The sequence below is a fragment of the Centropristis striata genome, chromosome 14, assembly GCF_030273125.1.
Source record: "Centropristis striata isolate RG_2023a ecotype Rhode Island chromosome 14, C.striata_1.0, whole genome shotgun sequence".
NCBI classification, from domain to species: domain Eukaryota; kingdom Metazoa; phylum Chordata; class Actinopteri; order Perciformes; family Serranidae; genus Centropristis; species Centropristis striata.
Window position 1 is genome coordinate 10,745,487 of NC_081530.1, and position 487,941 is coordinate 11,233,427.

Genomic DNA, 487,941 nt, shown 5'->3' on the forward strand with positions numbered 1-487,941 from the left:
ATTGAAAAAACATCGTCATCAATTTAACACAAGCACAGCATTTAGAAAACGCGCTGCAAAGACCACAACACAACAGAAGTGTTTCCAGAGGACACTTAAAAGTGATGCACATGTCTGGATATTATCAAGTTATTTCAAGATAGTAATGCTATTTTCATTTCAGAAATGTTTCCAGAGCAAGGTTATAATAGTTTTGGATTTTTGTATTAGTCTTAGTTTTAATTTTGTTGTAAAAAATTTTTTCAGATTCAGTTAGTTTTAATTAGTTTTTAGAGTGAGTTTGCTAGTTATAGTTTAGTTTTTATTTCTTGAAAATGCTTAGTTTTAGTTTAGTTTTTATTAGTTTTAGTTGTTTTGTAACGGGCTATGTGTCGGGTGCGAGATTCCAATTAGGTCACAATAAATGTTGCCTTTATTTCCTTTGGTTTATCCATCTTTGCCCCAGTAAGGTTATTAACTCTTACAGTTCCAGGTTGGTATGTAGACATCCCAGTCTCAGTAAACATATTCACCATGTGTTCCTGCATGTTCACTAACTGAATCCTCTAATAGAAACACTGGATTATGTCTGAAAAAAGTTGACAAAGACGAAAACGAAGGACATTTTCACTATAATTTTAGTTAGTTTTGTAACCACAAAATAGGCTACAGTTTCAGTTAGTTATATTTTTTTTAAAAACTCTTGTTTATATTTTTATTTCAGTTAACAAAAACGTTTTTTCAATTCTAGTTTTCGTTTTGTCGTTAACTATAATAACCTTGTTCCAGAGGAAACTTAAAAGTGATGGACACGCTTGTGATATTATCACGTTATTTCAAGATGAAGACAATTTCACGTTATAACGAATAGCGTGCTTACATTAGCGGCTGATCGATAGAATGCCAACGTTAGCCACTGATCATATCGTTATAACGTTAGCCAGCTATCAATAGCGTGTTAGAGTTAGCGTGCTAGCAAGACCAAGACCAACTCGGTGCCATTGAGGAGACCAACTAAAACCTGTATCATTTATTTGATATGTTTAACTGATAGGGGCTAGCAGGCTAACGCTGTTTATCACATTATAACATGAAAATATCATTACTATCTTGAAATAACGTGATAATATCCAGACATGTGCATCACTTTTAAACCTTTGATGCACAACATGGGTCTAAGTGACCCGACAGAGTTTTTAATGTACTATATCTTTGCAATAAATTATTTTCATTATTCAGTATTCCAGGTTTTCCTCAATTAGTTTGTTTTTGATCATTATACATCCACATTTTTTGTTTTCCTTTATTCATTTTTGAATAAAATCCTTTTTTGTGTCACTACCCTTCTAATGCACAACATGGGTCAAAAATGACCCATATACATTTTATTTTAGCTAAGTAGCTTGCTAAGCTAACTACTTAGGCTTAGCTAACTTCTTGGCTAAGTATTTAGCGAAGTAACTTGCTAAGCTAACTACTTAGCTAACTTCTTGGCTAAGTAGTTAGCTTAGCAAGCTACTTAGCCAAGTAGTAAGCGATGTAATACTAAAAAAAAACTTTTTTCTTCATAAAGTATGAGAGGCAGAATGGAAATAATGATCTGTTGTTATCCAAAACAATATATTTAAAGAATACTTGGAATATCAATCATAAAATAAGTTGATATGAAAAGATAGAACACAGAAAAACGCAGCAAGCACTAAATAACATGAGAAATGAATGAGAGTCATTTTTGACCCATGTTGTGCATTAGAAGAGGTGTCAATATGTTGTGCATCAAAGGGTTTAGTGTCCTCTGGAAACACTTCTGTTGTGTTGTGGTCTTTGTGGCGCGTTTTCTTATTGCTGTGCTTGTGTTGTCAAATTGATGAAGATGTTTTCTCAATTTGCTTGTGTTTTGTGTATTTGCATGTGTTTTCTTAAGTTGCAGTGCTGTGAGCTCTCAGGGCCCGTATCAGTGCCCTAAGACACGTTTCCCCCACTCCGAATCTTGACTCTCCTGGTTCCCTTCTGTGTCCCCATCCATCCACAAACTTGACGTCTCCCCACATCCCTTCGCCTCATCTTCCCACCCCCTACAACAGACTGGGATGTGTTTAGAGCTGCGGCTACCCGGGAGGACTCTTCTGTCAGCGTAGAGGAGTATGCTGAGTATGTATCTGGGTACATCAGCACTTGTGTTGAGAACATCATACCCACCAGACAAGTCAAGAAGTTCCCCAACCAGAAGCCCTGGGTTAACAGTGAGGTACTGTGCTTACTGCGTGCTCGCACCGCTGCATTCAAATCTGGCAACGAGGTTGAGCGCAAAGCTGCACAGTACAGACTGGAGAAGGCCATAAGAGCGGCCAAGAGGCAACATAGAGAGAAGACTGAGGACTTCTACTCCAACGCCGACCCCAGGAGGATGTGGCAATGCCTCGACCACATCACAGACTTCAGAAGCGGCTCCAGAACCATCAGCTCTTCAGACAGCCTGCCAGACGACCTCAATGTCTTCTACACTCGCTTCGAGAGCTCCACCTCCACCTCCACCCCCACCACCTCCACAGAACACACACACACCTCAGCTACTCATCCCCCCTCCACCCCGCCGGTCATCACATCAGTCCAGGTACGCCAAGCACTGAGGAGCATCCAGCCCCGGAAGGCTGCCGGCCCAGACAACATACCTGGACGTGCCCTCAGAGCGTGTGCTGACGAGCTGGCTGACGTTCTCACCTCCATCTTCAACCTCTCCCTCAGTCCCCACCTGTTACAAGACGACCACCGTCGTCCCCCTCCCCAAGAAGAACCCCCCATCGTGCCTGAATGACTACAGGCCGGTAGCTCTCACTTCGATCATTATGAAGTGCTTCGAGAGAGTGGTACGGTCCCACATTCAGAGCTGCATACCGGACACTACAGACCCTCTACAGTACGCCTACAGGCACAACAGGTCTACCTCTGACGCCATCGCCGCTGCCCTGCACGTCTCCCTCTCCCACCTGGAAAATAAAGATTCCTACATTAGGGTACTCTTCATCGACTACAGCTCTGCCTTCAACACGGTCATCCCCCACAAACTCACCCATAAACTGTTAGCCCTCGGACTCCACCCCACTCTCTGTGACTGGCTCTTGGACTTTCTGACTGGCAGGCCACAGTCTGTCAGGATTGGGAAGAGGACTTCAGCCAGCATCACCACTAACATTGGTACTCCTCAGGGCTGCGTCCTCAGCCCTATCCTCTACACCCTTTTCACCCATGACTGTATCGTCTCTCACCCTGATAACATCATGCTCAAGTTTGCCGACGACACCGCCGTGATTGGACGTATCACTGGCGGGGACGAGGTAGCCTATAGGAGGGAGGTGGACAGTTTGGCGACATGGTGTGGAGACAACAACCTCACCCTGAACACGGACAAGACCAAGGAGATGATAGTGGACATGAGGATGGAGAGGAGACCTCATCAGCCACTGTTTATCCAAGGTCTGGAGGTGGAGAGGGTGAGCAGCTTCAAATATCTGGGGGTCCACATCAGTGATGACCTAACCTGGACATTCAACACCACACAGGTGGTGAAGAAGGCTCAGCAGCGGCTGTACTTCCTGAGGAGGCTGAGGAAATTTGGCATGTCACCTAAGATTCTCAGCAACTTCTACAGCTGCATCATTGAGTCTATCCTAACCACCTCCATCACCGTGTGGTACGGCAGCTCCACTGTGAAAGACCGCAAACGCCTGCAGAGAGTGGTAAAGACGGCATCTAAGATCACGAGGACACCTCAACCATCTCTGCAGAGCATTTACCACCGGAGAGTCCACAGACGAGCTGCCTCCATCATCAAAGACCCCACACACCCCCAACACGGACTGTTCACACTTCTGCCCTCAGGACGGAGGTTCAGGAGTGTGAAATGCAAAACCACCCGTTTCAAGAACTCTTTCTTCCCCACTGCCATCAGACTGCTAAACACTACCAAGGACTGAGCGGACCCCTGTGGTGGTCACATACTGTAACCTGCATATTTGAATATTGCACACTATTGCACACCATGTAAATATTTATATTTATATTCTTACATTCTTTAAATTTCTCTATATTTTTTTGTACAGTTATATTTCTATTTTTATTTAAGATTACTTGTTGTAATACTGTTGCATTTATGTACACTATCTGACACCCAGTGCGGGCAACAAAGTAAAGAATTTCATTGTGCAGGGAGACACGTTTCCTTACTGTACACATGACAATAAATCTTTGAATCTTGAATCTTGAATCTATCGATCCTCATCCCTTTATCCTTTCATCCGGTACCTTGATCCTCCCCCACTACATCATCTTGGCTCTCAATATGCATTAAACTTTTCTGAAATTAAATGTATGATGGCCTTTCACTGTGTCATCTGTGGATAAAGGAAATGTCAGGTGGCAAAGACATACCAGACTCCCAGACAAGCCACTTCTATCAGCACAAAAACAATGTTTCCATCCATGTGAAAATTTTGCCTCATTATGGAGGTCTTTAATTGGACCGATTGTTGGGAAAAACTTAATTTGCAAAGACACAGATGTCAAGACTCAACATTTCTTTCACAAACAAGCTGCATTACTGCTGTGGTAAAGGCCAAAACACACGTGGCACCATCATGAGTTGTCAATGAAGACACATCAGACAGCAGAAGTAGACACGTTCAAGTAAGGGGTGGGCAAGGACATTTTACAAATTGGTCCAGGAATCCAATGACAATCAAGCCATGATAATAGTACTTTTGTTCAGGGTTCAGTAACGAGTCAATCCACATCATTAAAACCTGAGGTGAGTGATTACCCACCAGTAACACTTAGACCAGGGGTCTCAAACTCAAATTACCTGGGGGCCGCTGGAGGCAGTATCAAAATGACCCAAAGAAGACACAAAATTACTAAAAAAAGACACAAAATTACCAAAAAAGACAGAATTATCAAAAAAGACACAAAATTATTTTAAAAAAGACACAAAATGATCCAAAAAGGACACAAAATCACCAAAAATTATACAAAATTACTAAAAAAGACACACAATTATTTAAAAAAGACACAATATTCCCAAAGAAAGACACACAATGATCCAAAAAAGACACAAAATGACCAAAAATATACAAAATTACTAAAAAAGACACAATTATTTAAAAAAGACACAAAATTACCAAAGAAATACACACAATTACGAAAAAAAGACACAAAGTTACCAAAAAAGAGTCAACATTATTAAAGAGACACAATTTTTTTTTTTAAATACACAAAATTATTTTAAAAAGACACAAAATTACAGGAAAAAGACACATTATTAAAAAAAGACACAAAATGGTTAAAAGGACACAAAATTATTTTAAAAAGACACAAAATTACCCAAAAAAGTAATTAAAGGGACCTTGCACACACAACACGGTAAAGTGCGATTCATATAAAACTCATATTAAACTTTCATATCAAGGTGAGGGCCACAAAATAATGTCATGAGGGCCGCAATTGGCCCACGGGCCACGAGTTTGAGACCCATGACTTAGACAGATAGAAGAAAACAACAACAACAGCAGCTTTTTTAATTGTGTTACTATTTGTTGTTTAGTCTTTGTCCTGTGTCAATTGCCCTTGTTAGTTTTTTATCATACTTTTTAGTCAGATTTTAGTTGAATAAAACTCTGGGCATTTTATTATCATAGTCAAAGAAAAACACAAATATTTAAGCATAGTTTAAGTCAATGAAAACTCTTGACTTTTAATCATCAGATTATGTTGGGCATTTCAGTCTAGCCTAGCCAAAACCAATAATTGTATCATTTTAGTCAAACTTGTTTTACATAAGATTCTATCTCATCATTATCTAATGATCTGATGATAACGCAGGTTGAATGATTAATTATGCTTTGCAGAAAGAGTCTGATGGTATCAGTTTAAGGAAAACCTCCAGACATGGAACATGTTCTGATTTGCAGATTTATTTTGAACCAACATGAATTAACAACCTGCCTGGGGCCCAATACTGTCTTTGAAACGATAATAAAGCACTGAGTTCTCCTGACTGTGCTCATTAGTGATGCATGTGTCAGGGTTTTTTAAAACCTGCACACACCTGAGCCCATCAGCCCCGGCCCGACCAATATGCGTTAATCGATGCAAACTGCAAATTTTATACATTAAAGTAACACAATGGTGAGGACTGAGGGCTAAACAAGGCCTCTGTGTGTTTTTGTACTCCTGGAACTGCATTTTGTCCCCTTTCCTCTCAAGCTTTTATTTTTTTCCGACTCCATTTTTGTCTCTATTCTCATCAACAATATTACATGTTGAGATTGTCAAAGTGAATTTTCAATGACCTCATTGCCATCTTGTCATAGTCCCCTCTTAATTATGGTAAAAAAAAAAAAGGTTGTTAACCCTTTGATACACAACATATAAACACCTTCTAATGCACAACATGGGTCAAAAATGACCCTCATTCATTTCCCATGTTATTTAATGCTGGCTGTGTGTTTGAATATCTTTTTTTTATTATTACAACAGATTCTTATATCCATTTTTCCTTCCATGCTTTATAAAGAAAAATAGATTTTGTATTATTACATCAAGTTTACACATATGGGTCAAAAATGATCTTGTGCATTAGCAGCGTAATGATACAAAAAAGGGTTTTATTCAAAAAGTAAGAAATGAAAAAAAAAATTAGGATGTATGTTGATCAAAAACAAGTTAATTGAGGAAAACCTGGAATACTGAAGGATGAAATTAATTTATTGCAAAGACATAGAATATAAAAACTTAGTCGGGTCACTTTAGACCAGGGGTCTCGTGACGATATTTTGTGGCCCCCACCTGGATATGAAAGTTTAATGTGAGTTTTATTTTTTCCGTGTTGTGTGTGGAAGGTCCCTTTAATTACTTTCTTTGATAATTTTGTGTCTTTTTTTTAGTAATTTTGTGTATTTGTTGGGTCATTTTGTGTCTTTCTTTAATAATTTTGTGTATTTTTTGGGTCATTTTGTTTCTTTTTTGCAATTTTGTGTCTTTTTTGGAAAATGTTGTGTCTTTTTTGGAAAATTTCCTGTCTTTTTAATAATTTTGTGTCTTTTTTAGTAATTTTGTCTATTTTTTGGTCATTTTGTGTCTTTTTTGGGTCATTTTGTGTATTTTTTTTGGGTCATTTTGTTTCTTTTTGGTCATTTTGTGTCTGTTTTTGGTCATTTTGAGTCTTTTTTTTTGGTCATCTTGATACTACCTCCAGCGGCCCCCAGGTAATTTGAGTTTGAGACCCCTGCTTTAGACCCATGTTGTGCATCAAAGTTAACCAACCTAACACTATTGATAAAAGCAGATGATAAAAAACCTATCCAAAAGTTCATCAACATTAAATACTTCGGTTACACACTCTCCTAAAATATCATATAGAACAAGATCACCAAATCCCCATCAGACGGTTGGAAAATCATAACCTGACGCCGCCAGAAGGTTTGTGACACAGAACCATCTGAGAAGCCGTCATCGAAAACTGTTTGGAAAAGGGCAGACACTTCCTAAAACATTTCCTGGCAGGTGATTGGATGAACCATCTGTCTTTCACCGTGCCACACCAGCCGTGCCAAAGCCAGTCGGGAATAGAGCAAAAGCTTTAAGTGCTCCTCTGTGCTCTTCTTTTAATGGAAAATACTCTCCAGTTTTGTATTTCAGAGTTACATTGTTGTTTTGAACAGTCGCCTCTTCTCTGTGTTGTGACACGCTGCCCTGTTTACACTTGGTTTTAAAATGCATCTTGGGCAATCGGATCACAATCAAATCAAATCAAATTAAATCAAAATCAAATCAAATCGCTTTTACACATCTAATTCTATTGACGCATTAAAACAGGATGTGTTATCATAACCCTTCACCCCTAAAGTTATAGAAATTGGGATGAAAACGGTGTGTGAAATGACATTAGGTGGTTATTGTTGACATTTTATTTTTTAAAATGTATTATTACTATTTTTCTTTTTTTTTTGTGTTGTTGTTTGTTTGTGAGAACTAGAAAGCAATGGATAACAACACAGGTGTTTTGAATGGCAAGTTCAACATCTAGTTTGTGTAAAGACAAATAGAATTGTGGACGACAAGGATCAAGAAGAAATAACCACCATCATCACATCATACACAACTTGTGTCTTGTCCTGCTCTTCTCCAAGTAGCCAAAGATTATGGACAGGCTGTGATGGCTGCACTCATGGAGACTTCACTCAGCAACAACACTGACCTCGAGGTGACAGCCTCGGTGAAAGCCCACAAAGAAAACAATCAGACAAATTTTTTTTCATATGCTTAAAAAAAACAATCGGTACAAGTTTTCTCCAGGATATTGTATTACAGAGTCTGCACATGTCTGTGTATGAGTGTGGGGTAGAGCAGTGCTTTTGATGATTAAGATTAAGATTCCCTTAATGGGGAAATTCAACATCTACATTTAGCCAATCCCTTCACACACCAGTGAACAAAAACCATGCGCCAGATTCTTTAACCTCTAGACCAGGGACTTCTATAGAAATAACACTGCACTGTAAAGAATTTACTGTGATTTTTACAGTAACTTATTGGCAGCAATTAACAAGTAACTTTAAGCGTTATTTACAGTAGAACTAATGTATTTTTATTTACAGTACTGTTTTTTATACTGTAAAATAAAAAAGAAATTTAATACTGTGATTTTAGTTTTATTTACAATTATTATTATTGTTTTCTTAACTGTAAAATAAATACAAAATAAACACTGATTGTTTAGTTGTGTTTACAGAACTGATTTGTTTGCTGTAAGAATAAAAACAGTTAAACATTGTGATTTTTAATGGTACTATATATGGCAATATGGCACAGTAAACAATGCTGTTAATTTGATAATATTTTCATTTTTGGGGGGGGAAATAACTAGTAATTGCAAGTAATTACTCTATATACTAAAGAAAATAATATTAATGCTTTTACTGTTTTACAATTGATTTCCATACTGTGTTTTGTATGAAGAACTTTAAGTTAATTATTCAAACAGCATTTATAAAGGACTGATTCTGATCAAAGTCATGATAAAAATTTTAAAAAAATACAGTAGTCTACTTTAATTCACGGTACTACACTCTCTACTGTTTTTTCTACAGTAATGTTTTAACTACTGTAATTTTGTCACAAGGGCCGATTTTTATTGTAAATTATACAGCACTATACTGAAAAAATCTAACACAGTGATGAACTGTGAATAATATAGTAAATAACTGTAGATTTCACAGCGATTAATTACAGTGTGGGTGTGGTTGTTGGGATTATTATCAGCACATATCAGCATATATTATTAATGAAACACGGTCATAGGAGCACATATAAGGACTTACCAAGTCTGTTTGTTCTTCTCCTGTATCAGCTTGTCACTGGTAGAAAGCAGTGGTGTCATTTTAATTGCATTCCTGACATGCAATTATGTGAAAGTCTCCATTAACTTACATGTTCTTTACTTTTCTTTGAAAACTGTTAAGAAAAAGCGTGAAAAGAAAGCCATGAGAAGAAAGACTGCAGGGGCAATGTACAAATCATGGTTCTGAACATTTCTTTTTTGAAAGTTTGTATTATTGTCAAGTAACAATGCGAATGGCTCTTATTTTCAAAGAGAAAAACTGTTGCTGTCGAAGCAAATGCTCCGTGTCCTTGAATTTTGTGAGTGAAAATATTGTTGCTTCTATTCAAGGCCCTGCTCTCTCAGGCCCAGAGCGACGCTGCATCAAACAATAAAAGCTCTTCATGAAAGCTTTGAACACAGTCTTAAAATGTTTTTTGTTGGCCAAGTTCACACCTATCTCTCTGTAACAACAAAGAATCTCAAACTAATAGGAATGTTACACCTAATGTAAGAAGGAAAGATTTTTTCCCCTCAAAAATGTCTTTAGGGCGTTTGTACAGGCAGCATAATACGACTCATATTTACATTTCAACTGGCCTCAGCCAGTATAGTAGTGATTGATGGCGATGCAGAGTTTGTATGGCGGATATCACACTCGAGGTGGATGGTCCAAACAAACGGTGGACCGGGGTTCGTGTACCGTGTGGTAACAAAAGTTAATTATTTTATCGCAACTTCCGTTGTTTACATGACTCTTGTTTTTTTAACATGACATTTTTTTTACGTAACTTTCATTTTTTTTTACGTAACTTACATTTGTTACGTAGCTTACATTTCTTTTACGTAACTTACGTTTTTTTTACGTAACTTACGTTTTTTTATGTAATTTAACATTTTTTAATGTAACTTACGTTTTTTACGTCACTTACATTTTTTACGTAGCTTACGTTTTTTTACGAGAGAGGAGCCGTCCACTGCTGTTTTTTTGGTCCATAAAGGTTTTGTGTAGCGGATGATCTGGGGATTTCAGGATGGCCTGGAACATGTTGACAGTGCATGTCTCCACCACCTCCTCCAGTGTGTCCAACCTGGCTCCAACCACAGAACCAGCTCTTAACGGTCTATTCTGTCGTTTAGGTTGGAGATCTTGTTTGTTACATTATATGCACTAGGTAGTTTAACTATAAAACATCACATTTTATTATTTGATATTTTGTATTAAAAATCTAAACAATTGTACAGTATAGTTGGGTTAAGTAGCAAAACAATTGTTTTTTTATTTGATTTGATTTTTATAATTATATTTATATGCATGAATAATATCCCCTGAACAAAAAGGCTTACAAGACACCAGAAGTTAGAAAAAAGAGAGAAGAAAGCAGATCATTTATATAAATTAAAGAACAAAAAAATGAGCCACCCTGACGTTTTTGTTCAGGTTTGTTTGTTTTTTACAGTAAAAGTAAGCAAACTTAGAATCATCAACATTAAACAACACTTCCAGTCTTCCATTCACATCTATGTTGGACAAAAGGACTAAAAAAGACACAACATGACCAAAAAAAGACACAAACTGACTAAAGAAAGACAGAAAATGACTTAAAAAGACACAAAATGACTTACAAGGACACAAAATGACCAAAAAAGACACAAAATGACAAAAAAAAGAAACAAAATGACCAAAAAAGACACAAAATGACCAAAAAAAAGACACAAAATGACTTAAAAAGACACAAAATGACTAAAAAAATACTCAAAATGACCAAAATTCTTACGCTAAACACACAAGACACAAATAAAATAGAGTTAGAATAGAAATTAGAAAATAGAACACTAGAATAAAAACCAGAGTTGGATGATAGGATCACATACAATCACAAGATCACATTTATGTTGGTTTCTTTTTGGTTCAAAATAAAAAATCAATTATTATTAGGTCATATAGGTGAGGTTGTGCTGAAAAAAATATACCGACATGGCATTAAAACATTTTTTAAGTGGTGTATACAGGCAAGATGAAAAGGATTAAAAAATGGACAAAACAGCCCAAAACTCCATAGAGTTAAGCACAATACAGAAGAAAATGTGATTAATTCTCAACTTCTCCTATTTTGCATAATTCACACAACCTGCTGTCCTCCTGGATGTTTTTGAATCTGCCAACATAAAGGACCAGAGAAAAGATTCCTGTTCTTAAACTGTGCAACTAAAAACCTTTGACTGCATGATAAATTTGCTGTGAGAGAAGATTCAGTTCCATCCTTGTGCTTGATTTGAATGTATGTTTGTAATTTTGTTTTTTAAAGTGCTCATAATGCATGATTAATGATTACCATGCACATATTGTAAATTAGCTTGCTCAAAAGCAGCATGAATTTCTGCAGCCTGTGGGAAATGTTTTACTCCAAAGGAAACCTTTTGTCGACCCTGCATTCTGATGTATAAAGCACACGATTCCACAATCTTTTCATTATTTTCATTTCCACCTTATTGATCTAAATTAGGAGCAAATGTATGATAATCTAAAAAACAGAGAGCAGCTCTGTTCTGGATAGAGTCTGCTATTTTACATTCTTGGGCATCCCATATCCTCGAGGCATAATTTCATATGGGTGAGGCACATGCATCATAAAGTTGTGAGTACATACATCTCAAATTTGGCCAAGTTTGGGGCTATTTGTCGGTTTTGACTCCTTTTCATTCTGTCTGTATATTAACCACTTAAAAATCTTTACCATGTCGTATTGGTGTCATTATTTCCAGCCCAACCTCACATATATGACCTGATTATTATTGTTTTTATTTTGACTTACTGGATCAACATTTTCAACACAAAAAAATACACAAAAACACACACACACAATTACAAAAACACATAAAAAAACTAATTTTTTTAAACATAAAAACACACTTAAAACACACAAAAAACACACAGAAAACACATAATTTTTTTAAGTATAAAAACCACCCACAAAATTACAAAAAACACAAATAAAACACACAAAAAATGGCAAAAATCACACAAAAAACATTAAAGACAAAATATTGCATAAAAAATGCTGAATGCAAACTGCTAAATTTGAGAAACCTGCAAAAACATACACTTGGTCGAGGTGTTTTTTTTATTTTATTTTTTTACCTTTGCTGAAAAAGACTTAATGCACTAAATTGGACATGGAAACTAACTGTTTGAATGTACAATCTGTCCATTTTTCACATTAGAGTCATTGCATTATGTCAGTGGTAATTTTGTCTTGTTTCTGGTGTGAAAGAAGGTTGTTTTTTCTGCCATGAACTTCATACAAATATGCAGCGTGTGATCTATGGAGCTCAATGCTGAGCCCAGTGCTTTGTGTGCAGCTACATGACTGTGAGAAATCTAAGGTCCCTGTGCTGCTCTCATCAATAACCGTATTCCCTGTCTTCTTGCCTTGCCAACATAGTGATGGCACACGTAACAATGTAGCACAGATGGTCTCTCACAACATTAGATCCTTTTCTTGGATTTGATCTTGAAGGATCTTAATACCCTGCTGTCGCTCTAAAACAAACATGAAACATGTCTGCTTTTTCAACTGATTGTGTGGCAGAGCAGCTTGAAGCACTTATTTTCTGAGAGAATTTTCTTTTGCTGAAAAATCCCGCTTGGTTTCCTCATCAGTTTTCTTTAGTTCATACAAACTTGTCTGTGTATATACCATAGGGAAAGCAGAGCTAAAAGGTGAAAGTTCAGACCTGGTGCACTCTAAGCTGCAGTGTTAACCCTTAATAGGACACTCATTGAAATACTTGCAAATTTCAACCCTAGAGAATATTGGAAGATATTACATACTGCCAGAATGTGTAAAAAAAAAACATATACGAAAATAATATTTTGAGAAAAAAAGTTTACGAGATTGAAGTGGCAAATCTACGAGAAAAAAATGCGTAGATTCATGAGATTTAAAGTGGCGAATCTGTGAGAAAATATTTGTCAGATCATATAGGTGAAGAAAAAATGGATACCAAATATGGGTATAGCAAACGTTTTTTATGTGGTACATGAAGGGCAAAATCAAAAGTATTCAAAAACGGCCAAAATAGGCTCAGACCCCAGAGGGGTCGGCTGCATTTGGTGCTGAATTCTTTTTTTGTGATCCAATTATTTTTATTTTCAAAAGAGAAGGGCATGAAACAAGTCAAATACAATAATTCAACAAGTAGTATTCTCTTCCCTTTAACCACCCACCCCTCCCAGGTTAGCAATATCCCCCCTCCCTCGATATCCCAAAAAGATCTTCTACATTACATACTTGGTGCTGAATTCTTATGCATTAGTATTTCTTAAGCAGGTGTCAAGTAACCTGGACAATGTTTCACACACTGCACGTGACTTGGCTGTAGTGCAAATAAAATTTCAGTCAGAATATTTTTTTTTACTTTAATCCATGTATATCTCTACGGAGGGATATAAGGGGGATATCCTGCTGATGTTAACCTTTAGCAGTTAATTGCTGGTTTATTTCCCTAGTTGTTGTCCAACATAATGGATAAAAGCAACGCTGCCATACATAGCTTATAGCACAATCTGTCTTCTAATTTTATTGCAAAAGTGCAGCCAAGATGTGAAGATTTACATTCGAACTTATGTTTCAAAATAACATTAATGTTCTTTTATTTTCAGTGATTGAACAAACATGACTAGAAGAAAATGAGCTTGGGTACTCCATTTGATAGCAGACAGATATAGCAATGTGAAGTGCCTCTTGTGACTCTCCTCAAATTGTCTGGCACTTACAGAGCTGTGGGAGCGCGCAGGTGAAAATGGGTTTATGCATATGGTTACACTTGCTTTTGAAATCTCATGTTGTTCCAGCTCTGTAAGTCCTTCACGTCGTACATTATAATGTTCCTTTAACGATTTACTTTAATACTTTTTTACTGCAGATGTTTTATCAGTGTGTGGTGGTAGTGTGTTGTTTTATGCTGCAGTCTGCTGAGGAGGCAGCATCACACACAGAGATGAAGGCGATTGGACAGACTGGTCTAAAGCAGCCATTCTCAACCTTGTGGTTCAGACCCCAACTGGGGTCACGAGACGATTTCTGGTGGTCGCCAAATCATTTTGGAAAAAATATAAATGCACAAAATGAATACTGAATGACATAATTTCAGACAGGGAGGTCTTTTAGTTGTTGTCTGCTTCATTATTCGTCCAAAATTTGTCGTAAAAAATATACAAACAAAAAGAAAAAAAATGGCGCGTTGTTACTTTGCCGCAGCTGCAGTTTGCTAGCAGCTAGCTATAACTGATGCTGGAAAAATGGAGCGACGGCTGCAAAGAAAAGCTCCAGACTGGGTCAGCAGCCGCAACAGCAGCAAGGTCTACCAGCAGAAAGCCTAACGGGACCACCAGACCAGAAACGGAGGACAGTGGGGCCGACACCGTCTAGGCTCCCTAATTATCAGCCCAACTTCTTGAAGTATGTCTTTTCATGCATAACAAAAAAAACAGAATATCCACAGTGTGTCATTTGCTCTGAAGTGCTGGCAAACGGAAGCTTGAAACCAGTAAAATTGAAGAGACGGAAGGTTGTGGTTGGAGCCAGGTTGGACACACTGGAGGAGGTGGTGGAGACATGCACTGTAAACATGTTCTAGTCCATCCTGAAATCCCCAGATCATCCGCTACACAAAACCTTTATGGACCAAAAAAACAGCAGTGGACGGCTCCTCTCTCTCCGTTGCAGGACGGAGAGATACAAAAGATCCTTCTCTCCTACAGCCATCAGGCTGTCTCATTCTAACAGAGATTCTACCAGACTAACTGAATTTACCCTCAGGGATGAATAAAGTCATTTTGATTTGATTTGATTTTTGATTTGATTGGTGGCTTTCAGTAATTCAACACGTTTCCATGCACGCAGTAATGTCACCGTGCAAATATCATGGAACAAATCATTACCAAATTATTTCTATTTGCTAAATGCCAGAATAATGATAGGGAAAAATTGTTAGACATTTTTTTATTACTTTCTTCAAAGTCAGAGGTTTACATACATATCATTAGAATTTGGTACCATTGCTTTTAAACTGTATGACTTGGGTCAGATGTTTTGGATATCCTTCCACAAGCTTCTCTTAATAGTTGGCAGGAATTTTGGCCCATTCCTCCTGACGGAACTGGTCCCTTTTCCTCAGAATGTAATAATGATCATTATGGCCAAACAGTTCAATTTTATTTTTTTCAGACCACAGGACATGTCTCCAAAAATGAAGGTCTTTGTCCCTGTGTGCATTTGCAAACTGCAATCTGGCTGTTTTATGTTTCTTTTGGAGTAATGGCTTCTTCCTGGCAGGGTGGCCTTTCAGCCAATGTCTCAGGACTCGTTTCACTGTGGATAATGACACACTCTTACCAGCTTCAGCCAGCATCTTCACAAGGTCTTTTGCTTTTGTTCTTGGGTTGATATGCACATTTTGGACCAAAGCACGTTCATCTCTGGGACACAGAGTCCGTCTCCTTCCTGAGCGGTATGATGGCTGGACATTCCCATGGTGTTTATACTTGGGTATAATTATTTGAACAGATGAATGTGGCACCTTCAGGCATCTGGAAATGCACTCAAGGATAAACCAGACTTGTGCAAGTCCACAATTCTCTTCCTGATATCTTGGTTGATTTCTTTTGACTTTCCGATGATGTTACACAAAGAAGCAGTGTGTTTCAGGTGTGGCTTAAAATAAATCCACAGGTGTGTCTCCAATTAACTCAAATGTTGTCAATCAGAAGCTTCCAAAGACGTCTAGATGGTTTTTAGATTATGTATGTATGTATGTTTACTTTTTCTTCTGTATTTAGCTGTTTTTTCCTTATAATTAGATTGTTATGCTTTTAACCTGTAGCACTTTGAGATTTCCTGTAATGTAAAGTGCATTACAAATACAATGTATTATTATTATTATGACATCATCATCTGGGCTTTCCAAAATTGTTTCAAGGCATAGTAATCTTAGTGTATGTAAGCTTCTGACTTTGAAGAAAGTATGTCAGACAGTGAGGAAAAAAAGCATACGTCTTTTTATATATTGTATGTAAACTTCTGGTTTAAACAGTATGTTCCGGTTTTATATAAGCGGCTGCTTTTAAAATCTCTCGCTCTGCAAGAAAACACTTTCAGAGCAAGAACATGGCTGAACAAAGGTTTATAATTGCAGTTCTGGCTGCAATTACTGTAACTGTAAAATGTCTGGTTTGTCCAAGTGGTGCATATTGTTCTTTTCTCTGGACATGAACCCCTGAATTCTCCTTTCCTGGATGTGCTCCATAGTAACAGCCACCTTCCCTCACTGATTAGAGGTTTTCAAAATGACAGCGGAGGTGATTTAGACTGGAGGTGGCCCTACTGCACAATCTACTTTCTGCCAGAGCAAAAGAACGTACATGAAACCTGCAACTCTCCTACAATGTCCACTCATTACATATTGTGTAGACCGCTTGAAACACAAAACAGGGAACAAATGCAGTAAAAAAAAAAAAAAGTATTGAAAAGGAAATTAGGCCTCAAGCTGGTTACTCCATGGTTCAGGAAGTGACCACTGATTGATTGCCTTGATTGTACTTCATTGCCTTATTTTTAGGTTTTAGAAGACGGAACAGAAAAAAAAACCTTGTATGGATATTAATCATTTTTCTATGAAGCCAGTTGGTGGTTCGACAGACTGCCTACTACTGCCACCTATTTAACACTCTTTGTTCAAAGCCTGCTCCCTGAAATGTTCCTAAAATTAGAGCACTATCTTAAAAAGCAAATAATTGACTCAGTGCATTAAAAGTGAGAGGAAAGCTTCCCAGCCATGACAGGATTATGTGCAGGAGGTCTAGCAAATAACAGTTTCCACTTAAGTAAAACTGTGGGAAGTACAGTAACTTCAACTTCAACCACTCAGGAAAAAGTTCCTACTGTAAGTCAAAGTTTGAGAGGAAGTGAATGACCAAACTTTGCTCTGTACTTAATTAAAATATGTATGACAAATATGTATATCAGGAAAGCAAGATACTAAGGTTTACGAAGCTGAGGAAAATCACATCAAATTATTATCATGTGTAGAGCATCTTTCTTGTGAATAATACTCTTTATAAACATACACTGTAAAAAAGAAACTGTTGTTTTTACGGTAAAAAAACGGCAGCTATGGTTGCCAGAACTTTACCGTAACTTTTTGTAATATTACGGTAAGATTATATTAGCACTGTTGATTTCACATTTAAGATTGCCATTTTATTCCATATTTTACAGTGAAAGATAAAAAAAATTCCATCAACAGAAACGCTGTTCTGTCATATAATTGACAAGAAAATACTTTATAAATGCTGCATGAATTAAAGATTTTACCATTAAGTTTTGCAATATATTTCTGTTGGAGATATGGTGTTTAGTACATTTAACAGTGAGAAAAAGTATTTTTACAAAAATGCAAAAATCACAGTGATGGCTTGTTTGTATATTACAGAATATTTTTGTTTCAAACACGGTGCCAGAGTGTTTTACAGTGGAGTAATGTATTTTTTTCTAAATAGAAAGTGGTATAAAAAATAAATAAATAAATAAAAAACTGTTTTTGCTGATATAGAAATTTACAGTGTTTCATTGTTACTGAAACTGAATTAACCCATTTATCATTTTACAGTCTTTTACTGTCATGGTTCAGCAGTTTTTCATTGTAAAATCAGACATTTTTTACAGTGTACTTAAGGTTTACTTATTGGCCTCACATGTTCCTGTTAATTGGTTAATGTGATAACATATTTGGGAGTTTGGCCATAGCTACCATCACGGACATTTAGTGCTTTTCCACAAGCATTTTTGGCTGGGACAAGTCAAACCATGCCAGGGTTATTTGCATTTCCATTACTAGTTTTAGTGTGCTGCAGTTTTAGAAAACATAATTGAAGGGTTGGATGAATAAATTAAAGCAACATTGAATAAATACTGTATTTTACCCATGTATCGGCGCTTTAAAATCATTTTGATGCTACACTGACTTGCATATTTCCAACTGCGTAACATTAAACGTCTCCGTCCGTCTCTCACACCTAACAGTGTCCATGTTAACCCTTTGATGCACAACATGGGTCTAAAGCAGGGGTCTCAAACTCAAAAATTACCTGGGGGCCGCTGGAGGCAGTATCAAAATGACCAAAACAAGACACAAAATTACAAAAAAAAAAGGACACAAAATGACAGGAAAAAAAACTAGATTACTTTAAAAAGACACAAAATAACAAAAAATACACAAATTTACCAAAAAATACACAGAATTACCAAAAAGACACAAAAGTATTCAAAAAATAAATACACTGACCAAAAAAAGACAAAATTATAAAAAAAAAAAAGACACACCGTTATTAAAAAATACTTATTTAAAAAAATATACAAAATTACTAAAAAAAGGAATTAAAGGGACCTTCCACACACAACACGGTAAAGTGCCATTCATATAAAACTCACATTAAACTTTCATATCAAGGTGGGGGCCACAAAATATCTTCAAACCATCTGTGACATTACCTCTCTCTCCACCTGCAAATCACAGCTCAAAACTCACTTGTTTAGATTAACCTTTTCTGCTCTACAAAAACCAACTGACAAAAATAAGAAATTAAGCAAATACATGCTCGAAACAAGTAAAATTATCTGCAAGTAAGTACATTTTTCTTTGTAAGAATTCTTTAAATAAGTAAAACAAATACCTAGGCACTGGAAAAAACAATGATGTCTTATTTTGAGCAATTGTGGCTTGAATAGCCCGACTGTAGTAACATTTAAAATAAGCCAGCAATACTTGAAACGAGCACGTTTTGGTGGATAGAAAATGCTTTTGAAATAACATTCAACCTTCATGCAACTAAAACTCTCAATTGGAGCCAATATTTTAGTTAAAAACTCACCATATTCAAAAGTTGAATAGCTTGAAAAAGCATGAAAAAGCTCACAACGTCAATCCTAGTCTTTAAACAATAAGATAATTAAATATGCACATTATAATAATACTAATAATTAAATAAAGCTACAGTCATAAGGTCAATTACACTCAAAACAATATAATTAAGATACTATTGCTAGATATAAGAAAATACTTGGTAAGCTTCATGTTTTTTTCAGTGTGTTTGAACTTGCCATCCACTCTTCTGCTCTGTTTATTGTTTTTATGTAGCTGATTGTGTTCTTGTTTTTATCTCATGTTTTTTGCTGTGTTCGTGAAAGGCGCCCATAAATAAAATCTATTCTCATTATTGTATAGAAGCTTAGAGAGGGAGTGGAACGAACACACCACCAGCTTTGTCACTGGTTTTGGTGAAACTGGATCACATTTTATGGACAAAATGTTTGTGGTTTCCCTCTGATAACATAAGGCTCCATTGCCTTGACTCTCTGTGATGTATGTAGTTTCCTGACAGGCAGAAAGCTTTACCTGATGCTAAAGTAAATCTAACCACTAACGGCTGTGTCAGTTAACTCAGTTTGTCGTAGTGCCAGGACCACTCAGAGCACCAGGAGTGATGTTGTCCGGACAGGAGGAGGAGGTGTTCAGGCCCGGGCCGGGGGAGTGCTGGCAGGGGGCGCTGCCTGTATTGTGCCACAACCAGAGCCGGGGCAAGTGGGCACCTGACCATTGTTCAGCAGCCTGCACAGAAATCATGACAGAGGCAAAGAGGACAAAGAGGTTGTTACGGAGGAATGTAAAAGAGAAAAAGGAGAGAGTGACTGAGCAAGAGGCCGCCAGACAGAAGTAAATCTCGGACTGGCTTTTAGAGAGCTGAATAAAAGGCTGAAAGACTGGCTGTTTCCACTACCGCCAAATACCTGGAATGAGGCGGGTCTCACGCGCCACAACACCGCTAATTTGAATATGAGCAGTCTGGAGCCGGCTTTTGTTGAGACTTTTTTCGTCCCTGCCAAAGAGCAGGGCCTTTTTTTTCCTCTGAAAAAAGCCTGGTTACTGATTGGATAGATCGCTAAGCAGGATGTGATGTACTACTCTACACGACAACAACACACGCCATTTGTAAAAGCCGGCGAAGTGTTCCCAACTTAGCTACTTTGTTGCTATATTTAGCGACTTTTCAGACCCCCTTAGTAACTATTTTTCAAGAAAGTGACTGGAGAAAAATCCATTAACTCCTTCTTACTCTTCTTATTTCCTATTTCAGTCAATCTGTTGTTTAATTCAGTTAGCTCTGTAGCAGTACAGTGTGTATGTGCTGCTGCTACAGGAGGTGTTCACTTAGCGATCTCTGTTTGTTTACAACAAGCACCAGACACTCTGTGCACAATAAGCGATGCTGGTTAATTCACAATCACTATGTTTATGATCAGCGAAGACTGTGCATAATTAGCCATGCTGCTTTCAGCTGCTGGCGTTTTGCACAGTTAGCGGCGGCGAAAACCATACGTCACCTCCAGAGTCTCTAAATCCCTTTGTCTTGACTTTTGAGTCCAATGAGTTTTCCCTTGTGGTCACGCTGGCCTTGAACATGCCCGCGTGCGCATGCAGGAGACGGAAACTGGGCTGTTTACACGTCATCAAATTGTATTTTACATTCACAGAACTTAACATTAAATTATTTTTTGATGAACTAAAAAATGTAAACTGACACAAGTCATGGTATATTGAATCAATAGGCATCATTTGTGTGTCATCCAAACAAAATAAAATAACAATTGCAAGTAAAAAGTCTAACAGTATCTCAGAACTTGATTTTTTATTTTACAACAATATATTTAAGTAATGACTAAATGTCCTCTGAATTAGTTTTTAGAGTGTAATAAGTATTTCTATAGCCCTGTTTGGGCTGCTCTGTGGCTCCATTACTACTATGGTTTGGGCATAATGTGTTAATGTATTATAATGTAGCTAATAAACAAGAGGAATAAAGGGAATTTTCATGTTTTATATGAAAATACAAATTTGACCAGGTGGCTTTCTTTACAAAAAATTTGAAAAAATAGTTTGAGTTGCACATTATGGTAACGGGTTGGCTGACAGTGTGCTGAGGGAATTCATAAGCCACAATATGTCCTGGTAATGGCTGCAGCAGTTGGGTAGTTAGACTCTTACCTGACAATTACCTTTGTGGTGTAAGAATTATTGTCTTTTGGAGTTTAAAATATGTGGCTTTTTACTTTTGGCACCACTATCTCGTCCATTGGGTCCATACCACATTCTCTAATTTTACTGAATTGAATGTGCAATGCAACAAAGTTTGAAAGAATGGAAAAAAGTAAGTCAGTGCAACGACCAAACGATTTCCGGCCTTCAGGCTTGAACCTCTACAAGAAATTATACTGGAGAAAATTACATTTCCTAGGATCCTGAAGTGAGGTGTTAATACTTCCTATTGCCTGAAAACACTGTTCTAGCCTCTAAGTTGTAATGAGATCCATTATCTGAAAAATGTGTAATCACTATGAAAGCTGATGAGATATCGTGTTAAAGATATTTCGGGTATTACTATAAAATGAGGCTAATATTGACACTGAAGCCACACTATCAGCACAGCATCCAATTCTCAGGAGCAGCTGCAGGCTGTGACAGAGCACAGATTACACTCCAGCTTCGCTCTGTCTTTGAGACAGAACTGCACTTTCCCTCCTGACGGGTGCTCTCCAGACGACAGCCTAGCCGGCACACACACCTAACTGAAATGGAAGGAATCTCTGTTTGTCTATCCCTCAGTTTTCTTGAGGACCTTTCATCCAATCACTTCACAACTGGCGGATGTATTGCTGCAACACATTCTCGCTCCCAGCTAGTCTGATACTGACCCTTGTAGTTAATGTGCCTGGCTGTCAAAAATGGGCCTACAAGGAACCATTTAACATCAGTTTTGGACATGTCAGGGTTGGTGTGTCAGTTTCCCCTTGCTAAATAAAGCTCCATGTGCACAGGAAATGGTACAGGGTTGGGGGTAAAAACAACTAGTTCCTCACCTGCTACTGGACACTGTTACATTGGTAATGTAGACCAGAGGGGTGTTCCATCAACTTGGATTAAGGAAAAGCCTGGTTTATTTTGATAAGCCTCACTAATTTAAGTGAGAGATGCGTTCCATCAAAGTGGTTTATGTGACTCCCCGCTCAGTAACCATGGTAATTTACACCAGTGATTCCCAACAGGGGGGGCCCGACCCCCCCAGGGGGGCGCCAAAGATCCACGGGGGGTCGCGAAGCCCTCTTGATTTTAAGGGATGTAATAAATCTAATGTGTTAAATATAGATGAGTCAGCTTTTAATTCATTAGTGGGACAAAAACAACTAAATAAGGGCGACATTTAACATTTATTCATTTATTTAAATAGAAAAATCACTTTAGAAAGGTTTGAAAATAAAGGCTATATCGCAAGAATAAGGACATGTGTAACATCCCAACTGCAGTATAAACAGGTAACCTCACCTAGTGGTAACCTCACCTAGTGGTAACCTCACCTAGTGGTAATCTCACCTAGTGGTAACCTCACCTAGCGGTAACCTCACCTAGCGGTAACTTCGCCGAACAACAGAAACACTGAGCTAATGGAATAATGGTGAAGCGTCAGGGAGACGAAAATGCTGAATATCTCAAAAAGAAGAAGAGAGGGTACCATGAAAGTCACATTGAGTTCGGCTTCATAGAAGCAATGGATAATGGGGGGGTCGCCAAAGTTTACAATGGTAATAATGTGGGTCCCTCAAGAAAAAGGTTGGGAACCACTGACTTACACCACTGAACTAGCCTGCTCCGGGGCAGGCTAACTGTCGAGCTAACTTTAGCTGTGTGTCAAATAATTCCCGACGGGCAAAAACAAAATCCCAAGAGTCAGCTCCGCCACGTTTCTGTTCGTGTGCGTCACTTTTGTCATTTCCGTGTGGAAAGTGTAGACCGGTTTTGACCTTTTTTCTCACAATGTGACGAGGCATGAATTTACACACCTATTTCAGTCAATCTGTTGTTTAATTCATGCAACTTTTGTTTTGGAGTGAACCCTTTATTTCATGGGTCTCAAACTCGCAGCCCGCGGGCCAATTGCAGCCCTCGTGACGATATTTTGTGGCCCCCAACTTGATATGAAAGTTTAATGTGAGTTTTATATGAATGGCACTTTACAGTGTTGTGTGTGGAAGGTCCCTTTATTGTGCAAGCTGGAGCTTTGTTTCACTGGTTTCTATGACGACGTTAACAAAAGGAAAGTAACAAAAAGAGTAATTTTGTGTCTTTTTGGTCATTCTGTGTCTTTTTAAAGTAATTTAGGTTTTTTTCTGTCATTTTATGTAGTTTTTTAGTAATTTTGTGTCTTTTTTTGTTGTCATTTTGATACTTCCTCCAGCGCCCCCCATGTAATTTGAGTTTGAGACCCCTGCTTTGTTTGAAAGCTAAACATGTACAATTTAACCCATAAGAACCCAGAGCCAGTTATCCCTAAAGGATGTGTTCTATAAGTGGACCACATGAACACATTTCTGATGTTTTTTAAAAAAAATACTACCTCTAAATGTCAAATATCTTTGATGTGACATATATACGTTACAATGGCCGTACGTTACTAGCCGAACTAACTCCTGTAATGTCATTTTCATACAGAAACAAGCTGAAATGCAGAGGGTGTTCTTACAGACACCATGCGTGCATGCAATATGCATCTCGTGCTCACGAGAAAAGTATCTCGTGCTCACGAGAAAATATCTCGTGCTCACGAGAAAAGTATCTCGTGCTCACGAGATACCAAAGTTTTTTTTTATTTTCACCATGTCCCTTTAGGGGCTCCGTAGGTTTCTATGGAAATGTACAATTTTTTTTTTTACAATTTATACACACAAAAACAGCTGAAAAAAAAAATAATAATAAAACTATGAGACTATTACTATTTGCATGTAAATTAAAAATAGTTCTCATTGTACAAAGAAAATTCACAATGTAAAAATGGTCTAGAAACATAATTGGCACACCGTGTAAGCTCCTATGATGCACTTTTCAACTGGCTTATATCATATATAAATAAAGTTATTTCTGTAAATAAAACGTGTATTTTCAATAAATAAATGGACTCCAGAGGGTTAACATAAAGGTGCATCTCAGTAAATTAGAATATCATAGAAAAATGTATTTATGTCATTGATTAAATTGAAAAAGTGGAAATAACACATTACATGAATCATTACACACAGAATTAAACATTTAATGTCTTAATTAATTTAATTTCTTCTAATTGTGATTATGGCTTACATTAAATGAAGACCTAAAATCCAATGTCTTAAAAAAAAAAATTAAACTACAAAAGACCAATTTTAAAAGTATGTTTAATATGGAAATGTTGGCCTCTGAAAAGCTGTTTGACTTGAACTAGAGGAAATGGACTATTCCATCATATTCTAATGTATTGAGATGCCCCAGTAGGACACAGTGTCCTGGGTCAAAGTCCATGGTCCATTTGTCCCATCCGCCCTAAACAGACTTTTGCACCATTGAGATTACATTTGTTGCTTGAACAGCTAATAATGATGCAGAGCGGTGTGTCTTTTACAGACATGAATGGGTGCATTGTGATGCCAAAAGCCATGACAAAATGTCAGTATCAGTAGGAGTGATGTGGGCTGATTTCTGGGGACCCTGTGCAGTATTGAGTGCAAGTTTTTGACATCCACAGGACATATTTAAAACTTAAATTTAAACTGTGTTGTTTACTGTCACATGTAATTGTACACAGCACAATGTAACATTTGACCTCTGTATTTAACCCTTTGATGCACAACATGAGTCTAAAGTGACCAGCAATAAATTATTTTCATCATGCAGTATTACAGGTTTTCCTCAATTAGTTTGTTATTGATGATCATACATCCAAATTTTATGTTTTCCTTTATTCATTTTTCAATAAAATCCCTTTTTTGTCACTACTTTTCTAATTAAACCCATACCCATTTTTTTTTTAGCTAAGTAGCTTTTTAAGCTAACTACTGCTAACTTCTTGGCTAAGTATTTAGCTAAGTAGCTTGCATAGCTAACTACTTAGCTAACTTCTTGGCTATGTAATTAGCTAAGTAGCTTGCTAAGCTAACTACTTAGCTTACTTTCTGGCTAAGTAGTTCGCTCAGCAAGCTACTTAGCCATGTAGTTAGCTATGTAATAATACAAAAACTTTTTTCTTCATAAAGTATGAGAGGCAAAATGGAAACAGCGATCTGTTGTTATCAAAAACAAGACATTTAAAGAATACTTGGAATATTCAGTCATAAAATAAGTTGATATCAAAAGATAGAGCACAGAAACACACAGCAAGCATTAAATAACATGGGGAATGAATGCGGGACATTTTTGACCCATGTTGTGCATTAGAAGGGGTGTCATTATGATGTGCATCAAAGGGTTAAGCATTAACTACGTGTATTATGTACACACTGTAGTGTATTGTGAGGGGACCTCTATAAACTGTTACATCGACAAATGGCATTCATGGAAGAGCTCGCTCTCTGTTGACTGAGGCTATTAAATCGTAGCAAACTCAAATATCTGAAGCATCAGCGATGTAACTTTTGGAATAAACACTTTTTGTTTCCGGAAATCGTAACCGTAAATTCAATTCAGTATCTCTTCTTTTTAAGCAACTGAATCAAACTGTTTTCTTCAGTCCTGGCAGCAGTGTAATGTCTGTGTTAATAGCATCTCTCACTCACAGCAGCTTATCTCGTTTGAAATGGTCCAGAGCACAGATGACTCATGATTTCTGTTCCGTATTGTTGTTTTTGGAAGCCTTCTTCCCAGATGCATTTACTGCCTGGGATGTCCAACAGACTGCTGTTTTATGACAGACTGCTGCTGCTGTCTGAAGAACTGTGTACATAATCTGAAATATGAATTAGTGTCTATGGGCATTTTAAATCTTTGCTGTATCTATGTAACGTATAAACTCTATAATCTAACTGTCAAAGTACTTTTAAGTTGTGCATTTTTACAGAGTTTGGAAGGATGCTTTAAAAAGAATAAATATCAGGTATCATTTAATGCTATACTGCCCTACAAAGTCTAACTGCAGTAACTACACAAAGGTGAAACTGAGAAAAACGTAAAGTTTTTTAACGTTTTTGAAGTAGCCAGCCAAATTGGTTACATGTAGGTCAGTGATATGACACTTTTTTCTACATGTATCGATGATGTAATATTTAGGCTAAACAATCATGATGATTTATTTAACCTTTGACCCCAAAAACATTGTTACTGCACTCTGGTTTTGCTGTAAAATGTTCTAATAGTATGCAGCAACTATAATGTTGTTGTCTTCTATCAGCTTTTATATTTTGTTTTCAGTGAATAAGCATTTAAAAATTGATTTTTGGTTATGAGTGTATTTTAAATCTATTCAAAGAAATTGCATTACAAATTGCATTACAAAGAAATGTTATATTTTAGTCTCAATATCATTTGATCTCACTTTTTTTACTTCATCACTATCTAGATAATAATTTCCCTTTCAAGCAAACTTATAATTTCTATTATTTTTATGTTTGAATTAGTATATATATATATATCCAAAGCAGACCGTGGTAAGTGCAATAACTGCTTGGTTTTGAGTTGGATTTTGTGGTTTTTATATGATTATTTATCTGAAATAAAGCAAAATTGAAATCTAAAACTTTGTCACAAGATAGAACAGACATCAAGGAATTCATTCTTAGTTATAACTCAATTTTGAGCAAAAATGTAGTTACTGCAGTTAGACTTTATAGGGCATTATGTATTTTGTGTAAAATGACAGATTCAGATTAAACAGATGCACTTTATCTTTGATCCTTTTAAAATGTCTTTGAATTAAAATATTTCAGTAGGCAATTATTATTTTTTTGTTCTACCTTTGATAAACAAATCTGTTCTCACACACTGTCTATTAACCAATTGTTCAGTAGGCTATGTCATAATGAGCACAATCATCACTTTTGACATTTAATTATTGCGTTTTTGTACTCAAAGACCAAAATAAAGGTCAAATTCCAGTGAAAGATGCTAATCTATTTAACACTGATCATCAGGGCTGATTACAAAGAGGCAACATATGATCTATAATAACACTAATGTATACAGTTTGAGCCTGTGATTAAAATATCCTCCATTCAAATCTTGGTGTAACCTTTCCCTATCGACCTGTGGACACTAGCTGCCAGAATCCCAGCCATGCAGTGAATGGCAAATAACATGGATGAATGCATTTTAGCCTGCTAATTTAATGACGGACAAACTCATTAAAATCTCCGGGCTTAAACCAAATCCCGACATCAACCATCGTAACAGAGGAGGCTGCAGAAAGTTATATTTCAGCAGGACTAAGTCTAATTGGAAGAGATGGATGCAAGCGGAGCTTAGAGGAGGCTTCTTAAGGCATAAAAGTAAATACCAAAACAAAATGATTCCCATGACTGCACTAAGTCTTCCCTTATTGCCCGGCCCTTATTTATTATCACAACTGTGTTTCTCTCTAGCCACACATGTCATTTTAGTTTACTTTTATGCTTGTGCAACTTTGCCGCAACATCAGTTTATAACATTCCTTTAGATTAGTCTTAGGGCTCTTTCTTTGCAATGTGTGTTGGAATTAGTCTTATTTACCTACACCTCATGTGGTGATCCTCTGGATTAAATGATACAGGCTGGAAGAAGAGTCATTTGTATTCATGATGCACTATAAGATCGTGAATATGCAGCACAAGCCAGTATGTGTTTGCATTTTAGGATTATTTTTAAGAACTCACTTTTAAAAAGCCCTTTGTATCTGGAATAATTTTGTGTCTTTTTGAAAGTCATTTAGTTTTTTATTGTAATTTTGTGTATTTTTTGTAATTTTGTGTCTTTTTTGTCATTTTGTGTCTTTTTATTAGTAATTTTGTCTTTTTTTGGTGATGGTGTGTCTTTTTTTAACTAATTTAGTTTTTTATTGTCATTTTGTGTATTTTTTGTAATTTTTTTCGTAATTTTGTGTCTTTTTTAAAGTAATTTAGGTTTTTTCTGTCATATTATGTCTTTTTTTAAGTAGGTTTGTGTCTATTTTGTGTCTTTTTTAAGTAATTTAGGGTTTTTTTGGTCATTTTGTGTCTTTTTTAAAATTAATTTAGTTTTTTTTGTCATTTTGTGTCTTTTTAAGTAATTCAGGTTTTTTTTTTAATGTCATTTTATGTGTTTGTTTGTTTTTTTTAGTAATTTTGTGTCTTTTTTTGGTCTTTTTGATACTGTCTCCAGCAGCCCCCAGGTAATTTGAGTTTGAGACCCCTGCTTTATTTGAAAGCTAAATTTAAGAAATGTGTGCAAAAGTACAACTGAGTTTCTCTCTAGCCACACATGTCAGTTTAGTTTACTTTTTGTGCAACTTTGCTGCAACATCAGCTTATAACATTCCTTTAGATTAGTCTTAGGGCTCTTTCTTTGCAATGTGTGTTGGAATTAGTCTTATTTACCAACACCTCATGTGGTGATCCTCTGGATTAAATGATACAGGCTGGAAGAAGAGTCATTTGTATTCATGATGCACAATAAGATCATAAATATGCAGCACAAGCCAGTATGTGTTTGCATTTTAGGATTATTTTAAAGAAATCACTTTTAAAAAGCCCTTTGTATCCGGAATCAGACACAACAGTCAATACCCACTATTTCAGCTAACGGCCCGTCTCTTAGGGAAATACAAAGCTGCGAGCTATTCTTTATTTGCAGTTTGGAACTATCAATTTGGGTTCCCTTTTTCTTGATTAGCTGACTAGAAAGTTCTATAAAAGGGGAATATTTTGAAATTAAACATAAAGCTTTTTAATACCATGAGGGAGGATCTGGACTATTATCTCTGCATGGCCGTTGTCTTTACTAAACAGGATATACAACAAACAACTGAGTCTACCACTGCACTTAACGTTCTTCATTTAATTATAGCCCATTACATAAATGAGGTTATAACAGTAAAAGGGAGAGTTTTTCATGATTTACATTTCTGTCTTTCATTTAAACTGCCTGCTGAACGCCATTTGGATTTTGCAAACTTGTTTTTCCCATTTGATGTTGCAGTGCTCCTACCAACACCTGTTCCAAACAGGAGATATCATTCAGCCTGATGCTGCAGAGAGCCTGCATGATCACGGAAATTAAATTTTTATGTACCTGTGGATTGTTCCATGTCGTGTCTCTGAAAGTCACTTTCTCCTCAGGTCCTGCTGCTTTTGGCAAGAATCGTCACTACACTGATGGTCTGTCGCACACTGATGCCATGGTAGATATCTGTCCCTATGAAATGCATAAAAAGATGACTTTTCTGTTGGTACACATAATGACATTTTCGGTAACACTTTACAATAACCAACTAAATAATGTTGAGATGGTTTATAAACCAATTATTAACCATTTACAAAGTGCTTTACGTATTTAATCGTTAAATGTTTTCAACCAATTTCTTAAAGGTATATGAATCATTTCAAAATTATTAACATACTTAATATGGTGTTAAAAGTATTAAAATGGGTGCAACTAAAACTATTTATAAACAATTAATTATAATTTAATTGTCTGTTAATGGTAAAGTAACTATAAACTTACATTAATAGGCATGTTTATAAATTAATATACATCTATTTGCCATTTATACATGATTAAGTTAGTTAAACATGAATAAATAATGTAGCATTCTAAGTGGTAAAGTGTTACCATATTTTCTTGTGTGTGTGTGTTTCCATTTCCATTTTTTTTCATGAGGTCATCTAGTTTACCAGATTTAAACAATATCACCACTTGTAACAGAGAAGAAAGAGATTTTAGATTATGAGGAGGGGATTTACCGTATTATAGGAGGGGGGTTTATGCTTATACACATATTCAACATGAATTAGTTGCTTATTAGCATGCAAATAAGTAACATATTGGCTCTTAATTAGTCATTATTAAGTAGTTATTAATTCATTATTCTGCATGGCCTTATTATACAATCAGTAAGACATTAACTAAGACTTTACTCGGACTAATACTGAATTTGGAAAAACTGCTTTCAGTGTTTCTGCTGCATCTACCTGGAACATCTTACAACAGTCACTCAAACTCAACACAATTGTAACTATGGGCCAGTTTAAATCAATGATAACCAATAACTGCTCCTTGCATGGTGTGTTCACTTGTGTGTAAAAAAGGATGGGTTAAATGCAGAGGTTGAATTTCCCCATTGTGGGATTAATAAAGTAATCTTCTTCTTCTTCTAACTCTGCCTTTCACTGTGACTGTTTTTAATGTTTTTGCATGTGTTTTGTCTGTACTGTTTCGTGTTTTCTCTGTACTCTCAACATCATTGTAAATGAGGGGTTGCCCTCAATGATTCCTTGAGAAAATAAATAAAGGATAAATGAAATAAAGAGTTTTCCCTCAATAACCTCAGAATTGTTGCTTATTAACATTAAGTAAGGAAGTTGTTGTATATGAGTTAGGAGTTTTACTTTGTATGGGCTTAATAAGTCTGTACATAGCGGTGTACGAAACCATCTGAACTGGTGGCTCCTTTTGGATGATTGGATGAGGATTGGTAGATTGTAATGTCAATCATTTCTCCACTTTGTAGAGTAATGATTGCCATTACAATCTACCAATTGTCATCCAATCATCCAAAAGGAGCCACCAATCACATCAAAGGTCTGGAAAAGGTGGCTATTTGCCGTTTCCATGGTTTCATTCAGCGCTATGTAGAGACTTATAAAGTCCATACAAAGTAAAGCATATTAAGATCATAACTCATATACAACAACTTCCTTACTTACTACTAATAAGCAATAATTCTGAGGTTATTGAGGGTAAACTCTTAGTTAATGTCGTACTGGTTGTTTAATAAGGCCATGCAGAATAAGGCATTAATAATTACTTAATAATGACTAGTCAAGAGCCAATATGTTACTTATTTGCATGCTAATAAGCGACTAATTATTTGTTGAATATGTGTTCCCTTATATAAAGTGTTACCATAATTTTATATCCATATAAACACAGATGCAAAATTATCACGTTTCGATGATGTACAGGAGGTTTTATTCTTGTTTGAGAATAAACTGTTTTTACCTTTGACTCTGACCCAAGTTCATGGCTCCAGAGAAGTATTTCCTCGGTTTTTTTTTTCCTCCAGAAAATAGAAGCAAATATTTTCTGATGAGGCTAAATGTTGGAGAAGCCCCCAGGCCTATGCACGGCAGTTAATCTCTGTGGTACCTACAACACTTGATTTTTAACAATGGCAACATCTCCAAGACCAGTTTAACCCTTTGGAGTTTGGGGCTATTTTGTCTGTTTTGGACTCCTTTTCATTCTGCCTGTATAAACCACTTTCTTTACCATGGTATCATTGTTTTCAGCACAACCTCACCTATATGACCTGACTATTATTTTTTGATTAGTATTTTTTTCATTTTGACTTACTGGATCAACATTTTGAACAGAAAAACACACACACAAAAAAAAATACAAAAACCCACCAAAAACATTACATTTTTTTTTTTTTTTTACAAAAAACACAAACACAAACACAAAAAAATGAACCTGGTCTCACAAGAATCCGTGAAATAGCCACGGATTCGCTTAACTCAAAATCCGTGGAATAGCCACGGAATCACTCAAATTTCCGTGAAACTGACACGGATTTCGCTACAATGCAAGTTAATGACAGTCATATCCCGAGGCTATTCCATGGATATTATTTCCTATTGGTTTGTTCCAAGTCACGTGACTTTCAAGGTCCCAGCGGTCAGAACAAAAAACATGGTGGACAGTTCTTTCATTTTTAGTGAAAAAAATCAATATTTTGACTTAGTTTCTGCATAAGAATGGATTTTGATCACATTTATAGCGAGAAATATATGTTTTATTTTTTCTAAATATTCACTTAGTGAATGTACATAATTACTTTGTATGTTGGAATAGCCACGAGATATGACTGTCATTAACTTGCATTGTAGCAAAATCTGTGTCAGTTTCACGGAAATTTGAGTGATTCCGTGGCTATTCCTGTGAGACCATGTTGCTGTAAAATATGAATTATCAGAAAAATGCCAAAAGACACTGGAGGCTGGCGGCTTTAAGCTTATTCCACATTGGCTCCACTTTCTGTCACCTCATTAATCAACACAGTTCAAATTTAAATAATTGTTTCCTTTGTTGTTAAACCAGCATTTGTGTCCATGCATCAGATGCTACGGTTACTAGCTTTGGAGCTGTTGGCACAGTTGTCTTTTTGCAGGATGTTCTTTATAATTTCTTATTGTGCTTTTATAGGTCATAATATGTAATTTATTCTGTCAAATTGTGTCTTTTATTTAGACCCTGATTCTGTGATAAAGTTGTGATTGGCAGATTGATTGTAATTGTGTAGCATTGTCACTGTTTTTGGCTTGACCTTTAATCTCCACTCTGCTATTATTCTTGTGTCAGGTCTATTATTTTACTTTTCTAGAATTGTGTTCCTTTTGTTCTTGTACCCTGTGGGTGGAAAAAGCTATTTCCATGCTGGTTTCCAAAGGTGTGAAGATCTTCAGTGAAACATACCACTGTGATGTTGGTGCTCTCTGCAACTCTTTCATCTGTATGCTGTTTGAGAGCATCTGGCAAGAATTTCCTTCAGTTATCTCACACTCATCACCTCCTAAGACCTCTGTGAGTGAAATGAGATACATGTAGAAGAGCTGTATGTAATCTTTATGTAAAAAGCAATCGCCTGGTTTCAAATGCAAAGTTTTTCTTGCTTTCCGGACATCGTATGTCCAGATGAATCCCAGGCTTCCAGATGCTGATAAAAACACTTGAGATTGGGCTTTTTTGGTTTCCAGTCAGCTGAAATCACTCAATCTGTTATGAGCCGTCAGCTGGCATTGACTGGGTGCTTTAGTATTCCACAGCGTCCTCCGCTTTGACTCTACTTGTCGTCCAGGCGACGTTACAGCCTCTCAGGGACAACAACAGCACTTTGAAGTCGACGTCTGAGCTGCACTATCACAGCCAACATGAAGCAGAATCAGCCCGACCGCATCATTTAGTGTAATTTATCTCATTGCTCCCCGCAATTTATTTGCTTTCACTATTTGGGAATGAGTTATTTTGCGGCTCTGTGAGTTTGAAAGCCAGTTGTAAAGCTCCTGTGTACACTGACTACACAGCATATTGCTCTTTTCATGAAGTAAACTGATGAGGTGAATCCAGGTAGAAACCGTTATTCCTGATGGATTCCTCTTACTGAAATTAAGGTGATCACAAAGGAGGAGAGATGGAGAGAAGAAGATAAATTGGCTTGAGGTGTGAAGTATTCAAAAGCAACTGCAATATTTGTTCATTCAGTGTGTCTAGAGCATAGACTGTATAAATAATGGACATATTGACCGTGATGTCACCCGTTGGTTTGTGGACTGCCTGTTACACTCATCGCCATGTTGTGTCGCCATGTTGTGTATCATCTTGTTTCCGATATGGGGAAAGCCTCTCAGTCAACCTGACTGAGAGAAGTCGCTGCTAATTCATTTTAGCATTAACTGGAGCATTAACTGGGATGTTAGATTTGGCAAAAACAAAAACAAAATGTTTGTTACTGACCTCAGAAAACTGAACAGCGACTCCGTGGAGTGTCTGTTAGTCCAACCAAACGCTGAACAAGACATTTAATGAACGAAACGTTCAAATAAACTGTCATTAAGAGAAAATACAGTGAAAGGGTCAAAGTCATGAGACCAAACCGCTAAATGTCCTTTATTTATATCTATATAATGTTATATATAATTTTATTGACAAGTTGCCATGGATACGCATTGTTCTGCTTCTCTCCTGATGACAGCTTGGTTTGTTAGTGACCTGTCAATCGAAGGTAGCCACGCCCCAAATCATACGATTCATTATCTTCTATTTTCTTCTAAATGGGGCCATTTTACACTATTAACATCAGATTTTTTACTCACAATTGAGACCATAGTGCTGTCCTAAAAACATTTTCTGAGGTAATAAATCAAGTGAGAAGTTTTCTCATTTTGTATTGAAATGGATGGAACAAAATGCTTCTGCAGCTGCCATCAGCACCCCCTGCTGGAATTTTCAGTAGAATGCAGTTTAAGGCACTTCCTGGTTTGCCTCCCTGCTCAGACCCGGAGGTTGCCGTCTGGTGTAGACCCTATTGATAGTCATCCTGTGGTATTGTTGGGTGCCAGAATTGAAGAAGTAATGGTCCCAAGATAATGAAGATTAGATCAAAACCTAGTACCTGGCTGACTCCATTTGGTCATTGGGGAAATGTGGGAAATGTGTGACAGGTTGGGGAGAGAGGTGCTGCCTCAAGCGAAGGAGTTCAAGTATCTCGGGGTCTTGTTCACGAGTGAGGGTCGAGCAGAGCGTGAGATGGACAGGCGGTTTGGTGCGGGGTCAGCAGTGATGCGGGCGTTGTACCGGACCGTTGTGGTGAAGAAGGAGCTGAACCTGAAGGCAAAGCTCTCAATTTACTGAAGTAAGGGATCTGAATACTTCAATATATACAAACATTCTTTATTTTTTACCATGAAGCTGACATGAAGCTCACAAAGCCTTAATGTATCAAATATATAACTCAACTCAACTCAAACTTTATTTATAAAGAACATTTAAAACAACTGGGGTTGACCAAAGTGCTGTACAGTTGCTAATATATATATATATATATATATATATATATATATATATTTATAAGTTCAAAACACATGTACAGCAGGATATCTTTGTGATTTATAACAGTCTATGCAGATTATGATTCACTTTACGCAACGGAAGACAGTCAGTGTGGATTGCACGATAAAAAACATATACGCCACACTCGTCTTGCTCACAGAGGAACAATATTGCTTTTGCACCACTCAGTGCTTGGGCTCTAATAATTGCCTTGAAATGACTGAAGTAAAAGCACTTGAAATGTAAATGACGCAAACAAAATATGAGGCTACATGGAATGCATAGCAGTACATAACTCTGACAAGGCTGCCAAGCTCCATTTGTATGAAAACAAACAAGATTTTTTAAAACTACGTATTACACAAGTGGTGCAGGGATGTAGAAAAAAAAAAAAACTGAAAAAATGTGAGGGTAAAAAGAACAAAGTAGCAGAAATCTATGCAGAAGAGAACACATTCATTTTGTTGAATCAATTTACATTCATAATTATTCTAAAAGACAGTATTACCATAGCATTTTACTGTACATCGTGTACAGTAAAATTGTGTTTTAGGACTTGTTATGTACTACAAAATAAAACAAATTACATTGTATCTGTGTTATGGTTCAGTCAATGGCAAGGACCCTTCCTCAAGAGACAAGGTCAGAGTCCTTCCTTTCACTGTAATAATGCACAAATAGAACAGCCTTCAGAGTGCAGCTGTGCGTCATTGTGTAATTGGACATCGTAATTGGCGCAGTAATGTGCTGCCCACTGCTCCTTGCATGGTGTGTTCACTTGTGTTTAAAAAAGGATGGGTTAAATGCAGAGGTTGAATTTCCCCATTGTGGGATTAATAAAGTAATCTTCTTCTTCTTAAATTCAGGGCCGCAATTTCTAAACAAATTCATGACATGGATGTCGCTTTAGCATCAGCACTCTGAGACATGTTAGTGAAAATGGAAGAAGATGCTTTAAGGTTGAAGCTCCACGATTTATCGAGAAAAAGCCACAAAGTGGATTAAACCTGAATATTTCACTGATCCTGGCTGAATTTGGCCACTACTTAGTTTCATAAAAGCAGCAGAGCATAACTCACCATGGAGATGCGTTCTGTGATTTTTTATTTTTTAGTACAGTACAATAACAGATATTTATAAATAACAATAACGGATAATAGCGGGCTGTCAGTCCCTGTTAACACAAAGCAATGTATATCTGAATGGCATAGCTACGTATACTTTGTACATAGTACATCATCATCTGACGCATATATATGCATTAACAATAACTTTAGCCGACTGAGACAGCGTTAATTAACTTAACTGGCAATGTATTAAGATTATGATTATTGTCTTTTAGCTAAATATTCTGTCATTTGTTTATGGAATGGTTTGCTTGACTTTGAACACACGTTTTGTAAGTGATGTGATAACAAATATTCAGTGTAAACTGAAAATACTTGTATATTTAAATGCATATTGCGCCACCGGCGTCGCTGTTTCTTTGCTCGCCATTTTTAAATCTCTGTGCACAAGGCATTATGGGTACTCAGGGTGCACGGAGGATACACACATGCATCCTTGGGATTTGGCCAGAAGAAGGACTCTGAAGAAAGGATCCTACCAAGGAAGGATCCTTGACATTGGGATACAAACAGTATCTTGCCCAAGGATACTTTGAAATGTAGGCTTTCCTTCAGATCAATGGACGACCGCTCTACCAACTGAGCCACAGCCACTCTGTGGTCTCACTCTCACGTAACTGCAACACACAGGGAAAGGAGACCCGTGCTGTGTTCCAATACCCATACTTCCCGTACTTACTATACTTAGTTTGAGTATGCAGGGTGTTACGAGTGTGGAACGATGTACATTATACGCACTCAACGGCCGCCATCTTGTCTACATAGTGGAAGAGGCGGAGCCAGGCAGAGCCGCTCAGCTTGAAAAAAATGTTTGTAATGGCGGCCGAAACAACAGCGGAGCGGTAGGTAACGTTGCTGACGACGCGGGCGCATTCTTCACATTTGCTGTGTTAATGGAGCCATATTGCCGGATTGTAGAAGTAAAGATTAAACAACACAAAGGGTAATTTTTTCGCCGTTCAAAGCCGGAAGGTTTCCGCGGGTGACGAGCCGCGGGGGCTATCGCAAGCGTCATTTCCGGTAAGTGCACCACGGAGTATTAGATTTGGAACAACACTCACCTGCTGAAATCTGCGTACTTAATAAGTGCGGATAGTGTACTCCGTTTAAGTGTACTCATGGAAGTATGGGTATTGGAACACAGCACAGCTTTGTGTGTTGCCAGGCTAGCCTTTTAGTAGCTGTGTCTTTAGGAATACAAGCTTAGGTTGGCTTAGCAATTATAACAGTGAGTGTGAATGTGAGAGTGAAGAAAAGAGTCCTCACAGCCTTCGTCATCACAATCCCTTCTCTGCTGGTGTCTCTGCTCCATGAAAGCCGGCCAATGACACCCAGGCTTCCAACATGACACATGTTGGCATAGCTGTGGCTTTAATTAAATGTTAGCAGCACCCAAACATTTACCATCTGTTATTTCACCCGTCCAGGTGGAACTGTTGCTGCAAACTTTGGTCCCACATTAGTTGCTTCAAATTACATATATTATATGTGCAACTGCTTGAAATGACAGCTGCTCTGTGATGTTTGGTCTCAAAAAAAATATTAATTATTATTTTTTGGCACATGCCGTTGCCAAATTTCTTCCTACATTTGGTGTGTGGATGAGTGCAAATGTCCAGCCCTGGATATCTCTCAAGGTTTTTTTTTAATTGATTAGCTGTTTTTTTTTTTTGGTTGAGCGATTGCCCAATAGCATCCTCTGATGTCAATCATTCAATCAGTCACGCCACGGCCCAGCAGGGCTTTAAGGCCAAGCAACCTTTTTTTTGGTTGACTGCCACAGAATTGAAAAGAAGACTTTCAAAATGATGTGTGATAGAAACATACAAGAAGCCTTATTCTCCTTTATGAAAATTCCCTACTTTACAATCAGGGAGGCAAACTCATTATTCTAAGATCAGTGTTTATGATGGAATAGTAGCATGATGCTACCTATACACCAGAAGACTTGTAAAAGACTCCTGGAAGACTACCAGCTCACACCTGCTCACATCTAAAGACAAGTGTTTAGAGTTTTTAGTCTCAGACTGAGATTTTAGACAGACTGTGAGTCTTTCAGGGAGACTATTTACAAGACTACAACTATTCTTTTAGCATTTCTTTTACTACCATGCATTTTTCCCCCATCATGCTCTTAGTAAAAACTTACAAACTGGAGGAGAAGCAGCTTTTGGCTCCAGCTGCTGTAGTGTGTGCAGTGGTTTGTGTTGGAAAAAAAAAACAATGAAAAAAGGAGAAGACGCCACAAAATGCCCCTCACAAAGCTGAAAAAGGGTTTCTGTTTTTCGAAAACGTGAATTCATGATATACATTTATGTCCTATTTAATTATAATGTGTTTAATTGAATAATTATATTTATCAGCTCCATCAACTTCATTTACTTAATCATACATTAATCATCCATTATTTATTATTTATGTATACATTTATACATTTTAACTGGGTCTCCTTACTGTTCTCTTTACTAAGAAACATCTAAATATATGACATCACTATATTTCAGTCAGACAACTCACGTGATACAAAATGTGTTTATTGGACAATAAACATAGCTTAGATTTGGCGTCTAGGCTCCGACTAAATCACTCCTCAGCAGTTACATGAGGTATTGAGGAGTGATGCAATAAATCCCCCAGTCGGAGCCTACAGGTGGATGCTGGGGTGGTGGTGGGACTGAGAAAGCAAGCGGCAGTACAGATGTAGCAGCAGCATAGGCAGGCAGAGGAGAGCGAGGATTACTCTCATCTTAAATAGAGCGCCAGATTGGATAGAGGGTGTGTTTTAGTGGAGGATGTATGAGGAGTGGGGCATGTCATGTGTATGGCAGCACAGCTCGAGTTGCCTGCCTGAACTAGCTCGCAGGCGTCGCTCCATTTCAGTCAGACAACTCACGTGATACAAAATGTGTTTATTGGACAATAAACATAGCTTAGATTTGGCGTCTAGGCTCCGACTAAATCACTCCTCAGCAGTTACATGAGGTATTGAGGAGTGATGCAATAAATCCCCCAAAACCAAAAGATTCAGAGCCTAGCGCTGATGTTCTATGTGAGGACCCGGCACAGCCGCCCTGAGGCCATTCCTCAAGAGCACAGCGGCTGCAAGAGGAATATGCTAACTAGTGCAACTGCTATGTGTGACCTGGCACCGCGCCGTGAGGCCATTCCTCAAGAGCACAGCGGCTGCAAGAGGAATATGCTAACTAGTGCAACTGCTATGTGTGACCTGGCACCGCGCCGTGAGGCCATTCCTCAAGAGCACAGCGGCTGCAAGAGGAATATGCTAACTAGTGCAACTGCTATGTGTGACCTGGCACCGCGCCGTGAGGCCATTCCTCAAGAGCACAGCGGCTGCAAGAGGAATATGCTAACTAGTGCAACTGCTATGTGTGACCTGGCACCGCGCCGTGAGGCCATTCCTCAAGAGCACAGCGGCTGCAAGAGGAATAAGCTATCTATTGGGACTGCTATGTGTGGGCCCGGCACCAGCCACCGTGAGGCCATTCCCATAGAGCACAGCGGCTGCAAGGGGAATATGCTATTAAGTGCAACTGCTATGTGTGGCCTGGCAACCGCCGCCGTGAGGCCATTCCCCAAGAGCTCAGCGGCTACAAGGGGAATATGCTACCTACTGGAATCATTAAGCCATCTGGCAAATATTAACGGTGAAAGCAGAGTCCTGAAATTCAAAACAGCACATGCACAAACTATGAGATCAATGATCCAGCAAACCACCTGATGCAGTAATGAAATTAGGCGGGGATTAGCTGCAAATATCTATTCTTTGAATATGACCAGGTTGCAGGAACTTATGAGCTTTTGAGCACGCAGGCTCTCATTCTTGTTAAACCTGAAATGTCGTTAGTACACTGAGGATCAACATCTGCCCATAATTTTTAATGTTGAGATGGGCAGATGATGCTGCAGATGTAGCTGCCATTCTTAAAGAATGAGGAAAGTATCGTTCTGGAGGTATTCCACAGTTCAGGCATAGATTGTGCAGCTTCGATGAGAACCCGGATCTTGTCGGAGGTTTGGTCCACCAGTGATGAACAGAGGTGCTGAAGGATCCGTCGAGAAGTGAAGACTCAGGTATTCATCATGGAAGAAAAGGACAGAAGGTGAAATTAGTTTCTTGCAAGGATAATGTGAGTTGAAAGAATTTGATCTAGTAGTATAATTGCCACGCCTTAGAACCCATAGAGCCATTAGAAAAAATGTATTCTAGCATTGAATATCATATAGTAAAACGACATTCCTTTGACCTTGACATCAACCTATGCACCATTGAAATAGATAACAGCAGTCTTGGTCATTGCCTGAGGATGGGCCTTTTAAGGCCTTTGAGAAGCAGCTGAAGTGAGGGATTCCCAAGAATGCTCTGGGAGGCTGGGTTTTGGCATCTTATATGGCACTGAAACCCTGCTAGCATGCTATGCTACTTGCACTTGCAGATGGCACGATCCTAATAAAAATACAATGAATGCCAAGCTACGGAGATCTTTATAGGTACAGGACTAAGGAGGAGGCTGGCGCAGAAAGAAGAAATACAAGGCCGAATCATGAGCTCTAATGGAGCTTTTGGTTAAACCAAGTCTCATATGTTTGGTGCAGAACATGCTATCTAGTGCAACTGCTATGTGTGACCTGGCACCGCGCCGTGAGGCCATTCCTCAAGAGCACAGCGGCTGCAAGAGGAATATACTAACTAGTGCAACTGCTATGTGTGACCTGGCACCGCGCCGTGAGGCCATTCCTCGAGAGCACAGCGGCTGCAAGAGGAATAAGCTATCTATTGGGACTGCTATGTGTGGGCCCGGCCCCAGCCACCGTGAGGCCATTCCCATAGAGCACAGCGGCTGCAAGGGGAATATGCTATCTAGTGCAACTGCTATGTGTGGCCTGGCACCAGCCGTCTGAAATCCTTCAGAGGTTGGATTTGCTTAATCGAGAGTCAGCTGATAGAATGGAGGGCATGTCATGATGGAGGGCTTGGCCTTGAGGCATATAGTTTTGAACTTCATAGCATCAACTACATAATTCCCATGACCAGAGATGAAGGTAGCTCACAATATGAAGATATTAAAAGTGCATGACTATGTTAAACATCGCATGAGACTGTTTAATGGGTATTTAAGAGCAAACCTTATTGATTATTTCCACTGTAGGAGCATTGTTGCAGAATGCTATGATTGCTTTCTTGTACCTATACTACCCCACAGTAAATGTGCGATGGAGATATGGTATGCTCATAAAGAGCCTTGGATTTAAGTGGTTACTGAGGGACTGATTTTAGTTGACCAGGCATCTGCAAACCACTCATATTGAAGAATTCCCCCAAAACCAATTGAAGGAGCTGCATCGGCCTGAGAGAATTTGAAGACTCAATAGACATTGTAAAAAGAAAACGAAATGCTGTTCCATTTTCACATAGCAGGAACCAGAACTGCAAATCTGAGCACAAACTTCGCCTGAGATTACAGTGTCGTGAAGAGCTGGGTTTTCAGGAGGTTTTTTTTTTTTTTTTTTAATTATATAAAAAAGGTAGAGAGGGACGCCCCTGCTCTGGTTGGAACTGGTAGTGTGTTCCACCAGCGGGGAACAAGAAATGCAAAGAGTCTGGATTGCCTTGGACCAACAGGGGGCAGAGCCAGGCACCGTTCATTGGAAGAGCGCAACGGTCGTGAGGTAGCATATGTCTGAATCAGGGCGTTCAGGTAGGTAGGAGCAGTACCGGAGACAACTTTGTAGGCCAGCATTAGAGATTTGAATTTGATGCGGGCTGCAACAGGTAGCCAGTGGAGCTTGTTGAGCAGCGGTGTGACATGTGACCTTTTTGGCTGGTTGTAGACCAGGCGCGCCGCCGCGTTCTGGATCATCTGAAGCGGTTTTATTGTGCAGGCTGGCAGGCCTGTCAGGAGGGCGTTACAGTAGTCAAGTTTTGAGATGACGACAGCTTGTGTCAAGGAATGATGCGCATGGCAAAGTTAAGGTGATCAATACAGCACATAAATCAACAGCTGTGCTCTCCTCTCATTAGAGAAGCTGTACAGGTCCCGCTGCCACGGAAACCTGCAGTATTCTGAAGGACTCATCCCACCCAGCACATCACCTGTTCTAACTGCTACCCTCAAGGAGGAGATGCAGATACTAAAACCACAACAAACAGGCTGAAAGCAGCACAATTCTCAGGGCTACTGCGATACTAAATGAACACTGGAGACTCTTTTATACACAAACATAAAAATCATTAAACTCGGCAATATCGCATGAAATGTCACTACTAAATAAAATATATATATTGTTTGCATAACCACACGCATATATATATATATATATATATATATATATATATACACACACACACACACACACATTATTATTGGTCAATTTATTCAGAATTTCCTTCTTTATTCCTGCTTAAATACTTTTCTTTGCAATGAATGGGATTGCGCACAAATTATGTTGCACTTTTAATAATGACAATTTAATTTAGTAATTATATTTATTTATTTTATTGTTATATGACACCTAGCTCATTGAATAAGCTCATTGAATAAGCTTAAAACTACAGACATGCTGCAAGAGGTGGAGGGAAAGGAAAATCTATGACTAGAAATTATTCTAAAAGATGCAGGATGAAAGGGTATTTACAGGAGTTGTGAAGGATCCAGCATGCTTCAGATACAGATACGAAAGCATGGCTACTGCGCCAACCAAATGGCATTAAACCAGAAATTCAATTTGGAACACCATTACATGCTGAAAGATGCCATTGAGAGGGGTGACGTGGCATGACTTAGGTGGCATCTGATATGTGCTTCCTCACCATGCACCGACACCTGTAGGCTTAATAATTTGGACATTATTAACAGAAGCATGGAACAAGCAAAAGGCTCTTGAGGAGCTAAACTACACCAGATTTATGTCCTGGCCTGCCGAGATAAGCGCAGGTTTTTTTTTTTTTTTCCTTCAAGAAAGATATATTTATTAAAATTATATAATTATTCTTATATTATATTCAAATTAATTAAGCATTTATTAAATGATTGATACTCTTTTATACCATGGCAGACATATGCATCCAAAGCTCTTACTATAATTATTGATTTATGCCTGTTAAAACTACCCATCATTTGTTTATAAAAATCATTGTGCATATTTATTCATTTTAACGAAAGAATAAAATACCTTAGTATTTGATTCCTGAGGGACTCGTGAATTGCTGCTGCAGGTGGCAGGAGTCTGGAGCCCATGGGTGGAGCTGAGACTGCATTTCCCAGGGTTGTGTGGGGTGTGACGTCAGCAGGTAGCGCGGGAGCACTGGCCGTGTCAGATTACGTCACGGTTGTTTACATTGGAGGCAGAGGAATCGGCATCTTCTTCCAGGGATTAATTCTGCGTTGGTTACATTGATTGCCGACTTTATTTCACCAAGAAAACAGGATGAATGCTTCTGCAGTACTGGGCACGGACTGCTTGATTCTTTTTGGAGGAACGTTGGCCGCAGGATGACAAAAGCCGGTGGGGAGCGGCGCGCGCCCTTAGCTGCTGCAGGGCTGCCGCGGGCTTCACCTGTTGCTCGTCTAACAATGAAGGTAGATGAAGAGCTCTTCGTGGTTGAGACCGCCAGTGAAAGAACTGAATGTTACATGCATGGAGTGTTTCCAGAATGCGTTGCACGGCCAACCGACGAGCCGCTTGCACTAAATGCGTGAGCTGTGGCGCGGCGAAGGCCCTTCCGCTTCGAGCCCGGAGTGAGACAGAAGCCTGAGCTGGTTCGGGATAAAGCTGTATACTCTCCGGAGGTCTGAGACTTACTATGAATCGGAGACGTCTAAGGGCATGGCATCCAACGAGCCACGAGGTAGGTTGAAATCGCAGGAAAATGAACGCACACAAGGCTTACAGAGCTGAGAAAGCAAGCGGCAGTACAGATGTAGCAGCAGCATAGGCAGGCAGAGGAGAGCGAGGATTACTCTCATCTTAAATAGAGCGCCAGATTGGATAGAGGGTGTGTTTTAGTGGAGGATGTATGAGGAGTGGGGCATGTCATGTGTATGGCAGCACAGCTCGAGTTGCCTGCCTGAACTAGCTCGCAGGCGTCGCTCCATTTGTATTGAGGACTGAGCTTACTAGCATTATTGTGATGTTCCTTTTTTCTGTGGAAGTGGTTTTATTGGCCGCTCTCGAACCGGGGACCTTTCCCTCGCTCATCTATTGTTTGGTGATTGTGTTACGTCACTGAGACTTGAGATAATATCAAACACGTTTGATATGATCCAAACCCAAGACTAGGAAAAGACTGATATGAAACAGAGCAGATTACTACCTTAAACTTAACCATGGTGATGACGGGAGCGCCGTGACTCCAGTAAAACTCTTAGATTTACTAAAGACTTTCACTTTTTAGTCTGGGACTGGGGAAATCGTTTGGTGTAAGCCCAGCATTAGAATGTGCAACAAAATTTGGGCTGTTACGGCAAAAGTTTTCTCCAGTGGACATGCCCCCATAGCTGGCTACTTGGTGTCTGAGTGGAAAGCCCTGATTCAGGGGAGCACTAAGATAGTTGTTGTGTAATCAGTTGTGGGTGCCAATCAGGGTGAAATTGCCATGGCTGGGTTTTTTTTTGTCCCAGTCCAGCCCTGAACCCTGGTAGATGATTTATCTTGTGACCCTCTCAGCAAATTAAGCTCAACTTTGTGAGCTAACAGTTACTTGTGTGACCAGAAACGAAACATGCCATTGCCTCGGCACAAAACTCACCCGTTAAATATTTGCATTCTGAGGCGACCAGTGTGGAGTTTCTCTTTATGCTTTGTTTCTCTATAAAGTATGGGAATGTGTAATCTAGTCCCTTAAAACCCTCTGGAGTCCAGGAAAGCGCCGGAGCACAACTTCTTCATGATGTCACGACGTAAAAACTTCAGCAGCATGGAGCCCTGCTGTCAGCTTTTCTCTAAAGTTCTGGCTTTTCCAGAAGTTTCCATGTCCAATTTAATGCATCAACCCTTTTTTTCAGCAAAGGTAAAGAACACCTCGACCAGATTTACGAGAAAAAAGTGGAAAAAAGCAACTTTTTTCTCGCATATTCACCACTTTAAACCTCATAAATCTGCACATTTTTTTCTTGTAGATTTGCCACTTTAATCTCGTAAACTTTTTTCTTAAAATATTACCCCCCTCCCCCAGGTCCGTATGTTTTTTTTTCATTCTGGCTGTATATAATATCCTCCAATATTCTCTAGGGTTGAAATTTGGAATTTGCAAGTATTTTAATGAGTGCCCTATAAAGGGTTAGCATGACAGATATATATAATATTTTAGATTTCTTGACATGAAATGCTTTTTCTTTCAAATGAAAAGTCAAATTTTTAAAATTTTCCTTTTAGTTTATTTATCTCGTCAATAACTTCTCGTCAGTAGCCTAGTATATGTTTACAGTACCGTTAACATTCAAACATTTTGATGCACTGTAGGCTCAATTTTGATCAATCAAAAATCTGTGTAGTAGTTTTTTGTGGACAGTCTGAAGATGCTCTTGCACATTTGGTGTCAATTGAGCAAAGAATTGTGGGAGGAGATTAGTTTAATATTTTTTTTACAGTTTCAACACAATTTTGATTGTTGTTTTTTTTGGGTGGGGGGGTTACTGCTTAACTACACAATAAAAATACTAGATTCAACAACACAGCAGTTGTTTGATTATTAATCCCAGGACTGCACCTAAAAAACATGGTTCAGGAAAACATATCTGTTTTGTGCTAATTAATTCATCAATTTATTTATTTTTTTGCTTACTTCCGATTATGTAAGTTTTCGTTGTTAACAGTGGTAACACCAGGTGCAGCCAGGTTGCCACAGTCCACAAATCAATGGGTGTTGTCATGGTGACCCACCTCTTTTTTTTACAGCCTTAAATGCCATTAAATGACACTTAAGAAACTCTAATTTGATAGAAGTGAATGGAAAAGCCAACAATGTTTTTTCTTGGAATATAAAGTCACTATAACTTATCAATAAAACATTGTGTTCTCAAAATATAACATAGCTTCATCTGTCAGTCTTCGTTCTGCGGATAATAATGCTCATATACATTCAGAGACGTTTGCTTAATTAACAGGTGTCTCAAGTGCAGCAGTCAGCCGTGGTGATTGGCATTTCTTAGTTATTTATTTTTGCTTGTTTGTTTCTTTACTTTTCTCTCTGAGTACTTTGATTAACTTGTTTCTAGTGTCTTCCATTACTCCTGTAAAGCTGCTCCAAACAATATTTTTAAATTAACAATGTTAGAAATTAAGGCATAGAAAATAAATTAATAATATTGCCTTGAGGCGAAATAATGGTGAAAGAAGAGTATGTTTTGCTGTGTTTTCATCTGAGGGTTAATAAGAGGACTGGAGGGTCAATTCCTGTCTACATGTCCAATTGTCCCTGCATGACTCTAAACCTCATACGTTTCCAACACATGAGTATGTGATTAGTCCTATTGGACAAAACTAAATCTGCTAAATCAGTAGTTCTCAAACTTTTTGAGTCGCGACCCCCAATTTAACATGCATGTTGTCCGCGACCCTCGCTCACTGAACACAATCTCACATGCACAGTTCAGATCACCCAAAAAAGAAACAAAATTACCGAAAAAAGGAAACAAAATTACCAAAAAGACACAAAATTACCAAAAAAGACAAAAAATGACAAAAAAAAGACACAAAATTACCAAAGAAAGGAAACAAAATGACCAAAAAAGACACAAATTGACCACAAAATGATCAAAAAAAGACACAAAATGACCAAAAAAATACATTAAGTGACCAAAAAGACTAAAACACATGAACACTTTAACACAGTGGAAACAGAGCTGACTTCCGAAATGATTTGGTGACCCCCAGAAATCATCTCGAGACCCCAATTGGGGTCTCGACCCCAAGGTTGAGAATAGCTGTGCTAAATCATTGAAAATCATTGACAAAAAAATGTTGTGCTGCTCAGGACGACTTTAAAACTAATGTATTTCAATAGGAAGCAACTTTCGTGCTTGCACCACTTATTTTACAGCTGTAAGGTCGTGGTTCTGATGATCGCATTTATGTGTTTTTAATGTCTTAATAGACGTTTAAAATCGATGTCTTGTCTTTCTGTAATTTATAGGTCACATAATTTTTTCTTTACATTTCAATACAACTGCTACAAGTCAGTATTTCGACACTGACTACATCGGCAATATAAAACGTTATACTAAAAGTTGGTGTGGTCACCATAGCAACGGCCGCTGATACTGATGGTAACTGTAGTGTAAATTCACGCAACAAACCAATGAAATTACGATATTTCTCGTAAAAGAAGCAGAAATATTTCTTAGCGATGGCCACGACACAACTCTGCAGTATCGTTAATGATCAGTATACATTATAATAATGAATTAATACATTCTGACCCGAAAGAAACACAAAAACTTATTTTCTGTCATGTGTGCCACCGTTTTTTTGGAATTGGGGATGGATGATTTCTTGGGAAAATGAATGCACAATGTTTTATAGGCTATCTTATGAAATTTGAGAATTTTATTTAGCCTTGTGAATGATCACTGTTTAAAACCCCCGATATGTTCACTGTTTTAACCAGCCATGAATTATTGTAAATTGGGAATACTTGAGAAGAAAAAAATAACTAAATTTAACTAAATTTACGCTCCACACTGTAAAAAAAACAAAAAAACCTGTTGTTTTTACGGTAAAAAACAGCAGCTGTGGTTGCCAGAACTTTACCATAATAAATACGGTGCAACTTTTTTTAATATTACGGTAAAAAGATAGTGGCACTGTTGATTTCACATTTAAGATTGTCATTTTATTCCATTTTTAACTGTATAAATAAAAGTTTTTTCAATCAAAAGAAACGCTGTTCTGCCATATAATTGACAAGAAAATGAACGCATATTTTAAAGATTTTACCATGAAATATTACAGTATATTTCAGTTAGAGATGTGGTGTTTAGTACATTTAACAGTGAGAAAAAGTATTGATACACAAATGGTGCCAGTGTATTTTACAGTGGAGTAATGTATTTTTCAAAAAAACAAAAAAAATTAAAAAATACTGTTTTGGCAGATATATACATTTACGGTGTTTCATTGTTACTGAAACCAAATTAACCCATTTATCATTTTACAGTTTTTAACTGTAAAATCTACAGACATTTTTTACAGTGTATATTGTTTGTAGTTGTGCTGCTGCTGCTGCTGTGTCTGTGTGTGTGTGTGTGTGTGTGTGTGTGTGTGTGACTGGCATTCATTTATCACACTGAAATATCTTAAAAACACTTTATTGGTGCCAGTCACCCAAGCTTCAAATCTGAGTCACACTTTTACTCATTACTTTAAAACCTGCCACCACAACAGTGTTAATGTGATAAAAACAATCAACAAATCACACACAGCACTTACTATTCTCACTATCAAACCCAATACTACATGTCTTTCAAAAGTGACTTAACCCATAACAACCCAGACCCATTTATCCTTGAAGGAAAATGAAGTGGGATATACCACAGACCAAGTCTGTCTGGATGCTCTTTGTTTCGTTGGCTTTGGGACACCAAGTAGTTTACAGTCACGGTGGTAGATCAACCAGCATTAACAAGGACTAACATGATGGTTTGCCAGAACAGGTAGAGGTACCACCTCTGTGACCTCATGTGGTACACAGAGGCTGTGGCTCAGTAGGTAGACTTGGTTGGCCCGTAACCGAAGGGTTGGTGGTTAGATCCCCGACCATGGCAGCCTACATGTCGAAGTATCCTTGAGCAAGATACTAAACCCCAAATCGCTCCCGATACTTGGCCCTAATATGCCGTCATAGTCAAGTTCTCCTCGTACAAGTCACTGAAGAATAATTACGTTTGTGTTTCTTGCTGATTTTTTTCTAAATTTTTCATTTTTACATTGGAGGTCAAGGTCAATAAATAAATATTATTATATTATTATCATACTGATTGGTCAGATGTCATGGTGTCACTGTCTGTGACGTAGCCTGATCTTTGCTGATTAGCTGGAAGAAATCCATGTGGTTCTACAACCTCAAAGAGAGAGGGATCCAGTTTTGATATCCACTGAAGTTACCAAATATAGTTCTTCACCCAATAAAGGTAACCCTTTATTGGGTGAAGAACTATATTTAGCAGCGCTGGTTCAGTTGGTAGAGTGGTCACACACCCATTGGAATGCCGATGGTTCGATCCCTGACCGACTCAGCCTACATGTCGAAGTATCCTTGAGCAAGAAACTGAACCCCAAATTGCTCCTGATGCTGCTTTCATCAGTGTGTGAATGAATTCCCAATGGTGGCAGGTGGCACCGTTTAGGGTAGCCTCTGCCACCAGTATGAATGTGTGTGTGAAAGGGTGAATGAGCGCAGTCTGTAGTGTAAAGCGCTTTGAGTGGTCGCAAAGCGACTAGAAAAGCGCTATATAAGTGCAGGTCCATTTACCATAGACTTTGTAACACATGCATCCAGGAGGTCTACCCCACCCATGAAAGTGTTGTACTTCTTTAACATGTGTGGCCTGTTAACCTCCACAAATGTCTGATCTGATTTGCTCCAGTGTTGAGCTTCGTCCTGAGGCTCAACTGTACACTAGGAGGAGATCAGGCTAATAGATAGGTTTAGTTTTTGTTTATATTTGGCCAAATGTATTTTACATTGAACAACAGAGCATATATTAATCAAAATAGTTTAACACAACGAGATTCTTCGTATTATTCATCACCCATGCAGTCACTAATAATATATTCTCAGGGCTGGGTGTGTTATCTTCCCAATGACTTTTTGATAATAAAATAATATAATAATGACACGTCCTGCATGGTGGATCACGCCTCCCCATGCAGAGACGCTGAGCAGAGGCAGACGTGCTGGCTGGATCATCTCTTAGAAAAGTATTTGTCCAGCTGACATATTGAACGCCTGGGAATGAAGCAGTATCGATGTCAGCTAGCCGTTCCGTGATGAGCATTGGAGGGACCATCGATGGGATTGATTCATGTGGAAGGAGCCTCAGAGAGGGAAATTACAGGGTCAACAGATCCAAGGGCATTGTGCTGATGCTCTTTTTTTTATGTTGGTGTTTTCGTCAATAAATGGACCACCTTTCTGTTTATGATCATTACTTCAAGTAGTGTTTTAATAATAAATTAGGTCACGAGGTAAAAGCTGTTCAGGAAGATTGCTACAGGACATAAGATCCACCTGTTTCATTAGCTGAAATAACAATGAAGAGATGTATAAGGAGTATTTTCAAAATGGCCGTATTTCCCCATTAACCCTTTGATGCACAACATGGGTCTAAAGTGACACGATATGTATGAGTTTGTACATTCTATATCTTTGCAATAAATTATTTTCATCATTCAGTATTCCAGGTTTTCCTCAATTAGTTTGTTTTTTGTTTTAATTTTATGTTTTCCTTTATTCATTTTTGAATGAAATCCCTGGTAACACTTTACAATAGCCAACTAAGGAATGTTTATAGATGGTTTATAAACCAATTATTATTACTATCAATTATAATTTAATTGTTTGTTAATGATAAAGTAAATGTAAATTTACATTAATATACCATCTATTTAGCCTGGCTAACACCAGACCAAATCTCATTGGAGATTAGGTCTGGACACCTTCAATGCATTTCTCCGTAGAGGAGGTGTGGTTTACGATCCTCCGGAGCCGTTTATTGGACGCTTAGAATGTCTATCAAAGCGTCTGTAGGTAGCTCTTAGCCAATCAGATCAGTTATACCAGATGACGTAGTAGAGCAACAGAGATGGATGTTTGTTGTGTGTGTGTGTCTGTGAGAGAGTGTTGCTGCTACTTTGCTTCTCCAGTTCTCGCTTTCTGCAAGATTATTTATTTTCACGCTTTATTCCCCCTCATGTCATTCAGCCACATACATCCACTGATTTTATGGGCAATAAACAAGCTGCTGCGGGTCTCTGGGGGCTCCGCTGTCCCCCGATTCGGAGCGAGATCACCGGCGGTGACCGGCGGTCTCACCGGCTCGGCGCAACGAGCCGCAGAAACCGCCCGTGCGGCGCTAATAGCCCCGCTACCGGTGATCTCGCTACCAGCCGGGGGACAGCGGAGCTGCCGAGAGACCTTTCGCCTTTCAACTTTCGCTCTAAACTATTTAAAACACCATCTACAGCTAAAGAGAGTTTTGCGTCCGCAGCAGCCATGTTGGATCCGGAAAGCTTCCAAGTGCCGAGTAGTACGCGTCATCGTCTCACTGTCCCTCCCCGCTCTGTGATTGGATCCCTAAAACAGGGCTAAGATAATCGCCTCGTTTCCAGACTGCCTGGAGGTTCGAAATCAAATTCGAGCGCGCAAGGCAGTCTGGGTATACCCAGGCTACCATCTATTAGCCATTTTTTAATGATTTGGTTAGTTAAACATTAATAAAAATTATGTATTTACCGTTTTAAATGGTCTAAATATGGTTTATAAATGATGATTAAACATTAATAAACTATCTGTTCACCATTTATAGTGTTAGCAAAACCCTTTTTGTGTCACTACTCTTCTAATGCACAATATGGGGGAAAAATGACCCATATTTTTTTTTGCTAAGTAGCTTGCTAAGCTAACTACTTAGCTAACTTCTTGGCTAAGTAGTTAGCTTATCAAGCTACTTAGCCAAGTAGTTAGCTATGTAATTGTACAAAACCTTTTTTTCTTCATAAAGTATGAGAGGCAAAATGGAGATAATGATCTGTTGTTATCAAAAACAAGATATTTAAATAATACTTGGAATATTCAATCATAAAATAAGTTGATATAAAATAACATGGGAAATGAAGGCGGAAAATGAATGTGACCCATGTTGTGCATTCGAAGGGGTGTCAATATGTTGTGCATCAAAGGGTTAAAGATAGATGAGATGCCATACATAATAATTTCTTACATTAAAAAAATAACCTGAATATGAATTGTGACAAGTTTAACAACCAAATGATCATATCTATACTGTCTGAGGTTCAGACGTACATAATTGGCTATAAACTTGCATAATAGTCACACACCTTTGTATATATTAACTTGTACACAGTTGAAATGCTTGGAACTTTACCCCTGGAACACAGAAATAATGCATTGTATTTGTGTTTCGTGTATTAGATAAAAGTGACACTCACCTTGTTGTGTACCTTTAGTTTTTTTTAAATACTATCATTCTTCCAAATAAGGTTTTCTTCAAAGTTTAGCAGTTTGTTGGACATCTGAAATACTATTCTATAATATAGTTAATTTCTTTATTTCTTGATATAATTTATATATATATATATATATATATATATATATATATATTTATTTTACATTTACATTTAACATTTAAATACAGTTAAATACAAATATCATCACAACATCAGTGAAAGAGCCTCAAATAGAGACTCATACGGAGCAGTCACACCGACCAAGGGAAATTATTTCTTTATCCTTTAGAATCGATTTAAATTCACCAATTGTGATCAACTCAGACAATTTCATTCTTTTTGCGGATTGTTCAATTTCAATCAATTTCTGAATCTCTAAAATAAAAATTCCTTCTATTAATATCTATTTGTCAATCATCTACCACAGTACAGTAGCAAAAACAAAACTATTATGTCACTGATGAGAATACAAAAAGTAATAATGATTGACTGTTGTTTCAGTGTGGACATATATCCTACTCACTCTAAGTGAGATGCTACAAATTTTTCATAAGTTTTCATAACTGAAAATTATATTCTGGTATTAAGAATTAAAAAAAAAAAAACCTCCTATAGGACCTGAATGTGAGGAGTGAAAAGAATTGAGATATAGAATCCTTCAGTTTCTTGTATAAGATGTTTCTTATGTATTACAGCAGTGTGGTGTGTGTGTGTTGACCTTTTCAGTCCTTTGTTAGTGGGGAAACTTTGCCAAAGAAAATTCTTTTGGAAACTGTAATATAAAATCCATGGTTACAAGCATCTCAACTTTCTGAACTGGGTGAAAAACAAAGCTGAGACTTTTCTGGATGTTAGAAAACTCTCAAAGTCAGTGACTATTTTTCCTCATTTTGAGGCTGTGAGGTTCAGTAATGCATTCAGTCAGATGTGGCTGTAGTGCAGATGTCACAATAAAAGGTTGTAACCTGCTGTTGTTTCCCTGCTAGCTCCTGCAGGCTGTGCTACAATCATTCATTATCCTTAACCACGTATCCCAACTCAAGTCAATATTTCTGGGTTTCAGGTGTAGCCCGAGGGTATCCACGTAACAGATTTGCTGGGCATTAGTTCGAGTAATAACCTCATCAATACTTTTTGTAGGTGTTTTAGGTCCAGGCCATTTTTCTGGCAAATTTGGATGAACAGAGATGTTTTAAAAAAAAGTTAATGATGATAGTTTGTTTTCCGAGAATGCATTCGAGACAATGTGTTCTTCTTCTTTTGCAATCAGCACGGACTGTACCTGCAGTACACTTTTTCTTTTTTTTAACTTATTTTATGGTGTTTATGTCCCAGAAATGTGTTTTTTATGACTTGAAACTTGACTTGACAGGAAATAAATGACTTGAGACTTTACTTGGACTTGATGTGTGACTTTACTTGATTTAAGAAATGATGACTTTGATTACTTGCCTGTTTTAATTTTAAGTGTCTCTGGCTACACTACAAGGCTCCTTGTGATGCTACCTGATAATCTGTAAACTAGATCCAACAGAATTTCTAACCTAAATGACAGAATAGACTGTTTGTCAATACCATCCATAACGACACATATGATCGTTTGTCAAAATGGCGTTTCGTGGCTCACGACACTGTGGAGTGTTCTAAAAATAGCACACACGTCATTATACATACATCAGAATCAGAAGATATATATATCTCGTGTTACGTTTGTAGTAGGCAGCGGCTATTACTTTTGTGGAAAATGTATTACGCTTGTGGTATTATTGCATTAAAAGCTGCACATTTTTATTACATTTGTGGTTTATTATGTTTGTGGGCATAATTACATTTGCTGGCATTACATGCCGTTTTAAGAGCTAATATATCTTCCACATCTTAAGTTAAAAATATCCAACTAACTGTCAAAAACACATCATTACAAGCTTAAAACACAGTTGTTTTATCCTCCATGACAAGATGACATTTGGAGATACGTGGTTTTCACTGGACAGTGCAGATATATTATTACCTCTCCCCATACTCAAAAACACAGCCAGCACCTCTCTTCTTTGACTCAATTTCAGAGGCATTTCTGCGGTGTATCATGCAGGCTGAAGAATAGAGGGCTTATCGTCTTCCACATTTCAAGTTGAGGTTACGGTAAATAGTTGAAGTGTCTCAGTACTTAACATAAATAAAGCCACGCCAAAGAGTGGCTATATTTGCCAGAGTTTTTTTTGTTGTGGCCTGGGGTTCTCTGTGGACAGTCGACCAGCAGCTGAGCCTCTCAGATAAGCTCCCAGCCAGAGAGAAAGAGAGGGAACAAAAAAAGACGAGTGAAATAAAGAGCAGGCCAACAGCACTGTGTGATTGAGAAGGGCTCCATTTCACAGTAAAAAGCAGACGAAAGAGGGAGGAGGTCGCAGTCAACAGAATGGGAATGGGAGAGTGGTGGTGGGGGGGCGGGGATAAAAGGCACAACATAGTATTAGGATACGGCCTGTGGGAGCTTTTAGGAGGGAGGAATGGGAGAAAGTTGCAAGAGCATGTCGGTGACTGCACCCTTCAGTGCCGCACTGCAGGGAAGGCAAGTTTGGTCTGTCTCACACTAATGGTGGTGACAGCAAGCACTGAATGCAGAGATGCACTCTCTCTGTCTGTCTGCCTGTTTATCTGACTGACTATCTGTCTGTCTGTGAACCACTCGGAACCTCTCTCATGTCTCTGTTTGCTGATGCGTTGCTTGTCTTCAAATGATATCATTCAAATGATATCAGTAAAATGCATCATTATAGGCCTGACCAAACTGATTTTGAAGAATTTCTTCAGTAACATTTGAAATTAGTAATATCCCGTCATATTCCTAGTGTTGTAGTCAAGACCGCACCAACTGAGACCAAGACAGTACCGAGACCAGAGAGTAAAGAGACCGAGACAAGAACAAGACTTTTAGAGGTTGAGACTGAGAAAAGACCAAGACTTTTAGAGGTTGAGACCAAGAAAAGACCAAGACTTTTAGAGGTTGAGACCAAGAAAAAGACCAAGACTTCTAGAGGTTGAGACTGAGACAAGACCAAGACTTTTAGAGGTTGAGACTGAGACAAGACCAAGACTTTTAGAGGTTGAGACTGAGAAAAGACCAAGACTTTTAGAGGTTGAGACCAAGAAAAGACCAAGACTTTTAGAGGTTGAGACCAAGAAAAAGACCAAGACTTCTAGAGGTTGAGACTGAGACAAGACCAAGACTTTTAGAGGTTGAGACTGAGACAAGACCAAGACTTTTAGAGGTTGAGACTGGGACAAGACCAAGACTTTTAGAGGTTGAGACCAAGACAAGACCAAGACTTTTAGAGGTTGATACGGAGACAAGACCAAGACTTTTGGAGGTTGAGACGGAGACAAGACCAAGACTCTTAGAGGTTGAGACGGAGACAAAACCAGAACTTGTAGAGGTTGAGAACGAGACAAGACCAAGACTTTTAGAGGTTGAGACTGAGACAAGACCAAGACCATATATATCAAAGGACAATCATAACAAAACATATCAAAATGTGAGTTTTCTTTTTATTTAAGTTTGCATTTAAATAAATGCGACATCAAAAACAATCTTTTCTCTGTTGTTTTCAGAGCAGCACGATGATTTGAAATTATATTAGCTGTTTTTGAGAGGGTCCTTTTTCACTTTTATCATTGAGGCATGGACCTATCAGCAGCGGTCTGAGACAAGACCGGGTAAAAATGCCCTCAATTCTGAGACAAGACCAAGATCCGCAAAAAAATGGTCTTGAGACTGGTCTCGAGACCAAGACCAATCTCGAGCTCAACAACACTAATTCCTATTCTACCTATCTCTCTCTTCTACAACTACCTGATTCTGAGTCCTTTTGGTGACCTCTCCAACATAAAAGTTCTCCAGAGCCCCTGATGGAACATGGAGGGAAATGTTTTGGATGGAAGTCAGCAAAAGAAACCTACTCTAATTTTATTCTTTCACAAACATTTTATCTCTTGTAAAACGGCAACCCCTTTATCCCCAAGTTGATCCGTCTTATACCTATTTGCATGTGCCAAATAATTAAACAAGAGCATGCCATCTACCCCGAGGCAGCATATTAATTGTTTTGCAGACTGTTACAACAGATTTCACCTTCTAAGTGCTTCTATTATGTTTTTTTTAGAGCATTGTTGTTGTTGTAGAATAAAAAGTGATGACACTATAATATGAACATTCTGGTTGCTTGATGTGCATGTGTGATCCTGCAAACCCTACAATTTACATATGTTTTTACAAATACCAACTTTTGGCTACTTTTAGATAGATTTTATTGTTACGCTTCAAAACCCTTTGAGTTCCTCTGTCTATGCTGGAATTGCAGCATTAACAAATGTAATGAAGACATTGTGAATTTGACTATTTCAGCAAGCAATAAGCCAAATTATACCGAGACCCAAAGTGTTTAATTTCATTACATTAATAAATAAATGCAGTCACTGCTGACTACTCATAAATTATTGACAGTAATAAAAACTACACTGTAAAATATAATGTCATGTGAAGGTAGGGTCACTGGAAAAATGTAAATGACATTTATACAGACTGTTGAGAATGGCATTTTTTTAAATAAATAAGAGTCATAAAACACTCTCAGGTCAGGCTTTTCTCCTTCACTGTTGTTGAAGGAGGACGTACGGGTCAAACCCTGTTCCTTCTGTCCCCGTGGAGCAAAAAGACAATGTTGTCAGTTAAAGTTATGATGTAAGTAAACAAGTAATTCCACATGCAGCTTTGTCAGGTTCTACGTCAGGTTCTACATCAGGTGCAATGCCAGGTTTTACATAGGGTTGCACATCAAGTTCCATGTCAGGTTATATGTCAGGTTCTTCATCAGGTTCTTCGGCTTCTACATCAGGGTTAATCAGGTTCTATGCCAGTTTCTACATCAGGTTATATGTCAGGTTCTATGCCAGGTTCTTCGGGTTCTACATCAGGGTTAATCAGGTTCTATGTCAGGTTATACATCAGGTTATATGTCAGGTTCTATGTCAGGTCCTTTGTCAGGTTATATGTCAGGTTCTACGTCAGGTTCATTGGGCTCTACATCAGGTTCTATGTCAGGTTATACGTCAGGTTCTACATCACGTTATATGTTAGGTTGTACGTCATGTTCATTGGGTTCTATATCAGGTTCATCATATTCTATGTCAGGTTCTTCGTAAGAACCTGATGAATCTGATATAGATCCCGATGAACCTGACGTAGAACCTGACATATAACCTATGTCAGGTTCTACGTCAGGTTCTACATCAGGTTATATGTCAGGTTCTATGTCAGGTCCTTTGTCAGGTTATATGTCAGGTTCTACGCCAGGTTCATTGGGTTCTACATCAGGTTCATCAGGTTCTATGTCAGGTTATACGTCAGCTTCTACATTTGGTTCTATGTCAGGTTAATCAGGTTCTCCGTCAGGATATATGTCAGGTTATAGGTTAGGTTCTACATCAGGTTATATGTCAGGTTCTATGTCATGTTCATTGGGTTCTACATCAGGTTCATCAGGTTCTACGTCAGGTTCTATGTTGCCTACCTAACTACATCATTAAGTATATGAAAGTAGTTATTTCTGCCCAAATCACATATTTTTCCTAAACATAACCGAATACTTGTGTTGTCTGAACTTAACCAAGTATTTGTGTTTTACAGCGTTAAGCTCCTGTTGAAAACCGCTACGGCCATTTACTGTGTGACAGTTTCACAACATATTTCATGAGGTACAAACCACACTATGAGGACATGTTGCTTGCTTAAAGAGTGACTCTAAAAACAGCAGCCACAGGAGAAAATTACTTGTGTCAAATAAAGATGAAGGTTTAAATGTGAGAAAATGCAAATGGTAAGTAAATCCTGACTGAAAGTTTGTCATTGTAACAAACACCAACTTTTAAGGCACGAGGGGGACTTACATGTTTAAGTTAAACCAGCTTAAAATGCTTTACAGTGTATATCTGACACATTGCATTCACACACTTCATAATGTCTTATTTATATAATACTGAATATTTAAATGATCTGAAACTGCAGAAACGATTCTGTTAATCAACATGAGCATTAGGCAGAGCTGCACACCATATGTATGCTAATTTGCGTCTTTAAAAAACCACAAAGATGCTCCCAGGGTGTGTTACAGAGTTCAATAGTCATAATATATCACTGAATATACTCTGACATCGTATCATAAGAGAACCTGATCACGGTCATTGCAGCAGTCCCTTTGAGAGTAGTTTATATTCTCATTAACCTTGAATTCTGTCTTATTTGCTGCAGATCAATACATTATTTCTCTTGAAAGACTAAACAACTTGCAGAGAGTTGAAGCAATCAAGAGCGAGAAAGAGCATGGAGAGATAGTGTGCCTGCAGGCATGTCGACTGAATCATAATGGAAACCTTTGCTGGCTCATTACACAATCTTAGCAAAACTAATAAGGGAACAGTATGTGGATAGTTTACAGGGACAAGACCTGTATACATTATATAGAAAGACTGTGTGTAAATGAACAGATGGGATCTAATGCAGGCTCAGATGTATGCTTAGCTGAGGCAAATAACGGAGGCAGGGGGCGGTTATTTTGCTTTTCAAAGAGAGAAAGTGCTTTTTTTTCCACAGTTCTTTCTTGGCTTTGACGGGGAAGTTGGGGAATTGTTGGTGCACAGAAGGATTATGAATCTGCTGCAAAGCAAACACATTTCTCATGAGTTGCTGTGTTGATTTGAATGTAAATTAGGAGTCCTGTGTGCATCCTGAAATATACTGTCACCTGTGATATCAGCTTTGTAGCTTCTGTTCGTCCGACCCCAGTCCCAAAAGCGTTTGCAAATTAAATATTCAGCGTGAACAAATGCGAGAACAAATGGTGCATCACTTCAAACCTTCAGATCCAAGTTTAACAACCAGAGCACTGTAGATTTTAAGCTCCTGTTTGTTTTATTTAGTTGCTTGTCTGAAGGAAAAACTTGTGATTAACGGACTTTGGCACAAGCCTTAACCTGTTTATCTTCAATTAAACATTCAGTTATCTTTCATTAAAATATCCCAAAGTAAAAACAACAAAATTGCATAAAATTGCCAGTACTGGAAGGAGAAACTATAACATCGTGTGCACCAGTAAACAAAGGGCCAAAGCAATTTTATCTCCAAATGTGAATTAGTTTTTCATCTAACAAAAGATGTAATCATCAACTGTTGGTTGCAGATAAATATAGAGACATGGATATTTCTTCACAGCACAGGCAAATATGCTGCGATGTTTCACACAAACAATGGCAACTTCAATTATCTGTTATCAGCTGTTAATTGCACGAATAATTTGTGTTGGAGCCACTTTGCAGTCGTAAGATATTGCAGAGCCAAGGGAATTAGACTGTTTCACACAAGCACGCCAGGAATGTTGAAGCTTGCAAGGACACAAAGTAAAACACTCTGATATCTTATCAAAAGATAATAAAATGTGAGTTGAAAACTCAATAAGTCCAACATAATAAATATGACTTAATGACAGCTTAGTGAAGACATGCTGTTGTTGTTTGTCTTTTAGGTGGAAAAGGAGACACGCACATAATGATCAGTAGATAAAGGATGAAAGTCAATTCATCACTTTGCTTTAAATGTAGGACAAGCAAACAACAAGTCCTCCAAATGAAATGACAAAATACGTTTCTGATCTGACATGCCTATTAACAGGACAGCATCATTTGTCGGTGCCTTTCAAAACCGATTCAGAAGAAATCTTTTTTACGATGTGACAAGATAGTTGGTTAGTTTTAGGCAAGAAAAACAAATCTGTTAGGCTTGGTTTGGGTAAAATAACAAACACTTTGTTCAGGTTGTTCAGGAACTGGGTAATTTCTTTCTTTTTTCCCCTTTTTTCTTAATTTCCTTCCTTGTCATTCATACAGCATCCTATTATGATCCATATTTGCATTTGTTTTTAGCGGCACCCTCAAGCAGCCATAGTGATTATGAAGGACACCAAGATGGAAGTGACGTTATGGAGTATAAAGAAAAACAAGGTCCACTTATGGAGGGAGGGGTGGTGGCTGGGTCAGAAAAAAATACAGGACTTTCACTCAGTAAATTAACCCTTTGATGCACAACATGAGTTTAAAGCAGGGGCCTCAAACTCAAATTACCTGGGGGCCCCTGGAGGCAGTATCAAAATGACCAAAAAAAGACACAAAATTACTAAAAAAAAAGACACAAAATTACTAAAAAAAAAACTAAATTACTTAAAAAAGACACAAAATAACCAAAAAAGACACAAAAATGACCAAAAAAGACACAGAATTACCAAAAAGACACAAAATTATAAAAAAAGACACAAAGTTCCAAAAAAGACAGAAAATTACCAAAAAAAATACATAGAATTACCAAAAAAGACACAAAATTATTTTAAAAAAGACACAAAATTATTAAAAAAACCACAAAATTATTAAAAAAAACACAAAATTATTAAAAAAAGACACAAAATTACCGAAATCTTCCACACACAACACGGTAAAGTGCCATTCATATAAAACTTACATTAAACTCTTATATCAAGGTGGGGGCCACAAAATACCATCACGAGGGCCACAATTGGCCCGCGGGCCACGAGTTTGAGACCCATGGTCTTCAGTGACCCGACTAAGTTTTTATATTCTATATCTTTGCATTAAATTAATTTCATAATTCAGTATTGCAGGTTTTCCTCGATTAACTTGGTTTTGATCATCATACATCCTATTTATTTGTTTTAATTCCTTACTTTTTGAATAAAACTCCTTTTTTATCACTACCTTTCTAAGTCACAAGGTCATTTTTGACACGTGTGTAAACTAGATGTAATAATACAAAAACTACTTTCTTCATAAAGTATGAAAGGAAAAAGTTATTCAAACACACAGCTAGCATGAAATAACATGGGAAATGAATGCGGGTCATTTTCGACCCATGTTGTGTATCTTTTGTAAGGCAAAACCAAGTTCGTTTGCCCTTGGTTCTAACATTGTGATCCCGATATGTCAGGTTCATCAGGTTCTACGTCAGGTTCTATGTTGCTTACGTAACTACATCATTAAGTACATGAAAGTAGTTATTTCTGCCCAAATCACATTTTTTTCCTAAACATAACCAAATACTTTTGTTGTCTGAACATAGAACATATATGAAGCTTTATATGCATTAACAATACTTAATAGTCAACATGATAATTTGTTGTTCTTTTTGGTGAAGAGAAATATATAATTTCTCCAGTGGCATCCTTTAATTTTGGTCTGTTATTGCTATTTTTGCTGTCCTTAAGGAGGGCATCTGATCAAACAGCAGTTGAGCAGATGAAATATTGATTGTAATACTGCTGGGTGTTCTTTGATCACTTCATCAGTATGTATGGGAGTTTTAGTAAAGTAGTTTTCTTCTCTTTTACTTGCTTTTTCCTGATTTAGTCTTTAAATCATATTGCTGAATATTGTACATTTCTATGTTGTCCTTTGTGCAGAAGAATGATGAATATTTATGAAGGTCATATATCTGAGCTGTGGTCATAGAGCGTGTAACCATGAAATACAGATATGCACACTATGTACAGAATCTCTACAACAAGTAAGGAATGAATATTAAGTACGCTCTTGGTATTGAGGTCATTTTAACAGAAGAATGACAAGCAAATCACTGAACAATAACAGCTACTTCAGCCTGAGCGGATGAGTCCTCGTGGTTCTCAACCTTTTTTCAGTGATGTTCCCCCTGTGAAATATTTTTTCAGCCAAGTACCCCCTAACCAGGGCAAAGCATTTTTGGTTGGAAAAAAAAAAACAGACTTAAAAACAGAGCGCTGTGCCATCAGTGTCTGATTTATTAAACTTTGGAACCGATAAACACATACAAAATTCAAACATTTGAAAAAAAAAAAAACCTATTTCAAACATTTTAAATGTTAATAATCCATCACTGTAAAAAATGTCTGTAGATTTTACAGTGAAAAACTGCTAAGCCATGACAGTTAAAAGACCGTAAAATGATAAATGGGTTCATTCAGTTTCAGTAACAATGAAACACCGCAAATGTATATATCAGCCAAAACAATATTTTTTACTTTTTTTTTATTTATTTTTTAAAATACATTACTCCCCTGTAAAATACACTGGCACCATGTGTGTCGCAAAAATATACTGTAATATAATATATTATATATATATATGTAATAAAAATATATATATTATCATCACTGTAATTTTTGTATTTATCTTTATCTTGTAAAAAAAATACTTTTTTGGTTAAATGTACTAAACACCATATCTCTAACAAAAATATACTGTAATATTTAATGGTGAAATCTTTAATTTATGCAGCATTTATAAAGTATTGTCTTGTCAATTGTATGGCAGAACAGTATTTCTTTTGATGGAAAAAGATGGGGGGGGGGACTTTAAATACATTTTATGAACTTATACTTATATTTCTTAAAATATGTATTAAATAATTATTTTTAAAGGATTTTTGCATGGATGCTACTATTTAAATGTATATTTTAAAATCTCACGTACCCCCTGGAGTGCCTTCATGTAGCCCCATTTGAGCACCACTGCTCCACAGCGTATCCGCAGCCATCATCCTTCATAAAGCTTACATTCACTCTTTTGAAGAGTTATTTAAAGCAGGTTAGCCGTGCTGGTAGTGGCATCCAATTTAATTAACAGTCCGGGATATAAAAAGTCCAAAGATCATTTTCCAGAGCTATTAGGTTTCCTGCCTGAAAATGAAGTTCAATTTTTGACCCGCGGAGCCCGGGGGGCAGATTCCCTCTCCCGCTAAATCCCAGCGCGTCAATTAACAGGGGAGGCATCCATCAAACGCAGTCCTCCGGAGCTGCAGCTACAGCACTGCCAAATGTTAATGAACCCCTACGATTATCAACATGAAGACAGATGCAGTATAAGTCTATAAACATGCTATGAAGATGGCGATCACGATCAAACAAGCCCTATATATATTGTATGCAGTGTGTATTGTGCTAGTAATGCCTGGAGTTATGAAATTAATTCATGAAAATGCCCCAGAAAAAAAAAAGCCAAGTGGAAAATTGATATATTTGCTACGGCTGTCAGGAAATGTGGGGTTGTATTGTTATCATCTCTGCTGCTTCATATCCGAGAGAGAGAGAGAGAGAGAGAGAGAGTGTGTGTGTGTGTGTGTGTGTGTGTGTGTGTGTGTGTGTGCATGTGGAAAATTATTTCAGAGCTCCTACCAACATTGTGCAGCGACCATAAAATAGCTCATGGAAAATAGGTTCTTCCTCTGTTTTCTTCAGGTTTTTTTCCTCTGTGTTCTTGGCAGGGTGGGATCTTTACTTAATTTGTAGCATTTAAGAGCTGGATCTGAGGAAAATATTTGGGAGTTCATGGGAGGAGGTATACAAAGATACAACCTCGAAAAAATGCTGCTTGTGTGAAAGCTAAGGAGGAAGTGAGGATACAGAGTATAAAGAACAACAAGGTCCACACAGGGTGGGTGGCCCTTCCTCCACATCCAACCTACCCTCTGTGATTTTCCCTGGATAAATATTTTTATAACCTGCCCAGTGCCTCTGCCTCCGCCCCTAGCAATAGTAGCAATAACCCTTTGCATGGATACGACAATATTGTCCTTAACCGGGATTCCAAATGAGTTGGTTAGAATTTACAGGAATATCTTATGTAATTTCAAACAACAGGACATGAACACAGGTCACCTGGTTTAAAGACCGAGGGTTTGGCCCACCCCTCTCATCCCCCACACATGTGACATTTTGACATGAGTCATGTGACGTACTGCCTCAAGCGAAGGAGTTCAAATATCTCGGGGTCTTGTTCATGAGTGAGGGTAGAACGGAGCATGAGATGGACAGGCGGTTTGGTGCGGCGTCAGCAGTGATGCAGGTGTTGTCATGGTGAAGAAGGAGCTGAGCCTGAAGGCAAAGCTCTCGATTTACCGGTGCATCTATGTTCCAACCCTCACCTATGGTCAGGAGCTTTGGGTAGTGACCGAAAGAACGAGATTGCGGATACAAGCGGCCAAAATTATCTTCCTCCGTAGGGTGGCTGGGCTCAGCCTTAGAGATAGGGTGAGGAGCTCAGACATCTGGAGGGAGCTCAGAGAAGAGCTTCCTTCATGTTAAAGGAGCCAGCTGAGGTGGTTTCGGCATCTGGTAAGGATCCTCCCGGGTGCTTCCCGTTAGAGATGTTCCGGGCACATCCAACTGGTAGGAGGCCCCTGGGAAGACCCAGAAAACGCTGGAGGGATTATATCTCTCTCCTGGCCTGGGAACGCCTCGGGGTCCCCCAGGAGGAGCTGGACGTTGTGGCTGGGGAGAGGGGCGCCTGGAATGCCCTGCTTATCCTGCTGCCCCCGCGACCCGGTCCCGGATAAGCGGACAAGAATGGATGGATGGTTGCTTCGTCAGCACACAAAATGTTGTGCTCCCTGTAGGAAATAATACAAACTGTTAAGGACAGACTGACTTTCTATTTATAGTAATATAAACTGCAACCGTTCCAAAATGGTAACATTTTTAATTCTGACTCACATTTAGGTGTGAGGATTTGTTGCTCTCATTCAATTGGTAATATCGTTTTGAAAATGTTCCTTTGGTTCGTATTCTGCAACAATTTGCATATGTGCTTGTAGGGTTTTGAGGAATTGTTGTATACAAATGTTAGAAGTTTGTATGAAATAGCAAGCAGGGGCACTTGATGCCACTCCATTGAAATCCCATGAAAGCAAGTGGATTTGGTGTAAATGTCAAAGAAATGACTTTGTTTTGACATTTTGAGAGCTCTCCATTTCTTTCACCCATTGTTTTGCTGTGCGAACCTCTTTTTACAATGACATCCAATTTTTGTTTCTTCCTCTCAAGAGACATGTCTTTTATGTAGTTGAACAAACTTGCAGACAAAAGGCAGATCTCAGACAACCATAAATGCACAGAAATGCAGTGAAATTTCCCAAAAATGAAATCCCACTTTATCACAACAATAATTGTGAAACAAAAGAGCTCTGCATTTAAGATGACAGGTTTCTCTGTATCTGCTGTGCCACCCTTAAAATAAGAGCACTCTGCAAACACTGCCCATCTCCTCACTGTCTTCCCAGCTGTCATCCAGGACACCTTCAATAAAGTTAATAAACAGTAATTGTTTATTGTCGCTCTGTTTATCCAGCCATCACATCAGGCTAGCTGTAAGGGCTGCTCTGAATATAAATATACCTCAAGGAGTTGCTTTCTCAGACGGACAGGAAGTCTGAGGATATATTGAGCAATGACAGACTGTCTGATGTGTCATCATTGCTGACGGCTGAGAACAGGACTGCCATTAAAGGCTTTTGGATGGATGTCTGGGTTTCTGATCAGTAACAGCTCTGTTTGATCAGTATGTGACACATTAACTGTGTTATCTTTGACATTTTAGGGATTGGTAAAAGGTCATCTATTTAGCATAGCATATAGAACGGTGTACTTATTTCGTTAAATTGAAAAAAAGAAAGAAAGTGAGTCCCTGTCATTGTGCTCATGGTTTTTGTTTCAGGTGTCAGATGACTGTCTATTCTCAAAATACTATGCATTTCAATGCATTTAAACTGTGTGTAAAGTTGCAAAAACACAGGTATGGCCCTATGAGACAAGATCTCTAACCTGAACAACAGAATGGGGTCATCCCTATGTTCCCCCCTTGGGAAACATTGGACCCTTTTTTAGAAAAAAGGTCCTATGTTCCCCGTTTTTCCCATAAGGGTCCTATGTTCCTCTGTAGCAATCTATCAATCTTTACAGTAGACTCTCAGCATGGCCAGCAGGCCTACCGTCACATGGCCCACCTTAGCTCAAGCAGCACAAAACTTAAATTTGCACAGCAGCTACTTTCTGGTTACTTTGAAGGTATTTTTTTGCCTTTTTTTTTTTTTTTTAATAGGGTTAGGGTTAGGGTTAGACCTATTTGCCATGGAATTTGGCAGTAATGGTGGACAAAGTAACAGACCAGGGAACATAAACACAGGGTCATATGTTCCCCAGTCTCATACAAAGATGGGAACATAGGACCCGGGCAACATAGACAAAAAATTTTTTAGACAAACATTTTTTTTAGGACAACACTATAGTACGTTTGATTGACAGGTCACTAACAAGGCGAGCCGTCATCAGGAGAGAAGCAGAACAATGGGTATCCACGGCAACGTGTTAATAAAGTTATAGGCTATATAACGTTATATAGATAGAAAAGAGGACGTTTAGTGGTTTGGTCTCATAACTTTGACCCTTTCACTGTATTTTCACTTAATGACAGTTTATTTGAACATTTTGTTCAGTAAAAATGTCTTGTTCAGCGTTTGGTTGGACTAACAGACACTCCAAGGAGTCGCTGGTCAGTTTTCTGAGGTAAGTAACGTACATTTTGTTTTTGTTTTTTTGCTAGCCAAAACTAACATCCGAGTAAATGCTCCAATTAATGCTAACATGAATTAGCAGCGGCTTCTCTCAGTCAGGTTGAGGCGTAGAGAGGCTGTAGTCAGTGATCAGATCCCTGATCTGATCTGAAACAAGATGGCGACGCAAGATGGCGAAGAGTGCAATGCTGAACTCGATGCTTCCAACAGGCCACAAACCAATAGGTGACGTCACGGTGACTACGTCCATTATTCATATACAGTCTATGGGGGAGACAGGTCTCAATGAGAAGTGGTATACTGGTGGCTTTACAAATGGCACCGCATGAGATAAATAATTGAAAAGACGCCAATTGCATTTTCAATAAAAAAGAAAGGTCATAGGTAGTACTTGGGTATTTAACATATATAATCCAGTCTGATTTGCTGATATTCTGCTGCCATTTCTGCAGTTAATTTGATCCCACATTGCCCCCTATTACAACTGTTGATGTGAGAATAGTTCCATGCTGTGTTAACTACTTGTTTTCACTGCCAGAAAATAATAGAACAGGTTAGCGTGTTTCAATGCAGTGTTTCATCATCAACCACAGGCACTGTTAGGATACTAGTGTTGACAGATACTGACAGTTACACTCACCTCCAGTTCCTCCTGAAGAATAGACAACCTGTCCCCAACTGCTCTCTCATCCACCATTGTTTAGCCTTCTTTATTTTTTTGTCTGTGAAGATTCTCCTTATTTGTGTGATGCAAGCTGATTTCACAATCTGTTTGTCTGATCCTGGTTTAAGTGGGGTTTTTTTCGAAGTGCCTTCGCCCAATTAAAGGAATAAAACTATACTGGGAGTTCTCTACCACTTTTAACTGTCACACCACTCAGCTTATACTCACACAGAGGCCACAGTGAAGTGAAGGTAATGTTTTACTACAGCTGAGAACAACTACAGTTACAACTACAGATTTCCTCCACGAAAACGCTCGTCTAAATGTGGAATAAAAAGTGAATACGCACCGCCACTTCTGCGTCTTCTGTTCAGACCGTCATCATGTGTATACATGTGTCTAAATGTGTCTGTCCACACCATTAGAACGTGTCTCAGCATGTGTTTTGAGGGACCACTTTTCATAGGATCTCACTTCCTTGCTCTATATGCAAATAAACATAGAGTAAACACAGAGCTAATAGAGTGGCAATTGCAATTTAAGATTACAGGAGTATCTTGAATTGCAAGCGTAGCGTAGCAGGGGGGTGATTGACAGACCAAGAGAAAGAGAGGGAGGCAGACAGAGACAGAATGAGTTGAAAACAACAGTTGCATCCTGAACCTCAACCTCTAAGGTTATTAGAGGAGCTGAATAAAGTTCAAATTGCTGTGAATCTTAAAATTTTGCAGATTCTTAAAAACGGATGTTGACACAAAGCAGCCCCTCCTCCCTCTAGCAGCAGTGCCTGTAGGAGGACAGAGGACACTGACTGTATCTGTGTTCTTCAGTCTTTGTAATCTTCACTCACTATTCACAGTCATGTCATGAACATAATAGATATTTTGTTTTTAGATTTGTTTCCAGTGAGATATTCTGAACCATCCAGAGCTCTCACATCTGGAACAAGCTCCCAGAAAACTGAAGGTCTGCTGCAACTCTTAGTTCATTTCAATCAAGGCTGAAGACTTTTGTGATTGCCACTGCCTTTGATTAAACCAATTAGTCCTTTCTGATATTGCACTGTTACTTTTATTCTTGTTATTAAAGTTGTTTTATTCTATTGCTAATGTTCTTATTTTGATTCTTCTTGCTCTTGATAATGTGTTGCTTTTGCATTTCCTGTTGTTGCTTTTAATGTTTTATTGAAGCATTTTGAAATGTCTTGTTAAATGTGCTGTTTAAATAAACTTGTCTTGCCTTATATAGGCAAAAAAAATCAGAAGTACATTTAAAATGGGGTAAAAAATTAGTGTTTTGTTGCATGCCGATTTAAGTGGTGCTTAAGTTGTTTACGAACTGTATCAATGCAAACATGAATAATGTGCGGATTAGAAGCAGTTTTTTTGTCTTATCTTTCAATTCATAACCTTCAACATCTTTACTCAGTCATACATTCATTCCTCCCTGAAGACCACTCTCAGTCCACATGCATATAATGCACATAATGCACAAAGCCTGTAATTCCTAGTAATGCAATACATAATAGTCTATATGAAACAACCACATGAAAGTGACCTTAGTCCCACAGCCACAGTTTTTTTTGAACCACTCTAAAGTCTGAAATACGGTGGCCCTGAAAGCTCAAGAAGAAAACACAAATCGGTTCAATGAAATTAAGTAAAACATTAGCCCCTTCCATAGTGCGTTTTCGCAAATGTCCCGATATATTGCCGGAAAGATCTGTGCCGCTTTTCACCTTAGGGTGTTCATAGTGATCCCGTGATCCCTGTGATATTCATGCACTTTCATAGTGCAGTCTGGTGTCACGTAACGAGGTGGGAGGATAGTGGGAGGAGACAATAGTCAGAGCAGCAGCAGTGCTGGGCAGTAGTACAGTGCTAATTGGCTACACAGTTAGCTCTGTAGCAGTACAGTGTGTATGTGCTGCAGCAGGATGTGTTCACTTAGCGACCTCTGATTTTTTACAACAAGCACAGGATACTCTGTGCACAGTTAGCAAAGCCAGTTTGTTTGTTTACGATCAGCTACAAACACCACGTGTACAGTTAGCATGCTGGTTTGTTTGATGAGCGGCAGGCGCTATGCCAAGTTAGCCACTGCAATTGGGAGGTGTGTGTTAGACGTAATGCTCGAGGTCAAATATCCCGATTCCCCCTGATGGCCTGTTCATAGTGGTCCCGCTTCCAACAGTCCCACCAATTTTCCGCCTCTGTGACTACCTCTGGAGGCAGAAATTTGATGGGATCACTTGATCCTGGCATCTTCGGGCGCGTTCATAGTGGAGGCGAAACTTTAAAGAGCCGTAAATGTCCCGGCATGAAACAGCACTATGGAAGGGGCTTTTATCAATTTGACAACGCTTTGACTTCAACTTGCTCTGTCTACCCAGACGGCAACATCCGGGTCTGAGCAGGGAGGCAAACCAGAACGTGCCTTAAGCTGCATTCTACCGAAAATACCAGCAGGGGGATCTAAGTGTGGCTGCAAAAACATTTCTTTTCATTCATTTCAATGCAAAATGAGAAAACTTCTCACTTGATTTATTACCTCAGAAATTTTTTTTAGGACAACACTATGGTCTTAATCGCTAGTAAAAAAAATCTTCTTCAAGACGTTGATGTTAATAGTTCAAATAATGGCCCTATTTAGAAGAAAATAGAATATAAAGAATTGTATGATTTGGGGCGTGGCTACTTTTGATTGACAGGTCACTAACAAGGCAAGCTGTCATCAGAAGAGAAGCAGAACAATGCGTATCCACGGCAACATGTCAATAAAGTTATATAAAACATTATATACCCAAAAAAAGGACGTTTACCGATTTGGTCTCATAACTATGACCCTTTCACTGTTTGGTTGGACTAACAGACACTCCAAGGAACAAAAACTAACATCCCAGTTAATGCTCCAGCTAACATGAATTAACAGCAGCTTCTCTCAATCCGGTTGAGGTGTAGAGAGGCTGTAGTCAGTGATCAGATCCCTCTCACTCCTCCACAGTCCAAATATGGTCTGCTCCCCGTATCGGAAACAAGATGGCGACGAGCCAAACCAATGGGTGACGTCATGGTGACGTCTATTATTTATACAGTCTATGTGTCTACCCTGTCAAAGCCCTGCATCATTAAATGTATGAAAAACACCCCATAATGACCTGGGTGATGTTTATATGAACATAAAAATGCATGGTTAATTGACAGCTATATCCCCTGGACCCAACAGCAGCAGAAACAATAAAAGAGCTGAGCAGGGGGCCATCTTTAATGCAATCACAACAAGACACAGTTTCATTCTGTGGACGACCCTGAGGGATATGATATTCTCTCATCAAGCTTTCTCACAAGCATAACCTTAACAGCATCAACCTCAGCTGTTTCTTGCAGAATTATTATTATTACTTCCTGGGATCATATCACCGATCCTCCAAGGAAACATGACACACAAATTTGATTTTAAAACCATAAATCTTTAATCAACGTTTCTGTCGCCTTTCTTTCATAAACAGTATGTGATCATTTTTTGACTATTTCTGTTGATGTGTGGGGAATATATGAGTTTATTTTACTGCTGATGGGCGGGGGAAGTGAAATGATTAATACAGCCAGTTAGTTGGCTTTAGCTGTGGGACAATGTACAAGCACATTTTGTTGTTGTTGTTACCTTCTGCACTCGATTCTCAACCTCTTCAATGGCCATTTGCCAGTTAGCACTCTGGTTCTGGGGATGTTTTTTGAAGCAGTGCTGTTGTTGCTTTGAACATGACATACGGGTTAGCAGACTGCAACCTTGAAAACTGTGCACTTGATACAGATTGTAGTCAAACCAACATTAGCACTTCTTGTAAAACTGTAGCCTTCTTGTATGCCAGTCAGTGGCGGCCGGCCAATAGAGGGCGCTAGGGCACCGCCCCACCACTCACCACACATTACATTGAATGAGACGTTTATAAAAAAGTAAATAAAAATCCATCCATCCATCCATTTTCCTCCGCTTATCCGGGGCTGGGTCGCAGGGGCATTCCAGACGTCCCTCTCCCCAGCCACAACGTCCAGCTCCTATAATCCCTCCACCGTGTTCTGGGTCTTCCCCAGGGCCTCCTACCAGTTGGACGGGCCCGGAACACCTCTAATGGGAGGCGCCCAGGAGGATCCTTACCAGATGCCCAAACCACCTCAGCTGACTCCTTTCCACGCGATATAAAAATGAAATTATAAAATAAAAATATTTTGAAATATATATATATGTAGTGGTTAGCACTCTCGCCTCACAGTAAGAGGGTCGCCGGTTCGCCTCCCGCCTGCGGCTCTTCTATGTGGATTTTGCATCTTCTCCCCGTGTCAGCGTGGGTTCTCACTGGGTCCTCCGGCTTCCTCCCACAGTCCAAAGACATGCAGCTTAGGTTTAATTGGTGACTCTGAATTGTCCGCAGGTGTGAATGAGAGCTTGATTGTTCTAAAAAAATTTCTGAGGTAATAAATCAAGTGAGAAGTTTTATCATTTTGCACTGGAAAGAATGGACAGATTTTTTTTGCAGCCAAACTTAGCGCCCCCTACTGGAATTTTTGGTAGAATGCAGCTTAAGGCACTTCCTAGTTTGCCTCCCTGCTCAGACCCGGAGGTTGCCGCCGGTCTCTATGTGTCAGCCCTGTGATAGCCTGGAGATAGATGGCCACCCTACGTACAGGGCCGACGTCATTAAGAGCGGCAGGTCGAGGAGTAGGAGACGAGCGGACAGAGAAGCAAAATGAGGAAAGCTCTCTATGGAGAAGAATCTTGTCGAAACCATCCCTGACTTCAACCACAGAGTCATTAAGAAATTTGCTTCTCTCAAGGATAGAAGGGCAAAATGTATGTACAAAAAGTAGAATACTACATGACATTATAATGTTGCTTTTGCTGTTTTCATTTATGTATGCACTGGTACATGTTCGCTTACTTTTTGGTATAAGGTACCGTATTTCCTCAAATAGTAGCTGGGGCTTCTATTAATAAAAAATCAGTTTAGCAGTTAGGGGCAGTTTAGCAGTTAGGGGCAGGCTATTATTTGAAGGAGGCTTTTACTAAAAAGCAAAGCACAAAAAGCAAAAGAGCATTGTCGCCAGTTACCCGGATGTCAGCCATATTGGAAGTACTCGGATGTAAACAAACAAGGAACAGCACGCTGAATGTTCATTTTAAGCAGGATTTAAAATGTCTAAACTACCAAAAAGCCCAGAAGAACGTGCGTAAATGGCTCGACTTTACAGAGAATGACTAGGACGGCGGGAGAAACAACCATATTTACCTACAGTACTAACTCGTGTGGCCAAACTTCAAAATACAGGTGTTGTGTGGAAATCTGTTACCGTCAAATGATGTTTCCTGAATGGTGTTCTCCGTAGCATCACCTCCGCGGTTGGAGTTAGGATTTAAGTTTAAGGTTAGGCTTTGTAGAGAGAACTGTTTGGGGTTAAGGTAAACTTGGGCTCATGTTAACAACCTAAAGGAGGACTGTTTGGGGTCAGGGGTCAGGTTGGTGCAGGTTAAGGTAAGGTCTACACATATCGACGGGGGAACAGACTTTGACATAACACCGGTAAGACACCCGGCTTATAAAAGAGGCAGGCTTTTATTTACTAAAAATAATTTTTACACTTGGTTACTAAATGAGGCCTTTCATTAATAGGGGCCCGGCTTTAAATTGAGGAAATACGGTACGTCTATTTTGGAGTTATAGCCCCCCTGGAGAAAAATCCACCAGCCGCCACTGATGCCAGTATGTGTCCAAGGCAGAGTACACATACAGTGCTCTACAAATGTATTAGACCACCTGTCATAAAAATGAGAAAACATAAATATTTTAGAAATCTTTCAAAAGCTTGTTTAAAAGTAAAATGTTATTATTATTCATTTGGCAAATACCAAACTGAATCTTTTTATAGCCAGATGTGAGCTGGGTTCTCTGAGAAGTCAGAAACTCATTTTTCTGTTCAGTAATGCAAGTAAATAACTATCATTTGGCATATTAATCAAGAAATAATGATGTGCTTTGCTATTTTTTTTTTTTTTTTTTAAATATAAAACAGAAATAAAAAAATATAATTTTGGTTTAAGAAATTCTTCATACTGGTGTATTAACCATTACAAAAACAAAAAAATGATTTTGGTAATTACTAATGCTGTTAATTTGTTTAAATGCTGACAGCTGTGGCATAAACATGTGGTCTAACACATGTGTTAAGCACTGTAAATTAATGGGGTATTTCTGCTGTGAGGATATAATGTTGGGATAACTTTCTAAATATTTCAAAATGCTTATCACTGTAGATACAGTGCATTGGTTTTGAATGCTCAACCCCCAACTCCTTTTAACTAACAAAGGTAAAAGAGGAGAAACACAAAGTGTCATATTGCAACATGTGGCTGATTTTTCCAATAGACTGCAAAAGCTCCACACTCTAGGTGTGACTTATATTTTTAGCTAACGTTTGCTGGATGTGAAACCAAGAGCTGTCAACAGTTTCACCCCTTTTCATCAATTTTACAATGTTTTTAAAGTCCCCCTCCAATCAAAAATGAGTTTTTTTCATGTTTATGTCCCAGAAAATGTCATATTCGCATTCCTCTACTTAACCCTTTGATGCACAACATGGTCTAAAGTGACCCGACTCAGTTTTTATATTCTATATCTTTGTAATAAATTAATTTTTTTATTCAGTATTGCAGGTTTTCCTCAATTAACTTGTTTTTGATCATAATACATCCTAATGTTTTGTTTTCATTTCTTACTTTTTGGATAAAACCCCTTTTTTGTATCACTATGCTTCTAATGCACAAGGTCATTTTTGGCCCATGTGTGTAAACTTGATGTAATAGTACAAAAACTATTTATCTTCATAAAGTATGAAAGGAAAAATGGATATAATGATCTGTTGTAAATAAAGAAAAATAGAAGGCGTTTAAATGTTCAAATGTTCAAATGCATCAAAGGGTTAAGAAGGACACATCTTTTCACTTCCTACAATCTGAGATCCTTAGAATGCCAGATACACTAGATTAGATACGTAACTATCTTAAAAATCTAATCAAATGCTGTAAAAGGAATCTGAAATCTCCAATGCAGTGCGCATATGTCAGTTAAGAAAGCGAAAACACGCTGTAACACCAAAGAGGATGTTATTCCTCACACATGCATACACATGCTTCAAACACACACACACGCACACACACACACACACACACACACACACACACACACTTTACTTTATGTGATTTTAATTACACACACACATACACAGACACACAAAGGTAACTTTATAACTTTACAATTTTATATACACGTTTCACACACTCACACATACACGCACACACACACACACACATTTTGAGGTTAAAGGGCATAGTTTGAAATCTCTGAAGAATCTCATCATAGTGTACACACACCGGCAGTAGCCCCCGTGGTCCTTTCAAAATTTCCCCAGAGGAAATTTTCTAGTTAATACTATTGTCATATATTATAAATCATTGTTGCCATAATATCATCAGTATAATTACCATCATCTTGCCAACCTATCAACTGATCTTCTTTTTTGAAGTGTCCTTGTTCTGTTCTGTGTTTTTTTCTATTGTTGTTTTTATTTATTTACCTCAGTATTTTATTCTATTGTATTTTATTGTACTTGGATACCGGACTGCTGTGACAACCGAATTTCCCTTTGGGGATGAATAAAGTAATCTATCTATCTATCTATCTATCTATCTATCTATCTATCTATCCATCCATCCATCCATCCATCCATCCATCCAACCATCCAACCAACCAACCAACCAACATAAAAAAGATCTAGATAAGACTCTTAATCTGGTGGCTCACCAGTGTTTCCTCTAATGGAGAAAACTGAACAGATTCAGACAATGCCACTGCAGGCTGCAGAGCTCTGTGGCAGTCACGCACTGCTCTCTGACCAGTCAACATAGCACACGAGCAGCGCTGGTGGCCAGGGCGGAGCTCAGACTATGAATTAATCTGTAAGGGAGGATGAGTAGATGTGCTTCCAGCCTCTTTTCAGTTTCTTTCAAGTTTCTCTGAACTTTTTCTCTGGTCAAAACATGTTAAATTAAACATTAACCATAGCAGAGTATTTTTTACAAACTGTTAAATATGTTTGGTGGGGGACTTTAAAAGATTCTCATTTGACAAACACAATTAGTCAGTTGTCTAATATAAAATGTATAAAATCGGTTCTCATATAATTGTAATCATATTTTGTAGCACTCAGTGGGTGTACCTTACTTAAAACTCTGTTTATTGCCCCTGTGGATGAGGCAGTAACCACCTAGAAACATACTAATTGGCCCATTTGACCGTCTCCCAGACAACGTGGCCTAAAACACTGGTCACTAATGATACCAACAGCCTTGCCGACTTCTTTATAACATGCTGGCCCAGTTTCCCTTGTCACAGTCGAAGATTTTATTTTAGGTTAGATGGTGTTAGTTGGTCTTATTAGACGGTGTCTCTGTGGTGTTAGTAGGCTTCAGAGGGGAATATCTGGCAGTCTCGGAAAAAAACAACAATTCCTCAGTATCTCTTCACAAACAGCTGAAAGGCACACAGCTAGATTAAAGGAGTCTGAGCTTTCCAACTGATTACAGCATCTCCACCCCAAAATCAGTGTCTTTAACCTACCCTTATCAAACCTGACACCTACTCCTACCATTGCCTGAATGCCATCCTTAACCCTCTGGAGTCTCCAAAAGCTCCAAATCCTGACTTCTTCATGACATCCAGACTACAAAACAAAGCAGCGTGGAGCCCTACTGTAAATTTACCTCTAAAGTTCTGGCTGTAAACTCCATGAGGCCAGTTTCAGTTTGATGATGATATACCAAGTAAAACTGGAGACAAGCTCAAATATATTTAGTATAAAATGATATAACTATATATATATTTGCAACCTTTGTTCACATTTGCAACATTTCAAATTCTTAATTGAGCATGATTGTGTTTTGAAAGTAAAAAAAAGATTCAAAATGACATTTTATGTTGGACTAAAGGACTAAAAAAGACACAAAATAACAAAAAAAGATACAAAATGACTTACAAAGACACAAAATGACCAAAAGAAGACATAAAAACTAAACAAAATGACTAAAAAAGACACAAAATGACTAAAAAAGACACAAAATGACTTAAAAAAAAGGCCAAAAAACAAAACAGAACAAAACACAGAAGAAGACATAAATAACTAAAAAAGACACAAAATGACCCAAATTGTTGCACTAAACACACAAGACACAAAACACACACAAAAAAAGAGTCCCACTAGAATAAAAACCAGAGCTGGATGACAGGATCACACACAATCACAAGATCACATTTATGTTGGTTTTTCTTTGGGGGTTTTTTGGTTCAAAATGTTGATCCAGTAAGTCAGAATAAATTACATTTAAACATTTTTTAAGTGGTGTATACAGGCAGGATGAAAGGGATTCAAAAATGGACAAAATGACCCAAGACTCCAAGAGTTAACACATAATATAAGATGACTAACAGATGCCACAAAAATAGTCTGAATGTGAGTACTACAGCCCTGGATGACAATTTGAGTTTTATTGTGAAATGATTGCAGCGGCAGATGCGATGCTTCTCAAACTTTATGGCTTGTGAACTCTTTAAATGAAGCAATGCTTTCTCGCAGTTCGTCATCGAGGCGTGCATAATGGGGAAGTTCAATCAAAGGAGGATTTCCCTTTATAGATTGTTTCATTCAGTTAATTATCAGAGGAAGGCCTGGAGGCAGAAAACTATTAGGATTTTCACAGTGATGATAATACATTTCTACGGAAGATGCATGTCAGAAATGATCTTGCAGCTCCCCCTTAATCCGGCTTCCAGCCTCCTGGAGGACCTGGTACACTGTAAAAAATGTCTATAGATTTTACGATGAAAAACTGCTAAACCATGACAGTAAAAGACCGTAAAATGAGAAATTAGTTAATTCAGTTTCAGTAACAATGAAACACTGTAAATGTATATATCAGCCAAAACACTATTTTTTAGTTGTTTTTTTCTTTTGAAAAATACACTACTTCACTGTAAAATAAACTGTGATATGTAGCCTATTTCATGTAATATATATATATATATATATATATATATGTATGTATATATATATATATATATATATATATATATACAAGCCATCACTGTAATTTTTGCATTTTTTTTGTAAAAATACTTTTTCTTAGTGTTAAATGTATTAAACACCATATCTCTAATAAAATATACTGTATTATTTGATGGTTAACTCTGTACCATCAAAGCGCTCTGATAGGTCGTTTTGACAAACCAGTGAAACGCTTATATGGTTAATTTTGGGTGGAACTGATAGATATTCTGTTATTTAGGTTGGAGATCTTGTTGAGGAAACCATTCTAAAATTGGTGAAGAAGCATTGAAAAAACCAATGCTGTATCAGTACTCTAAAACAATGTAAACTTAATGTCATTCTGTTTGTTTCGTCCTCCTTGCCCTGTTCTCACCCTCTCTCTATTTGTCAGACCACAAATGAGAATGGAATAAGCTATCTAGCACAGTCCCTCCGCCTCCACCCATGACAAACAGCAGCTCCAATCTGTTTTGTTTTTTATCCACAAAATGAAAAATACCTTTTAATTTGCACAGAAACACACCTACTGGAACCTGGACAATCGATTGCAATACAATCTGCTGTATTTCACATTGTTATTGGTTACACCATATCTTAAGCAGATTTTGCTTCTTTATGCAGTTTCAAAAATATTACATAGTGGGAAAGGAGTCTGTGACACACAGGACGAATGATGAGCTCTATTAATTAAACGTGTCCAATACAAAACGTTACCAAAATGCCACACAGCCAGGCAAAGCCAATTTAAAGGTCAGGAAAATACCAAATGGATGTCGCGCTGCTTCGGCTGGTCAGTGTGCTGCCACAAAAAGAGGGACATTAATGTGCTTTATTGAATATAAAGGAGTTGTTAAAAATTGTAGAAATAGAATTGATGAAATTAAACAAAAGGTTTTCTTTAAATAAGCTATTGCTAAATGAAAGTAAAACCAAATGTATGTTTTTTGGTGGTTTTGGTAGTAAAAGGACTAACACTGAGGTAAAAATGAATTTAAATAATGTTGAAATTGAAAGAGTATATTAAACAAAGTTTTTGGGAGCAATAATAGATGATAAACATTTGTTGGAAGCCTCACCTAAAATACTACTGAATAAGAACTGCCTTCATTTGCTGTACTTTTCACTTGTGTTGCCTTATATGACATACTGTGTTGAAATTTGGGGAAACAAATCTAGATCCAATAATTAAACTGCAGAAAAGAGCTATTAGGATAATAAATGAAGTTGGATACCGTAATTCTACAAATCAGCTTTTTATAAGATCACACACATTAACATTTTTGGACATTGTATATTCAAAAACATTACACATTTTGTTTCGAGAGGAAAACATGTCAATTCCTGTTTATATTTAACAAAATGTTTAAATTAAGGCAGGTGTGTCGGTGTAAAGGTCTCAAACTCAAATTACCTAAAAAAACTTTGGTAAAAAAAAAATCCAAACTTCTCAAATATCATTAACTTTAATGGGTTCTTCTGAACATGAACTGTCCTGAACATGAATGGAATATCAAAGAACATGAACGGTTCTTCTGAAAAAGGCTTCTCTTGCCTATTTCACCTGAAATTGAACCTTTCTCTTCACTGCAGGCTTTGAAGAAGACCTGATTGGGGCTGTGTGACAAGATAAATATTCATCCCACTTGGTGTCGCTCACGCAATGAAGCTTCAGTCAAGCAGTGCTGCTAGCCATTACTGACTTTAAGGTACTTAAAGGTCCCCTGTGGACTTTTTGCCCTACTGCAAGCTGGCAAACTAAACAATGTTCAATTTAAAAATAACCAGCGTTTTCCGCAATTGCACGACATTTTCACTTCTTCCGGTGACATTTGTAGATGGTAAAAAGTAGAGGGATAGCGATCGCATAGAGGACGACTGCTACTGGGCTGTTCATTACCCGTCGTGCTGTTGTTGTTGTTGTTGTTGTTTACATCATCATAGAAACCAGTGAAACAAAGCTCCAGCTTGCACAATAAATGGACCTTCCACACACAACACGGTAAAGTGCCATTCATTTAAAACTTGCGGGCCGCACTAACATTAAACTTTGTGGGGGCCACAAAATAGCGTCACGAGGGCCACAATTGGCTTGGTCAAGAAGACTTTAAAGTCTAAAATTATCAAAGGTTACAATGAAATTTGATTGAATTCAATTTTTCAGTTTAAGCATCATGTGTTTTGTAACGATGTGAGTTATTCAGTTAATGTAAGATGGTACAGTAGAGGCTAAAATAAGCCTTGGGGCTTCAGCCTAGTCCTTTTTCGGTTGCTGTCTGATGGATTCTTTTGTAAAAACATGATTTTTTTTAATATCTTTTTTTAACCGAAATAAAGCATTCATTCATTCATGCATTCATTCATTCATTCAATTAACCCTACAATTGTCCTTAGGTAGGCCTTCTAGATATGTGCTTTATTGGGTTTGTACTTTTAACATGTAGTATCAACATTCAATGGTTATTATGTTATGTTATTATGTCTATTTCATAACTGTCAGTTTGGAGTCAGTCTGCACTGCAGTCATCACTCTTTCCATCCATGCTCTCTTGCACCATCATGACATGGCATGCATATAAATATAGTCCTTCTATCTATTATGTCAACATTACTCAGAAACATTTCTCATTATGATTTGGTTGCTGCAGAATCACCCCGTTGTTCATAGGAGATCATCAGTGTCTGTGCATGAAGGATTTATTGATGCCAACACACTGAAAATATTGCCCCAAGTCAGAGCATCATTTTCAGTCCAGAACTGTTTTTTTAATCGTATCTGCAAGGCATATCACAGAAAATGAAGGCTGCGTGCAAGCAATCTGTGCCACTTAATTTGTTAGCCCAATGGACAAGATTATTTTGTGCATTGTTCATATGCACTGCTGTTACCGCTTTCCAAAAATCAGGGAGTGATTGGAAAACAAAAAACATGCAGTAGATAAATGGGTAAAAAGTTGTGGACTAATAGTTTGCAGAAAATGAGATTTTAAATTGCCTGCATGCGAGCTCCATAGATTCATGTGGGACAAATTCTTCAAGTACCACTAAGTGATTTAAGGTTGATTGGAACTGTCCCTGCTGTGATGAATGACACTGGTAATGAATTGATCTTCGTCCTGGGATCAAAATGCACGCAACGCTGGGTGTAGACAACAGCTGGGCGTCAAATGGTAATGCCATACTGCCTGTGCATCCATCTGATAAAGCGCAAAGTGATTGGTTGCCCTATGCAGTGCTGTCCCATCAATCATGACTGGGTCAAGTGTTTGAGGCTGCAGAGTGTGAACCTGAGAGGGTCTCCAGGGGTGTTAATGTGAAACAGGCGGGGCTCTGATGGAATTTGGGCATACCAAGCACAGCGAGAGCCGTCTTTACCCCTCCGAGCTGCTGTCACTGCATGTGTAGCATGCACTGTCTTTCTGTGACCTCACAGCCTGAGATAACAACTGTGTTTGTCTGTGCTGTGATGTACTCCCCCCCCTCTCCTTTCTAGAAACTGCCGCTGGCCATTTTTTTTTGCAGCTCTGACCAGAATGGGAATAAATAGGAAATCACCTGAGTGGCCAGTCTCATACTGAAAAATAGAAGTTTTTAGTTCACTTCAGCCATGACAAATGTTGAGATTGTCGCTCTGTGACCTGAGTTTGTCACATCAACATGGCCCTCTTTATGTTTGTGTACCCACAGTGACCCATACTGTTGTGGTCAGATGTGATCTCCGGCCAGCAAACTTTTCAGTGTCTTCGTTTTCAACCTATGACCTCATATCAGTCACCCAGTGCACTGCAAAAAAAAAAAGAAATGTTGGGTGAACTCAAAATTTCAAGGCAACAAACTTCGATAAGATTTTAAGTTGGACAATTAAACTAAGTATTTTAAGTTTTGCTTTTGAGTTTGCTCAACTCTGAATTCAGATTTTTGTCATTTTTGTGTGGACTCCAGCTGGAGGCAGCACAGATACAATGAGACTTCAAGTGCAGTGCCGACTCGGAAAGTTGGCTTTTCTCATTTCAACGAAATAAGAGTTAGCAGAACAGAATTGTCCCTTGTTTTGAACCCCAACATAAAGATATAAGTAACAACAACTCACCAACTTGTTTTTGAGCATACACCTGGCTTGCTTTGTTGTGCTAACTTACATTATTGCCCTAAATATCAATAATTTATATTTCCAAGTTTTACCAACTTAAATCACTGTTTCAGGCCAAAAAATACAAGTTTGCTTTTTTGCAGTGTGGAGCTTAATTATGCTCCCAGTAAATAAAAGATTACTGCTTAGGGCCATGGCTACCGTCTGATTGACAGGTCGCTACCCCAGTGCTCTGTGTCTTTTTGGGGAGCGTGTCTATGTTCCCCGGGTTCTATGTTCCCCTCTTTATATGAGACTGGGGAACATAGGACCCTTTTTTACTCACTTTTCCCAAAAAGGGTCCTATGTTTATTCATTACTGCCAAATTCCATGGCCTAAACCTAACTCTAATCCTATTTAAAAAGCTAAAAAATGAAATGCAAAGTAACCAGAAAGTAGCTGCTGTGCAAATTTAAGTTTTGGGCTGATTGAGCTAAGGTGGGCCATGTGACAGTAGGCCTGCTGGCCATGCTGAGAGTCTACCGTAAAGATTGATAGATTTTTCCATTTTTAACGTAATTTTGATCAGAATCAGTCCTATACAAATGCTGTTATAATTAACTTAAAGTAAAGTTTTTCATACAAAACACAGTGTGGAAATCAATTGTAAAACAGTAAATGTATTAATATTATTTTCTTGAATGTATAGAGTAATTACTTGCAATTACTAGTTATTTCTATTAAAAATAATGATGAAATTATAATCAAACTGTAAAATTCGCTAAGGTGGGCCATGCAACGGTAGGCATGCTGGCCATGCTGGGAGTCTATCGTAAAGATTGATAGAACATACATAAGACCCTTTTTCAGAAAAAGGGTCCTATGTTCCCCGGTATTTACTGCTACAGGAGAACATAGGACCCTTTTTCTAAAAAAAAAAAAGGGGAACATAGGGATGACCCCGTGTTTTTGCAGCTCTGACCAGAATGGGAATAAATAGGAAATCACCTGAGTGGCCAGTCTCATACTGAAAAATGGAAGTTTTTAGTTCACTTCAGCCATGACAAATGTTGAGATTGTCGCTCTGTGACCTGAGTTTGTCACATCAACATGACCCTCTTTATGTTTGTGTACCCACAGTGACCCGTTCTGTTGTGGTCAGATGTGATCTCCGGCCAGCAAACTCTTCAGTACCTTAGTTTTCAACCTATCACCTTCTATCAGTCACCCAGTGGAGCGTGAAGAATACAGGTTTGGAAGCCTGAAACAATATATTTAAACTTGTGCTGTCAAACCGAAGCTGACAGTTTTGCAGATATGGATTTATTTTCACCATGTAACTGTCATTCAGATTTTTTTTTACATGTAACTCATCCATATCAGACTATAGAGTACAGCACACTTAAGTAATCCATTTATATATACCTTCGAGGTGTGCTGTTTACAGCAGCATATGTGAAAAGTAGATGCGCTCACACATCTGATTTAAGAAAGTAGTCTGACTCTCATTTCTAGGAAAAATTTTACTAACCTTGGAGCAGATGGTGCAGATGCTGAAATGCAAATAACTGGAGATTATTTTTGTAATGCAGCATTAACCAAGATCAGAATTTACATTTCATTATGTATTCAAAAATGCATAATCGAGGAACCCTGCAGAGGCAATTACTTTCACTGTTGCTGTTTGATGTAAAGTCCCTGTGTACAATTCAAGGTTTTTCAAAGATGGCGCCACCCCGTGGTAGAACAAAAAAACACTTTGGCAGGAGGAAAAGCATGCCCAGAAGGATAAAGAGAGGAGAAGTCATGGGGTTAAAATGGAATCATATCATTGAGGTACAACCAAGTGGGAACATCTGGGCCTGAACAGTGAAACCAATGCAGAAGTGCCTTAAACCTGCATTCTTTCTGACGACCAGCAGGGGGCGACTCCACTGGTTGCAAAAGAAGTCCATTTGTATGTAAATCAATAGGAAAATGAGCCTACTTCTCACTTGATTTATTACCTCAGTAAACATTCTCATAATGAGTTTATGATGTGTGATTGCATGATGTTGATTTGTGCTAATTATGCTCCCAGTAAATAAAAGATAAAGCACCGCATGCTTAGGGGCATGGCTACTGTCTCATTGACAGGTCGCTACCCCAGTGCACTGTGTGTTTTTGGCCTCGCACTTTGACCCTTCAGTTCATCAAAGAATACTGGAACATTTTAGACACTTACAAAGGTCTTGTTCAGTGTTCAGTTGGACTAAAAGACACTAAGGAGTTGGCTGTTCATTTAGAAGAAGACTGTCCCTTGCTAGCACTAGCTTTAGCTGATGACATTGCATAATTCCAGTTCCTGATCTGTTTTATTTAGGACTGAGTTTACGAGTATTATTGTGATGTTACTTTTTCCTGTGGAAGTGGTTTTACTGCCCTTTTTTATTCTTGAAATAAAAAACATCCGAATCTGAATCACATTCAGTAATGCATAGCCTTCAGTATACATCTTGAGGGCATTCTGAAAGACTGGGTATGTGATGCTGCGTTCGATTGCACTCGGAACTCGGAAAAATCCAAGTTGGAAATTCCGACTGCCAAGGTAATTGCGTTCATTGCTCAACCTCGGAAAACTTGGCCGGCCACAGCAAACTGATGTTTGTTTGGATGTCTTTGGAGCTCTTAAAAATTATCTTGGGGAAGTACATCAGAGAAATTGTTGTGTCGTCTGCAAATACTTAACAGACAAAAATATAATTAAATCTTCGCTGGCAATTTCCTGGATATAATAAAAAGAAGTGCAGTATTACACCTTATAGACTAATGTTTAAATATGGGAAAAACTATAATATTTTTTACACTTTTATTGTGCTTTTTCGTCCCTACTACGCAACTGCAACTCTTTAATTAACAGAGTGGGAGTGCAAATACCACTACAAAGTAATCCTACACTTTTAGTGACACAAATGCTAAATTAAACGACACATAACAGACTAAATGTTGAAGATAAAGTGACTGTTTACCTCTCACGGTGTGTGGCGCCATTTTGCTCTGACGTTTACCACATATTTGCGACCTACTCGGGCTGCTTGGATCCTACCCCGATTCCCAAGTCGGAATCCCGAGTTCAAGGGCCGTTCTATTGCACTTTTCCTACTCGGAGGTCGGATCTTTCCGAGTTCCGAGTCCAATCGAACGCAGCTTTATCAGCATGTTAGGATGCAGCATCAGACAAAAGGTCGTGATGGTGCTTATGAGCTGTTGCTCCCAGATGGATGTTGTTGTAAGATGTGTTGTTCTGGTACGGGTGAGTACGAGTATAGACAGTTCAGCCACTGCAAAAAACTAGACTACACCACTGGGCGGTAAAAGTTCCCTTGAACTGTTACTCTGACAGACATGCAACAGAAGAGAAAAAGAGCAAGCACTGTATCACTTCACAGCCCAGCCATCAAACTGTGGGCTGACAGGATTCATCATGTCACATTGTTTTGTTCAAGTAGACAATCAACAGTGACTTTTTCTTACTCTTCAAAATGCCTGACACCAGCTTTGTCTTCTACCTGACATCTCATACATTCATGCATAGCTTCCTTTGAGTCACATGTTATCGAGATCTGGGTAGTATGAACAATAGAAACTACTGTTTAGAGGGGGAATTATGACTGCCTGTTGCTAAACACAACCCACACTGCAAATTATTTGTTTCTTACCAAGATAAAATAACTTAGATTTAGAAGTGTTAGATCATTTGTTTTGTTTTAAGAGTTAATTTCTTATTTTAAGCGTTCAACATGCTTATTTCTAGATTTAACAATCTTAACCCTTTGATGCACAACATGGGTCTAAAGTGACCCGACAGAGTTTTTATGTTCTATATCTTTGAAAAAAAATATTTTTATCATTCAGTATTCCAGGTTTTCCTCAATTAGTTTGTTTTTGATCATCATACATCCTAATTTTTATGTTTTCTTTATTCATTTTTGAAATAAATCCCTTTTGTGTCACTACCCTTCCAATGCACAACAGGGTTAAAAAACGACCCATATCCATTTTTTTAGCTAAGTAGCTAAACTTAGCTACTTAGGAGGGTTCAAAAATTACCCATATCCATTTTTTTGCTAAGTAGCTTGCTAAGCTAACTACTTAGCTAACTTCTTGGCTTAGTAGTTAGCTTAGCAAGCTACTTAGCCAAGTAGTTAGCTATGTAATAATACAAAAATGATGTGAAATGAAATAATGATCTGTTGTTCTCAAAAACAAGATATTTAAAGAATACTTGGAATATTCAATCATAAGATAAGTTAGTATCAAAAGATAAAGCACAGAAACACACAGCAAGCATTAAATATCAGGTGAAATGAATGTGGGTCATTTTTGACCCATGTTGTGCATTAGAAGGGGTGTCAATATGTTGTGCATCAAAGGGTTAATTCAAGAAATCTTGTCAAGTGAAATTATCTGTTCATGCAGCAAGATAATTTCCCTCAGATTTAGTGTTTTTATCTTGTTTTTAGACAATACTTTCTTTGCAGTGCAGGCATAAATATGTGTATTATATATAACAAAATGTTCAGGGTTGTAACTAAACCATTAAAAAGTATTTAAAGGGACAATATAATGACACTTCCACACTCAGGGGTTTTAAAAGTTCTGATTTTAAACTCATTAATTTAGAGGTTAGACTGAGAGGGAGAGAGATCTAGAATATTTTACTTGAGCTGCAAAATTATCTTAAGCTCAAGAGGATGATGATGAATACTAACTGAGTTCAGCCACCTCTTCATTTATCACATCAGGACTGGATGCACGCTCAGAAACATTTTCCTGAGCTCCCCTTCACATCCTTCTCATTACCTGGTTTAGTGCAAGTCATACAGGGAAAACCTCTGCACCTTGCAAATGCTTATTCGAATGCAAAGCTTGAATGCTAAAAATGTACTCCACCACTCAGTGCCTGAAATAATTACCCTGTGCCAGATCTCTTTTCTTATGTGAATGGTCTCATCATTTTGAGTTTTTATAGCTTTTCCCCTTTATTCACATGTTCAGTTAAAAAGGAAATGATGCACATTTTTTGAAAATGCAGATAAGAATAAGGCATTCCATCTAATATGAAATTGGATATTCTTTGTCCTTAAAATAGCACTTCAGCTGCACTTTTTGGACACTTTTCTCAGCATATTACTTGATGGCTGAATAACTACCATCAACTTTTAATTAAAGAGATGAGGGAAACTATGATGTATATTTAAGGCCTAATTAGCACGCCGACTCAGGGGAGCGAAGTGATTAGATGAGTAAAGACTCCCAGTGGATGCTGCAGACGAGCACACATACAAATGCATACACACACTTGCATTCTGAGGGTGTTTGCACTTGGACTCCCAGCCTAGCAGCACTTAAAGTGATGTTTCACTTTGGTGTGACATTTTCATTTTCCAGCATGCCGTGCTAGCTTTCTATTCACCTTTGGCGTTTCAGGCTTTTCCTCGCTTTCTTTATCAATAATTGGAGTCAAGCACAATTATCTGCTGAATGAAAAAGAGAGAAAACATACACACAGTGCTATCAATAACAATAACATCACAGAGCTGTTACAGTGGTAGTTTTCAGAGCTCTATCAGTAACGAGGTCGCACAATGAATAAAAAAGCAAGGGAGGGATGTTTGCCGGTTTCCAAGGCACAGAACATTGCATGAATACGTCAGTGACTTCAAGCACTGGGAAGGCTTTTGTTGAAATAGCCATACTGGAGTTTAGACACTTAAAACAGCTGTAATTGTGGATAAAATGACAATTTCAAGAGCACATGCAGTCAAGACGGGAAATTGTAGACACAAGGAGCACGGCAATGTCTATAATTTGAAGAACAAAGAAAAGTCAGTGTTAGAGAACATTTTCTTCTACTTCTAGAGAGACAGTGACACGAGGCAAATACTTTGAGACTCTTCAGGTAATCATCTTACCCTCCTTGATGTTCTTGTGTCTTACCGTGCCACATACTCCAATATTATCACAGCTGCTGTGTTTATATTTAACCTGTGAAGCACAACCTATGTGAATCTGTGTTTCCCTGAGCAGTGCACTCACTGTCTGAAGCCAAGGATGATCTCTCAGCTTTTCTCTTGCTGGAGGACAGCCTGTGATGTTGGCTGCTTACAGTACCTATTGGAATACAGCCTAACACTTCATACAGGATCATCAACACCTCCTGTTTTAAAAAAGCATCTTCACATAAACTTGTTTTTCCTGACCTTTGCTAGTTTAGTTGCTCGCTTAGCTGCATGAGGAAGAAGTGTACACCAGGGTGTGTGTGTGTGTGTAAACAGTGACATCACTGCTGGGTGTCGTTATGACAGTAACAAAGCACACTTCTGACCAGCAGGCAACAAGTTTTCCAAACCACATGACACACAGACTGTACATTGATGGATACAGTATGACTTTTCTTGAAATCTTGGACATCTCAAAATATGTTTTGTTATTTCTGGAAAAGCCACTCTACTACTAGTTTTTAATGAAGCTAGCTAGCAACTACTGTATCTAGCTGCATGCATTTGAAGAATGCTTTAAGATGACTAGTGGACTAGGCTGTTTCATTCTTACCCAACAATATAATTTTGTCAGAATGTGATTGCACTGTTCATCGATGAATGAAATACTTAGAGTTTAAGAGCCCAAAAGACCCTCTTTACCAGCTATTCTCAACCTTGGGGTCCCTGACCCCAATTGGGGTCCGGAGAAGATTTCTGGAGGTCGGCAAATCATTTTGGAAGTCAGCTCTGACTCCACTGTGTGTTCATGTGTTAATGTGTTTTAGTCGTTTTGGTCATTTAATGTCTTTTTTTGGTCATTTTGTGTCTCTTTTGGTCATTTTGTGTGTTTTTTAAAATCATTTTGTGTCTTTTTTTAGTCATTTTGTGTCTTTTTTTAGTCATTTTGTGTCTTTTTGGTTATTTTGTCTTTTTTTGGTCATTTTTGTGTCTTGTTTTGTAATTTTGTGTCTTTCTTGGTAATTTTGTATCTTTTTTTCTCTGGCTTGAAGCTGACTGTTACACACTCAGGAGGTCAGAATGCCCAAATGCTTTTGATTATGAGACATTCTAACAGATCCTTGATTCTTACGCCGGGATTTCACTGGATGCGTAACGACTCCAAAAGTGGTCCGTCCGCAACGGCTGCGTATCTACGCAGTCCGTCAACACCCACCGGATCCGTCTGTGTCGGAGCTGTTGCGGACAGCAGAGTCACGAGGACGCACGAGATCTCGCAAATTCACGCCTAATCAATTGATATAACTGGAAGATAATCAACATCTCCTCGTTAATGACTGGAGACAAATCCAGGGACTCCGTCTTAACGAGCGCTAACGAGGTCGGCCGGCTTGTTAACAAGAGCCTCTTGTTAACAAGCCTAAAGCCTGATTTCCACCGGGCGCGTTACTGCAGCGTAACGTCAGCGTCGCGTATGACGTTGCAAATAGGTAACACTCTAATCAATGAGAGCATTTCCACCGGGCGCGTAGCGTAACGTTACTGCAGCGTCGCGTCATCGTCTCTACGCGAGCATTAGGTAGGACTTCTATTTCTCCGCGAGACGCTGCCAACTCGCGTGAATCTCAACAGAGCAGATCGCACCAGACAGGAAGTCCGACTCAGATTCAGCGTAAAACACTTCCGCCCCTTTCAAAATAAAACACAATACGCAGTTCATGCAGCCTAAAACTACTTCACATCAACATTATGTTATGACCGGGGCACCAGATCGGCAATCAATCAATCAAAGGGTCTCAGAGGATCGGCGACACGGAAGACAAGAGACTAATTGTTGAAGTGGAACATCATACAATCATTTATGACATAACATATTGTTTTTATAAGGATAGATGGTCAGATCAACATATCTTTCACCTCAGAGAAGCAAAGTAAGTTGGTTTTTGTTGTTGTTGTTTACTTTATACACACAGTTTATCCATAGACTGTATAAATAGAGTTTAAAGTTTATCACGGGAGCTTGCGGTCTCCCGTATGGTCAGGATTATCGCGTGATCTCGTTATCTCGCGTGTATACGGCCGGCTCGCTAAACTGACGTGCTGCTGCAGTAACGCGTCCGGTGTGAATTGACAAGACGCAGCAAAAACGCTGTGGAGACGTGCTGCTGCAGTAACGCGTCCGGTGGAAATCCCCAGTTAGTGATCTCTGTTTGTTTACAACAAGCACCGGAGTGAGCGGTGTCAGTGGGGTGAAAAGACGAGTGAAAACCTCTAACCTGTTGATTTCAGGTCTTCAAGTTATGAAATACGATCCGCCGTGAACCTGAGGTACTTTATTTTGAAAATATACCGGATGTTTTATTTTGTGTCTGTGCACGACTTCCTCTCCCGAACGATCTGTTCTGTGCTGAATTTATGCGTCGTGCTCCGTCGTCCGACAAAAATAGAAGCTCTGCGCAAGTGTTGCGAGGGCTGTCGGATGGCCATGTGTTGTCGGACTCATTATGCAGTCGGTGGAATCTCACACATTGATTATAATGGGTGCGTAACGGCTCTGACGACGGATCTGCAGCCGTTACGCATCCAGTGGAATCCAGGGGTTAGTCCTTCTTTGGAAGTCTTAATGGAGGGAGGACATTACAGCACCTGCTCTCATCTGCTATGACAGGGGGACTTGTTTTCTGAAAAATAAAACTTTCAATTTGTTCTCAGACGACTGCTTTGTTTGCTGGACATGACTCAATGTTAGTCTGACTGAAACATTTCTACCCCACTAGACCTACCGCTGGGTCCATCAATACAAATTCATGCTGCATGGCCAAGCATTGTTGTAAACCACGCACAAGTTAATTTGAAATCCTTTACAAGATCTCAAGGCTTTCAAAGAAACTCAAGTGGACTGAATCTGGGGAAACTTGTTACAAAAAAACCCCTAAAAAATATGCAAAAATATACAATAGAAAGACTGATATTGGATTCATGAGATGATGAAAAAAAGGGATAACCAATATATAGTGAATTTCAGCTGGTGTAGGTACCAGATGGAGTCGGGGTCCTTCGTCTGCTGCTGATTATGTCACACAAAACAGCAAGGCGACTGGGACAAACTAAGTAGCTTTCGACTTATAGATAAATAGACAGACAGACAGACAGACAAAGGTTTGTACATTAACAGGAGTCCACACACCACACCCTTATAGTCAAAATAAAAAGCAGTTTATTGCTGCTTAGCACACAAATACACAAAACTTGTACATTGTACTCCCATAATTCAGAAAGCTACCCAGTAGGCCTATGTGCTAAGTGCTTTAGCTTACTAGCTAATGTTAGTTTACTTTCCCTCTCTGGTAGTCAGTGTGCTAAAATATTCATATATGCTAAAATCTAATAGTTTTAGCTAGAAAGAGGCATTTTAATAGTGTTTCAGCCAATGGTTGTGTAACTAAACACATAACAAAAACTAGAATTGAAAAAACATTTTCGTTCACTGAAAAAAAAATACAAACTAGAGTTTTTTTTAAAATGATAACTAACTGAAACTGTATTTTGTGGTTACAAAACGAACTAAAACTAACTAAAATTGTAGTGAAAATGTATTTCATTTTCGTCTTTGTCAACTTTTTTCATACGTAAACCTTTTTGGTTGATATGAAATTTATTTCATCAATCTGGTTTTATGACTTAATAAACTTATTGGGGCTGAGATGGATCAGACAAAGGAAATAAAGTCACATTTATTCTGACTTTTTAAAATCTGGCACCCAACAAAAACCTAATTACAAAAAAACTAAAACTAACACTAAAACTAATAAAAACTAAACTAAAACTAGGCATTTTCCAAAAAATAAAAACGAATTAAACTAGCAAACTCACTCTAAAAACGAATTAAAACTAACTGAATTTGAAAACAAAAAAACTAAAGAACAATCCAAAACTATTATAACCTTGGTACGCATGGCGCTCTGTCTGTCTGAGTTAGCAGCACAGATCTCTGCTTTGCTACAGAGGACTGTTGGCTTCACACACTAACCTCCCTCAGGTGTTGTGAGGTCAGCAGGAGGACGAGGGACAGTCATCCCTGTGCAGACAAATCACTCCCAGAGGCTCAGAAGTTCCCTGCTACAATAGGTGCGCAATATGACCAGGGATGTGATCTGAGAGATAAAAAAGACATTTTTCATTTAACCTCAACTTTCAACCACAGTACTGCACAAAATCAGTTTTGAACTACTGGTGGTCAGATAATCACAAGTTCTTCTTTACTTCTGGTAAAGATGTACTAAATATAGCAATCCATCAAATATAAATGAAGATTGTTGAGAAATATATTTTAAGAGCCATTTTGCTTTGATTGTTTATTTGTTTGTTTGTTTGCGCCTCCCACACCGGGTGGAGAAGAGCGCTCATTATGGGTTCTGATGTCATGAGTTAATATAAGGCACCGGGAGGCACACAGTTTTTTGACCGCATAAATGTGATGTATAAATTGGAAATATAACTATTTGTTTAAGATAGAGGTATACCTTTCTTTGGAAAAGTTACAATAAACTCAGTTATTTGATATACGGAAACTAGACATTTCATTTGTGCGCGTAAAACACTATAAACGGTATCTCATCATACTAGTGGCATCTTTTTAGAGTAGCAATCGGGTCACTACATACATTAAGGAAACCTTTAAAATTAAATTATCTGACTCCAACACAAAATCCTCACCTTTTTCTCTGCGCCGATCGTTTGATGGGGAAAGGATGAGCAGGAGACGTCCGAGTTCTCAGTTTAACTTCATTTTATTACAATACGTCAAGAAATGTGCAGTTACAGAGTCTCTGGGTTCAATCTACACTTCCCTGATTACACAAAGGCTGGTCAGTTCATGAAGTCTGGACCAGTCTAATTTCCTTGAACCCATTTTATAGCCTGACACAAGTTTTTTAAGAATGTAGATAGATCTTTTCCAGAAGGTGCCTTCTCTTGATATGCTGATTTGTCAGTTTATTCAATACAGTTATCTTTCTGCTCAGCACACCATGTCCGTGACCTGACCTGTTAACAAAACTTTCAAAACATAAACTCCTGCCTTGATATGACTTGCAGAGATATTATTAGAGACACAGATTTTGCAACAACCAAAATCCACATAAAATATATCTTTTTTGATGATAGAATCTTACTCTCACGCTACGATTACATGATGACTGTCTGAACAGAAGACGCAAAAGTGGCGTCACGTCTTCACTTTTTATTCCGCGTTTAGACGAGCATTTTCAGAAGGAAATCTGCGTGCATACGGTAACACTAAAGTGTGTGAATTGGATTGGGTATGCATGCCAGGCAGCATCACTTAAAGCCATAAGAGCATCTTTGGCTTGTGGAAGTTTTCACGCCACGCATTTTCATCAGCTACTCCTTCCACAAAGTTATCCACCATCCACTAGATCTCCCAGGTCTCGTCCAAAGCCGTCTGGCTCGCCTCCGACCAATTGGTGCATCCAAAATGTGATAGAGGTAATTACAGATCCTTCTCTGTTCACTAATACTATCTGTACATATCCTGTACATTTGGTGGAAAGACTCCTGTTAGTTTATTAGAGCTGCCAGAGCAGCTTGAAGGTCCGACGTAGGGCTGGGCGATATATTGACATAAAAGATATATTGATATCTTTTTAAATGTGATATAGAATTGGACTATATCGCATATATCGATATAATTCATTTTATTGTTTTTTTTCTTTCTTTATATATAAATGTTGCCCTTACTAGGGTTTGTCATATTTAGTTATTTTGTAATTTTCATTATTCTTTTCTCATATAAATATATTCATTTCAGAAAAAGATTGGCCTATTTTATTTCATAGGCCATTTTTATCTAAGATATCTTTTTATTTAAATGTGTACTTTATGATTTAAAAAAAAAAAAAAATCTTTGTTCACTTAAATAAACGGTTTCAATAAAACTACTTGTAACATGTCATATTTGACTTTGACTGAACATTTGCTCCCACTTAGTGATAAAAATATCGGGATATATATCAGATATCAATATTCAGCCAAAATATATCGGGAAATGACTTTTGGTCCATATGGCCCAGCCCTAATCCGACACATGGAAATAATCCCACATGTTTGTTTATTTCCCTGTACTTGCACATCTATTTGATGTAAATGCGTAGACAGACACGATACGGCGGAGCAGATTACAGTTTTCCACTCTGCAGGCTGGTTTCACATTTTTGCGTTTTTAAGCCCCAAAAACGACGTCACCGTCTAAACGAAAGGCACTTCCCATGAAATGTTTTGGCATTCTTACCCGCAACCGTCCTCCAGAGAAAGTTTAAGCAGATGGAGTAAATGTATTTAGTTTAACAACAATATTAGCACATGAGCATTGTAGCAAAGCATATTGCATGATTAATCTATCAATGCACAGGGAGAGAGGGCACACACATATAGTGATTTAGGCACGCATAGATAGTGGCCTACGTCAACAGAGACAGAATAACAGATTATTTCTAACAAGATATCAACTGTGGATCAAAGTTGTGCAACAAATGACATTGCCATCCACTAATGTGGTTAAATAGAACACGCACAAAAACACCAAAACAGTTCAATTAAATGAATTATTCTGAAACCTGGCTGTATGTAAATGTTGATTTGGGACAACACAAGAATATAAATCCCATTTTCCCTTTTAACTTACATATTTCATGCAGTTTATTGTATTATTCTGCCATACTGTGTGTATAATTTACCTTTGTGTGTGTATTGATTATTGCCTTATGATGGTCACTACCTGTGGATCAGAGTTCCATCCATCCACCTGTCCTCTTTATCCTTATATGATCCAACACAGCGCACATTATGTACAGCCACTGTTCTCAACTAAGTTTCAGCATGTTTTTCTGTGCCTTTGTTTGCTTTCATTAAACCATTGCAGCTCTGTGAACAATACAATAGCAAAGAGTCTATAATACGGTCTCCCCTGACTGCCGGTCACATGACAACATGGGCTCAAGTTGTCTGTCCCCCATTGTGCCCGTTCTAATGTCGTAGAAAATCTTTAAAGAAAAACACTTGACGACCAGATGAATTCGAATGACAGCCTTGTGCGGGATTTAATTGGCAGATAGTAAAAACAGATGACAACACATCAAGGTTCAGAACAACTCTGAGGGACAACGCCTCTGACCAGCTAATTTCACTTCAGTTCGTGCGTCATTGTTTCTTTGTAACTAAGGTTTTAATGTCCTGTACTTTCCTGTTATGACAATCATTTGATATGCGAGTACACTTGGGAGATTATGTTCTTATTCTAATGTTATCGTATCAACCAGAGCATCCGCTCAGGATGCGCTATGCTGACTTTTGTCCAAGAAGTTTTCCTTTCCCATGATCTGATATTTCACCTGTGTACTTAGGTTACATTTCAATGTGGATCCATCTATGGATTTATCCTACACTAACAGCAATACCTGCTGTCACAAGGAAATAACAGCAAGGTTTCCCCAAAATGTGAAAGGAACTGATTTATATATGAGAGGGACTTATTTATCAAGTAGTTATTAGAAAAAAAAATAATAATAATAAGGGGGTTGTCAGTTTTTCTTTCAATTTTAACAAAAGCTATTTTCCCACCCTCTACATACACTTTCAGTAGCTTGAAATGTGACGTTAGTGCAGCACATGAGACTATGGCGGGGCAGATTAGAGTGCTTTTGATGAAGTCTCCTTGCTTGGCCGGAGGTAGATTTGTGTCAAACTGTCATTATAGCCCATCTGAGCGGTTCATGCCAGGCTCGAATCAAACCCAACACTGATTATGAATGCCGTCAAAAGACGCTTTTTCCCTCAAAAGAGAAAACACCATGGCCTTTGTGAAATTCCTGCCCTGGTTGTAGCTGACTGCAACTGGATGAAAAAAAGGTAAATGTACCCTGGAGATTTTGACTACTACTAGCACTATGTAATGTTTTTTAGAGCGATGGTATCATGCCAAGAATGTAGCAATTAGCCCCGATCAAGGACTAAGAGAACATCGAGCAAGCAAACATTAATGAAATCAAGGTTTTAATGAGGTTAATGAGGTTTCAAATTATTGCCAAAATCAACTTTGAAGTGTTTTATGAGAAGAAAATGCATTCAATAAGTTCATGAATGTCAACGAAAACACAGCGTTTGGTCAACGCCATTGACCAATAGAAAGCTTCCTAGATATTGCTGACCTTTGAGGGGAAAAAGAGCCAAAAAGTTCAAAATGGAGAAAGAAAGAGCAGCATTTTGTAGGTGTCACGACATTAACTGCCATGCATAGGCCTTTGGGCCCCCAACAATTAGCAAATATCAGAAAAGAATTACAAGTAATTTCTAGAGAGGGTAAAAAAACGAAGCCCAAGAAATGAGTTAAAGGCAAAAACATTTTTTTCTCAAACAATAATTAAACTTTTTAGTTTATCTCTGGTACATCAACTAAAATGATCCAACACAGTGCACATTATGTACAGCCACTGTTCTTAACTAAGTTTCAGCATGTTTTTCTGTGCCTTTGTTTGCTTTCATTAAACCATTGCAGCTCTGTGAACAATAGAGTGATTGAAATGTTTATGGATCGCACACTCTGTACCTGAGATGAGCTTCTTGATTAGACTTTCCACTGGATTCTTTAATTTTGCTTCTCTATTGTAATAATGAACAAAGAGACAACAATCCTTTAATCGTTTAACACTTGCATCTTTTACACTTTCTCTCTTTGTGATTTGCTTTTTTTGTGTTTGTGTGTGTAACTGACTTGTGAGTAGATTACACAATTGGTTTAAATACAGTTTAAGAGGCTTTTCAATAATCCAAAAGGAGAACACTGCTTGTAAATGCTTGTGTTTGGCACAAAAACCTCAAGATTAAAGCTCCATGTGATGACTTTTCAGAGTAAAATAGCTGTTGTAGCCAGGCCTGGAATTTCATCATTTTCGGGCCAAGGCCACTTGGCCTTTTGTGTTGTCAATTTTTTGAGGGCACAAAGGCCATAAAATAAAACAATGATTTTAAGTCCATTTCCATAATGACTTTAATTCAAGGACTAGTAATGATGCTTCTGAGGAAGATTGGAGTCTCAGCCGAAACAGTCAAGCAGGTAAAGAAACATCTCCTTGTAAAGTAAAATGCATCAATCTTGTGCACTTTGAGAGGTAAATGAGAGCAAACACCTCACATTACATTATTCACATTCGGGAGATACCGTATTATAGAATCTTTGCTATCCTATACTGTGTCATTTTTAATTGCTGTCAACATGCCTTCCACTGAGAATTTTTTTGCCCATAAAAGCCCAAATTTGGTGGCCTCCCGCAGATTGTAATACCACTATTCCATCATATGCACTGATCTTAATTATTGCATGTTTTAAGAATTATTTTAAAGGAGAATAAAGGTTCTTGTATATTTTATTTAAGGCATCTTATTTTGACAGTCTTGTAAATTCTTTGGTTGATTCTGTTAACACACTGTGCTCTTATTTTGAAAGCTGCATGCGTTTAGCGACAGGAAGTTATTCAAAACAGTAAGTCACAGTTTAGTGCGATTAAAACAACTTTAATTGTTTGCTAATGATAGCTGGCGGCTAACTAACAGCATATGCAACAGTGTGTTTGGACCTCTGACGGCACGGACAGGTTGATAGTATTTAGTTCGCCGTGTGCGCAAATGCAGACGGTGAGAAACGTAGAGATGATGTGGGGAGAGGACTGATACAGACAGGTAGGCACACGGCACGGTGTGTAAGTGTGTGAATGCTCGCATGTCTCGGAGGAGGACGGAGAGGTGGGTCGGGTTTTGACTGACTGATGAGTGACTGACACTCTGCTGCTAACGGCAACACAACGCTAAATAACTTTATATTATGAATAGTGTAGATATATGTGACCGGCCTCAAGGCTAGGGTTACCTGGGCCAGTAGCTAGTTTGCTGCACAGTCCTGAGGGTCCGTGAAGCAGTAAGGACAGAGACACGTTATGTGTTTGCGATCAACTTGGCGCCATGTTGTCATGCTCTAAGATTACCAGAGTAAAACTAAGAGACTTAAGTTCCTTTTGCAACCCGCAAATCCTCCGTAAGGCTGAGTGCATTTTAGCCTCCCCGAGCCGAGCCCTTGCGGGTGAATTCTCTCTGTTACCTTCAGGGCGCCGTTATGCCCTTCCTAGGTGTAAAACAAATCGCTTCTCCAAATCATTCGCCCCCCTTGCACTAAGACTTTTAAATTCTTCATAGGGTTTTTATTTTATTTTTATCTATTTATTTATTTTCCAATGTGTCCATTCTAAGCTCCATGTTGTCTGATTTGTGTTGTGTCGACTATTTATGAATTGACTATTTGTTGCTGGCCATGTGGGTCGTATGAACCACGACAACCTGCTGCTCAAAATGAATTGCCCCTTGTGGGATTAATAAAGTTGTTTGAATTGAATTGAATGTTTTATTCTGCCGGTCACAAAATGTCATTAAGCATTCAACTGGCCTTAAATACACAATTGTAAAATACACTGACCTCCTAAGCGAAAACAACTACTGAAAGAGCCAGCATTGTAGCTGCAAAAATACTTCTATGCGAGGAGAATATTATTACAATGTCAAATGCATGACAATAATAAAACAAAACAGTTAAATAACAATAAAAACACATTAACATATATTTGTTTTTCTTGAGAACTGTTCCGATCTGTTTAAGTAAGGCAAAATTATTTGGTAGCTACATTATCAACAATCACAGGGCTCCAAAAGACCACAAATTCACCACAGTTTTATAGTTAACTCATGGATCCAAAACAGACTACTTTTAACAAATATATGGTATTACATTCAGTAACAATAATACATACTATTTCCACACTATTAAACATAGCCGATTTAAGCTAGGCAGTAGAACACACAAACCAACTAACCTACACTTTCTCTGAATGCCTATTTCAGTCATATCACTGTCAGAATATGTATGTAAGACTTAATCATTATTTTAACTCATTTTATGCTGTTTTAACCACATTTAACATACCTGTGAAGCAGTAAGAACAGAGACACGTGATGTGTTTGCGATCAACCTGGTGCCATGTTTTATGACATGACAACATGGGCTCAAGTTGTCTGTACTCCACTGTGCCTGTTCTAACAGCGATACCTGCTGTCACAAGGAAATAAGGGGGGTGTCAGTTTTTCTTTCACTTTTAACAAAAGCTATTTTCCCACCCTCGACATATACTTTCAGTAGCTTGAAATGTGACGTTAGCGCAGCACATGAGACTATGGCGGGGCAGATTAGAGTGCTTTTGATGAAGTCTCCTTGCTTGGCCGGTGGTAGATTTGTGTCAAACTGTCATTATAGCCCATCTGAGCGGTTCATGCCAGGCTCGAATCAAACCTAACACTGATTATGAATGCCGTCAAAAGGCGCTTTTTCCCTCAAAAGACAAAACACCATGGCTCTCGTGAAATTCCTGCCCTGGTTGTAGCTGACTGCAACTGGATGAAAAAAAGGTAAATGTACCCTGGAGATTTTAACTACTACTAGCACTATGTAATGTTTTTTAAGAGCGATGGTATCATGCCAAGAATGTAGCAATTAGCCCCGACAAAAGGACTAAGAGAACGTCGAGCAAGCAAACATTAATGAAATCAAGGTTTTAATGAGGTTAATGAGGTTTCAAATTATTGCCAAAATCAACTTTGAAGTGTTTTATGAGAAGAAAATGCATTCAATAAGTTGATGAATGTCAACGAAAACACATAAAACATTAACTTTATGGCAAAACAATTGATTATAATGGAATTGCAGCCATCAGAGGGTTTGTTCAAGAGGGCTTAAATAATCTGTGGGAGCTCAAGTTTTAGTGAATTGTGACAGGTAACTGTACGCCATTGACCAATAGAAAGCTTCCTAGATATTGCTGACCTTTGAGGGGAAAGAGAGCCAAAAAGTTCAAAATGGAGAAAGAAAGAGCAGCATTTTGTAGGTGTCACGACATTAACTGCCGTGCATAGGCCTTTTGGCCCCCAACAATTAGCAAATATCAGAAAAGAATTACAAGTAATTTCTAGAGAGGGAAAAAAATGAAGCCCAAGAAATGAGTTAAAGGCAAAAACATTTTTTTCTCAAACAATAATTAAACTTTTTAGTTTATCTCTGGTACATCAGCTAAAATGTACCCATTTGTATCTGTGTTTCAAATGTTATAACCATAATCTCCCCGCCTTTCATATGGTATCCCCTCTCTTTTCTCTTTCTCCCTTGTTTCAAGGGCATCATATTGCTTTATCATATTGCCACCCTGTTCAAGGACAGCTTCCAATGCAAAAACATGTCTTATGGTCAGTTTGACTCCTTTGAATATGTTGCCATTCAGTCAAAATCACCCTATAGAGCAATCTATTTGACCATCTACAGACCCCCCAAATATGATGCAAGGTTTTTTGATGACTTTGCCAAACTACTGTCTGTTGTGTGCATAGATTTTGACTGTGTTGTTTTAGTAGGTGATTTTAACATTCATGTTGATAATCCTGAAGATAGGTGTGCTAAAGAACTTTTAAATATTCTGGATAACTTTGGGCTTTCTCAGCATGTCACAGATCCAACACATAACAGAGGACACATATTAGATCTAATTATTACCAAAGGTCTTAATATCTCTGAGGTTGTGGTGAACGATGTTGCTCTTTCTGATCACTACTGTGTTTTGTTTAAAATGACCACCCTTGCCAATCCAACAAAAGGTGAAGCAGAGGTAATCAGGAAGCGCTATATAAATGAAAACACTTGTGCATTATTCACCCAGGATTTTACACCATCACCAACCCTGCCCTCTGCTCCAGTTGATGACCTTGTTAACAGTTTTAGTTCCAATGTTTTGACTGTTATCGACTCTATCGCCCCAATTAAGACCAAAGTTCTGTCGGGGAGGAAAAAGTCACCCTGGAGAAACGCAAAACTAGTTAAAGTGCAGAAAAAAGTATGTAGACAAGCTGAACGCAGGTGGCGAAAGAACAAACTCCAAGTATATTACGATATTTATAAAGAGGGTCTTCGCAACTATAATCAAGAACTGAAGAATGCAAGGCAGTCATATTTTTCAGAGATTATCAATAGAAACAGTAATAATGCCCGCACACTTTTTTCTGTAGTAGACAGACTGACAAATCCCACAGCATCAGTCCCTCCTGAGCTGCTGTCTAACAAGTCATGCAATGACTTTGCAGCCTTCTTCACAAACAAAATATTACAGATAAGACAAGCAGTGTGCAGCTCCAGCTCAGGAATGATAACACTGGTGCCTTCCCATCCTCTAGTCAAGCTCGGACATTTTAGCCTCCTAGATTACACAACACTCACGGAAACGGTTTCAAAATTAAAGCCCACAACCTGCTGCCTTGATATTCTGCCTTCAAACTTTTTTAAAACTGTTTTCAACTGCATAGCTCCGGATGTACTGCAGATAATAAATTCTTCTCTCCAAGCAGGACAGTTTCCACAGACTTTGAAAACTGCAGTAATAAAACCTCTCCTAAAAAAATCTAATCTGGATTCCACAACAATTAGTAACTATAGGCCAATATCAAATCTGCCATTTCTGGGGAAAATCATTGAAAAGGTTGTTTTTGAGCAAATTCATGCTTTTATGATGCAAAATAATCTTTTTAACACATTTCAGTCTGGATTTCGGCGACACCACAGCACTGAGACTGTACTTATCAAAGTCTTAAATGATATAAATCTGAACACTGATGTAGGCAAATCCTCTGTCCTGGTTTTACTGGATCTCAGTGCTGCATTTGACACAGTTGATCATAACATACTAGTCAGCAGACTGGAACAGTGGGTGGGGCTCACTGGCACTGTGCTACAATGGTTCAAATCTTACTTACAAGATAGGGACTTTTTTGTGTCAATTGGAAACCATGAGTCTGAGCGAACTAAGATCACATGTGGGGTTCCTCAAGGGTCCATTCTCGGACCGCTTCTATTCAACATCTATATGCTACCGCTAGCTCAGATTATGGAACATCACAACATCTCCTACCATACTTATGCCGATGACACACAACTCTACATTTCAGTGTCCTCACACGACTACAGTCCCTTACTCTCATTGAGTAACTGTATTCATCAAATCAATGAGTGGATGTGCCAAAACTTTCTCCAGCTAAATGCAGAGAAGACAGAGGTGATCATTTTCGGCCCTAAAAATGAAAGATCTAAGATCAGCGCTCACCTTGGCTCTATGTCATTGACAGCTACAAATCAAGCCAGAAATCTTGGTATAATTATTGACTCAGACCTGAACTTCAACAGCCATCTAAAGCTTATCACTAAATCTGCCTATTACCACCTGAAAAACATAGCTAGAATTAAGGGTCTTCTGTCCAAACAAGACATGGAAAAACTTATCCATGCATTTATTTTTAGTAGGTTGGATTACTTCAATGGCATCTTCACAGGTCTTAACAAAAAATCAATCAGGCAGCTGCAGCTGATCCAGAACGCTGCCGCCAGAGTCCTCACAAACACCAGGAAACTGGACCATATTACACCGGTCCTTAAATCACTACACTGGCTTCCTGTGAGTCAGAGGATAGATTTTAAAATCTTACTGCTGGTCTACAAAGCTCTGAATGGTCTCGGACCAAATTACATGCTTGATCTGCTCCCTCTCTATGAAGCATCCAGACCCCTTAGGTCATCTGGAGCTGGCTTGTTGCGTGTCCCAAAAACAAGAACTAAGCGGGGTGAGGCAGCTTTCAGTTATTATGCTCCTCACCTGTGGAACAAACTACCTGTAGATCTGAGGTCTGCCCAAACGGTCAGCTCCTTTAAATCAGGACTAAAAACACTATTGTTTACTGAAGCGTACTCTTAACTTTAACACTTATCTGCTCTACTCTACTGCCCTTACTTTTTAACTACACAATGTTTGACTTGTGCTTTTTATTATTTTATCTCTTTTTTTTTATCCTGCTGTATCTTCCCTGTTTTAATTGACTGTTTTTATTGTTTTCAATTGTGTCTTGCTGTTTTTAATGTGTATGTAAAGCACTTTGAATTACCTTGTGTTGAATTGTGCTATACAAATAAACTTGCCTTGCCTTGCCTTGCCTTTAATCTGATACAATAAAATCAAATCAAATCAAATCAAATCAAATCAAATCAAATCAAATCAAAGGAGCCGTCCACTGCTGTTTTTTTGGTCCATAAAGGTTTTGTGTAGTGGATGATCTGGGTATTTCAGGATGGCCTGGAACCTGCGGAAATCTCTGATCATTCCCTTAGTCTTTGAGGTGTTCGGTAGGAGATAGTTCTTGTGACTCCAGTCACTGAAGGATTTTATCAGATCCCTATATTCAGATTCCTGTCTATTCCTGATACACGCCACAATAGCAGTGTCGTCCGAGTACTTCTGGATGTGGCAGGACTCAGAGTTGTATTTGAAGTCCGCTGTGTACAGTGTGAACCGGAATGGAGCCAGAACAGTGCCTTGTGGAGCCCCTGTGCTGCTCATTAATGTCCCAGAAACCTGACGTACTGTGGTCTTCCTGTCAGGTAATCTGTGATCCAGTAGACAAAGGAAAGATCAACTCCCATCTCTGTCAGCTTGTTTTTGAGTATGTTGGGTTGGATGGTGCTGAATGCGCTTGAAAAATCAAAGAATATGATTCTCACATAAGCACCAGTTTCCTCCATACACTTCACTTCATGTGACCTCATGGGCAGAACAAGTTCCAACCGGTCTTTACTCTTTCCCAGAGCTCTTTTTTTTATTTTATTTTTTATCTCTATTAGCACCTTCAGTTTTTTATGCTTTAACACACTTTGTATGTGATAATTATGTAATTTGTATATTAGTGATGATTAACACTAATCATATTTGTGATACAGAATCATAATATTACGACAGTTTACTGCTTTATCACAACAAGCATCACTCAGGCTGTGTTTGAATTTGCATATTGATGTGCTCCATATTACATACTCAATCAGTATGTGCATACTGCCTAAATGAGCAATTAAATATGCCATTACCAACAGACTGTACAGGTTGAAGTAAACTGAAGCAATACACAATGCCCAAGTGACCCAGATACCCAATCTCAGGGACCCAACTCTTTTAATACAATTTCAGCAAGCATGTAAGAAACTCTCCTCTGGAGTTTGGGGCTATTTTGTCGGTTTTGGACTCCTTTTCATTCTGCCTGTATAAACCACTTAAAAGTCTTTACCATGCCGTGTTGATATCATTGTTTTCAGCACAACCTCACCTATATGACCTGATTATTATTTTCATTTTGACTTACTGGATCAACATTTTGAACACAAAAAACACACAAAAACACACCAAAAACATTAAACTTTTTTTTTTGTAAACAAAAAACACATAAAAACTCACAAAGAAATTACAAAGAACACACAAAAATACAGCATTAAAAAGCTGAAGGCACACTGCAAAATTAGAAAAATATCTGAAAAAAAAAGTAAAATCATGTTACCACACTTGGTCAAGGTGTTTTTTGTTTTTTTTTACCTTGGCTGAAAAACAGTTGCATTAAATTGGACATGGAAACTTGTGGAAAAGCCAAAACTTTAGAGAAAAGCTGACAGCAGGGCTTCATGCTGCTTTGTTTTTACGTTGTGACGTCATAAAGACGTCGTGCTTTCGTGGACTCCAGACACTTTACATTATTTCATGCATCATCACATGCTGGCTGACATTGTCAAGCTCTTGCAAACTCTGGTCCTCCATGACCAGACTGCTGAAGCTCAAATTAACAAGTAGCTCCATTGGTGACCACAGTCACATTGTCCACACATATTTATTCAGCAGCAGGTTGTGTTTTTGTGATGTCTCAGATGTCTTAATCCAGAGTTTAGGCCCAACATTTCAAAAAACTGTGCTGCTCCGCAAAGCCTTTTAGCAAACTGTCTTCTTTGCCGTGACTTATGTAAAGTCTGCAAAACTATCAAGGAGTAACGTACAAGTGCTAAGGTCACAGATGGCACTAATCAATTTGTAGATATTTGACCTCAGCACTCGTATGCTACTCCTTGATTGAGTTACATAGTGACGCAAGCCTTAGTTTTGCAGACTTAACACGACACGGACTTTGTATTTTCTTCTGTGATTTGAACCACAACAATAAGTAACATATAGAAAGAAAGTACTGAAACGAGAAGTGCTCAAATAATCAAGATCAGGGGTCTCAAACTCAAATTACCTGGGGGCCGCTGGAGACAGTATCAAAATGACCAAAAGAAAATACACAAAATGACAGAAAAAAAACGAAATTACTTAAAAAAGACACAAAATGACTATAAAAAGACACAAAATGACCACAAAAAAAAAGACAAAAAATGACCAAAAAAAAACACAGAATTACCAAAAAAGACACAAAATTATTTTTCAAGAAAGACACAAAATGACCAAAAACGACACAAAATGACAGAAAAAAACTAAATTACTTAAAGGTGAAACAAAATGACCAAAATAAGACAGAATTACCAGAAAAAGACACAAAATTATTTTAAAAAGACAAAATTACTAAAAAAAAAAAAGACACAAAATTAACAAAAAAAGGACACAGAATTACCAAAAGACACAAAATTATTAAAAAAAGACAAAAATTTATTAAAAGACACAAAATTACCCCAAAAAAAAAGTAATTAAAGGGACCTTCCACACAAAACACGGTAAAGTGCCATTCATATAACTCACATTAAACTTGCATATCAAGTTGGGGGCCACAAAATATCGTCACGAGGGCCGCAATTGGCCCGCGGGCAGTGAGTTTGAGACCCATGATCTAGATAATAAATGTATCAACAACTGGGTCCTCTGCCCACTTGTGTGGCTTTTGGAACTGAAGTGATATCACAGTGCCTACACACAGGGATGTTGCACTAATCACATTACCAGCAGTGACATTATCAGTCAGAGCCAAAAATTCACTCTGCATGAAAACATTAATGTAGGGGCCACTGCCATCAAATAACAAGTCTTTTTTTTGTTTTTATTTTAATTTCAGTTCAGTTTTGTAAAGTAAGACCCAAATGTAGCAGTCAGCAGTGATGGGACTACATAAAGCCAGACTCACCAACCTTACAGTATTACCTGCTGTCACACTTTTGGCATCTGCTCTCTGGGTACTTCAGCTAAAAGCTTTCAGTTTCCTCTTGCTGCCATGTGTGACAAACACCATTTCCATTGCAAGAGAGAAAACATGGAAAAATACACCTTGGTCAACAGTTTCAGTGATGGCATCCAAGTAGATGCTTTATGCCTGCCAGCAATTCCAACACAGCTGCTTTAGGGTAAAAAAAAATTGGTCAATTTGCCTCTATTTGAGCAACAGTTTGCAGTTGTACCACACCTCCTAAAGTGCTGCCTGCAAATGCTTGAAAACGGCCTTTGAGCTTCTATATTTTGTTCATGCTGGGGATGATATGAGATGCTGTCTGGATTGTCCCGCCACAATGATTCTAGACTGACTTGTTTCTCTTCATGGACCCTGCAGATAAGACTTGCTTTTGACAACATATGAAAATCTTCTCTTCTCCGAGTGTGAATATATATTGAGATCCTTAAAGTGAAACTTTTCAACCGACTTTGTGTATTTGCATTGAGGCTAGTATATGCAGATGAACCCTGTTTCATACATCTTGCTTGCACCCGGATTTCCCTGTTTATTTACCAGTGTATGATGCATTTGGTGGTGCTGACACCATATTTTGTGTTTCTGCAATGAAATAAAGCAAATATATCCATATTTATAACTACACTCACTGGTCACGTTATTAGCTAGCAATGGTGGTGTGTTCTTCTGCTGCTGTAGCCCATCTGCTTCAAGGTTGGACATGTTGTGTGTTCAGAGATGGTCCTCTACATACCTTGGTTCTGATTGTAATGAGTGGTTATTAGGGCCACAGGGCAATCGCACCGAGCACTGGTCAACTTAAGTTGTGAAAAACTGCCCAAAATTTTGCATTGAAATGAATGGGACGGCCGAAAAAAAATGAGCGAACAAGACCAATAATTGGAGATTTTCAAACGTCAATTTCTCCGGCATAATTTCACCTAGAGACTCCATTTAAACTTTAAACAGTAGACACAAGTCTTGTGTATTGGTGTATTATTCACATTTCGATTGGTCATATAGTTATTTATCAATCCCTGTTCAATGACCATGATCATTTTTGGAGAAATTCTGAGATTATAATGGGTGTGTATTGCATGGAATGTTCATGTCACAGTGTGTGACATCATTGCGCGTAGAGGGAGAGAAGAAATTGTCAAAAAATAAATTTGAAAACTGCGCTCCAGACCGCAAATTCCACTCTACCGAAATAATTTATTCAAAGAAACGTAGGAAAATTTGTCTTCTCACTCACAATCCTCTGGTAAAGCTGTCAGAGTTATAGTTTGGGCGTAGAGTCCACAGATGCACCACCAATACACACCAACAGCCTCATTGGCTCCCATATTAAAACGCGTAGAAAAGCATATTTAACAGTTTTTCAGATCGCTCTTACAAAGCTATTTCTTCATTTTTCTTCACAAAAAAACATATGTAGCTGTTCAGGAAGAACTTAAGACCCTCAAAGTGAATCAATGATAGGTATTATGGTTTTGCCAAAAATGTTTTCTGTTTGAGGCCAGAAATTCCAGTCTGTCCACCTCTGGCTGCTGTCACTGTTCTGGAACATTCTACAGCGGCAGTTAATTCGGTTGATTGCTCTGCTCTGATTGGTCGACCCCAACGCCTTTGATCCTTTGATGTGATTACAGTTACAGTTACATCATAGTGTACATACACCGGCCGTAGCCCCCGTGGCCCTTTCAGAATTTCCCCAGAAGAAATTTTCTAGTTTGAGTTACTGTTGCCTTACTATCATCTGGAACCAGTCTGAGCATTCTCCTCTGACCTCTGGCATCAACAAGCATTTTTGGCTCACTGGATATTTTCTGTTTGCATTCTCTGTGAACCCTAGAGATGGTTGTGCGTGAAAATCCCAGTAGATCAGTAGTTTGTGAGTCCAAAACCAAAACCAAACCAAAGGCCGACTGCGTCTCCTCGTGTCATCTGTGTCTGGGCAAAAATAGCATTTGACCGAATCACAAAGACTATAGCCAACAGCTATAACATTTGCACAAACAGTATGTGGTTCTATTTTCCAAAGCATCCGATATCCTGATAACATATAACATATTTATATCATGTTTTGTCTCTTCTTTATTGGCACTGACGCGGGGATTTGTGCTATTAGGTGTTTATCTCAAGGCTCCCAATTCCAAGAGTGGGTGGTAACATTTACTTATGGCATTCATTTGCATTTCCTTTTGTCAGATTTTTTCAATTTGGTGAAAAATATGCTACTTTTCTATTCACACCACTGTCTCATGCAGCAGCTTGGGGCTGCAAAATATTCTACTGCAGCCTTAAAACCACTTCAAAATCTCTCCTCGTTTCTGCAACATCAGGCTGTTATTGTCCCGGCAACCCTGGGAATGTAGGCAATCAGATGGCCATCCTGTGTCTGTCATAAGCGAGCTGCATGGTGAACAGCTTTTCAGGTATGGATCATTTGACAGATCCTACCTGGCGTGATGAGGGAATGGAGGAGAATAGCAAAAGGACCAAGCAATAACTCCAAATGGGCATGTGCAGTGGCATCTCATTTTCCTTAGATCTCCACAGACTGTGGCCACAAATGGGACATTATGCAGGCTTAAGTGGGATTGATTTGGCAAGAAAATTAATAGCACATTGCAGCATTTGAGCTGAAGGTATGTTATCGTCTGCAATCACAGCCTATTGAGAAAAGATAACAGACTATTTGACTGATAATTTAGGAGTCTGCCATCAGCCTGTGAACTTTATTCTTAAGAAAAGCAGATTTCAGAGCAGAGCTTTGACTATACGGTAGGGCTGGGCGATATGGACTATCAATATAATATGGAGTATCAATATACGATATATATCCTATTTTTAATCACAAAGTGAGAGCAAATGTTCAGTCAAAGTCAAAAATGACATGTCACAAGTAGTTTTATTGAAATCGTTTAAATGAACATAAATACTGTATAACAACCAGAGTGCCTTTTTTAAAAAAATCAAAGCTCCATAAAGTGCACATTTAGATAAAAAAAATATCTTAAATAAAAATAACCTATGAATAAAAACGGGCCAATCTTTTTCTGAAACAAATATATTTATATGAGAAAAGATTAATGAACATTACAAAAGAACTAAATATGACAAACCCTAGTAAGGGCAGCATTTATATATACATGGTAAATGGTAACCTGCACTTATATAGCGCTTTTCTAGTAGCTTTGCGACCACTCAAAGCGCAGACTACACTCATTCACCCGTTCACACACACATTCATACTGGTGGCAGAGGCTACCCTAAACGGTGCCACCTGCCACCATTGGGAATTCATTCACACACCGATGAACACAGCATCGGGAGCAATTTGGGGTTCAGTATCTTGCTCAAGGATACTTCGACATGTAGGCTGCCATGGTCAGGAATCGAACCACAAACCCTCCGATCGGTAGGCAACCTGTTCTACCAACAGCCGTCCCATAGAAAGAATATAGAAAGATAGAAGAATATAGAAAGAAAGAAAAAAATTACCATATCGATATATGCGATATGGTCTAATTACATGTCACATTTAAAAATATATATCGATATATCTTTTATATGGATATATCGCCCAGCCCTATTATACGGTATATATTAAAAAGTCCAAAACATTTTCAAAGGTGGATCTGAAAACAGATGACTTGTTGATGTTACATCCGAATGACCAAAAAGGTAAGAGTCCAAAATCTTTCAGGCACAGAAAAATGTGGCCAAAGAGTCCCAGGCAAATAGCAGATATGATATTTTATCAGAGAGCTGCAGCGAGGCAGCATTTCATGCACTGGTTAGATGATGTTTGATGCTGCCTGTGAGGGCCGCTGAGATTTCTTTTGGCTCTGTTGGGCTGCGAGTGTGATGTGGCACCGCACTATCTCTATTGACAGCACATTTATCACACTTTGTCTCTGATAGCATTCATTTGCATGGGCCCATCTCCAGTCATGTAGCTGGAGGTTGCTGTGACAGTATGCTCATTTTTGTCCTAAAGCCACGCAAATATGCAAACATTTGTTCAATGCCAAACAGGAAGGCTGTGTTCTTTTATGCACAGCTGAAAAAATGTCATCCCTTTATTGCTCATTCTCACCATTTATTCTGGGTAAATGTTTACCATGCACTGTCACATCAGCTTCATATCATGCCTCACAGTACACGACAGAACAACACTTGACTCCTTGGATTTTGGTAATGGAATCATAATTTGTGTAAAGCATTTTTTTTCATATGAAAGTGAATCATTTTAAAAGAAGTCTTTGATGCAAACAATATTTTCTTTACAAGTAAATGGAACATTAAGATAGTGAATACAGAGAAAATTAATAACATAATCTATGAAAAAATAAATACAATGATACATAATGATAATATACTAAACTATGAATAGATGCAGTAATGGAAGTGTGTTTAAATCATGAGTTGTATTGAAAAATAGAGATTAAATAATTATATACATATAGAAATTAACAAAATAAATAAATAATAATAAATATAAAAAAACACATCTATTAATGATATTATTTTAATAATTTTAAACATCAATATATAGAATTTTGTGAGAATTTCTGAGAATTTTTTTTCATGAAAAACGAATCAGGCAGTTTTCTCATACCCTGTTTTGTTAAGATATTATGTAATGATGTTGTCAACTTTGTAATAGCGCAGAAAAGGTTAAATGACTGAAAGTTAATTGTCAATCAACTGATAGTTATGTATTCAGAAAGCATGCTTTTTAAAATTATTAAAAGATGTCCGTCCCTCTTCTGTGATGGGTACATTTTTTTGTCTTCATTGTGAATAAAATGATCTATTCATTGATAAATGAACTGGAATATTAATGGGACAGTTCTCCCCCAAATCAAAAATACATATTTATCTCTTAACTGTAGTAACTGATACTTTGCTTGAGCAAAAAATACATGTAAATAAGTCAACAGCAATGGCTTTTTCCAGAATTCATGACCTGGTTACTAAAGATAACACACAGACTTTGTTGTGAGCAGTTTCATGTAGGAACTATACTAGAAACTAGAACAAACGGTGGTGAGAAGTTCCTGGACAAAGTCATCAGTCAAACAAACGGCAGACTTTCACCCAGGAGGATGGGATTCATGTCACATGAAAACAAAAGTAAATTACTTTTTATGTTACTTCCATGGCTCACATCACCCTCGTAACTACTTCAAATCCATACGTACAATTACTTACTGCTGAAACCTAAACCTAGCTCAGTGGATTTGTAGCCTTCACAGAAACTGCAGCTTTTTTACAACTGCGAACCGTATGTGTATGTATTACGACGTGTGTGCTGTTGTTAGAACGCTCTGCGGTACCGCGAGCCATGAAACCTTCATTTAGACAAACTCATATGTGTCATTATGGGTGGTATTGATAAACGGTCTATATATATATATATATATATATATATATATATATACATACACATATACATATATATACTACTTTTTCTCACAGTTAAATGTACTAAACACCATATCTCCAACAGAAATATGCTGTAATATTTAATGGTAAAATCTGTAATTCATGCAGCAAGTATTTTCTTGTCAATTACATGTTAAAACAGCTTTTCTTTTGATGGAAAAACTTTTTATTTTTTAGGGTAAAATATGGAATAAAATGGCAATCTTAAACATGAAATCAGCAGTGCTTATATCATTTTACTGTAATATTACAAAAAGTTGCATCGTAACGGTAAAGTTCTGGCCACCACAGCTGCTGTTTTTTACCGTAAAAACAACAGTTGTTTTTTTTTTACAGTGTACGACTGCCATGTGAAACACCCACTCAGAGGCTGGAAACTTAAGGGCCGTTATAAGTCCAAAACCGTATAACTGTATGCCTCTTTGATGAATGGATAAATATACAGTACACAATACTGCAGTATAATTATGGTTGATATATCCTGACACAAAATGTGAGGAGAACTCAAAGTTCAGTTTGACTCTAAAGCGGCTATAATTAATAGGCCTATTTTATATTTTTTATCAGAGGAAGACATCGCTCTGCCAGAGAAACTTATTACCTCAGTCTGTAGCTCCTTTCAGCTCTATGAATTAAAGTGTAGTGTCTAGTGTCAGCGCTTGATATCTGTGGGACATATTTAACATTAGTGAGAGGGGATCCCTATTAAAGGGAAAGTTTGGATTTTCTTCAAGCAGAAAACGAATGACAGGGACTGCAAGAAAACATATTTTAACCACCTAAACAAAGACCCAATCTAAAAATGTAATATGTTATATTTAGAACATGTCCACCAAGAACTTCCATGTTCCTACACATAACTACACATGTTCCTACACTGATACACTGATGCAGATCAGAAGAATACGGTTGAGTTCTACTGGCTGTGGATAGCAACAAAAATCAGTGAAGCTATTGTAAATATAGTGTACACATAAATGGGTGTAACATTTTTAGGGTGGGCCTTTGTTTAGGTGGTTTAAATACATTTTGTCAGTCCCTGATATAATACAATACATTCATTCCTTTCTTTCCTGGGGCTCATTTGGTTCTGCAAACTGGGAACATGCAGACCATCATCTATCTATTGCAGGTAATATATTAACTCTGAGAAAGTAACTCATACAACCTCACTTCAAAAAATCCAAACTATCCCTTTAACGGTTACACCACCGAATGGCATGCTTGTGTTAGAGCTGGGGCTGTTAAAGCCTCCCGCGCTCTGCCCTGGTTCTTTTGTTCTAGACTTGGTTTTTACAAAAGACTCAAAACAACTGAATACAGTTTACCATTTATTGAAAGAATTTTAGCCAAATGCAATGAGCAGCTGGTCTCTGCTGTGTCCTCTATAATTAACTTGTGTATCATGTAACAAAATAGCAGCTAAATACATATTCAGGGAGACATATTATATGCATTACACATAGATTAAGGCTGTATAGGTTTGCTTTAATAACAGCTTAATTACATGTAATCCCTCTACAGTATTTCTTTTCCACACATAGAAACCATAATTTGGAACTAAATTCATAGGGAACACATTTTGTTAATTAAATCTTACAGTTTGACAATGGATAACACCATTATAAGGGAGGATATGTAGGATAAATCCATAGATTAATCTACATTGAAAATATATGTAACCTAGGTACACAGGTGAAATATCAGATCATGGGAAAGGAAAACTTCTTGGACAAAAGTCAGCATAGCGTATCCTAAGCGGATGCTCTGGTTGATACAATAACATTAGAATAGGAACACAATCTCCCAAGTGTACTCACATATCAAATGATTGTCATAACAGGAAAGTACAGGACATTAAAACCTTACAAAGAAACAATGACGCACGACCAGAAGTGAAATAGCCAAGACAGGCGTTGTCAGGTCAGAGTTGTTCTGAACGTTGGATGTGTTGCCATCTGTTTTTAATATCTGCCAATTAAAATCCAGCACAAGGCTGTTATTCGAATTCATCTGGTCGTCAAGTGTTTTTCTTTAAAGATTTTCTACAACAGGATCACCAGTCATAGTGCCAACAAGTTCCTCAATTAACAGTTATCTTCTGGCTGTGGGCACCGACCCCAACAGTAGGTTGGACTTTTTCGCAATTGGTCAATTTAGGATGGTAATGTAGTGGAAATTGCTACCTCTCTTGGGTGAGAATATGAATCGAAGAGCATGTGGATGTTCCTTTTAGTTTTCTTTATTATCAGACATCAGAATACACTGCCTAGGTACAGCAGAGGAGAACTTTGTCCAATATCAAAGGCTGCTGAAAAAGGTGTCCCAAAGTCCAATAAAGCCCTCAGTCCTCTCTTTTCTGTCTGTGTCAGATCATTTAAACAATTCAATGTAACATCCCACACCCCACGTATAGGGCATGTTTTTCCATGAACTGCCACACTGCTAAGTCTACTTTTTTACCTTAAAAGGAATTCAACTTATACTGTTTGTATTTCTGCTTCCACAGCCTTTGCTGTCTGACAAATCCCAGATCCTACAGTACGTTATTCCTGGTTTAAACCGGCTGTTACAGTTCTGTTCTGAACAAAAGGTCAGACTGGGGCCTTTTTCCTAAAGCAGAAGACTTACATTAAAAGTAACATAAAATATACGACAGTAACACAGTAGCCAACCCATACCGGTCACCTTGTGGTTATATCATTTCAAAACTATGGTGTCTTGTATGTATGTTTCTTAGTTTCCTTTTTTGAGGCCTATGTGTGTGTTTCTTGCTGAAATAGCTGCACCCTTCTCTAGTTCTAACCGGTTTTCAGGAAAGGTTCAATAAGAGGGTACAATCTGGTCTCTTAACCCGTAGCCAAATAGAAGAAGAGATCTCTTTAACCTATAGCCAAATAGAAGAAGTGAGGGCAGGATGTGTTCACTTGACCTGTAGTTCAATATAGGAACTAAACTTCAATGTTCATTGAGCAGTCTTCTGCAAAGTCACAGACAGCACGCGCTGCGAAGTGTAGTGGTAGCAAATCATCTGATGTCAAAATCATGTCAAAGAGATGAGAAGTTTTGTTTTGAAATAAAATTTTGAACTGAGCCATGTTGGTTTTGAAAAAGCTGACTCTTCAGAATGAAACAGATTATTTTAGGCAAGTTAGGCAAAAAAAGGGTGAAAATAATCATAATGACCAAGACAATAATAATAACATAGCAGATTTTTCAGGTAAGCAGGTTTATAATCAAGAAAGGGTGTCCAAACAATTAAGAACAATTCGTCCTTACCCCTTAGAGCAGCTTGTAATCTTTCATGAGGGAGGATATCAAAGATCTCCCTGTACCAAATGGTGACACTAGGTGGAAGGGTTTTGATCCAGTTTTTTAGTATAAACCCAGGGTCTTTCTTAATTATTATCACAGAAGGTTTTTTTTTAACAAAAAGTAGTTTTAACGCTTCAGTTACAGCTAAGCTATGCTAAGCTAAATATCCCTATCCTTCACTTGGTACATCTCGCTGTCTGTCTCTCGCTACAGTACATTCAACAGCAGATGAAGAAAGAGAGACCGGCAATATAACATTGTAGAAAGGTCCAGAATCGGCCCAAGTCTGAGGCCTTTTGCTGCATGTCTTTCCCTCTCTCTCACCTTTTCACTCTGTCTCTCAAAGTACAAAATGCCTAAAAATGTCTACAAAAACCTGTGGAAGTGCAGTGTTGAGTGTGAAGTTGTTTGGATGAGGGGTTGTCAAGAAACCTGCAAGCAGTAATAATGAAAGCCAAACAAACGGTTCTGAATGGCCAACATTTTCAATGAACACTGTATGAATCAACTTAAAAGTGATGAGAAGTCAGTGTTGTGTTCACAGCTGCCCCGAAATGCCAGAAAAACCCAGATTATATACTAGGGCTGGGCGATATATCGATATAAAAGATATAGAGATATATTTTTAAATGTAATATGGAATTAGACCATATCGCTTATATCGATATCATTACAAAAAAATGTCTTTCTTTACATATAAATGCCACCATTACTAGGGTTTGCCATATTAGGTTCTTTTGTAGTGTTCATTATTCTTTTCTCATAAATAGTTTTATTTCGGAAAAAGATTGGCCTATTTTATTTCATAGGCTACTTTTATTTAAGAGATCTTTGTTATTTAATTGTGCATTTTATTATACTCCTGTTGTTATACAGTATTTATGTTAACTTAAAAAAAAGGTTAAATAAAAGTACTTGTCATATTTGACTTTGACTGAACATTTGCTCTCACTTTGCAATAAAAATACCGGGATATATATCGTATATCGATATTGAGCCTAAATATATCGGGATATAACTTTTGGTCCATATCGCCCAGCCCTATGTTATACAGCCTTTTGATTCAGTACATTCTGAGGGATAAAAAGTGACTGTGGACAACACCATTATTGCATTTGAGTAAACTGGTTAAATCAACTGTGTGTTCTTCAGTGTAAAAGTCTGCTGTGCTTTAATGGAAATCATGGTCCAATGCAGCTTTGAAGCGACATTCTTGTTAATCCATATAGGTTTTGTAGGCCACTTCAGCCCAAAAATCAGTGCCTGAGAAAGCAGAACACTATTTCAAGTCTGACCCAGTCAATGATTTCCCCATCACTTCCTTTATGAGTTTTCTTTCTTACTGTAGTTGCTGAACATTGTCTGCAGCCTTAATTCCTGCAGTCAGCAGGGGGAAATCGGTGATGCAGGGCACCCGTGGCACTTCTTGACTCGTGAAGGGAATTATATGTAAATCACTTGACATATTACCACCCTTCTCACCTTCACAATGCAGAGCACATTTCTGCAATCCAAATGCAGTGAGCAAAAGATTTGTCACACAGCACATAAGGGGCATGTGCACTTTTTTTTTGAAGCAAATGGCTGCATTTCTGAGTAAAATGCTTATTGGTGTGAACAATATAGGCTCAGTGATTTGACTGATAATGCATGTCAGTGAAGGCAAGGGGGGGTCAATTGAAAGAAAGACCTCAGTGTGTCAGGCAATTGGCTTGCTCACGCTGTTTATGTTAATCTTTCCCCTGCCAAGCGAGAGATGTAAGTCATTACATTAGATTGTTGAGAGGATCCTGCAGAGAAAAGGAAGCCCTGGTTAACGATCTGAAGAGGAGGAGGATAACAGTTATGACAGGACAGAAGGGATGTGACCGTGACTTGATAGCCCACTGTAGACATGTTTCATTAAAGACACGTAATTGTTCCTTTTAGATTTCGCTGTCAGATCTTTAAGCACAAAATTCCATTTTGTTTCCCAACAAGTGGCTTTTCTCAAGATTAGTATCCAATAGTTTTCAGTCCAATTTGTTCACTGAGCCGTCATGAAGTATTAAACTGGAACAATTTACCCCACCTCTATTAGAAGAGGTCAATCCTGCTAAATGATTTCCTTCCAATTGACTCATTCTCTCTCCTGGCATACCCATTTGCAGCTAAACTCAACAGAGCACTTTCCATTTCAGGAAATCTCCTTTTCAACCGTTGGCTACCACTGAGACATGTCTGACTGGTGGCTCGTCTTCTGTGTCACTGAGCAGTGTCTGAGGCCAATTGTCACACTTCAAAAAGCTTTCATTCCAGCATCTTCTCACACCACCTCAGTAACCACAGCCAATAGTGTGTCTATCTTTCTTCCATTTGTGGAGGCAAGGCACAGAAAGTAACTGATGGGGAAATGTAGAGTTTCACACACATACGCACAAACTGAGACTCATAGAACAAGTCTGAAGAGCAGTCTGTTGAGGGTACAAAAGGCCAACATGGACTATAAATGACAAGGATACAAGAGGAAGCTGTATTTTTCCACAGTAGCAGCCAGGCCAAGGTGTTTATTCTGTCTGCTGAACAGTTAGTTGCCCCCTGTCCAACTCTTTGGTCCAGAGGAAGACATCTAAAATGTTCTTTTCCATTGAATCTGGTGGACGACTCATGGTTCCCAGAGGACATGACACTAACACAATCATATTCATGTAGCTAAACTATCTTCATCCCTCAATAATTTGAAGTTAAGACCGAAAGCTTACCTGTCAAATCAAGACTCCTACTAGTTAATTTTCTAGTATAGTGGTCATTGTATCATTATCACTTATACATGCTCATTCACTCATACACTCAAATACAATTATTTAATTATACACACCCATGTTTTTATTTCTGCTCAAAGGTTAGAGTTTGTCTCCCATGCCATGGGTGTGTAGTAGTTGATGGGGTGGCATGTTCGAGGCTTGTGAAGCCCTATGTTCCCACATTTCTAAGGATTTTTTTTTTTTAACGAGGAACATAGGACCCGGGGAACATAGGGATGACCCCCTAAAGAAAACACGTAAAGTTTGCTGTTGTAAAAATAAAAGCCTGAATGTTCATTGAATTTAGTTTTGAGGACTACGTGACTATGCGAAGTGACAGTTACGGAAAAAAGTAATGGATAGAAGTTTGCTTTTGTTGTCTCAATTGACATGAACAGCATTTGTAGTGTTCTCGTGCAGGGGGTTGCAACTCTGACTAAACACCAAGTTAAACCATTGCCAATGAAGACAGAGCCGTAGTAAATTTGATCGTTTGCTGTCACACTACTTCATTAACATGTTGGTGAAAACTGCAAATAAAGCGAAACAAAACGTATTTTAACTTAAACATTACAACAAACGCAGCTGTAAACATGATACACATTGCTGCCTGCTTGTATATAATTGTAAATGAAAACACTTGTAACTTAATTTATCAAATACATTAATTTATGAAATCACTGCTTATATATAAACATATCAAATGCAAATCAAACTTACGGCATTGCCTCTATGATGCTTCAGAGTGGATGTCTTGGTGAATACACTTAAGGGTGCCTTCCTCAGCTACCTTAGCAGGTAGCTGTAGCCTTAGGCCAGGGGCAGATGTCATCAGATGGTGTCCAACCTTCACTGGGTGTTTCGGCCCTCAACCACAACACCCTCCAGTTGGTGGGCCCGCAGTGAGTGGCCAGCTCACTGCCCACCTGCCCCTGGCTTCCAGCATTCCTCCTCTCTCTTACTCCAAATCCAGCATGAGGCTCGTTCCGCCTCCTCCCCCATCCGGCGAGCTGCCTGCTTCTTACTCTGCTCATCCATCCCTATGGCAGAAAGGAAACTCCATGCAGATCTTGCTGGTAAGCCCCTGCACCCTATCTCCACAGGGAAGACCCACGCCTGCCAGCCTCTGTCTCAGCAGTCTTGGGCCAGCTGTTGGTATTTTGCAGCCTTCCTTTCATGGGCCTCCTCGCAGCCCTCCTCCCATGGCACTGTCAGTTCAACCAGGATTATCTTCTGGTCCTTGGTTGACCACAGCACTATGTCAGGTCGGAGGGTTGTTTGCACCACCTCAGGAAACTGTAGCCTCTTCCCAAGATCCACCCTCATCTCCCAGGAGCATGCGGCGTGAAGAATGCCGGGTCTTTTCCTTTTGGTGGTCTGCACGGGCCTAGCTCCTTCCTTAAGGAAGGTGATGACTCTCTGTGCGGTTGTGTGGGCTGGTCTCTTCTTGACCCTCTCCCGCTCTATGGTGTCGGCCAATGAGAGGAGTACTTTGTCGTGGCGCCACCTATACCGCCCCTGGGTTAAAGACGTTTTGCACCCTGATAGTATATGGGCCAGGGTCCCCCTCTGGCTGCACAGCTTACAAAGCGGATCCTCTCTTAGCCCCCATGTGTGCAGATGTACTGGGGAGGGGAGGGTGTCATAAACAGACCGCAAGAGGAAGGAGATGTGATAGGGCTCCAGGCGCCACAGATCCCTCCATGTGACTTTGCCCTTGGGCAAATCCCATTTTGTCCAGGCCCCCTGGGAACCTTGCTGCACTGCTTTGGCTAATTGTGCAGAGCCGAGGCCTTGTCGGTGGATGCACTGGTTGCCAACTATATCCCGCAACTTTAGGGAACTGACTGCCTGGTCCACAGCTGTGTTGGCAGCCCACTTGCGTCCAGACCTGGTTGTCATGCCAGCTTCTCTGATGAGGTCGTCGTTGGAATCCCTCAGACTTAGGACAACTCTGCATTTTGCCACCTTGTACTCCTCAGCTACTGATGACAGGGGGAGTTGCAGTTGACCAGACCTGATATAAAGGCCCACTGATGAGAAGCTTGGGGGAATGCCCAGCCACCTCCGCAGGTGCTTGTTGGTCCTCCTCTCAATGACCTCGATGGTAGTCATGGGAAACTCATAGACCGTGAATAGCCAGAGGAGCCTGGGCAAGAGGCCGTATTGATACAGCCAGGTCTTGAACTTGCCCGGGAGTAAAGACTTGTCAATCTTCCTCAGCCATACCTCGGTCTGCTTCACCGCCTCAGCAATACTGGCACCATCCGTCAGTGACGTGTTGAACCACTTTCCCAGGCATTTTATTGGGTTGCCCTCGATGGATGGAATGACCTCACCCTGGACTTGAAGGCTGAACTTGCTGGTGACTCTGCCCTTCTTAATGACCATGCTTCTGGACTTCCTGGCTTTGAACAGCATCCCTGCCCAGGAGGCGACGCTGCCCAATGTTTTCCAGCACCCATCTTGCTTGGACGTGCGTCACAGTTTCTGTGATGTCATCCATGAACGCTCGCAGCACTGGCTGCACAACACCGGATTCCAATCTAGGGCCCCGGGTTATGCCCTCTGCTGCGGATAACAGTAGGTTCATTCCCATAATAAACAAGATGGGGGAGATGGTGCACCCTGTTGGGATCCCCTTTTGGAGGTCCAGCCAGTTGGTGGTAAAGAGTGCCGATGTAAACCTGAGTCGAAATCCTGCAAGGTAGTTGGTGATCATGCCTCGGATTGCCACAGGGATGTAATAATGGTCAAGTCCTTCTTGGATGAGATCATGCGGAATTGACCCATAAGCATTGGCAAGGTCTAGCCAGACGACTGTTAGGTCGCTTTTCTTCCGTTTTGCTTCTTGGATCAGTTGGCTGATCATTGAGGTGTGTTCCAGACAGCCTGAAAAGCCTGGGATGCCACCTTTCTGGATAGATGGGTTGATATAGTGGTTCTGCGTCATGTAGGAGGTAATTCTTCGTGCCAGAACAGAGAAGAAGATCTTGCACTCTACGCTAAGAAGAGAGATTGTTCTAAACTGGGAGATTGCGGAGGACCCCTCCTCTTTTGGAACAAAGCATCCCTCAGCCAACTTCCAGCTTGGTGGAATTGTCCCCTTGGCCTAGATCTTCCTCATGTTTTTCCACAGCCTCTTAAGAAGCTTGGGGCATTTCTTGTATACCTTATATGGTATACCGCTTGGGCCAGGGGCAGCCGATGATTTGGCTTTGCGGACGACGTCTTGGACATCTTGCCATGTGGGTTCCTTCGCATTCAACTCAGTTGATGGCTTCTCAGGCCTAGAGATGTTGCGGTTGGCCCCTAGACCCTGACTCCTGTTAGGGTCGCTGTGAGCTTCCACAAGGAACTCTTCAACCTCTGCCTTTGAACTGGAGAGTGAGCCAGATTTTTGTTGGCCAAGAAGAGACTTTGTGAAGCTGTATGGGTCTTTTACAAACTGGGCTCTCCTCTTCTCTTTTTTCCGACGCTGCTTCCGAAGGTGCTCTGCTGTCCTGAGCCTGCACAGTTGTTCCAGCAGCTTGCTTGTTAGGTCTTTGATACCTTCCTTCTCGGTCGGTGAGCTGATCTTAAATCGTTTGTTAAGGGCCTTTATCTCGCTTCTCAGGCGACAAATCTCCCTCTCCCTCCTGTTTGGCTGCTGCTGCGGTTGACGCTGGCCTTTCTGCTCCATGCTGCCAAAACGTTCCTTGGCGAGGTTGTACACTATAGTTGTCAGTGCATCGATCTTCCTATGTGCTGAGCCTGATGCAGTTGCTTCCAGGATGCCATCGAGGTCGTCATCCAGCTGCATCCAAGCATTGTTGTCTGCCATCTTTGGCCATTTAATCCTCTCTCTCCTTGCCATTTGGATTGGGGTGGTTGGGGGGGGGTTCACATGAGCTGGTTTCTGGTGCTGGGGCAGCTCAGGTGCGGAGAGTGTGCAGATTCATGCAACACGTCTGCCTTCCTTTGTTCCAGTCAAACAGGAAGTAACTAAACAGGAAGTGACTAAATAGGAATTGATCCCATAGGAAGGGACTTAACAGCATGTGACATCACAATATTAAGTAAACAAATAATACATTTACAAAATACATTTGTAAACTTTAAGTAATCATCCACCTGTTGTTTCTAACTTAAATTAAATACCAATAAATTATCTAAAGTAAACATTACAAAAAGCCTTAAAGGCGACACAGCATTCTTCTGGCCACCATCCCGAGTGCAACTTTCATGCTTTATATTCCAACAACTCAAACGTAAATATGTGTTGTATTGAGCTGCTTGTATGAACAACCAATGGGGTCGTTTTTGAGGGAAGGACAGTCTCTGTCATAATGTCATTAAGCTTCCAGCATCGCCTGTTTCACAAGGACGCATGGATTAACTCTGCTGGGCCACTTGTCCTTAACACTCTAACTCAATAATGGACAGATTTACAAACCATGTTCTGCTGTGGATATTACAGAATTCTAGAGAACAAATCCTGATGTAATGGTGAGCTCATGACCTTATCTGGCCAAAAATAATAATCAATAATCAAAATTCTGTCCAATCCTTTTTATTATTAATATTTTGTCCCTTATTTTGTAAATCACTTAGAAGTGAAAGTGTGCTTGTTGCTGTCATGTTTACAGAAACCACTAGTAATGCATGTGCCATGTGTTGAAACTAGACTTGCAAACATGAGAGACAAATACATAAATAAAATGATTGTAACCAATTTGTATGGTAGCAGCGCAAAATCCATGGTAACCTACCAGGTGTTAAACGTTTTTAAACACAATCTGTCAACCTGGACATTTTATTGGACTGAATACTGTAGGTCCATTTTGCAAACCGATTAAGTTACAACCCTCATTTGTCTCCTGAACAATTGGAAGTATTAGCAGAATTTTTTGGCAGTGTCTGCCCACAGATGTTTGCCAACCTAACATTGTTTTACATGTTTGTCCATTTATGGAGAAAATATGCAACAACAAAAAAAAGGAAAAATTACACTTGTCTTACATCAACGATTTACTGTCTAAGCTTTTGGTCAAACAGACCCTCAGAAAAAACATGCAGACTAAATAGTCAGGCACAGGAGAAGTCATCACTATATGAATACATATTTAAAATATTTTAGTACCAGTAGGTCCTACTGCCCTTACTTTTTAACTACGTAATGTTTGACTTGTGCTTTTCATTATTTTATCTCTTTTCTTATCCTGCTGTATCTTATTTTATCTTATTTGTATTTTTATTTCCATTTCCCTGTTTTAAATGACTGCTTTTACTGTTTTAAATCGTTTCTTGCTGTTTTTAATGTTTATGTAAAGCACTTTGAATTACCTTGTGTTGAATTGTGCTATACAAATAAACTTGCCTTGCCTTGCCTTTAAAAATGGAAGTGGATTATCTTTTATGTTTTAGTGAAGTCACTGATGTTCTACGTAGGTTGTTGCATTCAGGACATTAATTCTATGGAGTTTTGGGCTATTTTGTCCATTTTTGAATCCTTTTCATCCTGCCTGTATACACCACTTAAAACATGGTTAAATGCCATGTTGTTGTTTTTTTTTTTTCAGAACAACTTCACCTATATGACCTAATAATAATTTATTTTTTAATTATGACTTACTGGATCAACATATTGAACCAAAAAGAAACAAAGAAAAAGCAACATAAATGTGATCTTGTGATTGTGTGTGATCCTGTCATCCAACTCTGGGACTCGATTTTATTTGTGTCTTGTGTGTTTAGCATAACAATTTTGGTCATTTTTTTTTGTCTTTTTCGGTCATTCTGTGTCATTTTTGTGTCTTCTTTAGTCATTTTGTGTCTTTTTTTGTCATTTTGTCTTCTCATTTTGTGTCTTTTTTGGTCGTTTTTTGTCTTTTTTAGTCCTTTAGTCCAACATAAAATGTTATTTTGAATTTTTTTTTTAACTTTCAAAACACTATCATGCTCAATAAAGAATTTTAAATGTTGCAAATGTGAACAAAGGTTGCAAATATAACATAAAAGAGGCTTACATCCAGTTCCATGATTTTATACAAAATATATTTGAGCTTGCCTCCAGTTTTACTTGGTTTAACATCATCAAACTGAAACTGGCCTCATGGAGTTTACAGCCAGAACTTTAGAGGTAAATTTACAGTAGGGCTCCACGCTGCTTTGTTTTCTAGTCTGGATGAGATGAAGAAGTCTGGATTTGGTGCTTTTGGTGACTCTTTTTTGGTGTCATGTAAAAGGGTGCATTCATAAAATCAGAGCTTGTTTGTTTCGTCAAATAATATGTCAATAATATGCAACACTTAGAGACATGCAGAACTGTGCAAAAGTTTAAAGCGGGTGTGAAAAATGCTGTAAAATAAGTAATCTTTCAAAAATAGAAGTGTTAATAATTTATTTTTAATCAATAAAACAAAATGCAAAGTGAGTGAACAGAAGAAAAATCTCATTTTTGTATTATGGTCATTAAAATCACCATAATACAATGTGCATTATGGTAATTTTAATTGGGTGACTGATGCATGTGTGATGTAAGTGTGATCTAACTTACATAATGTTGGGCAAGGGATGGTTCGCCCAGGGCATAAATCTAGCCAGGACCGCCTCTGACTTCCAACCTGACTTTTTAAATGTGTACACACACACACACACACACACACACACAGACATGCACAGCGGCAATACTAAAAACAAAACAAATGCATAGTCGGCATTTGCTGCCATATTTGCTCTTTTTGGCCTCTAACATTATCAAATCCATTCACATTGAGCCTACAAGTTAAAAAGAGTGCTGATGGAAGCACATGAAATACATGTTGATAGGCCCCAGGGAGTGTGTTTTTTTTTTAACTCTTCAGAACAACACAAGGCACCCTCAGCAGAATGAAATGATAAGGGACAGATGAGTGGGTAGGAGCTGGGGGTGGCATAAAATGATTCACCATGGCCTAATTCACTCCTTGGTCACTCTCAGTCCTAATGTTTCAGAGCAATTTTACACCCTTCCTTGATATGCTGGCAGTCGGCCTCAGCTTCACTCTCCGGAGTCAAAAAGGCGAAGGCACCACTGGCTCCCTCTCAGAGCGCACGCTGCAGCCCAGTATTTCCACAGAGATGCCTCTCAGTCACTGCGGGCTCAGACAAACATGTGCCCAGCAGAATCAGTACAACAGATGAGTCTGAAATCATGCCTGGAGGCGAGCTTTCATGTACTAACTCAAACCCAGTCTTGCCAGATGACTACCGGCTGCTCCAACCCAGAGTCAGCGCTTTGATAAAGCAATGTAGAGCAGAGGGATGTCTGCAGATATGGGTTCCGCAATCTGATAAATATTAAAGGTAAGGGTTCAGCTCGGTTCACTGCCTGCTGGTGATGGCTGGTTCATAAGCGGGTTTGTTTGGGTTGGATGTCCGCCGGCTCATTCCGCCTGGCCAGAGATGAAAAATCTAAGAAGTCTATAACAGTAGGCTTCTTAATATTGCTTCTACCTCAGTGCTGGTTTCCACAGAGACAGATATAGCATTTATCTATCATCTACGGCTCTCTCATCCTATCAGTCTGTATGATATGAGCTGTGCTTTCCTCACACCACCATACCATATCTCAACACACAAAGACATGAAACGCTGGTGTTTCAGTGAAAAAATACTCACTTAACTCCTCCATCATTTCACTGTGACCAAATTGCCAAACACTGTTTGACAGAATGAGGCTGGAGAGTTGCCTATAGCACCATTGAGAGGCTGTGTTTGGAGAGATTTCCATTTGACAATCAGAGAAGCCTGGGCGTCCATTCTACTTGACTCCTTTTTAACTATGTGGCTCAGATAGCACATTAAAGAAGGGTCGTGTAGATCACAGGACAGGAGGGCTGCTCAATATCCCCAATTAGGACAAAAAACTAGTTAGCTGAAAGAGGTGCTGCTCTGCACGGACCCTTAGCTTTGCAATCAAGAAGAGTTATCCTGTTGGTTTGTGAGAGCAGAAGGCGAGACGTCCAATGGAATGCAGAGGAAAGTAACAGAGCTTAACATTGAAATGAGGCCCCTCAGGGTAAATGGGTTCTGGAGAAAGTGAAGATGAAATCCTTCCACCTGCACCAGGCAAAAAGCAAATAAAATGGAGTGCACCGAAGACGCTCTTGAAATTCCAAACAATGGCCGTACTTCTTGATCTTTAGCCAGAGACACATGTAACGCCCGCGAATGTCTTCAAGAGACATGTAGAAATAAAGTCACAGTCTGGCAGGATGACAATGTTCCAGCACCTTTAGCTGCAAAATCTTCTTTTTTCTACAGAACCCACAAACTCTGCTCAAGCCTTTTATTACACACACACTATTACAGATTTAACATTTTTCCCCTCCACGTTTCTCTCTGATCTTGGCTTATAATATAACATAATGGTAATGAACCACATTTAATAACACAGCTCTAACAGGGTTACAGGAAAAATAACAGATAGAAACCAGTAACAACAATAGAACAACTATAAATGAACAACAGAGAGATGTGTAATGCCCGCAAATGTAATAATGCCCACAAATGTAATAAACCATAAACGTAATAAAAATATGCAGCTTTTAATGCAATAATCCCACAAACATAATACGTTTTCCACAAACGTAATAGCCGCTGCCTACTACAAACGTAACAAGCGATTTCCCACAAATGTAATAACTATTACATCTGCAGGGATTTTTTACATTTGTGGGGAAGTGAAAATCTTCAACTTTCAATATTGTAATAACTTCCCACAAATGTAATAACGCAATAAATAACAATAGTCGCGAACCGCCAATTCCTAACTTTCACATCTTCACATTTAACAAGTAGAAACATCAACGAACACAACCGCGAGGAAACAAAAAATATCTCTACATATTAATGATTGTGTAGACATATTAAACTCACCTGGGGCTCTGTTGTGTGTGAGTGGAGAGCCAGCAGCTGGATTTTGCATCCACAGTCAGTAGCCTATTAGTAGTATTAGTAGTGTGTGTTTAGGCAAAGCAACAACAACAACAACCACAATGACCATTATTTATTGCGTTATTACATTTGTGGGAAGTTATTACAATACTGAAATTTGAAGATTTCCACTTCCCCACAAACGTTATACTTTTTTGGGAAATCATGTTAAGTTTGTAGAAGGCAGCAGCTATTACGTTTGTATTACATTTGTGGTATTATTGCATTAACCCATTTAAGCCGCATTTCTACCATTAAAACTGGGAGCGCTGTTGCGTTATTCTACCATTAAAGCCGGGAAAGCGGATACGTCGTTTTGTAGTATTTGTAGTTTTTTCCACCTATTTTTGGTCTCTTGGCCAATGAAATGCATCAGAATACAGGTGGGAGTGTCGCAGTGCATCATGGGACTTTTCCAGAACTTTGAAATCATGGTGGAAGACGACTATAGCGGAGGGAGCTCAGATATAACAGCTATAAGCTCTCAAATACTTTTTGAATTTAATTTCTATCTGCAACAAAAGCTGATCTAAATCTATTATTTCGTAGGCGTTGACACTTCTGTTAAATTTCCAGAAAAACTTCAGGTTTTAGGGGATTATTTTAAAATCGCCCAGAGGTTTTACAAGCATTTTTTCCAGGCCTAAATGGGTTAAAAGCTGCAGATTTTTATTACAATTATGGGCATTATTACATTCGCGGGCGTTACAGACACATTTTCAGCAGATTGTGAATGCAATATTTTAACAGTAGTCTACACGTAACATCAACAAAAGTAGGACTGCAATGGTATGAGATTATCGAGGTAAACATCTCAGAAAATATCACTGTTGGTATACAGAATTACACAGTTATTATTAATTATCAGTAATAATGGATGGATTGATTGTGTTTTGTAATCGTTACAAAGCATTTCAGCACTACACTAACACAGATCTGCTCACAATCTGTAGTATAATTAAAACTTTTCAAAGGAAAGTTTGGAAACAACAGGTTAATAAGGATAATGTATTCCTGCTCCTGTGTATTGATGAATATTCAATTCCACTTTCACTGACTGACACTCAGTAAAAGTAGCTCTCAGCAGCTCTGTGAATAGAGTCTGCATGAGAGGAACCTCTTCAGCTGGGCAGATGCGTTTTCATTGACAGTGTACACTCACCAGCCACTTCATTAGGTACACCTGTGAAACGGCTTTTAACGCAAATATCTAATAAGCCAATGGTATGGTAGCAACTCAATGCATTTAGGCGTGTAGACATGGTGAAGACAAGCTGCTGAAGTTTAAAGCGAGCATCACGTAAGTGACCTGGTTGTTTGTACCAGACGGGCCGGTCTGAATATTTCACAAACTTACAGGCAAGGCAAGGCATATTTATTTGTCTAGCGCATTTCATACACGTAGCAATTCAATGTGCTTCACACAAAAACAATGAAAAAAAAAATGGAACCATACACAATTTCAGCAATAATATAAGTAAAAAGTAATATATATATATACGAGGCATATATATAAGAGGCAGTTTTAAAAGTAAATGAGAGAATAAAAAACGACATAAAACATAAAAACAATGTGCATTTACTGCAGAAAGCATCCAAAAAGAGTTTGGTCTTAACTTTTGTTTTGAAAATAGTGGCTAAAAGCTGCTTCACTTTGCTTTGTTCTGACGGTTGATTTCAGTAGTAGTTGTTTATGTTCTGATCTAAGGAACCTGGTTTGGGAATACTGTTTAACCCTCTGGAGTCTCCAAAAGCGCCAAAGCATGGTTTCTTCATCACATCCAGACGTAAAAACAAGGCAGACCAAATAAGACACAAAATTACTAAAAAAAGACACAGAATGACCAAAAAAAAGACACAAAATAACAAAAAAAAGACACAACAGACACAAAATGACCAAAAAAGACACAAAAAGACACAAATGAGCAGACAAAGACACGAAAAGACATGGGTTTCAAAAATGGACAAAATAGCCCAAGACTCCATGTCATGTAAATAGTTTAGCCCCGCCCCCCTTCAACAACTTTAAAACAAAGAGAAGTGCTTTAAAATCAATTCTGTAGCTAATTGGGACTTTAAGATCAGGGTGATGTGATCTCTCCTTTTTGTTCTAGTGAGGACCCTGCCTGCACTGTTCTCAATCATTTGAAGTGGTTTCAAACTTTTTTGGGGAAGTCCTGTGAAAAGCACATTGCAATAATCAATCCTACTAGTGACGAAAGCATGTATGCAGAGGATGGTCGGAAAAAGTGAAAATATCCAGTGAGCCTCGATGCCTTGTTGATGCCAGAGGTCAGAGGAGAATGGAGACTGGTTCAATAGTTACTCAAATAACTACTTGTTTACAACCAAGGTATGCAGAAGACTCTCTGAACACACAACATATCCAACCTTGAAGCAGCTGAAGACCACACTGACTATGAGGTCCATCTGATAACTCCGTGTCCAGTGAGTGTATATTTTGTTACCTTGCATTATGCATCTGAATTGGTCTTTCTGCACAGCCAGGACATGCAACTTTTATACTCACATTGTTCAGAGCAATAGTCCGGCTCTTACATGGAACTCACACTGAAGAAAGCAAACAAGATGGCTGAAAGGTAGCCTTATTTTGAAAAATCCTAATGTGAACAAAAAGAAGATGCAGAAATTCGAGTCGGTATGTTTTGCAGCAAGTTCAGTATATCACATCAGTCATTGCAGTCAAAACAGATCTCAGAACTACTTAAACAGCACACAGCAAACCAAAAATGTTCAACATTTCATAATCCTTTAGATCATTCTGCATTGTGAACCTTAAACTGCACATCAAACAAGAACTGACCAGGCAGAAATTCTGGTTATGTAATTATTTCAGAGAACTCAAGTTGGTAAGATTTGTGCCCTGATGATATTTTCCCTTACATTGCTTTGATATTGAAAAAAACAATCATATATTTGAATAGATTTATGTTCTTTTGGTACATTTGGTGCTGGTAAAATATGCTATTTTGAAATATGTCTTACGTTTCCTGAAAGCTGGTCTGCAGAACTTTTTGTCTCCTGCCCAGGCGGCAACCTCCGGGTCTGAGCAGGGAGGCAAACCAGGAAGTGCCTAAAGCTGCATTCTACCGAAAATTCCAGCAGGGGGTGCTGACGGCGGCTGCATAACCATTTGGGTCAATTCATTTCAATACAAAATGAGAAAACTTCTCACTTAATTTATTACCTCACATAACACTATGGTCTCAATCGCTAGTAAAAAATCTTCAAGACAATTTCATGTTAATAGTTCATAGAAGATAAAGAATCATTTGATTTGGGGCGTGGCTAGCTTTGATTGACAGGTCACTAACAAGGCGAGCCGACATGGGGAGAGAAGCAGAACAATGCATATCCACGGCAAAAAAGGACATTTAGCGGATGGTCTCATAACTTTGACCCTTTCACTGTATTTTCACTTAATGACAGTTTATTTGAACGTTTTGTTCAGTAAAAATGTCTTGTTCAGCGTTTGGTTGGACTAACAGACACTCCAAGGAGTCGCTGTTCAGTTTTCTGAGGTAAGTAAAGTACATTTTGTTTTTGTTTTTTGCTAGCCAAAACTAACATCCCAGTTAATGCTCCAGTTAATGCTAACATGAATTAGCAGCAGCTTCTCTCAGTCAGGTTGAGGTGTAGAGAGGCTGTAGTCAGTGATCAGATCCCTCTCGCTCCTCCACAGTCCAGATATGGTCTGCTCCCCGTATCGGAAACAAGATGGCGACGAGTTAATCGCTGAACTCGATACCTCAAACGGGCAGTCCACAAACCAAGGGATGACGTCAGCCTATGCTCCTGCCCTCCAACTGAGAGTAACTACACAATCACTGTCAAGCTTATGACATTATTATTTTATTATTATTATTTAGTGTTTATTTGATATGGACATAGTAATTACATTGGACAGACCAGATGCATTGTTTAAGTGTTTTAGCACAAGTTCCTAATTTGCAACACTTGTAGGCTCATAGGCAGTTTTTGAAAAGATAGGGCAATTAAAATAAAAAGAATGGAAAAAGGAAGGACTGGACAAAAAAACAAAACAGCAACAGAACAATGGAAAAAGAAGTCAAAGAAGTACAAGCAAATTTTAATAAGGAACATAAAAAGGCAACAGAGCAAAGGCAATATCAGCAAGCAGTAAACCAGTTAGGAAACTATTCATGTGTGCACTGTTGATTAGATTTTAGCCACTGTTTGAGTCCTTTGTTGAAAGCTTTACTGTTGGTCTCTAATTTAACTCAGTGGGTAGAGAGTTCCAAAGTTTGGCCCTTTTCAGAGAGAGCAGCTGGCAGAAAGAAGTGTTGCATTGTGGGATGAGACAATCACCACCAGTGGATGCTCATGTGGTCGCTCTGACGCCTGATGGCCACTTCAGAAAACAGTGTTGACACATGATTATTTAAACATTTTGTGAACCTTAAACTGCACATCAAACAAGAACTGACCTGGCAGAAATCCGGGTTATGTAATTATTTCAGAGAACTGATTTGTGCCCTGATGATTTTTCCCTTACATTGTTTGGATATTGAAAAAAACAATCATATATTTGAATAGATTTATGTTATTTTGGTACATTTGGCAATGGTAAAATATCCTATTTTGAAATATGTCTTACGTTTCCTGAAAGCTGGACTGCAGAACTTTTGTCTCCTGCCCAGGCGGCAACCTCCGGGTCTGAGCAGGGAGACAAACCAGGAAGTGCCTAAAGCTGCATTCTACCAAAAATTCCAGCAGGGGGTGCTGACGGTGGCTGCAGAAGCATTTGGGTCCATTGATTTCAATAAAAAATGAGAAAACTTCTCACTTTATTTAAAGATAAAAATAATCTTAGAGGAATGAGGTTAATATGAGGCTCCCCACATCTTTTCCGCCACAGGAGTATTTTATTTCATTTTTCACTGAAGTCTTTCCTCTCAACGCCAGGCTCCGTTGTTAGCATCAACTCCAGAATCACCTCCAGTGCACCAGCACAGAGTGGTCCCCACGGACACCACAACTCCAGTACACTGTGGAACACAGAGAGCTTCTCCTGACCGCAACCGGCTTAATCAGCATTGTGTGAACTCATGTGGCAAGGGCTTGAATGTAACAGATGTTACATTATATGTTAAATGTTTCTCACTCCAGCTTTACACTGCAAAAACCAACTGACAAAAAATAAGAAATAAATAACTAGAATCAAGCAAATACATGCTCGAAATAAGTAAAATCACCTACCTTCGCAGTAAGTAAATTTTTCTTTGTAAGAATTCTTTAAATAGGTAAAAAAAAAAAAATCTAGGCACTGGAAAAACCAATGCTAGCTTGAAATTACTCCAATATTCTTATCTTGAGCAATTGTGGCTTTAAAAGCCCAACTATAGTAACGTTAAAGTAAGCCAGCAATATTTGAAACGAGCACTTTTTTTTTTCCAAATGCTTTTGAAATATCATTCAAAATACATGCAACTAAAACTCTCAACTGGAACCAATATTTTAGGTAAAAACTCACCATATTAAACAGGTGAATAGCTTGAAAAGCATGAAAAAACTAACAGTGTCAATCCTGCAAAGAAGTCTTTAAACAATAACATAATCAAATAAGCACATAATAATAATAATAATAACAATAATAATAATAATAATAATAATAATAATAATAATAATAATAATAATAATTAAATAAGCACATGAAGCTATGGTCAATAGGTAAATTATACTAAAAACAATATACTTAAGTTACTATAGCTAGATATAAAAAGAAAATACTTGGAAGGTTCATGTTTTTTGCAGTGTAAGAGTCAGATATTGCAGAAGTTTCGTCTTACATTAACAGAATAATAATTTGGAATGTGTTTTTTAGAACCCATTACTGAAATTAGGCTACAGGCATACAACTTAAAACTATGTAGGAAGACAGTGCATAAATAAATAAAAACATAAAACATTCTATGGCTGACAGGACATGTTGAGAAAACTAATATATATTGGCGTATTTTCTCAAAGGTGTTTGCATTCTCCACAAGCTGTCGAACTGTTTGTGGCCCTGCAGGCATGCCACATGCATTATCCACTGTAGCCAAAGGCATACAGCAACACAGTATCTATGCTACAACTTGTCAAACTTCTGACTCTTGCAAGCACCTCTCCTTTATGGGAGTGCAATACAAAATCACTGAAGAGGCCCATTAATCAAAGTAACTTTAAAAGTTAATTTATGAGTTCTGATCATTATAATTGATTGTGGTTTCAGTGTTTACTGTCATAACTGCACTAATTGATTACACAGGCTGCCCCATTTCATGTTAGATAAAAAGCAATTATTTATTTAATGATTTATTTTATGACGAAAAATCGCATATGCCTTGCCGTGTTGACCATAGGTGAATGTTTAAATAACAATATAAAACTAATTAAAATTAAGTAGAACTTTATAAAATGTAAATCTTAATTTAACCCTGTAAAACCCAGATATAGAAAAACGCAAAAAAAAACATTTTTCAACCATTCAGATGTTGTTGTAGGAGGCCTTTGGGGGTGAAAATGGAGTGTTTTCAAAAATTTTATGTTTTAGTAAGTTTTTACTGAAACGTTGTAATATTGCAACGTTGGGCTTAATGGGTAGCAGAATCTCCTGTATTTCCACTCATTGTCTGAACAACAGTACAGAACTAAGGATTCATTTGCAGGGTTTTGCTTTTCCCAAACCAGTATATAGCATGAATAATAATCTTAGGCATGTTGTTATGAAGTGTGATTTATTCAAACAAGCACTTTGACATTTATTTACATTATTTACATTTTAAGTTGCAGTCAGTTGCAGTGATAGTCCCAGAAGCAGTTCTTGTCCTCTGAAAAGCAGAGGCGGACATCACACTTGCTGCATTGGGTATTTGTATACCCTTTACTGCAATGTCTGCAGCGTCCTCTTGTCGTCTTGTATGGAAAGTGTCCAGTGAGGTCTCTGCGCACATCCAGAGGGGGGTGTGCACATGTTTTTTTGGAGGAGGGACCGTTTGGACTCCCATCACCCAAGGATGGTCTCTTTACAGTATCCGAAGGGCTCCCTGCTGCGTCTGGGCTCCTGTTGCCTGCCGATGGCCGTCCTCTCTTTGGAGTTTTGGGTGCTGTGCCCACCTGATTAGGAAAAAAAAGAATAAATATATCAATTTATATACATCTCAAATACACATGAAGATACCAGTCAAATATATCACAAACAAGGTAAATAGCAGGAATAGATAATTACCAGAATGAGAGAGGATGCAAGCTCTCTTTGCTGGTGGCATTCTGAAATGGAAAAAATAAAATTGAAACAAATGTACACTGTATATACAAATAGCACACATGCTTACTAGATTCCGGATGACGAGCAGGAAAGATGGGGTGGTGGGGAGACTGATTTCATTTTGAAGTGTTTACACATTACACTGAAGTAGCCAATTCACACATTTCACAGGCCATACAATACTGTATGATTGACCTATCGTAGACTGTGATTATCATCCTAATAGGAATGCATGTAACCTCCACCTTACAACCACACCTTACATTCCTGAACATTAGCACCTGTTCCAGAACAATGCAACAAGTGCACCAGCAGCATCCCCCACAACTGCTTTGACTATGAATTGATAGGAGCATTTTCTTATCAATAGAGACTAAGACAAAGGGCAGACATGCACAAACAGAATTTCTTTGGTAAAAAGTCCTGCATTCTGTGATAAGGAGAAAATACTGAGAGTGTTGAAGGTGGTTAAAAATCATTATAAGTAAATGAAAATGTTTAGATACAGCAATATATCTTTGCACTTTAGTTTCTAATACAATAAATATGTAATTCAATATAAGGCTCAGGCTAGAATGTGTAAATCATGTGTAGTTTAAAGTTATATTGTAAACATTTTAATTGAAGTTCCTCTCAAGACATTCCTCTCAAAAACAGGGCTGTTTTGACTACCACTCTGACCCAACGTTGTAATATTGCAACACTTATAAAACAAGCTCTAAATAAAATGTAGGGCACATTTTCCACAAACACTACATATGTTCATGTTCTAGACACTGTAATAAACACAAAAAAAAATATTCAAAGCATTTTACTTACTTGAATCAGATTAATCCAGTCCAGTAAATCGAAGGGATGTTGCTCGATCAAAAAATTGGAAGTTGTGTGACTTCTTGACCCTAGGGCGGGCCTTATATACAAATGTTGGATCTAAACGCATTGTGAGAACAAACAATAGGACCCAATAATCATGTTAATGTGGTTGAACCAAAAAAAAAAAAAAATTTAGAGTTTTTTTGGGGATAACCAAAATTGTTGTAATTCTGCAACACTGGGTCTTACAGGGTTAAGTGTGAAGCAGTCCTCAGTGTCTGATCCTTGAACTTAAAGTTACAGAAAAATACATAATTACTGCGTAAAAAGTCGAGAACAGTCTTTGTCCCTGTGTTTAACTGCTGTTTATTGCTCTATTGTGTGACTAAACCTCAGATCTACAGCCTCAGGCCCTTCAGGAAGACTATAACTAGCCAAAACAGAAACTAATTGGTGCTGCTGAGGGCAAGTCTGTACTGTATGACTCATTAAGTTAAGTTTTAATGAACTGGTGTAGTGCATGATTAGGAGTGCAGGACAAAGACCCCATGCCCTGGCACATTAGCGTGCTTTATAGTCTGACAACTTGGGTGCTGGAGAATTGGGGGAGTGAGTAAGTGCCTTCTGATGCCACACATTTGTTTTTGGAAAATCAGTATTGAGTCTTTGAAGGTGGAGAGGGGAACTTTTACTTCAGGTTATGAGAGCGACATCCAAACCAAACGACAAACTCAAAAGCCCCTCCACTTCAAATGCATCAACAGCTGAGATTAACCAAATAATGATGCAGTTTATGTAGAATTTATAGCACAAACCAGTGGAAATCCGTATTGCTCCATTTCAGACGCGTTCCGGATGCTTCCGGATACGTCCGTTCTATTTTGATGCTGGACGCAAGTAGCACGCATCAAGCTGGAGAGAGAGCAAATTGTCGTACGGAAGGTAAACAGTGTGGCGCTCGCAAGACGCCCTGCTTTTTAAACGCTCCCGGTGGCTGTCATCCCTGTGTTCCCCGGGTCCTGTGTTCCCCAGGTCCTATGCTCCCCGGGTCCTATGTTCCCCAGGTCTTATGTTCCCCGGGTCCTATGTTCCCCAGGCCTTATGTTCTCCGGGTCCTATGTTCCGCAGGTCCTATGTTCCCCGGGTCTTATGTTCCCCGGGTCCTATGTTCCCCGGGTCTTATGTTCCCCGGGTCCTATGTTCCCCGGGTCCTATGTTCCCCGAGTCTTATGTTCCCCGAGTCTTATGTTCCCCGGGTCCTATGTTCCCCGAGTCTTATGTTCCCCGGGTCCTATGTTCCCCCCGGGTCCTATGTTCCCCGGGTCCTATGTTCCCCAGGCCTTATGTTCTCCGGGTCCTATGTTCCGCAGGTCCTATGTTCCCCGGGTCTTATGTTCCCCGGGTCCTATGTTCCCCGGGTCTTATGTTCCCCGGGTCCTATGTTCCCCGGGTCCTATGTTCCCCGAGTCTTATGTTCCCCGAGTCTTATGTTCCCCGGGTCATATGTTCCCCGGGTCTTACATTCCCCGGGTCCTGTGTTCCCCAGGTCCTATGCTCCCCGGGTCCTATGTTCCCCCTGGGTCCTATGTTCCCCCCTGGTCCTATGTTCCCCGGGTCTTATGTTCCCCGGGTCCTATGTTCCCCAGGCCTTATGTTCTCCGGGTCCTATGTTCCCCCCGGGTCCTATGTTCCCCGGGTCTTATGTTCCCTGGGTCCTATCTTCCCCAGGCCTTATGTTCTCCGTGTCCTATGTTCCGCAGGTCCTATGTTCCCCGGGTCTTATGTTCCCCGGGTCCTATGTTCCCCGGGTCTTATGTTCCCCAGGTCCTATGTTCCCCGAGTCTTATGTTCCCTGGGTTCTATGTTCCCCGGGTCTTACGTTCCCCAGGTCCTATGTTCCCTGAGTTAGGGTAAGGGTTAGCCCGTAGGCCTACATAGGTCTATTTGCCCTGGAATTTGGCAGTAATGCTGGAAAAAGTAACTGACCGGGGAACATAGGACCCTTTTTGGGAAAAAGGGTCCTATGTTTCCCAGTCTCATACAAAGAGGGGAACATAGGACCCGGGGAACATAGACACGCATCTCGACGCTCCGCCACACATGAATTACACATCTGTTCTATTTTTGATGCTCGACATGAGTAGCACGCATCAAGCTGGACAGAGAGCGAATTGTCGTACGAAAGGTAAACACTGTGGCGCACGCAAGACATGCTGCTTTTTCAGCGATCCCGGTGGCTGTTGACGGCATGTTGAGGACAGACAAAATACACAATGCTCACGCAGCGGTGGATTTTCGGTGTAAGTTACGTAAAAACGTACTTATTGTTTTCACACGGGACTCGAACCCTGTTCTCCTGGATGAAAGCCTGCCGTTTGTTCAAAATCAAAATTTAGTCAACATGTCTCAAAATAAAAATATTTTCACCTAATTATGATAGAAGGCTAAGAAAACCAGCAGATATTCACATAGTCTGACAACTTGAGTGATGGAGAGTTGGGGGAGTGGGTAAGTGCCTTCTGATGCCACACATTTATTTTTGGAAAATCAGTATTGAATCTTTGAAGGTGAAGAGAGGGGAACTTTTACTTCAGGTTATGATAGCGGCATCCAAACCAAACGACAAACTCAAAAGCCCCTCCACTTCAAATGCATCAACAGCTGAGGGTAACCAAATAATGATGCAGTTTGTGTAGAATTTATAGCATAAACCAGTGGAAAAACTTCAGAGTGAGGTTAAAAAAATACTGGAGCATTATTCATCAACCAATATGCTGCCGCTGTAACAGCTATCTTTTATCATGCTGTGCTGGTTTATGTCCCGGAGCTGTATATGCTTGGCGTGCTCTGCTATCATTAGACTGACAGACATGCATGGTTTCACTCAGCTCACTCGTGCACATCAACATTTTACTTACTGGTTGTTGCAGTGAGATTGCTGAGGCACACCAATGGGGGCTTTGATCCCAATAAGAAAACCAACCTGTACTGGCAATTAGTTTGAAATAAACATGTTGCCATTGATTTTTTCCTCCCAAATCTATTTTAATTACTGAATGCAATGTTAACCTTATAGATCTGTAAAAAGATAAAGCAGGAGTGATTCCCCCGAGCTCTGTCAGTGTATCCTGAAAGCACTTTCATTACTGGTTGCACACCGAAACCTCAGCCCGGCAGATTAAAGCACTCAGACATGCAGCGCTGGAGAAGATTGCTGGGAAGACTGGCTAAACTAGATCGCCAATGGCATCCCAGGATCAACCAAAGTTCAGTGTTTCAGGTGAAGATTCAAAAGCCCCCTGATGAGAAAGCCTAAATCTCCATCTCTTTTCTCCTCTGTCTCTCATTTACTCCCTATCTGTCTTTTCTATCTGTCCCTCTGCAGGGAGGAGAAATACTGTGATCTTCTTTCATCAGGTGTACAGGTTGCGATTTCTCACAGCAGCTCTGCTTTATTAAAAGGACAAGAACAGCACTACAAATTCCATGAAAAGACTGCTGAAGTGTGCCATATTATTCAAAAACCACTAAAACCCTGAAAATACTTCTACTGTTGCACAAGTTGATATGCTCCTACAATAAGATCTACAACCTTAACGTTTTAATAATAATAACCTTAATAGACCGTTTGGCTATTAAGGCTGCAGTTTCAGTGAATTTAGGCTACAACACCACTGAGGTTCAGGGCAAAAAAACTCCCTGGTCAGACATTATAAAAGACAGTTTATACACTAAATAAATGTACGTAAATGCCGGAAGTAAAGTAGTTACAAGGGTGAAAAACAGGGAACATAGGACCCGGGTGTTACGCGGGACCTATGTTCCCTGTTTTTCCCGAAAAGGGTCCTCTGTTTCCTTGTAGCAATACATACCAGGGAGCATAGGACCCTTTTTCAGAAAAAGGGTCTTATGTTCCCCACTGTTAAAGGGTTAGGGTTAGCTAGAGACCTGCAGGTTTACCATCCCTGACCTAATCTTTCCTCGCTGAGGCCTATTTGCATATGCGTGTCAAACAGCCCGTAGGTCTACATAGGCCTATTTGCCATGGAATTTGGCAGTAATGGTGGAAAAAGTAACAGACCGGGGAACATAGGACCCTTTTTGGGAAAAGCGGAGAAAAAGGGTCCTATGTTCCCCAGTCTCATACAAAGAGGGGAACATAGGAACCGGGGAACATAGGACCCTTTTTGGTAAAAGCGGGGATCCCCTCGATACGGGACAATGGTGAAGAGGTGTGCGCTGGGTCCATGATTGGCCAGATTGTACTGTAACGGGTTGTGTATGGACCCAATTGCAGCACACAGGAGGCAGAAACAGGAGATAACCAGTCTTTAATTACAATCAAAGGTTCGGTACACGGGAGTTCAGTCAAGCAAGGCAGGCAAACAATCCAAAGGGATAAGGCAGAGGCAGAGTCCAAAAACAGGCAAGGGTCAAAACCAAAAAGCACACAAGAAAAACGCTGGAGAGTAGGACACATGGTACACTAACATTCTGGCAGTGAGTGTGTGTGAGGCAGGAGTCTTTATAGTGGCTTGATTAGTGATGAAGGGCAGTTTGGTAAACAGGTGAAGAGAGTCTGGCTGATGAGGAGGGAGTGGCTGACAGGTGGAGTGAGGAGGAGGCAGGCTCAGTGGAAAATTACTGGGAGACAAAGCTGAAACTGTGACATTTTGAGTTTGTTTTCAGCTCTTTGTTGAACAAAGAGCGCCATCTCTTGGGCTCTGTAAATAAACCAAATGCTTCATGAAGCTTTGTTGTCCCAACACTAATTTTCACCTAATTATGATAATAGGCTAAGAAAACCAGCAGACATTCACATTTGGACCCAGAATGGAGGCTATAGCTGGTGAAGTTTTGTTTAAAAAAAACTTACAAACAATAATAGGGTTAGGGTTACTGATTGGTTTTCTCAGAATGAACGAATTGATTTAGCAATAGTTTGTGGCGATCATGGTGAAGTTATTGTAGTTGCTTTAACCTGACTAAACTTTAACTATTAACATGATTTATCAATCATCTTATACAAACGTGACATGTCAGCTTGCTTGCTGGCAGGTTGAGGTAAAAGTTGGTGGTCGACCGATACAGGTTTTTTAAGGCTGATGCCGATACCGATTACTTTGACATCAGTCTCAACCGATCTCAGATATGTGCTGCCGTTTTTTTTGGGCCGATTCTTGAAGCCGATATTGCCTTTTCTCCCTCCATTTACATGATAAAAATGACACAATGATAACAAATGTTACATAAGTCTCAATTTAAACAAAAAAAGAAACATTTATTAACAAAACAAACAAAACATATTAACAATTGGATAGCAAACAATGTGTATGTTGTTCTAGGCCTGGAGGTGGTGGCCCCTCTGATGATCCACATATTTGATGTGTTTTTCTTTTTTCCGGTATCAGCAGCAGCTCACCAGAGAATGGCAGATGTTGCACCAAGCCTTGCCTGCTGTTGGCTCAGTGAAATGGGCTTATTGATCGGCAAACGCACGCACGTATCGGCCGATGCCGATACAAGTAAAAAGCCCAAATATCGGCCCCCTACATTGGCCGATGCTGATACAAATTTAAAAAATGCAAATATCGGCCCCATATATCAGCCAGCTGATATATATCGGTCGACCTCTAATACCAGGTAGTCAGACGTTTTGCCACTATACAATACGCATGCACAGATACTATTTGTAGGTGTTTTCCTTTCAGTCCAGGCAACATTTTGGCTAATCTTTAATACAGAAAATAGCCAAAAAGTTTGGTTCCATGATTGGATTTCAGTCTTTTGCTCTCCACACAGACTGTTTTCCTGCAAGCAACCAATGCTCAAACTACCATGGACGACAAATGGACTTCATCCAGAACCCTTTCGATACTAAATCATGTCCTGTTGCCTGCACATTCTACATTCACATGCAGACATTTGTTTTGACATTGAAATGGTGCTTTTCCACCGGCTATGAACAGACAGGTGCAACGTGTAACATGCTGGGAGTGGGTAACAAGAGTTCCTGTACACAAAGGCTTTCCTTTTTTCTATCATCCTTTTATCTCCATGCTAACCCAAGTCCACAGTTTCAAAGTGAAGCCTATAGCAATAAGGAACATGTGCTTTTATACAGCTGGCATAAAAGTAAAAGAAACCATTGATCATACTCCTGTGTGTTCACAGAGCCGTGCTGTTATTCACTGCCGCTCCCTCAGGTCCATCTCATGGGCTTTGCAATTTCTTTGAAACTGTGCATGACAACAAACACACCCGGGGAAGCTGTAAATGTAGATAATAATAAAACATCTCCCAACTCAGTGGTTAGTATTTTAGGTATCTTAATCTGAATGGAATCATTTGTCCTGGGGGTTAACTACATAAGTGCACCAATTCGTGTCTTTGCGAGGTGATTGGCTATTGATTTTCCATCTGGGTAGTAGATTGGTCCAAGGCTTTTGCCCAACAGAGACAGAGGAGAGAACTATGGTCCTTTGCCATTTCATTTCTAGGGCCATTAGCACTGGAACTTATCAACTGTTGTTCATGGACTGTCTGTCATAGTCAAACATGACGCTGCTTCATTGTGTAAAGTCCATGAAATAGCTCCAGTTCAATAATCAATTCAGTGGTGTAATGGTATGTAGCACATTACTGTGGAGGTATTGACTGAAACCACTCTCCAGTATTACCCAGTGATATGCTAGTCCAGATTTCCCATTACATACAATGGCCTCTGCTGTATGCTGCTACCTCAGCTATTCAGTAGCAGCAAACACACTAAAGCAGTGGTTCCTAAACTGGGGGCCCCTAGGGGGGGCCAAGGGTTACAAAAGGGGGGCGTGGCAAGGCTAAATTGAAATAATTCCATTGATCTCCAATGCTGCACTGTAAAAAAGAATATTTTTAATTTACGGAAAAATACCGGCAGCTGCAGTTGCCAGAACATCACCGTAAAAAATACAGTCAGTGGGTTTTCTACTGTAAATTTAAATGTAAATATCAGCAAAAACTGTCATTCAGACTCAATATTCCTGTTATTTTTAGGGTAATTGTGTCATTCATTCACACATCATGGTATTTCTCCATAAATTTTGCATGAAAATGTTATATTTTTACTAGGGCCAGGACTTTAACGTGTTAATTAAGATTAATTAATTAAACAAACGTTTCTCACTGGATGAGTTTCAGGCGGACCGATTATACTGGAGCACCAACTTGCGTTCATGAGTTCAGACAACAACAAACCACAGTGAACATGAAGGAAGAAGCTGATGAGACGCTTTGGTTGGCCCCGTGGATGATGGGACATTTTGTTACAAAAAACCAACGGATGGAAGCGTCGATAAGAGCTACGATAAGGTCTACCTACCTATAGGCTACCTGAATTTCTGAAATATACTATATTTCTAAATATGCTATTGCTACACTTAATGGCAAAAATTGCACTGGTCTGTTAGCCTGGCTAACACCAGACTATTCTCAAATGAGGTCTCGTCTGGCAACGAGCAATGCATTTCTCCGTAGAGGAGGTGTAGTTTACGATCCTCCGGAGCCGTTTATTGGACGCTTAGAATGTCTATCAAAAGCATCTGTACGTAGCTCTTAGCCAATCAGATCAGTTATACCAGATGACGTAGTAGAGCAACAGAAATGGATGTTTGTTGTGTGTGTCTGTGAGAGAGTGTTGTTTGCTGTGTTGCTTCTCCAGTTCTCGCTTTCTGCAAGATTATTTATTTTCACGCTTTATTCCCCCTCATGTCATTCAGCCACACACATCCACTGATTTTATGGGCAATAAACAAGCTGTTGCGGGTCTCTGGGGGCTCCGCCGTCCCCCGGCTCATAGCGAGATCACCGGCGGTGCGGCGCTACGAGCCGGCGCTACCGGTGATCTGGCTACGAGTCGGGGGACAGCGGAGCCGCCGAGAGACCTTTCGCCTTTCGCTCTAAACTATTTAAAACACCATCTACAGCTAAAGAGAGTTTCGCGTCTGCAGCAGCCATGTTGGATCCGGAAAGCTACAAGCTTCCAAGTGCCGAGTAGTACGCGTCATAGTCTTGCCGTCCCTCCCCGCTCTGTGATTGGATCCCTAAAACAGGGCTAAGAATGCTTACTGGTTTCCAGACCCTTTCGCAGTTCGAAATTAAATTTGAGCGAGCAAGGCAGTCTGGGTATACCCAGGCTACTGGTCTGTTGGACTTGACCAAAAATAAACAATATTTTTGTTGCTTAAGCTTATGTATTCAGTCATTATTCAATGGTATACTAAAAATCCATGTGGAAAAAATTACTTCTCACTGTTCTCAGGTCAAATATTTATATGCGATTAAAATGCGATTAATTTCGATTAATTAATTACAAAGCCTCTAATTAATTAGATTAATTTTTTTAATAGAGTCCCGGCCCTAATTTTTACAGCAAAACTGTTTGTTTCTTCCAGTTTATGACAGAAAAAAGTAAAAGTTTTGTGCTATTCTTTGATTTACGGTAATTAAAAGTGTCTAATAGGGTGATGTAAAAAAAATTATTTTACGCCCTATTTCTGATGTATTTGACAGAGTTTTACTGTAATTTCTACAAACATTTTTTTACAGTGTGGTAAAACCTAAATCAAATCATGACTCTACTCGAAATATTACAAACACAAAAAACAAGGATGAAAAAATATGCCAAGACCAGTAGAAGTAAACTTTGGGAACCACTGCACCAAAGTATGGAGTCCAACGTGTTTAATTATTAGTGATGCATGTGGTATTAGTATTCACTGTGCGCAGGAAAACTGGGTTTCTTTCCTTTCCATTTGAATGACACAGAGAAATCAAAGAGTGCCAGAGAGGCACAGAGGCCTTTCATCTGCCACTAAGCAAAAGTAAGTGAAAGAACAGGGCAGAGACTTAGAGGAACTGAGTCACTGCTTCTTCTATAGATTATCCCTTTTTGCTCAGCATGCCATCCACAAATCCTCTGTGACTTCTGTTTTGTTTTCTGGCTTTGGCTGTCCACCCCTCTCCGCTCACGCAAAGAGTGGATTGACTGTCTCCAGAGTTGGACGACATCAATCTGAATTTAGATGTATGTTTAATATATGAATATGATAATGAAATTTGAAAGGAATTTGGGCCTTCAAGAGTAGATACATGCCTCCTTCTGCATGCTCATTAGGTTGGTGGGTGTAGTTTGTTGGGAAGAAAATAATTCTATAAGTAACCACTGAAAACAAGGTCTGTGGATTATCTTAAATAACTGTGACATGATTTCTGGAGAAAGACATTGCAGTTGACTTAGTGGTGGGCAAAGCAGTTTTTTTTTTTACAATGAATCATTCAAATCAGTTCATTAAACAGATTTGTACAAAATATTCAGTGCTTAACCAGAGCTATGACTGTGTATCAGTACTCACTGAGCTGAAATACGGCAAATCTAAACTTTAACAATCACATATATTTTTAATTATTAAATACCGTATTTCCTCAAATAGTAGCAGGGGCTTCTATTAATAAAAAATCTGTTTGGGACCCGGATAATAATAGGGGCAGGCTATTATTTGAAGGAGGCTTTTATTTTAAAAAAAAGAAAAGAAAATCAGAGCAGCTCTGACCGGCACTTTTTAGAGTGTTTTACACAGCGCATTGTAGCCAGTTACCTGGATGTCGGCCATATTGGAAGTACTCTGATGTAAACAAACAACGAACAGCACGCTGAATGTTCATTTTAAGCAGGATTTAAAATGTCTAAACTACTAAAAAGCCCAGAAGAACGTGCGTAATCGGCTCGACTTTACAGAGAATGACTAGGACAGCGGGAGAAACAACCATATTTACCTACAGTACTAACTCGTGTGGCCAAACTTCAAAATACAGGTGTTGTGTCGTAATCTGTTACCGTCAAATGATGTTTCCTGAATGGTGTTCTCTGTAGCATCACCTCCGCGGTTGAAGTTAGGATTTAAGTGTAAGGGGTCATGCTAACAGATTAAAGGAGGACTGGTTGGGGTCAGGGGTCAGGTTGGTGCAGGTTAAGGTAAGGGGGACACATATCGACAGGGGAACAGACTTTGACATAACACCGGGAAAACACCCGGCTTATAAAAGAGGCCGGCTTTTATTACTAAAAATTGTTTTTACACCCAGTTACTAAATGAGGCCGGTCATTAATAGGGGCCCGGCTTTAAATTGAGGAAATACGGTACAATAGTTGGCACTACTGCTCTTGAGCGACCGCAAATCTCAAAGGGCTCTGTTGTACTTGTCATTCATTGTATGCATCCCTGACTTACAATCAGGGCACCTCTTCCATGTAATACGTTCAGTACACAAACCGAATCACTGGCTGACCATGTCTAGACAGAGAAACGCAGTTTGTTCAAGAGAGAGAGAGTAATTCACCCAAAAGAGTCGTTCATTTGAAGGAATCATTCGCAAACTGGGCAGCTCACAACAAAACAATCTAGACTGATCAATAGCATGACAAATAAAGGAGTTTAAGGGACAAGGTATCACTTATTAATTTAATGGTTGTAGAGGTTAGTCATGGGATCTATGGCTAGCAACATATTAAATTAAATGAAAGATACATTGTGAACTTACCACTAATTTGATGCATTCAAAAACAACCTGAAAAACACTCTGCATTCTGAATCCTGCTTAGAGGGATGGAAACAATTCCCACTGGCTAAATCCATATATCTAATTTATTTATTATTTGCGTCTGTATTTATTGATATCCTGATTGTGGATGCATTATTTAAAAAGCCAGAATATGTTTATGGTATCTTTTGATTGTTGCAAATTATTTATTAGGCTTAATTTTTTTTGGGGGGGGGGAATGAAGTTATGTAACATATCAAACCTGACAATCAGGAATGATCCGCCTAAAATGTGACTGAATGAAAACGATGATAAAATGATGTTTCTTGCTGACAAATGGGCCTCTTACTCTCTCTGACAAAAAATATAGAGATAACAGAAATATACATATATTTTTTTACCCCCACTCCTCGCTCCTCAGAGGAGAAATAAGGGCTTTGAGACGTCTTCAAGATGCAGCACTAGAAGAACTTCCAGTTCAAATAGAAAAACATGAGATGCGCCCGTGGTCATAGTTCAGTTCTAAACCCTAACACACCACGGAGCGCCTCTCCTGCTCCTGACAGCACTGTCAGCTGAACACTCAGTCACACTGGACGGCAGGAGAAGAGGTCGCACCAGTGTCTGTTTCAGAAGTAGTTTAGCCGACTCGGAGCAGCAAACAGAAAGGAATCACGCTGCACTGCGTCACTCTGCCCTCCATCACCCCTCACTGTTTTCATCACAGTGAGTGGAGCAGTTAGGTCATTTTGAGACTGAACTCAGTTTGGGAAAGTTTACAGCCTGCCGTGCTGCTCTGAGTACAATGAGGAGGCTAAAAAAAGTTCAGTGATTCAATGGACAAAATGTGAGTCAGGCTTCTCGACTGATGATTACAATCATTGGCCTTTAGGGGGTAGCTGCCAAAAGCAAGAAAACTCCACGGGATCATTGGGGTGTTTGGGTGGCTTCATGGGTTAATTAATGACTAATTAGGGGCATTATACAAGACCTATGTTTCTGGGTGAAAGACAAAAAAACCGTATGCATTAACACTTCAGAATGTGCACCATCCACTCTTACGCTGTTAGCTGTTGGCTTTAGTTTTGGAATTAACCCTTTGGAGTTTGGGGCTATTTCGTTGGTTTTTGGCTCTTTTTCATTCTGCCTGTATATGCAACTTAATAATGATTACCATGCCATGCTGGTATCATCTTTTTCAGCACAACCTCACCTTTTTATTATTTTGTCATTTTGACTTACTGGATCAACATTTTGAAACACAAAAAACATAAGAAAATTACAAAAAACACAAATTAAAAACATACAAAAACACTTTTTTAAACAAAAAACACACATAAAAAACACTCAACAAACACACAAAAACAAACCAAAAAATGACAAAAAATAAAACCATACAAACACACGGATTTATGTATACCAGATGTATGCGAAATGTGTCTTAAAATGTTCAATAAAAATAAAGTTAAAAAAAAAATTAAATGGAAAAGCCGTCCATTCCCCCCTTTTTTGAGGGGAAAGTTCTTTATAGCAGATAGTATTTCTAAGTTGGTATGTCCTTACTAAGATCTTCAGTTTGTTCAGGAGAAAGGCGTTTAAGGTTGATTGAATGTAAGGAAGGGAGAGGGTCCTGATCTTTTATTCCTGATGTACGTATATAATTTTACAAAAAATGATCGAAATTGATCATTTATGGCCTGGTTATTTGTGTTGGCTCTGTTTGATGTTTCATCTCTTAGAACTATAGGTTAGAACCGCTTCTACAAGTTAAAGTTCTGCATAGGTGAACACTCTACCAAGTTAGACTTGTGGGTTATGCAGCAGATTGTTATTTATCACAGCAGACTTTTGACCTGTAATAGTAGAAGAAGCATGTGTTTCCAATGACTTTACAAGGCTCTCTTTGAGCTACAACATTGTTCCAGTGGGCCAACATGGACAAGAACAACCTTCAGCTATATTCAGAATTCAGCTAATCATTTTATTATTTACACCACTTCTTTTCTCTGCAAAAGACCTATTACACGAGGTCACTAAACTTCATGAACTAATAAGAATCATAAAGTTGTAAGTAGAGCTAAATGGTGCAATAAAATCCAATCCTCCAGAGAAGCCCAGTCTGCACACGCCCACATAGTCCTGAGAAAAACTCTATTTAGGCATACATACACAGACATAAATTAATGTACCATATTCTGTGTAGGGGCTTTAAAAACGCATTAAAGTGATAATTCATAGATTTGTCAAGTTTCAATTAACTGTGAAAATTAATGGGAAAGTCATGTACCCTTTAAAATCTAGTTCATTTGGTGATGAGGGGATTTTGAAATGAGGGTATTTATATTGAAGGTTACTTTTCAACTGGATAATTTAAGGGAGCTTTGGCTACAATACAAACACCTCATATAGTACATTCAGGTGTTTGGTATGATGCCATGAATAAATTAAGGATCAGTGAAGGGGATCTTATTAGATGCACATGCTGCAAAAACAGTCCTCTGTACGAAATGTGATTCCTTAGCAAAGGCTTGGGTTCCATTCCAGACTGGTCTCTCCTCCAAAACCACCCATAAGCTGTGTTTCCACTAGGGGGAAAGTGTCCACCGGGAAAGTCTCAGGCCACACCCTCTCAAAAGTCCGCTCACTCTGCGTGTCTCCACTACAAGTTAGCCCCCAGAGGGATTTAGAGACTCTGGAGGTGACGTATGGTAACTGCACAGAGTGTCAGGTGCTTGTTGTAAACAAACAGAGATCACTAAGTGAACACCTCCTGTAGCAGCAGCACATACTGCTACAGAGCTAACTGTTAGCTGGCTCTGTGACTGCAGCTGGGAGAGACTGCTGCAAGAGGACTGTGCCGCTTCGACTCGTTCTTACTCCTCTTAACGAGCCGCCGGCCCCTGCAGCCCATTAAGAAGAGCCGGAAAGTTGCTAATTATGGCAACTTAGACCCTGTTTACACGAGGACGCTCGCGTGTAAACAAAACATTTTATCGGAAGTGCCTTTTGTTTAGACGGTGACGGCGTTTTTGGGGCTTAAAAACGCAAAAATCTGAAACCACCTTCCAAAGTGGAAAAGTTAAATACGCTCCGCCGTAGCGTGTCCATCTACACTGCCAAGATGCAAAACTCTGCTGTATGTGTTTACGTCACATACATGCTCCAGTACAGGAAAATAAACAAACATGTGGGATTATTTCCATGCATCGGACCTTCAAGCTGCTCTGGCAGCTCTAATAAACTTACAGGAGTCTTTCCATCAAATGTACAGGATATGTGCAGATAGTGTTACTGAACAGAGAAGGATCTGTAATTACCTTTATCACATTTTGGATGCAGCAATTCGTCGGAGGCGAGCCAGACGGCTTTGGACAAGACCTGGGAGATCTAGTGGGTGGTGGAGAACTTTGTGGAAGGAGTAGCTGATGAAAATGTGTGGCGAAAAAACTTCTGCATGCCCAAAGATGCTCTTATCGCTTTAAGTGATGCCACCTGGCATGCATACAATCGCATTTCACACATTTTTGCGTCACCGTATGCACGCAGATTTCCTCCCGAAAATGCTCGTCTAAAGGAGGAATAAAAAGTGAAGACGCAACGCCACTTTTGCGTCTTCTGTTCAGACCGTCCTCGTGTAAACGTAGCCAAAGTCGCTAAGTTAGCATCACTGCTTTGCCGGCTTTCACAAATGGCGCGTGTTGTTGTTGGGTAGAGTACTACGTCACATCCTGCTTAGCGAGCTATCCAATCAGTAACCAGGCTGTCTTCAGGGGAGAAAAAAGACCCTGCTCTTTGACATGGACGAAAAAAAGTCCTGACAAAAGACCGCTCCGGACTGCTCGTATTCAAATTAGGGGTGTTTCAGCGTGAGACCTGCCTCATTCCGGGTATTGGGCGGTAGTGGAAATAGCCCTTATATCCAGTGTAGATCACAGGCAGGAAACTTAGAGCAGTTGTAGAGGTGATCCAGGTCCAGTGGCTTGATTTCTGGGCCTTGTAGGCCCTTCCCTTAGAGCCGGAGAGAGAAAGAGAAGTCCGATCTACCCCCCTGGCAGACCAGACCAGACCAGGACAGCAGAAGAAGAGAGTTTGAGAATGGCTGCAGGAGACTTTTGTGTCTCTACCTGGCAGTTGTACTTCCTAGAAGAAACAGCCAATGAGGTGTCACCTCAGGTATATGCAGATGGCCGTGGCCATGGTGGGGGTCTTTGTCTTTGTTCGGAGGGGAACAAAGGGGGACCTCGATCTTCAAGGCAAGAAAGTAAAGAAATTGCTGGCACAATTTTCAATGTATTCAGTCCATGAATCCAAATGAAACTTGCAGGATAGCTGTGACCCCTACATACTGAATTTGAGGTCTTCATTATGTAGATAATGTAAGCCATAATCATTATAATTAGAAGAAATTAAATAAATTAAGACATGAAATGTTTCATTCTGTGTGCAATTGGATTAGGGATGCATAATATTATCTGCACATTATCGGTATCGGCTGATATTGGCTTGAAAATGAACTATCGGACATCGGCCAACACACCGATATAATAAAGTGATTAAATAATGGGGTGCACATCACCTCTCTCACCTTGTTTGTAGCTCATAGAATTGTTCAGTGTAGTCTGAGCCCACCTTTATATTTATCTTCTGATTAGGGACTGAAGCTGCTTATATTTTTTGTCCTTTTTGTGATTTTGTTTGCACAGTGCAGATTGAGTCGTCACATATTGGGCTCCTGTTTAAAGTTAAATTTGAGTTTAAGCAGCAGTCTGTAAGGTACATGTAGTTTTATTCAATTTGGGTTTAATTGCTGTACAGTTGCACTTTTCACATGTTCCCAGTGAACACAGGTTATGTTTACTTATTATGTCAAATGGGAAATTGGCCAAATTTGCCCTGATTGTGGGTATTAGTTGTGCGGGAAAAAAATTTCAGTATCGGTAATCGGCTAAATGAGTTGTAAAAAATCGGCATATCGGGTATCGGCAAAAAAGCCAATATCGTGCATCCCTACAATGGATCTATATAATGTGTTATTTCCACTTTTTGAATTGAATAACTGACATAAATAAACTTTTCTATGATATTCTAATTTATTGAGATGCACCTGTATATGCTGCCATGTGACCCCGTGTCTTCTCCTCCTTCTACACTCCTTGGGGGAAGCTGAGGCGCCCCCTTGTGCCCTCCCCCCTCCGCCAGAACACAGGTGTTACTAATCACATTAATTAATGGTGCCTGTAGTCAAGTATCACATCCCAGATATTGTTCACGCTGACAAATACAAATGTGTGTCCTAGTGCAGTGGAGATATCATTAATGGCATTAGTTACACCTGAGCTTCACCTGCTATGACACGTTGACAGTGTGCTGCTAGAAAGGTGTGTGTAGAGCTTATATACAGTCTATGGTGTAGAGTGGAACAGAAAGGACGCCTCACTGGACTTCGCAGGAAATAGTCGGTTACTTAGTTCGAAATATTTTACATTAATAGTCCAATATTTCAACAGTATTTGACTACTGCAGTCTATTTAGAAAGTTGCTAATTAAATACTGACATATGGGTAATTAATATTACTTTACCATTATGATCATAGGCTGTGTGCGGATATTTGTGCTGTTTTAATAAGACTGAGTGTGTAGTGACTGGTTATATCAGATCAGTGATTGCCACACGCGCAATAATATCTACATTTAAGTAATATTAAGTTCGTTGGTTTACTTATAATATTTTATTTATTTATTTACTAGTGCAGTGCCCGTAGGAAGTATGTATTCATACATTACCTGCAGACCACTACAATGTCCACAACTCCATAAAACACTTACTTTTCATAAGGTACCACACCATCCAGCACATACACATTGAACATTGATATTCGCTGGAAACTATTGGAATATTATTGGAAAATCGAACCTTATAATGCACTTTAAAACTCCTAAAGATAGGTAGGCTAAATAGACTTGTAGGCTTATCACACAATGGGGCGGAGCTCCCCTAAAAGGGGGCGGAGCTCCCCTAAAAGGCATCCGATCGGAAACAGTGCAATGCGTATTTACGTCCTGCGTAAATAATGATATTTTGAAAAATGAATTTAAAAATCTTCTAAATCAAGGATGCACACCTTCGTGCCATACGCAAGCCACATACGCTTCTTGCTTTTATAGATAGATGACTTGTCACTGGGGCAGTACCCTCTAAGGCATGGGTCTCAAACTAGCGGCCCGCGGGCCAATTGCGGCCCTTGTGACGATATTTTGTGGCCCCCACCTTGATATGAAAGTTTAATGTGAGTTTTATATGAATGGCACTTTACCGTGTTGTGTGTGGAAGGTCCCTGTAATTCCTTTTTTTGGTAATCTTCTGTCTTTTTTGGTAATTTTGTGTCTTTTTGTAATAATTTTGTGTCTTTTTTAGGAATTTTGTGTAGTTTTTGGTCATTTTGTGTCTTTTTTTAGTAATTTGTGTCTTCTTTGGTCATTATGATGCCTCCACCGGCCCCCAGGTAATTTGAGTTTGAGACCCCTGCTCTAAGGTATAGCTGTTGTACCCTTGACATTGGCTTGTGAACATACACTGGATCCACCTTTTTATCCCTCAAAAAAGTATGCATAAGTCCAATAATTAGCTGTGTACCTTGGTAGACAGGAATGGACTCCTCCTGTACCCCTATTTCTGATAGGGCTAATTATTGGAACTTAAGGTATTTACCTTTTGAGGGCCAAAAAGTTACAGATATGTTCCTAAGCCAATAGCAAGGGTACAACAGTACCTTCTGCTCCAATGACAAGCCGCTGTACCTGTAAAGGTACAAATGCTGCATGTTATTTAGCTTCTTGCTTTATAGATAGATGATATTTTTTGCATTACTCCCAGTAAAATCATGTTTGCTTCTTTATGAATCATGTCTGATACTTTATGATAGATCATGAAGGAGACCATGTTGCATCTTTACAAAGAGCTCTGTACTGCCATATTTCCAGTGGAAAGTGCTTTAAATGCAAAAAATAAACATGATTTATTATGTTCAGAGAAAACAGAATGATCCATATGGTCCATAATAAAAAAAATCTGAAGATAATTTAGTTTTATTTAGATACATTTAAAAACACTTTCCAGAATAAACACACTATATAATATTTAGCTCCATAAATACAATATGAAAAATCCAGCTTTTCATCTGACTACTGCCCTTTTTTACCCCTCACATACAGGGAATGATGGCTAAACCACTCACAACAATGTATTTCTTTAGATAGCTGTTACGGTGCACTTACATAGCTGTTACGTATGATGCCAATGGTGCTGATTCCATGCTGACCTTTTGTTGCATGTCATGCTCCTGTCTGCCTCTGCTATCTAATAACAGTGAAAATGTCAAAAAAGAAGAAAAAAAAAGAATCATAGCTTTAACCATTTCATACCCTTTCGTTATGGGACTTAACATATAAGTAAGTACATAAGTACTCAAACCCAGTTATCCTTAAAGGAAAATTATTAGGGATATACCACAGACCAATTGCACCACATAGAACACATTTATGATGTTTAAAAAAATTTTAAAAATCCCTAAATGTCAATGATCTGTGATGTGACTTATAGGTTACAAATCTGGGGTTATGGTATATATGTTTATAATATTTCTTATTTTAAAATAAAAAAACAAGATGCATTTTCTGCTTACAGAAACACAAATCTACCTTTTTCTTTGCATATCCACAACATTTATCAAAATTGTGACATTAATAGTGCTGTTTAACAACAAATCATTTTTCTTATTTTTACTTTTTTTTTTAAAGTGACGAAATAATAATAAATCAATAATAAGTGAAAACAAATAATTTGCTTTTTTTTGTTTGCATTTCCATAACATATATCAAAATTGTGACAGGAAATATGGTCAGAACGAGTTCAGTGCAGTACAGGACACTGCATTAACCCTATTTAATGAGTTAATGTGAAGCATAAAGCTGAATATGAGAAATTCTAGAAGATTTAAAGTGTTTGTTATACGTGTGTCACCATGGGTTCTTATGGGTTAAGAGAGCTTCAAAATAATATTGACTACTGACAAAAACTCATTACGAAATGTATTCTATTGAAATGTATGTATCTTTTGACAAGATTAGTCTCAAATAAATGATAGATGAATGAGAGTTAGATATATTAGAGTATTTGGTTTATATAGCAGAAGAACACGTCAGCCTGCTGCTCATATCTCTGCACTGGCTCCCAGTTGTTGCCCACATCAAATTGTGACACACGCTTACAAAAGAGCAATTAGAGCAGCTCCCTCCTACCTGAACTCTCTTATTCAGGTCCACACACCCTCCCACTCACTACGCTCCTCCAGTGAAAAGCGTAAAACACTATGTCACAAGCTCCACTCTTCTCCTCTGTAGTTCCTCAGTGGTGGAACGAGCTACCGAACATCCTACCTGCTCTAAATCTTTAAGAGGAGATTTCAGACTCAGCTCTTTCCTGAACATCTTCACACATAATACATGGATGATGTGGAATGGAAGTAAAACTAAATTGTTCTTTGCACTATTTGTACCTTGCCTGACGTCCAATTTGAGCCATTAAATGTCTGTTTGATGATTCAGACTTGTTTTAGGCTACAACCAGCTTTACATTCAGTTTATGGGGGTTGGGTTTACAGATAAAACATATTTTTAGGTGTGACTTCCACTTCTTGAGGGTCATTATCTCTGGAAAACTCTCACTATCTTTCACTCACATTACTTGTAATTAATAGAGATGCTTTGACTCAATGTGAACAGAGAGAATCAGGAGTTTTCTGTGGTCGAGGAGGCTCGGTCATGTGTCCTCACAAGTATGGTAGTACGTAAGTACGGTAAGTGTACGGTAAGTGTGTGTGTGTGTGTGTGTGTGTGTGTGTGTGTGTGTGTTGGGTCTGGAAGCTGTGGTTTTTCCTCATCAATCAGCTGATAAAATATACTTTCCTTCAGTTTAAATGTACCTTGCCTGACGTCTATTGGACTCAAACATAACCCTATGATACTTACTTAAAACATTTTTTTGAATAGATCTTTGCTTGTGTTGTATAAACTCTCAGATGTTTCAATAACTAAACAGGACATTCCTGTTAAGCAAGATTCCAACTGAAGGGAGCTAAAAATGCTCAGTGCACAGTGTCGGGAGAAACTCAATAATGGTTCATAAATGTTACAACGTTACAATTTCATGTAGCATAAAATATCCTTCGTTTTTGTATTCGTCAACCTTTTTCATACATAATCCAGTGTTTCTATTAAAAAGAGGTTTCTGTTAATGAACATGCAGGAACACATGGTAAATATGTTTACTGAGACTGGGATGTCTACACTCAAACCAAAAGTAATAACCTTATTGGGGCTGAGATGGATAAACCAAAGGAAATAAAGGCAACATTTATGATGACCTCTTTGAATCTGGCACCCAACACATAGTTTTTTTGTAGTGGGCTTACACTAACTAAACTAAACTAAAACTAAGCATTTTCAAAAAAATAAAAACTAAACTAAAACTAGCAAACTCGCTCTTAAAACTAACTGAATTTGAAGACAAAAATGTACAACGAAATTAAAACTAAGACCAAACAAAAATCTAAAACTATTGTAACCTTGGTCCTTAGACAGCAGTATCTATAGCCACATATGTCACAAGTTCCTATACATTTTAATAGTAGGAGCAGTGCATTGAAAGTTACAGTATTAGTATCATGCAGGTACAGTGGGTGGTAAAAGGTTAAACCCACTTTTATTATATTTTTAAATGTTCAGAAATGCTCAGTGTCACATCCATCAGCATGAGTGGGGCATGGCGCTCTGACAGCAGTGGATTTATCAAGAGTGAGCGTGTGTCGGCCTGGGTGCCCAGCATTACTCATATCAGCCCTGTCCATGCAGGTCACGCCCCCTCAGACCCCCTGGCCTCCCTCCCAGCTTATTGTTATTGTATCATCACACAGAGAGGTGGAAGATGGAGATGCAGGCTCTGTGAACCGCAAGTCTCAGGATAAAGCAGGGTCATTATTGACTCGCCCTCGGCCATCGCCTCGCATCTTCCCTCGCACCTCAATAGATAGTGCCGTGGGTGGGAGAACAGTCTCATCACTTTTTTCCTGTCCCACGTTTTTAGCACTGCCACGGGCTCCCCCGACTGATGTGCTGCCTTCTTACCAAGCGACATATTTGCCATTAACTGCCGCCTTCATGGACGTTCTATCACTTGGGTCTGACATAATCAATGATGATTGCCATACTGAACGAGACATTTTCTTAAAAAACACCAGCTTTTATCGTCAGCAGCCCTGCCATCTGGAAATAGGTTTTGCAGACCTTGTGTGACATTATTCGATTTGACCGTGTAAAGAGATGAGAGAAGCTTCCGGTCCACATAGCCGTTAAGAGCAATCTAATTTAATGCAATGTAAAGTCATGTCAAAGATAAGATGAATCCGCACGGAGCTCAAGTGAGCTCAAATTGAATCTGCCATCAGTCGGTGGAGACACACAGATACATCTCTATTCAGCAGCCGGGGCTCGGGCCACCTCCCATGGTGCATTTGTGTCAAAACGAAGGAGATTAATTGATTCATGTGGCTACACACTGCATGGCTGCAGCCCTAACACAAAGCAAGCAGAGGGAAGAGATGCATCTTTGTGTTTGTGTTTGCACAGCTTTACTGCTGCAGACTCATGATGCCAGGGTGCCGGGGCCTGCTCCCACATGCTCCTACATCCCATCGCCTCATTTGGCCCCAACGTTCTCAACACGGCAAACAAGCTACGGATTGATTGCACAAGTTAACCCTCTGAACCCCCAAAACAGAAAAGTAGGTTTTCTCTAAAGAAAATAATACATAATCCAATAATACATAATCTATCCTAGAAGGAAACTGTAAAAGGCCGGCCCTCTTGGAAAGGTTGGGGGTTTGATCCCAGACATGGCAGCCTACATGTCCAAGTGTCCTCAGGTAATATAGGCACGGGTCTCTGACTGCCTCTCAGACATCAACACTTGGATGAAGGAAGGTACATCCCCTCCAGCTGAACCTTTCAAAAACTGACCTGCTGGTCCTCCCTGCTAAACCTACAATACACCATGACATCAACATCAAAACTGACTCCCTGTGTCTTGCCCCCACCAGGGTGGTGGTGAGAAACTTAGGGCTGATGATTGATGACCAACTCACCTTTTCCAGTCATGGCGCTTTGCACTTTACAACATCAGAGAAATCAGACCTTACCTAACTCAACATGCCACTCAACTCTTGACACAAGCTGTCGTCATCTCTAAACTCGACTACTGTAACGCCCTCCTGACAGGCCTGCACTGTCAAACACAAATGAGATCTAGTCTGGAAACCAGCCGTTCATTTCTCCGTAGAGGAGGCGTGGTTTACGATCCTCCAGAGCCGTTTATTGGGCGCTATGAGTGTCTATCAAAAGCGTCTGTACGTAGCTCTTAGCCAGTCATATCAGTTATACCAGATGACGTATGTAGAGCGACAGAAATTAATGTTTGACTAGCCCATCGCTACTTTGAGACTAAAATGCTCAATTCTGCTTTTGCAACGTTTTTGTGCAGCATGTTCTGGCTCTGGCTGCTCACAGTCTGCTGGCAGTGTTGGTGTGTGTGTGTGTGTGTGTGTGTGTGTGTGTCTGTGAGTGTTGCTTGCTGCTTTGCTTCTCCAGTTCTCGCTTTCTGCAAGATTATTTATTTTTACGCCTTATTCCCCCTCATATCATTCAGCCACATTCAGCTCCGCTGTCCCCCGGCTTGTATCGAGATCACCGGCGTTACAGCAGCGAGCGGTAGAGGGGCTAGTTGGTAGATTAGGCTTTGGCAAAATCCTGTCGGAAGCAAGGCTAAAACATCCTTTTTGGTGGTGAAACAGGAGTGTAAAGTCAAACGTCGTTCTTCTTTTAAAATCAACTTTCACTCTAAACTATTTCAAACGCTGTCTACAGCTAGATCCAAAGAGAGTTTCGCGTCTGCTGCAGCCATGTTGGATCCGTAAGAAAACTATAAAACTACAAGCTTCCATCTGCCGAGTAGTACGCGTCATCATCTTACTGTCCCTCCCCGTTCTGTGATTGGAAACCAGGGCCATTTCTTCGCCCTGTTTTAGGGATCCAGACTGTGTGGAGGTTCGAAATGAAATTCGAGCGCACAAGGCAGTATGGGTATACCCAGGCTAGTTGCGACCGCATCAAATTCAAATCTCTAATGCTGGCCTACAAATTTGTCCCTGGTACTGCACCCAGCTACCTGAACGCCCTGATTCAGACATACGCTACCTCATGACCGTTGCGCTCTTCCAATGAACGGCGCCTGGCTCTGCCCCCCGTTGGTCCAAGGCAATCCAGACTCTTTGCATTTCTTGTTCCCCGTTGGTGGAACCACTACCAGTTCCAACCAGAGCAGGGGCGTCCCTCTCTACCTTTAAAAACCTCCTGAAGACCCAGCTCTTCAGAGAGCATCTTCTCTCCTAGCACCACACCACAACTCTACTCCTTAAAGAATCCTCACTAGCACTTATTGCTGCACTAATGGCTCTTATTGCACTATACCATGGGTCTCAAACTCGCAATTGCGAGGCCAATTGCGGCCCTCGTGAAATTTTGTGGCCCTCACCTTGATATGAAAGTTTAATGTGAGTTTTGTATAAATGGCACTTTACCGTGTTGTGTGTGGAAGGTCCCTTTAATTACTTTTTTTGGTTATTTATAATAACCTAAATATAATTTTGTGTTTTTTTTAAATAAGTTTGTGTCTTTTTAAAAAAAAAAAAATTTTGTGTCTTTTTTTTTGGTGATTTTGTATCTCTTTTTGGTAATTTTGTGTCTTTAAAATAATTTTGTGTCTTTTTTTTTGGTGATTTTGTATCTCTTTTTGGTAATTTTGTGTCTTTAAAATAATTTTGTGTCTTTTTGTTAATTCTGTGTATTTTTGGTCATTTTGTATCTTTTTTTTGTCATGTTGTGTCTTTTTTAAGTAATTTTGTGTTTTTTCAGTCATTTTGTGTCTTTTTTTGGTCATTTTGATACTGCCTCCAGTGGCCCCCAGGTAATTTAAGTTTGAGACCCCTGCTCTATACCTTGAATGTTCCCCTTTTCCCCCCCTGTAAATCGCTTTGGATAAAAGCGTCTGCTAAATGACTAAATGTAAATGTAAATACTGAACCCCTAACTGCTCCTGATGCTGCGTTCATCCGTGCGTGAATAAATTCCTGATGGTGGCAGGGGGCACCATGTAGAAAAAGACCAGAAAAACTATATAAGGCTATATAAGTGCAGTCCATTTACCATTTCCATTTAGAAACAGGCTTTATTCTTCGAGTTTTAACTTTCCAAATGTCCTTGAGCCTCATCATAGGTCACAAACGCTTCTGTTAGAAAAAAAACAACCAAAAACAAGCTTAAAATAGTGATATTTAGAAAAATCACTCTCTTCTATGTCTCTTTCAAAATGTGGCCAAAAACAAACCATTTTCACTAACCAGATTCTTTTCAAAACATTGAATGCTGCACTTCTCTGCGCAATTGGCAATGATTGATTTCACTGAGATGAACAGTTGTGTAACAAATATTAGCTGAAAATCTGACAAAACTGCAGGCTACACAGCAGAGAGGAAAAGAGAGGATAGGTTGGAGGTAGAGGTTGGAAAAAATGGAAATGTAAAAATTCAATATTTGTAGCATGAGGAACCCACATCTGTGACACTAGTAGGTACAAGGAAAAGTGTTAAGATTCCATTTTATTATTATTAATATTATTATTATCCATCCATCCATTTTCCTCCGCTTATCCGGGGCCGGGCCGCGGGGGCAGCAGGCAAAGCAGGGCATTCCAGGCGCCCCTCTCCCCAGCCACAACGTCCAGCTCCTCCTGGGGGACCCCGAGGCGTTCCCAGGCCAGGAGAGAGATATAATCCGTCCACCGTGTTCTGGGTCTTCCCCGGGGCCTCCTACCAGTTGGACGTGCCCGGAACACCTCTAACGGGAGGCGCCCCGGAGGATTCTTACCAGATGCCCAAACCACCTCAACTGGCTCATTTTGATGCGAAGGAGCAGCAGCTCTAGTCCGAGCTCAGCTCCTTCTTCACCACGATGGTCCAGTACAACGCCCACATCACTGCTGACGCCGCACCAAACCGCCTGTCCATCTCACGCTCCATTCTACCCTCACTGCTGAACAAGACCCCGAGATACTTGAACTCCTCCTCTTGAGGCAGTACCTCTCCCCACCCAGAGGGGGCAGTCCACCGTTTTCCGACAGAGAACCATGGCCTCAGACTTGGAGGTGCTGACTCTCATCCTAACCGATTCGCACTCGGCTGTAAACTGCCCCAACGAGTGCTGGAGGTCCTGGTCTGATGAAGCCAAAAGAACCACATCATCTGCAAAAAGCAGAAGTGCCATTCTAAGGTCACCAAACCGAATCCCTTCCTCCCTTCGGCTGCGCCTTGAGATCCTGCCCATGAAAACCACAAACAGAATCGGGGACCAGGGGCCACCCTGGCGGAAGCCAACACCTCTCACTTTGGTTATAAAGGGACCGGATAGCTCGTAGCAACGAGCCCAGTACCCCATATTCCCGCAGTACCCTCCACAAGACTCCCAGAGGGACACGGTCGTAGGCCTTCTCCAAGTCCACAAAACACATGTAGACTGGATGAGCAAACTCCCATGACCCCTCCAGGAGTCTCGCAAGAGAAAGAGCTGGTCCGTTGTTCCACGGCCAGGACGGAAGCCATATTGTTCCTCCTGAATCTGAGGTTCAACAATCTGACGGACACTCCTTTCCAGCACCCTGGACTAGACTTTACGGGGAGGCTGAGCAGTGTGATTCCACGGTAATTGGAACAAACTCTCCGGTCCCCTTTTTAAAAAATATTATTATTATTTTAATTATTGTTATTTTAAATAATCAAATAAACTCTTTTTCATGATTTATTCATTAAAACTGTTATTCTGCACAAAATAGCCGACATTGTTGAGTTCTCCCCATTCCCAGCCCTGATTGTGCTGATTAAATAAAGGTGCAGGACTTATATACTGCAGTGAAAAACAAGACTGCAACGAGTAAAATGTGACGGGAGCAAAAGCACATCCTGAAAGTGACAACTGGAGTTCCGAGGGTTAAAAATCTGTGGACTTTTCCTGCAGAGCTGGCTGGACTCGCCTAAAGACAAACTGTAACCCGGCGCCAGCAGATCTGACGTGGAAAGCAGCCCGGTGGTGTTTATCATCGGCTTATAGTCTGCTCAAACAGCTCAGCGTGTCTGCTCCTTTATGTGGATATTAATAACTTATGAGTGAGAATTTGAACAATCAAAAGGCACAGATAACTCTGTTGTGATTGCTCTCTTAGTGGGAGGGTGTGACAATGAAAAATGAAACAAAAGAGCCAAATACTAAACTATTCATGTGTGGAGCTGTGGTGAGAGCTGTGACTGCAGGTAGTCTGGGACTGAAACACTGCCACCAATTTTAACATTACTGAGCTTTATTACCACCGTTATATAATAATTAGATAATCTGTATGTTTCTGACGATTGCCTGGAATGAATATAATTTCCCTGTGAGTATGTGTGTGTGTGTGTGTGTGTGTGTGTGTGTGTGTGAAAACGCCCTGTGATTAATGAAATCATCAAGATAAGCATCCCCAGATCCCCACAAGCCCCTGTCTGTTTTTCATTTCACTCAACCATCTAGAAAGTCTCAGTTCCAGTGCTTGAATGCAGCCTTTCAGTGTGAAACAATGGTTCCTCCAGTAATTACAGACGCCGCCGCCGTGACAATGAGCCTCACACTGTACTCTTAAGCATTCAGATCAGCCTCGGAAAGAAAGAGGCAGCGGCGGCAGCGGAGACAAATCTGAGGACCTGTGTTTTCTTTCCAGCAAGAAAAAAAAACACATTTGCAGGTTTGTGTAATCTGACATGAACAGATGCTTTGAGGAGAGCGTCAAAGCGTCCTTTTGTGCACTGCACACAATAGCAATTGTGTGTTTTTTTTAAATTTTATCCAAGGCGCTTTATGCTGCATTTCATCATCTTTTAAATGCAGTTAAAGGAGATCTATTGCCTCGTAAACACAAAGAGAGAATGTAATTGAACCTGCGGCTACAACACTGACAGTCAAACAATGCACTCTAACGTGGCCTTTGACCTTTATGACGTCGTTTGACATTTCTGGGAACCTGGTCTCACAGGAATCCGTGGAATAGCCACAGAATCACTCAAATTTCCGTGAAACTGACACGGATTTCGCTACAATGCAAGTTAATGACAGTCATATCCCGTGGCTATTCCATGGATATTCTTTCCTATTGGTTTGTTCCAAGTCACGTGACTTTCAAGGTCCCGGCGGTCAGAACAAAAAACATGGCGGACAGTTCTCTCATTTTTAGTGAAAAAAATCAATATTTTGACTTAGTTTCTGCATAAAAACGGATTTTGATCACATTTCTAGTGAGAAATATGTTTTATTTTCTAAATATTCACTCACTGAATGTACATAAACACTTTGTATGGTGGAATAGCCACGGGATATGACTGTCATTAACTTGCATTGTAGCGACATCCGTGTCAGTTTCACAGAAATTTAAGTGATTCCGTGGCTATTCCACGGATTTTGAGTTAAGCAAAACCGTGGCTATTTCACGGATTCCTGTGAGACCATGTTGATTTCTGGAGTCAATCTCTCCGCTGTACGGCCACTTTCCAATGCATATGCGAGCAAATCATCTGTCACTGTCGTGTCTCTCATTTAAAAAGTGCACCGGCAGCAGAGGGAGTACAGTATATTGATAAGAAACAGAGTGCAGGGAGGGGTCAGACAGTGAATCACCAGAGCTTATCAGCCACTCATAAAACACACTAACTAGATGTGACATTGCTTGTAAAGCGCCACATGCAGATTAAGCGCGCCGAGCCCTCGATCAATGGATCATCAAGACTCTCCAATTAAAGAGGTGGCTGAATCCTAGAGGCTCTGTTTGGTGCTAATGATAAAAAAGTCCATTAAAGTTGCTAATTAAATGATAAGCGTAAATTAAAATACAGGTCAAGCGAATGAACTGTGGGATTTTTAAGCAGCAATATCTGCTGGTTGCAAGTGGCTGGAGCGATGGTAGTGGTGGAGGGGTTGGGGGGCATCAACAACTCCTCCATCACTAAGTCCTAAGTGCTTGAAAATACCTTTGCAGAGTGGAGAGTGGAACACTTGTGCAGCTGAAGTTGTAAGCAGCTCACAGAACAGCTCACAGAGCGGGCCACAGTTTTAAAGAAGGGGAAGAAGAAAATTAGTATTAGTATCTTTGCCACTAGGGTTGTCAAAAGTATCGATACTCAAAAAAGTATTGATTATTAAATATATTATTAGCCATGAACTGAAGCTTGCAATTAAAGGCTGACGTCACGTTAATGATTATAAACAACGTAAATAAATAAATCAGGCACTTAGTATGCCCATATTACGTAAGCATAGAGTTAATAAGTTTACATAAATGTTGGTGACTGAAAAGTGTTATTTTCTCTCTTAAAGTCCCAGAATGAAGCAGAGAAAAGTCGACCTGCAACCAAACAGCAACACACACAGCCGACTCTACCATCTGTGTTTGACCAACAACGAAAATATGCCTATTAATTTTTACATGTTGCATATTTCTGTTAAATTTCGGGGTCTTTGTTTTTATCCTTGTGGTATCGAAAATGGTAGCGATTATCGAATATTTTCCTGTGTATCGGAATCAAGTTAAAAATTTTAGTATCTTGACAACCCTACTTGCCACTAATAAACTGCTACTGTAAATAGTAGTTATGTATTGAATATCTTTAAGAATTTGTACAAATCATCCTATTCAACCCATTTATGGGCTTTTTAAATTAAAATTTTCTACAGGATTCTACCAACAAAGAAAATGTTAAAAATTTTGAGAATAACTGAGGACAATGTGTGTAGATTTTGCGGAGAAGAAGAGGAAAACATCTTCCATGTTTTGTCCAGATGTGGCTCTATTTTGGCGCAAAGTGGCTGTCTGAGCAAGGACTTGTCCGAACATTATCACCAATCAATATCATTTGGGGTTTGCAAGAAGAACATAATATGTTGCTAAACACCATTGTGCTTCTGGGGATTTTTTTTATTTTCAAAAAAGAAAAATATATTAAATTGGAACCGTTCATTATGTTCATAAAACATCATAATTTATTGACCAAGTTTATGATGAAAAATAAAAGAAAGCCACAATCAGATGGTTGGCAAAAAATAGCAATTAGCAAAGATTGGGATAAAGATCAATAATTTTTCTTTACTTTAATTTTATTGTTTTAAAGATAAGTTTCTATTATTACCATATATTTTCCACAGTATCCAGCCACATGAAATAGCCACGGATTCGCTTAACTCAAAATCCGTGGAATAGCCATGGAATCACTCAAATTTCTGTGAAACTGACACGGATTTCGCTACAATGCAAGTTAATGACAGTCATATCCCGTGGCTATTCCAACATACAACTAGATTATGTACATTCACTGAGTGAATATTTAGAAAATAAAACATATATTTCTCGCTAGAAATGTGATCAAAATCCATTTTTATGCAGAAATTAAGTCAAAATATTAATTTTTTCACTAAAAATGAGAGATCTGTCCGCCATGTTTTTTGTTCTGACTGCCGGAACCTTGAAAGTCACGTGACTTGGAACAAACCAATAGGAAAAAATATCCATGGAATAGCCACCGAATCACTCAAATTTCCGTGAAACTGACACGGATTTCGCTACAACGCGAGTGATTCCGTGGCTATTCCACAGATTTTGAGTTAAGGGAATCCGTGGCTATTTCACAGATTCCTGTGAGACTAGATGTAGTCTTGAGCAGTGATTTTAGTGTGTGTGTGTTCAGTACTTTTTGAACATTTTGAACACATTTAACAATACCGTGATAATATTGACCATTTTGGTCACAATAACTGTGATATGAAATTTTCATATTGTTACATCTCTAGTAAATAGTTACACTGTAGAAAATCATATCAGTAAATAGTTGCTATATTGAACTCCACATGCTTACACCCATGAATAAATTTTAAAACATGGACATGTAAAAGACCCCCGAGCTGTCCTACTGGAGCAAGAAGCCCCATTTTGTGTCTCTTTATGGTCATTTTGCATCTCTTTGTGATCGTCATGTGTCGCTTTGTGGTCATTTCAAGTCCCTTTATGGCTGTTTTGAGTCTCTTTGTAGTAAATTTAGTGTGTTTTTGGTCATTTAATGTGTCTATGTTGTTGTCATGTGTCTCTCTATGGTCATTTCATGTCTCTTGTGGCTATTTTGTGCGTCTTCATGGTCATTTTGTGTGTCTTTATGGTCGTTTTGTGTGTCTTTGTGGCTTTTTACTGTCTCTTTACGGTCATTTGAATCTCTTTATGGTTGTCTAGCTTCACTTTGTGCCATTTTGATTGACTTTCCAAGAAGAAATGTTAACCCCGGGCCTGGTGCCAGTAGACTTGTTGAATTATACATTCATAATGCTAACAAGCTACCTATTACCTTCTATCTGCCGTAGAGGGGTCTCCCTCTGACCCAGCCCCCCGTGTAAAAAAAAATCTCTCCAAAAAGCGTGGTTGTTAAGCAACAACATATTTTATTTACTTTCCTGTTTTATACACTATTTAGAAAATAAAACACATTGAATAAATACAAATTTAGAAAGCGACAGATTTTCGCCGTATTTCTCACAGCAACACGCGGTTATTCTTACGGAGCTCTCCCGGGACTAGCGGAGGGATTCGCGTTGCAGAATCCGTCCTAAAGCAGACTTGGGCCACACACTGCAATGAAACACTTAAGACTGGGCATGCAGATGCTGAAGTGGTCCCCATTTACAGACACAGAGAGAATGGATTGGCACATTGATAAGACGTTGAGAACATCTAGAAACACCCGGGGGAAGGAGGAAAAAAAACATCTATATACACAGAAAATAAATAAAGAGAAATTAGGTCCAAGACAACTCTACTGTACAGATATGTCCATCGGATGTGACCGACGTCCTTCTTTTCACCCTTACTTTACCTTCAATGGTCAGCCTCGCCCACGATGAAGTTCAAATATAGTACAGTACGACATGGGATGTTCACCAACAGCATATTGCACCATTTACAGTGTTACAAACAAACACAAAATATCACCCAGTGGTTGGCTTCAACTGTAGTTCCCTTTCAGTGTTTGTTCATATAAGGCAGGATACAGCTGAGCTCGTCGAGGTGTACGACAGGTAGTCCGGCTGCCTTCACAGGGCTTGTATAGAAAATGAACTCTACTCCTGTTAAGTGTCCTCTGGTTTGGCAGATGTAAAGGGGCACCAAAGAGTACAGGTTGGATCAGAGCGCAGAGGAAAAGCAAAAAAGGGTGTCAGAAGTATGTTACAAGTTGTCCAGCGAGCTTTCTCAATCAGTCTTTATGGCAGACACTGTTTCATCCAGGCATGGCGAAGAAGACAACCAGAGCTGTATACATGGACTAAAGAGGCAGATCCAGGGTGCAGGATCCACAATCCAGATTTTCTCTTCGAAGAGGGGCCAGAAGTGGGGGATTTCTGCTATCTGACTTCCAAGCAGTCCAGGTACTCCTGGGCCAGGTCATAGCAGAACCGGTACTGCTCCTACAACAAGCACAGATATTAAAGAAGATTATTCACAGTCAATCATTTGCATGAACTACAGATTTTCTTTTGGATGTTTCTGTTGTTGGAAAGCATCCGTTGGAATAATTTTCCATGGTCGAATATTGCAATTTATTGTTATTATGTGTGCCCACTTTTCCTCCAACTGCTTCTTCTACCTCAGGTTAAAGATCAGTCTATTGATATTATGTATTTCTTCCTTCTATGTATTGATCTTATTAAACCAGGGTTTTTTATGGAAGCTCAGAGATGACTGAGAAAAAAATTCTGTTGTATTTTCTAAGTCTGATATAAATTGTTTTCTCATTTGTGTTTATGATTTAAGGGTTAAAAATGTTAGAAATTCATATTTTTTTAATGTATGATAAGAACAGAAGCTGGTTAAAAATAATAATATTTTTTGGGAATGTTTTATAATATTTAAGTAACTTGTTTTTTTTGTGCGCACATTAATGTGCTTAGGAGTACCAACGTGAGTGTTTTATATAATACTCAAGGTGACAAAAATAATTATGCAAATACATTTTTTTTCTGCTAATCTTTCACATATGATAGGATCTAATAATCAAACCAAAAATAATCCAGTTTACATGAAGTATATTGAAAATAAATCATTTAATGTGATATTTACATCATAAAATGGAGTTGTTCAAAGTAAAAACATGGTCACTTAAGGGTTAAAAATGTTAGAAAGTCATAATTTTTAATACGTATGATAAGAACAGAAGCTGTTTAAAAACATTTTTGAATTAAGTTTTATAATATTTTTATACCTTGTTTTTCTTTGCGCACATTTTTGTGTATTTGAAGGACTTCAGGTTTTTATTTCAGGAGGATCTAAGGGTGAAGTAGTAAAAATTTGCGGGTACCGGTGTTTGTTGTTGTAATGCTCATTTTGGCCACAGGAGGCTGTAGTGCACCATCAACCTGGTATATTTCAACAAAAAGGAAAAAAAACTCCCCAAACTGTTTTTCTTATTTTCACAGATGAAAAAAAAGTTGACCCTGACTTGTTTTTTTGTTTTTGTTTTCATCTGGCAAAACTTTTTTTGAGGAACTTTGAGGAAATTTGCCTGTTTTTTCACCCTTTCTAAAGCGAATAAACACAAGAGAGGAATTAATTTAGATCAGATTTGACTGAGGTCACTGGTATTTTTCCCTCTCAGGGCTCCCATAGTTACTAGCAGTAGAGCTAGTGCTTGTGTGTAATATCTTCTGTATTAAATGTAAGACCTTTAAACACCCTAAGGCCTCTAAGGCCTTTCTTCAGGAAACTGAAGCGTTTTAAGACATTTAAAGACCTGCAGATACCCTGTCACAAGTATTGTGTGTTATGTGAGTATCAGCAACCTGATATGTCTTAATCCCACATACTGGTATCATGCTGGTAAATACAAGTGCACTGAATGTGTTCTAATATGCGGCTGGAGGCAGAAATGTTTGCCATAAAGCTCTTCTTATCAGCTGTTTTAGGAAAAAAGGAAATTCTATATATAAGTGACTAGTTTTTCTTTGGAGCTTCCACTGGTTGCCTGGCAACCTCACGGTGAAGACAATAGTTAAAGGTACACTATGAGAGATTTAAAAAGAAGTAAAGTAAGAAGCATGCACCAGTGTCTGTATCTATCTCCTCTGTTCATTTCGCTGTGTTTCGGGACATTTCTGGGTGTCACCATTTGAGCACCAAGCTACAAAAATAGCAGACAAGACACAAAAATATCAATATGTCGCTATAGTGAGGTGAACCCCAAGCAATCAAAGTGTTTTTTTTGCACACCAGAGCAAATCTTTTTTTTTTTCTTGTTTAGCCAAGGAAAAGGAGCCAAGTTTCAAGTTGTGTTTAAAAGCAGTAAGTGAAAATTCCTGCATTAGAAAGTCATTAAATGGACTGCACTTATGTAGCGCTTTTATCCTAAGCCCTTTACACTACAGACTGTGTTCATTCACCTGATCACAGACACATTCATACTGGTGTTAGTGGCTACCAGGGCACACTGGTGCCACCTGCCGCCATTGGGAATTAATTCATACATTGATGAACTCAGCATGGGGAGCCATTAGGGGTTCAGTATCTTTCCGTCTTTATGACGTCTTTATTGGGAACCAGTGGGCTCGGGGCTGAGTGCCACAGACAGGGAAGGGAAGTCAGTAAGTATCCAGAGAGACGAACTATAGGATTTTCATGGAAAATCTCCAGCCTTATCCTTTAAACCTTTGGCAGTATCAGTCAAGAAAGGGCCAAAAAAACCCTATATCTGAGATGTATAAAAAAAACCTGCCATGATTCATTCACTGTCTATTTAGGTCTTCTTCCTCAAAAGCCATCATGTGTCTCATATAGCTGCATAGCATCCTGGTCTGTTAAGGTGACTGTGGGTGGAGAGATTGGTAATGCTGTCTCCTCCACAATGGATTTGTCCCTGTATGACTGCTGAATGTCAGCGCTAAATAATGGATTTAGGAAAGCTCTGAAAGCTTTGAATCAGAGGGGCTGACACCAACACCACCGCTTTACTCTTGATGCCTCACATCATTTTTATACTTTTGTGCTATCAATAAGTAGTCCTCTTTGTTTGAGCAACTGGTCAAATTAAGCAGACAGTTAAAATACACAACTCAGTAATGCTAACATACCAAACAGAAGCACTGAAGCTGCTGTAGTGATTGCTTTTAGCAGTTTTCTGAACAGGCCTTTTTGACAGTTGTTATTTCTATTTTCTGTTGCTCTCATCCACATTTTTATGCCATTTTTTGCTATTTTGCATCGACGTAGCAAGCTAGCTGGCTATGTAAGGTAACGTGCTAACTCACTGAGCTAAAAACTTTTGTGTCAATTTCCCTTCTGTCTCTCCTCTTTTCCTTTCACTTAACGTTCATAAATTGGAATACTTAGGATAAGCACAAATCTATCACTTAACTTTATATTTAACCATCATGTGATAAAGCTTAACACATTTTTATGAATATCCTTCTATTCATTTTCCTCACGGGGGCAGCAAGCTAAGCAAAGTATTCCAGATGTTCCTCTCCTCAGCCACAACGTCCAGCTCATCCTGGATGTCTGAGCTCCTCACCCTGACCAGGCGGCAACCTCCGGGTCTGAGCATGGAGGCAAACCAGGAAGTGCCTTAAGCTGCTGAATTGTTTGCAGCCGTGTTCTTTAATTGATGAATGTCATCTCCTCATAAATTGAGCGGGCAAGCCAGGTGAGTCTAATTAACATAGGATTAGCATAAGTTACCGCCCATCAATGCCCATATAAAGGAGTGCAGGGCCGTGTGTAGACGCCACACAGAGGAAACAGCAACAGAATGCCTAAAGCAAAGCGTAAATCCGTTGGAGCACAGGTAAAAAGAAAAAAAAAACTTTAGCAGTTCAGAACTAGAAGTTCTGCTCCAGGAGATCACTTTCAAGAAGAAAATTATATTTAGCATCCTTAGTGCGGGTTGCACCAACACAAACAAAAAGGAGGCCTGGGAGGCAGATACGCGTGCAGTGGAGGCATTAAAAGGAACAAGAAATTGAAGAAAACCATGTTCTAATCATTTTTTCCATGAGTGTATATACACTGCTCAAAAAAATAAAGGGAACACTTAAACAACACAATGTACAGTAACTCCAAGTCAATCACACTTCTGTGAAATCAAACTGTCCTTGAATGTGTGGTGTCACTAATTGACGGCATGATTTCCAATTTACTTGATTCATGTTCAAGCGTAGGCACTTTTAATTTAATTAAAATGAAAAAAAAATGAAATTAATAAATAAATACATAAATATGACGGAAATTTCACTGTATGTATGTATCTTATTGAACTTAACAAAAGAAGACAACACAACCATGCCAACATGTCAGCACTGAAATGTGCTTAAGAGTACTCCTGAGTGTTCGTAGGATTTGTTCTTACCTAAGAAAAATCCTGGATAAGAACAAAAATCATGAATGCCACAATCTACATAAAAACTTCGTAAGTAGCACCTAAGAACAAATTTGTTCTTAAGAACAGTTCGTGAATGAGGCCCAATGTTTTTTTGGCCTTGTTAAATACTCCATTTTTGCTGCCTTTCCACGACATGGTACAGCACATCTCTACCCAACAGGATTTATTTCTAGAAAGTGGCTCATTTAGTTTCTCTGTCTCCTTGCAGAACAGTTTGCGAGCCAGCAGCAGAGTATGACGGAATATGTAAAGAGAGATAAAGATCCCTGCTTGCTCACCATTGTCTCCACCATGTTTGGCTTGGAGTTGCGCAGCGTTTTGGCAGCAAAGAACACGTCCACTATGCTGTGGTGACGGATCATTTCCAGGATCATGGTGCTGGCACAGAAAGTACCGCTTCGCCCGCCGCCATTCCTGCTCCGCAAAAGAACGCACAAAGACACACAGACACAAAAGAGAAGCATAAAGACATGAGTGACCTAATAAAGATGTGGTAGAGCAGCTCAGGCAGCCTCTCACTGGGGGTGCTACAGAGTGAAATGTCATGAAATGACTGAGCACAGATCAAGTATGCTGTCAGAAAAAGGCCAACTGGCAGACTTTCAAGATGAATATCTGAGTAAAAGTTCTCATTAAAATACAGGAGCGGGGACTTAATCAGATATGAGATGTCTAACACACAGGCTGACCTCCAGAGATCAGAGGGCCCTGACACGGCGGAGGGGGACCGCTCTAATGGAAGCAGGCACACAAACACTTAGAAAGTTTGTAGACTTTTCAGACTTATTAAATCTCATTAACTCTGAGCTTCGGAGGAAAAAAATTAACCTTTAAGTGTGTCCATGGCGAGTCTTAAATAACAGTTTCATATTAATGCAGTGTGGCTTCTCATTAGAACGTGTCCACATGAGGTCCACATCGAGCCCTTCAATTTACTGGCTTATTCTTGTTTTTTCTTCATTAATTGCAAATGCTGTAAAAAAGGTATTATTTAATTAATTCATTATTTTTATTACAAATATTAACCATCAAATGGACAATAAATGCTGTAAAATAATTTAGTGGGAAATTATAGATTTTATAGATATTTTGCTTAATGTGAAAATTAAGGTGACTTCCTGGATTATTACAGAAAAACTTAAAATTTATTGTAAAAAACGGAGTGAAATACCCCTGTCATGTTAAAGTAAAAAAAAAATCTTAGTTATTCTACAGATATATATACATAGTTTTTTAATACAGAAATTTTACAAAATTAATTTTAAATTAATATTTTTTAAATAAATTATATATTTTTTAAATAAATGAATGCAGTGCGAGAAATCATTAGAACATGTCCACATGAGGTCCACATGGAGCCCTTCACTTTACTGGGTTATTCTTGTTTTTTCTTCATTATTCTTTTATGAGTGAAATACTTCCGTCATGTTAAAGTAAAAAAAACAAAACCTTAGTTATTCCACAGATATATATAGTTTTTTTTAACCCTTTGATGCACAACATAGGTCTAAAGTGACCCGACAGAATTTTTATGTTCTATATCTTTGCAATCAATTATTTTCATTATTCAGTATTCCAGGTATTCCTCAATTAGTTTGTTTTTGATCACCATACATCCTAATTTTATGTTTTCCTTTATTCATTTTTGAATAAAATCCCTTTTTGTGTCACTACTCTTCTAATGTACAACATGGGTAAAAAATTACCCATATCCATTTTTTAACTAAGTAGCTTGTTAATCTAACTACATAGCTAACTTCTTGGCTAAGTAGTTAGCTTAGCAAGCTACTTAGCCAAGTAGTTAGCTATGTAATAATACAAAAACTTTTTTCTTCATAAATTATGAGAAGCAAAATGGAAATAATGATATGTTGTTATCAAAACAAGATATTTAAAGAATACTTGGAATATTCAATCATAAAATAAATTGATATTAAAATATAGAGCACAGAAACACACAGCAGCATTAAATAACATGGGGAATGAATATGTTGTGCATCAAAGGATTAATACAGAAATGTCATTTATATTTATTTAAATAAATTATCTGTAAAATAACTTATGTTCACTATTTCAAGAGGGTTCGTGCTTGGCAACTTTTGCTGCCAGACTTTTTATTTTTATTTTTACAGTGTATATTTCCATTCAGACAAGAATAACATCTTTGCACTCACAGGCAGTGGACGATGGTGCGTCCCTCTCCACACTCCATCTGCCAGTTGTGAACCTGGGCCAGAAGGCTGAGGAAGGCTTTCTTGGAGTCGGGAACGTCGCGGTACGGGGACCAGCGCAGGAACTGGAAGTGGCGGACCACAAGCTGGCCTTCCTGGAGCTTTACAGAGCAAGCATTGTGGAAAGGGAGGAAAAACAGTTTTATTATGTTTGATATAAGACATCATATATGCACCAAACCTACTGCATTCACTCCACACACCACATCCAAGCATCTATCTGGCTTTTCAGCAGCCAGAGGGGATCCTGTCAACACTTCAACCCTGCCCCGTTCAACTGTGGAGCTCCTGTTCTCAACTTCTAATTGGGATGTTCTAGTTGCAGTGTCTAGCAGTGTACTGTAAGCTACCACCATGAAGTGAGAGATTATTGGAATAATGTAAATAAACTGTAGGCCACCATGCTATTAAAAGTATCCAAGAGAGTCTGGCTGCAGACTTGCACTGTCAGGACCAGAAGTTGATTCGAAGCCTTTCAAAATAAAAGCGAGCATACTGGGAGCATGTATTTTTCATTCCCCATGTTTATTTCGTGGGTCTTTATTTTATGTATACACTGTGAAAATGTTTATGTGTATTGATGTGTTCAATTAAAAAGATTTTTAAAAATGTATATCTTTCCAGTTCAACTGGATAAGGTGAAAAAAAGCAAGAAAATATCAAGATAAAAAAAACAAAAAAGACACTGTACTGTCAGGACCCTTCGTTGCAGACCTGCACTGTGAGGTCCGGAAGTTGATTTGAAACCTTTCAAAAATAAAAGCGAGTCTACTGGAAGCACGTATTTTTCGCTTGCATGTGTGTCCTGATACATGTACACAAGATACAAACAAAACAGAGATCCGTCCATAAAAACACTGCTCCATAGTACTATTAGTGGTCGAGAAGTCCATTTTTGTATCTTGCCTTCTACCTTGTTCTTCTCATTTTTGACCTGTTTTTCATGATTTCATGAACTTTTTTTTGTCATTTTGACTTTTTTTCTCATGACTTTGACTTCTTTCTTGTTATTTTGACTTTTTCTTCGTGGCTCCAACTTTTTTTTCTCAGTTTAACTTTTTTCTCGTGACTTCAACTTTTTTCTTGTGACTTCAACTTTTTTCTTGTGACTTCAACTTTTTTCTCGTGACTTCAACTTTTTTCTCGTGACTTCAACTTTTTTCTCTTTATTTTGACTTTTTTTTCCTCATTTTGAATTATTTCTCTCAACTTCAACTTTTTTCTTGTTATTTTGACTATTTTCTCGTTTTTTTTCATGACTTTGACTTTCTTCTGCCTGCCTTTAATTTGGAGGAACACAACGCTAACAATACCACTGTTGTGTATAGCCAGTTATCACAGTTCATTATTTCTGGGCAGCCAGCTACTCGAAGCACCTTCGCTGTATCTACTGGACAGTGGAATACCTTCTTGGGGCAGAGGCTATCGGTGTCATGCTCTGTGGTGTCCGTCTCCTCAGGATCCTGCAGAGAGCCATGTGGGATCAGTTTCTGACACAGTGTCAAGATATTTGAGGGGCAGGGTGGGAGTGGGGGAACTAACGCAGGAGGTTTAGGCCAACAGGAGGGTTGGGTAAGGCAGCGCAATAGCTAGTAGGGTTTAAAGGACGGGACACATTGGCTCAACTAGCTGCTGGAAGCTTCTATAGGAGACTGATGAGCACCTACTGAGGCTACTCAGGATGGGATCTGGAAGTGTTTCTACAGTAAAGTAGGAGCAGGAGCTAAGCTAAATTACTCAGACAACACCCAGCCATGGGTATACACACAGACTCACAACACACACATACATACAGGTGCATCTCACTTCATTAGAATATGATTGAAAAGTCAATTTCTAGTAGTTCAAGTCAAACAGTCCCAAACAAGTATTGAGTCATAGATGGACATACTTTTCAGAGGCCAACATTTCCATATTAAATATACACTGTAAAAAAAAACCCTGTTGTTTTGAACTGTTTTGTAATATTACGGTAAAATGATATTAGCATTGTTGATTTCACGTTTAAGATTGCCATTTTATTCAATTTTTTACCGTTTAAATAAAATGTTTTTCCATCAAAAGAAAAGCTGTTCTGCCATATAATTGACAAAAAAAAACTTTATAAATGAAAACGCATAAATTAAAAATTTTACCATTAAATATTACAGTATATTTTTGTTAGAGATATGGTGGTTAGTACATTTAACAGTGAGAAAAAGTATTTTTTACAAAAGATAAATGCAAAAATTATAGTGGTGGCTTGTTACATTAAATACATATTACAGTGTATTTTATAGTGGAGTAATGTATTTTTCAAAAAACAAAACCTGAATTAACTCATTTATCATTGTACGGTCTTTTACTGTCATGGTTTAGCAGTTTTTCACCGTAAAATCTACAGTGTACTTTAAAAAAAAAAAAAAAATTGGTCTTTTGTAATATTGAAATTTTTTGAGACTGAATTTAAATGGTAAATGGACCTGCACTTATATAGCGCTTTTCTAGTCGCTTTGCGACCACTCAAAGCGATTTACACTACAGACTGCGCTCATTCACCCTTTCACACACACATTCATACTGGTGGCAGAGCTACCCTAAACGGTGCCACCTGCCACCATTGGGAATTCATTCATTCACACACCGATGAACACAGCATCGGGAGCAATTTGGGGTTCAGTATCTTGCTCAAGGATACTTCGGTAGGCTGCGACGGTCAGGGATCGAACCACCAACCCTTCGGTTGTAAATGTAAATGTAAGCCATAATAATCATAATTACAAGAAATTACAATAAATAAAATTAAGACATGAAATGTTCCATTCTGTATGTTATGGATCTATATAATGTGTTATTTCCACTTTTTGAATTGAATTACCAACATAAATAAACTTTTCAATAGTATTCTAATTTATTGAGATGCACCTGTAAAGTAACACAACAACCAGACTGAAACATTGGATACGGTCATAAACAAGAAACATGTGACTGTAAATTAGAAAACAAAACATTTTATAATAGAAGCGTTGTTTGTTTCAGCATCATATACTTGCTCAAACTGGGCCATATCTGCTTATTAAACAGGTGTCAGGACTATATGTGGCTAACAACATTACCATACTGTTGATGCAGTTGCTTCTTTGAAAGTAGGATTATTGCGCTGCAAATCATTCCCACCGCTGGGAACAACAAATGCCAGCTGGGGCCTAGGTCACCATTCTGAATCATTATATTAGCATCAGGCTTCATTAACCCTCTTAAAAATAAACGAATTGATTCAGTGCCAGGAAATGCCTCCCACAGCAATACAGAGCTGGAACAGTTCTTTGCTGAGGGAGGGCTTGACCAAGTGTCCACATCCAACATTAAAGCAGAGTCATTCGTTTGATAAGAAAATTAAACTGCAATTTTGCCATTAACTGTGTCAAACTGACATATCAAGACGACTTAGAGTGATTCAGAATTTACACTTAGATCTTCACATTTGTTTGTGCTGCCAAGGCAGCCAAATTATGGCAATTACATCCTTTCAGTAAATTAACTTAGTGAAGATAGGGCGGACAATGTGGTGAAAATAAATAGGTTTCATAAGGGGAACTCAGGAAACTTGTCATGCACAGTAACCGTCATCAAGAGTTCAGCTGAGCCGATATCATAAAGTTATATTCAGTGACTGTCTCTCATCCCTCTGCCTCCTTAACCCTTTGATGCACAACATGGGTAAAAAATGACCCGCATTCATTTCCCATGTCATTTAATGCTTGCTGTGTGTTTCTGTGCTCTATCTTTTGATATCAACTTATTCGGGTCATTTTTGACCCATGTTGTGCATTAGAAGGGTAGTGACACAAAAAGGGATTTTATTAAAAAAACAAATAAAGGAAAAGATGACATTAGGATGTATGATGATCAAAAACAAACTAATTGAGGAAAGTTCAAATGAAATGGAACAAGCAAAGCTTGATATAACTTAATATTGCAAACATGCAAAATCGAATATCAAATAAAACAAACAAACACATCAATGGCATTCATTTCTTGAATAAAATTTAAATAAAAATCATATGTCCCTTTATTTTATATGCGGCCTTCTTTAAATTTAAATTTATCAGTAATCTTTTTCCACAGGCTAAAAATAAATGTAAGAATAAAATAACAATAATAAACCAAGTGACTAAAAATAATATACTTCAATGAATGTGCAACCATTCAAGCCCATGCCCTGGACTAGCAAGAAAAAGTGCATAAAGACAACTTTAATTGTTGCTCAGTTTGCTAGACACTAATCTACTGTGTTCAAGCCAAAACACGAGCAGAGCATTCTGGGATTTGTAGTATTATTTGCACTGTATAATACCGGCGGGCCAGCTATGGTTGTCATTTGGTATTTCCTCGCGGGCCAAATATAATTATACTGCGGGCCAAATTTGGCCCACGGGCCAGAGTTTGGCACCTCTGCTTTAGACCAATGTTGTGCATCAAAGGGTTAAGGTAAGGTGGAAAAAACAACAGGAAGATTTGAAATCAAATGCAAGACAATTCTACCCTGGGGTTGGTACACTGTTAATGTAGCTTTCAGCTACATCTGAAGCATGCCAAACAACCTTGAAATTACAATGAAAGAGCCACAATGTCTGATTTTCAAACTTGTTAAAAGATTTCAGGAACAAGTTTGTTTTATAAACATTATATTTCCAACACTTCCAATGACTTGGAATAAAATGTGGGTATATAAAAATTCAGGGGTTCCTACAGATGTGCAACAACACCGTTCTGGCACAGTCCCAGCGAATAGTCAACATTTAGAAAGCTGAACCCTATGGAAGGTCATTGCCACCAGAAAAAGAAAAAAAAAGGGATGGAAACTTGCAAAAGATAAATAAAGAAAAGGTCCTGTAGTTCATTTTTTCTGACTTAAAACCTAGTGTTTCAAAATAAAAATGATTACTTTAATCCATTAATTATTGTTTTAAGTCATTAATTTAGTGTACGTAGCACCTCAAAATAAAGACTTATTTATCTCTTAAGGATGAGTTAGAAAACTCAAAATGTATTTTCAACTTAGTTATAACAACTTCATTAAACAGTTTGTCATTAGATGACTTACTCATGTCTAAATGATGAGTTAGTATCTCAGAATCTCTCCAAAATAATGACTCACAATAATGAGTTAGCTTCTCAAAGTAATGAATTCGTACTTTAAAATAAGGACTTCAAAATAATAAGAATCTTTCTCAGTAATGACTAAATAACTATACCCAAAAATACTAACTATAGCAAAAAAAATGAGTGAGAATCTTTTTAGAAAGTTCCCAATTGTAATGACTTACAAGGTGTTTTTATATCAAATTGGTGGAAATTGGCTTCCACAGGAAATCAGAGTGTTGGGGTTTTGTTTCAGGAGAAAGAAAACCAACATGCAAATAGGAAAGAACCCTAATTGGCTATCTTTTCCTCTTTTTCTCCTTGTAAACAAGTTAAATCAGATATAAGCAGACTGTGAGGGCTATATAGCTCCTGCTTAATTAGCCAAAGCAATTGTTTAAGCACTACTGTTGTATTTTATCAGACTTTAGTGGCTTTGCTGTCTCTTTTAGATTAGAATATTTTAGAAAATCCCCACCATGTCTAATTATATATTGAAGTAAGGCGCTGACATTAACATTGCTGTGTTAACGTGCAGTTGGCTGTCCAAACACTGTGTTTTGCCAGTTAAAAAGCTGAAATGAACACAAAACAAAATTGTCCAGAATAATGAGTGAAATTACCAGTTGCAAAGCAAAAACTGGGGAAATCATCATAACCTCTGCCAAGTTATCTGGTTGCTAACACAGACAGGTGGTCCACAACAATTGTTGTCTAACTTTGTGTTCATATTTAGAGGTGGCATGATTGCACACAAAGTCAATTTGAAATATGCAATTAGATGCAATTTCACCTGGGTTGGCACACATTCTGGATTTGATTGCAGCCCATTTTACAGGTGTATTCACACCTCATATGTTCTGGATTTTGAATTGGAAAATGTTTTTTTTTGCATATATTTTGACAAGATTGACCATACATTCAAATATCACTAACTGGGTCCAGCAGGACCACGAGGCTCATGTTGTGGTGGATCCACCTACCCGAGTGATGTTCTGGACCCGGAAGAGACGGATAATAACGTCATCGTCGGCCGTCCTGGACAGAAGCTCCACCGTCATTGGTCCAAACTGCTGCAACCCCGGCTCAGGCCAATACTGCAGACACGGCTGAGAGGAGGGGAGGGGGGAAAAAAGAAGAGATAACAAGAGAGGAGAGGAAACAAAATGAAGAGAGGAAGCAAGTGAAGGAAAGGAAAGGAAATAAGAGGAGGAGGGAAGAAGAGGAAGGGGGAGAGGCAGGAGAGGAAACAAGTGGGCAGGAAAGGAAAAGGAATAAAACAAGGAGAGGAGAGGAGAGGAGAGGAGAGGAGAGGAGAGGAGAGGAAAATAGAGTAGGAAAGGAGAGGAAACATGAGGATGGGAGGAGAAGATAGGAGCAGTAAGGAGAGGAAACAAGAAGGAGAAGATAAGAAAAGACAGGAAGCAAAAGGAGAGATTGGAAGGAGGGGAGAAGAAAGGAGGGGAAACAAGTGGGCAGGAAAGGAACAGGAATAAAACAAGAAGAGAGGAGAGGAGAGGAGAGGAGAGGAGAGGAGAGGAGAGGAGAGGAGAGGAGAGGAGAGGAGAGGAGAGGAGAGGAGAGGAGAGCAGGTCATTAGCTCACAGTTGCTTGAGGCAGTACAAATCATTATGTCAGCAGCCAGTGATGGGGAGGCCCAGTAACAAGACACCTGAGTATTGACAGCGGAGACAATTAGCCTAAATGACAATGATTATCTACAAATAGCAACCGTAAATTAAATGAGCAAAAAAACAAGGCGCGCGTTGCCAGGAACAATCCTTCACATAAGCCGCGTTCACCTAGCTTGAATTATTCATGAGCCGAAATCATTACCATTAGCACATTATAAATTAATGGAGAAGGAGACCTTGGCTATGCCTGGGAGAGATAAACAGGAAGTTAGCCGAGAGGTTGGCGCACGCGAAAGCCAAGGTCTCCCATCACCGCTGCTTCAAAGTACGTCCCCTCAGCCAATCGGAGGAGAAAGAAAAAAACACAGGGGAGCGGTGTTGACACGCTGACGAGTTCTGCGGTGACTTTGGGGTTGAGGGGACCCCTGGAGTAGGAAGTGATAATGGCATTTCACAATGACAGAAGGGTATTAACAGGTGACATTGGGCAGGAGGGGAGATAAATATTTATACATTCAGACAGGAGACAGGCAGCTCCAACTCAGGAGGGCAAACTCAATATGTGTGTGTGTATGTGTGTGTTGGAGAGTGAACTGTTAATCCACTGGCAGCAAGAGACAAGGAAGGAGAAGAAAAAAAGAGTGACAGAGGAAGAAGGACAGGCTGTAGCTGACAGGCATGGCGGAAATGTTGAGCAGGAATCCGACATGACACGGTGACAGAGCGGCGATAGGGAGACGGCGGAACAAACCCACGCATGAGCAAACATGGCGAGAAACGATAAGAAACGTGTTAATGCCCTGACAGCCCGTTTAAATTAAATGGACGGCCTGAATGCAGCATTGAAGCCTGGTGGCAGGGCACCAGGTAAAGGCCAGCCGTGTGATGACCCCATCGTCACTGTACTGTGGTGCCATTCATGTCTCATCTGGAGGAAATGGAGATACGGCTGGCAAGTTGTCACTACTTGTCTCCACATGTTACATCATGGGAAAGGTTGATATGAACAGTCGTGTTTAATTATGAAGTTAAAATTATTTATTTCACAAGCAGGGTTGTACTTGTGATAACAAGTAGTGTTATGGCAACACATTTAGCCTTTTTTTAACAGTGGACAGTATGAAGAGTGACATGAAACCAAGCATCTGCTGCCTTTCTCATTCATGTTGTTCTGGTTTCACTATCTTCGGGTTTTCAACTGTTCATTGGGGGAAAAAATGTCCCTTTTCTTTGACATTTTTCATACTTTTCTGACGATGAATAAATTAAACAATGATGTGAATATTTGAAATAAAAAGTCAAAATAAAATCGTTTTTGCTTTTATAGACAGGTCTCTTCAATCGAGGGGGAAGTGAACAGATAGATGATATGTTAGAAATAAGGTGATATGTTGAAAAAATGACTGTCCAGGCCTGCTGGGTACAGGCCCAGGGGCCTCCTGTGTCACCTACAAGATGATACTCAAAGAGACATGTACCAACCAGCAGACTGAAAATAGTCACAGAGAACCAGAAAAAATACAAAGAGACTCCAAATGACTACAGAGAGAGGAAAAAAGACTTCAAAGAGACGAAAATCAACTACAAAGAAAAAAAAACCCAACTACAGCCAAAAAAAAAGCATTTATAATAAAGACAACACAAAACAACCACAAAGAGACACAAAATGACTACAAAAACACAAAAAACTACAAAAAGGGGAAAGCAACTACAAAAATGGCGACTAAAGGATGAAAACAATCACAAAAAAGTATAACAAAGAGACACAAAATGACTAAAGTGTGTGTTTTGATCATGTGTAGAAGAGGTGTTGGGGTCTTTTGCAAATCTGTGCCCAGGGGCCCATTATCTAATAATCCAACCATGAATATCTTATATGAACATTTTCAGTAATTACTGGAAAACAGCAAAATGACTCGTAAGCAGTAAGCAGAACTCGTCCTCACATTGTCAGAGCTTTGTTACCACGTGCCACAATTCTGGATAGCTTCCATGACAGTGTGCTGCAGGTAATTAGTCTAAACTCAATCAGCTCATCAACAAGTCAAACAAGCCACTAACACCAAAGAAGACAGTTTGCACTGAACAAAAAGAGTTCAGCATTAATGAAGTTGAGATATCTCAGCTGTCTGTCAGAATTATTCATCATATCAATACTGTGCACTTCAGATCCCAACAGTTCATTAAGTACATATTAAATGATCACCAACTGCTATTAAGACTTAAAAAAAGACTGATTTCATGATCAGTGCTGTGTTTGCCAGTAAATGTGGTGCATAATTTATTGTGTGGAATTATCACATCAACGTCTGTCTATCTGTCTGTCTGTCTGTCTGTCCATCCATCTATATCCATCCACCCATCTATATCCATCCACCCATCTTTCATCCATCCATCCATCCATCTATAATATAGATCAGGCATGTCCAAACTATTCCACAAAGGGCCGTGTGGCTGCAGGTTTTCATTCCAACCAAGCAGCAGCACACCAGACTTGACTCAATCAATCAACTGATCTCAGTCTTCAGACAGTTGATTGGCCAAACTGTGTGCTTTTGCTTGGTTAAAACGAAAACCTGCAGCCACACGGCCCTTTGTGGAATAGTTTGGACATGCCTGATATAGATGGATGGATGATATAGATGGATATAGATTCCATCTTTATCATTCATCCATCCATCTATATCCATCCATCCATATATATCATCCATCCATCTATATCCATCCATCCATCTATATCATCCATCCATCCATCCCATCCATCCATCGAACCATCCATCCATATCATCTATCATCCATCCATCCATCTATATACATCTATATCATCCATCCATCTATATCATCCAACCATCCATCCATTTATAATATAGATGGATGGATGAATGGATGATAAAGATGGATATAGATTCCATCCATCCATCCAACCATCCATCCATCCATCCATCCATCCACCCATATCCATCTATATCCATCCATCCATAATATCACTGTATTTGTTCCTCATGTTTTTGTGCATTAATGTATTATTTTATTGCACATTCACTGACACAGATTGGTCACCTGTCAACCATCACTGTAGCTGCAGCAGATTCAGTTCATTCATGAAACATGATGTCATCCACAGTGACTGGATCATCCCTAACCCTTCCCTTAGTCTCTCTCAGCTCTGTAATTCAAGTTGTCTGAAAAAAACTAGACTGTTTTCAGGCTTTGGAGAATCTAGACAGACAGGAAACTAACTGGCAGTTCTACTAATCCAGATGTTTAGGCATGGTCCCTTCAGATGGTGAAAGCATGATTTATTGGGGAAAATTCTCCAGAAAATGTTGTTAATCCAGCATTAGTAACAACTTGCTACACTGCAAAGCAAACCAAGAAAAGGAAGATGGATTTATCAGAAAGAGACTGTGACATGTGTCAATGTCAACCAAGTGTTTCAGTGATGTAGAGAAAATGTTGCTAATAGTTTAACCTTCTGTTATCAACAGCAAAAGCCTCGCGGATTAAAGTTCAAGTTCCTGTTTATGTAGCTAGCTAGAGCCTTGAATAACAGTATGTCACGTCACTTGGATTTTCAAAGAGAGTTATTTCTCAAATAATTTCTATGTGATAGCATTGAGATCACAATCCAGACAGGATGATAGAAGTAAATGACTAGTACTCGTATATGTTACTGTATGAAGTGTGTAAATATAGCCAAGGTTGCTTCAGAAGCTGCAGAAGGAGGGTTGTTTCATGGTTGATTCTTGTAAAGGCCATTAGAGGCACTCAGAGGAGTTGAATGGGCATGTTGTATTTTCCAATTATAAATTTCAAAATATAGTGATATGACAAAAACATATTTTTGTAAAAATGGCCAACTGTAACTTATACACAGTACTCCTGGTTGAAAAATAAGATGTGCACACAGCCCCAGATAACTTATGCTAATTTAAAACATCATCAGCTCATACTTTAAGGTCCATGCCAAACTGAAGTGGAGGTGCTTCAGCACACAGCAATGACATCACAGAGCTCCACATCTCTGAGAACATCCACTTACAGGGATGTTTTTTGATTTCTCAGCAGGAGGAATTGCTCTTTGCAGGAGAGTCTGTTGGCTAAGTGGACCCGACTGGAAAAGAAAGCCTGACAGTTGTTTTTTTTTGTTTTACATTGCTTTTTGTCTCTATGCATTGGCTCTGGTTCTCAGCTTACTGCTTGGCTTACAGTGTTCGTATCTGGAAGAGAATTGGCCCTGACACTCTACATGTCTTCTTCAGGTAATACATGCTGGACATTTGTCAGAGAAAAAGCTGCTGTAGTGGCAGAAGTTAAACTTCAGTAAGCTGAGTAAATGGGAAACTGTAAGAATAAAGGCTTTAATGTGACTACAAGGTACTTTTAACTGGTTATTTAACACTCAAATCAAAATAGGTCTGCATGTCTGTGTGCAAATATGACAAAAACAAACTGCATTATTCTCAAAGAATGTGCAAAGACTGAAATGCACCTCTTACTGTGTTGCCAAATAGCATCTTGGTACACATATTTAAATGAGGTAATATGCATACATTTTGAGCAAAATTGGCCCCTTTCTATGCAAATGAGCCTCATTGCAATAACATTCTGCATGACAAAAGATGCATTCTATTTCCGTTTTACACTGCATTGCACGTTTTTTAGAATCTGGTTTGTAGCAGTTTGAAATCATTTCTATATGATAATGGTGTGGGAAAACAAACCATTGGCAATGTAAAGGCATACTATACATGACTGGCTGCTTTCTGTTTGTAGACACAACTTTCAAACTTGGCCCGTTCTCTCTGGGTTGACAAATGTCCACTTGGCGTTTTGCCTGGCTTACTTGTTTTTTTTTGTTTTTTTTAAAGATATTCTTTGGCCATTTTAAAGCTTTATTGACAGTAGAGATTTTCAGAGTGAAGGGGTAGGCAGGGGGAAAACATGCAGGAAAGGGCTCCGAGCCGGATACGAACCCGGGCTGCCTGCTTGAGGGGGGTCGGCAAGATGGAAGACTGTTGAGGTGGAACAGCATACAATCATTTATGACATAACACATTCTTTTTATAAGGACAATGGACAAAAAGACAAAGCCTGGCATTTAATTGCAGAAGTTTTGGGAGTGGATGGTGAGTACAAATGACTACTTATTATCAATTATCGCGGGATCTCGCTGTCTCGCGTATGTTCAGGATTATCGCGTGATCTCGTGTGAATACGGCTGCCTCGCTACACTGCCGTTACATCCCAATTGGGATCGACACTGGGCCCCCAAACACGGTGCCACACTTCTAGCTGGTCATTAGTGATGATTGAGAGGGATTACTTTTGTGAGTCCATATTGTCTTTTCTTTCCTGCATATTATATCTTTAATATCACACCTCTGATGAATGATCATTTTGGGTCCCTAACATTGGGATCATAGGCCAGAAAATTATAAGAAAACCTGCTGTCATATATAATATAACATGTATTATTTGAGTGTATGTAGATGACACTAATCAAAATCCGGCTGTGATTCGGATTCTGTCACACAGAGAGTATCCCGTGGCTAAATTACATTCAGGAAGCTGATAAGATTAAAGTTAATAATAAAATGACTTTTAAGATGTGTGCAGACAATCTAATCTCCAGCTGCTTTAATAGCCCCACTCCTCTTACCCAGGCAGTTGGACTGGTTGAGCTGGTTGAGCATGGCCACAGAGGTGCAGCCGTAGTCAGTGCTGTGTTTGCCAGTAAATGTTGCAAATGGTGCATAACTTACTGTGTGGAATTATGATATCAACATCTATATCCATGCATCCATCCATGCATCCATCCATCTATATCCATCCATCTATATCCATCCATCCATATATCCATCCATCCATCCATATATCCATCCATCCATCCATATATCCATCCATCTCCATCCATCCATCCATCTATATCCATCCATCCATCCACACACCCACCCAAACCCACCCACCCACCGACTCACCCATCCATCCATCCATATCCATCTATCCATCCATCATCTATATTCATCCACCCATCTATACCCATCCATCCATCCATCCATATCTATCTATCCATCCATCCATCTATACCCATCCATCCATCCATCTATACCCGTCCGTCCGTCCATCCATCCATCCATAATATCACTGTATTTGTTCCTCATGTTTTTGTGCATTAATGTATTATTTTATTGCACATTCACTAACACAGATTGGTCACCTGTCAACCATCACTGTAGCTGCAGCAGATAGGTTCATTCATGAAACATGATGTCATCCACAGTGACTGGATCATCCCTAACCCTTCCCTTAGTCTCTCTCAGCAACTTTTAAGATGTGTGCAGACAATCTTATCCCCAGCTGCTTTAATAGCCCCACTCCTCTTACCCAGGCAGAGTTGGACTGGTTGAGCTGGTTGAGCATGACCACCGAGGTGCAGCCGTAGTCGTACAGGAGCCTCCAGAAGTCGGTGGTGGTCCCGGGGAGGGGGTGCGGCGTCACCACGAAAGCGGCGGGTCGGAGGAAGCTGTCGGCGAGAGCAGCGTTGATGTAGTTGCTGCTCTCTCCCTCAGTGGTGACGAGGAAGGCCAGGGAGCGGTCTGGCGGCAGGACGTCCATGCTGCGGTTCTTCTCGCGGTTCCTGGGCATCAGAGAAATGCTGCACTCCTCCACATCCAGGTGAGGAGTCACAGAGTTCAGAGTCTGGGGAGGAGGAGAGGAAGAGTGTAGGAAAAGAGTGTGTGCAGAGAAGATAATTAAAAAGGTTTGCATGTGTCTTTGAGAATGTGTTCCCATTCTAGATGGAGAGATAAAATGAAAGACAGAGAATAAAGATTGTGATAAGAGGAGACAGACGCAGCGGAACAGAAATGGGATCAAAGAGAGATGGACAGAGGCAATGAAAATATTCTCCACTGAACCAGCCTGACTGTCAATACTTGACAAGCACGACTATCTCCAATCATCTCCAGAAACTTTAAAACACGTTAATTATCAGTCAAAATCCCCACAAGGCTTAATGGATAAAAACACATTTAGTGCAATCTCATACATTATGAATAAGCATATTATGAAGCAAAGGAAATTGAAATGAACTGATTATCTAACTTGCTTCATATTGTGAATGACTCCCCATCGGCTTGGACAAAATGAATAGAACATTCCAGCTCATAACTGTAATATTGCGTCCAGACTACAAGTCGCAATTATGAGAGGCCGTCTTATTGGACGATTCATACAAGCAGCACTGAGGGGGGGACGTGTGCTGTGTGTGGGAAGGAAAAACTCTGATTATTCTTACCAAAGGTCACTAATCAATAAGATCATTATAACTGGCATTAACTGGACAAAGCACTACTATTGCATTAAAGACAAATACACGTCTTTAGTTCCAACCTAAAACTTTTCTGCTGAGTAAAAGGTTTGAAATGTTTAATGTATACAGATTAGCAAAGCAGCTTCGGCCTTGGTGGCTATCACTCTCCTGCTGACTATTCATTTATTTCCACCAACCAGAGCATTTTTTCTCACCAAAAGATGTTTAGTTCAAGACACATTGTGTTATGGAGGGCAAATGTAAAAGCTCTCCTGAAGAGCATACGCTCTGAATCAGAAGAAGTCATAGTGAAATAGACATGTACTTGAATAAGAGCCGAGTCTAGGACTCTTCATTATTTGTTGCCTTCTTTTAAGAATCCAGCACTTGATTTTGAAGATTTATAGCCTACAGCTCAGTAAAAGCTGAGGAGAGTGTGTTTAAGTGTCTTTCTTGAAATGTCAGAAATAATGTGTATGGTTGAGTGTTGCTGTAGACATCTGAAGGTTGTGTGTTTGTGGGTAGCTACAGTGCCTACACAGGTCAATTCCATAGTAACACTATAGGCAATAGCTGCTGCGTGACTACAGTCACTAGTTATGCCGCTATAGGCCCAATGTGTCGGGGGACACCATACACCGGGCCCCTCTTTTCTTCTCTCTCTCTGATGTTCCAATAATACATGACACAAGGTTGTGTTGTGGAGTTCTCCACTTTTCTTTGCTCTCTCTTTTGCTTTCTTTCTTCTTCCTGCTCGGCATCACTCCTGCTGGTCTCACTGCTGTGGATCTGGTTCGGCCCCAGATGGGAATGCTCCTCTCCTGGTCCACTCTACACTCACCATCACTACTGGACAATGGTGGCGCTTCACCACCTGCTGCTGTCTCCTCCCAGAACTCCTGCTCCTCTCTGTCTCCTCCCAGAACTCCTGCTCCTCTCTGTCTCCTCCCAGAACTCCTGCTCCTCTCTGTCTCCTCCCAGAACTCCTGCTCCTCTCTGTCCCCTCCCAGAACTCCTGCTCCTCTCTGTCCCCCCCCAGAACTCCTGCTCCTCTCTGTCTCCTCCCAGAACTCCTGCTCCTCTCGGTCCCCTCCCAGAACTCCTGCTCCTCTCTGTCTCCTCCCAGAACTCCTGCTCCTCTCTGTCCCCTCCCAGAACTCCTACTCCTCTCTGTCTCCTCCCAGAACTCCTGCTCCTCTCTGTCTCCTCCCAGAACTCCTGCTCCTCTCTGTCCCCTCCCAGAACTCCTGCTCCTCTCTGTCTCCTCCCAGAACTCCTGCTCCTCTCTGTCCCCCCCCAGAACTCCTGCTCCTCTCTGTCTCCTCCCAGAACTCCTGCTCCTCTCAGTCCCCTCCCAGAACTCCTGCTCCTCTCTGTCTCCTCCCAGAACTCCTGCTCCTCTCTGTCCCCTCCCAGAACTCCTACTCCTCTCTGTCTCCTCCCAGAACTCCTGCTCCTCTCTGTCTCCTCCCAGAACTCCTGCTCCTCTCTGTCCCCTCCCAGAACTCCTGCTCCTCTCTGTCCCCTCCCAGAACTCCTGCTCCTCTCTGTCTCCTCCCAGAACTCCTGCTCCTCTCTGCCCCCCCCCCCCCCCCCCCAGAACTCCTGCTCCTCTCTGTCTCCTCCCAGAACTCCTGCTCCTCTCTGTCTCCTCCCAGAACTCCTGCTCCTCTCTGCCCCCCCCCCCCCCAGAACTCCTGCTCCTCTCTGTCCCCTCCCAGAACTCCTGCTCCTCTCTGTCTCCCCTCTGTCCCCTCCCAGAACCCCTGCTCCTCTCTGTCCCCTCCCAGAACTCCTGCTCCTCTCTGTCCCCTCCCAAAACTCCTGCTCCTCTCTGTCCCCTCCCAGAACTCCTGCTCCTCTCTGTCTCCTCCCAGAACTCCTGCTCCTCTCTGTCCCTCTCTCAACCGTCTCTCTATCCTCCCTCCCTCTCCCCCTTCAACCTCTATCTACTCTATTCTACTCTGTTGCTGTACAACGACATCTATTGACGTCTGTCCGTCCTGGGAGATGGATCCCACCTCTGTCGCTCTCCCTGAGGTTTCTTCTTCTTTTTTCCCTGTTAAAAGGGTTTTTTGAGGAGTTTTTCCCTGGTCGATGTGAAGGTCTAAGGACAGAGGGTGTCGTAGCATGTACAGTCTGTGAAGCCCTTTGAGGCAAATCTGTGATTCGTGATTTTGGGCCATATTAATAAAACTGACTTGTAAAAAATGTCAGTGTAAATTTACAGTAATTAACTGGTGCTGCTGTATTGATTTCTAATATCTGGGCCCCCTAATGCCCAGGTCTGCTCTAGAATGACGTAAAAGTTGCATGAAATGTGACATGACTTTTCAGACCGAGGACGCATTGGAAAACATCAGACCTGTATTTGATTTAAGACCACATATGAAAGAGGCCAAGGTCTAATGTGAAAAAATCTGATCTCATGTGATTTGCGCTGGTCACGCTGTTCACAAAATCAGATCTGAGTCACATATGAGCAAAATAATCTAATATGGGCCACTTTTGCCTGCAGCCTGAATGTAGCCTCAGAGTTCTGGGTATCAGTTGTACACCTTCCTAGCTGAGAGTGCTCATCAAGTCAGAACAGTCACACAAGTTGTGATGTGTTTTCTGCCATGTTCATTATTCTGCACATCCAAATCATAACACAGCTAGAACATTTCTAAAGAAATTTTGAGCGTGCTTGACTCTGTCCCATGACTCTACCCGTACATTAGATTACAATTTGAACTGTTTATGCCCAAACTATAACTCTGACAGCTTTAGCAGACCAATGTGATGGAGAACCCCAATTTTCATACGTTTCTCTGTATGAATTATGCCGTAAAGTGGTATTTGTGGCCTAAAGCGCAGTTTCCAAATTTATTTTTGACAACATTTTCTCTCCCTCTCCACACTAGCTATGATGTCATCCACTATAGCCTCTACATAGAGTAACATTGGGGAGAATTTTTGGCGTGTTTTTGCAGAATAATTTGAAAACTGTTTGCCGAAACCATTTGAAAAAACCCTTAGTAGTCGACCGAAAAAAAACATTCACACTCAATAAATTTTAATTTTAGTTAGGTGTACTTAGAAAACTAGCAACAAAGTGTACTTTGCAAACTATGTAGACCAAGTAAACCTCTGGGTGTTCTGCTGTTAAATGTTGTGGTTTAAACATTATTTCATTTCAACATTTACTTTAGAGGACATTTACCTTACGCTTCAAATGTTATCAGACTATTGAATGGGCGTTATCAGTCGCAATAAGACCATAACAATGTGAGAGTAGGGGCCGATGCAATGGCCACTCCATTATGATTAGTGAAATGCATCGATTAAAGTTCTCCATCGCTACGACGGATTTCCGTCATTTGGAGTTCACAGAGGCCACTTATGAGATAAATAGCTGTGTTTCCTTTAGGGGGAAGAGTGGCCGCTGGGAAAGTCTCAGTCCACGCCCTCTCTAATGTCCGCTCACTCAGTGTGTCTTCATTACAAAAAGGCGACAGAGGGATTTACGAAACTCTTGAGGTGACGTATGGTTTTTGATCGTAGCGTAATCGCTTAGCGACAGTTTCGACCGTGATCCGTGATCACATACGCGATGGATTAAACATGGAGACGCAACTGTTGCAAAACAAAAGCAGCATGGCTCATTATGCAGTGGCATAAACATGGTGATTGTGAATTAACTGGCATCACTAACTGTGCAGAGTGTACGGTGCTTGTTGTAAACAAACAGAGATCACTAAGTTGGTGTTGTTTGTTTGATGCTTGTTCTGTTTGTTGTTAATGTTTTTAATAAGACAAAGCACTATAGAGATTTGCACCAATTGTTATTTAAAAAAGCAAGATGAAATAGAACAGCTGTTTAAAATACTCCTCCTGAACATTTAAATGTGATGGCTGCATTTGGTGCTGAATTCTTATGCATCAGTATTTCTTAAGCAGGTGTCAAGTAACCTAACCTGGAACACTGCATGTGACTCGGCTGTAGCACCAATAAAATTTCAGTCAGAAGATTTTTTTACTCTAATCCATGGAAATGGCCTTGGTTTCCGTACACCTCTAAAGGGCAAAAAAGTACCTTGCTAGGTGTAATAAAAGATGCACTGAAATAGCGGAAGGGAAGGTGTTACAATTACAAGATTTTGGCTTTGAGATTGGAGTTATTGGTAAGGGAAAACATCATGATAGACGATATGAACCTAAATAGAAATCATGTATTTCTGTGTCCTACCTGGAACTCCTCTCTGAGCTGCGACGTGTTGCTCTGAGAGTCAACCTTCAGCATCTCCTTGAAGGTGAGAGCAAACTCATTGACTGGGATGGCGGTCTCTCCACACAGACAGGCCTCCAGAATGGCATCATGGATGAACACATACTGCTCCTGAGAGACAGACGGCAGGGGAAAACATTCACAAATTTACAAAGTCACACAAAACCCTGGGTGCACTTATGAGCCTCCTAACTGTTAATTGCCCACTTGTGAAGAACAATGGCAAATTTAATTACTGCTGTTGAATGTTGACTAATAGTCGTAGCTGTCAAACATTATTCACATCGCCATGCCCGGTCTTAGGCATTGTTCCCGAGCAGAAATGTTCTATAAATGAGGTAAAAAGTGCAGAAAACACAGATCAGAGGAGCAGAACCACTGCCCACACACAACAGTTAAATGCCGTCCTGAGCTGTGCAATTAACGAGGAAACTGGGAAATTTGTTTTGACATTCTACCAAACAAAAGATCAAAGAGGCGAGAATACAGGCATTAAACTGTCCCTCTTCCAACTTATTTATCATTTTTAATGTGTTCTGTTATTGCTGAAATATTTATTTAACTGGTAGACGAGCTCCATCTGAAAGGTGAAGAGATGAAATTAAATGACGGATAAATACCATTGTTTTGGTATTTACTGCACGGTCTCCACTACCACATTTTGTTAATAAGAGAACATTCAGAAAATATTTTCCAACTTGAAACAGTTGTAAATACTCTAGCAATTAATCTATTTTTTTTCTTTGTTTATATAAAGATTGGGTGCTCATAATAAGTAGACTTGAGTAGAAAAAAACTTGCAATTGTCTGTTTATTAATATAATTAAAGTGAGCATCATGGCATATGAGTTCATACTTCTATGTCTTAATATTAAGTTTACACTTGACAGCATTGGTATTAAACTGTGCAACAACAACAAAATAGCAAAACTATTTCAAATGAGTTCCACCTGGATCAGCAACAGAATAAATTATTTACAAAAATAGCCCTGAAAAACAGCATTCTACCTGCCCAGCACCACACTGTAGTCACAGTTAGCATCAACCTGGTAACACTACTGAACTTTTCAGTGTTTTAGTCAATTGTTTTATTCTACAAAACTTTATCAACCTTGCATCTACCCAAAGCAGGCTGATATTTTAGAAAAAGCTCTGATAATCCCACTCTATGGTACTGAACCAGCACCAAACAGCAGACATAAGAGGTTAGCTTCAGGCTAGTGAACATGACCGGGCATTTAGCATCTAAAAAGGCAGATCTTTTTCTGAGGAGTTGGTGGAGACAAAAGTAGAGGTAAAAGGAGAGTGAATATTGGACTTACAGTTGTCGGGAGGCCAAGGACATGACTACAAATAAATGCTAATATTGCTAAGGCTAACTGCTTTAAGTACTTTTGCTAGTAACATTTGTACTTTTACTTCTAAAGTCAAGCTTGTTGTGGAATACTTTGTCCTGTTAACTGTGTTTCTGGTAGCAGCACAGGGGCTCCACAAGGCACTGTTCTGGCTCCATTCCTGTTCACACCATACACAGCGGACTTCAAATACAACTCTGAGTCCTGCCTCATCCAGAAATACTTGGACGACACTGCTATTGTGGCGTGTATCAGGAATGGACAGGAATCTGAATATAGGGATCTGATAAAAGCCTTCAGTGACTGGAGTCACAAGAACTATCTCCTACTGAACACCTCAAAGACCGAAGAAATGATCATAGATTTCCGCAGGTTCAAGCCCCCTCTTCAGCCAGTGAATACCTGTGGGGTGGACATAGAGGTGGTGCCAAGTTCTAAGTATCTAGGTGTACACCTGGATAATAAGTTGAGCTGGTCCCTAAACACTGACACTCTCTACAAAAAGCGGCAGAAACCCTTTTTTTGCAGAGCCACATTCTTTCAGCACTCCTTGATGGACAGAACAGAGACGGCAAGAGCACAAATGTGGAAGACCCCGAAACAGTGACCAATCAGAGCAGACTGGGCTTAAAGAGACAAACGTTAAAACAGAATGTGTCAGATTGAGGGTTAATAGAGGTGCAGCAGCTATGGGCTCTATGAGGGAAAAAAACTCCAAGTAAGAGTCTGAAAATTAGCAAAATAGGTCCCCTTTAAGTAGCACTTACTCTGTCACTACCAGTGGTAGTTGTAATGCTGTTTCAGCTACCTTCCCAGTCTGAATAAATTAAAACTTGAGTGCTAATAAATAATAATTTAAGGTGATGGAAAACGTGGGCTGCCAGCAGCTCTGTGTAATCAAGCTCAAACCTGTGAGCTTCTGGTTAACACTGTCAACCTCTCCAACCACATTCCAGCCCTCCCACTCACTTCAGTCTGGATCATGTTGATGCGTCGGGAGCACAGAGTCTTGACGCAGTTGTAGATGTCCACCACTCCTTCGCACTCAGCCATATCCAGCATGACATCCAGCACAATGTAGCAGCCGGTCCTGCCTGCCCCCATACTGGTGCAGAGGAGAGAGGAGAAGGAGGGACAAGCATGAATACAGCAGCGAAATAAAGCGCCACAGCAGGGAGTCTTTAGTAATGATCAAGATACTCTGCCCAAAGTCAAGTATAATAAAGGGCTTTGTTCTGCAAATAAAGGAAGGAAATACATCAAAAAAATCGAAGTGGACGTTTGTAGTGGAAAAACCTTTTAGTTGGAGAGTGCTAAGATGTTTAAAAATGTTATACCTCCCATGTCTGAGAGGAACACTGCAACGCAGACACAGTGCACTGTGAATGCCTCAGCAGGTAAAACTAGGCTACTTTAAAACACATCTGAGTGGAAAAACTGTTGTTTTATGTCCCATCTGTCCAGTGTTTCCTTCTTTTTTTCCACAGAACAGAAAAAAACATCCCCCTGTAGTGCATGAATATTGTTAAACAAGCACATCATTTATGATAAGACGCATAAACGGTTTGGTGCTTAAAGGGGTAGCTTGGATTTTTTGAAGTGGGCTTGAATGAAGTCGGGTAGAGTTTCACAGTTATGTTCTGTCAGAGTGACACTTTTCCTGGACATGAATGGTCTACAAGTTATCCATAGTGGGCATGTTACCTGCAGCAGATGGTCACTTATGAGACAAATTCACAAAGGCATTTCGAGGCTTTTGCAGAACACATAACATTAATTAATATCAGGTCCCGGCAGATTGGCGGGTGATACACACTACGTCTCTCTTATCTCTCACTTATCTTTGCTGTTAGATGAGTCGAGTCCGGTTTGATAAAACAAAAATAGCACAAGATCAGCCCAAGTACGAGCAGATTGGGAGATATTCAGGTCTTCACCCCTCACAACCCACAATTTAACCTCCAGCACATTTATACTCTGCAAACTGGATACTTGCATTTGTGTGTAAGAAGGAGTCAAATTGCACTCAGCTTCAAAACTTTATAGGCATGTTCTGCATCATAATGTCATAAGCACTATATCTTTTGTGAATCCGACCTAAAGATGGAGCAGATATTGGTTGCAAGTGATGTGCATTCTATTCTTTTGTCCCTCACTACAGATAAGTACCTGATACAACCCCACTTCAAAAATTCCAAACTATATCTTTGATTTGAAATAGAACAGTTCATATTGCTCATGCTGGACTTGTAATGCTGATATTTTTGATAGGCATCTATATGCAGCACTATATAAGGACAGAATGTAAACAAGTAAATAAGAGGTTGGCTTCAGGCTGGTAAACATAGCGGAACATTTAGCAGCTAAAAAGTCTAAAAATGATATTTTTCTCAGGATTTGGTGGAGACAAAAACAGAGCTAAAACAAGACATCTTTAATCCTGCTATGCACACAGAGAATGATGAACAGATAGTCCTTTGTATCCTCAAAATCAAAAGTTATGTTTCTATTATATGTAAGAGCATTTTAGCAAAATAAAATGTGCTTTCATATGAAACCTGTTTGGTTCAATTTGGTTCACTTAGGCCAGTGTGAGTGCATCACAGCAGTTCATCACTGTGTCTTACTTTTTCTTTTAAATGATTGAATTAGATCGCTGTCACACATGTTGTTTGGCTAATTTCATCCAGGCCGACAAGAAAAACAAGTGTTTCCTTTTTTTCTTTTTACGAACGAATCAAGAACAGTAAGCATGACATTATACAGACTGACAGATAACTCAATGATATCACGTTTTTAACTGTCATCCTGCATCATCAGTGCTACATAGGGACATGACATCCTGTTGACTGACAGCCGGTCATGCTGCACTTCAATATGAGCAGTATTAGTATTATTACATCATGCTATGATGACAAACAGGTGGAGACAGGAGGAGAAAGACCGTCTTGTACAGCAGCAGCACACACAGCGTTACTGTGGGATGTTTGTCACACTCTTTACCTAATGAACTGTCAAAGATACAACTGATCTTCACTCTGTGAATTATCGAGGGAAAATCCCTGCACATACTACACATCTTACTTATTATAAGATCGCATCCTGAACTCTTCACAATCAGCAGATGGATAAAAGTAGTTCAGCTTCTGAATTTGGGCTAAAATCAGAGTCCGCTTGTAAGCTGACCAAGACCTCCTAATCAAGCGGTCTCAGTCAGGTGATTTGGTCCACACCAGAGTCCCACTCATAGCTTTCACTTCAGCCCAATAGATAGTTAAAAACATGGCATTCCTGCAATTTAAGCCCTTGTTGCATAAAAAAGATGTTTCAATATGTTGCTGATGTTTCCACATTACTTGAAATGACAATTTTACACCACATTTGTGTTCTTTCTTTGTGGAATGAAGCCAAGATTCAGACTGTTGCAATTTCGCAACGTGCAACTGTCAGAAAAACATTCTGGCCTTGATAAAAAGCATTGATAAGCTCAGAGTTATAAGATTCCAAAGGATTAGACAATTTGGAACCAGTCCTCACCTGGAAATACTTCTCAATTCCCATTCGTGCCCCTCGCACTGTCAGTTTTTACTTTGTTATTACATTATGAGGTCCTTCTGGTGGAATGGAAGCATGTGTGCTTTGTCGACAGTCGGAGAAGCAGAAGCAGTATTCTGCCAAACTCTATCAGAAAACTCTAGTTTCTATTAGATTTAATCGCATCGGACAAAGTTTTTGTTTTAAAAATGTTATTAATTTTTCCATATTTCTGGTGTTTCGTTAAGGCAAAAACAGGTCTTGTACATGACATTCACACCATATCTGTGATCTGGCATTTTTTACACATCAGGTACTTACATGCAACATAGGTACAACATATAGGGCTGGGCGATATATCGATATAAAAGATATATTGATATATTTTTAAATGTGATATGGAATTAGACCATATTGCATATATCAATATAGTTCTTTTTTTTTCTTTCTTTATATATAAATGCTGCCCTTACTAGGGTTTGTCATAATTTGTTGTTTTGTAATGTTCGTTATTCTTTCTCATATACAAACTAGACCACCATTGGCCTGTTCTATTTCATAGGCTATTTTTATTCAAGATATTTTTTTATTTAAATGTGCACTTTATGGAGCTTTGATTTTTAAAAAAGGTACTCCTGTTGTTATACAGTATTTATGTTCATTTAAACAGTTTCAATGTTTCAACTACTTGTGACATGTCATATTTGGCTTTGACTGAACATTTGCTCTCCCTTTACAATGAAGATATTGGGATATATATCGCATATCGATATTCAGCTCAAATATATCTGGATATGATTTTTGGTCCATATCGCCCAGCCCTACTAACATACACATGCAGCTGGACCAGTCTGGATAACACAAAGGGAGACTGACTTCCTTCCCTGATCAGGATGCCATTACTCCACCATGTCTTTACATAGCAAATATGTGTTTGCTGTTATATTAATGTACAGCACCTTTAAAATGCACATAAGAGCTGGATGAAAATATCCTACACAGGATTAAAAGATTACTTCTTTGCGACTTTTTTGCTGGATATGTGTGAAACACAACATCCTGTTGAATAATCCTATTTTAGTTTTGGCATTCGTTATTGTCACTTTTGTGCTCTCCACCTACACAGCGGCAGGAACCTGAAAGTTATTTTGGGAAATGCAGAAAAGCACACACTGAAGGAGAAATAAACAGAGCAAATTAAGTGTGCATTGAACATCAAAGAGATATGATAATAAATCCCAGAGGCTGGAAATATTTAAAGCCCAGAAGTATAGCATAGACTGTATATGAATAATGGACGTAGTCACCGTGACGTCACCCATTGGTTTGTGACCCGTTGGAGGCCTTGAGTTCAGCGTTACACTCATCGCCATCTTGTGTCTCCATCTTGTTTCCGATACGCGAAGCAGACCATAATTGGACTGTGGCGGAGCGCGAGGGATCTGAGGACACTGACTACAGCCTCTCTACACCTCAACCTGACTGAGAGAAGCCGCTGCTAAATCATGTTAGCATTAATTGGAGCATTAACTGGTATGTTAGTTTTGGCTAGCAAAAAAACAAAATGTATGTTACTGACCTCAGAAAACTGAGCAGCGACTCCTTGGAGTCCAACCAAACGCTGAACAAGACATTTTTAATGAACAAAATGTTCGAATAAACTGTCATTAAGTGAAAATACAGTGAAAGGGTCAAAGTTATGAAACCAAGTCGGTAAACGTCCTCTTTTCTGTCTATATAACGTTATATATAACTTTTTTGACTCGTTGCCGTGGATATGCATTGCTCTGCTTCACTCCTGATGACGGCTCTCCTTGTTAGTGACCTGTCAATCAAAGCTAGCCACGCCCCAAATCATACGAGTCTTTATCTTCTATTTTCTTCTAAATGGGGCCATTATTAGAACTATTGACATCAAATTGTCTTGAAGATGATTTTTAACTAGTGATTGAGACCATAGTTTTGTCCTGAAAACATTTTCTGAGGTAATAAATCAAGTGAGAAGTTTTCAAATTTTGCACTGAAATTAATGGGCAGATTTTTTTTGCAGCCAAACTTAGCGCCCCCTGCTGGAATTTTCGGTGGATTGCAGGCTTAAGGCACTTCCTGGTTGGCCTCCATGCTCAGACACGGAGATTGCCGCCTGGCATATAGTTACCTGCAGTGGACCACCACAGGCCCGCCATCAGGAGGTGTCGAAGCCTTGACCCGGCGCAGGAAAGCCAGCAGGCCGGTGGCGTGGTACGGCACGCCGTGCTCCGGCCAGGAGGTGAAGTGGAACTGGCATACCTCATGTTTGGCAGGGTAACCTCTCTAAAAGACACAATCCAGCACCTTGATTATAACAAGTTCACAAATAGAAGCCAATTAACAAAAACCTGAACGTGAAATGTATCGGTACATGACACAGAAGGGATTCAGAGAGAGTTGGGATAAAAATAATGTGAGTGTGACTCACCCTCTCCATGGCGAAGGTGCGCACAGTGTACTCTGCCAGTGTCTCTGTCTTCAGCAGCGTTATCTTAATGTCACCGTAGAGCTCAGTGTCATCAGGCCAATACTTACAGCACTTCATCTGGACAAACAACAAACAGCTACAGTTCAGAGAGCTTCACACACACACATGATTTATCTCAACACAAACATCCACACCACCAGGCACTGAGATCTCAACAAGCAGACAAATTGCTAATCCTGCTGTGACCTTTGCTAAATATTTGGACTTTACCACTCATGGTTCCAATCACCTCAACCATCAGATCTGACATAAAAGACACCAAGGCTATATAAGAAAATGTCAATTCCAGTTTTTTTTCCCTCAGACTTTGAAATAGAACTTAATGGCTGTATTTTTCTCTCTCTGTACCCAACCAGACAGCCCTCAAAATCTCCACTTTTAACTTTTTAAGTGAATGGCTATTTCATATTTCCGTTGATGCAGTGTTTCTTGTGGCGTCGACATTTTCCTCTACTGCTGGTTGCATGGTGTCAACACTTTCTACTGCTTCAGGCTGTGGCTCATTTTCTGAACCAAAAATGTAATTTTTTTCTCACCTACAAAGCAGAGAAAAGAGCATAGTACCATCCACTATGGGGGTGTTTCACTGACGTGTGAAATGATGAAAGGGCTAAAAGGGCACTCTTGATTGTAAGGGATTTTCCCCCCTGCTCCTGTTTCACAGAATCAGATGCCTTTGAACGGTGCTTTTGAGAACTAGGAAGAGCTGCACATTCAAAGGGGACTGCAGTTTATTAGTCTATTTTAACATAAATGGTATCCAAATCTACAAATGAACATCATGTTGCATCAAAGAATGCTTGAAAAGAAAGACATACTGAAGTTCTAAATCAAGTGAGAAGTTCATTTTCTCATAGGCTTTCATAGAATCTGACTTTCTTTGCCGTGGGAACTTCTTGATCACATTTTAAAAATGGTAGCGTAACTGTAGCCCAAATCAGACACTGTTTGGCTAAGATCAAAATTTGACATTAACTACTAATATGAATGATCATGTTATGCTTCCAACTAATTAAATGGTGTGAAACTAAAGTCTAACTTCTTATCTTTGGAACCGTATATTGATTTAACTGTGTACGTTAGCCTGGGGTTTGCCAGAGTCAGCAAAAGGACGCTAACGCCGGTGAATTAGCCGTGAGCTAACTGTATCACAAATAGGACACTGTTCAGCTAAGATCAAAATTTCACATTAACTACTAATATAAATAATCGTGTTATGCTTCCAACTAATTAAATGGTGTGAAACTAAAGTCTAACTTCTTATCTTTCGAACCGTATGTTGTTTTATTCGTGTACGTTAGCCTTGGGTTTATCAAATTTGGTAAAAGGACGCTAACGCCGGTGAATTAGCCGTGAGCTAACTGTATCCCAAATCGGACACTTGGATCGCTGTAAAACAATAAAACAATGGTGGCTGCTGAGTTTTTTGGGGGAAATTGGATGTTTCTGGGTAAGCCAAATAAATAACACCGTTGGGAACCATCATTATCAACACACCCGGACCGTACTTCTGTCCTTCACAATAAAATACAGTAAAATTAAAATAAAGATGTACTTTTAAGATCGTCGCCTGAACGTTGCCCAAGCATTCTTACAGCTTTTTCTCATCAGAAATCATTTACTTTTGTATTTTAAATAAACATGTAAATCTCCATGTACAAAAATGAAATTTCACACATAGATTGTTAAATGTGTATAAATCAATTATGCCTACACTGGTGGTGGCGACCTTATTCAAAATGACGTGAAAACACCGGAAAATGCGGCGTTGCAGATGCGTCCGATTTGGGATTCAGTCTCTATATATACAGTATATTTTGAATAGCTGTAACAGTAGCCCACTGTGTTCAACAGAGGCCACGATGCTCCCTCATATTCATCAAAGCTGTGACCTTGGAGCACAGCCACCAAAGCAAAACGTGATTGCTCACGATCAGACAGCGGCAGCCATTTCCTCGCACAACACGACACAGCTCTTCTGATATATGGTGAATGATAAAGGGAGCTCCAGAAACACATTCCACTCCATCCATCTTCACATGTGGCTAGAGAGGTCACAGGACAAAGAGAAGGAAAACCTACCCTGCCCACTTCCACCAGCTTGGTGATCATGACAATACTGAAGCAGTTCTCCTGCCAAACCATCCTCCAGAAGTCGTAGATCATCTCCTGCTTGGGGCCTGCAGAGGAGATATATACAATAGAGGTATGGGTGGAGATGTGGGAGGAAAAATGTGGAATAGAAGAGAAGGAAAGGAGGATGAGGAGGGCGGAGAGATGAGCCATAAGTCAGAGAAAATAGCAGCAATAACCATCAATGTAGAGGCGCTGTGTAATCCATGCCAGGGAATAGAGTAACAATGTGTCATTCATGAACTATTGCCCGCTCTGTGTTCTCCTAATACTACAGAGAAATGTCATTTCAATACACCCACAAATCCTCAGCCATTGTGCAAACAAGCTCCTGTATTGCCTTTCCCAGGCACCAGTGGCACACACAAATCACAGCCCCCTGGAGAAGATGACACTTTCATTGATTTCATTACACCGTGGCGTTGATAATATCACAAGGTCCTCCTTCATACTGCCTCCTCTGCCAAACACACTACACCTCTCTTAGTGAACAGGATGTCTATTCATTTCTACCCACGCAGTTTGTTTAATAGGAATATTATCTTGTCTCCATTAACAGGCCTGGATGACTTTTTTAAGAGAACATTGCACCTTACCATCTCTCATTATGTGCTGGCAGAGTACTATATCTTTTATACTTTTTTATTATATTCTGTTTGTATTTAACAATTTATTTATTTCAGGTTTATTTGTACAGCACCAATAGCTATATTTATTACCCACGTAGACTGTTACTGTTACATCATATTAAATTTTGGGTTGAGTGCAGGGCAATTACTCCTCCGTCATATGAACATTGACTGTGGATTATAATTCAAACCTGTTTTATTTTTGTGAATATATACAGTATGAGAATAACACCAGCATTATCCTTTAAAGCCAATTCTGCAATAAACAAGTTGCCAGATAAGATGTTTGAGAGTTATCTGACTGAGTCCTAATTAAAGATACTATGTGAAATCTTCAGTAAACCATTGCTATTAATAACACCAGTGGCTGTTAAGTGAACTGCAGTTAGCGTCCTGTGTTGCTTGGGCGTGTGCCAACACAGCGTGTCACAATAGTGACATGAGAATGAATGTGCTTGATCTGCATCATGTTGATAGAGTGCAGCGAAATAAAAATCCTACAACTACATTTAAAATAACTTTATTTGAGCCAATGGCTTCATGATCCTAACGGGGTCATCCCTATGTTCCTCGGGTTCCCCACTCGCTTTTAGAAAAAAGGTCCTATGTTCCCCATTTTTCCCAAAAAGGGTCCTATGTTCCCCTGTAGCAATACATACCGGGGAACATGTACATGAACAACACCTTAGCTCAAGCAGCCCAAAACTTACATTTGGACAGCAGCTACTTTCTGGTTACTTTGCAGTCCATGTTTTGATTTTTAAATTTAGGATTACTCATGTTTGTATATTCCCAAACCCTAACCAAATTGTCTTGCATCAAGACTTAGTTTTTTCCTTTTAGGGTTAGGGTTAGGTTATTTGCATATGCACATCAAACAACCTGTAGGCCTACATAGGCCTATTTGCCATGGAATTTGGCAGTAATGGTGGAAAAAGTAACAGACTGGGCAACATATGACCCTTTTTGGGAAAAGTGGGGAAAAAGGGTTCTATGTTCCCCAGTTTCATACAAAGAGGGGAACATAGGACCCAGGGAACATAGACAGACTCCCCTGCTGATACACCGTATTTTCTGCGGCTAACTATTATGGACTTATCTTTGGAGCTTTCAGTAAGTGCATAACAGCCGAGCACAATTTGAGAAAACACTACTCTGTAGAAAATTAGCACCATAGGGAAGGTGAGTGCATCATGTACACAGAGTACTACATGTGAATTTAAGGAAGTATCTGAATTGAGACACAGCATCAGACAGTAATTTGCTTCTGAGCAAGCCAGCTAGTATTGCACATCATATGGGAGCTGAAGAGAGTCGAGGCACTCAGTAATGCACATCATCTTTAGACCTTTTGAATTTTCCTGGCAAAATCGTCTTGAGTCCTTTACATAGAAATCAGTCCACAGGCTCTGGTAGCCAACAGAGAAGGTCTGGGAATGTCTCCGTTTTTAAAATGTGTTCACCCAGTGGCAATCCAAAGCAATTAAGACCTGTAAATTGCTTCACATAGTACCTTTAAGATATGATTAAGGAGCTGAAGCAGTTTTACAGAAAGGCTAGCAATCCAGCCTGCTGATGATAAAGGAAAGGACAAATATTTCAAAATCTGACTGACTGGGATCAAAACCATCATCCCTGTCAAAAGTCTGAAAGATGAAGGTTGTGTTTGCCTCCACAGATCAAAAAACATGTGAAATACAATAGTGCTAGTTCTCACTGCTTTCTCTTCCACAGTCGTCTTAACAAGATGAATCAAAAGCACTCGACCTGCTGTTCCAGGGCAAACATGCAAAGGCTGAGAAATACAATGAGAAAAGGAAGAGAAACAGTCTTATTTGCCTGTTATAAAACAGGGCATGTACAGAGCCTTGCCTGTCAGAACAGCCAGATACTGTAGTTGACCCCGAGGTGAGCCAACGCCAGCCTGTGTACGTTTAATTTGAAAACGTGAGCCGCTACTTTAACCGCTGTTTTCCCTCATCTTCACAGGGTTATTCACTGCTCTCTCCCCTGTCAGCAATCACCGCGTTGGTTTCTATGTGTATAAGCGATATGAGATGTTAATTTTTCAGCAGCAGCAGGAGAAGCCCACTAATGCATTGCCAGAGGGACGGGGCAGTCAGCAGAGAGACAGATGATGTGTGATCCCGGCGGCTGGGTAAATCTGTATGCATAGCACAACACGCCGCCGCTTTGGACTCGGGCTTTCAGAGTGCGCTTGGCATTTCTCCTCCTCGCCCACCTCCCCCTCTTCACCCGCCCTCGTCACTCTCCCTCATCTCTGGACATAATAGAGAGTTAGCCCAGAGCACCTGCTGCCTGCTGCAGAAGCACAGCTGCCTTAAGACTCATCTAAGATACAACAAATCAACCTCAACCTGCCGTGACAGCTGACCACCCAGGGCTCGCCATCACTGTATGCAGAGCGTGTTGTTGGGTGCATACAGAGTGTGAGGGGCAAGTGACGCAGTCTATGCACTGTACGGTGTGTGTGTGAATGTGTCAGTCAGTGTACATGTTGACACTGTAACATACTGTACACTGTAAAAAAACAACAACTGTTTTTACGGTATAGCTGTGGTTGCCAGAACTTTACCGTAATAAATACTTTTTCTTATATTACGGTAAAATGATATTAGCACTGTTGATTTCACGTTTAAGATTACCTTAAGTTTTGCCATTTTATTTCATATTTTACTGTAAAAAAAAAAAAATCCAGCCATATAATTGACACGAAAATACTTTTTATTAATGCTGCATAAATTAACGATTTCACCATTAAATATTACAGTATTTATTAATATTTTTGTTAGAGATATGGTATTTAGTACATTTAACAATGAGAAAAAAAGTTACAAAAAAAAAAAAAAAGTTACAGTGATGGCTTGTGTGTGTGTGTGTGTGTGTGTGTACATATATATATATATATATATATATATATATACACACACACACACACATATATATATACATATATTTATATTTTACAGTATATTTTTGTCACAAACACGGTGCCAGTGTATTTTATAGTGGAGTAATGTATTTTAAAAAAAATTTAAACTGGAAAAAATACTGTTTTGGCTGATATATACTTTTTTTTTTACAGTGTACTTTTAACCTTTGTCTAATCACCTCAGGTTAGACTTTTTTATCTTGAGACCAGAAATTGAAATTTATTGTGTCCCAGGTATCTGAGCTCACAACTGCATAATTACCCACCAAAATATTGACATGAGCCCATACTAATAAACTGTGTAAAATAAATGAATGTAGCCACCGTTCTGAAACCAGTTACCATCTTCACTAAAAGACCGTAAAATTATATATGTTAATGTTAATTCAGTTTAAGTAACAATTAAACACCGTAAATGTAGATATCAACCAAAACAGTATTTTTTGCATTTTATTCTTTGAAAAATAAATTATTCCACTGTAAAATACACTGGCACCGTGTTTGTAACAAAAATATACTGTAATGAAAGCCATTACTTAAATTTTTGCATTTATTTTTGTAAAAATACTTTTTCCTCACTGTTAAATGTACTAAACACAATATCTCTAACAAAAATATACTGTAATATTTAATGGTAAAATCTTTAATTTATGCAGCATTTATAAAGAATTTTTGTCAATCATATGGCAGAACAGCATTTCTTTTGAGGGAAAAACTTCTATTTTTTACGGTAAAATATGGAATAAAATGTCAATCTTAAACATGAAATCAACAGTGCTAATATAATTTTACCGTAATATTACAAAAAGTTGCACCGTATTTATTACGGTAAAGTTCTGAAAACCACAGCTGCCATTTTTTTACCGTAAAAACAACAGGTTTTTTTTACAGTGTTGTTTTTTTGGAACCAGGAGCTCGTATTCATTAATAATCTGGCAGTGGTGGTGTGTTTTTTTGTGCTTTAGAATGTAAATCCTGGGAAAGAAACAGAAAATAATGGTTTATTCCTCTGATTCACTGATTTGTTTTTGCTAAGGCCAGTCCTTCTGTTCATTCACTGTCCACCTCTCTTGATCATCACTGCTCTCTCTCTCTGTCTCGGGCTGTTTAGCCGGGGAGGACGGAGCAACTTTTACTGCTGTGTGTTCACAGACTGTTCACCAACTGACAAATGCTACTTTTTTTGCATTTAATGGATTTATTTATTTCCTGATACACATTTTGGATGTTGATCATTCAATCTGCTGGACAAGCGGGTCGCATTAAATCTGCACATGCCCTAAAGCATACCCTGCTTTATTTATATTTTTTTTCCAAAATGGGACCATCATTTACTAAATAAACTTCATGCTATATTAAAGAAGACCTGAAACTAGCAATTTAATCTATAACCTCATTCAGAAAATGTTTACTGATGGAATAAATCAAGTGAGAAATAGGCAAATTATCCTATTGACTTCTATACAGTCAAACTTATTTTTGCAACCAGTGCAGTCGCCCCCTGCAGGCCATTAAAAAGAATGTAAGTTTAAAGCACTTCAGCATTGGCTCCTCTTTTCAGACCTGGAGACTACATCTACCTCTTTTATAAAGTCCATGCATTTAACCAATTAATCTGGAATCATTAAATTCTAAAATGCATAAAAATATAAGTAAATTATCTGATAAATCTTGTTTTAAATTCTTAAGCTTTGTGTTAAAATACACACAGCACAAATCATGCTTCTGTTTACACAACATACATTCAGGCACAGCACTCAGTGTAGTTACAGACATAAAAAAAAAAAAACAGCCTCGAAGTGTAAAAATACAGGTTGCGTTTAAGCACATATAGTGTGACAGCTTGTCTAAACAGAAGCCGTTTCAGTCGTCCAGATACTCTTTGCCTCTAACGTGACCTGAAGCATATTTTTACACTTTATGTCTATTTTATTCTGCAGAACAAATGTGATTGTTTATTGGGTTCTAAGTGCTCCTAAAACAAGGGTGACCTACACTCAATAGTGTGCCTGAATGCATCGTAACACAGATGTGCTGCTCTCGCTAAACCTCCTGTGCAGAATATATACAGTACACTGGCCCTCATTTATCAAACGAGCGTACGACAGAAAGTGAGCGTAAAGTGAGGTTAAAGTGGGCGTGCGATCATTTCTACTCAAGGCTCGGCATTTATCAATGTGGACGTGAGCGGAGGGTACGATCAGACTTCACGTCTGCTCTCAGCTCGTGGACGCAGGTTTGAGTCAGCGTGAAGTCCACACGTCTGAGTCGGAGAATTGATCTCAAACTATTGTATCGATGCCTGGAGCTGATAAAACTCTGTGGTGTTTTTTTTTAATGGTGAGAAACCAAAGAATGTAAAGGCTAAATTATTTATCACTGAAAACCTGGTTTAAAATAAATACACCCTGCAACCGTGAAATTCTTTAAACAGAATACTAGGCGAGGCTATTAAATATTGTTGTCTTCTGCTATTTACCGTTATTATTATTACTATTAATATTATTATCCTGCTGGACACCGGAGCGTCAGCGTCTCCTTCACCAGCAGTTCTGAGCGGAAAGAAACATTTACAATCAGCGCTGCCATACACTCCTCTGTCTGGGACAGAATTATTACTAAATGTAAATGTAAAGTTGATTGATTTGAAAATTGATGTAAAGAAGTAAATAATATCCATCATATAAATAATAATATTTGGATATTATATAGATTATTTGGCTTTATATATCACGATGTAAGTACTCAAACCTCACCAGGAGTTGAATGCTCCACTGCTACTCTGCTGACAGCACCACTGATTTCCTTCCTTTTCACTTTTTATGCTGCCAAACTAAACCAGTTTGTTGTGTTGCAGCTGTTGGACGTCAGCGTTTCACTTTCTGCCTCTGAGAAATTCCTCTTCTTTTGGAATTAAAACTTACATTAAAACATTGTTTACCTCCTGGCTGCAACCAAAAAGCTGTGAAATCTTTAAGTCCGTGCTTCAAATGTAAAATATTCACTGAACTTGTTTGAGTTTATAACTATAAGTACTTTTATTTCATAAACCTTGTCAATGCGTATTTCTGTAATATGTCTATTTCCTCCTGTTGTTACTTGTAATGGTGCACTTTGCTAATAAAGTTGACTTTAGGGGAGAAAAAATCCTCTTTTTGGCCGTATTGCGCCCTTCGGTGTCGTAAACTCTCTCTATATTAGGTTGTGGTATTTAAGAGAGAGGAAAAAAAAGAGATGCAAAAAGAATTGAAATGCCTTTTATTATTATTATTATTATTATTATTATGACTACTCTTGTTATTGGTTATTTTCATTGTAATTGTTGAACTTGGGATTTAGAATTAAAGAGCTAGTTATTGTGCCACACTTATAAGACAGCCAATCATTCTCACGCTGTGATTGGAGAGATACGATCGTTTGATAAATCACACGTGAACCCTGTTGTAAGACGAAATATACGCTCAGATCTGCACTCGTTTCTACGCACTTTTTATAAATGAGGGCCAGGGGCGTTCCCGGTGGCACACCTGGTAGAGTGCGTACCACAGAGGCCCAGTCCTCGTGAGCGGGCAGCCTGGGTTCGAGTCTGACTCTTTTGTTTATTGGCTTTTATTTACGATTAAAAAAACCCCATTCCGTTTTGTTCTATTCTTAAAAATCAGTAACTTTAGTTAGAATTAAAGTCAAATTTCACCCAGTACTTGTGGCACTCTTACCACCTCTGCCTGCACTCTCGTACGCGGAAAGACTTTGTGAGCAAAATGTAAAAGAGAGAGAGGAAAATTTTTCGGAGGTTACTTTTGTGAAGCGGTAGAACTGAGACCAAAGTGAAAGATGGGAAGAAATCAGAGGGGGATTACGAAGTGAAAAACATATTCACTGAATAAATAGGATCAGAGCCGGTAGAGAATAAAGAGAATGTCTTGCTCTCTTTCTCTCCCAGCCTCTTTCTCTCCTTCTTCCTGTCTGTCTCTCGCTCCCTGTGAGTGTGTGTGTGTGTGTGTGTGTGTGTGTGTGTGGCGCTTGGGGAATGCAGCATATATGGCGTATCAAACTGACATCAGAGAGATGGCGCGCCACACATGCAGATGGCGGGGAGGAGAGACACAAAAGCAGAACTTCACAGAGAGCGACAGTCAGTAGTGTTACAGTGCAGATTGACTGACAGTTACAGTCGATTGTTATGGGAGCGTTTCTCACAGGCGGAGGAAAGTGATGCTTTCTGCTGGAAATCCAGATGTGAGCGTGAGGCAACACAGGCTCCTCGTTGTTTACACATTAATAATTCAGTCGAGCCATTTTAATATTGTCAGCTGGGCTGCTGTGTAAAGAGTGCCACAAACAAACGCAAACATTAGCAGTCAAACAATGCTGCTGGGTATTTTACACTCACCTTGAGTGGCGATGAAGTGATTTGAACGCTGGTAACCCTGTGTGACAGAGAGAGGGAGGAAGATTGTGGGGGAAAGAAAGAAAAGGAGACGGGAGAGAGTTAATAATTACATGAGCACAAGATGAAGTGAAACTCAGGGACCTCTAACTTTCATTTCACCCCTCCCATCCATTCTCTTTCTCCATTTTCAGCATCGAGTCATCTCTTATTCATCTCAGAGCTGGGTTTGATGTCAGCGCTCTGCTAAATTTCTGCTCTGCTTTTGACTGAAGATATTTCAGCGGCCGTGAAAACTAATCTGCGCCTTGCCACCGGCCGATGACGTTCTGCTTAAAATACATTAACGGCTGGACTCTTTTGTACTGTTTAGACTAGGGTTGTCACGATACTAAAATTTTCAACTCAATACCGATACTCGGGAAAATATCCGATACTCGATACCATTTTCGATACCACAAGGATAAAAACAAAGACCCCAAAATGATTAACAAGAATAATGCAACATGTAAAAATGAACAGAACCACAGGTTAAATATTTATAATGAAAAACAGCTGTGCAAAAAGAAACTGCAACTATGATAACGAGCTTCAGGTCTGAGGTAGTGCAAAAAATAAATAAATACAATAAACAATAACAATTAGAACGATATTTTGAGGTTGTGTGCTGTGCACAATATTAGGCAAGCTTGATAAGTCGACTTTTCTCTGCTTCATTCTGGGACTTCAAGAGAGAAAATAACACTTATCAGTCACCAACATTTATGTAAACTTATTAACACTATGCTTATGTATACTGACACTGTGTCAATAAACGTAATATGGGCATACTACATGCCTGATTTATTTATTTATTTACATTGTTTATAATCATTAACGTGACATCAGCCTGAAATGAAAGTTCGGGGGGGTATCGATACTTTTGAAAATGAGTATCGTATCCGGATACAACGTTTTAGTATCGATACTTTTTTGAGTATCAGTACTTTTTTGAGTATCGATACTTTTGACAACCCTAGTTTAGACTCAGTTTGGGTGAAGGATCACACTTGAATTATAATGCACGTAGAAATGGCATTAATTCAAGTTTCTATCTGTCTTCCTGTGAGCCAGGTCATTACATGCAGGGTGAGGGAGCTGCGGTTCAAAGTCGGCCCTGCGTGCGGCGCTTTGCATGCAGCCAGGGCTGCTGATCAAAGGTAGATTGACAAGTGAGGGATCTTCAGCTCTGGGAGTAATTCTACCTCAGTGACACTGACTGATCTGGCTGTCTCCTCTCTGCTCAGCTTGGCATTAGTGCAGTTATGATACAGTGTGCACAGTGTGGAAGGCCATTAGTGGCGCCCTGGCCTTCCACCAGGCAAACCATGTGCTGAATGCAAAGCAGCCGAGCATGATAGATCCAGAGAATTAAGATTACTGCGCCCTGTCATCGCTCATGGGTAAAGTGATTCCAACTGTTGTATTGGGTAAACATTTGTATGAATACTGTACGAACACACACACGCCACCACCCCCTACACACACACACACACACACACACACTGATATACACATTATTCAGCCAGGCAGGCACACAAATTACATTCCATAACTGTCATGCCACAGAGGGAAGTTGAGATGGATGGCCATCGCTATGAAAGAGTGCAGAGACCCTCATTCCCATGAGTCTCCGTTGCTGAGTTTCCCTGGGCCAACCAGTTTCCTGTCTGTCACCTTGGCAACCACATTTTTCAACAGCGGGCGAGCAGAAAAACATCAAGCGATGTGAATTCACAATGGATCGGAAAAGAGGAAAAAAAAACAAACATGCGGACTAATTTTAGACGTGGAGAGCTTATGAATCTTGTCAAAAAGACAGAAAAACAACTTTCAATTTGTTTTGCTTTGAGAAATTTGGCTCACTCTTACAACAACCTGTGATAAGTGGAATTTGTGGAAGTCTGACCTTGGTGTGCGCAAGTAAATAAAAACAGCTCATATTTATCATGCATCTCAGAATCACTTGTAGGACACCTGCTGAAACTTTAAATGTTAATAGAACTCCTTCCTGAGTGCACTGGAGGACATGTTTTCTAGTCAAACTGGTGGGATCAACAAATTCAAATGGCTTACAGCCTGTATTTGAAAATCAGCTGCATGAAAAGTGAAATTAGAGAAAATGTGTCCTCGCTTGTGGGTGGAAACGAGCTTCTAGAGGTTAACAATATTCAGTATTTTGCCAAATCCGACATTTCTAAAACACACAAATGACGGTTGATGTGTGTTTAAAATATATCTATTGTAATTTAAATCTGAGGGACCAAATTATCGCAGTTGTGGGTTCATTTTCTTGTTTGATTGCAACAATTCTTTCCTGTGGAGTTATTTGATCGGGGGAAGCAATTACCTTTCCAAGTAAAAGCTGCCACAAAATGTTTTGATCAACTTGATATGTTTGATGAAGCATTTGGAAATTTCAAATGAAGACTTTTAATATGTCCAAACCTGCTAGAATATGTGTCATTCTATTCCATTATTTCACCTGCTGGCTCTCATGAATGGTTTTACTTTGGTGAATATTAATGTGCAAAACTGTGCTGTAAATTGTAAATCATGTGAACAGTGCTGATGTTTGACAGAACAGAGCCCCAGCTGTGTGTTGGCTGTGTTGCACCATCTATCACTTGCAATCTTTAAACTTACTAAGTGGAAGCTGAGAACAGCCATGCTTACAATTATTTCTTTAATGTCACTATCACAAGATCACAAGTTAATTATTTCATTATCTCAAGAAAACAAGCTTTTTTTTTTTTTTTTAAATCTTCAGATAATGAAATAATCAACCTGTCAACGCAAGAGAACTAGATGTTGTTCCCTTGTATTACTGATGCAGTTTATCAGACATCATTGATCTCATCTAGAAGCAACTGGTTTAAGCTGTAAATGTGAGATCAAGGAGGCCCTATCACTGTTGTTCCCTCACGCTGTGATGACATATAAAGCATTTAAAAAGCTGTCTTACCTTCAAACTGGCAGTTAACATGATTTCTAACTAAGCTAATTGTCAGTTAACAAGCTATGTTACTTGCTAATTGTCAGTAAAAAAAGATATCTAAGTTGCTGACAGGCAGTTAACAAACTGTCTTACCTTCAAACTGGAATAGAGAATACGGGAATGAGTTCTTCAACCCAGAAGAAAGTTAGCATTTTAATGCCATGGGGTCTAACCTCTCAAACTCTATATGAGGATTTTGGTTAGAGGCCTGAAGAGAGAGATGTTTAAGTTTTGTTGTATGACATAAACTATGTAAGTAAGTACTAGGGATGGGCGTTTGTAACAAACCTGCCAACTCGATTATCCATAACATTAACAATCAATTAATCGATTTATCGCTGCATGCATACATGCGCAAAATAAACGAAAAATATACAGCACTATGAAAAAGCCTGTTTTGATTACGGACACTTTTATTTTGAAAGGATAACAACAGACTTGATCCTGGCGGTCGTAAAACTAAATCAACTGGGATTATAGATAAAATTAACATGGATGTCTACATCTGTTTTAAGGGGAAGTCAACAACATATTTGAGGCAACATATTGTCACGTTAGCCTAACCCTTTCTAAAGTTAGCTAACGTTAGCCTAACCCTTTCTAACTTTAGGCTAACGTTAGCTTCTAGCTGCGTGGTGCATCATGTCACTTTGTTTGCTGGGAGTTCATTGGCCTGCTATGTGCTAGTTTTTGTATTTGGCAATTGTACATGATTGTTAGCTGTTGTCCAAAGGGCTCTAGTTATACTAACATTAACTTTTGGAGCGTAGCTTCATTAACTTATCTGTAAATAACCGAGACAACAAATGTTAGCAATGTTGTGCTGAATGATTCATGTAAATACTGTAGCACCAAACCAACGGAGAGGTACTCTTGGTAAAGATGGTAAAAAGGCTTGTTGCTGTTATGGTTCAGTTTAGTTTGTCTTGGTTGTTGTGTTTTTTTTCCTTTTGGTTCTCTCTGTTCACCCTCCCTTTTCTTTTTCTCTGCAGAGCTTGTGTGTGGAAGGGGGCGTGGCTGGCTCCTCCTGTTGGCAGCAGTGGCACACCTGCATCCACTCAGCTCATTTCCCCCAGTACTTAAGCCTGGTCTTCCCTCCAGATCACTGCCAGATTATTCCTTTGCTTCCCGGCATGCTGTCCCCCTGTACACCTGAAGCCTCAGAAGATTTCCTCCTGCCAGCCAGCTCCCTGCCACTGCAGCCTGCCTTGTATGGTTTTTTGGTTCGTGTCATTAAAGACATTTTTCAGTTCTCACCCATCAGTGTGTGCACGTCTCTCTGCTTTGGGGTCCAATCCTAACGAACACAACAGAATAATCTGGCCAAGTATGGACCCCGCAGAGTTTGAGAGGGTAAGACAAGCCCTCACCGCTCAGGGAGCTCGTGTTGGACAACATGAGAACGCTCTGAATGAAGTTATGGACAGACTGCTCCACTTGACCTCCAGCCTAACCCAGCTCGACAACCGCCTGAACCTGGTCTCCACCCAGCTTTCCACACTGGCGGCTCCAGCTGCTTCTCCCACCCTGCCTAGTCACCCTCGTGAGCCCTTCATCCCCACCCCAGACAGGTATTCAGGAGAGTTAGGGTCATGCAGTCAATTCCTCCATCAGTGTTCACTAGTGTTTGACCAGCAGCCGTTAACTTACTCCACCGATAAATCCAAGATTGCCTTTACCAGCAGTTTACTTTCTGGTAAGGCGTCTGCATGGGCTGTGGCCATGGCTAACGCAGGCTCACCTGCTTGGCAGTCCTTCCATGTTTTCTGTAATGAGTTCCGTAGAGTTTTTGACCACCCACTTCAGAGTAAGGAAGCCGGTACTAGGCTTCTCTCCCTGTGTCAGGGATCTCATTCTGTTGCTACTTACTCCATTGACTTCCGCATTCTCGCAGCTGAGAGTGGGTGGGACGAAAGGGCCTTACAGGGGGTTTTTCTGCGTGGGCTTAGTGAGGAGCTTAAGGATGAGCTTGCTGCTCGGGATGAGACCTCCTCCTTGGAGGAACTAATTTCCTTAGCCATCCGTCTCGATAACCGCCTCAGTGAAAGATGCAGGGAGAGAGCAGGTAGACATAGGGCCCCTCCCCTTCAGTCCAAGTCTCCTCTGCACCCTGCTCCACCCTCCACTAGTGTTCCTCTTCCAGCTGCCTCATCCCCCTCCAGCAATGAGGAGCCCATGCAGTTGGGGAGGATGAGGCTCACTCCTGCTGAACGTCATCGCCGCTTCCTCCTGAGACTCTGCATCTACTGTGGTCAAGCTGGTCACGTCCTCGCAAACTGTCCCGACCGGCCAAAAGAGTGGGCTCATCAGCTGCAAGGGGGGCGCTGGTGAGCCATACATCTGTTTGTCCGTCCCCCTCCAGTCGCATTCAGCTTAAAGGTACTGTTTCCTGGTCTCAAACTAACCTTCCTCTCCCTGTTTTAGTGGACTCTGGGTCAGATGACAATTTCATTGACTCTGGTATTGTCACCCAGTTTGACCTGCCCACAGAGCCACTTTCTGAACCCAAGGATGTTTTTGCCCTCGATGGTCGACTCTTGGCCCGTGTAACTCTCCGTACTGTCCCTGTGTCCCTGCAACTTTCCGGTAATCATCATGAGACAACCTCCTTTTACCTTATTCCCTCACCGTCCTCACCCTTAGTTTTAGGTCTCCCCTGGCTCAAACTCCACAACCCACACATTGACTGGTCGACATTATCTATCTCCAATTGGAGTCTGTATTGCCACTCCCACTGTCTGCACTCCGCCATCCCGACCACCATTTCCACTCCACCTGTTCGCCCCAAACCAGTAGATCTAGCTTCTGTCCCTCCTGAGTATCATGACCTGCGGGAGGTTTTTAGCAAGGACCGCGCTCTGTCCCTGCCGCCTCACAGGCCATACGACTGTTGTATCAACCTGCTCCCTGGTGCCACCCATCCGACTAGCAAACTCTATAACCTCTCCAGGCCTGAAAGGGAGGCTATGGAGACCTATATTTCTGACTCTCTGGCAGCTGGTCTTATTCGTCCATCCTCCTCGCCCTTGGGGGCGGGCTTCTTTTTTGTTGAAAAGAAGGATAAGACTCTACGTCCCTGTGTTGACTTCAGGGGCCTAAATGACATAACTATCAAGAACAAGTACCCCCTTCCGCTCATTGACTATGCCTTTGCTCCCCTCCACCAGGCCACCATCTTCTCCAAGTTGGACCTGCGCAACGCTTACCACCTGGTGAGAATAAAGGAGGGGGATGAGTGGAAGACTGGGTTCAACACTCCTCTCGGACATTTTGAATATTTAGTCATGCCATTTGGGTTAACCAATGCACCTGCTGTTTTTCAGTGTCTCATTAATGATGTTCTGCGTGATATGCTCAACAGGTTTGTTTTTGTTTACCTTGATGATATTTTGATTTTTTCTCGTACACGTGGGGAACACATCCAACATGTTAAACTTGTTCTCCAGAGACTTCTAGAAAACAGACTCTTTGTTAAAGCAGAGAAGTGTGAATTTCATGTGTCATCTGTGAGCTTTCTGGGTTTTGTGGTGGAGAAGGGGCAGATCAAATCAGACCCTGCCAAGATTAAGGCAGTGGTAGATTGGCCTACTCCCACCACACGTAAGCAGCTACAGAGGTTTCTGGGGTTTGCCAATTTTTACCGTCGGTTCATCCGTGATTACAGTCGAGTTGCAGCACCACTTACCAGGTTAACCTCTGCTAAGTCACCCTTTGTGTGGTCACCTCCGGCTGAAGCCACTTTTGTTAAGTTGAAGAGTCTGTTCTCCTCTGCTCCTGTGTTATGTCATCCTGTTCCCTCAGCCCAGTTCGTGGTGGAGGTTGATGCCTCTGACTCTGGAGTTGGAGCGGTCCTGTCGCAACGATCCACCTCTGACCAGAAGCTGCACCCCTGCGCATTCTTCTCTCGCCGTCTTACACCTGCGGAGAGGAACTACGATGTGGGGAATCGGGAGCTGCTGGCGGTGGTGCTGGCCCTTCAGGAGTGGAGACACTGGCTGGAGGGATCTACTCACCCTTTTGTTGTTTGGACTGATCACAAGAACCTGTCTTACCTCCGTTCCGCCCGCAGACTCAACTCTCGCCAGGCCCGGTGGGCATTGTTCCTGGGCCGGTTCGACTTCATTCTCACCTACCGGCCAGGCTCCAGGAATGTCAAACCTGATGCCCTCTCTCGTCAGTTCTCTCCCCCCGTTGAGGTTCCTGCTGAGGACACTATCCTGCCATCCTCCTGTGTGGTGGGAGCAGCCAGGTGGGAGGTCGAGCAGCAGGTCCAGGAGGCCCTTGAGGACCATCCAGCCCCTGAGGGTGTCCCACCAAACCGGCTGTTTGTGCCTCCCCCCGTCCGATCCCCTGTGCTACAGTGGGGACACTGCTCCAAGGTGGCATGCCACCCTGGCTTCCATCGGACCTTGGCTCTGCTTCGTCAGCGTTTCTGGTGGCCCTCAATGTCCGCTGATACTAAGGAGTTCGTCTCTGCCTGTACTGTCTGTGCCCGCAGTAAGGCTTCACATCGTGCTCCTGCTGGTCTTCTTCGTCCCCTTCCTATCCCCCACCGGCCCTGGTCTCACATTGCCATGGACTTTGTCACTGGTCTGCCACCTTCAGAAGGTAACGATACCATTTTAACAGTTGTTGACCGTTTTTCCAAGTCTGTGCACTTTATCCCTCTGCCTAAACTCCCCTCTGCCCTTGAGACTGCTTCTTTGCTCACCCAGCATGTTCTAAGACTACATGGCATCCCCCAGGACATTGTGTCCGACAGAGGGCCACAGTTCTCCTCCAGAGTTTGGCGGGCATTTTGCCAAGCTATGGGGGCGTCGGCTAGCCTCTCTTCTGGTTACCATCCTCAGACGAATGGCCAGACTGAGCGGGCGAATCAGAGTCTGGAGGCAGCACTTCGTTGTGTTGCTTTTCATCACCCAACCTCCTGGTCTACCCACCTTCCATGGATTGAATACGCCCACAACTCCCTGATCTGCTCTGCCTCAGGTATGTCCCCCTTTATGGCCGCTAATGGTTTCCAGCCTCCTCTCTTCCCCGCACAGGAGACTGAAGTGGCAGTTCCCTCGGTGCAGGCGCACCTCCAGCGTGCCCATCAAGTCTGGCGTGAAGCCCGGGCTGCTCTCACCCGATCTGCGGCTCAGAACCAGAGACTGGCAGACCGTCACCGCTCTCCAGCTCCCCAGTACCAGCCCGGCCAGAGGGTCTGGTTATCCTCCCGTGATCTTCCCCTCAGAACGGAGTCCCGAAAACTCACTCCCAGGTACATCGGCCCTTACGTCATTGACCGGATCATCAACCCCTGTGTGGTGAGACTTAAGCTTCCTCCATCCCTCAATATCCACCCGTCCTTCCATGTGTCACTCCTCAAGCCTGTCTCCACCAGCCCTCTGTGCCCTCCAGCCGAGCCCCCTCCACCCCCCCAGATCATCGACGATCACCCTGCATTCTCTGTTCGGCAGCTGCTGGATGTGCGGAGGCGAGGCCGAGGTTTCCAGTTCTTGGTGGATTGGGAGGGGTATGGCCCAGAGGAGCGTTCATGGGTTTCTCGCTCCCTTATTTTGGACCCTGAGCTCATTAGAGAGTTTTACAATCGGTACCCAGACAAGCCTGGTAGGCCGCCAGGAGGCGTCCCTTGAGGGGGGGGTACTGTTATGGTTCAGTTTAGTTTGTCTTGGTTGTTGTGTTTTTTTTCCTTTTGGTTCTCTCTGTTCACCCTCCCTTTTCTTTTTCTCTGCAGAGCTTGTGTGTGGAAGGGGGCGTGGCTGGCTCCTCCTGTTGGCAGCAGTGGCACACCTGCATCCACTCAGCTCATTTCCCCCAGTACTTAAGCCTGGTCTTCCCTCCAGATCACTGCCAGATTATTCCTTTGCTTCCCGGCATGCTGTCCCCCTGTACACCTGAAGCCTCAGAAGATTTCCTCCTGCCAGCCAGCTCCCTGCCACTGCAGCCTGCCTTGTATGGTTTTTTGGTTCGTGTCATTAAAGACATTTTTCAGTTCTCACCCATCAGTGTGTGCACGTCTCTCTGCTTTGGGGTCCAATCCTAACGAACACAACAGTTGGCCTGGAAACGTATGCAGCTTAGAACCATTAATGGCAACGAGATGCGGTTTATCACGTTTACACTGTGACCTGTGAATTTTTGCCTGGAGCTGAAGTTTTTCATCGACCTTATTAACAATATAATTATTTATATAACCCTCCAATGCACAGTTAAGGCGCTTTTGGTGACTTCGAGGTGAAAGATAATCTTTCTGTCTCCAAAATTATTGCCTTCTGTGAAATGTCTCCTACTGTGACAGCTGACATAGCGCCTGTCACCCAATGTTGGCTGTTTGTCTGAGTGAGTGGAGGGGGCGGGGCTTAGCCATAGGTCAATTAGTCATAATGTGACCAAACATACAGAAACACCTGTTTCAAATTGACTTTTTCTGTCCCACTGCTGTGAAAACCATTCTTCTCTGAGATGCGTGATAAATATGGGCTCTGAGAAAAACTCCCCAGTTCACTGTCTATGAATATGTTTCCAACGCTTGCTGTGATCTGTTACTTGATCTGACCTGGTCCACTCTCCTCTGTGGCATACTTTTAGGTCTTTAATAAGGCAGCCTGATGTTAAGCCAGAACCCCAGGTGAGCGTCTGACTACGGATAAAAGAGGACACTGCTGCACTCAGTCTGGAAAGACTTTAACTCAGGGGAGAAGTGATGGCGGACAGGCTCAGCAGCTCAGAGCGGAAAAGGGAAGGAAGATCTGCTGTTGGAGGGAAGCCATGGAGGGCTGGCAGGGACAGTAAGAGGGGGCAGCGTGAAAAGGGAGAGGAGATGGAAAGAGAAGAGAAGCAAGATACTTACTTCCCTGTTTATCCGAATCTAAGAGATGCCAAAAGGTTGAAAACGGGGGTTGGAAAATAGAGAGAGAGAAAGAAGAAAGTAGGAGAGGAAACAAGAGCTAGTTATTGTGATTAAAGACCAGGAAAAGAGGGTAATGAAATGGTTAGAGAGCAGCTTGCCTTGAGGTCCTGTGGAGAGAATAATGTTCAAAAGACTCAAATCCCCATGTTTCTGCGCAACAGGTCAATTTTATTTTGTAGAAAGAACGTTTTTTTTTGTATTAACTTCCTCTGAACCCACTCACCTTTTAACATGCTACGTCTTTAATTAGATAGTGTTGAATGATAAGGCAGAGGGAAGAGCTTGTGGTGACACATTGTTGTCATTGGTGCGAACAACACAGATGACACTTTAATCACAAGTAATCATAAGTTCTGTGATGAAAGAGTGAACGCCTCAGAAAATATATTATGTCATTTAATACCTTTTCTTAATTGCTTAAGGTGGCACAGCAACAAGTTCTCCACCCTAATCGACAGAATAGGTTGTGTGTCAGTACCACCCATTATGACACTTGACAGCAGCGCGATTTGAAAATAGCACACACGTCATTATACATACACATATGATTCGCAGTTGATTCCACAGTTTCTGTCGATTTATGCTATAGAACCACTATACTCCAACCAAAATTCAAAACACCTGGAAGTGTAAGAGTTAAAAACCTTATTTGGGCTGAGATGGATAAACCAAAGGAAATAAAGGCAAAATGTATTATGACCTCTTTGAATCTCGCACCCAACACATAGGTTTTTTTTTTTGTAATGGGCTAACGCATAAACTAATAAAAACTAAACTAAAACCAAGCATTTTCAAAAAATAAAAACAAAACTAAAACTAGAAAACTCACTTTAACTAAAACTAGAAAACTAATTGAAATTAAATTAATTTGAAAACAAAATTAAAACTTAATGTGAAAAATAAAACTAATGAATAATCCAAAACTATTATAAACTTCCTGGTAATGCGTTATAAAAGACAGTTTAAACAGTAAATAAATGTACGTAAATGCCGGAAGTAAAGTAGTTAGGAGGGTCACGTGACTACTGCAAGTTACGTAAAAAAGGTGATTTGTTACTAACAACATAGAAGTTAAAAATCGCTTACTTTTGTTTTCACACGGGATGCGAACCCTGCTTTCCTGGGTGAAAATCCACCATTTGTTTGTCCCATCTACCACCCCAACCGAACGCGGAAATTCGCCATTTTAACTTTTCTTCGCCGTCAATCACTACTATGTCATGCAGGATGGCGACCGACTCATTGCAGCAGATGGCGAAATACATAAATATAGCTCGTATTTCATCACCTATACGTGACCTTAATTTAAGTTTTTGAGGGGAGAACAGGTTGGGTACACAACAAAATTGCATCAATGGGGCCATAAAGCGTTAGTGGGGAATATGATACAAACAGCTTGTTAGTTAGCTGGCTGTCTTGCTAGCTTCCGAAATTCTACCATGCTTTCATGCTACACTGTAGGGCTGGGCGATATATCGATATAAAAGATATATTGATATATTTTTAAATGTGAGATGGAATTAGACCATATCGCATAAATCGATATAGTTCAAATTTGCACTGTGATCCTTGCTCCAGGGAAGCTGAGGCTTTTGTTTAAGATATATTTTTTTATCTAAATGTGCTCTTTATGGAGCTTTGATTTTTTTTTTAAAAAGGTACTCCTGTTGTTATATAGTATTTATGTTCACTTAAATAATCGGTTTCAATGAAACTACTTGTAAGATGTCATATTTGGCTTTGACTTTGACTAAACATTTGCTCTCACTTTGCAATAAAAATATCGGGATATATATCGATATTCAGCCTAAATATATCGGGATATGACTTTTGGTCCATATTGCCCAGCCCTACTACACTGCTTACAGAAATTAGCAGAACAAAGTTGTCACTCATCCTTGACCATAACCACTATACTTTCTGTCCAAACCTGACCTATAAAAATCGCATGACAGGGTAACAGAAACTCAGCGCTTACATTAACTTTGTCAGGGTTGTGCTGGTTTGAACATACGACAAATGACTAAATCAGATACTATTATCTCAGACTGGGGTCAGGTTCAGACACAAATATGTGGCCCAAGCCGAACTCTATAACATTAATAGAAAGTCAGACAAAGCAATCAGACAGATTGTAAACCATCAATCAGTTTATCCAGATTATCTAGACCACTTTATTTTCCAAAATATTCCTCCATGAATGAAAATCTGGCCTTTAAACTGGTCACCTTTGTTTTCTCTACCAAAATATTTGACTAACCTGTCAGTTTGTTAAAAATCTGTCTGAAAGTTTCTTGCCACATCTGACATTTTAGCTATGTCCCAGCATTCTGAAAGCAATTAGCAATTAGCAATTAGCGATGGGACAGATGGATAAAACTACTCATTTCAGTAGTTGAAAGTTGTATGAAATTGGGATTCTTAAATGGCGACATGGGCAAATAAACTGGGTTATCCTGCTCTTCTGGATGACACAAAAAGACAGACAAAGATACATAGTGTAATGAGTTTGAGGCCAAAGCGGAATTTGTCTGCCAATCAAAGAAATTAAGCTTTTGGATTTGTCTGCTCAGCCATTCCATCCCATGTTCATTCCCATTTTATCTTATTCAAAACTAATTACTGCTACTTCCAACACAAGTGTGACAGGCATCCTTTCCTGAGCACCAGAGCAAGAAAAGACTGTCTGACAGTGGGTGTTAATAAAGTAAGGCAGAGTGTGCTGATGATGGTGTCACTTTTGTGTTACACCTGCCAGCTACAGACGGCAACAAAAGGAACATCTAAAGATTTGACACAAAAATGTCATGTCTCGCCACCCATGCCAAAGGAAAAAAATGATGTAAACCTGAATGAGAGGAGCGAGTGCTGGAACTTTCAAGTTTAACCTTTCAAAAAAACCAATGTTCCATTTATTCCAACCTTGGCGTCTTTCATGAATCATTTGGAATCATTTTGCTGCAGTGTTGTGAGCCAGGGGTCTTGGCATGACATGCAGTCGGTGCTGTAGACGGCACAGTTAATGACACAAAGGTCCTTGGAGCGTTCGTCCTAATGGAGCCCTCACGGAGCACTAAAGGGGATAAAGTGGCCATGCACAGCACAGTGAGCTTTGACGGTCCGCTTTAACCAATGCCACCCACATACGCTGAGTCAGGCATCCACGACTGATCGGGCCCCTTCTGTCCACTTTACATTTCCTTTTGTTCAGCAAACAATCGTAGAAACAAAGGACGTAATGCAGAATGCGGAAACCATAACAACTAAATCTGAACCCTGCGATAAGTGCTGCAGTAGGCAACGCAAAACAAAAAAAAACGAGGCAAGGCCGTTGAGAGCTTTTCACAGACACCCTCAAGTGACCCCTCCATTATGAGTGAGCAGCAGATCTCAGACCCTTGAAAAAAGTGACCTATCCTTCAGATAGTTTTGGTCCAGCTAATGCAAAGCTGCCCAGATAAGATCTGGCAGGAGTGCTGCCGGGGCTGGAGAGACTCCCAGAGATACTCACTGGAGCTGAACTGTAGGTGAGATCAAAATATCTGAAAGTAGATGAAAGGATCAGTCGTGTTATATTGGGTCCAATTGCGGTGCAATGTCGCCTTACAAAAGCATTTGGGTGAGTCATGAGGCCCGCTGCTCCAAGATTATGGGCTCTTGTAGGATCTTTGGAGATGCGGCGATAAAATCTCGCCTCAAAGCCTGCATGTATGAGCACACAGATATGAGTCTATATGTTGTGGGTGTAGATGCTAAATGAAAGTTCAGTGTGAGTAACAGAGAGCTTGTGAAGATGTCTTCTGATCAAGCGCTGGGTCAACCGCAATAGAAGATGACTAGTATGAGCTCTTAAGGCGGAGCTGTGGGATCAGCAAAGACAGAGATGAAGGAGGAGGAGGGGAAGGAAGAAGAGTAGGAGTGGAGATGACTTACGTCTATGTAGTTGGCATTCACATAGTCGGAGCTGGGGTCTGCGAGCAGAGAGTGGAGCTTCACTCGATGGCGATCATCTGAAATACAGAATAAAGGATACACGGATAACGGAATTACAAGACCTGTCTACTAAGGTTGTCAAAAGTACCGATACTCAAAAAAGTATTGATACTAAAACCTTGTATCCGGATAAGATACATAAGTATACATAAGCATAGAGTTAATAAGTTTACATAAATGTTGGTGACTGAAAAGTGTTATTTTCTCTCTTGAAGTCCCAGAATGAAGCAGAGAAAAGTCGACCTGCAACCAAACAGCAACATACAGCCGACTCTACCATCTGTGTTTGACCAACAACGAAAATATGCCTATTAATTTTTACATGTTGCATTTTCCTTGTTAATAAAAATATTTGTTAAATTTTGGGGTCTTTGTTTTTATCCTTGTGGTATCGAAAATGGCATCGAGTATCGAAAATTTTCCTGTGTATCGTTATCGAGTTGAAAATTTTAGTATAGTGACAACCCTACTGTCTACTCTATCAGCCAAAATATTGGTTTGTACGAGGACAAAAGCAGATCTCAGACAGTCTGTCCTTGGCCAGGGATGCCCTGATTATTCATTTATTTTCTGTCAACTCATTGTTTGGTAAGACTTTGTGGTACATGAATAACCTTGGATTCATGCATGCACTGTAAAAAATGTTTGAAATCAACAGTGCTAATATATTTTTACCGTAAAGTTCTACCGTATTCATTACGGTAAAGTTCTGGCAACCACAGCTGCTGTTTTTTACCATAAAGACAACAGGTTTTGGTGACTAGTGGCAGAGTTGGTGTCCGTGTCCAGTGTGATGACGTTAAACATCCCCTCGACAACCACTGTAGTCTCATTTAGCCACTTGTTTGTGTTTTGTTGTACGACATAAATTTGGAAATTTTACACGTCCTTAAAAAGACGTTAGCTAACATCTCTTCAGCTTGTGTTAACCACGGACCTTATTTCAGGCATTTAACTAAAAACCCATTCAAAATCCTCAATGAGTTTGAGAGGTTGGACCCCAGGATGCTAAAATGCTAACTTACTTCTGGGTTTAAGGACTCATTCCTGTGGCGCCCTATTGTGATATGTAAAGTGTTGAATTCATTAATGTATTGTTGTTGCATTAACTTGCGTGTGGTGAGACCTATGTTCCCTTTTTTTCCCAAAAAGGTTCCTATGTTCCCCTGTAGCAATACATACCGGGGCCAGCGGGCCAGTAGGCCTACCGTCACATGGCCCACCTTTCTGGTTACTTTGCAGTTCATTTTTTGGCTTTTTAAATAGGGTTGGGGTTAGGGTTAGGGTTAGGCCTATTTGCCATGGAATTTGGCAGTAATGGTGGAAAAAGTAACAGATCAGGGAACATAGGACCCTTTTTGGGAAAATCTGGGAAAATGGTCCTATGTTCCTCAGTCTCTTACAAAGAGGGGAACATAGGACCCGGGGAACGTAGACACGCTCCTGCGATATCTAACTTCAGGGTATGCGTTGGTGCTGATATCATAACACTGCTCTAATTTCCCAAATGTTATCATCTCAAGTGTTAATAATGCAAAAGCTGTGATGACACCTGCCTCACGTACAGCTTCTATCACACCTGAACAGTTTAACTCATCTGGGTTTTTGTGTCAAAATATTATTTGGTAAGGCTTTTCCACATGACTCTGAAAGAACACCAAAACTAAGACCAAGTCGACAGTAAGCCGTCTAAATTTAAAGCAGGAAATGATTTGCATCCATATTAGTGTCCCGGCCTGTGACTCAGCTGGTACAGCCAGCTGATCACTCTGCTGAGCGTCAGCCTGTTAAAACTCTGCTCGGTCCCCTCCTGCTCTCTGTGGCCACCTAAACTGTGTTTTAATACAGTGAAAATCACCAGATAGTTGTTTTCAATAACATTTTGTTCCTGTTGCTGTTGTCAGACAACGGAACAAGTATAAAATAGTTATTTATTTGTGGCCCATAAACACTACATGTTAACCAGCAGTCATTCCCAAGCTGCTGCACTGCAGTGATCAAATCATTATTTTATAACTGCGATGTTGTCAGCAGCTCGGCTACTGTATGAATCCAGCTTTATTGGCATTTAAAATGAGCGATCACAAGAAAAGTTAGACACGACAGAAAGTTCCTTTTAACTTTACTGGCACACAGTTTCAGTCAGCAGAAAAAAACAAATGTGTAGTAACAAGTGTAATCGGCCTAATTTAAACATAGTGCTTTGTCTGTGATGAATCCTGCCTCGCCTTTTAACAGCTGCCATCACATACTAAACAACTTGCTTTAGTGTCTCATGACTAAATAAATGTAAAGAAGGTGACAAAGACAGCTTTTTATCACTTTAGAAACATAGCCAAAGACGCTGAATGACTTATTTGTGTTTTTATCTCTTGTCTTTTTCATCTCTTTTCAACTGAAAAGCTCCAACTTATACAGAACTGTGCAGCCAGACTTTTAACCAAAATAAAGACAGCTCATTCTCTTCAATCTGCATACAAATAACACAACTTTAGACCTTCAAACTATGTTTAATGCATACGCCAAAATCCAACTTTGCGTGCATATGATACACCAACCTGTCCCTATGTTTACTCTTGGAGTTATTGGTGCCCTCAAGTAGGGCTGGGCGATATATTGATATTTTTTTTCTCGATATATTTTTAAATGCGATATAATTGACCCATTCGAAGCATTTTTTAGGCATTTTAAAATTTGACCGTTTTTTACAAAAATAGACATACTATATTATGAGGTTTTCTTTTCGAGGGAGTCATTTTTGGACATTCTATAATGTAGTCATATGTTGCTATTTTTTGACAAATAGTTCTTGACCCATGAGTCCTGGGATTCGAACCAGTGACCCCTGTGGTAACAAGCTGATTTCCTAACCTCTGGTCACAGACCACCCATTTATAATTGTATTTTTCAGCTACTTTCGGACAAACTATACCACCATTGGCCTATTCTATTTCACAGGTTATTTTTATTTATGATTTTTTTTTATTAAATGTGCTCTTTATGGAGCTTTGGTTAAAAAAAAAAAAAGGTACTCCTGTTGTTATACAGTATTTATGTTCACTTAAATAAACGGTTTCAATAAATGTCATATTTGACTTTGACTGAACATTTGCTCTCACTTTGCGATAAAAATATCAGGATATATATCGTATATCGATATTCAGCCTTAATATATTGGGATATGACTTTTTTTTTTATTATTTAAACACCAACTTAACTTCCATGCCTCACGTTTTTATGTACAGTAACTACACCACTTCCAGTAATTACATGCATTTATTTACTTCTTAAACTGTCTTTTATAACACATAACCAGGACATTGTTGCCCTAAATCTAAAGAAGTATCTTTGCTCTATAAATTCAATGAAACTGCAGCCTTTTTTTTTTTTTTTTTTTACAAAGTGAACCGTACGATGTCCTGCAACCACTCGGGTCTCTATTTTTAAAAATACTGCTATGCGTATCATATGCACGCAAAATTGGATTTTGGCGTAGGTGTATATGTAATTTGAAAGTGTAAACTTACTACTTGATATGTGTAGGCAGATTGGTGAGACTGTGTTGATAAAGAAGCTACAATTAAGCTACAATCCACTAGCTCCCGGTAGCATTCTGAAATTATTTTAAGGTTCTTTTACTTGTAAATTATAGCTCTTAATGGTTCGGAACCAGACTCTGTGTCATTTTACAAGCATTTATGAGCTCTTAGATCTTCTCCTGCTGGCTTTTAAAAAAAATCACATAATGTTATACAGTGGAAAATAGACAATGCAGCTTTTTTAAAACTATGTTCCACAGTTATGGAATAATCTGCAAACAGCTATAAGAGCTATAAACAAAATATAAATAAGAATAATTCATCTATATTTATAATCTACTGTTTTTACTGTCTAGTTTGTTATTGTCTATTTGCCCTTGTTTGAATGCGTTGCATATCTCTTTTATATTTTTAATTTGGAAGCATTTTAAGCTTCATCTCTTATGTGAAATGCACTCGTGCACATAAAAAGTTTATTGTTATTATTACTATTTATTAATATTATTATTATTGCTACAGCATTTCCACAATGAAACAGAAAACTCCACTGCATTAAAGCAAGACTAACATTTCAAAAACTCTATTAAAGCCATTGTTAAACACTCAATGTTAATTAATCAAGCCACACTTACATTATAACAAGAGTAGGTTTTGTTTTTTATAGAATTAACAACCGTTCAACTGGGAATAAAAATAATTATTGGGTTGCTTTGGCAGACTTGTAAGCCCAGCAGTGGTGTCGTTAAACGCTAATGTACTTTACAGTGTATGTATGAAGAGCTATAAATGTTAAGGTGTGCTGTAGCCTACAGTAAAAGACACTGAAACAGAGCCAAGTGATAACAGCACTTGTGTTTCTTTGTTTTTTTGTAACCTCACAGTACTCACGGCTAAGCAGGCTATCGTGTCTCCCTTTGGTCTTGTCCTTCTTTTTCGTGACGTCCCAGCCATCGAAAAAACTCTGCAAAGTAAAGTTGGAGATGACACGTTAAGTTTGAAACATTTTAGAGAAACACGGGCTTTGATGCATTTGAAACGACTTTGCTAATGCACTTCAGTGTGTTACCCTAAGGTTGTCTGAGTAACTTGACTATTATAGCATCTTGCCAAGTCATCAACCGACATCTGCCACAAAATAGCGGGAGAGACTGAGGCTGAGAGATGACACGCAGCATTGAGAGATGGCTGCGGCCTTGAGAAGGAGCAGACGACCCACTGCAGTCATTCTCATTCTACACACAGTGTGGGGCTCGCTGCTGGAAGAAGCCGCTGCTCTATAATGCCTCCATGTTAAACTGTTACAATTCTGACAGCTGTTTATGACACACCCATCTACTAAATCTGCTGGTGCGGCAAGATGAGTCATTGAATCTAAATCAATACTATAAATGAGAGAAGTGCACGAGGAGAAAAAACTCAGATTTGAGTGTGGCTGCACTGCAAAAAAGGCAACATGGTCTCACAGGAATCTGCCACAGATTCGCTTAACCCAAAATCCGTGGAATAGCCACGGAATCACTCAAATTTCCGTGAAACTGACATGGATTTCGCTACAATGCAAGTTAATGATATCCCGTGGCTATTCCAACATACAAGTGATAATGTACTCTTAACTCTTAAAACAAGATGAATTATCCAACACTTCTAAATCTAAAGTTTCTTTTTTTACCTTGGTAAGAAATAATTGTCAGTGCACTCTGCTCGGGCCAGTTCATCGTTGCTTGCAGCTTTAATTTATCTTGTTTTAAGAGTTAATTTCTTATTTTAAGCGTTCAACATGCTTATTTCTAGATTTAATAATCTTAATTTAAGAAATCTTGTCAAGTGAAATTGTCTGTCCATGCAGCAAGATCATTTCCCTCAGATTTAGTGTTTTATCTTGTTTTTAGACAACCTTTTTTGCAGTGTGGGCCATCCAGTCATATTCTGTTGCATTTTAAGTTACAGCCTGATCTCCCTGCTGTATCAGAAGGCACATCCAGGCTCTCACTTTGAGGCACGCCATCTCTCATCTGCAGCAGACCAATCCCCCCTGGGCGAGGGGGGACCATATTGGGACCACCTGAGACTCGGGCAGAGACGCAGAGAGCAAGCTGATCAGGGGATTACATCTGTCACTGGATCCTATACAGGTAAAATCTGATCTAAGCCTGCTTAACAAACCTGCCGTCGTCCAGCACCCTGTCATTTTGGCGCTTCACAACATTCAGTTCACCTTCTGTTCACCTTATCAGTTAAATTTAACACTTAAAGCCTATACATGTTGAAAGTAATATTGGTTTACATTAAAGGAGCAGTGTGTAGGTTTTATCTATTGGCAAAAAATGTTTTCATTAGTAGGAAATCCGTGTATCATTCGTTCTTTCCATTTTCAATTGGCAATTAAAATCAAATAATGAGCAATTGACTGGTTATTTTGTTATTTGTTTTTATTAAAACACTAAAAATGAAAAAAAAAAGATTGTTTTTTCATATTTTAATATTAGGCTCAGATAAAAATATGAAATGGAAAAACGGGCACGAGGACTGAATTTGATTTTAATATTTAATTTGTCGGGTTTACGTCAAGCTTACTTACATTAAGCCACTATTACATAATGCAGTTAACGGTCATTATCACTCCACATATCTATGTGTGGCCATGTTGCATCTTCCTCACAGAACAGGCTAACAAACTGCAGACTTTCACCCAGCAGAACAGGGTTTGTGTCCCATGAGAAAACAAAAAGTAAATTACTCTTAACGTAACTTCCGTGGCTCATGTCACCCTCGTAACTACTTCACGTCCGGCATTTACATACATTTATTTACTTTTTTTAACCAGAACTCTCAACACCCACTAATAATTAAAATGTGCAATAAAACACACATGTGCAATACAATTGATATGTGCAAGTCAGCTGGTAGAGCGGGTTGCCCACCAATCGGAAGGTTGGTGGTTGGATCCCTGACCATGGCAGCCTACATGTCGAAGTATCCTAGAGCAAGTTACTGAACCCCAAATTGCTCCTGATGCTGCGTTCATCAATGTGAGAATGAATTCCCAATGGTGGCAGGTGGCACCGTTTAGGGTAGCCTCTGCCACCAGTATGAATGTCTGTGTGAACGGGTGAATGAGCGCAGTCTGTAGTGTAAAGCGACTAGAAAAGCGCTATATAAGTGCAGGTCCATTTACCATTTACCATATGTGCAAAACATACAATCTACCTCATCCATAAATTATAGCATTTTCAGTAGTCATTTATTTATTTTTATACCTATTTCTTACATCACATGTTCTTGTTCTTGTTTTTGTCCTTGTTTAGCTCGGTATTTTTAAATGTTTTTACTCATGTTTAGTGTTATGATTGTCATAACTATGCACCTTATGCAGTGGCACTTTAAATTTTGTTGTATAGTTATCTATGTAATGACAATAAAAGCTATTTGATATGATTTTGATTTGATTTGAAACAGTTTTTTATAATGCCTCACTCATGTGTTATCATGGGTGGTATTAACAATGTCGTTTAGGTTGGAGACCTTGTTGTTAAACTTAAATGGTCAAACTCGATATGTGTTGAATGATAAAATAAAAAAAGGCACATCCTGGATCTGTTTCTTCGCTCTTCTTCATTTTTTAAATGTATTATAGAAGTATCGGATCGGGACTCGGTATCGGCAGATACTCAAAATCAAATGGCTCGGAGGCAAAAAAACCTGATCGGGACATCCCTAATTGTAACTGACCCACTATCATACCATGTATCGTTGCAGTGTTGAGGGGAGCTACAGATCCAGGTGAAAACAAACTGACACATCATAGGAGGGCTGCATCAGTCATGGAGGATGACATGCTTCCTGCCAATGTGTTTATTCACTGGCTCTGGTTCCAGATGTTGGCTTCCAAGCATACAGTACCCTACCCACACCAAGGGCCTGACTCATTCATAACCCCCCCACAATGCCTTGCAACATGTCTGATCAATGGCAGCAGCACGACCCTGTGGGAAATAAGGGTTATGAAGTCTGACAGCAGTGTGCACGCTGATCCCCTTCATCTTGTTTATTTCTCCAGGCGATGGGGAGCCAGACTGAGGAGTGAGAAAGCGACCCATATATTGATTCTGGTGGGGGGAAATTTGTTGGCCCCTCAGGGATCTTAATGAATCGAAAAAAGTGCATCTGGCTTCCTCCAGGTGGATGTGCAAAAAAAGACTCATCCCCACTAGTTGATGTGGAGGACATCATATTAAAGTTAAAAGAAATCTGAAAGGAGTAACTTTGAAATAATTAGTCCACACAGCACCAGGAAGTTCAGTAAATCTGCATTCTTTCTGTAATGCAGATGAAGTAAAACATTTTACTGCCTGCTCGTGAATATTAAACGCTCCATTTAAGCCTTTTTAAAATAGGCATTAGCTGTCTGCAGTAACACAGAGATGGGCTCTGTACCTAACTGCAATAAAAATGTATTAGGAATTTCTAAATGATGCCATCTGTAATACTCTATTCACTTCATTTTCTTTCCCAGCTGGAGACAGGGTGGTCTACTGTAGGTGTCGACTAAGAAATAACACCTCACAGGTTTGAGCCCCTGAGCTGCCATGTGTCTGATTGTTCTTCAGCAGTCCTGCTGACTCACTGTACAAAAGCAATTCTCACAGTCACATGCTTTACAAATATATAAAGAACAGGGCGAAAGTATCTAGCCATGTGAAAGATTAACACTTTTCAACCGACGCATTGGTTCTAGTTCCTGGAACTAGCGCTCAGCAATGCTCAAGTGGGAATGAATGCAAGTATCAGCAATGTACTTTGAAGGGTTGTCAGCAAGACTCCAGAGTGGTTTGACGCTCAATCAACTATCAACTATTCAATCTAACTATTGGAAATATTTTTCATGTTCACACGAACAAGAAGCAATTTTTTCTATTGTGGTCTAGGGCTGGGCGATAAGGACCAAATATTTTCCATATGTCCCAATATTTTTATCGCAAAGTGAGAGCAAATGTTCAGTCAAAGTCAAATATGACATGTCACAAGTAGTTTTATTGAAACCTGAAGAGTTAAGTAGCTTTATTCTCTTTAGAATGTTTATGTGCAATGTAGGCAAGTGAATTACCAGTTTTGAGACGGACCATAATAGGGCTGGGTGATATATCGACATAAAAAATATATCAATATATTTTTAAATGTGATATGGAATTAGACCATATCGCATATATTGATATAGTTAATTTGTTTTCTTTCTTCATATATAAATGCTGCTCTTACTAGGGTTTGGCGTATTAAGTTGTTTTGTAATGTTCGTTATTCCTTTCTCATATACATATAAATATTTCAGAAAAAGACTGGCCTATTTTATCCCAAAGGCTATTTTTATTCAAGATAATTTTTGATTTAAATGTGCACTTAATGGAGTTTTTATTTTTTTTAAAAGGTACTCCTGTAGTACAGTATTTATGTTCACTTAAATAAACGGTTTAAATAAAACTACTTGTGACATGTCATATTTGACTCTGACTGAACATTTGCTCTCACTTTGCGATAAAAATATCGGGATATATATATCTTATATCGATATTCAGCCTGAATACATCCGGATATGACTTTTGGTCCATATCGCCCAGCCCTACTCAGTGTCTCTCTTTTCTTTTAAGAAACTTTTATAGTTACTGCTGTGGTTAAATGAGCTGAGCTCAGTCTTTCAAAAGCCAAACATCAGGCCAAAAGACCCAAAATGCACCGAGTTCTGCTACAGAGGCTCTTTCCCCTCTCACCTCATACTCTTGCTTGAAGCCGTATCCCTCAGCTGTCTTCATCTGGTTGATGTGCTGCAGGAGGTCAGCCACCCTGACGGCGGGGTGGAGCTGACCCGTGTGATACGGCGAGCTCTTCCTCCGACAGTGGCGGTGGGGCGAGCCTCCCAGTAAGCTGCTGGACTCGTTGACGGAGCTCCGCTGCTCATCTGGGAACACAAACACATACAGTTCAAGGCGCGGTGCTGACATTATGCACTCCACGACGCCGACACCGTGCTTTTTTTTATTTATGTAAACTTGGCTGAAAAGTCTAGGGGGCAGCTCAAGGAAATAAAAAAAAAAGTCAGCGTTTCTGCAGAGACGTGAGAGGCTGACTGGCACTGCGGAATATTCAAACAGACGAGAGACTTGCAGGAGATTTCTCTGTTGAGAGCACCTTATGGTCTGGCAGAACAGATTGGATACATGCTTGGAAATAAACATGGCTGAAGGTCAGGGAAAAGGGAGCTTCATCTCTCTAGACACTTTCTCAAGAGTACCCATATGTTCGTAGCTGTCTTACTTCGAGCGTTGCAGCCGTGGGCATCCATGAATGAGTGGGCCATCCTCTCATCCTGCTGGAGAGTGCTCTGCTCCGTCATGCTGCAGTCTAAAGAGCTCAGCTTCCGGCTCTTCTCCTGCCTGTAGGACATGGCTGCCTTGTTTATGGCCACCTTCTTCCTACTGTAGAGATGCAGAGGATAGAGAGAGAGAGGGGCAGGAAGTAATAATAGACAGAGGACAGAAGAGAAGGGGCAGAATGAGAGAAAGACAGGCAAAGAGATAAGGAAGAAAGGAAAGGAGGGCGGGTGAGGAGATGAGAAATTGGACTGAGGGGGAAATATAAGGGCTACGAGATTGAAACTGGACGAGGGGGAAAGTGCGATTTGGTGATAGCAAAAGAGTGTCGGGGGGTTGCGGTGGGACGAAAGGAGGAGGAGGAAGGAGGGGGTCTGTAGTGGAGGATGGTGTGGAGATAGCAATGCTCATTTCCACTCTAGTAATCCTGGAGCTACGAAGGGCAAGCAAGGGGAAGATGGCATCAGGGTGTCAGGGTGGAAGATGGAGAAAGGAGTAACTTACGGGTAGTAAGGGTAAGAATAGAAGTCCCTTCTGATTAGCATGAAGGAGGAGGAAAGGAGAGAGACAGAGAGTGAGGAGAAAAAAAAAGAGAGGTGACTATGGTTTATCAAGATGGGCATCAGAAAGATAAATGAAGATGCTCAGTGCGTTGGAATGTTCCCAGCAAGCAATCATGAAGCAGGATTAAAGCATCAAGGATGGAGACGGGGCCTGCTGCACACCAAAACTCTGCTCTGGAACAATGAAAACTGTGTTACATTAACTATGGATTATATTTATTATGAAGCTGCAGTCCTCACCTATCCATGCAAACATCACAGGACCAGGTTTGACGGACTTGTGTCATCACATATACAGAGAGGATTTAAATTATCGTCGAAAAATGCACATTTCTTGCCAACAAATGGAAAAAATTCCAGGTTGATATGTAAAAGCACGAATGGTTTCGGAGCCAATTAGTGCTGTGAGCAGTGCACCTACTGTGGGCGTCATTTTTGTGTTGCGAACCCATAGGTGGCGATTCCGTGGGTGCTTCAGGGCACGAGCACCCACAGAGAAGGCCGAGCACCCACGGAGAGGGCCAAACAGCCAAGTGCACCCGCGTATACAGTTGGGGCCAAATTTAGAGCATCACCACCGAGCTATACGCTGTGCAGCATAGCACGCTGCAAAACAACATGATCCACCCACTCGAAACTTCTTTCAGTCAAAAGTTATAGCTTTAATGTAACTGTACTTTACTGCTTGTTTTCTTTGCATTTGTAATGCTGTTAGAGCGTGTTATTACTTGTTTTACTTTTTAATAGGCTGGCCCATTGTAGCCTACAGCCTAATGTTGTGTTGCCTTCTTTAGGGGTGTACTATAGCAGCCATGAAGGAAGCATTTAACAAATGATCTTAAAGCTGTTTGATAGCAGGGATAAGTAGTCGGGCTAAGGTTTTGTCTTTTTCCTCCTAGTGATTGGCACATCGGGGTGATGGGATTGAATGAGCATGTGTTTCCATTTGCATCCCCAACAATAGTGCATCTAAAAAAAATGGAATATTGTGAAAAAGTATACAGCCATGGAAAAAAATTATTAGACCACCCCTTTTCTTCAACTTGATCATCTTAATGCCTGGTACAACATGGTTTTATTGATAATGATTTTGGTTATTATCAAGAAAACCATGGGAAATGTCTAGATATCAGCTCTTAAATTAAACTCTTATCAGCCATTTTTGTTGTTATCATTACATTTGTCCAGACAAATATACTGAAGAAAACCAGTAATATTTTTTCCATGACTGTACAGTCTGGTGGACTGTGATTCAGTGGTGAAGTTGCATTTCCCCTTTGGATTGCTTTGCTTCCACACTGTGCTTTATCAAGCTCACCAAGCATTGTAAACAAATGTCCTTCATCTATTGGACAGAATGTGAGGGAAAGATCTGACACTTTTTCAGAGCAAGAGTCAGACTTTTAATGTATTTCTTGTGGAGTTTTTTTAATCTTTTATGCGCCATTGATCCACTGTACGATTTAATGTATTAGTCACCATTCTGTCGCTACATTTTTGTGTGTGTGAGTGTTATGTGATCATCTGACCATCTTTTTGATAAGAGCTTTAGTTCATTAGACCTCATCTGTCCACGAGACATTTTTCCTGCCTGCTACTACACTGCCCGATGTTGATACTCAGATTTCCACCTTAATTCAACCCAGAATGCTCTGTGTTTTGGTTTCGGACTGCATTCTCACCCGCAGCAAACCGAACTCTGGTGCACTTGGAAGCGAACTGAGACTCTGAGGCTACGTTTACATGATGACGGTCTGAACAGAAGACGCAAAAGTGGCGTCGCGTCTTTTTACTCTGCGTTTAGACGAGCGTTTTCGGGAGGAAATCTGCTGCATACGATGACGCAAAAGTGTGTGAATTGGATTGTATGCATGCCAGGCGGCATCACTTAAAGAGATAAGAGCATCTTTGGGCATGTGGAAGTTTTCACACCACGTATTTTCATCTGCTACTCCTTCCACAAAGTTCTCCACCATCCACTAGATCTCCCAGGTCTCATCCAAAGCCGTCTGGCTCGCCTCCGACCAATCGGTGCATCCAAAATGTGATAGAGGTAATTCCAGATCCTTCTCTGTTCACTAACACTATCTGTACATATCCTGTACATTTGGTGGAAAGACTCCTGTAAGTTTATTAGAGCTGCCAGAGCAGCTTGAAGGTCCGACGCATGGAAATAATCCTACGTTTGTTTATTTTCCTGTACTGGAGCATGTATGTGACGTAAACGCGTACGTGACGTGAGCAGATCTGAGCAGAGTTTTGTGTCTTGGCAGTGTAGACGGACATGCTACGGCGGAGCGTATTCAACTTTTCCACTTTGGACGGTGGTTTCAGATTTTTGCGTTTTTCAGCCCCAAAAACGCCGTCACCGTCTAAACGAAAGGCACTTCCGATAAAATATTTTGTCGTTTTTACCCGCAAGCGTCCTCGTGTAAACGGGGCCTGAGTTTGGTTCTTTGGTTCGCACCAGAGTTCGTTTGAGCTCTCACACCAGCAAAAACCAAACAGACTATCTGACAAACAGTTCAGGGTTTCTTTCAAGCGAGCAAACAGCTCAGGTGTTTGGAGCTCTTTCTCTCTCTGGTGCTGTTGCAGGTGACTGGAACCTGCAGATGGTCCTTCAAGCACCACTTACGAGACTGACTACGAGACTGACTCACATGGCAATCCATGATGATGATGAGGGAAAGAGATTCTGTGTGTGTGTGTGTGTGTGTGTGTGTGTGTGTGTGTGTGTGTTTATTTCCTGTGGTGCTGAAATGCGTGCGTTTCATAGGCAATAGACTATTTTGATCATCCACCAGCAGAAACATAAATCAGTGACAATGCCCAAACCTATCCAAAATGGTGAAAAAAAAGAAAAGAAAGAAAAAGAGAATTTCAATTTGGGATAGAAAATAGCAGGATGAATATCTATGCACTGCAAAAAACATGAAGCTTACCAAGTATTTTCTTCTCATATCTAGCAATAGTATCTTAATCATATTGTTTTGAGTATAATTTACTTACTTACTATAGCTTTATGTGCTTATTTAGTTATTAGTATTAGAATCAGAATCAGAAAGCCTCTTATTGTTTAAAGACTTCTTCTTTTTAGGATTGACATTGTGAGCTTTTTCATGCTTTTTCAAGCTATTCAACTGATGAATATGGTGAGTTTTTACCTAAAATATTGGCTCCAATTAAGAGCTTTAGTTGCATGAAGTTTGAATGCTATTTCAAAAGCATTTTCTAACACCAAAACGTGCTCGTTTCAAGTATTTCTGGCTTATTTCAATGTCACTACAGTCGGGCTATTCAAGCCACAATTGCTCAAGATAGGTATATTTTGATTTATTTCAAGACATCATTGTTTTTTCCAGTGCCTAGATTTCTTTTCTTTTTTTTACTTATTTAGAGAATTATTACAAAGAAAAATTTACTTCTAGTTATTTATTTCTTGTTTTTTGTCAGTTGGTTTTTGCAGTGTGTGTCCAAAAACATATGCACATGCAAGATCCTGAAGAAAAAGTTGCTCCCTCCTCCACTTGCAGAATATGACAAAGTTTGAAGTTGTTCCAGAGTCAATGTTGAGTCTGCAGCACGCCCTTTTCTTTATTTCTTATTTTCCATTTCCTGCATTTGACCAGCAACCAACTCAAGTCTTCTGCCCGGCATCTCTAATTTTCCTATTGATTACAAAATCCTAAACATATTTACAGTTATACAGTCTAACTGTATAAGAGTGACAATATCTAGTGGCTAAAAATAAACATGTCTGCTCCTGTTTCCTCATGTGGCTGTCTAGCTCCTATTGTGCCTGCGAGATTGGTCCACTGAATCTTATCAGTCACTGCCTTCTTCCAGACGTCCCTTTCACTCTCCTTCTATTCTCCGTGAGAAAATTCCTCAGGGTGGAGGAAAGTTCCTCTTTCCAAAAAAAAAAAAAAAAAAAAAAAAAAAAAGCAAAAACAACCTTCCTTACCAATTACTAGCCCATCCACTGGCACCTCACAGCTGCTCGCCTCATGTAATTGAGTGGGCAATGGAATAACATGCCCCTTGATGAAATATTTCACACTCAGATGAGTGTTCCACCATCGCCCGGCGAGCGAAGGAAGAATACACTGCAGGTGCGATCGACGACAGAGGTAATTTGCAGGTGGAAAGCAGCCAACGATTTCAGCGTGAGCAGGCTGCATTTGAATGTGCTCAGCCAACACGCAGACCTTGAAATTAAAAGATGAGATGAAACACAAAAGCTTGGCTGAGGCAGCGGTGGGAGACTTTAGGATTAATGCTCTACCATTCCACTAACTCTGGTTGTAATTCACTCTCATTGCCAAATGCTTTCTTCAATAGACCCTAGCTGCCAAGTGGGATAGAGATAAATTTACTCCTTTGGATAGGCTACACAGGAACAATAAGACTTAACCCTTTGATGCACAACATATTGACACCCTTCTAATGCACAACACGGGTCTAAAATTACCTGCATTCATTTCTCATGTTATTTAATGCTGAATGTGTGTTTCTGTGCTCTATCTTTTGATATCAACATTTTTTTTTGATTGAATATTCCAAGTTTTCTTTAAATATCTTGTTTTTGATAACAACAGATCATTATTTCCATTTCGCCTCTCATACTTTATGAAGAAAAAATGCTTTTTTATTACTACATCACTAACTACTTGGCTAAGTAGCTTGCTAAGCTAACTACTTAGCCAAGAAGTTAGCTAAGTGGTTAGCTTAACATGCTACTTAGCGAAATACTTAGCCAAGAAGTAAGCTAAGTTGTAAGCTTAGCAAGCTACTAAGCGAAACACTTAGCCAAGAAGTTAGCTAAGTAGTTAGCTTAACATGCTACTTAGCTAAAAAAAATGGATATGGGTCATTTTTTACCCATGTTGTGCATTAGAAGAGTAGTGACACAAAAAGGGATTTTATTCAAAAATTAATAAAGGAAAACATAAAAATTAGGATGTATGATGATCAAAAACAAACTAATTGAGGAAAACCTGGAATACTGAATGATGAAAATAATTTATTGCAAACATATAGAACATAAAAACTCTGTCGGGTCACTTTAGACCCATGTTGTGCATCAAAGGGTTAAGACCCAAAATGTTTGACTCTGAGAGAGGTCTAACCCGTCTCAGGTCAACTGGCCGGCAGACACACAAACATTTTCGCAGCCACTCACCCCTTCTTCACGATGATCACGATGGCCCCGAGAAGCAGGATGAGGACCACCAGACCGCCGGCGCAGGCCCCCAGGATCAGACCCATGTCCTCGGCATGCTGGGATACCTCCAGAGCTCGCTTGGAGTCCTTACAGGCAGCTGCACAGTGAGACAGAGAGGTGAGGGGGAAGAGGAGGAAGACTCATCCACATCTTACAAAGACAGCCACTGTGAATGATGATTCACTGCTAATTACAAATACAAGATGCTGCATGTTGTGCTTTGCTGTCAATAAATCATTGTCACATTCATTTTAGCCTAATTACCATAAACAATAAAACTACTGCAAAGGAGATTGGCAGGTTCTGCGGAACTGTAGGTCTGCTTTAATTTGCTGAATTTTTTCACTGATGTATGGCACAGAACAAAGGAAGCATGCTGTTCTTTTAGCACAGATGCAACTGTGAGTGCATCCAAATGAGAAAATAAACACATTTTCTTACCCCTAGCGGAGGTTTCTGTCTAGCTATCCAAATTGTTTTGGTTTCATATGCCCAGATTTTGGGATATCTGTAAATATAATTTCACAAATACATGGAGGAGTGTGGTGGTGTTTGGAATTACTTTCTACTCATTAATCTCAGTTTTACTGGTGTGGAGAAATAAATCTTCAAGCTTGTGCAAATTGTATGAAACCAAAGCTCAATATTGTCTCATGTAGGGCTTGGCCTCCCTGCTCTCTGCAGGAAGGCCAAGCCCTTTGAGCTAGACTGACAGTTTTATATGCATATGTTATAAAAGATATATCTGATCAATATATGAACTGAAATAACCTTTATTATAACAGTACAACAGTGCACCTCAATTTTTATTTAATAGCATCTGGATTATAATGGAAGTGAGCAAATGTGTTTTTTACTGTAATTTTAGTGACTGTTTGCACACTTTCTGCTTCCACATACAATTGATAATAACAAAATTGTATGTCTGTATTCACTCAGTACACTGTAAAAAAATATTTGTAGAAATTATAGTAAAAAACTGTCAAATTGCATGAGAAATAGGACGTGAAGGTCCGACGCATGGAAATAATCCCACATTTTTGTTTATTTCCCTGTACTGGAGCATGTAAGTGACGTAAACGCGTATATGACACTGTGGAGGGTGGTTTTGGATTTTGCGTTTTTAAGCCCCCAAAAATTCCGTCACCGTCTGAACTAAAGGCAATTCCGATAAAATATTTTGTTGTTTTTACCCGCAAGCGTCCTCGTGTAAACGGGGCCTTAGATTGCACTCTGTTCTGATATTTACATTACCAGGGAGAAATCTCACTCATATAAAGTTTGGCTCTTTTGTACTTATCTGGATTGAGCTGTCTGATGATAATATCTATCACAGTCTTCAAAGACAGCTGTGATAGGTTCACTTTCACAGCTCACTTTCATGTCTGATTTAAATAATACGCAATCAGTTACGGGTACAAACAGGTTGGCGGTGTTGCAGATCCTGACGAGTCTTGTACAGTAATCCTAGCGTGGTGACTGTAGAGCACTGACAGGATAAAGATGCTCCCTCTGTGGTGTTAAATCCACCAGGCTGAATTTAAACAAGCCATGGAGGGAGCGAGGTGTGTTAGAGGTCACCACGGATCCAGTTGGAGCTTTCACAGTCAGCGAGCTAGTGTATTACTTATTATTAGACAGTATCAGGGAGGACTTGAACAATATTCCGGTGCACTGATATCAGCCAGAGGAGCCAAAGAGGAGCTAAACATGCTTGGCTTGGGAGAGACAACACTCTGGTTATCTTAGCAGCTGATGCATGCCCTCATTCAGGCAGTTATTTCCCTCCTACCCATATGTCACAGTCTCAGTGCATTTATGTCTGCATTCCCATCTCAGCTAGCCGAGAGCATGAAATCTCCCTCTCTATGAATCATCTGGGCTCCCTGTTGTGTTGTATCCAAAGGTGAGAAATTGCTATTAAGTATGAATGAATTGAAATAGTAATATTACACTCCTGGCAACGTGCTCTTCATTAATGAGTCAACGCCCTGATGAGAAAACAACTAAGGTGGGGAATTAAACAAAATGCAGAGAGTGGAATCATTTAAGAGTCTCGGGCATGTCTTGGCAAGTTTTTGCAGCGTGGAATTGAACAGCATCTCTGGATTTTAACAAAAGCAACGATGCTTCACGGGGGAGGTATTGCCTTTTCTCTGTGACTGAAAAGAGAAAAAAAAGCCTTTACAGTGAGGCAGAATGCTGAGTTTGGCTTGATAAGCTGTGGATCGGTGGTGACTATAGCTGCTGGCAGACAATACAGCCTGACAGACTTGCCATAATCACACAAATCATGCTGGGTGAGTCATTCTGCTTTTAGGGCCATATTTAGAAATTGGCTATCACGATACATTTCAGTGCACCAAAGAAAATCCAGCAGTGGTCCTGCAAAGGAAATCCACGGGGATAACATTACACAGCACATTACAACTGAGTAATCTCCGTAATGTGTTTTATGATAACTCTGATGGAGGCCGTAAGATGAAATATGCTGGTATGACAATAAAGTTGTTGCAAGTGTTGCTGGAGATTTGACCTGTTCAGGCAATAAAATGCAGCCAGGAATGATCTTAACAGGATCCGTGCAGGAGGTATTAAATTTCATCGACCAACATTTCCTCACAGCTAAACGACCAAATAGGTTGTTTGCCAATGAATGCCAAAGCGACATATATAACCATTCTATTATAGAATATAAAATAGGCACATTCAGCTGTTATAATCCTGTTTGTAAATAATGTACACAAACTCTCATGAACAACAGTGTCCTGGGTCAAAGTTATTAACCTATCACTGCCAGATGCTTTGTTACATAGAACCATCTGAGGAGCCGTCATTTGAAACTGTTTGGGAGAGCGCACACGCTCTGAAGAAATACCTGACAGATGATTGGATGAACCATCTGTCTATCACTGTCAAACACTCTAACCACTTGGGAGGGGAGCAAAGCCGTCAGCGCTCTTCTCTGCTCTTCTTTAGTGACGAAATGATCTCCAGTTCTGATATAACTGATGTTATTTCAGCATCTACGATAACCTCTAACCTCTTTAGGAACCACCGTTGATGTTCTGAACAGTCACTATGGGTTTGACATTTTAGTGATCCTGCGATTCTTGTGTGATAGAGAAAATTTTGCTGCCATGCAAGGTAACAAAATGATGTTTGTTTAAATGTTTTTATTTTGTTACGTTATTACATATATGACATAGTACTTGTTAAAATAAGTTAAAAATAACTCAACAAAATTTGATTTGTAATAAGCTGCTTATTTTGCCACATTTTGCCACATTTTACGATTTGAAACCCTCCTTATCTAACATAAGCCAGTTTCAAATAAAGGTCTGAGCCACTTCATTCAGCTGTCACACAGATTTTAAGCTAAATTCTCAAATGCTGCAAAGGGCTAAATGTAAATTTGATGCTTTTTTACTGGCTGAGCCGAAATGAATAAAAACAGAATGGCGAACCTTTCAAGGCGATTTGATTTGTAATGAACATGTTCTCACTGTTCTTAAGTGTCAGCTAACACTGGCCATATTTCATCTGAGGACAAGAAAACAAAGAACAGCACCAGGGTAACACACTCGCCCACCGCTGCAGTGGCTTGGCCAGGTGGACACAGCTGGCAGCATCTGTGTGTGGGAAGCTGCTGAGAGGAAATGAAAAGCAGCCAGGAAGTGTCTTAACGGGACCTCTGTGGTCACATCAGCATGTCCTCTGGGTCCTCCTGCCACAGTCGTATATGCAGAGCTACAGTAAAAAATGTCTCCTATAAATATACCTGCAACCCATCTCCTCCACTTACCTGACACGCCGGCAGACAATAGTAAGGCAGCATTCTTTGATGCCATCAGATAAGAAAGAGTTCAGACAGAGGAATCCAATTTAACTGCCACCTTTCTCAAGAGCACTACAAACTTCAGACATAATTCAGTAGGGAGGAAGGGGGAACAACTTCATTTCACCCTCTGTCTCTCTCCCTCTCCCCTATTGTTTGAACTGAGAGCCTTCTATCTGTGTCTGTCTCTCAAGCAAACACTCCTGGTCGCTTCCTCTCTCAGGGAGAAAAACGGATACGTTGCTGCATTCTGGATTTCAAAGCCATCCGAGCCCGAGAGGGGGTTTGCCAAAATGTCAGTGTCAGTGATTCAAGAGGAACAGAGAGAGAACACGGATGCATGTTTGCTTTCACCTTTCCTCCTGTGTCTCTGGTGAGGGGAGATTGGCACTGGGGCTTCTTCCCCGCAGCACCCAAAACAACACTAAGTCCGTGTCAAATCCCCTAAGCAGCAGCCTGAGCCAGGATAACTGTCGAAGCCTCTGACATGCACCTTGTACGGCATAGTCGAAACCACTGGAACCGCAAAACAGTCGCTTAATCACCCACAAAAATCACAATTTCACTTATTCAACATTATGTTAGGCAGGAAAAGACAATCTGTGGCCTCTGTGTCACCCCAGTGCTGCTGCTAATGTGCTAGAATCTTCCCAATATAGCTTTATATAACCTGCTTCGCATTCATACTCACATTACAACAGATAATGGTATCATTTTCTTCAGCAGCTTAATTGCTGAGACATGGGGATACGACACTGCAGGACTGAGTTTAACAGTCCATGGGGCAACCACATGAGCAGACAGACGTGAAACAAGTCCCCAATATAACCTCATTATTTTAACTAGTTATTATAATCATTACGATCCATTATAATCTTCCATTCCATGTCACTGGAAATACAGCACAGTAACTCTGCAGAATGTAACACAAATCTTACAATTACAACTGAGTTAAGAAGTTCAAATCATTTTTCACCTCCGAGTAAGTGGTTTAGATAAAAGGCCTCAACCAGGGACGTGTTAAAAACCTGTCTGCTCGCTAATGTGTTTGCCCCAGGACCCCAGCTGTAAAGCTGTCATTAACAACCTTGTGATTTCATTTCCACAGCAAAGATGATGAGTGAAATATTAATATCAGCTGTTAACATCGGAAGGATTTAATAAGAATGACTCAAGAAAACCTCCAACAATGTCGTCCTAGCCACCAACAATGAACTCAAGATTGATGTTTTCCACCATACGTGTGTTACACCTTCAATATGTGTGCTCATTGGTAACAGTAACATGCTGAACAGGAAAGAATAAATAAGAATACAAATACACTGAATTACATTTATGTCCTTATTGGTATCAGACACCTTTGAGCTAGCTAGCCACTCTTCCACTAGCTTTGGTAACTCAGTGCATGATGTCATTCAGCTAGAGTTGTTCTGATTCCAATATATCCGATGTGAAACAGACGATTAATGTTCCGTTAGTTAGACTATTTACACTGCAGCGCAAATAGAGTCCGGCGGCTAACGGTGCGTTCAATGTCTACACGAATGTCAGAATTTTCAATGGTGTTCCGAGCTCTAAGTTCCAATTTTGAGTGTAATTTTAAACACACCATAAGGCGTTATGGTAAGAACATGTTAGACCCGCCTTCAAAATAAAAGCAAACACATGTAGCTTTCAAAATAAGAGCACATGGATGTGTTAGCAGAGTCCACCACAGAATTTACAAGAAGACTGAAAAAATAAGATGCCTTAAATAAAACATAGAAGAACCCTTATTCTCCTTTACAATAATCCTCTAAAATATGCAATGATTAAGATGGAATAGTGACATTAGAATGTGCAAGAGGCACCAAATTTAGGCTTTTAGGGCAAAAATGTGTGAAAACACAATGTCAAAGGTTCAAAGTTCTAAGACAAGAAAAACAGACCCACACCTAACTACAAGCTGGTGAACCAGTAGTAGTGAGAACACCCTAAAGCATACCCTGCTTTATCGCATTTATTTTCCACTAATTGTTACCATAATTAATGAACATCATGCTCTAATGAAGCAGACTTGAAACTAGTGATTGAGACTATAAACTTAGGAGTAAAATATTTACTGATGTATTAAATCAATGACAAATAGGGTCAGTTTCTCATAGACTTCTGTACAATCTGACTTTAATTGTGACCAGTGAAGTCGCCCTCTGCTGGCAATTAGAAAGAAAGCAGCTTTAAGGAACTTCTGCATTGGCTTTAGAGGTTGGTGCTTGTATTACAAATATCTATGTAAATATGATTAAAGATTCCGTTTATTTTTTTGGCTTTATACAACATTAACTTCCTAAAGGTAAGGCTCCACCTTCACAAAAAGAACAGCGCCACCACCTTTTTTGTGTTGTAAAGCACCTCCCTGTGTGCTGTAAAGCCATACAGCAATCCATTGTAAAAGGTACCAAAGAGAGGCCAGCAGATAGCCTTGTGCTTGTCATGTTTAACATATACCGACTCATTATGAATGTGACAATGACTTATTGATATGAGAATGTTCGAAATTAAAAAGGAAAGCAATCGTTACCTTTGCGAGCGATCCGAATGCAGTTGATTCTGGTCTCCTGTGAGTAAAATAAAGGAGTTAATTCATTCAGCTTGGTACCATTGAGACACAATGATTAGCAGGAAAAAACGACCACAGTGCAAGTTAATTATGAGTCAGTCAGTCCAAATCCTCCACCTTGTCTCAGACCTGGAAAACAGGCATCCATGTGTGTCAAAGTCACCCAGACCTTTGCTGTGCAGAGGCAATAATTGAAATTTCCGAACAGATGACATCTCCTTGTAATATGAGAGACCTCTGCTCCCCTCAAACATGTGAGGTCCCTCACCCAGGTCCCCTGATTGGCTCCATCTTGCCCCCCAAAACAACCACCTCTATCCCGCGGATGGAGGGGCATGTTACCAAATTAAGATTTAAGGAAGTTAAATCAGCCTTTTATGGGCAATTATGCTAATCTGTGCTCTGAGATTGGAGTCAAAAACCTTTCACCTAAAACGGTGGCCAAATTAGCTTTTTTAATTGGAAATCTGTTTAAAGTGGATTCTCATCTCCTCTCGTCTCTTACAGTGACAGATCAGTCATATTTACTCTCCACCCAGGGGTTATTAAAGCGGCGGCAGGTAGTATGTCATGTGTCATCCTGTCCTCTGTCAAGGTGGGCTTTTGGCCTTTTTGGAAGCGACACCCGTGCTTGTCAAAGTAGCAATTTAATGCAACTCAGCCTCCAACGGAATATATAGAAGAGTGCCCTTCCTTAGGGAGGATTTTGATGGCATTTTATCGAATTTAATTTCAGCATTGGATCTGCTTATCAAATCTGAATCCTTTCTAATCCCTTACAGAATCTACTGAGGTTTAGTTTTTAGGGTTTGTGAGAAAATAAAGTTATAAAAAACTAAAATGTAGTGTACATAAACACTACATATTTCACAGAAAGCCTTATTTATGTTCATTATCTTATTTTAAGGTTTATCTTATTTAATCCACCAAATTCAAATAAGAGTTTCTAACAGGTACACTGTTATCTGTATTCACTTACAGCTGTTCTAATAAAACACAGCATTGACATACAGTATTGTCATAAAATAAAATAAAATAAAATAATTACAATAAAATGTGGGTAACACTTTAGATTAGGGACACATATTCAACATTAATTAGTTGCTTAATTAGTTGTAATATATTGGCTCTTATGGCCTTATTATACAACCAGTAAGACATTAACTAAGAGTTTTCCCTCAATAACCTCAGAATTATTGCTCATTAGTAGTAAGTAAGGAAGTTATTGTATATGAGTTATGATGTTAATATGCTTTACTTTGTATGGACTTTATAAGTCTCTACATAGTGGTGAACGAAACCATGGAAACGGCAAATAACCATCTTCTCCAGACCTTTGACATGACTGGTGGCTCCTTTTGGAAGATCGGATGAGGATTGGTAGATTGTAATGTCAATCATTAGTCTACAAAGTGGGTCACTTTGCGCCAATGTTAGTCTACCAGTGACCCGCTTTGTAGAGTAATGATTGACATTACAACCTACCAACCCTCATCCAAAAGGAGCCACCAGTCACATCAAAGGTCTGGAGAAGATGGTTATTTGCCGTTTCCATGGTTTCGTTTTCAGTGCTTAAGACTATGAGGTTGTCCCACCAATTGTACGTACAAGAAAGATTTGCAACAAAAGATTCATCTGAGAAGTTTCGGGAATTTGGTTGGGTTTATAGATTGGACACAATGAGACACTGCTCCACAGGGAAACCTCAACTGAAGGCAAGTGCTATTGTTAGGAAGGACCAAACAAACTGTGCAATTGTACTATTGATCATGACCCATGGTATAATACAGTGGGCAAGGGAGGGTCTGGGCGGGGGTGTGCGTGTGTGTGTGTGTGTGTGTGTGTGTGTGTGTGTGTGTGTGTGCACGCGCATGTGTGCATTGTACTGTTTCTTCTATACTGTGTACATGTTATATGTGGCCTATATGTATGTATTGTCTGTACCTGTACTGTTATTACTTTAAAGCAGCTTTATATGACAGCATTGGAGTCCAAGACAAATTTCCTTCCAAGGACAAAAAAGTGTATCTTATCTTATCTTATTTTATTACAATCTACCAATCCTCATCCAATCATCCAAAAGGATCCACCAGTCACGTCAAAGGTCTGGAGAAGGTGGCTATTTGCCGTTTCCATGGTTTCGTTCACCGCTATGTAGAGACTTATAAAGGCCATACAAAGTAAAACATATTAAGATCATAACTTATATTCAACAACTTTCTTACTTACTACTAATAAGCAATAATTCTGAGGTTATTGAGGGAAAACTCTTAGTTAATGTCTTACTGGTTGTATAATAAGGCCATGCAGAATAAGGCACTAATAACTACTTAATAATGACTAATTAAGAGCCAATATGTTACTTATTTGCATGCTAATAAGCAACTAATTCATGTTGAATATGTGGTCCCTAATATAAAGTGTTACCAAAATGTGTAATGGTGAACATGTAAACTGTAAGCAGACAGGGAGCAACAATCATTTGTGTTTGGCCACCTGCCAATGTTTCTGCTCTCCACTAACTCCTCAGAAAAATATCTGTCTCTTGAGCTGATAAATGCTGTTATGTTCACCAGCTAGTTGCTAGCTTCCTGCTATTTTGTGCTGACAGGTAGCATACATTACCATAATTTGTTGTCACTGAAAACAGCTCCCTGCTGTTGAAAATGGGATTGATAACGGCCAATTCACACTGCACGACTTTAACCCTGATTTTCCATTCGCCAACATGTTTTGGAGCTCCTCAACAAAAGCTACAGATCACGACGCAAATGGGCTCCATGCTCGACTGTTATGTGTGAACTGTTTATGGATTTCAGCCAAATTCCAGATATCTGGCAGGTTAAATTGACTAGTTGGGAGTCCAAATCGAGCCACATCCAAAGAAAACACAAAACATGGGTTGAGGGGATTGCCTGTAACAATAGAAACTTTACTGTATGTGTTGGATTACCAACACTGACCAATGTTGTTATTAGACTGCAAAAAGCCAGCTCTTAAAAACAAGGGAAAAAGTACAAAAATGAGGTGTATTTTGCTTAAAAATAGCAAAATTATCTGCCAATGGAACAAGAAAATTTGTCTTGTCAAGACTTTCCAAAACAAGTAAAAATATCTAATCTCAATGAACCCACAAATACCTTAGAATTAGTGTATTGTAACTAATAACAAGTGCATTTTTCTTGATTCTAATGAAATACACCTGACCTATTTTCTTAATATGTTGAAAAATATTCTTGAAATAATAATGAGTAAATGCTAGAGCCATCATATTGACATAATGATATGCATAGGCATTATATTTCTTAAAACCAGCAAAGTCAGACAAAAAACTAGTGAACTTTTCTTGATACAGCTACATATTTGCATCTGTATGTTGAATTTTTTTCCTAAAATTCTTTAAATAAGGCAAAAGCCGTGGAATCTTTATATCAAACAAGTGAAACAGTCTAAAAATTAAAAATGCTTACTAAGAAGAACTATCTTATCAGACAAAAAATAAGCATATATCCCCTTAATCTAAGACATTTCACCTTACTTCAGTTTTTGCAGCATGCATCTAAACGAAACAAGCTATAAAAAGTGTGAAAACTATTTTGTGGACACAGATGCCTAGGACGACATCAACAAGCAATAATTTTTTGAAGATAGCTTGAACTTCTCCATACGTTTTTATGACAAAATGTAATTTGGATATCAGACCTATTCACCAGGGATTCAGGGTGTTTGATCCCCTGTCTGTCCCTGGTCTGTCTTGTAGTGTGACAAAGACCTGATTACAAGACAGCCAGTTGTGTCGTGTGAACAGTGCAGGGATCTGACGACTTAAAAAGCTGTGTAGTGTGAACTAAGCATAAGAGCAGTTTAAAAATGCTAAAATGCTTCAAAGCTGTGTGGAACTGCAGAGTCAGGTGAGAATTCTCTGTGGAGTCACTACGAGTGATAGCTTTCAATCACTGAAGTGCAGACACTGATTTGTAAAAAAAAAAAAAAAGCTGGCTGGTAAACAAATAAATGTGCTGTTTTACAAATAACTTCCATACATAATGAATAGGGTTGTCAAAAGTATCGATACTCAAAAAAGTATCAATACTAAAACCTTGTATCCGGATACGATACTCATTTTTTCAAAAGTATCAATAGTTTATTGTTATGTGTGAAAAGTATAGCCAAGGAAGGAAGACTTAAGTTAAGTTAGTTTTATTTTTTTTATCAAGCTTGTCTAATGTTGTGCACAGCATACAACCTCAAAATATTGTTCCAATTACTATTGTTTATTGTATTTATTTATTTTTTGCACTACCTCAGACCTGAAGCTTGTTATCATAGTTGCAGTTTCTTTTTGCACAACTGTTTTTTATTATAAATATTTAACCCGTGGTTCTGTTAAATTTTACATGTAGCATTTTTCTTGTTAATAAAAATATTTCTGTTAAATTTTGGGGTCTTTGTTTTTATCCTTGTGGTATCGAAAATGGTATCGAGTATCGAATATTTTTCCGAGTATCGGTATGGAGTTGAACATTTTAGTATCGTGACAACCCTAATAATGAATATTAGTCAGTGATGGATGATATAATCTGCTAACATCTTTGCCTGGTGACCGCACCGCCTGGCACCTGAGGTTTGTCTACATCAGTGATTCCCAACAGGGGGGGGCCTGACCCCCCAAAGGGGGCGCCAAAGATCCACGGGGGTTGCGAAGCCCTCTTGATTTTAAGGGATGTAATAAATCTAATGTGTTAAAAATAGATGAGTCAGCATATTTCATTCATTAGTGGGACAAAAACAACTAAATAAGGGCTACATTAAACGTTTATTAATTTATTTAAATGAAAAGATTAGAAAAAGAAGAGTTTAAAAATAAAGGCTTTATCGTGAGAATATGGACATGTGTAGCGGTAACCTCACCTCGTGGTAACCTCACCTAGTGGTAACCTCACCTAGCGGTAACCTCACCTAGTGGTAACCTTGCCTAACAACAGAAACACAGAGCTATTTGAAAAATGGCGAAGCGTCAGGGAGGCGAAAATGCTGAATATCTCAAAAAGAAAAAGAGAGGGTACCATGAAAGTCACATTGAGTTCGGCTTCATAGAAGCAATGGACAATGGGGGGTCGCCAAAGTTTACAATGGTAAAAATGTGGGTCCCTCAAGAAAAAGGTTGGGAACCACTGGTCTACATTACCCTTTGCTAAAAGAAAAAGACAAGGGCAGATAAAAGATGCAATAACAGATCTGGTAGTTAGGAATCTGGGTATTTTGCCAATCTGGAGCTGAATCAAAAACAGATCAGGACCCAACCCGACCCAACACACAAGCCAGTATATTCAGTAAGTGAAAGAGTGGAATAACTGACAGGTAATCCCAGATGCTGAGTGATGATAAATGCAACACAGGGCTGGAAATGAAATATCATCTGGTATTTTCATGTTTGGTGTAACTGATAGCAGTAATGTAGATATCGACTCCTACAGACCTGATAGGGAAAAAAATAGTTGGAAAAGTGTGGAGTTTCCTACTTGTGTGTTTCAAAAGAAACAAGCAGCACCAATCATGCATCTTTCAAGCCCCACTGAAGGCATATCTGCCAAAGCAATTACTGTTTCAATTCAATGGCAGCCCATGGTCCATAGTAAGCCTCATACATCTAATTTATTCTGGGTAATTGTCAAAATAATATTCTTTTTCTTTCTCCCTGAGCGGCCCATCTCTCCCAAAAAACAACTATAGCTAAGAAAATAGATTGGAGATGAAAATGTTTGCAGGACAAAAAAGAAAATTGTCTGCATGAATGATAGTTTGTTGTTGTGGTGTGTGATTTCTGTGTCAGAGCTGCTGCGTCAACAGCAGCTTTTAATTTGGACTCAGGGGAGAATCATCGCAAATGCTGGTTCATGATGGGTAAAGATCACTGCTGATGTCAGATCACAGGGGGAAGATTTCCCTCAGGCACAGTGGGACGACAGTGGGACTCTGGTCTTCCTGACTCTGGAGCCAGAGGAAACTGGCTGAAGAATCACATACTGATATCTGCATGAGAGGCTGCTCCATAAGGGCCTAATGATTTAAACAGCATTTACATTGACCTGCTTCTGTGCACGCTGGACATTTATTATTTAGGCTTTAGTCACTTTTTCAACTGCTCAAGGAGTTCCTTTTTCTGATTGTTTTCAGCCTGGGGGGCAGGGCTCCACTTTCCACGGAGAAAAAAAGATTTTTAAAGTTTTTAAAGAGCCTGAATATGACCAAATCTGACAACTGGACGATTAGTCCTGATGGATTGATTGATTGGTTGGTTGGTTGGTTGGTTGGTTGGTTGGTTGGTTGATTGATTGATTGATTGATTGATTGATTGATTGATTGATTGATTGATTGATTGATTGATTGATTGATTGATTGATTGATTGATTGATTGATTTTATTTGACCATTCTTGATATAAAAATATGAAACAGCAACCTGTGCCATACGTTATATAAATAAATAAAAAATAGTCAAGGATGAAACAATAAAGCCCTACACTGTAATATATTATTCAGTAGTCATTTCATTTTACTTAATATATTTGACAAAAATGTATTAAATATAAATGTGTCCTTTGACCTTGATTTTGAGGCAGTTGTTTAAGTAACTTTAACATAAAAATGTTTGAGATAGAATCTACTTATTTTGATCACATTAAATATAATCTTTATGTGCCTGTAATTCTAAATCAAGAGAATTTTGAATGAATCCAACACAATAGATTCAGTCCGTTTTTAATTGACAGGCACTTCCTGTTAAGTTGTTATTAACTCAACTTGTAACATAGTTAGATTTAATGAATAATACTGCATGCAATCTGTTGCCTAAATTTTATTGAGTAGCTATTGTTTTGTGTCTTTTTTTACAGTGTAAGGCTTATTTCCATTGAAGTCCCTATAGAGCAGGAGACAGGGGCAAGTAGCAGCATATCATACATACATCAATCATTCATAAGACACATAAAAACATAAATTACAGTTTCAAATATACATGACAAATACAAATTGCCAACAGTCTAATATTGGTGTCTAAACCATTTTTTCAAGTTTTCATTAAAACTGCTTATGCTTCTGACTGATTTGAGTAACCAGGTAACCTGTTCCAAAGAATAGTTCCAACATAAAGAAAGGACTCTTTACCCATGTTCCTCTTAACTCTAGGTGGTACAAAATCTGGTACGCTTCCCCTAGTGTTACTCTCCTGGTAGTAATTATTTTCTAAAAGCTGATTCATTTGGCCCCTTTGCTTGTGTACTGTGTCGAGAGGTTTTCATTGAGAAATGAAGCAACAATAATAAGTCTAGGATTAATCCGTGGAAACAATCAACCCAAAGCCACCCTTAAAACCCATACACTGCGTCGTTATAAATAAAGCCTTGAGGACTGCTTTCTGTCTCCAGCATAGTGCCTCCTGTCTCCGACTTCCTCGACACAAATCTAAATTGACTGTCAAGGATGCTAAAACATAAAAGCAGCGTGTCTGAGCCCCAGAAACCAAAGCCTCGTCAGGCATCTTAATAGTTCTTACCCCTCTGAAGTTGCTGGTGGCCTGAAAGTAGATGAGGTAGTTTTTGGTGGGGTCCAAAGGGCTGTTCCAGTAGCCGTTGTAGGTGTGGTTGTCGCCCACGGTGAAGGGCGTGGCCTCGGGCAGACTGCTAGGAGCCAGCTCAGCTGTGTAGTAATGTGGGGTCCCTTTGGCCTGAGCCTCGCTGTGGGAGTTTGGTGTGGGGAAACAGTCGACAGCACCCAGCTCCCTCCTCCTCACCTGACGGGACCCGTCCTCCTCCACCACCACCACCTGGTAGGCACTGAAGGAGCAGAGTGGAGCTTAGAAGCTAAACTTCTGTCATTGTAATACATAAACAGTCATAAATATACACCATACTTCAAGTGTAATACTGTATGTGTCACACTGTGGTGAGGTGGTGTTTTATTTTGTGTTCTGGTCTTGTTATTTCCTGTTTTATTTTGAAATAGCAACTCTCCTCTTGTTTCAGGTCACTTGTCCTTCCCCGTGTGTCATCTGTCTGATTACTGCTTGTATTCACCTGGTGCTCCCTTCCCTCCATGTGTGCCAATAGTCTGTGTTCACCTGGTGCTCCCTTCCCTCCATGTGTTCCAATAGTCTGTGTTTCCCCTTGTCTTGGTCCAGTGTGTTTGACCCCATCACCATACCAGCCACTTATCTCCTTCTTGCCACAGCTTGACTTGTTTTCGCCCTTTTGGATTCCTCGCAAGAGTGATTTTTCTTTGTAATTTATTAGTTAAGCGCAGTTCTTAGTTTCATAGCTTTTTGAGTCAGCCGTTTTGTTTTTCCTCCTTTTGGAGTGATTTTGTGTTCTTTATTACTTTACCCCCTTTAGTCCTTATCCAGTTTTCATAGTGTTCTTATAGAATATTTTATTTTTCCTATTAGGTTTTGTTCCTCCCTTTTGGAGTGCCTTTTGTTTGTAGAAGTTTTTAATTCTTTTCCCCTTGAGAATTTCCCCCTTATCTTAGATTAGATTATCTATTTAGTGTAGAAAGCCTTCTGTGATTTTCCTCCTTTGGAGCTACTTTTATTTGTTAGATTTTTTACATTTATGTTTTCTTCCAAATCATTTATATTCTCCATGCACTCTGAACACAAGGTAAATATATGGTTTGTTAGCAAATTACAACCTCGATTCCCAAAAAGTTGGGACACTGCAAAACATACATTAAAACAAAATGCTTCAAATTCAGATCTCAGAGTGTTTTTTTAAAACCTAAAATGTATCAGTTTTAACATTTACACATTTTCTTCATTTGAATATATGATAAAAAAAGACCACCAAATGATCATATTTTGTTTTGATTGATATTTTTTACACAATGTCCCAACTTTTCTTGGAATGGGGGCTGTATGTAACATAACTGTTGTGTCTTTCATGTGGCTACAAACTTATTTAATTGCCACAAGGGCTATAACATCAATTCGACAAAATGTTTAATATATTAAAAAAAATATTACATCACAGAGCTGTGTGCTATATGTGTTTTGTATTTATGGCATTATTTTTATTATTATTTTAAGAAGAAATATATAAAAAACAATGATAACCGTTAAAGTGCTTCTATTTGATACAAACTATACAATTTGAATAGTTTTCTTTTTAAACTAATGCCAAAGTCTCTCATTTTTCTTGGTGTGTTGAAATAAATTGAACATCAAAAATAACATAAAAATGCAAAAAATATACTTCAAGAAATCCAAACTGCACTTTTGGGATTTGTTCGAGCCTTGCATACCACACAACTCTGCAATGTTTGATCCACAGAAATGCATTCTTCACAAAGTATTGGACTTTCTTTTTCAGTTTTCCTCAAAGCCTGCTGCTTCCATTTTTCTCAACCCTGACTCCTGACTGAAATTGGAGTGTGGCGCTCGTTACAGCGGCACAGCTGTCAACCGGTCAACATGTGATTGGTTGGCATGTGGTGTCATTCCCAAACTGTCTGGCACGATGAGTCAGGTCTACGGGTAGAGAGGGACATGTTTATTTTTTTCCTTTTGGTCCTTGTTTCAACACTAGCTCCGCTGTACAAAGACAGACAGCTCAACCTACTGAGGAACAGCTTCCTGCTAATCAATCTGAAACTTGTTATAGAGAAAACCTCTCTGCTTCTTCATACATTCTACTTAAAATGGTATCTGCTCTTCTGCAAGCCTCGAGAAGTATTTTCCGGTGCTATAAGAGAGCTCTTTTTGACTGCAGCTATAAATATCACAGTGTGGAAGAGCACTGAATGAATGCTGGCGTAGGAGTGAACAGTGTATTAGTTGTACCTGACTGGAGCCCCTCTTGCCAGTGCAGGTCGCAGCAGCACGGTGATGGTGTTCTCCGACTCACTCAGCGGAGAAGGGATGTCTTCATAGTCAAACACCGGTGCTGAGGAGGGAGAGAAAGAAAGAGAGAAAGAAAAAGAAAACCACAGTGAAGGCAGAGTCAAAAAAAAGTTTAATTTCGCCCAAATACACTGCAAAAAAGGTGTCTAAAAACAAGATAAAAACACTAAATCTGAGGGGATTATCTTATTTTATCTAGATTTCCTTATTTAAAATGACTAAAATAGCCGAGTGCAAGTGCAACTACATGTCTTTAAACTCAAACCAAACATAAAAAACAGAATAACAGGAGGAGCGCTGCTGGTATCCCTAAATACACCGGTGCTTTTGCAATGGGCAGTGAACTCAAAAGAAGAAAATGCAAGCACTCTGGTGGATTGACAAATGTTAAAAACCCTTTATTTTACATGGGTTATATCTAAAAACACCAACGCGTGTCGGCTTGCGCACATATACACCCTGAGGAAGGCGCAAGCCGACACGCGTTAGTGTTTTTAGATATAACCCATGTAAAATAAAGGGTTTTTATCAATCCACCAGAGTGCCTGCATTTTCTTCTTTTGAGTCAAACCAAACATATTTGGGCAAAATGTAACTTTTGGTGTCTCAAAACAAGATAAAAACACTAAATCTGAGGGAAATGATCTTGCTGCATGGGCAGATAATTTTACTTGACAAGATTTCTTAAATTAAGATGATTAAATCTAGAAATAAGCATGTTGTATGCTTAAAATAAGAAATGAACCCCTAAAACAAGATAAATTATCTAACACTTCTAAATGTAATTTTTTTCCTTTGCTGAGGGTTTCAGGTTTTCTGAATAAGGCAGGTCTTAGACCTAAATTTGTAAACTTGATTTGTACTATGGTGTGCTATTATGAAATGTTGTACTTGAATGGGTGATGTGTGAAGTACAGTCATTGCTGTAGGCTATTTTATATTTTGCTATCCTTGAAATGTTTTTTCTTTATTTATTCTGTTGTTTTGAGACATGTCTATGGTGAAACCAAAGAGGAATTTCCACTCAGTGCATAATAAAGTTTTAGTATTTCGTATATCTAAAGTTTTTTTTTGTCTTGGTAAGAAACAAATAATTGTCAGTGCACTCTGCTCGGTCCAGTTCATCGCTGCTTGCAGCTGTAATTTATCTTATTTTAAGCATTCAACATGCTTATTTCTCGATTTAATAATCTTAATATAAGAAATCTTGCAAGTGAAATTATCTGTCCATGCAGCAAGATCATTTCCCTCAGATTTAGTGTTTTTATCTTGTTTTTAGACACCTCTTTTTGCAGTGCAGAGTCAAAAAAAAGTTTCATTTTGCCCAAATATGTTTGGTTTGAGTTTAAAGACATGTAGTTGCACTTGCGCTCGGCTATTTTAGTCATTTTTCCACCCCTACATGAAATAAAAGTGTGCTATCTTTATTCATTACCCGCACTTGTCCCCTGTGTACTGTAGTGTGTGGAGGCCTCCCACACACTGCCACTGACTGATGATGACTAGAAACAGCAGCCAACTACAGAGAAAACAAGAGGCCCTTATAATATAATTAGGACAGATCTCAAAGCCGCACAACCTCAGTAAAGCTCTGGGGACAATGAGGTTGAGTGTTCCCATCTCTGTTTACTACAGGGAGTGAATTAACTCGAGTATGTAGTGAAGCAAATGGCTATCCTGGTACAACAGATAAGCCGAAACAAAAAGGGAATGGAATTGGAAATGTTTCTGCTGCCGAGGCAGGGCATTAATGCTTGTTGTAAAAAAAAAATCTGCTTGTGTAACCTGTCATCTGAAAAACACACACTCACGCCTGCGAGCAACAACAGCTGAGGTTTGCATTATGCATAGCGGCGGCGGTGGCGGCGAGGAGTGTTTGAGCCTGTGCTTAAAACCAGCGTGAATTATAAAAAGACTAATAGTGCAACATTACACTTTCATGTCTGCTTCCAAAATCAATGCAGGAGCTGCTTCCCACTGGTGGTGATGGTGTAGGTTGAATTGTATAGCCTGACAGCTTTGAGCCCACATAGGCCACCCTCTGAACCAGATGGAACAGGTTCAGATAATGAGGAGGGCTGGAGCGCGGGGTCAGGGCAGATTAAGGGTTTAAAAGTACTCTTTCTGCAAAAATTCATGCTGATTAAGTCCCTTATTTAGTTTATGTACATATATTTTTTCTTTTCTTATGATATTTTTGGAGCATTTTCATGGTTAATTAGATAGTGACAGAGAGAAGACATGCCGCAAAGGGACCACCGGAGCTCCCTAGTTCATTTATATTTGCACCCGTATTTAAACCTAAATTAACTTATATACCAACCAAGCTTCATGTTTGGCATCCAGGCGGCAACCTTCCGGATCTGAGCAGTGAGGCAAACCAGGAAGTGCCTAATGGTGCATTCTAACGAGGGTTGCAGAAGCATTTTAGTCCATTCATTTCAATACAAAATGAGAAAACTTCTCACTTGATTTATTACCTCAGAAAAACAATTTATGACATTCTTTTGAAATTGTCTTTAAGAAGATTTTTTTTACTAGCAATTGAGACCATAGTGTTGTCCTAAAAAAAAATATGAGGTGCTGAATCAAGTGAGAAGTTTTCAAATTTTGCATTGAAATGAATGGACATATTTTTTTTGCAGCCAAACTTAGTGCCCCCTGCTGGAATTTTCGGTAGAATGCATCAGTTCAAAATTGAATGCATGCAAGTTAATTTCAAGAGGTATTATTTTTGTGAGAAACCAAGCAATTCTATATGAAATCCAACATTCAACACGCCCATATAACCTGAATGTAATGATCCTTTCTTTCACCACATTTTACCCCAATGCAATGATTCACCTGTGAGACTGGCTGTCCAATCGCCTAATAATCAACTATTTGGGGTCACCCTGAAAACGGTTTAAAATGAATTTCATTGTAGAGCACATTGATTTAAGCTCCTCCTGCAACTCTCTCTCTCTCTCTCTCTCTCTCTCTCTCAAACACATTGATGGCGGACCCGTTGGGGAACAGCCCCTCCTCTCCCTCACTGTGCACACTCTAAATCAAACCATGATCATGCACGAGAGAAAGGACTGTTGTTGGCCTTTTTTCTGCAGAGAAGACAGCTGGCTGAATTCCGATTTATGAATGGTTAATGAACACCTCTGCACAAATTTGTCCAAAATTAATGCAATCACATTTACTGTGATAAGTTATTCTATCTATGATCTGAACATGCTGTCAGTTATTTGCAACAATTTAAAGAGTCTAGCTAGCAGTAGAACTACTGGTAGACTAACTTGTAGTTAGGACATTTTGCAGAGACTTGCTGGTAGTTCAAGTGGGGTCGCCACTCAAAAAGGTTGAGACCTACTGGTGTACAGTGATTGTGTATACGTTTTGTTTTAAAAGAACGCAAATATTTTTGAGTGGAATTATTTTACATACATTGAACATTTATTGCACAAGTTCACATTCAGATTTGCACATATATTTAGATTTTGCACATTGTTTGATACAGGTACACAAATATGTTTGTGTATGTTTGTCAGTTTTTTAATCTGTGACTTGTAAAATAGGATTTGTGCACCTGTAATTAAGAATTTGTGAATGTATAAGTGTTGTGTTGTATTTGACAAAAAAAATGTACACAACTCATAGAGTATGTGACTTCAAATGTATTTACTTAGAATATGTTCTGCTCAATAGTGACGAAATGTGTAAATGTAGAAATACTAAAAAAAAAAAAAAAGTAATTTGATGTTTTTTAAAATTAAGTAATTATATGTATAAGTCCACTTAAATACAATGTAGGTGGATTAAGTATTTAACATTTATCATTTTTTTGTGGTTACACCATTTGACATCTTGCCAACCCATATTTGTCACTGACCCATACACAATCACTGTACACAACTACAAATTCCACTGTTAGAGGTGCTCAAATCTTTTGCACCAATAATACCTTCATCATGTTGCTATTACTCTCCAACATTAAAAGTGCTGAATTTAATCAACTAAGTTTGTGCACAAACGCTTCCCCTCCTCACAGTTACCAGTTCAGTAACAAATCACAGCTACTTTAAGGAAACGCTCTGCAGATACTGCAGAAAGGAGAGATGAAGTGACACTTTGCATGGTGAATTTATTGCTCATTTCTCCTTTCAAAAGGCTGAGCTGCGACAGTATACAGCCACTGGCTGTGAGCACAGCTGCAGCTGCTCCCTGGCTGTGCTGGCAGAAGCTGGAGCTGTGAATACGCTTATTGTTTGGAGTACAGCTGCATTTGGTGCTGAATGTGTGATGTTATAGATATGCAGCTATGCTAGCAGTGCTGTGACTACTCTTTACTGCTCCTGTTAACGTTGGCCATCAATAAACCACACAGGATCTGAAGCCGCCGTGCAACGCAAACACAGCCATATCAATTCACTGCACACATTCAGCACCCTGCATGTTACATCCACTACAAACTCATGTGTCATCCGTATCTTAAACACCAAACACAGCCATAGACACAGCTACAATCACTGCAAAGAGTGTCACACTTAATAGTGTGAAAAGTCAAGATCTGCATGGCTGCTTGAGATTCTTCACAGATACAGTAGTGTTCAAAATAATAGCAGTCCAATGTGACTAACCAGATTAATCCAGGTTTTTAGTATATTTATTATTGCTACATGGTAAACAAGGTGCCAGTAGGTGCAGTAGATTCTCAGAAAACCAACAAGCATTCGTGATATGCACGCTCTTAAGGCTGTGCAATTGGGTAATTAGTTGAAATGGGTGTGTTCAAAAAAATAGCAGTGTGAATCAGGTGGCCTCTATTTAAGGATGAAGCCAGCACTTGTTGAACATGCATTTCTCTTTGAAAGCCTGAGGAAAATGGGTCGTTCAAGACATTGTTCAGAAGAACAGCGTACTTTGATTAAAAAGTTGATTGGAGAGGGGAAAACTTATAAAGAGGTGCAAACAATTATAAGCTGTTCAGCTAAAATGATCTCCAATGCTTTAAAATGGAGAGCAAAACCAGAGACACGTGGCAGAAAACAGAAGACAACCATCAAAATGGATGGAAGAATAAGCAGAATGGCAAAGGCTCAGCCAATGATCAGCTCCAGGATGATCAAAGACAGTCTGGAGTTACCTGGAAGTGCTGTGACAGTTAGAAGATGTCTGTGTGAAGCTACCGTATTTCCTCAAATAGTAGCCGGGGCTTCTATTAATAAAAAATCAGTTTGGGACCCGGCTAATAATAGGGGCAGGCTATTATTTGAAGGAGGCTTTTATTAAAAAAAGTAAATCAGAGCAGCTCTGACCGGCACTTTTTAGAGTGTTTTACACAGCACATTGTAGCCAGTTACCGGATGTCAGCCATATTGGAAGTACTCGGATGTAAACAAACAACCTTAAGAGCGTGCATATCACGAATGCTGGGTCTTGTTGGTTTTCTGAGAATCTACTGAACTACTGGTACGTTGTTTGCCATGTAGCAATAAAAAATAGCCACATTGGACTGCTATTAAATTGAAAACTACTGTAGATAATGGGGCTGTTCATTTGAGCAACACAAAAAAAAGGCTCGGAATAACATAAATATAGGTTGTAACCTGTTTGAAGCTCAGGATTTACACTTGTGATCCAGCAATAGGAAGAAAAATAAAGAAGTGATGTATGCTGAAGCCTACTTTTCACTTTTTCTGTATGGATTCCTAGGAACATACAAAACCATCCATTGTACTTACTCTATGTATATGTATTTTTTTATGGGGAAATACCCACAATAGCATGCGATGCTTCATCTGAGTAAACACAATTAGCGAAACAGCTCGCAGACAGTGTTTCACATTTCCCTAGACACATTTCCGAGACCGATCTGGAGATCCATACCGGCAACCTTTTCACTCACAAACACGGCTTCTCTAATTTCTGAGCCTCTTTGAATGGTAAACACAGACTCGGTGACGTTGGGCTGAACAAAGCTGTTTTCCCCCCAAACCATTCAAGCTGAACATTTGCAGCTTTACTATAACACAGGTCTGCTCCCGTTTCATCAAACGAAAGCAGCGCACGTCAGAAAGCTGTTAGGCACAGGGAAAATGAAGATAATTTGTATCATTTAAATGTATGTGGGTAATTTAATCAAAAGCTCTTCAAAAGAAGGGAATTACAAGTCATTACTCAGTCCTTTTTGTTATCGTCTGCACACATTTTGTTTGGAACAACAAGTTTTTTTTCTTGAAAGAGTTGCTCTCGCCTGCATAATTTGCAGCATCATCAGCATATAAGTGCTTTGCTTCATGATTGGAGTTACCTTTAAAGACCACACTTTGATCGTAGTCTGTCAATCACACGCACACACACACACACACACACACACACACACACACACACAACACAACAGGGACAGCACTCAGCACAAGGCCTCACCAGAGATGTTGGTGGTGATCTCGGTGAGCGCGGTCTGGCCAAAGCCCTTGGTGGTTCGGGCCCGGACTGACACCAGGTAGGTGGTTCCAGGATGCAGGCCAGAGAACATGTGGTAGGTCTCGTTCCTCAGCTTGGACACTGTCCGACGAGGACCCGGCACGTTGATGCCCGGGTCTGAGGACTCAATACTCTGGTAGCTGATCTGGAAACCGGTGGAAAGATCACACTGGATTAGTTTAGAGTAGTACTACATTTGTATTTTTAAATGTTCTTAACCCTTAATAGGGCACTCATTGAAATACTTGCAAATTCCAAATTTCAACCCTAGAGAATATTGGAGGATATTACATACAGCCAGAATGTGGACTGTGGAGTGTGTGAAAAAAACCCATAGGGACCAGGGGGAGGGGGGTTAAATTTTGAGAAAAAAGTTTACGAGTTTAAAGTGACAAATCTACGAGAAAAAAAGTGCAGATTTATGGAGCTTTGTTTTTTTGTTTTTTTAAAGGTACTCCTGTTGTTATACAGTATTTATGTTCACTTAAATAAACAGTTTCAATAAAACTACTTGTGACATGTCATATTTGGCTTTGACTTTGACTGAACATTTGCTCTCACTTTGTGATAAAAATATCGGGATATATCGTATATTGATATTCAGCCTTAATATATCGGGATATGACTTTTGGTCCATATCGCCCATCCCTAGACTGACCAACAAACAAACATCCCTGTAGTTCTGATAAAAAGGCCCATTACAAGCTCTCCAGTCTGTGAAAATAATCAAACCCCCCAAATGGTTAAAGTCAGATTTTTGGCTTTCACCTTAGCATGTGCTCAAATGAGCCCATAGTAAGTTTTCCCCAATTGATATTTTTGTTACTGTAGAAGCCTGTACACCATGTGCAATATGCTTCACACAGCATATAGCTTGTTTTCCACATTACCTGAAAGATTGGATTTAGATGGCATTTTATTTAAAGGTTCTCTCACGAGAAATGCCTCTCAATTAATCTTAAGATGTCTTCTCACGGCACAGATCTAATAAATCTTGTGCTGCAGTTAGCCACTGATAATCAGACTCAGGCACATTCTCTGTCATATCCTCGTTCTCCAGCACGGCCGGCCTGATTTAACACAGTCTTCTGGATTAGTTGATAAAGTAAAGCAAAGTAAAGTACTAAAGATGACAAGAATGGATGAAGACCAGCATGATGTTGTTGCTTTTTTTGTTGTAATTTGATGAATGTGTTTAAGTCTGTAAATCAAGCTTCATAAAAGTGAGGAAATCAGTCAGGCTGCTCGTAAAATTGCCCATTTGTCATTTTAGTGGCTGTTCTTCAGCATGGCGTCTCACAAAGCAGTGCAACATTAAAGCTAGAAGTTCCCCAGCAGGTCAGCTGAAACTGAAAACTTAAATTGTGTGAATGTGTTTGTCTGTCCAGGTGTGTTAGCCCTGTAACAGAGTAACAGCATATTCAGGATTTCCCTCCTATATAACCAATGCATGCTGGGATAGGCTTCAGACATGACACTGAACACAGGAAGTAGTTGAGAGTACTTATTTACTTGTAATTTGAGAGTATTTAATAAGGTTACTCTGTTTTCATCCTCTCCCCATGCCCCTTATGTAATGTTGACAAAGTCCCCATGTAAGTATGTGTATGGCACTGCTAATATTATAGACCCATTCAAGATTATCACAGGTTCATGGCACTGGGGTATATGATATTGAGGGTTAAGAGGCTTTTCTACACTGTAAAAAATGTCTGTAGATTTTACGGTGAAAATCTGCTAAACCATGACAGTAAGAGTCTGTAAAATGATAAATGGGTTAATTCAAATTGAAACACCGTAAATGTAATTTTCGGCCAAAACAGCATTTTTTACATTTTTATTTAAAAAAAAAAAAAAAAAAAACATTACTCCACTGTAAAATACACTGGCACTGTGTTTGTAGCAAAACATATACTGTAATATATACATACAAGCCATCATTTTTGCATTCATTTTTTGTAAAATACTTTTTCTCACTGTTAAATGTACTATACACCATATCTCTAATAAAAATATACTGTAATGCGGCATTTATAAAGTATTTTATTTTCAATTATATGGCAGAACAGTGATTCTTTTGATGGAAAAACTTTTTATTTTTAGGGTAAAATATTGAATAAAATGGCAATCGTAAATGTGAAATCAACAGTGCTAACACAATTTTACCGTAATATTACAAAAAAAGTTGCACCATATTTATTACGGTAAAGTTCTGGCAAACCACAACTGCTGGTTTTTTACTGTAAAAACAACAGGTCTTTTTTTACAGTGTGCTGTCCACAGCAGAGCATTGCTAAGCATCTGTCTCATTATCTTTCCTGCTTCTCAAAGTGCATTACCACCATCTACTGTAGGTAATACACTGACTATGGACAAATAGTCAAAAAATCCAAACTACCCCTTTAAGCGAATGTGGATGCTTGGTGTTTGTATAGTTTGACAAGGTTGTGTGAGGATCCATCAGGTGCTATCCCATGTGTGATAACAAGAGCCATCACTCCCTCTCACTCCCTCCACCTGATATTGGCTGATAATTTGTTAGCAGATTCTCTAACACTGATAATGGCATTGGCCTCAGAAATCCAGTAGTTAGCTTAGCAAGCTACTTAGCCAAGAAGTAAGCGATATAATAATACAAAAAACTTTTTTTCTTCGTAAAGTATAAGAGGCAATAAAGAGAGCATTAAATAACATGGGAAATGAATGAGGGTAATTTTTTACCCATGTACTGCATTATTTAATGGTAAAATCTCTAATTCATGCGGCATTTATCAACTATTTTCTTGTCAATTATATGGTAGAAAAGTGATTCTTTTGATGGAAAAACTTTTTTATTTTTTACGGTAAAATATGGAATAAAACGGCAATCTCTTAACAGGAAATCACAGAGCTATTATAATTTTACTGTAATATAAAAAAATGTTGCACCGTATTTATTACGGTAAAGTTCTGGCAACCACAGCTGCGTTTTTTTGTGCTGCCCCTGTCCTCAGCAGAGCATCGCTAAGCATCCGTCTCATTATCTTTCCTGCTTCTCAAAGTGCATTACCACCATCTACTGTAGGTAATACACTGACTATGGACAAACAGTCAAAAAATCCAAACTACCCCTTTAAGCGAATGTGGATGCTTGGTGTTTGTATAGTTTGACAAGGTTGTGTGAGGATCCACCAGGTGCTATCCCATGTGTGATAACAAGAGCCATCACTCCCTCCACCTGATATTGGCTGATAATTTGTTAGCAGATTCTCTAACACTGATAATGGCATTGGCCTCAGAAATCCAGTATTGTACATTCAAGGCAGTAGTATTTGAAGGTTAAAGACGAGGGCAATTCATCTGTATGCGGAGCAAGGTTACAGCACCGCTCAATTCCCTGCCTGGTTCCTCACTTTCCAAGCTTCTTCTTGTTAATGGAAACTAGTTTCTCTCGCCATAGTGGGCCTTCACATCTACTTACAGAAAAAAGCTCCAATGCCCATACTACAAAGGTCTACGGTTGATACGGGGCCATCAATAATTAATTAGAAACATTTAAAGTTGCCCCCTTGTGGAGGCATCTCTTAGGCAAATAAGTAATTAGGGTGGTTGTCCCCCATGTAATTACAGCCTGAAGTCTGTGCCTCAGCTTCATTACCATATGAACATGTACAGTAAATCCCATGAACTGTGAAAAGTGGGTCCTCCCCACTCCAGTGGCTCAGGCTCATGTGTGCTACAGCGTTTGGGCAAGAACCAGAAAAAACAAGCCGTGGGGAAATCATAGAGGGGGAGCAGAGAGTCTTTAGAGTGTGCAGAGGACACTTTCCCTTGATTTGAGTCATTATTCTGAAGGAGGGGGAATCAAACAGATATTGGCAAGAGGAAAATAACATCCTACACCTGGAGAGGATTAGTGTGGTGCGAAGGTGGCTGTGGATTGTGGATTTTTTGCATGACGAACAGAGTATCTTACCTCGTACTGGGTGATGAGACCGTTGGGCTCTACAGGCTCCTCCCACTTGAGGAAGATCATGTCATCGAGCGGAGTGAAGGTCAGGGACTCTGGAGCGATGCCGCCAGGAACTACAGCAGGAGAGAAAAACAACCTTCTCTGAAACAAACACTTCGCTCGGGTCTCAAGTTAATGGACTCTTGCGCAGGCATACCAGGGGGTAAAAACACCTTTGACAGAGCGAAAGAGGCACAGGGCCAGGGAGGGATGGTAGGAGGAGGAAAAAGAGGGATAGAGACAGAGCGGGGAGGTGATGAAAGGAAACGGAGGACCGACTTGCTCCCAGCCCTCAGGATGAATTGAGATTCTGGCTTCTACTGTCTGATAACAGAGCACCGTGTCTTGGAGGATGACAGTCGATTTTTCTTCTTTAGCACCTTACTGACAGAGAAACAGCAAAGTAATCCAACCTGTAAACTGGCTGAGTACCTCTCTGCGTTTTTTGGCTTAATGAGATGCATCTCCTTAAAGGAGCATACTTACTTTTTGGTGCCAAGTGCTGGACTGTTTACCAAGTTCTCATCATAAATAACCATACACAGTGGATGCTGGCTCTGCAGCCCTGTGGCAACACTCTGTGATAACAGCCCTCAAGCATTAACATGTCAGAAAATGAGAATTAAGTGAGCTCTCAAGCTGGAAGACCAGTATTAAATAATGTGTTAGTGAAGAAAAGATTCCAAAAACAAAACCTAGCTGCAACTCCTTTGAGTGAATTAAATTTTCATTACAAAATATAAGGTAAAATAACATGCTGAATAAAGTAAGACTTGTCTTATTCAGGACATGTTGCACAACTACCTTTGATGTTCCTTTTTCAGTAGGGAGGCAAATTATACAATTTAATACCAACTTTTTTTTTACAAAAGCAGCATGATTGGATTATTCAAGATTGCATAAAAATAATGGATGTTACTACTGTGATATAACCAAAAATCTTCTAATTCTAAATTGAACCAAATTTACTAAATGAACATCATGCTGTTTTGAAAAAGACTTGGAACTAATTATTGAGACCATAAACTCATCATGAAAAAGTTTTCTGAGGTAATAATTCAAGTGAGTAATAGGGTTATTTTCTCATAGACTTTAGCTGTGTTTCCTTTAGGGGGAAGAGTGGCCACCGGGAAAGTCTCAGGCCACAGTCCGCTCACTCTACGTCTCCACGACAAAAAGGCCCCCAGAGGGACTTACGAGACTCTGGTTTTCGATCGTTGCGAAGGGTTAAACACGGGAGATGCAACTGTGGCCACTGTCGCAAACCGTGCACAACATCAGCAGCTGATCATAAACAAAGCAGCATGGCTAATTATGCACAGCATCTCCGCTGATCATAAACATAGTGATCATGAATTAACTGCATCTCTAACTGTGCACAGAGTGTCTTGTGCTTGTTGTAAAAAAACAGAGATCGCTAAGTGAACACCACCTGCAGCAGCAGCACATACACACTGTACTGCTACAGAGCTAACTGTTAGCCTATTAGCAATTTGCAGACTGGACGCTAAGGGGTTAACATCCCCTCCGGCTCTGCAGCTGGGAGAGACTGCTGCAGGAGGAATGTGCCGCTTCGACTCGTTTTTACTCTTCTTAATGAGCCGCCGGCCTCCACAGCTTGTTAAGAAGAGCCGAAAAGTCGCTAAATATAGCAACAAAGTTGCTAAGTTGGGAACACTGCTTCGCTGGCTTTTACAAATGTTGTGTGTTGTTGTCGTGTAGAGTAGATGAAAAAAGTCCTGACAAAAGCCCGCACAATATAATTTCTATCAGTTATGACAGAACTGATGGCTGATGTCTATGCAGTTCTATTCTATGCAACTGGCTTGTTAAACCCACTTAGAAAAAATCCAAATTCTTAGACATAGGCCTATTTACATTTTTTTTTTTAAATGTAACACAATAATTACTTTTCCTGGTAACTAGCTACTTTTATAGTGGAATAATTCAGTTACTAACTCAGTTACTTTTTGGGAGAAATAACTAGTAACTATAACTAATTACTTTTTAAAAGTAATGTGCCCAACACTGGTTAAAACAGCCATTTTGGGTAATAATGTTTATTCTTGAGAAAGCAGCAGCCAGATCTCAGAAATTAAGAAATATTAACAACAATACTAGAAATAATGGCCAAGATATTTCTGCAAATCTGGCTTTCTTTGTTGTTAGTTATTTGTTGTATTTCTATTCTTGTGTTTTATTGTAGGGCACTTATACTAAAGTAAGTAGTAAGTAAAAAAAAAAAAAAAAGGTAACTCTTTACAATACCCACCTAAGTAATGTTTATAGATGGTTTATAAACCAATTATTAACCATTTATTTGCTAATTATTAACCATTTAAGTGCTAAAGTGCTATACATATTTAATCTTTAAATGTTTTCAGACAATGTCTTAAAGGTATATGAATTATTTCAAAATCATTAACATACTTGATATGGTATTACAAATGTTATAATGAGTGCAACTAAAAACATTAATAAACTATTATAATGTAATTGTTTGTTAATGGTAAATTAACTATAAACCTACATTAATATACCATCTATTAGCCATTTATAAATGAATAGATTATGTATTTACCATTCTGAATGGCCTATATACAGTTTAAAAATGATGATTAAACATTAATAAACTATGTCTTTACCATTTATAAATGATGGTTACTGTAAAGTATTACCCCCAAAAAAAACTAATTATCTTGTGCCTGAACATCACTGTATGTTGTAAATCCATTTCTTCCAGAGCTTAAACATTGTGGCAAGGTCTTTGTGTTTGTGTGTTAGCTGTCACTGAATTACTGAATGCTGCTCTCTTACAATATCAAACCTTTTTTTAGTCTGTCTGTTTGCCTGTGAAACTGAAGCTAAAGTAGGTAAAGCACGCTAGAAGAAAATCCAGCTGTATCCATGAATCCCTGACAGCCAAATCTGCACCCAGAAGCAGCAGAGACACAGCGAAAGCAAAGTGCTACACCAGTGTTTGATTGTGGAGCCCACAGGAAACAGGCAGGAGCAACTGTCACCGGCTGCGGCTCAATTACTGTAGTTGTGAGGGTGATGGCAGCTCTCCTTGTGACAGGGGGATTGGGGACTGTCAGACTGTCAGACTGGCATTCAGTGGCTCAAAAGCAAAACTTTCCATTGGTGCTGACATTCAAAATATCAAGTAAAGTGGGGAGAAAAAAACAATCACGGCTTGTTGTTTTTTGAAATGTGTGTTTTAACTTGTCACTTCCTAACCAGTCAAATGTAATGAGTAAAAAAATACCACAAAACAAACTGTATGTTATTCAATTCATGCAAATTAATTTCCTCCTGCCTACAAGACAGAAATGTGTAGGTGGAGAAAATGAAATCTGTTTTTCTATATCCTCCACTGCTTGGTATTTAAAAAAATTATAATAATAATGGTAAACAATATTGCACACTGCAAAAAAAGGTGTGTCTAATAAAAAACATAAAACACTAATCTGATGAAAATTATTTTAAATTTGGATTATTACATCTAGAAATAAGCATGTTGTACGCTTTAAATAAGAAATTAACTCTTAAAAAAAGGTAAATTAAAGCTGCAAGCAGAGTACACTGCAAATGATTTGTTTCTTACCAAGATAAAAAAAAATTTGATTTAGAAGTGTTAGATAATCTATCTTGTTTTAAGAGTTAATTTCTTATTTTAAGCGTTCAACATGCTTATTTCTATATTTAATAATCTTAATTTAAGAAATCTTGTCAAGTGAAATTATCTGTCCATGCAGCAAGATCATTTCCCTCTGTTTTTATCTTGTTTTTAGACACACCTTTTTTGCAGTGCATGTTTTAAAGCGAATAATATTATACATTTTGAAGATGCACTTTAAAAAAAAATCATATCATAGCCGTCATTTCCACTCACTCTCCTCACCAGGTCAAGAATCTCCCTGAGTGGCATTCAATTACATTGAAAAGTCTTGCTTATTCTACATAACAATAAGTGTTTGACCTCCTGTACTTCCACTCACTGGGAATTTGCATTAGAATGTGCCTAATCTGCTGATGTACACAGGAAAATATTAATACAAAGATAAGCAAAATCATTTTACCATTTTGCTACCGGCCACGGCCCGAGCTGATTAATGTTCCACTGGTCTCCATTTAAAAGGCTGATCTTCCATTTAGTTACGCTGATCCAGCTTATTTTGTGAGTCAATATTTGTGGGTTTTTTTCTCACTTGTACTGGATGACTAAAGGCATGGATTTGTGTAAGCAGTGCACAATAATTATCTGAGCATGAAAAGGCATGTAAAGAAATTCAAGACATTCTGAAGCCAGAGCTGAGAAACTATGACAATAAAGAGCTTCAGTGTATAATACAAACAAAAAACATCCATAATGATGTTGCAGTTGGGTGATTCTCATGAACATGGTACAGCTCATAGCAAAAATCCAAGAGCATTGAATATTTTCTTTTACCCTTTATAAAATATGCAGTCAAAAGGCACTGTTTAACCCTTTGATGCACAACATGGGTCTAAAGTGACCCGGCAGTTTTTATGTTCTATATCTTTGCAATAAATTATTTTAATCATTTAGTATTCCAGGTTTTCCTCAATTAGTTTGTTTTTGATCATCATACATCCTCATTTTTATGTTTTCCTTTATTAATTTTTGAAATAAATCCCTTTTTGTGTCACTACCCTTCTAATGCACAACATGGGTCAAAAATGACCCATATCCATTTTTTTTTTAGCTAAGTAGCTTGTTAAGCTAACTACTTACCTAACTTTTTGGCTAAGTATTTAGCTAAGTAGCTTGCTAAGCTAACTACTTAGCTAACTTTTTGGCTAAGTATTTAGATAAGTAGCTTGCTAAGCTATCTACTTGGCTAACTTCTTGGCTAAGTAGTTTGCTAAGCAAGTTACTAACACATTTTTAAATAGAAATAAAAAAACTTATTTGGCAAGCACTTAAATATGCTCAAGGGTAGCTGGTAACACCAAATGTATTTTATTAAAATTGACACATATTTTAATTCAAACAATTCTATCATTACAGTAACATTTAACAATTTTTTCTCATAAATTTTCATTCAGATCTTGTTCTTTATATATTTTTAAAAAACATTATGTTTGATTATATTCTGTTAAATTAAACATTTTTAAACAAATGTATATTATTTTTATAAAGCTTATTAAACATTCATTGTATACAAGTTTGGGGAAACACAAAATTACATTTTTATCTGGACGCATTACGGTAATGAATTTGATATCAAATTTATGTTAAAAAATATAGAAAATATTATTTTAGCACAAAACAATGAATTGTGCCTCATTATGGCTATATTGTTCATTCATTTAAAGTGAAATATATTTAGTTTAATAAAGTATGTCCTTGTAATCTTCACAGACATAGCTTAGACTGGCTTCATGAGAATCAGCCAGTTGCACAGATATATAACAATAACAGGTCTTATTTCAGCATCTTTTGTCTTGTCTACCATTCAGTGGAGAAAATAAAAAGCCCACTCACTGTCCTCCTCCGTCTGGAAGGTGACCTCTCTGCTCTCCTTCTTGCCTTCAGGGTTGGACAGTGCCAGCCGAACGTGGACCGCACGGAAGGGGGGCAGGTCTCTCAGGGTGAAGTGAGAGGTGTTTCGCTCCACCGACAGGCACTCTCTGACGGTGGCGTTGTTCCCTCCGGTGCCCCCTGTTGGCATGGAGTAGCGGTAGCACAGGGACAGGGAGTAGGTGTGACAGCGGGTCAGGTTGTAGCCCAGCGGTTCCCACTGGAGGGCCAGCTGCCGGGGCTGGATCTCTGCAGCCGTCAGACCCCGCAAGGCACGCATGGGCTCTGTGGGGGACAGGAAGTAGTATTGATGTCAATAAATTGCAAACTCTGTATAAGATAGTGGACATTGGTTTAAGGACCCCCGTTTTGAAGCCTAGAGTGCAGCATTTTGGCCATTGCCATCTTGCTTTATGTTTGTTGTTGTACCATTTTGTTGGAACAAGCGCATGTGCAGGAGATGGAAATTAAGTGTAGTGGAATTACTACCGCTCTTGAGTGAGAAAATGAATCAAAGATCACGTCAAAGTTACTTTTAGTTTTCTTCATTATCAGACATCAGAATACACTGCCGAGGTACAGCGGAGGAGAACTTTGTCCAATATTAAAGGCTGCTGAAAAAAGGTGTCCTTCCAATAAAAGCCCTTAGTTCTCTGCTTTTCCTGTCTGTGTTAGGGCGTATTTAAACAATTCTGTAAACCACAATTGTAACATCCCACACCTCCAACGTATAGAGCACATTTTAAGTACACGCGCACGCTGCTAAGTCTACTTTTTACCTTAAAAGGATACAACTTAAACTGTTTATATTCTGCCCCTAAACGCCTCTAATGTCTGACAAATCCTACAGCACGATATTTCTGGTTTGAGCCGGCTGTTACATGATCATGAGGTCACAATGGGGCCTTTTAGTAAAACAGAGAACGTAAAAGTAACAGAAAATATACCACATAAGCTATATTATCAGCGACTGTGGCTCAGTTGTAGAGCGGTCACCCTCTGATTGGAAGGTTGGTGGTTCGATCGCTGACCATGGCAGCCAACATGTTGAAGTATCCTTTGGCAAGATACTGAACCCCAAATGGCTCCCAATACTGCGTTCATCGGTGTGTGAATGAATTCCCAATGGTGGCAGATGGCACCAGTGTGCCCTGGTAGCCTCGGCCACTAGTATGAATGTGTGTGTGAATGGGTGAATGAGCGTAGTGTGTAGTGTAAATCACTTTGGATTAAAGTGCTATATAAGTGCAGCCCATTTACCATTTAGTTAACGCTAGACCTAGTTAACTAGCTTCGTTACGGGGTCATCCCTTTGTTACCCGGGTCCTATGTTCCCCGTTTTTCCCAAAAAAAGGTCCTATGTTCCCCTGTAGCAATACATACTGTTCCCCACTGTTGCGGGGTTAGGGTCTACATAGGCCTATTTGCCATGAAATTCGGCAGTAATGGTGGAAAAAGTAACAGACCGGGGAACATAGGACCTTTTTTGGGAAAAGCGGGGGAAAAGGGTCCTATGTTCCCCAGTCTCATACAAAGAGGGGAACATAGGACCCGGGGAACATAGACACGCTCCCCTTGGTTATAAAGGGACAATCATTCAAAATGAACAGCCAGCTCTTTAGAGAGAAATCCCAGAGAAATGCGTTTCCTGGAAAACAAAAGAACAAAAAAGTACAAAAGTCAAATATTACTTAACTTAAAATAAAATAACAATGAAGATCATATTTACTAAAGTAATAAATCAAGCTGCCACAAAAAAAATATTAATAGAAATGTTCATTTATAATTGTTACAGCATGTTCTGTCCCCGTCCTCTGGAGTAATCTTCAGAGGGACATCAGACAGTCTATTTCTATTAAGCCTCAAATTCAAACTCATCTTTTTGCCTTAACTTTCAATTAGTTGCTCATTCTTTTATTATACGATGGGAAGGTCAGTCTCAATCTCAATGTATATCAGCCTAGTAGTCATCCCAATGAGAATAATATAAACTTTCTGAAAGCCACAGCTTCCCAGGATCCCTCTGTTGTTTCTCTCCCATGAGCACAGCTGTGTTCCTCTCTCTCTCTCTCTCTCTCTCTCTCTCTCTCTCTCCCTTTCCTTCTCTTTTAACTCTCTTCTCTGTGCCTGACCACTGGCCATCCTGGGACCTCTCTGTCTTGCTCCATCTCTCACTCTCTCTCTCTTTCTTTTAACTCCTGCTCCTTGGTGCTGGACCATCGCTCGTCCTGGGACCTCTCTCGCTCTGCTGCCTGTCAGTGCCTCATTTCACATGTTGGATCTGTATCTCCGTCCTCCAGAAGTTCAGCTTCTCTTTTCGTCTATCTGTTTCTCTCCCTCTGTGTGGGTGTGCTTTTTTATTCTCCTGTGTGAATAAGTTTCTAGAGTTTTGCTTCTTATGTGTTGGTGTTCTCTGTCCTTTTTCAAGGTTCCAAGGTGGAGAGGAGGTCATGTGGCACTGGTGGATTTAGGGGATGGGGAAAAAAGTGCCATCTGAGGCTCCGTTTACATGATGACGGTCTGAACAGAAGACACAAAAGTGTCGTTGCGTCTTCACTTTTTATTCCGCGTTTAGACGAGCGTTTTCAGGAGGAAATCTGCTGCATACGGTGACGCAAAAGTGTGTGAATTGGATTGGGTATGCATGCCAGGCGGCATCACTTGAAGCGATAAGAGCATCTTGTACATATCCTGTACATTTGGTGGAAAGACTCCTGTAAGCAGCTTGAAGGTCCGACGCATGGAAATAATCCCACATGTTTGTTTATTTCCCTGTACTGGGGCATGTATGTGAAAACCTGGTCTCACAGGAATCCGTGAAATAGCCACGGAATCACTCAAATTTCCGTGAAACTGACACGGATTTCACTACAATGCAAGTCAATGACAGTCATATCCCATGGCTATTCGATGAATATTTTTTGCTATTGGTTTGTTCCAAGTCACGTGACTTTCAAGGTTCCGGTTGTCAGAACAAAATACATGGCGGACAGTTCTCTCATTTTTAGTGAAAAAATCAAGATTTTGACTTAGTTAAAAAAGGATTTTGATCACATTTCTAGCGAGAAATATATGTTTTATTTTCTAAATATTCACTCAGTGAATGTACATAATCACTTTGTATGTTGGAATAGCCACGTGATATGACTGTCATTAACTTGCAATGTAGCCAAATCCGTGTCAGTTTCACGGAAATTTGAGTGATACTGTAGCTATTCCACGGATTTTGAGATAAGCGAATTCGTGGCTATTTCACGGATTCCTGTGAGACCATGTTGGTATGTGACGTAATCGCGTACGTGACGTGAGCAGATCTGAGCAGAGTTTTGCGTCTTGGCAGTGTAGACGGACACGCTACGGTGGAGCGGATTACAGTTTTACACTCTGGAGGGTGATTTCAGATTTTTGCGTTTTTAAGCCCCAAAAACGCTGTCACCGTCTAAACGAAAGGCAGTTCCCATAAAATATTTTGTCGTTTTTACCCGCAATCATCCCCGTGTAAACGAGGCCTTTGTGTTCTCTGTCTTTTTTCAAGGTTCCAAGGTGGAGAGGTCATGCAGCACTGGTGGACTTAGGGGATGGGGGGAAAAATTGGCATCTTAGATTAGATGCCCTCCATGGTAGATAGAACATTATAAAGTGGCCTCTAGGTTGTCCTTGTCGTGGAGAAAACAAGATAAGGCGCCCTCTAGGGTGTCTGAAAAAAGAAGGAAAAAAAAAAAAAGAAGTGTGCCCAAGCGTTATCTTTATTGGAGAAAATGAAACATACGATGCATTGTCATTGTCATTGTTGTCAAGATGCTCTCCTGTGTTGGTGAAGCTACTGAAAGCAGAGCTTTGCAAGCTACCAGTTACTTCGCGCTAGAACAGGGGTCGGCAACCTGAGGCTCCGGAGCCAAATGTGGCTCTTCAGGCCGTCTACAGTGGCTCCCTGTGGCTGTGACAATTTTTTTAAAATTTTCATTGGTGTAGGCTAGCTATTTGTATTCTTCAATTGTAAAAATGTTTAAATGGTAAATGTGCACTTGTATAGCTTTTGTACATTATTAGTATGTTAAAGTTTAAAGAAAACTTTTCACATCTTAGTCAACTAAGGTCCGGAACCTTAACCTCTAAATTTTGCCAATTCAAGTGAAGTTTTGAGTTTTCTACAACCAGCCTAGCTTTCAATTCCACATTTGCACTTGAGTCCTGGCTGCATTCTAATAAAACATTTTTAATAAATGATCATTATGAGCTATTAGTAATGTTTGTAGGCTAATTTAGACTTAGTAGGCTGTTTCATCTTCATTGCAAGGCTCAAAATAAGGTTTGTGGCTCTATTCCAACATACCACAAATAAAACTGCTATGTCTAGTTTGTAGTTTTAGTAGTTTAACTACACAAAAAATGGTAAATTACAAAAGTAATTTAACTACTTGAATCACCACACACACATAAATGCAGTTGAATTACTGGCAAGGTACTGCAAAAAGTAGTTCAACTACTAGTTCAATTACATGTATTTCACTACTCCCCAACACTGCTGCTTGCTGCACGCTGGTGCTCTTTTTATTGTTCTTCCCACTGGCCTGAAGGCACCACTGTCATATTTCTCAGGCCTAAGCTGTGTGAAAGCTCCTTCATGTCCTCCAGGGTCCATTTTTTTCATATATCTTCACATCCAATACATCAGATGAATTGTCTATATTATAATTATAATATGTTGCATGTCTGCGTTAGAGAGGGATCTCTCCACACTGGCTCTTCCTTGAGTTATCCTCATGTTTTTCCCCTGTTAAAGGGTTTGCTGTTGAGAATGTTAGGCCCCCTGAGGCAAATGTGTGATTTGGGATATTGGGCTATATAAATAAAATCAATTTGACTTGACTTGACTTGTTTTGACATAAGACCCAAGGGCAGACCCAGAGCAAGCTGGAGGGCCCACGTATCTGGTCCAGTGTGAGACCATCGTGGGATTTCCCAAGAGGACGTGACTGGGGGGGACAGACGTCTGGCTACTCTGCACCAAGGTTAGAACAGTTCTGGATTTTTCATTAGTTTTAGTTTTAATTTCGTTGTGGATTTTTGTTTTCAAATTCAGTTAGTTTTAATTGGTTTTTAGAGTGAATTTGCTAGCTTTTTTGTGTGGAAATGCTTAGTTTTAGTTTAGTTTTTATTAGTTTTAGTGTTAGTTTTAGTTGTTTTGTAATGGGCTATGTGTTGGGTGCCAGATTCAATAAGGTCATAATAAATTTGCCTTGTTTTTTCCTTTGGTTTATCCATCTCAGCCCTAATAAGGTTATTAACTCTTACACTTCCAGGTGTTTTGAATTTTGGCTGGAGTGTAGACATCCCAGTCTCAGTAAACTGGGCAGTCTGTGGCCTAAAGGTTAGGAATCAGGCTTGTAACTTGAGAATCGCTGGTTTGAATCCCAGTACTGACAGGTCAAGGCCCTTGAGCAAGGCACCTAACCCCCCTGCACAGCTCCCCGTCACTTGTGTGTGAAAAAGGACGGGTTCCTGCATGTTCACAAACCAGCAGCTAGTTGGTCGGAGCTACAAAAATATCAACCAAAAATGATTATGCAGTGTTTCCCCTACATGTATTCTGCTGGATTTTCAGCGATGCCGCAAAAAAAAAAAGTAATTTGTAATATCATGGTTGAATTGAAGACTTTTTTTATTCAGAAACTAAGTCAAATATTGATTTTTTTCACTAAAAATGAGAGAACTGTCTGCCATGTTTTCTGTTGGACACAAACCAATAGGAAAAAATATCCATGGAATAGCCAAGGGATATGACTAATATCAATGTCATTAACTTGCATTGTAGGGAAATCCGTGTCACTTTCGCGGAAATTTGAGTGATTCGGTGGCTATTCCACGGATTTTGAGTTAACAAATCCGTGGCTATTCCACGGATTTTGAGTTAACAAATCCGTGGCTATTCCACGGATTCCTGTGAGACCAGGTTCTTATTTCAAGTTATAGTGGATGAGTTACTGTTCTTCACTGCAGCACACTTTTGATTTATGCTGACAAGACATGAGTATTTTTACCTAAAACTGCAGCAGCAACAGTTGCAGCTGACTTTACAAACTTCCACTAAGAGGTTACAGAGAGGTGAATCAATAAAAAAACTGCCTGAAGAAGAAGAAGAAGCACACATTCTCCATCCCCATCTTTCCGAACATGAAACAGACTGCTGCACGGCCATGCCAGGGAAATAATTATGAAGCCTAATTACTGCTGTCATGTGTGAAAGCCGTGATTGCGGATGTCCATGTCCCTGTCATGCACAGTTTCAAGCAAACATGGGCTTATTTCTGTCCCGTAGCCCGGCCCCGATCTTAAAAAGCACTGCTGAGACATCAGATGAGGCACGAGGACGGCGATGCCTTCAGCATGGCTCAGGCTGCTTGGGGGCCAGGGACAGAGGGACACTAGCTCCAGCCCTGCTGCTTCACTAAACATAGATCAGAAGCTGCTGCCTAAATGAATGGAGCAATGTCACGGAGGACACATGGGTGCTGAGGGGACAGAGACGAGACGGAGAAGGAAATGTCCTTGGAGTTATGGCTGATTTAAAAGATCTTTCCCAAAAGGCTGAGACAGAGTTTGTGTGATTTGTGTCTTCACAAACTTTCTGTGGAACAGCATCAATCAATCAACCTGTAAAAAATATAACTCTAAGAAATTCTATCATACCCGACATGTCGAAGGTGCATAAGAATAACTGTCAACATTATCAGCTCCTTGCACTGCAAAAAAGGTGCGTCTAAAAACAAGATAAAAACACTAAATCTGAGGGAAATGATCTTGCTGCATGGACAGATAATTTCACTTGACAAGATTTTTTAAATTAAGATTGTTAAAATCTAGAAATAAGCATATTGAATGCTTAAAATATGAAATTACCTCTTAAAACAAGATAAATTAAAGCTGCAAGCAGCGATGAACTGGCCCGAGCAGAGTGCACTGATAATTATTTGTTTCTTACCAAGATAAAAAAAAACCTTTAGATTTAGAAGTGTTGGATAATTTATCTTGTTTTAAGAGTTAATCTCTTATTTTAAGCGTTTAAAGACATTATCTTACTGCTGACCCTAGTTTAAAATACTTATGTAGCTCATCATTTTAATACAGTATAAAACCTGAGGCCTGTTCCGATATCCACTAAAGTTGAGCCTTTCTATTTTTTTACTTTTAAAGAGATAGTAAAAAAAAAAAAATCATTTCAGGAGAATGAAATAGTTTCATCAATGTGTTAGAATGGCGCTTGCGGTTAAAAACGACAAAATATTTTATCGGAAGTGCCTTTCGTTTAGACGGTGACGGCGTTTTTGGGGCTTAAAAATGCAAAAATCTGAAACCACCGTCCAGAGTGTAAAACTGTAATCCGCTCCGCCGTAGCATGTCCGTCTACACTGACAAGACGCAAAACTCTGCTCAGATCTGCTCACGTACACGTTTACATCACATCCATGCTCCAGTACAGGGAAATAAACAAACATGTGGGATTATTTCCATTCAAGCTGCTCTGGCAGCTCTAATAAACTTACAGGAGTCTTTCCACCAAATGTACAGGATATGTACAGATAGTGTTAGTGAACAGAGAAGGATCTGTAATTACCTCCATCACATTTTGGATGCACCAATTGGTCGGAGGCGAGCCAGGCGGCTTTGGACGAGACCTGGGAGATCTAGTGGATGGTGGAGAACTTTGTGGAAGGAGAAGCTGATGAAAATGCGTGGCGTGAAAACATCCGCATGCCCATAGATGCTTTTATGGCTTTAAGTGATGCCGCCTGGCATGCATACCCAATCCAATTCACACAATTTTGCGTCACCGTATGCACGTCTTAACGCGGAATAAAAAGTGAAGACGCGACGCCACTTTTGCATCTTCTGTTCAGACCGTCATCATGTAAATGGAGCCTCAATTTAAGAAATCTTGTCAAGTGAAATTATCTGTCCATGCAGCAAGATCATTCCCTCAGATTTAGTGATTTTATCTTGTTTTTAGACAACCTTTGTTGCAGTGTGTAGAGGTCTAATTCTGCTCTGAGCAGGTCTGCCACCAGGGGCCCACTGACTGCATGTTCACTTGGGCTCAAGACACCATTACTCATCATTACAGCCACACCGCAGCATGCACGGTCTGTCCCCTCCACCCGCCAGTCCTCCACCAGTCCTATACCCCAAACTGACATTCAGCTTGATTAGCCTAATCAGAGGGATTAGCCAGAGGCAGAGGGAGTGAAGGAGGGAATGGGAGGCCGGACAAGAGATGAGCGGAGGAAGAGGAAAAGATGAATGAGGGAGAGTCCCTATGGGTCTGCACATTTCATCTCATGCTCCTCGTCTTTAACAGCTGCCTCAGTGAGCTGCCACTGAGGCCTGTCCCTCCTGCCAGCAGCTATGTTGGAATTATGATGGACTATCAGTGCACACCCTGATACTTACCACTGGAACCACATGGGGTTTGGACTACTGGCATGCATATATTGAATAAGTTTCTGCAGGTATCCATTTTATGGATTGTGAACCCTAAATCATGTTGATGTTCCGTGGCTTTATGACAGTTTAATGTGATGCCAAACAAATTGTCCTGTAATGGTTTTCAAAGAGGGCTAGAGATTGGCGGAGCGACAAGAATACGACTTTCAGTAGTTTTTTATATGCTTATTGCAATGTTGTGTCTGAACTATTAACATGTCAACTAAACAAGTTTGGAATATAAGATTCAACTGCTGCCAAGGGGAACGGTGCATTCACATGCTCCTTGGATGGCTCCGATTCCTGAGCGAAGGACTCATGCTTCTGATTTCATTTTTTGCTAGAAGTTCAATGTAAAGTTCTATCTGTTGTTGCCAGTCTCTAGTTCTCCCCTTTTCTATTTTCTATTTTCTCTATTTTTGCTTTGATTGTATTTGTCTATTTAATTATATGTGTGTGTGTGTGTGTGTGTGTATGCATATGCATATGTATATGTATATGTATATGTATATGTATGTATTTATTTATTTTAAGTTTATATATTTCATGAAGGTGGACAACAAAATGTGTACACACTCTCACACTCTACACACCTTCATGATTGGATGTATGTAGGTATATATATATATATATATATATATATATTGTACTGATGGTTTCATTTCATTTATTTAGGTATATGAAATTTAATTTTACTCTTTATCTGTCTTTTTCATTTAATCAATTCATAATTCATTCTTATTAACGTCAACCTGTTACTGTCTTGTGTATTCGTATAAATTCTAATTTTACTTTGATACGACAGCTGGGGGTGACTGTGACTGAGAGCCCTTTTTCTTTTCTTTTTTTATCTCCTCGCTTTTTTACTTTTTTTGGCGTGAGGTCAGTCGTGGGGTACTTGAAGTCATTTTGCTTTGGATGGTGGTTTGTTTTCCTATCTGTTGCTATATCTTTGTGAATATAGAGAGCACTTATGTGTTGTTTATGTTTTTGTTTTGATAAAAATCAATAAAATCTTCTTTTTTTTTTTAAAAGTTCAATGTGGAAACAACGTGGACGCTATAAAGAAGATGTGTTGTATTTTATTGCAAAGACCGCATCAGGAGAGCCATGAAATATGATTGATAGATACATTTTTCTTATTACTCCGACACATGAATGCAGCACAGATACTTGATTCCAAAAAAGTTGGAACATTGTCTGATCCTAATCCTAATACTTTGTGTACAATTAAACACTATACAAAGACATTTTTTAATGTAATTTTATTCAAACTCATAAACTTTTGATTTAAAAAAAAAATACTGTACACTCTGACTTCTTTTATCTTTTTTTTTTAACGTTTTTTTTAGAATCAGGGTCGTACAAATATTCTCTCATTTCCTCAGTTTGAGACGATGACAGACATCTATTCTGTTTTTACACTGTGTTCCGACCTGTGTAAGTCTACTTTTTTCGACACTGAAAACTGATCAGAAATCAATCAGGGAATTGTATTTTCAGGGAATTTTTTTATTTTTTGTTTGTTTTTGTGTTTTTATGTGTATTTTTTGTATTTTTTTGGGGTGTTTTTATGTGTTCTTTGTGTATTTTTAACGTGTGTTTTTTGCGTGTTTTTGTGTATTTTTGTGTGTTTTTATGTGTGTTTTCTGTAATTCTTTTGTGCGTTTTTTGTCTGTGTATTCGTGTCTTTTTTGTGTGTGTGTGTGTGTGTGTGTTTTGTGTTTGGCATGTTTCTACACTGTGTTCTGACCTGTGTAAGTCTACTTTTTTCCACACTGAAAACTGATCAGAAATCAATCAGGGAATTGTAAAAGACTCAGACCTATAAGTAGAAACAATGACGGCATTGCTAGAAATAAAATCTTATCAGTTCCTATCCCTACCGACAAAAAAAAAAAAAACCTGACAAACCACATCATAACACAACCTTTTTGGAGGTAATGAGGAGAGAGAAACACCTTCTAAACTGACATTCTTACCTGCTGTGTGTTAACAAATACACAACATGTGTTTGGGGCAGAATCAGAATGTGTCAAATCTGCACATAACGAGCCAGCAGCGAAGCTGAGGTATATCTGCCCTCTACACAGTGATCATTCAAATGAGGAGAACAGGAATCACTTCTGAAGGCAGTACATTTGGCTGCAAGTACTTAAGGTGCGTCTCATTGAAAGTTTATGTATGTCAGTAATTCAATTCAAAAAGTGGAAATAACACATTATATAGATCCATTACACATAGAATGAAACATTTCATGTGGAGTCCGTGTTTATTGTAATTTATTTATTTATTGTTTAGTGTTTTTTTGTATTTGTCTGTGTGGATTTTGTGTTTTTTCTGTGTTTTTTTTTCTGTGTTTTTTTTGTTGTTGTTTGTTTTTGTGTTTTTTGTAATTTTTGTGTTTTTTGTGTGTGTTTTTTTGTGTTTTAAATGCATGTTTTTTGTATTTTTTGCTTGTTTTTATGTGTATTTTTTGTGTGTTTTTATGTGTTCTTTGTGTATTATTAACATGTGTTTTTCTGTGTGTTTTTCTGTAATTCTTTTGTGCGTTTTTTGTCTTTTGTGTGTGTATGTGTGTGTGTGTGTGTGTGTGTGTGTGTGTGTGTGTGTGTGTGTGTGTGTTTTGTGTTCGTTTTTTTTGTTCAAAATGTTGATCCAGTAAGTCTAAATGAAAAATAAATAAATAAATGAGGTCATATAGGTGAGGTTGTGATGAAAAAACAATTCCAACATGGCATGGTAAACAGTTTTTAAGTGGTGTATACAGACAGAATGATAAAGAGTCAATGGCTTACATTACATATGGCTTACATTTAATGAAGACCTTAAATTCAGTGTCTCAAAAAATGTGAATATTACAGAAGACACATGCCAAAAAGTAGTAATATGTAAATGTTGTCCTCTGAAAAGTCTGTCCATCTATATGACTCAATACTTGGTTGGTGCTATTTGACTTGAACTACTGGAAATGGACTTTTCATCATATTCTAATGTATTGAGATGCACCTGTACTAAGCATATTGAGGCCTTGGGATGAATACACTGAAAGATATACACACACTGCCAGTTTGCACTGAGATTGTGTTATTCCCTTACAAACAAAAATTTAGACCATTTGAATCTTTTGAAGCAGGAAACATGAATGCTTGGGTGCATGAATGGCACATCTGCATTCATGCCAAGGTTGCTTTTTTGTGGCCACACAGGAAGCCTGAACACTGGGGGGGGGAAAAGCCCAAGCGCACATTACTGGTTTAACATGTGAACTGGGCCAGACTCAACAATGGCCCATGGGATTGCAATCCTCTGCACCAGTAAGTATAAAATGTCACACTCAACGACTGTCCAAAAAGAGGAGTGAGTGTGCTAAAAGAAACGGCTCTCTGTGACACATTAGGAAGACAAATTCATCCAGAGTTTTGTGTCACGGGGCCTCTGCTGTCTGCTGCCCCCCCTCCTCCTCCTCCAGCCCCCGGGGGGATGAAGCTTCACATCGGAGCAATGGGAGTCGACAGGAGGTGGGCGAGAGGAAGACACTGACGAGAGTGGATCAAAGAGTGGGGCAGGTGACAGGAGCGTCATGCTGTCTACTTGACAGAGCGGCAGGGTGTCTTTTTCACCCGGATGAGCAGCACGGCGGCTCAAACACAGATGAGAGGTGGCAACAGGACCCTGTCTTCTGCCGGCACGACACGAGAACCTCGACAAGCTCTTGAACTTTCTTCTACGGCCGCGTTCAGCTCAGTTATGAAGCCAAATGTGAGCTCCTTTTTGGCTCCATTAGATATGGATCTATCATTGTCCTGCATGTAAATGGCTGTACACTGTAAAAAAAAAAAAAAAGCCTGTACGTTTTTACGATTAAAAACTGCTAAACCATGACAGTAAAAGACCGTAAAATGATAAATGAGTTACACTGTAAATGTATAGATCAGCCAAAACAGTATTTTTTTACAGTTGTTTTTTTTTAAATTACTCCACTGTAAAACACACTGTAATGTGTATTAATTGTAATATATATACAAGCCATCATTGTACTTTTTGCATTTATTTTTTGTAAAAAATACTTTTTCTCACTGGAAAATGTACGAAACACCATATCTCTGACAAAAATATACTGTAATATTTAACCCTTTGATGCACAACAGGGGTCTAAAGTGACCCGATATGTATGAGTTTTTATGTTCTATATCTTTGCAATAAATTATTTTCATCAAGTATTTAGCTAAGTAGCTTGTTAAGCTAACTACTTAGCTAACTACTTAGCTAACTAATTAGCTAAGTAGCTTGCTAAGCTAACTACTTAGCTAACTAATTAGCTAAGTAGCTTGCTAAGCTAACTACTTAGCTAACTACTTAGCTAACTACTTAGCTAACTAATTAGCTAAGTAGCTTGCTAAGCTAACTACTTACCTAACTTCTTGACTAAGTAGTTAGCTTAGCAAGCTACTTAGCCAAGTAGTTAGCTATGTAATAATACAAGAACTTTTTTTCCTAATAAAGTATGAAGGGCAAAATTGAAATAATGATCTGTTGTTATCAAAAACAAGTATTTAAAGAATACTTGGAATATTCAATCATAAAATAAGTTGATATCAAAAGATAGAGCACAGAAACACACAGTAAGCATTAAATAACATGGGAAATGAATGCGGGTTATTTTTGACCCATGTTGTGCATTAGAAGGGGGGTCAATATGTTGTGCATCAAAGGGTTAATGGTAAAATCTTTAATTCAAGCGTTTTTATTTATAAAGTATTTTCTTGTCAATTATATGGCAAAACAGTGTTTCTTTTGATGGAAAAACTCTTTATTTATACAGTAACAATGGAATAAAATGGCAATCTTAAAATGTGAAATCAACATTGCCAATATCTTTTTACTGTAATATGAAAAAAGTTCTACTGTATTTATTACGGTAAAGTTCTGGCAACCACAGCTGCCGTTTTTTTACCGTAAAAACAACAGTTTTTTTGAATTGTAGATTAAAGCTTCTTCATATAAATATGTGTTTTCATTAGGGCATAGCCTGGGATGAATAAAAAGCATCAGACACCTCCCACGCTGCAATGACAACAAACACACCTTTTTGTTCTCAGTGGCTGCAGGCAAACTACAAGTTGTTAAGTGATGCGTCAGAACAGTTTGATGCGGCTCACAGCTGCAGCTCAGAACTCTGGTGATTCAGAGCATCAGAGCAGGAAGGCACTCTGGAAACTGCAGGATAGCCAGATGGTCTTCTCTTTGTTGTTTCTTACTGATGCTTCTCAGTATACGCTAGTGGTGTCATAGCAACTCATCAAAAGTCACATATCCATTATATTTTATATTTATGGATAAGAATCATCCTCCATCGCAGTCGACTATTAATAAACATCAAGTATATCTTGCACTTTCCATTGATTTATTTAACCCTTCGCTTAGTTTTATATTCCTAGCATTGTCAGTACATCTTGGCTTGATATGACACTCAGTATACAGGTACACTGCACGCTGTAGGACTCTTTTAGATGGAAAAATCCCCCCAAAAATTTGTCTTTATAAGTCAGACTCGAGTCATGAATTTGAAGACTTTTGACTCGACTTCACAAAATGTAAAGAGACTCGACTTGGAGTATTAATTTGTGACTTCACTTGGACTTGAGCTTTTGACATGAAAGGACTTGCTACTTTCCCCAAAACCCAAAGATATAAAAAGTCTGTTGCTAAGGAGCGCTCTATCTCCCTGTGTGTAAATGTGTGCATCTCTCGCTGTGTGTGTGTCTGTGTGTGTCTGACGTGTGCTGTCAGCACAACATCCAATCAAATTCTATCCACGCTATTTTGATTCAACAGCATCCATCCAATCAAATGGATGCTGCAATCAGACAACCAATGAAGAAGAATTGTCAACAAACTGCGCCAGCTGGCAAAAATGATTTGTGAAATGAGTGCGAAATGAGTTTTGTTCGGGTATAAAAACTTCGAAGTGGTCAGCAGAAAACTAATTGCAGTGTGCAAACCTGGCGATGCCGAAGAAGATCGTCAAAAAAAAAGTTTTGATTAATAAATACAGATTCTAAAAGTATACATGATCCGTGTAAATATTATAGCTCTGTTCTTAAAAGGACTCGAAACTCGAAAGGACTTGGGACTTGTCTGTTTTGTTTGGGACTTAAATCGGGAGTAGAGGGCAAAGACTTGAGACCTACTTGTGACTTGCAAAACAATGACTCAATGGTCCCACCTCTGTGAAGCTGTATATGCACATTAGTACTGTGAGCTAAATGCTAACATAAGCATGCTAGTATACTCCTGCAAAACGACTAAACAAGTGTGTTTATATTGATCGCCATCTAATTTTAGTGTGTTAGCAAAGTACAGTTTGCAAATTAGCACTGAACACAAAGTACAGCTGAGGTTGAATGTCCTTGGTTATCAGATATTGGTTGTGTCATAGACTATATACAGATGTACAATATGACTACAGTATAGGTGATACACCTGTCCCCTCCATGATGGGATATGGGCCACACTAAGAAAAGAACACAAACAAAATGTTTCCTGTCTTTTTAAATAGTTCTTGTCACGCTGATGTTCAAGTGTTCCTTTTTCTATTGACCAATTCATAGATGCTCGAAAAAAGGATGATAAAGGTGATATCGTGATTGACAGCTGTTGTTGCTGCCCTAATTGAGTTGGGCGGGTGTATTTGGGGGGGCTCCGCACGAGGCAGCAACCATATTCGGGACATTTTGCCGTCATTTATGTGCAGTCGGTGGTGTCGTTCATCAATATCTGATCCAAACATTGCTATTCATTGAGTCATGCCACTTGCAAAAACATGTATTCATGGTGTAAAATGCAAAAAGGTAATTTGCATGGATTTCGTCATCACTACGAAACTACATTTTTCTTGCATGAATAAGCATGATCAAGTTGAGGCACTACATAGACTTTGGGTGATGCAAATGTGGGCTTTGGGCAGATCTTCACCATGAAAAGTAATGTAGCATTAGCTAATTAGCACTACCTGTTTACAGTGTAATTGACACTGGATCTGACTCACCTGCACACTTTGTCCTGCTGGTCAGAGGGGGTCCAGGTGCTCCTGTACCCCCCTCCCCAGGCCGGGTGAGCAGGACGCTGATGCGGTACTCTGTGTCTGGCTCCAGATGCCAAATCTTATAGGTAAGTGAGCCCACGCCGTGAGTCTCTGTCCACGTGGACTGGCTGGCCCGGTACTGGATTTCCCTCCTAATGACCGGTCCGTCCCCCACGATGGAGTTGGTGTTGAGCTGGATGATCAGATAGGTGGGGCCTGCCCGCAGGAGCTGAGGGGGGGCAATCGGTGTCGGGGGCACTGCAGTAAAGAAGGTCTGGTCAGTATATCGTATATAGTGCTTGGGTTTGTTGATATTTCTTAGACACAACAGGAAAATATAGATGAAAATCCGCCCTTGAAAACACTGATGCAAGACAGCTAAACATTGCCTTTTTTGCAGAAGCGAGTCAAATGATGCCAGCAAAGGAGAAGTCAAGGATTTCTGTCATTGATTTTCTCCTTTTGTTTTACAGTTTCAATAACATTATTTCTGCTCTGTTAGAGCACCGAGTCATAAAAATCTTTTAATCACATCAGGACTAGGAGAGAGAGAGAGAGAGAGAGAGACTCTTGAATGCTGTAAATTCTTAATTTTCACTCTAATGATGCCGAATAAGAGCTTATTTGCATGAATAATTGCTTAACTAATTCTGTCCTCTCTGCACATAAAAAGCCCAGCCCTGAAAGATAATACGACCCATATCAACCCAGCGAACATCGAATTAATTCATCACATGATGTAGTATATGAGGAAATGTGTGCTTGTTTGTGAGCAAAGGCACGGTTGATGGATACATTATACAGTGACTACACCTGCTTACACACATTATTTATTATGACATTATTCACTGGAATATGAAACAAGAGACATTGTGAACGTGTGTTTGTTTAAAGGAGATTAGCAGTTTTCTTTTTGAGTGTAAGATGAGAAGATCTCTATTAATGTGTGTGCGTCACTCTAAAATAAAGCAGCATGCTGTGTCTTACAGTGTTCTTATAGAACAAATGTGACACATATGCATGAGCAACTTGGTTGGCTGACTATCATTCGAAGAAGCTCTTAGTTTTGTTGAACTTGCTCAGGAATAATATTGTAAATAAGTCTTCAAACTTTTTGTATTGTCTTTTCTCACGTCAGTGGAGTCGAAATAATTATCTGACGAGACATGCTACTGAGGGAAGGTTTACTTTGCCCAGGGCAAATACTAATGTGTTAGAGAAATCTGTCCTGTTCAGAGCCGCTCTGGAGTGAACTCCTTGCCACTTTATATCGTATTAATAGATTGTCTTTTTTTTTGCCCTTTATCGGGCAAAGAACTATATTTGGTAACTTCAGTGGATGTCAGTGGGGGGGTAATATTTTGAGAAAAAAGTTGCAAATTTACTAGAATCAAGTGGAAAATCTACCAGAAAAAAAGTCGCACATTTAAGAGATTTGAAGTGGCAAATCCGTGCGAAAAAAGTTGCAGATTTACGAGAAAAAAGTGGGGGAAAAAAGCAACTTTTTTCTTGCAGATTCACCACTTTAAATCTCATAAATCTGCACATTTTTTTCTCGTAGATTTGCCACTTTAATCTCGTAAACTTTTTTCTCAAAATATTACTCCCCTCCCCCGGCTCCGTATGTTTTTTTACACATTGCACCAGCCTGCATGGTATTTGCATACAGTGGGCATGAATTGTGGGTATGCATAGAAGCAATTTTAATAGAGATAGCTTGACATCCTAATGTCTAAGGGCCTTTTGAAAATGGGTATAGGCTGCAAGTTCTTCCCTATCGGAAATCTCCTGCCAAGCTAGCATGACATGTTGGTGCCAAAGGATGCATTAGGTTATTAAGTTTTATGTGCTACCAGTGTCTCCACTCCAGCGTAACAGACAGCTAAGTGGAGCTATAAGCTCCTAAAGACATAATGTTGGCAGAGATCACTGTCGGTCCACCGGGTGTCTTAGTAAAACTAAGACTAACATTATTATTATTCTTTGGGAGTTATTGCAATGATTAAAACATGAAATTCAGTAATTATAGTCACTAATTCCATTAACCCTTTGGAGTCTTGGGCTGTTTTGTCCATTTTTTTAATACTTTTCATTCAGCAATTGAAACATTTGTTTTTATTTAAAATTTGAGTTTAAAATCAACTGATATAAAGGATTATACAGAATACTATTTTATTTGGTTATACCAGTAATATCTCGAGAAAAAAGTTGCAAATTTACTAGAATCAAGTGGAAAATCTACAAGAAAAAAAGTCGCACATTTAAGAGATTTGAAGTGGCAAATCTGTGGGAAAAAAGTTGCAGATTTACGAGAAAAAAGTGGGAAAAAAGCAACTTTTTTCTTGCAGATTCACCACTTTAAATCTCATAAACTTTTTCCTCAAAATATTACCCCCCTCCCCCGGCGCCGTATTATTTTTTTTACACATTCCACAGTCCACATTCTGGTAGTACGCAATATCCTCAAATATTCTCTAGCGTTGAAATTTGGAATTCGCAAGTATTTCAATGAGTGCCCTATTAAGGGTTAAACAACATGGAAATGAATGCGGGTAATTTTTGACCCATGTTGTACATTAGAAGGGGTGTCAACATGTTGTGCATCAAAGGGTTAAATTAGTCACATGTTGCTAAAACGAGCTTACCTCTGACAATGAGCTCTCCAAAGTTGGAGACGGCGGCGCCCCTGGGGGACAGGGTGATGCAACGGTAGAGGTCCTGCTCCCCACGCTGCGCCTCCACCTGGAAAGTCGCCATTAGCCGTTTATGGCTCAACCGAGACAGCAAGGACGTGTCCAGCACCACGCTGTTCCTCCGCTGACACCACACAGAGAGAAAAAGCAGGAATGAGCAACCGGGCCGCACATTTACCTGAAGTCTATTCAAGTGATTAAAAACGGTCGGCAGGCTGAGAGGCAGACAGGAAGACAAAGGGGGATTAGAATTAGCTACATGGGAGGGCGAGATAATAAATGCGTGATAAATGTCACCCGTAACAATAGTGTTTTCACTTGTGAGGCTGGTGACACAGGCCTCTTGGGTTGTTGTTTCCAGCACAGGGGCTGGAGCTGACAGCTCCTCATCTCTCGCCATGCTAATGTGTCAGCGCTTCGGGCACACTGGCAATTGGCTCAACCAGTGGGACAGGGAATCTGGTTCCAGGTGCGAGCTGTAATATATGCAGCTCTCTCACAGAATAAGCAGATTATTATGTAAACTGTCGCCTGCTCTCGCTTTTCACAAGTAAGTGGGTTTGACATCCGCGTGTTTGAATTGGTTTAGGAGGAAGAGGGGGGAGCGGTGCTGGAAAAATTATTAATTTGATGTACAGTAGCTGGCTACTACACTGTAAAAAGTGTTTGTAGAGTACAGTAAAACACTGTCAAATTACATCAGAATTAGGGCGTGAAATTAAAAATTGTATATCACGTAGTAGACACTTTAAATTACCGTAAATCAAAGAATAGCACAAAACTTTTACTTTTACAGTCATTAACTGTAGGAAACTTATGAAAAATATAACTTTTCATGTAAAGTTAATGGAGAAATACTATGATGTCACAATGACACAATTACCCCTAAAAATAACGGGAATATTTAGTCCAAATTACAGATATTTGTATTTGTATTAAATGTAAAGTAGAAAACCCACTCACTGTATTTTTTACGGTGAAGTTCTGGCAACCAAAGCTGCCGGTATTTTACTGTAAATTAAACAGATTATTTTTTACAGTGTACTGCTTCAAGCCATTATAATATAGCTTTTATTCCAATGTTGGTACCAATCAAATGTGTTTTCTGTAAATGAATGTGTGTTTTTTGTTTTGATTACTCAGTTTGAAGTGACTCTTCATAGTGCAACATGCACATTTTTGATTTTTCACATCAGTTGTCTAAAAACTGTATCCAACATTAAAGTCCACCTGCAGGCTTTTAAAGCAAATAAATGCTTCCATTGGCCAAGTCTGCTGCCATTCCTGTCTGGCAGCGAGCCCCGCGTCATATCATAATTAAGAGTTGCTGCAATCACTAATTCGGCTTTGGAGTCGTTCATGTAGAGGATGTAAATAGCATCTGAGACAGCTTGGACCAGAGGACAGCGGAAGGAAATATGATGCAAATTGATTAAGAAACATTATGCTAACAATTTGTTTGGACTACCTAAATAGAAGAAAGAGTGGAGGAGAGCATGCTTCAGACTGGTCCAGAGAGGACCTCTGCAGCACCGGGGAGATCAAAGAGAAAGCAGCAATTAGCAGACTCGGTGTTGATGATCAAACGAGCCCCAACAACAAATGGAGGAACAGAAGGCAGTAATGGTTTGTGATATATCTCTATTTAGCTGTTACCAGTTTTTTTTTCTCTTAATGAGAAAAGTTGGGAGGAGCGAGCGTTGACTTACGAAGAGGAGTTCACTGCAGCGTACTGTCAAATTACAAAAGACAAGGCTTGTATTGTTTGTTTGCATCTTCCGGTGTGTGTTTGTGTTTGTGTAGCTCCGTCAACAAAGTCGCAAACTCCGAAACTGATAAAAATGTCTCTTTCACATGCCGATGATCTTCAAAGGCTTCAATTCAGAGAAAAGCGAGAGAGGAGGGGGGTGTAAAATAAAATCGGGTGGAAACACAAGGGATGGATCACCAAGTATACTGAGATCTCATTTGCAAAGCGCCTTCTCCCTGCTGCCATCATTTCAAAAGCACTTACATGTGCAGGCTTCAAGGCCAGACGAAGAGTGGAGGCATTCAGGGATGGATTTTTGAAGACTAATATTAGCTCATATTCAAACTAGGAAAATTGAAACTATTTTCAGTTGGTGCGTGAGAGAAATGACTTTAGGGGCTTTAGTAAACTAAATGCCACCACAATCAAACGGCTACAAAAGCACAGGCGCAAACTTAATAATCTCCCAAAGCCTCAAATGACTCATTTCCCTGCAACAACAGAACCATTAAAAGACGAACTCAGAGTCACAAACTCACTGAATTATTTAACATTATCATATTACACTATTATTACTGGCACTACGCGAACAGTTAAGATAATGGAAACAATTTTCTTTAAAACTTACTATATGTTTCATCCCAAGGTCAGAGGAGGTGGATCCAGCTCTTTGTCATCAGGAAATTCTATTTAATTTTATTGGAGCCTTGGTGTTATATATCTATTAAGTTGGGGGACTTGGGAGGACAGCATTTTAAAAGGAATAGCAAAAAGTCATGCAGCAAAGATATCCTGACTTAGCAATAGGGGTCCAGCTTCAAAACAAAAAGGCACGGGACAAGATTTTGGCATTCGGGCGATATGCACTCTTAGAACGCACTGGTTATCATCTGGCAATGATTTAGATTACTTTTTAAAAAATGTTTATGTAAATGCATATGCCTTTATATGCAGCAGACAATAGGTCATAACAGGCGGCAACCTCCGGGTCTGAGCAGGGAGGCAAACCAGGAAGTGCCTTAAGCGGCAGAAATATTGCTTAAGAAATATATAATATAACTTCAAAAATGATTCCAGACCTGGCAAACCTCCCTCGGAACATCTCGACAGGTTTCAACCCAAACGTTGTACAAATTCCAATCATATTTCGAGAAAGTCAGCAAAAGAAAATGCAAATGAATGCATGTTTCCATTCATAGAAGCATATTAGGAGTTCCTTGAAATAAACAGATGGTGATGATGTCATTAAACGAGCGCCAGTCACACTTCAGTGTGGAGTGGAAAACAATGTACAGTACAATGCAGCAGCATTCATGTACAGAAGATGTCCGTAATCCAACACACATAAAAATGTTGCAGTGACAAGATGCTTTTTTATATTCAAAGAAAAACACAACTTACTTTGAAAATAAAAACCTAATTTTAGCCTCAGCTTATTCACAAAATGTTCTATATTTGGCTTGAAGGTAAGTGAGTCATCAATTAAGACTCCTAAGTATTTATTAGTGTCGGGACTTGATTAAAAAAAAAAATCTAATTAATTAGAGGCTTTGTAATTAATTAATCGAAATTAATCGCATTTTAATCGCATATAAATATTTGACCTGAGAACAGTGACAAGTAATTTATTTCACATGGATTTTTAGTATACCATTGAATAATGACTGAATACATAAGCTTAAGCAACAAAAATATTATTTATTTTTGTTCAAGTCAACCATGCTCTTATCGACGCTTCCATCCGTTGGTTTTTTGTAACAAAATGTCCCATCATCCACGGGGCCAACCAAAGCGTCTCATCAGCTTCTTCCTTCATGTTCACTGTGGTTTGTTGTTGTCTCAACTCATCAACGCTAGTTGGTGCTCCAGTATAATCGGTCCGCCTGAAACTCATCCAGTGAGAAACGTTCCGCAGTGCAAAAATAGGTGCGATTAAAAATCAATTTTTTTAACGCTTTAAGTTATGTGTAATTAATTAATCTTAATTAACGCGTTAAAGTCCCGGCCCTAGTATTTATATATATGAACCACCTCTATTTCGCTGCCCTCAATAGTGGACACTGGGAACCATTTGAGGCATTTTTTTTACTGTTAGAAAACAAGATAAGATTTGTTTTATCAGCATTGAGAACCTTTAGACAAGCCGTCGTTGAGAAGTAAAGTCTTGACGCTTCTGTTTGTGAGGGAGGATGTCCCCTTTTGAGGATTCCCCTAAATGTGGTCACAAATTGGAAACTACTGCACCAGACTTTCAGTTGATAATGGGCCGACCCGACAGATGTGAGGTGATGTGAACAAAAATGAGCGTCTGGCATGACAATTGCTCGTTTTATACAGTGTAGTGTATCATATGAGGAGATAACTCACGCAGCATCTGGTAGCCTTAATGTGAGAAGTGATCAGCTTGAAAGGCAAAAATATCATGTAGTTTGATCCTATCATTACAGTCCTCTGTAAACCCATATCCACTATGCTGTGGGATATCTGTTTAATGATGTGTTTTGCCTCAGACAGTCAGAAACAAGCAGATTCACTTTTAAACAGCTTTGTTGTGCTCAAGTGTTTTTGACTAACTAATAGAAATGCTACTGCATAATTTAAATAATCACAGGCTGCTGTAAACTCCACTGTATCGTCCTTGTTAGCAGCTTGGACATCATGTTTATCCCAAAACATCGTGCTCTGGCTGCCAATCAAGACATAATGAGAATCATGAGTCAGATAGAGCTGTCAGTTTATTAGGTGGTATATACCTTGACATATATTTTAATATCATTTATTTTAAAGAAAGTTTTAAAGATGTTTTGGCATATCTACACCTGAGACTTTTGATTCAACATATTAAATTCCACCCAGCTATATTTCTTGTTCTGAGGTGGAGGAGCCCAAATTCAACCTCTTAAATTTTGAGTAATTAAGATAATGATTAAAATGAACATCACCATGTAACATACTAAGATCAGACATTATTCTGACAGCTAATTAGCCTCGAATTGATTAATAAAGCAAACATTACCCAAACGAAAACAACTGAGATTCAACATAATCTAAACGCTGTTTAGTTGATGACAGATATACTGACTCAAGCAGATGTTTCACTGTGCTTTGCAGGACATTTATATTCGCCTAACTTGAAAGGAGCATTTGTTTATCAGAGCTGGTATGAAGCTGTCTCTACGGGAGATTATGGCAAAATCAAGTTAACAATAGCTCAGAAGGCTGTTCTGAAATCTGACAGCTGATGGCAAACATCCCATGAACAAAATAATATAATCAGCAACGAAGTATGCAGTCATTACTGAATAAGCCACAACTTCAGTGGGAAAGTAAAAAAACGAATTAAAATAACAAACAGTTTGCATTATTCACTTCAGCTCTTTGGCTTTTGAGAGTTTGCCTATAAATATAAAGGAATGCCTCGTATATGCCATTCTGTTGTTAAAGCCAGAGGAGGTTACTTTGAAGAAAGCAAAGTCTAAGCAAGAAAAACCCCAAAACCCAAAAATTATAGTTTAAATGTGTTCTGATAAGTGACTTTGGTAACACTTTACAATAACCATCATTTATAAATGGTAAACAGATAGTTTATTAAAGTTTAATCATCATTTATAAACCGTATATAGGCCATTTATAATGGTAAATAGAAAATGTATTAATGTTGAACTATAATTTATAAATGCCAAATACATGGTTTATTAATGTAAATTGTTACTTTACCATTAACAAACAATTACATTATAATTATTAGTTTATTAATAGTTTTGCACTCATAACATTTTTAACACCAATGTTAAGTGTGTAAATTATTTAAAAAAATGATTCATATACCTTTAAGAAATTGTTTGAAAACATCTAAATATTAAATATGTATAGCACTTTGTAAATGGTTAATAATTGGTTTATAAACCATCTATAAACATGGCTTAGATGGTTATTGTAAAGTGTTACCGGGACATTTTATATAATAATCATGTTTATTTTGTTGCAAAGTAAACCAATAAAACTATTATCTTTTTTTGTACAAATTTGAACTTGCTTCCAAACTTTTGGCCTGTAGTGTATATATGTGTATTTTTTTTTGTGGGTTCTCATTTTACTGTCCCTGTTGGCTGTTACTGATGGCAACCAAAGGCCAACAATTGGTTGTTAGTTTCTTAAACTGATACCAACAGAGACAGAGAGCCACGCGTCCAAAGACCATGCCAGAGGGGAAAACAAACCTCTGCTCACCATTGACTTTGTATAGAATGAAGGTGCCTCATTGACGATTTTTCAAAGCTGTTGAGTGGTGAAATGCACTACCCAACAGGGCAAAGAACCCAGAACTAAGTTTTTTGAATCTGATGAACCGAAAAACTGAACTTTTAACAAAAGTGGAAATGATCTAACAGCCACCTTGTCCTTTCTGGGAGATATAGAATGCTAAAATAATCATAGATATGCTTAAATATTATAGTTTTAGCTGGAAACAGACATTTGTTTGCGTTTCAGCCCATGATTGTCTAAAACCATGGATTATTTTTTTGGATGGCATACAGGTGCACCTCAATAAATTAAAACATCATAGAAAAGTTTATTTATGTCAGCAATTAAATTCAAAAAGTGGAAATAACACATTATATAGATCCATTAAACACAGAATGAAACATTTAATGTCTTAATATATTGAATTTCTTCTAATTATAATGATTGAAGACCTAAAATTCGGTGTCTCAAAAAATTTAAATATTACAAAGACCAATTTTAAAAATTTAAAAAAAGTATGTTTAATATGGAAATATTGGCTATAATTGGTTGGCACTATTTGACTTGAACTACTGGAAATGGACTTTCCATGACATTCTAATGTACTGAGATGCACCTGTACGTTTGTATCCACTTTTGTCCTCTTAAAAGTATTTTTTTTTTTCTGTTTGTCAGATTTTGAAAACTTACTTATGGGTTCTTCACCCTGTTGGCAGTTCATTTCACCACACAGCACCTTTTGGACATGTTTTTGTTTGGCTGCTAGTGGAATTAAATTGTCAAGAAGATATCGTCTTTCAATACAAAGTCAATGGCACCCCTCCCGAAGAGGGCGGGGCTTCAATGTCCTCTGTCTCTATGGCAACCTGGCAACTATTACTGCAGATTATCAAAGCATGCAGTCAAAGACTTTCAGTATGTCCAAATTTAGAGCAGAAAAGAAAAACTTACTAACGCAATTACTACAGGGACCTTGGGCCTGTATTAAAACGTCTCACTGCTTATTCAAAGAGAAGGATCACAAGAATCTAAATGTTCTTCAGACTTTATGTCTGGTGGAGCACGTTATCTACAGACAGGAATATTCTCTTAACTGGTTTAGACTCAGTGACAGTTTAAAAAGCTGCAGTAAACAGCAGCTTGAATAAGACTTTAATAGAAGTGAGGCCAGCAGCCGCATGCAAATGGAACTACTGTAAGCTGTTCTGGATAAGACTGTCAACTAAGTGCCAAACATGTAAAACGTCTTTATCTTCTGCCTTTGTGTTTTTTCTTCCTCCCACAATCACCAATCCCACTCTATTCTCCAGGTGCTGAGATGCTGGCTATACTCTTCCAGAAAAGATAATAAAACAGACACACACTATGAAGGTATTATTGGTGCTAAAGATTTGAGCACCTCTAACAGTTGAATTTGTAGTTGTGTGCAGTGATTGTGTATGCCTATCAGTACATTTGAAGTCACATACTCTATGAGTTGTGTACTTGTAGATTTTTTTTTTCTCCACAAATACAACACAACACTAACACATTTACAAAGTCTTAATTACAGGTGCACAAATCCTATTTTACAAGTCACAGATTAAAAAACTGACAAATTTTTGCTCCTATTGTTGTAGTATATTTGGTGCAAAACATATTTGTGTACCTGTATCAAACAATGTGAACGTGTGGACAAAATTTTACTATGTGCAAATCTGTGTGAACTTGTGCAATAAACGCTCAATGTATGTGAGAGTCACAGATTATGTTTCCTTCAACTATAAATCACAAATCGCGCCTCTCCACTGAGGTCTGTGGTGCAGAACGATCTGTGCATTCAGTCTATGGAGCAAAAGGCGGGTGCTGATCTGAGATCGACTGATCAGAGGACAGGACCTTTTGTAAAAGAAGTGTAAGTGTTGTGTTGTATTGTCCGCCATGTTTTTTGTTCTGACCGCCGGAAACTTGAAAGTCACGTGACTTGGACACAAACCAATCGGAAAAAAATATCCATGGAATAGCCACAGGATATGACTGTCATTAACTTGCATTGTAGCAAAATCTGTGTCAGTTTCATGGAAATTTGAGTGATTCTGTGGCAATTTCACGGATTCCTGTGAGACCAGGTTCCAACACACACACACACACACACACACACACACACACACACTTGTTCTCACCTCCAGGAGGAAGGGCTCAGTCTCAGAAACTTTGCCCGTGGCGACACACTGGAATGAGGCATTCTGGCCGGCGTTCACCTCTACGTCACCCAGCCGTGAGAAATGAGGCACCTTGTCTGTGGAAGGAGGGCACACACACACGCACATAGTGATGAAAGTGCCACATCTGGAGCTGTGCGTCACTGTCTAAATATATTTAACACACAGAAGTGAAGTGTAATTTATTCAGAGCCTGTACAACCAGGCCTGGATATAAACATGAATGTATGTGTACAGCACATATATTATAAACACAGAGTACATATGCATACCCTAAAAAAAAATATTCCTCTAAAAAGGTCCTTAAACCTTTAATAAACTTGCTATGTCAATTTCTAAATATCAACTAAAGCTGTTTTTGGAAGTTGAATCATCTTATCCACATTAGCAGAATCTTGTATAAAGAAAATACAGATCATAAGGCTGCACATTAAACTAAAAAACGTAAAAAGACGGGTATTTTTTGAAGATAACACCCACTCAGCCACACACACACACACACACACACACACACACACACAAGCTCTCTCCATTCAGTTTGAAAGAGACAGTTCCCCATGATCAGAAAGAATTTTTTTACAGCAACATCAAATACTGTACCCTTTTACACATTTATCAGGATCTTTCTGGATCTAGAATCTGAATTCCATTTTTAAGCCCTATCACAAACACAATATCCTTATTCTGTATTTCTATGGTTGCTGAAGAATACTGATTGTTATAAAAATCAATTTTTAATCAAATATAAAACAGCAAAAAAGGGCTGGTTTTACCAAATAACTCTACTGAACAAGATAACAACATGCATCTGTTGAAATGCATTGTGTTTATCAAATGAGATAGTTAATGACACCAGTTGTGTCCATATACACAAACATTACATATGTTTACTGTAATGTGCACAAACACCATATGGTAGCCCACAGCGTAGTGATATACCAGCTCATTTCCTCCTGTGGAGTTCTGTTGAACAAATATAATACATTTACATTTTGTTTTTTTCTAATAAAAGTCTAATAAAGAGGTTAAATGCATTTTCTTCCTCTTGGGACGCACAAGCAGCAGACTTTTCACCCAGGAGAGCGGGGTTTTCGTCTTGTGTGAAATCAAAAGTAAACCATTTTTAACTAAAGTTACGTTGTTTACATAAGTTATGTGAATGACGTTTTTGAAGGGCTTTTACGTAACTTTAAGGCAGTCACATTACCGTTGTCAGTACCTAATTTCCGGCATTTGCGTACATTTATTTATTATTATTATTATTAATAACAATAATAATAATAATAATAATACATTTTATTTATGGGCGCCTTTCACGTCACTCAAGGTCACCTTACAAACACAGCAAAAAACACTAGATAAAAACAAGAACACAATCAGCTACATAAAAACAATGAAAGAGTGCTGTCGAGGTTGACACAGTGAACCAGGAACTTCAGCGAGACAGTCGGAGAGTGATGTGGAAGGAAGGACTGAGTTGGGCTTGGAGGAGAGATAGAGCTGGGTGTCAACAGCGTAGAAGTGGACATTAATGCCAAATTTTCTGAAGATGTGACCGAGAGGGAGGAGGGAGATAATGAAGAGGAGGGGGCCCAAGACAGAGCCCTGAGGAACGCCAGGAGTAAATGGGGTGAGGTGTGATCTGAAATTTTTGAGTTCAACATTTACTGTTTACTGTTACTGTCTTTTATAACGCCTTACCAGACGGATTTTGCCCTAAACCTAAGGTCAGTGGTTCAGCTGAAAACTGTTTTGTTCTGATTTGAGAAGCAATACAAAGATCGTTCTTCAGGCTAGTTGAGTATCTAGAGGTAAAGTTGGAGATTTGTAGAGGTAAAATTATTATTTCTACCCTTTTCAATGTCTCTACTCTATTTTCCATTCATTTTGATACTCACTTCATGAATAAAACAGTCGTTTTTTTATGGAAAACAACAGACTTTTTCTGGGTGACCCCAAATGTTTGAGCACTAGTGTATGCGTACGGTTTCACAAAAAAAGGCTGCAGTTTCTGTGAATTTAGGCTACAAAACAACCAACCTAGGTTTAGGGGGAAAAAAACGTATGAACTTATAAAAGACAGTTTAAACAGTAAATAAATGTACATAAATGCTTGAAGTGAAGAAATTACCTGACTGACATGACTACCGGAAGTGACATAGTACGTAAAAACGTGTTGCACAAAATGTGAGGCATGGAAGTTCCGTGATGTTTATATAGCAATGTTTACTTTTGTTTTCACATGGGACACAAACCCCGTTCTCCTGGAGGAAAACACCTTATCAACAACATAGAACATGAGATATGAACAATACTGGCACCCACTCATCAAAATATTGACCTATAGTGCCTCTAGTGGTCAAAAACTTAACAGGGTACCTTTATGGGGGAGGGTAAGCTTGCTTTTACAATAAGTATATTATATTTCTTCTCTTGTCAAATTATCTGCTTGTCATTTCCAATTTGTGGTTCAGACCCCCTGCTACGTTGTTCGGAAGAGTAGAGGCTCAATTCCATTGTCAGTGTTGTCATTTTCAGCTCAGTTCTAATCAATAAGCAAGTAGCAGAGCACAAAGAAGCTATATATACAGTGTGTGGTATCATTAATACATCAGTGTGACATGATATGATTTGTGGTACTGCAATGCAGACGATAACATTTCACTGCTTCTGACAAGCAGAAACACCACCAATGCAAATGTGATTTTTTTTATTCAGCACCCCATAAAATCCATAAAAAATATCTGCACATGAATTATGCTTTAAAACAGGGGCCTCAAACTCAAATTACCTGTGGGCCGCTGGAGGCAATATCAAAATGACCAAAAAAAGACACAAAATTACCAAAAAGACACAAAATTACCAAAAAAAGACACAAAATTACCAAAAAAAAAAGACACAAAATGACAAAAAAGGTCACAAAATGACAGAAAAAAGTACATTACTTAAAAAAGAAACAAAATGACCAAAAAGACACAGATTTACCAAAAAATGACACAAAATTATTTAAAAAGAGACACAAAATGACCCCAAAAACACACAAAATGACTAAAAAGGCACAAAATTACCAAAAAAAGACACACAATTATTTTAAAAAGACACAAAATTATTAAAAAAGACACACAATTATTTAAAAAGACATAACATTATTTTAAAAAAGACACAAAATTACCAAAAAAAGTAATTAAAGGGACATTCCACACACAACATGGTAAAGTGCCATTCATATAAAACTCACATTAAACTTTCATATCAAGGTGGGGGCCACAAAATATCATCACAAGGGCCACAATTGGCCCGCGGGCTGCGAGTTTGAGACCCATGCTTTAAAATGTAATAGTATAAAAAATAATTTAATATAGCAGCTCATGTAGATAATAGACCTTTTTAAAAGCAACAATGTTGACTTTGCATAGTAAGAATGCACCATTGTTTATAACATCAAGTTGAGCCAACATGCTCAATAATAGGACCCTGAAACTGAAGCAGCTAAATGGAGTTCAGCCATTATTCATTGTACTATTTAGACCTGTGCTTTTCCTACTGTGACAATGTGTCGAAAAGCCTTGGCTCACTGTTAAGAAAACTATCAAGCATCAGGTATTTGCTGCAAAAAAGCGCTGCCCTTTTCTCATTACTGTGCACCTATTTTGAAGTGGTACTTAACAATTTCACTAATGCTTTGCTTGGCTATATGTCAAGCTACAAAATGCATTACATTAACTCAAATGTATTGTGGCCTTCACTGTATCTAACAATTATCTTTGGGAAATTAGCATTTCTATAAGAATTTTCTAAGCCTCCAACATTTGCATTAAGTTAAAAGTTGGCTCACAGTATATCATCAAGCTTGTACCCAAGGTTCTCTCTTTTTACACAAGACAAAAGTTCAACTGCAACACATTTCAAGGAGTTTATATTACCTTTGGAATAAAGCTGACAGTATATGTTGTGCTTATGCATAACACAATTAAAGTAAATTTATATTTTAAAACACTCCCTATTTCTTAGTCGTATTTTTGTCAGCAGAAAAACAACTGAACCGCCACTAAAATAAAAACTTAAACGAGCTGCATTTCCTTTAGAGGGAAAGTGGCCACCAGGAAAGTCTCAGGCCACGCCCTCTCAAAAGTCCGCTCACTTTGCATTTCTCCACTGCAAAAAGGCCCCCAGAGGGATTTAGAGACTCTGGAGGTGATATATGGTTTTCGATCGTCGCGACAGATTAAACAAGGGAGACACAATTGTGGCCGCCGTCGCTAACTGTGCACAATGTCAGCAGCTGATCATAAACAAAGCAGCATGGCTAATTATGCACAGAGTCTCCGCTGATCATAAACATAGTTATCGTGTATTAACCGGCATCGCTAACTGTGCACAGAGTGTCCGGTGCTTGTTGTAAACAAACAGAGATCGCTAAGTGAACACTTCCTGCAGCAGCAGCACATACACACTGTACTGCTACAGAGCTAACTGTTAGCCTATTAGCAATTTGCAGACTGGACGCTAAGGGGTTAACATCCCTTCTGGCTCTGCAGCTGGGAGAGACTGCTGCAGGAGGACTGTGCCGCTTCGACTCGTTCTTACTGTTCTTAAGGAGCCGCTGGCCCCCGTGGCTCGTTAAGAAGAGAATACGACCTTGCAGCTTGTTAAGAAGAGTAAGAACTTGTCAAAAAGTCTCCAATAGGGGCGTCCCGGTGGCACACCTGGTAGAGCGCATACCATAGAGGCATTGTCCGCACAAGCGGGCGGCCCGGGTTCGAATCCGACTCGGAGCCCTTTCCCGCATGTCTTCCCCTCTCTCCCCTTTCACTCTGTCTCTGTCAATAAAGCCCAAAAATGGCCAAAAAAATATCTTCAAAAAAATCGCTGGATTTGTTGCCATTTGCTTTTTTTGAAAAATAGTCGCTAAGGGGGTCGCTAGTCGCTAGTCAAGCTCCATTTAAAAAAATATACAATTATATATATAATAATAAAATATAATTTCTGAATGCAATACAAACCACATTGTTTCCATGTTGATGAATGTTCTTTACAGTCAGAATTAGAGCTGCAACAATTATTCAATTAATCGAACAATAATCGATTATTAAATTAACCGTCAACTAGTTTGATAATCGAATAATTGGTTTGAGCAGTTTTTTAAAGACAAAAGTCCAAATTCTCTGATTTCATTTTCTTCAATGTGAATATTTCTGGTTTCATTGTTCCTTTATGACAATAAACTGAATATCTCTTTGGTTTGTGGACAAAACAAGAGATTTGGGGATGTCATCTTGTGGTTTGGGAAACACTGATTGATATTTTTCATAATTTTATTGACCAAACAACAAATCGATTAATCTTAATAAATAATCAACAGATTAATCGACAATGAAAATAACCGTTAGTTGCAGCCCTAGTCAGAATACATTGTGGTAAAGCATTTTAAAGTTAAAGTGCAACTTTTCTTCAAAAAGTAACTTCTCGACTGCACTAAAGACAGATTGAGGATTAAAAACATTTTTTAACATGACAAGTGGGAAGCTAACAACAGCTGTTTATCTCTCTACTACAGAAAAAGGATAATTTCTACCCTTTTATCACTGAACCTAAATCTCCTGAACAGCGTTGAAACAATGTGAACGTGGCCCCCCTTGCACATAAAGCCATGTAAAAACCACCACCACAGTTTACATGGGGAGTTAAAGCCTCCTACATCACACTGGAATGATTTCTCAGGCAATGAAACAAAAATGATAACAATTATGAGACAGTAATAACCATCATATAGCCGAAGAGATGAACCGTAGTAACTGGAACCCCTGCTGTGGTCTAAATATAATATGTTCTGGGCAAATTGTTTCTTCTCGTCCAATGATGCAGAAACTGGCTTTTGACACTTGGTTTCCACAGTAACTAACTGCAACATCTGGCTGAGAATGGGACGACAGAAATTGCATCTCACATTTTACCTATTGCTCATTTTCTCTTTGCTCTCTGCAGTCTTTTTCATGCTGTATCCATCCAATAAGCAGAGCGAGAGGGCTCTGCGGTAACAAATTTCCTCAGGTGCATATTAAACAACACCTAACTACATGTACAAACCCTGCATGTGTTACAAAGTCTGCACGCCCGTCTACACCCTGAAGACATTTGTTTTGGTGCCAGCCAGAACATTTTGTCGGGAGGAAAACAGCGTGAACTCTCAAGTCATCTTTTAAAGAAGAGCGTTCACAGCCCTAATTATAAGAGAAGTCATTTGAGGATGAGGCTTTAAAAGTTAGTTAGAAAATGTAATTTAAAATCTAAAAGCACTGTGGTGATGTGTGACCTGTCTAGCCTTAATTAATACAGCTAAACACATATACAGGCAAGGTAAATTGAGTCTCAGATGCATTCGGACTGTCTGAGATGTTCTCTAAATTAGTAATGCTGCCTCTTATTCCTGATGCAGGACAGATTGGTCTTGACTGAAACACGTGTTCAGAATGAAAGCACGGACTCCAGAGGAAAACAACACAAATGTCAAATGAGTGGGAATGCAAACGAAATAGCAGTTGCCTTTTGTCTTGAATCGTTCCTAAGGGAGCATACCATTAATCTCGCTGCCTGTGGGGAAATTCATGCCAGCTTACCAATGTTTACTTACATCTTTGTGTGACTGTGTGTGTTTTTAAGGGTCGTAACGGACGACGGCTCCTGCAGCTACACCAGCTGGTACAAGAGAGTATGTGATTGTGCACATGCATGCCTTTTATGTACTTGGCACTTGTTTGTGTGAGTAGATGAGTGTGTATGTGAACCTGGTCTCACAGGAATCCGTGGAATAGCCACGGAATAACTCAAATTTCCGTGAAACTGACACGGATTGCGCTACAATGCAAGTTAATATATATATAGATATAGATATAGTCATATCCCGTGGCTATTCCATGGATATTTTTTCCTATTGGTTTGTTCCAAGTCACGTGACTTTTAAGGTCCTGGCGGTCAGAACAAAAAACATGGCGGACAGTTCTCTCATATTTAGTGAAAGAAAATCAATATTTTGACTTAGTTTCTGCATAAAAATGGATTTTGATCACATTTCTAGCGAGAAATATATGTTTTATTTTCTAAATATTCACTCAGTGAATGTACATAATCATTTTGTATGTTGGAATAGCCACGGGATATGACTGTCATTAACTTGTTTCAGTTTCACAGAAATTTGAGTGATTCTGTGACTGTTCCACGGATTTTGAGTTAAGCGAATCTGTGACTATTCCACCGATTCCTGTGAGACCATGTTGGAACATGTGTAGTAGACATCAGTTGCGCTCTATGATTCATGTATTAATAGTGTACATATATAAAACAGTTTTTGGCAGGGATACTATCCCCTAATGTGAGTTAATAGGCATGTGGTGGGTCCAAGCGCAACCATCTGCAACAAGGCTAAACCCAGACTGAGTCACATATCAAAGGGCCCTGGCACCAAAAAAACCCCATCCAAAATCACCATGGAAACGAATTGAGGATGGTGTGACAGAGGTCAAGTGGCAAACTTTGACATGAGCTTGGGTAAAAAATAAAAAAAAAAGCCAATTGGCGCTGGTTTTAGAAAGGGTTACTCCAGTTCTTCTGTCTATCCCCCGGTGAGGATTCAATGATTTATAACGTGCAGCCTGCCTGGTCTTTCAGCAGAGCCAGAAAAGGATATCTGAATTTCATGAGCTAATGAATCCCCTACATTATCATTCATTAACATTTTCCCACATTTATGCAGCCACAAAACAATATTGCCATTCTCACATAAGGCCAGTATGGATCTGAGCAGTAAGGTTTGACAGAAATACGAGCAAAAATACAAATGTCATTATTGTTGGATACACCGCAGGTGGTTGACGCATGACAGCAATGCTGCAATGTTTTCTTGCTGAAACAGTTTTTCTATTAGTGGGGTGGCATAGCTCAATATATCAGAGCAATGGTTGATAAAAGTACCAATCAAGTGACAATCAATTTTTTGATTTGATTGATTGATTTGATTGAAGTACCAAATTTGGCAGATGCGTTGATAATTATATGGGGAACTAAACTGGATATTGGGCCATCACAAAATCAGACCCTGGTTGCCGTGGTAGCCATTTTTTTTTTTTTTTTTTTTTTTAATGGCTGCCAGCAGTTGGTTAAACTTTCCTTTCCCATTGGGCCCACATGCAATAATGGAGATATTCTAGATCCTATAACCCTGAGAACCAAATCAAATACTCATTCTCACTTTTACAGACTTTTACAAAGTAATTGGTCATCTCATTACATTATAATGTTATTACATATTGCAGGCGGAACATAGGAACGCCAAGGGGTTCCAATTATTACTATAACATTCAGATCATTCATTCAATCGCAACATTTAGGTGCATTTTCTTTAACTTTTTATTGTTTTACATTGTCATAAACTATATTTTCACTTGAACTTTTATGTAATTAATATTTGTGGTTTTAAAAACATGGAAACAGCAGCTTGGAGGTGGCCCAGGTTCTATCTACTTGTAACAGCTGGCTGCCATTTTCCAAAATGGCCGCTATCGTCATCAGATTGCGAATATGCAATGGCCCAATATCCAGTCTTTTTCAAAATATATTAAGCTATATATGTACCAAATGTGGTGCTTTTATCACAAAATGAACAATCGGTTAGCTATGCCAACCCGCTATGTGGGGCAACTTTTGTGTCTTTGTTATTAAAACAGATGGAATAAGTTTGGGAGCTAAACTATGGACACAGCAATGAAAATTTTTTTTATTGCAAATAAAATTTGTGATTAAAAATGTATGACCAGTGGTGGTATGTACTAAGTACATTTACTAAGAACTGTGCTTGAGTTTTGAGGTACTTGTAATTTACTAGAGTATTCCCCGTTTTATGTAACTTTATACTTCCACTCGACTACATTTTGAGGCAAATTTTGTTCTTTTTACTCCACTACATTTCATGATTAATAAGTGAATCATTTTTAAAAAATTAAACCTCATAACAGTATACTTAGTAGTTTAAATTAACCCTATCTATAAAACACATAAAACACTTAGGACTTGTAGTAGAGTAATTTCACAGTGTGGTATTAGTACTTATGCCTGAGTAAGACATCTGCATATTTTTTCCACCACTGTATATTACTGCATTGGATTACAAACTTTTCCTTGCAAATCCAAAAGTTTGCTTTGGAATCCAAAAATGTTGTTTGTGAAAGTTTTTTCTTACTGTTAAGCTAAGTCTTATGGGCGGGACCTATGCTTTAAGATGTTATCCACGTCTCTATGAGCCAGGCTCCACTGGAGTGACAACTTGGCAAAATCCGCTGTCAGTAAACGGCAAAGGGAGTTGAGTCCATGGAGAAGACAGAGTGGTGGCAATGTTGCCAAGCTGTCACTCCAATCCAGACTGGCTGATAGAAACGTGTCTTGCATCCTTTAAAGGCCCCCCGATGAGATTTAGTTTAACGGCAAACAAAACCATTAGATATCCACTCTTACATTTTTATCACAAACTTATTTGGCTTGCAATAAAACATTTTTTTGGTAACACTTTATATTAGGGAACACATATTCAACATGAATTAGTTGCCTATTAGCGTGCAAATAAGTAACATATTGGCTCCTAATTAGTCATTATTAAGTAGTTATTAAGGCCTTATTCTGCATGGCCTTATTATACAACCAGTAAGACATTAACTAAGAGTTTTCCCTCAATAACCTCAGAATTATTGCTTATTAGTAGTACGTAAGGAAGTTCTCCAGACCTTTGAATGGTGGATCCTGTTGGATGAGGATTGGTAGATTGTAATGTCAATCATTACCCAAAGTGGGTCACTTTGCACCAATGTTAGTCTACCAGTGACCCGCTTTCTAGAGTAATGATTGACAAAGCAATACTTTTTCTGAAAAAAGAAACAAACAACTATAGTTTCAGTGCTTGAGACTATGAGGCCCCACCAATTGTACATTGGACGCTTTGCAACAAAAGATTCATCTAAGAAGTTTCGGGAATTTGGTTGGGTTTTTAGATTGGACACAATGAGACACTGCTCCACAGGGAAACCTCAACTGAAGCCAAGTGCTATTGTTAGGATTAGATTAGATTAGATTATATTTGATTAGATTAGATTCAACTTTATTGTCATTGCACATGTCACAAGTACAAAGCAACGAAATGCAGATAGCATCTCACCAAAAGTGCTTAAGCAGTAATTAGGTGAATCACATTGCAATATGTACAGGAATGAATTGTATAAAAATGCAGTATATATAGGTATAGATTATATATTAAGAAATAAAAAAAAGAAACAAATGCAAATCTAACTGTACATTAGTGCAAGTAGATCTGGAGAAGGTGGCTATTTGCCATTTCCATGGTTTCATTCACCGCTATGTAGATACGTATATGTATATATACTTATATATTATAACTCCATACAAAGGAAAGCATATTAAGATCATAACTCATATACAACAACTTCCTTACTTACTACTAATAAGCAATAATTCTGAAGTTATTGAGGGAAAACTCTTAGTTAATGTCTTACTGGTTGTATAATAAGGCCATGCAGAATAAGGCATTAATAACTACTTAATAATGACTAATTAAGAGCCAATATGTTATTTATTTGCATGCTAATAAGCAACTAATTAATGTTGAATATGTGTTCCCTAATATAAAGTGTTACCCATTTTTTGATTGCAGTGTCCATAGTTTTGCTCTGAAATCTATTCTTTGACTGCAGTGTAAAGTTTTGTTCTCAAACTTATTCTATGTGAAGACACAAAATGATTCCCATTAGTTTTCCTGCTGCAGCTGAAAACAGGGTTGATAGGAGCGGAGTTGATGGGCCGTACAGGCAAAACAATTAAGGAAGAAGTTTGGAAGATTTAGGGGGATCTAAAAATTGATTTCAATGAGTGTATAATCACCTGAGACTTTTCTTTTAGCTTCGGAGGAGCATTTCATAAGTACATAGGCTACACTACCCTACAAAGTCTAACTGCAGTAACTACACAAGGTAAAACTGAGAAAAGCTGCTTTAAAGTTTTTAACGTGTTTTAACTGGCCAGCCAAATTGGTTATATGTAGATAAGTGATATGACACTAATTTCTACATGTTTTGATAATGTAATTTTTATGCTCAAAAATCATGGCAATTTATTTGACCTTTGACCTCAAAGACGTAGTTACTGCACTCTGGTTTTGCTGTAAAAGGTTCTAATAGTGATGAAAAAAAAGAGTGCACTAACTACAATGTTGATTAATTTTAGCATATATATTTTGTTTTCAGTGAAAAAACATTTTCAAATTGATTTTGTTATAAGTGTATTTAAAAGTGTTTAACAACTCTATTCAAAGATATTATCATGAAGAAATGTTATATTTTAGTCTTAATACAATTTTATCTAATTTTTTTACTTAATCACTATCTAGATAATAAATTCCCTATCAAATATATAATTTCTCTTATTTTTATGTTTAAATCAGTATATATATCCAAAGCAGACTGTGGTAAGTCCAAGTACTGCTTGGTTTTGAGTTGGATTTTGTGTTTTTTTATATGATTATTTCTCTGAATTAATGCAAAATTGAAATCTTAAACTTTTCACAAGATAAAGCAGACATCAAGGAGTTAATTTTTAGTTATAACTAAATTTTGACCAAAAATGTAGTTACTGCATTTAGGCTTTGTAGGGCATATACTCATACGTCGTCTCATGCACTGTTACTGTAAAAATATCCATTAGTGCAGCTTTAATACATAAATTTGATCATTATGCTATTAAATCCTTAAAACATCACAAGATTCAAGCTTTTAATTTAATTTCTGCCTCTGAACTGAAATTAGATCACCATGATGCAATAAAATCCTCTCAGAAACAATTGGAAATCAACACACAAATGCCACATCAACTATTTATAATGGCAACAACAACATAATCATCTTTATATGTGTTGAGTCTAATTAAAACCCTGCATTACACTCAATTTAGGTTAATGAACTGACTAATTATAGAGTAACATGAAATGAAACACTCCATCACATCACAATAATTGGTCAAACCGGTAGCTTAATGGATAACCAAGTTAGAACCATTTTCAGTTGAATTGTATTTTCTGTTGTGTTTGAGCTCCGAGTTATATACTTTTTCAAGTCAGCATGAGTCTTTGCAGCTTTTACAAGGACTGCTACTCCAATCAGATTAGATTGAGCGTTTGTCTCGGAACTTCCAATGGCGCTAATCATCTTGAAAACAGCACAGCAGTGAAAGAAAAGGCTCTGTTATTAAGGTACAACATCTACACCGAGCCTGAGTACTAAAGGACCGTGGGGGGTAAAATGACCGACGTCATAGAACAGAACATACTGTAACGCTACCAGCATTCATAAAGCTTCAACCCACTGATGTCCCAAAGAAAAAACTCCCAGAGGATCAAAGTACAACCACTAGCTGTCCTTTTCCTGCCTGTAACATCACATTAGCTTTAAAAGCACCCGGCTGGGAGCATAGCAATCAGAGGAAAAGGTCAGACATTCTGCCCGGACAAAAGAGAAGCGTCCTGCTGGGGTACTGTGGCTGTGACTTGGACAGGTAGCGGGGATATAAGCCTCAGTTGCCCCCCGTCAGCCAGGTTGCCTCATAGTCTTCAATCACCTTAACCCTCTGGAGTCCACGGAAGCACCGGAGCACGACTTCTTCATGACGTTGCAATGTAAAAACGAAGCAGCATGGAGCCCTGCTGTCAGCTTTTTTAGAAGATTCCATATCCAATTTAGTGCATCAACTCTTTTCAGCAAAGGTAAAAAAAAAACACCTCACCAAAGAGTAAGTTTTTGCAGGTTTTTCACATTTTGCCGTTTGCATTCAGCATTTTCATTACAATATTTTGTCTTTAATGGTTTTTTCGTGTGATATTTGTCAATTTTTGTGTGGTTTTTTTTTGTGGGGGTTTTTGGGTCTTTTTGGGTGTGTTTTATGTGTGTGGGGTTTTTTTTCGGGCGGTTTTTGTAAAAAAAAAAAAAAAAAAAGTGTTTTTATATGGGTTATTTTGAAAAAAGAAATGTGTATTTTATGTGTGTTTTTAGTCATTTCTGTGTGTTTTTGTGTGTGTTTTATGTGAGTTTTTTGTAATTTTTTGGGTGGTTTTTGTAAAAATAAATAAAATGTATGTGTTTTCGGTGTGTTTTAAGTGTTTTTATATGGGTTATTTTGCAAAAAAAAAAGTGGTTTTTATGTGTGTTTTTTTCTGATCCAGTAAGTCAAAATGAAAAAAATAATAATCAGGTCATATAGGTGAGGTTGTGCTGAAAACAATGATTCCAACATGGCAGGGTGAACACGTTTTAAGTGGTTTATACAGGCAGAATGAAAAGGAGTCAAAAACCGACAAAATAGCCCCAAACTCCAAAGGGTTAAGGGAACTGTCCATGAAGCTTCCTGGTTTGGGCTTTTTCTTTTGCTCAGCCGGCCACTTTCCCCAGGCTCAGTAAAGGTCAGCAGGTATGCTATGAGCAGTGCAGAACGGGTACTTACAACAGGGGTAATTGAGCAGCACAATGTCGTCCAAGGCAATGTAGCCCTGTCGCTCCTCGGAAACGGTCGCTTCAAAGATGACCTGCGGAGACAACGGACAAATTAAATGACTACAGACCATTACATCTTGAGTGGCACGTAGACTGACAAAGTAGGAAATTAGAGGGATGGAGTCCAAAGGCCTGTCAAGAAGAGACATGCATAGATTTTCCATTAATTCCAGCGTGCATTTAAAGGAAGCTCCATTGTACAACTTTTCATTTCAATTAAAACGGTAATCTGGAAGGTTTCCTGCATTTCTCTTCCAGTTTTTTTTTCCTGTAGTAACACAGTTTCCTGATAACAGCTACACTGTAAAAAATGCCTGTAGATTTTACGCTGAGAAACTCTTAAACCGTGACAGTAAAAGACTGTAAAATTATAAATGGGTTAATTCAGTTTCAGTAACAATGAAACACTGTAAATGTATATAATACACTGTAATATATATACAAGCCATCACTGTAATTTTTGCATTTATTTTTTGTAAAAATACTTTTTCTCACTGTTAAATGTACTAAACACCATATCTCTAACAAAAATATACTGTAATATTAAATGGTAAAATCTTCAATTTATGCAGCATTTATAAAGTATTTTCTTGTCAATTATATGGCAGAACAGCGTTTCTTTTGATGGAAATTATTTTTATTTATAAGGTAAAAATGTAATAAAAATGGCAATCTTAAACGTGAAATATACACTGAAAAAAAAGATTTTTTTTTTTGGCCCTGTAATTATTATTTCAATCATCTATATAAATTCTACAAAGAAATAAAAATTCAGTGCTTTTGCTTGAAAGTTGCACCGTGTTTATTACGGCAAAGTTCTGGCAACTACAGTTGACGTTTTTTTTTACCGTAAAAACATTTTTTTTTGCTTTTTTTTACAGTGTATAATAGGATAATAGAAAATACCTTTTTGTCTTTGTAAAACACCAACAGGAAAATATCAGGACTTGTTGCCCCTCAGAATCAAAATGCAACTGCTCTCCAAAGCCATTATTGTGTTTAAGTCATGAGTCATGCAGTGAAACTATCACATAAGAGCAACAGATGACATTTCTGCACCAACACCGGCCTGAACAGACCTGAACGCCATGCAGCCACCTGACAGTTTGTGGTTTCAGTTGCGAGTCGTGATCACGGTGACGTCCCAATGTTCATAAATAGCTGAATAGAGAATAACGGAGGATATTACATACAGCCAGAATGTTTAAAAAAAACATAATGACCTGGGGGAGGGGGGTCATATTTTGAGAAAAAAGTGCAGATTTATGAGATTTAAAGTGGTGAATCTGCGAGAAAAAAAAATTGGTTTTTTCCCCACTTTTGTCTTGTAAATCTGCGACTATTTTTGAGCAGATTTGCCACTCTAAATCTCTTAAATCTGAGACTTTTTTTCCTGTAGATTTGGCACTTTAATCTAGTAAATTTATTAAATTAGGAGCAGTGGGCAGCACATTTCTGTGCCCAGGGAGCTGTGTCCCTGCTCAAGGGCACTACAGTCCTTTGTCCCGTCAGTCCTGGGATTCAAACCGGCAACCCTCCGGTCACAAGCCAGATTCCTAACCTCAAGGCCAACCTCAGTGTACTTTCTGTGTTCTTGTAGTGTTTTCCTATTCACAAGAAAAAGAAACAAACTGTTGAAACACTTTTACTTTACTTTTGTAAATATATAATATAATATGGAATCAGTGTTGTACATACTATAAATGAAATTCTATGTATAGAACCACATTGTAATTAAATCTTGGATGCCTAAGGTCATGTTAAGTCAGTAGGCATCTAAATGTGCATTTTTTATACGGAATTGTCTGAAAATTGCATGTTTCTCAAAAGCTCGAAGAAAGGATTATTGATTTAAAGCTGCTTGCTTAGATGCCCTGAGGGATCATTAGAGTGCTATATAGGGTATATTATCATAACTCTTACCCAGGCAAGGCATATTCTGTAGTATTACACAGAGTGCTAGTCTCATAACTTTGATTACAATCAAGTTGCTTGTTTCTCTGAGGCTGTGTGCTGGTGGACAGGGCTGATCCACTGACTCAGAGAGCAGGGGTGTCAAGACCTCAATCTTAGTAGTTTTGGTGCATTGTTCTGCTGGGTTAGACTGTAAAACAGAACTTTATCACCTACTCGCATGCTTGTTGAAAACTGCTGAACCAGCCACCACCAGATTTAACAATGGAAGACCATTCTTGGCCTCAGAACAGTTTTCAGCTCAAAGGTATTTGTCACACATGCCTCAAATTGTTTTTAACCCTACAGTTTACATTCACTTTTTTTCCAGAATGGCTGCTAGATACAAATCAAGACCTAACTGCCTGTTAATCTTGGAAATCATTATTACAAATGCAACTTAAATGCAGAACGAGCAGGATGAAAAACAGCTTCTTTCTCTGGGCTGTCAGAACTCTCAACACCCACACAGGATAAATTAATTAAAATATGCAATAAAATGGACATGTGCAATACAATTGATATGTGCAAAACATACAATCTACTTCATCTATAAATTATAGCATTTTCAGTAGTGATTTGTTAATTTTTATACTTATTTATTACATCACATGTCCTAGTTTTGTCCTTGTTTAGCTCAGTATTTTTAAATGTTTTTACTCATGTTGTTTTGTGTTATGATTGTCATAACTATGCACCTTATGTAGTGGCACTTTCAATTTTTTGTATAGTTGCCTATATAAAAACAATAAAGGCTATTTGATTTGATGGGAACTATCACTAACCCCTACTTTACTACAGAAGCAACATGATACCAGTCATATGAATTGATTTCACTCAAAGACAATCAGCAGCAGGGATGTAGTCCAGACCGACTTCATGTAGTCCGAGTCAAGACCGTTCAAAGGCAGTTGCAACCAAGTTAAGACCTAGACCAGGGCCAATCAAGTCCTTTTCATGACTATAATATGAATTAGAGGGGCGTCCCGGTGGCTCACACTGGTAGAGCGTGTACCATTAAGGCTGAGTCCTTGCTGCGGCGGACCCGGGTTCGAATCCGGCCTGAGATCCCTTTGCTGCATGTCCTCCCCTCTGTCTCCCCCTTTCTATCTGTCACTTTCAATAAAGCATGAAAATGCCAATAAATAAATAAATAAATAAATAAAAATAATATGAATTAGAGGTCGACTGATATTTCGGAAGGCCGATAATTGCGTTTTTTACTTTAGCCCATTTCACTGAGCCAACAGCAGGCAAGGCTCGGTGCAACATCTGCCGTTCTCTGGTGAGCTGCTGCTGATACTGGAAAAAAGAAAAACGCATCGAATATGTGGATCATCTGAGGCGCCACCACCTCGAGGCCTAGAACAACATACACATTGTTTGCTATCCAACTGTTAATGTGTTTTGTTTGTTTTGTTAACACATGTTTCTTTTTTTGTTTAAATTGAGACTTGTGTAACATTTGTTATCATTGTGTCATTTTTATCATGTAAATGGAGGGAGAAAAGGCAATATCGGCTTCAAGAATAGGCCCTAAAAAATCGGCAGCAAATACCGGGGATCGGTTAAGACTGATGTTAAAATAATCAGTATCGGCATTAAAAACCTGTATCGGTCGACCACTAATATGAACCATGTCTTTCTAATGCTTATATAGTGATGAAGGTGTTAGGGTGGTGAGAAAGAAATCCGAGCCATATTCTAACATCAGACTAATTTAATGCATTCTGTTGGTAAACTCAGACACCTTTTGCACAACTGATCTTGAATCAGCAGTTAGGAACAACTTATAGCAGAGCCTGAGACCAAGAGGGCAAGAAGTCAAAACAGTCTTCCTGAGACAAAGACCAGACTCCAGTACTACAGCCCTGCTCAGCAGTATAATGTGGGGAAAGCCACCCGGATTAGTCCTGCTTGTACTTCATTGTTCAATTTCACAGTTTCCACAATATATATTGAAATGTGAACACACTGCAAAGCTCAAACAGCCTAAACACCAATGACACACAAGTTAAAAAACAACAGAAATAAAGTACTTGTGCACCAGTATAGGCCTGCATGCCCAGTGCAGAACAAGCCTGCAGCTAGGCAACCTGCTACTTTACAATCTATGGGTGAGAACTCACTTTTGAAGTACTTTGTGGCAAAAAAAAAAAAAGTGTTAGTTTAGTCCTCAAATAAGGCTGACTTGCCAAGCCAAACAGTACACAAAACATGAATAAATCCCTCTTCGGTCCCTTTTATCAAACCATACGGCAGCTGCAGGAGTCCTTAAACGCAGCCTAAATATTCACTCAGTCATCGTAATGAGCCGGGAGCACGCAGAGCCTCAAAGTGAATCGGAGGCCTCCCAGAGTGCAACAAAGTCATTCTGGGTTTCTGAGTAGTAATTACAGTCAGCAGAGCCCAAATCATTCCCTCTGCAACTCTTCTGTTACCGTTCACTGCAGCACGACAAACTCTGAACTTGAGTGTTGAGTGTGTTATCAGCTGGTAAGATGAAAGTTGTAACTGTATACAACATTGTCTATGTGTGCACTGTAAAAAATGTCTGTAGATTTTACGGTGGAAAAACTGCTAAACCACGAAAGGAAAAGACCGTAAAATGATAAATGGGTTAATTTAGTGTCAGTAACAATGAAACACTGTAAATGTATACATCAGCCAAAACAGTATTTTTTTACAGTTTTTTTAATACATTACTCCACTGTAAAATACACTGGCACCATGTTTGCAACAAAAATATACTGTAATATATAGAAGCATCACTTTAATTTTAGCATTCATGTTTTGTAAAAATACTTTTTCTCACTGCGCTGAAAAAAAGGATTTTTTTGGCCCTGCCATTATTATTTCAATCATCTATATAAATTCTACAAAGAAATTCGAATTCAGTGGTTTTACTTTAAAATAGCAGTTTTTCATGTAATGCATTACTTAGTGATTGTTTGTTAATATGTGTCCTCAGTTTTGTATGTACATTGAATCATTCGTTCCAAGTAATATTCACTAAACCAGTAACCACTAAACCATTTCCAAGTAAAATGTAATTGAGGGACATCAGTGAATCTGCAATTTACTTGTGTATTTTCAAAAAAAAAAAAAAAGTGGTTCTATTAAATAAATATTACTTAGAAACAGCCTGAGTAAAGATTACAAAACACTTTCTGTGTGGAAAAACTTACCTATCTTTTTTGAACTAAATGTCACTCCAATTTTTTTCAGTGTGTTAAATGTACTAAACACCATATTTCTAACAAAAATATACTGTAATATTTAATGGTAAAAAACCGCTCAAAGCGCTTTACACTACAGACTGCGCTCATTCACCCGTTCACACCCACATTCATACTGGTGGCAGAGGCTACCCTAAATGGTGCCACCTGCCACCATTGGGAATTCATTCACACACGGATGAACGCCGCATCAGGAGCAATTTGGGGTTCAGTATCTTGCTCAAGGATACTTCGACATGTAGGCTGCCATGGTCAGGGATCGAACCACCAATCATTCGATCAGTGGACGGCCGCTCTACCAACGGAGCCACAGTCGCCCCATATGGCAGAACAGCATTTCTTTTGACGGGAAAACGTTTTATTTTTTTTATAGTAAAATATGGAATAAAATGGCAATCGTGAAATCAACAGTGCTCATATCATTTTACCATAATATTAGAAAAAGTTGCACAGTATTTATTACGGTAAAGTTCTGGCAACCACAACGGTCGGTTTTTACCGTAAAAAACAACGACAGAAAAATACCCAATGTGCCAGTTCAAACATTGTCTTGAAAGAAGAGGCAGAAATTAAGTTAGTAAAAATGGTCCCTGGGTGCAAAAAACAAAAACAAAAAAGGGGGGAAACAGTGACAGGGCCGTCCAGTTAAAAAAAAAAAGTTTTTTTTTACAGTGCGTTTGACAGCTGGAGCAATTGTTTCACCCACTCTTACTACGTCTAGTTATCTATGCCAAAGCCCAGTGGAAGTCAGACTGTGACGGTGCACTCAGACGGGCAATAGATTGCAATGTTGACAATACATCAGGCTTTAAGTGCCTAGGGCCAATCAATAGCACAAAGGGCCTTGGCAGATGGATACAGACTAAGGCTTTCTTTCCACTAATTTATTTTTATTTTTCATTCCTATGTCGGGCCATTAGAGACGTCAGACCGATTAACTCTTCAATTCATCACGCGTCAACGCACCCACCACCATCGATTCACTCAGCCCCGCGCTTTGAGCCATCATTAAGCTCCTCTGCATCTGCCCTCACTTATGGAAAAGTGTGTTTGAGGGTGACTGTGCCAGACACTGAGGAACTTGGCACTGAAATAGCTGCACACATGCAAACACAAGATATTATGCAAATGGCAACAGTAGAATCCCCTTGCACCTTGTAGATACAAAGCAGTGAAATGAGTGGATGGGTTGGATATACGAAGCTGGAGCCAGAGTAGGTATGTCGGCACTGCACTCAAAAAAATGTTTTCTTGAATGAATATAATCTTATTATGACAAGTGGTTGCACGACATAATTTTATCTGAATCTAGATATTTTTATTATGTTGACTTGACTTATACATTTTAAATACATTTTTAAAAATATTATGTAATTCTTTCTCAATTATTTTGAGTTCATTTTACTCAAATTTTCATAGTAAATCCAAATAAACCCATTTTAAATGAACTTAAATAAATTGTGTATGTTTTTTAAATATATTGTGCTCTTTCAAATTAATTAAAATGTTTAAATTGTACCTTTTTTTATTAAGTTGATTGATCATACATGACACAGAACCACAAGATGTGTAAACCACCAACTTTACTAATTCCCCCACCGTTTCTGTCTTTGGTTGTGTGTTGCTTTGTGCTTGCAGCCCGTTCCATCCACACATATAATATTACTCTATTTGCCATTGTTTTATTTCTTTGCAACATTTTTTTGTATGCAAATGCTGTGCATGCGTTATTCAATTTTATCTTCCTTTGCTGATGTTTTGTCCATTTGTTTGTTTTTTTTCTGTAGCAGCGTGTCGAGCTGTGAGAGCCACCATAGGAATGAGATATAAAAAGATGTATAGAGTGAAAATCAGTGTAGGGAAAAAAATAGTGGGGAAACACCTCACATAGGAGGAGGAGATAGAAAGTAGAAGGTGGAAGCTTAAGCCACACTGATATTGTTTGTCATGACGGGGCCTGATAGCATCTTTAATATTTGATAGCAAAGTTTCACCCTTTTCCAATACTCACACAAGTAGACATGGTGAAAAAACTATTTCAGCAAACACTGTAAGAGATGGATTTGTCCAATTGAGAATATCCAGCTCAAGGTGATGTCATTCTCCAGCCTTCTCTCAGGCTTTTGTTGCAACAAAAAAGAGGCCTGTAACACTGCAAAGGTACAATCTGTGAAGGGTGAATCAAGGTTTGGTTGACTGAAGCAGCAGGGTGCCATCACCAAGATGGAGTGTTGTGGGGTTTTTTCAGATCTTTTTTAACCCTCTGAAATCTTGGGCTATTATGTCCTTTAAAAAATCTGCTAAAAAAATCTTCACCATGCCATGTTGGTATCAGTTTTTTCAGCGTTACCTCACCTATATGTCCTGATAATTAATGTTTAACTTTGACTTACTTGATCGAAATGTTGAACCGAAAAGAAACAAAGGAAAACATAAAATCTGATCTTTAAAAAAAAAAAAAAAATTCAATACACAGAATTTTAAATGTTTCAAATATGAACACAGGTTGAAAATATTACATATAACAGGTTAAATGAGGATAATCTCTATATTTTTATACTAAATATATTTGTTCGGTTTTACTTGGCAGAATATAATCCAAAAAAAATCTGGTATGGAGTTTCAAGCCAGAATTTGGACTGTGGAATGTGTAAAAAAAAAAAACTTACGGACCCAGGGAACAGGGGTAATATTTTTTGAAAAAAGTTTACGAGATTAAAGTGGCAAATCTACAAGAAAAAAAGTTGCAGATTTATGAGATTTAAAGTGGTGAATCTGCAAGAAAAAAAGTTGTTTTTCACTTTTTTTTTTCTTGTAGATTTGCCACTTTAATCTAGTAAATTTGCAACTTTTTGCTCGAAATATTACCTCCCCCCCAGGTTTGTATTTTTATTTTTATTCATACTTAATATGCCCTAATATATAGAACATAGTCAAGTTCTGGCACAAGTCACTGAAGAATAACTCTGTTTGTACGACTGTTTCTTGCAGTTTTTTTCCTAAATTTTTCACTTTTACATTGGAGGTCAAGGTCAATAAAGTTAATATTATTATATTACTATCATACTGATTGGTCAGATGTCATGGTGTCACTGTCTGTGATGTAGCCTGATCTTTGCTGATTAGCTGGAAGAAATCCATGTGGTTCTACGACCAAACAGAGAGACATGGGGACCTCATTTAGATATCCACTGAAGTTACCAAATATAGGTCTTCGCCCGATAAAGGGTTAATAGTAATTTGACCATTGTTCCAAAGTAATTCCTTGTGTGGAGAAAAGTTGTGAACATAATTGCCAAGAGAGTAAAGCCTGCTGAAAGATGGAGTGTTGTGTCAAAGTGTACGACCAAAGGAAATGACACGAGAAGCAAATCCAAATCAGGAAGAAGGTTCTGGCGCAAGAACAGCGAGTGAAGACAGTTAAGGAGATGGAAGCAGCTGGACAGTCACATTTGATGTAAAAAGCATGCAAGCATTTTAATGTGCGCCTCCTGCAGAGACGTGTTGCCTCATAAAATTCAATGCTGGAGAATTGATGGTGTAGAGTAACAAAATCCATACTGCATCCCAGGAGGCCTCATAGTGAATACATAAAACCAGTGGTGGCAGTAAAAGGGATTGCATTAAAAACAAGATTTGCACAGTAATTAATATTTTTAGCTTTTAGTTTTTCATTAAAGCACTGCAGAAATTATTTATGTGTGTGCATTAATGATAAAGCCGTGGACGCCATCAATCTTCACGAGCACCCTGATTAAATTAACGACTTACATGCAGCCGTTTGAAGAATGTGGAGAACAAAAATTGCAACAATGTTTTGGTAATTGATTTCTTTAGCGAGAATGAGGACAGCATTATTGATCCATATTGACAATGTGGCAGGAAAACATTGAAATATATGATGTGCAATTTCACCAGCCAGCTCCTCTGTGCAGGCTGAAGAAATACAGTGAGCTGTACAGTAGTTCTGCTGCAGTGTGCTGCAGGAGGACATGACAGCATACGCTCAATTCTTTCTTTTTATGATTCTCTCTGTGTGTGTATGTGTGTGTGTGTACCTATCCAAACAGTGGACTTCTGTATTAAAACATATTCACCAACAGTGGACCAACAAGCCAACAGGGACATTTGGGAGGTCCATTGTTGGCCATACTAATTCTGAAATCATGTCTTTAACCCTCTAGAGTCTCCAAAAGCTCCAAATCCTGACTTCTTCATGACATCCAGACTAGAAAACAAAGCAGCGTGGAGCCCTACTGTAAATTTACCTCTAAAGTTCTGGCTGTAAACTCCATGAGGCCAGTTTCAGTTTGATGATTATATACCAAGTAAAACTGGAGACAAGCTCAAATATTTAGTATAAAATGATAGAACTGGATGTAACCCTCTTATATGTTATATTTGCAGCCTTTGTTCACATTTGCAACATTTATACATTTTTTATTGAGCATGATAGTGTTTTGAAAGTACAAAAAAGATTCAAAATCACATTTAATGTTGGACTAAAGGACTACAAAAGACACTAAATGACCAAAAAAGACACAAAAGGACTAAAAACAAGACACAAAATGACCCAACAAAAAACACAAAATGACCAAAAAAAGACACAAAATGACTAAAAAAAGGAACAAAAAGACACAAAATGACAAAAAAAAGACACAAAATGAAATGACTAAAAAAAGAAACAAAAAGACACAAAATGACCAAAAAAGACACAAAATGTGTAAAAAGAGACACAAAATGACCAAAAAAGACACAAAATCACTAAAAAGAGACACAAAATGACTAAAAAAAGACACAAAATGACCAAAAAAGACACAAAATGTCTAAAAAGAGAAACAAAATGGCCAAAAAAATACACAAAATGACTAAAAATAGACTTAAAATGACCAAAAAAAGACACAAAATCACTTATAAACACACAAAAATAAACAACATGACCAAAATTGTTGGTTCAAAATGTTGATCCAGTAAGTCAGAATAAAAAATCTATTATTAGGTCATATAGATGACCAACACGCTATTTAAACATTTTTTAAGTGGTGTATACAGGCAGGATGAAAAGGATTCAAAAATGAACAAAATAGCCAGACTCCATAGAGTTAACCCTCAAAATACACGACAAAGTGTGTACAAAATGCACAAATCATGAAAATGTTCTAAACACCGTCCTTAGTCCTTAGCAAGACAGCCACTAAGTGTGAAGTTGATCAGATAAATGGTTGTCGAGAAAATCGAAAGACAGACAGACAGTGGCAGGGGGACATGATTCATTCACACATATTTTGTCTTTTTATGCTCCTCTATTGTGTGAATGGCAGGCAGCCCCAGGCAGACTTTCTATAGGGGTATCTAACAGGCTACAAACTGAAGAAACTATTTCATTCTCCTGAAATATGACTTTTTTTTTTTACTATCTCTTTAAAACTAAAAAATATAACTTTAGTGGATATTGTAACTAGTTTCAGGCTTCATACTACAGTCATGGAAAAAATATTGGACCACCCTTGTTTTCTTCAGTTTCTTGTTCATTTTGATGCCTGGTACAACTAAAGGTGCATTTGCTTGGACAAATATAATGATAACAACAAAAATAGCTCATAAGAGTTTATTTAAGAGCTGATATTTAGACATTTAACATGGTTTTCTTGATAATAACCAAAATCAGTATTAAGAAAACAACGTTGATAATTGATTGTTTTGTAATTATTACTCTGAGGTAACAGAACATTGGATGAGTGGATGAGTGCACTCTTACCAAGATAAGAAAAAATAAATCTTGTTTTCTCAGTCTAAAAATAATTTTTTCAATGCGAAGAAACATTAGACATTTCAGAAACATTAGAAAAACGCATTAATGTCATAATCAGGTGAAGAATATTGTACAGTCATGGCAAAAAATTATTAGTCCACCCTTGTTTTTTTCAACTTGTTGTTCATTTTATTGCCTGGTACAACTAAAGGTAATTAAAAATCAAAATAATGGTTATGATCAATAAAACCATGGAAAATGTCTAGATATCAGCTCTTAAATTAAACTCTTATGAGCTATTTTTGTTGTCATCATTATAATTGTCCAAACAAATGTACATTAAGTTGTACCAGGCATTAAAATGAAAGAGAAATTGAAGAAAAAACGGGTGGTCTAATAATTTTTTCCATGACTATATATTAAAATGTAAGTATTTTAAACTAGGGTCAGCAGTAAGATATTATAAGATTTCATTTATATTAATCTCTTAAAACATTGAACACCAGACGTTTGGTATAAACCTATAAAAAGTTTTTGTTTTTAAAAAAGAAGTTTCTGGCATTTTTAAAACATACTTTTATCCCCAATCTAGAAAAGTTGTTTGCCTGACAATCTGTGTTTCTCTGTGACATAATGCTGTTTATCTGGATGGTTGTGAATGTGAATCCTGAATGAATGAATGAAGGTCAGAAAGTCCCAACAAGATCAAAAGTCCACTGTTAGGTTGCTTACTAAACAGTCCATTCGAACCAAAAGATCTTAGATCAGTTCGTTTTCGTTGGTGTGAAAGCATCAATCGCACTCGATTCAAAATCACATTTTATGTTGGACTAAAGGACTAAAGAAGACACAAAATGACCAAAAAAAGACACAAAATGACAAAAAAAAGACACAAAATTACTAAAAAAAAAGGAACAAAAAGACACAAAAAGACACAAAATTACTAAAAAAGGAACAAAAAGACACAAAATGACCAAAAAAAGACACAAAATGACAAAAAAGGAACAAAATGACAAAAAAAGACACTAAATGACCCAAAAAAAGACACAAAATGACTAAAAAAAGGAACAAAAAGACACAAAATGACTAAAAAGAGACACAAAATTGAGCGACATTCACACTCCAGCATGAATGCACAATGACAGAAAAAGACAAAAGCCTACTAAATTAATATGCAGAGTGTATTCTAAGGAAAGTGGTGGAGTAGGCACAGATAATGAAGTTTTGCCAATATATTTACACACGAGCAGTTCATTAGGAGGCGGAACACAAAGTGTAAATCAAGTCATTATTAAGCCTGGTCTGGGCGATAGACAGAGCAGAAAATACATTTTCTAGTGGATTTCCTCAGTTCACAAAGGGTGAAAAATTACATTTTTGCCACAGACTGGCAACTCACATATCACACTTCTCAAATCCATGGCTGCTCACTTGTGACTACCATAGACTGTATACTACACATTAACAGCAGCAAGAAGTAGACAAAAGGGCTGATTTGTGGGGTAGTGTCGTGCCCAATATTGGTAATTCCCAAGCGACCTAATTTATTCAACAAGTTCTCCAACATAAACGGCAGAAGAGGTCGTGTGTCAGTACCACAAATTAAGGCACGAAGGTAAGCATCGCAGGTTCTACAAATAGCACACAGATACGGCCCGCGGTTGTAAAAAAAAGGCTGCAGTTTTACTGGATTCATGTTGTAAAACCACTGACCTAGGTTTAGGGCAAAAAACTCCTGGTATGGCGTTATAAAAGACAGTTTAAACAGTAAATAAATGCATGTAAATGCCGGAAAGCTTAAGTTACCTAGGTAGTAGGGCTGGGCGATATATCGATATAAAAGATATGTCGATATATTTTTAAATGTGATATGGCATTGGACCATATCGCATATATCGATATAGTTAAAATCGATATAGCTGCCCTTACTAGGGTTTGTCACATTTAGTTTTTTTGTAATGTTCGTCATTCTTTGCTCATATAAATATATTTATTTCAGAAAAAGATTGGTCTATTTTACTTCATAGGCTATTTTTATTGAAGATATTTTTTAATTGAAATGTGCACTTTATGAAGCTTTGATTTAAAAAAAAAAAAAAAAGGTGTTGTTATGTTATTTATGTTCACTTAAATAAACGGTTTCAATAAAGCTACTTGTGACATGTCATATTTGACTGTGACTGAACATTTTCTCTCACTTTGCGATAAAAATATCGGGATATATATCGTACATCGATATTCAGCCTATATTGATCCTATATCAGGATATGACTATTGGTCCATATCGCCCAGCCCTACTAGGGCAATCTGAATCCAGAGGAAGAATGGCGGACCTTGTGAAAACCATTTCAAAAAGTATTATAAAAAAAGATAATTACTGAATATGTACAGCAAAAGCAAAATCTGCTCACAATGACTGGAATCAAAAATGGGGTTTGATTGAATTAAATCATAAAAAGTCAAATAATCTCAGCCTTTGTAGCTTGTTTCCTGACAGAATCACTCTGTGCACACTGACTTTTGCCAAGTGATAATACAGTTGGTTGTGCAGGGTTTGGAGGTGTAGGCTGTATTAACTGCGACTGAATTAAATAAGTGGATTATTTTAACTACAGGATCATGAACACACATTGATTTGATCGATTTATTTTAATGTGAAACGTAAAAACACCCACATGGTTGCTCTGCTGCTTCATATTCCCTTATATAATGAGGTATTTATTTTAATGCTCATTTTTTAAACAGAGTTTTATATCGTTTTTTACCTGTTGGGAGGGCCACGTAGCCATGCGTAGAGAATAAAAAAGACAGACTGTCTAGAAATAGAGACGCTTCCGTGGAGAGTGTTGTAATGGAAACGCTCGATGTGTCCCATGTATTTTGACCATGAAGGAAACAGTTTATCCACGCTTATATTTGCTTCACTGCCCGGGTGAAAGAAGGTGATGAGTTAATGGGGAAAAAAGTACTACAATGGGTAAGCAAAAGTGAGAAAGGGAAGAAAGATAAGAGAGAAGAGGACTAAATAGTGAGATGCACTGGGAATTTAGATGGTGGGATAAGGAGGACAAAGCGGTCAGGGAGAGAAGAAGTCAAAAGAATAAATCTAAAGGATTCCAAAAGAGCACTTCTTCCACACCTACTGTACATCTCAAACTGAGGCTGACAGTGAGTGAGTGGACCAGTCTGATCAATGTTTGCTTCTGTCTTTCACTGCCATGACAATCTAAAGTTCCATCTCCAATCCAGAAGTCAGTTCACCAATGTCAAGCGGCTTAGGTGGCGAGGTCATGAACTCAGCCAGATGACACACGCTGATCAAATCAGACTGTCAGCTGGAGCAAGTTCAAGCAGCATTATAGATATCAGTGCTATCAGCTCTCTAAGGAAGAGATAACATTCGTTGCATTTTGGGAAATGTAGGATCTTGCATTTTGGGGGGTTTAGCCTGTGCTGCAACAAATGTCAAACTTCTTTTTTTATTGTGTCTGTTACCCCTTTTTGATCAATTTGAACCCAGTTCTTTATCTGGGCTGGGCTGGTGCTGGTATATAATAATAATTTCCATTGGAGAAACACCAATTTAACAAAATAGGATAGTTAAAATGTGTGTCTTCTTTGTCAGGTTTTAAATTGGTGATTGGTGAATTGATGACAACATATGAACACCTTCTGATGCACAACATGGGTCAAAAATTACATTTTGCATTAGAAGCGTAGTGATTTAAAAAAAGTAGGAAATGAAAACAAAAAAATAGGATGTATGATCAAAAACAAGTTATTTGAGGAAACCCTGGAACTAAAACTAGTGATAAACTATTAATTATAACTGAATTGTTTGTTAATGGTAAAGTAACTATAAACTTACCTTAATATAGCATCTATTTGTCATTTATAAATGATGTAGTTAGTTAAACATTAATAAATTATGTATTTACCATTCTAAATGGCCTATATACGGTTTATAAATGATGATCAAACATTAATAAACTATCTGTTTACCATTTATAAATAAAGGGTTACCAAAATTAAAAAATAAACAAAAAAAAAACTATACACATATGAAACTCAAAAATATTGGCATTGTATTTTGAAATCTCATATCAGTGAAAACAAAATGCAAAGGCTGATCATAGTCCAACATATCTCTGTAGCAGTCTGTCTTTCCTGCGGGGGTGTTGATGCTCACTGATTTTGAGATGTGTTTTTTTCACCGATTTTAATCCCAACCACCACTACCACCAGCAGCCGCCCACACACACACACACACGGTTTCTCCTCCAAGCCCTCTGAAGTGGTAGTCCTCTCCTTGTGTGGAGCTGCTCCTCTGCTGCCTGCAGGGGCTGATCCGTTGGCTGGGAGAGCTGGACAGTGATCTTTATCGATGGATGAGTGGAGCCCTGTGGGGCCGGCGCTGAGCTTTGAGTCGGAGCAGTGGGAGCTGGTGAGCGTTCCCGGGGCATAAAAAGTCGAGGGGAACACTAAAAAAGAGGCACGGAGCCTCACTCTGAGCTCACACCTGTCCCTCTTCACACAACAGATAGACACACTTTGTTCCTCCGGGCCTCTGTTTAAGCCTCTCACTCATCTGCACAGCTTTACCTGCTTCATTATGTGCTGCCGATCAGCCAGGTTTATAGGACAAATAAAGCAATCTGTCCTGTGTCTACATGGCTGGCGGGAGGACTTTAGAGAACAGCGCCTCCTCATCACTCAGGCAGCTTGGACATACATCACCAGAGTAGTAGATTACATTGCTTATGCACGCCTGTCCAAATGGTAAACACTGCGGCACTAAGCAAATTCCCCGCCTGGGCCGACTTGTCTGATTGTACACCTCAGCTTCCCCCTCTGAGAGCACCCGCCCCCTGCCTCCACCTCCTCGTCTGCTACGGTGCGTGGCAGACAAACTTCTAACGTCCATGCAGAAGGGAAGAAAATCATTACTTTAAATCAGTTTGGCTGTTTGCTAGAGTCGCTCAGGACAGGAGAGCTGAGGATGGTAAAGCGCAGGCTGTCCTCATTGATCTGTGCAGCCCTCTAATCTCATTAACTGCCTCTTGATTTATTGAGATGGGGCCCAGAGTGCGCCAAGGTTATGGAAGCAAACACCCGGCCCAATCCCCCGCACTGAGGGTCGCATGGAATTGAGGTCAATTGACTGTTCGGCAGACCCACGCTCCCACAATCCCTTACACCAGCCATTGCCTTCTCATTAACGCCTGTTTTGGGGTGGTGCAGTGTTGAAGGGGAAGGGGGTGTTGGAGGAGGCAGGAAGAAAGAGAGCATTAGGGAATAAATTATCGGCCGTAATGAGGTGAGGCAGGGCTGCATCCAGTCATCAGAATCTTACAAGCTACACAACAGCGCTAATAATGCAGCATCGACAATACAGGCATCAAACGGAGCTATTGATTACACTGCAGCACGCAGGTAAATTGACCAATAAATAAAGATACAATGCAAACACACGCCCACTGTAATTATACACCTATTGAGCCACTGTGATTTACGACACAGCTGCAATTAGCTAATTCTTGCGTGCGGTTTGAATGATAGGGAGATGACTATAAAGCTGCTGAGGCTGACAGTAGCCACAGTTCAGTCGCACTGAGCAGCTCAGTGGAGCAGCTGGGCCTTTAGTGCCCTGCTAAGAGACACCTCCAGTTTTAATGAAGGGGGCCATGATATTTACAAGGGCTGACATCCTAACAATATAATTTTGTAGGGTATATTCACAAAGAGTAGGTGATAGGATAAGATTCTACAGATAGGGGTGGGCTGTGGGGGAGCTTTGAGCTAAATGCCAACAATCACATGCTCAAAATGACAATGCTAACATGCCAATGCTAAGTAGTGTAATGTTTGTTATGTCACGCATATGCAACTAACCCAACCCTAACCCTAAAAGGAAAAAGCTAAGCTTCGATACAAGACGATATGATTAGGCGTGGGAATATACAAACAAGAGCAATCCTAGATTTAAAAAGCAAAAAAATGAACTGCAAAGTAAGCAGAAAGTAGCTGCTGTGCAAGTTTTGGGCTGCTTGAGCTAAGGTGGGCCATGTGACGGTAGGCCTGCTAGCCATGCTGAGAGTCTACCATAAAGACCGATAGATTGCGGGGAACATAGGAACTTTTTTCAGAAAAAGGGTCCTATGCTCCCCGGTATGTATTGCTACAGGGGAACATAGGACCCTTCTATTATCCATCACAGTGAGTTCATTCATAGAGCAAATATGCAATATAACTGGGTTCAGTATTATGCAAGTTCACAGCTAGCTCAAAGTTCAGTTCACACAAGTTAAAATGAAAGTTTTGGGCCCTAAGAAATTAACTACTTCATGTTTTATTCATTTTTCTTTCTTTTCAATTGCCTTAACTTGATGTGTTAGGAAGATGAGGCTGACATTCTGAATTTTTTTCTTTTTCAGATTAAAAATTTGAGGTTTTTTCCATTTGGAATCTGCCCTACTGTAATTTTTGATAAAACTCCTTCAAAAACTTATATGGCTTCTATAGTACTGGTGGATCGATGACTAACCATGCTAACTGGTGTCCTCGTATAAGCCTTCACTTATCTTTTGATCAAGATTCAGAACATACTCTTTTTAGTCCTGATAGTGACTCCACCATCTTCATCAACTCCACAATGTTACTATATGCTGTATTTAGTTAAAAAATCTGCATCATTATTCATCATATCACAGGTAGTCTCTTGATAACGCTTTAACTAATGACCATTTTCATTATTGATGTATTAATTATATTTTAATTACCAATTAATCATTCATTCATTAAAATATCACATATAATGGAAAATGTCTATCACAATTTTCCAGAATCCACTCAGATGTTTTATTTAGTCTGTGCAGCATATCAAATACGTTCATTTTATATTGATAAGAAAAATAGAGCTTAGAAGGGAAAGAAACACACTGACTGTATCCACTTGGGAAGCTGTGATTACAGTTATTAAAATTACAGATCGTTTTTCTGTCAATCAACGTATTACTTAGCCATCACTGGACTGTTTGCTCTAGCCGGCCATGCCCTGAACAGGCCAATCACAACCCTTTATCTCATATAAGGCGGGTTTAATAGGATTGTTTATTGTTTTATAACTTCAGCTATTCTTCCTGGGGTCCGACATAGTACATACAACTTAAATTATTATTATTATTATTTTTAATTTAAAGAGTTAATGGGAATAGTGAAGAAAAAAGAAACAAAACACAAGAAAACAAAAAGAAAACCAAGAATATAAAAGATAGAAAAAGCTTAAAAATCAGGATCTTTTATATTACATTTTATACATTTAATACACTATAGCTATATTCATTACGTAATAGTTAATATACCTTACTAACATATTATTCTATTATTTCAATAGTAAATTAATAGTAATAATTTCCATATATATATATATCCATTTAGGAGATGTTATTTCATCTTTACATTTAATATCCATTACTTGAAGCTAGATGTTATATATAATTTAACACTATATAGCTGTGTTTATAACGTAGTAGTTAGTATTCTTTACTGAACCATATTATTTTATATCTTAAATGGAGTTCATTTATTAATAACAAAAATATACATAATTAGTTTATGTATCCATTTAAGAGATGTTTTTTCAATAATAATTTAAAGTCTTTTGTACTACTGGTTTGTTCAAAATGTTTTGGAAGTAAGTTCCAAGCAGTCATGGCTCTGTACATTGCTGTTCTTTTACTGAAGTTTGTCTTTATTATTGATGACTGACTTTCAGCCTAACTCACCAAACTCCAATCAAACTGTTAAACGAGACAGCGCTGATCAATTATAAATCAGTATTCTGAGTGTATTTCTCACCTCAAATGCTTTCAGAAACACATTTTAGTGAGTTTAGGAACCGACATTTTGTGACCATGCATGTGATATTCATGTGATATGCCAAGCTAAAAGTTGTGGACTCAAAATAGACACAAAAAAAACAACCTGTTGAAGCAGCAGAGGCAGATAATTCCTGACTTTAAGTCCCTACTAATGAGCAGGATCCAAAAACACCAGATCCGGCATTTCCCATAACTCAACTCTATAGCATCTTTCCTTAGATCCTTCCTGCCTCATTAAATTACATCTTTTAATCCTTTGATGCACAACATGGGTCAAAAATGACCTGCATTCATTTCCCATGTTATTTCATGCTTGCTGTGTGTTTGAATATCTTTTTTTTTATTACAACGGATTATATCCCTTTTTTCCTTTCATACTTTATGAAGAAAAATAGTCTTTGTATCATTACATCAAGTTTAAAACACATGGGTCAAAAATGACCTTGTGCATTAGAAGCGTAGTGATACAAAAAGTGATACACTAAATTACCAAATTGAGTATATGTGTAACTATGTTTGTCTTATTTTTAAGGTTTAACTTTAAAAGAGTTGTTAGAACCACCAGATTACATTGGAAAATCACATATTTTAACATTTGAGACTTATTAGAGCCACCAAATAATAATTTCCATTGGAAAAACACCAATTTAACAAAATAGGATAGTTAAAATGTGTGTCAGGTTTTAAATTGGTGATTGGTGAATTAATGACAACATATAAACACCTTCTGATGCACAACATGGGTCAAAAATGACATTCTGCATTAGAAGCGTAGTGATTTAAAAAAAGGGGTTTTATTCAAAAAGTAGGAAATGAAAACAAAGAATTAGTATGATCAAAAACAAGTTATTTGAGGAAACCCTGGAATAATGAATGATGAAATTAATTTATTACAAAGATATAGAATGTAAAAACTAAGCCGGGTCACTCACCCAAGTTGTGCATCAAAGGGTTAAACACCCCTAGTTTCTAACTAAGGCTTTTTTCTTTTAAAATGTTCAACCCAACAGCTCCAATAACATTAGAAAGTTCCCTCCGGAAAGCAATTGCTTTTACAGGCTAATCTGTTCTGTCCCAATGAAGAGAACAGATCTGTGATGTGCTGCTTCAACTACAAGTGACAGTGCTCCTGTGTTTATATCCAATGTGAATTTATTACATAAAAGAAGAACATTGCAAGATCAAACTGGCTTGGAGCAACAAATGTTCTTCCTCTTCCATTCAACAAAAATGAATCTGAAATAATGAGAGTTTGACATTTGAGGGGTTTTTTTTAGATACAGTTTAACATTTTTGGACTCCGGACAAAATATGGTGGGCATGTGTGGGTTTCTGCACAGTTTGTTTGGATCCAATTTACAAATCTGTAATTACCTAACAGGTTTCCTTTCTGACTAAATGATACATGAATGCAATAGCTGGAATGAGGCCAGCGTAGAGTTCCGTTTATGGAGAAAACAGTTTGATGGATTACTGCAGAAAGTCCCTGAAAACCTGGTTTCAAGCTTAAATATTTAATGTTAGAGAGAAACACTACATAAGCAACAATCAGAATTAAAGTTTGCGAATTCCCAAAGAATGGACTGTGGCCGCTGATAGCGACATGAATTGCGCATCACATGCAACTGCCATAGTTCTGCAGCTGTGTGCAAGTTGCTCTTTGTTTTGCACCTGATTGCATTTATCCATGTGGCAAAGTATAAGTGAGGCTCATTTGCATAGAAAAGATCAATTCTGCACTCAGTATTCTATCTATAAAAGCAAGTGTGTGTGTGTGTGTGTGTGTGTGTGTGTGTGTGTGTGTGTGTGTGTGGGTGTGTGTGTCTGCAACCTTTACTAACAAAAGAGCCATTGTTGGCCAAAAAAAGAGAAAATATGTCAAAACTTATTTAAACAAAATAAGGCTAACATTATTTTGAGCCTCAAAATGAAGATAAAACATACTCAGTCTAAATTAGCCTACCAACATTACTAATAGGCCATAATGACCATTTAATAATATGATTTCATAAGAAATATCTCAGGAGGTTTGGAATCACCTAGCTAGAAAAACTCAAAACTAGACTTGAAGTTTTTTTATTATTTATCTATGAATTATATTTTAATTACCAATTAATCATTCATTCAATAAATATCACATGTAATAGAAAATGTCTATCACAATTTTTAGAGGTTAAGGCTGTAGACTTTCATAAGTTTCAAAAGCTCTGGTGCACATTTTAATTGACTATTTAATGCCAAATATTAGCTGCACATTTTTACAATTGAATACAAATTCCAATGGGCTGATGCCAATGAAAAATAAAAATGTAAAGAAAACAGTAATTCATCTCGTTATTATTTTGTCACAGCCACAGGGAGCCACTGCAGATGGCCTGAAGAGCCTCATGTGGCAATTATTTACGTAGGACGTGTTGCGGCATTGCACTGTTTCCGATCAGACGGCTTTTGGGGGAGCTCCGCCCCCTTTTATGGGCGCTCCGCCCCATTGTGTGATAGGCCTACACCTGGTCAGTAACACAGCTCACTCTGGATTTCCACCCTGACTCATCTCATCTGAAAGTCTATTTAGCCTACCTATCTTTAGGAGTTTTAAAGTGCGTTACAAGGTTCGATTTACCAATAATATTCAAATAGTTTCCAGTGAATATCAATGTTCAATGTGTATGTGCTGGATGGTGTGGTACCTTGTGAAGAGTAAGTGTTTTATGGAGTTGCAGACATCCCACTATAGAAATACATACTTCCTACGGGCACTGCACTAGTACATTTTTGTCTTAGTTTAGCGGCCACAAAATCTTTATTTGATTGATTTCCAATTGAGTTGCAACACATAAATAAGTGAGACACACTTGAAAAAAAAAAAAACGGCAGTTGTGGTTGCCAGAACTTTACCGTAATAAATATGGTGCAACTTTCTCTAATATTACGGTAAAATGATATTAGCACTGTTGATTTTGCATTTACGATTTTATTCCATATTTTACCGTAAAAAATAAAAAGTTTTTCCATCAAAAGAAATGCTGTTCTGCCATATAATTTACAAGAAAATACTTTATAAATGCCACATGAATTAAAGGTTTTAACATTAAATATTACAGTATATTTTTGTTAGAGATATGGTGTTTAGTACATTCAACAATGAGAAAAAGTATTTTTTACAAAAAATAAATGCAAAAATGATGCCTTGTATATACATTACAGTATATTTTTGCTACAAACACGTCACCAGTGTATTTTACAGTAGAGTAATGTATTTTTAAAAAAATGTAAAATACCGTTTTGGCTGATATATTTACAGTGTTTCATTGTTACTTTAACTGAATTAACCCATTAATCATTTTACGGTCTTTTACTGTCATAGTTTAGCAGTTTTTCACCCTAAAATCGACATTTTTTTACAGTGCACAGAACAGAGAAATTTTAAAATACCAAACTTGTTATTTTATGTGCACACTTTAAGATGCTCATAGTAAGAAACTGAACTGAAAATCCATTTAAAGATACATCTCCAGCAAATTTGACGATATCTATGAAACAATAACTACCTCCAACTTGCTGTCAGTGGGGTTAAACACTGCAGGTATTCATTTATTTGTGGAAGTCTCACCTGGTATTCACTGGGCCAGAATGTGCTGACGGCCAGCTCCACCTGGTGCCACTGGCGTCCCTGGGAGCCCGAGATATTCCACACGGCGCTGCCCTTGGGGCCGTTGTTGACGCGGATGTAGAGCTGCAGGTCCCCGGGACTGTGGCCGTCGCGGCTGTACAGGAAGTAGCTGAACTGGATGCAGTGGGTGTCGTTCTCGCTGAGCGGGAGCAGCAGCAGCTGAGCTCGCTGGCCCCCGAAATGCTGCGAGGAATTAACCATCATGAAGGACCCTGGAGGGGAAGATAAGGACACATTAGAGCAGTAGTTCTCAACCTTTTTGAGTCGCGACCCCCAATCTAACATGCATGTTGTCCACGACCCCCACTCACTGAACACAATCTCACAGTTCAGATCATACAAACTGAGTTGATACGACAAATTTTGGAGAAATAATGAAGCAGACAACAACTAAAACATCTCTCTGTCTGTGCATTTATATATTTTTGAATTGTTATTGTTATTTTTAACAGAGACTCCTTGGAGAGTAAGAACTTGCTACTTTGGGATTTGTCAGAAAAGACACAAAATGACCAAAAATGTACATCAAATTAAGCAAAAAGGACTCAAATTGACCACAAAATGACAAAAAATGACCACAAAAGACACAAATTGACCAAAAAAGACACAAAATGACCAAAAAAGACAAAAAAATGACCACAAAATGATCAAAAAAGACACAAAATGACCAAAAAAGACACAAAATGACCAGAAAAGATATAGAATGACCAAAAAAGACACAAAATGATCAAGAAAGACACATAATGACCAAAAAATAAACAAAATGACCCCAAAAAAAGACACAAAATTACCAAAAAATACACAAAATTACCAAAAAAGACACAAAATGACAAAAAAAAACCCACAAAATGACCAAAAAAAAGACATTAAATTACCAAAAAGACTAAAACACATTAACACATGAACACATTAACACAGTGTAGACAGAGCTGACTTCCAAAATGATTTGGCGACCCCCAGAAATCATCTCGCGACCCCAATTGGGGTTGGGACCCCAAGTTTGAGAATAGCTGCATTAGAGGACTACATGTACTTGTTTACTCCAAGTAAGAAATATTGCTCATTTTACAGTTGAATTGGCAGGTCCAGGTAAGAGCAGCTTGAAGGTTTTTAATGCTAATTAAACACAATGACCTTTTCTAAACAGCAGCTGCTATAGTTACATAGAGAGAGCAGCTATTTCACCAGGCAGAGAGTGCTGAGTATTAAAATAACAAGATCCAAATCTTTGGGCTTCACCTGTAACACCTCAGCCAAGGATAGACATGTCACAATAACACTGTAATGTGTGGAGCTTATTTCACCACATTGAATACAAATTCCAAATTTCAACCCTAGAGAATATTGGAGGATATTACATACAGCCAGAATGTGTAAAAAAAAAAAATACTAAAATAATATTTTGAGAAAAAAATTGACAAGATTAAAGTGGTAAATCTACGAGAAAAAAATATGTAGATTAATGAGATTTAAAGTGGTGTTTTTTTCTTGTAAATCTGCGACTTTTTTCGCGTAGATTTGCCACTTTAAATCTCTTAAATCTGCAATTTTTTTCTTGTAGATTTGCCACTTTAATCTAGTAAATTTTCAACTTTTTTATTGAAATATTACCTTAAGTTACCAAATATAGTTCTTTACCTGATAAAGGGTTAACTGCATTTTAACTATTTTAACTGTAAAGCGTCTTTGTGTACCCTGTAAAGCGCTCTATCAATAAAATGTATTATTATTATTACATTTGTTAATTTTTCATAGGATTATATTTGGTATAATAGTCCATAAATGGCTGCCATATTGTGTAAAAGGTATTCAAATGCACATTTCTAAATTAAAAAAAATGCTGCGAGGCATTGACCATCATGAAGGACCCTGGAGGGGAAGATAAGGACACATTAGAGGACTACGTGTACTTTTTTACTCCAAGTAAGAAATTTTGCTCATTTTACAGTTGAATCAAGGTCCAGGTAAGAGCAGTTTGAAGGTTTTTAATGCTAATTAAACACACTGACCTTGTCAAGCAAGAGTCTTTTCTAAACAGCAGCTGCTATAGTTACATAGAGATAGCAGCTATTTCACCAGGCAGAGAGTGCTGACTGACCTGAAGTATAAAAAATAACAAGATCCAAATCTTTGGGCTTCACCTATAACACCTCAGCCAGGATAGACATGTCATGTTAGTTTTGAACCGCTGAAGAACGCCTGCTTTTTTTTTTTTTTTTTTTTTAAACCCTGAATAAGAGCCTGAGAGCCAAAGTTGACAGACTCAAGGTTGTTACCCAGAATATCTGTGTGATCCTCTCCGGCTATTTGTCTGTATTTGGCCTGTCTCTGCTTCTCCCTGCTTCCTGCCTTTCACCAGGCTTCCATCAGTTTTTGCAGCGCTGCCTCAGATCTGGTGTGTTCAAAGCGGCAGCGGTGGGTGTCAGATTGGGCTTTCATTTTGGACCGAGGTTCACAGAGTCACTGCTGGCTCTCTCATCCTGGCAGCACAGCAGAGATGGGCTGGCCGCGAGAGGCAGAGGAGCACCACAATGGAGGGAGGGGGAAATAAAGGGGAGCTGTGCCTTTGACGGTGGCCTTCACAGCAGTGGGAAGCTCAATTTCATTTGGAAAAAAAAAAACGTACTGCGAAAAAATAACTTTGTTGCCTTTTGTATGCCACAAGCAGATGACTATTCAAAACGCCTTTTATTTCACCATGAAATAAACATTTAACTACATCACAGAAAACCATCATACATAATATGTCCACCATTAAAACCATTTAAAATGTCAAAATAATCCCTTAATTTCCAATATAAAAGCTCATTCTGGCAAAAAATGCATCACACTATGCAGTAATTATGGATTTGGATATATATACATATATATATATATATATATATATACATATATATATATACATATATATATATATATACACACACACACATACATACATTTATTTATTGCTGAAAGAAATAAAGTTCCAGCTCTTTTTGTCTTTTTTCCCTTTATTTGTTCCAAAGGGAGATGTACAGTTTTCTGATTTATTTGATTTATTTTGTTTTTGTTTTTTAAAGGGAGACTACTTACACATACTCTCTTTAAAGAAACATATTTCAACAAAACAATATATATACATGTGCATATTATGGTATGCCATTCAGGAATATATATATATATATGGATTCAAAACCTGAGAATATATAAATATATTGAAGCCTGAGAATATATATTAAAAGTCTGAGAATATATATTAAAACCTTTGATTAAAACCTTCGATATATATTCTCAGGTTTCAATATATAGTCTCAGGTTTTGAATCCATACATATCATAATTTCCTGAACGGAATGCCATATATATATATATATATATATATATATATATATATATATTTTTTTTTTTTTTTTTTTTTTCCAACAAAAAATTACCTTATTAGCCATTGTAACTTGTTAATACTACTACTACTACTAATAATAATTTATGTATGTAATACTGTAATAGTGGTCTTGCTAGGAGTTTGCATCCAAAGGTTAGAGAGCAGGAGAAAGGCTTTTAGGAGCATTAAAAAACAGCCATATCATCACAGAGAGGCCTGAAGCAGTGTCAAAGGTAAAGATGCCAGTGATTCCAGTAGGTTTTATAAGAGGCCATGATGCTGGAACTGGATTTTGATCACAAAAAACAACAACATCTGAACACTCTAGGTAACCTAACCCTGGGTATTTGTTCTGTCTCTTGTTCCTGAGAGACTGATTGTGCTTATTATAAATCCTTTGAAGATATGAATGTATCGTAATGTCTTCAGCTATAATACACCACACAGAGTAAAAATAACACTGTAATGTGTGGAGCTTATTTTGGTAACACTTTTCCTTATAAATGCTTTAAAATGTGTCTGTATAATTATAGTTATAAGAACCCATAAAGATTCACTTTAAGACTTTTTTGCAAGGATCACAGTGTATTATAATTGTCGTTGTTGTTATAATGTATTATAACAGTGGCTATTATAACATGGGTTAGAACAGGGGTTATTATGAGTATGTTTATAATAATATAATATTATATTATAATATTATAATTATAAACAAAATGTTTTGAAAATGACTATTGTCATAAAATAATATGAATATATATATATGAGTGTAGAGCTTTATTTTACAGTGCGATACACACAAGCATCTGATGACAACACTCACATGCACATTTCTAACATTTGTAGCACTTATATGTTGTGATTCACAAGTTGCTGCATGGCATTGGATCTAAATGGCTTTGAGTGGTCTGTAAACTATAGAAACGTTAAATACCATCCATTTATCATTTATTTGGAAAGTAAAGTTTTTACAATGGAAAGCAGAGATCCATCAAAACCCTAATAATCTATTTTTCTCTTGTTGTTATAGTTGCTACCCTTTACCTTGACCAGAGATGTTAGGACTATTCAAAAGAGAAGTGCCAGAACAACAAAACGAATTGAAAGAGGTTTTACAATCAGCTGGGGTTGCAAAAGCCTGAAAATAAAAAAATAAAATAAAAAACAAGATAAAGAAAGAGGCAATAAAAGCTGAGGGAAGCAGACTTTTCAAACACCTCACAATTGTTGCATGTCTAGACCGTCTCTATGACGACAACAGCTGATAAAAACCCAGAGAGACAGAGACATTTATCAAAAATTACCAGTGCCACATTAAAATACCATTACACCTCTTTACTGGCTCGTTTATTATGTGATCTTGTCACATCCTGTTATGTTTACAAAAGATGCCCACACATTGTGCCTCATGCAGCAACATTATCTTACAGTTTTTAAGAGCAAAAGTAAGAGACATCGAATCCAGACTAGGGCTGGGCGATATATCGATATAAAAAATATATTGATATAATTGGAATTCGACCATATCACATATATCGATATAGTTCATACCGGTATTTGTGATGTGATCCTTGCTCTAGGCAAGCTGCTTTATAAAGTCATGGGAAAAAAAGAAGTGTTTTTTGTTTTTCTTCAATTTCTTGTTCATGTAACTATCTTGTCCAATTAGGTCCAATTAAAAGGTACTTTTTTTTTTTTGGACAAATATAATGATGACAACAAAAATAGCTCATAATAGTTTAATTGAAGAGCTGATATCTAGACATTTTCCATGGTTTTATTGATAATAATTGTGGTTATTATCCAGAAAAACATCACAAAAGTGATGCAGTGGTAAAATTAACATACTGTTGAATAAATTTAAACAGAGTAAATGTAATATTTTGCAGCACGTTAGTACTGGCGTTACAGGAAAATCTACAGAAAAGACCTTATATATATATCATATATAACAATATATGACCTATAATATATAGTCATCGAAAAAAATATTAGAGCACCCTTGTTCATTTTAATGCCTGGTACAACTAAAGGTACATTTGTTTGGACAAAAAAAGCTCAAAAGAGTTTAATTTAAGAGCTGCTATTTAGACATGTTCCATGGTTTTATTGATAATAACCATTATTTTGTTTTTTAATTACCTTTTTTGTAACTGGCATTAAAATGAACAACAAGTTGAAGGGTGTTCATATATTGTTTTCCATGACTGTATAATATTCTTAACCTCATTATGCCATTCATGCATTTTTTTTATGTTCCTGGGTAAAATTCAATGGTTAATCATGGCTTTATGAAAAATAAGATTAAATGTGTCTGTTTATTGCTTCCTGCATGAGGCCCAATGAATCAAATATTATTTTTGCAAAATTCCCATGTGCAACATTCTGATTTTATGGCCATTAAAGATTGAAATAAAGCTGAAGAAAGATGAATCTTTAACTTTGGGCGTTTAGAGTAAAACGGCTCCCTGAGACACACTTTTAAGTACGTTCCCTAACTGTTTTCTACCTCCTTAATCGCCCATTTCATTTAGAACTTCTTCTCTCAAACGGTTCTTTTATTGTAACTTTATCTAAACAAATGAACAGTGATGAAGACAAACACAAGGAGACAAAAGGACAGCCACTAAGCTGCCTGTGTTTATTACCTTGGACTGGTTAAAGGGGCCTTGGGGATCACATGGTTTCCTGCCTAACTTCTAATCATCCAATAATCATCATCACATCGACTCTCTGATGCCAGCAGGAGCGATAGAGCGCTCTAACTGCACGTATAACCTTCATATCCGGTGCCGCCACCGCTCGAGATGGCCGTGTTGGACGAGCACAGACAGCGGGATCGTGGGTAGTGTAGTTGCCTCGGTACTGTAGTTGAGCGAGAGTGCAATCAGAGCCCTGCCTCCTGCCATTAATCACACTGACACGGTTATTAGGCCATAATGGCAACCGAGGGAATGCTTAAACCAGAGAGATGGCTGTAATACTTGCACACTGACATGCAGGACACATATCAGTACACACACTCTTCTCTCATACACACACACGCAGTTTACAGGCCCGAAAGCAGATCCAAGTCCTGCTGACCTTCCCTAGAGAAAGAACCGGCTACCTCATTCAACTCTCCCATCATTCCTCCTCCATCATCTTGTTTTCTGTCTCCTCATCCGCTAACATAACTGTATCCCAAATCGGACACCGTTCGGCTAAGATTCTATCAAAATTTCACATTAACTACTAATATCAATGATCATGTTATGCTTCCAATGAATTAAATGATGTGAAACTAAAGTCTAACTTCTTATCTTTCAAACCGTAGCCTATATTGTTTTAACTGTGTACATTAGCCTGGGGTTTACCAGAGTCGGCTAAAGGACGCTAACGCCGGTGAATTAGCCGTGAGCTAACTCCTAAATTGGACACTGTTCGGCTAAGATTCTATCAAAATTTCACATTAACTACTAATACCAATGATCATGTTATGTTGCCAATTAATTAAATGATGTGAAACTAAAGTCTAACTTCTTATCTTTCAAACCGTATATTAACCATGTACGTTAGCCTGGGGTTTACCAGAGTCGGCTAAAGGACGCCAACGCCGGTGAATTAGCCATGAGCTAACTCCCAAATTGGACACTGTTCGGCTAAGATTCTATCAAAATTTCACGTTAAGTACTAATACCAATGATCATGTTATGCTGCCAATTAATTAAATGATGTGAAACTAAAGTCTAACTTCTTATCTTTCAAACCGTATATTAATCATGTACGTTAGCCTCGGGTTTACCAGAGTCGGCTAAATGACGATAATGCCGGTGAATTAGCCGTGAGCTAACTGTATCCCAAATCAGACACTTGGATCTCTTCGCTGTAAAACAGTGGTGGCTGCTGAGTTTTTGAGGGAAATTTGACGTTTCCGGGTAAGCCAAATAGATTTCAACGCTATCAATCATCGTAATTAAAACACCTGGACCTTAATTCTGTCCTTCACAATAAAATACAGTAATATAAAGATAGAGAGAGTGTTCTTACTGCTTTGTCTCATCAGAGTTACTTTCATATTGTAATTAGACATGTAAATCTCCATGTACATAAATGGAATTTTACATGTAGGTTGTTAAATATGTGTATAACAATTATACCTACACTGGTGGTGGCGATCTTATTCGAAATGACCGTGAAATTAATGGAAAGTGCGGCATTGCAGATGTGTCTGATATGGGATACAGTCTCTATACCTCCACCGACTCCTTCTCTTTTTAAATCCTCTAAAACCATAACCAAGTACAAATTTCATGTTGATTCACTTATATACAAAGATTAGCCATCTGTTTTTGTTTTCCAAGTAAAGGCAAATACCAAGCATCAAAGAAAAATATCAGTGAAGGTCTTTCATTAACAAGTGATGATGAGTGGACTTGTTTTCATCAAGGATAAGAAGCATTCCAGGAAATAATCTCCTCTGTTTTTTCAGATTTGGGTTTGGTTTTATTTTTCATCTGCTGATGAAGTGCAGGCATTTTTTGCTCTTTAATGTAGAAAAAAGAACATTTCTAATGAGGGCAGCTCTTATTTATAGGGAAAGGCATGTTTAGTTTGTGTTATGTAGTTGTTTTCCCACATCTCAGCTCTAATAAATTTTGATCACTTAGATATTCAAAAGCCAGAAAGTCACCAGGAGTCTGTTTTAACCATAGACTGTATATAAATAATGGACATAGAGACGTCACCCATTGGTTTGTGGCCCGTTGGAAGCATCGAGTTCAGCGTTACACTTGTCGCCATCTTGCGTCACCATCTTGTTTCCGATACAAGGAGCAGACGAAAGGGACGAAACGTTTTAGGACAACACTATAGTCTGAATCGCTAGTAAAAAATCTTCAAGACAATTTCATGTGAATAGTGTAAACAATGGCACCATTTAGAAGAAAACAGAAGATAAAGAATCGTATGATTTGGGGCGTGGCTTCCTTTGATTGACAGGTCACTAACAAGGCGAGCCGTCATCAGGAGAGAAGCAGAGCAATGCAAATCCATGGCAACGTGTCAATAAAGTTATATATACCCTTTCACTGTATTTTCACCTAATGACCGTTTATTTGAACATTTTGTTCATTAAAAATGTCTTGTTCAGCGTTTGGTTGGACTAACAGACACTCGAAGGAGTCGCTGGTCAGTTTTCTGAGGGAAGTAACGTACATTTTGTTTTTGTTTTTTGCTAGCCAAAACTAACATCCCAGTTAATGCTCCAATTAATGCTAACATGAATTAGCAGCAGCTTCTCTCAGGTTGAGGTGTAGAGAGGCTGTAGTCAATGATCAGATCCCTCTCACTCCTCCACAGTCCAGATATGGTCTGCTCCCCGTATCGGAAACAAGATGGCGAGACAAGATGGTGAAGAGTTTAACGCTGAACTCGATGCTTCCAACGGGCCACAAACCAATGGGTGACGTCGTGGTCACTACCTCCATTACTTATATACAGTTTATGGTTCTAAGCATTCTAAACTTTCCAAATTTGAATAGGTGCCCAGCCAAAATTCATTGTTTATAACAGTATGGCCAGAAAAACTGAGCTGCATCTCAAACTAATCTCACCACTTCTATGTGACATCTACTCTTGACCTGCTGTCCCCCCCTAAAGATCCCCTGCCTCCTCCTAAAAAAGCAAAGAATGGGTCCATGTGGGTCTCTAAGGGTGATCTTGGGGCTGAAGTGTGCCCTACTTGCTGGTCAGATTTACAGAGGGAAAAGAAATGAAGAATAAAGAAGCAGGGGTCAGATCCATGAACGACCTGTACATAAGGAGCTTTAAAATGCATGTCACAAAGCCAATGTCCATTTCCTCCCTTGGCTCCATCTTCTCTGCCCCAAAAGCATGGATGAGACGTCAAACTGCCAGAAATATCCTGCGATAACAAGCAGCTGCTGTCCTTTGAGATCTCACAGTATTCTTGGACAACGCTGATATTTTCCTCTCCCTCACCTGCTCGCAGGCGAAGCCGGGCAGGCTCTGGCTTAGCCCCCACCACCACCACCACCACCACCGCTGCTGCTTTGATGTGCGAGTTCTCGGGGGGGCTCTGTGGCTAAATTGCTTTTTCTTCAGCTACGAGAGCTGGACCCCCTCATTGTTGGAGGGCAAGTTTCCAACTGTTCTTATGACAGGATTGCAATGAGAAGAATGAGACAGTGAAGACACAGCCTCAGCTAGTAAAGCTGTGTTTCTCATTATTTCCAAATGTCTTTAAGCAACTCATCCTATTTGGTAAACCACATATAGACATAGCCTCTACAAAAACAGGATCTTTGTTATTGTGAGCTCCAGTCTTCCTCTGGTTCACCTGAAGCCACCTAGTGGTTGTAAAAGTGAAGTACAAGCCAACAAATTGCTTTTGTTTTTTGTCACACAAAAGGTGGTGTTTTATTATGTGTTCTGGTCTTATTTCCTGTTTTATTTTGAAATAGTAACTCTCCTCTCGTTTCAGGTCACTTGCCCTTCCCCGTGTGTCATCTGTCTGATTGTCTCCCCTAATTACCGATTGTGTTCACCTGGTGCTCCCTTCCCTCCATGTGTTCCAATAGTCTGTGTTTTCCCTTGTCTTGGTCCAGTGTGTTTGACCCCGTCACCATACCAGCCACTTATCTCCTTCTTGACACAGCTAGTCTTGTTTTCACCTTTTGGATTCCTCACAAGAGTGAATTTTCTTTGTAATTTATTCGTTAAGCGCAGTTCTTAGTTTCATAGTTTTTTGAGTCAGCCGTTTTGTTTTTCCTCCTTTTAGACTGATTTTGTGTTCTCTATTATTTCCCCCCCTTTTAGTCCTGATCCAGTTATTCATAGTGTTTTAGCAGAATCTTTTATTTTCCCTATCAGGTTTTGTTCCTCCCTTTTGGAGCGCTATTTGTTTGTAGGTGTTATTATTTCATAGTTTTCCCCTTGAGAGATTAGTTTTTCTCCCTTATCTTCGATTAGGATTTTTATTTAGTTTTTAGTGTAAATAGATTCAGTGTTTTTCCTCCTTTGGAGCGACTTTTCTTTGTTTAGTTTTTACTCATAGTCAGGTGTTTCATAGCCCTTTTCTTTCACTCTGTGAGGAGTTACCCTGCTGCATTCTTTCAATAAAGAAACTTTTAAGTTCACCTGCTCTGCATCTTAGTCCTGACTTGAGCCCGGCCTGACATTTTTTACTGTACCGTCTTTACTTTGACTGTGATGAGTCAAGTCTGCTCAGAATCAATCACCATTGATCACCACACAATGCATGACAGTTACATTGATCTCTGACAGCCTGACGTCAGCAACAATAACCACTAGAAGCTGCAGGTTGTAGATCCATACAGCGATACTTCTTTGCATGATGGGAAACTTCTGGCATTTCACAGATCTAAGAGCTTCTGTATATTTGTAAAGAGTCTTTATTTTCTTTTCTTAAAAGGCCTACTCTGAAAATAGAATAAGTGTTTCATTGTAAATGAGAACTTTCATCTGCCCAGACAAGCTGAATTAATTCATTCCACAGCTGAAACCAACAATTATTTTCACCATCTTTTAATCTGCCCAATGTTTTCTGATGACAACAGTGACAATGCCCATGACAATATTATAATAATATTTTTATTTTAGGGATGGACAGTTTTAGACATGTATTAATGTATTTTAATGCTATGTTTGGAGCTTGTGAGAAACGGTATTTTGTTTCTTCTGTGTTTGAAAATACTCAGAGAAATGACAATAAAGTGAATGTTGAATATTCAAGAGCAAAAGGTCTTGTTGTGTTCGACCAACTGACAAAAACTTCAAACTATTCAATTTACTGAACAAAGGACCGTCAAACGCAGCAGATTCGCACATTTGAGTGTCTTGAACCATCAAATGTTATTATATCTAAAATATATTTCTGAAGTGCTGACTGTCAATTATTCATTGAATTTTATTTCAGAATGCAAACAGTTTCAAGATGACATGGTCTCTGTATCAAGGTCCTCTTAAACATTTTTACTAAAAAATACAAAAAGGTTCAGAAATCAACACATTTACCACAATATGTATACACTCAGCTGCCAGTTTAGGTTTAGATACACCAGGGTAAAAAATGATTGTATTTAATCCTCCCCCCATTAAGGCTCAAGTTCTCTGTCCACCACCTTTATGTCACATATGTCAATGAGGGCTGAAATATGGAAACACCTCCACAGAGCCAAGAGCAAACTATAATATTAATGAAATACGAATCAAAAACATAAAAGGTTGCAGGTGCCAAATGCAGGAAGGACAGCTGACAAGTGCTTGAATCATCTTCTATATACATGTTGTACTTTATCCCTTTGATGCACAACATGGGTCTAAAGTGACCCGACAGAGTTTTTATGTTTTATATATTTGCAATAAATTATTTTCATCATTCAGTATTCCAGGTTTTCCTCAATTAGTTTGTTTTTGATCATACATCCAATTTTTTATGTTTTCCTTTATTCATTTTTAAATAAAATCCCTTTTTGTGTCACTACTCTTCTAATGCACAACATCAGTCAAAAATGACTCATATCCATTTTTTAGGTAGCTTGCGAAGCTAACTACTTAGCTAACTTCTTGGCTGAGTAATTAGTTAAGCTAACTACTTAGCTAACTTCCTGGCTAAGTAGTTAGCTAAGTTGCTTGCTAAGCTAACTACTTAGCTAACTTCCTGGCTAAGTAGTTAGCTAAGTTGCTTGCTAAGCTAACTACTTAGCTAACTTCTTGGCTAAGTATTTAGCTAAGTAGATTGCTAAGCTAACTACTTAGCTAACTTCTTGACTAAGTAGTTAACTTAGCAAGATACTTAGCGAAGTAGTTAGCTTTGTAATAATGTAAAAACTTTTTTTCTTCATAAAGTATGAGAGGAAAAATGGAAATTATGATCTGTTGTTATCAAAAACAATATATTTAAAGAATACCTGGAATATTCAATCATAAAATAAGTTGATAGCCCCAATAAAGCTAGAACACAGAAACACACAGCAAGCATTAAATGACATAGGAAATGAATGCAGGTCATTTTTGACCTGGGTTGTGCATTAGAAGGGGTGTCAATAGGTTGTGCATCAAAGGGTTAAATAAATTAGTCATTTAACAAGAATTAATGGTCAAATGTAATGTCGTTTTACAGTCATATGCATTCATATTAAGTTTATGGTGCAAATGCATAAGTTTATAATGTGTATATCAATGGCAAATCTAGGACCTAAGTAGATCTGATCTGTTATATTATAATAAGTATAAGTGTTGCTAAAATATAAAAGGATGCTTTTTAGGCTATATATCAGCTTTAGCCTTATTCTATCAGCTGCAACTCGGCCCAGTGAAAAGGACTAGGCAGCAATTAAAAAATAAATATCAAAACATAATACAAATCTGTAATTAGGCAAACTTTCACTTCTTCAACAAGTAGCTACAGAGCTCTAGTGCCTCAGTTAGTCATATGTTTCATAGGGAAGCCAAAGGGCTTGGCTGGCCTTTTAACACTGTTACCCTTCTAAGAGCCTCTTATGAGCTGAGCTCCAGGGGATCAATGGAATTTTCCAAAATAATTGATCGGTCAGAAGGCTTTTATGCACTTTAATATGTTATGATCTGGCATGTGGGGAGTATTTACCAAGGCAATGAACCCCACTGAGAGGTCAACCACCATTATAAACCTCAGGTTACCTCGCTAAATCCTCCTTTGTGTTATAAGGCCCAGATGGGGCCTTATAACACAAACCTACCACTTGTAACCTATTTTCCATGTGTGTGTGTGTATTTGTGTTTACACATATAATATATATATATATATATATATATATATATACACACACACACACACACACACATATCTATCTGTCTGTCTGTCTCTATATTTATCTAAAAGTCGAAAGCTACTTAGTTTGTCTGAGTCGCGTTGCTGTAGATATCGTTTTGCGTGACGAATCAGCAGCAGACGAAGGACCCCGAGCCGATCTGGTACCTGCACCGGTTCTGATTGTAGAATAGATAGTTACAACAAGCTTGCAGCACGAAACTAAAAGGTCACCCATTGGTCCATATCAGAAACCAGTTTCACTCTGCACAATTTTTTTTTTTTTTTTTTTAAAGTGCGTAGTAATATCTCTACGCCCTGCAGCCGGCCTGTACGCTGTATTTAGTGTAGGTGTTGTACCAAGAGTGACACCTTTCACATTAAACTCAGTCACTTAATCAACTGTTAATATAAAATCATGAATTGTGCAGCTTTAAGCACATTCAGCTGATGATCTTTATGTAGGCTACTCTCACTTTGTTAAGACCTCAATTAAAATTGAATAAATTCAAGCATAATTTAATATTTTGATTAGTACTGAGTGTAAGAGAAGAGATGAGGGATCAGGTGCTGAAGGTTAGCACACTCGCACATTTATTTATTTTATTTTTTTAAACAGGCTCAGCGTGTCTTTTCATTTCAGCTTGATAGAGTAAGTCAACGTGATTGATGCAGTAATTAGAACCTTGATAAAATTCATGAAGATATTACCGGCCCTGATAACCTTATTCAGAATCCTTCAGGACACACACAGAGGCGTACTGTACACGCACACACAAGTTGGTGTAAAAAAAAAAAAAGAAAAACACCCAATGCAGAGAAATTCTCCATAAATCCATAAAAGCTGATAAGGCCCCATCTATTTCTCCCATGACCCTGCCAAGGGCGAGGGAACATGCATTAAGAGATTAGGGGACGGCCTCAGCTCCCTGAATTCATATCAGAATGTGGGGTGGGAACCTGAGTCATAGGTCTTCCTGCTTTTATCACACTTACACTAAGAAAAAAAAAAAAAAGCAAAAGAAGAAGGAGAGGAGCTGAAAGTGGAAGGGAGGGGCGGGGAAGTGCAGCAAGCGAAGAGGGAGCGATAGTGAGGGCTTTATCTTTATGTTTGTCTCCGTCATTTTTCGTTAGCTTTCCTCCACTGCCATCAATAACGCTTTGTATAACTCAGGCGGCCCTATTCTACACTATGACAACACCATCTTTCCTTGGAAAAGGCCAAGCAAAACCTGATGCATTTTAATCAAATTTTTATCTAACATTTTCTACCTCCCACCTCCGCCTCCACCTGCACTCTCTGTGAATAACAGTTAACAGTGTGGTTGCTGCTGATGGAGATTGTGTGATGGGTGAGGAGAGGGAGCTAGACTATTTTCCTCGACCCCCCTCCCCCCTCCCCCCTCCTCCAGGGCATCTGGAGAAGGTCATCCAAGATTTTCAATTTGGTCTCTGAATTTGGTCTTTCAGATCTTCATTTGCTCTCTGTCTTTTATTCTTTTTTTGATATTGCAACCCGGAGCCACGGTGACCTCAGATGATATTGCTCGTACAAGAGAAGTGAAGTACGGCGAGCGTAGATGATTGGGAGGGCACAGATTGGTCTCGCTGTTTGCTCCTCTCTGTATTTCTGGCTGTAGTGTGTGATCCGCTCGGCTGGCAGGAACACTGGGGCTGGGGCTTGTTTACTGGAGCCAAAAGGCAATGCAGATTTTGCCATTTACAAAGTGACACAGTGCTTACACCGTGCAAATGGGAAATCTGCAAACCAACAGCAGCTGGTCATGAATGCGACACTGACAGAGCCTAACCGCCCCGCAAACAATACAAGTCTGACTGCAGCTGACAACTCGAGCTAATGAATTCCCCAGGTGAGACTCAAGAGCCCAGCAGACAACCTGGAGACCGCCGACAACAACATTCAGTCATTACTGTGTTTTTACACCGCCGCTTCAAAGATGCGGAGATTAGCAACAACTTTCATCGTCTGTGCACATGTAGTGGTAATACCTGAGCTTCTTCATGCTGCAGGACCCAGAAACCTGATAGCAGAGAGTCAAACATTTGCACATAAAATTAGTGGATTTACCGGAGTCTGTTCTGTTCAGCGGTGCCAGATTCATTGGTACAACACATCGTTGTGATGATTTTCTGGTGTAAAATGTAAAACTAGGGTAGCTCAGTATCTCACCTGGTAAAGTGTATGCCCCATGTAGACAGTAGGCCTGTCATGATAACATATTTTTTAAGGGCGATATATTTTCCCAGCAATTTTAACGACAAGCGACAGCATAGTTGATGTCATTCAAGGACCGTTTTATGCCGCTGCTATAATGAAATTAGAGCGTAACAATTCAAGTAAATCCTTTATTACAAGGATTATTCTGTATTGCCAGCTTCCGTTGCCACTGTTCTCACGCAAATTCATCATGCAGGCTGGTTGACGTTAAAGGGTTCTCCTCGATTATTTGGCTGAAATCCACAATGTTCCCACACTGTTCCCATTTCAATTCCATTTATTCCACCCAAATTTCTGGAATTGTGCAGCCATCGGGAAACGTATTGCTTCAATAACACACTAACTATGCTTCTGATGGCTAGTGTGTGTGTGTGTGTGTGTGTGTTCCTGTACTTTCTACATAGTGAGGACCGTAACACGTTCTTAACCAACAGAGTGAGGACATTTTTGTGAAGTGAGGACATTTCAGCCGGTCCTCACTTCTAAAAAGGCTTGTTGGAGAGTTACAAGGTTACAATTAGGTTTACAGTCAGGTGCATAAATATTTGGACATTGACACAATTTTCAGCACTTTCGCTCTGTACACCACCACAATGGGATTTACATGAAAAGATGTGTTTTAAGTGCAGACTTCCAGCTTTAATTTGAGGGTATTTTCATCCAAATCAGGTGAATGGTGTAGGAATTACATTTTATATGTGCCCTCCACCTTTTTAAGTGACCAAAAGTAATTGCTGAAAATTGTGTCAATGTCCAAATATTTATGGACCTGACTGTATGTTAGGGTTAGGGTTGGGCATTTAGTAAGATAGTGAAGGTGAGGGCCCTCACAAAGACAGAAGAACTAGGATGTGTGTGTGTGTGTGTGTGTGTGTGTGTGTGTGTGTGTGTGTTCTTGTACTTCCTACATAGTGAGGACCAGACACATTTTTAACCAACAGAGTGAGGACATTTTTTGTTAAGTGAGGACATTCGGGCTGGTCCCCATTTCTTTAAAGGCTTGTTTGAGATTTCAGACTTTGTTTTAGGGTTAAGGTTACAATCAGGTTTATGTTAGGGTTGGGCAATCAGTTGTGATGGTGATGGTCAGGGTTAGGGTTAGTGTAAGGGGCTAGGGAATTCACTATTCCAATGAGGACCCTCACAAAGATACAAGTACAAGGATGTGTGTGTGTGTGTGTGTGTGTGTGTGTGTGTGTGTGTGTGTGTGTGTGTGTGTGTGTAGCTTCAATTAAAGTCTGAGATTAGAAAACCAAATTTGACTAAATTATTAATCCTGACCTGTAAAAAAAAATAAATAAGAAGAATAATAAATACAGTTTACCAGTTTCTCTGAGACATTTGGACCTGACGTCACACTGGAAGAAACACTTCACTATGTACTTCATAGTACACAGTCATGTAGTCATCAGGTTCATATACCACTACAATTTGTTTTCAACCCCTGAATTTTTCGCAGTTTTTTTTTTCTTTCAGAGGCTGTAGCGGGCTGTCATGATGGGAAATAATGCATCAAAATGAGGCTATTTTTACTGAGGACATGGTGATTTTCAAAGTAGGCCTCTGATCTCTGACCTGAAGATATCTGAATGACTCTTCTATACACAAATGCCTGCTTTATGATGATAAAGGCTGTTGAAAAACAGTATTATTTCCACCATATGAATATTTCTGCATACTGGGTCACTAAACAGTCTATGAATTGCCAAAACTGGAAGGATGAGACTGTGGATTCATTTTTATTTTTTATTTTATTTAGAGATTTATGACCAAAATCAACTTGACACACAGTGCTGAGCTGCATCTCAAGCTAATCTCCAGATCCCCATCTTTCAGATGATGTACACTACTTCTATACTGAATTTATTGTTGACCTGCTATCTCCCCCTAAACTTCCACCGTCAACAACCTCCAATTCTCAATAAAAGGGGGCTGAGTGATAAGAGGTTCAAGTCAATAGAGGGTATGGTGGTAGCGCTAAGCTAATGGCTCTTTAAAAACCATTACAAAAGCCAGAAATTGGTCTGGTGCTCTAGAATCCAAAACATTTTTAAGATGTAAAAGCTTTTGGGGAAGAAAATGTTTCCCAGACCGGCAGTAAGTATACCAATTTTTCAAATAAAGTAGTAAAAACACATCCTGCCACTATTTTCCCAGCTCTGTTTTCGAGGCAATTATTCCTGCGAACATTTTGTCCATTTTGTACTTGCCAGACTCAATTATGGTTGTGTAAGACACAATTATTGCATTGTATCAGCAGGAGGAATGTGATTGGCTGCCTGTGGCAGATGGAAAAACTTTTCTCGCTGACGACTGGCTTTATGATGCGTGCCTTTTTTTGTTTCATTTGATGGATTATTTAATTTATTGATTATCGAAATATTTGGTGATTTTATTTTAACTTTTTAAACTTTAAGCATCTGATTAAATATGTAATGTTTGTGTAAAAACATTAACTTATTTAGTAATTTGTAAAGTTATATAAATGGTGTAGGGCATGGGTCTCAAACTAGCGGCCCGCGGGCCAATTGCAGCCCTTGTGACGATATTTTGTGGCCCTCACCTTGATATGAAAGTTTAATGTGAGTTTTATATGAATGGCACTTTACCGTGTTGTGTGCCCCTTTAATTACTTTTTTTGGTAATTTTGGTAATTTTGTGTCTTTTTTTTGGAATTTTGTGTTTTTTTTAAATGATTTTTAAATAAATTAAATTTTTTTAAATAATTTGGTGTCTTTTTTGGGTCATTTTGGGTCTTTTTTTGGTATTTTTGTGTCTTTTTTTTAGTAATTTTGTGTCTTTTTTGGTAATTTTGTGTCTTTTTTGGTAATTTTGTGTCTTTTTTGTGCCCCCAGGTAATGAGTTTGAGTTTGAGAACCCTGGTGTAGGGGGTCCAAAGGTTTATGAGCTGTGTATTTTTTGGTAATTTTGTGTCTTTTTTTGGTAATTCTGTGTCTTTTTTTAAGTAATTTTTTTTTTTTTCTGTCATTTTGTGTCTTTTTTTGGTCATTTTGAAACACCCCCTGGTGTAGGGGGTCCAAAGGTTTATGAGCTCACACACAAACGCAAACACAAACACAAACACAAACACACACACACACACACACACACACACACACAGCGGAGTGTCAGCAGAGCCTCCTCAGAAGCAATCCTCAATAATAAAAGATGGACTTCGTGCTGTTTGCTCGCAGGATGGGTTCTGGCTATTCCCCTAAAAATAAATATAATCCTGATCCTAAACTCCGCCCTAAACACCGGTCCTAAGCTGGAGTCTGGGCCGGCTGACAGACCCGAGTGGATGGAAGTGGACGCAGGATGCGAGGCGAATCTTCTCAGTGGCAGAAATCAATAATGCATTAGCAGCCGCCCCGCGACAACGTGTGGGCCGACTCTCCTCCCTCATAGCACTCGCAGCTCCCCGCCCTTCTGCTGCATCTTGATATATACCACCCGCCCTCAGCCTCTTCATCTAACTCCTGTGATCTACTGTTTGTTTCATCTCTCCATCCCGGAGGCCTTTTGGGGAGCTGATGCTCTTCATGCCAGTATTCCTCGCTTCTCTCTCTGCCCTATTTCTTCTAGGTTTCTCTGGTCATTTAGTAAACAGAGCATGTCATTTCCAAGGCCCTGCTACTTTCCTCTGCTCTGTCTTGTTGTGGAGGATCAGGGCTCAGGGAGGGACGTCCCGGACTAACAGGTACAAAAAGAGAGCTCTCCCCTGAGGAGCCTCCTGCCCTGGAGGGGGTGTTTGAGAGAATACATTGATCAGCAAACATGACGCAGGAAAAGCAAGGTTGTCATGTTAGCAGAGTTTTGATCATGACAATTGATAATGCCACATAAAAATAAAAAGGATGTTTTAATCCCTTCAGATGGGGGAATGAAAGGTAAATACTCCTTTGAGTGTTCTGATTTGATTTTTTAATTATAAAATCATTCATTAGATTATGTACACAGAATATATAACTCTGGAGACTTTAAACAAACTGTTTTCAAGAGATAATTTAATTTAAAAAATGCATTTTGTTTAAGTAGAAAATTAAATATTACAAACTATATTATGCAATGTGTGTTAAAGCAATAATTACTTCATAGATTTGAGTCAACATGAATGAAAATGAATAAACTTATGTTTTGCTATTTCTTAAGATTATTTATTGTCATTATTGTTATTGGTGGTTTCACTTGGTTTCTTGCATTCAGATTCCCCTTAAACAATAAACAAAGTATTGTTTATTTAATTGCTAATGATTTATGTTTGAATTTGAAGTAGAAATCCACCATTACAGCATTTCTTTGCTTTTTTTGGAACATAATTATGTTCTGAACAGGTTGATGAACAGCCTGCTCACAGTGCTGTCACTGAACAGGTAAAAAATACATTTTTAATTATCTGTAGAGCTGCTTTTTTTTTTTTTTTAACAGCGTTGGTACTTTCCATACTAACAAATGTATCATTAACATTTATTGTTTTGAACATGTGGTGTCAAAAGGTCTGTGGAATAAGTGCAATCATTTAGACAATAATAATGTTTTTTAGCAAAATACTAATAAGTTTTCTGCTACTGTGCTTCTGACTGATTAGGCATATTTCCTTAAGATCGAACTGCATTGTGAAACCAAAAAGATAAATGGCATTTCTTTTATTTTGAAAAATAAATAAATCTGCAAAACATTTTCCCCTCCAGACATATTTATCAAAGCGTGTTTGTTTTTAATCCGTGCAAATGAATGGTTTTGCATGGTTTTCTACCTCACTTAAAATAGCTTTATTGATACTTAGCTGGACTTTCGATGGACATTATAATAATCAGAGTGTCAATGTTCTGCTTCAGATTAACCAACAATAGTGCACACAGGAAACACTGGGTGTTTTTCAATTTCAATTCCAAATTGAAAATCAATCGTAATTAACTTTTCAGTTTCAATTATTGAAAACAGAAGCCAGATCAGTTTGTTCAACTGACTGGTGCAGTCAGGTCACTGGTCACTTGACAAGATTTCTTAAATTAAGATTGTTGAATCTAGAAATAAGCATGTTGAACGCTTAAAATAAGATATTAACAGTACTTACAATTTTGAGGTACTTGTACTTTACTTACCATTTATGTAACCTTATACTTCTACCCCATACATTTTTAGTTTACTTTTTACTCCACTACATTTAGCTATTTTTTTCCTTCTAGTTATAATGATTATGGCTTATATTTAATGAAGTCCTAAAATTCAGTGTCTCAAAAAATTTTTATATTACAAAAAAACTATTTTAAAAAGTATGTTTAATATGGAAATGTGCCTCTGAAAAGTCTGTCCATCTATATGACTCAATACTTGGTTGGGGCTGTTTGACTTGAACTACTGGAAATGTTTCCATGTCCCATTTAGGGCATCAATTCTTTTTCAGCAAAAGTGAAAACCACCATGACCAAATAAAACATGATTTTACTGTTTTTGCTGAGGTTTTTCAAATGTTGCAGTGTGCATTCAGCATTTAATGCAATATTTTGTGTTTCATGTTTTTTGTGTTGTTTTTTTATGTATTTATTTTACAATTTGTATGTGTTTTTTCTATTTTTTGTGGGGTTTTTTGTGTTTTTTAATGCATGTTTTTGTGTGGTTTTGTGTGGTTTTTATGTGGGATTTTCTTTGCAATTCATTTTGTATTTTTTGTAAAAAAAAAAAAAAAGTTTTGTGTTTTTTGTATTTTTTGTGGGGTTTTATTTGTGTTTTTTTATGCATGTTTTTGTGTGGTTTTTATGTGGGATTTTTTGTAATTCATTTTGTTTTGGTTTTTTTTTAAATGTGGTTTTTGTGTGGGGTTTTTTTGGTTAAAAATGTGTGTGTTTTTGGTGTGTTTTTTTGTGTTCAAAAAGTTGATCCAGTAAGTCAAAATGAAATAATGATCGGGTCATTTAGGTGAGGTTGTGCTGAAAAAAATGATACCAACATGGCATGGTAAACATTTTTTATGTGATATATACAGGCAGAATGAAAAAGAGTCAAAAACCTACAAAATAGCCCCAAACTCTAAAGGGTTAAGTACATATTGAGGCTGATACTTTTGTACTTCAGTAAGTTTTGAATACAGGCCTTTTTTCATAGTGTGGTATTAGTACTTTTATTTAAGTAAGAGATCTGAATACTTCTCTCACCACTGGCTGCATGATGGTATCAGACACCAGTGGCTGTGACAAACTGTTGGTATCTGATGAGTTGGAAGTGAGAACGGGCTGATTTGGAAATATTAATGAATATGAATGGTCATCTGTTGGTTTATTAATCAAGACTCGACAGTCTAAGAATGACACAGCAATCTGTGCTGGAAAAGAAGAAGCTTGAAACTACAATTTATAAGTGAATCATGATCTTGAAGTGAAACTTGATTGGAATTTGCAGAAAAGCAAACACAGTGTCTGTCCAACAACCAAACTGGTCATTAAATGAGAAAAAAAAAATAAAACAGAAAAACAACCATTATCTGAGCTTCTGTGTTACTTTAATTTATTTTTCAGGTCGGTTATGAAATGCTACATAAATGCTGTCTTGATGACTGGTAATGGGCTCTGGTCCTTCAGGATGGAAAAACACATCCTTAAGACATAGCACGTGTACTTCAAACAGACTATTATCATGTGCTTGTTAACCCCTAATGGGGGTTTTTTTCCTGCAGGACCCTGAAATCTCTCAGACATCGAGTCTTACAAAGAGGCGAGGAGAAAGAAGACACTTACTGCACGGTGTAAGTGCAAGGCACATCACACAATGCAACCTGAGAACAGGTACTCAGGTGGAGTAACCCGAGGTAAAAGGAGGAAGAGGCCGATCGATAAAAGCGGGTCCTGAAGAGTCCCCGGCTTCCTCGCTGCTTGGCAAAGACAAACCAAGTCTTCCTTTCCCCAAAAAAATGCTGAGAGATTTCATTTTAATTAAATCCCAGTAAATTTAGAAATACTTCAAATTCAGTTCTACAACGCCAATTCCCAAAAACTTAATTTTCTATCATGTTAATGAAACAGAATACAATCTTTTGCTTAGTGTTTTTGACATAATATTCAATTGAATCTTCCACAAAGACCATTATTTTTTTATTTATATTATTATAGGTATTTTAAATTGATATGATTATTCCACGATTCCAGCAATATCTCTAATATATGGATTGGGGTTTATTTATTTTATTTAAATTATTAGAGGTATTCTAAATTGATATGATTACACAATTCCAGAAATATGTTATACATTTTATCTGATCTTTTTTTCCACGTAAATATATTTAAATATAACTTTATTATATAAGAAGTAACAAAATGAATATTTATATTTTTTCTAAATGCTGAGAGATTCAGCTACTTTCATTTGAATTAAATCCCAGTAAATTTAAAAATACTTAAAATTCAGTTCTACAATGCCAATTCCCCCAAAACTAAATTTTCTAAGCTGGTAATAAAACAGAATGCAATTTTTGCGTCGTGTTTTTGACATAATATTCAATTGAATATTCCACGAAGACTATCAACTTTATGTTCTTCAGCTTTTTTTTAAACATACACTCTTTTTACTTACACTGGAACGAACAATAAGCACAAAATGTAACAAATACACTTCATCCATCACTCTTTACTGACGGTTCTAAACCACTTGAATCACTATACAAAAGTAGTAGAAAAAGAAAAAGAGTAACCCGAAGAGAGAAGGAAGAGGCCGATCGATAAAACCGGGTCCTGAAGAGTCCCCGGCTTCCTCGCTGCTTGGCAAAGACAAACAAAGTCTTCCTTTCCCCGAACCCATCTCCTCTCAAGATAAGCCCGTTTCTTGGCTGTATTTGCCCTCCGCTGATAGGAGCCCCTGAGAAGTGGGTGGGAAGTTTGAGGCCAATAGCCTTAAAATCTGATTTTCATCAGTTGGTGCAGTGCAGAGCTGCAGCATCTGTGTGGAAGAGGAGGAGGTGGGGAGTATTGGATGTGCCAGGCTGGATCAAGGCCCAGTGCAGGTCCCTCACCCACCTACCCCCTCCACCCACCTCCACACAGATAAGGCCCTATCTGTTACAGTCCTACTGTGTGCCACTGGCAGATATGGAAAGGTAAAGTACATCTGGAGGAGAGAGGAGACCATCTGCTCCAGATCACCTTCAAGCTGCAGAGAGCAGCACTTCTTTCCCTGCACCTGTCCCTTCCTTAACCCAGCCACGGAGCCCTGACCCCCGGAACATGTTGTCAGCCAGGGAAGCGTGGGCGGGGAAATGCTGAAAATGCTGGAAGTGGAATGTGAAACAACAGCAACAATGGCTGGGAGTTTGACAGTAACACTTACTGGGGATTTCCACCGGACGCGTTACAGCAGCAGCACGTCTCCACAGCGTTTTTGCTGCGTCTTGTCAATTCACACCGGGCGCGTTACAGCAGCAGCACGTCAGCTTAGCGAGCCGGCCGTATGCACGCGAGATAATGAGGTCACGCGATAATCCTGACCATACGGGAGACCGCAAGATCCCGTGATAAACTTTAAACTCTATTTATACAGTCTATGGATAAACTGTGTGTATAAAGTAAACAACAACAACAAAAACCAACTTACTTTGGTTCTCTGAGGTGAAAGATATGTTGATCTGACCATCTATCCTTATAAAAACAATATGTTATGTCATAAATGATTGTATGATGTTCCACTTCAACAATCAGTCTCTTGTCGTCCGTGTTGCTGATCCTCTGAGACCCTTTGATTGATTGATTGCTGATCTGGTGCCCCGGTCATAACATAATGTTGATGTGAAGTAGTTTTAGGCTGCATGAACTGCGTATTGTGTTTTATTTTGAAAGGGGCGGAAGTGTTTTACGCTGATTCTGAGTCGGACTTCCTGTCTGGTGCGATCTGCTCTGTTGAGATTTATGCGATTTGGCAGCGTCTCGCGGAGAAATAGAAGTCCTACCTAATGCTCGCGTAGAGACGCTGACGCGACGCTGCAGTAACGTTACGCAGCGCGCCCGGTGGAAATGCTCTCATTGATTAGAGTGTTACCTATTTGCAACGTCATACGCGACGCTGACGTGACGCTGCAGTAACGCGCCCGGTGGAAATCAGGCTTTAGTGTTGGCCTGATGCAGGGTTTAGAGTTGAACACAGACAGTGGTGCTTCTACACAGGGGCCTACAGGGGCCACTGCCCTGTGAAGAAGCCCTTGGCCCCTGCTGTGGCCCCTGTGGCCCCTGTGTTTAATGAATAGTAAAATGATCAATGATTATAACGATGAACAATGGAACAATTATTTACCTATTTTTTGTTCAAACAATATCTCATTGTACACAAAAGGAACCCAGAATGTGTACAATGTATAATAGTTTAATTATGCAATAAAAGCTTGTTTGTGTGTATATATCTGTGTGTGTATATATATGTGTGTGTGTGTGTGTGTGTGTGTGTGTGTGTACATATATATATGTGTGTGTGTGTGTGTGTGTGTGTGTGTGTGTGTGTGTATATATATATATATATAAAGATCATATATAAATCATATATAAAGATCATTGTCACTGGACTGTACTTTAAAAAAAAGTAATTGTGCACAAAAATGAGAAATGTCATTGTTGTACAAAAATAATTGTCTCATTGTTTCAATCAATGTATTTGTATCTTCCAAATAAATTTAAATTAGATTTAAAAAAAAACTAAAATAAAGGTTTTGAATGCTTAAATACCATCATTGCCTTTAAATGTGCCCCTCTGATTAAACACTGGCCCCTCCTTGGCCCCCACAGTAAAATTGGTCTAGAACCGCCACTGAACACAGATACAAATATTGTACGATTGAAGCTGCTGAAGGCTGTGAGTTTGTGCAAAAACTACATCTTCTCTCTACAAAAAAATCTCTACAGTATACAATATTTCCACAACTATTTAATTCTATGAAAAGCCTCCGGTTAAAAGAGTTCAGGATTCAAATAAATGAAAGAGACATTTAGAAGTAAACAGTCATATCAAGGAAAAACACGCATGCGATAAACTCAATAAACCCCAGCTCATTATGAATATTCTTTTACTGCGCATCTCAACATTAATTACTGCAGGGTTTTTATTTTATTACAGCATTATGTTCCGAATAATGGTAAATTAAATTAATTGGTTGGCTGATTAATGCTTTTCTGAGATAATCGACATGGGCCAAGGCTTGCACTCACAAAAACAAATATTTATTTATTAAAGAATTCAACTGAGCCAATAGCAGAAGGTCAGTGAACATGTTTATTTATTCTTAATATTAAGTTTCCAAACTGGAAACAGGGAGAACATGCTGATCATCTGCTGAAAAATGCTGTTGTGAAGTGAATAAAATAAAAATAAATTATATATATATATATATATATATAAATATATATATAAGAATATGTGTGTGTGTGTGTGTGTGTGTGTGTGTGTGTGTGTTGGGGTGCAGCCTGTCCAGCTGAATCTGCTTCATTGTTTTTATTTATCTATTTTCTATATTGTCTATTTGCCTTGTTCTGTTATCATTCTCTTTTTCTATACTACTTTTCTATGTATTGTTCTATCAACCTGCCCAGGGACTACAGGTGGAAAACAGCAATCTGCTAGAACCTGCTAGCACAATGCATATTCTCTTGTTGAACAAGATTAATGTCTTATTGTGTGCTGTCCCTGTCTTGGAATAAATAAAATTCCAACAAAAAAATAGTGTAAACCAACTTGAGAGTTACCTGATTCAAATTCAAATTGGGTAAAACTTAACAATAACCAACTAAGTGATGTTTATAGATGGTTTATAAACCAATAAAACCAAAGTAATTAACCATTTACAAAGTGCTATACATGTTTATTGGTTAAATGTTTTCAACCAATTTCTTAAAGGTATATCAATCATTTCAAAATCATTAACATGCTTAATATGGTGTTACAATGTTATAATGAGTGCAACTAAAACTATTAATAAACTATTAATTATAATGTCATTGCTTGTTATTGGTAAAGTAACTAACATTAATATACCATCTATTTGCCATTTATAAAATATTTAGATAGTTAAACATGTATTTACCATTCTAAATGGCCTATATACAGTTTATAAATGATGATTAAACATTATTAAACTATCTGTTTACCATTTATAAATGATGGATATTGTAAAGTGTTACCTCAAATTGTTTTTTAATTTAAAATATCATTAAAAAACAGTCCTCTGTGTGTGAGAAGACATGTTTGGGGGCTTCTGTCTAGCAGTAGGGGGCACACTAATACTGGCCTGCACCAGTAAGTGGGGCCCTCCCATTGACAATGAACCTGTATGTGTTCCTAATCTCCATCCACAACACATGGCACCCTGTCGGGTTGATAAAGGAGGATGGTTTAAATTTTAAATGTGTCATTGAAAGGCGGACCGTTAACTGACAAGGGTCTTTCAAATCCCCTTTGGGACTCAAGTAACGGACTAACGGACTAACGGCTTAACGTGCCACACACAACGCCACGCCTGGGATTTATTCAAATCACCCACGCTTCACCCCGACTGGCTGCGCCGAGATACAAAACCAGCCAATAGCCTGGCTGCGGGGATTCAAACAGGCCAATCAGAAAGCAGCCATTACTTCAAGTTCATTTACTTTCACAGATGCACACTCAGTGTTGCTCATTCAAAAGTCATTGCTCTGCCAGACACAATTGAAAGGCGTTTGTAATCCACAGGATCTTAATTCATATCCTGTGTGGCTGCAGTTTTAATGGTACAGCTTCCAGCAAATAAAGCCTTGGAAATTGAAATCAATAGTCATAAATCAGCATAATAAGCATCCCGGCTGAAGTTGGAGGGAAAAAAGCACGCTGTTCTCAAATCTATCATTTGACATTTATGAGCGGAACTCTTAATCCTCGGATCCGCTAACAGTGCGAGCAGAGCCGGCTGAGTGACTACAAATCACAGCGGCGAGGAGACAAATGTCCATAAAGGGAAGCTGACCCTGCAGCCGCAGCGCTCACATCTGTAATTACAAGCAGGGATGAAGAATCCTGATGAAAGCCCACAAGGAAGCATCCACACACACGTTGCAATTCATTATTTTGTGTGTTCTGTGCGCTTTATTGTGAAATGTGCTCAGGACCTCTTTCAAAAGAAGCTTTTGACGACAATGCATGTTCAGGCGGAGGAGAAGAAGAAGCGGTGGAGGCATCCCAAGACGGCCTTCTCATCAGTTTTATTACAGAGAGCAGGGGGCTTGATTTAGGGCGACAGGTAGAACAACAAATAAAAGAGAGAGACACGAGTTTTCAGCCATGCAGTCAGGGTAATTCCTTGTCTCTTCTCCTTTACTGGCTCTCTGTGCAGTGCACTACAGATGAACTTAACGCCAACAGCCCCCTAGCGTGGTCCCAAAATGCCAGGAGAACAATAGCAGCAGTCGTGGCAGTGGCTGTTATAGTTGTGACAAGGCGGCAAGTGGCTGGAATTGAGAGGGGAAGGAGGGGGAATACGTCTTTTTGTGTGTGTGTTTGTGTGTGTGTGTGTGTGTGTGTGTGTGTGTGTGTGTGTGTGTGTGTGTGTGTGTGTGTTTGTGTGTAGAGGGGTTCAAAAAGGGAGTCTGGCTTTGTTCGCCGGCTGTTGCCCTATGATGGGGGGAGTGGCGAAGGGGTGGCAGGGAGACAAAGGGTCCCAACAGACTGGAAACGAGGTAGCCAGTGACACACTAAATCCTCTACACACATTTGAGCACACACACACACACACAGAAGTACTTTACACAATCTCATGACAGCGCCCAAGCGGAGCACGAGGAGAAGGAGGGGAGCAAACTGGAACTGGGTCAAAAATCCAATTAATCCATGACAGGAAAGAGGGTTTGGAAGACACTCAGAGAGACGGTGCAGGAAAACCACAAGAGATGGGAAACAATACACCACTGGCCCTTGACCTGTGTGTGTGTGTGTGTGTGTGAGAGAGAGAGAGAGAGAGAGAGAGAGAGAGAGAGAGAGAGAGAGAGAGTTTGTGGTTATGTGGCAAGGGCATTCCTTTAGGATCAAGGCAGTGTTTGTTATACAGAAGTGCTCGTACTATAATGTACTTTTCGCAAAATACCTCTTTGAAGTTCTCTGAAATCATTATCAGCTTTCCTAATTGTAAATAAAAGCAGCTCTGACTTCTATTGTTTTCATACCCCAATTCTAAAAAAAAGCCGGGACACTGTCTAAAACATAACTATAACCAAGTGCGGCCACTTATTATCATTTTTTACATATATTAATTTTAAAACAAAGCAACACATTTACTTTTGACTCTATTGTTTATTGTTAAAATACACTCATTTTGAATTTGCTTCCTGCCATAGGTTCCAAAAGAGTTGGGACAAACTTTTAGGGACTGAGGGCACTAATTGCTGAATGCTTGAAATGTTTCTCATTCTTGCATGAGAAAACGACTTCAATTGTTACATTTTTGGCGCTTTAAAATGCACCACACATTTTCAATGTGTGACTGGATGGTGGCAGATGGCACCATTTAGGGTAGCCTCTGCCACCAGTATGAATGTGTGCGTGAACCAAGGTTATTACAGTTAACGAAAACTAACGAAATAACGAAAACTAGAATTGAAAAAACCCTAACCCTAACCGGAAAAAAGAGAGTTTTTAAAGAAACGATAACTAACTTAAACAGTTTTTTGTGGTTACAAAACTAACTAAAATTAGAGTGAAAATGTCCTTCGTTTTTGTCTTTGTCAACTTTTTTCATACGTAAACCTTTTTGGTTGATATGAAATCTATTTCATCGATCTGGTTTTATGACTTAATAAACTTATTGGGGCTGAGATGGATAAGACAAAGGAAATAAAGGAAACATTTATTGTGACCTTATTGAATCTCGCACCCAACAAATAGCCCATTACAGAAAATCTAAAACTAATAAAAACTAAATTAAAACTAAGCATTTAAAAAAAAAAAAAAACTAATTAAAACTAGCAAACCCACTCTAAAAACTCGTTAAAACTAACTGAATTCGAAAACAAAAGTTGACAACGATATTAAAACTAAAACTAGTGCAAAAAACAAAATATTATAACCTTGGAGTGAATGGGTAAATGAGCGCCGTCTGTAGTGTAAAGTGCTTTGGATAAAAGCGCTTCATAAGTGTAGTCCATTTACCAATTTACCTATGCAGAAATGTCCAGTCATGTTGGTTTTTAGGTTTCCTGGCCCTGCCCCTTACATGCAGAGATTTCTCTCATTCTGAATCTTTAATGATGTCATGATTGTAGATGGTGAAATCCCTAAACTCCCTGAAATTGTGCATTGAGAAGCATTGTTCTTTAGTTGTTAGAGTATTTGCCCATACAGTTTTTGCTACCAGTTAACCCGTTTACCTGTGGAATGATTCAAACAGGTGGTTTTTGAGCTTCCCTTATCTATTCCTTCCTCTCTTTTTTGCCTCTCTCCAACTTTTTGTTGTTGGCATCAAATTCAGAATGAGCCTATTTTAATGAGAATCCACAAAGTTCAGAAGGTAAAAGATTCATTTTATTGTCTTTGTGCAGTTTTCAACTGAATATATGTGAAAAAGGATGAGCAATTCATCACATTCTGTTTTTTTATGTTTTACACAGCGTCCCAACTTCTTTGGAACGGGGGTTGTAATTGATTGATGAGTGGGAAGCAACTCAAACATTTGGGCAGTATTTTTTCATTCCTCAGCCACACTTTCTAACGATCTTCTATAATCCCTCCACAGCTTTGCACAAATCCCTCCTCCTCAGGGGGAGGAGGGGGGCAGGGCTGAGGAAGTTTGGAGGTTTTTACCACTGAGTCAAAGTGGAGAAAGCGCATGTTTGGGTCCCCCGGAGATCCGGGATGTTAATGTGGGGCGAATGGACTGCGGCAGAGGGGTGACAGCAGGGATGTCAGCGGGGCTGCGGAGCAGTCACTACGGGTGATGGGTGTCAGCTGGGAAGATAAATAATGTAATGCCTACGGGATGTAATAGCATCCGTAAGATTGGAGCCGGTGACACTCCTGGGGATGCTCCATTCTAATGGAAGACAAATTCACAGCCGCTGCTCCCCGAGTCAGCAGCCCACCAGAGATGGAAAGAACGGAGGGGGAAGGAAAAGGAAACTAAAGCAAAACACAAGGATTTTGTAGATTGCTCTGTTCAATCAGTTTGCCCTTTAAATCCTCACAGATTCAGAGGAGAAAACTCTAAATTCCTACTGTATGGCTTAAAACTTTCAGGCATGCTGTCTTTCTGCTAACTGCAGCAGCATGTGTGTCTGTCTATATATATATATGTGTGTGTGTGTATGTATGTATGTATATGTGTATTTATATATATGTGTGTGTGTGTGTGTATATGTATGTATGTATATATATGTGTGTGTATATATATATTTTTATTTTATTTTATTTTTTATTCTATTTACATTTTAGTAGTACAGCTTTCTCTGCCTAATAATGATACATAATATTTATTATAATATATTAATACTTAACTGCTAGATCTATAACTGATGTGCACACGCACGCAAACACACACACACACACACACACACACACACACACACACACACACACACACACAGTACCATTATTGTCGTTGTGTAATATTCACTCCCTGTCTGTCTATGTCACTGTATTGTATTATTGCACAAAAAAAATTAAAAAATTAAAAAAGTGATGTAGAGTGAAAACATCAACACACATCATAATAAAGATATGCCTTTATTTGCTAAATCCCACTTTATTTGTATTCTTATTACAAAGAATAGATTGATTTTCATTTGCGAGAGGAGCTCAGAAATAAGTGGAAAATCATATTTTAGTTGCTTTTTGTGGGTCAATATCAATATAACTGATTATGTTAAACAGTCTAATATCATCATAACAACCACAGTCTCTAGAAATGAATCAAATTTCTAACCATAATGTAGCAGACTTTGTATCAAAAAATATTGTATTGTTTTCCAAAGAATCATAATAATTTTGCATCATGATGAAACCTGTGCCACAATTAGTGCTTTTGAAAGATGCACAGGTTTTGGTATCAGATATTGGGCCGATACTTACTCATATAAAAAATATATAGAAAAGGTATGGGTGACAACAAATAACAATTTAATATATTTATATCTATGTATTCATCATGTAACTATCTCTGTAACATCACCTATAGATGTCCGAAAAGCCAGATTGATCTCAAACAATTGTCATGAAGGGGGAATTAGCTTTTTGTTGCAGGCTGTAAACACCATTATTTTTGTTGCAAAGCTGGGAATTTTAACATTCCTTTCGTCAAGAGAGTCTGGCTACAGACCTGCACTGTCAGGACTGGAAGTTGCAGACCTGCATTGTGATTTGAAGCCTTTCAAAATAAAAGCAAGTCTACCGGTAGACTTTAATTAAGTCTACCGTAATTAAAAAAAAGTCCAAAATCCAATTCTTTCAAATGAATATAACTTTCCAGGGCAATGTATAGTGTGCAACAAAACGTTCTAGTGATTAAGACTGTTTCTGTTTCTTCATATGACGAAAAGTTGTTGTCACTCGACTTTTAATCACCTCGTGGTCTCCACACTTCACACAAGGAACGAAAAAAACGTGCTTCCGGTAGACTCGCTTTTATTTTTAAAGGCTTCAAATCACCTTCCGGTCCTGACAGTGCAGGCCTGCAGCCAAAACCCATCTCCCTTTCGTAGCCAGCCCCAAGTGGCCATTGGAGGAAGTGCAGTATTTGACACTTCCCCACTGGCTTCACTTCTCAGCCTCTAAAGTAGCTGTTCGGTATTTATTTGTTACGTTTTGTCTTACAAAGTCAGGAGAGCAAATTTTAAGTCGGGCCTGATGTTGCCATACTTCCACACAGTGAGGCAGACAGCGTATTGATTAAACCCTGGTACTGGATTGGTATCTGTTGATAGCTTAAGACCAGATCACATTATGGATATGGGGACTTAACATGTCAAATGGGTGCATCCTCGTGTTGCTACAGCAGGTGTTGCCCATCAGCTGTCACAGTCTAAATATCTGCAGCTTTTCATTCAGTATAGATTTACCCCTAAAACCTTTGACCGGTCCGGTTTGAAACATGATGACTCTAATAACCCCTTGGTGGTATTATTTTGTCAGCTGTCACAAAGAACCTTGTCACCCACCACTCCCCAGTCTATCAGTCAATGTGCAGACTGAGTGATGCTGGTGGGCAAGGACACTTTGGTCACAACTAAACCAAGAAGAACGTTTTGTTTCTGTAATAACATTGGCTGGTGTAATACTTGAGGATCCAACAGTGAAAAAAATCTTTCTGACTATACTTTAACCCTTTATCAGGCAAAGAACTATATTTGGTAACTTCCGTGGATATCGGTGGGGGGGTAATATTTTGAGAAAAAAGTTGCAAATTTACTAGAATCAAGTGGAAAATCTACAAGCAAAAATGTCACAGATTTAAGAGATTTAAAGTGGCAAAACTGTGCAAAAAAAGTTGCAGATTTAAGAGAAAAAGTGGAAAAAGGCAACTTTTTTCTCACAGATTCACCACTTTAAATCTCATAAATCTGCATTTTTTTTTTCTTGTAGATTTGTCACTTTAATCTCGGAACTTTTTTCTCAAAATATTCCCCCCTTCCCCCGGGTCTGTATGTTTTTGTTTTTTTTACACATTATGTATGTATGCTGTGTGTAATATCCTCCAATATTCTCTAGGGTTGAAATTTGGAATTTGCAAGTATTTCAATGAGTGCCCTATCAATGGTTAATAAGGTTCGTATTATCATGCTGCAACTAACCTTGGATCAGAAACAATAGATAAGTCAGGCTAATGCTTAGAAACCAACTCAGTAGTAGAGGAAGACCAGTTCAAAGATGCAATCCCAGCTGGATTATCTCCTAAATAAGAAACTTGACATGAGCTTTAACCATTGTTCAGTGATTGCCCTTAGCTGTCTTTTGCTTCAGTGTGCTTTGAATTGTTAAATTATTTGATAGATTTTTTTGTGGAACCCATGGCTTTTTTATTGGTTTTTTAAAATGCTAATTCTTTGGAACAACAGATGTCAAATTTCCCACAATATTTATTTCTTCCAAATATTTTTTTCTTTTTTGCCAATAACTAAAGCAGAGTAAACTAGGCCTTTAGATCTCTCGAGGGCAGACTTGTGACTGAGCTATTTCTGGAGAAAAAATGGAAATGTGGACACATTGTGACTGAATGTTAATATATTTATTCATGACTTGTAGCCATGACAGTCGAGAACGCTTCAAATATGGATGTTGCTGCAAAGGAGGACATGAATGCTTCATACACATCAACCAGGCAGCACAGAAGATCTATAAAGTTGTGGTGTTGAATAATTAAGGGGTTCTGCAGAAGGTTATGATGTCACAGTGAATTATGACGGTACAGTAAATTTCACCTTGAACTTTTGGATATAAAATGTGACCACTTCATCATTTTCTATCTATCTTATCAGAGTTATGACCAACAATGTGTCTCATGAGTTCACAAAGTGAGGTCACCTGACCTTCAACCTTATTTTGAAGACTAGGGGAATGTCATGCTGTGAATGGTTCATCCAGCTGGAAATCGATCCAGGGACTAGCTGCACCTTTGATCAGTTCATCTTTGAGTCCAAGTGGACTTTTATGCCAAATGTAATGAAATTTCCTCAAAGTGTTCCTGACACATCAAGTTCACGAGAATGGGACGGACGTGATATCCCAGTGACCTTGACCTTTTACATTTTAATCACGAAAATCAAATCAGTTCATCCTTGAGTCCAAGAGGACTTTTACCTCAAATTTGAAGAAATTCCCTCCAGACATAGCCTTAACTAGAATGGGACCGACATGAGGTCACAGTAACTTTGACCTTTTACAATTGGTCACAAAATTTGAATCAATTCATCCTTGAGTCCAAGACGACTTTTACCTCAAATTTGAAGAAATTCCCTCCAGATATTGCATTAAGTTGAATGGGACAGACGTGATATCCCAGTGGCCTTGACCTTTTACATTTTAATCACAAAAATCAAATCAGTTCATCCTCGAGTCCAAGAAGACTCTTACCTCAAATTTGAAGAAATTCCCTCCAGATATTGCATTAACTAGAATGGGACAGACGTGAGGTCACAATGACTTAGACCTTTTACAAATGATCACCAAAATCTAATCGGTTCATCCTTGAGTCCAAGTGGACTTTTATGCCAAATGTAATGAAATTTCCTCAAAGTGTTCCTGACACATCAAGTTCAAGACAATGGGACGGACATGATATCCCAGTGACCTTGACCTTTTACATTATAATCAAGAATATCTAATCAGTTCATCCTTGAGTCCAAGATGACTTTTACATCAAATTTGAAGAAATTCCTTCAGATATTGCATTAACTAGAATGGGACAGACGTGAGGTCACAGTGACTTTGACCTTTCACAATTGATCACCAAAATCGAATCAGTTCATCCTTGAGTCCAAGTAGATGTTTGTGCCAAATTTGAAGGAATATCATGTTAACTATAACAGGGAGTATATGAGGTCAGGGCTATGGCTTTGTGGGTGTCATTGAGGGGCCAAGCTATTAGCACTAATGTTTATTAGCAAAATGTGTAAGAGTAACATAGCGAAAATTTGTTGATGTAGTAAATGAAAAAAAAAAAAACATTTCTCAATATTCTAAACTACTAGACTGGGGCGTGGTGGGTGACAACTACACGCCAGACAGATCCTTGAGATCAAATAAAGGTCTGCTCACCATTCCCAGAATAAACACTAAAGTCTGGTACAACATGTCTTCCAACATGTCTTCCTTTAAAAGCAGACTAAAAATCTTTTTTTTCTCAAGCTTTTAGTTAGGTAAAGGGTAAAAGGCTCTTTCAAAAGCAGTACTATTGTTGTTTCTTTTAACAATGATAATGCCACTATCTCTTACCCTACTCTACCCTCATTTTTTATGCTGTATTACATGTTTTTATGTATGTCACATTACCTTATGGTTTATTTTATCTGTTTTATATATATTGTTAATGCAATGTTTAGTGTATCTATATTGTATATGTCTGTCATGTGTTATTTTTACTTTAAGCACACTGAGTGTGAAATGTGCTATATAAATAAATTTGACTTGATCTGACCAAAATGATGGTGTGGAGCACTGAAGCTAAAACTTTAAGATTAAGATGTTCAGTTTGACACAAAACCATTCACTGGGGAATTTTGGTGACAATGTGGTCATCACTTAACCAATTAAATCCTTCAAACATAATGAAGCCTGTCACCTAAAGAACTGAACAACAGAAGTAACACGGACTAGACAGACTTGGGAGGACAGGGAAAGATAGATGAAAAAAAAAGACTAGACAAAAGAGAAAGTCGTAGGTGTGTAAAAGCTGCAAAGTTGATTTTGAATGAAAGCCAAGCGGCTGGACAAGAAACGAGGAGAGGAACAAGAAAGAAAGAAAGAAAGAAATGAGCAGAAGGGTGAATGAGGGGGGCGGATAGACAGATTAATCCATAGAGAGAGCACAAGAGACTGAAAGAGAAAGAACAATGCATGAGCGGGTGAAGCCTCTAGTGGCAGTCATTTCTGGGGTCGCCTCTGCCTTAATCAAGGCTCTGAGGCACCCCCGGGTGCACATGGCCCCAGGAATGTGCTCCTGTAGTTTGCAGAAAGGTGATCAATCAGAGCCCGTGGCCGTGGCACAGATGCTCCGCTGTACCGTAACTAACACATACACACACACACACACAGTGAAAGCGACAGTGATAAATTAGGAAACGCTCAGACAGTTTAGGAGTCGCTGACTCTCCTCATCTGCATAATAAACTGTCGCATGATCTCATCTCACTTTGTTCTCCCATTTTCCTCCTCTCTGACTTCAGTTTTCTCTTCTTTCCACCTGTATCAACCTCAATCTATCAGGTTCTCTAGGATGTGAAAACACAGATGTTTCAGCAATAAGTTTCAATTTGTGCTTAGCATTCTGCAGCTTTCTAAAAACCTTAGAAAATGTATCTGGATATATATGGCAAAATTTAAAGCATCTCAGTTGGAGTTGACAGGAAACTATTTCTCTTTCAGTACCAACAGCAATCCAAATAGAGTCTTTTTAACCTAAAAACAGCCCCTATCACATATTTTTTTTAAAATTAGAATGTGCCTTCGGTGGTTTCAATCAATGATGTTTATTGTGTAAATAGTGGCCCCATTTAGAAGAAAATAGAGGATAAAGTATCACGGATTTGGGGCGTGGCTACCTTTGATTGACAGGTTACTAACAAGGTAAGCCGTCATCAGAAGAGGAGAAGAACTATGTGTATCCACGGCAACGGGTCAATAAAGTTTATATATATATATATATATATATATATATATATATATAAAGGACATTTACTGGTTTGGTCTCATAACTTTGACCCTTTCACACTGTATTTTCACTTAATGACAGTTTATTTCAACATTTTGTTCATTAAAATGTCTTGTTTAGCGTTTTGTTGACTTCAGTTTTCTCTTCTTTCCACCTGTATCAACCTCAATCCATCAGGTTCTCTAGGATGTGAAAACACAGACGTTTCAGCAATAAGTTTCAATTTGTGCTTAGCATTCTGCAGCTTTTCTAAAAACCTTAGAAAATGTATCTGGATATATATGGAAAAATTTAAAGCATCTCAGTTGGAGTTGGCAGGAAACTATTTCCTCTTTCAGCACCAAAAGCAATCCAAATAGAGTATTTTTAACCTAAAAAATAGCCCCTATCGCATATTTAAAGAGAATTAGAATGCGCCTTCGGTGGTTTCTAGGAATATTTTTGCTACGGTACTTCCCTTTGTCCCCTGCAAAGTGGAAAAAGTTCTGCCATTCCCGTACTGAGGAACCAGGGCACCTTGAAAATAATGATATCCTGTTGGTGAGAAGACACTCTCTCATAACATCCCACTCGAGGTTTGTTGACACCCGACAAGGTCTAAAAACAAGCACAACTCCTAAACAGCAGAACGAGTGGGAGGGGAAAAAGAAGATTTAACACATAATAACACAGCAACCGTGAGACAAATGCACAGTGGCTGTTGTCTCCCAAAACTCTTGGATAAACTAAAGTGGTAAGATAACTTGTTACTTCAAGGGTAACTTATCCTGGGAAGCCATTTGTGCTGTCAGTGAGAAATGACAAGTAAGTCTTCATGAGCAGAGAGGCATCTACACTGTAAAAAAAAACCCTGTTGTTTTTACGGTTAAAACCGGCAGCTGTGGTTGCCAGAACTTTTACCGTAATAAATACGTTGCAACGTTTTGTAATATTATGGTAAAATGATATTCGCACTGTTGATTTCACGTTTAAGATTGCCATTTTATTCCACTTTTTACCGTTAAAAATAAAAAGTTTTTCCATCAAATAAAAGCTGTTCTACCATATAATTGACAAGAAAATACTTTATAAATGCAGCATGAATTAAAGATTTACTATTACATATTACGTAAGTTAAGTACATTTAACAGTGAGAAAAAGTATTTTTACAAAAAAATTAATGCAAAAATGATGGCTTGTATATACTATATTACAGTATGTAAAAAAAAAAGAAGAAACAAATACTGTTTTGGCTGATATATACATTTACGGTGTTTCATTGATACTGAAACTGAATTAACCCATTTATCATTTTACGGTATTTATTATACTGTAAAATCTCCAGACATTTTTTACAGTGTAGAGTCTGGAATCAAATAGCTGTGTTGTATAGATCAGATGTTGTATAGGCTCAGAGCTGTGCTCAGCCAAGGTCAGTGGTTCACTTCCTGGCCACGGCACTGGTGTGTGAATGTATGTGTTACTTTACTGATGAAGAGGTGGCACCTTGAAGGTTAGCATTGGCCACTAGCCTCAGAATATGTCAAATGGGTGAATGCTGACCTGTCGGGTGAAAGTGCTTTGAGCAGTCTAGAAAAGCACGACACAAAGACTGTTTACCGTTTAAATCCCTGGACCATTTAGATCCATGGATGTTTCCTTTCAGCATTTCAGTGAGTTTATTAAAAAGAAAAGGGGTCATTGCCGCAGCTGTGCTTTGACCATTACTCCGCTTTTTTTGGTCAAAGGGGAAAAGCTCTGCATTAAAGATTAAAGTAAGCATAATACAGAAATTGAGCCTCATGGACAAATATATGTTCTTGTAAAATGTCCGGTGTAACGAGGAACAATGGTGTTAAGTATATTGTTTAGTGGGAAAATGTCCTTACCATTGCATCCCTACTTGAAAAAGGAACAAGAACCATCCTAACTTGCATGTGTCACCCAGCACTAAGTCACATGATTCATTGCTTTGATTGGTTGAAAGTCACCAACATACTCAAAAACAAGCTGACAGAGATGGGAGTGGATCTTTCCTTCATCTTCTGGATCACAGATTACCTGACAGGAAGACCACAGTATGTCAGATTGGGGAACTGTGTTTCTGGGACATTGATGAGCAGCACAGGGGCTCCACAAGGCACTGTTCTGGCTCCATTCCTGTTCACACTGTACACAGCGGACTTCAAATACAACCCTGAGTCCTGCCACATCCAGAAGTACTCGGACGACACTGCTACTGTGGCGTGTATCAGGAATGGACTGAATCTGAATATAGGGATCTGATAAAAACCTTCAGTGACTGGAGTCACAAGAACCATCTCCTACTGAACACCTCAAAGACTAAGGAGATGATCAGAGATTTCCGCAGGTTCAAGCCCTCTCTTCAGCCAGCGAATACCTGTGGGGTGGACATGGAGGTGGTGCCAAGTTATAATTATCTAGGTGTATACCTGGATAATAAGTTGGACTGGTCCCTAAACACCTCTCTCTTGACATCTGTAGTAAGATGCTGCAGCTGATTTGATTTGATTTGAGTATTGTTACTCTGATAGGTTGTATCATTTAATGAAATTTGGAGTTGATATCCATGTTCCCCTTAGAATGAATTGTAATTATGTTGGTGTTTCCTAAACTTTTTATCTGGTGCCATCACCAGGTCAAAAGAGAAGGGAATCCAGTTCTTATACATTTTCTATTTCAGTTGATTTTAGTAGTGCCACCAACTAACTTGGAGTGGTAGTGGCTTGATAGCTACTTAAAACTTGTTTCACCCCAGAGACCCCTGGTTTGTGAATCCAGCTCAGGCGGCAACCTCCTGATCTGAGCAGTGAGGCAAATCAGAAACTAAAAATTCCAACAGCGGGTGCTGATGGCGGCTGCAGAAGCATTTTGGTCCATTCATTTCAATACAAAATGAGAAAATTTCTCACTCGATTCATTGCCTCAGAATTTTTTTAGGATAACACTACGGTCTCAATCACTAGTAAAAAAATCTTCTTCAAGACAATGTTTTCTTTACTGTATAAATAATGGCCCCATTTAGAAGAAAATAGAATAAAGAATCATATGATTTGGGGCGTGGCTACCTTTGATTTGACACTAACAAGGTGAGTCGTCATCAGAAGAGGAGCAGAACTATGTGTATCCACGGCAACGGGCCAATAAAGTTTTGTATATATATATATACAAGAAATCAGGCAACATCAGGCGTCACCGATGTTACAGCGAACTTAAAGCTCGCAATTATTAGCTGCATTATGAGTTTACAGTTCATAACAATCAATGTAAGCAGTGGTTGCTCTGTTACTACAAATGTATTTTTCCCTTATTTAATACATTTTAATGTCAAATAAATTATTTATAGCATATAATATACAGGTATAAATACTGTACAAATGCTCCAGTTAATGCTAACATGAATTAGCAGCGACTTCAGTGACTATGTCCATTATTTATACAGTCTATTATCCAGCCCTGACATAGCCTCCACCAAACTACTATCCCATTGTCTGTTGGAAGCTGCTGTAGTTTGACTAAGGCTATTGTGTAAGACAACTTTTCTAAATGGTGTACCATTAAAAACATGGTTGAATGTTAGGCAGTACTTCCTGGTGGGTAATTCAATTATATGCCAACGTAGACAATAAGACTTCATCAGAACAACGCTCTGCTGCACCTTTACCATTAATACTGATTTATTCTTTTGTCTGTTTGTTTGACATTGGCAGTGGTTTAATCCAATAAAGCAGCATCTTGTTTATTTCTCCTCAAGATGAAACCTATCCATCCACTCGCTGCTTACATGTATTATTTTTCTCTTTCTTTTTATTTATGACACTGTGTAGTGAAGGAGGGCCGTATATGCGCTCGCTGCATTATAGACTCTATTAATCACAACCATGTTCTGCACTCTGAACAATGACAAAGCTCAAAATCCAGAGATGAAAAACTGCTGCCACAGCTGAGCTCAGACGGAAAACAAAAGCCGGCTGATTTCAATCTTCCAGAGGCTGAAGATTTGGAGACCAGGGTGGATCAATTTAAGATTCAGAGGACTGCTTTGGGTTTATTGTTGTTGTTTTTTACTATTCCTGTCTACTTTTTGAAATGCATGCAGTGTATGAACACACAAACTCACACAAAATGGGTTTTTCAATTATAGAAAATGACTTGTGGGATTAACAAAAGAAAAGAGAACCTGCTTGAGACCCGAGATATAGCAAACAGCCCTACAAAGGGGAATGGAATCCACTTTTGCTTTTAGAATGTCTTTCGCAAGAATTCTACACAAAACATCTGCCGGCTGGGTTTCATTCAAGCAAAATCTTTATTCAGTCTGCTGCCCAGGGGCCACGTCCAGCCCAGAATGGTCGATTGACCCGTCAGAATCACATTATTTATATCACGTGTTGTTTATAATCGATTATTAGTGTTTTTTCTTAACAGATTAACTTGTTGCTTGCAGATAAAGTAGACCAGATGTAAATATTGCTACAGGTCTCCGAGCCACAGCACTTCCTGCCTTAAAAGTCAAATGAGTAAAAATGGACAGAGAACAGGGAAGGTTGGCTTATATGATGGTGCTGACCATGCAGACCGAGATTTGGCAATACCGTTTCCACCGCAAGAGCTTTTCGAGGCAGGATCTTCTTGTGATCTTTTAGATCTCGATGTGATGATCTCATGATCTCATTATCCCACGATCTTGTGATCCATCTATAGAATCCAGCTGGATTAGGAGATTAAAGTTGTGCAGGAGAAGGCTTCCTGTAAATCTACCTTCTTTTCAAATCTAGCGTAGTTTCATGTGAAGCAGGGTTTTTTTCTATTGATTTTATATTAATTTAACCCCATTTGGCCAGAAAAGAACCACTGACACCCTGGTCTCATTTTCAATGGTGCTCTGGTTACATCCATATTATACATACTTGCATACTACAAACAATAAATAAATGAATAATAACGAACCATAAATAGTCCTTTTGTTCGTATGGAAGTACGAAATAAAAGAAAAACAATCACTGCATTGGTATATACGTATACATGGTGACAGCTGATACTGCCCATACAGTGCTTTAGGGTGCTCCTGTCTGCATCAATCCATCCAACTAGGGCTGGGCGATATATCGATATAAGAGACATATCGATGTATTTTTGATCTGGAATTAGACCATATTGCATATATTGATATAGTTAAAATTTGCACTGTGATCCTTGCTCTAGGCAAGCTTTTATTTAAGATATGTTTTCATTTTAATGTGCACTTTATTGAGCTTTGATTTTGAAAAAAAGGTTTATACAGGTTATACAGTATTTATGTTCACTTAAATAAAAGGTTTCAATAAAACTATTGTGACATGTCATATTTGGCTTTGACTGAACATTTGCTGTCACTTTGCAAAAAAATATTGGGATATATATATATTCAGTCTAAATATATTGCCCAGCCCTACCATCTACTATATTTATTAGAAATGGCCTAGTATCACTGCTGTTTGCGTTTTTTAAATGGTGCACTTCACATATTTGTCAGTTGTGTCTTAACAGAGAGCGACACACACACACACGCACACACACACACACAACCACACACACACACGCACACACACGACAGACAGGTTTTAAATAGGCTGAGGAAAATGTCTGGCGCATCTAAGTTTGGTGGTTTCCAGCCAAATTGAATTTGTAATTGAAAAGCCCTGTTGTAAGAGTTGGCCCAATATAAGCTTCTAGTCACCACACAATGTTCTAGTGCTACAAAATATATTAAAATTTGACCATTTTCATTCCAAAGACAGTTTCAACATAATAAACAGGGAAAGGCAGAAAATTCTCTCAAAACTGCTTCACATCATGAGAAGAGAGGAGGACGCCCATCTATGATGAATCCTGCAGACACACACCTGATGATCTCTGACTACAAACAGGCTGCTTTCCTTTTTCTGTGTGTGTGTTTCTCGTCATATTCCCTCATTGTTGCAGGAGAGGCATGATCCCCCTCCGCCCCCCCTCCCTCATCCGTGCTTCTAGCTGACAGGTGTGAGAAACAAAAACTCTGTTATCACAGCTGTAGATGCACCTGCAGGCAGAGAGGAGAACACATTCCCTTTCCAGATGAGAGTTTGTCCGCCCCCCTAAAAAAAAAATACTTTCAACACTTCTGGCTGGCCCCTCGCTCAGGTGGAACTTTTTACCGTATATAATTTTATGATCTTTTATGAAGAAAGGGAGAACAAAAGGAAATGAGGACCTGTGCAAATTTAATACTAATTCATTACAGCTCCTTTAGAGATACGGCTAATGCAGCATTCAAAGACCACTTGAAGGCAAAAATGACTCAAAAAACTAATTCAATGTGCAGCGCCGAGAGAAACTTTCCTGACTTTTAATTACTTTATCGCTCTCATTTTCTCTATCTTTACAGTATTTTAGTGTGAACCAGAGAAAAGGAAGGCAGATAGAGGAAGAGCTCGGGAGACAAAGAGAGGAGGGAGGGCGGGGGGCGAAGGATGCGATGTACAGTCGAGATGTGGACTTCGTTCGGTCTCTTTCAGGTCTTTTTCAGGTCTTTTTGGCCGGCTTTGAAGTGCCAGGGTCCGCAGCTCCCAGGACGAGAGTAGTTACGGCCCGTGGAAAACAGGATTACACAATCCTCTCGTCCAATTAATTATCCGCCAGTTTGGGGAAATAAACTCTGCTTATCTCCCTGTGCAATCGCTCTAGAAGACTTTATACATGCTGATGGTTGGAGAGTTATAAATCCAACTCTGGAGAAAAAAACCCTCCACCAGCTCCAATCACTCTAATCAGGAGGGATTGTTCCACATCCAATTAATACCGTACAGAATAAATTGCCCAACACAGATTCATCTAAACCACTGTAAGGAAATTAAAAAACTGACTTAATTGGCTTTGCGAGGAGACTTGACCATTTCTAGAGTGTACTGAATTTGAGTGAGAGTTTTTCCTGTATGAGATTTTGGGGTTTTTCTCTTTGCAGCAACATCTCTTTGAGGTCTTTGAAGACACAAAATTATGGGGAAAAAAAGACAGAAAATGACCAAAAAAGACACAGAATTACAAAAAAAGAAACCAAATGACAGAAGAAAACTAAATTACTTAAAGAAGAAACAAAATGACCAAAAAAAACACACAGAATTACCAAAAAAGATTTTAAAAAGATATTTTAAAAAGACACAAAACTACCAAAAAAGTCACAAGATTCCTAAAAAAGGGACACAAAATTACCAAAAAAAGACACCCATCATTCATCTAAACCACTGTCAGGAAACTAAAAAACTGACTTAATTGGCTTTGCGAGGACACTTGACCATTTCTAGAGTATACTGAATTGGAGTGAGTTGTGGTTTTTCCTGTATGAGATTTTGGGGTTTTTGTCTTTGCAGCAACATCTCTTTGAGGTCTTTGTTCTCCTCATGAAGCTGAGAGAGTGCAGGAAAGCAAAAGTCTATGCTTATCTAAGCCGAGGGCAATTCTCAGGGTCACAACCTTCTATTCGTTGTTTCACTCTGGCCTCAAGTAAAAAGTGCATAGCAACAACTATGATACAAGTAAGCCTCCAGCTCTGGCCAAAACATTGCACCAGTGTGGGCGGCCCAATCAAAGTCTTGCATTCTTCTCTGTGGGAGTTGCAGCCCCCGGTTAAAGATAGCAGCCTGGAACAGCACATCCTGGAGTGTGGATAAGCCCTGCCAAGTGTAGATTCCCTCGCTTTCTCCCTCCCTCTTCCTCCGACGGCTGCTCCAGGAGAGCATGTCAGTTCATCTCAGCATAAAGATGCGCCCGGGGAAAGCCAAGACAACCCCTATACAGTGCTGAAGCGCAGCATAGGAACCTTGAGGTACCCATGGGTGCACCTCCCAGCATCGCTCCGAGTGTTCGGCAGCCTCTCGCTTGCTTGACTTTAACAGGCACTGTGGGAACTGTGTGGTAATTCAAAGACAAGCAGGCAAACAAGTGCGAAGACAGAAACCACAAGTAATTGCCAACTTGTCACAAGGATGCATGCAAGTTCTGGATTTATTAGAAAAGGCTTGTCAAGATTTGTGTAATGAAAAAAAGAGAGAAGCCGAGGGAATATCTTATGTAAGTCCAACATTTTAAAATATTCTGGATCATTTATAAAGGATCTTCGTTAAAGTATTTACAGATGCCATAAATTACTTTATAAAGGGCATTATTCAGATAGTGGTCATTCTGTGATGATACCCGTGGGCACACTCACCACTACTGCTCTAACTAAGGATTAGCTGCACAGTAAAAACTGTTTTCGTGAGAAAATCACTTTGAATAATGACAGTGAATCAGGCATGAGGATCATGATGCAACAGGTGCAACAGCTCCCTGCAACATTTAAATGAACCCATCAATGTGTTCTGAAATGAGAGCTTTTAAACTAAAACAGCAGAACAGGAACAAACTCTGAACTGCAAAGATTTAGGTTAAAAGCTACAAAAAAACTGAAAGTTAATTATGACAACACTTTATATTAGGGAACACGTATTCAACATTAATTAGCTGCTTATTAGCATGAAAATAAGTAACAAATTGGCTCTTAATTAGTCATTATTAAGTAGTTATTAATGCCTTATTCTGCATGGCCTTATTATACAAACAGTAAGTCATTAACTAAGAGGGTTTTTTTTTCATATATCAATATGTGTGACATGGTCTAATTCCATATCACATTTAAAAATATATTGATACATCTTTTATATCGATATATCGCCCAGCCGTACACACACACCATGTAGGCAAGATGATATTTCAATAAACAAATGTAACTATAGTCTGAAAAAAAAGTGTCAGCATTTTAGCCTTTGCTTTGTGTTCACTAATTGATTCCAGTCACTATCTACAAGGTTTTTGAACAAAAAAAGTTTCTGTTGTTAAGTTGCCATCAATAACTGAGAAGTGTTGAGTTTAATTATTGAAGCTTTACAGCAAAACTATAAATGGGAATTGAAAACAGTTGTACTTTAGTTATTATTGATTGTTTTTACCCCCTCAGAGCCCCTCGTGGGAACAAAAATATCTTTATTATGTATTACAATTATTGTTTTAAAAATTATTTTCCTTTCCCACTACGACTCTATTCCCAACTCGACATTTAAAAAGATAACATGATGAAAGTTTAATGCTTCAGTAACAATGAAAGAACAGAGGAGCGATTCCCCACTAAAATAAAACTACTTCAGTTATTCAGTCAGTTTATTACCAACCATCTAACCATCTATATTATATCTATATCTAAATATTTTTTTGCACTAGATCAGGGGTTTCAAACTCAAATTACCTGGTGGCCGCTGGAGGTAGTATCAAAATGAACCAAAAAATGACACAAAATTGCGAAAAAAAAAGACACAAAATTACCAAAAAAAGACACAAAGTGACCCAAAAAGACACAAAATTACGAAAAAGGACACAAAATGACTGAAAAAAACGAAATTACTTTAAAAAGACACAAAATTAAAAAAAAAATAATAATTACCAAAAAAAAGACACAAAGTGACTATAAATTACTATAAGACATAATTACTTTAAATTACCAAAAGACACAGAATTACCAAAAAAGACACAAAATAACAAAAAAGGACACAAAATGACCGAAGAAAACTAAATTACTTTAAAAAGACACAAAATTATTGAAAAAAGACACAAAATCACCAAAAAAGACACAAAATTACCAAAAAAAGACAGAATTACCAAAAAAGACACAAAGTTATTTCAGAAAAAAAAGACACAAAATTACCAAAACAAGTAATTAAAGGGACCTTCCACACACAGCATGGTAAAGTGCCATTCATATAAAACTCACATTAAACTTTCATATCAAGGTGAGGGCCACAAAATATCGTCACGAGGGCCGCAATTGGCCCACGGGCCGCGAGTTTGAGACCCATGCACTAGACAGTAATCGTGAGTTTTGTAAGTTATTCTCCATGCCTGTGTTGTAAAAACGTTGGTCATAATCACCACACTTGGTTTGACACGTTTGAATTCACCCACAAGTACCATCAAGGGCTAACAAAAACATGTCCTTTGAGCAGTTGGAGGACTTTTAAAGGTCTCATAGTGAGAAAAAGTAATATTTCCATGTCTTTTGTGATTATAAAGCAGTTTCAGGTACTATAGAAATAGCTTTAAAGTATTAAAATGGTCAAACCACCGAGAAACACACACAGCCCTTATTCAGACACTGCCTTTACAGAGAGTCAGGACTGCTGTAAGGTGATGTAACAAATATATTAGTGACATAACAGTTGCAATGATGGTGCAGAGATGCTGAGAGCATGAGGCATGAAAACACAGACCAATCAGAGCAGACTGGAGAGGGCTTAAAGGAACACTCTTTTCTGTGTTCCTCAAATGGAAATGGCACCACAGCCTCAGCAGAAAGTTGTGATGAAGTTTACCACAGTAAGCTAATCAGCAGGGTTGTGAATAATGTGGAGTACTAGCTGAGTCAATGTAAGGCAGGGGTCTCACACTCAAATTACCTGGGGGCCGCTGGAGGCAGTATCAAAATAACCAAAAAAATACAAAAAATAACCCAAAAAAGACACAAAATGACTAAAGAATACACAAAATGACTTAAAAAAACACTAAATTACTCAAAAAAGACATAAAATGACCAAATAATACACATAATTACCAAAAAAAGACACAAAAAATTATTTTAAAAAAGACACAAAATGACCAAAAAAAGACACAAAATGACAGAAAAAAAACTAAATTACCAAAAAAAAAAAGAAAAGAAAAAAATATTTAAAAAAAAGACAAAATTATTTTAAAAAAGACATGTGTGTGGTATTATAGCTTTGATATTTTTGCACAAAAGCCATTTTGAGTGATTGTGCTGATTCCATAGAGGTTCAGGATATATTGCAGGCAACAGTAAGAGAAATGTTTCATTAGTGGTGACCCAAAGCTGCAAAAAGGAGATGACAGGAGATGTTGAGTGATTGAGATATTGAGTTGTGATATTTTTGCCCAAAAAGAGAAAGTTAGAGGCAGCGAGTGGTCAGGATGACCTGATTCTGCTGCTGTACAGATGGAGTTAGCTCTTCTTCATGTTTAAATAGCTGCCATTCTAATCTTCACAGCCTGATAGTAGCAACATTAAATATAAAATGGAAGCAGTCGAGGATACAGGAGAGCAGTTTTGAGAATTTACAGTGATCTAAATACAGGAGAGTGAAAGGTCACCAGTGGGGCAGAGTAAAACTAACACTTTAGCAGTACTCCAACAGGTTTAAAAGGAAGCCAAATGATGGCTTTCTATCCCCAGACAGAGCTTTCACATTTGGATGTGAGTGGCTGACAGCGAAAATATTTCTTTTGACATCATCATCTTCACCGCCAGCCTTATTTCCCACGTTGCCTCAGCTTTTTCAAACGCCGTGCAGAGTGCCGAGGATATTTAACAGCAGCATTTCAAATTTTAATCCTACAAACTTTCAATTTCACCGTAGTAGAGATGAGCAAGAAAGAGCCAGTGAGAATGAAAGAAAAAGAAAGATAGTGACAAGCACTCATCAGTGGGCAGCAGGCAAGCAGCAGAAGAAGAGAAGAAGAAGCCAATTACCCATGTGGGCAAGCCGACCGTGGGGAAGCAGAGCGCCGAGGCTGCATGTTCTCAGTCCGATAACCCTCCCGTGTCATCCCTCTGTGTCAACCAGAATTTTATCTGCCACTTGGAGGGAAGAGACAGCCGCCGCATATAGGCAACAACAACAACAACCTGCAGCTGAAGAGAGCCGCGAGCCACAGACGGAGACGAGAATTAAGAGAGTCAGACAACCACAGGGGCAACTGATACGCAACACATGAGCTGAAAGGAAATGGAGTAGTGGAAACACTAACACATACACAGAGGGATTCATCACACATGGTGCCCTATCGGGGCGGAGGAGGGAAAAGGGTACAGCCATTAAAAAAGTAGAGCGAGACTGATGTACACTGCAAAAAAGCCATCTTGTATTTTTTGGCCTAAAACAGTGATTTAAGTTGGTAAAACTTGGAAATATAAATTATTGACATTTAGGGCAATAATGTAAGTTAGCACAACAAAGGAAGCCAGTTGTCTGCTCAAAAACAAGTTTGTGAGTTGTTGTTGTTACTTATATATTTAAGTTAGGGGGTCACAACAAGGGACAATAGTTCTGCTAACTCTTATTTCTTTGTTGTGAAATGCGGGAAAGCGGAGAAATTCGGTCATTAGCGAAAGCTAGCGGCTAACTGATGCTAGCGGCTAACTGATGCTGGCGGCGCTGCTTGTTACAGCTAAAAGAGTAGCCATTAGCGTATCAAAGCTAACTCAAAATTGTGGTCGCAACATTAGCTGACATTTCATAGCGGCATTTCAATTGTGCCAATTCAGCACATTGCAGAAGTAAGCAGAAGTAAGGATTAAAAGTTATTACAATGTAAAATTATAAGTTAGTACAACTTACAGTTGAGTTGACAAAAATCTGAATTCAGAGTTGAGCAAACTCAAAAACAAAACTTAAATTATTTAGTTTAATTGTCCAACTTAAAATTTTATCGAAGTTTGTTGCCTTGAAATTTTGAGTTCACCCAACATTTCTTTTTTTGCAGTGTATTAGTTTGGTTATTTATTTGCCAATATTGTTATATAATCCATTTTAGCCATGAAATACAGACCTGTGCTGCTTAAACCACTGTCAAGAGTCTTGACAAAGTGTAAAATTGCTGCTAACAGCAAATATTCAGCACTAAAGCTCACAAACTCACTAACTACATCCCGTTAAAAGCATTAAGTCTATGGAGTCTTGGGCTATTTTGTCCATTTTTAATCCTTTTCATCCTGCCTGTATACACCACTTTAAAAAAAAGTTTGAATGCCATGTTGGGGTTTTTTTCAGCAGAACCTCACCTATATGACCTAATAATAATTGACCTAATAATAATTGATTTTTTATTGATTCTGACTTACTGGATCAACATTTTGAACCAAAAAGAAACAAAGAAAAACCAACATAAATGTGATCTTGTGATTGTGTGTGATCCTGTCATCCAACTCTGGTTTTTATTCTAGTGGGACTCGATTTTATTTGTGTCTTGTGTGTTTAGTGTAACAATTTTGGTAATTTTGTGTCTTTTTTAGTTATTTTGTGCTTTTTTTTTTTTGCTCATTTTGTGTCTTTTTTTTGCTCATTTTGTGTCTCTTTTAGTCGTTTAGTCCAACATAAAATGTGATTTTGAATCTTTTTTTAACTTTCAAAACACTATCATGCTCAATAAAGAATTTTTAAATTACTTGAGTTTTAAATGTGAACAAAGGTTGCAAATATAACATATAAGAGGCTTACATTAAGTTCTATAATTTTATACTAAATATATTTGAGCTTGTCTCCAGTTTTACTTGGTATATTGGCAGCTAACAGAAAATAATCAGCACTAAACCTCCCAAACTCACAATGAGACCCTGTTTAAAACCTCCAGCCTTACATTCAGAGTGAAATACAATATACCATGTCTCCTCCTGATGTATTTTTGGACAAAGTGTACAAACTAATTACAGTTTTCTCTCTGTCTGCTGCTTCAGACAAGTCAAAAGAGGAGGGGGGAGAGAGTTTCTTAGCTCAACAATATTAACAGCTCCATAGTAATTAAACCCCTGACGAGTTGAGTATTGACCTCAATAAATCATTCCCACATTTGGTGGCTGGAGATGGAGGGAGGGGGCCACAAACACTGGACTACCCTCACTCAACCTTTGCTGCAGCAGAGTGTGATATCATTCAGAGAAGCACTGCATTGGCTGATCCAATGCATAGATGCAACTTGTAGCATTGTGCTAATGTGCTGCTTGCTACAAAACAAGTGTCAAGATCTAGTGATTAGTGATATTCACCAAGCTGAATGGTTTAATTCAAAATGTACACTATTTATGATGTAGCATTGGCTTCTTTCTGTGAGCACCAATTGCTTAAATCGGGTTTCTGCATGGTCACCAACTTAAATGACATATGAAACAATCCTTCTTTTAGTGTATATGTATATACACATATACAAAACACATCCTAATATTTATATATATATATATATATATATATATATATATATATAGGGCTGGGTGATATGGGCCAAAAGTCATATCCCGATATTTTTAGGCTGAATATCGTTATACGATATATATATTGCAATATTTTTTATTGCAAAGTGAGAGCAAATGTTCACATTTGCACATTTAAATAAAAATAATCTCTTAAATAAAAATAGCCTATGAAATAAAATAAGCTATAAAAATAATCTATATATATAATAATCTTTTTCTGAAATAAATGTATTTATATGAGAAAAGAATAACAAACATTACAAAACAAATACATATGGAAAAACCCTAGTAAGGGCAGTATTTATATAGAAAAGAAAGAAAAATTGAACTTTATCAATATATGTGATATGGTCTAATTCCATATTACATTTAAAAAAATGTTGATATATCGTTTATATCGATATATCGCCCAGGCCTAATATATATACACACATACTTATATATGCCATAATATATATAATGGCATGCCATTCAGGATATTATTATATATATGGAATGAAAGTTTGAGAATATGGATTGAAAACCAGACAATATATATATTAAACCTTTCAATATATATTGTCAAACTTAATGAATTTCCTCAACAGCATGCCATAATATTGTGTATATCTATATATATATATATATATATATATATATATATATATATATATATATATATATATATATATATCTATATATATATATATATATATATATATATATATATATATATATATATATATATATATATATATATATATATATATATATATATATATATATATATATATAGGCCTAAATAATTGTCTAAAGCAGGAGAGAAAATTTCAAGTCATTGGTCAGTGAAATGTAAGACTTTTAATACCCTTGAAGGCGGTTTTGAAGGAACGCAGCTCCTTGTATTATTCTGCTGGAGAGCTGATAATGTTAACAAAGGCTAACGTTTAATCTGTCTGCCATGACTGAAAGCCATTGGACGGCCTCCTCAGCCGCTGCATTCAGCAGGCAGCTTTCACCAGGCCATTCTCTGGAGCTGCCCACCTGGTGCCAAAGACCAAAAGGACTGAAGAGCGAGGGGAAACAAAAATCAGACAGCTGAGCGTTTCTATGGAGACAGTGTAAAAGGGATATCAAGTGTTTGAGAAGTGGGTAGGGAAACCTCACACTCTGCAGGGCAGGGAAAGTGCCAAAGTTTCCCATAGGAAGTTTCCATATGAGGGGATGGGCAATTAGTCAAGGACTCACTCTCCTGATATTGAAGACATGTTACGGAAGCTCTCCAACATAACACCCAAAATCAGGAATACCCCTGAGTGCTGTGAGAGGAATGAGGTGCTTAGGTGAAATGAAGCAATGCTGGGTTATAGCCGACAGGCCAGAGGCGGCTGGTTGACACCCTGCCGGAGGAGCAGGCTCCACTGAGTCAGGGAAGTTGTGAAAGAAATATGTCCGTTTAAGTAGCAGAGTATCAACATTAACATCACACTCACCACCCTCCAGATATAGCTACAGGGATAGTGGTCATTAGCTCATGTGCCATCAAAAAAATAATGCTAGCAGTGCTAAAACACAACTTTTCATAGTGCACTAAATGTCATAGTACTTTAATACTTAGAGATTCATGGCAGGGCAGCAGTAGTGTTATAACATCTTCTCTTTTATTTTTTTAGTCTCTCTCTCTCTCTCTCTCTCTCTCTCTCTCTCTCTCTCTCTCTCTCTCTCTCTCTCTCTCTCTCTCTCTCTCTCTCTCGTTTAAAGACTTGTTTTTAGGATTGACATTGTGAGCTTTTTCATGTTTTTTAAGCTATTCAACTGTTGAATATGGTGAGTTTTTACCTAAAATATTGGCTCCAATTGCGAGTTTTAGTTGCATGTTGTTTGAATGGTATTTCAAAAGCATTTTCAAATAAGTATATTTGGATTTATTTCAAGCTATCATTGTTTTTTCCAGTGCCTAGATATTTTTACTTATTTAAAGAATTCTTACAAAGAAAAATGTACTTACTGCACTGGCAGATAACTTTACTTGTTCCGAGCATATATTTGCTTAATTCTAGTTATTTATTTCTTGTTTTTTGTCGGTTGGTTTTTGCAGTGTATATTTCTGCAAGAATTATCCAAGTACTTTGGACAGAAGTGCTTTGGCGAGCACTGCTGTTCTTTAAACTGTTGAGAAACCCCCTTATTAATCAACGAATTAGCCAATATACCTGGGAAAGCCATCCATCCTCTGAATGTTCTAGCTCTCTAGTTTGTGATTATTAAGTTTCATGAGGCTGTGATTATCCTAGAGGTCACAGCAGCTCATTTTATATAGTCAGCTCAGGGTTAAAAAAGAAAAGAAACAGATCTCTTTAGATTGAAATGGTTACTAAGGGGACTAACATCATCAAACATGAAAGAAATTGGGCTCATTGAATCCACAAGTGAAATACTGCATAAAAAAAGTGCTACATAGACGACATAGGAGTAGTATAAAGTGGGCATGTATGTAAAGGGGAGATGCATAGATACCCTTAGAATCCATTTTAAGGGTCAGAGGTCAAGGGAACGAGGTTATTATAGTTAACGAAAACTAACGAAATAACGAAAACTAGAATTGAAAAACATTTTCTAACTGATATCGTTTTTTTAAAAACTCTCGTTTTTATTTCTATAACTAACTGAAACTTTATTTTGTGGTTACAAAGCTAACTAAAACCTTAATTTAATCTTTTAAAGTTTCTTTTGAACACAGCTAATGCTATCTTTTATCAAATATTAGTATCTAACGTGGTTACAGTATCGTACATGACAAGGTTAATATAGTTACCGAAAACGAAATACTGAAAACTACAATTGAAAAAACACTTTTGTTAACTGAAATAAAAATAAAAACGAGACTTTTTAAATTTTAAAAAAACATAACTAACTGAAACTGTATTTTGTGTTTACAAAACTAACTAAAATTATATTGAAAATGTCCTTTGTTTTCGTCTTTGTCAACTTTTTTCATACGTAAACCTTTTTGGTTGATATGAAATCTATTTCATCTATTTGGTTTTATGACTTAATAAACTTATTGGAGCTGAGATGGATCAGACAAAGGAAATAAAGGAAACATTTATTGTGACTTTTTTTTTTTAATCTGGCACCCGACAAATACCCTGTTCCAAAAAAACTAAAACTAATAAAAACTAAACTAAAACTAAGCATTTTCCAAAAAAAACCAAATTAAAACACACTCTAAAAACTCATTAAAACTAACTAAATTTGAAAACAAATAATCACAACGAAATTAAAACTAAAACTAATGAAAAATCCAAAACTATTACAACCTTGCAAGGGAGCTCTTTTAAAATGCTCTGTAGGTTTTCCCTTGCTAAAATGGAGGATCATAAGTAGCCCTCTTCCCAACATTATACAATCCAATGGTTACCAACATATTCCTCAAGTCTTCAAGTTTCCTATAACCCCCCTCCTGTAAAACTGAGCCCACTTCAGTTTCTTAAAGACTGATGATCAGCTGATATCGCTGATCGTCTAATTAAATTTAACACAGCAGGATATCAACAGTGGGCGACTGAGCATGAGGCGCCACTGTTTTGTTAGAATTTGGCAGACTGCAATTCAAAACCTGTTATGCAAAGAAGGATCATTTTCTGGCTCATTGTAGCTGTAACTAAAACACAAACTGGCAGTGAACACAAACACAGTTTCAAGTTACAAGTCTGTGACAGCTGATAGGCCACAAATACCAACACTGTTGCCTCCTCATCAAATTACCTGCAGTAGTTTCAGCCATGTTCAGGTTGGTAGAGTTCACAAAGTAGTAGATTTCTGAGCATAAAAAGTAACTCAGTCAGTTTGAAAATGTTTGTATCGGGTCTTCGGGAGCAGGGGTCAGAGATCCTGTGGTCTCAGCAGGTGCTAGTTAAAGGAGTTAAGGATCCGACAAAGTTCTTTGAAGGATTTTGACTTTGTTCTGGAGTTCAGTGAGACTGAGGATTTCCTGTGTATTCTCTTTTTGCTCGCTACAGAGCTCTGGAGGTTTTGATCTGGCTGGAAAATATCACTTATTGTGCATTATTTAAACGGTCATTAGTCTTGCGAGCCTCATCCTTCCTGGGCACGGCTCTAGGCTTTCATTATTACATCAGTTATCAGCCTATTATATGCAAATGACTCATCCTAACTCTGGAACCTATAATATATAATATATCAATTATACTGAAAGTGAGACAGTGAGGCACCGAGGGGATATGGAAATACTTCCTAAAGATAGCCTGTCAGCACCTGAGGGAAGGGAGAAGAGCAGGAAAGAGAGAGGGGATAAAGAAAAGTTAAAAAGATAAGAGATAGTCAGATTACAAACAATGGATAGACGAAAGCAGAAGAGAAAGAGTTGATGTATTAGAGAAAATGGGTCAGTCACAGAACACATTGGCAATTAGTCTGGTGACAATTTATTATCGAGACAGGTCTTCCCTAAAAACATCAATGTAAGGTGTTTGTACAAAATACGACTCACATTTACGTTTTAGACTCCTCCATCATCATCCGGTGCACCGCAAAAAAGCCAACTTGTATTTTTTGGCCTAAAATAGTGATTTAAGTTGCTAAAACTTGGAAATATAAATTATTGACATTTAGGGCAATTATGTAAGTTAGCACAACAAAGGAAGCCAGTTGTATGCTCAAAAACAAGTTGGTGAGTTGTTGTTACTTATATCTTTAAGTTGGGGTTCACAACAAGGGACAATAGTTCTGCTAACTCTTATTTCTTTGTTATGAAATGCAGGAAAGCAGTGAAATTCGGTCATTAGCAAAAGCTATAGCGGCTAACTGATGCTAGCGACGATGCTTGTTACAGCTACAAGAGTAGCCATTAGCGTAACAATGCTAACTCAAAATTGTGGTCACAACATTAGCTGACATTTCATGGCGGCGTTACATTGCAGAAGTTAGCAGAAGTAAGAATTAAAAGTTATTACAATGTAAAATTATAAATTAGTACAACTTACAGTTTAGTTGACAAAAATCTGAATTCAGAGTTGAGCAAACTCAAAAACAAAACTTAAAATATTTAGTTTAATCAGTTTGTTGCCTTGAAATTTTGCGTTCACCCAACTTTTCTTTTTTTGCAGTGTGTTTAACCCATTTAAGCCGGGAAAGCATTACCACATTTCTACCATTAAAACCGGGAGCACTGTTGCGTTATTCTACCATTAAAGCCGGAAAGCGGATACGTCGTTTTGTAGTATTTGTTGTTTTTTCCACCTATTTTCGGTCTCTTGTCCAATGAAATGCATCAGAATACATGTGGGAGTGTCACAATGCAACACGTTGATTTTTTATTTCAACTTTGTTCGTTTGGACAAATAAACTCAACTTCTCATGAAGGCCACAGCTATAAGCTCTCAAATACTTTTTGAATTTCATTTGTATCTGCTACAGAGGCTGAAAAATCTATTATGTAGTAGGAAGCGTTGATACTTCTGTTGAATTTCCAGAAAAACTTCAGGTTTTAGGGGGTTATTTTAAAATCGCCCAGAGGTTTTCCAGGCATTTTTTCCAGGCGTTTTAGGCCTAAATGGGTTCAATGGCGAGGCAGGAGGTAGGGATGAGAGGTGGATGGGTCCAACATATGGCCCATGAAAACACAAATTCCCATCAGACAATAGCTGGTGGGTTCCCAGTATATGTAACGCTTCTTTTGCTCTTCAAAAAAATCAATTTTAAACAAAAATTCTTACAAACACATTCGATTTGGAAGCACTTTAGAAATGTTTACAGCTGAACAACTCTGACTATAAGTAATAGAATAGCTTTGAAATATTGTATCAGTGACAGAATCTGGAATTTATCGTAAAAAATCTCTTCCTCCTTTAGTGCCACTTACATGTCCTTGGTCACTTGAATTACAAATGAAAACCAGATCCATTCTTATACCAAAATATGGTTCCATTGTCTGCAAATTCTGCATTTATATGCTGATCACAGTCATTAATTCCAAAATACATGAAACTTTTTTGGAGACCAAAGAGATCCCTAACCATTGAAATATTTCAAACATGAAGACATTTTATTCCATCATTATTAGGGATAGTTAAGAATGATATTTGTATTAAAAATGATGTATTTATTGGTTAAATGTGGATGAAAGTGACAATGTAGAGATGCCTGGGCAGGATTACCGCATCTTATGTATGAAAATGTACTACCAACCAACTTACTGCAAGAAACACTGATAAAATAATACCGTAATAATAACGTTAAAACAAATATATGAGCTGGAAATATGTAAATTTTCACTCACAGTGCTGGATAAAACCCTCTTATTACAAAACCAAATACAAGAGCTCAGATAATAAGAAGCCTTATCATTTTTTTGCTGCCTTTGTAAGTAGTGTATCTAAATTTATTTTATTAATTCCACTATATTCCAGTATATTCAGGGATATTTATAGTCAGTATATGAAAATGGATGGAAGTAAGCAGCTTAACCTGAGTAAGACCTTAATCAGAATATGAGCTATAAACTTAACATAAGCAGAGGAAGGCACTCTTGCTCACAGTCCTCACTCAAAACTGTTGACTTATGCCACAGATCCATTTGCACTTATATTCTATATTCACTCCAGAGCAGTGTTACCATAAATACACCTGGAGTGATACAGAATGTGCAAACCTGTCTGTGGAGTACAATCAAGCCCTGCTCCAGTCACGAATATTTAGATCAACAGCAAAGAAAATATATTTAGTTTGTATATTTGGATTCACATCTATTTTAAAATGTTCGACGCCTGTTCTCCTGTTTTAACCCTCTGAAATCTTCGGCTATTATGTCTGTTAAAAAGTCTGTTAAAATCTTCACCATGCCATGTTGGCATCAGTTTTTTCGGCATTACCTCACCTATATGACCTTAAATTAATTTTTAACTTTAACTCACTTGATCAAAATGTTGAACCCAAAAGAAACTAAGGAAACATAAAATCTGATCTTGAAAATTATGTTTCAAAACACAGAATTTTAAATATTGCAAATATGAATACAGGTTGCAAATATAACATATAACAGGTAAAATGAGGATAATATCCAGTTCAATATTTTATACTAGATATATTTGAAAATATCTCCAGTTTTACTTAATCTGGCATGGAGTTTCAAGCCAGAACTTTAGAGCTGATGGCAAGAGTCAATGTTGCTTTATTTTTATGTCTTCATGGAACCTGGTCTCACAGGAATCCGTGAAATAGCCACGGATTCCCTTAACTCAAAATCCGTGGAATAGCCATGGAATCACTCAAATTTCCGTGAAACTGAAACGGATTTCGCTACAATGCAAGTTAATGACAGTCATATCCCATGGCTATTCCATGGATATTTTTTCCTATTGGTTTGTTCCAAGTCACGTGACTTTTAAGGTCCCGGCGGTCAGAACAAAAAACATGGCGGACAGTTCTCTCATTTTTAGTGAAAAAAAACAATATTTTTACTTAGCTTCTGCATAAAAATGGATTTTGATTACATTTCTAGCGAGAAATATATGTTTTATTTTCTAAATACTCACTTAGTGAATGTACATAATCACTTTGTATGTTGGAATAGCCACGAGATATGACTGTCATTAACTTGCATTGTAGCGAAATCTGTGTCAGTTTCACAGAAATTTGAGCAATTCCGTGGCTATTCCACGGATTTTGAGTTAAGCGAATCCGTGGCTATTTCATGGATTCCTGTGAGACCATGTTGCTTCACCTCATGAAGAAGTAATATGCAAGTGTTTTCATGGACTCTAGAGGGTTAAATCTATTTTATATGTGGCTTTCTTGGCTGTGTACATTTGTAAACTAGTGACAGGAAGTACAAATAGTCAGGTAGCATTGTTTTGCGGCCGTGGCTATATACACAGCATATGAACTGATGTTTCAGGAGAGAGATAAGGCATTCAGAGAAAGAAGTAAACAGCCTTCTAATAATCAGTGGTGGTAACAGAGAGGCCCTTTTGGAGCAGTGGGACCTGTTTGTAGGAAGAGTCACTTGTGGTGCAACGTGCTGTTAATACCAGGTATTAAAAGCTCAAGCAAACATTGAAGGGCATAGGCAAAGCTAATAAATAATGCAAATCCACTCTAAATGCCTTTCATAAACTGGAGAGAGCTTAGAGAGGGCGCTGCGATTGACCCCCTTGTTAGCATAGGACTGAAGAGACATTTGCTGGCACAAAAACTAAAGTTAAAAAGGTTTTTGAGGACACAAGAAGAGGGTTTCAGGTAATATTAACATTCACGCTGGCACACAATTTCGACACTTTGTGAACTACAAGTTATTATTGGAAAATGTATATTTTTGACTGTGAACTGAATATAATCAGTGATTCATCTCAAAACGATGTCCACATGGTTTTGCATGTTATGTACCAAGGTTATAATAGTTTTGGATTTTCATTAGTTTTAGTTTTAATTTCGTTTTTCAATTTTTTTTTAAATTCAGTTCGTTTTAATGAGTTTTTAGAGTGTGTTTGCTAGTTTTAATTAGTTTTTATTTTTTGGAAAATGCTTAGTTTTAGTCTTAGTTTATTTTTTTATTAGTTTTAGTTTTTTTGTAATGGGGTATTTGTTGGGTGCGAGATTCAATAAGGTCACAATAAATGTTGCCTTTATTTCCTTTGTCTGATCCATCTCAGCCCCAATAAGTTTATTAAGTCATAAAACCAGATAGATAAAATAGATTTCATATCACCTAAAAAGGTTTACGTATGAAAAAAGTTGACAAAGACGAAAATGAAGGACATTTTCACTCAGTTAGTGATGTTTTTTTTTTTTTTTTAAACTCTCGTTTTTATTTTTATTTCAGTTAACAAAAGTGTTTTTTCAATTGTAGTTTTCAGTATTTCGTTAGTTTTCGGTAACTATATTAACCTTGTCTTGTAAGATACTGTAATTGGCTAACCACGTTAGATACTAATATTTGATAAAAGATAGCATTAGCTGTGTTCAAAAGAAACTTTAAAAGATTAAATTAAGGGAAAAAGTGTAACAGATTTCTTGAGATACCGTGCCTATTTTGGCCAAGTGAAATAATACTTTATTTCAACCGATGAATGGCCATTTTGTTGTATCCTGCTATCACATTCTGTTCCAACCAGAAATACTTATCGAAGCTATTAATCAAATGCTTATTTAGGCTAACCGAACCCTGGCTCAATAGATGAGGTAAAGACAAAAAAAAAGTGTCTAGGTTAATTCAGAAAATAAAATACATCACAAATAAGGCCCTAAAGTGAAGTTTAAGTTTAGTCCTTTGTCTCGATTCTCAGTGAGAGTTTCCTGGTGAATTTAACTCTTTTAGATCTCAGCTCTGCCTTCTTATCTCTCAAACAGAACCTTCTTAGTTATCTTAAGAAATGCCTCATCATCTGTGGCCCCTTTAACATGTGGTGTCCCCCAGGGCCCTATTCTTGGCCCATTGCTGGGTGTAAATTTTTGTGTGTGTGCTTGTTTCTGTCTTTTATGCTTGTTTACTTGCTGTTCAGCATTTTCTAAAGTTTTGTTTTGAAAATTGCTCTATAAATAAAGTTTATTATTATTATAATAATAAAAGGTTTAAATTGTTGCTAAAGTAAAGCTAAGCGCTAACCGTAAGTTAGCTGCAGTCAGTTAGCTCAGTTAGCCGTGTTTTGGTATTTACACCACTAGCACAGGCGCTTTGGACCACGGGAGGAGGAGGTTTTCAAGGCTTTGGATGCGGGGAATGCTGTCAGGGAGCGTCGCCAGTGTCCTTGAAAAGGAGTAAGTGAAGTTGTTGACTATTTAGTTTATGATCATAATGTCATTAAATTAAATGTTCATGTACAGCTCTGCATATTTGTGACAGCGTGTTTGAGTGCAAAAAGACAAGTTCTATGTAATCTTGCTTTTTGACTTGCAATAATACTGAATGTGAAAAACGAATGAAAAAGCTCTTACTATCAATTACCTGCACAATGACTTTTCTTTCCCCCCACACATACATGTATGTCAATATTAGAAAAGGTGTAAACATGACACCAGGGTGAGTCAGATGGGTGAGAGCTGCCAACAAAGTGAGTCCCATCACTGACAAAACAGCTCTAATGACATGACCAGCCTCACATCGTGCTCTATTTGCAGGCCTGTCATTAAAGTCCTGTTAATTATAGAGGGACGGTCACATTATTGGCATACCTGCTGCTGAGACGGAGTAATCCCCTGTAGATGTGAGGACAAAATGTGCACCTTAATTTAAAATGCCAACCCATGGCTGTGATTGAACACGACATGATGATGCATGAATAAAGAAAAGAAAGAGCACTCAGTCGGGAGTTGTCAAAGCAGAGACAGAGGTGTACACATGTGGTGCATCTATTCAGGATCTGGAATATTCTGGCCTAACAGCATGTCGCTTCTCGATGAGGTGTATATATAGAAAAGGTAGCACACAGGGAAACAGCAAGTGCTAATAACTCCCCTGTCAAAACCCACAAATGTTGACTTTCTTCAAACAGATTTTAAGCTATTTCAAGGCTGCAGTTGTATTATGACATTGAAAAATCTTGCCCATTGAATCAACTGATTAAAGTGGTCAGCAGCAGTTCTCCAAAGACAATAGTGAATCAGTTGGAAGCTGCATAATCACAACTGTCTAGCTGCCTAATAAGCCAATCAACATGTGCTGTCACATCATTTCTATAGCATCATACTCGGATGATTCACGAGGATAAAAACGTGTTTGCTCCTTGATGAAACACAAGGCGCACAATGTGTGGCGTTCAGGGTCAAGCCTCAGGAACAACAACAAACTATAACAAAACCATTGAAAAGCTCTCAACAGTTTTCTTCAACAGGAAAGTGCAATTTCGCTCTTTGTCCTGAGCTTTTATCGTCCAAAATGCCACATGAGGATAAGAAAGCAACAGGCAGACAATTCTCCTTTGAATAAATAAACAATAATAAAAGATCTTGCCTTCAGCCTATCTCTCCTGAATCTCTCCTTTAGTATATATATATTTTTTCATCTTGTTTTCATTTCTCAAGTCTGTCTGTCGTCTGCTTGTGGTATTTAGTTGGCTCAGTCAGTCTGGCCCAAGATACACACTCACATGGTTTATGTCCTCCTGTTAACTTTGCCCTTAAAAGTCAGATAAAGGAAGTGAATTTAGAACCTCAGAGAAACCTACGACTGCAATGACAAGCGTCACTATTTCAACAAGAAAAAAGGGTCCAATTTCCAGTGCTGTACTTATTAGGCAGCGGCTTCTTCCGCTGGAAGAGATGTCCATTCTGCTGCTGTCTGAGACACTAATTAATGGCATCCCAAATCTGATGCAACCGTCCACTTCATTAAGGCGAGACACTGCAGGCTAAAACGTTGGTTTTTCATGCACTGGTCACTTAGGAGATTTGGGCTATTTTGCTTTCATAACATGTCGTCTTTCAGACGAGTGGATAGAAAACAAGCAAAATGCACTAGGAATGCACTGATCCGACTAAGCATCTAATACCAGTGTTTAATTAATAAGCTGTGTGCATCACTGAGTGGAAGTTAGCCGGGATCAGTCTTTTATGTGGAAGGCAACATCAGACTTGGCTTAAGCTTGGCTGTCCTAACTTTGTGAAACAAAAACAAATACACTAACAGAAATGTTAATTATTATTAAAACAATGAATTGGGCAACATAAAATTGGTGAAAAAAATCAGAAACTACAATGCAAGTGCAATCCTTTTAAAAGCAGTGACAGTTTGGTAAAAGCTAAAACAGGAATTAAAATCCAGTATATAAGACATGTATTTGCATATACATGTCTTATATACTGGAATTTAATTTAACCCATAAGAACCCATGGTGACACCCGTGTATCAAACACTTTAAATCTTTTAGAATCTCCCATATTCAGCTTTATGCTTCACAATAACTCATTAAATCCCTAAGCTACACATAGTCAACACCCTGGTGTGGTGGTCATGTGACTGTGACAAGAAGTGACTTCTCCAAAATGTTTCTGTGACTGGAAACAAAAATATGAAAAAGTAGCTAATTTCAAAAATCGTATTTTTTGTTACTAGGCTAAGTTTAAACCAATTTAACAATTCTAATCCGTTAATAGGGTGTCCTGGATTGCATTTAACTTGTTCTGACTGTAGTACAATCAACTTTTTAAACTTTAATTTCCGAGTTTAAACAAAGACAAACCGCAACTTGAGTTAAATTGCATTTTTAAGGCAGCAGGTGAACTTTCATTTGCAATTTTAACTGACTTGAAATGTTTTAGAGTGTGGTATATAAACATAAAGTTGAATTAGTTGGCCAGATTGTCACTGATAGCCGATCCAGCTATGTGAGTCTGTATTGGCCCTTTATCTGATATCATGTATCATATATTGGGCTTCCCTAAAATACACATTTAGGTGTTTATTTTACTACAATTTATGTAACATCTTATTACTAAAAACACAGCAATTCATTTATTTTTCTATTTTTTATGGCTGTGGACAGTATTTTTGGTTCATGGAGTGACAACCAAATATATAGATAACCACTATAGTAATGGCTTTATCCAATGTTAACATTTCTGTGATGGACATTTATGCAAATTAGCACATATTTATTAAGATAATGCATAATGTGCATGTTGAATTTTTTTCAGAAAACATAAAACTACAACATTGTCTCAATGTAAGAAGTTTCATGGTGATATCTAGCTCTGTATTTTAGCAGATCAAAGCAGTTGTTTTAAGGTAAGGAAAGTCACGATGGTGATCGTGTTTTAAGAAGATTAATCCCTCCATCTCTGATTGGTAGCAGAATTTATGAATTGGCCCTTGAGCAGTACATAGACCTCACTGTACCTCCACAATAACAGACTCTCCAATGCTGACAAATTCAAATAAGTCATGCGATCAAGAGAAACTGCTCTCTGTTAATGTGCCATTTAAATGCAAAGAGTCATTCTGCCTCCTCTAGTTAGTTTTCCTACTCTGGGCCCTGGATCATCAAAGCCAGCAGTGTTCAGGAAAAAAAAAACCCGGCAGAGCGGGGACAGGCGAGAGGGCAGCGAGTGGAGGCAAGAAACCATAAACGGTTTGAAGTTCTGTGCAGCAAATGAGCATCATGTTCAAACCCCAAGAGGGAAGTTTGAAGGGAGAAGAGCCTCAGAAGTCTGCTTAGCTTTACTGAACTCTGTGGCTGCCGGACCAGCACTGCAATAGCATTCATAGCTCAGAGGTGATTTATGTTGAACCAAAGCTGCCATTAATGATGACTTTTTCACTGAGTCACATGATATTTGCATTCTGTCTTTGTTTGAAATGGCAATGGGTTGAAAGAAATTTGAGAGCACACATCATCTCGTTGTATGGAAGACCGGGCTCGTTTAATAGGTGTATTCGTCTACAGAATGTCTTTGGATCTATATTTTTAAAATAGCTGCAAATAGAAGATACAGAATATATGTTCTGAAAACTCAAACTTGCCCATTTACCAGAAAAATAAACTTTCTGGCATTCTATGTTTCTGCAAACCACACATATGTTAATATTTAACATTTTCAGCAGCCTTTAGCTGTAGCTGACTGATGACATGGTATAATGAGCATCACAGTCTGGGGCTGGATGAGGACAGGCTGGTTACAGACACCAGGGGAGACCAGTGTGCATATAAAAAAAAAGACTATTAATGTTATTTTTCTTGTTACCCTGTAAATTAACTTCCATACAAAAAATGTGTCACAAATAAATGTGACCAACGTAACTGCATGCAGTAGTTTGATGGTTTTTATTCATATTGAAACTGCATCCACACTGTAAAAAAAAAATATGTTTAATTGATGGTAAAATACCGGCAGCTTTGGTTGCCAGAACTTCACCGTAAAAAATACACTGAGTGGATTTTCTATTGTACATTTAAATGTAAATATCAGAAAAAGTTATTTAGACTGAATAATCCTGCTTTTTTCAGGGTAATTGTGTCTTTGTGACATTATGGTATTTCTCTATTCATTTTACATACATTTTTAAAAATATTTTTACAATTTAAGCTGTGTACTATTCCTTCATTTACGGTAATTAAGTGGCTACTACAGTAATATACTACTTTAAATTTTACACCTTATTTCTAATGCAATTTCACAGTGTTAAACTGTAATTTCTACAATTATTTTTTACAGTGCAGAAATTACAAATATCTTAGTATTTGTGTAGGCCAACCTAGAAGTAGCATCACTATGGGGTCTATAGAGAATTCTCCTATGGGATTTTTGCATTGGATTTGGATCTTGGCAGAAAATAAGCTCTGTGGCAAACACATGTTTCTGATGCTGACGTGTTTTGTTCTGCAGGATAATGTTCATAAATGAATGCCACTTTTATTATGTTTGAAGCGTTAAAGCAGCTGTAAAAAGCTAATGTTGTTGCTATAGCGAACTACAACACATGACTGCTACATCACAGTCATTTTGCTTCAGACGCTCTCCAACAAGCTAACCAGCAGTTTTGACAAACTAGCGAATGTGTAGCCTAATAAATTGTTTATTAACATAATTAACAATCTACAAGAGTTTGCAAGAGCTCTGAAAAACTTGACTAGAATTCGAAAATCTCTCCAGCTTGTGGTAACCACAGACTTTATTTCAGGCATCTAACCAAAAACCAATTCAATAAACCAGGTCAAAATCATCATCGAGTTCTTTACCCAAACCCTGATCTTTTTCCTTTTTCAATGAAATTCACAACATTAACCATGTTTTTAAAACTGCAACCCAGTGCACCTGTATGTCCCACCCCAACAATGTTATTACTACCACGGGAGGGAATGATAACGTGTTGCATCTGTTCAGAAACATTGAGCTAAACGTATCCATGCCAACATTTATTCGGCTGACTGGGTTGGATAAGCACTGAGCAAAAATACCTTGCATAAAGTCAATTAATGAGCTGCACTTTAAATGATCCTTCATGATAATTACCCTCATTTTCCGGTTAAGCTTCTCATATAAAGGTCTTATGGAACAATAGGCCGCGTTTCGCTTTGATTCACACATGTGACTACTGTTTCTCAGGCTGAAAATGATTGTCCAAACAGAAAGAGGTAATTAAACATCCTGGTATTAACCACAGACCAGCTATTGACTCTGTCTGCTTGATTAAACTGTTTAAATTAACTGAAAATCACTTTTTATTTCGAAAAGCAAAAGGCTTTTAATACTGTCTAAGAACTACTTCAAAGATACAGTTTTATGCAGGAAAACTTTTAAGGTTTGAATTTAGACCAACCTTTCTAGACGTTCTCAAAGAGACCCTATGGGGTTATTGACTAAACATACACTGTAAAAAATAATCTGTTTAATTAACAGTAAAATACCGGCAGCTTTGCTTGCCAGAACAACACAGTAAAAATGCCAGTGAGTGGGTTTTCTACTGTAAATGTAAATGTATATATCAGCAGAAACTGTAATTTAGACTGAATAGACCCATTGGTTTTAGGGTAATTGTGTCATTCATTCACACATTATAGTATTTCTCTATTAATTTTACATTAAAAAAATTTATATTTTTACTAGTGATGGGCAAATGAAGCTTCATGAACCATTTTCTTTATTTTCTGAGCCCACTAGATGGCGCACTATGTTCACCAAAGACCTGAAAGCACATTCAATTACCATTGCTTGAGCCTTTTTCTTTAAACCAAGTGCGCCAAAACAGAAAAAGGTTCATGAGGCTTCATTGGCACATCACTCATTTTTGAAGCAAAACTGTGTGTTTCCTACAGTTTATCACAGTAAAAGTAAAAGTTTTGTGCTATTATTTGATTTACGGTAGTTAAAAGTGTCTCCTACGGCGATACACAATTTTTTATTTTACGCCCTATTTCTGATGTAATTTGACAGGGTTTTACTGTAATTTCTACAAACATTTTTTACAGTGTAGTCCATTTTTTATGTGTCCTTTGAGGATTCAATTGAATTCAGCTCCAATAAATTCTCCTTCAAGTTTTGTGCTATTCTTATATTTACGGTAATTAAAAGTGTCTACTACGGTGATACACAATTTTTAATTTTACGCCCTATTTCTGATGTACTTTGACAGTGTTTTACTATAATTTCTACAATTTTTTTTTACAGTGTAGTCGATTTTTTATGTGTCCTTTGAGGGTTCAATTGAATTCAACTCCAATAAAATCTCCTTCAAGGGTCTCTGAATCTGCTTAGCCTGATCCAGCACAGCAGAAACCTGTTCCAGTTTACCATTAAGAGAACATCCTGTCCATCATGCACAGTAATCATGTTTGCTTTCCCACATACAGCAGCTCCAGACACTGAGCCTTGGCTTTTCACATCCTGCATTACGATGCTGACAAGCAGGCTGAGAGATTCTGAAGAAGAAACACTGCTGTGGGAAGAAAAACTGCAAAGCTGAAGGGCGTAACATGTTCCTTTTTAGCTGCAATGTTTCATGTCATTGGTATTCCACTGGCTGGTGGGCGCAGATCAATACTATTGAGCTGCTGCTGCCCAATAAACTAAGTTGTTGTCTCAATTGCAGTCTCTTTAGCGTCTCTGAAAGAATTTAAAGCCCTTGGAAAAATTTCAGGTAAAACTTAAATTTGTGGTGTTGCTTTAGAGGTCCTCTTGGAAAACTCTGACCTTGCATATTATTCTTGAGCTGCAGGATAAACCATGGGATCAGATAGAAAGGTCAGTTTTCATTGAAGTGTAAAAACACTACAGATAAAGCTGAACTTACACTGGGGATGAACAGGTAGAAGCATATTTTCACTCTGACAGATAGTGTGTTCACTGACAACTTAATCAATTTCACTTTCCTCCAATAAAGCATGATGCAATGGTAAATAAATACAAAGCTTAACACGCAGGTTAGATTGAACCACATATCTCTCTAGACTCCATATTAATGCAGTATGTATGGGATTCTATGTACCAATCGTTGGTGTTAGTGGTCAAAAAAAGAAACTCTGATCCTTCACTTAAATAAAAGTAACAAGAAGTGTTATTATCTATAACAGCTCATCCGTACCAAGTTGAATTATAACTATCAAAATAAACCTAGGGTAAATGTATAACAAGTGAAACGTACTCCTCTCAATTCAGACAAATTCAATCAAAAAATATTCTGTGAATGATACAGTATTATATTAATTTTACCACCATTTTAATGTTGGTCGAGTTGAAACAATTTTAACTATTTAACATGCTGTTAGGTAATATGATTTTACCTATATTCTTACGTTTTTTTTCTTAGTCATTTTGTGTCTTTTTTTGGTCATTTTGGTTCTTTTTTGGGTCATTTTGTGGTCAATTGGTGTCTTTTTTTGATCATTTTTGTGGTCAATTTGTGTCTATTTTGGTCATTTTGTGTCTTTTCTGGTCATTTTGTGTCTTTTTTTGGTAATTTTGTTTCTTTTTTGGGTCATTTTGTGTCTTTTTTTGGTCATTTTGTGTCTTTTTGGTCATTTTGTGTCTTTTCTGGTCATTTTGTGTCTCTTTTGGTCATTTTGTGGTAAATTTGTGTCTTTTTTCGTCATTTTGTTTCCTTTTTTTGGTCATTTTGTTTCTTTTTTGGGTGATCTGAACTGTGCGTGTGAGATTCTGTTAAATTGGGGGTCGCGACTCAAAAAGGTTGAGAACTACTGCTTTATACGATAATGGTTGCCAGCAAACAATAAACATAAATATGGATCGTTATGAGGTGCTTGCACAAACAACCTTTACAGCCGTTGTTTGGGGAGGTCAGTCTGAATAAATGAACACACTGTATCATTGACTACAAGGATTAAAATTAATATTTAAAAGAAGAATATTAATTATATATTTATGAGAAAGACTCTTATGCTTAGGGCTGTTTTGGCCAGCTGGAGGAGATGAAAGGCCAGTGTAGCACTTGAATGAATGAATGAATGAATGAATGCTTTATTTCGGTTAAAAAAATAAATAAAATCATGTTTTTACAAAAGAATCCATCAGACAGCAACCGAAAAAGGAAAAGGCTGAAGCCCCAAGGCTTATTTTTGCCGATCCTGTACAATCTTTTTATAAGATCCAACTTTATTTATTATCCTAAAAGCTCTTTTCTGCAGTTTAATTATTGGATCTAGGTTTGTTTTATATGCATTTCCTCATTATGTTTAAAGTGTTAATGCAGCTGTAAAAAGCTAATGTTATGCTATAGCAACTACAACACATGACTTCTTGCTCACAGTCTTTTTGCTTCAGACGCTCTCCAACAAGCTAACCAGCAGTTTCAACAAACTAGCGAATTTGTCGCCTAATAAATTGTTTATTAACATAATTAACAATTTACAAGAGTTTGCAAGAGCTCTGAAAAACACGACTAGAATTTCGAAAAACTCTTCAGCTTGTGGTAACCACAGACCTTATTTCAGGCATCTAACCAAAAACCAAATCAAAATCCTCATTGAGTTTGACAGGATAGACCCCATGGTGCTAAGATGTTACCTCCCTTCCGGGTTTATGAACTCATTACTATGGTGCTGTATTACACATACATATTTTTTTTGTCCAAAAATGTTAATGTGTGTGATCTAATAAAAAAGCTGATTTGTAGAATCAAGGTATCAAACTTCATTTATTATCCTAATAGCTCTTTTCTGCAGTTTAATTATTGGATCTAGGTCTGTTTTATATGCATTTCCCCAAATTTCAACACAGTTTGTCATATAAGACAACTTGAAGTCCCATAAGTGGACTCACAACAGGTTCCTGTGATGATGAGATCCCACACAGCTATATATCCAATCTCCATCTCTTATCCAGCTGCATCTGAGAGAAGTTATCCAAGCATGTGCTCATCCTGTTTGAAACTGACCTTCTCTAATGGGATGAAAAGAAGATGAAAAGCAGCTTTTGTGGCACTGTGGGCCCCTGAGGAACACCAGGAAGTGTAATCAGCAATGACCCATGCTAGACTCCACCAATCCCAGGGAGTTCCTTAACATACCCAGCCTGCCTCGGGGGATCTGTGCCTGGAACAGCGGAACAAGCACTTGATAGCTATGAATGGATTATGAAATCCTGTACGTCTGCTGGCTCAGTCCATAAACTGCCACTAAACTGTAAAAAATGTCTGTAGATTTTACGGTGAAAATCTGATAAACACCAACAGTAAAAGACCATAAAATGATAAATGAGTTAATTCAGTTTCAGTAACAATGAGTATAAGTATAAAAAAGTTCTACTATATTAATTACGGTAAAGTTCTTTTACCGTAAAAACAACAGTTATATGTATTTAATGTAATGTAATTTAATGTAAGGGATATATATACAAGCCACCACTGTAATTTTTGGATTTATTTTTTCTCACTGTAAAATGTACTAAACACCATATCTCTAACAAAAATATACTATAATATTTATTGGTAAAATCTTTTTAAATGGTAAATCTAATTTTTGCAGCATTTATAAAGTATTTTCTTGTCAATTATGGCAAAACAGCGTTTCTTTTGATGGAAAAACGTATTTATATAGTAAAAAAAGGATAAAATGTCAATCTTAAACGTGAAATCAACAGTGATCTTTTTACCGTAATATTAGAAAAAGTATTTATTACGGTAAAGTTCTGGCAACCACAGCAGGTTCTTTTTACAGTGTACGTCTGCTGGCTCATTCCATGAACTGCCACACTACACACCAAACCAACAGCCTATAATCAGCACCATTCACACTTGGATGTTTTCCTCTGGATTTAGGCTTGCAAAGCATTTCTCAAATAAAAAAAACACACTGCTTTAAACAGACATGTATGTAAAATGTCAGTGCAGATTGGAGGCAGGCCACCTGTGTAGACGCATGACAAACTTAAATAGAAAAGCAGCAAGGGGCTGAATGTGGGAAAACAAGCTGTCAGTAGGTTGATGATTGGAACAGGGTCCTAGGTAATAAGATTGTTTGGCATAAATCACTGAGAAAACATGGTGAGCATGCAGACGTCGGCTCTAAGTCCATTTCAACAGCCATTAACATTCAGCCGGAGTGGAAATAAAGCATGTTCACACTTTCTTTAAGACCCATGAGTGAGAGAATGCTGTGATCACTGGTGAGAATATCCAGATTTCACAGCGTGTCAGCAATGTGCATGTGCAATCATGATCTGTCAGCCTTTTTCTTTATCTTTACACAGCTGCCAACTTTTCAATTTAGTATAGAGGGTGATTCAATATCGGTGAAGGCAATGCATTTTATGAGAAAGCCCTCTTTGACATCACCCACTGTGAGAGTCAGGTCATTACTCTCCGACCCCAAGATTTTTTTTAAACATTCAGAGGCAAAATTCACAATTTTAACGCTTTTATGGCTGTCAGCTATCATTGGTTTGCTTTCTAACCTCCACTATTCATAGTCTCACTTATGCCGAGTCTCCAAAAGCACCAAATCCAGACTTCTTCATGACATCCAGACTAGAAAACAAAGCAGCGTGGAGCCCTACTGTAAATTTACCTCTTAAGTTCTGGCTGTGAACTCCATGAGGCCAGTTTCAGTTTGATGATGATATACCAAGTAAAACTGGAGACAAGGTAAAATATATTTTGTATAAAATTATAGAACTGGATGTAATTCTCTTATATTTTAGATTTGCAACCGTTGTTCACATTTGCAACATTTAAAATTCTTTATTGAGCATTTTAGTTTTTTGAAAGTAAAAAAAGATTGAAAAACACATTTTATGTTGGACTAAAGGACTAAAAAAGACAAAAAATGACCAAAAAGGACACAAAATAACTAAAAAAGACACAACAAAATACACAAAATGACCAAAATTGTAAAATTGTTCAGTCCCACTAGAACCAAAACCAGAGTTGGATGACAGGATCACACACAATCACAAGATCACATTTATGTTGGTTTTTCTTTGTTTCTTTTTGGTTCAAAATGTTGATCCAGTAAGTCAGAATAAAAAAATCAATTATTATTAGGTCATATAGGTTAGGTTGTTAGGTTGTTGAAAAAAATATACCAACATGGCATTTAAACATTTTTAAGTGGTGTATACAAGCAGGATGAAAAGGATTCAAAAATGGACAAAATAGCCCAAAACTCCATAGAGTTAATGTCCTTTTTGTCATAAGAACCCCTGATTTTCTCAAGGGTTAAAAACACAAAATATGCAATATTTTCAAAAATAAGGTGCAAATTGGAATACTTGGGGTGAGGTTATTACAGCCTTGACTAGTTCAATAATTGATAACTCCTTTATATCAATTCCCAACACACCAAGACCATTTTTATGTTCAGCTTTTTCATTGCCATGCATTTTGCAAGGTAAGAGAACCAGGCCTCCATTGAAACTGTATGTGATTTAGCTCTGCTGCCCCTGGTCAAGTTTCATACAATTAGCCTTTAAACTGACTGATATATTGAGAATCAAAAACATAAAATTAGCTGAATGTACACGTTTGGTCCCTAAGGTGCCTCGAGGGTTAAACAGGGCATAAGTCTTTGTGGGATCATCATCATGAGAGACATTTTGTAGAATAAATTACACAAATTCACTGGATCTATTATTAATGTGAAATATTGATTGACTTTGAGATGTGATATGGCTGTCTGCTCAACAAAGCCACAAACACGAGTTGTTCAGCACTGTGTTGAGTCACCTTCAGTTCTTCTTTAGATGAGACTGAGAGACAGATAAAAAGGCTCCGTCCTCAAAGTAATTTAACGTTCTGCTGCATATCTATAGACTTTTTCAGTCTTTGCCCCAAAGGGCATTTTGGGTGATTTGTTCACAAGCTAACAGCTCACATTAAAGGTGTGAAAGCAGCAAAATACTGGAATCAATTGGGTCTTGGCTGCTAACGGCACCTTTGGATGGAAGATGGAAAACTCAAATGCATTCCTGTCTGTACTGGAGGAGCACAAAGTCTACTTTGTAGTGTTCATATAGCAAGACAAACCCTTTAGAAAAGGTTGTTTTTTTTGTTGCTTGGCACAAGGTGATGAAGTTCAAGGCCTCCCTGCGGCAACACATCTAACAGTCACCATGACTCTAGCTGCATGGCCAAGCAAATGTGGGATTTTTTTTGTTTATCAGCAGTCAGTCTACTGCTTAGAAATCAAAAGTCAGGAGGTAAAATCTGATGGCACATCTCTTGAGATGCATCTGGGTAGAGCTGTTGCCATAACGTGTAAATGTGCTCCATTTCTCCACCCACAGTTGCTTCATCAAGTAGTTTGTTCATTGTTTTTTTGTCATTTTGATAACTGTTCAGTTGTTGGTCTGCTGCATCCAACAGTCTTATAAACAAATTACAAGTGGCTCAAAACAAGGACTAGTTCTTGGTTGTTCTCCAAGAACTAGTGTTGTAGAAATGCACGGACGTCTCACCTGGTTGAGACTTAAGGATAGACTATCTGCTAATGCTACTGCTATAACTAGACCCCAATTGTGGTCGCAAGAGGATTTCTGGCACAGGGAGGTGTTTTAGTTGTTGTCTGCTTCATTATTTGTCCAAAATTTGTCGTATCAACTGAGTTTGTATGATCTGAACTGTGAGATTCTGTTCAGTGAGCACAGCGGAAAAAATAACAAAAATATACTGTAATATGTAATGGTAAAATCTTTAGTTTATGCCGCATTTATGAAGTATTTTATTGTCAATTATGTGGCTAAACAGCGTTTCTTTTGATGGAAAAAAAATTATTTATATAGTAAAAAAACTGAATAAAATCAACAGTGCTAATATCTTTTTACCATAATATTAAAATAAGTTCTACCATATGTATTACGGTAAAGTTCTGGCAACCACAGCTGCAGTTTTTTTACCGTGAAAACAACAACTATTGGGTCAAATGTTTAATTTGGAAATTTTTCTCACAATTTTTAAACAAACAAAAAGAAAAAAAAATGGCACATTGTTGCTTTACCGTAGCTGCAGTTTGCTAGCAGCTAGCTATAACTGATGCTGGAAAAATGGAGCGATGGCTGCAAAGAAAAGCTCCAGACTGGGTCAGCAGCAGCAGCAGCAGGGGTCCTGACGTCTACACCCATAAAGCCTAACGGGACCACCACCCAAGAAATGGAGGGCAGTGGGGCCGACACCGGCTAGGCTCCCTAAATATTATACCCACTTCTTCAAGTATGGCTTTTCATGCACGACACAAAAACGACACAGAATATCCACAGTTTGTCATTTGAAGTGCTGGAAATCGAAAGCTTGAAACCAGTAAAACTGACAACAAACATGTTATATTGGGGGTCGCGACCACTGTGCTAATGTACTAATATACTTGCATAAAATAATCAACACTCAGACTCCTAAATCTTTTTATATTAATATAATTTACCGCTCAAATCCTCATTCTTATAACACTCGAGGGGCAAATAGTGGACTGATTACTCTGCCACTACCTAAGACTATCTCTATGAAGTTGTCAGTATTTTATAGGTCAATTGCCCTTTGGAACAGTCTTCCAGGTAAGGTTTGTGAAATTAAGGGAAAAGCTGGTTTTAAAAAAGGATTAAGAATGTATTTAATGTCAACACCTTAATTATATCATATATATCATTTTATTTGAGTGTGGTTGGGCTATGTGATACAAGACTGTATAATGCTTTTTTTTCTTTTCTTATTTTTTTTATTTTTATATATTTTTATAATGACTTGAGTTTGTAATGCCTGTGGTAATCAAATATGTGCTGGAGTGTTCAAACTTCTCTCTTTTTCTCCTGTCTTCCATTGAATCAAATTTTAGGCAAAGTGACGTTTAAAAGATGATATTTATGTAAACTGTACACTGAAAAAAAAGTGGGGTTTTTTGGCCCTGTAATTATTATTTCAATCATCTATATAAATTCTACAAAGAAATACGAATTCAGCGCTTTTACTTTAAAACAGCAGTTTTTCATGTAGTGCATTACTTAGTGATTGTTTGTTATTATGTGTCCTCAGTTTTGTATGTAAATTGAATCATTCGTTCCAAGTAATATCCACTAAACCAGTTCATTGGCTTAATTAGTTGATATTTCCAGTTAAAATGTAATTAAGGGACAGTGAATCAGTGAATCTGCAATTTACTTGTGTATTTTCATAAAAAAATAATTGGTTCTATTAAATGAATATTATTAGCTTTTTTTAAAGTAAATGTCACTCCGATTTTTTTCAGTGTAAAACTGTTTTTATGAAAATTACTATCTTAATACTTGGAAATGAATTCCCATTTTCTGTAACTCACTACAGTATATGTCTGTGAAGTGACCAGTGTTGGGGATAATCCAAATTAAAAAGATAACTTTTTACTACACTCCCACCAGAAATTGCCCATATACTGCAGAGGATGAGTCAGTGTTGCTGCTTTAGAAATTCTGTCAAAAACATCCGACTTTAGAAAGCAACTTCTATAGCTCCTTTTCTTTAGACCCTCCCTATTCAAAGCCATACAATTATCCCGCCTTGATTGCTCTGAAATGATTTCAGACTTGATGTTTGGACTTGCAGTTTCCCTCTGATAATTGACAGAATTCTGCACAAACAGTCGAAACTAGTTTGCAAAGAATTTGTTTTGATTAAATGTGTCATTATTTTATTCTGAACATTCACAGAGCTCCCATAATGAACCGTCTGAAAAACAGCACGGCACATAAAAGCTGCGGCAAGCCTCTTTATAGTAGACTGGCGGGTTATTCTGTGTTGTGTTTTTGTAGCATAACAGCATTGTTTATAAGTCTATTTCTAGACGTGGAGCTTCTGTGGTTTATATTGGTTTTTACTAAATATACAGTATATTCCCACATATCTGCTGCAGGAACCTGACTTATCTTAATGGAATAAAATCCATCACATATGTCAAGCTACAAAACAAAAAGATCACTGCACAAACCATCCATGACTTGTTAAATCCTGCATACAAAACATAAAGTTGAACATCAAATAAACCTGAATTACCTTAAAATGAATTAAACCAATATATACCATATATGTTAATGATAAAAGATAGATGATTCCAGTAAATTCCTGTTTGCTGTTAAACAGTGGACACAGTCTCAAACACCAAGATACTGCATTCCACTCAGTTAGATAACAGATAAACAGATTGTTTGTGTCACAAAATGATCAAGTTTAGCATTTTGGCCTTTGCCAACTTGGTTTTTTGGAGCCAAAAGTGATAAGATATTTTGACGATAGGGTGGATCTGATTGAGAACCCCAGGATGCAGCCTTGGTAGCGACCTGTCAATCAGCTACACCCTGCTTTATCATCATTACTGCCCTACAAAGTCTAACTGCAGTAACTATGCAAAAGGTAAAACTGGGAAAAACAGATTTTTTAACGTGTTTTAACATGTTTTAATGTGTTTAACGCGTTTCAACTGGCCAGCCAAATGGGTTGTATGTAGATAAGTGATATGACACTTGTTCCTACATGTATTGATGATGAAATTAATATAAATCACAATGATTTATTTGACCTTTGACCCCAAAAAAGGGGGTGTAAAAGGTTCTAATAGTGATGCAAAAACAGAGTGGAATAACAACAATGTTGTTGTCTTCTTTCAGCTTTTATATTTTGTTTTCAGTGAATAAACATTTTCAAATTGATTTTGTTATAAGTGTATTTAAAAGTGCAAATACAACTTGTATAAATAATATAATATTATAAAGAAATGTTATATTTGAGTCTTAATATAATTTTATCTCACTTTTTTACTTTCATCACTATCTAGATAATAATTTCCCTTTCAAATAAACTTATAATTTCTATTATTTTTATGTTTAAATTAGTATATATATCCAAAGCAGATCATGGTAAGTGCAATTACTGCTTGGTTTTGAGTTGGATTTGTGGTTTTTATATGAATATTTATCTGAAATAAAGCAAAATTGAAATCTAAAACTTTGTCACAAGATAAAACAGACATCAAGGAGTTAATTCTTAATTATAACTCAATTTTGACCAAAATGTAGTTAGGCTTTGTAGGGCAGTATACTCTAAATGGGAGCATAATTTACTAAATGAACATCATGCTCTATTGAAAAGACTTGAATCTAGCATTTGAGACCTTAAATTAATTAGGAAGATGTTTAATGAAGTAATAAATCAAGTGAGAAATAGGGTCATTTCCTCATAGACTTTTATACTTGTCTTTTTCAACCAGTGGAGTCACCTCCTGCTGGCCATTGGCAGGAACACAGGTTTAAGGCCCTTCCTGCTCTGGCTTCTCTTTTCAGACCTGGAAGTTCCTGCTTGGTTAGAACTTACCTCGTAGAAGATCCGGGGTCGGGTGTGGCCAATTGTAGGTCCTGATCAGCTGCCAGTCAAAGTCGTCCTCTTGTCCCTGTCGGTACTCACACAAGCCAGGGTCTGAGTCCTCGTCAAAGGTACAGCCAGCTACAGCAAAGAGAGGATAAAATGTGTTAGCAGAGGAGACACACATTAAAATACTCAAAACCAAACAGTCAAGAAGCAGTTTACATCCATGTCTGTCCAGGATCATATATAAGTCAAGATAAGGGTCACTGATTTAGTATAATGTTAAAAATCACTTTCTTGAGTTATGGTCTTACATTAGGGCTGGGCGATATATCGATATGAAAAGCATATCGATATATTTTTAAATGTGATATGGAATATCGCATATATGGATATAGTTCAATTTGTTTTTCTTTCTTTCTATATAAATGCTGCCCTTACTATGGTTTGTCATATTTAGTTGTTTTGTAATGTTCGGGGTTTTTTTTCATATAAATATATTTATTTCAAAAAAAGATTGGCCTATTTTAGTTCATAGGCTATTTTTATTTAAAGTATTTTTTTATTTAAATGTGCACTTTATGGAGCTTTGAATTTAAAAAAGGAACTCCTGTTGTTATATAGTATAGATGCTCACTTAAATAAACAGTTTCAATAAAACTACTTGTGACATGTTATGTTTGACTATGACTGAACATTTACTCTCACTTTGTGATAAAAAATATCGGGATATATATCATGTATCGATATTAAGCCTAAATATATTGGGATATGACTTTTGGTCCATATCGCCCAGCCCTATCTTACATAATGGCAAAGAAAGTGTATCTGCAGAACACTGTAATGTCTAAACTGACCTTAATCATTTTGGAAGTAACCTAACTTCATCATTTTATTCTATTAGACATTTGGGTGAAATTTCATCTTAATTAGTGTAGGAATTAATGAGTTAGGCGGAAAACTTTTGTGGGCTCATTATGCTTCTATTTAACAGTGACATTAAAGTCCGACATTAAATGTGGGGGAAAAGAGAGTAGGGGAATGACCTTCAGCTTTTTTACCAGCAAAAGGAAATTTGTTCATCCTTGAGTCCAGTTGGATGTTTGTACCAGACGTAATGAATTTCCATCCAACTGAACACCTCAAAGACTAAGGAAATGATCAGAGATTTCCGCAGGTTCAAGCCCCCTCTTCAGCCAGTGAATACCTGTGGGGTGGACATGGAGGTGATGCCAAGTTCTAAGTATCTAGGTGTATACCTGGATAATAAGTTGGACTGGTCCCTAAACACAGACGCTCTCTACAAAAAGGGGCAGAGCTGCCTCTTTTTCTTAAGGAAGCTCAGATCTCTGGACATCTGTAGTAAGATGCTGCAGATGTTTTATTGGTCTGTGGTGGTAGTGTGTTGTTTTATGCTGCAGTCTGCTGGGGAGGCAGCATCACACACAGAGATGCAAGGCGGTTGGACAGACTGGTCTAAAGAGCTGGTTCTGTGGTTGGAGCCAGGTTGGACACACTGGAGGAGGTGGTGGAGACATGCACTGTCAAGATGTTCCAGGCCATCCTGAAATACCCAGATCATCCACTACACAAAACCTTTATGGACCAAAAAAACAGCAGTGGACGGCTCCTTTCTCTCCGTAGCAGGACGGAGAGATTCAAAAGATCCTTCTCTCCTACAGCCATCAGGCTGTCTCATTCTAACAGAGATTCTACCAGGCTAACTGAATTCACCCTTGGGGATAAATAAAGTAATTTTGATTTGATTTGATTGAAATGTTTCTGAGATACTGTGGTCAGGAGAATGGGACAGACGTGAAAATTAATCAGTTCATCCTTGAGGCCAATTGGACATTTGTGTCGAATTTCAAGAAATGGCCTCCAAGTGCGATAGTGAGATATTGTGTTCATAAGAATAGACTGATGGACAACCTGAAAACATAACGCCTCCTGCCACAGCTGTCGGCAGAGCAGAGCCGTAATAACACTTGTAGCAAATAGTTAACTATTTTTGCTATCAGGGAAAGCTGGTAGCACTCTAGTTTTTTATTCGGATAAACCAGAGAAATGATTGTCAAATCCCTACGGACTCACTGTTAAATGTTAATACATCAACTCCTGGAGAATCTTTACAGCTCTAAAGTAAATTACCTCTAATGGTTGGCACCAGGCGGTCAGCATGGACTGCCTATCTCATCTGTTCCCTCAAAATCTACCGCCATTTGGTGCAATTAGCCCTGTGGTGTGAAAATGACACAACAGCCACGGGTCACCCAAATAGCCAGAAATAATGGGCAGCAGTGGCAGAGCAGCGAAAGGGGTTCTTCAGTTGAGGGAGGACAACAACAGCCTGGCTCTTAGCTTGTGAAGGTCACCCAACCCTGTCTGGCCTCTAATGGTTGCATTCACTATTCTGCCATTATCACACAAACCACAGGCTTTTAAAGCCGCCAGCTTGGTTGTCAAGCTAGGGGACAAAATGGTGTGTTCTTGTTTAATTGGTCAGAAAACACAGGTGCACTTCAGGAAATCAAAAAATGAATAGTCTGGATTTGGGAGGACCAATTTGTGGTCATGCGTGTGTGTGCCTTGTGCTCTACTTGGTTTCATCCACAGAGCGACGGTTCCCATTGATTGATACGCATGGTTTAGACACAATATGGCTTTTAGAGCCGGATAATGACAGTTGTCTTGAAATGATTGACCTTTAGACAATTTTAATCCATCACAATTTCCCAGAGCCCCCTCTGGGAAATTGCTTGTCTTGTCCAAATAACAAAACAAAACAAGATATTTATTTTGCAATTGAAGCCAGAGGATGTTGGCTTGAAAAATGATTATCATTTCAATTATCGAAAATGTTAGTCAAGTTTGCTATTAACCCCCGATTATAAAGGGGACGCACGTAACTAGGGAGAAAGCTGTGCAGTGGAACTTCAAACTAGAATTTAATAGACAAGGTGGAACTGATAACATCGCTGATGCTGCACTGCAATCATTGCTGCACCAGAATATCATTAATGTTATAAGCTGTTATTTTCCTGGTGTGTTCTAAGGATATCAACATGCAACATTCAAGATGGAGAGTTAAAAGCGGGTGATTATCGATTGAAAAATGCTCATCGATCAAACATGTCAGTGTCAATAAAAGGTCTGACTTTAATATCTGCCTTTATACATGCAGACACAGTTTATGGTTATTATATTTTCAGTTCGGTTGGCTTGTTAGTCAGTTTGTTTGTCTGTTAGTCAGCAGGATTATGGGCTTGATTTCCATGAAGGGAGAAGCCTGGGCCAAGGAAGAACACATTACATTTTGGAGTGGATCCCAATCACAGGGTGGACAATTATATTCCCCTTTTATTTTTCACACAAATTATTTTCCCTTCAACATTTTGAGATAGAGCTCTTCTAGATGCAGAACTTATTTTGTATAGAGAACAAAGGCTAATGGTAGAATCATAAACTGTCCTTTGTAAACAGCCACAGCCTACAGCCTGATTTCTGCTCGTGATTATTAGTGTTTTTAGTCAAAGTAGAAGCACAAATATGAAGGAAAATTATCAGATTGAAAAAGTTTTCAAGAAACTCTAGGATGGAGAATATACAGAAGCTGTATAAAAATGATTCCTAGCTGGAACATGGGTGAATCTTGCTTTTCATCCCCCATATTTTTGACTTAAAAGGGAAAAAAAGCCCCCCAGTTTCTTCTGTTACAGTCACTTTGGAAGCATCTCTTTCATCATGGACACGAAAAGATCCATTTCTTGTTCTTAAGCCTGGCTGACTCATCTTGTTTACATCCTGTCTGATAGCTCATGCTCATGATAGTTCTTACCTAGTTGTACCTATTCAAGCTTTCACCATGTCCAAGTACAATAACATCCCAACTGACCGAACAGAGGGTCGGAAATGCAAGAAAAATACAACAGAACATATTTTTCTTCTAATAGTACAGCAGTGTTGTTGCTTTAGCTACCTCAACACTAACCTCTATCTATCTCCAAACACCCCGAGCCCACACTGGTCCCAGGACCCTGTTCACTAACAGATCGCATTAAGGCTTGGCAGCAGTGCTGCTGGTGTTAAAGAGCTACTCTGACTCCATGCCAGCTTCTACTTAATAGTTTCCCATTTGGCCTACTCCCCCAATGTTGTGTTTTGTTTAGATGCTCCATCTGTGTTTTTTATTAATGTATAAGTTTGGATTCTGAAGAAATATAACATGCTGTAACAAACTACTAAGACTGCTAATTTTGGACCACCGCTTTCGCCGTTCCTGCTGACAAACAAATATCCCCACCCCACCACCAGCGAGCATCCCCTCCGCCACCGAGTATCCTCACCACCACCGAGTATCCCCACCGCCACGGCCGTCTTCCCCTCCGCCTGCAGCCAAGCGAGTGTTTCCGGGTGTGTAAGCAGATCAGACTTTTAATTGCCTCCTGTGTGAGGGCTGCTTGTTGTGCTGTGCCGTGCCCGGTTATCTGAGGATGAGAGGGCTGAGTGGTGGAGCAGGCCCCACGGCGAAGGCCTGCCTTTCATGGAGAGCCCTCCAGCTCCGGGAAGAAATGTCACCATCAGACACGTTCCACTGATTCCCCTCATTAAGACTCATCCTTCCCATCCTCCTTTGCTTTTAGCGCACACGTTCCTCTCAGTGCCCAAATGAGCTTCTCTGGCAGCGGGAGGGCAAGCCCATGTAATTAGAAAAGCCACGTGCATTCTTCTGAATTTTTACTGATGTGCGTGTGTGTCTGTGCACTTCTTCCGTTTGTGTGGTTACTGAGGTTGTTTGGAGTTTGATGTTTACTTAAAAGTGAATAAAATTATAATGAATCTGTCAATGTCACACAGGCTAAAGCCATAACGACTGTGGAAATGAATTATTTGTGTTCATCAAAGCAACAGGGACACTGGCCAACATGGGACCAAGATTGCTCAAATTTCACATAATAATAACTTGAATGCGAGAGAAAGCTGCTCCGAGAATGCTAATTGCTTATCAGAGGCGATAGCGCAGCGCCGTTCGGCACGGTCCACGAGCAGTGCGCCGCCATGCAGAGCAGCAATAACACCTAGAGACGTGGATGGGGGGCTTGAGATAACTTTAGTGAGCTACTGTCACAGCTGACAAGTTTCTCAGGAAGGTAACAAAGAGGGAGAAATAAATACATTTGCAAGAACGAGGTACCTCCTCTTTGAAAGGTAGGAGAGGTAATTTGCCAAACAAAACCCGAGCTTGTTGTTCGATAACATGCCGGGAATGTTTTATCTACGTTGGGCTTGCCTTCCTGTCTCAACTTCAGCACATTCTCTGCTCCTCCTGGAAACAAAAATAGCTAAGTGGTGAGACTGTCTCGTTTCACTGTAACCAAATGAAACCAGTTGTGCTAGATATCCAGTTCCAGAGGTTCATTTCCAAGTCACTTTATGCCCCGTTATGAAATCTGTTGCAGTTTTTCATCAGATTCTACATAAGTAAGCAGTAAAATGTTTTCCTTGTTACTAATTTTATATGAGAGCGCTGATCAGAGGAATCCTCTGTGTGCTGTTGGGGGATTTTACTCAACAGCCAGCAAAGCCTGCATGAGGCAGCTAAAAATCTCATTAATACGGCTTTCAGTGACGGTCTAAATACTGTTTCAGAGGCTTCCCCATGATATGTCAGAATTCTGAGGGGAAAACCCAACATTAGTCGTTTCTCTGACTTTCTTTTTTGTATTATTTAAAACGGTCAAACTGTGATATTATAGGTAGATGTTGTAATCTCAAGCCTATGTTTTATTACTAAAGAAGTGACATGGCTCATTAATTTTTTCCAAACAGCAGGAAATGGTACATTTGTAAGGGACTATTTTCAGCAATGGATTAATACACATTTGATGCTTTAGTAAGTATTTCTGGCAGCAGGATGGTGTTTATGGGATTAATAAAAAAAACCTACAGTGTGAATGTTCATTGTAATGAAGGAAGATATCAGCAAGTGCTCAGTGTGGCTCACTGATGTGTTTTTAATCATTTTTGTAAAACAGTGGTATGACATATAACAAGCCAGAGTTGGACCAGGCATGCTGGGAATACATGGCATGCGCCTTCGACCACCAGCGCAAAAACAATTTTAACTGACCCTTGGTTGCCCCTAGTCAAATGGAGGCGATTAGAGTTTTCTTCTGAGATCTTTCTTGGTGCAGTGAAAAGTAGAGATAGACTGATATATATCGGCCGGCCGATATATATCAACCGATATTTGTGTTTTTTACTTGTATCGGCATCGGCCGATACGTGCGTGCCTTCGCCGATCAATTATCCCATTTCACTGAGCCAACAGCAGGCGAGGCTCGGTGCAACATCTGCCATTTTCTGGTGAGCTGCTGCTGATACCGGAAAAAAGAAAAACACATCAAATATGTGGATCATCTGAGGCGCCACCACCTTGAGGCCTAGAACAACATACACATTGTTTGCTATCCAACTGTTAATATGTTTTGTTTGTTTTGTTAATAAATGTTTCTTTTTTTGTTTAAACTGCGACTTGTGTAACATTTGTTATCATTGTGTCATTTTTATCATGTAAATGGAGGGAGAAAAGGCAATATCGGCTTCAAGAATCGGCCCCAAAAAACTCGGCAGCACATATCGGGGATCGGTTAAGACTGATGTCAAATAATTGGTATCAGCATCGGCATTAAAAAACCTGTATCGGTCGACCACTAGTAGAAAGTAGGGCTGCACAATTAATTGAACATCAAATTTGCAATATGGAAAAGTGCAATATCCAAGTCGCATCAGGTAGAATATTTGTTAAAGGCCAAATATGTATATGGTACAGAAAAAAATCACACTATGACCATTTTAATATATTTTTCAATGAAAATGAGAATAATGGTGCAAAAATTATCATTTCCTCCAATATTGTTGGCGTCAATATTGACAGCGTGTTCCAGTTCCTGCCAATATCCAGCAACTTTGCACAGCCATTGAAAAGGAGTGGACCAACATTCCACTGGCCAAAACTGATCAACTCTATGCAAAGGAGATGTGTTGTACTGCGTGAGGCAAATGGTGGATACTGACAGATACTGACTGGTTTTCTGACCCACCCAATAAAGCAAAACTGCACATTTTAGAGTGGCCTTTTAATATAACCAGCCTAAGGTACACCTGTGCAATAATCATGCTGTCTAATCAGCATCTTGATATGCCCCACCTGTGAGTTGGGATGAATTATCTCGGCAAAGGAGAAGTGCTCACTATGATTTCGACAGATTTGTGAACAATATTTGAGAGAGAAATGGTTATTTTGAGTATTATTGAGTTCAGCTCCCTAAAAAGAGCAAGGACAAAAAGTGTTGCGTTTATATTTTTGTTCAGAGTATACTACATTTTCAATATCAGTCAAAGTAAAGATATTTTTTCCAAAGCGTTCTGCCCTTGTAAAAAGTACTTCCAGCGAATGGTTCATGGTTAGTTTGCAGGTTTATAACTACAAAAGATGAATATTGTTGTCCTCGAAATTCTTTTGACCTCTATGGTATTGTGATGAAGGGAAAAATGTGAACAAATATGACCAAGCATGGGAAAATAAGAACAAGGATATCTGGACACCACCGGATTAGGGCTGATATATTTTTAAATGTGATATTGAATTAGACTATATCACATATATCGATATAGTTTTAAAAAAATATTTCTTTACATATAAATGCTGCCCTTACTGTGGTTTGTCATATTTAGTTATTTTGCAATGTTCTTTATTCTTTTCTCATATAAATATATTTATTTCAGAAAAAGATTGGCCTATTTTATTCCAAAGGCTATTTTTATTTAAGATTTTTTTTATTTAAATGTGCAGTAAATGTAGCTCTAAAAAAAAAAAAACTAAAAAAAAACAAACAAGTACTCCTGTTATACAGTTTTTATATACAGCACTTAAAAACTGTTTCAATAAAACTACTTGTGACATGTCATATCTGGCTTTGACTTTGACTGAACATTTGCTCTCACTTATATATATCGTATATCGATAATCAGCCTAAATATATCGGGATATGATTTTTGGTCCATATCGCCCAGCCCTACACTGGATGTTAGAGAGAAATAGGTTTTACTTTTGTAATCCGGGTGCACCGACCCTCTAAGAGATGCCTTTCCAAACGAGTCAGGACCTTCCAGTTAATTGAATCCTATTAACAGGGTTAGTGTCGGATCAAAGTCAGGGAATGGTTGAAAGAGAATAACTCTGCTGCACAAAGTGGCTGTGAGGCGGCCAAAGAGGCCCTGGAGGCAGATTAATGGGAGAAGGTGTAGACCTGCCAGAAGTGCTTGTGATGGACCCGGGGTACGACCGTTCGGCCTAGCCCGCTCCTGCACTGAATATCATGGCCCTGACTAATAGCCCCCACAGCCGGCACATCATATATACGTTGTGATGGAGAGGGAGGAAAACACAAGCCTCTTACCTAGCATTTATCCTGGAGAGGGGAAAATAAATTAGAGGGGCGAGTCAGAGACTGTGGGCTGGGTGAAGAGCCCTCAAAGTGAAGAAGGAGAGAGAAAGAGCAAAGCCGAAGAGGGGCGGGCATAATGAAAACAAATCACAGATAACAGTGTAACAAGAGGATTCGTGGAAAACAAGATTTTTTTCCTTCGCCTCAAAAAGCTATGTGGTATACAATACCAAGAGGTAATCAAAGAAGTAGGAGATGAGGATGGGTTTCTATTGATCATGCTGCTCCACTGCAGCCCTCAGATAGGCTTAAATCATCTATATAGAGATTTAACAAAGACACTCATTTGCAATTACTCTTACAAGGATAACAGTGCAGGGCAGAGTGGTGGCTGATTCTCACGGATATAAATCCAGCTATATGGATGGCTGCCAGGCTGAAAGATTGCCTTTCGCTGCTCATTTGAAGAACATGAACTGTAAATGCAACTGAAACCTGCGTTAAAAACAGACCATGGACTTCCTCTCTCTGACTGCTGCTCTTTTTGCTTAAGTTTCAAGAAAAAAAAAGACTTCTCCTACATGAGAGTAACCATTTCTAATGCCCCATCTTTGTCCATTGGACTGCTCATTGTTCTGTCATGTCAATGCTCAAACACACCAGAGTCCAGTAACTGACAATGTGCTTCTGTGCTTGTTGTGGGCTTCGTTTGGATGCTACACTGAAAAAAAGAAAATAGTTGAACCAACTTAATTGAATTGTTTCATTTGGTAACACCTTAATGAATTAAGTTCTTTAAAAGTAATTTAAAATAAATTGTGTTAATCTAACTTATTAAATTAATTTTAAAGAACTTAATTCATTTAGGTGTTACCAAATGAAACAATTCAATTAAGTTGGTTCAACTATTTTCTTTTTTCACTGTAGTGAAGCTACTGGTATCATATTCCCATGCAGCCATTCCAGCTGTTTATATGTTATTTTAATAACAAAATAATACATATTGATTATTTCATTGCAATGTTTTATTAACAGAGCCGGAGAGTTTATTTTAGTTGTTTTGGTTGTACTTTATTTATTGATATTTTATTATTTTTTTCTCACATTTCAATTCCAATGTTTAATATTCTCGAGATTTAAAAACTCATTCCTGTGGAAAAGAATGTACTTATTATGCTCTAAAAGCGTTAAAAAACAACATCATAGAACGATACTATCGCTTATCTGTTGTTTTTTTTCTCGACTCAATATATTGACTTTTTCTGCTTTTTTGTGATGTGTTTACAGTGATGCTGCAAATGTTTGACAGGCAGTACGAATTGCCCAAAACAAACCCTATATTTCCCAAGCAGCCATTCAAACTAATAAAATAATATAATACATAATGATTATTATGTATTATTATCTCATTGCAATGTTTTGTTAACAAAGCACATTCTCTGCTCCTCCTGGAAACAAAAATAGCTAAGTGGTGAGACTGTCTCGTTTCACTGTAACCAAATGAAACCAGTTGTGCTAGATATCCAGTTCCAGAGGTTCATTTCCAAGTCACTTTATGCCCCGTTCTGAAATCTGTTGCAGTTTTTCATCAGATTCTACATAAGTAAGCAGTCTGTCTGTCACTGTATTGTATTATTGCACAATAAAAAAAATGTAAAAAAAAAACGTAATATGGGCATACTACGTGCCTGATTTATTTATTGATTTATTTACGTTGTTTATAATACATAAATACATACTTTTGAAAATGAGTATCCATATACAATGTTTTAGTATCATACGTTTTTGAGTATCAATACTTTTGACAACCCTAATGTTAGTTGATTTTATTTCGTCGGGAACAGCCCTACAGATCCCCATTCATGTCACTAATCTTCCCTTGCTTAAAATTAAACCTACTTAAACTTGACTGGGTGAAACCTGAGTAAAAAATTTCACCCTGTGCTGATAAGGCAGCTCTATCTGTTAAGCTCATTTTTTTCATTGCATTAGAGCAAATTCCGCGGGCAAACCAGCTAATATTGCGTAACCAGCAGAGGGGCTCTGCTGGCACTCCTTTAATCAGAGCCTCTCAGATACAGCAGCTCTGTTGGGACTGGGGATCCAGGATGTTCTGCCGCTGCTCTTGTTTGGTTTGAGATAAAGCTCCGCTGCTGCGTGATTTGCATTTGAGTGTGTGCAGGCAATGCATCAGACCTGACAAGTTTACTTACGGATGGGGTGGAGGTGGTGGAGGTGGTGGAGGGAGGGCTGGGGAAGAGAGAGACGCAGCTTTACAGCTCATCAATAGTGAGCCAGCAGAGGAATAATCCCAACAGCACTTCTTCATAGACCATTAATAACAGCCACTGCAGTTTCACAAGCCTTACCAGGTAGGAGGACAGGAAACCGGGTGAGAGAGGTGAAGAGGAAGAAAAGGTAAAAGAGACGGGTAGTTCTAATACAGAGAAACAGCAGTGTTCCTGTAGGGTTCTGCCAATATACGTTTTTTGATTGACATTACCAAAAGCAATATGCAGTCTCAGACCAAAGTCAGATAGCCAATATTTGGATGTCTATAAACTTGACCTTTTCCGTGCATAAATATATTCAGCTATTTTATTCCTTTCAACCTGCACCTGCATTGAGTCAATCATTATACCAACTGAAACACAGACACTAAAGGCCAGATGTATAAATTATGCATACACACAAAAACCATGTATCCGCCACATTAATGCCCTGCGGAGTTTTCTTGTAAACAAACTGAAATGATGTTTACATCCCCAAGATCCACTGTGGATTCCTGAGATTTTACAAAGTGCTTTTTTCTTCCCCCAAAAACATCTGTGAAGTCAATTTTGTGGATATTTTAACCTTTTTTCATCATGGTAAATGGTAAATGGACCTGCACTTATATAGCCCTTTTCTAGTGGCTTTGCGACCGCTCTACACACTACGCTCATTAACCCATTCACACACACATTCATACTGGTGGCAGAGGCTACCCTAAACGGTGCCACCTGCCACCATTGGGAATTCATTCACACTCCGATGAACTCAGCATCGGGAACAATTTGGGGTTCAGTATCTTGCTCAAGGATACTTCAACATGTAGGCTGCCATGGTCAGGGATCCAACCACCAACCCTCCGCCTAGTGGGCAACCCGCTCTACCAACTGAGCACCAGCCCCCCAATCATTAGTCACTTCTCTCTTGCCTTGAATGGCTACAACCTCAATATCAAAAAAAGTATTGGTGCTGTGTAAGTGTCCAACACTTGACTATTCGCAATTTTAAAAGGTGCCATGCCATTTGCCTGACATCTCGTTTTTCTGTTTGCCCAATTATCCAAAGACGTGATCATTCTCCAGCTCTAACCAAGTGTTTTTTTCCTTAACCACAGACTTGTCACCAAAGTTATAATAGTTTTGGATTTTTCAGTACAACAAAAACAAAGATAAACAAAGAGTCTGGATTTTCTTGGACCAACGGGGGGCAGAACCAGGCGCCGTTCATTGGAAGAGCTCAACGGTCGTGAGGTAGTGTATGTCTGAATCAGGGCGTTCAAGTAGCTGGGTGCGGTAGCGGAGTTACCTTTATAGGCCAGCATTAGAGATTTGAATGTGAGGCGGGCTCCAACAGGCAGCCAGTGGAGCTCAATGAGCAGCGGTGTGACATATCGAGTTGAAAATTTTATCGTGACAACCCTACCCCTGGGTGAAACTTTATTGTCAATTGATAACTTTTGTGTAGGAAATTATTACAATCAGTTATTCTACATTGTGATTGCAAATGGTAAATAGACTGCACTTATAGCGTTTTTCTAGTCTTAGCGATCACTCAAAGCGTTTTAACACTACAGACAGCACTCACACACACACACATTCATACACTGTGGCTGAGGCTTCCACCATCAGGAATCTATTCACACACTGATGAACGCAGCATCAGGAGCCATTTGGGGTTCAGTATCTTGCTCAAGGATACTTTGACACGTAGACTGCCATGGTCAGGGAATCGAACCACCGACCTTCCGATCAGTGGTCAATTTTTTTTTCAACAAAAAGAAGTGGATAGTGAGAGCATTTACTAAATGTGTCCAAAACCTGTGCATCTAATAAAGGAATGATAATAAAGCCGGTAAAGGACTGGCAAGCTGACTGTATACGGAAAATAAGCATTTGCATTCAAATGGACTTTGGAAAGATGAGGGATTATTTCCTGGATACATTATCTAATGGAGGATTCACAAACTTTTATTATTACAATTATTAACAGGGCAGTAAGTCATAATGTATGGATGTACATTATTGTTTATTATATATTATATATATCTGCTGGTTTTGTGTGTATAAATAGTAAAAAAAACGGTACATTTCCATAGACACCTTTGTCTTTTGTTTGTATTTTGGGTTCCTGACAGCTTTATACTTTGTTAATTAAAATAAAACGAAAAATCTGACTGATAGCCAAGTTTGTGTGGAGAAAAAGGAGCCATGCATGTGATGTAATGACAGACTGAAAGATTCTAAACAGGGACAGAAATAAATGCATAGGAAGTTGATAAATTTGAACCAAAATCTCCTGGACTTCAGAGGTTTAAATTGCCTGTAGGAGTGAATGAGAGCATGAATGGTTGTCTGTCTTTATGTGTCAGCCCTGTGACAGTCTGGAGACCCATCAGTGGGATCGGCCTCCGAGACCCAAGTTCGGATAATCAGTTCAGGAGAATGGATGGATATATATCATATAGTACGAGTGCTTGAAGTAGCAGTCACAGTGTGTGATCATGATCGTGCATTAGGAGAACCTCACCAATGCAACATGGGCCGTTAGAGTAATTATATTGACGTACTGTACAAATGGCTGATTAGAGGGGCGTCCTTGGTTATTTATGGCTGTTATATAAAAGCCATCAGTGAGTAAATGAAAACATACATGTGGCAGAACAAAGTGGTTAATCTTATTGAGACTGCCGCCTACGATAGCCTGAGTGAGTAAACAGAGGAGAGATCGATCAAAATGTACTTTGGCGGAGCTACAGCTGCAGTCATTTATCATCATTTATCATGATATGGGGATTTGACTGGAGATATCCAAGCATGTTATGACTGATGGGCTGAACCACTGTGTTCCTGTGACCTTTACAAGACGGTAAATGTAGAGTAAATGGTCTGGTAATGGCTATATGTCTGTCCAACCTGGGACAAACCTGGCCATAAGTCTCAATTAAATCAGGATAACCTATGTCTCCTCAAAGCTGCAGTCATGTTTCTCATGCACATGCCTCTGTCATTCCTTCCTGTCCACTCCACACTTCTACCAGAGGTTCATACAATCACCTTGGTTAACCCATTTAAGCCGGGAAAGCATTATCGCATTTCTACTATTTATTAGGGTAAAGTTCTGGCAACCACAGCTGCTGTTTTTTTACCGTAAAACAACAGGTTTTATCTATCTATCTATCTATCTATCTATCTATCTATCTATCTATCCATCTATCCATCTAACCATCCATTAGATGATCAAGATACATCAATTATTGATCCACATTCTGTCCTACAATGGTACTGTATTCCAGTTTTATAAATCCACCTCAGCCAGTCCTTTATGAACTTTAAATACGAACAAATATATTTCATTTACATTCATTTTTTATTTGTTTGTAGTTCGTTTTATTTAAATTTCAAGAAAATCGACTGGTAAAAATACATATTTTGTTTTAAAGTTCAATAAATGATTGCTCCAAAGTCATAAACGTGTTAAATAATGATATATCTATCTTTCTATCTTTAATGTTATTCCCTCTTACTGCATGCTGCATGCTCAGGTTAGGAATGGTAGGAGAGATTGGCACCCGAGGGCATATACTGTTGTGTGAAATTGTTTCATTACTGGTCCATGATGGTTCCAGTCTCTGACTGCAACTCAGGAAAATCCCAGTTGCCGAGGCCAGTACTTTCACAGTCTTTAACGTCTTCCAGTATCTTTAAGAAGGTAATAGATGGGTTTTTACTGGCCCACAGCACAAAGTAACCACGCTCTACCTGCAGGGGTTGATAGGGCTGCTGATCCAGGCAGCTAAATGAGTTGCACCAGAGAACTCGATGGAAATTTGCTCTAGCTCCTATTAGATGTTGATAAAGGTCATTGATTACCTAATGTGCTTTAAATCGAACGAGTTTGCTGTTTAGAAAAGGATGAAAAATCTGTGTTTCCTCAGTTTTGTTCTAGAAGTATCAGTGTAACCTGACCCGACACTGATGCACAGAAGAACTGGTCCGTGTACAGCGAGATTAAAGGGGTGGCTGCATGATATACCAGCAAGCCAGATAGAAAAATAGATAGCGGCAGAGAGAAAGGGTTCTGGCTAAGAGATATACTTCACCCTTTGTCAGCATGGAGACGGTGGATAGATTCTCTGCCAGCAGTTTATTTAGGTAGAAAAGATAACCACAAAGCACCCGCTGCGGACAAAGCAGGTACTTTTCATTAGGCCGGGCTCTTTCCTTTCATTTCTCATTTAATCTTTCCATTTCTCCGCTCCACAGAGACATCAATGACAGGGCTCCATCTCCAGCAATCGGAACTGCTTAGCCAGTTAATGCTATTGTTTGAGATTGTCATGCAGAGAAGGGCGCATGAATAGAGGTTGATGAATAAAAACAGACCTTGTCCAATGAGGCTCAAATCACGCTAATTATAAAGATGGACGGGTTTTCCTTCAGCACCTGCATTACAGCACTGGGCCTCTTCGGAGATGGGGAAAGCGAGGAAAATGACAGATACGCTCATACTGCTACATATGAAAATTTAATCAAGAGTGCTGGAGGAGACACTTTTTTCCTTCATGTGGAAAGCCACTTTAGGTGGTTATGTCAAGTCTTTTTTGTCCCCTGCAACAGAGGAATATTCATGTCAGGACTGACCTAAATGCATTAGTTGAAAGCTTTATATCTCTGTTTAGTGGTGATGAATTCATCTTGGATTATTACCGTCTCTACGCTAAAATTATTACCCGCCAATTAGACGTGACATATTAATGAATGGTCTTAAAAAATGTGATTTTCTGAGAAGGTGCACTTGAAATCAACACATCCAATCCTAAACACTTCAAATACAGAGGCTTTAAAAAAAATAGCCTGCATCTATCTGCTATCTGCTGGATGTTATTTTCAGTTATGGTAATGGCGTGCATAGATTTACACAACATGCCTGATTGCATGATGTCACGACAGCCAACCACCCGACGGCTTTGATGTCGATTTCCATACAATCAAATGGTAAAAATAAATGCTCAGAAGGGCTCCGAGCTGAATAAACTCAGTCATGTGAAACCACAAATGAGGAAACAACTCCGCTGCAAAGAGATTGTGATGGCTATTTATTGGTGGATTTCTTTTTCATGTTTGCTGCAAAATATGTTATTCACCGCAGGTGGTCAGCCACGGGAACAGAACTCTCAGTAAGCCGTTTTTATTATTTTTTTTACATATATACAGAAAATAAATCAACAAGGGAAGGGGACGTGTGCAGAATACCAAGTGATGAGATGCAGGGGGTTCAGATGACAGACCCTGCCTCCCCTCGCCTGTCCTCGGAGCTCCACAGGCCCCAACACTGCGGCTGCAGCTCGTCCCTTGGGTGCCACAGGCAGCTGCAGGGCCCTGACCTCCATTACTGAGACAGGGCTCTGACTTCACAGCCTCCCTGCCGTCCCTATCCCAACAGGCGCACGGAGAGACAACACACTTCAGCACACCTCCCTGTGTATGCAAACAGTGTGCTGTTATATCCCAGACCAGGTCCACAGAGTGATCCAACTTTCTGATAGGACCTATATTTTTTTATTTCCTCAGTTTTCATTTTGAGAATCAGTAGACAATTCACCACTAGTAATACATTGTCTGTATAATGTATAATAATTTATTTTTAAGAAAGTTATTGTTTAAGAAAGCAGCCATATGAGTAGCGCCTTCTAGTGGGTCCAATAGGTTGTTCTCAGCCCCATTAAATGGACACTGTTTCATTACATGTCACTTTCAGTCTTAGTTTAGGTTTATGTGCCAAAATAGGCAGCAGTTGTGTTCAGATTAAAGCTACAAAAGTATTTGCTTAAAAAGTTAAATAGATGCCAAAAGTTAAGTAGTTACAAGGACAACGTTAATATCGGAAGTTACATTACATTGGTAATGTTAAAACCTGACAAACTGAAGTTAAGAAACATTCCTTCAGATACAACTTTTACTTTTTGTTTCATGTGGCACAGGAACGCTGGTCTCCTGGGTGAAAGTCATGGATTTGTTTGCTTCCTTCCGCCATAGAAGCAACTTTGCATGCTTTATACACCATTCCTTTACTTTGCTTTTAGTCCCTGTCATGTCACTTCCACCTTTGCATTGTTAAATAATTACCTTGGCCACTAGGGTGTGCCACCAACAATACACATTAGTATTGAAAGAGCTGATATCAACATGCCAAACCTACTAGAAGCTACTTGCCCAAAATTAGAAGAGGATAACAATGACTATGATAGATAACTGATGAAGGCCCATTCAATAGTGTGTTGAAGACAAAATTCAACAAGATCTTGTGGCGTGAGCCACGTTAGTTACGTGAACAACAGAAGTTCCGTAAACAACTGAAGTTGTGTAAACAACGGAAGTTTCTCAAACAACGGAAGTTACGTAAACAATGGAAGTTACGTAAACAACGGAAGTTACGTAAACAACGGAAGTTACGCAAACAACGGAAGTTATGCAAACAACGGAAGTTACGCAAACAATGGAAGTTACGCAAACAACGGAAGTTACGCAAACAACGGAAGTTACGCAAACAACGGAAGTTATGTAAAAAACGGAATTTGCGTAAACAACGGAAGTTACGTAAACAACGGAATTTACGTAAACAACGGAATTTACGTAAACAACGGAAGTTACGCAAACAACGGAAGTTACGCAAACAACGGAAGTTACGCAAACAACGGAAGTTACGCAAACAACAGAAGTTACGCAAACAACGGAAGTTGCGGAAAAGTTTTCACACAGGACACAAACGCTGTTCTCCTGGGTGAAAGTCCACCGTTTGATGTTTGATTTAGAATTTACATCATGACACACCAAAATGACACTGGGTATTGCATTGGCAATAGTTGATATACCCCGTAACTGCGTAAACTGCAAAACTAATCTATTGCATTAATGCACTGCTAAAAAGTCTCAGGAAACTGCATGACGTCATGAGTCACCACAGAGCAGGATTTGTTCTGAGCGTCTTGTTGGATCCGGGCTGAATAATTCAGACTTCGCTGCAGTCGGAAGAGAGTATATGCAGAAATGCTGCCACTCCAAAAGCCAACTGTCAAAAAGTTGAACAAAACACACAAGCCCAATAGCAGCTGCTCCCACAATAGCACTTAAAAATCAGCACGCACACACTCACATTTGCACACACAAACAATATGCTAAAGTCATAATAGGCCACTGTTACCACGGCGATGAGAGCTCCTTTTTGAAAGAGATCAGTGCTCCTCAGAGAGAGTCGCACTGTCTTTGCTTCGACTTAATTACAGCTCACACCTCCCCTCTCCCTCTGCAGAGGAGAGAAGAGAGGGCTTTGATTCAGATGCCCTGTGGAACACTTGATCCTTTCCTTCCGGTGGCATCGTTTACTCCCCTTTTCTAAGCTCTTCTGTCTCCCGCTCTCACTTTTTAGTTTTATTTCTCACCCCACTTGCTCTGAGGACACATCAAGCATCATCTAGCAGCGGCACAAGGTGAAACATAGCACTCAGCTGCACACGGAACAACTGTAAGACACGGACGCACAAAGTGGTATTCAGTAACAAGAGGCTTTGCATCATATTATAAGCAGCACTTCCTTCAGCATCATATACATTTAAATGAGCACTCGTAATAAGAGGCTTAGCTGAGAGAGTGCTGTCCATTATTATGATAAAGAATTATTACCCAAATGTCCAAGATGCACACATAATTGCTTTTCAATCTTTTAAACAGACCTTTTTTGAGCTGCTTAGTTCCAGCATGCAGGGAAATAAGGCCTGCAGTTATTTAGAGTAACCTCAATTTCTGGGAAGAAAAGCACGATGGAAGGTAGCGGGAAGGAAGGAAAGAGAGTAGAAAGTGTTCATTCTCTTCAAAAGCCTTTAATGCTCTTTATTCAAAAGGCACATAAAGCAGGTTTCAGGCCAATAACTGCAAATGAATAGATTACATTTACCCTCTCAATGAATATTCATGCAACTTATATTTTAAAAAAACAGCTGAAACATCTATAAGTGTTGAGCTAAAGAAGAAACAAATGTTGCTCAGTCAAGCTGCCATGTGGGCAAACCAACAACATCTAGACTGTCAATACCACCCATAACGACTCATACTAGCGTTTGTTAAAATGATCGTTTCATGGCTCACTGTACCGTTGAGCGTTCTAAAAATAGCACACGTCATAATACTTCACAGTTTTTAAAAAAAGCCTGCAGTTTCAGTGAATTTAAGCTAGAAAACCACTGACCTAGGTTTATAGCAAAAATACGTCCTGATCAGGCGTTATAAAAGACATTTTAAACAGTAAATAAATATACATAAATGCCGTAAGTGAAGTAGTTACGAAGGTGACGTGAGCCACCTAAATTACGTGAAAAACGTAAGTTACGTAAAAAGCGTAAGTTGGATAAAAAAATGCAAGTTGTGTACAGAAACGTAAGTTGTGTAAAGAAACATAAGTTGTGTAAAGAAATGTAAGTTACTATAAAGTGCAAGTTACGTAAAAAAGCGCAAGTTACGTAAAAAAGTTTGTTCGTAGTGAGTAGGGATGAGACATCGAGGTAACAAATACAGCAACAGCTATCATAATCGTGCATGTGTAGAATTAGACACCATAAGCTACAGGTCATACCAGAACAAGATAAGACAAGACAACAAGACATCTAACTAACATTGAAGGAAGCTTTCTGTCTGTTTTCTATCCTTCAATTTTTACCACAACAATCGCTCATCTGACTGTTCCTGAACCTGACTATGTCATGTCAGGTGCGCAAGACATGGTTGTATAAAGAGAACTGAATGGAGGCGGGGCCCTATTTATTTCTATCACGTAGTTGAGTGGCGCATGAAGTCAAAAGTTTTATTTCCGTGGATGAACATTATCTCCATCTTCCACATCTATGGAGCCCATAGAGCGTATGATAGACATTGTCCGATTAGCTGTTTAACTATCTATCTTATTATAGGTCTATGGGAAAAAGTCTATTTGGGGCCCAGTGCCATCACATGATACACTCGGAAGTTGTAATTCCACGGTTTGGCCACTATGTCAACTTGGCTTCTAAGCCCATTGTTCACCCTGGGGGCTTAGTACAGGACCAAAGGAGTCACAGTGTTGAGGGTTCCAGTGGTTCCAGTGATCTTGAACCAGCACTGCGCTAGTCATTTAAAAAAAAAAAAAAAAAACCAGATAGCCATTTCCACCAACATGGTTCCATTTGTTTGGAACCCAAAAAGGTTTGTATCCACCTGGAACCCATAAGAGCAGATTTTCCTTAACCTTGAATGTGAACCATTCCAACATGGCTACAGCTTGGACAGTTAGGATGGATATAATACCTTTCCATCATTAATATTTGGTCCATACTTGTTATTTTCTGTTTACTTCCATTGTGTAGCGCCCTCTATTGATGACATGCACTTGTACTTATTGGGTCGAAAAGGGTGTATGCGTGCATTGAATTGAGAAAGGAGATTTCTATTGAAGAGTGTGCTTTTTCTTCTTCTGACAGCAGAGCTAAATGTAGAGGTTTCACCAGGGTCAAATGTTCTCTTCAGCACCGTGTCGGGAAAAGGAAACATGGGAGAGGTTCAGAGGTCAAAGCTAAAAGGTTTAAAGAACAGGGAAGGTCAGCCTGAGTAGAAAATCTACCAAACATTCACAGTGTTAGTTACAAGTCACATAGAGATTGAAAGAGGTTTGAAAGATGGAACACTCCCTTGATTTGTTTTCCGGACAGCATAACCTGAATGATAAATGTTCAGGACAGGATCCATGCAAGAAGATCCATTCGGGGCCGGCCAAAATAAAACCACAGTACCCTACTGTCATAGGTGAGATGGTTCAATGACCCGATACAATTTCTCCAAGTGGAAAATATCAAATCCACTCCAACAGAATTGTAGCAACTGATGTAATAACTGCCAGATAACACAATATTTCATCAGAATGTGATACAGCATGAGCTTGGTTGGCTCAATATAAACGTTTGTCTCAGCACAACTGGTGTGTTGTGTCTGACACGGAGCATTTTACCACTAATGCATTTTTGTGGAAACCAATAAAAATAACCCCCTATCCAACTATTAACCATCTCAACACCACTGCCGTGTAACCACATCTAGCAAAAGAGACTGCTAGTTGACTTTATTATATTATTTGCAAATAAACCTTTCAGAATAAAATATTTCCACACAAATGCTACCTTTTTAGGATATTGTCTCACTGCTTCCAGCCAGTCCTACAGTGATGGTGCAATACACAGGTAAGCTTGTTACACATGCACCGCAAAGCAGCTCACTTCACTGTAAATACACCAGAGAATAAATAGAACATTGGCAACAGTGTTACTATTTTGCATCCAGGATGTAAACAATTCAGGGGAAATATTGTTTTCAATTCATGCTTTGGTTACAACAAGAAGGAAAAACAGCCAACAGCTCTGCACAAGACGCTCGCTCATACAGTACAAACTCATGCAGTCAGAATGAATTCTTCACAGTGCACAGGAAGTGCAATTGAAAAATTATTATTTGTTTCACGTTTGGAAAAGAAAAGAAAAACACAAGGCTTTCTGATCCCTCTGATATCTTTTCATAAAAAGCAAACCATCCCATTATGTTGGTTTACTGGAGTGCTGTGCGTAGTTTAATGACCTTGTGATTAGGGCTGGGCGATATATCCATATAAAAGATATATCGATATATTTTTAAATGTGATATGGAATTAGACCATATCGCATATATTGATATAGTTCAATTCTGTGCTGTAATCCTTGCTCCAGGCAACCTGCTTTATATATAAATGCTGCCCTTACTAGGGTTTGTCATATTTAGTTCTTTTGTAATGTTCATTATTCTTTTCTCATACAAATATATTTATTTCAGAAAAAGACTTTCATCGGCTATTTTTATTTAAGATATTTCTTTATTTAAATGTGCACTTTATGGAGCTTTGAGTTGAAAAACAGGTACTCCTGTTGTTATACAGTATTTATGTTCACTTAAATAAACGGTTTCAATAAAACTACTTGTGACATGTCACATGTGACTGAACATTTGCTCTTACTTTGCGATAAAAATATTGGGATATATAACCCATATCGATATTCAGCCTAAATATATCGGGATATGACTTTTGGTCTATATCACCCAGCCCTACATGATGCATTATGGCTGGGTATTTGTGGCCTCAACATTCTCAGAAAATATCCAGTGTGTTAAGTTTCTAGTTAACATCAATTGTTTGGTTTTTTTGACACTATACATTTTTTCACTGTATTGTATTTTATTATTATCATTATTTTCAATTGTTTTCATCTTCATTTTTGTCTGTCTACTTTTATCTATTTTCATCTTTTATTTCATATACATGTACACATTTTTTGTGTATATATTTTTTTATTATTCTTTTTAGAATTTTTATATTTATTCTGTTTTGGTTTTTTTCTTCAAATCTATTGCCTCGTGTGCATTGGTCTCTAATTGTTAAATCGTTTCTCTTTTTTTATTCTCTAACCTATTACTCACTTGTCACTCATCAGTTAAGCACTTTGAAGTGAACTCAGCTGTATGAATGGCGCTATACAAAAAAAGTTTTATTGATTTATAGCGACAGATTTATCTGAATCTTACAAAATGACACTCGTTTAAGCTAAATGGCGTTATCTTTTTTGACTCTCTCGTCCCCATCCATGCAACATTAAAGCACTTTTTGGTGCTTCACTGACTACAGCTCTTCACCAGGCAACAGCCGCAAAAAATATGTAACAACTGAGCCCAGCATGGACAGCCACTCATGAGAAATTGTGCCAAAAACAACTGTGGGCGAGGAGGCGAGACGAATGTGTCTGAGATATAGGCTCTATGGCGGGGCCTGTAATTACCACAGCCGGGGGCCTGCTCCACTTGCACTCTTGTGTTCAGTGGGCCGGCCTTATCACCTTCACAAGGGCCCTCAGAAACCACAACAGCAACGACAATGTCAACCCCGTCCCCCGACACTGCGCCGCCCTCCCCGACGACGGTTGATAACCTCCTTCACAGGCCGGCATAAGCTGATAATTAGGTGCTTAGCTGTGGTCATACAGAGGTGCAGATCTGATATGCGGGCCTGTCGAGTCACCGGGGAGGAGTTAAAAGACTGCAGAGCAAGGGTAAAGAATTACAAGGGCTGGGAATTTGTGCTGCATATTAATAGTAGCCAATATAGAGGCCTGTGCCCACGGCCCGCACGGCCATCTGGGCTGAGTTAGAGAGCAACTGGGACTCTGTAGAGGTTAACTAGAGCCTGTGTCAGTGTGTGCACGTTTATTGCTGTCTATGTACGGACATGCAGCGGCCACTCACTTGGGTATATATGCAAGCATGCGCAGAAGCTTATGTGTCTGTCTTCGGAGCATTAAGCAAGGAATGAAAGTTTATGACGTGGTGATATCCATTATGACACTTAAGCCGCTGTTGAGATAATATTTTAAAGCACTCTATCAATCATTTGGACTGGACCACTGAGGCCCTTCTGACAGCAGATCCCATCCTCATTACATATTCACACTCTCAAACAGCTGCCAGTATTTTATAAGGAGCGGCAGCCAGGCTGTTTGTTCTTCATTTAGTACCACTTGGCATCTGGCCTCTTTAATACAGGACACACCCGAATAACAAGGTGGGCCATCAGTTCCTAACAGAAGGAAATAAAGTGTAACCTTAAACTGATCTTCAATCAGGACACGTCCACTGAGTCACATAATGTTTTGTTTTAGTGTCAAGTGTTGGCAGTTATGTGTTTGTGAGTGTGCTGTTTTATTCAGGCTTTCAAAGTAGAATAATTATGTATACTATTTTTGGTACCAAAAATAAGCAATAAGAAAATGTTTTCTCGGTTTTCCCTTTGATCTCCTCCAGCTGCTTTGCTGCGTGATGTAGGCGTTTCTTGATAGACAGAAAACTTTACATGTTGCTTAAGTAAAGCTAATTGTTAACTGCTCTTAACTGTAAATGAGCTGTGGTCAGTTAACGGTGCTAAGAGGACTGCTTGAAGAAACTGTCTGTGTTTACACCACTACAACAGGAGCTTTGGACCACTTGGAGGAGGTTCTCAGGCCCAGGGTGAGGGGAATGCTATTGCCAGTGTATGTCTAAACTTGAACCTTGTTCATCAGCCTCTACAGCCATCATGGAAGAGGCAAAGAGCCCGAAGAGGATATTAAGGGGAAAAGAAGAAGTGAAAAGAGAGTAACCGAGCAAAAGGCTGCCAGGCGAGAGTAAATCTCAGACTGATTTTTAATTGCTGGCAAAAGCTTTGCAAACTAAAAGGCTGCAAGACAGACAGTAGACTGGATTTATTGCTGTTGGACTAGTATTTTACGATCCCAATTCAAAAAGTTGAGATGTCGTGTACAAATATATAAATATACAAATAAAATACAAATATATTTCCTTTGCTATTCCTTTTTGACGTATATTCAGTTGAACTGTACAAAGTATTGCGTTCGATTTCATTAAGACAACATCACAACTTTTTTGGAGTTGGGGTTGTAGCTTGTGTTGTTGTATTTACTTGATGTTTGGCTGTCAACACAGTTGAGGACTTGCTAGATTTTGATCACAAGTAATAAAATCATAACAAATATCATAAAAAGTGCATACATGTACAGCTGTTCATAAGTATGGCAACAGGATTAAAGTGAGTTGTGCTCTGCTAAATCACAGAAAAAGACAAATTGTACAGAGAGTGAAAAGTATGTCATTAGTCACACACACGCATCTCTTTCCTCAAAGACGCATTTTTGAGACGTTCTTAACAAGATCCACACAGATTCACTAACAAATAGCTTGTGATTCACAAATGGCCCGCACTCGTCTCAAAAATGCGTCTTTGAGGAAAGAGATGCGTGTGTGTGATTGATGATTCACGAATGCAGAGTCATACTTCACAAACAGAATTTTCAGTTTTACAAATGCCTTTTTTGTTTTTACAAATGGAAAATTGTGTATTTACAAATACACAATTATTTCCACAAATAAACACGTATTCGTAAAAACCAAAATACAAGTTACAAATTAGAAATTTGTATTTGTGGATAGCAAAACACGTGTGCAAATCAAGGACTATTTATAGATCACCCACTGTGCGTTTACAGGTATTAATGAGACAGATTTAAGCCCATAGCACAGAGGTATATTTAGCATTAAAGCATGTACGCATGTTCTAGTAGAAACCTCAAATACAAACATGAACCTGAAAAACGATCAGAATGTGCCCCCTCTGAGGTAGAATATTTCAAACAAAACATGAAGAATTACACCTACACAGAAAGAATGACAAAGAAAACTGTTCCCACACCAGCACTACACTGCTCTGTCTACAGAGAGCTAACCCTGATGTGTGTTTGTGTGTCTGGAGACACTGTGTCCTTTCAAGGTGAGGCAGTGGGCATCTTGCCAACACAAAGCCCTTTACAGCTAGTGTAAGAAAAGATCTTCCATTGCTCAGGTTGTCTGTGTCAGTGGGCAGAACGCAGAGAGTGACCTCCCATTAAACATCCAACCTCTTAACAGGGGAGCAGATTGCCTCTCACGCCTCATGCAGTGTTAACATTATATCAAGCTGCCGACTGGGAGAAACACATTAGCCTTATAGAGGTAATTACAAGTGCGGAGTGGAGAAGGTTTTGTAGTGTGTGGATGTCCTGCGTTGATAATGCCAGGGTTGGATTAACTGTCCAGGGGGTAGAAATTAGATGTGGACAGAGACCTCATGTGAACTATTTTTATTAAAGTAGTTCCTACCAAAGAAATGCTCCCAATAAAAACTATAAACACTGAAATCAGTGGATTGGCTTGTGTTTCTGGAGAAAGATGTTGTTGTTGAATTTTTTTGAATGTAACTGAGAATTTCACTAATTCCATGTGCATACAATGTATTATGATGGAGGCAGAACATTTACTATCACGAAATATCTCAAAGCTACAGAAATAAAAATTACTATAATAATCACAACTCATTGTCAGACAACAGCCAATGTTGCATTTTGGCCAACGCTTTCTGACTCTTTTCTTTCTGGCTCTCCACACAGATTGTTATCCTGCAGTCAACCAAAGCCCACTGAACGTGATTGGCTACATTGGCAGCTGAACACGACTGGTACAACACATTTGTGCTGCTCATCTTGATCGATATGGGCAGGGATTACGTTCTTAACAATGAACGCAAGATTTTAATGTTAGCCTATGTTGTAAGCTAACGCTAGCCCGCTAGTTCTAACGGGGTCATCCCTATGTTCCCCGGGTCCAATGTTCCCCTGTAGCAATACATAATGGGGAGCATAGGACCCTTTTTCTGTTACCCACTGTTGCGGGGTTAGGGTTAGCTCGAGACCTGCAGGTTTGCCACCCCTGACCTAATCTTTCCTCGTCTAGGCCTATTTGCATATGCGCGTCAAACAGCCAGTAGGCCTACATAGGCCTATTTGCCATGGAACTTGGCAGTAATGGTGGAAAAAGTAACAGACCGGGGAACATAGGACCCTTTTCCCCCACCTTTCCCAAAAGGGGTCCTAGGTTCCCTGGTCTCATACAAAGAGGGGAACATAGGACCCGGGGAACATAGACACGTTCCCGTTCTAACTAGCTACCTAGCACAAACTACCCGGTATCGATCTCATTGCAGTTAAACAAATCTATCATTGATCTTGTTGGTCACTATAATCCCACCCGCTGCCCCTGACGTAAGAGACCAGCACCAAGAGTTGGCACTGCTCTGGAAACAGTTTTCCTGACTGAGAGCCAGTTCTTTGGCTGTCGAAACGCGATTAACTGGTTCAAGATTAGGCACTGGGTCTGAAAGGGGTATATATGCACCTAAAATGTCGCCATGGCAGTGTATTTCTGACAAATAAAATAAATAAAAACCAAGCATTGACAGCGAGATAGGCGTTGCCAATTGATTCAAACCATCATTGATTGTCGATTCAGTCGACCATCGGCCCGATCGTTATTCCTCTACTCCATATTGTAATAAGTTGACAACGATGAGCCAAAACTACTTTGGCTTATCCCAACAACAGTTCACATTTTATTGAGACATGAGCAGCAGCAACAGGATGTCGTCCCACTTTTACCTTTCTACCAGTCAGAGCTGAAAAGCATCAGAGAAGCTTCAGAAAGCTACCGATCCGGAAGAGCCACGAGCAGATGGCTTCACTCAGACACTGGTGCATGGACCAGAGTAGAAAGGACCCTCAAAGCCCTGCAGAGCGCTCATGGGTGATAATGACCACCGGCTTGCTGTGTAGCAGAGTGTGTCTGTAAGGAGGGGAGAGGGAGCGGGAGCCAGGAGTGCTGAACCACCGAGGAAATGAGTCGGGGTGACAGGGAACTGGGGAGCTGTCAATCTGGCCTTGATCCTGGCTCCGACAAATCTAACCCCCAGGCCTCCCACCACTCTCAGCACCCCTGGGTCTCTTAATCACCACATGGAGGCACATTACTAATCTTAACATTTTCCTTCAAGAGCAGTTTGCGCCTTCATTTCCCTCTTTTCTCCCACAGCTTTCATCTGCCTTATCGGCCCGAGCTCCCACTCTGCCTGGGTCTGTCTCTCTCATCTCTAAGTGATTGCGACCAGAAAAAGCAAAGTCAAGCCAGTCGACACGTGCGTGTGTCCACCCTATGAAGAAGAGGGCTCTATTTTGTGTTTGTAAGTGAACACGAGACACAGCGGAGATGAAACAAACATGCTTGGAGGAGAGAAGCTTTTGATAATCTTGGAGAATAATGAAAAAGAGCATTAGCACAAAGTCTCCCAGAGGCTAATGAGCCCAATCCCCCTCAGCACTAGTTCCACTGAAGCCACTGACCGCTTTCTTGGCTTCATTCAAAAGGAAATGGATTGGGGGGGAAAAAAAGTGGTTTTGTAAAGCTGGAGTCTGTACAAATAAGCATGAAAGGAGAACAAGGAAGTGTTTGCTTTATCAGCCTTTCTTCACACCTCTCACATCTGCGCAAGTGAAAATACTTTCATTTTGCTTGAAAAGAAGTAGCAACATAATGCATGGTACGAGATAAACAAGCGCCTCGGGGCTGTTCTTTACATATTGGGGATAAATATTCTTTCTCATATCAGGACAATCTGTTGTTTGTAAATTGTTCTCAGAAACAATCATTAGGTGTTCCTGTCCCTGGGCTAAATGACATGAAATGGCAAATTTAATGAGTACAACGGAGAGAGAGAATTAAGTCCTACCTGCCGAGAATATAAATACAACTAAATGCATTTGGGCCAGCAAAAATATCAGTGCTATTCCAGACAGGGTTTAGTGTTTCCCAAAAAAGGACCATTTCCTGGGAATCGTTAAGTTAACTTGGTTTCCTATCATCATAGTGTTCCAATATCTGTTCACATAGTGCCATCACAGCCAAAATATTCATTCTGATTTTAATGATAACCCAATCTTGTTACATCCATCCCAACAGTGGTTTTGTAAGAGCAGAGTTTCATATCTCATTTCAGGATGAAATGTCATGATGAGATCTGCAGACTTTCAATGACAAAATGAAGTGCTTGTTTTTGCTGTGTGTGGGTGTTCCTATTTATTTTTCTACAAGAAAATGGAGCCCATCAGCCCCTGTGGACTAGAGCTGGATCGTTAATTAGATCAGACCAATGTATTGGCTGATATTGGCCTATTGGTGTGTATGTCAGCCAATAACGTGGCATACAATTACAATAAAGAAAGCGCCAGCTGTGTAATCCAGTAGAGCCTGAATTATGTTGCATTTTTGGGGCCAATGTTGATATCAATATTAGGGAGAAAAAAATCTGATATCGATATACCTGCCGATATAGTCTTTATACACATTAAACATGACTGTTATACTCCTATTAATGTTATGATATATACAGAGACTATATAGACTGGGCTAGAGGTCGACCGATATATTGGGATGATATTTGCTTTTTTTATTTGTATCGGCATCGGCCAATACGTTCGTGCGTTTGCCAATCGCCCATTTCACTGATACCGGAAAAAAGAAAAACACATCAAATATGTGGACTCATCTGAGGCGCCACCAGCTCGAGGCCTAGAACAACATACACATTGTTTACTATCTAACTGTTAATATGGTTTTGTTTGGTTGGTTAATAAATGTTTCTTTTTTTGGTTTAAATTGAGACTTTTGTAATATTTGTTATCATTGTGTCATTTTTATCATGTAAATGGAGGGAGAAAAGGCAATATCTGCTTCAGGAATCGGCCCCAAAAAATTGGCAGCACATATCAGGGATCTTTAATAACGATGTCAAAATAATCTGTATCTGCCTTAAATAAACGATATTGGTCGACCACTAGTCTGGGCTAAGTAGTTTGTTAAGCTTGCAGATTCATATTCACAAATGCTGATACTTCTTATCCCATGGTAAATGAAACTATAGGGTTGACATAACTGGCAACAGCTTTTTGTCTCTTATTCTGTTCTATTTTTTACCAGATTGTAAGTGCAAGCCCACTATGCTGGAAAAACTAAGTGATGACACCGTCATACTGGTCTACCCATACATCATCTTTTCTGCACTATATTCGATTTTCAAAAAAGTTTATGTATCACCACATATCGGACAACGCATATGCCAAAGCCCATGTATCTGTGACTGGTCAATATTGCACTATAGACCACTATTTCAGTTGGGCTCAAGTACATAGCTAGTCCATCAGGATGTAATGACATTTACTTTTTTAAGTTGAAAAGTAAATGTGACTATTTCAGTTGAAAATAATGTCTGAATTTTGTGCTTTGTGTTCGTTTATTTATTTTTTTTACACTCTCAAATATTGATAGTACCAAGGACACAGGAAGTGTGTAAAACCAAAGCTCCCACATCATTAATATGCACTTGTTTAATATTTGTACTCCTTTTTTTAGTCATTGGTTTTCATTTACATGACAAGTAAACTGCTTCATGCTTCATTAATGCTGAATTTTTTATAGCATACAAATACTTAATCTGCTGTGTTGCTACAAATATTCACTGATGCTATTTGAACATGAGAAGCTTGTTTGTAATTGTTGTTTGAGCCTGATAATATGCTGCGGTCTTACATACATCTCTGGTTTGCTGTAGTATTTAGCACTGAGACTATTTCCCTGAGGATCATTGAGTCTTACAGCCCAAACCCTTGCTTTGTCAGGCAGAAACGCAGCATCATGATGATCTGAGAGCGCAGCGGGTGCCGGCTCTGAAGCAGCAGCGCTGTACTGCAGCTCAGACTTGGGAGAGTAAAAGAATGCAGCAGACACTTTGAGGAAAAGAGAAAGGAGGATGAGATGAGATCAAATGAAACATTCATGATCGCCCCGAGGAAATTGAACTGTTGCCGCGACAAAATGCCAAACGGGACAAAAAACAAAAAACAGAATAGAAGAGATATACAGTAAGAATGAGGATAATAGGGAAAACTTAATCAAAATGCAGCCGAAAATCTAAATGTCTCAGGAGAAAGATATTACTCCACTATGAGGATATGGTGAGATAAACTGACAATATTCATATGAGGATGAATTTATGAAATATCAATGTAGCCTTAAATAATTTGACAATTTTATTCACATTATTTCTTTTAGTACTACGAAATAACATATTGTACAGAAATAGTTTTACTACATGTTGACTGATTTTACTGACATGATTTTACCAATAGAAGAGTTACAGTACAGTTCTCTACAACTATCAACAAATTACATTCATTTTAAGGAACAACCCTTTGAAATTACTCTTGGATATCAACTGCTTTCCCGGAAACTAGCGACCAAGAAAGTTAAAACAGTGAGGGTTGTCAATTGATAAAAAACAACAACTTAATAATCACACAAGCTGCTGTAATTAATCATTAATTTTTAATAATGGATATTTTTCTGTAAAGACTTGGGAGACCATTCATTTTCATTCAGAAGCAGAGATGTGGACTTGAGTCAACTAAAGTTACGGTTTTTGATAACTTGTAATAAATAAATTGGGACAAATTGGGATTTGGAAGTTAAAGATGCATCACTAGACTTGAGAAGATGACTTAAATGACTTGTCTGTGTTCTGTGTTAAATTTATGTTTACATATTAAATAAAAATATATAAAACTGTTCAGCGTTGTTAATGTTGACATTACAAGAGTCTGTGTGACTTTGTATTTTGAAGAGTCAATGGGAGATAAAGAAATAAATGAGAGATAGCCAGATAAAGTTTGTTTTCTCATAACTCCGTAGTTAGCTAGCGTTAGCCAGATAAAGTTTGTTTTCTCATACCTCCGTAATTAGTTAACATTAGCCAGATAAAGTGTGTTTTCTCATAACTTCGTAATTAGTTAACATTAGCCAGATACAGTGTGTTTTCTCATAACTCCGTAGTTAGTTAACGTTAGCCAGATAATGTTTGTTTTCTCATAACTCCGTAGTTAGTTAACGTTAGCCAGATACAGTGTGTTTTCTCAGATCTCCGTAGTTACCCAACGTAAACCAAATATCACTAAAAACAACATATTTTACACATATCTTAACCTGTATATGAAGTCTCAGAATTAGTTAATTTCTATGGTGAAAATACATTTTTTAAATCTAAAAACTATTCGTTCTATCAAATACGGGTAAACCTTGAGAGAAATTCACTGGAGGCCATGTTGGTTTGATGCAAAGGAAATGCAGGTTTGTACGAAGTTTAGTAGGTAGATCACATGATCCAAACTCCAGATGGACGACGCTCATGTACAGGAAATTGACAATATGCAAATATATCAATATATTACGATATGTGATGCAAAACACCTTGGAGAAACAAGCAGACAAACAGATGACTGGATTTATCATCAGTGCAGATAATAAACACTACCTCAGGCAATCACACACACAGGGAGAGCGGAGTATGGCTGCATGACAGACTGGGTATGTGCTCAAGAGAGCTGCGACAGGAAGACTCAAGTGAGCTTAAGAGGTGAGAATGTCTAAAGTGAGAAACAATAACACAGGAAAAGACGGGAAGTGAAGAAGAAAGAAAGAAACACAGCTAAGCCGCGTTCAAGTCAGACGGGAATATCTGTCGGAAAGATTGTTAAAAACAACAACAGAGGAGTGTTTAAGTATGTTTGTAGTGCTCTACAGCCACAGCCAGTGAAGTGTTCTGTAGAGATTGGCTTCTCTGTTTTCCACATTTACTCCACATGAACTTCTCTAGTGACGTGTCTGAGTACAAGTTCAGACTTTAGAGCAGCTTGGTCACATAAACAACACAACAGTGCAGTTTGAAAGGGTGGAAACACAGTGCGCCATGTCACTTATGTGACTGTAAATGCCCCCTTCAGCAGCAAAGTAAAAACACCTGTCAGCACAGTGATTTTTATGGGTGCACAAAAGTAGATTTGTGGCTTATTTTATGTCAAAGTGAAAATGTTAACATAGTTTCAGGTAGTGCTAGAATGGTTAGACAATTCATTGATTCCTTTTACAATTCAAATGTAAAACTGTGCTATAATTGTTAAATATAGTTTTTCATAACTGCCCTTCAATTACTGTTTTTTGAATGGTTTTAACAATTCTTGGTTGTTTAATGATGTCACCAATATGCTGAACATTTGCCATGTAGTAAACACTTTTTACAAGCAACAAGAACAAGAATGTTTAATGTTTCTGCCTCTAATCAATCCTCAACAGTACAAAATGACAAATGTTTCTTCTAAGTAAATGCTTCAGGTGTTATTAGATCTCCTGACCAACATTCAACATTGATTGAAACATTTTTTTTCTTATTGACTCCTTCCTCACTCTGACATTGGCTCTTTTTTTAGAAAGAAATCAGCAGTGCATATACATTCACCAGTCACTTTATTAGGTAAACCTGTTTGTTAACTCAAATATCTAATCAGCCAATCACATGGAACTGCATCTAATTTTGAACTACTCTGAGCATTTGCACCAAAAATAAATTGGTCCGGAACACTGAAATGTTTTTCCCTGCTTCTCTGGTGGAAAAGGGGAATCGGCCCCATTATGTTGCATTCAGGAGCAGTTGATGAGTCAAGTGTGACACCTAGTGGTCGATATATCTGATCCGGTGTGTGGCATAATATCAAACCAGCTTAAAAATATTTACACCAGTGGAACCGTATCAGAGGATATATTTTAGACAGCACAACGATGTGTTCAATACTAAATGGAAAGATTAATGCAGGGAAAGCTCACTGAGCAAAGATGGTAATTAGTTAAATTTGAAGCCTCGCTCACTCTCCGGTTCTCCATCAGGAGACACATTTGCCTCGTTTTGGGGTTAGTTAAATTCATACTAAGTGTGAGGAGTTGCATGTGTCAGCACAGTCGCCTCGTAGAGCTGGCTCTTGGTTTAATTAGAAATTCATTTCAAATATATCTTTCCTGACACTCGAACACTCTTGTTGGGGGGCAGCAACCACAAAGTTATTTAAAAGCAATTTGCACCACCTTAAAGCTGACATAAAGTGTTCACAGGCAAGAAGCTGCTGTTTACAGTGTACTTTAAATGCAGCATCAGTGTTTTTCTCCGTCCATTTTTCAAAAAGCAATCTTCAGGATTTTCCCAGGAGTGCACACTGCCCCTTGTGGAACAGAGGTGTGTTTGCCAACTTCTTATCATCACTGCAGCATTCTTCTCAGTCACAAATGGTAATTAGTCACACGTGAAGTGGAGGGGAAAAAACACACAGCAGCCACACGAGGATGCAGGTGTTTGCTTCATGGTGTTATTTGCATTTGCAATGCTGTCATTTAAACTGCAGCAAACACCGCGGCTCATCATATGTGTGAAGGGATGGAAGGACTGAGGAGCGGCCTCCGAAGACTCAGCCCCCCTCTGTGCCTCAAAATGTCTCTAATTATCTCCATTTACCCCCCACAAACCACTGCAAAGCCAGCACAGCCTTCCTCTCCTCCTATCCCCCACGGTGCAAGAATTATCCCAACCCCACCCTCTCGCATCTCAGCTGTAAACCAACGCGTCTAGACGACACGAACGCTCCCCTTTCCTCTGCCGGGGTTTCGTCACCCCGCAGCTCATCACAACGGAAATGAGAGTTGCAAAAACAGGAAAAGAGAGGAGCGAGGATAAGCGTCGGAGATGTCGGAAAGAGTGATGAAACCTGAGATGTTTTTCATGCAACGACGTGTCACATCTTTGTGTACAAAAGGTAATTTACTCTGAATGGAGCAGCGGGCTCGGAGATTTAGGGGGTACGCAATTTCACCAGGTAGGTGAAATGGCCTAGGGGAAGGCAATGGGCCTTTTGATGTACTCTGCTCTGACGTTTATGGAGAGCAATTTGAAAAGGCATGCATTTATTCAAACGCAGAGACAGATGGAATCACACACACAGCCACACGCACACACGCTCTCACACAGTGTGGAAACACATGAGGAAAAGTGAGAACACACACTGTTCAGTGGCACATATGCGCACATCCTCACCTAGACGAGAGTGTGCAAATTGCTAAAGCTTCATCAGAGAGATGTGAAAACACTCACCGACACATAAGCAAGTGATAAACCACAGGATTTTCCTTCATGCACACGTTTTCTCTTTGCAGGATGTGTAACTATTGATCGGATGTCGTTAAAAAAAAGCCTTCTAAATGAAGCGAACAATCCAACAATCAAGAAACAATCCATATCTAGTTACTGTGTCATTTCATTTCCAGACTAAAAACAGCATAGAGGAGAAAAAGTGAAAAGAGCAGCCACTGTCCAAACATTTATGGAGCTCAATAAAAACGGTGGAAGCCGAATCAAGGTGGGCTTAGATTGCTCACAGCGGGTTCATTAAGGTAACAATGTTGCTCTTTAAACACTCGCCGTCTGCTGGCTTTTTCCTGGGAAACATCCTCTCTCACAGAGGTTGTGGTGCATTTTACTGTTGTGCTTTGTTAGAAATAAATAGAACTGTGAAATTGTTCTGGGCAGTGAGAAAGCACACAAAGACTAAAGGATGAATGTGGTGTTTACACTCCTTTAGATTGTGCCAAGTCAAGTTTAAAGTAATCAAATTCATGATCCAAATCTCTTTTTTTGTGGTGAAATGAAAATAGAAAGTACACTGGAAATGTTGGTGTCGCTGCACATGACAAACGGGATCAAAGCTTGTGGCAGGCAACCACAACTGAGGGTTACGAATTTGTGTGGGTTTGAAGCAAGGTTATAATAGCTTTGGATTTTTCATTAATTTTAGTTTTATTTCGTTGTGATTTTTTGTTTTCAAATTCAGTTACTTTGAATTCGTTTTTAGAGTGAGTTTGCTAGTTTTATTTAGATTTTATTTTTTGGAAAATGCTTAGTTTTAGTTAGTTTATTAGTTTTAGTTTTTTGTAATGGGGTATTTGTTGGGTGCGAGATTCAATAAGGTCACAATAAATGTTGCCTTTATTTCCTTTGTCTGATCCATCTCAGCCCCAATAAGTTTATTAAGTCATAAAACCAGATAGATGAAATAGGTTTCATATCAACCAAAAAGGTTAATGTATGAAAAAAGTTGTCAAAAGCAAAAACGAAGGACATTTAGTTAGATATAATTAGTTTTGTAACCACACAATACAGTTTCAGTTAGTTATCGTTTTTTTAAAAACTCTCGTATATTTTTATTACAATTAACGAAAACGTTATTTTGTTAGTTTCCGTTAACTATAATAACCTTGTTTTGAAGATTGTTCTAAATAGTTGGTAAATAAGTAAAAAACAAAATATCTAAAAGGTCTAGTTGTTCAATATGCAGAAAAGTTACATATTATACCTTTAACCATCTAAACACCAGCAGGTTAAAAAAGCAAATTACACCTGTAATCTTTGAAAGAAATTGTAAAAACAGGAATTATTGTCACATTTGGCAGTGTTTTTTATGACTTGTGTGATTAACACTGATGATGAAAAACGATCACATAAATGCTCAAAATATGGATATTTTATGATAATCACTTTATTCTCCACATTTCCTTCCTACCCTTTCACATTATAGCAGTTGTAAGACCCAATTCTCCTTGATACTCTAAGAGTGACAATCTCGGAAATCATTATTTGATTGACAGGTGATTTCTAGGAAATGCAGCCAAAAACAACATGATGGAGACAAAAATAAGAAGTGTACTGTACATCTTCAGAAGTGTAACCGTACAGTGAATATGTGTGTGTAGGGGGAAGGGAGCGATTCAGCAATGAGCTGCTGACTGAAAATCACTGGTCCAATTATGAAAGCCCTGCATGCTTTGTACCCACAAACAATAAGCGAGGCCCCGGCATGAAAAGCGGTTTAAGTCGAGCGTTTGTCGCAGCCAGACAGGTTGACATTAGCAGACGGAGACAGAGTCCCAGGCAGCTGAAGATTTGAAAAACAAATGACAGCGAGAGTCTCCATTGCAGTTTGTCATTACATTTCCTTCCAGCATAGCCATCTGTGCCTGTCTTTAAATCCACACTTCCTCACAGAGTTTACTGCAGGGCTCCATCAAAAGTTTGGCCTTCCCTTTAAAAAAAAGAAAGAAAGAATCCTCAAGTGCCAGGGCAGACTAACATGACACTTAGTTTGCCCAAGCAGTGGAGACAGCCACTGTCTGTGGAATTGACCGTCAATTTTTCCAATCGAGTTGAGAGAAAGTAAACTCCAATCCTGCTCCTGTCTCACATCTGAGGCCATTAGCTGGCACCTAAAAAAATCGTTAGCGGTTTCGCTCAAATCCCTGCGGTTCATAAAATATTCACCTGTTACTGTCGGCAAGGTGGCTGGGCACCGCGGGGTTATTTAAGGGCAGGGACAGAGACGCCCCCCGAGGCTCCGCTGGTGTGCAAAGTCACACAGCCTCAATTAATCTCTGTCAGCCCTTGGACAATGTGACCTATACCTGTCCCTCCTCATGATGGGGTTTAATGGGAGTAGGTGGCTTTGACTTGGCCGCCATCATCCATTCAATTTATGGATATCCTATAGGAGCTGCTGTGCTGAGCCTGAAGGTGGGGCAAACTATTGATTTAGTGTTCTGACGTACAGGCATTAAATCAGCCATTCAGAGTTAGTTTAAGTCTATTACTCCCCTGCTTCTGTGTGTAGCCCTGCCAAGGATGAGAGCTGAAATATCGTTTGAAATTATTTAATAACCCGGCAATTCCAGCTCTTCATCTCTCCGTCTCAAACCAGACATGTAGAACCCTCTCTCTGAGCGGCATTAGCTGGAGCCGCTGTGTGGCACTAGCTGCCCGCCGTCATTAACGTGGCCCACTAAGCAGCCAGAAGAACACAAATAAACAAGATCAAGGAATGAGGTCAATGAATTAAGTGAAGCCCCTGTCATGCCTGCATTGTCTAATGCTGTCTGAAGACATTCAGTTGAGGCTACGCCTGAACAAAAACAAGCCCCCCCCCACCCCCTCCCATACTCATACACACAGGGGCTTTACAGTAGAGTAGAGGTAGACCGATATATCGGCCAGCCGATATATATCAGGCCGATATTTGCGTTTTTTTACTTGTATCGGCATCGGCCGATACGTGCCTGCATTAGCCGATCAATTAGCCCATTTCACTGAGCCAACACCAGGCAAGGCTCGGTGCAACATCTGCCATTGTCTGGTGAGCTGCTGCTGATACCGGAAAAAAGAAAAACACATCAAATATGTGGATCATCTGAGGCGCCACCACCTCCAGGCCTAGAACAACATACACATTGTTTGCTATCCAACTGTTAATATGTTTTGTTTGTTTTGTGAATAAATGTTTGGTTTTTTTTTAATTTAGACTTGTGTAACATTTGTTATCATTGTGTCATTTTTATCATGTAAATGGAGGGAGAAAAGGCAATATCGGCTTCAAGAATCGGCCCAAAACAATCGGCAGCACATATCGGGGATCTTTAATAAAAAGATGTCAAAATAATCGGTATCGACATCGGCCTTAAAAAAACGGTATCAGTCGACCACTACAGTACAGTGTCCATAGTGAAGTAATTAATATGTTTCTTGGTGTGTATTGGAGGCATACTGTATCTGTTACCTAAAGCAGACAACACAAGCACCCGTGGGACCTCGCTGGAAAGTGTGAAGGAGAAACAGGACATTTCGCTCTGTAATGATGCATCCCGGTGCTGGGCGCAAGACCATGTCCTTTCTTCAAATGGCAATACAACACACAATAGAATTAAATCATGTTTGTCACTTGAAGAAAGCTTTTGGACACCATCACAACCCACTAATGGCCTGCCTGTGGAAAAAAGGCCATGAGGCAGGCAGCATAACGATGGGGAGAAATAAATAATGAATTTAAAAAACTGGAAGCAACATGCACTGCATCATTATCTCTGGGTCTCGCTCTCTCCTGCTGCCTTGCTTGAGGTTGTACCCAACTGTCCGCAGTTGCACAGTTGGTGCTGCGCCACCCCGCAGACGGTGAGCCTTATGACCGGGCCATGCCGGATAACACTTCACCTCGTGTTAGCATCACAGCCAGTTTCCAGCCAGAGGTTGAGATGCTCGGCGCAAGGCCACCGCCAACGCAGGGCCCTGGAATAATGCTCCAGCATGTGGGTCTTTTCATGCTTATGCATGTGTTTGTTTGCAAGTGCTTTGGTGTGTATTAAGGAAAGAGACGGAGGGGAGAGGGAGCCAGGGATGGCTCGACGTGCAGGTTTTATAAAACAGACAGTGGATTCTCAGTGTGTGTGTTTTCTAATCCACTTATGTTTGCACCCTTAGGCTATCACAGAGTGAAGTTCCAGAAGGGAGCATTGCATTAGGCTAACCTGCCAGCTAATGCTTTATTCAGGCATAGAGCCCCAACACAAGAAAATGAAACAGTCACTCTCAGAGAGATGAAACGCATAAATACATCTGGATCAATCGCAGTGCTCTAAATGAGATTACCCTCTTTGGTCACAATCGTGGAATCTATAGGTTGTGGGACCAAGGACGGATAAACGGGGATGAATTTAGCTGCAGGCTGTCCAGTAGCTGCTTCATCTCCAGTAGGGGTCCTTCATAGCCGAAGGGTAAATCAACTACCTGTTGACTGCTCCATCTGGCCACAAACTCCAAACAATAAGGTCCATGGAGTGGTGCCCCATGCAAGTCCCCCGCACATGATTCATATTTGTAGCTAAATCTGAGAGGTGATTTATGACACTCCCTGATGCTGGTGACACCAGCCGTGCAGCCCATTTGAAGAAGGACAGCATCTTTTCTGTCCTGATTACGGAGAAAATAATTCATCGCCGACTCAACGAACATGAGTGTCACCTTTGAAAGTGGCCAGATCTCACCATTCGGCAGCCGGCGGAGTCTGTAGCCTGCAGTCATGCTGCTGGACACATTTCTGTTTGTGCATGAGCATAATCAAGACTGACAATACTTGCACACAGGCTTTAAAAAGATGAGCTGGGTGATGAAGAGTGCTTAGTGCTTGAATATGTTGCCGCGGTGTAGGAGACTAGATCGGCCTGGGTGCCCAGGTCAAAGGTCACCTAACAGTGGCCTAAGAGGAATGTAGTCTCTTGAATTATGCAGTTACGTCCCACATTACAATGCAGATGGTATCCTTCACAGGCAGTCAGATGTCGGAGAATCCGTTGAGTCCGTCTGGAAGTCAAAAGGTCTTCCGAGTTGGCGTCTAGGAAGTAATCCCAGTCATTTGCCCCAGGTGAGTACTATCAGATGCACCTGTCATTGTAGAATGGGCGGAAGACTGGGGACACATAAAGCTAAGAGGAGCTCAGATAGGGATATAAAGCTTTCTCCAACCCTCAGGCTACATTCTCTAGTTGGGCTGGAGTGGATTTCTGAGGAGAATTAGGGCCTCTTAATCTCTTTTGTCACTGTTCTGCCGAACTCAGCCAGGAGACAATGACTATTTCAGAAAGGAAAGGGACTGATTTTCCACATTAAATTTAATAATGGCACTCCAATGTTTAATTATTTTTTACCCTAAATAACGAGAAAATGATCCACTGCAAAAGCTGGCAGGGTTTCATTGAGCAGACAGTGAAGAAATCTCCCATTCCTGCAATATATGCCTATAAAGATGTAAATTTGAATGTAAGTGGGGATATCTCTCATTCAATCTTTAATATGGCATTTATAAAACATGCCCAATGCTTTTTGATTCTTCCTGCAGCTAGAGCAGAAGGTAACTCACTTGCACCAAATCTGAATATACATACTTTTTTAGAGTCTGCCTGATGTATCAACTTATACTGTCAACTATTAGGGTCCTATACAGACCAGCTTTTTTACATAGCATGTAATGCAGAACACATGCTTTATAAGCAATGTAATGTTATGTTTTCTTTTTTATTGCAATCATCAGCAATCAACTGATACTGCATGTACAATATTTTTTTTAGTTATTTATTTTATTTTAATTTATTCTTTATTTAAATGGTCAGCAAATCGACTGATACTGAACTAATGTATATTTTGCTTTTATTTTAATTTATTCTTTATTTAAATGGTCAGCAATCAACTGATAATGAAAGCAAACTTGTTTATTTAGCTTTTTATTTTATTATTTATTTAAATGGGAAGCACTTGACTGATACTGAGTGCACACTAATTTTTTAGCTATTTATTTTATTTTAATTTATTCTTTATATCAATGGTCAGCAAATCGACTGATACTGAAGTAATGTATATTTTGCTTTTATCTAAATATATTCTTTATTTAAATGGTCAGCAATAAACTGATACTGAATGTACACTTGTGTTTATTGAGCTTTTTATTTCATTATTTATTTATTTAAATGGTCAGCACTCGACTAGTACTGACTGCACAATGTTGTATATTTGGATAATTATTTTATTTTCATTTCAGAGTTTTTTTTCCTTCCCCGAATACTTTAGACAATGTAATACATTCTATGTATTATAAATAATAATATCATATATTATTTACCAAGTTTTAAAAAAGAAGCCTTCTGAGAAGCTTTGCATTGAAATATTGCTGCAAAATATAGATTTCAGTTTAAAAACTCCCATGTTGCTGGGGTTCACTGTTACTACTCCGAATGGCAACTATATGTGAATAAACTACATCCCAAAAATCTCCTAGAACAGTCTTTTACAGATGCTGCATCTCAGCAGTGATTAGCATGTAGCACTAGGCGGGTGTCTTGGAGACAGACCAAGCTGCGGCCCATAGGGAATGAATGGATGCGATCTTCAGTAATCCCGGATCATCCAGGCCCTGATTGAGGTAAGAGCCAGCCGTGTCTCTGTGCATCACCCACCCTGTTTAGCTACCCAGACACATTAATGCCAGTCATGCATGGGAAACAATCAGGGCCCGCGGACATAATCCTCACCCGAAGCTGTGTAAATAACTCAGCTCGGCTCAGGGGGGGGTTATGACGGCAAAGTCACATACCGAATGTGAGGGATACAGTTTTGGCATTCATGAATCCTTGCGTTGGTTTTACGGAGCTTTGCAGCAAAGAAATACAAGAAATCACTCAATGTGCAAAAGCTTCTTTTAAAATGATCCAATTATAATGCAAACAACTGTATATATACTGTATTTGTGTGTGTGTGTGTGTGTGTGTGTGTGTGTGTGTGTGTATGTTCTTGTACTTCCTACATAGTGAGGACCAGAACACGTTTTTAACCAACAGAGTGAGGACATTTTTGCAAAGTGAGGACATTTCGACCGGTCCTCACTTCTTTTAAGGCTTTTTTGAGATTTCAGACTTTGTTTTAAGGGTTCAGGTTACATGATAATGATAATTAACTGAAACTGTATGGTGTGGTTACAAAACTAACTAAAATTATAGTGAAAATGTCTTTGTCAACCTTTTTCATACATAATGAAGATGGATCAGGCAAAGGAAATAAAGGCAAAATTTACTGTGACCTCTTTTAATCTCCCACCTAACAAGTACCCCATTACAAAAAACTAAAACTAACACTAAAACTAAACTAAAACTAGCAAACTCACTCTAAAAACCCAGTAAAACTAACTGAATTTGAAAACAAAAATTCATAAGAAAATTAAAACTAAAGGTAATGAAAAATCCAAAACTATTATCACCTTGCAAGAGTATTCACTATTACAATGAGGGCCCTCACAAAGATAGAAGTACAAGAATGTGTGTGTGTGTGTGTGTGTGTGTGTGTGTGTGTGTGTGTGTGTGTGTGTGTGTGTGTGTGTGTGTGTGTGTGTGTGTACGTTTGGGTGTGCACATGTTTAAGGGTGTCTGTACTTTTTCCCACTCTGTCAGCACTCTGGTTTGACAGAGAGCTGTAAGTGAAAGGACAGGGCAATATTACTGGCTGTTTGTTTGGCGCGTTTCCCCCTGTCGCTCTGTCACTCCGGCTCAGCATCACAGCCGCTGACTGAGATGCTCTGACGGCTCCTCTGTCACATCGGCAGCGCGGCGGGATGGCTGACTGATGGCCAGGACAGGCAAGAGGTGCGGCGCTGGTGGGTGGGTAGCGGCAAAGCTAAAAACACACGTGTGTTTGTGCTTTGTGTGCAATAGAAAGCACAGGGAGGAAAAAATAACTGTCGGCCTGTTGGGAGATGGAGCGAGTGTGAATGTGCATGCATGTAAGGGAGGAAGAAAGAGACGCCTTCAGCTATTCCTGTTTGTCTCTTCCTATGGCTTCTAGTTCTGAGGCTTCGTGCTGTTTGGATCACGCTGATTCAGTCAGTTTTTCCATAAGAAAAAAATAAAATCAGCTCTCTGACATGGCCGAGGTTGGAGTGGGGGGTGGTCACCCAGGCCGGACGCCGCTGATCAATTAGCAACAGCACACTTCTAATGAGCAGCTGATCCTTGAGGAAAGCCGGCGGCAGAGGGCTTTGCGTGGGAAACATCACAGCAACCAGCCAACTCTGGCTTCATGTGTTATTCATACAGACAGGGCATGGGCACTGCTGGGTTGCCAACTTTGTGTCGGTGGAAAAATATATATATGTATCGTTCTAAAAACTTATACAGCCTGCTGTATACATTAGGCTTTGAAGCTGCATTAAGCAGCCTTACTTACATCAATCTCCACAGCAACAAGTAAGACCTGAAGCTGTACTCTACATGCTATAGAAACAATAATGTCATTGACCAACTGTAGCTGAGATCAAATACAAATGTGAGGTTAACAGGTAATATGTCACCATGTGATAAATACTGTAATAAAACACTGCTTTGTCAATACTTTTTCTTCAGTCTGTACATGATATGTAGACCAGCAGCACCACAATACTAATTATAATAATTCATAATAGTATTCTGATACAGTTTACCTTTAACAAATATTGCACCTCCTGCAATTTGGATATGGCACTAGTCCATATTGTGATTTCCATTATATCGTTATTAATTGTGCAGCCTGACTTTTGACAATAATATAACCCTTGTTTTCAACAAAATCAGAAAAAAAAAAATTAAAAACATTTTTATGCTTCGGTATAAGTGCACCTAGTGTTTCTTGGAAGCAGATTTCATTTTCACAAAAATATGCGGGTTGCCAACTTTGTGTCGGTGGAAAAAAATATACATGTTTGCTCTGAAAACTTATACAGCCTGCATATACATTAGGCTTTGTAGCTGCATTAAGCAGCCTTACTTACATCAACCTCCACAGCAACAAGTAAGACCTGAAGCTGTACTGTAGATGCTATAGAAACAACAATGTCATTGACGAAGTGTAGCTGAGATCAAATACAAATGTGAGGTTAACAGGTAATATGTCACCATGCAAAGTACTGTGATAAATACTGTAAGAAAACGCTGCTTTGTCAGTGTCGCTTTCTGGCGTTAGAACAAGGCGTTTTTAGCCACCGTAGCTGAAACTCACTCACTGCACCATCCATCAGTGAGCTGAAAATGCCAGTGGCTGGGGGGGGGCGAGGCAGGACCGGGTGGGGACTGTTCCACAGCAGAAACCGGGACTCAGAGAGCTCTGAAAGCCAGAAACCTCAACACCTGGCTGAGTAACCATTGGTAGTAAATAAAAAACCCTGTCACGGTTATAAAATTTTGGTTAATTATTATTTGTCATGATTATTTTTCTGTTCATTTTAAGCCAAACCGCAGCGCTTTGTGTTTGTCTTTGCAACTACACCTCAGTCCATGTTGTTCATTTTAATGGATGGTCACAAAATTATGCCGTCGTTGGCAAAAGGAGTGTTAATTAATCATCCTTCCTGCCTAACGTAATGAATAGGTGGTTTTAATTAATGTAGAAGCAGGCTTGATTTTATTTTCATATGTTAATATGCAACAGGGAACCATACAGTTTGAAATACTTTTTTTTAAATCACTAAAATTACACCATTTATCAGAGCCAAAAGTGTAAAAACTTTTATAATAATTAAATTCATTAATTAATTAAATAATAAATGATGAAAAATGATTGTAAGTCCCTGGACAAATCAAGCATGATAAACACTTCTGTCAGGAAAACTAACCAAATTTAAGCTTAAAGGAATTACATTTTTATCAAAATAACTTTATTCTACATGTTTCATTTAAAATTTCGCGTTCGCTCCAACTAAAAAGTCAGTGCTGAACTGGGAGGACTGAGACTGACTGAGTCCATGACAAGAATTCAGTCAAATTTAGACTGAACTGCAGGCTGTTTGCACAGAGGAGAGGGGAGAGGACAAGAGAGGCTGGTAAATGTAAATAATTGAACATGTACACATGGGCGATATATCGATATTTTTAAATGTGATATGGAATTAGACCATATCGCATATATCAATATAGTTCAAATTTGCGCAAATTTACATAAAAATAACAGAAAATAATATTTGATATTTATGATGAGGACTGGTGTTGATTAAAAAAATAAACTATGAAACGAGAAAATAATATTTATGTAGAATATTTCTAAAGCTTGATTTTGGAAAGCGATTGGATGTATGAGTGTGTTTAAGTGAAACCAGAGTCAAATTTCTTTTTATTTAAGACATTTTTTTATGTAAATGTGCACTTTATGGAGCTTTGATTTTTTTTTATTTTAAAAAGGTTCTCCTGTTGTTATACAGTATTTATGTTCACTTAAACTTAAACTTAAACGGTTTCAATAAAACTACTTGTGACATGTCATATTTGGCTTTGACTGAACATTTGCTCTCACTTTGCGACAAAAATATCAGGATAAATATCATATATCGATATTCAGCCTAAATATATCGGGATATGACTTTTGGTCCATATCGCCCAGCCCTAGGTACTCTTGGAGCCCCCATTTTTCTTTTTTTTCCCCACACTTCAACTTGCTTATTTTTTTAAAATTACTTATGCCATTATAATTGTATTATACTGAAAACGTGATATTCCTCCCGAATTCTTTTTTTTTTGTTGGCATTTTTCATGCTTGTGACGCAGAGGATGGACATGGGAGACAGAGGTGGAAGACAAGCAGCAAAGGGTTAAGGTGATTATGCCGTTTCCATAGAGGTGAAGGCCACAGTGACTCAAATGTGACTAACCTTAACCCTACATTGTAAATTTAGCACCCCTTGACACCTTACTGCCAATTTATGCTCTTCTTTGATCTTGTCTGCTCTCATGCATCACTTTCACTCCCTCGACCTCACACTCGCTACATGAGTTACTTTTTATAAATGACACATCCTTCTCTGGAAACACCATGTTTTCATCAGACATTTATTTTGTGAATGATCTGATTAGAAAAGGTGGATGGAAGCGACAAACTCCAGCCTAACTTTCCCCAGAGCTGTCAAACACCCGCCGCAGCCGCCGCGGGAGACTCGCCGCTATAAATCAAGAGCGCCGTTATCGGCAGCTGTCTGTCATCATGTTGCTGCAGAAAGCAACAAATACGGTCTCATATGAGCTGAGACTGAAGCACAGAGAACTGCACAGTCAAGCTCTCTCTATTTTTTATTCCTTACATTTAAATCTTGAGCTCAGATGGACATTTTATTTACCCAGCTGATGAAAACACACACATCTCTCTATTTATTGTCACATTTGTAACAATGGCTTTAAAATGTCCTTGATTGTGGATTTTATGCAAATTGATTGCGGTATTCAGGTGACAATGTACGAAAGCGCCGGAGCACGACTTCTTCATGACGTCACAATGTTAAAAAAAAAAGCAGCATGTCAAAAGTCAGCTTTTCTCTAACCTTTTGTCTTTTCCAGAGGTTTCCATGTCCAACTTAATGCATTGACTCTTTTTCAGCAAAGTTAAAAAACAACCTTGATCAAGTGCAGTGACATGATTTTACTTTTTTTTCTAGATTTTTCAAATTTTGCAGTGTGCATTCAGCATTTTTAATGCAATCTTTTGTTTTTACTGTTTTTTGTCATTTCTTTTGTGTTTTTTGGGTGTGTTTTTCTGTGGTTTTTGTAAAAAAATGTTTAACGTTTTTGGTGTTTTTTTGTAATTTTGTATTACAAAATGAACGTACGTAAAAAATAATTCACTTTTGTTTCGCACACAGGACACAAAGCCTTTCTCCTGGGTGATAGTCCACCGTTTGTTCGAAAAATAAGTGGTTTACATCAAAAGGCTATGGGTTTCATCACAGTGTGATTGTTCTCCCCATGTCTTTTTTTCTGAGCGCTCCCACAGGTTGATGAACTGGAGACAGGTGTAATTGCGGTTGCTTGTCTTTGTTACCCTGCAATTTCCAAATGTGCCAAAAGAACATAAAGGAAATGAGAGGAAATCATTAGAAGTGTCACATGATTGCATGCAGGCTTCCCAAAAATTATCTGATTGAAACAGACTCATATCAAAACTGTGATATGATTACTCTTTCATATTGGAGGGAATCATCATTTTAGCATCATTACTCTCATTTGCATTAAACAAAAATAATTAAAATGATTATGGTGCTATTTTTTGAGAGGAACTCTATCAATCAAATACTTTTTCTTCAGTCTGTATATGATATGTAGACCCGCAGCACCACAATACTTCATAATTCATAATAATACAGTTTACCTTTAACAAATATTGCGCCTCCTGCAATTTGGATATTGCAATAGTCCAAATTGTGATTTCCATTAAATCGTTATTAATTGTGCAGCCAGACATTTGACAATAATACAACCCTTGTTTTCAACAAAATCAGAAACTTTTTTTTTTTAAACATTTCATACTTTCCGTATAAGTGCAGCTGGTGTTTCTTGGGAGTAGATAAAAAAAAAAAAAAAAAATTTTTATTCAAAATTGTATGCTTACACTATTAAAATGATGCACGACACTACATTTTTTTCAAGTGGAATAATGCATCAGTGCTTTAGGAACATTTCATCATCTTTTTACAATTTTGTGATGATATTTTAAGCCGTAATGGTGCAGCAAAGTCAAGAAAAATCATACTCAGTGTTTTTGAAACAAGTTAATTTGCATTTAAAACCTGACAGCCCTGGCAGATTTTAAGAAAGTGAGATTTCTGAGGTTTAATGAGACAAAAAGTATTTGATCAAAATGTCGCTTTTTGTTTTGCACATCTTAAATTAGACATGCTGACCAAATGTCTGAATCTTCTTTGCAAACGATAAGGGTTCTATGCGATCTCACCGAGGTGTGAATGTCATCTCGGTGGCGGAAACATGCGCCGGATGCAGACAAACAGATACAGACATGTACACACACATCCTAAGTCTCATCTAAGAAGACAGGAGAGACTAAGCCCTGAGGATAATGGGCAGACAGCGCTGTGTGTCTTCTTTCATTTTGGCACTAAGAGAAGAAATGAGAGTTAAGACACTCCGGAGACACATTCTTCAAGTAGACAGATCGCTTCTACAAATACACCCGGTCCCCTGTGGAAGAGCACATCCCTCAGAGAAGACGCCTCTCTAAAGATATTCAGTCGAATTTACTAGAACATCAGAGGGAAGGGGGAGACGGGGAGCAGTAACCACCCTCATAAACCTGTCTTTATTTTAGAGTATTGACTAGAATAAACCCACACGGTGTCCCAACAGCAACAGGAAGCGTTGTAGGGTCTTGGGATCTCTCTCAGCACGGGCAGCCTACTTAGCGATATAACACATTCCTCCGAACCCTTGAGAATGATTATAATTAGAGTCTATTGTATATGAGTCATTGAGAAAGTGGGTAATTCATTTGCAAGAGGGATGATATGCCAAGTATCGGCCAGCAGCTACTTTCCCTCCGTCCTCCTTTAATAGAAGCACTGATCATCGGTTTGTTAATGAAGCATCAATGATTGCTCGTGGGGTTTTTCTGTATTTTTTGGGGGGGAAGAAAAGCCGCTGTTAGGGACAAAATACCACCAATTTTCTCATTTTCCACTCGCCACTCAATAAAGTGAAGCCTATGATCTGTCAGAGCTGGGCTGTAATTAACAGCCATTTCAACAAGAATGGAGAAACTTGGCAATCAGCGCTCCATAACATGAAAGATCACCACCATAGTTTCTATAGTATATTCTGCCACATTGCATTTTTCAACCTTTTCTTGATAATCACCGTTATTCATAGCTGAAGGTCCTTGCAATCAGATAGACTTGTGTTATTGGATGAAGTAATCAGGCCTGTTCCAGTGTTAGGATTGGAGACAGCACAGGTGTTGGTGTGGCGGGAAATCTGTTGCTGGAGAATAATGCATTGGGCAAGAGGGGGAGATTAAAACTTCCAAGTGGAGTAGAGGGTGATCCAAGTTCAGGTGAAAATGGAAAGAAGAATATTGGGATACGTGTTGGGTGATTGGATGCAGAATACAATGGCGGTTGCTTTAGTCGTTGTATTTTTTTGTTTTCCAGATTCTGTTTGAATTTCATCCCAAATTCGTTTTTATTTTTTTATGTTCACAAATTGTTATGAATTCTGTGTTGTACGAGTTAATTTTATCATAAGAAATAGTGTCTAATTGTGTGAAGTTTGCCCTAATTTGTAGTTATTATAGCGAACTCTCGTGGTAGCAGTCCTACCTGTGTTTTGGGGCGGATGCTTTTACTGGCCGGATCTTCTTTTGTATGAATGCCGTTGTTTTGACTGGTGAAGCTGAGCTGGTGAGTTAGTATATACAACATGATTACAACTTGTGTTGAAGCCCTTAAATATGTACATGTATGCGGATTGTACAGTTGATAATATGCCCGTATCATTAATGTTGTGCTTTTGTTTACATTTGTGTCATTTCAGCTGATTAGCTGGCCAACGGCACGGTTGCTATCCAAGTGCTAACGAGCATAGCATGTGAAATTGTTGAATGCTAATGCAAAAATTAACAAGTGTAAAGATGGTAACCGGCTGTCCGAGCTTGAGTGAGACACTGTTTCATCAGCCAAGACCAGCCTATACGGTGGGAGTTATTAGATTAGAATGTAGTTTGTTTAATAAAACCGTACACTAATAATGTCATGGATGAATACAATTTCAACAATTTAACAAGGATATAATAAAAATGCAATGAACATCAATTCATTTGATGTGACAAAACATTCTCCTAAGTCAAAATGAGTTGTTTTGATATTGCTCTGCTCTAAATTAAGATATCAGTGACTTGACTAAAATGATGATGGTCATTTGACTGGCCTATAGCTCCTTTAACATTTCATTATCTTATACTTTTGAGTGTGCACCTTCGGTTGCACTCATGAAATAATTCTATGCACAATTAAATAAATCAGAATTGTTGCTTTTTATGCACTTAATAAATGCCAGTGTGGCGGTGGACGGGGCTTAGTGGCTCAATATTTATACATTCAGAACTTGAAAATGCTGCTGAACTCATTCAAAAAGGGTTGAAATTCTACATGAGAATGCTTCCAGCCCCCAACTATAGTAAAAACAATAACAAATCATATTAATGAACAGCATCTTACACAAAGCATTAGAATCAAGACAGATTAAGGATAGCCTCTAGAAAGATGAGGTAGATGACGACATTCATCAATTCCAGCGTGCAGGTGGCCAATACTACCCGTCTGATATTTATATTTTTAATAAAAGGCCTGTTTGAGCAGACCAATACATCAGCCTAATAGTCACGATATGTCGCTGTACGCTACACGGAGCCTGGAGGTGAGGGATCAGGTCCACAGATCATCAATCAGACCAGAGTTGTGAATCTTCCTCACGCTCGCTCCAAGGTCACGCTGTACAGTCCTGGAAAACTCTCCACTGCAGGACACAGTCCCTGAGTTTGTCCATTTATCATCGGTAACCCTGGAGCAGTCCAGCAGACAGACCCATTCAGCCGTCCCCCCACAGACGAACCAGGTCTACATTGAAGACGGACTCGTAATACACTGTGCTACTTGGAGAGCCACAGCTAGGGGAGGGCGCTCCAGAAAACTTGCTGAGCTCGTCCACAAGTTGTGAGGGGCATCTTTAACTGAATATATGGGCAGACTGCTCCCACACCTGGTTTACAGAAATGAAGCGTCTCCCTTGGGTGTTCCTGAAGTCTTGAAAGAAGGCCGAGACAGCCGAGGGCCAAGAGAATAAATAGATTCTCTCTGTATGTAAAGATAGCCAGCATGGATATATTCCACACAGGGAATTATGTAGTCCTAGTTTTGAAGTATCCCTACACTGATTTGACTTCTAAGTGCAGCGCAACAATAAAGAAGACAAATCTGATGTGATTCCTTCGCTATCTTGACAAACGAGCAGTTCTTACCAGGACGTAATGGTCTCTAAAATGAGCCTCGTGCCGTAGCGCACATTAATGAGCTCTCTCTGTGCGTTTGTGTTGATGCACATAGTGCCACAGATGGAGCTCCGCCACAGGGACCATGCAGCTGCAGACAGTGTCTCTGCTGTGTTCAAACAGTGGACAACAGGCCTTCTATCCTTCACACGGTCACCGAGTAGCCCCCTCATCTTAATCTCAATCTCCTCTTCAGTCTGCAGCTGAACAGATATAATGCTACTGAGGTGCGACAAACTTTCTACACAGTTATTTCTTCCTCCATCTTTCACCCCCCTCTCCCCCCATCACTGTGACTCTGTTCCTTCAGCTCATTCTGCAGCAATCCCTCCCTGTCCGTCCCTGCGTTTCAGTCTCCTGTAGACTCTGATAATGAGAGTATACGGTTTTGCTTCCCTGCTCTCATTTTCTCCACGAGTAGCATGCTGCTTTTGCTGTTGCGATAGAGGTTTAAATCCTCCAGCGCAGCCCGCCAGCACCGCTGCAGCTACCCACTGGGCCGGAATAAATCCAGGAGCCTCCAGTCTCGCCTCTGAATGGACCCACGTCCCTGAAAGCGAGTCCAGAACCCCCCCCCCAACCGCATCAATCCGGCAGCAATGAACCCAAAAGGCCTTCCTCTGGGAGGTTTAGCTTCCCTCCCTCCCTCGCCTGCACTGCCTTCACAAAGGATGATTTCAGCTGCCTAATCAACTAGAAAAAAAACTTGTACCCTCCTCCCAGTTCCTGCTACAACCACTTCCCCTCCTCCTCCACCACCGCCACGCAAATTTCACATGCCACTGACTTTGTTTTTCATAACGTGAAGGGAGAGGGCGATCGCTTGAAACAACATTTTCTCCCAAGCATATTTGAAATGTCAACATCATTAAGACCAACTGTCAAATTTAGTGACATTGAAAAGGGGCCCCTACCCACCTAATCATTATAACCTCATGCCAAGTCTTTAAAAAAAATCTGAGGGAAAAGGTTGTTTTTCTGTCAAAGCTCTACAGGCTTACATCCCCGCCTGCATCTGCAAGGGCTCAAACACCTGTGGTAATGATCTCGGTGACAGAATCAGGCAATTACTGGACATTTTTATTCATGCCCCCGGCTAGGTCAAAACTCTCACACCCACATACACCCACATGCACGCAGAGTACTTTTTCTTTCCTGTCTCTACCCCACTCCCTCCCCAGCAGACACCTAGTCAGAGTCTGGCCACAGCAAACGGCCCCGATGCCCTCTGGCCAACCCCGCCATCAAAAATCCCCACAAGTCTCCTGGACTTGTTTTGCACCGGCAAAAGTTAGAGGTCGGTCCTGAGTCAGGCATCCAGTGGTCCTGTCAGCTCCACAGAGGCTGGCCTTCACATCCCAGGTTGAAAGCTACAGGACACAGCAGCACAATCTGTTAATGCAGAGGTTATGTAGTTCATGTCCTCAGACTGGGGTTGGACAGACTCAGACAGGGATATGAAGAAGTTATAGCGAACTGATTACTGGCAGCATCAGCAAGAGTGATAATAGCACCCAGGGTGGTACTGTATAGGGCTGTTTCCACTACCGGGTAATAGCCGGACAATACCCAGAATGACGCGGGTTTCACTCGCCGAAACGCCCCTAATTTGAATTTTCATTTTCATTTCACCTTTATTCTGCCCTACAAAGTAAAAAGGCAGTAACTACGCAGAGTGGAGAACTGAGAAAAATGAAAAGTTATCCTGTAATCCAGCCGTTTAGTTACTGTACAAACGACTACAATTTTTCTCCAAAACGACACACATTTGAGATAAGATGTTTTGTCATATAACAAAGGATGCCTTGAAAGTCATGAAAATGATAATAACTCATTTTTGACCAAAAATGCAGTTACTGCCTTTTTGCTTTGTAGGGCAGTATTGAATCAGGGGGGGGCAATTGAGAGCAAGCTCTCATTTCCAATGGCGCCCTGATTACAGTACAAATACAATTCAACACATTACACTACATATCCATAATAATTTATACTCAATAGAAGCACAATAAATACAATGAGCACATGCACATTCAGAAATCATAAGATCAATAAGAATGTCTTTAAAATGATTAAAAGGAATCAGTGTATCCAACTGAAGCTGAGACGGTAGATTATTCCATTTAAAAGGAGCGAAATAAACAAAAGCGAATTTCCCTACCTCCGTTTTAACAGCAGGGATATTAAGAGCCAGCGGGTTATATGAACGAGTAGTATACGAGCAGCCCGAGCCGGCTTTTGTCAGGACTTTTTTCGTCCCTGTCAAAGAGCAGGGTCTTTTTTCTCCCCTGAAAACAGCCTGGTTATAGTATTATTAATAGCATAAGAAAATAAATAGAATAACTGTTTAACATTAGTAACAGCAGTTGCAGTGATGTAATTGGTGGCTCAGTAATGGTGGTGGTGTTCCATAAAAACCTTTCGGTGACACAAATGTGAGAAGAAAAAAAAAAGATTTCCCTTACCTAAGCATGTATGTCTGTCACTGTTTGTGTGTCAGTGTGCACTTTCTCACAGGGCTGTGAGGTACGTTTCGTCGCGGGGCATTCTTTAGTCTGTGCTGCAGTAAGCAGTCCAGTAGGTGAGCGATTCAAGCGCGCCTCTACCCCAATTAAACACAAACAAATCAAGTTAATTAGGCAGGAGAGCGCTTAGCTCAGGATTTACTGTAAACCACCCGAAAACACAGGCCATCCTTGGATATAACAGACTTGTTAGCCTTGACTCACATGGTGGCTGATGTTCTCTACCCCCAACCCCCAGCCCACCCATTCTGTGCCCAACCAAGCGGCCACACTAAACCTTCTATTAGAGCTTCTCACTTCTTCCCCTCTACAGATTCACCCTGCCTTGTACTGTAATCCCTCCTCAGCGGATTCTTAATTAAACACGGACAACACACGGGGTCAAAGACGTCGCCCAGGCGGCAAGGACGCGGGGCTAAAGGAGGCTAATATTCCAGTCAGACTGTGCTACAGAGTCCTTTACCCGCTCTTTTGCTAAAGAAAATAAAAAAAGCTGTCACTTTTGACAGGATTCCTAATCTGCAGCTCCTATTAATTGCTCCGCCCTCCTTAAATGCACTCATGCATATACAGTGAGGACAAGACACACACACACACACACACACACACACACACACACACACACACTGTTTAAGTCAACAGTTGCTGTCCTTGGCTGCAGCCTCTAAAATGAAGATGTGACTGACTCGATTACCATAAAGTAAGCACTGCAGTAAAACACTTTCTGGAAAGTGAGGAGCTCTCTCCCCCTCTCCCTCCCCCATTCTCTCTCTATGATTGGCAGGTTTAATTAACAACAGGTCTTCCGGCCTGGCAGAAAGTGGGTGACAGAGTGGGCGAGAGGTAGGGGGGTGAGAGTGGAGGGTGTGTGTGCGGGGAGGGGGGGTGAATGCGGAGAAAACAATACCTAGCCTACTTTTGTGTGCATATAATTAGAGATGTCTGGCTCTACAGAACAGTGTGGGCGTGGCTGCACACATTCAGGCAGAGGCAATTTATGTGCAAACCGTCCCTTAGGAGTGACAATGACAAACATGTCACACATTGTTCTACATATGCATTCCTCTCTTCTGCTAACCACATCAGGGCCACTGCAACCCCTCCCTGCACTGAACAGGCTGCAGACAACTTAAAGTTACCTACTCGTTAAGTACGTGACAAATGATATGAATGGAAGTGGGAAGAAGCACGATGTCAGGCAGCAAATTTACATTCGTAAAAGTGAAAAATGACCTTATTGTGGCAGCTGAGTCAGGAATTTGTACGATCTGGAAAAGGCTGAAGCTCAGCCTTTTCCTGCCATGTCCCCGGGGGTTTGATACTTGGTCCCAGTCCCTTTATATTTAAATGTTCCCTTAAGGCCACGTTATCCATAAGTACAATATTTCTTTTGCACTTATGCTGATAACACCTTGCTTTACCTACCTTATAGCCCTTTAACCACAATAAATTAACAGACCTGAATAACTGCCTCAAGGACAGAACTTTTTCTAACTCTCAGAAAGTAACTCTACATTAATGAGGCTACATTAACTGCTACTGTGCACCTGAATCACGGTTATAATAGTTTTGGATTTTTCATGAGTTTGAGTTTTAATCTCGTTGTGAATTTTTGTTTTCAAATTCGGTTAGTTTTAATTAGTTTTTAGAGTGAGTTTGCTAGTTTTACTTTAGTTTTAATTTTTTGAAAATGCTGAGTTTTAGTTTAGTTTTTCTTAGTTTTAGCTTTTTTGTAATGGGCTATGTGTTGGGTGTGAGATTCAAAGAGGTCATAATAAATGTTACCTTTATTTCCTTTGGTTTATCCATCTTAGCCCCAATAAGGTTATTAACTCTTACAGTTCCAGGTGTTTTGAATGTTGGTTTGAGTGTAGACATCCCATTCTCAGTAAACATATTCACCATGTGTTCCTGCATGTTCACTAACCAGCAGTTGTTTAGTTGGAGCTAAATAGATAAATTTCATATCAACCAAAAAGGATTATGCAGTGTTTCCCCTACATGTATTCTGCGGCCACTGCTGAAATCCGTGTCAGTTCCATGAAAATTTGAGTGATTCCATGGCTATTCTACGGATTTTGAGTTAAGCAAATCCGTGGCTATTTCACGGATTCCTGTGAGACCATGTTGATCAGGTCATATAGGTGTGGTCGTGCTGAAAAAACCAAGACTGCATGGTAAACTGTTTTTAAGTGAAAAAATTATTTAAATTTGTATTAAAAAACTGCAAAAATAGCCCCAAACTCCAAAGGGTTAAGAAGTGAGGGAAGAGGTCTGAGTGTAGGGACAGCAGGCATTTGTCTCCCAGTCAGACAGGATAACAGAGTTAACAGCATCATTTGTCTCCACTGGGGGACAGATATGTGGTCCTTGGCCCATGGACCCCTTGCCCAGAGAACCGTGGGCCAGGCTCAGACCATTTTTTGCTTCTGGAGAGACGCTGTGTGCTTTTACACACGAGGCCCAGCAGCATAACTTCATTCATTATTTAAATGTCCAGACACGCTGACAGGATCGGTCAGACTCTAATGTTAATGAATGTTTTGTATTCTTCTACACACACACACATTCCAGGATGATACAGTGAGTGAGACAGTGAGTGTAAAATTAATGTGGAGAGCATCACAATTAACTGAATGACTTTTAGCAGATCTGATGGTTGTAGTCAGTCCCCTGTGGACTTCTTTCAGAAGTTTTTTTTTTGTTTTTTTTACTTGTTGGGTTCTGTTTTTGTATTATCTGCTCTACGGTAGCCAACTTTTTATACACACACTGTAAAAAATGTTCTTAACAGACTTTAACTTTTAACTTTTAACTTTTAACAGACAAAATCTTAACAGTGCTAATGTAATTTTACCGTAATATTAGAAAAGTTGCACCTTATTTATTACGGTAGTAATAAAAAGTTCTGGCAACCACAGCTGCCGTTTTTTTTACCGTAAAAACAACTGGTTGTTTTTTTACAGTGTATGAAAAAGTTTTCGGTGTGCCGCCACTTCATCATTTGCATGAGGTGGTGATGCAATAGAGCAATAACGTTTAAAAAAAAAAAAGAGCTATTCTTGGTAGTAGCTACCACAACTATTGTTTTTGGGGGGGAACATTTTTTTTTTAAATTAAATTTATGTTAAGTTTTTTAGACAAATATTAGAAGTATTGAGGAAAATCAGGTTGTAGCTTGCAGTCTATTTAACCAAACTCAAAAAGTTGACTTTATTCTCAACAATCACATTTTTTCCCAAAGTGCATAATGATTTATCTCCCTACCTGGCCCTAATCCTCTTCTGTACCTTAGTCTTGGCTAAATGCTGAACTTCTCATCACTGACCTCCCAGCCCTGTGCGTTTTACTAACTGCTTTAAACAGTTTTTTTTTGTTTATTCTCCGTCTTTGTCCACAGGTGTTGTCTGCCTCCATTTTTTTCTTGAAATTGTTATTTTCATTTTCCATCTTTTTGTCTCCTCTCCTTTGTTCTCTCCTCTCTGCTAAGCCGTGAGGCACTTTAGATCAGCTGCACTGCACTCTAAGTGGCGTATAAATACAGTTGAGTAGAAAGCTGTTCTCCCGCCTCCTCACTTTGTTTCATAAAAACATTGATTTGCAGATATTTCCTTTTTATTAAACATATGCTACAGGCCTATCAACACTGCAGCTTAGGGAGTGATGGTCTGAAACACCCTGCCTGAGATTTCATCTGGCTTTCATCTAGCTTTAATGTGCCTAAATGCTGTTTCAGTAGCTTTTCTACCCATATGAGAGTTAGATGTTGGCATAAAGCTCAATACTCAATATTGTGGGAATAGTTTTGGCATAAGAATGAGCAGTGCTGCTGGCATAACGTTAGTATTTCCCCTTAAAAAATCAACAGTGGCTGAACCCCACAATAGACCTGAACTTGTTTTTAGTGAATAATCAAACCTGGAAATTAATTGTAAGTACCTTTAGGGAGTTGTTTTGGCTTATGCTGAGCGTGAAACAAACCCGTAACATCAGCCACATCTATTCTAAAATACAGATGCCATGTGAGCAACCTAGTTCCAGGTCCAGAGCTCCTCCTGTAGCAGATCCTTCTCTTTAGTTTCATGACACATTAAAACTCTATGGAGTCTGGGGCTAATTTGTCCATTTTTTTATCCTTTTCATCCTGCCTGTATAAACCACTTAAAAATGTTTAAATGCCATGTTGGTATATTTTTTTCAGCACAACCTCACCTATATGACCTGATAATTATAGATTTTTTTATTCTGACTTACTCAGAAGTCAACATTCCTTACTCAGGATCAACATTTTGAACCAAAAAGAAACAAAGAAAAAACAACATAAATGTGATCTTGTGATTGTGTGTGATCCTGTCATCCAACTCTGGTTTTTATTCTAGTGTGACTCTATTTTATTTGTGTCTTGTGTGTTTATCATTTTGTCTCTTTTTGGTCATTTTGTTTCTTTTGTTGTCTCTTTTTTCAAGTTATTTTGTGTCTTTTTTTGGTCATTTTGTGTCTTCTTCTGTGTTTTCTTTTTGTCATTCTGTCTTCACATTTTGTGTCTTTTTTTAGTCATTTTGTGTCATTTTTTAGTCCTTTAGTCCAACATAAAATGTGATTGTGAATCTTTTTTTTTTACTTTCAAAACACTTTCAAAACTTTTTTTGGGTCATTTTGTGTCTTTTTTAGTCATTTTGCATCTTCTGTGGGGTTTTTTTGTCATTCTGTCTTCTCATTTTGTGTCTTTTTTGGTCATTTTGTGTCTTTTTTCAGTCATTTTGTGTCTTTTTTTGGTCATTTTGTCTTTTTTAGTCCTTTAGTCCAACATAAAATGTGATTTTGAATCTTTATTTTACTTTCAAAACACTATCATGCTCAATAAAGAATTTTAAATGTTGCCAATGTGAACAAAGGTGTCAAATATAACATATAAGAGGGTCACATCCAGTTCTATCATTTTATACTATATATATATTTGACCTTGTCTCCAGTTTTACTTGGTATATCATCATCAAACTGAAACTGGCCTCATGGAGTTTACAGCCAGAACTTTAGAGGTAAATTTACAGTAGGGCTCCACGCTGCTTTGTTTTCTAGTCTGGATGTCATGAAGAAGTCAGGATTTGGAGCTTTTTGGGTTAACGACAGCTTCTACATGAAACACACAGTGAAGAAAAGTCCACCAGTGCAGTCTTTTGAAGGCAAGCTTCCTGCTGCTCTCATCACTTTTCTAGGTCAATATACAGGAAACTGTGTTTAAACCAACTCACAAACAACATATGTCAACTGCTGCCTTATGCAAGGGCAAACAAAGTAGATGTGTTTTTAATGTGTACTCAGGTCATCCCAGCGTCATCCCTCCAGTGTCTGGGCCAGCCTCATCATCCTCTCATGCCCTATTATTATTGTGTATGGGCTCGCTGACCCCGGCCACAGCGCCATCTGCTCACACTCTATTGATGCTGAGATTAGGGGTGTGGGCCATGAGGGCGCAGGGACACACGTGTTCGGTGGCCGATCTGGAGACGCCTCCCCTCAGGGTCACTTTCAGCTCTGGCCGGCCTGCTAGATCAGACGGCGGAGGGAAGATGAAAGGTGATGCAGCACAGACAGAAAATCCCACCACCAGCTGATCTCCATGCTGTTTCCCAACAGCTTCCACTGATGTAATCAATAATCCCCGTACCCCCCACCTGTACTCGTCTCTTCTGCCACTTCCTTCACCTCACTCTGTGCCTCTTTTCCTTTTTAGGTCATTTTGTTTCTTTAGTTTTGTCTTTCAGTTATTTTGTGTTTCTGTGGTTTTTTTTGTCATTCTGTCTTTTCATTTTGTGTCTTTTTTGGTCATTTGTTTTCTTTTTTTGGTCATTTTGTGTCTTTTTTTTAAGTCATTTTGTGTCTTCTGTGTTTTTTTTGTCATTCCGTCTTTTCATGTTGTCTTTTTTGGTCATTTTGTGTCTTTTTTAATCCTTTAGTCCAACATAAAATGTGATTTTGAATCTTTTTTTTTGCTTTCAAAACACTATCATGCTCAATGAAAATAAATTGAAATGTTGCAAATGTGAACAAATGTTGCAAATATAACATAAGAGGGTTATATCCAGTTCTATAAGTTTATACATAATATATTTGACCTTGTCTTCAGTATTAATTATATATATATCATCAATAACCCTCGTACCCCCCACCTGATCTCCATGCTGTTTCCCAACAGCTTCCACTGATGTAATCAATAATCCCCGTACCCCCCACCTGTACTCGTCTCTTCTCCCACTTCCTTCACCTCACTCTGTGCCTCTTTTCCTCTACGTCTACACTTTGGAGCCTTGCCTATTGAATCAATGATTCAAGGCCTCCTGTAACGGCGAGCTTATAAAAAAAAAAAAAAACACAGCATCCCGCTCGGGGCACCGGCGGCGATACATCTCATAAAACAGAATGAGGACTTTAGAGGTATATGCCTCCAATCATCCTCGGCTAGGGTAACCGGATCCTCTGCGAATGCAAAGATATCTCGCTCATTCCCATGCAGGTCATGATCCGTCAGCTCCGTGCTCATGAATGTAATCCTTTGCGTTTATCTGTCTGAGTTCAGGGGCCACAGGGGCCGCAACCCCCGTGCAAGCCACTGATGCAGGCGCCTTTTTGGAAGGGAAACACAGCAGATGCTGGCCCAGGTGCTTTCGCATCTTATGAGTGCCAAAATGCCGCCATCGTCTGAATCATTGCCAAGGTAACCCCTCCGCATAGAAGTCAAGAGGGAAGGTAGAGAGAAGAAAGAGACGGAACTAGCAGAAATGCGCATGCCAACTAGAAGACGTAGAGGAAGGACAGATGGGTTGAGAGGCAAAAGGGCCCAAATGAGGATGCAAGGCATTAACAGTGGCAGGGTTAAAGGTTCCATTCCCATCTGGAACGCCTACGAAAGAAGTCTTTATTATTTCACTTTAAAAACCTATTTATTTATTAAAAGTAAGCTTCTTTAACACTTCCTGCTGTAGTCACACACTTCTTTTCAATCACAGTGGGAACTGCTCGGTGTTTGGGTGCAAGCATGATTACCTAATATTAACCCCATGAAGCCTGTGGGAGTGTCGGCAGTGCAAGCCAAAATTCTGTCTTTTAGACTCAACTGCCAGAAAAGAAGTCTAATTAGCAACAAATGGATTTTTTGTAGATTCACCGGCTGTGGCTCAGTTGGTAGAGCGGGTTGCCCACCGATCGGAGGGTTGGTGGTTGGATCCCTGACCATGGCAGCCTACATGTTGAAGTATCCTTGAGCAAGATAATGATCTCCAAATTGCTCCCGATGCTGCGTTCATCGGTGTGTGAATGAATTCCCAATGGTGGCAGGTGGCACCGTTTAGGGTAGCCTCTGCCACCAGTATGAATGTGTGTGAATGGTGAATGAGCAGAGTCTGTAGTGTAAAGCACTTTGAGTGGCAAAGCGACTAGAAAAAGTTCTATATAAGTGCAGGTCCATTTACCATTTTTTTAATCAAATTTCAGCATTTTTATATGATGTTCCTGAAGGTTCTTGTGTCTTCATGTGGTATTTGAGGGATTTCTGACACACAAAAATGTGGGTAAATTTAGCAACAAATCTATGCAGCAAATTGAATCAAGTACGAGACAAAATTGAGCATGGGAATGGCCTTCATGTATCCTGAGTATACCCATGCTGCTATGCACGCTCAATTTCGTTTCGAATTGCAAGGTTCCATGATGTCCATTGCCCATTCTTAGCCCTGCTTTTGGTATCCAATCACAGAATGGCAGCTTGTAGTTTGCTTACGGATCCAACAACTTGCTATCCAACTGTAATATGTTTTGTTATGTTTCAAGAATCAGCCCAAAAAATTCGGCAGCACATATCGGGGATCGGTTAAGACTGATGTCAAAATAATTGGTATCGGCCTTAAAAAACCTGTATCAGTCGACCACTAAAATAGTACCCTTGTTTTTCTTCTACCTGGCCCCAATCCTCTTCCCTACACTGTAAAAATGTCCCGTTGTTTTTACAGAAAAAAAACTGGCAGCTGTGGTTACCAGAGTATTTCTGTAAAAAATACAGTACATATGTCAACATCTTTACAGAACAACTTTTTACATCCTAAAACTGTAGTAATTTAAAAAAAAATACATTTTAAAGTTGTAGACTATACCGTCCTTTACTGCTAATTTAAAACACACACACACACACACACACACACTCCTTTCTTTTCTTCTTCTGTCTCTTTTTTTTTCTTACTTCCTCCTCTTTCCCGTCTCTCTTTTACTATTATTTATGTATTTTATCTGTTATGTTTATGTTTAAGGATGTGTCCAACATGTTTAATGTCGACTCCAATGTACCCTGATATATACCCGTGGCTATTCCACGGATTTTGAGTTAAGCAAATCCGTGGCTATTTCACAGATTTCTGTGAGACCATGTTGGTTTTTGAACAGCTTTTCTGAACAGCTTTGCCTTCCGATGTGGTCGAAACAGCACGTCACACCAACTGCAGCTGCACAGGAAAGGTTGGAGGTTATGTGCTCAGAAGCACCTCTGGAGTAGCTGCAGATGGAGGGGAGAGGATTACTGAACACCCCCCCCCCCCCCCCACACCCTCCACCCTCCCCCTGTCCTCAGCCTGCACTCTGGAGCTGTGACACTTCTACCGTTACAAAGTAAGATGCTCCGGAGAAAGGGCAGAAATGAAGCCACAAAACTGGCTTTGATCCAAATTTGCTTGCGAAGGAGGAAGTGAAGAAGTTGTTGATGAAGACGTCCCGCAGTGAAAGCAGACACACAGGTGTTGCTGCTCATGCTGCAGAACCTCCCCTGCTGTGCACAGGAGGGTCACTGCTAACCTTGACAGGGGTGAGCGGGCGATGCCGCAGTGCCCTTGTTCACTCCGTTGAGGGACATGTCGTATTATTTATTTAATAATATGACTCTTTTTTTTCCTCCAAGTTTCCCTTCAACTTTTAATATCTCTTGTGCGCCACAGGGACACTCGGAGGCCCACAGGTTTGATAACTTTAAACGCCTACTTTTTAAAGTGTAATATCTACAGCTACCCTGGGACCTACACACCCCGGGTCTTGCTCCATATCACTGATTTTTTCTTCTTTTTTTTAATCTTAAAATGAAGGGTAAGATATAAGACAGGGTGAGTTTGGAGTTAATCTAACTTGAGTTTATCTGCACTGTGGTCTTCAACATTAATGACACGGGGGACTAAACATGTGAGCCCAAGGGGGGAAACTCTGGGAGATAGGAGGAGGTAGCGGAGCTGAAAAGAAATAGCTTTTGGCATCATGCAGTTACTTTACCCCAGAAGCTGCAGAGAGGAAAGGAAGCGAGAGGAATGCTATTCCCTCAGTTTGGCCCTAGATGTCATCTCAATCTAAAGCGACATGTGCTGACAGCACCGCCACAAAATCATCCTGTGGCTGAACTCTGACCCCGTCTGCTGAATCTGCTGCTCGGTCATCTCACGCTGCGGCGATAACCGAGCGACAGTTTCCTCTCCGCTGCCAGCGTCACCGCTCCACCCGTCATCGCTGGTGACAGGTCCGACCACAGGTTTCATGGCCGGGGAAAAGCTCGGACAATTGGTTCAGCCGCAGAGTGTAAACACACCGTCGGCTATGCAGCAAGAGCGATAGAGGAATATTCATAAAGATTATTCACGGCTGGCTGTCAGCGGCGGTGACAAATCTGGGAGGTAATGGCAGCAGCGGCTGAATCTGACGGAGAGCAGGACTGCACTAAATGGACAGGCAGCCATCACTGCAGAACAGTCATGCACCTGCATATCTCATCTCATTGTCCAACTCAGGGATGGGCAACTTAAATGCTGGAGGGGGCCACAATTTTTCATGGACACTACCACAGGGCCACATATAGGACCGTCCCTTAACCAGATATGATGAAAATGCAATTTTAAATATGTTCACAGTGCAATAACTTAATATATTTCATGCTCAAATGCATGTATAACAGTATAAATAGGAATACAAAAGGTTTGAAGCAAAAAAAAAAAAAAACACTTACTGTGATTTCTTTTTTTGATTTAGTGCAAGAACAGCAGACCAACATTAATTGCAAGAAGTAATTTTGTGCATTTTTACACTGCACTTTTAAGATTTCAAATGCATGTCGTTGTACTGAGGGCCACTGCAAGTGAGGGTGAGGGCATTCATACTGGTGGCAGAGGCTACTCTAAACGGTGCAACCTGCCACCATTGGGAATTCATTCTCACACCGATGAAAGCAGCATTGGGAGCAATTTGGGGTTCAGTATCTTGCTCAAGGATACTTCGACGTGTAGGCTGCCATGGTCAGGGATCGAACCACCAACTCATCGATCGGTGGGCAACCCGCTCTACCAACCGAGCCACAGCCGCCCCGTCAAGGTTATTATAGTTAACGAAAACTAACAAAATAACGAAATTGAGAATTAAAAAAGCATTTTCGTTGACTGAAATAAAAATTAAAACGAGTTTTTAAAAAATGATAACTAGCTGAAACTGTATTTTGTGGTTACAAAACTAAAATTATAGTGAAAATGTCCTTCATTTTCGTCTTTGTCAACTTTTTTCATACGTAAACCTTTTTGGTTGATATGAAACCTATTTCATCTATCTGGTTTTATGACTTAATAAACTTATTGGGGCTGAGATGGATCAGACAAAGGAAATAAAGGCGACATTTATTGTGACTTTTCTGAATCTGGCACCCAACAAATACCCCATTACAAAAACACTAAAACTAACAAAAACTAAGCATTTTCCAAAAAATAAAAACTAATTAAAACTAGTAAACTCACTCTAAAAACTCATTAAAGCTAGCTGAATTGGAAAAAAAAAAAAATCAGAACGAAATTAAAACAACAAACTAATGAAAAATCCAAAAACGATTATAACCTTTGTAATGCACTAATTCGTGGTGAAGAGCTAATAAGAGGACAGGCATCCTTTTAATCTTAATGGTGGATACAGCCATTGCAGTGGGTTGTGTGCCCATAGTTTGGATGACTTGTGCTAATAATATCATGGTCGGTCGTGATGATTCACTGTGGACATCCTCAGAAGCCAATCTGTTAGACATCACCCAACTGTACACCACACCTTCTTTGAACTCGGCCTTCCTTTGATCTCAAATCCACATCTGTAAAGTTTCTTGACTGCACCTTGCAAGATGATCAAATCTGTCCACAGACAGACAGACAGACATATAAGCACATGGCAAAAAAACGGAAACTGCTTCTATGGTAGGTAGTGCTACAGTGGGCGTCCCATGGATTTTCATTTTGCCATGCTGACACATGCAGAGACTCACAAGATGAAAACAATACCTCCCACACACTGTAGAAGCTGATAATGAAAATAAGTGCAACTGTCTTTCTGTAAAAATGTTATTAACACCACAGACCATATCTTCATCAGTGGTTTGGCATTCATTTGCAGTTGGTTGGCACCTACAGTTCCATCTTTTATATTCCTATTTCAGGACATAACATTTCTCTATTGGTGTTTTTTTTTTTAAATCATATTCAGTTTTATGTTTAGCTACATTTTATGTAAATCTGGAATTCTGAACTTGTCCCTCTATTTTTAGTATTTGTAAATTAGTTATATTCTGTTATCCCAGAAAATAGTGAATATCAAGAGAAAAATTGACCATCTGTTGGGATTACACCAGCCACAACACCAAATCGGGCCAGGGGCTTAAAGACGTGCTGCACAATGAATCAACATTTTATCAAAAGAGTAATATGGACTGATGCAATATCCAAATCTCAGGAGGTGCAATATGAGTCAAAATACCATTCTGAATGAAGTATTGTGGTGCTGCAGAAATGTTCCGGGCGACAAAACATATTCTACATAAGCTTGAGAAAAAATCCCGGTTTGGTAGATATCCTTAAAAAAAAAAAAGTCACATCATGTTCATTTCAATACACTCTTCAATATAGTTAATCATTTTTCATTTGTAATATCAGACAAAATATTCAAAATTGGACATTTTATCTAAATTGGGCAGCCCTTAAAGTAGAGGGTCCAATGGCCCCGTACCTTCTTCCTACCCCCTGTACTTCTGGAGCAACAAGATCTCAAACCTAAACGTCAGAATAGACCATCTGTCGGAAAGACCCATAATAACACATATTAGCGTTTGTCAAAATTTCATAATGAGGAGCGTTCTTTTTCGGTTTGTGGTTGTAAAAATAGTAGTTTACAGTTTCTGTGAATTTATGCTACAAAACAACTGACCAAGCTCTAGGGCAAAAAACATCCAGGTAAGGCGTGAGATAGAGGTCGACCAATATATCGGGCTGATATTTGCGTTTTTTGCGTTTTGTGCAACATCTGTCATTCTCTGGTGAGCTGCTGCTGATACAAAACAAATAATAATATATGATAATGATATAAAAACACATCAAATATGTGGATCATCTGAGGCGCCACCACCTCGAGGCCTAGAACAACATACACATTGTTTGCTATCCAACTGTTAATATGTTTTGTTGGTTTTGTCAATAAATGTTTCTTTTTTGGTTTAAATTGAGACTTGTGTAACATTTGTTATCATTGTGTCATTTTTATCATGTAAATGGAGGGAGAAAAGGCAATATCGGCTTCAAGAATCGGCCCAAAAAAAACCGGCAGCACATATCGGGGATCAGTTAAAGGAACACTCCACCGTTTTTTCATATTAAAACATGTTATTCGGTCAAGTAAGACGAGTTGATACAGACCTCTTGCGTCTCAATGCGTGCACTCAATCGTCCTGGCGCGCAGCGCCACTTGGCTAGCACTTAGCTTAGCCCAGTTCATTCATTAGGATCCAAACAGATGGACAGTTTAATAGCGACCAAACTCCTCCACGTTTTCCCTATTTAAATACAGCTACACGAGTAGTTAAACGACCAAGTATGGCGACACAAAATAAAACGTGGCGCTTTTCTAAGCGGATAAAAAGGATAACTATAATGTATGGCGGAATAGCACTTGGGAGCACTTCGACTCGGCGCAGTAATATCATCACTCCTGAAAAATCTTCTCCCCCTCCCTCTCCCTCTCCCTCTCACTTCCGCTCCCTCTCACTTCCGTCAACAGAACCAACGTGAGCTGCACCAGGAGTAGTAGTTCGAGCAGAGCTGACGAAGTATCAGGTTGTAGGAAGATATTTGTGAACAATCATGGTTATAACGTGCATCGTAAAGGGTTGCGATAACAAGCAGAAGGTATATAGTGCCTAATAATAATGTTTCAGAGAGGGAGAGGGAGGGGGAGAAGATTTTTCAGGAGTGATGATATTACTGCGCCGAGTTGAAGTGCTCCCAAGTGCTATTCCGCCATACATTATAGTTATCCTTTTTATCCGCTTAGAAAAGCGCCACGTTTTATTTTGTGTCGCCATACTTGGTCGTTTAACTACTCGTGTAGCTGTATTTAAATAGGGAAAACGTGGAGGAGTTTGGTCGCTTCTAACTGTCCATCTGTTTGGATCCTAATGAATGAACTGGGCTAAGCTAAATGCTAGCCAAGTGGCGCCGCGCGCCAGGGCGATTGAGTGCACGCATTGAGACGCAAGAGGTCTGTGTCAACTCGTCTTACTTGACCAAATAACATGTTTTAATATGAAAAAACGGTGGAGTGTTCCTTTAAGACTGATGTCAAAATAATCGGTATCGGCCTTAAAAAACCCTTATCGGTCAACCACTACCATGAGACACGTAAGTAACATAAAAAGTAATTTACTTTTGATTTCACACGGGACATGAACCTCGTTCTCCTGAGTGAAAGTCAACTGTTTGTTTGTGGTTCTGTGGTGCTTCCTGCTACAGTAGGTGCCTACAGGACCATATTTCACCATAATGACACACACACATCACTGGAACTCCCTTGATTCAATTAAAAAAATTTCTGGCATTCATCTTTTTCTCTTATATGCAAGTTATATGTGTTCCTATTCTTCATCATTTATTAGTGTTTCCTTTACTTCTTCTTGTTTCTACTGTTTTAAGATGAGAAATGTTGCACATTCCCTTTCTAACAATCCTCGTGTACACATTGTCGAAATTACTTGCAAATAAAACTTAATGCATTCACTTAAACAAATTAATAAAGACAGATTTGTTTTCGTCCTTGCCCTCGTCTCCCCATGCTCATTTGTTCAATTGTCAATTCTTGGTGCTGTCTATGGTGAGACCATTAGTGTCCATCAAAGGTAAAAGTCAAGGACCTTTAGTTTGCATTTTGACTTTTTTGACTACATTTCATTTAGTCACTTCTAGTATGAATGCTCTACATACTGAAAACCTTCTTCTAAATACTGTGTCCTTATGAGTGAGACAGCTGCAGTGTTCTCTCTTAGGGAGAGTCAATAGACATCACCACAGCAACAAAAAGGCAGAGGAACACACATCACTAGCGACTGTTATCCAACAGCGTGAAAGTGTTTTAAGGTGAACTTGTTCAAGGTTCATTCTTTCAGATTTGACGAGATAAGTGCCTGGCGTGATGATATTTCCTTTCTTGAGGAATTAAGATACACTTTGCTGACATGAAATGTAGTCAAGTTTTCAGAGATAGATATTGTTGTCAGTGCAATTACTTCGCCACAATCGGGTAGGATGCCTGTGCGTCTGCTTTCAAAGCATCGACTCGCACTCTCAATGCACCATGGACAATTTGAGACGTGATCTGAGGCAGACGGTGGAAGAGAGAAGGGCTTGGAGGAGTGCAGAGAGGCATCTCAGGCACTTGGAGCATTTCTAATAATGTGCTAAAAAGCATGCTGATGTCAGAGTATCATATGTGGTTCAAAAGTCTGAATGCGTTAAATCCCTGGCTTTGGTTGCCCCGGCAGCAGGTCAGTCCTGTGGGACTCTTTAATCAGAAATTAGCAGCAAATTCCAAGATCCAGATTCCCTCAGCAGCTGATCCTCAAGCATCTTATGCCTTCATGCTATGCAAAATGTCTTCCTCTCACCTATTTCCCTGATTTCATGAAGGGTTTCATCTAGCAGATCATTATATAGCTTGTTGAAATAAAACTGAGATCTGTGTAAGCAATGAGTCACTGAGGGGAAAGCGAGCGACAGCAATCACAAACCCAGCAGCTTCGTAGAAGTAATCTAAATTGAATACCAACATTGGCGTTCGCCAACACGAGAGGATGTCTAAAAAGGAGCAAATTAACTTTATTGTTTAAACATGTTTAGCGATCAGCTTGACAGGCAGCGTGGCGCCTGCTGGCACTCCTCCATCTGCTCGATAATGATTTGTTGTTGACGGAGGGGAAAAGAAACAACACGTTTCTAACACCTGGAGATGCAAAGCCGGTCATGGTTCTCCCCACGATGAAGCCTCGTGGGTGCAGGCCCAGCCGCTCTGGCAGCTCTGTCAGCTCCATTAAGAAGGCCTGGTGGTGACGGCACACGCCAGCAGCAGCAGCACGGATAGATTAACTTCATAGACATGTTGCACAAGGCAGTCCAGGATGGTCTCATTGCTACCACCATGGATGACCGACATGTGGTTTTCTACATAGGCTGGTGTTTCAAAACAACTATCAGTAAATATTCAAGAAAATATCTTCTGTATCTGTATCTTTGTTCCCCAGGTCCGAAGTTCCCAAGTTCCTGATTCTCAAGATAGTACAGATAAAGCTAAAGCACAGGTAAAGGTGGTACAGAGATTGTTCAGGTCCCAATTATTTGCTATAAAGAGCTGGTAAACCTGGTACCCCGACAACACAGGACCCTTTGTTATGTTCCCATTATGTGATATATAAATATGGGGAACATTTGAATAATGACTCCGTCACATGCAACAGATGGACACCAGTGGAGTCGCCCCCTACAGGCCATAAGATAGAATACAGGTTGAAGGCACTTTTGCACTGGCTTCAATTTTCAGGCCTGTACTGGAGGTTTCACTTTTTTTTTTTATTTAACCTTTATTTAACCAGGAAGTCCCATTGAGATACAGAATCTCAGACCTAGCCAAAATAGCAGCCAAAACTCAACACAAGTGTCAAAAAATAAATATTTACAATAGAACAAGTGCAATATAACACAATATTAAAACATAATGAGTCTTATTAAGAAAAACAAGCACATTTCTCTATCACCACAGTCTTGATGGTAGCTTTAAATTCATTGATTGATAGACTTTTTAGTTTAAGCTTTTTCTGTAGATTGTTCCATTCCCAGGGTGCTGAGTAAGAGAATGCAGTTTTTCCCAGTTCAGTTGAAAAACGGGGGACATTTAAGAGCAACTTGATTCTGATATAAGGTAAGCATGCCAGCTTAGAACACGCAACAAGTAACTTCGATACAGAGAGTGTACACTTTTGAGACATCATTTTTGGTAGAAAAATTTAGAAAACATCCAGTTCTTGTGAATTCGTCTGCTCACACATAGTTACCCTCAGTGCTACCTGTAAGTGATGGCAATGGTGGCTACGCAGCCATTTTGCCAAAAGTTTGTCAATACTTTTATACTTCTTTTTAATCAAGTGAACAACATTGCCATTATCTCACAAATTCTTGGCTTGGAATCCCAATTACATGGACTGCTTTTCCAAACTGGTAACCTGAACAGGTTCAACTATAAGATGAAAATATGACAGAAACTGTTACACGTACGGACCAATCTGTCCACTGGACAGGACTGCTTGTTGCAAAAAAAGGATACCTGACAAGATACAGGATGTGTGTTATGGATAGAGTTGAAGGAATTCAGCAGACAGGCACAATAAGGTCTCTTGGAAGCGACACTGGATTTTAACAACTTAACTCCCTTGGAGAAAATTGACTTCAGTTGCACAACAGCAGCCCCAACTCCTCACTCGATGATAAGAGGAAATCACTTTTAGATAAATAGAAGTAATCATGCTCTGAGTATATATAAAGGCATAGAAGTTTGCCAAGACTCAGAACTTCCAAACTCTTCAGCTGTGATGATTAAAAGTAAAATGTTAATTCCGCTGAACACCTTTACAAGTTTGCTTTAGCCACTGTGCCAATAAAACTCTCGGAGACGAACGACCGGCGACTAAAAGCAGAGGCAATTAAAACTTCTCCAAAGCCATCAAAGTGGTGGAATGTAGGGAAGGAAAAGGCCCGACTGACTTCCGCCTAAGCCGGCTGCTCTGCTCTCACTGGCTGCATCTGTCAGGCTGCGTCGGCTGATTGAATATGTCCACACATTATATGCTTGACCCATCCATTTTAACTCAAAAAGAACAGGCTCATGTGGAGTGTTTGCAATATGCAACCCATCTAATGCTGCACCAGAAAGGGGAGGAGTGAAACGTGGGCTGTACTTTATCATTTCACATTGGTCATTTTTATCCATTTCTAGTTTAATTGCATCCATTTTTCTCCAGCCAAAAAGACAATTAAAGTCAGATTGTTCAGTCTGTTGCTTCTAAAACTCAGTCCCCATATCTCGGAGGACTTGTAACTGTCTGGAAACAATGCAAAGTCACTCTATTGATAGATTTCTGTGATTTTTGTTCTTTTCTCTATAAAAATGTGTCGAAACGATCCTTGTTCCTTTGCCATCTCATTATCACAAACTATAATTACAGAGTGTACTCATTTTCTTGAACAACGTGAAGCCATTATGCAATTGTTCCATTAAAGAATCTTGTGTTATTTCCTCCAGAACAACCGCATTTCATCATTGCCTTTTGTGCCAGCATACGCTCCATTTTCTCCATTTACAGCCTCCACATTTGCCCCAGGAGATCCGTGTGTGTCAGGCTATTTTCTGTTGGATTAACACTGAGCCGGATCCACGCCGTTGCACACCGAGGACCCTTTCTGCATCCTCCCAGCAGCCCGTGAAAGGAAAGCCCACCTTCTCGTGTCAGCGCCCATTTCAGTGTGGTCTTTTCAAGGTAACCTCATTCCGACCTCTAATCTCGGCGTGTTTGGAGCTACGTGTCAGGACCGCTCAGTGTTGGGGTTCACTCACGTGGTTTCATTCAGAGATTAAATTACCTTCCTGCTCTGACTCCTCAGAGCACCCGCTAACAGGAGCCGGGTGCTTAAACAACCTTCTGTGGGTGACACGACGGAGCATCTTCTTTTATTTTCAGCATTAAAGCCGCACATCACAACATGTTGGCAGCCCCCAAAAGGGAAATGCTGAAAGTTCAGCATTCAAAGACTACATGACGTCAACAAACTGGAAGGCTGTTTTATCTTGCTTGTAAGGCTCAAAATAAGGTTTGCGGCTCCATTATGAAAATGTTTCTCTTTATTTGGCCAACAATGACTCTTTTGTTAGTAAATGTTCCTGACCCCTGTGCTATATAAATATGGGGAAGATAGGACTCTGGGAACATTGGAATGACTCTGTCACATGCAACAGATGGACACCAGTGGAGTCGCCCCCTGCTGGCCACGAGATAGAATACAGGTTGAAGGCACTTTTGCATTGGCTTCAATTTTCAGGCCTGGAGGTTTCACTTGATTCTGAGAACACACAACAAGTAACTTCTGCAACTTCTTTTGGTAACCTCTTTCCGACCTCGAATCTCGGAGTGTTTGGAGCTAGGTGTCAGGGCCGCTCAGTGTAGGGGTTCACTCACGTGGTTTCATTCAGAGATTAAATTACCTTCCTGCTCTGACTCCTCACAGCACCCGCTAACAGGAGCCAGGTGCGCTTAACCCTTAATATGGCACTCATTGAAATACTTGCAAATTGTAATATTTTTTTTTTTTAAAGTACAAATTTGTGAGAAAAAATCTCAAATTAAAGGTAAAAAATGTGCAGATTTATGAGATTTAAAGTGGTAAATCTGCAAGGAAAAACTTGTTTTTTTCCCTTTTCTCTCGTAAATCTGCGACTTTTTTTCTTGTAGATTTGCCACTTTAATCTAGTAACATAGCCTGATCTTTCCTGATTAGCTGGAAGAAATCCATGTGGTTCTGCGACCTCACAGAGAGACATCGGGACCTTATTTTGATATCCACTGAACTTACCAAATATAGTTCTTCACCCGATAAAGGCAGAGACAACAAAAACAACCTTCTGTAGGTGAGACTACGGAGCTGACTGCATCTTCTTTTATTTTCAGCATTAAAGCCGCACGTCACAACTTGTTGGCAGCCCCCAAAAGGGAAATGCTGAAAGTTCAGACTACATGACGTCAACAAACTGGAAGGCTCAGTCTTTAAAGGTTCATACCTACAGCTGTGTCATTCTTTCAAAGTATCAACTGAAATGTGTCCTGAGCATGGTGTAGCAACAAGTGTCAAGTACTGAAAGTTCATGACTGCCTCACTTTCCAAAAGTAAATCAGCAGTTTGTCACATTTGCGCCGAGAATCCCCACAACCTGCTACCATCAACGGACGTGACTGGAATGATGAAACCTTCCGCAACACAGCCAATATACATAGCACTGGGCTACACTTCTTCTTTTATCACATGTTCCCTGCTCTAGATCAAGCAACTTTCCTAACACATGGCTGTATGGGCTTTAGTTCTTTATGTAAATGGCATTGCATAATCCTTTGAATAAAAAAAAAAAATTGGTAACACTTTACAATAACCAGCTAAATTATGTATATAGATGGTTTATAAACCAATTATTAACCATTTACAAAGTGCTATACATATTTAATCTTTAAATGTTTTCAACCAGTTTCTTAAAAGGTATATGAATCATTTCGAAATCATTAACATACTTAATATGGTGTTAAAAACGTTATAATGACTTCAACTAAAACTATAAATGAACAATAAATATAATTTAATTGTTTGTTAATGATAAAATAACTATGAAATTATATTAATACACCATCTATTTGCCATTTATAAATCATTTAGTTAGTTAAACATTCTAAATGGCCTACATACGGTTTATAAATTAAGATTAAACACTGTTTACCATTTATAAATTATGGTTATTGTAAAAAAAATCCACTTAGATAAACAAACATTAAGGTATAGTAGTTATTGGGAACAAAGATTTCATATTGGTACCAAAGTTTTCACTAATAGTTGATAGGGGTATCATGGTAAATCTCTCTCTCTCTCTCATTATATATATATACACACACACACACACACACACACGTGTCATCATCTTCTATAAACTCCTTTATATTTTATAATTCCCACTTTATATGTATTGTTTTTATTAAAAAGTAAAGATAGTTACTTTATTTGAATTTCTGGAAGAGATCAGTTGATATGAATCAGCGGTGTTGCCTGAGGGCCGGACCCTGACCACCAAAGGGTCCAATGTGGCCCACTGGGGTTCACAGAAAGTAATTTATACCAAATTTTCAATCAAATGCATCGCTATTCTTACAATTCTACTGTGGCTCACTATTTCCTAATGAGAGTAGGAGACCCTGTGTTACTGGTCCAGCCCACTTGAGAAGAAATTAGGCTGTACGGGGCTGATTAACTTTGAAACCCCTCTTATTAATGTAACAACTGTGTTAAATGTCATGATATCATCTCATATTGATTGAATATGATATTGATTAAATTGAAATTATATTGTGGTGGACTTTGGACAACAACACGGTGTTTGCTGTGAATTAATCAAGAATCAATATCATATCACAATGAAACTGTACACCCCTAATAGTTTGACTTGCAAGGATAAGTCAATATATTAATTAGACAACAGCAAGTAGAATTAATCAGCAACTTTGTTGAATCATTAAAAAAAAAAACTCTAATCACAGCTACTTAAATGTCATTATGGAAGTTCTGCATCTTTGGGTGCAGGACTGTTGGTCAGACAGAACAAAATGCATCATCACCTGCTGAGATTTTTAATAATCGATTCATGAGGGAAAAAAAAATCAACAGATCAAGAACTGGTTCCAAATTAGTTAATTCCTTTTATCAAAGCCGCCATGTTTTTCTGACAGTTGTGTATTGTGAAACAATGATGTTAAACTCATACGTCTTTTCTAAGAAACGTTCCAAGTGCGTTTCACTTCCCAGAGAAAGATAACAACATTGCTGCTTGTCTGTAAAATTATAACGTCAAGTAAAGGTGGAAACATCGGCAACATGCAGTAACTTTTCTCTCTCCAACACGGTCTTTAATTCCAGGAATTTATGTATTTATTTTATTATTTATATGCGACTAAGAAAACCTAAATAAAAAAGGAATGCTGTACAGATCTTCTGTATATATCAATTCTCAGAGATAATAAAAGAGCTGAGTTGAGGGTGAAAACTGTTTTTCAATACAAAAAAAAGATCAGGAATCAATCAGGGAATCAGTAAAGAATCAGACCAAAAAGCTCAATCAAAACCGGCATTGGTGTCAATACAGCCTTATCAAGTTGCAGCCAGTTGCAGCCGACGTGAAAACTTACTAAAATGAATAATAACAAAAGCACAAACTCATGCCAACTGTCTGTACTTCAACACAATGTGCTACATATTTCAGTCTGTACCAAAGAAGTCATGATGTTCAGATCAAAACCATGTTTGTCTTGACCGATCACTTCATATGTGGATATTTCCCTCCAGTTTCCATTCTTGACAACACAATGTGGGTGGTTGACATGACGCTCCATTTTTGTGTCCACAGTGACAAATGTAAATAAAAATGGTTTATGTTTTATCAAATTCTCTGTTTTTATGAACAACTTGATTTCCAAAAATGAATCCATCTCTAATACATGAGCATTATGATTCAAGTATTTGAATATTTTGTTTGAAACATGACTATTGTCCACATTGTAAGCCAAACTTTTATGATAAGTCACTATGTGTACATCTTTTAGTCAGAGAATGACATGATTGTCAAATTAAATTGATAACTATTGTTGTGGAAATATAATCAGGACAAACTGATAATGGTTAAGTGTTTCTTCTTTTTCTGACAATCCCTTTATTAATTATTATAGCTTTTGTTTTGACTGTTGCTATTTTTGTTTTTGATTAATCTCATTGGATTTGTTTGTTTTGGAGTTGACTTTGTTGTGTTAGTCGCCCATGTTCGAAATAAAAAAGCTGAACTGAACTGAATTATCATTTCAAGTAATGTCACATCAGAGGACAATTATTAGGACTACCACACGAAAAAGTGTACATAGTGTGAAATAAATAAGTAAATGGATGGGGTCTCACTCAGTTTTTAGTTATTCACATGTTAGTAAAGACAACTATAGGTAATTTGACATATATTTTAGGAAGAAAAAAATATCCACTTTGGATTTCAGTTCACGTCAACCACTCTTGTATTTTCCAACCCAAAGCGAACGTAGCCAGCTGGTCCTCCCTTTTTTCTGTGTAATCCCATAAGACAGTTGGCTTGTTCTTGCCTACAGAACCAACTTGATCCTGGAGAGCATGCAGGGAGTGGCTGGCTCTGTGCAGCAACTGGTTTAGGTGGCTGTGTAACTGATCCCCCCTGCACCGGAGTATTTATACCAACGCTCACATGAGATGCAAAGCATTCTTCAGATTAACCAACTGTCACTTTTACTTGAGACAACTTGACAGGGAGCCACCGGGGGCATTTCTGCTCCTGTATTCCACAACGTTCCTCAAAAGACAAGGTTGGGAGGCCTTGGAAAAAAAACACCAACCAGTCAAATTTTAAACTCGCCACAGGCAAACTTAAAAGGATTTGAGATCCTATCTCAACTAGGCTCAGTGGATTTCAAGTATTGTGGCTTAAAATCTCACTTTTCTCCCTGAGATCACTTTAAAACTACTTGTGTCTATCAGCGTGTGACTGACACACATAGAGAACACTTGGATCAGCTGCCAGCGCTTTTATTTGGGGCACAACACTGACATTACTAATTCATCTCCACTGTATTGCTTTGCAGAAAACACGCTCCTCCTGATTCATTCCTCCTCTGATGGCTGATTTTCTACTCGCTGAACCAGTCAACTGCATCATCCTCCCCCTTGCATCAGCAACATAATTATGCAACATGTTCCATCAATACTATTAACATGCAGGCAAAGTTAGCAGCCCATTTCATATACATCATCAGCAAAAAATACAGTGTAATGCAGTGAGGGACGGCTTCATCATTACATTCAGTGGCATTAGAGCTGAGTGTTGTTGCCACCAACTGAAGCCTGAATAATGCAAACATGACAGACATGATGCTGAAGGCACCGGACAGATATGTGGGGAAAGAATGGGTTTAGGTTGCAAAAAAAAGAATGAATTTTCATTTTTAAGGACATTTTTTCCACTCTTGTGAGACTAACCTTATATATAACATACCTAATCACAAATAGCACTGAGTCGTGTAATGAAATGATGCTGGTTGCAGGCAATTTCATATTTCATGCCCTCTGGAATATATGCACAAAGGAGAAAGTTCACACCACTGCATGCAGCAAGGAGCTGATTTTAACAGCCGAACACACACTCTGATAGAACTTTTTAAGCTGCAGAGCAAAATGCAATCTTGACTTGAGCGTATGAGTCTCCGCTGTGGTGAAAGAGCGACTTTAAACCCTCGCAATCAACTTTAAAACAGCGAGATTTTGCAGGTGCGCGCTCGGCAAAATCCAAACATTTCTTCCCTTCCCTCCTTTACCTGTTGGTCCCTCCATGCTGTCTGCGTAGATCCTGACGGCCAGCACCAGTAGCAATGCTGCTGCATACATGTTGGCAGAAGAAGTTAAGTCCAGCTCGTTTTGTCACAAGAAGAAAAATCCTAAAGAAAAGTCCGGCAGCGGCGGCGGCAGCAGCAGGACTGGAGAGAGAAAGTTGTGCGCTCGGCTCCAGTCAGCGCTGAATCCCCCTGCAGAAAGAAGCGCTGGCTGCCTGCTCCCTCCTCAGCCCGCACAGGGAGCATCTGATCTCGAGCTAAAGCGTTCCAAAAGAGCCCCCCTTTCTCCTCTAACGGCTCCGCTACTTTTTGTACTGTCAGGCGAGCGAGTGTGACGCGGGAATGCGGGTCTGCGGCGCCTCCATGTGGCGAGCAGGTGGCACATCCACATGCATTCACAAAAAGTCAGTGTATCTGCAGTTTGTGTGGATCAGCGAGTGACTAGGCACAGTTAGTCAGCACACTGTCGCATTAGAGGGGACATTTCTCCTCAGTGTTGCCTTTAAGTGCATCTCTGGCCTCCAAACAGGCCACATTGCTCTCCATTATCCTGCTAAAGCCACTAGAATAAATTGTGACTCACTTGTTTGGGGCTATTATTCCAGCAGCACCTTGCCAAAGGCTAAAAATTCACTCATGGCACTTTTTGTCATTAATATGATACAGGAGTAACTGTTTTAAGTATCTAACACAGGGATTTGCAACTGTAGGCCCGCATACACCCTCACTTGAAGTGGCCCTCAGTACGCCTACATGCATTTGAGCATAGAATCTGAAGTTCAGTGTAAAAATGGACAAAATTGCATTACTTCTTGCAATTAATGTTGGTCTGCTGTTGTGGCACTGAAAAAAAAAGAAATAACAGTAAGTGGTTATTTTTTATTTGCTTCAAACCTTTTGTTTTCCTATTTACTTGAGGCTCTTTCACTGATGCTGTGATGGCTGCATATGTATTTAATTGTATTTAATTGTTTATGTTCACTGTGTTTTAAATGTTGTAACTTGTCACCTTTTATGCTGCATTCTTGGCCAGGTCTCTCTTGTAAAAGAGATTTTTTTAATCTCAACGAGACTTTTTTTCCTGGTTAAATAAAGGATATATATATATATATATATATATATATATATATATATATATATATATATATATATATATACTGGCGGGGTACACACTGGACAGGTCTCCAGACTATCACAGGGACAGATAAAGACAATCACACTCTCATTCACTCCTACGGGCAATTTAGATTCACCAATTAAAATGTTGTTGGACTGTGGGAGATTCCGGAGGACCTGGTGAGAACCCACACTGACACGGGGAGAACATGCAAACTCCACACAGAAAAACCACAGGCGGGAGGTGAACTGGTGACCCTCTTGCTGTGAGGCCAGAGTGCTAACCACTAGACCACTATGTAGCCCTTATACATGCATTTGAGCATGAAATATGTTAAGTTACTGCACTGTAAACATATTTAAAATTGCAGTTTCATCACATCTGGTTAAGTGCACGGTCCCATATGTGGCCCTGTGGTAGTGTCAGTGAAAAATTGTGGCCCCCTCCAGTTTTTATGTTGCCCATCCCTGATCTAACACATGGTTTGTGCCACTGGTGAAATGCCTGCAGCAGAGTTTCGCTGCTGAATCACTTCATCCAGCTCCAGCAGGGCTGTTCTGCAGCTGACCCTGACCTCTGACCTCGCCCACGGGGCTTGGTTTTAATTAATGCAGCAGGTATCACCTTGTTTTAGGGCAGACACTACAGGTGAATAGGGGACAATTTAAACTAATAGATATCATCCTGAAACTTCCGCAGTCAATAATTCAAACAAACCCTCATTCAACCAAATTAAGTAATCACCATTTACTCTGTTTAAATTTTTCATGATTTTGTTTTTCCTAATGATTCAACATCATTGTTTTCTGTTTCGGCTTTAATTAGCGGTGTGTGTGTGTGTGTGTGTTCTTGTACTTCTGTGTGTGTGTTCTACACTTCTTTAAAGGCTTGTTTGAGGGTTTATGTTAGGGTTAGGGTTGGGCATTTAGTTGTGATGGAAAATAGGGCTGGGCAATATATTGATATATTTTTAAACGTGATATGGAATTAGACCATATCGCATAGATATGTGTATATATTTTTCTTTCTATATTA

General features: G+C 38.9%; 1 protein-coding gene across 4 annotated transcripts; it reads right to left on the reverse strand.

Annotated features, from left to right (window-relative positions):
- Window positions 1-164,713: 164,713 nt before the first annotated feature.
- Window positions 164,714-486,026, reverse strand: LOC131985023 (receptor-type tyrosine-protein phosphatase U-like). 4 transcript variants are annotated; one of them, XM_059350035.1, is made up of 31 exons: window positions 485,775-486,026; window positions 409,357-409,485; window positions 332,237-332,508; window positions 309,753-309,834; window positions 296,169-296,284; window positions 287,964-288,135; window positions 285,283-285,576; window positions 269,715-270,035; window positions 264,167-264,276; window positions 260,155-260,356; window positions 253,678-253,780; window positions 251,398-251,677; window positions 243,806-243,842; window positions 237,366-237,504; window positions 232,125-232,154; window positions 231,565-231,725; window positions 231,021-231,208; window positions 226,147-226,219; window positions 221,660-221,736; window positions 217,667-217,684; window positions 207,777-207,813; window positions 199,751-199,848; window positions 197,609-197,725; window positions 197,309-197,463; window positions 192,586-192,721; window positions 190,223-190,372; window positions 185,064-185,378; window positions 178,026-178,151; window positions 171,862-172,019; window positions 169,966-170,101; window positions 164,714-165,725 (listed from the first exon to the last, which is right to left on the reverse strand). In XM_059350035.1, the coding sequence occupies exons 1-31, from the start codon at window positions 485,842-485,844 to the stop codon at window positions 165,663-165,665; spliced, it is 4,365 nt and encodes a 1,454-aa protein (XP_059206018.1). In that variant the 5' UTR covers window positions 485,845-486,026; the 3' UTR covers window positions 164,714-165,662. The 4 variants fall into 4 exon arrangements, with proteins under 4 accessions (XP_059206018.1, XP_059206020.1, XP_059206019.1 ...); XM_059350037.1 differs by lacking the exon at window positions 232,125-232,154; XM_059350036.1 differs by lacking the exon at window positions 217,667-217,684.
- Window positions 486,027-487,941: the final 1,915 nt, after the last annotated feature.

Excerpts from the sequence above, each read along its gene's own strand:
- LOC131985023 (XM_059350035.1), bottom strand. The coding sequence starts at position 485,844 with ATGTATGCAGCAGCATTGCTACTGGTGCTGGCCGTCAGGATCTACGCA. Across the intron at positions 296,285-309,752 it reads GCTGCTCAATTACCCCTGTT|ACAAGGTGCCTCATTTCTCA; the intron begins GTAAGTACCCGT and ends CTCCTTCCACAG. Across the intron at positions 251,678-253,677 it reads GCAAGAGGGGCTCCAGTCAG|TGCCTACCAGGTGGTGGTGG; the intron begins GTACAACTAATA and ends CTGCTCCTTCAG.